The sequence below is a fragment of the Botrytis fragariae genome (genome assembly GCF_013461495.1).
Source record: "Botrytis fragariae strain BVB16 chromosome Unknown tig00000001, whole genome shotgun sequence".
Taxonomy (NCBI): Eukaryota; Fungi; Ascomycota; class Leotiomycetes; order Helotiales; family Sclerotiniaceae; genus Botrytis; species Botrytis fragariae.
The window spans coordinates 1842521-2280929 of NW_023500987.1; the positions used below are offsets into that span (position 1 = coordinate 1842521).

The 438409-nt window shown below is 44.0% G+C and overlaps 129 protein-coding genes across 129 annotated transcripts; 72 read left to right on the forward strand and 57 right to left on the reverse strand.

Annotated features, from left to right (window-relative positions):
- Positions 1–5828: 5828 nt before the first annotated feature.
- Positions 5829–7664, forward strand: Bfra_000567 (putative nitrate transporter protein; the record flags this gene model as incomplete). Its single annotated transcript, XM_037331013.1, has 5 exons — positions 5829–5977; positions 6038–6056; positions 6108–6187; positions 6247–6504; positions 6575–7664. 5 exons carry the CDS (start codon positions 5829–5831, stop codon positions 7662–7664), a joined length of 1596 nt encoding a protein of 531 aa, XP_037197346.1.
- Positions 7665–8431: 767 nt separating this feature from the next.
- Positions 8432–11603, reverse strand: Bfra_000568 (putative f-box domain-containing protein; the record flags this gene model as incomplete). The annotated part of the gene is made up of 4 exons (XM_037331014.1): positions 8432–8980; positions 9074–9289; positions 9341–11218; positions 11274–11603. 4 exons carry the CDS (start codon positions 11601–11603, stop codon positions 8432–8434), a joined length of 2973 nt encoding a protein of 990 aa, XP_037197347.1.
- Positions 11604–13086: 1483 nt separating this feature from the next.
- Bfra_000569 (putative c2 domain containing protein) lies at positions 13087–17297 on the forward strand (the record flags this gene model as incomplete). Its single annotated transcript, XM_037331015.1, has 3 exons — positions 13087–15720; positions 15771–16352; positions 16410–17297. The coding sequence occupies 3 exons, from the start codon at positions 13087–13089 to the stop codon at positions 17295–17297; spliced, it is 4104 nt and encodes a 1367-aa protein (XP_037197348.1).
- A 5926-nt stretch (positions 17298–23223) lies between these two features.
- On the forward strand, positions 23224–27604 carry Bfra_000570 (putative two-component osmosensing histidine- protein; the record flags this gene model as incomplete). Its single annotated transcript, XM_037331016.1, has 6 exons — positions 23224–23940; positions 23996–24140; positions 24206–25572; positions 25764–27029; positions 27089–27517; positions 27578–27604. The coding sequence occupies 6 exons, from the start codon at positions 23224–23226 to the stop codon at positions 27602–27604; spliced, it is 3951 nt and encodes a 1316-aa protein (XP_037197349.1).
- A 2506-nt stretch (positions 27605–30110) lies between these two features.
- Bfra_000571 (putative lysophospholipase plb1 protein) lies at positions 30111–32128 on the reverse strand (the record flags this gene model as incomplete). Its single annotated transcript, XM_037331017.1, has 2 exons — positions 30111–32020; positions 32074–32128. The coding sequence occupies 2 exons, from the start codon at positions 32126–32128 to the stop codon at positions 30111–30113; spliced, it is 1965 nt and encodes a 654-aa protein (XP_037197350.1).
- A 2606-nt stretch (positions 32129–34734) lies between these two features.
- Bfra_000572 (uncharacterized protein) lies at positions 34735–35285 on the reverse strand (the record flags this gene model as incomplete). Its single annotated transcript, XM_037331018.1, has 2 exons — positions 34735–34851; positions 34938–35285. The coding sequence occupies 2 exons, from the start codon at positions 35283–35285 to the stop codon at positions 34735–34737; spliced, it is 465 nt and encodes a 154-aa protein (XP_037197351.1).
- Positions 35286–36572: 1287 nt separating this feature from the next.
- On the reverse strand, positions 36573–40597 carry Bfra_000573 (putative dbl domain-containing protein; the record flags this gene model as incomplete). The annotated part of the gene is given in 8 exon segments (XM_037331019.1): positions 36573–37489; positions 37549–37773; positions 37849–38056; positions 38071–38367; positions 38417–38617; positions 38671–38979; positions 39032–39184; positions 39245–40597. 8 exon segments carry the CDS (start codon positions 40595–40597, stop codon positions 36573–36575), a joined length of 3663 nt encoding a protein of 1220 aa, XP_037197352.1.
- Positions 40598–42893: 2296 nt separating this feature from the next.
- Bfra_000574 (putative 26s proteasome non-atpase regulatory subunit 9 protein) lies at positions 42894–43754 on the forward strand (the record flags this gene model as incomplete). Its single annotated transcript, XM_037331020.1, has 4 exons — positions 42894–43040; positions 43099–43171; positions 43229–43572; positions 43635–43754. 4 exons carry the CDS (start codon positions 42894–42896, stop codon positions 43752–43754), a joined length of 684 nt encoding a protein of 227 aa, XP_037197353.1.
- Positions 43755–44442: 688 nt separating this feature from the next.
- On the forward strand, positions 44443–45757 carry Bfra_000575 (putative gtp-binding nuclear protein gsp1 ran protein). Its single transcript, XM_037331021.1, has 6 exons — positions 44443–44477; positions 44566–44700; positions 44846–44938; positions 44992–45145; positions 45202–45407; positions 45463–45757. The coding sequence occupies exons 2-6, from the start codon at positions 44626–44628 to the stop codon at positions 45592–45594; spliced, it is 660 nt and encodes a 219-aa protein (XP_037197354.1). The 5' UTR covers positions 44443–44477; positions 44566–44625; the 3' UTR covers positions 45595–45757.
- Positions 45758–46827: 1070 nt separating this feature from the next.
- Positions 46828–49162, forward strand: Bfra_000576 (putative carboxypeptidase protein; the record flags this gene model as incomplete). The annotated part of the gene is made up of 10 exons (XM_037331022.1): positions 46828–47066; positions 47130–47245; positions 47294–47440; positions 47491–47605; positions 47739–47972; positions 48034–48089; positions 48138–48335; positions 48428–48657; positions 48721–48874; positions 48942–49162. The coding sequence occupies 10 exons, from the start codon at positions 46828–46830 to the stop codon at positions 49160–49162; spliced, it is 1710 nt and encodes a 569-aa protein (XP_037197355.1).
- Positions 49163–49645: 483 nt separating this feature from the next.
- Bfra_000577 (putative homeobox domain-containing protein) lies at positions 49646–51706 on the forward strand (the record flags this gene model as incomplete). The annotated part of the gene is made up of 4 exons (XM_037331023.1): positions 49646–49899; positions 50045–50156; positions 50228–50718; positions 50779–51706. 4 exons carry the CDS (start codon positions 49646–49648, stop codon positions 51704–51706), a joined length of 1785 nt encoding a protein of 594 aa, XP_037197356.1.
- Positions 51707–52378: 672 nt separating this feature from the next.
- On the forward strand, positions 52379–54172 carry Bfra_000578 (uncharacterized protein; the record flags this gene model as incomplete). Its single annotated transcript, XM_037331024.1, has 1 exon — positions 52379–54172. The coding sequence occupies one exon, from the start codon at positions 52379–52381 to the stop codon at positions 54170–54172; it is 1794 nt and encodes a 597-aa protein (XP_037197357.1).
- A 1146-nt stretch (positions 54173–55318) lies between these two features.
- Positions 55319–56704, forward strand: Bfra_000579 (uncharacterized protein; the record flags this gene model as incomplete). The annotated part of the gene is made up of 5 exons (XM_037331025.1): positions 55319–55426; positions 55482–55547; positions 55609–55717; positions 55784–56187; positions 56216–56704. 5 exons carry the CDS (start codon positions 55319–55321, stop codon positions 56702–56704), a joined length of 1176 nt encoding a protein of 391 aa, XP_037197358.1.
- Positions 56705–56862: 158 nt separating this feature from the next.
- Bfra_000580 (putative dimethylaniline monooxygenase protein) lies at positions 56863–58424 on the reverse strand (the record flags this gene model as incomplete). Its single annotated transcript, XM_037331026.1, has 2 exons — positions 56863–58225; positions 58291–58424. 2 exons carry the CDS (start codon positions 58422–58424, stop codon positions 56863–56865), a joined length of 1497 nt encoding a protein of 498 aa, XP_037197359.1.
- Positions 58425–59069: 645 nt separating this feature from the next.
- Bfra_000581 (uncharacterized protein) lies at positions 59070–60194 on the reverse strand (the record flags this gene model as incomplete). Its single annotated transcript, XM_037331027.1, has 1 exon — positions 59070–60194. One exon carries the CDS (start codon positions 60192–60194, stop codon positions 59070–59072), a length of 1125 nt encoding a protein of 374 aa, XP_037197360.1.
- Positions 60195–60391: 197 nt separating this feature from the next.
- Bfra_000582 (putative arp2 3 actin-organizing complex subunit sop2 protein) lies at positions 60392–61704 on the reverse strand (the record flags this gene model as incomplete). The annotated part of the gene is made up of 3 exons (XM_037331028.1): positions 60392–60547; positions 60599–61423; positions 61482–61704. 3 exons carry the CDS (start codon positions 61702–61704, stop codon positions 60507–60509), a joined length of 1089 nt encoding a protein of 362 aa, XP_037197361.1. The 3' UTR covers positions 60392–60506.
- A 245-nt stretch (positions 61705–61949) lies between these two features.
- Bfra_000583 (putative rna recognition domain-containing protein) lies at positions 61950–62627 on the forward strand (the record flags this gene model as incomplete). Its single annotated transcript, XM_037331029.1, has 2 exons — positions 61950–62222; positions 62295–62627. 2 exons carry the CDS (start codon positions 61950–61952, stop codon positions 62625–62627), a joined length of 606 nt encoding a protein of 201 aa, XP_037197362.1.
- A 358-nt stretch (positions 62628–62985) lies between these two features.
- On the reverse strand, positions 62986–64367 carry Bfra_000584 (putative autophagy-related protein atg10 protein; the record flags this gene model as incomplete). The annotated part of the gene is made up of 5 exons (XM_037331030.1): positions 62986–63156; positions 63204–63464; positions 63529–63980; positions 64115–64161; positions 64345–64367. The coding sequence occupies 5 exons, from the start codon at positions 64365–64367 to the stop codon at positions 62986–62988; spliced, it is 954 nt and encodes a 317-aa protein (XP_037197363.1).
- Positions 64368–64654: 287 nt separating this feature from the next.
- Positions 64655–66902, forward strand: Bfra_000585 (putative glycoside hydrolase family 47 protein; the record flags this gene model as incomplete). The annotated part of the gene is made up of 2 exons (XM_037331031.1): positions 64655–66613; positions 66666–66902. The coding sequence occupies 2 exons, from the start codon at positions 64655–64657 to the stop codon at positions 66900–66902; spliced, it is 2196 nt and encodes a 731-aa protein (XP_037197364.1).
- A 1337-nt stretch (positions 66903–68239) lies between these two features.
- Positions 68240–70330, forward strand: Bfra_000586 (putative amino acid permease protein; the record flags this gene model as incomplete). Its single annotated transcript, XM_037331032.1, has 4 exons — positions 68240–68558; positions 68620–68881; positions 68932–69156; positions 69271–70330. The coding sequence occupies 4 exons, from the start codon at positions 68240–68242 to the stop codon at positions 70328–70330; spliced, it is 1866 nt and encodes a 621-aa protein (XP_037197365.1).
- A 1045-nt stretch (positions 70331–71375) lies between these two features.
- Bfra_000587 (putative histidine acid phosphatase protein) lies at positions 71376–73029 on the forward strand (the record flags this gene model as incomplete). The annotated part of the gene is made up of 3 exons (XM_037331033.1): positions 71376–72021; positions 72072–72249; positions 72387–73029. 3 exons carry the CDS (start codon positions 71376–71378, stop codon positions 73027–73029), a joined length of 1467 nt encoding a protein of 488 aa, XP_037197366.1.
- A 551-nt stretch (positions 73030–73580) lies between these two features.
- Bfra_000588 (putative cell division control protein cdc6 protein) lies at positions 73581–75543 on the reverse strand (the record flags this gene model as incomplete). Its single annotated transcript, XM_037331034.1, has 2 exons — positions 73581–75439; positions 75495–75543. The coding sequence occupies 2 exons, from the start codon at positions 75541–75543 to the stop codon at positions 73581–73583; spliced, it is 1908 nt and encodes a 635-aa protein (XP_037197367.1).
- A 1797-nt stretch (positions 75544–77340) lies between these two features.
- Positions 77341–81061, forward strand: Bfra_000589 (putative ww domain-containing protein; the record flags this gene model as incomplete). Its single annotated transcript, XM_037331035.1, has 3 exons — positions 77341–79796; positions 79850–80538; positions 80592–81061. 3 exons carry the CDS (start codon positions 77341–77343, stop codon positions 81059–81061), a joined length of 3615 nt encoding a protein of 1204 aa, XP_037197368.1.
- Positions 81062–81595: 534 nt separating this feature from the next.
- Bfra_000590 (putative phosphomannomutase protein) lies at positions 81596–82586 on the forward strand (the record flags this gene model as incomplete). The annotated part of the gene is made up of 3 exons (XM_037331036.1): positions 81596–81700; positions 81763–82217; positions 82278–82586. The coding sequence occupies 3 exons, from the start codon at positions 81596–81598 to the stop codon at positions 82528–82530; spliced, it is 813 nt and encodes a 270-aa protein (XP_037197369.1). The 3' UTR covers positions 82531–82586.
- Positions 82587–82966: 380 nt separating this feature from the next.
- Positions 82967–83269, forward strand: Bfra_000591 (uncharacterized protein; the record flags this gene model as incomplete). The annotated part of the gene is made up of 1 exon (XM_037331037.1): positions 82967–83269. One exon carries the CDS (start codon positions 82967–82969, stop codon positions 83267–83269), a length of 303 nt encoding a protein of 100 aa, XP_037197370.1.
- A 4493-nt stretch (positions 83270–87762) lies between these two features.
- Positions 87763–88016, reverse strand: Bfra_000592 (putative thymine dioxygenase protein; the record flags this gene model as incomplete). The annotated part of the gene is made up of 2 exons (XM_037331038.1): positions 87763–87818; positions 87857–88016. 2 exons carry the CDS (start codon positions 88014–88016, stop codon positions 87763–87765), a joined length of 216 nt encoding a protein of 71 aa, XP_037197371.1.
- A 2-nt stretch (positions 88017–88018) lies between these two features.
- Positions 88019–89100, reverse strand: Bfra_000593 (putative thymine dioxygenase protein; the record flags this gene model as incomplete). The annotated part of the gene is made up of 3 exons (XM_037331039.1): positions 88019–88095; positions 88185–88689; positions 88750–89100. 3 exons carry the CDS (start codon positions 89098–89100, stop codon positions 88019–88021), a joined length of 933 nt encoding a protein of 310 aa, XP_037197372.1.
- Positions 89101–94152: 5052 nt separating this feature from the next.
- Positions 94153–96144, forward strand: Bfra_000594 (putative ammonium transporter protein; the record flags this gene model as incomplete). The annotated part of the gene is made up of 4 exons (XM_037331040.1): positions 94153–94310; positions 94479–94810; positions 94868–95325; positions 95376–96144. Exons 1-4 carry the CDS (start codon positions 94223–94225, stop codon positions 96142–96144), a joined length of 1647 nt encoding a protein of 548 aa, XP_037197373.1. The 5' UTR covers positions 94153–94222.
- A 3038-nt stretch (positions 96145–99182) lies between these two features.
- Bfra_000595 (putative family helicase protein) lies at positions 99183–104481 on the forward strand (the record flags this gene model as incomplete). The annotated part of the gene is made up of 4 exons (XM_037331041.1): positions 99183–99618; positions 99668–102457; positions 102667–103325; positions 103375–104481. The coding sequence occupies 4 exons, from the start codon at positions 99183–99185 to the stop codon at positions 104479–104481; spliced, it is 4992 nt and encodes a 1663-aa protein (XP_037197374.1).
- Positions 104482–110538: 6057 nt separating this feature from the next.
- Bfra_000597 (uncharacterized protein) lies at positions 110539–115208 on the forward strand (the record flags this gene model as incomplete). The annotated part of the gene is made up of 4 exons (XM_037331042.1): positions 110539–110681; positions 110751–111014; positions 111062–115122; positions 115177–115208. 4 exons carry the CDS (start codon positions 110539–110541, stop codon positions 115206–115208), a joined length of 4500 nt encoding a protein of 1499 aa, XP_037197375.1.
- A 2190-nt stretch (positions 115209–117398) lies between these two features.
- On the reverse strand, positions 117399–118626 carry Bfra_000598 (putative glycoside hydrolase family 16 protein; the record flags this gene model as incomplete). The annotated part of the gene is made up of 2 exons (XM_037331043.1): positions 117399–118480; positions 118533–118626. 2 exons carry the CDS (start codon positions 118624–118626, stop codon positions 117399–117401), a joined length of 1176 nt encoding a protein of 391 aa, XP_037197376.1.
- Positions 118627–122917: 4291 nt separating this feature from the next.
- On the reverse strand, positions 122918–126861 carry Bfra_000599 (uncharacterized protein; the record flags this gene model as incomplete). Its single annotated transcript, XM_037331044.1, has 4 exons — positions 122918–126174; positions 126533–126636; positions 126697–126734; positions 126781–126861. 4 exons carry the CDS (start codon positions 126859–126861, stop codon positions 122918–122920), a joined length of 3480 nt encoding a protein of 1159 aa, XP_037197377.1.
- A 2498-nt stretch (positions 126862–129359) lies between these two features.
- Bfra_000600 (putative fad binding domain protein) lies at positions 129360–130819 on the reverse strand (the record flags this gene model as incomplete). The annotated part of the gene is made up of 3 exons (XM_037331045.1): positions 129360–129881; positions 129947–130442; positions 130521–130819. 3 exons carry the CDS (start codon positions 130817–130819, stop codon positions 129360–129362), a joined length of 1317 nt encoding a protein of 438 aa, XP_037197378.1.
- A 1235-nt stretch (positions 130820–132054) lies between these two features.
- Bfra_000601 (putative enoyl- hydratase isomerase family protein) lies at positions 132055–134340 on the reverse strand (the record flags this gene model as incomplete). Its single annotated transcript, XM_037331046.1, has 3 exons — positions 132055–133562; positions 133911–134124; positions 134257–134340. The coding sequence occupies 3 exons, from the start codon at positions 134338–134340 to the stop codon at positions 132055–132057; spliced, it is 1806 nt and encodes a 601-aa protein (XP_037197379.1).
- An 864-nt stretch (positions 134341–135204) lies between these two features.
- Bfra_000602 (putative pth11-like integral membrane protein) lies at positions 135205–138345 on the forward strand (the record flags this gene model as incomplete). Its single annotated transcript, XM_037331047.1, has 7 exons — positions 135205–135512; positions 135616–135706; positions 135787–136196; positions 136245–136686; positions 137279–137518; positions 137688–138133; positions 138207–138345. The coding sequence occupies 7 exons, from the start codon at positions 135205–135207 to the stop codon at positions 138343–138345; spliced, it is 2076 nt and encodes a 691-aa protein (XP_037197380.1).
- A 4052-nt stretch (positions 138346–142397) lies between these two features.
- On the reverse strand, positions 142398–143786 carry Bfra_000603 (putative extracellular triacylglycerol protein; the record flags this gene model as incomplete). Its single annotated transcript, XM_037331048.1, has 1 exon — positions 142398–143786. One exon carries the CDS (start codon positions 143784–143786, stop codon positions 142398–142400), a length of 1389 nt encoding a protein of 462 aa, XP_037197381.1.
- An 832-nt stretch (positions 143787–144618) lies between these two features.
- On the reverse strand, positions 144619–147376 carry Bfra_000604 (putative sensor protein rcsc protein; the record flags this gene model as incomplete). Its single annotated transcript, XM_037331049.1, has 2 exons — positions 144619–146186; positions 146239–147376. 2 exons carry the CDS (start codon positions 147374–147376, stop codon positions 144619–144621), a joined length of 2706 nt encoding a protein of 901 aa, XP_037197382.1.
- A 2217-nt stretch (positions 147377–149593) lies between these two features.
- Positions 149594–150400, forward strand: Bfra_000605 (uncharacterized protein; the record flags this gene model as incomplete). Its single annotated transcript, XM_037331050.1, has 3 exons — positions 149594–149612; positions 149768–149899; positions 150039–150400. The coding sequence occupies 3 exons, from the start codon at positions 149594–149596 to the stop codon at positions 150398–150400; spliced, it is 513 nt and encodes a 170-aa protein (XP_037197383.1).
- Positions 150401–151223: 823 nt separating this feature from the next.
- Bfra_000606 (putative synaptojanin 2 protein) lies at positions 151224–155238 on the forward strand (the record flags this gene model as incomplete). The annotated part of the gene is made up of 6 exons (XM_037331051.1): positions 151224–151804; positions 151853–153184; positions 153238–153776; positions 153826–153881; positions 153931–153984; positions 154036–155238. 6 exons carry the CDS (start codon positions 151224–151226, stop codon positions 155236–155238), a joined length of 3765 nt encoding a protein of 1254 aa, XP_037197384.1.
- An 826-nt stretch (positions 155239–156064) lies between these two features.
- On the forward strand, positions 156065–157863 carry Bfra_000607 (uncharacterized protein; the record flags this gene model as incomplete). The annotated part of the gene is made up of 2 exons (XM_037331052.1): positions 156065–156576; positions 156651–157863. 2 exons carry the CDS (start codon positions 156065–156067, stop codon positions 157861–157863), a joined length of 1725 nt encoding a protein of 574 aa, XP_037197385.1.
- A 680-nt stretch (positions 157864–158543) lies between these two features.
- Positions 158544–160498, reverse strand: Bfra_000608 (putative integral membrane protein; the record flags this gene model as incomplete). The annotated part of the gene is made up of 6 exons (XM_037331053.1): positions 158544–158941; positions 159015–159097; positions 159172–159239; positions 159615–159938; positions 160039–160110; positions 160346–160498. The coding sequence occupies 6 exons, from the start codon at positions 160496–160498 to the stop codon at positions 158544–158546; spliced, it is 1098 nt and encodes a 365-aa protein (XP_037197386.1).
- Positions 160499–165869: 5371 nt separating this feature from the next.
- Bfra_000609 (putative abc transporter protein) lies at positions 165870–170527 on the forward strand (the record flags this gene model as incomplete). Its single annotated transcript, XM_037331054.1, has 3 exons — positions 165870–166528; positions 166642–170380; positions 170440–170527. The coding sequence occupies 3 exons, from the start codon at positions 165870–165872 to the stop codon at positions 170467–170469; spliced, it is 4428 nt and encodes a 1475-aa protein (XP_037197387.1). The 3' UTR covers positions 170470–170527.
- Positions 170528–171303: 776 nt separating this feature from the next.
- On the reverse strand, positions 171304–172635 carry Bfra_000610 (putative polyketide synthase protein; the record flags this gene model as incomplete). Its single annotated transcript, XM_037331055.1, has 4 exons — positions 171304–171671; positions 171719–171778; positions 172038–172410; positions 172459–172635. 4 exons carry the CDS (start codon positions 172633–172635, stop codon positions 171304–171306), a joined length of 978 nt encoding a protein of 325 aa, XP_037197388.1.
- Positions 172636–175138: 2503 nt separating this feature from the next.
- On the forward strand, positions 175139–177116 carry Bfra_000611 (putative mfs gliotoxin efflux transporter protein; the record flags this gene model as incomplete). The annotated part of the gene is made up of 4 exons (XM_037331056.1): positions 175139–175342; positions 175454–175649; positions 175756–175974; positions 176029–177116. 4 exons carry the CDS (start codon positions 175139–175141, stop codon positions 177114–177116), a joined length of 1707 nt encoding a protein of 568 aa, XP_037197389.1.
- A 4846-nt stretch (positions 177117–181962) lies between these two features.
- On the forward strand, positions 181963–182454 carry Bfra_000612 (uncharacterized protein; the record flags this gene model as incomplete). Its single annotated transcript, XM_037331057.1, has 1 exon — positions 181963–182454. One exon carries the CDS (start codon positions 181963–181965, stop codon positions 182452–182454), a length of 492 nt encoding a protein of 163 aa, XP_037197390.1.
- Positions 182455–183218: 764 nt separating this feature from the next.
- Positions 183219–195404, reverse strand: Bfra_000613 (putative polyketide synthase protein; the record flags this gene model as incomplete). Its single annotated transcript, XM_037331058.1, has 2 exons — positions 183219–190336; positions 190394–195404. 2 exons carry the CDS (start codon positions 195402–195404, stop codon positions 183219–183221), a joined length of 12129 nt encoding a protein of 4042 aa, XP_037197391.1.
- Positions 195405–195892: 488 nt separating this feature from the next.
- Positions 195893–196948, forward strand: Bfra_000614ia (putative alpha beta hydrolase protein; the record flags this gene model as incomplete). Its single annotated transcript, XM_037331059.1, has 1 exon — positions 195893–196948. One exon carries the CDS (start codon positions 195893–195895, stop codon positions 196946–196948), a length of 1056 nt encoding a protein of 351 aa, XP_037197392.1.
- A 463-nt stretch (positions 196949–197411) lies between these two features.
- Bfra_000615 (putative benzoate 4-monooxygenase cytochrome protein) lies at positions 197412–199459 on the reverse strand (the record flags this gene model as incomplete). The annotated part of the gene is made up of 5 exons (XM_037331060.1): positions 197412–197876; positions 197938–198631; positions 198696–199081; positions 199145–199286; positions 199376–199459. 5 exons carry the CDS (start codon positions 199457–199459, stop codon positions 197698–197700), a joined length of 1485 nt encoding a protein of 494 aa, XP_037197393.1. The 3' UTR covers positions 197412–197697.
- A 2253-nt stretch (positions 199460–201712) lies between these two features.
- On the forward strand, positions 201713–202363 carry Bfra_000616 (putative anthrone oxygenase; the record flags this gene model as incomplete). Its single annotated transcript, XM_037331061.1, has 1 exon — positions 201713–202363. The coding sequence occupies one exon, from the start codon at positions 201713–201715 to the stop codon at positions 202361–202363; it is 651 nt and encodes a 216-aa protein (XP_037197394.1).
- A 2735-nt stretch (positions 202364–205098) lies between these two features.
- Bfra_000617 (putative nadh-cytochrome b5 protein) lies at positions 205099–206304 on the forward strand (the record flags this gene model as incomplete). Its single annotated transcript, XM_037331062.1, has 5 exons — positions 205099–205390; positions 205449–205474; positions 205593–205644; positions 205696–205864; positions 205923–206304. 5 exons carry the CDS (start codon positions 205099–205101, stop codon positions 206302–206304), a joined length of 921 nt encoding a protein of 306 aa, XP_037197395.1.
- Positions 206305–209496: 3192 nt separating this feature from the next.
- Positions 209497–211398, forward strand: Bfra_000618 (putative mfs transporter protein; the record flags this gene model as incomplete). Its single annotated transcript, XM_037331063.1, has 5 exons — positions 209497–209744; positions 209812–210115; positions 210175–210591; positions 210657–210675; positions 210728–211398. 5 exons carry the CDS (start codon positions 209497–209499, stop codon positions 211396–211398), a joined length of 1659 nt encoding a protein of 552 aa, XP_037197396.1.
- Positions 211399–213453: 2055 nt separating this feature from the next.
- Positions 213454–215266, reverse strand: Bfra_000619 (putative ydg sra domain-containing protein; the record flags this gene model as incomplete). Its single annotated transcript, XM_037331064.1, has 5 exons — positions 213454–213902; positions 213963–214459; positions 214537–214916; positions 214971–215048; positions 215207–215266. The coding sequence occupies 5 exons, from the start codon at positions 215264–215266 to the stop codon at positions 213454–213456; spliced, it is 1464 nt and encodes a 487-aa protein (XP_037197397.1).
- Positions 215267–216447: 1181 nt separating this feature from the next.
- Bfra_000620 (uncharacterized protein) lies at positions 216448–217002 on the forward strand (the record flags this gene model as incomplete). The annotated part of the gene is made up of 2 exons (XM_037331065.1): positions 216448–216552; positions 216778–217002. Coding segments are annotated over 2 exons (330 nt in total), but the record flags the coding sequence as incomplete, so codon positions are not given.
- A 2004-nt stretch (positions 217003–219006) lies between these two features.
- Bfra_000621 (uncharacterized protein) lies at positions 219007–219648 on the reverse strand (the record flags this gene model as incomplete). Its single annotated transcript, XM_037331066.1, has 2 exons — positions 219007–219266; positions 219411–219648. 2 exons carry the CDS (start codon positions 219646–219648, stop codon positions 219007–219009), a joined length of 498 nt encoding a protein of 165 aa, XP_037197399.1.
- Positions 219649–220788: 1140 nt separating this feature from the next.
- Positions 220789–224425, reverse strand: Bfra_000622 (putative nitrite reductase protein; the record flags this gene model as incomplete). The annotated part of the gene is made up of 4 exons (XM_037331067.1): positions 220789–221851; positions 221932–223934; positions 223991–224141; positions 224262–224425. 4 exons carry the CDS (start codon positions 224423–224425, stop codon positions 220789–220791), a joined length of 3381 nt encoding a protein of 1126 aa, XP_037197400.1.
- A 1502-nt stretch (positions 224426–225927) lies between these two features.
- Bfra_000623 (putative sterol regulatory element binding protein sre1 protein) lies at positions 225928–228775 on the reverse strand (the record flags this gene model as incomplete). The annotated part of the gene is made up of 2 exons (XM_037331068.1): positions 225928–227940; positions 228110–228775. 2 exons carry the CDS (start codon positions 228773–228775, stop codon positions 225928–225930), a joined length of 2679 nt encoding a protein of 892 aa, XP_037197401.1.
- Positions 228776–231686: 2911 nt separating this feature from the next.
- Positions 231687–232705, forward strand: Bfra_000624 (putative alpha beta hydrolase fold-3 domain protein; the record flags this gene model as incomplete). Its single annotated transcript, XM_037331069.1, has 2 exons — positions 231687–231836; positions 231890–232705. 2 exons carry the CDS (start codon positions 231687–231689, stop codon positions 232703–232705), a joined length of 966 nt encoding a protein of 321 aa, XP_037197402.1.
- A 1662-nt stretch (positions 232706–234367) lies between these two features.
- On the forward strand, positions 234368–242488 carry Bfra_000625 (uncharacterized protein; the record flags this gene model as incomplete). The annotated part of the gene is made up of 5 exons (XM_037331070.1): positions 234368–234414; positions 234469–235021; positions 235071–235158; positions 235213–238251; positions 238311–242488. The coding sequence occupies 5 exons, from the start codon at positions 234368–234370 to the stop codon at positions 242486–242488; spliced, it is 7905 nt and encodes a 2634-aa protein (XP_037197403.1).
- An 858-nt stretch (positions 242489–243346) lies between these two features.
- Bfra_000626 (putative udp-glucose 4-epimerase protein) lies at positions 243347–244706 on the reverse strand (the record flags this gene model as incomplete). The annotated part of the gene is made up of 2 exons (XM_037331071.1): positions 243347–244405; positions 244455–244706. The coding sequence occupies 2 exons, from the start codon at positions 244704–244706 to the stop codon at positions 243347–243349; spliced, it is 1311 nt and encodes a 436-aa protein (XP_037197404.1).
- A 430-nt stretch (positions 244707–245136) lies between these two features.
- Bfra_000627 (putative cell surface spherulin 4-like protein) lies at positions 245137–246047 on the forward strand (the record flags this gene model as incomplete). The annotated part of the gene is made up of 3 exons (XM_037331072.1): positions 245137–245267; positions 245306–245651; positions 245715–246047. The coding sequence occupies 3 exons, from the start codon at positions 245137–245139 to the stop codon at positions 246045–246047; spliced, it is 810 nt and encodes a 269-aa protein (XP_037197405.1).
- A 1480-nt stretch (positions 246048–247527) lies between these two features.
- On the reverse strand, positions 247528–248550 carry Bfra_000628 (putative endo alpha- protein; the record flags this gene model as incomplete). Its single annotated transcript, XM_037331073.1, has 1 exon — positions 247528–248550. One exon carries the CDS (start codon positions 248548–248550, stop codon positions 247528–247530), a length of 1023 nt encoding a protein of 340 aa, XP_037197406.1.
- A 1863-nt stretch (positions 248551–250413) lies between these two features.
- On the reverse strand, positions 250414–253218 carry Bfra_000629ia (putative extracellular serine-rich protein; the record flags this gene model as incomplete). The annotated part of the gene is made up of 9 exons (XM_037331074.1): positions 250414–250695; positions 250745–250781; positions 250829–250931; positions 251042–251058; positions 251114–251247; positions 251296–251391; positions 251494–251934; positions 252041–252967; positions 253015–253218. 9 exons carry the CDS (start codon positions 253216–253218, stop codon positions 250414–250416), a joined length of 2241 nt encoding a protein of 746 aa, XP_037197407.1.
- Positions 253219–253464: 246 nt separating this feature from the next.
- Bfra_000630 (uncharacterized protein) lies at positions 253465–253867 on the reverse strand (the record flags this gene model as incomplete). The annotated part of the gene is made up of 2 exons (XM_037331075.1): positions 253465–253610; positions 253816–253867. Coding segments are annotated over 2 exons (198 nt in total), but the record flags the coding sequence as incomplete, so codon positions are not given.
- A 1732-nt stretch (positions 253868–255599) lies between these two features.
- Bfra_000631 (putative glycosyl group 1 family protein) lies at positions 255600–265149 on the forward strand (the record flags this gene model as incomplete). The annotated part of the gene is made up of 8 exons (XM_037331076.1): positions 255600–255665; positions 255715–255804; positions 255915–256820; positions 256918–259479; positions 259545–259953; positions 260003–260019; positions 260085–260773; positions 260868–265149. 8 exons carry the CDS (start codon positions 255600–255602, stop codon positions 265147–265149), a joined length of 9021 nt encoding a protein of 3006 aa, XP_037197409.1.
- Positions 265150–266008: 859 nt separating this feature from the next.
- On the forward strand, positions 266009–267017 carry Bfra_000632 (putative rta1 domain protein; the record flags this gene model as incomplete). Its single annotated transcript, XM_037331077.1, has 4 exons — positions 266009–266177; positions 266241–266371; positions 266443–266545; positions 266608–267017. The coding sequence occupies 4 exons, from the start codon at positions 266009–266011 to the stop codon at positions 267015–267017; spliced, it is 813 nt and encodes a 270-aa protein (XP_037197410.1).
- Positions 267018–267878: 861 nt separating this feature from the next.
- Bfra_000633 (putative c6 finger domain protein) lies at positions 267879–269615 on the forward strand (the record flags this gene model as incomplete). Its single annotated transcript, XM_037331078.1, has 3 exons — positions 267879–267938; positions 267989–268591; positions 268638–269615. The coding sequence occupies 3 exons, from the start codon at positions 267879–267881 to the stop codon at positions 269613–269615; spliced, it is 1641 nt and encodes a 546-aa protein (XP_037197411.1).
- Positions 269616–271196: 1581 nt separating this feature from the next.
- On the forward strand, positions 271197–273368 carry Bfra_000634 (putative glycoside hydrolase family 47 protein; the record flags this gene model as incomplete). Its single annotated transcript, XM_037331079.1, has 7 exons — positions 271197–271432; positions 271484–271656; positions 271709–272032; positions 272209–272472; positions 272537–272903; positions 272965–273088; positions 273186–273368. The coding sequence occupies 7 exons, from the start codon at positions 271197–271199 to the stop codon at positions 273276–273278; spliced, it is 1581 nt and encodes a 526-aa protein (XP_037197412.1). The 3' UTR covers positions 273279–273368.
- A 1146-nt stretch (positions 273369–274514) lies between these two features.
- On the reverse strand, positions 274515–276747 carry Bfra_000635 (putative biotin apo- protein; the record flags this gene model as incomplete). The annotated part of the gene is made up of 5 exons (XM_037331080.1): positions 274515–275002; positions 275049–275320; positions 275371–275979; positions 276028–276661; positions 276711–276747. The coding sequence occupies 5 exons, from the start codon at positions 276745–276747 to the stop codon at positions 274515–274517; spliced, it is 2040 nt and encodes a 679-aa protein (XP_037197413.1).
- A 137-nt stretch (positions 276748–276884) lies between these two features.
- Positions 276885–278571, forward strand: Bfra_000636 (putative mitochondrial genome maintenance protein mgm101 protein; the record flags this gene model as incomplete). The annotated part of the gene is made up of 6 exons (XM_037331081.1): positions 276885–276955; positions 277010–277041; positions 277075–277172; positions 277259–277308; positions 277535–278230; positions 278295–278571. 6 exons carry the CDS (start codon positions 276885–276887, stop codon positions 278569–278571), a joined length of 1224 nt encoding a protein of 407 aa, XP_037197414.1.
- A 1063-nt stretch (positions 278572–279634) lies between these two features.
- Positions 279635–280501, forward strand: Bfra_000637 (uncharacterized protein; the record flags this gene model as incomplete). The annotated part of the gene is made up of 4 exons (XM_037331082.1): positions 279635–279752; positions 279861–279883; positions 279949–280260; positions 280322–280501. The coding sequence occupies 4 exons, from the start codon at positions 279635–279637 to the stop codon at positions 280499–280501; spliced, it is 633 nt and encodes a 210-aa protein (XP_037197415.1).
- A 316-nt stretch (positions 280502–280817) lies between these two features.
- On the forward strand, positions 280818–281849 carry Bfra_000638 (uncharacterized protein; the record flags this gene model as incomplete). The annotated part of the gene is made up of 1 exon (XM_037331083.1): positions 280818–281849. One exon carries the CDS (start codon positions 280818–280820, stop codon positions 281847–281849), a length of 1032 nt encoding a protein of 343 aa, XP_037197416.1.
- Positions 281850–282320: 471 nt separating this feature from the next.
- Positions 282321–283188, reverse strand: Bfra_000639 (putative dynamin family protein; the record flags this gene model as incomplete). The annotated part of the gene is made up of 2 exons (XM_037331084.1): positions 282321–282626; positions 282691–283188. 2 exons carry the CDS (start codon positions 283186–283188, stop codon positions 282321–282323), a joined length of 804 nt encoding a protein of 267 aa, XP_037197417.1.
- A 1302-nt stretch (positions 283189–284490) lies between these two features.
- On the forward strand, positions 284491–285782 carry Bfra_000640 (putative serine threonine protein; the record flags this gene model as incomplete). The annotated part of the gene is made up of 2 exons (XM_037331085.1): positions 284491–285214; positions 285265–285782. 2 exons carry the CDS (start codon positions 284491–284493, stop codon positions 285780–285782), a joined length of 1242 nt encoding a protein of 413 aa, XP_037197418.1.
- A 696-nt stretch (positions 285783–286478) lies between these two features.
- Bfra_000641 (uncharacterized protein) lies at positions 286479–287545 on the reverse strand (the record flags this gene model as incomplete). The annotated part of the gene is made up of 2 exons (XM_037331086.1): positions 286479–287161; positions 287218–287545. 2 exons carry the CDS (start codon positions 287543–287545, stop codon positions 286479–286481), a joined length of 1011 nt encoding a protein of 336 aa, XP_037197419.1.
- Positions 287546–288269: 724 nt separating this feature from the next.
- Bfra_000642 (putative atp-dependent rna helicase eif4a protein) lies at positions 288270–289978 on the reverse strand (the record flags this gene model as incomplete). Its single annotated transcript, XM_037331087.1, has 5 exons — positions 289727–289978; positions 289533–289607; positions 289395–289463; positions 288981–289339; positions 288270–288923 (listed from the first exon to the last, which is right to left on the reverse strand). The coding sequence occupies exons 1-5, from the start codon at positions 289764–289766 to the stop codon at positions 288270–288272; spliced, it is 1197 nt and encodes a 398-aa protein (XP_037197420.1). The 5' UTR covers positions 289767–289978.
- Positions 289979–290943: 965 nt separating this feature from the next.
- On the forward strand, positions 290944–293006 carry Bfra_000643 (putative f-box and domain protein; the record flags this gene model as incomplete). The annotated part of the gene is made up of 3 exons (XM_037331088.1): positions 290944–291275; positions 291831–291945; positions 292014–293006. 3 exons carry the CDS (start codon positions 290944–290946, stop codon positions 293004–293006), a joined length of 1440 nt encoding a protein of 479 aa, XP_037197421.1.
- Positions 293007–293412: 406 nt separating this feature from the next.
- Bfra_000644 (putative histone acetyltransferase subunit 4 protein) lies at positions 293413–294178 on the reverse strand (the record flags this gene model as incomplete). The annotated part of the gene is made up of 2 exons (XM_037331089.1): positions 293413–293652; positions 293819–294178. The coding sequence occupies 2 exons, from the start codon at positions 294176–294178 to the stop codon at positions 293413–293415; spliced, it is 600 nt and encodes a 199-aa protein (XP_037197422.1).
- A 524-nt stretch (positions 294179–294702) lies between these two features.
- Bfra_000645 (putative pwi domain mrna processing protein) lies at positions 294703–296484 on the reverse strand (the record flags this gene model as incomplete). The annotated part of the gene is made up of 5 exons (XM_037331090.1): positions 294703–294828; positions 294933–295958; positions 296009–296173; positions 296225–296315; positions 296384–296484. The coding sequence occupies 5 exons, from the start codon at positions 296482–296484 to the stop codon at positions 294703–294705; spliced, it is 1509 nt and encodes a 502-aa protein (XP_037197423.1).
- A 1980-nt stretch (positions 296485–298464) lies between these two features.
- On the reverse strand, positions 298465–302187 carry Bfra_000646 (putative carbamoyl-phosphate synthase arginine-specific large chain protein; the record flags this gene model as incomplete). The annotated part of the gene is made up of 4 exons (XM_037331091.1): positions 298465–298572; positions 298625–300000; positions 300051–301733; positions 301854–302187. 4 exons carry the CDS (start codon positions 302185–302187, stop codon positions 298465–298467), a joined length of 3501 nt encoding a protein of 1166 aa, XP_037197424.1.
- A 2224-nt stretch (positions 302188–304411) lies between these two features.
- Positions 304412–306615, forward strand: Bfra_000647 (putative 2-keto-4-pentenoate hydratase protein; the record flags this gene model as incomplete). Its single annotated transcript, XM_037331092.1, has 8 exons — positions 304412–304486; positions 304599–304703; positions 304846–305109; positions 305168–305347; positions 305387–305454; positions 305689–305811; positions 305921–306132; positions 306188–306615. 8 exons carry the CDS (start codon positions 304412–304414, stop codon positions 306613–306615), a joined length of 1455 nt encoding a protein of 484 aa, XP_037197425.1.
- Positions 306616–306718: 103 nt separating this feature from the next.
- On the reverse strand, positions 306719–307364 carry Bfra_000648 (putative 3-hydroxyanthranilate -dioxygenase protein; the record flags this gene model as incomplete). Its single annotated transcript, XM_037331093.1, has 3 exons — positions 306719–307153; positions 307204–307279; positions 307333–307364. 3 exons carry the CDS (start codon positions 307362–307364, stop codon positions 306719–306721), a joined length of 543 nt encoding a protein of 180 aa, XP_037197426.1.
- Positions 307365–308118: 754 nt separating this feature from the next.
- Bfra_000649 (putative ctr2 long) lies at positions 308119–308834 on the forward strand (the record flags this gene model as incomplete). Its single annotated transcript, XM_037331094.1, has 4 exons — positions 308119–308193; positions 308251–308434; positions 308540–308666; positions 308717–308834. 4 exons carry the CDS (start codon positions 308119–308121, stop codon positions 308832–308834), a joined length of 504 nt encoding a protein of 167 aa, XP_037197427.1.
- A 1641-nt stretch (positions 308835–310475) lies between these two features.
- On the reverse strand, positions 310476–312240 carry Bfra_000650 (uncharacterized protein; the record flags this gene model as incomplete). Its single annotated transcript, XM_037331095.1, has 4 exons — positions 310476–310616; positions 310688–311544; positions 311598–311930; positions 311967–312240. The coding sequence occupies 4 exons, from the start codon at positions 312238–312240 to the stop codon at positions 310476–310478; spliced, it is 1605 nt and encodes a 534-aa protein (XP_037197428.1).
- A 956-nt stretch (positions 312241–313196) lies between these two features.
- Bfra_000651 (putative npl4 family protein) lies at positions 313197–315290 on the reverse strand (the record flags this gene model as incomplete). The annotated part of the gene is made up of 4 exons (XM_037331096.1): positions 313197–313400; positions 313464–314973; positions 315027–315151; positions 315207–315290. 4 exons carry the CDS (start codon positions 315288–315290, stop codon positions 313197–313199), a joined length of 1923 nt encoding a protein of 640 aa, XP_037197429.1.
- Positions 315291–316058: 768 nt separating this feature from the next.
- Positions 316059–316923, forward strand: Bfra_000652 (putative preprotein translocase subunit sec66 protein; the record flags this gene model as incomplete). Its single annotated transcript, XM_037331097.1, has 3 exons — positions 316059–316179; positions 316233–316534; positions 316597–316923. The coding sequence occupies 3 exons, from the start codon at positions 316059–316061 to the stop codon at positions 316921–316923; spliced, it is 750 nt and encodes a 249-aa protein (XP_037197430.1).
- Positions 316924–317877: 954 nt separating this feature from the next.
- Bfra_000653 (uncharacterized protein) lies at positions 317878–318288 on the forward strand (the record flags this gene model as incomplete). Its single annotated transcript, XM_037331098.1, has 1 exon — positions 317878–318288. One exon carries the CDS (start codon positions 317878–317880, stop codon positions 318286–318288), a length of 411 nt encoding a protein of 136 aa, XP_037197431.1.
- Positions 318289–318483: 195 nt separating this feature from the next.
- Bfra_000654 (putative origin recognition complex subunit protein) lies at positions 318484–320927 on the reverse strand (the record flags this gene model as incomplete). The annotated part of the gene is made up of 7 exons (XM_037331099.1): positions 318484–319617; positions 319665–319938; positions 319995–320134; positions 320188–320422; positions 320475–320539; positions 320595–320822; positions 320871–320927. The coding sequence occupies 7 exons, from the start codon at positions 320925–320927 to the stop codon at positions 318484–318486; spliced, it is 2133 nt and encodes a 710-aa protein (XP_037197432.1).
- Positions 320928–321105: 178 nt separating this feature from the next.
- Positions 321106–323816, forward strand: Bfra_000655 (putative pentatricopeptide repeat protein; the record flags this gene model as incomplete). The annotated part of the gene is made up of 2 exons (XM_037331100.1): positions 321106–321661; positions 321703–323816. The coding sequence occupies 2 exons, from the start codon at positions 321106–321108 to the stop codon at positions 323814–323816; spliced, it is 2670 nt and encodes an 889-aa protein (XP_037197433.1).
- Positions 323817–324476: 660 nt separating this feature from the next.
- Bfra_000656 (putative g-patch domain protein) lies at positions 324477–325514 on the forward strand (the record flags this gene model as incomplete). Its single annotated transcript, XM_037331101.1, has 1 exon — positions 324477–325514. The coding sequence occupies one exon, from the start codon at positions 324477–324479 to the stop codon at positions 325512–325514; it is 1038 nt and encodes a 345-aa protein (XP_037197434.1).
- Positions 325515–325657: 143 nt separating this feature from the next.
- Bfra_000657 (putative phenylalanyl-trna synthetase alpha chain protein) lies at positions 325658–327377 on the reverse strand (the record flags this gene model as incomplete). The annotated part of the gene is made up of 4 exons (XM_037331102.1): positions 325658–325787; positions 325842–326697; positions 326746–326954; positions 327003–327377. The coding sequence occupies 4 exons, from the start codon at positions 327375–327377 to the stop codon at positions 325701–325703; spliced, it is 1527 nt and encodes a 508-aa protein (XP_037197435.1). The 3' UTR covers positions 325658–325700.
- Positions 327378–328521: 1144 nt separating this feature from the next.
- On the forward strand, positions 328522–329316 carry Bfra_000658sa (uncharacterized protein; the record flags this gene model as incomplete). The annotated part of the gene is made up of 1 exon (XM_037331103.1): positions 328522–329316. One exon carries the CDS (start codon positions 328522–328524, stop codon positions 329314–329316), a length of 795 nt encoding a protein of 264 aa, XP_037197436.1.
- A 420-nt stretch (positions 329317–329736) lies between these two features.
- On the forward strand, positions 329737–330842 carry Bfra_000659 (uncharacterized protein; the record flags this gene model as incomplete). The annotated part of the gene is made up of 2 exons (XM_037331104.1): positions 329737–330009; positions 330062–330842. The coding sequence occupies exons 1-2, from the start codon at positions 329795–329797 to the stop codon at positions 330840–330842; spliced, it is 996 nt and encodes a 331-aa protein (XP_037197437.1). The 5' UTR covers positions 329737–329794.
- Positions 330843–330969: 127 nt separating this feature from the next.
- On the reverse strand, positions 330970–332196 carry Bfra_000660 (putative rna-3 -phosphate cyclase family protein; the record flags this gene model as incomplete). Its single annotated transcript, XM_037331105.1, has 1 exon — positions 330970–332196. One exon carries the CDS (start codon positions 332194–332196, stop codon positions 330970–330972), a length of 1227 nt encoding a protein of 408 aa, XP_037197438.1.
- Positions 332197–332872: 676 nt separating this feature from the next.
- Bfra_000661 (putative pwwp domain-containing protein) lies at positions 332873–335142 on the reverse strand (the record flags this gene model as incomplete). The annotated part of the gene is made up of 6 exons (XM_037331106.1): positions 332873–333054; positions 333107–333607; positions 333660–333884; positions 333944–334325; positions 334375–334891; positions 334956–335142. 6 exons carry the CDS (start codon positions 335140–335142, stop codon positions 333019–333021), a joined length of 1848 nt encoding a protein of 615 aa, XP_037197439.1. The 3' UTR covers positions 332873–333018.
- A 747-nt stretch (positions 335143–335889) lies between these two features.
- Bfra_000662 (putative pre-mrna splicing helicase protein) lies at positions 335890–342624 on the reverse strand (the record flags this gene model as incomplete). Its single annotated transcript, XM_037331107.1, has 1 exon — positions 335890–342624. One exon carries the CDS (start codon positions 342622–342624, stop codon positions 335890–335892), a length of 6735 nt encoding a protein of 2244 aa, XP_037197440.1.
- Positions 342625–343339: 715 nt separating this feature from the next.
- On the forward strand, positions 343340–344905 carry Bfra_000663 (uncharacterized protein; the record flags this gene model as incomplete). The annotated part of the gene is made up of 1 exon (XM_037331108.1): positions 343340–344905. The coding sequence occupies one exon, from the start codon at positions 343340–343342 to the stop codon at positions 344903–344905; it is 1566 nt and encodes a 521-aa protein (XP_037197441.1).
- Positions 344906–345463: 558 nt separating this feature from the next.
- On the forward strand, positions 345464–346783 carry Bfra_000664ia (putative activator 1 41 kda subunit protein; the record flags this gene model as incomplete). Its single annotated transcript, XM_037331109.1, has 5 exons — positions 345464–345579; positions 345641–345719; positions 345774–346229; positions 346310–346564; positions 346619–346783. 5 exons carry the CDS (start codon positions 345464–345466, stop codon positions 346781–346783), a joined length of 1071 nt encoding a protein of 356 aa, XP_037197442.1.
- Positions 346784–347655: 872 nt separating this feature from the next.
- Bfra_000665 (putative mitochondrial integral membrane protein) lies at positions 347656–349406 on the reverse strand (the record flags this gene model as incomplete). The annotated part of the gene is made up of 2 exons (XM_037331110.1): positions 347656–349095; positions 349191–349406. The coding sequence occupies 2 exons, from the start codon at positions 349404–349406 to the stop codon at positions 347656–347658; spliced, it is 1656 nt and encodes a 551-aa protein (XP_037197443.1).
- A 1083-nt stretch (positions 349407–350489) lies between these two features.
- Positions 350490–351816, forward strand: Bfra_000666 (putative protein phosphatase methylesterase 1 protein; the record flags this gene model as incomplete). Its single annotated transcript, XM_037331111.1, has 3 exons — positions 350490–350704; positions 350763–351589; positions 351650–351816. The coding sequence occupies 3 exons, from the start codon at positions 350490–350492 to the stop codon at positions 351814–351816; spliced, it is 1209 nt and encodes a 402-aa protein (XP_037197444.1).
- A 686-nt stretch (positions 351817–352502) lies between these two features.
- Positions 352503–353226, forward strand: Bfra_000667 (uncharacterized protein; the record flags this gene model as incomplete). Its single annotated transcript, XM_037331112.1, has 2 exons — positions 352503–352597; positions 352722–353226. The coding sequence occupies 2 exons, from the start codon at positions 352503–352505 to the stop codon at positions 353224–353226; spliced, it is 600 nt and encodes a 199-aa protein (XP_037197445.1).
- Positions 353227–354681: 1455 nt separating this feature from the next.
- Positions 354682–355227, forward strand: Bfra_000668 (uncharacterized protein; the record flags this gene model as incomplete). Its single annotated transcript, XM_037331113.1, has 1 exon — positions 354682–355227. The coding sequence occupies one exon, from the start codon at positions 354682–354684 to the stop codon at positions 355225–355227; it is 546 nt and encodes a 181-aa protein (XP_037197446.1).
- Positions 355228–356577: 1350 nt separating this feature from the next.
- Bfra_000669 (uncharacterized protein) lies at positions 356578–357006 on the forward strand (the record flags this gene model as incomplete). Its single annotated transcript, XM_037331114.1, has 3 exons — positions 356578–356696; positions 356753–356817; positions 356930–357006. 3 exons carry the CDS (start codon positions 356578–356580, stop codon positions 357004–357006), a joined length of 261 nt encoding a protein of 86 aa, XP_037197447.1.
- Positions 357007–358465: 1459 nt separating this feature from the next.
- On the forward strand, positions 358466–359353 carry Bfra_000670 (putative gpi anchored serine-threonine rich protein; the record flags this gene model as incomplete). Its single annotated transcript, XM_037331115.1, has 2 exons — positions 358466–358694; positions 358758–359353. The coding sequence occupies 2 exons, from the start codon at positions 358466–358468 to the stop codon at positions 359351–359353; spliced, it is 825 nt and encodes a 274-aa protein (XP_037197448.1).
- A 1518-nt stretch (positions 359354–360871) lies between these two features.
- On the forward strand, positions 360872–361946 carry Bfra_000671 (putative class ii aldolase adducin protein; the record flags this gene model as incomplete). Its single annotated transcript, XM_037331116.1, has 5 exons — positions 360872–361044; positions 361098–361139; positions 361203–361366; positions 361416–361814; positions 361867–361946. 5 exons carry the CDS (start codon positions 360872–360874, stop codon positions 361944–361946), a joined length of 858 nt encoding a protein of 285 aa, XP_037197449.1.
- A 1889-nt stretch (positions 361947–363835) lies between these two features.
- Positions 363836–368185, forward strand: Bfra_000672 (putative carboxylesterase protein; the record flags this gene model as incomplete). The annotated part of the gene is made up of 10 exons (XM_037331117.1): positions 363836–364014; positions 364111–364449; positions 364510–365264; positions 365323–365353; positions 365508–365601; positions 366185–366307; positions 366376–366761; positions 366845–367239; positions 367496–367827; positions 367919–368185. The coding sequence occupies 10 exons, from the start codon at positions 363836–363838 to the stop codon at positions 368183–368185; spliced, it is 2901 nt and encodes a 966-aa protein (XP_037197450.1).
- Positions 368186–368992: 807 nt separating this feature from the next.
- On the reverse strand, positions 368993–371068 carry Bfra_000673 (putative rna polymerase i specific transcription initiation factor rrn3 superfamily protein; the record flags this gene model as incomplete). The annotated part of the gene is made up of 1 exon (XM_037331118.1): positions 368993–371068. One exon carries the CDS (start codon positions 371066–371068, stop codon positions 368993–368995), a length of 2076 nt encoding a protein of 691 aa, XP_037197451.1.
- An 816-nt stretch (positions 371069–371884) lies between these two features.
- Bfra_000674 (putative nuclear transcription factor y subunit b-3 protein) lies at positions 371885–372962 on the reverse strand (the record flags this gene model as incomplete). The annotated part of the gene is made up of 4 exons (XM_037331119.1): positions 371885–372106; positions 372202–372329; positions 372389–372661; positions 372809–372962. 4 exons carry the CDS (start codon positions 372960–372962, stop codon positions 371885–371887), a joined length of 777 nt encoding a protein of 258 aa, XP_037197452.1.
- A 3178-nt stretch (positions 372963–376140) lies between these two features.
- Positions 376141–376745, reverse strand: Bfra_000675 (putative prefoldin subunit 2 protein; the record flags this gene model as incomplete). The annotated part of the gene is made up of 4 exons (XM_037331120.1): positions 376141–376177; positions 376240–376432; positions 376574–376664; positions 376712–376745. 4 exons carry the CDS (start codon positions 376743–376745, stop codon positions 376145–376147), a joined length of 351 nt encoding a protein of 116 aa, XP_037197453.1. The 3' UTR covers positions 376141–376144.
- A 261-nt stretch (positions 376746–377006) lies between these two features.
- Bfra_000676 (putative cox assembly mitochondrial protein) lies at positions 377007–377383 on the forward strand. Its single transcript, XM_037331121.1, has 2 exons — positions 377007–377054; positions 377148–377383. The coding sequence occupies exons 1-2, from the start codon at positions 377018–377020 to the stop codon at positions 377354–377356; spliced, it is 246 nt and encodes an 81-aa protein (XP_037197454.1). The 5' UTR covers positions 377007–377017; the 3' UTR covers positions 377357–377383.
- Positions 377384–377723: 340 nt separating this feature from the next.
- Positions 377724–378213, reverse strand: Bfra_000677 (putative upf0136 membrane protein; the record flags this gene model as incomplete). The annotated part of the gene is made up of 3 exons (XM_037331122.1): positions 378161–378213; positions 377941–378107; positions 377724–377868 (listed from the first exon to the last, which is right to left on the reverse strand). The coding sequence occupies exons 1-3, from the start codon at positions 378161–378163 to the stop codon at positions 377724–377726; spliced, it is 315 nt and encodes a 104-aa protein (XP_037197455.1). The 5' UTR covers positions 378164–378213.
- A 275-nt stretch (positions 378214–378488) lies between these two features.
- On the forward strand, positions 378489–379112 carry Bfra_000678 (putative dad family protein; the record flags this gene model as incomplete). The annotated part of the gene is made up of 3 exons (XM_037331123.1): positions 378489–378755; positions 378871–378992; positions 379046–379112. The coding sequence occupies 3 exons, from the start codon at positions 378489–378491 to the stop codon at positions 379110–379112; spliced, it is 456 nt and encodes a 151-aa protein (XP_037197456.1).
- Positions 379113–379308: 196 nt separating this feature from the next.
- Bfra_000679 (putative golgi reassembly stacking protein) lies at positions 379309–380474 on the reverse strand (the record flags this gene model as incomplete). The annotated part of the gene is made up of 3 exons (XM_037331124.1): positions 379309–380124; positions 380175–380258; positions 380304–380474. 3 exons carry the CDS (start codon positions 380472–380474, stop codon positions 379309–379311), a joined length of 1071 nt encoding a protein of 356 aa, XP_037197457.1.
- Positions 380475–381698: 1224 nt separating this feature from the next.
- On the forward strand, positions 381699–382575 carry Bfra_000681 (putative rna cap guanine-n2 methyltransferase protein; the record flags this gene model as incomplete). Its single annotated transcript, XM_037331125.1, has 3 exons — positions 381699–381847; positions 381895–381993; positions 382050–382575. The coding sequence occupies 3 exons, from the start codon at positions 381699–381701 to the stop codon at positions 382573–382575; spliced, it is 774 nt and encodes a 257-aa protein (XP_037197458.1).
- A 360-nt stretch (positions 382576–382935) lies between these two features.
- Bfra_000682 (putative hpp family protein) lies at positions 382936–383870 on the reverse strand (the record flags this gene model as incomplete). Its single annotated transcript, XM_037331126.1, has 2 exons — positions 382936–383568; positions 383622–383870. The coding sequence occupies 2 exons, from the start codon at positions 383868–383870 to the stop codon at positions 382936–382938; spliced, it is 882 nt and encodes a 293-aa protein (XP_037197459.1).
- A 420-nt stretch (positions 383871–384290) lies between these two features.
- On the reverse strand, positions 384291–384730 carry Bfra_000683 (uncharacterized protein; the record flags this gene model as incomplete). Its single annotated transcript, XM_037331127.1, has 3 exons — positions 384291–384383; positions 384430–384653; positions 384694–384730. 3 exons carry the CDS (start codon positions 384728–384730, stop codon positions 384291–384293), a joined length of 354 nt encoding a protein of 117 aa, XP_037197460.1.
- Positions 384731–385479: 749 nt separating this feature from the next.
- Positions 385480–386083, forward strand: Bfra_000684 (uncharacterized protein; the record flags this gene model as incomplete). The annotated part of the gene is made up of 2 exons (XM_037331128.1): positions 385480–385640; positions 385696–386083. 2 exons carry the CDS (start codon positions 385480–385482, stop codon positions 386081–386083), a joined length of 549 nt encoding a protein of 182 aa, XP_037197461.1.
- Positions 386084–390245: 4162 nt separating this feature from the next.
- Positions 390246–392226, forward strand: Bfra_000685 (putative hemolysin-iii channel protein; the record flags this gene model as incomplete). Its single annotated transcript, XM_037331129.1, has 7 exons — positions 390246–390530; positions 390685–390812; positions 390969–391001; positions 391141–391237; positions 391323–391442; positions 391766–392002; positions 392071–392226. 7 exons carry the CDS (start codon positions 390246–390248, stop codon positions 392224–392226), a joined length of 1056 nt encoding a protein of 351 aa, XP_037197462.1.
- A 1328-nt stretch (positions 392227–393554) lies between these two features.
- Positions 393555–395112, reverse strand: Bfra_000686 (uncharacterized protein; the record flags this gene model as incomplete). The annotated part of the gene is made up of 4 exons (XM_037331130.1): positions 393555–393671; positions 393829–393874; positions 393985–394239; positions 394907–395112. The coding sequence occupies 4 exons, from the start codon at positions 395110–395112 to the stop codon at positions 393555–393557; spliced, it is 624 nt and encodes a 207-aa protein (XP_037197463.1).
- A 5655-nt stretch (positions 395113–400767) lies between these two features.
- On the forward strand, positions 400768–402755 carry Bfra_000687 (putative cutinase g-box binding protein; the record flags this gene model as incomplete). The annotated part of the gene is made up of 2 exons (XM_037331131.1): positions 400768–401317; positions 401500–402755. The coding sequence occupies 2 exons, from the start codon at positions 400768–400770 to the stop codon at positions 402753–402755; spliced, it is 1806 nt and encodes a 601-aa protein (XP_037197464.1).
- A 913-nt stretch (positions 402756–403668) lies between these two features.
- Positions 403669–406109, forward strand: Bfra_000688 (putative meiotically up-regulated 71 protein; the record flags this gene model as incomplete). Its single annotated transcript, XM_037331132.1, has 3 exons — positions 403669–404922; positions 404979–405692; positions 405816–406109. The coding sequence occupies 3 exons, from the start codon at positions 403669–403671 to the stop codon at positions 406107–406109; spliced, it is 2262 nt and encodes a 753-aa protein (XP_037197465.1).
- Positions 406110–406262: 153 nt separating this feature from the next.
- Positions 406263–408811, reverse strand: Bfra_000689 (putative pre-mrna-splicing atp-dependent rna helicase prp28 protein; the record flags this gene model as incomplete). The annotated part of the gene is made up of 2 exons (XM_037331133.1): positions 406263–408413; positions 408509–408811. 2 exons carry the CDS (start codon positions 408809–408811, stop codon positions 406263–406265), a joined length of 2454 nt encoding a protein of 817 aa, XP_037197466.1.
- A 250-nt stretch (positions 408812–409061) lies between these two features.
- Positions 409062–409764, forward strand: Bfra_000690 (putative diphthamide biosynthesis protein 4 protein; the record flags this gene model as incomplete). Its single annotated transcript, XM_037331134.1, has 3 exons — positions 409062–409522; positions 409610–409670; positions 409726–409764. The coding sequence occupies 3 exons, from the start codon at positions 409062–409064 to the stop codon at positions 409762–409764; spliced, it is 561 nt and encodes a 186-aa protein (XP_037197467.1).
- A 3068-nt stretch (positions 409765–412832) lies between these two features.
- Bfra_000691 (putative delta fatty acid desaturase protein) lies at positions 412833–414260 on the forward strand (the record flags this gene model as incomplete). The annotated part of the gene is made up of 1 exon (XM_037331135.1): positions 412833–414260. The coding sequence occupies one exon, from the start codon at positions 412833–412835 to the stop codon at positions 414258–414260; it is 1428 nt and encodes a 475-aa protein (XP_037197468.1).
- Positions 414261–415327: 1067 nt separating this feature from the next.
- Positions 415328–417850, reverse strand: Bfra_000692 (putative ph-response regulator protein palf rim8 protein; the record flags this gene model as incomplete). Its single annotated transcript, XM_037331136.1, has 2 exons — positions 415328–417334; positions 417389–417850. 2 exons carry the CDS (start codon positions 417848–417850, stop codon positions 415328–415330), a joined length of 2469 nt encoding a protein of 822 aa, XP_037197469.1.
- A 2861-nt stretch (positions 417851–420711) lies between these two features.
- Positions 420712–424151, reverse strand: Bfra_000693 (putative hexose transporter protein; the record flags this gene model as incomplete). Its single annotated transcript, XM_037331137.1, has 8 exons — positions 420712–421377; positions 422053–422628; positions 422678–422737; positions 422832–423145; positions 423203–423280; positions 423348–423521; positions 423571–423750; positions 423944–424151. 8 exons carry the CDS (start codon positions 424149–424151, stop codon positions 420712–420714), a joined length of 2256 nt encoding a protein of 751 aa, XP_037197470.1.
- A 678-nt stretch (positions 424152–424829) lies between these two features.
- Bfra_000694 (putative dockerin type 1 protein) lies at positions 424830–426348 on the forward strand (the record flags this gene model as incomplete). Its single annotated transcript, XM_037331138.1, has 5 exons — positions 424830–425161; positions 425211–425405; positions 425456–425547; positions 425643–425948; positions 426005–426348. 5 exons carry the CDS (start codon positions 424830–424832, stop codon positions 426346–426348), a joined length of 1269 nt encoding a protein of 422 aa, XP_037197471.1.
- Positions 426349–427217: 869 nt separating this feature from the next.
- Positions 427218–427760, forward strand: Bfra_000695 (uncharacterized protein; the record flags this gene model as incomplete). The annotated part of the gene is made up of 1 exon (XM_037331139.1): positions 427218–427760. One exon carries the CDS (start codon positions 427218–427220, stop codon positions 427758–427760), a length of 543 nt encoding a protein of 180 aa, XP_037197472.1.
- Positions 427761–428870: 1110 nt separating this feature from the next.
- Bfra_000696 (putative aminopeptidase 2 protein) lies at positions 428871–432140 on the forward strand (the record flags this gene model as incomplete). The annotated part of the gene is made up of 5 exons (XM_037331140.1): positions 428871–429025; positions 429224–429580; positions 429643–430210; positions 430263–431609; positions 431658–432140. 5 exons carry the CDS (start codon positions 428871–428873, stop codon positions 432138–432140), a joined length of 2910 nt encoding a protein of 969 aa, XP_037197473.1.
- Positions 432141–437072: 4932 nt separating this feature from the next.
- On the reverse strand, positions 437073–438005 carry Bfra_000697 (uncharacterized protein; the record flags this gene model as incomplete). The annotated part of the gene is made up of 3 exons (XM_037331141.1): positions 437073–437446; positions 437615–437703; positions 437944–438005. The coding sequence occupies 3 exons, from the start codon at positions 438003–438005 to the stop codon at positions 437073–437075; spliced, it is 525 nt and encodes a 174-aa protein (XP_037197474.1).
- Positions 438006–438409: the final 404 nt, after the last annotated feature.

The window sequence follows — 438409 nt, forward strand, 5'->3', positions numbered from 1 at the left end:
AGCACAACGTGGAAAAAGTTATGCAGATGCAAAGAGGGAAGGGAAGAAGGGATTAAAATCTCATGTTCTTTTTGTAATGTAGTGCATCCGAATCTTAACGGATATGCAAGTGCGGAGCGATGGATTGTATGTGATGTTTGTTATGTTTCTGGTTTGATCTATAGACGAGTAAAATGGTTTGCTTATGAGATTGAGAAGAATGGTGTTTCATATTCTATTTTTCGGAATACGATGGCAGGTTGAAACTTACAACAGTGCAGGATATGCTGTGCGACGAGAGGAGAAAAGGACACATTGCTTTACCAGGTTGCCAGATTATTGTCATAATTCTTACTCGGAAATGTTTTGGGAGTAAAGAAGGCCACTTGGTAGGTTGACTCCATCTTTTACGCTAAAGCAATTGATATAACTGGGCGACCGAGGTGAACTTTCAGGTAAAGGCTGAATATTCATTGATATTGAATTGTACCGGCCGAGTATGTAAGATCGGACGTGCTGTACTACAACCATGTGTCCTTCACATTGTATGAAGTAAATCTTCATATTCAAATCCGGTTCTGCGGTGAGATACAATGAAATGAAATGGTACGTGTGTATGTATGTATGTATGTATGTATGTATGTAAGCAAACTTAAGCAAACTTCATACCGTGTACGAGAATGCGTGTATGAGAATGCCCATCTTAGGCCAAAATGATTCTCTTCGTATATCTGTTTGATCTCATAATTTCATGTCTTCATTTACACTTGGCCTTTTCTGCTTTTGAATTACTGTAAATGGCATGGTGCAATGTGATCCTTCAGCCTCGAGTTGCATGGATTTGCCCCTCTTTCTAGATTAAATAGGAAACTGCTGATACAAAAATAACGTGTCAGTAATACATGAGATCATGTACCTATGAATACTCCGTTGAGATACTGAGTCCAAAACAAGTTGAGAATGTTGACGAGGTGATGAGGTAACAGTTACAAGGCATATTGACAAGCTGACGACGTGATCAGTTCTAGAAATTCTATATTCTGTCCCGCATTTTAGATGGAGATTATACCTCATAAAGCCCGAACCAATAGATAGAAATGGCTAATTACGAGACCCGTATTTGATTTGTCAGAGCTAACCTATAAAACCCAATTAAAATAACACTACTCTGAGGGAATTTACCCGGTCTTAGAAACCTGTCGTTCATCGTGAGAATCCCTTTCGACTCACGACGACTAGGTGTGCTAATGACCCCTGGATTTTCTGGCGTACGTACGGAGGGGCAAATAAGACACCTATCGATAAAGGTGCAGATCTATTGTACCGCAACTAGTGCATTAATGAATGCTGGATAATGTTGCAATGCATGTGCAACGTCTCAAACCTTGGAAGTCCTGATTCTTGAGACGATTGACTACATCCTGCATGGCATGACTGTGAAGTTCCAATTTGGTCCATTTTTCTGCATGTCACTACTTGATTTGTATTTTGTACTCGGGCTCGCCGACATTCTTCACGTACATCTATCTTGATTGCGTAGCATCTGATAATTTCGTTCGTCCCGGAGTATCAAACAGCATATTTCCCTAGGGGAAGTCGGAACATGCAGTCTACAGCTTTCTTCAGCGTCGGAACGAAAGCGAAAGTATTGACGCATCATCGCGAATGTGATTGCTTCCAGTATTCGATTAGTCCGGAATATGCGGTGAAAGATATACTTCTTGGAGTTCAAAATTCTAGCTAAAATCAAAAATTAAATTGAACAAACTCCATGATGCTCATGCTCATGCTCCCATCGAAAATATTCTGAATCATTCCTTCTGAACACCTACCCAGTCCGAGCTAATAGCTCTCTGCAAGACTTCTAGGTATAAGACAGAAGATATGCTGCTTTGTGGTATGCTGCTTTGTGGGACAATCATCAGAGCCAATTGAATTATATCTTGCAGATGCTTGACTTCTTACGGACCTCCCTTCCCCTTTTTCTAGTAGACCATGCACACTTATCCTATCCCATTTTGATTTCTTTCGTTCCCTTACTTAGTATGAATGATCATCTCGTTTTGTCCTCATTTGATTCTATGACCTGCACGTCTGCTGTTCTTCCGTGCAGAGTAAAAGCATCGGAGACACAGGTATATCAATACAATTCTCTTCTAAGTTCTAAGTACTTAACGATACACACCATTGCAAGCAATTAGGGCTTTGAAGAGATTTCGTCAAAGCAGCGGTATGTAGCCATTTATAAACATACAAAAACTGGCTCAAGGAGTCAATCTCAATGTTTCGGAAAGTTCACGCAAGAGTAGCAGCCTGAATGATACTAAGTCGTAGCACCATAGTTCTCAGGTTTCATACTTATGTTGGGTGTACGTTCAGAATTTGCAGTACTTCAAATCTGGTGACGCATCTTTTTTGTCAATTTTTTTGAGTTGAATCATACAAATGAACTGTGGGTGGAAGTGAGTCATTTGACTTCATACCAATAAAGCATAATTTTGATATGGCCCTCTTCTACGAGGTGTCTCAAAACATTCAAAACGTGCTATGAGATGCTCGAGTGATGGCCTGACTTGGATTGCCTTTGGTATGCTCCTCTAACTTCACAATGGTATCGACAAGTCACACCCCTCTTCTCAACCTCCACATTCTCAACTCATTCAATTAGCAGCATTAACAGTCAATTCTACTCGAGGACTGCGAGTAGGATTTCCTCGCCCATCGTACATTGACTAAGAAATTTCTCATCTTTTCTCATCTTTTCGCTTTCTAAACTAGTGTTCTGAGATTCCCTCTTAGCAAATCTTGGCCTTCTGGAATGAGAGGAACATCGTAAATCATTCTGAAGAGAAATAACAAGTATTACTTTCTGAAAAGGAATAGAAAGGAACAGTGAAAGATGTGTTCAGAAGAAGGAAAAACTAAGAGGATGTAGCATGGAAGGCGCAAAAGACAATCTTCAAAATGCCGAAAAGCACTTGCTCGATTGCCTTTAGCATTCAGAAACGCTGTTGTTTCTGATTCGATCAATACCGAAGCCACAAATGCTGAAATCAAATACGGAGGATTTACATCAATCATTTTGATTAACACTAAGTCAGAATGACAGCAATATCACAGCATCGAACATGTCAATTATTTGTTGTTACCCATCCCTTCTCAGACCAGCTCACTCTATTCTTATTGCCCGCTAGGCTATCAAGATAAGTCCTCGAATGATTATCAAGAGTACAAAACTGATTTGTTTACCTTCCTCAATTACCAGGAGCAGGGCGCGCAAGAGGAGAATAAAGGTGCGCAAAAAAGCAGAGAGATAAATCGGAACAACATCTTTAGCTCCATTTGAGAAGAAACATCGATCTGCATTCCAAAGTGAGAGGATCTAAAGGAAACAGACATGCAATCTCCTATTCTAGTACTCTGAATCTAACCAAAACTCACTTTTGACAGCCGACTTCCAATTGATCGAATCGAAGCAAGGAAGTTTTGTGCAGTATCAAAGATCGACAAGGGGAAGAACCCTTTAAGAAGCTCGACATTCTCAATTTATGACGACCGTGTCTTCACGGATATTTTCTTCGTGCGAACCGCAATGGCAGAAAGTCGATTGGCATAAAGATCAAGCAGAGTTTGAAAAGCTTCAAATTCGCTTCTTGGACACCGAGAACAGATTCCGAGAGGAACAAGCAGGCGAGGGATATAGCATAGTCATATCGGACAAACCAATAAAGGAAAGAGGTGATGTGCCTGATTATTTCCGAGTCTTGGGTCTTATACCAAAGTCAGATCATGTTTTATCGTCGTTTCTGAGTACACTTCTCTTGCACCTTGACAATCTGATTTATCGTGCAGAGATACAATGCATTGTCTAGAATATCTGGAGGAGATGAAATGGAACAGAAGAATTCTAGCGAGACAAACGTTAATAAATACACTCGTTTCATACCTAATTAACGAACCAAAGGCATTTGTGCAGGATGCCGTGCTTAATTATTCTATCTAGGCTTCATCATATTCCTGACTCATCAGAAGCTCCTATCAAGCAATCAGCTATATATCTTGCCATAGTTACGAGCTGGTCAGTTAAGCTTTTACTTTTCGGAGGCTAAACTGAGTATATATTGTTGAAAACCCACTTGTACCTGGCGTCCAACAAAAGGCTTAATGTAAGACGGCAGAGCAACACAAAGGACGATGATTGGTTTGTTGCCAGAGGACATATCAGAGATATCAAAGATATGAAAGATAACACTATCGTGGGGGACTTATCTACTTATCTACCTACAGATATGATATGAAACCAACTATAAAGACGATGGAACCCTGGGGATATCACAACAGTGAAATGATCATCTCCGCGGCCAGGAACTGATTGAAGAATGGTAATTGAACTCATACACAACTCTGGAATAATGTATCTCGAGGAACAATTATTGAACATACCATAATCTATTGTTGCCACCAATTTTGCATACCTAGTCTGATGAACACATCTTTTCTAGTGTGCAAGGTTACTACCGAACGGGAACGGGAACTCGTACAAAACACTACTAGGTAGGTATTTATTTCTCAGCCGTACATCGAAATAGAAAATTGTGACAGCGAGAAATTCCTGACGAGTGGCCGCGGAGAAGGAAGATACATATATATCAGCGATGCAGACCCGACAATCTCCTCCATTTCTTTTTTCCATTAGGTCTCGAAATTTTCCCCCACAATCCTTATCTACAAGGTGGGTCTATTCCCGTTCTCGGCTTCGCTAAGCCTCGTCAAAGATAAGAAGCGACGAGGCGACGACACGACTTCCTCATTCATGCTTTCCTCTACCCTCAAGGACCTTCAGAGCAGTCTCCAACCAGTCTTTGCTTGGTGATGACACCAATTTGATAGATTGTAGCCACCGTCATTGGCTATCTTGAAATTAAGGTTTGCTTGCGCCGAATTTCTTTTATTGAGTGTCCATACACATTCAAATCGTGGGCGCGATAATTCATCTATGACGGTGCCTGTGATTATTCTCTATCAAGATAAACCCCTGGATACTAGGATATATACTCGGGGAAGCAAATACATGATGCTTGGGAGTAGGGATGCAAAGCAAAGTCGCAACCTATTTCACGGTATTGCTTTCTCGAACATTACTTTCAGCTATTGAGTTACATTAATGTTGGAAAGAATTCACAATCCAAATTTAAGCTAAGAAGGGGCCAATATTGTACCTCAACATTCCACTGGTTACTGTCGAGAGAATTTTCCCGTGACAGTATTGCATATTCAGTCATCTCAGCCGTGTATAAACCCCAAGAATGATCTCGACCCCGACCTCGCAAATATAGATCTCCCACTCCAAACCATCCCGGAGATCTCTAATATCCCAGCCCCAAGATACACATCTAGATGATTTGACAGCCACCAGATATTGGCGCCCAAACCTTCCAAGCTGGAGTGTCCTATATTCGGTTCACCTATACTGCACCCGGTTCGCAGCTTATCTATCAAGCACAGACGAGGCGTTTCGTACCCGCGCCAAACTTCTGGTCGACCTTCGATCTGCACAAGGGAGCAATCCATGGCATTATTAACTCGCCCTATAGATTCAACCTAAGATTGCTCTGCCGGAGATGCTTCAACTACCAGTGGGCGAGCATCACTTATCTATGATCTCAGGCTATATCATTTCATAATTTATATATGCGTTGGATTTCCTTATTTAGATAATCAGCAATTTATAACAATCTGTATCTACTCGAGTTGAGAACTCAAAAATCAGTCGTGTTCAGAAACAATCTAGACAGAACGAGTCTCAATTGACAACTCTTTCTCATCTCCGATATCATACCAGCTTTGCCATGTTCAAAATTCAAACACTCTGGCAAGCGCCAGAGATCAATCCAGTCAATGGGAAAGCTCGATCTATCCCCGTCCTTAATCCTTTCAACAAATACGGCAGAGTGTTCTTCTTTTCTTGGTGGGGCTTTTTGATAGCCTTTTGGTCCTGGTTAGTCATTCAACACTCCTTCTGCTCATTGACCTCACATCATGCTAATCCTTGTATCAGGTATGCCTTTCCACCATTGGTATGATCTAGTCTTATTGTTTGTTGTTCTTCGCTTTCTGACCTGTTCCAGCTATCTCTCACGATCAAGAAAGATCTTCATCTCACTCAAAATGAGATTGCAAATTCCAACATTATTGCTCTCGTGGCGACGTATGTATAATAAACTGCATGTACAGTGTTTATTCACAATACTAACACTCACCCTACAGACTCCTCGTCCGATTAGTCGCAGGCCCATGTTGCGATCATTTCGGCCCCAAGGTGACATTTGCAGGATGTTTACTACTCGGAGCCATTCCGACTGCTCTTGCCGGCACCGTGACGTCTGCAACCGGTCTTATGGTCCTTCGATTCTTTATTGGTATACTCGGTGGCTCATTTGTTCCATGTCAAGTATGGTCCACTGGTTTTTTCGACAAGAATATTGTTGGTACAGCCAACTCTTTGACCGGTGGTTGGGGAAATTCGTAAGTAACTACCTTGACATACATAACACCCTACTTAGCAACGATCGCATACTAACATCTGCTTACACAGTGGAGGAGGAATAACTTATTTCGTAATGCCAGCCATTGTCGACTCTCTGATACTGAACCAAGGACTCACTGCTCACGTCGCTTGGAGAGTATCCTTCATCGTCCCCTTCATTCTCATAACCACAACGGCCATATCGATGCTCATCCTCTGCCCCGATACCCCAACTGGCAAATGGTCAGATAGGCATCTCGTCGTCCAACAAAACCTCCGAGCCCACGGGATCCACAGCCCCTCGGACAAGATAGTGTCCGTACCCGGCTCAATCACTGACCGCAAGCCTGGTAACATCCATTCGCCCACCGATCCCGTCTCATCCTCCAACTCTATATTCGGCAATGAAAAACGTCTCGAAGAAGAAGCACAAATCGCATCCGCCAAGCATAGCACCGCAGAACCCTACAACAACGAAGCTACCCTCCCTCCCCAAGAGATGCTCACCATCGCTCGCGGCGAAGTAATCCAAAAACCCTCTTTCAAAGAAGCTCTCAACGTAATCCTCACCCCACAAACCCTCCTCGTCGCCTCCTGTTACTTCTGTTCCTTCGGGGCTGAGCTAGCCATCAACTCCATCCTCGGCTCCTACTATCTCAAAAACTTCCCCAAACTAGGCGAAGCCGGAACCGGTCGCTGGGCAGCAATGTTCGGTCTCCTCAACATTGTTTTCCGTCCTCTAGGCGGCATCCTCTCCGATCTCCTCTATCGCAAAACAGGAAACGTATGGGCGAAGAAAATTTGGCTACACACTCTTGCTATTTTCACCGGCGCCTTTTTGATCGCTATCGGACTCACAGATTCACATAACCACTCCACGATGTTTGGGCTCGTAGCAGGTATGGGACTTTTCCTCGAAGCAGGCAATGGGGCGAATTTTTCGCTCGTGCCCCATATTCATCCATTTGCCAATGGAATTATCAGTGGAGTAGTCGGCGCGTGTGGAAACTTGGGAGGAATCGTATTTGCGATTATTTTCCGCTACGAGGGGAAGGATTACGCGAAGTGTTTTTGGATTATTGGCGTCTTCACAATTGCGGTTAACGTAGCAGTGTCGTGGGTGAAACCTATTCCGAAGGGACAGGTTGGAGGGAGATGAGATGGGCTTGTATCGTTGTCTTTTGTTTTGTTTTGGACTGGTCTTTTTCTTTTCTTTTTTAGTATGTGTTTGAATTTTTGGCGGGGAACGTATATACCAGTAGTTCTAGATTCTCTCACGAAGGGTTAGAACAGACGAGGAATATTGATGGAGGAAAACTTAAGATATACCAAGGAAAAACATCAACTCTGATAGTTTTCTTAATATGCAGCCCGCTTATCACCGTGATCTGCCTCCAAATTCGAATGTCGTTTAAAACAAACATTGAAGTCAACATGAACATGTCTTTTCTTCCTCTTCTCCGGAAACCATGGTATTTATTTCACGCCGCGTCAAGAGTATAGATTTTCTTCGCCAAAGCTCAAGCATCCCCTCTCGCTATGTTATCAAAGCAAAAAGCATTTCAAAATTCGAAATAGATTTCATTCGCCATACCATGCCCGGATTCGTCGATTTACCCGGTGTCTCCTAATATAATTGACGGAATAGCCATCCCTCCATGCAACCATGCATGCCTGTTCACATGATATACTCCGTGCAAAAAGCATCCATCCTTCCCATCCTATAATTCCTTGCACTTTAGCTTTTGAAGTATTGTCCCCCCATACAAAGGAAAAAGAGAAACGTGTCAAGCATTCGCTTCTCCATATTATATCGTATCAACGTTCCCTATTGCCCCATAGAACCCCATGCAAAGACTTATCCTATCCATATTTTCATACTCACCTGAGTTGTTAAACGATACTCCTCGCAACCAGCGCACGCCTTCAAAGTCTACCATGCCTTGCTTTAAATATAGCAACCTTATCATCATAAAATAGAATTTCTCTTAACCTCAACCTCACCTTTCCCTTACCATCACAATCACTCGCTCCATCCCAGCTGTCCTCGTCGCTCTCATCGTCTTCATGTTCATCACCATCCGATAGCTCATCCTCTGTTTCGTCTGGATCAATAGGAGCAATAGCCGTCCCATTATCGTCTTCCTCTTCGTCTCCTTCATCATCATCATCCTCACTCCCATCGTCATCCTCCTCCTCTTCATCATCGGTTACAGGTCCGCCATTTGCAGCTGACGTGTGGGGATCATGTGAAGAAAGTAATGGTTCCTCGTGGGGGCGATTTTCGAGTATCTCGAAACATTTATGCGATATGCCTACGTAGCAAAGTTCCACTTCTGGGCGGAGGAAAATTACGTCGAGAATTTGATGAGCGAGTTCTTTGGGGTCGAATGCGGGTGTGATGTGGTCGGCGATGAAAGGAACACTGAGAGAGCGAAGATGGGGTACTTGAGGGAGGCGTTGCAGAAAGTGGTGCTAGCCATTGTTAGATATTGCAATAATGATGCAGTGATTTCAAATTGAGGGGCTTCGAAATGTACGTCAAAGGGTTATTCTCGGAACACTTACCCAGTCTTTATAGTCAATTGCAATACTTAATTCGCGCAGATTGCTCATACGGCCACTGGTGATGAAATTCAAGACATCACGGCTGGGCATCCAGGCTTTCCACTTGGAGGATTCGACTGAACTATTCACATTCCTTGGGGGTCTTTCGGAGCTATCCAATAATAGTTTTTTAAGACTAGCACGATGCCTCTTGAGTGGCCCCCGGTAGATGGATTCCTATGGTCGCGTCAGCACTCTCCTAAATACTCACACATATATTGAGCTTACGATTGTCACCGACGAGTTTGGTGCTCGTTTTCTATCTTGCAAGAATAGTGTTTCTAAAGTGTTTGGTGCCAACGTCTCTTTCAGAAATGATATTAGGGAAGGAGATGATGCGTCAGTATGGATCTTTTTAAGACTTAGATGATACAGCATTTGTGTGCTGTGCTTTGTCGAGGTATGGTTGCCTAATGGCGAGGGCGCGAAATGCTTTTTAAGTATGGACCAAAGCTTATCATGGTGCGGACAGTCGAGAATAGTCAAATTAGTCAGAACTGACCAATCGAAAGCTCTATGCAGTACATAAACAGATAAAGGAACTCTCTCCAGTTCCAAAGTTTGTAGACGTAGTTTACCCTCAAGCCTGTCTCTACCAGCAGGGAAAATTTCCGAAAAATGTGCTTGTTTTCTATTCGATGATTGAGAACGTCGCAAAGGAGGTTCTGCAGGAATATCGGAAGGCACAGGTGGTTGTAGTATGTCATTGGCTGTAGTGTCGTTATCCGATGTAAGTTGATGTTCGGATATCAGCGCAGTAAGCGAATCCATATCAGAGTGAGGCGATAATAGAGTGCTCGACAGTAAATCTTCATGGCCAGGATCAACATTCTCTGGAATAGGCTCTGCTTCGATATTGAATTCTACTCCCTGTGGATTCAGTCCACCTGACGCTACTGGAATATCTTTATCGCTCCAGCTTGGCTCCGTATAATCATTTCCGGCTATTTCGGGAAGTAAATTTTCCGCGACGTCGATGCTACTTGGTTGGGCTTGCACCTGGCTATTCGCCATGAAAGAACCAAGTCTTGGACCCTTTGTCCTCTCACTTTTTATCCTTCGTTTGTTCCGGATATCGAAGATGCGACCCAGAATGGTGCCTAATACCCCACCCAATCTTCGCTCGCCAATCTTACTGGCACCGGGCCACTTCGCTTCGTGATCAACCTGTTGGAGCTCAGGCCCGTCCCATGGAAGAGCAAAATCGCGGTGGGTGGCCTTCGCAGAGATACCAACACGAAGTTCCCGAAGTTTATCCTTTGAACGCTCTATCAAAACACTCATCTCGTCTAGATAATCTAGTTCGTCAATGTCCAACACAGACAAGCTTTGTAATGGAGGGAGTACGCTAAGTGTAGGATACTCCACACGGCCTTGTGAATATGCCATGGTTTGTGCGGGAGCCGACGGAATTATTGAGGAACCGGATGGTAATAACCAGCCTATCGAAGTCATTGTCTTCCCAGCCAACATTTGATTCGTAGTAATGGATGGCGTGCTTGGGTTTTGTGTTGAAGACATGTGAATAGCTTCGGTATTATCATGCCACCTGACCCAAACACGTTCTAACCGACATTCTTGTTTTGGACTCTTGTATTGTAAAGAGGATAGAGCAAGCCAAACGTCTCTCAACACCCCTGTTGGCATATCCCAAACAAACGTTTCTAGATTTATCATTCTAGCCACGGCCAACGCAACAAGCGTTCCTAACATTTTCCCACTTTCTTTAGTGATGAGGTATTCCTGTACCCAGTCGGTAGGTCCGTTTCCAAGGGAAAACTTTCTAGTAAACTGTGGATATTCATTACCGACACGCCTGGGGATACTAGAGGGCTCTGGTTTGGCCTCATGGCTGCAATCTATAGAATTGTCTGTTCCGCAATGCTTGCAAACAAAAGATTGTGTTGAATTTGGATTCGTGAAGGCATTGCCCATGCAGAGGGTAGAAAGTCCATAAGTAAGCGCATCGACTCCGGTCCTCGGGTCAGACGTAGCATGTGCATCGGGCCAGACGATATCAAACCGCGAATATATATAAGGTATTGCTAAATTATGTAGAGCAGAATGGGTGAGGGCAAGAGAAGTTAAGTCATTGGTATGGGTAACCTAAATATTCCATCAGCTTTGAACGAGGTGGCTGAAAGGTGAATCAATAGTCTACCTCCTTCACAATTTCTTTGAGAACATCCATGGGCAGATCCAATAATCGAAGAGGGCCATTCCTTTTCTCCACTACAGCAGACCATTCTTGTTCCTTATCCTTTGGTAGTAGGCTGGTAATTTTAGACCTCGCATCGATCATAGCCTCGTCAGCCTTTCCGGATACTGTTGGTGCAGCCATTGCACTACCGGAAGCAATAATGTCAGGTAACAAGGAATTATCAAATGGTTGTACAGCGGCGGAAGTTTTTGGACAAGAAGGGAAAGATTCATCGGATTGTGATACAATATCATCGAGTTGGGGATCAGGAGGAGGAACGTGGGCTGTCATTGCGTTGTGGTATTGCGATTTGAGTAGGTGGATTGTATATAGAATCGTTCACGGTGATGGTAGTAAGTAGTACTTTCCCCTCGGATGAGCAACCAGCATACTTGAGTGACATGTAAATTGATCATATAATGATATTGTGAGTCTCTGCGATCAAGCCATTATTCTCCGTTGATAAATTTTGGGTTTGGGAGAAGGGGGAGGGAAGCAATTAATTGTTTGAGCAAGTGGTATTAGGTGGTTGAAGTTCGTATATAGAAGAATAGTGGTACAATGAATGAACCTTATGGAGTAGGTAGGTGCTTGGGAGGTGCTTGGGAGGTGCTTGGGAGGTCAATGGATACAGCCAATTGCGGCATCGAGCTCATGTGCCACTAATGTAAGTGCCTAATGGATGATTTTCAGGCACCACTATCTCCTTCCTTACTAACTAGTATGCACCTAGGAAGGCAATATTGGGTACACCCGGACCCTATACAGTTCTATCTGCTGAATACCCGGGCACATAAAGTTGTCTCGTATTGATAACAGCAGAAGCATCTTCAAACTTCACTCTATATGGATATATTCGTGTCTATGCTCGGTCGGTACTACGTTCTGTTTTATACCCATTTTAGATGATAGAACAGATTACTCGGTATAATTACAAGAAGCTTGCGATTCCCTTAAGCATAAGAAAGGGATAAGGATCCATCCGATAGATAGATAGACTGCTCGGTAGGCATGGAAGAGACACGATAATACAACGATACGAAGTTTCAGTATTTGTTTTGGTAATGTCAATGTAGGGGGAAATTGAATAACAAAACATCATCCCATTCTGACTCTTTCCCAATCCCTTCATTTCCAATCCAAAGTTCCTTTGATACCTATATATTGATATTGATACCTACTTTCACTGCTACAGCATAACAAACACCAACATCAAATTTCGGGTTGGCACATGAGCACACACCACTTCCAAGAAACAAACCTGGAACTTGCACTTGTCTCGAGCGTGTCTTGTCCCCCAAAAACATAAGCAGCGCGACCACCACGCACACTCATCAGATCAATTTAAAGACCATCTGACACCCTGGAAACATAGATTACCAGATTAGCGACCCCTGGAACTTAAGGTTCTCTCCTAATCGTCAGTCTTGAATCCTCCCCATTTTCATGAGGCTGGCTGGCATTTGGCCTACCGTTACCTCTTACGCCTCTCCCTGACATCTACCATAAAAAAAAGTTACCTCAATACCTCATTACCCCATTCGTCCTGTGCCTGTTTGAGTTTATTATCGCATTTCATTGTCAAGATATATTAATGTTCTTACAACCATCATACACAATCAGAGAGTTCTACAATCTGAAGTCGCATACCTGAACATTGGGAAAAGATAAATCTGATCTCCTAAGGACATTGAACGAAGACTTGGTATCCTCCCCCTCAAACCTCCCTTCCTCTCTGTCTACCTGTCGCATAACTGCTCTTCAAGGGGACAAGATGTCGTCCACCTCTCGAACTCGACCCAATCGTCGGGTGAACAGTCTTGCAAATAGTGAGCGCATGTCCATATCTCGAAATAGTTCTCGATCACGACCGAAAGCTATTGGTTATACCGATGCATACACATTCGCCCTCAGGGTTGCATATCTGCACCACCTTCTTCAACCTCGACGAAAGACCAAACAATACATCCCCGCAGAGAGAAAGATCATTTCGAGGAAGAGTGTCATGATAGGAGAGTTGATGCAGGATTTTTCTCTTATGAAGGATACAAAAACCAAATTCCCCCATGGATTTATGTCGCAGCTAGAGAAGCGCTTGCAAGGAGTCTTAACAGGAACTGAGAGGCGCCCAGAATACAAGGAGCCGGCTGTCAAGAGAACCTTCGCAGAGGCCTATACAGCTCTTACTGAACCAGGATTTCGAAAGCGTATGGACAAAGAGAGACGTGTTGAAGACTTGGTTTTGATATTCTATTCAAATACCACTAAATCTTTACAAAAGGGCAAAGCAGCGGATGATGAATCGTGGAAAGCCCTTGTGGATCGCCATGTGGCTCTGTTCGTGAGACTAATCAGTGCAACTCTCAAGGATCTTGACAAGGACAAAGACCGACCCGAGCTGATGAGTCGTTTGTCAACCTTGGAGAATAAGCTATTGACGAATTCGCAAGATCTATACGTCAACTCTTCCACTGCTCCTGGCGGGGGGCATTCCATTGAAGTGACCGCACCAGTGAGCTACGATGTTAAGGATATGCCTATGGCACAAGTTGTTGGAAGAATATTTGGTATGAGTAATTCGGAAGTTCAAACAGACATTGACTTGAACAAAAGTATCTGGACGGAGTCCGCAGCGCTCAATGATCTGAAATCTTACCAGCATTGCTTGAATGCAAACACTAAACGAACTCTACGAAGCGATGATTTTGACGTTGATGAGGGATACCAGACGTGGAAGAGGTCAGAAATACCAGAACTCTCGGCCATGATTTCTGAGATACTTCAGGCTAGGCCAGATCTTGTCAAGGCCTCCGGCAAGAATAGAGCTCTCCCACCACTCCCACCACTTTCCATGACCACTTCAGGTGCTGAGGATCAAGCATATGCAGACTTAGCCAAATCTATAGCTATAACAAGCCCCATAGATGGAGGCTCTGGCTACAATTTCGAACAACCCGCAGATATGTCTTCATTGTCCCTGGAGGACGATGAACCCTCGAAGATATTTCTGGAAGAGTCCACATATACATTTATACCGACAGACACACGAGCATACTATCGAACAATCTTAACTTATGCCATGACCTATGATCAGATCCATGCTCAAGCTGACGGTGCCGAATCTCAGCCTCTCAGCAAACAGTCTCTCGAGTTGTTGACCGAATTGTGTGTTCGCTGGAGAATTCCACAAATCTCAAGGCTCGTTCTGTTCTTAGATGTCGCAAGCCAAAAATTCTTAGACCAGGAGATTGGGCTTGATGAGCTTGATAGCGCCTTTGAGTTTATCAAGAACCCACCATCGTCTTTGGAAACAAAACGTGCAAATACGCATACACATTCTGCGAGTCTGTCTTCTTTCGATCAGAATGAATGGACGATACATGATTTTGCTTTATACCGTCAAACTTTGACAAGTCTACATGACGCACTTCTCCGTGATCTATATGATCTTCTACAACATTGCTATGAAGCTAAGCCGCCTTCTCCTGGCCCAGTCCTGCTCATCTTAGAAACCCATATCAAAAATGATCCCTTATTCTCAACAAGCCCTGGTGGCTACGATACTTATGTCGAACAGTTGATTGAGGGTCTTAAATCTAAAGCGGCAGAAGTGTATAGGGAATATCTTGAAGCAGAGGTTCCTCAAAATCAAGAGGAATGGGAATTTTTCCATGTTGTTCAATTGGGAAAATCTGTCGTAAAATTATGTGAGCGGATTCAGAAAAGATATCGGAAAAATCCCGAAATCATGGGTGTCAATCCTCTAACAATCCTTGTCGAGACGATGTTTCCTAGCTTTGAGGATGATGCGAATGATTTAATCCAAAGAATCTTACACGTAGCACATACCAACGAAAGCGAAGTCCCTTTACAAGATGGGTTTGACCTATATAAGGAACTTGTTGAGATCCGCAGTATTCATCATAACGTTCTGCCCAGTAGATCCTTCGCTTTCAATATTGAGGATTTGCTTGCTGACTTTGTTTGGCGCTGGATTCGCAGTGCTGATGTGAAAACAGTAGATCTTGTTGACCAAGCTATCAAACAAGATCAATTTCAGGTTCGCTCGGATAATCCTGACCAAACCCCATCAGATGATGAACGTCATAGTGTGTCTATCATTGATGTATTCCGTCTCTTCAATCAAATGGCTGATCAGATCTTCCAACTCAACTGGGCCGACACAATCCAGCACGCCAAATTCATGACAGCTTTGTCGAAATCCTTTGGCATTGGGTTGGCGAGATATTGCGAAGTCATCGAGCAAAAGTTCTCGAAAGAGATGGACAGACTGTCTCCCGCGCAAGAAGCGGCTGCAACACAAACAAAACAGGAGAAGTGGATGCAACTGGCTAAAGAGGCTTGGAATAACAAGGAGAAGATAGAACCTTTTCAATTCTACCCTGAAGTAAGTTCAATACATGCAAATGTAGAAGGTCATGTCTAATGCAATTACAGTCATTTGTTAAGCTCAACAATATCGAATATGCCGTGCAGCAACTTGATGCACTTGAGAAGACAATAAACGTCGATGCATGTGCAGAGCTTCTTGCCAAAAACGCACCACCGGTAGAGAAAAAGAGAAGAACTGCGAAATATGTATTTACCATCAAGATCGTGGAGGGCGAGGATCTCAAGTCTTGTGACCCGAACGGCACCAGCGATCCATATGTCGTTCTCGGCGACGAATATCAAAAACGCTTAGCCAAGACTCGAGTCGTGATGAGAAGTCTCAATCCTCGGTGGGATGAGTCCGTGGATATAACAGTCCAAGGTCCATTGAACATTATTGCGACAATTTGGGACTGGGATACATTTGGTGACCATGATTATGTTGGAAGAACTTCTTTGAAATTGGATCCAGCTCACTTCAGCGACTATATGCCTCGTGAGTACTGGCTTAACCTTGATACTCAAGGTCGTTTATTGTTGCGTGTCAGTATGGAGGGTGAACGTGATGATATTCAATTCTATTTTGGTAAGGCATTCCGATTGCTAAAGAGAACTGAAAGAGATATGACGCGAAAGATCACGGACAAGGTACGTTTAAGTTTATCAACAATTCTGCAACTCCATACCATAGACTAACGATCATAGCTTTCGCAATATATTAATAATAGTCTCTCGCATGAAGCCCTAAGGGGCTTACTATCTCGAGGTATTTCAGTAGCATCGGTAACCAGTCTCTGGAAGAACAGACAATCGATAGCTCCAACCTTGACCCCTCAAGACGTCGAGAACGCTTTGAAGCCACTGTTCAATTACTTCGATGAGAATTTCGCTATTATGAAGCAGACTCTAACAGATGCATCCATGATTATGGTAATGACTCGACTATGGAAGGAAGTTCTCATCGCACTTGAGAGTCTCCTAGTACCCCCTCTTTCAGACAAGCCATCTACTCAAAGACCTCTCACGCAACAAGAAATGGACATTGTTTTCAAATGGCTCGAACTTCTATTCGAATTCTTCTATGCCCGGGACGAGCAAACTGGCGAAGCAATGGGAGTGCCCACTGATGTTCTCAAGTCCCCTAAATATCACGAACTCACCTCACTCAATTTCTTCTACTTTGACACCACCGATAATCTCATCCGCACCTCGGAAAGAATGGCCACTGCAACCGCTCAACGTGCTCAACAACAACGCAATCGTCTTTCGGCGCCTGCTACTCTCGGTGCTTCTTTTGGTGGTCTGATGGGTTCGACTTCAATGCGCAGGAGTAAGAGTATTATGTTGAGCAGAAATTTGGGAACTATGAAAAAGGCCAAGGAAGAAAAGAGGAAACAGGCACAGGCTGATCCGAGTGATGATATGATTTTGAGAATTCTAAGAATGAGACCGGAGGCAACGGCTTATTTGAGAGATAGGAGTAGGCAAAAGGAGAGATTAGCAGCTGCTGCAGCGGCCGAAATGATTGTGAGACAAAGTTTGGCAAGTGGAGGTGGACCAAGATTTGGAGCAAATAATCTACCTCGGAGATAAAGGAGGTTGGCTCTTTTCAATGGAGAGAAAGATGGGATCTATGCATGACGGGAATTAATTATGAGTCTATGACAGGAGACGGGATAAGATGGTAGGCGTTATTCTTTTAACTGAGAGATACCACTGGCATATTTGTTTTGGGATTTAGATATTCTTTATTCCTTTTCTCTGAGGTTTCGGTGGGGTTTGGTGAGATTTGTTTTGTTACTTTGGGGATTTGGGCAGAAGATGGGAGGTTTGTGGAAAGATATTCGGGAAAGTCAACGGAGGCAGATACGTAACTAATTATTGAGATGATCATTTGAACATCTCGCAGAGAAGGGATTTGTGTGTAGGTTGATTGATGGATTTCTGGCTGCTAGGGGTTGGGTTTTAGTTGTGGCGGTTGCTTGGTTTGGTTTGGTTCTGGTTCTGGTTCTGGTTTGGTTTGGTTTGGCTGGACTGGACTGAGGTGGAGGGGGCAATGAGGTGAGGGTGAGAGTGAAAGGAAGGGGCGGTGGCTTTATGTATATATGTATGTAGGTTAGGTATGTAGAAATACTGAGATATTAATTTGAAAACCCTATGACTTGAATAGGATTGTGTGTTTTGTGGGTGGAAGGAGAGGGGAGGGGGGATGGAAATGCAGAACGTGAGTGAGTGAATCAGATGGAGTATAGTGTGATATTATATGATGTGGTGGGATGGGATGGGATGGGACGGGATGAGGCCAAATGCCGGGAAATATCTTGGAACCTGTAGCTCTTTTGCGAAATATATAGTGGATTTATTTGTATTTGTATTTGTATATGTATATGTATATGTATATATATGTATATATATGTATATTCTATCTATAAATAAGTTTACTTACTAAAAGAAGTTGGTTGTGAAACTAGAGAAATCAGGGAAGCTTATTTTGGGGGGGATTTTTTTGGATTAGATAAGTAGGGAGGTAGGTAGGTAGGTAGGTGTTTTATAGGTAGGTACTTGATGACTTGATGCTAGTTTATACTGACTGACTGATTGGTGGGTTTGTGTAGAGTCTTGGTTTGATTTTGATGTTGAATTGGTTTGTTCATGAAAATATTGGGGGTTTTGGGGGATGGGTTTGGTGATGGGTTGGATATAGAGAGAGGTGGGTAGATATGTAGGTGTTTGTATTTCTCAGAATCGGAATCGGAATTAGAATCGGAATTAGAATTAGAATTAGAATTAGAAGTAGAATTAGAAGTAGAAGTAGAATGTATTTGTGATTTTTTGTGATTTTTTGTGATTTTTTGTAGGTTGGTATGTGAGAGGAAAATATATGTATGTATGTATATTGCTGTGTTGTGCTGTGCTGTGCTGTGCTGTGCTGTGCTGTGCTGTGCTGTGCTGTGCTGTGCTGTGCTGTGCTGTGCTGTGCTGTGCTGTGCTGTGCTATACTATTCAATCCATTCTAAACTCCCACTTTCATTTTTCGATTTCCTCATTTCCTCATTTCTAATTTTCCATTTTTGGAGGGGGAGGGGGAGGAGGGGAGTTTCCATTTCGAAATTTGGATTTCAAATTTCGATTCTCAAATTCTCAGTGTCGGATTTCGATGATGGGATTATCAAATCGATGAACACGCAAAGAGGCAAAGAGGCAAAAAGTAAAATGGAGAATGAGAATCCGATGCTGGGATCGAGACGGGGATTCTTGTTATACCTAGTAGTACCTACGGGGATTTTTTGGTGGTGTGGAGGGAGGGAGGAATGGGGGAGTAGAGGGAATAGAGAATGGCCAGTAGATTTGGGTGGTTGGATAGGGCTGTTGTGGTTTAGTTGAAATATGGTGGGTGGTGGGTAGGCGGTGGGTAGGTGGTGGATGGGATTTGTGGAATTGGGTTGGTGTGGTGTGGTATGGTATGCGATGGCAAGGTAAGGTAAGGGACCTGTGGCGGGGGAGGTAGAAAGAGATAAATGTAGGGAGGCAGGCTATTGGGCTGGCATGGGGATGTGTTCGTTGGGCTGGAGGATGGAGTGTTGAAGATGTAGTATGTGTGGGCTAGGTGATGGAGGGTGAGGATGAGATGGAGATGGAGATGGGATATGATATGATATGATATGATATGATATGATATGATATGTTTGATAGCAAGACTTGCAGATAGTATTATAGCTTCTCGATATACATAATATCAAACTACCATATATTTTACAAGCGTCTCTCAGGCTCTCTATCCGCCTGACAAAAGCAAATCATTCTATATTATACATACGACGGGACATTCACACGGTAAGTAATCAGGTCTGAGAGCCCGCACTGCACCTGATGAGAGAAACAAATGGAGACGTGCTATCTATCGGTAGATCTACAAATACACATATTCTTTCGTACATGTCCTTCGTACGCTGCAAAAGATCCGAAGCGCCGGCCGACTCGTAGCCGAGCCTTATTTATGGAGATGCGAATGGGAGCGTGCTGGTTAGGGTATAGTGTGTAAGTATGTAAGTATTTGGGACTGGGCAGCTTGGGCAAGCGTGGCAAGCATGGCAGCTCGGTGCTAAAGTAGGGAAATAAAGGGTCCACTGTACCAAGGATTTTTAGGACCCTGAGATTTTGGAGAGAGGGAAAGAAGAGAGAATTGACTCGCATTTTGGGATGGGAAAAGGTTTTCGGGGATTGGTGTGGTTTTGTGTGTTGTTTTTCGGATTTGAGGGATTGGTTTGGAGAACCTTTTGGAGGATCTTTTGGAGGATCTTTTCGAGAATCTTTGGGAGAATCTCTTGAAAGAATCCTTTGTCACTGACTCACTGGTGATTTGTATGAAAATTTCGGTAATTGTTTTGATAACCAAATTTGATAAAGAAATTGAATTTAGATCAGCTCAGGGCGTCATGAAAGCCAAGAAAAGAGAAGTATGAAAACTGGAGCTTCTTTGAATGAGGCTCATGGAGCATGAAGCGGCTCTTTCATGCGATTTTTTTGCTTTGTTGGCCTCGGTCTTGCCGTGTATGAAGCTATTGATGGATGGGTTGAAGCAAACCAAAGAAAAAAGGGCTGGTAGGGTATGTCAGGATATCTTATTGGTAACGGTAACGGATGATTGAGCCTTTGAACAAAAATCCGTACGGTACGACGGAGTACACAGCCTCCGCATGGATTTTGATAAGGGGGCAGTCAATGCCAATCAAGACCGGTACGTCCGTAGATAGTTCCCACTCATGCCATTTGCGCATGCAGATTGCACAATCCCCGAAGTTAAGCAAAAGACGAACTATTGGTGCTTCATATTTCGAAGGCCGCTTTTTGAGATGGAAAAAAGGAATTGGAGGGGCTCGAGGGCTTCTCGTGCTCCCGTGTCATGGTACACGTTTTGTTGTGGTTGAAGCAGCGGTGTATTGAAAAGAAAATGGGAAGTACTAACCGAAAAACGTCCCATCAGCTAGTTGGGTGGATGCTTACACTTGTAGGTAGGTTCGCTTTTTCAGGCAATAAGAATTAAGTTGATGCATGCAACCGTTGTCGATCCCTTCTCGAAACTGACACCAAAGTTTGATTGCACCAGGCCTTGTTGGTCGTGAATCTTGGTCTGATGGAAGCGGAAAAGGAAGATCGGGCGCAGAGATCTACTTGAATGATCTATAATCTGAAACGTTTCAATTCTGTGATTCCTGCGATTTCGGTGACACAGTTTTTGATTTGACAAATTGACATATCAAGGCTTGTAAGGGTTCAAAAGATTAATGACTCTCTCTCTCTCTCTCTCCGGTAGACGATGGCGGCCTCTGGTCTTGAGTCGGAATATATCGAATGATCTAACTTCTCTCTCTCTCTCCAGGTTTATCCCCAGATTACACCGTTTCTAAGATTGGCTGCGTTGTTCGAATCATGCCAGGAACCCAACGTGTTGGCAAGGAAGTCTTAGGAAGGGAAGGATGAAATAGATGGGATGGAGGGATGGAGGGATGATGGATGATGGATGATTGATGAACATTAAACACAAGGAACCGTTATCCAAAACCTGGCGATACGAAGTACACAATTAAAAGCCTAAAAGCCTCAGCCGTCAGTGTCAAATCGATCTCACTCGTGATGCTTTCAGAGACTCGTGATATGATGATTGAAGTATATTCCACTTTAACTTGGGCACGATAGGAAGCAAGTGTGCTAACGATATGGCCGAGTACTGCATCTGCATATTGAGGCGAGCAGCAGTTGGAAAGAAGGGTCATTGGATAGAAGAAAAGATCATTTCCTCCAATATAAAGCAAAAGCGTCGTGGGGTGAATATGTCGTGGTCAGAGTGGAAGAATGTGAGATGGGATACGATTCGTTCGTTCACCTACTTGGGTATGGATTGGCAAATGTATCCCTGGGACACACAAGCCATTCAGGATTCTTACCTTTCTTTTCATCCCTTGCTCGTTGAAAAGGTTGAATTTGACGTTTCTTCTGTGATAGGTCTAATAATGATCAGTTTCGAAGCGGAGAGGAAGTCGAGAAGCCGGTGTGTAGCTGGGTATGAATTCGTAGTCGACAGCAATAAGGAAATACATAGCTAAGAGACGCTTGCGATTGTTATTTGATAGATATATTTATAGAATGGAAACTATTTTCTGTTCTTTTTCTTTATTCTTTGTGGTTTTAATTTTGAATTGTTTTCTCTTTCTCTTTCTCTTTCATCTCTTCGTCCTTTTCTTCTTCGGCCCTCGATCATGAATTTTATATTAGATGAATTAGTATAACTTAAATGTATATAGTGAAATTCCGTACATGCTCGATATCCACGTCACGGAAGGTTTGGTCCCTATGGAACACACCTAGGTAAGCGATAAACTGCTGAACCGCTAAGCCCCTGTGATTGAAGTTAGATAAGTGAAGTGAATTTGGGGGAACCCTGAAAGTAAAAGATCCCAACCCAAGAACCCGAAACTCAAAAAGCCATAATACCATACCGTACTATTATACTACACCATCCCATATCAGACCATACAAATCAATACCAGCAAATCAATTCCAGTTCCAGTACGGTACCATACAATATCCAAGGGCGAGAGAAGCTTCCTCTTCCTCTACCTCTCGACCTGCCTACCGACCGACATAGGTAGACATATCTTCGAGTACAATTTCCTCCCCACCGACAATATCATCCAATTGTGCATACGTCGTAAGTACAGAAAACACTCTTCTTTCTTTCTTCACACAGTGCAATACACAAACATAAAAAAAGAGAGAAAGAATTTAGATCCTCCAAGACGACAAGAACAGCTGCTACTTCCACCCCCTCCCTCCCCTCTTTAGCAGTATTCATCTGCAAGAAAAACTACCGACCTAGTATATTTATTCTCTCGTGTCCGGAATACAACCAAGTCACACTCACACCTCACACTTCTCACTTTGCATCTCAAACCTCACACAACCTCTTCTAACTTCTCTCCTCGAACTTAGAATTTTTCTGTATTATAATTTATCTATCATCACCGTTTTTTACCTTATCACCCCATCCATTCCCTTTCCACCCATTCTATCAGGGTCTGTCCTGTTTTAAAATTCCTTCCAATCGGAAATCGGCATTGTCGCTTCGTAGTGGAGATCAAAAGTTGTCGACCTGACAAGGGAGACAAGCCGTTGGACTTTCTACTAGAGAAAAGACATCCACTTCACGCATCTTCAAAAGAGTTGAGGTAATTCTTATTTTGCTCTCAATCATTGTATTAATTCTTCCCCTTTTCCCTCGATTTCAGAGCGTCATGCAATCGTGAAGTCTTCTTTGACTCACTCACTCACTCACCCACCCATTCATCTCAACCTAACAAAGTTGCAGCTCGTCCACTCCTTGACACCACTACCTCGTATTACATTTACCGATCGAAAAATCCGACTCCGTCGAAGCGGGTAACTCAGATTTTTGACTTCATGGTAGACGGAAAATTCTTTGTTACGACTTAGCAGCCTGGCTGCATATACAGAGACCAAAATGGGGGATTCTACAATAGCACACACTATTGCGATCCTGCAAACTCTCGCATTATCGAGTCTCGAACTTCCACCAACGAATGTTTACGGCAACAAAGGGATTAGGTTACCAGGTGCAGCTACATCAGAGAAGCTTGCCCTCGAACGAGAACTTACGGCCTTGGTATCAAGAGTTCAAAGACTAGAAGCAAAGGCGATCACAGTCAATAATCAAGCCCTACCAGATACACCGAATGAATTGGGAGCACCATCTGCTTTCGCAGATGTGCTCACCGGTGCTCCATCCCGAGCCTCGAAGAGTAGTACTACATCTCGACAACAACTCGTCAATTCGTTGCTTGCCGCTAGAGAAGCGCCCACCGGCGGTGAAAGACCTCCTAAATTTACAAAATTGAGTGACGAGGAACTCGAAGCACTCCGCGAACATGTCGACGACCAATCGAAACAACTCGATAGTCAAAAATCCGAGTTGGCCGGTGTACATGCTCAACTGTTTGAGCAGAAGCAAAGACAAGAACAAGCACTTAACGTTCTCGAGGTCGAACGCGTAGCAGCTCTCGAAAGAGAACTGAAGAAGCATCAACAAGCCAACGAGGCTTTCCAGAAAGCTCTACGGGAAATAGGAGAGATTGTCACAGCTGTAGCTAGAGGTGATCTCAGTAAGAAGGTACAAATCCACTCCGTGGAGATGGACCCTGAGATTACCACTTTCAAGCGGGTAAGCATATCATGTCAGAGTTTTCCCCATCTACCCTCTCTAACTCTTTTCTTAGGTTATCAATACCATGATGGATCAGCTTCAGATATTCTCTAGTGAGGTTTCTCGTGTGGCTAGAGAGGTCGGCACAGAAGGTATTCTCGGTGGACAAGCCAAGATTTCTGGTGTTGATGGTACCTGGAAGGAGTTGACTGACAATGGTATGTATTTACCATTTTGGAGGCCTTGTTTATTTTATCTGGGCGAACTTACTAATTATTTACAGTCAACGTCATGGCACAAAATCTCACCGATCAAGTACGAGAAATTGCCTCCGTCACTACTGCTGTAGCCCATGGAGATCTCACACAAAAGATTGAGAGACCAGCCCAGGGTGAGATACTCCAACTGCAACAAACTATCAATACCATGGTGGATCAACTGAGAACGTTCGCCGCCGAGGTTACCCGCGTAGCAAGAGATGTAGGAACTGAAGGTATCCTTGGGGGTCAAGCAGAAATCGAAGGCGTCCAGGGCATGTGGAACACATTGATAGTGAACGTCAACGCTATGGCCAATAACCTCACTACACAAGTGCGCGATATAGCCATTGTCACAACAGCTGTCGCAAAGGGAGATTTGACACAGAAGGTTCAGGCAGAATGTAAGGGTGAAATCAAGCAGTTGAAGGAGACTATAAATTCCATGGTGGACCAATTACAACAATTTGCGCGAGAGGTCACGAAGATTGCTAGGGAGGTCGGTACCGAAGGTAGACTGGGTGGGCAAGCAACAGTGCATGATGTTGAAGGCACTTGGAGAGACCTCACCGAAAATGTGAATGGTATGGCCATGAATCTTACGACACAAGTACGAGAGATCGCAAAGGTTACCACCGCTGTCGCCAGAGGAGATTTGACCAAGAAGATTGAAGTGGAAGTTCAGGGAGAAATCGCTTCGCTGAAAGATACCATCAACACCATGGTGGACAGACTTGGCACATTCGCTTTTGAGGTTAGCAAAGTCGCCAGGGAGGTCGGAACTGATGGGACCCTTGGTGGGCAAGCGCAAGTTGACAACGTCGAAGGAAAGTGGAAAGACCTCACCGAAAATGTGAACACCATGGCCAGAAACTTGACTACTCAAGTACGAGGTATCTCGACTGTTACACAAGCTATTGCCAATGGAGACATGAGTCAGAAGATTGAGGTTGCTGCTGCGGGTGAAATACTCATACTAAAAGAAACCATAAATAACATGGTAGACAGATTGAGTATCTTCTCCAATGAAGTGCAAAGAGTCGCCAAAGATGTGGGTGTGGATGGTAAGATGGGTGGTCAAGCTGACGTTGCCGGGATTGGCGGCCGTTGGAAAGAGATCACGACGGATGTCAATACCATGGCTAACAACTTGACAACTCAAGTGCGCGCCTTTGGTGATATTACTAACGCTGCAACCGATGGCGACTTCACAAAGTTGATCACTGTCGAGGCATCTGGAGAGATGGATGAGTTGAAACGAAAGATCAACCAGATGGTCTACAATTTGAGGGACAGTATTCAAAGAAACACCTTAGCTAGGGAGGCTGCCGAATTCGCCAACAGAACGAAGTCTGAATTCTTGGCCAACATGTCTCACGAGATTCGAACACCTGTTAGTACCACTCCATTCCCCACTCTGTTTTTTCTGGCATTACGCTCGAGTGCCTTTTCAATTGTCTGTACTAGCTTGAGCATTGAAATGCTCTACGTAGCAGGCTCTCTGGTTTATCACTGCCCCCTTTTACCAAATCTTTCATTCTCCTTAACCTAATGCATATACTTTTTCGCTAACATTGGTGATAGATGAACGGTATCATTGGCATGACTCAGTTGACCCTCGACACCGATCTTACTCAATATCAACGAGAAATGCTCAACATTGTTCACAACTTGGCCAACAGTTTATTGACAATCATTGATGATATTCTCGATTTGTCAAAGATCGAAGCAAACCGTATGATCATGGAGGAGATTCCATACACTCTTAGAGGAACCGTCTTCAATGCACTCAAGACTCTTGCTGTCAAGGCAAATGAGAAATTCTTAGATCTCACTTACCGCGTGGATAGCTCAGTTCCAGACCACGTGGTTGGTGATTCGTTCCGTCTTCGACAAATTATTCTTAACTTGGTTGGAAACGCTATCAAGTTCACAGAGCATGGTGAAGTTTCTTTGACGATTCAAAAAGCCGAGCAAGATCATTGTGCGCCAAATGAATATGCAGTCGAGTTCTGCGTTTCTGACACTGGTATCGGTATCCAAGCTGATAAACTCAACTTGATTTTCGACACTTTCCAACAAGCAGACGGATCTATGACTAGAAAATTCGGAGGTACTGGTCTAGGTCTATCAATTTCGAAGAGACTTGTAAACCTCATGCGTGGAGATGTTTGGGTCAAGAGTCAGTACGGAAAGGGCAGTTCATTCTACTTCACATGTACAGTCCGCCTCGCAACCTCAGATATCAGCTTCATTCAGAAACAACTCAAGCCATATCAAGGTCACAATGTTTTGTTTATCGACAAAGGACAGACTGGCCATGGCAAAGAAATAATCACTATGCTTACACAACTTGGTTTGGTACCCGTTGTTGTCGACTCTGAGCAGCATACCATTCTTCTCGGCAATGGAAGAACCAAGGAGAAGATTGCTTCAACTTACGATGTGATTGTTGTGGACTCCATTGAGTCCGCTCGAAAACTGCGATCAATCGATGAGTTCAAGTATATCCCAATTGTCCTCTTGGCTCCTGTTGTCCATGTCAGCTTGAAGTCTGCTTTGGATCTTGGCATCACTTCTTACATGACCACCCCATGTTTAACGATCGATCTTGGCAACGGTATGATTCCTGCCTTGGAGAACCGAGCTGCACCCTCATTGGCGGACAACACGAAATCCTTCGACATTCTCTTGGCCGAAGATAACATCGTCAATCAACGCTTAGCAGTGAAGATTCTAGAAAAGTATCATCACGTCGTTACTGTCGTTGGCAATGGTCAAGAAGCACTAGATGCTATCAAGGAGAAACGATACGATGTTATTCTCATGGACGTTCAAATGCCAATTATGGTAAGTGCAATCTGCAGTCACATTATAATACGGGAGAGAGATGACTAACACCATTGTAGGGAGGATTCGAAGCAACTGCTAAGATTAGAGAGTACGAACGAAGTCTTGGAACGCAAAGGACGCCTATTATCGCACTTACAGCACACGCTATGTTGGGTGATCGCGAAAAATGTATTCAGGCCCAAATGGATGAATATCTTTCTAAGCCTCTGAAACAAAATCATCTCATCCAGACGATCTTGAAATGTGCAACTCTTGGAGGTGCATTACTCGAGAAGGGTAGGGAGGTTAGGCAATCCGCTAATGAAGAGAGCCCCAACTCGCAAAATGGTACTCGCGGTACACAGCATCCTGCATCGAGTCCCACACCAGCCCATATGAGACCGGCTATCGAGCCTCGTGCATACACGACCACTGGCCCTATCAATCATGGAAGTGTGGAGAGTCCTTCACTTGTAACGGCAGATGCTGAGGATCCACTTGCGAGGGTAAGCACTTGCTGATTCACATTCCAAATTCCACAGAGCCTGTACTAAGCAGTTCTGTAGCTTCTAATGCGTGCGCATAGCAGCTAGTGTGAGATTCATCTTGGTCGAAGTTCGATGATATATGCATGGATTGATGGGCACAGAAAAGCTCTGCCATTATTTCCATTTTCCTTTTCGTAGATACCACCAACTGCGAGTACTTGTTGTTCTTTTCGATTATCTCATCCAAACCTATTTTCAGAATGGCGAAGGGCGTTTTGGGGGAAAGGGAATAAACCACGTTTCGTCAAATAAATTTGGGCGAAGTATCTTTGTTTGGTGCATGGAATTGCCTTGTTTTATTTCACCCATCCGAGAAATTTCTCAGAGGGCTCAAATCAATTTACTTTCATAACACTCGTTCCTGTGCGAACTGGAAGTGTTTGCTACTATTACTACTTTTTTTGGCGGTGGAGAATTATGCATTGATGAGAATTTGGTGGATGGTTTGATGGAAGGGCGGGGATATTGAATGCTAGTGATTATGATGATGGATATGTATGGTGTGAGGGGTAAAGAGGGTATTTGAAGAGAGGAAGTCAAATGGATGTGAAAGGTTCGATGTATGTATGGAGATGAGAATAAATGAGAATCATGATGCACATTGATATGATTTATATGGTTTTTGACTCTACGTAGTGTACTTTTGGTACTTGGTGAGTTACTTTTTTTTATATAAAAAATCCCTAGGGGAGCTTGCGTTAGATTTTTATCAAAGCTAAGGACCTTTTCGTTGTGCGGGTGCGGGTGTGTGGATGAGAAAATAACAAGTGCTGAAGGTTTTTCTGCCTATCTATCAATAGACCTTCCGAATATGCAATGCATACTCACTCATCCAGTGTATTTGTTGTTTGGAACCCTGCTAGCTAACTGACTATTTAGTTATAACACAACCTTATGTCGAGCGAGAAGTTTATTAATATTGTGTTCTGGAGGTTGTTGTTAGTTGGATGGATGGATGGATGGATGGATGATTGGTTGGTTGGTTGGTTGGTTGTGTTTTTTATATATGGCTTTGTTGGAGTTGGAGTTGGAGTTGGAGTTGAATTGAATTGAATGATTAGGAGGGAGTTGGCGGGTTGAGTGGAATGGTTCCTGGGAGGAGGGTATTGGGATGTCAGTGTGTGCCACTGTGTGGTTTGATTTTGGATTTGTTTTGATATGTCTTATTTCGCTTCTAGATTCTCAGATCTAGTCTCCCCTCCTCTTCTATTCCCTCGTTGATATCTATCCCCCTCATCTATCCCACCCTTCTCTCTCTCTCTCTCCCTCTCTCGCTCGAATTTAGAAAATAGAAACCAAGAACTACACACTACAACCCACAAATTGCAATTCACCACCTCCCTCCTCACTCAACTAATATCCAACACCCAATCGCCTCTCAGCCCCTCCCCTTCTCTCCTCTCTCACAACCACCCAAACCCCACAATCTCCATTTTCTATCTATTCACTCCCAAGATCTCCGCTCGCTTTGGGTGTATATAGAAGGCTTTTGCAATTTCGATCTTTGGTATGTAAAAGCGATGGATGGGGTGTAATGAGTGAGTAGTGATTGTGATTTGTGATTTGTGATTTGTGAGATTTGTGGGATTTGGAAAGTAGTCTGTTTATAAAGATGGAAGGAGGGGGGAGAAGGGAGAAAGTAAATTCGCTTCTATTCAAAAATATAAATCTATAGCAAAAGAGGGAAAGAGAGGAGGGAAGAGGAAGAGAAAGAAAAACAAGGAAACATAAGATTCCAGATGAATATCAAGGGGAAACTTGAAAGTAGAAGATGCGTTGTAGAATCTAGATACAGAAGTGGATAAGGATGAGGATGAGGATGAGGAAACGCATGGCTGATTTATCACGATATAGTAAGGATTTTCTTTATGAGCCTCGTGCTTGGTTTCTGTACTTGTATCTTTATACATACACGAATGCATGAGCTCATGAGTCTACGAGTCCATCAAATCTCAACCTCCTAAATTCTAACTCCAAATCCTCAATTGTCTTTCAAGTTGAGTCAGTCTCTACTTTTCACTGACGCAGAGTTGAGTGAGTGAGTGAGTATCTCGTAAGAATTCACGTAAAAGTTGAATGGATGAATCATTGAGTTTTATCATTATGATATAACAGAAGTATTGCATCACAGATAGTAAAGTAAGTAATACACTTGGTTTCGTTAACTTTCCAAGATTCCCAGTTTCCATCACAGAAGAATACATTTTTTAAACTACACATGCGCGGTATCATTCGATTTCTGTTACATCCAAAAACATAGGTATAGATAGTACAAATCGTACAAACAGTATAATCCACTCATCATCCTCATCCGTAATTACTATTCAAAAATGAAAACCAGCCAGCCAACTAACCACCTTCCTTAATGCAATGCAATACAAATGCGAAAAATAAAATCGGACCCCCATCATCCCTCATTAGAATGCCGTTATATATACAACCATCCAGAAACCCACCCCAAGATCCGAAATTTTGTCCCTCTTTTCGCGATAATTTTTTTTACCCCTTGTACGTATAGTATATTTCCTCCGCACATCACATTACCAGTATATTATGCAAAAACAACAAATGCAGCTGCAGCGACAGCAACAATGATACTCGTGAATCTGTTTCCTCCCAGGGCTGCCGCATCAGAAGAAGCAGAAACTTCTCCGACGATGTACGCAGGATCGTAGACCACATCGCTAGTATCCAGCGTACCGTTCCAACAGTATCTGTCGAAACAAGCCGTACATGCGTCGGGAACGGTAGTGTTGGTCTTGTACAGCGAGCGGGAGATAACTGCGCAGGCAACGCAGGTTGGCCACTCGGGATCGATGGTGGAGTTACCCATGGTAGCGACGTTGTAGCCGTTTTCAATGATGAGATTGCGTTCGGTGGCGTTGTAGGAGGGGTCGAAAGTCGAGACGTTGGATTGGTAGATGTAGGGAGCGTTAGGGATGTAGATGACTAGGGGTGTTGGGCCAGTGGAATTGGAAGGATCGCAACCGAAGAAACTGGGGCGTTTGTTGAGTCCCAGGTTGACGAATGTGTTTTGGCCTGGAATCGAGGGGAATGCGGTTCCGTTTGCGATGGTTGCGTTTTGGGAACGCTCGTGGGTTGCGACAAGGGATGTTCCGTTGGGCCAGAAGTAGGTGGTGTCGGCGGATGAATCGATTGCGAAGATTACATCTACTTCACGGATAGGTTGGATGAGAGGATAAAGAGGGATGTTTTGACCATCCTCACCACCATCAACCAAATCTAATTGAGTAGTTTGGGCATTGCGGTTGGTTTCGTTGTTGAATGCGTAAAAGGGGTTAGGCTGATATTGCGCAATATCATTGTTGATGAATCCGATCTTGTCGAGAATGGCGGTAAACGCGTCGGTGACAATAGTTGGAAGCGAACTTTCATTGGCTTGAATCAAAAATTGGTTGAAGAGTGAGGACGAAGTACCCATCACGTAGCCGACTTGATCAAAACCACGAACACATTGTTGACCGTCAGGGATGGAACCAGCGGTGAAATTTGATCCAATATAACGAAGGGGTGCGAACCCATATGTCGTAGCATCCCATGAACCAAGCTCAAACGGATTGAATTCGTAGACTGTCGAGTTTAGTGAGATGATCTCGGTGTATGGCGAACGACCATCAGCGACGAGGAAAGGCATAGGAGTTTCGCCATTTGCGAAGTTTTCCTGTAGTGCAATTGATGAAAATGTATAAGCTGGTCCACCATCTGTAGCATTAACCAATTGGAACGATAGCGCGCGTCCCCAATAATCGGTGACCGAAGTATTAAAATTGAGAGGAGCATCCGCTTTTCCAGAAACCTCGTTCTTAATGGTACTATAGTAATCAGCAGTACTTAAGATCTGAATATGATCGTCGTTAGGTCCTTCGAAGATCGAGTTTTGGAAGTTCCACACATCAGAACTATCCCGTAAAGTTTCGACACTACTAAAGTTGTTGGTGTAGATTGATCCTACCAACCATCCACCACCAGAAAGACCTGCAAGATAGGTTGTAGCTTGTAAAAGACCTCCAATTTGTCCCGTGTTTGTCGAATTGGCTGTTCGATCATCGGCGGCAGCGACGAACCCAGCACCATTCAACATTGCACGGTAACCTCCTCCAGAAATTGCTATACCGATGTTCGGTAAGGTAGATGCATTGCCGGAGACCCTGTTTATGTAGGCAGTTGCATCGAATCCAGAAATGTTCATCCTTTCGAGGAAGGTTATCATTGGTTGAATGGTATTATTTCTTCGTAGTTCGAGCCACGATGTTTCATTGGCAGATAATTCACTGGCTTTTCTGACTGTTGGTCTCGTATCAGGACAATCTACTGCTCCTGGTGTGTAGCTTCCTGTTGGTGAATCCGGTAATGCACGCTTGATAGCATACATCGGTGCAGCTAACACTTCAGCAGCGATAATTTCGGGAGATGCATCTCGAGGTAAAACCAATTGACGAGCTGTGAATGGGTTAATAAGCTTGATACTAGAAGTTTCTTGAAGTAATAATTACCATCACATATTGAAGACAATGCAACCGAAGCAACTATAGCTCCGAAGGCTTTCATATTGACTCGATTGTCTTGTATTACCTGTAAATAGGTAGGTAGGTAGAATATTTAAGAGAAAGCAAAGATGAGAGAGAAATTTAAGAGAAGATATAATATAGTTAAAAAATTAGATGTAAACCTTTCTCTCTCTCGCCTCTCGTTCTCTCCCTCTTTCCCGTACTTGTTGGAAAAGATGATGTTTTGAATCAAAGGGCTCAAACGGGAACGGCAAAGCTAAAGAACGAGGCTCGGCCAGCTTATATGTTCGTATGACGCAGGTCCACGCTTTTTTCGGCCTAAACGTTAGTACGGGAGATCTACAGGGAGTCAAAGACGACTAATGTACTCAAATTTCCGACTAATTGGTAACTTCTGTTTTGATTCGTTCAGAGAATTTGAGAAAAGAAAAGTAAATTGGGTGAAGAAATCCTTTTGAGACGAGATAGGTGCAAGGTAGTTGCTAGTCAAGCAGCTAGGTAGTCAAGTAGCTAGGGTACCGGTAATATAAAAGAAATCATTAGTTCTTATATTGCTTGACTAAATTCGTTCTGATGAGACCTCAGCCTTAACCTTGCGAGACAATGTAGCAAAATTCTCGCTGATATTATATTAGACGCATGTATGTATTATTGTATTAGCCGTGTGGTGAATGTACAGCTGTACCGGTCCACTAATGTATGTACCTTTCACAGCCTTGTATGAGAATAGAACTAAGAAAGTGCTGATTATGTGGGGTAAGAAGATGTAAGAAACTGCGGTGAATTTCAAATTGTTTACCGAGGACAGGTGTTGAGTAGGTACTCGAGTGTTGCTAATTCGGTTCTTGATGACGGTAATGATGATAATGATTCTTCCGGCTATTTTTCGCGTGTCTTGTGTATGTAGGGGGGAAAGGAGGGGAAAAGGGACAGCAAGGTAAGACAGATCTCCTCTCCTGTCTTTGTGTACTCCGTAAGTAGGTGTGGAATGCGAGCTATACAAAATGCGAAGTGGTAAGAGCTTCAAACAGGAAAATACACATAAATCAAAGAATCAAAAATAAAAGGCCAGCCACTATGTGTTTTGCCTTGCTGCGCGGATAATCGGCTTCTCCCGCTCTAGTGCCGCTATTCGGATTAGTTCGACAAGTCCGCTTTAACAATAGTCTAAACTCTCTTTATTCAGCAAGCTCGGCGCTTCGGTTGGCAAAATCTCCTTTGGCCTTTGAAGAGGATAGATGAAATAAAGAATACCGCTCACTCATCAGTCAGGTACCTAGTAGTTACCTCGGAAGGAGTATGAGGTCTGCGGAGTAAGCATATCTATGCGAATCCTCCATCCACAAGGCGCAGTCGTAATTCCAAACAAAAGCAAGCTGAGATCAATTAGGTCAAAGCCAAGTCTTAAGGGGAAAATGAGACCTGGAATGACAAACTAACCCCGTTCTGTCGAAAATCCCTACAAAGGGTTCCCCAGTTTAAGAGTAGATATGGTATTTGTGCAGACTAAAAACCTTATACACACTATCGTATCGTATCGGTCGTATTGGTCGTATTGATGCTCTGTTTTGAGTTATGAGTTAGGGATTGTATCGATCGTATGGACGCTCTGTTTTGAGTTTGGCGACGAGGATGTTGCTGTTTGAATTGAGTGGGGTCGATAGGTTAGAAGTTCCATCCGGAATGTTCGGTAAAGTTAAAAGAAGCCAAGTTATAATATCAAACGAAGCTGCCAATGGAAACCAACTATATCAATGCCTCATCTCGCAATATCATATACGCATTACTGCAAGGACGCAGCCATTACTATTGTGGCGGCTGCTCTCATGCGCGCGCTTCTTCTGTGCTCAATTCGGTTTGTCGAGTCTCTTGATAGGTGTTGGTGGAGTTTATCATCACATCACATTCTTGGTCAGTGATTTGGCCAGCGATTCGGTCAGCGTTGTCTTACAAACACACACCGCAGAACTTCGATTCGGATATGATAATTACAGATGCTTATTCTCCTCATTCTAATGTCCTCGTATATGCTGTACAATGCAAAGAGTTCTACACAGCCTTAGCACTGCGTAAACTTCAAATCAAGTGACTTTTTCTGAATAATCATCATACACAAGCCACCACAAGTCACGACCATGACGAAAACATACCTTGGTATTCTTATTGGTTCCTATCCGTACTGGGATTTGAAACCTTCAGGTTTCAAAAATATTACATTTCGCACAATGATGTTAACGGTAGTTGATTCCGTGTTTCTATCAGCGCCATTGTCAAGTCAGCGTCACCATAGATCTATAAAACGTGATTGTTGTAGTACATTTTTATCATCAATGATCGCTAGTGCAGTATTCTATCTATGCGGAGAGAGATGAGATAAAGTTCTTAACATTTGTCTTTACTTTTGCTACATACTCTACAGACTACCTCGAGACCGCTTGCTGTTCAGCAATTAGCAATTAGTAGTTGTCAGTTGCTGGAATCGATATTTAATAATTCATCATCAAAAATCAAGACTGTATAAGCCAGTATTTCAAACTTTGGTGACCTTCCCCAGTTCGTTCACATACATTGGATTCGTATGGCAATGTACACAGACACATTATACATCATATCAATAGCTATCACCTTCATCACTTTTGCCCAGTCCTATACACTATCCAGTCCGGGCATCCCTCTCATCAGACCAACAAAAATTCTCATGTCGACACCTTGGAAAGCCCAGTCATCCACGCCGACCATAATTGCAGGCATGTCCAAGTACGTCTGATCTTGTGGGGAAAAAACTAGATACTGGCAGCATATTAGTATTCTGTTCACCATCGATCGTTGTATTTAGGTTGGTGTCTGACTGCTTGCGAACAACCTGCTAACGTGTTGGATTCCTGCTCCATGCCCTGCAGATGATTAACTGGTTGCTGATTCCCCGCCCCAGGTGGTGATGTGTGGGAAAGATGTGGGCAGGTGTTACTAGACGAAACAAGCGGCAAAGTCGTACGTGTAGATTCACCTTGGAAAGTCTGAAGTCTTGACTGCTCTCGAGCAAAGAAATTTTGATGAACAATATTAACGATTCCGAGGTGTCGAATATGCATACAAAATTTCCCGCCTTCCTTGTCCACATTCTCCTGGGTGTTGTTTCGTCGTTTTTTACATCTCAAATCATATAAATTTTCCCTCGGTTGCCTCCGCCTCGACATCAAGTAAGTGTCGGATCACTTCGGCGCTCTTTTCAGTCACTATCTTCTTGCAAAATTTACTTGTCACGCCATTGTAAATATCTCCGATGATATCCATTTTTTCCAGGGCTTGATCAAGTAGTGCCCGGTCGTTCAAGCGATGATGGGCTAGAAAATTGATCTTTGGTGAATTATGATATTGATTATGTGCATTGAGATGCGAAAGAAGAAGCACCATTGACGCTAATAGTGCAAAGAAGTCTACGGGTCGTGAGCAAGATGAGAAAAGACAAAAGCTTCGACGAGCAATAAAGCGGATTAATATCTCCCGGCGGGAGTTCACACAAGTCATCTTGGAGCACTCCTGTTCGTCAATACTGTTGCCTTTGTCCACTATATATGGTAGATGGAGCTGATTTAAGAGGCCATAATAATATATCTGGGCTGACAGACGAATCGCTTCCAGTAGGTTCGCTGATGACCCCGGTGTAAGATTGTGAAAACTCAATGGACGCCAGAAATTTGCCGGCATACTTTTAGAACCCTCAATGATTCCGAGTCAACAGACTGGGTGGTTGTGAATGTGATCTCCCTTGGATCAGCGATTTCGCGAGGAATGCGAATGAGGTGAAATAAAATAAATTGCATACAGTCAAAGTTCATCTATATTCTTGTGCAAAACTACACGTATCCATCTTGTAAATTCAGCGGATGGTCTGTTAATCAATGAGTGTGAACAAGTTGTTTTATTCGATAGGTGTAATATCCCGCGGGGAGATCACTTCAATGTCTCGTTTTGAGTCCGGAAGTAATACAGATCAGCTCGAACTCTTAGCTAGAATTCTTTTCATAAATATGTCCGAGTAGGTGATTATTATTCTATGGCCAAAACATTTTTATTCATGAACTTTGATCTCAGGGTACCAATTCAAGATTGATTTTATGTTCTATCATCCCGACCTTTCTAGTTAATATTGCCTCAATATTTATGATTTGGAAGACCATGATATCCTATGATCTCAGTTATAAAGAGAATTTAAACGCACCACCTGAATCCAGAATGGAACAAAATACCCGAAGATCTTTCCGGGTCTTGGTCTAAATTCGTCTCATTGTGTAAGTACTGAAGTTGAGCAACAAAAAATCATTACTCGTCCCAAGTATCACAATCTAGACTATTAAATGCGCATAAGTTCTCTTCACAATCACATCATCCAAGCCAATAAGTATCATATAATCCTTGATATTCCCTATAAACAAACGCTACCTATGAATTACCTAATACAAGTCAGAGTGTTCCCCCTAACTCTAACGGAAAAGATTCTTAAATCCCTCCATTAGCATAGCCCTATTTCTACCCTTCCTCTGCTGTGCTTGCAATAAATCACCAGCTACTTCTTCTCCGCTACTACTACCATCAACCGTCATTGACGAATGCAATACATTCTCCTTTCGGACCTCCTCTCCATGAGCAGCCGTAACAATCGGTAAAGCTAACGAACTCTTCCCCGACGGAGATTTAGAAGCAGAAGAGCGCTTAGAATTCAACGAATCATCCAACGAGCCCGAGCTCTTCTTGCTTCTGAAACTTGCAAGACGCGCCATGATTGGACTGGCAGTTGTAGAATGAGCAGCTCCCGTACCCGCACTACCCTCCTTCTCATCAATAATCACAGCAAGTCGCGAACCATGTCTTCCACCGCCTGCATCTTGGCCTAACGAGTTTTCGTCTTCGGGTAATGGCATACTATCGCTGGAGTTGTGACGAGCTTGACGATTGAGAACCATAGGTCTGAGACTATCCAGCTCGGTGGCCGTGTGATCTTCTGCGCTCTTGTGAAGACTGGCAATGCTACCCGAGCGCTTGGTGATGCTGGAAATGCTTGCGTGGCTAATCTTGCGCATCATAGAGCTTGCGGATGCTCTGACTGTGTGTTCTCTGTGGGGTCGGGAGCCCATGCCAGGGTAAGGGATGATATCGCGGGTCCAGACGTCGGCGAGAAGGGTTTCAAGACGAAAGCGCTCTGTGCGGGAAGGGGCGAGGATCGTGGGGCGATGCGGACCGGCTAGGGATTGGGATCTGTTGATCGAGAGCTGGGAAGCGGAGCTTGAAAGAGAAGGTTCGACTGTGGCACTAGTGTTCCTAACGATAACGCTACGAGGAATGGTGGTTTGACCTTTCATTGTTGTTGCTCTATGAATTGAGTTGCGTCGAGCAACAGTACCTGTTGTAGAATCGATTAGCCAAAAGAGCAGAAAATTACTAGAAGTATGTGAGACCCACCTGGCTTTCCATAGACCGTTCCCATCGGCTTGATATCAAGTGACAATGATGCAGTCATTTCTTGCTGAACAGTACTATTGCATTGTTTGCCAGAACGATCAATCAGACGGCTCTTCCACTCCAACTCTTCCTTTGCTGAGCATGCGCTGACTATAATTTCAAAGAGTTGAGAGATGTGCTCAAATACAATCTTCCAGGAGTGGGGCGCCGTGTGACATTGTAAGCCTAGGTATCTCATGTCAGAAACTATGTGCAGAGTAATGGAGCTCGGAGAAATTAAGCAAGAAGAGTTGGTAATACCTTTACTGTTATCAACATCCTCTACAGTGAGCTCACTAATTGGAATGCAAGCTTGAATGGCATAAATCTCATCTTGCGTTCCAGAAGGCTGGGCAAGAACGAAGAATTTTTCATACAAGAGAGCTATGAGGTACTGTCCGGTGATATTACGACCTGCAACAGTGACTTGCGTCTGCCAACAAGCATGAAGCACACCGCACAGATGGTTCTGCTCAAGCATACGGACCTTATCACGAGATCTACTTTCCGGCTAGGTAATGTCAGTAGTAGAAGGCAGTTGATTGAAATTCGGAGACTTGCCTGGCTTGTAAAAAGTAGACGATCCTGCAATAGCCATGTTCTTGACATAGCAGTTGCCTTTTGATGATTACCTGCAGCAGAGTTCATTGTCTTGTGAACTTCTTTGAGTCGAAAAAGCGCAGTCTCAACGGTGGTTGAGGATTCTGGGCAATCGCAGACTGGGCTTTGTTCTAGGAGACGACCAAACAAAACTTCGTATCTAGCAATACGATGGATAGGCTTTGAACACTGTCAGCATCCGTAAATTGAAACAAAATCTTCCCCTTACCTTAATGAAGTAATCATCAAAGTGTCTTCCTTTGCGGGAGCCATTCTCTCGATTGTCAGTAGAGATGATCATTTCCTCTGTTGATCGGATTGCTTGATTGAAATCTCTCCATTCATCCGTAGTTCTGTATGATGTATGAATCTGCTTCATAACCTCGCTATGCATGATGCCATAAGATTCATACAAGAACAATCCTGGGATCTGCTTATAACGTGTTAGTATTTGTGTCATGAAACAGAGTATGATTTCCGAACCTTTCCACAAAAGACCTTTGCAATCTCCCCCGCAACCTTTGGATCACCAATGTGTCGACCACGGCTTTCGGTAGAATTCGAAGCAGGTGCTTCTCCTAGACTTTGCCATCTCTTGTGTCCCTTGATTGGCGGGTGGTTAGGTGGATTAACCACTCCTACCCCAGAAGACTTATTTGTATTGGCCACAACTGTAACGAGTTCATTATAGAGCTCGTTATTGTGGCTCCAGATATCCTTGAGAGTAATGACAATGGACTTGCGTAAGCTTTGCGAGAGAATAGGGATGGCGATTAGGAGACCATCAAAAACCTAGGTAAGAATCAGTAAAAGAGTGAAGTGGAATGGATTTGTTGCAGCATACGCGTATAAGAGCTTGAACATCATCAAGGTAGGCTTTCTCAGTGGATAGAATCTCCTCAATGACGCCTTGACGTTGTTCCATGCGCTTAATCACCTCCTTGTCGAGAATAAATGCTCGTGATAAGCAATTTCCGTTATCTTCAGAAGCTCTTCCCTATTGAATGATATTAGTCATGTACCTCTATGAGTTGAAGATCGGAAGAAGATTACTTACAGCATAGGATGCTCTACTGCTGTAGTCAGTTCGTTGATGGCGAGAGGACATGCCCGTTCTTGAACGCGGTGCAATACTGAAGCTTGCAAGACTAGTTCCAACACTCTTCATGTTATTCACAAACCCATAGGAGCTGCCCGATAGGGACTTTCTGTGGCCGGGTCTCTGTGAGACGATAGGTGATTCAAATAAGCCTCCTTCAATTCTGTTTCTAGGCATGTCACAGCTGGTTGTCTTCCTATGTCCACCTCGTCGCTTGATGGTGAGTAGAAATTTTTCAAAGGGATTTGTTTGATTAGTAACTACTGGCTCCGGTTCCATTGGAATTGGACTGTCTAAAGAGAATCTAGCGTGACGAGCGGCTTTCTCATCTAGATCATGAATGACTTGTAATCCAACTTCAGCCAGGTTGCGCATGGTGCTAGAGACTCTGCTTCCCAGACTACTACTCGTCGAAGATTTGTCATGGCGCCTGGTGACAGTCATTGCTGCAATATGGTCATCTGTATATTGATCGTCTGTGCCATCGAAAAATTGAGCGCGAGCAGCAGCTTTCTCATCTAAATCATTGACCACCTGTAGTCCTTTGGCAGCCAAATCTCGCATTGTATTAGAGATTTTGTTTCCGAGGCTGTTATCTATTGCAGATTTCTCCCGGTCGGCAGAGACTGGCTCTGCAGTGAAGGATTCTCCCACACGTTCATTTTCGACAGCTGAGTGACTGATTTCGGAATTGATGTCAAAGCTGCCACTGGTTGCAGGATTCTCTTGGTGGTTGATGACTTGCATTGTAGTAGAATCGTCTATAAATTGATTCATGGTAGGTGCGGGATAAACTTCAGAATTGTCATTAAACTGATCATTAGTAGCGGACTGTCTTGGGTGATTCAAGGTATCTGGTTCCATTTTGATAAGCTCTTGGGGATTGATCGCTAGATCGCCAACGAGATGAACAGTATCAGCGGGTTCAGAGGCTCTTTCTCTGTTCCACATTAACTTCTTTATTCGGACAGGATCTTCGATAGGATCTTCGATAGGACTTTCAATCGGTACACCTTCTTCGTTGTAGTAGTTGATGGTATATTTGGTGTCAAAGGTGATGCAATTTTCTGGACAACGCCTTGCTTCGTTGACGCTTTTGGAGGGGGGATCAGCTGTACTATTTGACCACCACTTTTGTCCAAGAGCTGGAACCTCCTCACCAAATTTATCTTTGATGCACTGTGAGGTACCAATACTTGTAGATCCGCGAAGAGGTATGATTTTCTTGGTCAAGGTATCAACTTCTTTGATAACGGAAGCGGATTCGATTGATGCATCAAGAGCTTTGTCTTTCTGGAAAGAAGTTTTCATAATATTTCTTAAAGAGAAGAGTAAAATTGAATCAAAATTGAATCAAAAAGAAGCAAAAGCAAAGGGAGCAAGTGGAGCAAAAATGTAGATACAAAATCGTTCCAATGGACCAAGAAGGGTTTGCCAATGTAAAGTTGTGAAGGAAAAGAAGATCAACTGAAGAAATCAATTCTGATATTCCAATAAAATGGAGAGAAAGAGCAACTCTTTGGGTATAAGTCAAGTTGGGAAGGTTCGAAGTGTGTTTGTCCTGGTGGAAATATACGCGAAGGGGTAATCTCAAATGGAAGTTGAGTCTGCAAGAAACAAAGAGCTGACCACAACAACCCATCGGCCGAGTGATACAATACAAAACAAAATTTAGAATCAAAGCATAAACATAAACAATGGTCTACTGCTAAACTTTCATGTTCAGTTTTGTCGCAAAATTAACAATTACTAATTAGGGGAGGTGTCACTTTATCATGAGGTTTTGTATAGTCAAAATCACAACTCAAACAAGAGATATGCCTATAACTGCCACAAACATTATTTGTAAGTTTTTATCTACTCTGTCCATGTAACGAAGTTGGGTATTTGAAAAGTGGAGTAAGGAGCTTGACGATATAGATATATTCGGACTTTACTCTCCCTCACCTACCAGCACGGAATAGCTTCTCTGAAATGATACAGCTAACCCCATGTTGCTCTCTCGATCTTACTATTTGGATGCGCAGACTTGTCTATAATCATACAAAATCGTCCCCTAGCTTGGACTAACTGTATAAAAGTCATTCACCTGATCTCCTGGGTTGACGCCTGCCGAATCCCAGACACCTCTTTTCAAGTCTTGATTTACTAACCGGAAGAGATAGAAAACTGCAGAGGAGTTAACGAAGGTCATCAGCTATCACAGCGATCCACTCGCTGGCTCGCAGTCACTTATTTGTGTTGGTGGTTCATAAATGATAAGCGCTTGCTGCGCGTTACCTTGCATCCCCTTATGCCTGAAGAATGGAACAACACTTAAGTCACACAAATCAACGTATGTATCAATTATTAAATCCGGTTTCTTGTTGTGAGTCACAAATAACAACGCCGGGTATGTATCTGCGGCGAAGCTTCGCGATGTGGTTTGCACAGAGGGTTGTCACAAGCTTTTCATCCACATATACCAATCTCACAAGGGTTAGATATGCAGAAGCTAAATATCGCACTGCTCCTCGAAAATGAAGCATAAACTCTTGCACATAAGATCCATGTACAACAAATAAGATTGAGGATATCAAAAGAGCTCTCTCTTCATGTTGTCTATCGCGATTCCTATCTAATCACCATGCCAATCTGTCATCTTTCTTATAAAACTTTCGCTGCAACACTCGCACGCCGTCACTAGTACATCACCAGACAATCCTAACAACTTTTCCAAATCCGCTACAAAGCTAGAAGATAAATTGACTGAGCAGAGGGAATTGTGAGAGAAGGAATATGCGCCCCTTATAAAGGTAAAGGTTTACGTAAATACCAATGATTTTGAGGGACATAATGAATTGCTTTACTCCGGCGATATCATTACTCGGATGTTGCGATAGTATTCCACGGTATCAAGGTGATCCATGACTGCTTTGATTCTCAAATGCTGGCACTAACTATCATGCTAGAGGGAAGCACTAATTCTCGTAGGTGTGCAAGTTCCACAGTGATACGAAGATGAATTACTATTCTTTTGGCTTCTTGACCTAGCGATGCGTGGAACACCCATATACCATGGCTGAATGAACGGGTAAGGATGACAGGGGAAGAAAGGCATGTAGAGGCATGATATGACTCCAGACTGTCATGATGGATACACTTTTCGTCCCCAATGTACTGTGACTTAAGTCTGGCATTGCAAACTTCCCATTCCCCCTTCATTACAAGAAAACTCCAACTAGCAAATTGCCAACTTTGTGTCCATGGTGCATGTTATCAGTATATAACACATTTGGAAGGAAGAAGATGTCTTATGTATTTATCTTCACACCGTTCTGTCTAATAAGTACACGTACACAACCAAATCACACTTGTGATTCAACAGCCACATGAAGATGCTCAGGAACTGGACTTGGTCGGCTGGAGTGAATGCAGGATTGTGGGACGAGAGATTAGTCATCGCGGAGCTCTACTTTGGTTTACCCCGCAATTTTTACATAAGCTCAATGCATTGCGTCTATCATCGCAGCCTGGTCTAACATAATCCACAAGGCTGAATGAATGATCTCACTGTCTTAGAGAATATCAAGCGGCAGCACAACGTGAGATGGGATTACCTTTAAACATGGAAAATCTACATGCCCCTACGATTCCCTCTGGTCCTACATCTGGACCAGGAGCCACAAATGGAATGCAAACTAATGGCCTAACATTTTCCCAACTTCAGGCTAAGAAAGACAACATAGAAGCTGAAATCAAAGCTCTGAGTGGTGTTCTTGACTCGGCAGGTTATACTTCAAATCATATGAGCTTCTGCTAATATGTATTAGCATGGTGTGGACATGAATACAAGACTTTTGACTCCTGATGGTTTCCCTAGAGCAGATTTAGACGTTGCACAAAGTAAGCATTCTAGTTTCATAAAAGTATGTATGTTCTAGGCTAATTTCTTCCCTATAGTTAGAACTACTAGATCACGGATAATTTATCTCAAAAACGACCACAAAGCTCTTATGAGCGTCATTGAGAAGCATATCCACGAACATTTTGCGAGACTTGCCGAAAACCCAAACACAGAGGAGCCCGTTGTCGACGAAGTTCAGGCTAGTAGGATCGTACCTTCTTTCGATGAGCCAGCACCTTTGGATCTACCGTTTGCAAAGGTCAATAGTGTTGCAGCGGGAAGCCCTGCGGACGATGCTGGTCTAAAAGCTGGTGACACAATCAGAAATTTTGGTTATGTCAATCATGCGAACCATGATGGCTTGAAAAGGGTGGGAGAATGTGTACAAGGAAATGAGGGCGTATGTGTTCTATATCATGACTAGATGTTCGAAAGTCTTACTAATTTACACTTTTACAATAGCGCGAGGTTATGGTAAAGGTTTCAAGAGACTTGGGACGCCAAGAGCTACAATTAAGTTTGACACCACGAAGAAACTGGGGAGGCAGAGGGCTTTTGGGCTGTCATATTCTGCCATTGTAGATTAAAATTGACTACTTTTAACATATTGTGGCATCTGCTATTCGAGCGTAGGAGTTTACATGGCGTTTGGGTTCCGGTGGAATAGTTTGGCCCAATTTTTTCCATGCCAACACATAAGGTTGATTTGGGCATCGTTGGATTCAACACATGTTAGTAGGTACCAGCAACACTTTCTGTGTATCAAGGTCAAGCTAGATAGCCTGTATAGAAACGACGAGATGATCTTACATCTGACAACTATGGCGGTTGACCAGAAGCTTCACAGTAGCTTCCGGAAGATACTGTGATGGAATGTATACTTGTTGCTATCTTGATACCTAGTAGGTAGTTGTGCGTACAAGTAAACAAAGCCAAACAATGAAATGAAACTTTTGATATCATCTACCTACCAGGTAGGCTCGTAAGTACACACAAATACTGCCTAAATCCGAAACAAAACAATGTAATGTGATAATTCACAAACTGCATTCATGCATTCAAAAATTTCATTCCACTTAATTCCACAGTTCCAAGATTTTGAAATTGGTTGACAGGTCAATGAATCCAATGAATGACAGAATAATAACGTGACTTCTACCAAAAATCCATTTTTCGCTTACATAAAGTTCGCCCACCGCTTTCTTCTCACTAAAGTTTTGGTCTTGTAGCAATCAAAACATTCTCACATCCTTGGAGACCAAATCATACTCCACCACGTCCACGACGAATTTTCAACGATAACAGGTACCCCTCCTCCTCTACAACTCTTCTAGTCATCAAATTCATTCTCGCATCAACAAATTTTCATTTGCGCTGACCATTTGATCAACAGTATCGACCCGTGCCAGATCTGTTTACCTAAATTTCTACCTATCGAAAGCATCAAGAAATCATGGCGGAAACTTCTGCTGCACCAGGAACACCAACCTTCAAGCTCGTGCTTGTCGGTGATGGAGGAACTGGAAAGGTAAGAAAGTCGAACTTATGGATGATTATATGGCTTCCGTCGTTGTCGAGTTACCAAGTTGGATATCATTGTCGCGAAATTTGCGCCTTCATTCCAACGATAGTGGTGTAGTAGCATCTTGAATCATAGACTAATTATCAAATAGACCACCTTCGTCAAGCGCCATTTGACTGGTGAGTTCGAGAAGAAATATATCGCCACTCTCGGTGTCGAAGTTCACCCCCTTGGATTTACTACCGTATGTTGCGAATTCCCCACCTGGATCCGAGCAAGGTTTACTAACACCCGCAGAACTTGGGAAACATTCAATTCGACGTCTGGGATACTGCTGGACAGGAAAAGTTCGGAGGTCTCCGTGATGGATATTACATCAACGGCCAATGCGGTATCATCATGTTCGATGTTACTTCCCGTATCACATACAAGAACGTTCCTAACTGGCATCGTAAGTTCTTTCAAACTCTCGTGTTGAAATGGTCTCAAAACTAATATTTCGAATAGGTGACTTGGTTCGTGTTTGCGAAAACATTCCTATTGTTCTTACCGGAAACAAGGTCGATGTCAAGGAACGTAAAGTAAAGGCAAAGACCATCACCTTCCACAGAAAGAAGAACCTCCAATACTACGACATTTCGGCCAAATCCAACTACAACTTCGAGAAGCCCTTCTTGTGGTTGGCCCGCAAGCTCGTTGGTAACCCAACTTTGGTACGGGCACAACTATTTCCATAATTCTCAAAGTAATGTGACTAATATGTATCAGGAATTCGTTGCTGCACCAGCATTGGCACCACCAACTGCACAAGTCGACGAGGAGCTCTTGAAGGTTTACCACAAGGAGATGGAAGACGCCGCCGCTATGCCACTTCCAGATGAGGATGACAACGATTTGTAAATCGACCGCAATAATGTCCAGAGGACCTTCGATCAATTAGCAGCATCTTAGATAGTTCTTTTTCTCTCGGTGGTATTTGCATTTCTCCTGTCGATCGGTTTTGCGGATAGAGGCAGATGACGCTCTCTCGTTTACTCGGGGCAGGGCACATTACAGGCCAAGGGGGTATGCTGGGAGGAATGGATTGGGAATTTTACGAGCGACGAACATCTTGAGATAGAATCAATTCTCGAGATATCACTGCCATTGGCAGCTTATGTAGCTAGAGCAAAAAGCCATTAGTTCTTTTGATAGACAACTTTATGAACTCAAGGGCTCGTAAGGCCATATCGGGAAAAAAAGTGGTTAAAATGTGATTGGATATTATGACCAGGAAATTGAATTTTTTTAAGTATCACCTAGCCTCCCAGACATGTATTGTCAGCATATCTCATCATTTGCCAATCTCAAATCCAGATACTTTCTACATCAGCGGTCAGACTTAACTACTAAGCCAGAGAAGGAAGCTCGGATGTCGATTTCTAAGTTCTTATTACTACCTGCCCCTCATGCTTTTTGTTTGCTTGTCATCGGTTTTTGGTACCAGTTCGACCTTGAAGGATATGACGATATACTCTTCGTTGTTTTCGCCAGTCCAATCCCTGTATGAGATGCAGTTCCCAACAGAGATGCTTCTCCGACATGAGAAATACACGAATATTGCATTTAGATACCCCAGCCAACAAACCCCGCACCACTTCTTATCGTGTACAGCATTATACCAGGTTGAGCGAAGGCTAACAAGTTTGTTCAACATAATTGCCCAATGAATAGTTTCCGAGCCGAAGTCTCCCTGTGTTCCAGGTAGCAGCTACCAAAAAAATAACGAAAAAAAGTTTGTATTCATTTGTCTTATCTATAAACCCTATCCTACGCAGTGCTGTTCTAGCAAGATTCCTAGATTATCCTTGAAATACACTCGTCACTCGATCTGCGATATGATGAGACGGCTACTATACCTCGTATTCCGAACTCGATTTAAATGCTTGAAATGTGACGAGGTCTGAATACTGCTCATTCAGTGGAGTTGATGCGGGCGTTTTGCATAGTGATAATGAGCTAAAACACATCAGGAAGGACGTTAAGATCCGCGATGTTAACGTGTTTTCCCATACCTATAAGTACTGTACCCCAAGACTGTTCATAAAAGCATGTTTATGACACTCTCGTTGAATATACTCCTTTGTGTAAACAATGATTTCCCCAATAACGGCAGGATTGGCATTGTTCACAGTGGTGAACGGTGCTAAAATTACTCAAAGGAATGTGCATGCTAGTCTGGCAGGCCGAGGCGTCCCAGCAAATGCAACTGGGGTAAAGACTCTAGTTACACCTCAAAACATAACAATCCGTTACAAGGAGCCCGGGAAAGAAGGCGTGTGTGAAACAACACCTGGTGTGAACTCGTACTCGGGATATATTGACCTTGATGCGTACGTTATTCTTGAAGCCTGACATTTGAAATATTGTGTTCACAAGGTGCTAAACTTTCTTAGCAACTCACACACCTTCTTCTGGTTTTTTGAAGCTCGAAACGATCCTGCAAATGCACCAGTCACTTTATGGCTTAATGGTGGACCAGGTTCCGATTCTATGATTGGTCTCTTTCAAGGCATGTATCATCATGGAACACCCATTGGAAAGTAGCTGACCTTGCCAGAATTGGGGCCTTGTAATGTTACAGCAAACCTCACTACCGAATTGAACCCTTATTCGTTTAGCGAGTATTCGAACTTACTGTTCCTTTCTCAACCTCTAGGCGTTGGCTTTTCGTATGGTTCTGAAGGTGAAGGAAGTTTGAATCCATGTAAGTAGCTCGGCACATCGTTCTTGAAGACGTACTAATTTCGGAAACAGTCACCGGTGTTTATGAAAATTCTTCATTTGCTGGAGCGCAAGGAAGATATCCTATCATCAATGCGACAGCCCTCGACACGACAGATTTGTCGGCTGTAGCCGCTTGGCACGTTCTGTAAGAAACACTTTTTCCTCTGCTGAAGACATAGAAACTGGCTGCATATGCTTCAATTTTTTAGACCTCTCATCTCTGTCATCTTCAGCCTTCTTAACAGTTGCAAGATTTTCATGGTCCTAATGTTTCACAGGCAAGGCTTTCTTGGCGGCTTGCCCCAACTCGACCCAGCTGTCAACCTCACCACGAAAAAGGAATTCAATCTATGGACAGAGAGTTATGGGGGTCACTATGGTCCAGCTTTTTACAAGTACTTCTACGACAGAAACCAGGAAATTGCAAACGGTACTATTGCAGGTATCCAATTAGACTTTAACACCCTTGGTGTTGGTAATGGAATCATCGACGAATATATCCAAGCACCCTTGTAAGTCAGGTCACCACTGTTTGTGTATGCACCGAAGATCTACTAATCATGTAACTGATAGTTATCCCGAATTTGCGGTAAACAACACATATGGCATCAAGGCTTATAACGACACAGGTATTTGACCCGCTATCCAACATTCGTTGGCTATACTGACTACAATAGTCTACAACTTTGCAAAGTTTGCTTTGAATATGGGCAATGGCTGCCTTGACCAAATCGGGTTTTGCAGAGCAACAAATTTGACAACGGCTGCGGAGCAAGCAATTTGCACTGAAGCCGAGAACCTCTGCAGAGACACGGTGGAAGGGGTCTACTATACATATGGAGGGCGGGGAGCCTATGACATCAGACATCCATATGGTTCGTTTGCTCGTTTTCACACACTCCTCAATTTCTTCTCCATACGATTCAAAGATTACATCGACATAAATTTGAGCTAACCACATTTTCAGATGATCCAACTCCACCAACATACTTCATTGATTACCTCAACTTGGCCTCTACACAAAATGCTCTAGGAGTAAACTTAAATTATAGCGAGGACGCCAATAACGAAGTTTACTACGCATTCCAACAGACTGGAGATTTTGTCTATCCCACTTTCTTGGAAGATCTAGAATATTTACTCGCAAACGACGTTCGAGTATCGCTATTTTACGGTGATGCAGATTATATTTGCAATGCAAGTTTATCCCCAGACAATTATTCATTACAACTAAGAACCTGAACTAACACGACTAATTAGTGGTTTGGAGGAGAAGCCATCTCCTTGGCCGCAAACTATACTCACAGTGCTGAGTTTGCAGCAGCAGGATATGCTCCTTTCATCGTCGATGGAACAGAGTATGGAGAAGTGAGACAGTATGGAAACTTCAGTTTCTTGAGAATTTACGAAGCAGGTATGTCATATCTCACTATACTTAAATATGATCAACATTTGATTCACTTACTGACTCTTACAAAAAGGCCATGAAGTACCATACTACCAGCCAGTAGCAAGTTTGGAGTTTTTCAGACGAACGTTACTTGACCTCGACATCGCGGAAGGAAAGGCAAGGGTTGCCAGTAACTATTCAAGCCCGGGTACCGCTTCAGCTACTCACACTGAACCTTTTGTTGCCTTACCATCATCCACATCAGGATCTAGTACAGTAGTAGATCTACCAGATGGATTACCCAACTGGTAAAGATGGAAAAGTATTTCTGTTCAAGAGTGTACTTACCACTAAGAATCCCTGTCCTGGATCGGAAAGTGCATGCAGATCACGTGTTGACGATCAGTCGTTCGTCACGAAGCAAATTTAGATATATTACGAAGACTTTATTGAATTATGAAAATTGAATGTGAAATATTGACGTACCTTCAAGGTTCTGATCAATTGAATTTAAACTGCATGAAACATTTAAATTAATTGGTTATACTTCCTGATGATAACATTATCTGTTCCGGGGTAGATGTGGAAATTCCTTAGATTCTTTAGATTCTCGCTTGCGTCGCGGTTCCCCAAACGCGTCGACCTCAACTCATGCATACAAATCTTCCTCCTCTAGTTCCTCATCCCTCCCAATTCATTTTATCCACACAGGAATTGGAATTTTTGTTATTGAGGGTTTATTTTCTATACCCCATCCTTCAATTACATATTAATTTGGTATGAATCATCATTAATATGGACGACGCGACTCTACCCCCGATGCCTCCACCCCGCTCTCCCTCACCAACTCTCCCTGAGCATATTCCTCAACCTAGTTCTGAATCTCACTCCCGGAGCCTACCCGAAGTAGAAAAGGAACACGCGAATTATTCAGACAACAACGGAGAGTTAGAGCCCGTCAATTCCTCACACGACGTTCCCCTCAAGGAAGAGGCCCCTGATCATGAAGGGAAATTGGAAGGCGGGAAGCAGAAAAGGAAACGAACCAGGTAAGCAGGATTATATCATTATCTGCCCTTTGTAGGCCTTTGCAGGTCATTTTTTTTTGCCATTTTTGGCTCAAAATCGCTGATTCCATTCAAAATGTTATACATTATACGACGTGTGGTGTGCTGATGATTCTGATTTCTGTAGCCCCGAAGACCAAGCATTTCTCGAAGCTCAGTACAAGGAAAACCCCAAACCGAACAAAGCAGCGCGTGCAGAAATCGTCAAAAGTGTTAGATTGAACGAGAAGGAAGTTCAGGTATGGCTACTGCCGAGTTCTATTGTAATGCATTACAAGACGCGTCCCGACTGACCAGTCAATCCCCATAGATATGGTTCCAAAATCGTCGCCAAATCAATCGAAGAAAGTCGCGCCCACTTCTCCCACATGAGATTGCAGCCTTTGGTCTTGGTCTAAATCCCTTGTCTTCTGATCCTGCATCCATAGTCAACTATAGTAGCAGCCAGGAAACAGATGAGCAAGCCGAATTATCACTGCCAAACGAGGCTTTAAGAATACTTGATAATGAGGTCGAATCTCGAATTTCACAGGACGTTGAGCTGCCAGCACCCGAAATGACATCTACAATCAAATCTTCAGAGAAAGTTGCGGAGGGTACTCAAAAGCTTCCGGTAAAGACCGAACCCAGTTCTCTAGTCTCAGAGACACCCAGCAAGGAAACACGCTCTCAATCGATTTCGGAAGCCCTATCTCAATCATTTTCCGCTACACCTGGATATCTGGCCAATCGTTGGAATAATGTGAACCCATTCTCAACCCCTGTTGCTGCTCACAGTGCCATGTTCACAACTCCTACCATGTATGCAATCCTAGTTCCAACTCTTCTATGGCGAATGAGCTACTGACAAAATATCCTCAGTTCTCGACCAATCTTCCCATCGTCTTGCCCTGAAAGAATCACAACAGATACTACTCCATCTGCTACATCTCGAGTGCGTCTTTCAACTGGCCTTGATGGTAGAGCAGAGTTAGTCGAAGGAGAAATCACCCCTCCCCGCTCACATGCCGAACGGCCTACATCCTCATTGTCTAGCGTCATTCCACTAAAGCGAATGCGAAGCCTTTATCGCAGCCATAGTGCTCTGCCTCTCGGATCTTCATCCTTTAATGGCCCATTCACGCCTCGTTTACTGAGTGGCCGCTCGCGTGACGCACGGACTTGGGAATTTTGTGCCGAAGGAGAGCCTCGTGACGAACTCACCACTCAGGCGGAAAATGAGTCCAGTGGCTCAGCAATCGCAGCGATTAGTCTTATCCGCTCGACTAGCAGCAGTGCTTTAAAGCCTAACCCTAATAAACGAAACACACTATCTCGACCGAATCTGCAAGGGAAGAGACCTAAAATGGGACGCGCATCGTCAAGTGTTGCGAGGATGCAGAGCGGTGTTAAGAAAGCAGGACAGCCTATTAATGATAAAGATCCGTCAATGAGATCTCCATCAGGAGATTCGGACAAGGAGAATTGGGTCCCGCCTCAAAGTGGCGTAAACCCACGCCGGCGACCTGCTCATACCCAAAAGGAGAGTGACAGAGAACCGAAAGGAATTCTTCAAGACAATCCTAGTATCCCTACTCACGTAGACTTTGGCGTCAATAGAAATAAGCGAAGAAAGAGTGCGCATTCTGAGCCTCAGGTTTATGAGGATGCAGAAGCTAGTACGAAGAACAACAAAGCTCCCGATGATGATGTTCAAAATTTTATGCAAGCTCCGGTGAGCCCGAGCAAGAAGGACGATGTCGATTGTATACAAGGGCTTCTATCATTGAGCCAGGGAAATTGGCGATAATCAGAGTCTTACGGGGTCAGTGATACGAGAAATGAATGATGATACGGGGTCTTACTGGAGCTTGGTTGGTTGGGTATTGGTCAATTTTTGGAAAATGGAATAAAATTGGTGTAACATTGTGGTGTGGTGTATGGTCAACTATTGTGGATTCCACTAACATTTGGAAGATCCAAAAATGTTCAATTAATCGAAACAATTTTATCTTAAAGATCTGGCAGTCAGCTGGGCTGGTCCTGAACTTTGCGATTCTTCTTTTTTCCCCGAAGACTTCTGCAATCAAACTTGTGTAAGGTCAAATTGCTAGATCATGCATTCCTACTTAACGCTTCGAAAGTCATGATGAGGAATCCCCTGTTCATTCAAGCCAATTAAGCGAGCACAGCCCTTCGAGTTGTATCAAAATAACTACTATTACCTGATCATCTTCAGACACATATTAATGCTCTTAGTTGATGTATCGAATTCTATTGACATTACCTTTGAACCTTGTTAGTCATCTTCTATTCACTGTATATGGTGTGTACTTCTTAAATTTGCTCCCAATTTCTTTCTGGCCCCGTGCAAGTTTCTCCAGCCCAACAACCACATAATAGCTTTTCGATTCCTCAACTAGCTTCAAGTTATCGAAACAGTCTCTACCTTTTTGAGGACAACAAAGAAATATCTCTATCAATGGAACAAATTTCTGGTACACAGACACCATTACGAGAATTTCAGGCTCTTGATTCTTATATTGATGTTGACTTTGCTCAGCTTTTTAATTCTTCTGTCTCTGTCTCTGATGACAAACTCAAATTGAAAAGGATAGCTGACAAACCTAGACCAGGTTTTGATGGAGGTAATGAAAGAGGAACTAATGTTTGTACAACTGCAGATCATAAGGCTGTTGATGATGAAGAGGTCGATCCTCTGACAGTCAACACAAAGCCATTTATGCTGACGCCAGAACCTTCATTGCTCAGTTCCAGATCTAGTTCCAGCTCAGCATCAAGCTCCACATCTACCAGCACAGATCCAAGTCTGAAAGTCGATAATACAGCTCAGACTGCAGTTGTCTCTAAAACTGTTCACCAAAAGCAAGCATCTGACAGCACTATTGTTCCGCAAATCAGTAGTCTTCGGCACCCAAGTTACAAAGGAAAAATTTGCAATCAAAGTAAAATTGTCACCGGTTTGACCACTCCTTCACCAACTCCAATAATCGTCAGTCCAACAAGCCGAATTGAACTCCGAGCACTCTACGAGAAGTATCCCAACATTTGCCCAAAATTTCCCGCACCACCGCCAGCCTTCTTCAACCGAGATCTCAGCCAACAAACATACTTACAATGTGTACGATCGCCCCCAATCACACCGCGCAAATATGGCCAGCCAGATTCCCGCCGTCTTGCCGAGTCATTCGCCTCCAGAACACCACTCCCGTCCAAAATTCACCTGCACCCCAGAATGGTGAAAGAGAGTTTGAAGGAATGGTATGAGATGGCTGGATTTATGGCAAAGTGTCGACGCGATGAACAACTCAATCCTTATCCACATCTGGATCTGAATTCAGGATGGAATCGCGCACGAGTTCAGGGAGAACAATGGCATGATAATTTTAATCCGTGGCAGAAACCTAATACCAAGATTTTGGAGGTGGTTCAGTTGCAAGAGCAGCTTTTGAAGTTTTCGTGGGGTGAACAGGTAGATTCGATTGTTGTTGATGGGGGGTTGGCAGAGGGTGTTTTTGAGAGGGTATTTGAGGGCGTAGATGCGGAGAAAGAGAGGATGGCTGGACGCGGACAGAAGAGAATGCCGGGGGCTTGGTGGGCGCAGAGGAAACGGATTTTTTACGATTTGAAGGGTAGAGGGTTTAGGGAGGAGGTTCATATCAAGAATTGTCAGATCTGGGATGGGGTAAAAGTATGGGCCGCAAATGATGTTGACGCACAATACGGCAAATCAAAGCGAAAAATTGATGTCGTTGAGAAAATGGCTGCGAAAGCAGACGACATGGAACAAACCCAGATTGAGGAGCCTATTCCCAAGAGACACAAATTCCGTCGTCGAATCGCACAAGTCATGAGCGCCGCCTGGCGAGCCAAGCGAAGAAACCAGGAAAAGAAAGCCGGTCGATGGACAGACGGAACACCGTTGCAAAACCGCATATGGGCTGAATTTCACTGGGTCTTGGATGCGCCAGATCATCGTGATCGACGATTTTTCGACATGCGGGACTGGCCGCGGATGTTCGCTGAGAAAGGATGGCCAGGAGTTTCTGCGATGCGGGTTTGGGCGGAGTTTTATCATGGATGGGGTCCGTTGCAGAGCTGGCTTTATTGGTATACGCTTCAGGCGCAGAGACAGCGTAGGATGTTTAGGGAAAGGGAAGGACGGCAGAGAAGGCAGTGGCAGTGGGCTATTGAGGGTGAGGGCGAAGTTAGGCTTCCGGATGCGAGGTTTGGATATGTTGGGTACACTGGATAAGATAGCGATGGGGATGGGATATTCTGGTACTTCGAGTGATTCGAAATTTTGGGGGCAATGCGACGATCAGAATTTTTCTGATCGTTTGGAACTTCCAGACTCTACGAGGGTCTTTGATACTTTGGTACAATTCTAGCAACCTAAAGTTTCCCGTCGAGTGGGAGGATATTAGGTTCGAAATATGAAACGAAACGTATGGCATGACGGCATGGCGGTTCGAAGAGATTTGCGGTATGCAGTTTCGTTTCTCAAGTTTTATTTGGCAGCTGGTGATCTTTGCTTTAATATCAGTTCGTAGCAATCTAAGAAAGCCTATTAATTTTCTAGCAGAGAAGCAGTGATTAATGTGCATGATGACGAGATTGTTGAAGATAAATTGGCACATTTAGTAGTATGCTTTCTTGACTGGCGTCCACAGTTCATTACATAACATCTTTCCAACACCGTTGCTGGGCTCGACGCTAATAGATATGGATCTTGCTCTTGATACTACCATTATGATGACGAGTGGTCTTTCGGCCGGTATCCTTGACTTCTGAGTCCTCAGGTAGGACAGCAACTATATTTTTGGTCGATCTCTCCAAATCAAAATACTCACACTAAAATCACCTGCTTTGGGTTCAATAAAAATGAGATCTGAAATTTCTTGGCGTTCTTGATTGACCTGACTTCTTTCTCTGAATATCTTGAAGAGAAGAACAGGAGAGAGAATATTAAAGAAGAGACAAAGTCGTTGAAAGCTGTAGTCACACCGCCGCTGGTCAGTATGGAATGTGAAATCGTTTCGCTTCCATTCTGTTCTCGAGGCCATCAATGATTCGTAGACGGAAGTTTGAGTTGAAGCAGAACGATTGTTTACCTCTGTCTTAGAGACCAAGATGATATAGAACGAGTATTTTGGGCATGCAATGCAGCAGTGATAGGCGCAAAAAAGGTAATGAATATCCGTAGTCTGTAGAATAGCCGAAGGTTTCTTTAAAGTTTTACTATAGAGATAGCATTCAAGTACCCGAAGTGTTCGCACTTTCCTCAAGTAAAGTTCCAAACAAACCCTTTATATTCTCCATCCGCAACTAAGATACATGCATTTCAAACAAATAGTTTATCTGTATCATCTCTTCAATTATAAGCTATCAATTATTAACCATGGGGAGAGGAAATTTTCAAAGACGGAAGGGGAAGAGCCACAACAAAATCATGCCAGGAGCTTCTTTGAAAGGCCATTTAATGGCGAAGGGGTTCAACGCTGCAGCAGTAAGTTCATACTGAGAAACCATTAGTCAATCATTTGAAGCTGATGGTTTTCCAGGCGAGACAAACCCTGAAAGTGCAAAAGAAACACTACAGACTCGTGAATGAGCGTACTGACGTCAAAGTAAATGAGCTCAAGCCCTCCAGCAGAACTTCTCGTCTTGAAGAAGGCTGACTGTTTCCAGTCTCAAAACTGGGCGAATTCTGTTCATCCTCAGAAGGAGATGTGTTTACTCCTAGATCTATTGCCCGAAGTGCGTCTGATAATCTGGGAGTTTTGTATCCTTAATCTTCGTATGTAGTATCCTCTATCTACATTATCCTCAAATGATGCGGGCGTATACATGCTAACATTTGCAGCTTGCGGCCGCAAACCTATCACAGTAGCGATTTCTCAACCGCAATTTAATCGAGATCGGCATGTGCTTCAGGGCCCAATCCCTTTACGTGGTAGCAAGAGATTCTACCTACAAAAACAAGCCTGCTCTCGCCAAAAGTACTTCGACCAAGTACACCCTACCTTTAGAGCCCAAATTTTCAATCTCTTTATGATTTGTCGGCAGGCATATCTTGAAATTGGGGGCGGTGCCCTTTTATACAAAACGAAGACTTTTAGATTCCTTGATCCGATGGTTCTGTTTAGATTTTGTTTTAAAATCCAACGCCACTTTTTCTTTATACAAAGTATGACTATTGAATATGATATCTCTTCTGACCGGGCCTTTTTTTTTTGTCATGTCTACGTTTTCGATGATTTTCCATCGGTATAACCTCAAAAATTTCAGAATGAAGATAAGGATTCTAAGTCGCGAGATTTTCAATAGTACAGCGCCTCACTTTAAAATCCATGGAACCCTTTTCCCAAGTTATCACGGACAAGTAGTACTCCATAAACTCTGCAGCGGTCCGACACTATGGAAGTGGAATCTAAAACCCGAGAAAGTTGACAACATCAAAGACTTCGACATTGATGTCAGCTACGATGATGCCTGGCCTAGCTACTTTAGATTTGGCGGAGACAAAAATGGTTGGCACCTTGTCAGGAATCTACATGCTATGCAAAATATCGACATGAGTGAACTTGTGCAGCGTCTCATGGAAAGGTATCCGTACTACAAAAAATGTGGTGTTAGAGAGCAAACCTCGACCCGCATAGAGGACACATGGGTTGATGTCTGCGAACCTATCCTTGTGCCAGAAACTGCACTGAAACTGTTACAGAAGAAGAACGAGAAAGAGGAGAGGGAGAGGTTGGAGGAGATATCGGAGGAGCAAAATTAAGTATGGATCGTCTGAGAGCACAACAATATCCATTCCTGCCCTTCTAGAACCACTGCAACGAATCGAGTTAGACGAAACCCATACCCATGTATTAATAAAATCGGAGAACGGTTCACTAAACCGGAATTCTCAATATATTCAAGTAGCCATATAGATATTTACAGATTGCTGACTCGTGATTCTGGTGATACTACACTTTCCCGGTTCTCTCTCTCGATTCTACGTCTCGCTTCCTCGTTCCCCCTTCTCCACATATCTATCCTTTTCAAATGCCCATTATCAAATCCTTCTCTCCACCACTTCTGGAATTTGGGTAAACTTCTACCTTTACCATTCTTTGCCTCACCTGCCATTTCCCTGACGGCCTCAAAATAATCTTCAAAATCGGGATAGAGAGCTGTGAAGGGTACTCCATCCCCTTTTACTGCGATTCTATCTTCTTCCCATTTCTTTTGCTCTTCAGCGGAAGGAAGAGTGATGTGCCCGGCTAAAAACCGTGCTGCAAGTACAGCTTGCCATTCAAATACCTTGAATGTAAATCCTGCAGCCACAGCACCGACGAAAGTTAAGGTAGGGTCCTCGCGCCAAAATATGTGTTGATACAGATTTGGAAGACGATTATTGCGTATTGTAGAATCGAGATTAGGAATGAACGGAAGAGTCCAGGAATATCCAGTTCCAAAAATAATATAGTCTACTTTTTCTAATTTAGACCCATCTTCAAAATGAATTGTTCGCTCATCTGTGTTAGCATCCGAGGTTATGTGGGATATCGGTGGACGTCGAAGAATATGGGGATGCTGGAAAGCGTAGTCAAAAAAGTAAGGATGATATTTGCCTCGAACAACAGAGTGAAGAGGTCGTTCAACACAATCAGCAAGAGCATAAGAAATATCAGGACCAGAGATGCTGGCGCCAACGACTACCACACGCTTCCCGCGATATGTTTCTGGGTCACGCCAAGCTTTCGAATGAAGAACCCTTCCAGGAAAATTTTGGGAAAAGGCAGAAAGACCTGGAGTTGAAGGAATGAACGGGACACTGTAGTGTCCTGCTGCTACAACAACTGCATCGAAAGATTCTGTCCACCATCTATCTTCAATTCCATTGTCAAGGGGTTTGCGCAACGTCAAAACCCATTTCGATGTATGTGGGTCTTTATGAACAAGCTCCACAGTAGTATTGTACGATATCAGATCTGGGTATCCTTTCCGATCCACCAAATCTTGAACATATTTTTCCACCACCTTCCAATGGCGAAATGGCGAGTTTTCGCCATGTCTTTTAATGTTAACCGCTGATCTTGTTTCCGGAAATGGTTCTTGAGAAAAAGACATGGCGAAAGCATCTATATTTGTTTCCAACGTAGGATATATCGAGGTATCAGAAAATCTATACTGGGTATTGTGCGGAAGCGTAGTAGGAAGATCAGATGGAATGGGAAGAGTCTCGTCTGGTCTGCGAGAAGCAAGTTTTTCAAAGTCTGGAATCTGTTGGACGTGATCTTTCGGATCTCCGAGCCTGTGAGACGAATATGAGTAATTGTTTTATTTAACGTTTTAACCATTCAGACATTTCGTACTCACCAGCATCCTCCAGCTTTCTCTCTTCTCTCAAAGAGCCGGATCTCATCAAATGCTTGCTCCTGAGCCAGAGCATCGAGTGCAATTGCGCCAGCTGGTCCAGCGCCGATGATTGCCACTGACTTTATGGTTGCCATCTTGTGAAAATTGCACCTTTGGTGAGTGTAAAGATATATAGATAGATATATTAATATTACTGCGAAGTCATGGAGGGCGTGTAGAGGATAGAAAAGGCCTCATAGCACACTTCATAGTTTTTATTTATCCTCTTATTAGTAACGGGACGGGAAGTAATCGATTTGCAGGGAACTCGATATGGCGAAATTTATCATGCATATCCCCTCACTCGGGTTCCTTTCGGTCATATGAGCCTAGGTAGATCTAAGATAAGATTAGATTAGATCTAGTCCTCTTTAGCTCCATACAAACAAAATGATATTTAGCTCATTGCGAACAACGGGTACTGGCTTTCAGTCCCCTCGATCATTAGATGGTTTCCCGCTCAAGCAGGGCTTTTTAGATATAGGATAAGGTCACAGCTCATTCCGTCATATCGAGGCGCACTGTCATATCATGTTACATCATCTCGATGGTTCTGTGTTACAGGTTATATAAGATCATATATTGATATGATCTCAATTATGAGTTCTCAAGTATTCAAGTTGGCTTCATAGAGTAGATTCACATTTGACGAGAATATTATGTGCTATCTGCGTTCAATATTGATCAATTGCATAGGACACACCTAGCTGAACCCCATTGAATTCTGAGATACACACTCTTTAGAGAACATCACCATCCTCACCATTTTCCTGTCTCGCGCGTTCCAATCCTAAATTCGCAAGATCTCTCAGCTCCCCTTCAATCTCTTTACATAAAGTACAAGCTTCCGCAATTCTCAACCACTCACACATTGCCAAAGCCGCATTCAATACTGCAGTTCGCGCTCCCTCAGTCCCGGCTCTTTCTTCCATACCATCGACCAAGTTTTCTCCCCATTTATAAAGATTGTTCATATCCATGGCCGCATCTGATTCAGCTCGATGAGGTGCCATCTGATCTCTCCTAGCCTTTCTCCATAGGAATGTACTAATTACTTCGATATTGTCCATGAGAGTCTTGGAATGGTCATCGTTGTATGATCTTTCTCGTCCTTTATCACGGTATGGATGGTATCGGTGGGAATATGAACGAGTTCGACCGTATCTGAGACTGATATGAGAGGAGCTTGGAAGAGCGCGAATGTAAGTGGTGGTGGCATCTAGGCATATTTGGTAGAGGGTATTCAAGAGGAAGTAGCGCTGCTCGGGAATCGACACAGGTGCAACGATTGTACTATCTGAGGCATTCGAGATTGACATCCTATCGTCCAATGTTGATTTAGACGGTGTATAAGTCCCCATGGAATGTATGGGGATCCGGTCTGATGGAGAGCTATTTAGCATCATAGCAATGGTGGGAAGACAGCTGCCAGAAACATGACGTAGAGGCAGGGCACGTGAATGTCCAGCGCGGTTGTCAGTTGTACGAGAACCTCCTTGGCAGTGACAGTAACCCACGTCTAGTAGGGCCTGGGAGTTTTGTCGGGTCGAGACAGGTGTGGTCATTAGACAGTCCGGATCAGGATCAATCGTCGCCTCAATGGCTGGAGAGGGCTCCTGCAATACATACCCAAAAGACGCTCTATTTTCGCCTTGAAAGAGCTTACTTCCCTCGGCACTAGCGTTTCCTGTCACCAAAGCCATCTGACTGCCAGGCGCAATAGGAGGATGAGGAATCGCTTGATTAGATAGGTGCAAAGGATTATTGATCCCGTTTTCAATACCACCAAAACTTCGGGAGTGACGTAACGAATTAACGTCAAAAGGATAAGTAACTTTAGATTTCTCATCGTTGTTAAAATCCATGGCGTAGAGAAAGTTTCACGAGGGCAGAGGGGGTACGAATGGAAGATGGAAATAAATATTGTCAAATTTTTCAAGGAGGGTGTGAGAGAGATAAGGTCTGATTTCTTTAAGGGCAACAATTACAACGAAACGCGATGTGATTCTCGAAGGAAATATACTTAGCTGGATTGTTCTCTGGCATAATTGGAATGAGTTAAGTAATATATTATATTCTGCATGGAAAGTATGGAACGGCAAAGAGCCACTGCGTTGCATGCTGAGGCTTTGTATACAAAGTTGCGAAACTCGTCAGTGCTTCTATTCAACTCTTTTCTAAGCGTTCCAAATAACAATTCTTCCATCAACACCGCTCGCTAAAAATCAATTAGTTTCCCCTTAAAGATATAGATTAAAAGAGCACTTACTAGTGAACTTGCTGACACCACTTTCCGAACCTTCATAGACGCGGATAGTGCTGATGGTGTTTTGATGCACAGTTGTCAATTGTGTATCATCCTTGACTTTTCCTTTCAAGTCCATTTGCTTGAACATATTGAAAGCACTCTCCTCTCCAACATCTTTGACTGGGCCCCCTTTTGATTCCAAGGAACCTGTGAGTTGCCAGCCTCCTTCGCTACCACCAAATCGGAATGCCTCACAGTCATAGCCTGCCGCAATAATCTCAGCTTCGCCATTCCAGATCAAACTCATAAAAGGGAGAAGCTGTGTGCTGACACTAACAACAGCCTTTGGAGGTTGATCTGCGCCATTGGGGTATACGACTGTGATGCTGCTGTCGTGTGCAGCAAAGGCCAAGGCATTTCCACTCGGCGAGAACGATACTGCGTGAACCCATCCAGCAGAATTGTTGAGATACTCTCCGCAGACAGTGTTAAATGGCAGTCGTTCTCCCCAGACTCCAGGTTCTGGCCTAGCATCCACTCCCTTGATGAAACTCGAGAATACTCTTGCATGGGCATCGGTAGAACCGGCAGCTAGGAGAACGGAATTTGGATGCCATGCGACAGTTGTGATGGTGCTACGGATAGGCTTCTTGATGTGTTTCGAAACCCACCAGTCGTTCTCCTCTTCGAAATAGCAGATAGCAATCACCCTTGCACCGGATCCAACGGCAAACTTCGTTTCGGAAGGAGACCATCGAACAAATGTGGCCGCACGATTGATTCGGAGAAGGACGAGAGTAGGTTTATAGCCAGTGGGAGATGGTTCCCAAACCAAAGCATTGCGGTCTGGCCCAACATTATCAGCATTGTTGAATTAAACCGGAATGATTAAATGGGTACAAACCTTGGGAGCATGTTACAATTCTACCACTGTTAGGAGCTATATCAACACTGGTGACGGTCTTGTCATGACCTTTCAATTCGTCCTTGAGCTTGAATTCCTTACCGTCTCGTCCATAGAGCTCGACACTGGTGTCGCGTGCTACAGCCAATGTCTGTCTATCGGCTGAGAACGAGTGATCCGCGATAGGATGATGGAAAAGGTGATGAACTTCTGGACCAGGCATTTTGTTGCTTCTTGATAGGAGGAGCTCTCTACTATCACTGTAAATATGTACTTATGTTGGCATTACCGCATGGACGAGAGATGCTTGCTTGAACGTGGGGCGGGTACTCCCTATACGTCTGATTACTAACCACTTTAAGCTAGCGCAAGGCTGCGAAAGGCGGACTCTCGAAATTTATATCAATATTGATATATGTTGGAAGTACCCCAAATCCAAGACGCGACTGACTACCGAGTAACGACAGAATGAGTGCCGCAGTAAAACCTGTCCCAGTGAGGACGTCGTTCCCTCCAAATCAAACCCTTTACATCACCAATTTACCTTCGTCGAAGATTCAAAAAGATGATTTACGTAGAGAACTCTACACATTATGCTCGACTTATGGTCCAGTTCTCGATGTCATAGCCCTTAAGTCAATGAAGATGAGGGGTCAAGCACATGTGGTGTACAGAGATATCCAGACCGCGACTCAGGCTATGAGAGCATTACAAGGATTTGAGTTTCTTGGACGTGAAATGGTTAGTTGGGAATCCTTCAATTCTATTGCTCGTCTACTTGAAATGATTAAGGGCTGACATTCACTCTACTAGAATATCCAGTATGCCAAATCAAAGTCAGACACCATTGCCAAGTTGGACGGTACTTTTCGTATGCCGTCTGCAGCAGCGGCTGCAGTCGTGGCCACAGAATTGCAGCAAAGCATTTTCAATGCGCCGCCTTCCGCAGCTACCATTACGAGCAATTTACCTCCCCCACCACCGCCCTCAACCCTCCAGGTTCCAGCTCCTGCATCCGATCACGCTATGGAAGATGCAACAAGCCCAAGTGCAAGTGTTGCTGGACAGAAAAGACGTCGGGATGAAGAGGAGGAAGAAGATAGTGAAGGAGACGTTGCAATGGAGGAAGACAGTGATGACGATTAGCGACTGATGATATTGCATGGAAAAGGCGTTGGGGACTGGTTTGAGGCGTATCGGTCTTGGTCACACGGTTATCGACTAAAATGGATCTAAAGGGCTACGGCTCCTATACAATTCGCATATTAAGTACATTGACCTCTAATGACATGTCAGATATGGCGTGTGAACCATTATGTATTTCCGATGCAACACAAGTGTACATACCTAGTTGGTGATGTTTCAATCGTGTGATAGGTTTTGTCGTGGCATGTCCACAAAGTGAATGTGAAGCTTCAATATCTATGTGATACCTTGGATCAATGTATTATATGCCCAGTGGAGACGAAACTCTTTGAGGGGACGGAACGCCAAAAGCTCTTCTCTATAGATCTTCCTGAGCCATTTCGTGAGGCATCCATAGTCCCACACACCCACCTATCAAGCCAAGCCATACCATCAAATAATTATTTGCCGGACAGTCAAAATTCTCCATTGCCTCTCTGGTTTGACATGGATGAATGAAGAATGCCGGTACATCTGTGATAGGGTGTGGCTAAGACCTAGTTAGGATGTATTTTCTTAGCAAAATTAGCGACTTACAGCAGCGGAAATCCCACCCATTACTCCTATTGCACGAAGTTCACTTTTGTACTCTTCTGGCACGAGATGTCGATAAACAGAATTTATATCAAACGCAGGCTCATCGTTTGGTAAATCGTGAAGCGTAAACCACAAAGTCGGTATTCTATAAGTGGGATGTAGGTGAATCTCATAAGTAACGTAAGGCTGGTGAGAATATAGACTGTATCGGGGAATAGAGTCACTCTCCAGTGTCGAAGACTTGTTTACACGCAGTGCCTCCTATACCATGTCAATAAGTCTAAATATTCATATACTATCAACACGAATGAAGAGAGTCACTAACGTCGTCTTCATCCTCATCCATCATATCCACCTCTTGACTCGGAGCAGAGTTTGGAGCGTAACCACTACTCAAATTGCTAAGAGCAAGTAATAGATCATCATCATCTTGTGGTGGATGAATCAATCGAATAATTTCAACATAGCATGACCCAGTAGTTGCTGTTCGTCCCATGGACAGCTTGAGGTTCTTCCTTGCAGGTCCCAATGATGCTCGACAATATCTTCGATCAAGAAACGCACAGGCGAGCTCAAACTCTTCTTCCGTGAGAAATGGCCACTGACGATATTCATGGCGATGTGTTGCCATCATGACTGGTTTAGCACTGGCTAGAGAGTCAAAATATTCAACCCACAAATCAGCATTGGTGTAAGTACCGTGTTTGCTGTGCTTGCTGTGTGTAGGTGGTTCATGAATATTTAGTGAATCCCTAGTAAATCCCGCCAAAAAGAACTCTGTTCAAATGTTAATTTTGAAAGTCAATTCACGCTATATATTTTGTAGACTCGAAAGTAGAAAAATATTAGTTGTGATAATTCATGGCATTGTATCTTTTGTAGCCTCTCCTTAGGAACGGTCAGATACCCACCAGCTACAGTGCTAGGCTTGCTGGCTCGGTGGACGAACTTGTAGGACCTGGCGATTTTAGCTGTTCTCACCAGTTACCCCGGTTAAAAAAAGTGGTCAGGGGTAGCTTTGCTTTTCGCTACCTACCCACCGAAGCTCCCCAGATAACTATCGCCATATATGCTTCCGAGTTACTCTTCGTAGTTTTATCAGAGCCTACGCAAATTTCCAATGATGATTGCCCAAACATACCGGGTAGAGACACAAATCTCCATTTTCAAAGTCTATCAGATTTGCTAAACAGATTTGACTGTTCAAGAAGAACTTGGGAATACAAATCTAACAGGTAGGACACTCGGGGGGTGTAATGTAAGGCTGAAAATAAAGCCTGTAATTTATCCCAAGGCTCGGTAAGTACGCCTTACGTGTACTGTTTATAGCTCTTGAGTCTCTCCGTTTCGAAATGACACCTAATGATAACCCTCAGATATTTTAAGTTTTTTGTATTTTAGTGTTTGTTTATAGTCGCGCCTTCTGGTAATGAAATGATTTTGAAGTTTCCATGAACAGTCGCGACCCCTTTAATCTACGCCGCTCTCCAGCATTCAACATCCTTCGAGGCACTGCGACACAAGCTGCTTCAAATATCACTCAAAGGGTCAAAGAAGCAGGCGAGCAAGCTTATGAGTCTGGGAAGCAAGCTGTCGAAGAGATGTCCACTTTTTCCATACCAAAAAACGTCCCCTCTTTCACAGATCCTCAGCGCAATTTGGAAAACAAAGCTTGGGCGGCCTCTGGCATGACCGCGAGATCATCGACGGCACATACAAGTGGAGGAGTAATTAGCGGCATACAAGATCGAGTTGGAAACCTTCTTGGAGAAAATAGGGATCTGCCGATGTACAAAGACAAGCCGTATTCATATGCCTCCTCCAGGAGAGCACAACCTTTTTACAAACGGCGGCGTATCATATTTGGGTCCATTGCATTTGTATTTTGTGTGTTATACTTTTTAGGGTTCTTTGGATCCAGTGACGAGACGAAAAAGAAATCGACAGACAGATGGACATGGCTACAGCGGCCGGAAAAGGGTCCTAACTCAATTGATTGGCTAGATCGAAGGGAAAGGGTCAAGGAAGCTTTTACTTTGAGTTGGGATGCATATGAGCGATATGCATGGGGCTATGACGAGTTTCATCCAATCTCGAAACATGGGAAGCAAATGACACCGAAAGGAATGGGCTGGATAATTGTGGATGCTTTGGATACGATGATATTGATGAATTTAACAAGCAGGGTGCAGCATGCAAGGGAATGGATTGCAACTTCACTGGACTACGACCAAGATCAAGAAGTCAACACATTCGAAACTACAATCCGCATGCTTGGGGGTCTTCTATCCGCCCATTATCTCTCCACAGAGTATCCACACCTAGCTCCATTGGCCGAGGACGATGAAGGAGCTTCAGGGGAGGATTTATATCTAGAAAAGTCGAGGGATTTAGCTGATCGTTTGCTTGGCGCCTTTGACTCTCCCTCTGGAATACCATTCGCCAGCGTTAATCTCAAGACCACCAAAGGTGTTCCATCTCATGATGATGGCGGGGCCTCATCCACAGCAGAGGCGGCGACGTTGCAGTTGGAACTGAAATATCTTACCAAACTTACTGGAGAGACTGAATACTGGGAAAAAGCTGAGAAGGTGATGAAGATTATTGATGATAATGGCATGGAGGATGGACTCTTGCCAATTTACATATACGCTAATACTGGAAACTTCCGTGGAAGCAACATTCGTCTTGGCAGCCGCGGCGATTCATACTACGAATATTTGATCAAGCAATATCTTCAAACTTCAAAAGAAGAGCCTATCTATGAAGAATTATGGGACGAGGCACTTAGGGGAGTTCGTAAGCATCTCATCACTTACTCTAGCCCTTCCAAGTTTACTGTTCTTGCTGAGCGACCTGAGGGTCTGGGTGGCTCTCTTTCGCCAAAGATGGATCACTTGGTATGTTTTATGGGTGGAACAATTGCTCTAGGTGCCACTGGTGGCATTACAGAGGCTGAGGCGCGCAAGCTACCAAGCTGGAGCGCGAAGAAGGATGAAGAGATGAAACTAGCAAGAGAATTGACGCACACCTGCTGGGGAATGTATAAGGTGATGGCAACCGGGCTTGCCCCTGAAATCGCACATTTCAACATTGATGATCCACCATTGCCAGAGGATGCACCACATCAAGCACCTACAAATTTTGATGATCCGGAGAATCAAGAATGGCGCAAGGACTTCATTATAAAGAACAACGATAACCACAATCTCCAGAGGCCGGAAACTATCGAGACATTGTTCTATATGTGGCGTATCACAGGAGAGGAGATGTACAGAGAATGGGGATGGGAAATGTTTAGGTCCTTCATGAACCACACCGCTGTTGGTGAAGGTGGTGGGTTTACGAGTCTCTCTAATGCCAATGTTCTACCTGCGCAAACCAAGGATAACATGGAGAGTTTCTGGCTTGTAAGTACATCCTATATCCGCTTGTCATTGACAATTCGCTAACTTTAACCAGGCTGAAACTCTCAAATATTTTTATCTTCTTTTCTCGCCAAATGATATTCTTCCCTTAGACCAAATAGTTATCAACACGGAGGCGCATGCCTTCCCAAGATTCAAGATGGGCCCATTGTTGTCAACTGGATGGAAGAGAAAGCCCAGGGGGCCAGACGGAAAGATCTTACCAGAACCAAAGAAAGAGCCCGAAGTAAAGGAAGTCGAAGTTCAGGAGTTGAAAAGTGGTGCGACATGAAGTTAAAAAAGCAAAATTGTACCTATATAATAGATGATGACCATGTAAATTCGTTGTATTTTTATCGCATTTAGATTATAGGCTTTTGTATGTCTTTCTTATTATTACTTGCAGATTTGAACAATCTAAATATAAATACCATTATTGTATCTTCGATGAAATATCTTGTCTATTGCATTCCAATGGTTTACAATGAAAACTTGAGACGAGCTGAATGATTTTACATTGCATTGCATCTTGTATTAAAAAATTAAAAATTTCAACGCCTCAACCTCTTTATATAATAAATGTCTACATTTGGAACCTTTCTTGCATCTGATAATCAGTTTACTACACAGGAAGAGAATTATAAGCTATTGCTTTAGGTAGCGCAATACCAAAACACAGGACATAAATCTCTAAAACTTAAATGATACACAGACATTTGGTCGGCACTTCACTGATGCAACTTTGACAGCCGGCTAATCGAATCGGAAGCTTTTCTAAGAATTATATTTAAGCGTCGAGCTGTTAGACGCAAGAAAGACGACCAAAGTCAACAACCACATGTTTTTCAAACCCAGCGTCTATGGACGAGATCGAGGATGGAGGGAGGGAGGTATAATAACCCATATCGACTGTTCAGCTGACGGGGCCGTCGTTGTACCAATTGTTTACAAGTCGAACACCAAACTTTGCCCAGAAGTTGAGATTTTGTACTCCTATTTTACCTACTTGGCAACGATGGTGATACATCAATAGAATGTCATATACCTTTCTGAAGCGTTTGATGTTAGTTGATGCTTTTCTTTCTTCTTCTTCTTCTTCTTCTTCTTCTTCTTCTTCTTCTTCTTCTTCTTCTTCTTCTTCTTCTTCTTTCTTCGTCATGTTTGTGGCAACCAGCTTGCAATTGATGAAGTTCATCCCGCTACCACGATGGCTCCACAAGCCCTAGCGCCCCCATACCCCAAATCAAGCTCATCACGTCCAATCACGCCTAATCACTTCGAGCAATCTCATGCAAAAGATAAGCCTTTTACTCTCCGAGATAGCTGTGCCTTCCGGGCTCACAACTTCATCTTCTTACTCCGCAAACTTTCTCAACCAACTTTCATACTCATAGTATAAAACATGATGTTGGAAATCACTGGAAAATATGCCATGCACTATCACTTGCACAACCTTTGAGCTCTAGCCAACCGGTTGAGAGCTTCAATAGTTACTCTCTTAATTATTCGAGACAACTCAGCCTCACCGGCAATCTTGATGCGGTAGATCTAGATCGACGAGCATCATTCCTAATACAGGCTGTCGACATCTCCTAGACTACACACACATCAAAACTCGAAATCATCAAGATGAATAGTTTCAGGATGAACGATATTGAGAAGGGTTCAGTCTACCCCGATAAAGACCAATCCACAACTCCGGACTACAGTAGCGGACGCGGGGAACCAAGCTACGAAGAAATAACGCAAATAAAACATGGAATAGGGCGTCGCTTTGTTGATAGCTTTCGAAGAGATCCAAGTCTTACTATGACCCCGCCGGGTGTGGTAGGCGCAAATGGGAGAGTATTCCATGCCGAAATTGCCGCGCAAGCAACGGCAAATTCTCCTCTTGCACGAAGATTGAAAGGGAGGCATCTGCAGATGATCGCAATTGGAGGTTCAATAGGTTAGTTGCTTGACGCGCCGAGTGATTTAAGGGGCTATTACTGAGTCGACTTCATGGACAGGTACCGGACTTTTCGTTGCGTCGGGCAAATCTCTCGCAACTGGCGGACCTGCATCACTTATCATATGCTTTACACTCATCGGGCTCATGTTATATTGTACGGTGCATGCTTTGGGTGAAATGGCCGTTCTGTTTCCCGTTTCAGGGTCGTTTTCGGCCTACTCGACTCGATTCTTGGATCCGGCAAGTTCATTCATTGATATAATGGGAAAGAGGTTAACTAATTGCGTGACTTACAGGCTTGGGGATTTGCTATGGGATGGGTATGAGAAACCACAGATAATATGGAAACTAGCATAATACTAACTCCTAGCAAACAGAACTATGCAATGCAGTGGCTTGTGGTTCTTCCATTAGAAATTATTGCGGCGTCTATCACAATCGACTTCTGGGATATACAACAGCGATACGATCACGCTATATTTGTCACAGTATTTCTCTTCACAATTATTGGCATAAATATGTTTGGAGTGAAAGGGTATGGAGAAGCGGAATTCTTCTTTGCTATCGTCAAAGTTGTGGCTATTATTGGATATATGTGAGTCTAACCGTTGTCATATTCGATCTACGTTTTGGCCATTATTCTATCCTTACGCTTTTTTGAAGAATCCATAGATGTTTCAACGGAACAAAACTCTGACTTTTCCAACAGACTTTTGGCCATAATCCTCAACTGCGGTGGCAGCCTTGAAGAAGGTTATGTAGCTGGTACGCTGTGGAGTGATCCGGGCGCATTCAACAACGGATTCAAAGGCATGTGTAGTGTTTTTGTCACTGCAGCATTTGCTTTTGCCGGCACTGAATTGGTGGGGCTCGCTGCCGCTGAAACACAGAACCCCAGAAAGTCATTGCCAAAGGCCGTGAAGCAAGTATTCTGGCGTATCACTCTTTTCTATATTGTGTCGCTTACTCTCGTTGGACTTCTCGTCCCCTATACCGACAAAAGATTGCTTGCTGCTGGAAATGCGAATACCGCGGCAAGTCCCTTCGTTATTTCTATTCAAAACGCTGGAATAACGGTACTTCCTTCTGTTATGAACGCAGTCATCCTTATTGCTGTACTATCTGTGGGCAACTCGTCAATATTCGGATCTTCTCGGACTCTTGCAGCATTAGCAGATCAGGGGCAGGCTCCTAAGATTTTGGCTTATGTTGATCGTAAAGGACGTCCTATCGTAGCTATTGGCGTATCATCGGCTCTTGGGTTCCTTGCGTATGCAGCGGATTCTGGTGCTCAGGCAACAGTTCTGGATTGGATGCTCGCACTGTCTGGGCTTTCCTCAATATTTACTTGGGGATCTATTTGCCTTGCCCATATCCGTTTCCGACGGGCTTGGGTACTCCAGGGACATAGCCTGGACGAGTTAGCTTTTCGTTCGCAGCCAGGCGTCATTGGCTCGTGGATTGGGTTTTTATTCAATGTTCTCATACTTATCGCACAATTTTGGACTGGGGCATGGCCTACAGGCTATCAGCAAATGACGGCACTCGAGCAATGTGAGAGCTTCTTTCTAGCATATTTGGCCGCACCCATCGTAATTGTATTCTACGTGGGATATAAATTCTGGTATAGGACTTCTGTGATGAGATCCAAGGATATGGATCTAAAGACCGGAATGCGCGGTCTAGACTTGCCAGCCTTGATAGCAGAGGAGCGAGCAGAAAAGGCCGGATGGCCAAAGTGGAAACGAGTATACAAGACAGTATGTTAGTTCAACTACAGGGAGTTTATGGTAATGCGGGTGGATTGGGAGTTTCTATCATAAGGGAGTTTATGTGCGAGAGATACCATGTGATTTCGGCGTTAAACAAATCATAGCGAGGGAGGATATCCATTGATTTACTGGGAACATGTTATAATACTTCAGCGAGCTGCGCGATACTCATTTTCGATCACATAGAATAATTACATAAATCAGCCATCAAATCAGATCGCTGTATATCGGACTTTGCCTAACGCGGGTAGTTCCTTTCCTGAAGCTTGCAACCACAACCAATCGGCGCGATTTCAAAGCTTTATATAAGGTAACGGGAACTATTCAAGAGCTCCAAACTATCATTGCCTTATTTGGCCGAGGGCTTATGGATAGAAAGATGGGATAAATCTAGAACTACGGAGGTCTACAAATAATCCGATGCCCCGCTTGTCATTAAAAGGCGTAGGCGGACTCCGTGTGATATATATTTTCTGTTCTGTTGACAAATCTCAAATCTTCGCTTTGTTGTGCAGGATCTCTGGACTGAAGCATTTTCCTCGGGGCTAATTGAGTAAGTACTTCCATCTAGTCTCGAATGGAATGTGATATTCAAAAGATCTGATAGTTGATAAATCGATTAGGTGGAGAGCTAAAATTTTCTAGTGAGGGGAAAAGTGGGAGTGGATCTTACGTTGATACCCCTCCAAAACTAACGATAGATATAGGAACTGATTGGTTAACCACCTCGAGAGACTAACTGGAATGAGAATATTAACCACAGCTTTTGGTTACTCTGTAGCTTTGTGATTGTCAAAATGTCCATGCATCTCCGGTACAACACAGACATCTGCGAGTAGATGTGGTTGAAAGATAAGGAAGGCATGACGGATGCATATGGCCGACTACGTGCAGCTATGTAGTGAATATATACATGGCGTTAGTCCAGCACTTACTCATACTTTCAATCCCTCTGCTTTGTATCTGAAGCTTCAAAAACATCTTTTTCAAACTTGACTTGTTAGTGTATTAGTCACCTTGTTTGATACATTGGACCTTCAAGATGTTGGCCAAGCAAGCTCTTTTTATCTCTGCACTTCTGCCATTGATTCAAGCCCAAGAATCTACTTCAGAAACGGTTTTGGGTGTTTATATTTTCCATCGTCATGGAGATCGTACTACAAAATCATATGCTCCCACATCTTTAACAGATCTTGGTTACGCTCAAGTTTATGATTCTGGAAATTTCTATCGAAACAGATACATCGATTCCAACGCCTCTTCCCCTCTTTACAAGATCAGTTCAGACATAGCTAAGGTCTCTCAATTAAATGTCCAAGCACCAGTCGATAATGTCCTTCAGAATTCTGCATCCGGATTTCTTCAAGGTTTATACCCACCTGTTGGTGCAACATTGGGAAGCCAAACACTTGCCAATGGCACAAGTATTGAAGCCCCGCTAGGTGGTTTTCAACTCATTCCTGTCAATGCTGTTGCTACAGCATCTAGCAGTGCCAACTCCGAGAGTTCGTCCTGGCTACAAGGCTCCAGTGGTTGTGGAAATGCTGTCACCAGCTCCAACAACTACTTCTATTCGGAAGAATATGCGAGCCTTCTTAATTCGACTAAGAGCTTCTACCAAAGCCTTCTCCCTGTGATTAACACCACCTTCAATTCCAGCACGGATACTTTCAAGAATGCATATACAAGTAAGATCTAATTGCTCCAGTTTGCTATGTGTATTGTTAACAGATATAAGTTTATGACTACATTCACGTCTCTACCATTCACAATTCGTCTATTCCTTCCGATGACCTTCTCACAGATGAGACACAATCTCAATTATTAGCTCTAGCCAACACTCACGAGTTCAATCTCGCATATAATGCTTCAGATACCATTCGTGCGATTGCAGGATCTACATTGGCAGCACAGATGTAAGTCTTTAATTCATCATACCACACTCAAGATCATAAGATGAAAGTGCACATTCGTCATTCTCAAGCCAGCACGATTATTACTCCATCATCTCCAAAATCACTACAACCTAATCGAATCAACTAACACATACTAGTCTCCAACAACTCAACACCACCATCACGGGTAAATCCGCCGTCCCAGTCTCCATCCAATTCGGCGCCTACGCCTCCTTCCTCTCCTTCTTCGGACTTTCCGGCCTCTCCACCCTCTCCCCAAACTTCACCGGCATCGTCGACTACGCCTCCTCCATGACCTTCGAGCTCCTTACCAACGCCACCGTCTCCAACACCTCCTACCCCTCCCCCTCCGACATCTCCGTCCGTTTCTACTTCTCCAACGGCACCGCCTCCGAGAACCCCCTCGTCTCCTACCCCCTCTTCAACCAATCAGAACTCACTCTCCCCTACACCACTTTCGTCGACGAAATGAACAAATTCGCCATCGGAGACCAAGATGCCTGGTGCACCGCCTGTGGAGAATCAACAGGAGATTGCGCGTCTTCAACTGCATCCTCTTCTTCGAGCTCGGGCTCCAGCTCCTCGGGAAATAGCGAGGGAAATGGAGGCATGTCGAAAGCGGTTGCGGGAGTGATTGGCGCAATGGTTACGCTAGCGGTGGTTTTGGGTCTTGAGGCGTTGGTGTTGGTGGTTGCGGGTTTGAGGGTTGTGAGTAGAAAGAGATTGGGAGCGGGGAATGCAGGGACGGCGGCGGTGGCTGGTGAGCAGGGTGGGAAGTAAGAGGAGGTGAATGATGAGAATGAACAGGTGGGGAATGTGATATGGGGGAGTTAGTGTTAAGTAATGATAATGCGGTTAGAGGGAATATGGAATGGGGGTTGAAAGCGCTCATTGATTACGATGATATGAAACGATAATTCCAAAAGCTTAAAATACATCCAGGAAATGTGTTTATATTGAATAGGCGTACCATATGATCGACAAAATGACAAAGTTCTTTGTGTGTCCCTATAATATCATACAGTACCACTTGAAATGGCCCTCACACTAATAAGTTTAGAACTCCAACTCAGACCATAGTTTATTATAATCATTCATTGAATGTGTAATCCTATTTATCTATACCTATACAAACAAGTAGTATCCATCTATCCTACTACTCTCATATACCCATAATTCGCGAACATCGCGTGATTTTCGTCATGACCCCATCCTATGCAACAATACAATAACCAACTCCAAATAAATGCTTCATCAGACCATATCCTCAAACAAAAGCGCTCAAACCACGCAACGCTATGCAACGAAATACAAATCAGTACAAAAACCCACTAATCCAACCCCTCTCCATTCAAAATGCTTTTCAAAATGCCCGCTCCCAATCCCTCCACCGCAGCCGCAACCTCTTTCTCCCCAACACAACTAGCCACTCTCTTCTCATCTCCCACTCCCACACCGGATCCGAATCGCCCGGGTCTACCTCGTGCCCTGACTCCTCCACTCAATACAAACGAACCATTTTTTCCATCGACCGCCGCGACTAATGATAGCGTTTCGAGACTTCCTACCACATCTCTGAATTCCGTGCTCGTTAAAGGATGTAAGATTGCGTCTCGAGTACAAAGCATGTTGTATGTGTTATACAATTGTTTGATGGTTGGAGCTAGGTTGTGAGATTTTGACGGCGTAGCGAGGAGATTGGAGGATTGAGAACGATTGCGTGATTCGAGAGCTAGGAGAGCGCAAAGGGCGGCTTTTTGTTGGAGATTAAGGGTCTTGAGACGTTGGGTCGAGCCATTTCCGAAGGTAGATGCGGTGATCTTGTTCACGTGCTGAATACTGGCGCGGGGGGCAGTTTCGACAGTGAGGGTTGCGAGGGATTGGGCCAAGGTTCGTGGACGGAACAAACTTTTGCTGGGGGTGTTTGTAATGGAGGAGAGATTGATGTTGTCCTCTAGGATTCGTTTGGAAGGGCTATCGAGGAGAACTTTGTCTTTGAGTTCTTGTTCGTGCTTTTGCTTGGTTTCGGTTTCGATTAAATCAATTGCTCTTCGGCAAATGTCGAAGGCTTTGCGTAAATCTCCAGTCTGGCTTGCTACTTTTCGGGAGCAAAGTTCAATGGCTGCTGGGTGGAGAAATGGTACGAAATTTGGAGTCGCGCTATCCGCGGGAACAAGTGACTTGAGGCGTGTCATGATGACAGTCTTGATCTGTAATGCGGTGTATGGAAGAAAAGGTAGTAGTTGTGGTTGTAGGTTTCGAGCCTTCAATCTTGGTAAGAAACGATCTGTAAGATCCAATGCATTTGCAATTCCGATAAGGATCAGGCGCGATGACTTCTGTAAAGACCATTCGAACAGCTTGTATAATATTTCCAGGTCCAACGTGAGGATGTGATCGATTTCGTCCAGCGTGATGAGGTAGACATCCTTGGTCTTTTTCCTCGAAACAAACATACTCTGTAAAGTCTTCTCTTCATCGCCGTCCAAAACCACTTCCTCGCCACAATAAGACTCCAGCAGTATACCATACAAATCCTTCGAGGTTTTCATGCTCATACAATTAACATACGTCTTGTGTAATGTGGTCGATTCTCCATATTCCGTCGTAACTTCGTTGATCATAGCACTTTTTCCAGTTCCAGGAGGTCCGCTAACATATATACACCCCCCACTTGTTTTGTCGACACAATTTTGTACAAAAGTTTTCAATTCGCCCTTTTCAGTCTCTCTTCCAACAAGTCGTCCAGGCTCTGAGCTCCGTGTGAAGATCTGTCGAGCTTGAGTATATACAGTCGCAATTGATCCACCGGGTGTTACAGGAGTCCTTGGAGTTCTAGGAGTCATTGGCTTTCCAGTAACAGTAACACGATGCCGAGGAGTTATTTGTACTTTTTTGGATAGCGCATCGCGATGTCGAGGTGTTTGAGGAGTAGGAGCTTGAGCTGTTTTGGATGCTTCTTCTATCAATGTTTTTTTCGGTAATGCGATCTTTCTACTTGCCAATCCATGTTTCGAAGGCGAGGACTTGACAGGTATAGATTCCGTCAATTCGTCAATGTCCATACAATCGTCATCGGAATCGTCGACCTCATCGCGCCTCTTGCGAGTAATGAAAGGATTTTCATTCTCGTCATTGTATATTTCTGTTTTTGCTTGTCGGTTTGCGCGCGTTGATGGTACTTTGAACTCTGTAGGATAAAAGTTAGAATGTTATTTAGATGTCTGCCGAATGACCCTTCGTACCTGCTATTGCTCTTGTGCTGCGGGTTCTTTTTCCTAAAACAGAAGGCATCATTGAGGATGTCTATATCTCTCTCTAACTCAATTCAAGTATATTCTTTCTCAATCACGGAAAGTTTTGCTTGGAGTTGAGAGAATTGAGGAAGTTGTAATGATGAGCAAATGGTAATATTCAATGGGTCGGATATTGATATGTAAAAGATCGCGTCGACGCGTTCGCGTATAGTGGATTTCACGCGTACTAACAACCCCTGAATTTCATGATTTCGGTGTAGCAGAGCAATAGTACGGCAACGGGCAAAGTCTAGTCTATGCACATGGCACGAGAATATGTAAGGAGGTGATGCAAGTCGTGATAATGTTGCATTTAAATAAGTATGTACACTGTATGGAATACCGGTAGACGAGAATGCACATGCAGATGATTAGATTCTACTTGCATTTAGGCCTATCTATAGGGTTATAAGATTATCATTTAAGCTTCACTGTCAAAATCTAGTTGTAAGCTATTGCGACTTCGACCGGAAGACTTCTCACGATGCTTTGCTATAGCATGTTAGAAATGACTTGGATCAAGTGGACCGTCGAACGGAGTATTTATTAGCCTAGCAAGAAGTGCTTGCATACTTTCGAATGCCAAAGATATTCAAAGACATGTAGACCAAACTAGACGTGCTCCAATATGTGATAAGTGTGATGTCCCTACAGATCTTTGGAAATCAATATTCCATATGCTATTTTAGGTATGGCACACCATACGAGATAGACCGATGGAACACGAATGTTAGAAATGCTATCACGTGGGTATGTCGAGTGGCTTTCTTGCCGTGGGAAGTGAAGATAACCTCATTGTCTACTTGCTCTGTAGGTAGTTGGTATAGTGCACATTACATTAAGTCACTCTAGACGGTTGTACCTGGAATACAGATCACGGGAAGGATTCGGGGCTCGGGATGGAAAAGAATGAAGAAAGTTGGTTCTTGGCATTACTATCATCTACAGAGTAGGTAGGTAGTCACTGCTAGGTAATGGATTAGTTTGGGCAGCAAGCAAACAAATTAGACGGGCAAACTTCTGGTCGACTTTTCCAAACTTGCTTCATGTTACACTTCACAACCTTCACAGATTCGCATGTATGATCATCTACATCACAACCACACAACCACACAATCATACAACAAGAACCAATGTCAATATCAATATCAATACCAATATCAATACCAAGAAGACTTCTTTTTACTCGCATTCAATATAATCAATGCACAAAGCTTCTATACGATAGGTACCCGTAGGTATCCCACCACACCCCATCAGGCTTCGTAGCCGCCCATCTTTTGTGCCAGGGTATTTGCCTTACCCTTCACGATGACTGGCTTCAGGATAAAAGCTGTGTATGCAAGTTTGACTGCCCCGCTCTTCCTATTCGTTATTCGTTCAGATTCACTCATTTCAATCAAATACCATCTTCTAACCTGTTAAACTTGTTCTCCAAGTTTGATTTCTTAACTCGTAAGCTCCTTCTCTTCATTCTTGTGTCTTTACACGGATTCGTATCCCAGAACTTTTCCCGTTTCGCATTTCACGCCGTGAAGAAGTTTACAACAGGTCGCTGGATCTTCCTTCTTACAGGCTTTCTTATCGTTTATCTGTTTCTGCCCTACAGGCCTTTTTCGTGGCCGCTGTAAGCTTTGATACTACCTGACGCAACTTTCCCCCGCCTCGCCGGTAAAGAGCTTGGCTCCATTTCAGCTATCTGTTCAGCAGATTATTGAAGGAAGAACTCGTATTAAGAAGAATCTACCACCCTATTTGCAAGTTAATCTAGCGGAGCGCTTGTAATCTGTACAAGATGGCCCGGCGCACTGGGAAACCCGGCGATGAGTTATTCATGCAACGTCCTGGCGATGGTTGCGATAGTCCTACCGTCACCATAGAACCTTTGAGAATTGTAAAGCCGACAAGTCCACCCAGACATCGAGCGGAATCGAGCTCTTCTAGTCGATTTGCATCTCCACCTCCTGCGAACAAGCATACATTCCCCTTGCCACCAGGTGCCTCGAGCTCCGCAAACCCTTTACCATATCCCGATGATGACGATGACGACCTGTTTCAGAAGAAACCAAACCCTCCTTATCCTGACAACCGAGGAAAGGCTCCACAAAGGATCCAGCTGAGCGATCAAGAAAATAGAACATCTGGAGAAAATAGCAGGCAGAATGCGTATGATACAGCACCACGATTTACAAGTCCGATAGAGAAGACTGGGCCAGGGCTATCGGAAAGAAGGGGGAATGCACCACAGCCCTTGCCTGCTTCTCCAGAAATAAGCTCCCCTGATAGAGAGGGAATGTTTGGCAGGATACCTCCAAAGGAACCAATTCTTTCAACTGGCGCAAGTGCGTACTCGGAGGGCAACAGACACTATTATCCTCCTCCTATTCCTAAACCTACCTCCTCTAATGCGGTGCCTGCAATACTTTCACCAACCCCAAGAAATGATATGAACAGATTCGCTTCTACGGCTTCAACTTCTACTACTAGAGCAAATAGGGGATCCCCACCTCCCCCAGAAACTCCTATCGATCCACCAGGTGAACTTGGAGGTGGTGGAATCGAGGCCCGATATGCTGCATCTGGAATTGCAGGCGCTGCAACTTTAAGTAGTTTACAGGCGCAAAATGCTGCTGCTGCTCAGCGAGCTAATCAATATGCGCCGCCTCCTGTTCCACAAATGCCACAATCGCCGCCCGCCAGACCTTGGACTCCAACAGAGTCTCCGGAGAATGCCCCGCATGGCCCACCTAGAGTATATCAAGGCTTAAATGAAATCACTCCATCGTCGCCTCCACCCGCTGTCACTCGGCCCCAAAGACAAGGTTCGGCGCCACCAGCTAACACTCTGGAGCAGGACTTTCAGCGCATGCAAATGTCTGCTGAAGAGCCACCGCCAGCTTATTCTAGTGTGACTCCTGGGGCCAATAATTCACAGGCGTACCCTGTTGAGAAACAACAGCGTACCAATCCACCTGCTGCCATAGACACTACACCAAAACCGAATATTGCACCACCATTAGCAACGCCCGCAAATAACCCTGACCACCCTGCATTTGCAAACGAGCCACGACAGGAACAAATTCCACATCAACAGCCTACTGAAGCTGGCCCGTCAGCTCAGCCTGTCAATATTTCTCCTTTTCAAGGCGCTGGCCCGTCATCTCCACCACCGCTCCCAGAGGGCTGGATTGCTCATCTCGATCAGAACTCTGGTCAGTATTATTACATTCATCTTCCTACTCAAGCCACTCAATGGGAATTTCCCAAGGGCCCTACACCATTGAATGATGTTCCGCTTTCACCAGTACAATCCACCTATGCTGGATATGGAAATCCCATGGCGTCCCCGGGTTTGAGTATGTTCAACAAACAATCTCTTGCATCACCTGGCTTTCAAGGAATGGCCTCGCCTGGTTTCATTGGCTCGCCAGGATTTCCTCCGCACACCCCGGGCTATGCGGAGAGTATTATGAGTATGGCGTCAGGCACGCCAACTACTGCAGGATTTTCTGGGCCCCCTCCCACCGCAGGGGTTGACATGTATAAGGTTGTTCCCACGAATGGCGTGTATTTTGGTCCTTATTTGCGATACGTGAATATGGATATGGAGAATGGTGTATGGCTGGGTACAATTATGCTCGTAACAGATGCTCCACAACCACCAACTATTCATATCCATCAAAGCGTCGATCTGTCGCCGAATCCCAGGCAACTCAAACCAAACCCAATTTACACACATCAAAGATGGGTCTTCTATCGCTATGATGTAGATTTGAAGATGGGAGAAGGTCCAGGTGATAAGTGGACCTATGCTATAACTTCGCATTTGGGTTGCACGCGATATGAGTTTTTGGTAGCTGGACGTTTCGAGACAAATTGGAGATTTATTGCGCATTCTGGCAATGATTTTGCTATGAATACTACCGTCAACGAGCGTTCAAAACTTGGCGGTATTGGTTTCATGTGGAAAGACATCTTGCAGAAGAACGTTGAATGTGGTGGTTTCCACGTGCAGTTGGGTTTAGGTGATCAAATCTATGGTGATAGACTATGGAAGGAAGTTCCTTTGCTGAAGCAATGGCTTGCTATGAGTGGCAAAGAAAATCGAAGAAGTGCGGCATGGACAGCGAGACATGAGGAGGACGTCTCGCATGCTTACTTCCATTACTATACTAGTCATTTTGACCAACCATACTTAAGGGAGGCATTTGCTCAAATTCCTCACATACTACAGATTGATGACCATGACATGTAAGTTTTCGAAAATGTTTTTCTTCACTTTTACTGTCACTAACACTTTTAAGTTTTGATGGTTATGGCTCTTATCCAGAATACATGCAAAATTCCAACATGTTCAAAAATATTGGTCGTATCGGTATTGAGATGTATCTCCTCTTTCAGCACCACACCACCGTTGACATTCTTCGAAATGTTAGCACCGATATCGATTTATTTACAATTACCGGAACTGGCTGGCACTTTGTCAAGTATCTGGGACCTTCCGTTGTTGTGGTAGGCCCAGATTGTCGATCAGAACGTACTCAACGCCAAGTTCTCGCTGGTCCTACCTACCAAGGCATTTTCCCTAAAGTAGCCACTTTACCTCCGAGTGTACAACACTGCATATGGATGATATCGGTCCCTGTGGTATATCCACGACTCGAAGCCGTAGAAAGTCTCGCACATACCATGGCCACAGGTAAGAAAGCTGTGAATAGCACGTATAACTTGCTCGGAAAAGTCACAAGTTCCGTGGCTGGAGTAGTGGGAGGTAAAGAAGCCGTGGCAACTGGCTTTTCTCATGTTAAGAAGGCAGTTGGCAAGTCGGGTTTGATGGGAGGTGTGCTTAACACATTTGGTGATATTGATATTGCGGATGAGTTGAGAGATATGTGGACACACGAGAGTAAAGATTTGGAACGAACATATTTAATACGGACTCTGCAAGGAATTGCTCATCAGAAGGGTATTAGGATGACATTCCTATCTGGCGGTAAGTTATCTATGCATCTATTACAGAAGTATAATTTGCTGACTTGTTCCTAGACGTAAATTGTTGCGGTGCAGGACTTGTCCACGATCCTTCTCACCCCTCTGACCACAAGACCATGTATCAAATCATCGCATCTGCAGTTGTCGCCGCTCCGCCTCCATCATATGTTCTCAAGATGCTTCACAACAATAAACCACTTTACGTTCCTCAAAATGGTGTCAAAACAACAAATCAAATCAGCGATACCAAAGAAGACATGATGGAGATATTCCAGACAGACACCAATGGGGGACCACGGGATATGAAGAAGTTAATGGGAAGGAGAAATTACGTAGCGTTTGTTGCTTTCGATCCAGATTCAATGATGGGCGGCATGAGTGCAAATGGAAGTATGCACAGTGGAAACGCTGGGTTGGCAAAGTTGAGTCTGGCTGTTGATTTTGTGGTGCAAGGGGATGGAGGATTCAGCCCACCTACTAAATATGGCCCTGTTATTGTACCAAGTTTGGAGTTTGGCAGATAATGTGAGGAAGAGGAAGGATTGGATCGGTTTGCGATTTGCAATATGCAGAAGAGGTATCAGAAACGCGGTGCAGTTAATGAGATACTCTCGTGACGATTGCGATCTTGATATATATTTATTGGATAGTCGAATAGAGGTTGTCTTTTGTACTGTATTATATTCACTATTCACCTCGAAAGCTTTTAGAATTAAATATCCTCGGAAAGAAATCTTGAATTTCAGAGCATATATTCGCAAGATCTCTTCAATCTGTGTACAATCAAATTGTGGTCATTAGATGTCTCGAGACTGTCTACTCGTGTAGATCAAACGATAGTAAATGATAATGATACTCGACGAGTGGAGCCAAGGGTTCTCGCTAGATCAATATCTTAATCAGCTTATATCCCTGTCAGACTATGCCCCTCATTCCCCCTTCTAGTAAAACAGCCAGACCGCCAAAGTGTCAACTTTCTAAACTCAATCCTTCACTTCCTTCCAATTTCACTTCTCTCGTTCATTTTTCAATTTTACCTTCAAACAAAACATTTCAAAATGTCAGACGCCATAATTGCCAGTTTCCCCCCTCTCGCGGAGCGACCCATCAAAAACACCATCTGTCTTTTCGATGTTGATGGAACTCTCTCTCCTGCGCGGCTAGTATGTTACTCCCAACTTCTCAACGCCTTTCACTATGCCTCAACTAACATTCAAAACTATAGTCTGCCTCCGCAGAAATGCTCAATCTCCTTGCCGCCCTCCGCCAAAAATGCGCCGTCGGTTATGTAGGTGGCAGCGACATGGCCAAGCAACAAGAACAACTCGGCACTGCTGAGATCCCCGTTACCTCCATCTTCGATTTCTGCTTCGCCGAAAACGGTCTCACAGCTTTCAAGAGCGGTGTTCCCCTTCAATCGAATAGCTTCATCAAATGGATTGGGGAGTCCCAATACAAAGAGTTGGTCAGATTCATCTTGCATTATGTTGCGGATTTGGATATCCCAGTGAAGAGAGGAACATTTATCGAATTCAGAAATGGCATGATCAATGTTAGCCCAATTGGTAGAAATGCGAGTGTTGTGGAGAGAAATGAGTATGAGGTCTATGATAAGGAACATCATATCAGAGAGAAATTCATCGAGGCCTTGAGGGAAAAGTTTACTGGTCTGGACTTGACGTGAGTTTTTTGATCGCTCGGAAAATTAATGATGGGCTATACTAATAACTTGCGATGCAGTTACTCAATCGGTGGTCAAATTTCTTTCGACGTCTTCCCTACTGGCTGGGACAAGACATACTGTCTCCAACATCTTGAGAATGACGCAAAGCGCCCAGGTGGTATTGAATACACTACTATTCATTTCTTTGGAGATAAGACATACAAGGGAGGAAACGACTACGAGATTTATGAGGACCCCAGGACAATTGGTCACAGTGTGAAGAATCCAGATGATACCATGAGAGATATTAGACAGCTTTTCGACCTTTAGGTATATGGCATTTGCTGTAACGAGGTATAGATATTAATTTCAAGGGGAAATAGGACAAAATTTATATTCATCTATTCCAAGCCCGATCTTGATATCCGATGATTACCTCTCGCGCGAACAGCAAAGCATTTTTGGAGGCTAACGTGGAGTGGATTGACAATCTCTAGACTATATATTCGACACGATATTGACTATTTTTCTCCTATTGGAAAAGAAAATCCATAAAGCTAATGATCTAAATGATTGTATAAGATAAGAGGGGAATAACAAGATTATCCCCCTCGGGGATAACACAAGTTGCATTATTTCCCGAATCATATGAACAATCCATTTCAAACTCTAGATTTCCATAGCCTTGAATAACGCTTCCATTCGTACAAGCCCACTGATGATTCGGCTCATAATAAATCGTTCCTTTGTTTGGCGAACCGTCACTATGGGGATTGCTATCGCCGATGAAGGAAACTCGATACGCTACTCCCGCACAGAAAACAACTCCATTGCCGACGTCGTAGCGACGAAATCCAGCTGGGTTAGTCTGCTCGCATCGGTTGTATTCGTCAGGAGTGTTGATACCGATTTTTACATCGTCCGGAGGGCCGAAACCAGCGGGTTGCAAGGGAAGACCGGTGTAACAGCCGTTTATGCCGCATTCATCGCAGGGACCGAGATTGCCATCACAGCCTACGAGGCCGTCAGAGGTAGAGTTGACACATACGTTGGCTGGAGAGATTCTTAGCTTGGATTTTATAGGATGGATTTGGGGAGTGGCATGGAAATGAGGAGGAAATAAGTACTTACGAACGTTCACTTGGTTAACGCAATCTAAATTTTGCGTGGAATTAAACCAGACGAAACTCGTCACCTCCCAGGTAGGTATGACGTCGCATTCTGGGGGTGGGGTGACAGATTGACGAGTTTGGAGATGGGAGGTGAGGGGCGTGCATATTGCTGTGCGTAGAAAGAGGAATATCAGGGGGGCGGTGAATTTTGTTAACATTTTGATGACTTTGAGAGTTTGAGTGAGATTGATTGTCTTTTTAGTCAAGCAAACGTTGTTATGTTGATTTAGCAATGGGAAAGTAGACGAGTATTAGTAGTACATGAGTAGTTCCTGATTCACAAAATTCATGAATATCATAGTCTGTAAGTGGATATGATGACAGAGGGGTACATTGACAACACGAAGATCGAAAATTCTTCAGTAGAACAGCCTGAATGGCTGGAATCGGTCATGCCCAATGAGAATGCCATCATCTTCGTATATCTGCAGCGAGGATCTTCCGGATGTCATCCCAGGTGGATTTTTCGGGTAAGGCTTGGCAGATTTCGCCAGCTGAAATGGGCTCGCCCATACCGATATACGAAATGCGCATGGACAACCTGGACGCAAAATTTTACGTTATGTGATTACTGTGCATGGTCTTTGCGAGCCAAGCCATTCCTTCCGGATTATCAAGCGCGTCATAAATCGGGTATCGCGAATGGTAAATCGAGAACTTTTCTCTGCTTCGCCGGCCGGTTCGTGTTCAAGGCGGGGGAGTGATGTGTTGGGTAAGTGAGTACGTGAAAACCCCGGCCTCGAGAACCGCGTTTTCGTATACGTACGCCACTGGTGGACTGGTGCATCGTACGAGTACGCGATAAATCTAGAGTTAGAGTGGTTCTGGATGGAAGGGGGATGTTGGGTTGCTAGAGCATAGTCTGCTCTTGAAATTTCTGTTCTGTGAAGAATGGTAGCTGGCATGCCATTCATTACTTGCGTTGTCAGCTGTAACGTTACACGCGACTTCTGCAAATCTTCCAATATTTAATTGCCTACAGCTCAGTTCTGTAGAGTCAGAAGGTGCGCTGGTTAGAAAGGCTGGTTGGGGATTGTGACATGGCAGATTTTTGGAGAGCTAGATCAATGGTATCTGGATGGTCTGCTTGACGTACGTCTGTATATGTCGATGTTACGGCGGCGATTATGCGGACCTCTTGATTCGTCTCTAGTGCACGCTTGTGTGAGAATATAATTGTCTGACAGTGCGTGGATACTGGAATACGCTTGGAGCAGTGTGGTGAGATAGGGGTTTCTAGGGAATCTCTCGATCACTTGTGCATTTTTACGTGCTAGAGGGACCCTGTCGAGATAATGTATTGAGAACTGTAGGCGGGAGATTGTATCAGGTGAGATTGAAGCGATTGGAGGTATTGATCAAGAAGCGTGCGGGATGAATATTCCCTGCAAAATGCCTGGAGGACTTTGAAAGTTCACATTCTATTAATGGCAGTGGTCAGTAGCGACAACAATTGTTGTCGATGAGAAAGTCACTTATATGCGTTTTAGTCGTTTGATTTCTTGAACTTTCAAATGACATTCTTCTCTCATATCTCGGAAATGGATGGATAACTTTTTCCGTCGCTTTTGGTATGGAGAATGTGCAGCTGTGTGCTCACTCTTCTTTATTAAAGCTTTGTTTGTGAATCGATATTTGGAAGTATTCTTTCGGCAATTGGCTATACAGTTGGTGAGAGAACGCATCCAACGAACGCCCAGTTGAAAAAATGCATCGACTTAAGCCCTCGCTTTGTCAGAGGAAGTTCTCTCGAGCCATATGATCGTGGGGCTTTGTATATCTATGACGATGATATTTGGAGCTTAAGAATCCTTCATAGTTTGGATAGAGATCATTTGTAAATTGTCACCGCAGAGTGTCGCTTCTTCATTGCCTCAAGTTTCGATGCAAGGACAAGCGATATCTTAACTTTACCACATAACTTAACTCGATTGAAAAAATGACACCACGCTTTCCATCTACTTCGGCGTTTCCAAGAGGTAAGGAAGCTTTCTCATTGTTTGAAAGTTCCATAATGAGCGCATGAAACAACGCCTTATTAATACTAGTAAGAATAGATGCACTTCATCCAAACACTTCCTGGACCCTAAACACAATCTCCTATAAACTTTGCACTTTCATGGGCAGAGGGTTCCTAGACAATCTTGTCATTCTGCACTAATTTCCCACCAAGTCTATGTATCAGTTTGCCAGCTGGAGTAAGTTGCTTGCGTCTTAGATGACACTCGTCAATTTCTGTCTGTCAAAGCATGACAAGTAGGTCTTTATCTCCCGTGGAAATCAAAACAAATGATTGACATATATAAGGTTTCCAAACCTAAGTGAGCAGATTACCGATAGTTATATTGGTAATATTGTATAACATGCCCCGGAATAATAGAAACGTAAGACAAAAAGCATTTTAATTTGTATGGAACTCAAGTCAATTCCGCTCACCATCACTAGAAGGCTTATTGCAATACGCCAGACTGTGCCATCAACATACTGCCAAACGTCAAAATGAAAATGACACACTCACGCCTCCTCACATGATAGGGCACTCACATGATCACACCCTCCTGCATACCTCCGCTTCTCATCGCTCCAGTCCGATCAAAACCAATTGTTGCACATCTCATCGTTTGAACCCGATCAGACCTCCCCCAAAACCATTTGTTGCACATCTGAATTTCGCCTTCGACCGCCGTGGCTTTCCTCATCCATGTACTCACGGCGAAGTCGATACGCATATTCACGCATTTATTCAAGTGCATCGATCTATCAAACGAAAGAAGAACACTCAACCCCTATCAGATTATCCTGTAATCCCCAAGCGCGAAGTCTGAATCTTAAGAGTATGTATTTCATCTCTCAAAGAGATATGATTGGATGGATAAACTCAGTCGATAAATGCTAGTCTTTGCAGTAGTCAAAATGTTCCAGATCGTACGATATGCAACAGTTTGGTGAATGTGGAATGTGGAATGTGGAAGGTGGGTGCGTGGTTGCATGGGTGTATGCAAGTATGCGGCGGGAAGGTGCAGGCTGGTGTAACGATGGCGATTGGCTGGGCAGTTGGCTGGTGTGGTGATGGATGCATCGCATCTGTCGAGTAGATTCAGGAGTTGATGTCGAATACGAAATCTAGTTGGAGATTTTTCGGCGGTTGTGAATATAACATGGAGGGCAGTACATACAAATGGATGCATTTCATTTTTTCCCGATATTCGAACTCTACCTTTTGTTTATGTTTGTTATCGATAGAGATCTGTGTTAATTGTGGCTGTTGACGCTCTATGGCCGGCGTCAGAATGAATTCTCATTGCTCTGAATCGTAAGCTAGATTATCTTTCCATCTCTCCATTACTTCCTTAGTTATCATTAAAGAGAACGAGATTCTACCAGGCAATTTCGAGAGAAAAAGATCAATTGAGCACTTTAGCAACTCATGCAGTCAACCGAGACGTTCATCCCCGAAGGCGACGCATCCTAAACTCAACCGTATCAGACGCTGCAGTTCGATCATCGGGAGCTTTTGTCGTCACTGATATTGTGTACACTTTATTGTGTAGATCTGAAGAAGCCAGACGCGACATCATAGGCGAAGGATCTCCAGACTTTGGATAGGGGAGGGGGAATCGAAATGTTTACCAGTTAAAAAGATGCCTACGTCGCGAAGAGGGAGGGGTCAATGATTCAACTCAAGAAGCAAACACCTTGATATCATATTGATCTTGTAATCATCTCAGCTGCTGATACACACCTTTAGGTAGCCTCCAGCTTAAACAAGTAGATAATACTACGATCTGAATCTAGATCGTGATTGCAGAATTACATGTTTAAGCTCACCATAAAGCCTGTGTTCCAAATCTCTTACGCTTGAATATATACTCGCAAGTGAGATATATCGCAATCGCTCGGTTGAAAATGCAGACAGTTGTGATTGGAAAGTATCGTGCAACCACATCAGCTGTGCTAGAACATTGGGTATATTATTAGAAGACCGAGCAGGGCATTTCTGACATCATCTTATTTCCGCGGAAAGACGTACTTTATTGGTATGTAAAGCAAGTCACTTGGCGGACGTCTAGAGTCGATTTGACAAGGCCATATCTCGAGCTTTTAAGACTCGACTGTGTTACTTCTAGTATGATAGCCTAAATATCGAGAGGCAGAGTGGTGCATGTATTGGAGGTAAGAGCGTTGTTTCCAAAGCTTCTTTTGTATAACGTACCAATAATGCACACAAACATGTTCAGTTTAAGCATGACCAAGTCTGGGGATTCATTCGGAAGAGAAAGAATGCACTTGAAAAGCTTGCAAGCATCGATCACTCGATATTGTATAGCTTTGATTCAAAGATTGGATGACTGTGGCAAAACAAGCAATCTCATTATGTTTGTCTCATGGTTTATTGATATTTCACAATCGCAGCAGATAGTTCGAAACTCGTGTTCCCATTATTCCCTAATTTCTCACTCAAGATTTTCATACCTCAATCTAACTCTGATACGCCAACGCGCTTCTCATTTTGAAATATTCTCCTACCACGATTGCTTCGTATTTCCTTTTCTCTCCCTCCTGTGCACATTCCTCGAGAACTTCTATCGATTTATCCGTATCTGGCCCGCAGAAATATGGGATCGAATAACGCGCTTGTGTCATTCTTACTCCTTCCTCGGTGATTGTGTAGCGAGATGTTGAGGGGGGAGTTGAACGCGATGGAGTGAGGATTTGAGATCATCTGTATACATTAATATGTTGGAAATTATACACCATACGATAAGAGTATAGGAAATGGAGAGAGAGAGAAATGAAGAAGGGATGAAATACCATTAGTCCATCTCATCAGTAGATCACCTATATTCATTACAATAGCATTCGGAACCGGATCTGCCCTGATGAATTCACCAGGTTTCTTCGGGTGCTCGATTTCCAATCCTCCGCACTCGTCTTGAAATACCATGGTGATACTTCCAAAATCGGTGTGGGCTGGTAGTCTTACCGCAAGTCCGGTTTCGATTTCAGAGGCGGGAATGGGAGGATAGTGAAGGAGTCGTAGTTGGTTAGTATGCCCGGAATGGAAATCCGCGAGTAAGGAGGGAGTTTGAAGCTCTAGTCCTGTACCTAGGGCTAGGAGAATTGTTTGAGCTGTAGTAGAGAGACGGTGGTAGAAGGATTGCATGAAGCAGTGGAAATTTGGGAGTGTGGATTCGGGAAGCCAGATGTTTGGCTGGGAGGGATTTTTCTCGGAGCCGATTTCATAACTTTCCTGTGAGGATGCTGTTAGTTCACCTTGACCAAAGCCGATTTGGGTGAGCGTCTTTTGTAGTTGCAGCTTGTGATAGAGTAAGATCAGAAAGGTAAGAGGGTATCCCAAATGATCAAACAAACTCACTTTACAATCCTTCACTCCCCTCATTTTCTCCCCCAACTCAGTACTATCACTAATAACCTGATATACTTTCTCCAAGCCCGGATACGAGTATCCTCTATGGACACTTGGACCGGGTGGATGCGGCGCTTGCATTTTTGCCTCGTGTGAAAGAGCGAAAAGCTGTTTCGTCATTGCGAAAGCTTCTTCGAGTAATGAGGAGGGGATATCATGGTTTATGATGTATACAAAACCGAAATGACGACAAGCATTGACGAGGGCTTTTGCAGTTTCGAGACGAGATGTTGGAGATGCAGGATATAAGAAGGGGGTAAAGTCGACAATGGGAATTGCGGAGGTGGAATTGGACGCCATGTTGAGGAGTTGTTTAAATAGCTTTGAATGTTGAAGTAGTTTCAAACATTGGAAGTATTTCGGATCGGAAATAACATATCTGATGATATTATCGTCAGGAATTCGAAATAGGAATCTTTAACTAGACTGCAGTCCGGAATTTTGGAAACACTGTCAGCAAGAACTATCTTATGAGAAGTGAAACGGAATCGTAAATGACGGTTGGAACAGGTGAGATATAGTATTCAATGAAGGAGGTAATAAATCGTGACGGAGTCCACACACAGTATAGTCTCTGCTATCTTTCGAAGCAAAAATTTGGAGTATGGCACCAGCTTCGCAATACCGATATGTACACCTAGCGAGCGACTGATTACACAGTGTTACCACACTAGCATATCCTGAAACCATCAGCTTGTTGAGCCAATACACATCGACCATTCTTCGATCTCCCTTGAATAGAATTGAACAACATGCGAAAGGCTGACAAATCCAAACAATTGTCCTACTATACTAGATGTATCTCGTCACTCCGCCGAGAATGAATGAGGGGTTGGGTCTGGGGTCGTACGTCGTTGACCGTTGATGTGAGTGTGCATATGTTTAGTCAGCACTGTGAAACCCTCGGCATATGCCAGTCAATATGAACTAAAGTTATTGCCTTATAGCAGTTTTTATTGGTCAGGTTTCGGGTTTGAAGGACGGTACATGGAAATTACTGGTTTGGGTATGTGTTGAGCAACATGTACACTTGCCTTCGATGTCTCTTCCTTGAACTCTAAAAACACCCCTTTCTAAAGTATTCCCAACAAGAAATTGTTTCTAGATCGATATCAGTGCTATCGTTTACCTGACCTTCAATAAATCATTCCTGCAATAATCTATCACTGGACACTACACACAATTCGAGTTATATGGGCGGTGTGAATTGCTTAGACACGCATGCCCACTGACTTACCGTGTACATTCTGGTACAGTAATATTTCCACCGTATAGAGAGCCTCTTCTCAAGGATAAAGAAACACCACCGTCAACTGGGAGCGTTCATATGGTGCTGTACTCAGCTAGTAGCATCCCAGTCTCACATGTAACTGCAAAGAGTGAATAACTACGGTGAGTCAGGTGCTGCAGACTGCAATTTCCGACCTAGCCTCGCTTTTCTTTTCACTCATCAATATTTCTCGAGGTTTTCAGAGAAACCACCCTTCCACAACAGAAACAACTACATCCATCCCTCGGTCAAATTATGATCAACAGACAGATTTATAACGGCAACGTTCTAACGCAAGCAGCTTATTTGAATGGGCATCTTGACTCTCGTGAAATGCAACTCGAAATTTGAGATAAGTTCTTTCGGAGCAGGCAGCTTAGTTCCAATCTGCTAGTAAGCCTATGAGAGATTCATATTGGAAGTACATGAAATTTTTAGACCCAGCTACTTCTAGCCTCACGGAACCGCATTGCCAGTAGAGCAGAAGAGATGAAAAAGAAGCGATCGAGTAACATGCATCATCCTATGAGAGATGTAATAGAAAAATGGGATGAAGGACTTCGCGAAGAACAAGAGTCAGATAAAGATAAAATGGGAGCAGACTCCTTAATAGGTATGTAGGAAACAATGGAGTCTGCGACTTGAATGAAATGATAGGAGGCACTTGCATGATTTACACTCAAACGAGGTGAGGGAGGACAAATTAGAGGAGGTCATGAAGCATGATGAATAATATCGACCCGAACTCTTCGAGAAAAATAGAAAGAAAAAAGCTGACAGTTAACGCGAGTATTCAGGAGGCTATCGATACTTCGAGTTCCTCTTTGGTCTCTCGTTTTTCCCACAACTCGGATGCCTTCCTTCCAGAATTCATTTCATCCATTGATGCAGTACAAGGATTTTGATCCCCAACTTCGCATTCTCTTCAGGACAGCCTCACCTGCACCCCAGAAGCGTGGGGGTGCTGCCCAGCAGGCAATACGTATGAAACTATCCCAATAAAGCTTTCTTCATGCTTCCCAGTATTCCAGCCGCATCAAGATATATGAATAGAAACAATAGAGATGAAATCCATCTAGGCATTCAAAAGCGAAATATGTACGAAACTTATGCCTTCCTTTCATTAGTATAAACTACAAAATCAATGTCGGGAGATTCCGGCTCGTGCGAGAAAAAAAAGGTAACCAGAAGCATTGACCCCCATACATACAAATTCACTCCACCCATCTCCTCGCTTACTTCTTCGCTTTAAGTATTTTTCTAGAACGTACAGGAACGCCCCCCCGTCTAATCTAAATATGTACTGCCGAAAAGCGGAGCTTGCAATGACCCATCGAGCGAGCCGAGTGAGCTAATTCTTAGTCAATCTTTAGTTTAAAGATAACAGGAACGATAAAGACATCCACACATGTGATAGGTTGAAAGAGATGTCAAGGCTTTTTGTCATGCGGGATTCCATTGGGTGGTTTCAACGACGATAAGGCTAATGAGTTCCAGGGGCAGAAACTAGATGTTTTCAGGTTAGGAAGCGTAGCTTATCTGGAGTAAAAGATAAGAGGTTTATTGATTATTTGTTGATAATTTTGAGAGGTCAAAGGGGAGATTTTGAGAGATTGGAGATTGGGGGACTGATTGATGTCTTAGGAGAGGAGAGAATAGAAGAATACGTCATGATGGGAGAAGATGTAATTTCAGCTTGAAACTGGGCTATGTATGATATATCTGGGCAGATTGATTGTTTGGAGCAGAATTGGTAAATCTTACGAGTTGTTGCATAGAAATCGAAGATAGGCGAAGATGAAGGGGTAAGTGAAGATACTCACACAATGATATATCACCGTTGCATTGGGACCGAAAAAAAAGCAACGGAAAAAGCCTTAAGAAGTACAAAGAAAAATTTGATGTCCATGAGCATACCATTCTATGCAATACCAGTAGCCACAGACTACCAAGTAGCAAGATAGGCACATAGGGTACCTTTTTTGCGGGCGCCACACGCGGGGGGGCAGACAAGCATGTTGACGACAAGCTGGGGAGAGGAAAGGATGTGAGAGTGTGGGTGAGGAGCGAAATCGGGGGAAGATTGTTCTGGATATTGAATTCTTTCGTATGAATGATCAGCTGAGATGGAATCCTTTGATCAAAAAGAAAAAGAAAGAAAAGAAGACAAGTCACTCCTGACACTCACGCGGGAATCAGACTTTTTAAATATGACATTGGGCTTTGATATCAACCTGTCTCTCAAACATAGTGAACCAGTCAATGCAATTATCATCAGATCGTATCAAATCAGATAATCAATCCTCCAAACTCAAACCAAAAACATGTCTCTGTCATTCGCGCCCTGTCTCGAGCGTGCTTACCTACTTTTCGGAGATATCCCTACGACCCGCATGAATACATAGCTCCTTTACTAAAGTATTCAATTCTCGTGCGTCAACATGGGCTATGCTCGTCAAGGATATGTACCCCATAATTGAAGGTTGGGAAGTCGTGGATCTGTAATTTCTGTAATTTCAGTAAATGGGTGATATCGGAAGGTAGAGAGGATTAATGTGGTCGAGAAAATGACTACCAATCTCCGTGCAGATGTGAAGATAATAATTTGTGAAAAATTCACATGTGTTGGGAGACCTTGAAGTACCAGATTAGATGAAAATGGAAATAGAAGCAGAAATCGCAATAGCCTCATTTCTCTTTCTTGATGAAACTTGTAAGCCTCAAGTATTGATTAGACTTTCAGCCATAATCGTGGGATGTGTATCTTCGTATCATATGCTGCCTGACAATTGCGATTTCGGGCATGACATGATTCGATATGCTCAAAGATCTAATCAGAAACTATGCATTGACTGGCTTACATTTTGGGATTTGGGGGAATCAAGATACACATATAATTGACCAATGATATGTGATATCATATCTTCAGATGTCATTTGTGTCACAAACATCTACATGTCTCACGACCTTCATATCTCTTGGCCCATAGTACGAAATTCGAATCTGGAGCCGTTAATTTTCCCGAGTCCTTTTTAATTGTGCTTCAAGCCGCGCATGGGATAAATGAGTCCACCTCTCACACGAACATCCCACGTCGAATCCAGAGACATGGGTACGGAGCAAGAAACTAAACTGGGTAAACTCTCGGCCCGTCGATCTCAAAAGATCTGCCTAGTACAGTGTACTGTTGCTTGTAGACTCGTAGACCTCATCCGAATTCGCGTAAAGAATGAAAATGGTCTTCCCTGCGAGCTGATCAATATTTGGATGTGATTGGCATATTTGGACGGATCGCTTGTGGTGAAACTACCGTTCAGATGTATTTTGCTAGACGGAATAACCGACAGATAGATCCTTTGGGTCAGAGTACCTAGGCCGCTACGTATACTGTAAACAGTGTTGAATGGATGGATGGTTGGATGCTCGAACTTTGAGTAAAGTTGGTATAATTATCCGATCTCTTGGTACATATCCCTCCCTGTCCACAACATGGATGCATGGCTTGGTATTTGTGGTTTCTCGAAGATGCTTGTCCAAGGCGTTCCTCATCCGTAAATGTAAATGTATGTGGATATCATAACTATAAGGTTTTATAGCTGCCACTTGCCATGCGGACTAGAATTCCCATGTTCCGTATTTTTAAAGCGGAAGAGCTCCACCATCTTAGTTGAAAAGTACTAAAGGAAAGAACAGTCCCGATTTCTAGCGATTCTCTCGGATTCCATTATTCGAGATTGATTTCTTTAATCTTTTGGATTTGGGATTGTTTGATTGTTTTCCAACTTTGTCCGGTCTTTCTCATTCACCATCTACCTAGCTGGTATCGAGGATATTCTTGATACTCAACTCTGCTATCAATCTACCTCTCAATTATCACCGGATTAGGTAGTGAGACAACATCAATAGTTGTAAAACTACCCAAACCACCAATTCTTTCTCAGTTGTAACCAAAACAACCCCTTTATAATTCGAATATCAATCGTATTCTCCTACTTTTTCGAAATCGCCAACATCCATCCTGGTCCAACGAAAAACGATCTCTACGTCATTCTGAAGGCATTCCCTGTCCAAAACCTCGACACAAAGGGAATCTCGCGGGGAGAAAAGGGCGACAGGAAGGGCAATTGAAGGAAATTTCGAAATTGAATAACGATGTCGAGTAACGAATATTACCCCAATTATGGCTATGTTGGAGCTCCTGCAAATTATAATGGCACCGGAGCCAATGGTGGCGATAGTGGTATGTTTCCATCTCTTCTTCGAATCTTCGAGTGCCAAGTTGTACCCAATTGTACCCCCACAATTTACACATTCCGCATGCCTCTCTTATCTCAATTAGTTCAACAACCTCAATCCTCAACCCCGTCACAATGGAAGAACATCAACTAACACTCAATTCCCAAATTAGCCGTCGTAAATTTAAATCAATGGTTCGATCCGGGTGATCAAGCTTTTATCATCGTAGCATCATGTATGGTTCTACTCATGCCCCCCGGTCTGGGCTTTCTATACTCCGGTCTTGCACGTCGAAAGTCTGCGCTCTCGATGATATGGGCCTGTATGGGTGCCTTTTCCATAATAGTCTTCCAGTGGTACTTCTGGGGTTATTCTCTGGCTTTCAGTTCCACGGCTACGAATGGGTATATTGGAAATTTGAAACATTTCGGTTTGATGAACACCCTGGGTACGCCAAGTCCAGGAAGTCCTTTAATTCCTGAGTTGTTGTACAGTTTTTATCAGGTATGTGATTTTGGTCTAGGGTTTGCAGGAGAGCGAGGGCTAATGATTGGAATTCAGTTACAATTCTGCGCAACAACTGCCGCAATTGTCGTAGGAGCTGTCGCCGAACGAGGTCGTTTGGTTCCTATGATGGTATTCATATTCTTTTGGGCTACTATTGTGTACTGTCCAGTCGCATGCTGGGTATGGAATGTCAACGGTTGGGGATTCAAATACGGTGTTCTCGATTATGCGGGTGGTGGACCAGTCGAAATCGTCTCGGGTATGTCCGCGCTTGCATATTCGATGGTTTTGGGCAAGAGACAGGAAAAGATGATGTTGAATTTCAGACCACATAACGTGTCGTTGATCACCCTGGGTACCATTTTACTGTGGTTTGGATGGTTAGGATTCAACGGAGGAAGTGCTTTTGGAGCCAATTTGAGAGCTGTCATGGCCTGTTGGAATTCGTGCTTGGCAGCCATGTTTGGAAGTATTACCTGGTGTTTGTTGGATTGGAGACTCGCGAGAAAATGGTCAGTATTCTTTCATCCATTCTAAAAACGTTCAAGCTGATAGAAAATAGGTCCATGGTAGGTTGGTGCTCAGGCTGTATCTCTGGTCTTGTAGCCGCCACACCCACATCCGGATTCATTCCCCCTTGGGCCTCTGTCATCCTCGGCATTGTCACCGGTATCGTCTGCAATTACAGCACCAAAATTAAGTTCTGGATCCGCATTGACGACTCTATGGATGTGTTAGCTGAGCACGGCATGGCCGGCGTCGTCGGACTGATTTTCAACGCTTTGTTTGCTGCAGACTACATAATCGGTCTTGATGGTGTCAACACCGGAGTCATCACCGGCGGCTGGCTCAACCACAATTACAAGCAACTTTATATCCAAATTGCCTATATTGTCGCCTGTACCGCCTATTCCTTCGTCGTTTCCGCCCTTCTCGCTATCATCATAAACTATATTCCTGGTCTCCATCTCCGTGCTTCAGAAGAAGCTGAACTCCTTGGTATGGACGACGATCAACTCGGCGAATTCGCATACGATTACGTTGAGGTAAGACGTGATTACCTTGCCTGGACACCCGCAAAAGATGAACCAGAAAACGTGGAGAGTAACGTAAACCCCGAGGATCGTCACGGTATTCCAGAACACTCGGACATGATAACCGGACATTCAGATATGATTACGGGACATGCGCCGGGGAGCGGAAGAAACAGTGGAAGTGAAGCGGATACAAGGGCGGGAAATGCTCATACGATGATTATGGGTGACAGACACGGAATTGCGGCAACAGATAAAGAGAAGGCTGCTTTGGCGAGAGAGGCACAAAATAACTGAAAAGGGCTTCTGACACAAAATAAATAATATTGGGAGGGGTTTTTTTTTGGAATTCTTTGGATACGACACGATTGCTATATTGCGAGGAGTTGAGTGCGGGAAACTTGGTTATGAGATATCTATTTTCTTTTTCATGCATGTTTATGTTTTGGGATGATGAGTGGACCGGGGCAAGGAAAACATGTACTCCATATGGTTTGGTGGGTGGGATTATTTGATTCCCAAAATATTCGCGTGGATAGTGTTGAAACTTAAAAGAAGATTTTATTGTATATAGAATGGATGTAAGAGGGATGAACATATTATCAGACTACATACTTGTTGGTGTACAAAATTTTCAATCCTACCTATAATGAATGTGAACTCAAGAATAGGATGATGTGAAATCCGTATACATAGACCCGTTCTAGAACCCAAAATACACGAATTGCCAGGCATGTGAGTGGCTATAAAGATCTATTCAACGAGCTGCCGCCATCTACCATCCATCTAGTCTAGAATGCTGCTGAGAGACTAGTCTCGCTGGATTTCGGACTACCCATTGAAACTTGTCTTGCTTTCCGCAGCTTGGAGACGAACTCTCGAGAGATCCGAAATCTAGAAATAGCAACGACGTCAACAACTTAAATGGTTGACGTCAGTTTTAACATGTTTCCCCATCATGACATCACAATCACAATCGAAATCACATCCATCACACCCGTGCTGGTCTGCATATGATGCAAGTGATCGCGCGCATCGCACCTAGCAGGACGAAATCTCCGGTGGGAGTTTGGGGTGCATGTATGTATGGATGGATGGATGTGCATGGGACGGAGATTGGGGATGCATGGAAGGGAGGAGGGAAGGAGGGCAGGGAAGGGAAGGATATAAACAGGGATGTGGGATGTGGAGATAAGGATTTGGGAATGAGAGCAAGAATGGAGAGGAGAGAGATAAGGATTGCTGAGGGTGGTGATGCTGTGTGGTGTGGTGTGGTGCTGGTATAAAGTGTATGCATGCATGCTTATCAGTGAGAGGGGTGCAAGGCGGGTTGGGCCGGATAGATGGTGTGCGCACGGACTCGGGGATTTGATGCTTGGGAATTGGGGATTGGGAATTGGAAAGTGGTGATGGGTTCGATACGGAGATTGTGGGGAGATTGAGATGTGTAGGTAGCATGGATGGGAAGTTGAGAGCAGTGTCGATTCGAGACTGTTACTACGTGGAAGATTGATGGATGAGTTTTGGTGCTTGGGGATGTTGGCGGGGGCTGTGAATGCTTGGGGAGAGCTTGGGGAATCTTGGCTTGATAAGAGGATTTTTGGAGCTTTTGAACTGCGGTTGATTTGGATTGGAAGAGTCTATGACAGTTTTGATGATCATACGTGTGGCTGTGTTATCGGTAGGTGGTGAAAGTGTGGAAATAGGTTGAAGGTTGAAGGTTGATGTCAAGGTGATCTCGCTAAGCGCACCAAAAAGACTGCATACCACGGGCGAGTGTGGAATGATATTGAAATCCATATATCAATTGAGACAAAGTTTTAAATGTATTTAAACTCTAATGAAGCTCATATCTTGCTTTTTGGGTGGTACTGGCATAGAAATAGCTCAAATGACGTTAATTTTGATATCTTTTTGGGCGAGATATCGGCATGTTAATGGTCTGGCATTTGTACCATTTTTATAAACACTTGTGTTTCAGATCGATATGATTGGCGAGGAGATCAAACGATCGATGTGTAAATTTTAAAAGTCATGGTTCATTTGACTTTGTGGTAAAGATGCGAAAGAATGCGGTATATATATATTGATACTTGCGAACGCCCCCGAAGAAGAAAAATGTGGCACAAAATTCAGCTACGTACATTCCATGGGGATATCAATCCATAGTTCAAAAAATGTTTCATATACCCGAGATAGTGTACATTGCGATAATCTTGCGTACATGAGGAACTTCCTCGATATATTTCGCAAACGAGCACTGAAATAGACAGTAAGAAAGAGATGTTGAAAATAGGACGGAATATTAAACAAAACCTCCAAGAATTCGGATATTGAAATCTTGAGACACAACGCTAGTTGTATCTCTAAGCATGCTTCATCCAGTATTGAGTATTTGTAGAGACGAAAGACCCCTGTTCGTCGCATACATGCATCGTCTAATGCATACCTTACATCTAATCTAGTCATAGAAGTCCAGTAATTTGATCTCAAACCCGGACCGTATACACTCTGCAACTTCTCGGGAAGTTCCTTAGGTAGCCATCGGTGTTACTGATGGAACAGGCCAGTGTACACGAACAGCGGTGACAGTTTTGATAATGTAGGAAGGCTTGAGTGATTTTGACGAAACACTTGATATTGGCCGAGCTGAACTCATGATGTGCCCATAGTTTGTCATCATAAGAATTTAGAAATTTGGTATTGTATTATCTTTAGGAGTGACGGATTGCTTGTGACATGGACTTAGCACAAAGATTGTTGGTGGAAACTACCTTGTAGCATTGTGCATTCATAGTCGAAACCTTTCCTTCGATGCTGTTAAGCATGATAAGTTACGAAACCGCCACATCGTGATATCTGTTTGTTCTTTTTTGCCTCGGGGAAAGACATTGGACGCAAGTACCCGCTACCCATCAAGCTGGCATTGTGAGATCCCGACTGCTAGTAAAGTCCAAGTCGATGCAAACGGAATCTGAGTCGCTGATAGGCTTCTTTCGAGAGTATCCAACATGACTGGTTACACCACTGCCGTAAAAAAGCAAAAACGTATCTGCAAAAGACGCTGCCAGGCGGTACCCTTCAACCAATAATTTGATAGCACGAATAAGAAGAATTTGAATTCCAGCCAAAATTAAGCTCTTTGCGGGGTGTCACATGATGACGCTAAATGACGCGACAATTCGCGTTTGTTATCGCGATGTCGCAAAACATCAACATATTGCCTGTCTACTGTTGCACCCCAACAATTTTATAATCTTCATCGACTTTCCAAAGCGGAATTGACTTCAGATACCAATGGATCCACCAAAAACTCAGTACTATATTCACTCCTCATGACTCGACATAACCTTCAAAGTCATATTTCTTGGTTGATTAAAAACAAAGTTACTACCCCCGCCGGAGTTCAAATTCCTGCATTTGCAGATACGATTGAATCAGGATTCGCGAATTTGGAGAGTTTCGAAGGGGAAGGTACCGCGCAAGAAATAAACAATACGCCAATTGCTCCGATTCGAAATCGCCGGGTTGAAGAGATCTCCAATGTTGTGGCGAATTCACACCCACCTCATCCCCGTATACTTACTCCGATAACACAATCTATACCAGTGCCTGGGGATGAATTGGCAGATCCGGAAATGGGAAAACTCACATCAGCGCGAAAGACGAATAGGCCAAGTCTCATAAGTCAAAATCAACAACTTGGAACCCCTTCCTCCACGGCCAGTTCCTCCCTTACAAGAAGCTATAAGCTACAATGTAATGAAAATGGTATGTAAATGAAGGCGATTCAGTTTGGTTCATGAATTGATTTCATTAGGCACTCCTTCCAGACCCATATCTACAAGAGAACCGAGCGGTCTAACACCTCGTCCAACTCCTCGCCCAGCTCCGTTGCCGAAAAGCAGAGTCAATTTCGACAATGTGGAATCAATAGATTTGACCGGGGACGATCTGATGGGAGCTCCTATCGTAAATTCTTCTAGCACAGTGGAAGCCTTTGAAGATGCCTCTGTTACTTTGTGGGATGAGAGGTCAGCATCCAGACCAGAACCTTTAAAGAGGGCGAAGAAACGGAAGAGTGAGGAATTATCTATGTTACAGTCTCCCCGAAAGTCTAAGAAAGTACCGGTACACGTAACAGAACTGCAAGACGAACAACACGATTCGTTTATGGACATTGACGAACTGGAAATTCCAGGGCTATCATTTCGAGATATCCTTCCCGACTCTCAACAAACAATTGTCCCACGCAAAGCAGTAGAGGAATACCCTGATCTGGATTTATTGGAAGAGGTTGATATGGTCGAAGACATGATTTCTCAGGGCGAACGTGCGAAATCTAAGATTCGAAGCCGACAAAACTCGGAGAATATTGTTATGGACAGAAGACCAACACGAAGAACGACCCCTGTTCCCATGATCAGTTCTCGAAAACGTGTTACACCTCTTAAGGTGCGACATGTTTCGCCGATTCAAGTACAAGCGTCTCCTGCTATTGAAAGTCGGGAAAAGCGAGTAACAAGGACCCCGTCACCCCTCACACATCGTAGGCTTAAGAAAGAAATTTTTGACTCCGACGACGACGACATCCCGTCAGAGGTAGAGGCAAAGGTGAGCTGTTCGCCATGCCCACCATCGATAAAAGTATCGAATGGAATCCGTAGCACGCCAGAAAATCACACAATGCCCCAAATCCAAATGCACGAGAACAGTGAAGTAACTCCCGCCAAGAAGAGATTTACTAGCCCACTACAGTCGATATCACAAAATGCATCATTCCGTCAAGAGAACGAGCCATCTCCTTTCCAACGGGATTCTCCTACAAAGTATATGGCTTCACAGACTTTACCCCAACGAGGTTCGAGTCAGGCCTCAACAGTTTCTTTAGGCTTCGAAGAAAAAAGAATTGTGAGCTTGTATCTGAAGAATCCAACGGCACTTACACCTTTTCAGAAACATCTGGACAATCTTCTCAATCAGAATTTTGAGGCACTTCAAATCTATCTTGAGGATGGCGAGCATCCTCCGGCAGACATAGTAGCTGAGCGAAAATCTATGCTGGACCAGAAGAAGGCCTTCGAAGCTCTCGCGGAGAATTTGCAAGGACTTCAGGATCTCGCTTCAAAAACAACTGCTGCTTTACAAAGTTTATATATCCAAGGTGAAGATAATGGAGAGTCTGAGGTGCTGACTAGTGAACTTTTGGAGAAAAAGAAAGAATGTTGGCGTCTACTCGATGCTTCTGGCGCAATAAACTACGGTTTCGGGGCTGTCCCGTCTACAAGGACTCCGCTTTCCACCCATACTTCAAGTGCGGGTGCAGGTGGACAAGTCGTTCTACAGACCCAGATTCCGTCTCTTTCACATCAATCATCAGGCGCAACGAGATGCTCTACGCAAGAGCGCACACCATCTAACTATCAGAATCCTGGTAAGTCAAGGGAACAAGAGCCTCGTCTTGCTCCACCATCTTCTATGAGACATACGTCGCCTGCCAGATCAATGATTCCTGCCAGTAACTACTCGAGGCCTGATAATTTTGTGAAAAGGCCGGACTTTTATAGAGAGCCTTCCCCGACGGACTACGATTATGACGAGGACCTTATCAAAATGCTTGAAGACCAGGAAGATTTTGCGAAAAGGACTAAAGTAGCTGATGAGCAATTTGAGGAGAATGTGGCAGAGGCAGAGGAAGATTATGGGGATTTCGATGATGATGACGATGAAGCTATTCTTGATTTGACACATCAAATTGAGCAAAGTAACTCTTTCAAGCCATCTTCCACGAAATTATCTCTCAACGCATCTTTTCAAGATTCATCACGAGACTCATCGAGAAGTTCAAAGCGTGGTAGCCTGAAGTCAGACAAACCAAGAGATATGTATTCAGTTGTGGACTCTTCTCGGGCAGATATGTACAGTTATGCGTGGTCTAATGATGTCAAAAAGGCACTAAAGGATCGTTTTCGCTTAAAAGGCTTTCGACACAACCAGCTGGAAGCAATTAATGCTACCCTAGCTGGGCGTGATGCATTCATATTGATGCCAACTGGTGGCGGAAAATCCCTGTGTTATCAATTGCCTGCAATTGTACAATCGGGCAAAACGAAGGGTGTTACAATTGTGGTTTCTCCTCTTTTGGCGCTTATGCATGATCAGGTAGATCACCTCCACAAACTTCGCATTCAAGCATATCTGTTCAATAGTGAATCAACTCAGGAGACAAGACAACAATTGTTCAATGGTTTAAACGAAAGAAAGCCAGAGCAATTTGTCGAGTTGCTATACGTCACTCCAGAGATGATTAACAAAAGCAATGCTATCCAATCGAAATTGGATGATCTCTATGCCAAGAAAAGACTTGCTCGTATTGTCATAGACGAGGCTCACTGTGTGAGTCAATGGGGTCATGACTTTCGACCAGACTATAAAAACCTTCACGAGCTTCGCGAGAGATATCCCGGCGTGCCATTCATTGCATTGACTGCGACTGCAACAGAAAGAGTAAAGAAGGATGTGATCCACAACCTTGGTATGCAAAACTGTGAGCAGTTAAAGCAAAGTTTCAATCGACCTAATATCTACTATGAGGTTCGACGTAAAACAGGTAAAGGATCAACGGCAGCGATGTTTAGCGAGATAACCAAAATGCTTTCTGTCGACTACAAAAACCAGAGCGGAATCATATACTGCCTCTCTCGTGACAATTGCGAAGAGGTGGCTAAAAAGCTGCGGGAACAAGGGATCAGAGCACATCATTTCCATGCTCATATGACGCCCGAAGAAAAGAAGATACCCAACACAAGTGGCAAATAGGAAGCATCCAAGTCGTGGTCGCAACGATTGCCTTTGGTATGGGTATTGACAAACAAAATGTGAGATTTGTCATCCACTATTGCCTTCCCAAAACGTTGGAAGGCTATTACCAAGAAACTGGTCGAGCTGGTCGAGATGGCAAACCGGCTGCGTGTTTCCTCTACTATGGGTTTCAAGATAGTCAAATCTATAAAAAGATGATTGAGAAGGGGGAAGGTGGTCCAGATGTCAAAAACGAGCAGCGTCAAATGTTGGAAGCTATGGTGCGATTTTGTGATAACCGCATTGATTGTCGCCGAGTGCAACTACTGCGATACTTTGGCGAGACCTTCAAGAGGGAAGATTGTGGTAATTGTGATACATGCAATTCCAATGACACTTACGAAGAGCGCGATTTCAGTAGCGAGGCCCGGAAAGTCATCAGTCTCGTTAGTAAAGTTCAAGGCAATTTTGCTATTGGTCATTTCTCAGCTGTATTGGAAGGCAAGGCATTAGCAAAGATCAAATCCGAAAACCATCACGAACTTGATGAGTTTGGCTCACTAAAAGATATGGGGAAGATGGAGATTGAACGACTCATTGAGAAGCTCATCCAGTTTGGAGGTCTGCAGTTCCGCGCCATTAAGAACAGGGGTGGATTTCATAATGACTTTGTTTTTGTAAGATAACTTCCCTTCTACAATGTGCAAACACTAATCACTCCTCTAGCTTGGTCCAAAACATAGGCAATACATGTCCAAAAACTTAAGGCTTCCCCTGCAAACTAGAATATCGACGTCGCCTGCCGCAGCTTCACGCAAGAGCATAAAGAGCAAAGCCAAAAAGCAAGCACCGCCACCGTCTACATTACTTACCTCGCCAATAACTCAAAGTCAAACCCGCTATAGTAGAAAAGGCAAAGAACGACACATTGAAGATGAAGATATAAGTGATGACGATTTTCATCCAAGCACCTACCCACAACACGACCCTCCTGCTTCCGACAGTGTTGAAAGCTCAGAGGTGGAGGATTACTTCGAGCCGACGAGGGGAAGTAGCAGAACAATGCGCGGCAATAGACAAACCAGTCGCATTGGGCCACCCATCACGGTCGATGAGGAAATGGAGAGGTTAGATCCAGTACATCAAGAGGTTGTGATTGCTTTCGTTCGGGACGCTAAGATGTTGGAAGAAGCTCTCAGAAACAAGAACAATCACAGGAAGCCCTATTTCACAGAGGTCGAGTTCAGACGGATGGCAATTCGCTGGACAACAGATACCACTCTGATGTCACAAATACCTGGAATTGACGAAAATAATGTAGCTTCGTATGGCAAGCGATTTTTGAAGTTGTTAGAGGAGAGAAGATTGCATTATAACGAGATGATGGATCCACATTTCAAGCCAGATAAGAACCATCTAATAGTAAACTTGGTGAGCGAAGATGACGAGAGTGGAATGGAAGATGAATACGGAGACCAATCGGAAGAGCCGTCCCCGTACTTTCAGATCGATCCAGCAGTGCAAGCATTCAATGAGCGAATGGAAATGGCAGCCCAAGTTCCAAGGACCCAGCCAACACAAGCTGAATCATCGAAAAAATCATATCAACAAGGCTCTAATGGTAACAAGTCAAAACCTCGATTTAACAGCAGGCGAAAAGGTGGTGGTTCGACCTCAAGTAGGGCAGGGTCAAGCAGTGGTGTTACAAAGAAGCGAGCACCTGCGAGCAGCAGAAAAACTAGCACGGCACCGAAGGGGTCAATAATGGCTCAGTATGGGAGAAGTGGTGGTGGTGGTAGTAGCGGTAGTGGGATAAATCCCATGCCGACATGAAGCAGGGTATTGATTTCTTGAGAATTTTCTTTCATTTCTTTACTTTCAATCACGGCTTTATATGCATGTGTATAGGGATAGGTTCGGAGTTCTAGGAGCTTGGGTTCGAATTGCTTTTCAGCATAGCGGCTAGCATTTTGGGGGATTTCTGGCTGGGGCTTGGCTGGGTTTACGACATATATGAAAGAGTTATAGATTAATGATGGTTTGATAAATATTGTTATTAATTATGCCCAAGAACTTTCCTGGGGTGGTTCTAATGAGTTCGGGTGAATGGAGATGCGATTGGCATATCGTAGCATAGCATAGCTTGAAGAGTTATAGCAATGTTAGATATATGTTCAATGCATCAGAGGTCAATTTAGTGTCGAAGTAACGCGAAGTTCCTTGACGTCTCTTCTCATTCATCCTGGGAAATTCACGTCTAGCATACTGTGTATTTGCTGAAGCCTCTGTTACTTCTAATATCTCTTTCTCTTATTCTGCATGAGGAAACTTACTATTATAGGATTGATTGTGTGATTCCCATGCATGTGCTTGAGCCTAGAGAAGCCATTCGAAGTACATTCATGGAAATTTGGATTGGGATGGGAGGAGATGAGATGAGACATCTGTAGTTGGTAGGTAAATAGGTGGATAGGTAGCGAGGAAGTAGCGAACCGATATCAGACGCGCGATCCCGTCGGTATCTAAATTTACCGAATGAGAATGAAAATGTGGTGATTGGTGATTGGTGGGCTGTGTGGGTTGTGTACTTGGTACGAATTGATACTTGATAGGAGGTGAGTTGAGATTTATGGGGTGGGTATGGGTATGGGTACGAGATAGGTATGAGTGTAGGTATGAATTGGAATGGAATTTGCACATGTAAATATGCACACACACATAAACAAACCCCTCACTCACCAGTCCACACATGATACATAATACATAATACATAATACATAATACATAATACATAAAATCTACCTACCTCCCTAGGCATATAACACAATCTCAGCCCTAGTATAATCACAAATCAACATGGGTGTATCCATATAATAAACATGAGAAGTAAAAGGGACGCGAGCCGGAGAAATACCCTGGATGGTATCGTGGTGTGGTGTGGCTGGTGTGTGCTAGCTGGTGTGATGTGATGTTAGTGAGTGAGGTTGATTTATGTTTGTAACTTGTATTGGAGATGGAATTGGATTGGAGATGTGTGCATGTTGTGTTATATCATATTGTGTTTTATTTTGTGTCTCCGGTTTGTGTTTGTGATTGTGATTGAAGAGTAGATGCAAACAGTGATCATATTGCATATCTCTTTTCGAGATTGTGGGTTTCTAAATCGGGGGGAGGAGTGCGGATTAAGATATACTGAATCGGATGGGTTAGTTTGTCTGAGATGTCGAATTAGAGATTTATGCTTATATCAGTGGATGCTAGGACTGAACTGGGTATGTTTGTGACATTGTGATCAACATGATGCAAGATATTGTGACGGTGTTACGATGGACTCGGGTTGATTTGATTTGATTCAATTTGATATGCATTGAGTAGGGGATGGTATGACAAGAATTAAAAGGGGTTGGTAATTCCATTGGTTTGGTGGAATGGGAATGGAAATGGAAATGGGAATGGAATAGGAGATTGGATGTGTACCTACCTATTGCATTTTGAGGTTCTACACACGTGTGCGTGTCTCGCAGTACGGCATTTTTATATGTAAAGAAAATTGGTATAGTAGCTTGGATGGAGATTAATAGACACCGTGGATACTACAACACTACGATGATGGTTTGGGGAAAGCAGATTGTTTCTTGGTTTCTCGCTGCCCATGAGGTGGAGGTTATAGTATAGTATTGTATAAAGTACGAATACGAGGAAGATGCAATGCCGCAGGGGTTTATATACAAGCCGAGTCTGCTTCGGAGTTGTTTGTGAGTGCCACTGAATGCTCACTGGATGCAATTCAGATGAGAATGACGAGTGTGGGTGAAATAACAAAGGCGAGATTGAGAAAGACAGGAAGAGTAATTGGCCATGAAGGGGAAAAAAACTCGGAATAACCGTGCAGTGCAGATATCTCGAGGATTATTTCAAGGTCGTGTACCTACCTTGATAAGGATGAAATCTGAAGCCCCTTGCCGAACACCTTAGAAACAACGTTGCAGAGATTCCGGAATCTGGGTGGATGGATTGGATCTAGGAACGATATTGGTTGAGTAGGTAGGTAGCTATCAAAGCAAGGAATGAAAATTTGAGATTTCATGAAGAGTTTTCCCTGTCCCATCTTGGCTTTGTTGATAATGGGTACACAATATGACAACGAGGAAGACCCGATTTGTTCCACTGGATTCATTCGATTCACTAGAACGTGTGAATTGGATATGTGATACCTAGCATTCTTCATCATGAGACCTTGTGTTGAGCCTCACTTGAGGTTTAGCTGAAAGGTAGTTTATTGTGAGGGTGCGGATTGTGGGATTTGATTGGTTGTTTGGGTGTGGGTGTTAGCCGCTGGGAAAATTAGAGTGCAGTGATATGTGGAAGATTAACAATACCTGGGTAAGGCAATGGAGGATATTCAATGGAGATGGAAGATGTGAGGTGTGATTGATAATGTTTCATATGTGATTGTGGCTAATCGTTACCTTCTTCTGTGAAGATTGGCATAGCCTGGACTTCAATGGCCGTCGACCAATAGAAGATTATGGATACATCTGCAATGCGTACTAACGGCACTGCCGTTGAGCGTTGTAGAAAATACCTAGATGCAGTATGCTCTATTCCTGTCCTGTATGTTGAATATCATTTTTACATACATATATATTATATACATACATGTGCATGCCTAGGTAGGTAGGTACATATACTACGACGTCCTTGGAAGCATTGATCGCCTGTGCCTTGAACGGTGTCTCCGCATCAACGTCAGTATTAAAATATCTTCCTGAACCTAACTCTCCACCCATGTTTCAAAGCGTCATTCAGGGGAAGATACCAAATCTTTGTCTTGGAAGTATATTGGTGTGGTAGGAAGGGTTTTCAACTTCTCTACCTGAGTAATTAATGGCACCATCCCCTCCCTTTTGAATCAACGAATTGGTTCACGTTACCGGTAATTTGTGAATCACACCGCCTTTGCTCAGATTATTACTTCGTACAGTGTCTTTGGGTGGTTATGCTTGGCTCGCCGTCAACTATACCCCTACTTGATGGTGGGTGGATTGAAGGCGTGCAGATTGACTGGGTTTTATGTGCAACTACTACACTTAAGCCTTGGGGGTTCGATAGTGTAAAGTCGCCTATCAATTGGCGATAAAGGGATTGCGAAAGAACCGTGAGATTCTAGTCTTATATCAATGCATTCGCAAAGTTAGTTGATTCGAGAGAATTCAACGATGGATTTTTGACTTTTTCGAAAGAGTGTGTGAACGCATACTAAATATTGGAAATTGGGGGCGAGAAATGTAAAAAGCTAATATAGACTCGCGCTGTGTTGAGCAACTATTGACTTCAATTTGACAGTACTCCAGTAGCATGGGGCTAAATTGTCAATGAGCTTTCCTTGTGGCGGAAAATAAAACTTGGGGTTTGTTTCTCACGTTTCGGAGACGTTTCTACAGACGCTGTGGGTGCCATCATTACCGTATAGAAGAAGGGTATTTATCATGGATAAATGCATTATGTGTGTATATAGGTATAATCTTCATTAAAGTTACTTTGCATGAATTTGTCCCCGGAATCCACGGCCTGCTGACAGGACATCTTTTTTAGTAGCGAACGTATCAACGAATATGTCGTTTTATATTTATCTAGATACCCAGCCAGGTAGGAACTCAGGCTCTCTCAAGTACCGAAGCATTGACCCTCGTTCCCAAATACGAAGAGATTTTATACGGAGTATACCATCATGACTCAACTTGTGAAACTATTTTGTTTTTCATATCCTTCTTTTGACAAATGGGAAGAGGGAGTTTTCTAATTGATTAGCCCCAAGCTGACCGACCGTATGTCTGTGCATGGAAGGGGTGACACGGGTTGCAGAAGACGCTGTGAACTTGAGGCTTGGGGGGTTATTTTAGATTTGATAAGATCTGAGGGGTAAATGGAGGAGGGGAAGAAGGGAGGGACATCAAAACTTGGGGGAAGAGGGGGAAGGGAGAGAGATGGGGGGGGGGGGTGTTATGAAGTGATGTATGTTTGTCATATCAATACGAAAACTAATAACGAAAAGCGAATTTGGAAAATTAACCTGGAAAGGGAAGGAAAAAGTAAGGTTTCAATAATTCAGTAGACTCATTCTTCTTCACCTATTCTTTCCTTCTGTAAAGCCAGGCCCCCAGTTCAGAGAAATCAAGAGTGGATTGGTTGGTTGGTTGATAAGACCTGCATGTGTATATGTATGTAGGTATGCATGTATTGTGATATGTACTGGGTACCTGCACCAAGTTCCTCCTGCTGCATTGCATACATATTAAGAAGTATTGAAGAAATTATTTTGGGGGTAGTGAGGAGCTGGAGTTACTTTTGAGTAATGTTCAAAGTGTGAGTGAGTGATGCTGTTCCTCAATTACTTTGTATATCGTATTGATGTTGAGTAGTTAGTAGGTATAGGTATTATTAGTACTTCGTGTGTGTGTCGCAGTCGGGTATAGAATTACCTATAGACTTACTTAGTAGAGAATAGCCGAAGTGATGAAGGGGTATTGGAATTGGGGTCTATTGGTATCGAAAGTTGTTGTATTTATGGTAAGACTTTACATCATATATATCATCTGTTAGTAATCCATTCAATACACATCTACCATTCGAAAGCCATTCGAGCCATTTGGACCACTCAAGCCTTTCTAACTTCATTCTTCACTTCCAGATAAGCTCCAATACTACCCAGGTACCCACGCTGCCAGGTCCAGGGGAGAGAGAGCTAAAGGTAAAAGAAATTCGAACTAATTATACTAAATAAAAGGGCTCTCTCAGCTTATATTCTGTACTCCATTCGGACACTTGCCTTAGCATCTACTTTTTCTTTTCTTTTTCTTGTTCGATTCACGTTGATGGAAATAAGCAGAATGGGATGATTTCGAAGAGCTTTTATATACACCTAGGTAGGTAGGTAATACCACAAACCTCTTAGAATCGTGGACAATAGCCAAAGGCATCAATAACGTCAAGGAAATATACGATCAAGACCCACCTCTTACCTGTAGTATCTTCCAATCAAAATACTCAGATGAAACTTTCCTTTTCATCGCCTAACGTCAAATCAATTTTTTTTTGGCTGTCCTTACTCCTGTTCTATCTACATCCATTCTACATCCAGTCTACACCCATCTATATCTATCTATCTATCTATCTACATACCTACATACCTACATACCTTTGTATCTACTACTGTTCACATAAACTATTCCTATCTCATCACATCACATCAGAGCCATTAATCTTTTTTTCTACTCAATTGGCCTGGATCTCGCTGACGTGAGGTCATATGACTGATATGAATTTCAAACTACGAAAATGAATGAATGCAACTAATCATTTCTATACCAAATTATTATATGGATTAATTTTCTCATAATATCGTATTCCTTCCTACCATTTCTTTCTGTACATACCTACCTCTCTAGATACCCAATATCGACATTATCAATTTCGTCAATCTCATCTACCACTTACAACTCACCATTCACCAATTCGCAAATTGCCATACAATCCCAAGAGGACATCAATAGGTCAATAGGTCAATACGCATTTGTTAAATCCTCTAATAAACCATCTCCCGCGCGCCCGGACCCAACTCGATACATCATCACCCTGGTCCCAAGTTTCCTATTTGTACACCATTCCATTGCTTTGAACGAATTCTACTAAATGTGCGACGTCAATCGACTCGCTCAAGTCATTTCGAAACTCTGAACCTAGTAATAGTGACAGGCGCCACTCTTCTCCCTTGTCCTGAACCTCCGCGACCAATTACTGCTCAGTCCATATTTCAGACTCCAAAACATTTCGGCGTATGAATGCATAGCGAGCTTGAGGAGTGTCAGCAGCCGACGAGCGTACCTGGCGATGTCACAGCTCTCGCAAGAGATGGCCGAAAGGCCTTCTGATACGCAGCTTCATTATCTGCCACAAGAAAGCCCCACAACTGGTCGCACTCACCTCTCTCACTCACCAAATAACTCTTCGCCTGTCTTGGAAACGCGCAATAGGTAAGCTACATACACTGCTCTCCGATATTGAGCCACTTCTCGTTACGGGCACTCACATACTTGTTCTAGTTCCCTGCGCAAGGCTGCTCCTAGTCCGTTACAAACCAGTACTACTCCTACATCACCTTCAAGCAGTGTCACTCCGACAAGAACCACATTTTCTGTGAAAGGTTCTGGCGATCAATATCCTTTCATAAGTACGAAAGCAAGCCAGAGTTCTCTGCAGGAGCCTCGATCGCCAAAAGAGCGCCTTGATGATTTGTTAGCGACGGAGAAGAACTTCTATACTTCTGAACATACTGCCAAACCACCGCAGATACCAGGCAATTTGAGGTATTTGCTAACTTCATTTGTACGATCAATTCACTCACCCCTAATAGATACGGCCGACCATTACAGGAAACGACTTCGAATGCCCCGATACGAAGCGTCTCAACTCCTATCCTGGCAAACGTAGGCTCAACCTCACCTACCGATAAACCACCTTCGATGGCATCTACGACACCTGCACATCGTATCGAAATGGGTCGACAACCTCCTCGAACTTCTTCAATTGATTCTGCTATTTCCTCGATATCAAGCGGCGGACATTCATACAAAAACTCGCAGGATTCTAAAGGCTTGAGTCCACAATTTGATGTTGCACAACTCATTCAAGCAGCAGGGTCGCCGGAGGCCGCTATACAATATTTAATCAAGGAAAAGCAATCACAAACTGCACAGAATTCACAATTATGGCGTTTGGTAGATAAACAAAGGGCTATGATTTTGGGGTTAAACAAGGACCTTGAGCGAGCCCTAAAAGACAAGGAGCGGTACAGGAAAAAGCTGAAGGAGAATCTCACACAAAATGCGAATCCATCGCCTGTAGATTCGACACAAGGTCCAACGTCAGAATCGGGAGAAATGATTTCAGAATCAAGGATCGCTGAGATCTCGGTTCAAAAGAGTATCGACGGACATTTGAACTCCGATGGGTCAAAGAATGGATCTCCAGCGCAACATTCGCCCATGGATTGTGCTCTAGCGCCGTATCCAATTACCCCTCCAGCACTAGCAACACCGGGACTATCTAATATGGTGGAGGCCGAGCAGAAGATGCCTTCGCCGACTAAGCACGCCTTTCAGCAATACAATCCTGATTCACCACCCTTGGGATTTGAGGCATCTCAACTTCAAAGGAAGAACCAAGCGGTGTCCAGTGACATGCCATATAATGTAACCGTGCCACCTTCACGGAACCTTCCTTTGGATTCTCCACGGGGACCACCACCGACAGCACCGCTCCCTCCCCCTATGTCATCACAAGGCCCTTCGATGGCAGTCATGGAATCATTGCCAAAGGTAGATCGTGGATCCCCCAAATTCCCACCGCCGAGGAAAGCTCCACCGGCGCCACTTAATCTTGGCAAAAAGACTGGGCCTAGCACGCATTTACGACAGGCTTCGGAGACGAAAGAAGAGTCTGATTCGGACTATGATGATATATTGGAGGTTAACGAGATTCCATCGTTCCCTGATAGAGGTCGACGGAAGACTAGAGAAGAGGACGATAGAGTGCGAGAGATTGCAGCGGCACGAGATGCTGAGGCAAGGAGCCTTTCGAAGAAAAGTTCGAAGGGCAGCGTTAAAGGAACCCCAAAATCAACATCAACCACACCAAAGGAGATGATACCAGCAATGCCTCTAAGCCCGCGAGCAACTGTTCCAATCTCACCACCAGATGCTCATTTGCGGGCTCTTTCCCCACCAGATGAGAGTACCGGTTCCTTGGCGGGTATGTTGAGTGCATCAAGATCACCTCCTCCAAAGACAGGAATGATGTCTCCTCCATTGATGAGTCCTGGTTTACCACAAAGCCCCAGACCCATGGGTATGTCCTCGAGGCACAACTCATCTCACTCATCAATGGCTTCGCCTCCATTGTCTCCTCGAGGAATGGGCGCTTTCCCAGGTGCCATACCGTTATCACCACGAGCTCCACGACAGCCAATCCCTCTTCCTCCCGGTACTCCAATGTCAATTGCTTCCCCTCATGCACCCCGTGCGGAACCTTTGGTTCTCGTTTCCCCGCAACCACTGGTGATCACTAAAAGATCCGAGGAAACTCTTAACACTCTCAAATCTGAGGAAACTCTAGTCAATGAAAGTGTTCAAGGAAGGCGACCAAGTGACTCTCCGTCTTCCAGTCATTCTGGAAACGTGATTTATAAGGGACTTGTTACCGACGAATACCCAGACCTACTTCTTCCCCCAAATGCTTTACCTTCGATAGATGTGAAGGTGGCGTCGTCACGTTTGAAGCCTTCAAGAGCTAGTCTGATGTTTCCAGCTAATCTAGAGACTGATCCTGTTTTCACTCTTGCAGTATTCGCGCGATCAGATGGTAAAGAACTATGGAGAGTGGAGAAAGACTCGGCATCATTGGTGCATTTGGACCAGATCTTGAAACAGTGCCCTACATTTACAGCTAGGACGCCGGATAAATATCTCTTCAGTGGTCACTCTCCAGCTAAAATAGATGCAAGGCGTGCGGCACTCGATCATTATCTTGATGAACTCCTCAATACGGAGCTGGATACTAAATCTGCATTGGAGATCTGTCGATACTTGTCTTCAAATACAATGGAGCCACACGCCGATGACCTGACTCCAAGTAGTGATACGGGTTCCGAAAGTCCTGTGAAGACTGGGCCAGGTGGCAGACCTTTAAAGAATGGCTATTTAACCAAGAAAGGTAAAAACTTTGGAGGTTGGAAAGCACGATTCTTTATGTTGGACGGCCCAGTGTTCAAATATTATGAGTCGCCTGGCGGACCACATCTAGGAACCATAAAGCTTCAAGGTGCTCAGATTGGAAAACAATCCCAGCAGGTTGATGCCTCACCATCTTCCCGAGGAGAAGGTGATGATGTTGACAATCAATATCGACATGCATTTTTGATTTTGGAGCCGAAGAGAAAAGATTCTTCTAGCCTTGTGAGACATGTCTTGTGTGCTGAGAGCGATAAGGAACGCGATGAATGGGTCGAGGCTCTTCTTAGATACGTTGATCTCAAAGATGAGGATGAGCATCGTCGCCCAAGTCACACTCGCTCTGGCTCAGGCAACTCTCATCCACATGGAAGAAGAAAAGGAAGTGCTCAAGGGAAGCTGGGCGAGAACAGTGATCTGCGTGCTATTGGCTATGATATGACAAAGCAAGGCGCTGCACCACATGGCTCGAAATTGAAGAACTCGGACACGCCCTCGCCTCCAAGTCATGGTCACGAAAGAGATCCCATGACATTCCCACACTCTCAATCCATGAAGTCGATTTCTGGTCCAAAGAACGCCCACCCAATTCAGGATGCTGGTTCATGGGGAAACAAATCGGGGACACCGCTCCCAGATGAAAAAATCAAACAGAGGAAACGTAGCTTTTTTGGATTTGGCTCAAAACCAAGACCATCGGTAGATTTACCAGACTTGTCAATCAACATGTCAAATCATAATTTGTCCCAGATGGCCTACGATCAGCATGGTCCGATTAGACCAGTTTTTGGAACTCCATTAACTGAAGCCGTGAGGTACAATCATCCAGCTGATGTTCAAGTTGAGCTTCCAGCAGTCATTTATCGATGCATTGAATACTTAGATGCGAAGAATGCTGCAGGAGAAGAAGGAATTTTCAGATTGAGCGGATCCAACGTTGTCATCAGACAGCTTCGGGAACGCTTTAATGTCGAGGGAGACGTGAACCTAGTCACCGACGATCAGTACTATGACATACATGCTGTAGCCTCTCTGTTGAAGCTATACTTGAGAGAGTTGCCAACCACTATATTAACCCGTGAACTTCACCTCGAATTTATTGCAGTTACCGAGCTTCACGACGTAAATGAGAAGATCAGCGCTCTCAATGGTTTGGTCCACAGGCTACCACGAGCAAACAACATTCTGCTCAGATATCTGGCTGGTTTCCTTATCAATATCATTAATCATTCAGATGTAAACAAGATGACTGTTCGAAATGTTGGGATTGTATTCTCACCAACTCTCAACATTCCAGCTCCTGTTTTTGCCCTTTTCTTGCAACAATATGATGGCATCTTCGAAAATGAGCCCAACGACCAGGAACGTCGTCCTGTGGAGGTTACGGTTACCGCTCCCGCTCTGTCTCCTGAAGATATCCGCTCTCCTCGACGCCAGAAATTTCAGCAGGATCTCCCAACACCATCCTTCAACCAGCAATCTTTTGGTCAGCAAGGCCCAGGATTTGCTGGGTTTAACGCAATGGCTGGGCCTGAGTATGGTAGTCGAGGCAATACACTAGGAGCTTCTTCCCATGACCAGCAATACGGGGCCTCTAAATCGAAGAGGAGAGAAAGTAGCATGTTCAATATGGGCATGGGGTTGGGACAGAAGAAATCTACCAACAGATTGAAAGAGAATGATCCTCGTAAGGAATTATTTTAGTTTCTACCGATAACGTATATTGACGAAATGGTTCTAGGTTTAGTCGACGAAGAATCATTCTTCGATTAGACAGATATCAATGATTGAATCAACGAACCATACACGACTTCGGACAGGTGCCCTAGACGTATCTATAATCACCAACAAGAGCATACATAAAACACGACTGTAATCATAATAACGACGACATTTATTTCGTCTTCAAATTTTTCAGGTGCAGCATTAGCAAGCAAATTTTCAATACCCTTTTGACTTTTTGTATATTACCTTGCATCCATGCGATCGGCCACAAGGAAACGAACAATGCCATCTTCTACATACCATTATCAATTCATAACCACATGAGCATCGAATCAATTTGTTTAGCATATCAGAGGAAGGAGAGGAGGTTATACCCATACTTTTTTTCTATATTACATTTTGCATTGGACCCATTTATTGGTCTGGTTTCAATGCCAACATTTTTTTTTTACTTTTGAATGTTTTTCTTTTGAAGCATGATCAAGATATGTTATTGGATCGGATCGACTTTTAGCGTGCGAGGGTTTGACTTTTGTGAAAATTGGGAATTGGGAGTTGACAGTGACTTTAGACGAGATAGTTTGAAGGAAGGATAGGGAAGGGGGTCAAAAGATTTATGATGGGAGTTACGTGGGGTCGATGAATGGATGAATATGTATTATTGGAGGATGGTATGACGGTAGACTGGATACCTAAGAGGTCTCGGGGAGGACTTTCAGGACAGTCGGATGGGGTGGAATGGGAGGGGAAACAATAGATCGACCGGTGTAGCCTGGTGAACTTTAGGGGTGGAGGGGGAAGATAATGGCTGGACTAGTAAAGTACCAGGCTTCTCGTATGATATTACATCCAACTTGAGTAGGAGATGACGTATATAATGATACCAAATTTCATATCTACATGAAGCTTTTGATGTGATCATAGTGAAATTAGAGCTTATGTTAGGCTATTCTTTTCGGGGATGTGGATGGGAGAAAGGGGCGGGATGAATATTATGTATATCTTTACAGGAAAAATAAGGAAATGTATTAGTAGAGAGAGACCTAAGGGTATCAGAAGGAGATTTTTGAATTGCTGGGAGGAGGTAAGAGGTAGTATGTAGGTAGTTATTGGATATTGGGAACGCGCGGCTTGTATACGTCGTTCGTTTAGGTTGGCTGCTGAGTTTGTGCAAGTTGGGACGGATGGGGTGTAGGTAATCATACTTACTATGTGAGGATATGGTTGGATTTGTGAGTGCGGGTTTGGAAGTGGAAACGGAAGTGGGTTGGTGGGTTTGCGTATGGGTATGTGGTGGATGGGAAGGAGAGGAGAGAGGCAGAGGGGTGGGGTTTGGTTTGAATGGGGGATGGTGGAAGGATAGAGGGATCGAGGAATAGAGATGGGATGGGATGGGATGGAATGGTTTGGCATGGTTTGGTGTGTGAGGTTATGGGAGGGAGATAAAATGTAGGGGATCGCTCGATGTTAAGAAACTCTTGGATTAGAACTTGAAGGAAGGGATTTGTGGCTGGAGATTTGAAATGAGATAAGATGGAATGAGATGCTATGAGATGGGATGAGATTTGAGATTTGGGAGTACGAAGGATCGTGCCGGATTTGATTAGATGGAGTGAGATGTTGATGAATCCAACCACTCTTTTTTTTCTTCGTAATCTGAATATCCCATATACGAATAATAAGATTATTTGAGCATGGGAATATTGCATCAATTATTTCAACAAACACATATGCATAATAGGTGTTTATATATAAATTCATAAATCTCTTCTTTATCTCCTGTATCAATCATTAAACTGCGGTATAGTGAATCGAATCAATAAACAAACAATCAAACACACGCTGAATGGTATAAACCCCAGTATCAAATAACTCCCTTTCATCCATCCATCCATCCTTCCAGAATGCAATGTCCATATGCAATGCGATACTATGCTAAGCTTCTTTCACTCGTCTATTTTCTTCTCTATCCCATGCTGAAATGAACATCCAACATCTCCAAAATCTTCATATGGGTATATCATCATCGACAGAAAACTGTCCATCATAACCTATGCATGCTTAAAGTGATAACATCCGCCTGCCCCGAAAGAAAAAAACCATTCACGCCTAATAAATATACCAGTCGGAGAATCATACATCTAATTCATACTGTACACTTCTCTCTTCGCACTCATCCACTCGGAACCCGAGAGAAAGGGAACCAAACCCCCTCCCCTGGGAGAAAAATCATCTCGTTCACATAACAAGATAACCCAATCCGAGACCCAAAACCATAACGCCAAGATCAAGCATTCCGTATTCGTGCTTGGGTTTCTTGAGTGAGTTTGCGTCCGAGGTGGTGGTTACCTTGGCGAGGGTGGAAGAACCGGTTGCGCTTCCTGATACGGCGGCCGCGGTGGCTTTTTCGCCGGCGGAGAGAGTCGCGGTGCCGGTGGCGCTTCCGACGGCGATGCCGCTTGAAGTGCCGGTTACGGTGCTGAGGGTGGAGCTGCCGCTTGAGGATTTGGTGGATGATGAGCTGCCAGATGAAGCGGAAGATGAGGATGAAGATCCCTTAGAAGCTGATCCGTCTGCATTGCAGCCGCCAGTGGCTGTGATAGATGTGTAGTCACCGGTCAAATCGCCGTAAGTGTATTCGGTCGCGCATCCATAGTCTTGAATCGTGACGTTCTTGACGTACATGGTGAAAGGACCTTTTGTGAGATCGACGGCTCCGCCGGCCCAGGAACAGGTTCCTGCGGTGGCGGGATCGGTTACGGCGGCTTCGCTGGCACAGCCGATCCAGCTTCCCATCTTGACTAACATAGGAGTTTGGGGGTAGTTCTTTCCGCCGACGGTTTGTGTGTCGTCGTAGAGGAGCGTGCGCACGGCGACACCGTCGATGTACCAGATGGTGGACTTGGCGGTCCAGTCAATGGTGTAGTTGTGGAAGGTGTCGATGGGAGTAGCGACTGCTGGGTATTGGGCACGGTCGTAGGTCGTTGTGTTTCCCTTTCCAAAAAAGTTGTTCTCGGCTGCGGCGTTGTTGGATCCGAGCCATTCCCAATCGATTTCGTCGAGATCGTCGGATTCGAGAATAAAGCTACTGACGATACCAGTTCCGGCTGATGCTCTCACCCATGTTTCGATGCGGCCAAACATGATGTATCCGATATTTTTGATGGTGGGTGCATTGGTTGCGGTGCTGATGACGAATTGCGCACCGAGGGTGCCGTCATATGTCATGGTGGTTCCATCTTCGACTTCCCAATAGCTACTCTCTCCAGCGGTAAAGTCGGTCACTTGAAGGCCTCCAATGGCTGGGTCTGCAGGACAGGCTGTATATTTGTTAGTTTTATGTTGCAAGTCATGCGTCGTCATCCAACTTACACTTTTCTGTTGGGTTGCAATCAGTGAATGTTTGTGCACTGGCCAGTCCTGAAAGGAGAGCAACAGCAGATGCTGATATTGTTGAGGAACGCATTTTGAGATGTGCGATATGTGTGTGTGATATGTGAGGAGATAAGCTGATTAGAGTACAAAAGTACAAGTACCGGACTTCAAGTACGAAACGATGCAAAAACGCGAAGCGAATGTGAGGGAGTCGAGATATATGAAAGAGAATGTCCAAACGAAAGATGAACCGTTCGATATGAAGAACCACTTTTCAGAAAGATGGATGATGAAATATAGAAAATCAGATCAATGCCAAGATGTGGAGAGGAATTTCCAGAAAAATCTTTGGGAGGAGGGGGATGTGAGGTCAATAAGTATTCACAAGATAATATGGGGACGAGGTACCAGGTGGAAAGGAAACACAAACCAATCTTGGGGATTTGATCTATTTCAATAATTTCTTTTTCTGCATTTCACACTTCTTCCTCCCGCACGCTCGTGTGGGCTGGTCATGGTCAATGGTCCATGGTGTCAAACTCGAATTCCGAACACAGCCTTGTCGCTGTAAGCAAACGAGGGGCGGGGCGTGGTCAAACAAACCTTGTATCAGAACTTCCTTCCTGACTCTGATTGGTTAAGCGAAGGTTTTCAGCATTGTCATGAAAGGAGGCAGGGGAAGCGTTAGGGAGGCTAATGCCATGTCATTCCAAACTAAATCACACAGGGCAAGAAATAACATTATCGTATACGTCTTCTTGGAAGAGACACCAAATCCATTTTAAGATATATCGTAAAGTGCTAAATTGAATTCAAGGGAGGGTGGATTACTTATTGTGGAGTAGGTGGTGATTTATCTGTTGATTATGATGCAGGTACGAAGTCCTCCTCACAATATCAAATGAAAACACTTGCGATACCTAGGAATACATGATCGACCGTATCAATGATGGGGCGACGGATGAGCACGTACGTTATATTATTCCCCTTCGTGTTTTGCTGCTCCAGAAAAAAGTGGCTCTTCTTTCTCTCTCTTCAGAATTACGATGGTGTTTCCATATGGGATCCATAGATTTATTGACTTTGTTTCTCGTGTCACGGGCAGTTGAATAATGAACTAAAAGTCAAGGTAGAGAGTAGTACCGGTCGGTATGCATATTCCATCCCATTTCCAAAGCATACGAAATAATATTTGGTTTGATCCTGTGGGAAGATTAGATGACTAAAGACACTTCTAGCTATGTGTTTTAGCTTGGCTTGTTGGATTCTTGTAAATTTTCAGCCATTCAGCATTCGTTATGCTTTCTGGTGGCCGTCTAGTGAAACAGAAGGTCGCTTTTATGGTTTCCAGCAAAATGCCACGACTTCTTGGAAGTTGGGCTGCAGATTTTGATGTGATCCACTGGACCCTAGAGCCAAGGTAATTCCTAGTGGAGATCTAAGGAAGTACGATGTAGTAAGCATCTGTAGGGAAGGATCTCAGGAACACATGGGATTTAATTGGTCCGGCATGTCCAGGTTGACTTAGTTCGTATTACTGTCTACCTAGGTATTGGTAGTCAAAGGCTTAACGACGGCGGCTGAGTACATCATACGGTACTGAAAAGAAGCTAGAAAGGGGAAAGAAAAAATTAAATTATTTTTGGAATCTGAAGAATTGGTCCTGGCTGTGCCACCTCTTTTTTACTGAGCAAGATAGAGAGAGAGGAAGAGATAAACCGAAAATTGGGTCAACAATGTCTTGGTCACTGTTCACTGCCGTACTTGCCGTAATTTGGATGCCTTTACGATACGAATTATCATCGGTACCGACAATTAGATTGAAAGACAATGACTATCTACAGGCCATTCTTCCGTCCTACCGTTCTACGGCCAATACAATATGTTTGTATACCACATTCATATATATCATATGCACGATAGAGCGGTGTTACGCTTCTTGCTGTATCTATGACTCCATTTCTCAATGGCTTTCGTGTTATGAGACGTAAGCTGCTGACGATACTCACATAAATTGTACTAAACTTTAAAAATTTGGTTGTCAGCCAAATTTTTCTTCTGCTATTCCCACTGATCGCTGTTGATCTACGGCTCATCATCATGATTGTAGTGGACTATTGTATCATTCTCTTTCAACAGCGAGAGCAATATTCCAAGGTACACATGTTGGTTGAAGTGCCCACGGTTACCTGTTGCTCTTCATGGTTCGGTCCTGGCAGGCCAACCATCACATCCCTTTTTTTTCTCTAGCCAGCAGCCAATATTCAATCGCAAAAATGAGAAGTATCCGCTCTCGTATCATTTTTGTTCTCACCATCTTCATCATCACACATGACCTCGCTAACAGTACCAATTAGTCCTCGGTATGTCTCGGGGGCTTTTCAAAATCCGTCAACAATACGATATCACGAGGTGGAAACCTGATAAGGGTGGACCTTACTGAGCCGCTCCATAAAGTACAGTCTTTATCTTTTCAGATTCAGGGTGACAAGTTACAACTGTGCGCATAAAGGTTTCACTCCGGTAACAAGATTCGGCCTGAGCTCTTTTTGAGTTCCCCAAGTCTCGTCCGAAAAATGACCGTGAACACCCTGAATTTTACTCTCGAGCATTGGAGTTTCTGCTGCTGAAAATTAAGCTTATCCAATATCTGATGATCAGGAATGATTTTCTTTTTCTTTTTCTTCTTGGCAAGGGGACATTTGACGGGAGCGTTTGAAATACGAGTTTGAGAAATTGTTTATATACCTCACTTGAATCGCATCTGTTGTTTACTGGACTTTCGATTGAAATGAAGGGGCGGCGCGAAAGAAGCGAGAAGAAGCTTAGGGACCTCACTTAGGAAGGCTTGATGGTTCTCAAGGCTGTCTTGGCATGCCATACATTATTCACGCTTGTTTGACATCTCACTTGCTTACCTCTCTTACAGCTCCTCTATTCTGTATGTCTATGATTTCAGCGTTTAATCCTGCATTTGAAACTACATTGGACATCCTGTATCTACAAATGAATTCTCACTAAAACCGCAAGTGCGAACTGATTTTCTAGCAATTGGTTTTGTCGAGAGATGGAATATCAATGTTCAAATGTCAAAGCATCTTATCAACCGCCATTTTCCGAGTCATGATACCCTCCAGTCAGGAACCATGGCGGTGATGAATGGTTAAATCTTAACAAATACGAGTAATAAAATAAAGGGCTATTCTCCCACGGAAGACTCACAAAGTTATGACAAGGTCCCGAAACTATTATTGACTGAGCACTCTATACCAAACCAGCAAAAGTTTGTTGTACTCGGGGCTGAAGGGTTCTTACTCCTTAATCTTGTAATCCAGATCCATCACTCAATTGCATCGCCAATATATATGGTTTATGTTATGGATGTGTTCAATGACGCGACCAATAAGTTTGTGATTTCTTTTTCCCCTCGTCCAAATTGTGATTAATCTCATGAGGTTCTACAAGGTCAACTCTCTTAGTAATCCCATAACCATTGAGAGTAAGATTTACACCAGATATCTCCGGTGCTTTGGATCTCATTCCACAAAGCCAGGAAGGAAGGATACTGTCAATGTTTGATTCGCCTGCAAGGAATCGGTAGAGTCTGGAATCTATTCATGAACAAAAAAGTCATTGATATGAGATGAAGCTCCTGATTAATACCAACGCAAAACCCCCATTCTTTCGCAGAGGTATCCATCACAAACCATAAAAACCTCACAAACCGAGTATATTCCTCTCAGGCTTGATCACCTAATAATTCTCATCTCATAGTCATGAAAATTTTCCCATGACACACGCAAGTAGAATTTATAATATATCAGATTTTTATCTTATCACAATAGAATCACAACAACGATGAGTATGCCTAGGTATACCCCATATATCTCAATTAGCTACCGTGCCAAATTAGCTGTGTTCGAAAGGAAGTACAAAGGCGCTATTGTGGAATGAGTATATGTTACGTTTAAGATGGGGTTCACTCCGTGAAGAGGATTGTTTCAAATAGAATATTGAATGACATTATGCTGGTGATTCGTGTGGCAGGTGAATACTGGTACTTGTGCGAGTTGTTTGAGAAATACCTGAGCATTTGGATCTAGTAATTCAACTTCCTGTTTAAATGTTAAGCTATTCGTCTTATAACACTTGTGAAGTCTTCAATTGCTTTTCACACCTCCGATGATTAGCTCCCATTTTCCTCCTCGATCTCGAAACTTCAATCCAATGATTACCCGTCACTATAACACAATCCTATAGTAGGTAGTTTATGTTACGCATGAAAGCAAATCGTATTGTTTATATCTTGTGTGCATTCCATAGGTATACATAGGCAGAGCCTCTACAAAACAGCAGACCACTCAACCCTTAAAGCCTCACCATTAATCCTCTCTCGCACTAACTTCATCAAAAGCAGCTTCCGCCTCTTCCCTTAGCCTCACTCCCTGGTCTCCCGCCACCAACCCCAACGCTCTATCCTTAGAAGGCCTTTCCCTTTCCAAACTGTTATTCTGGTTACGCCTGAACTCTCCAGATTGACTTCTTGGTAACTTCCCTCTTCCCTGTCCTTTTCTCCTCATCCTAGCCACATCTTCTAAGCTATTTTTCCACGAGTCGTTACCGTCGCCATCACCGTCACCAAATCCGAGCCCTCTTTCAAAATTTCTTTCTCTGGCCTCCTCTTTGGTGATCTGAGTCATCTGCAACCTCCTAAGATCCCCTCTTCTTTTCTGAGCCGTCTGTCTTGCAACATGTGCCAATGTATTCACACCAAGTCCATCCAAGGCACTAATATCCATAAGTAATTTTCGAACCTTGTAACCTGTAATTTCTTCAATGAACTTATCGACTCCCTCTTCACAAGCTGCTGCAGTAGCGACCCTCAGTCCCTTGAATAATTTCTTTGTATCTTTTTCCTGCTTGGTATGTTTTTCTAATGAGGAGAGTTGATTTTGTAAATCTCCTACAGATTCAGACACTGATAACTTGGGACTGATTTCTAACAATACAGGAATGTCAGGCAACCTTGCATAAGAAAGTACTTGACCTTGTACGTAGCCAGGCCTTGTTGATTGACTTGACTGACCAGCTTGAATGGGCATTGGTATTGAAGTAGCGCTTGCTTGTGATGGCGATACTTGATCTGCTGTCGACTTTCTTTCAGTCTGGTCAGGGAGTGGCGTTGGTGTTCGTTCTGAGACAGATACCAGTTTTCCTCCACTTCTACGAACGTTCGATTGGCGAGCAAAGTATCCTTCATCCGCCGATACATCTGGTTCTTTTTGCTTCCCCTTAGAACCAATACCCATAGTTCTCGTATCGTCATATTCATGTAAAGGGACGTCTCGTTCTACGTTCTGCCTGGGATGTTGACTTGCAGTCGTTTTAATACTCTTATCTGAATTGCCCACAGATAAATTGCACCCTTCACAATGTATTGTCTCGGGACTCTCACATATTCGCGTATTCTTCCTCTTCGAACTTGCATCAAACCCAAGGGATGGCCCCGGCGCAGATCCAATATTTGGACGTAGTTTTGAGTCTGAGTTTGCATTCAATACTACATTACACTGGGTACAATGAAGTGGGGATGAAGAAACATGAGGGGGTGCTGAAGTAAAAGCAGCGTGCAAAATTTGATGTGAAGGTGCAGGATCAGTACCGGCAGTTTTTGCTACTTGGTGTAATCGTCGTCTTTGTGTTTCGTTTATCAGAGAAGATTTGAGAATAAGACCTCGACGTTGCTGACTTTGAACAGTAACAGGAATTTGAGTGGTGAAATGTGGAGCTCGGGTAATGAATGATGGAGCAGCACTTGTTTGAGTGGCATGGTTTTTTAGCAGAGGTATATCCTTTTGTGCTATAGTTTCTCCATTGGTAAGCATAGATCGACCTTGGCTGGCAGGTTGTTCTGGGTTGGCAAAATCTGCCACCCCAATATTATCACCTGCGCCGGGGCTGACAAATGACTGCACATAGGGGGTCGTTGTTGGTGGTATGGGGGATGCAGAGGACGTGGTACTAGTAGAGGCTCTGGGAATCTGATCTGGAACATAACGTTTATGCTCCGGCGGAGTATCGAGATGCAATACTATAGAAGAAGACTGTGAGTTTGGCTGACTCGTAAATTCCGAATACGGAGGTGATTCAGCAGCATCTCCAGCCAATTTGCTCAATCTGCTGTCTCTTATAACGTCGTCGGATTTAAAAGCAGAATCAGCTGTGATTGGAGGCTTACGAAGCCAAGGTAAGGACTTTTTGGCAGCAGGCGTCCCATGTTGAGATGAGATAGCAGAGTCCGGGCGATATGACTTTGCAGGTGACGATGCTCGAGGGGGTGCCAAATCACAACATGGTGGAGACTCAATATGGTTGGCTGGGTCCGCCCGCTCATATTCTTGTGCCCACTCAATGACGGTTTCCTCTGACGCAATACTCAATGTCGACAACTCTTTCTCTATTCTCGCACGACCAGCTATTGATTTCTTGGTCAATAGATTTGAATCCTTTATTCCCATTTCGTTTGCTGGTAGACTGTCTTGTAGTGACTCTTCGATAGCAAGAAGAGGTCTTCCCCGTTTAGTTTCAAAGTCTGTTAGCACAGTGCTTTTGTGACCAGAGAGCAGAGGCTGGATTTCCGGGACAGTTCTTCTGCGCCCGTATGATTGAACGCCTTGAACTGACTTGTTTCGTTGTTCCGATGATGTCACCGCCAACCCAGCAGCTTGAAATTCGGCGTGATAAGGCTTGAATTCTTGGATAGTCTGTATAGTTTGCGTAGAGAAGCTAGTTGAGGGGACAGATGAAATGGGCGTTTGTTTGGGGACCTGCTTGGCGATTTGAAGATACAATTCAAGATCGCGAGTGAAGCGTTTCAGCGCTCGCCTTTGACTGGGACTACGAGAAGAAGGGTCCGAAGCAATACTCTGCACAATAGAGTGAATAGAGGAAGAGAAAGATTTTCCTTGAGCAAGGCTTGCAAGCCTAGATGCTCCAATTAATGCTGTATTATTTCTCGAAATATCTTTCTTGGAAGGATCGCCTGATATAGATACTCCTGACAAGTGAATACCGTTCTGATGATTAGTACCTTGTTCTTCGTAAAGACTCGCGAGTGTAGATGCAGCCAAGAAAGCTTTACTTCTAGCTGGAGAGACAAAACTAGTACGTGTGGATGGATTATACTTCCTATACAAGCTCCTGGTGTTATGGATACAACTCTCTTGTGGTGCGGAATTTCCAGGATTGACTTGATAGCGTCGGAGTTGATCAAGACCAGTCAATTGTGTGGAGTTGGTTCGAGTTCCAGTTTGAGATATGATATTCTTGTTCGTAATGGCACCTTTGATTTTATTGAAAGTTGAACAACCAGCACCGTCTACAGAATGCATACGAGTTTCGCGGGTAGTTTTATCAGAGTGATAAGTTGGACTCGATGCAATGGCACTTTCGACAAGCGGAAGTACAGTATCACTCTCCTGATCCCGCCTAGTAAATTTCGCACTTGATGATTCCCATCCAAAAACTTCTTGTCTAACTTGTTTCAAAGCGCGTCGCTGGGAGCGAGTAACAATAGAAGTCTTTGAACTTTTCGATCTTCGATTACGAGCCTCAACCCTTTCTTTTCTTCTAGCCTGCTCTAACGCCCGACAATTGTGTATTTCGCAAGTGCCTCTATTGGCGTGTGAAGTACAACGAGTGAAATTGGGTTGAGGACGATTCGAGGTATTGTCTATTCGTGGAAACGTTCGATGAGGACAGCCCTTCCAATGTATTTTGAAATTGACCATTATCGGCTATAAGGATAAATTCGTGAAGAATGCATATTTTAGGAAATGTGAGGTTTCGAGATTGATGGAACTGAGTAATTAAAGAATCTCATCGATATGCAATGCGCCTGCTCTTTCCAGCCAAAGCTTCATCCCCGATCTGCCCGCGTCCAAAAACAAGACATCCTCATTGTCCATGTGGTTTTGCTCATCGAATATCTTTAATACCAGGCGAAGAATACATGTCAACCTGTCGCTGACCTTTCCGCAGAAGGTACTCAATCGTATTGAAATCCTTCTTGTCTAAAGTTATATTCTTATTGAACTCCAGTCTGAAAGCACCAGAGAAATTAGCAAGATTCGTACAAGGAAGGCATGAACAATAAACGTACCTCGCATATGCTTCAAAATGCTTTCTTGCCTCCTTCATCTGATTAACAACTTGTACTTAAATTCTTATAGGAAATCCTACTTACGACTGGCTTCTTTCTACTTTCTCTCAAGCACTTTCTATAAAGCGCGAGAACATCTCTTTGAAGTCCTGATAGTCTCGCCATTGTTTTCCTTTGCTATACATAAGATGTTTGTGGGTGAAGATGTTCAGACAAAAGTAAGAAAATAATGGATGATGCGCCGACATTGAATATTGCAGGGGTGAGCTCTAGGTGGGGGATTAGATAAGCACACAGGCTAGATTGCGTCAGTATTTCAACTCAGTCTCAGCAATATTAATGACATCAATTTGAACCCTTAGATTTGATAGATGGATATATTGCCATTGTGGAAACTTTCAATTTTATCGGTATCTTTCAAATGGATTGATTCGTCCCACTTGATTCGCAATGATCGATTCTTCTCTAGGATTGAGTTCATTCCTCACCATTGGAAGGCTCCCATTGCTTCCCATAGGGCTTGTCGGAGGAGTACTGAAGTTACCTCTTATACTCTGCAGCGTGGCATTGTGATCTAGGTAGTTCCAAGATATCTTTCCCTCCTTTTATTCTACTGTTCAATGAAAAGATGCTCTACACCAGCATATTCTATGTAGTTCAAGCGAAAACTACTGTACATGAATGTTTTGCATCGTGTTCGAATGCTCTATTCCCTACACTTGTTCTCTTGAAGTTGGTACTTGTCCGTATATATGCTCTACTTCCGAGCGTTTTTGTTGTTCCCCGAGCAAAACATCAGATTGTTCAAACTACACAGCGTGTTGTGGTTGTTTCGCCATGAGTCTTCTCACTGCCCGTCGTACATATTCAGCAGAAAGATCACGCGACCCTCCTCAAAAGACAACGTCAATGAGCGTGTTATATGAAGACTGGATAGTAAGTCTAGGAGTAAGAAGAGTGTTTGAACTCATGGAAAAGTCGAGACGGGCAAGTTGCACCATTCTTTGGTCACCTGTGAAGTCAACAAGGGCTGTGAAGCACCACGTGCGATTTAAAGCAAGGGAATTTGGAAAATAAATCCAAAAAGTCCGCAATTTTCGTAATATTTTGCATTTATTTTTATTCAATACGTTCAATATTCAATGTTCTATATTCTATCATACGAACACTATTGCCCATTTGTGCTAATATGAAAATTGCCCGCTAGTGCTCACTTTGGCTGTTGAACGGACACTCAGTATTAAAAATTATAGGTAAGCCATGTCAACTATGCACGCTACTTAGACCAGTCGAGTACATCACTCATATACAATCAACTCAAACCTATAACCAATAATGCCACACCCAGGCCGAATCTATCCCTTCAGCTTTATGTGTACAAGCAATAACCCCTGCGGTCCTAGAAAGAATCAAGGACAAATGAGACTGATCTGGGGTTCGCAAAGAAACAAATGCAACACAACTCAGTAAGCATAGTATCTACATCAACAGCAATGGATGACAGATGAAAATGTTCCTAGTCAAGCACAAAGGCTTCTCGCTTCTTACCATTTAAGCGTCATTGTTCGGCGATTTTGCATCTTGCTTGACTCGGAGGCTTTCGTTGCAACTCGAGAAACCCAAACTAGAGTAATCTGGTTAATGAAGGGGGTGAATGGAAACTTCAATGGAGAGATCTAGGGCATTGTTAATTTCCAGGCTAAAGATCTTCATGGATAATACTATACTGTTCTTGGGTGAGATTCATAATACGATCACTCCCACTCCACAATAAAGGGAGTCTCGTATCCTCAAGTATTCCGAGGAAATTATTCATTACCGCATCTAGTTATCCACACGATAGCCGATGGCCAATACTTGAATATATTCGTTTCTTTATAGTCAATGGAAATTTCCGCAAATTCTCTCGATTTGAGTTTTTGCAGCAAGTATAAAACTTTGTAGCCCATGCTCCTATTTCCGTCCATTCCGCATTTTGTTATAAATCGAGGGATAAATAGTCATGGGAGAAGGTTTGCATTTAGAGCTACGGTATCGGGCAGATTTCCCTTGATTTAAATGTGGCCATTGAAAAAATAGTCTAGCACTTTTAGAGCGTGGGTTGGGACTGAAAGAAATTTATCATTTCCCTTTTTGGTGAATGACTTTGGTTGATATAGAGGAAATTCTTGAAAGAAATGGTAGTTAATTGGTTGGATCGTATGTTGCCACTGCCGTTGACTAATCAAACGGCCCAGAGCTAGAGATTGAGGATCAGCACGGGGGTTATATCTCAGAATGATGATGAACATCGATTTATGAGGCGGCTGAAGGACTGCCTGGTGGAAACTTCGCAGGCTCCCTGGCCTAGCCGCAGGAGTGGGACAATATGTATTACGAATATTGGCTCTAGGCTGTTCCTCGACTAGAGTTGGGTCTCAATGTTTGAGAAATCAGACTGAAAGATGCTGATATTTGACTAGTACTTGATAAACGCGAAAGTCAAATTGCATGACTAGTAATATTACGCCAAAAGCCCTGCATTTTGTGTATTTAACTTTTCGATTGATTATTCAATCTATCGATCGTTACATGGAGTTCATGTTGAGAGTTAATTTTGATTATCTATTATGGGAATCTAAACTTTAAAAATGACATTCCGAATCTGGAAGGTAGTATCCAATTTAAACACGGGGTGCGGGAACGGGTAAAAAGTTCAAAATAGGCGCACTACTATCAAACCTAGAAAAGATGCGCATCTTGATAGTCGATGGAATCCATGGAAAGATGAATTGGAAAAGCTTAGAGTACCACCTACTCATAGTTTCGAACCCAGCGTACACCCCCGAAGCCTTGCAAACGAAATTAGCACGAGGTCGCTCCGCTCGCTCATAGTTCTCAAACACTTTGACGATTTCGGATGTGCTTGGTGTCTTATTGCTTTCGAGAAGGCTGTGTAGACCGTTGACTAGACAGCACACGTCGTCGACGCAGAGATTCCCGCCCAGCCCGAGGTTCGATGCTGCTTTGTGGACGGCATCACCCACGAGAACGGTTCTCCCGCCCGAATGCCACTTTGTGGCTAAAACACCTTCTTCCATGGGTACCATGGTGGAGCCAACGAGGTTGGCCCATAGATCGTTAAAAGTGAAGGCGGGTGTGGGGCGAAGATGTCCCCATTTCTTGATGGCTTCGTCCATGTCGGCCTAGCACGAGTGTCGTTAGCACTTCTGGAACATTTTCGAGTCATGGTCATAGAATACAAACTAACCTGTCCATATCGCGGGCTAGGATAAGGCATTTGCCTATCGTTCGCAATATAAATGGCCCAGAATATCTTTCCTTCCATTCCAGCCGCAGCGATGCCTCCAACACCATGCTCCGGAAAATAAGAGTTAGTAACAACACCGTTCTCTAAGAACTGCTTCTTTGGGTTATCAATAAAGTAGTTCCGTGACGTGCATGTCAGAATCCGGAATCGGTTATCGAATCCCGCAGCCATGATCTCGGAACTCTCGGGGTCAATCGTTTTGAGCAGCTTCGCCGTTTGCTGACGAACATGACTGTGCACACCGTCGGCACCCACTATAATACTGCCTTCAATGACATTGCCTTTGTCGGTCCTCAGAGTGACTCCATTTTCGTGCTCAGTAAATGACTCCAAGCCCTCATGCTCATGGACTTTCGATTTCGAGGATTCATTGAGACCGTTGTATAGATTCTGGAGGTAGACCCTACGGTCTATAAAATACACAGGCCGTTTTTGGCTTTGATACGATCAGCTGACTTGCATTCGTTTTTTGCTCGCTCGCTATGAACCAAAGTTGCGACGAATGTGTACTTACACCTCCTGGAGACGAATTAATTCATCTGAAGAGCAAAATAGATTGCCCTCGTGATCCCAGTGCTCACGAACCCCGATCGGAATTCCAGCCTCATGAGTCGGTTTGTCTATGCCTAATTGTTCGTGAACCAGAATGGTGCAAGGAAGTAGCAGGATAGACTGTCCGAGTTGTGGTGCTACTTCTCTTTTCTCGAATACTTCGAAATCGATTCCAGCGCGCTCGAGTGCATTGGCTAGCGAGAGACCTGCTACTGAACCACCTGCAATGAGCACCTTAAATGGACGCTGCGCTTCTGTCATTTTGCTTAAATGAATGATCCTGTGGCTTGTCTCGAATTCTGGAATGGAAAGCAACAATAGACTTTTCGCTTTTGAGTTTGTCGTCTTTATCGCAATTCCACTTTTCCCCCCTGCTAGCTTCAGAATTATGAGGACATATGAAATATGGGGAATGATTTGACAACGCAGTCACGATTAACTTTTTTGGGTGAGTTTGTTACCGTGCTTTTCACTAAATGTTTGAGGAAATGCTGTTGTCTAGACGTTCAAAATGCGAATAGCTTCACATGTCCACTTCCGTTGATGATCATGTCTAATTTTCATCAGCCGGGCCTGAGGCTTTTCTTTTACCTCTAAACATCTGCACTTGTATAGGGGCATTCCCCTGACTAATGACGCACCATCAATAAATAGTGTGAAGACGGAAACAATAAATCTTTAACTGTGACATGACATGTGTTGACAATCACATTCTGGATATGATGATCAGGGGCTTTCGCGGTGCCAGGATTTTTTATCTATTGGCTGCAGATCTTGACCATTCTTGACAACATTTTTCCTCAGCAGTTACATCCGGCACGAATTGGCTGATGAGATAAAAAGATCTCCCTGTGGCAACGTGAAAAGTTGAAACGGCCTCAATTGTTTCTAGTGGGGTATACACCGGCCGGCTCTCTGCTCCTTCCTAAATCCCTGCTATAACGTCTTACATGATTATCTCCCTCGAGCGTGATTAAACTTACATGAGTCGTTGTATTCATTCGTTTGTATATCTCGGCTCGGCACTGCTTATTAAAGCTAGGATAATACGAAGCTAAGAGGTCAACGGGGGTGTCTAAAGACGCAAAATAACGTCTTTATTCGGACTTATTAATAGTAGCATACGAGCAGGATGACAGAATAGGCAGTTGAAGGAGCACGTTCAAATGAATAGTGTGAAGTTCTAGAGTTTTCGGATGAGCAGTTCCTATCTAGGACGCAGTGCACAGGCCAGATGGCCGTGTACCTAGCCCTGTTACATTGTGGTGGAGCAAGTTATCCATGCGGAATAACTTTTCGGCGCTGTCAAACTGTCACTCTTAACGCCGCTGCAGATCCATGAAATTTCAACTCCTTGCACAATGTGGGTGAGATGTTTACAATTAATAAGTGTAAATTCTGATTACTAAATAAACATAGCATACTGACTACAGGTAGCTAGAAATCCCCTGTGGTACCTCAAGCATTAGGATCCTTTAGACGTACCCATACCAGCCTCACTGGAATGGTACCTTCGTAGCATTATGAGCAAAGCGAAGGAGAGTCTCATCACGCAACAATCGCGGCCACGCTTGGTTTGACGCACTAACAAGCACCTCCATTGTTCCCTGAGGCGCATCCGCAGGAGATGGCAAGATCACCTGGAAGCCGGCACAGACACCACCAGCGGGGAATCGCAAAGATTTGATACGATCACCGAACGCAGGACCCCATTCAATGCTGTAAAAGTCAAAGTCGCTCCAGTTGCTGAATAGCACATTGCTACCAGGCATGTCGAGGAATGCCGTGCCAGCGATTCTATTCACGTCGTCCGCGCGCTCTACGTAGTGCGCCACTTCATCGTAGTATGTGCTTCCACACTTATTGACACCTTGTCGTACCAAACATGCGATATCAGCCAGCGGAGTATCTTTAGAAATCAATTGAGAAATTGGTAGAACTGCAGTGGTGAATCCGATGATATTACCCAGTGTATGTGGATGTATTGGCACGTGAACGCGGCGTCGTGCGTCCAAAGCGACCATTCCTATCGAGAGCTTACTGGGATCAAGGGCTGAATGATCTGGGTGCTCGGCGCTCTGAATGGATTTCCAGATCAGTGCAGATAAGACATCATTGGTGGAGACGAATTTTGGTAGTTGTTCTTGTGGAATCTTGTCCTTGAGACTAGATGATATCTTTGCTGGTGAGCACTCTTCTTTGAGCGCTCGGATGGCTTCTGGTGTAAATCGATACACGTGAGCATGGCTATCTCCTTTCGTTAGAGCCTCGGGGAGTCCAGGAGGAGTAAAAGGTAAATGAATAAATTCTGTGTGCTCCTCTGCAAAATTGGCGCACACGTTTTCTCCGGTGCTCTGCAAAATTTTGGCTCTGTCCGCAACTTGAATCTCAACTGGTTTCTCAATAGTCAACCCCTGTGCTCGGCGTAAATCTTCAGCAAAGAGCTCGGCCAATTTCCACATGGATAGTCCATCGGCATATGAATGGAAGCACAAGTGGTTGAGCAGTAATCCACCCTTGATCAAGTTGGCTTGCATCATTTGAGTTGCTAGGCGATCGACGCCAAATTGAGGCCATTCCCCAACTCGGCCACGCATGCACAATTTTTCATCGTCCATGGCTGCATTGGGAAATCCCTGATCCTTCAACTGACTAAATGAAGGTGCTGTGCTATCGTTACGGTGATCCTTGACTATGAAATCTTCAATCTCGCCATCGTGGTAAGGTTGTAGCTTTAGCTGCCCAGCGGGCTTCACATCGGGGTCTGCAGGCACGGCCTCAACACCGACCATTGGCGTTCGCTCTTTGAAACTACTCCATGCTGTTCGCAGCATTGATGAGATATTCTCAGCATCGTAGTCTGCTGCCAACTCGAGGCACATCATATTTCGGATCCATCCCTTGGGTCCTATAAGCTCAGACGCGAGAAGAGGCGGTGCTTTAGATGCTGCGTCCATAGCGAGTAATAATTGGTATGTAAGAGGTTGTTTTTTGAAGAGGATTTCTGAACAGGGACTTCGATAGACGATAGACGACGAGAAAAGAGGAAGAACGCGCTGTTATTTACGGAAGTTCCAGTGATAGCACTCGATTGTTTCTAATTAGTCTCTTATCACGGTATCTCCGATAATTCATATTACAACGTCTAGATCAACAATGCCGTACTGCAGATCACTCGGGATGTCAAACAGGCGCAGATTCCGCGCAACAACCTGTATTGTACACAAAAACTTTCCTATCAAACCCCTCCAACTCACTGAAATAAGGGCGCTTTAGTGTACCCGTCGATCCACCTCCCGACTTCGAGACGGATATGAATGATGAAGCCTATCCACATCTAATTTCTTCATACCCTTCATTGGGATAGTACCAAGACGAACTATCGGCGCACTAAATCTCTTGAGCATCCTAATTGGGATGCTAACCGGCCCCCACAACTTGCTTGAGACATGGTAAATGTCATTGGTGATGGAATAGACTGTGGACAATACCAAATGGGAGCTATTGCCCGATTGATCATCTATGAGCCAGTGGCGGAATGAGAATAGGGTTTTCCGCCACGTTCCCTTTCATGAACAGAAATTGGGGATATAGTAGAGATACTCCATAATCGAATATAGGTCAAGCAAATAAAATTGGATAAGGTTTTATGTAGCAAAGATTGTCCAGGGGTACACAAGCACGGATCGACTTCCTACCTGCATTCTGACAGCTGATGCAGGATCTCGAGAGAATTCAAGAAATTGCTCCTTTGTAGGGAATAGTGGGAAACTCAAATCCATCTTTTTCAGCGGATAGTATCGCGATTGCTGGGATGACTGATAGGGTCGACCTGTGTTTGTGTTGACAAATTCATATTTGGTGATTATTACTTCTTGTGTTAACCTTGGAAAGTCTAAAAGGAGGGAAGTGGGGAGCTCTGTTGGAGAAAGAGAAAACTCCGTGACCAGACTAGTTCCAATGTGGGATAGTCTAACGGTTAACCCATAATATTCTCACTGCCCCGTAGTTTCACCGCCAGTCGCTTATGGTTATGTTGCATAATATTTTAAGGGTCAACATAAATAGCAACACAAATATCAATATAAAAAATTGTCAAACATAAAACATATCTCGAGCATATCTTACCAAGAAACGAATCGACCTAGCTGCCCAAGATCACTGCAGGTATCATGGATTAATCGTGAAACTATCGTTGGCGGGTACGCATCGCACATTGCGGATTTTTCGCGCACCACCCTACCCTGGCTCGATTGAGTAAATTGGGGCAAAGCCAAGGGAAGAGGCCATTCAGAAGAAGACGCTCACTGTCTTGTGGGCCCAATCCTTCTAATGATCTCTGATCAAGGGTGGGAGATTGCATCAACAGCTGGTAGAAGTTTGAGACGTTGTCAGCACAAGAACTGCCGATGGCAATCCTGTAAAAATCGCATCTTCTCAAAATACAAATCCCTACATATCAGGTATGCCCAGAGGTGAGAATTTTCACCACGAGTCTCCAGGAAATGATCAGCGGGACCTTCACCTGCATATAACCATCGCAGGAAGTCCGGTCAAATGGGACCGTCAACTTTTATGTTGAAATCGCTTTATGGGGGAAAATTGACTTTTACATTAATTGTTGGTAAAGATCAATTTGTATTACTATGTCGGGAGTTGATCCCTCCATCGAACTCGTTTTCGGGCCGCCTGTTGCTGGTGTTGATTTAAATGAAAGTATAACGGCGGCATATGACATCGTGTCTTGTGTGGTGCTCGGAATAGCAGCTGCAGCAGTATGCTTGCGTTTTTATGTCCGAACTATGCGTGGAGCAAATAGTTTGGCTATCGATGACTGGTTTGTTGTCTTAGGACTTGTAAGTCCAGCTCTTTCTCTGATCGCGATGACTTCCTTCTGCATCTTTTGCGATAGCTCCTATACCCCGGACAAGAAAATGAATACACAGTTTCTAACGTAAGGCTTTGATAGATCTGTACTTGTGCCCTCGTGGCTACAACACTTATCGGTTGGTCTCCCAAACTCAGTAGCGACACTTTAGCTTTACCTGAGAATTTAGACTGACGTTTTCTACTCGAAAAGCTGGAGCATATGGATCGGGTACACATGTGTGGTCGACGACATTGCCGCGGCTCGTGGTGTTGTTGAAGGTATGTTTTAACGATGCGACACTTCGCGTTAAGTCTTGATCATCAAGTGTTGTGTTCCTCATTCTAACGCTGATACATAGGTTGTATTTGCCGAGCCCTGGGTCTACGCTGCATCCGTAACATCAACTAAGATCAGCATTTTGCTCCTCTACCGGCGATTGTTCTACACAGGCGAAGGCGACATGCTAGTTATTAACCGCATCTTTACCATAATGTACTGGGTTGCCACAACCTTCACCTGCGCCTACCCTATTATTATGTGGATCGTAATGGCAGCAGCCTGTCGGCCATTGAACTTCTTCTGGATGCAATACGCCGGCGCGACAGAAGGAAAGTGCATTAATACTTTGATGTTCTTCCTGGTCTTTGGAATTGTTAACATGGTCAATGATGTTATCATCTTGATTGTCCCGATTCCTCGAATTTTAAAACTCCACATGAACAAACGCAAGAAGTTTTCCGTCGCGGGTATAATGTTGCTTGGTAGCTTGTAAGTACCTACTCTCCAGCATTTCTCCGCCCCTGCTAACCCGTCTAGTGTCTGTGTCGCCAGTATAGTACGCATCTACTACCTAACGCTCCTGACCACCGCAGTCGACATAACATTCATCCTTGGCCCCGCTTTCGGGTGGTCTAGTCTAGAGCCCTCAGTCGCAATCATCGGCGCCTGTCTACCAACATATGCGCCTCTCTTCCGCGGTATTCGCAACAAGGGCTCGAATACCGGGACCAGTCAAAAGGGCTCGCACCATATAAATTTGAGCCAGACGCCAAATTTTCTCAAGCAGCAGTCGCACTTTCGCATTGAGGAATCAGACGAAGTCGAGCTGACAAGCAAGAAAAGCTATTTCCAGAGCACGGGAGGAAGTCGTGATGGTGAGGGGAGTATAGAGAGTGAGGACGGGGCGAGGTCATCAAGAGATGCGAGGGGAATCACCGTCACATCGCAAGTCCAGGTGGTGAGGGATGTGGCGAGCGTAGTATGAATTTGTTAATAGGATTGGGTTCCCTTAAAACGTTATAATATAATATGCCTTTCTTCTCAAAAATTGAAATGTAATGATGTGCAGCTTGGTATTTTCCCCATTGACCGGGTTGTAAAAATGCACAAGCAATGGTCACGTGGAAACACACGAGGGCCTAAACTCTTACTATCCAAACACTATGGTTTCTGCCAAGATATTGGAGTTCTGCTCTTAAGCAGGTCTGAATTGGAACGATGAACAATGAACTTTTGATATTGTAATCCAAGATGAGTGATATATAAAGAATTAATACCCTAATTTAATGTGAGTATACTGGAGGAGAGGGCGCAACCGCACAGGCAATTAGCTCTAGAACAGGGTGGGGGAGCAAATTAACCTCGGTGCTTGAGCGACCACGGAGATTTCTAATCTATTGCTATCTTATCGTCATTGTGAACCTCACAGCTAAAATACCTCCAATTTCTTCGGTTTGCTTCACTATCATTCAATTGCTACACGATGTCGATACCTTCATTCTCCGTGAGTCTAATTTTACTCTTAGCCCTCGGGTCTTGGATAATTATACAGTACTAACGCGTTGCTCAAGCGACTTGTCCGCTTCCTAGCCAAGAACGGCCGCACATACTATGGAGATGCCATCCTACCCAAAGGAGTCTCAGACATCGCGAAAGCTACTCAGGCCAAAGTGATTACGGGCGAAATATTCGGGAAGCATGAGGTCACAGATCAAGTACAGGATATTCGGCTCTTACTTGCACCTTTAGCAAATGAAGATGTTAAGACTGTGAGGTGTTTGGGGTTGAACTATGAGCAGCACGCTAAGGAGGTAGGTAGTTTTGGCTATGAATATTGGGGAATGATTGAGATAGGATTTTTGTGCTAAATTGGGTGGTTGCAGTCAAATATGCCAATTCCGAAATTCCCAATTCTGTTTGTAGGTTCATTATCTTTATCACCCTTCATCCTAGATCTCGTTGGCGATTGACATTTAAAAGTACAAACCCATCACATCTCTTTCCGGCCCTACCGATCCCATTCCCATTCATCCAATGGCTCAAGAAGGCGCAGGTCTTGACTACGAATGCGAACTTGTTGCTGTTATTGGGAAGTCCTGCTCCGATGTCCCAGAATCCAAAGCTTTAGATTATGTTCTCGGTTATGCCGTAGGTGACGATGTATCGCATCGGGAATGGCAAATTCAACGTGGAGGTGGTCAATGGGCGCTCGGAAAGGGATTCGATGGATGGGCCCCTTACGGTCCGGGCATTGTCTCCAGTCAATTGATCAAAGATCCGCAAAACCTTACGATCTTTACAAAATTGAATGGGAAGACAGTACAAGAAAGTAGTACGAAGGATATGATTTTCAGTGTGGCCAAAACCATTGCCTTTTTGAGTCAGGGAACTACATTGCTACCCGGTGATTTGATTTTTACTGGAACGTGAGTTTTTTCTGCATTGTGCTTCATTTCTATGCTTTGATTGTGAGGGAAAATGATGCTGATAAATGCTTAGTCCACAAGGTGTAGGAATGGGAAGAAACCCACAGGTATGGTTGAAGGATGGTGATGTGGTTGAAGTTGGTCTAGAAGGTGTAGGCAGTTGCATCAACAAGGTTGAGTTTACCCAGACCAAAGAGAAGGCGAAGTTATAGATTCTTCAAACATGGAGAACTTCGGCGTAATGTGATTTAATATCAACTGAATATCTACATTTCGAGAACCCTTGTGTTTTCCACTGTGCCACTTTCCTGTCGCCGAAAATTCCTATCTTTGGTCGACAAGTATAAGTCGTGTTTTTCGGGCCTGACTGACTGAATCATACTCGATTTCATTTCATCATATAGAGGTAACGAAGTCGGTAGGTTCTGATCTAGGAGCCCTTTGCAACTTGGTGAATATCTGTCCCAATCTGTGAGTTTGTATCAACTCTGGCGGGAAATTTGGAATCTATAAATCTTCTATCATAGAAACTTTATTTTCAAGTTCTCTGTCGATATTTGTGATTACATCAAATTACACATCCAACAGGTCGAATCTTCAGCGGTTGTCGAAGTATCGGGAAGAAAACTGGAACATTGTTGACCCTCCATGTACTTCTGCATCCTGTTATGATTCAACGGAAGCCAAAAACTGAGAGATGCAAGAAGATATTTCGGTCTCCAAGATATTATCTAGTAATTGGTGGCTCTATGTCGTCCAGCACAAGAACTCTAGACTGTGTTGGAACGAATAAATGATTTTTCATATCATTGCTCTTCGGCTCATTCATCTAGAGTAACCAATATTCGGACTACCGGACGGAATTTAAACACTCAATAACTGAGACTGCCTCATCCAATACTCAAAATTAAATCAATACCTCAAACCATCCACACCTTTAGGTTAAATTCAGAAGTGTAGATTCTTTAATCCACAGCTTGCTGTTGAAATCCCGGTACTCATCTCATCTCATCGAATAGCTTAACGTCCACAACCTCAGCAAACAATCATGTTCCAAGTCTCGCAATCCATCCACAATTCCGAGCCATCAAACAAATGTTCCACGGTGCTTCCAGGGTCATCTCAACCTCACAGTACAGCTGGATGCACTCCGAGAATAAGGCAAAGACTAGAAAAGCTATTCATTTCTCCTTTGCGAAGTTTCCACTGGCTACAATCTAGTCTACGGCGATTGAATGACAAGTGAAACATATTATCGCAATATTTGGACTTCCAGAGCTCCATTTTATCATGTAGTGATGGTCAATTTGCTTGTTGCAAGATACAATGCAGCCTCTACCCATGGAGTTTCGCGCGTGCGATCTGATCCCACTAGGGATGTCGCCTTCAAAGGTAGCGAATTCTGGAATGATGGGGAGTGAAGCTTCTATGAATACCAGCTGCAGGAAAATCATGACATAGTATCTAACGAATTCAATAGGTTCCAAGTGTTTACCCATTCTTTCCAGCACATTCGGAACCACTGCTTCGGATAGATACAATGGGCTCCTTCCACCCGGATGCTTGAAGCACTTCTAAATCTCCAATGTCGGAGAACAGAAAGGACAAAATCCCTACTAGAGGTGCAACATCCCATCAACAGCAGCGGCGCATGATTATTATTAAATTTCACTCTTTTCTCTAGGCGACGAATGGAAGATACATTGCCAAAGTCTCAACTTCCTTCCATGGCATTCGCAGGTTCGTAACTCAACACATCGAAGTTGCCTAGGTGAGCAATGGCACCGGCTATCTCAAACGCGAATATAGCATGGAATATGGTATCACCACAGAACAATCAAGTCAATATCTCTTACCGTCCGTGTCGAAGAGACAACTTCATGTGCTCCCAGCACTTTGTGAATTGACAATTTGACAATACATTCACCTACTAGCTCGGCTATTCCCACAGCCTACTCTTTGGCGAGAAGCGCAGAGGTGATCAAAAGAACTAGAAGTGAAGAATCCTCTCAAAAAGGAGTATTGGGATATCTTCCCTGCTATTCGAAACAGTGATGGAGCTATCTTATTATTAATGATGATGGGTATTCTACTGGTTGCCTGTTTTGTATAGATAGGTGCCTCGCTATACGGAGCTCCATGACTCGCGAAAATGTTATATAGAAGATGATGGTACTATAATGCAAAGTCCATGCTGATCTTTGAGTTCGGAATGGAGGTTCCAATTCTGTCTCATGTGAGATACTGTTTACTTATCATTCATGTGCATAATTGATATCTATCTTCGTAGTTTCAGTATACTTGAGTTCAATGACCTTTAGGTACTCATTAACTTATAGGATGCGTCCTATCGCGAAACTCCTAGTTTGTAGTACAGTATGAATATGGCAATGTACATCCGTCGTTAGATGAACGAAATCTCTGGCCGACGTGAACTTTTGTCCACTAGAGGCAATCGATACCATTGCCAGCATATTCACCCTTTTGAACGTGAGCAGAATGACTAGGTGATTAATATTGGGTCTAGACATCCGTCACTTCCGTCCCATTTGAGAATTGGGATGTCTTTATCAACCAGTATGAATTCAGACATTGACTACCTATGAATACCTACTCCAATGCAAAGAGTTCTGCAACGAGTGGAAGATTTCCTGCTGCTTTCAGCTCGCCTAAAATGCAAAAATTGTACATGTAAACTGGAGCGAATAGCTCTCGTCAGGATACCCATCTTTGGTTCCGCCGAGTTTCATCGCACCTGCAGTCTAACCAATACACTTCTCCTCTACTCGCTAGTACTTTCTTTCCCTACTGTATCCAGGCACACAGAGGGAGTAAACGTCACCATTAATTCCACCAATTCCACCAATTACGCAATAATCACAAACCCATCATACCAATGACCGAAACATGGAAAACTAACAACCTGACACTGAAATCACGTAACACAAAACCCACTCCGTTCCCGCAAGCCCTTCACACACATACACTCTACAAACCAATCGCAAAGAAACAACAATGACCACACCGCCGGAAACATACATCCATCCTGCATATATGCATCCTATCTCATCACATCTCATCCAAACCAAGCATGCAATCGCCGAACAATCTTGCAGCCATCCAAACATCTCCACAAGTTCAGCTGCGTTGAGATGCGGCTCGGAAATTTCAAGGAACCGTTCAGATCTGACAAGGGTTCATTTCGATCTCAAGTTTATCAAGACCCCCACTCCACCCCTACCCCACCCCAAGCCCTACCTAGTAAGCCCTAGGCCCGAATACGAAAATATGCAAGATGCAAAAAAGGAATTAATCGCGATTCGCGATTTGCGCCCGATGATATGCTCAAACCCAACAGAATGGATAATACATTACACAGCGTTGCAGGTAAAAAAAAAAGCAAAAGTATTCTACTCTCGGCCAATTGTCCTTATCTTGCATGGATCGCTCAACTTTCTCCCAAAATGACAGAAGACCGGAGAAATCAGCTTGCCGTTTCCAGATTGTAATATCGTATGTTTTCTTTTTGGAGATTTGTATTCCCAAAAAGGAAAAGAAAAAGCAAGGTACGTCAGACCGGCCCTGATCTCGTAGATTAGATCGATCTAAACGGCGCGGAGAAATCTTGCATAGATATTGCTTACTAGGCACTGCATGCGTGTCAGAATGCGGCTTTGCTTTTTGGTGAGATGTGATAGCGAGGTATGGGGCTGGCTGGAGATGCCCAACCAATTCTCGCACATTGGGGATTGGGAGACAGATTCGTCATTGAAATCATGGAGTATGAATAGTTGAAATGAGAGTGAGGATAAATTAGATGGGTATGAGTAGTTATGGTGAGAGTGAAGATATTAAATCCATACATGCAAGATACATGGAATAAGATGTTGGGAGGTTCATGGGGTTGAGTGGGATGAGACGAACAGAAAGTTATCATTAGGTCATGTATAGGATACTATCTTCTACTAGACCAGGGAAAACCTATCATATCAATCGATTGGTAAACCATTCTGATACGGGTGAGCACTTGTTCTGAATAATGACTCTTCGCATTAAAGTAATGAAAATCAAACCATGCATTCAACTCCAATCCCAGCCGTTTGTATACACATGTTTTTGAGGTATTGTTGCCCGACTATAGTACACCGTAAACTCCAAACATCTAGAATGAGCAACGCATCATTTTCTTACAATCTGAATCTGTAGCTTAGTATCATGCAACTATCCATGACTAGTAGAAGCCATTATACGATATCGTACATCGTCATAGCTCCTCTCTCCCCATGTCATCCTCCGTTTCCGTGAGGTTGTAATGTGGTCTTCTCCAATCCAACGGATCTCCTCCTGGCAAACAAACTCCCAGCCTCCAAAAGTAATCTCTGTGTGCGAAGAATAGCTGCCAGAGTTTGTATCTCGTTGGAATGGGAAGCTTGGGCCATCGCTTTTGAATTCTCTCCATTTCTCCATCTGCCCCTGCTTTGTCACCAGCCTCTCCTGTGTCCCATTTTACATTCCGTATTTCATTCAGAAAGTCCACAGGAATTATGGAGGATATGTCTTCCCCTTGAAACCACAAGCCATCCCCATCACTCCCCGTAATACAGTCACTATCCTCGTCACCGTAACAAAGATGAATATCTCGAGCTTCAGGTTGCAAGTTCCCTTTCTCTATGTATATTTCGCCAGCGTGGCTTCTATATCCCCATTCTTTCAAAGGGAGAAGGGGCACCGGATCTCCTACATGTGTCACTCTTCTATACCTCCTGTCCATGCCGTTGTGATCTCTTTTATCCAGTCCAAATACTCCATCAATGAAGTCAATCAGGCCATTGTTCCCAATCATCGGCTCTCCAAAAGTCGTAATTATTGTTCTCCACCCACTCCCTTCGAGTTCCAGTGCAGCAAGAGCGGCAATTGCCCCACCAAGTGAATGCCCTACCAAATGCAGCTCGTATTCTGGGTATTTTTGTCTCAGCACGTTGAGATGAGGCAGGATATATTGGCGAGTATTGATCCATGAAGTATAGAAGCCTGTGTGAACCGTGCAATTTGTACATTTTCTAATTGTTCCTCCCAACTTTTGATTTGATGTCGTCGATCCCAACGTGTGTTTCCACCTGAAAGGCCAAGATCGAACAATATGGTCGAGGAAACGTTGCGCAGTATACTTTTCGGAAGTCTCAGAAGAGGTATCCTGAGTTTCAGGCTCATCGGGGTCCTCAGGATAAGGTATGTATTCTTGCGGCACCGTACTTAAATCTGCAATTGTGTTCGCAATAGAATAAGTACCTCTAAAGGCCACGATTATCCTGCCCTTCCCCCTATCCTGCAATGCGTGATCCAATACAATATATCCAGAACTATCGCTTTTCGCCACCCCAGTATTGAATGTATCTACCAACTCGTATCCTGGAAATTCATCACAGCGATTGGCACAATTAAAAGGCTTTGAAATGCCGCTTGTGCCAACGCAGTAGGATATGTCGACTAGGCGGGCTAGTTCTTCTAGAGAGTGGAAGAGAGGTAGCGATATTATAGACTGGTCGTGCGTCGAGGAGTATTGCGAAGGGCTGGACGCTGGATGTGCGGAGGCAGAGAAGGCTAACTGCCGGAGGGTAATGGTTGTTATGGTACTGATGCTAAGGAAGCGCATCTTGTGTTGCGGTATATTACATGTTCGAATTCGATGAATTGTTTGTAGGAAGGATATACTAAATATTAGAATGGAAGGGAAAGGGAAAGGCGGTGTCGTTGAGAGTCTTTGAATGTCGCAGAGTTGGTCTCGTGGTGTTTGTTGATGATTGTAGCGTCATTGTTCCAGGCTAGTGGAGTTCTAGCGAATTTTGGATTTCCCCGGATTTTCTACAAAACGGTCAAGAGCTAGCATTAATACATACCCCTTACTTAATTCAATGGCTTCATTCTCACGCTATTATTATTCATTATCTTATTGTTCAGACTGATTATTATTATGTCATTATCCACGAGTATATGTGTTTTCATTCACTAGTTAGACATATAGATAGACTATATAAATAGACATATATAGATAAATAGATAGATAATAATATTTTCGTTATATAAGGAGCGAATACTCACCCAGGAGTAACAGTAGCTCTAATTCAATGAATCCTGTGTAATTAATAGCACTATTGTCATGGCCCTATTCTCCCAGATATTTTCCCATCCATTAATTCATACATAAACCTTGCATATACCTGTTCCCTATTCCTGTAGTAGATGACCCTAATTCATAACCGATCTGTACTCCTATCCTGATCATAATAATAACTCCTTCGAGGTCCATTTAGACATGTTAGAACGCCATGATGCCCCCGATGAATGCTCCTAAGCCCAGCCAATTTTCGTCCCAAGAACCCTAATATTTTGACATTTACTATACGCCATAAACCCGTAGCCCTCTTAGTCGTCCAAATCCTAAAACTGCCATGCAAAATACATAAAAAGAAGAGAAAAAAAAACGCTCATGATTCTGAGCAGCAGAAACCTTGTTGAAAATTGCCAATGATGAGTTTCTCCATATCAATAACTCTATATGGCTTTGCTAAGAAACTTTGCATGCCCGCTTCCTTCGCCCTCATTGAACAATCGTCTGTAATATCGGCCGTAACCGCGACAATAGTCGCAGTCTCTCCATGAGCTTCCGCCAATTTGGTGATTTCTTTTGTAGCTTCGTAGCCATCCATGTTCGGCATCCATATATCCATTAATATGATATCATATCGACCAGATGGCTTTGACAACGAGGCTTGGTAAGAACGAACGGCATCTGCTCCATCAAATGCAAGCGTAATGTTATCTTCGGTATAGCCGAGTCTGCTGAGAGCTGTAAAGGCGAATTTTCGATTAATTACGTTGTCTTCTGCAACGAGGAAGTTTAGAGGATAATCTTTGGCAAGATTGGCGTTGGGAGTTACTCGTCGGCGTGCAGTCTTCGCTGAAGCTGCTGCGTAAGGCGATATAACAGCATCCCGAGTAATTCGAGGATGACTAGGTGACGAGCCCACGAGTGGAGTCACAGCCCTTTTCATATCCAGTGCTGAGATTGGGAGACGTATCAGGAATTCCGATCCTTTCAACGGACCTTCTGTTGCAGATCTTTCCAGTGTAACATCACCACCAAGATTCTTCCTCACACGAGCTTTCGCGTTGAATAGGCTAAGTCCTAGACCATCTTTCGCACGACTGATTGATGCATTTTGTTGGAAATGAGGTTGAAATAAACGAGATCTTGATTCCTCGGTGATACCGCATCCTGTATCAACCACCCATATCTCAATCATATGCCCAGTGTTGTTGAGTTTGACCGTTATTGTAATACTACCCCCATCAGTAAATTTGATTGCATTGTCGATAATTTTCGAGATTGAGAATTGCAAATGCTGCTCTTCAGTAAGAATAGCCTCGGGAACATCGGGCTGGATCACCAGTTCGATCGAGCATTCTTGCACTTCGCCTCTTGACCCTTGTGTTTTCAGCTCAATTATCTCGCCAAACTCCGTCGTGGTATGGTGCTCGCTAGTTGGATAATCGGTCTTGAGGGAATCACCAATAAGGTTTCGCATGAATTCGCGGGTAATAACTCGTTGATGACCTGGAGTCATGGAAGCTGGAGATGTAAGTGGGCTAGGGTTTGAATCGAAAGGAAACTCGGTTGACTTCATCTCTATATCTGAAGTTGTGGTGGTTGTGGATCGAATAGGCATCTCGGGGCTAGAGCATGCCGTGGAAACTATGGCGGAATCGACATCGAGTAAATGCTGTGATATTTCACCCTCTGGCAAAGTGAACATACGCTTTGGAGGAGATCCTAAATTGAGCTCGAGGTCTTCGGATCGATTTCTCTTCTTTAGATTTGGAGATGAAAATGCTTCTCGTAATTGTCCATCGGTTGGCGGAGAATAATTTTGCATTGGTGCAAAAGATTTTGTTCCGTCATCTTCAGGCGTCAAGGGAACATCAGGCATCTGCATATTGAGATCGTATGCGTGGACGACATTATCGGCTGCTTCTATCGCCCTTCTAGAGCTTTCTGTGTAAGATGAGTATCAGATAAAGTAACCTTAAAGATGGGGTTCATTTACCTTGCACGATCTCAATATTGGCCTTGAGATCAGCAAAAACAGCTCGAGCCCGCTCATTCTGTTGATTTGCGATAGCATCAAGTACGGTTGAGTACATGATATCAAGCATTCCAACAACTCCTTGCATTGGCGTCCTTAACTCGTGCGACAGGCTGCGAGCATACGGTTTTAGTGACTGCGAAGCGGTGATAGCAGAAAGAGGTATGATCTGTTCTGCAGCGCACTCCGGAAGGTTACCATCTTTAGCAAAGCCTCGGCCCTCTACTATACGTTGGAGAATTAAGTCTTCAAGAGAATGCATGAACATTTCTATGAAGCTCCAACTGAGCTTCCTTTTTTTTGCACCGTCCTCAGACCATATCAATGCAAAGTGTGCAAAAGATTTGTCTTCCATAGTTAATGGTACACCAATGAAGGCCTCCGATTGGCCCCATGGCATGATGTTTGGATTGTTGGGTGTTACTTCTTTCATTCTCTCGGGTACGATGACCACTTTATCGTACTTCATATAAGCGCAAGGTGTACCAAAGGCTGTATACTTATAGTCTCTTTCAAGGTTAGGTTCCTCATCCCCATTTTTTGTGTAGAAAGCAACACCCATTAAACATGAGCCTTCTTCCCCAAGTTCCGGGAGTTCGACAGCGGTATCCTGATCATCCACCAACATTCGTTTAGCAACCAATCCGCATTGAGCTCCTGTTATATCGCACATTTCCTCCATCAGTACTCTCCAGAAGTCATAGGTGTCAGCCTTACGAAGCTGAGACTTCAATTTTACCAGGCGTTCCGAAGCGTTACTCTCCGCCGCAGGGAAGTATCGACTCAATATATCTGTAAAGCCTTCATCTCCACTATGCAGTATAGAATCCTCGGAGAAATTTGGCAAGCACAATGTTTGTCTGTCAATAAGATCGTGCGGTGCTTGTGTCCTCGATTCCATTACACCCGTCATTTCCTCCTCCGTCCTCTTAAGGAACCGATCTTTTACCTGGGGCCTGGTAGGAAATCGTCTAACCCTTTGACGTTGAGGTCTGTATATTCTCGAAGCGTATGGCTTTCCTTCAGAACGCTCACGACGAAAACGTGGTTCTGGCATTCCACTATGTTGTTCAGGTGTGGGTATGAGTGCATCAAGCATTTAGTCAGGACACTCGCGAGTTGCCTGCCTTAGCCAGATGGTCGAACCGAAACGTCGTTGTCGGCAATACACAATGGACTTGATAAGAGCTATGCTTTCGAAAGAGCACAAAGTTGCCAAAGTACTCGTATGAGATTGGCACCTCATCCAACAGTGGGGCTTTCTCTATTGATCGACGAGAAAATAATGGATGAGCAAGTGACAAGTTAATTGACGGTATGGAAACCCCGGTAATTAGAAGTATGGATTTATGCGCGAACTGATTCTAGACTCCTGCTCGATGACAGAAGGTTAGAAATATTCTAACTAGAATTCTGATGATGGATGAGGGGGAGAGCTGGTGATTGGGACGAGCGAGCGAATAGAGGCTAGAGAGTCTGGATGCAAAAAGTTTAAACAAACATTGAAACTTGTAAATGGACTGGATGAGTCTAGGTCGGGTTACTGGCAGTTACCGCACTGGGGCCTGTCGTAGTGGTCACTGTTGATCAAAGAGCATCGAATTGATTTCCAGAGCATATAACTTCGACATCAAAATAACCTTTGGCGGGGAGTTTGAGTTGGGTTGAGGGCAGACATACGATGGATATTCTTTCCGTGATATGTAAGGTAAATACTGTATAAATCTAAATGATATACTCCGGAAATCAACAATGATTAGAATTGAAAAGAAAATAGGAATAAATTTACAAGGCTCAGACTTCAGAGTAGTGAAATCTAGAGTGAAAGTAGTAAGAGTAGTGAGTGAGCCGAGAAACAGTGTGAATAGTGTAAATAGTAAGTAATAGGTCGTGAGGATAGTGAAAACTCAGGGTAGTGCGGGTAGCAAGTGATTAAGATGAAGTTCTGGGAGCTGTGCGTGGAGAATCGAGATACGCTTCTTGGTCTAGAGATTCTTTGGGAAAGATCTAGCCAGGTCTAATTCGAAATTTTGTGGAGCGACGTGGAGCGGGTAGTCACTGGATAAGCAAGCCTGGCGAAGATCTTTCTTTACTCCTTGCGTAAGGACTATGATGACTAATTGATGCTCAAAATCGAAATGTTCTCCATAGTACCTAGTTTGATTCTTGAGTGTTTGATATTCCCAAAATACTGACCGGTGCCGATATCCGTACACTCCGTACACTGTAGAGTGAGCAGCAAGTATCAAGTAAGTATTAGTGTGAGAATCCATATCGAGAGCAGTAGCTCCGATGTCAACGGTCGTAGCTCAGGTACATTGAACAGTATCTAGATTGTCGGGATCGGTAGTATGAGATCAACTTTTGTTCTCCGCGATTAGCTTTACGATAAAAATATAAAGCTTCCTTTTTTCCCCAATAGGCTGCTCTGTACGACACATGCGGAGTATGAATATCCGATATTCGACCCTTCTCTGTTTGATCAACTCGCTGCGTCTCACTCTTGAGTCTTGTCAAAAAGTGTCATCATTCCCTACTCATGCATGAACGTATACTGGTTCGTCACCTTACTCCCATTGTTCAATGCCTATTCACACAATGCTCTCTTCAGTACGAAGTACACCATGTCGGATTCAGTGTGAAACGAAAGACTTTGCAGTTTTTAACCGCGGATTACAATAAGATCAACAACGGTCCATCCCAACTAATGATTTTCAGCTCCAAATATGAAGTTGGAGGATTTAAAATCCTGTTTTGATTGGCCAATTATTTTATCAAAGTGCCGCGAGTAGTTTGTTTGCATCATGTTAATCCATTACCCAGTACATCATGGTAAGACATCTAGAACGATCTTTTTTGGAATTAGCCCTTAACGCAAAGAGTTATGATTTGCTAGGTTACACCATCATCGGTGCACCCAGCAAATAAATTCTCCACCATATTTTGATGCTTTCTCCTGTTCTAGATTGAAGGCTTCACGTACTGAATTCTCCGAAGCAAGAATATACTGATTGCTCAAAGAAATCGAATGGATTGACTACTCTACTCGTACACTAATATGTATGAGCTCATATCTAGTATTGGGGAAAAAAACTAATCGTTACTCAAGAAAAAAACCATTCTGATTTTATAACGAAAGATTTTCGAAAATACGAGAGCGTCACAAAATGAAGGGGTACAGCCGAACGGAGTAGGCTCCTAAAGAAACTCATAGTCTCCTTGCCACTTTTACGAACCTTGAAGACGTTATCTTTCTGCCAACCACTCCATGAGCTTCACTATATTCCTCAATCTGTCTAAGTAGATGTTGTTCACGATGTGTTACGTCAATGAGGGTATCACTCATATATTTTCATATATTTTCTTCAGTATCTTGGCATATTCATAAGGTTCTCCGGTTTCCATTTTAGACATTTTTCATTCATTCCCATTGAAGAGACGTGCAGAAAATGCTTAGTACAATCAAAGATAATATTGCATCAATCTTCAGACAACATTCCTACGTTGTCAGCAAGTGTCAGCACTGTAGCAGTAACACTAGGCGCCAAAACGCCTCTTCCATTATGTATATTTCTTACAATTAGGGATCCAGAATTCGATTGTTACACCGGTAGTAATGTACGTACACATCTCAAAAATCAAACCTCTTCTAGCACAATGGTAGTGAAATGTTGGGATGTTAATTCAGCACTATTTGAATGCCTAATGAAAAGCTCGGCATGAGGGATTCCGAGGAAGTCGTGGCTGGGACTTGTCAGTAGCTTACGGATATCAAGTTCAAATCAAATCGTTGACCTGCGACGAGGATACCAACAATGTTGTACTATATGTTACAATACGTGAAGTTTCTCCCTTTTCGTCTCAACATACTCGTGTTGTGGAATCAATGTTGCTTTCTTTCCGAGCCTCGATACCACTGACATGGAGAGTTGAATCCTTGCTCGTACATATACAACATCAGCCACCGTTTGGATTGGGCAAGCAGGGACGTTTATTTCATTTTCCCCAATATGCACCCCCCACGAATTGTTTCAAAGCACAAGCCCACAACGATCTCCGAAGGAAATTGACGATCTTGCAGCTCCGTTTAAAAGAGTGGGCGACGGCATTACAGCAGGGCTAGTTTAACTGCCTTGGGAACACTTTGCTTCGTTTGATATTGATGGTGGAAGAGTGAGGAGTTGGACATGGAGGGCGCGGTACAGAAAAGGTAGCATAGCTATTGGCAAAGCAAAAAGTTTAACTTGCTTGGCTCACAAGGTGGCTTGAAGAGCTTATTGTCAATGGATCGGTATTAACTTCAGCCCGACCACAAGACTCGGTGAATTCCAAACTCTCGGGCATCACAGCTCGTACAAATTGCGAAGAATCCAGCTTTGAGTACTACACTCATGCACGTGGATACAAATTCTATAACATGTCCGTGAGCCATGTAACTCAACTTTCAAATCTTTCAGGTAGTGTAGGTAAGTTGTAGCGAAGGCGAGTTTTAGGTTTTATAACATATAGCACTGCTAGTACCACGGCCTCAAGCCTGGATTTATTTCCAGAAGCACCCAGCTCGATCCTCTTATCAGTTACCATTCCTTAATCCATTCTTGAAAAAGTGTTGGGCAAACAGCTCTGGCAAGGAGTACCGGTACTTTTGAAAGTGTCGAAAAAACAATGAAACGGTCAAGTGGAATTTCCAACCATGCATCACGTGATCATCATATAGAAATGATTACATAAGCACACGGTTTCTTGGATGTGAGTGAAGCAACCCTGGAAATTTTAATTAATGGGCAGTTGCTGCTGAGCACAAGCCAAAGCTTCATGAAGATCTCCGAGAGAGTCGTTCCTGGTGTATCTTACATCCAAACAGCAATGATTTCATGATATCGCCAGATATCAAAATGCTACTCAGTATTAGTACTTGAATCAATTTCATTCATCAGTTTTCAATTATGTCTATTCGCGTTCTTCTCCGCGAACATCCCCATCGCTCAATTGCTCTTGTGACGCCTACACACACTCTTATCTTCCGCCATAGTCCTTCTACGAATGAATCTTTAAGCAATGGATTGCTCAATCCCATTTATCCAGTACATCCGCGTGCATCTGCCGACGGAGTTACAGCTCCCAAGTGCATGGTAGAGTTCGCAGATGTCTCTTCAGTTGATCTCAGCGATTACCGGACGTTAAGTCTTATGCCAGTCCATGGTACACTTGGGTTAATTACCGTCAGCAATGATATATTCCTTTGCGTAATAACAGCCAGAACCGTAGTGGCACAGGTGAGGCCTAGAGAAACTGTTGAAAAGATAATAGGGGTAGAATTTCATTGCTTGAACAATGCGGAGTACGACAATACTTTTATGGACGATTTGGATCCCTATAGCTACAACGCTGAAAATACATATGGCCAGAATCTGAGCCGGCGGGATCCAATCGTGGAGCACCCTTGTGCTGAGCTGCAGAGGCTATTGGCAGATGGAACCTTCTACTATAGCACAAATTTTGACCTTACAAATCGATTGCAAGACCGGTAAGCAAAGTTAACATGCCCACGATGCCAAACTCTTATACATTGCAGATCTACAGATGCCACAGCAAACGATGTTGAGAGCTTCGACGACTCTTTTCTATGGAATTCATATATGATTGGCTCCTTGGGAAAATTCCGATCTCGCCTTGTGGCACATGAAAGAGACGCCTTGGACAAGTCTGGTATTCTTACATCTGCAATTCGTGGCCATGTTCAAACGAATACTATACCTCCCGCTTCCGATCCTTTACGAACCTCAAGATCAGGCCTCCCATCATCTCTTACATTAATATCTCGATTATCTTGTAAACGAGCTGGCACAAGGTTTAATGCTCGAGGAATTGATGATGATGGAAATGTCGCAAACTTCGTCGAATCAGAAACAGTTTACTGGAGTCCCTCTGCCAATGTGCAGTATTCATCAGAGCAAGCAGACGAAAAACCAGCTGGCATATGCTTTTCATATGCCCAAATAAGAGGAAGTGCCCCGATATTTTTCGAGCAGGCACCTGGTTTACTTCCAGGCCAACAAAAGGTTACCGTAACTAGATCTCCTCAGGGTACTCAGCCAGCTTTTGACAAACACTTTGAGGAATTGGAGCGTAACTACGGCGCAGTTCATGTGGTCAATTTGCTCAGTGAAACCAAACCAGCTGAGGCTGAAATTACTGCGTGTTATCAATATGGAATTAGTCATTCGTCATTGAATAAAACAGAAGAGAAGAATGCCAAAGATCATCAATTATTGAGGGTCACAGAATATGATTTTCACGCCGAGACGAAGGGACCTCAAGGTTACCAGGCAGCTAGTATGATTCGGAGTATAATCGAGAATTCAGCAGATGGCTTTGCATATTATCTGTCTGAAGAAATTGATGACACGGAAGATGTTCCTGAGAACCAATACCGAAGAACGGTGGTCGTATTACAACAAGAAGGCGTATTTAGAACCAATTGCCTCGATTGCTTGGACAGAACAAATCTTATTCAAACTATCATATCTCAAATGGCAGTGGAGTCATTTCTCCTGCATAGGGGGGCTAGAGGCACTTCCGAATTTTGGATGCGTCACTCAACAATGTGGGCTGATAATGGCGATGCTCTTTCACGAATATATGCAGGTACAGGAGCTCTTAAATCATCGTATACAAGATTCAATAAGCAGACTCTCTCTGGTGTATTTGCCGATGCACGAAAGAGTGCTACCCGATTATATATGAACAATTTCGTGGACAAGGGACGGCAAAACACTATTGATGTGCTCTTGGGCAGACTTGTGGGACAAATGCCTGTGCATTTGTTCGATCCTATTAATGACTATGTGACGGCTGAGCTAAACAAACGTAGCTCGGAGTTCCAATCTTCTGAGGTGATAAACATGTAAGTCTACTATCCTTCCAGTCATCGCACAACATACTAACTTCACGTTTTAGATGGGCTGGAAGTTTCAATCTTAATGGGCGCACATCTGGTATAGAAGAAGACTTGGCTTTATGGTTATGTCCTGAGCTTGAAAAATCACAGCAGCATCCTGAAATAGTAGTGGTCGGCTTCCAAGAAATAGTGGAATTGAGCCCTCAGCAAATTATGAACAGTGATCCAACAATAAAACAAGCATGGGAAAAGGCCGTGCGAAAGACTCTAAACAGGCATGCTCGTGCAGCTGGTCAAGATCACTACGTGCTACTACGAAGTGGTCAGCTTGTAGGAGCTGCTCTATGTGTGTTCGTTAAAGCTTCAGTTTTACCAAACATTAAGAACGTTGAAGGCAGCGTCAAAAAGACTGGGATGTCTGGGATGGCTGGCAACAAAGGTGCTGTTTCAATCCGCATGGATTATGCAAATACTCAGATTTGCTTTGTGACTGCACATCTAGCTGCTGGGTTTAGTAATTATGCAGACCGTAATAAGGATTATCATACCATCCATAAAGGATTGAGGTTTCAAAGAAACCGGGGCATAGATGATCATGGCAAGTTGATCTAAATGATTGGAAGAATTGTCCACTAACGCTATTACAGATACGGTTATTTGGATGGGTGACTTCAATTATCGGATAGGACTTGGACCTGAGCGGGTGAGTAAACTTCTCTACAAGCTCGACATTGATTCTGACATGCTTTCAGGTCAAGCAACTCATAAAAATGGGCGACTTGGAGACTTTATACGAGAATGATCAGGTGAGTTCCGCCGCTCAGAACGAACTAGGATGCCCGTTAATAGCAACATAGTTAAATCTCCAAATGGTAGCTGGGCTAACATTTCAATACTATTCCGAATCCAGGATCACTTTTATGCCAACATATAAATTTGACATCGGTACCGATACATACGATACTAGTGAAAAGGCCAGAATTCCGGCATGGACTGATCGAATCCTACGGAAAGGTAGCAATTTACGTCAAATCAATTACAACACCGCGCCCCTACGTTTCTCCGACCACAGACCTGTATATGCAAATTTTCAGTGCACTGTGAGTGTCATCGACGACGCTATTCGTGATTCTCTCAGTAGAAGCATTTACGATAGGAGGAGAGAGGAGATTGGCGGCGCAACAGCTAGTTCAAAATTGGATGGAACTGACGATGAGGACTTGATTGGATTCGAGAGCCTAGAGCCTGGTTTACCACCTGCAAGCTCGAGCGAGAGGAAATGGTGGCTTGACGGGGGGAAGCTTGCGAAGAGCCAAGTTCAACCGCCGAGTAATTCAAAGGACGTGGTACCAAATCCAAGGAGACTGAGCAATCCGTGGAGTGTGAGCGATGAACCTGACTGGGTCAAGGTTTCAAGACCTGGCATGTCTTCACGGAATAGTTCGCAGAGAATGTCTCTTCCACCGGCACCTGTGGGAAGGAATGGCACTGTACCACGAAAGCTTCCACCTCCTTTTGATTCTTCTTCTCTCCCTAGTTCCCAAAGCAGACTTGGAAATCCAATAAAGGGTAATTCCTCAACTCCAGCCCTGTCTACAAAGGCAGTACTTCCTCCACCACAGCTAATAGCGAGCAACTTTTCGACTCCGACCCCGACCACAACAGCAAAACCAGTCCTTCCCCCACCTCAACTTACACGCCGCGCATCGACTGAAACAACACGCTCCTCGTACAAGAAAGCACCACCTCCTCCAAGAAAACCTGTACATTTAGCATCTACTTCCGTTTCACCTACTCTCTCAACTTCTTCGTTGGCTTCAAGATCGAAAGATCCGCCACCTGTGCCTGGTGCATATAGAGATTTCTCGCCGCCTACTCGGAGAGCTACTTCTGGTATAGACAAAAGCAATTTGGAACCACCCCCGCCACCACAACCTCGAAGACCCGGAAGAAAGATGGACGATGAAGGTGCAAAGCCGGAGTTGCCGAAAAGACCGCTTGACTTGTTGGGCGATAACGATGATATTGGGGGATGGCAGGCCTTGGAGCCTACTAAATGATTGATGCGTACTGCAGTTAGAACTGGGCGTTGATAGAAAATTAATGGAAAGCATGGTAGATTAAAATGGGCTATAGGTAATGCATTTGATGGAATTAGAGCCATAAGCGGTGTTAGGTTTAGCGAAAATACATTACTTTTCAGCGTTATGGGCGAGAAACTCATTAATTCCCCCCCTGAATCCGATTGCGACTGATTGCGCCGACATTTTTATCTCCTCCCATAGTTGGGACTTTGACAATCACCCATTCCCATTCGTGGGCATCACTATTCAAATGGCATACACATGCCAGTCAGTTCCCGTGATTTACATGTTTTTGGTAGTGGCAATCAATGAGCCGGAAATTTTCTACCGTCTTTCCTAATACGGTTTCAAAGTTTAAACAATGAAGAAACATAATCACATCGCTACCATGCTAAATTTCAAATCCTATTCAAGATCCTTCGGGGGTACCGTGTTATGAGGATCGTATGTGGGGCAATGGTTGAGGTTGGTCTTGCTCAGCCTTATAATGGTACCTATGTTAGTGCCCAGGTGGGTCTGTGATTCTTGTTAGTTGTAGAGGTAATCTGCTGAGGCTCTTCGTCAAGTGTATTCACTGTTTGTTTGTTGCGTGATTTTGAGTACTGGCTTTCTTGATGGCATGATTCTTCAGCGTGCTCTCTTGGCTAGTGTGTGTGGAAGGATGGTTAAGAGGATCTAAGTTTATAAAGTTTCTGGAAACTATTTTATTCTTTGACGACGGGATATCAGGATACTACCACGGCATAACGATACTGGACTTGATAGTTGAAGCCAAACTATCTGGAGTCAATAGGTCATAAGTATGGCTTCCTCTTTTGATGAAATGGTTATGTCAGACTTTGGTCATTTACCTTCCCCTGCAGCAATGGCAGATAATGGTGATTTATCTCCTTCTCCGACAAATCCTTTCCAAATCTCTCTCTCCACCACTTCTGTATCTACATCTCTTCACGAGCTTGCGAAAGATTTCAGCACTTTGGCGGCGAGGTTTCTTTTAGTCAATTTACCGGACCGTGAGCCAGACCAATTCTTGGATTTGTTTGAAAAATTGGGTTTTATGACTACAGTGATAACCCTTTTGGAATCAGAAGAAATAACATTCAAAAAGGAAGTCTGGGAGCCATTGGTTGGAGAATTCAAGGCTTTGCTAAGTTGCGGCAAGAATGTGGTGGCACTGGTCAAAATTATGGAAGATGGTCAGACTCCCAACGTGTCTAGGAATGATCAGATAGAAGAATTTTCTGGGAAACTGGATGGCATGTGCGACTTATGCTTGGAGCTCATCAAAGGGGTACGATGTTTGAAAGCTTTTGGGTATGTCAATTTTCACTTTCATATTTGCATATTCTGGAACTAACCTCCTGTGGACCTGGAAACAAGACTTGTAGAGAAAATTATCCATTTCACCCAAGACTGTCTGATTTGAATATCTCACCAGGTCTAGTCGGTGAGTTGGAAAAGACATATGAACGTCTTGATCCGATTGGTTATCAACGATATCTTGCCCTGATTGTTGTTCCAGGAAAAGAGCTTGAAACACCAGCGAAGAAATGCGATGAGAAACTCGTCGACAGAATGGGGGAGACTAATGATAAGCTTATCGCTCTTCATCATCTTCATTTCAAAGCACCACTTCAATACACACCTTCCCTTGCCTCCGAAAAAACTGCAGTAAATGATAAAACTTCAACCAACCCGGAAAAGAATACGGGAAACAAAATTCACTACGAGACATGGACTCTCCACCATGTACCTGCCCATAAAAAGCAACATTGGGGGATGTGGACTTGGTGCGATCTTAAGGTATGGCCAATCAGACCAAAATACATTTTGGAGGAATGGTCATCGTCATCTACTATGTTACATCCTGCCGAAATCTCAAGAATCAGACAGAGATTTCAAGATGCAGCAAGGAGAAAAATGTATGGATGTGGCATGAGGATGGAAATTAAAACAGAAGATGTGGAGAGACAAATACGAGAGGATTATCTGAGGGATATTGTCAATAGACTAGGAGAGAAAGCGGAGAAAACACTTGTGCATCTTTGTGGAGGTGGCCATGATGTTTTCTATACTGATGATATCATGCGAAGATACACTCTCGAAGCGATTGAGGCAAGAGAGCCAAGTGGAATTTTTGATGGACCGAGAATTATGGGTTTAGAGGAGAGTTTGAAGATGAAGAGGGACATGGAATTTGGTAGGAGAAAGTGGTGGAAAAAGGTGAGAGATTTCAAAGGGAAAGAGTGGTGGAGAGAGGGAAAGAAGAAGGAGTGGTGGTTGGAGGCGGAGAAGGTAGAATGGGTTGTTGTGCTTAAGATTGAGGAGATTGATCGTTCGAAGAGGTTCATGCCAAGTCGGCAGGATGACTCTATAGAGGGGAGAACGAGTGTTAGCCAGGAGGTACGAAGCAGCGTGGGACAAGGAGAGAAGAATAGCAGTCAAGAGAACAAGGTTGTGACTCTGGGTAGTAACGTAAATGAAAAGAAAGATACGAAGGAAGAAGAGACAATGGAAAGCGAGGAAGCAGAGAGGAGAATGAGAATTTTGGTAAAAAGGTTGTTTGTTGAGGAGAATGGCGATGAGAAGGTAGAGGATTAGATAAGAAAACTGAGGAGTACCCGGACTGCTCTCTCTATTCCACAATGGATGCTGATGCGATCTACAAGGCTGGCCTTGGGGAATAGTCACATTGGGCTCTAGGGAGGTATTGAGGATGAAGTGGAACGATCTCTTCTTTATCTTAACAACATAATACTAAGCGATGATTCTCTAAATGTCTTCCAGTGTGAGATATTCTCCGTTGAGTTTGTTGGATAGCTTGTACTCAGGATGAATGATGAGAGGTTTGTGAATGTAGAAGTCGTTTTGAAAATTAATAATGGTATCATGTTGGATGTTGAACCTGCCAAGTGGCCTTGTTACCTTTCAAAATTGATAAAATATCTTCGAAGATTCAAAGTCTAATGACCTTCAGATCGATGATAGTTTTCGGATTATCAGATTGTTTTCACAGGTAATGAATGTGTTAATCCCAAACTGGGATACACAGGAATGAGAAATCAATAGTCTATTCAAAAAACGACTATACAGTACAATCTCGCATCAAAATAATGATACTTTTCTCCTCCTCTTGATCGCAACACGGATATCCAAGAGCAAAAGCCACACATCCACACATCCAACATAACTCAAGCCGCCCGAATTACATCTCTCTTCGATAGCCAACCTCTACTCTTCAATCTGAACTCCCCATACCAAAATTTCCACCCACCCCACCTCTACGCCAACCCCTCCCTACTCTCGAAACTATTCGTCACCACAATCCCCTTCTTCCCCCTCAACCCCCCCTCCTCCAACTCTCTCTCCCGCTCATACCTCGCCGGCCCCTCCGCATGTGCAATAATATTCTGCGTCTCGCTTCCATGGGCCGTCGTCCACGGCTCCATCTTCGTATCCATATTACCGTATAGATTCCGCTGCGAATCGTGTGCGTCGCACTGGCTGGGATGTTGCGAGCTGGAGCGCATGGAACGCAGAGAGATGGCGGATTGCACGGAGGCGACGAGGGATTGCACGCCAGGCGTGTTGAGGAGTCCGTATTGTGCGGGGAGACAGGCGGCGATGATGCCGAGGCTGGATTCGATGAGGGACCAGTAGAGCCCGGACGTGCAGATGACTGGGGGGAGGGAGTTAGTTGGGGGTTTGGGTATGGGGAGAAATGGGGGGAGGGAGGAAAGAGAATAATTTACATTCGAAATCTGCGTGAGGGTCGTAGTTCACAGCGGTGGCTTGGATGAATACTATCATTCGCACGATTGATGCTGCAATTGTGCTTTGGGGTTTGGATATCAGTTTAATTTGCTCATATGGGAAGAGCGTGCTAATGCGGGTAGAGGTTCGACTTACAGCGCTCCCAAGGAGAAGATGGCTAGAATACCTATTTTTCGAGCAACAGTAAGATGTAGTCCGAAGATCTGTATAGATAGTTAATAAGTTGAGATTGGATCAGCATTTAGAAGAAATGAAAAAAAAAAGCCGAGTGAATTCGTTGAATGCGATGAGAATGCGCCAAACTGCTAATGAGGGTGGGTGTCGTTTTCAATTGACAAAATTCAATTGAACAAATTTACGATAATTAATTATCAGACGTGCAACAAAACCTCTGTTTGTCCGGAGGAATCGGCCGCTTTGAGAGAGGTTCAGAAATTTCCAGTGAAGAGTGAAAAGTGAGCAGTGAAGATAAATCCATGCTTCACTTTCCCACGTATCGCTTCTCATTCAGGAGAGACTCCTTCCCCTCTCCCTCTCCGCAAAAACGACCCCCAGAAGAAAAGGAGAGGCACACATACCATCGGAACCGGCAAACTAATAATGACAAAATCCGTCACCACATCACTAATCGCAAACGCATTGTGCAGTTTATCCGTATCGACACAATGGGCTTTCTCCACGATAGTACTTTTCCAGTAGGCGGAAAAATCCGTGCCGCAGATAAAGAGGATGGAGAAGAAGAAGGAGAGGGTCCAGATGATGATTATGAAGATCATAAACCAAGTGACGATGTTGAAGCGGGGAGCGGCATTGCGGGTGAAGACCCGGCGGTAGAAGAGGATGAGGGAGAGTTTGACGAAGCCGAGAGCGGGGATTTGGAGGAGCTCGCCGGGCCAGAAGGCCTAGGGGAGGGTGAGAACGGGAGTGTGGATGAGAGTATGTGGATAAGTGGGATTAGGGGATTGGAGATGGGGAAGGAAATCAAGGAATGAGTAGACGTACGACATTTGAATCCGGTTTCCCAATCTGAGTCGATGGTGCCGGTGCAGGATATCCAAGCTGTTTGAGTCCGACCTCTTTTCAACATAAACACAAATTAGTTCCTGTACCCTCGATCCCAATTCTCAATTTCTTAGTCCTCGATTCCTCTCCCCCCAAAATCAAATAGAAATCGAATTCTCACCAGCAATAATCGCAACCCCCATCCCAACTACAAAAACCTACACACACCACATCATCAGCCCCTTCCATTCCATCTCATCTCAACCCCCAATTCAAACATCTACACGTCCGCACAGGTAATACATACCAATGCCCCCATGATCAAATAATCATCCGCGCCCAACCCGACTTTCTTCAAATGACGAGCGTAGACTCGTAATGCGACTGTGGCGGTACAGATGGGGATGAGGACGGCGGGTGCGGCGATGGCGAGGTTGGCGTGGATTTGGAGGTCGGCCATTTTGGAGAGTTTGGGGGAGGGAGAAGGGGATGGGGTTGTGGACTTGATTTTTTGGTTGATGGGTAAGATGGGCGAGATGGGGGGGGAGGTTGAATGGAAATGAGGGGAGAGGGAGGGAGTATGTGAGTATGGATATTATTTGGATATGGATATAGAAACAGAAAAAGAAAACGAAGAGTCAATATCTCGTAATAACACAATATAAATATAAATATCCGAAGTACCAAGAATCAAGTACCAAGAAAAGAAAACAGGATACCATCCCTATCTATATAAACTCTCCAGAATTCAAAATCCAAAATCCAGTGACCACCCCATGGGGAAATAAATAAATAAATGGATAGATTCCCCAGGAGCACACTACACATTACACATTACATACACACCATATACCGTGTCAGTTTTCAAACTTCAAAGACTACACCTACCTAGGCCCGGTAACCTAAAATCGAATTTCCTCCCCTCTCCTAATCCTCTCCCCTAATCCTTATGAGGAATTGTAGAGGAATCGAGGTAACCTATATCGTATCACATCATATAGTCCAGCGTGTGGAGTTTGTACACCGCACCTTATTCCGCATTCCCCATTCGCTGTTCCCTCCCACCTTCCCTCCCTCACGAACGAACAAGCTTTTCTCGGTGTGAATACTACCCTACCCTATACTACCTACCCTATGTTATGCATACAACATTACATATTACATACATACCACATGCTACAAGCCCCAGCTTCAGAATCTCAAATCTCAAATCTCAAATCTCAAATCTCAAATCTCAAATCTCAAATCGAGCATCGAGAATCTCAATAATCCCTACAACAACGTTTTTACAATGCAGGCTACATCTCCATCTACAGCTGCAGCTACATCAATGAAAGCATGCAGTAGTAGTGATAAGTAAGGTTACTAGACTAGACGAGACGAGACGGGATAGTACATGTATTACTTTTCAGGTGCGTTGCGTGAATGGGTGGGTGGGTATGTATGTATGTTGAGGACTTACGAATGAGAGGGGAGGGGAGGGAGTATGTGTGGGACGGGAGGGGGGTACAGATGTAAAGATGGGTTGTTGTTGTGTTGGAGTACTAGGTACTAGGTACTAGGTACTAGGTATGCATGTATCTACTCACGATAATCCTGCGTTTGGTTTTTTGATTTTTGATACCAAGACGTAGTATTCTTTTACGAAATTGCTCTGGATATGATATGCACCAGCAAAGACAAATAGAATTCTATATTGCGATTGAGAAATACTTCACAACCTGGAGACTTCTCGAGATGAGAATTGTATTCCTTCACTAACGATATGAAAATGAATTCAAAGGAGAATGTTGATGAGAAGTGGAGCGCGCTGAAAAATTGGATGGATGGATGGATGTACATAGTACAATCGGCCGTACTACTTGTAATTCCGGAATCATCTTTTGTGATACGACACGATGCCCACTTGATGATATTGGGGTGGGCTGATTTCTATGCCTACGAGTGGTAAGGAGAGTCGTACAGAAAGGTTATTTTCGAGCTTTGAGAGGAGATGTATTGTTGTGATATTATACATTTCCATAAAAGATGTGAAGATTTCTTCGATTTGCTATAGAGGAAGACAATGAGTAGTTGGATATGGAAGCGGCAAGCGCAGTGGAAATTTTCTTTCTTCCGTCTTACAGTCTCGGGAGTATTGTATCACCAAGATTTCGGCGGTCAAGGGATCCCGTGATTGTATACCCGTTCACTAGGTATTGAAAGAAATTGATTTCTAAGGACCTAGCATCCTTACCGGACACGCCGTACATGTACTTTGCATCGCCATGCTCACCATGCAACTTCCATGCACGCAAGCTGCAGATAACGTTTTGCTGGCTTTAGCTGTGTACACCCTCGATTGTAATTTGAGTTCGATCTCAACATCGTACAAGCACGTATAGATCAGATCTATTTCCGGGTCTTCATGTTTCCCATAAGCATATATCAGAGGTATGGATCGAAGGATCTGAAACTGTGAGTTGGCACACCAAGCGGTTTGTGAAAGGCGTGGCAAATGAGTCGGTATCCGTCAAGGCGTTGACAGCGGAGTGAGATATATGCGGGTATCCATCAGGGTATCGAGAACACAGCTTTCAACGTAAGAAGTGTGAGAACATAGCTTTGTGTTTTGTTTTCTAGAGCCTAGCTCTGTGGTTTCTTCTCCGAATAAGGTTTGGTGGAAGATTCAAGTCCTGACTGTATGCAGGCACAAAGCGTGAAGAGGTCGACACTAGACTTTTTCGTTCAAACCGTTCTTTACTCAGAATCTTGTTACATTCGCGTATCGAGATGCTTCTATCAGGAGTCAAGCCTTGTTTTCACTCAATCTTCCTAGTCCTCCCGTCAAGCTTGAGGAAATAATCTTTGCGCACCACTTCAATGGAACCCCGTTTTGCCACATTGCTCCACGTTGTGAGATGTGATGGCCAGTTCAGACCAATTGCTTTTAGTAAAAGCCACATGGGATTCTAGAGATGGTTAAAACAAATCCCACGATCAAATATACACTGGCAAGCTTGTGCTCAGTATCAAGCGTAGTGGCGTTAATCAGGATCGTGCATATGGTAGCAACATCTCCAAATTATTCCCATGCGAGATAATCTCTGCCTAAGCAGCACTCCTCAAGATAATCGATCTTACACATAGGAAAATGAAACGACAATGGCCGTGGAGAAAATGTTGGTATACACAGTAATTTATGTGCCTAGCACACAGCCAATACTGATATGCCAGGTAAATTTACTCACCGCCCATGGAGAACCTCCTCCCCAAAAGTTCGAGTTTTGAGATGTGCGATCTGCAACGAATTTTCTTCATGCGATTATATCGGGACTTGTGGATTATCTCAGGAACATCGAGATTATGCCGCAACTTTTGGAATGATATTCAAATATTGAGGTTTGTACTCCAACAAAGTTGAGAGTGAGATGTAACCTACAATTCGTAATGCTTGGGTGTCGATTTGGAGATGGAAGATCAACGTGCATTAATTATCTCATTTGTCAAAATGTTCTCTCTCCTATAATGTTCTGTTAGAGAATGAAGAAGTCCAATTTGATGCAGACTTCTAAGTTCTAGCAGGTGCAAATTGTGAAGCTGTTCACAGCACTGATTGATAGAGGAGCAAGGCTTCTTCTATCGATAACGATGTTGACGTTAGTAATCAATCGAAATGATTCACATATCAATCAGATGAAATTCTGTAAAAATGGTGGGAATTCGCAAGTCCTTGGTTATTTTGAGCCACCGATGCGGCGGAAATGTCTCTCCACAGATACCAGATTGCTGATAAAGATAATCTCAATGGTGATCTTGGGGATCCATAAATGATTATGGATCATGTCAACTTCTTTCTTTTCCACTCCGCAGATCCGCTTGATGCACCAACAGAGGATTCTCCTTTTCAAACACCAACCCATATGGAAAAACTCAAAGACGGGGGAATGATGGGAGCTGGCCTGGCCCTTGCAATGGTGTAGCGTGTAGCGTGTAGCGTGTAAGATAGGTGAGGCTCGAGCTGCCAAATACGGTGTGACGATAGATTGTTTTTTCTTTCTTCTTTGTTTGTTTTGGAAGAATGGAAAGACACAGTGGATACGAAACTTGCCAGGGAAAGCTCACCGTGGTCCCGTAGGCAACGAAACATCTTGGCAATGTGGGAATCGAGTTTCTTCGGCTTCAGACAACCAGATTATGATACATTCGGGCGGCTGGCTACCACGTCCAAGCTTCAGTTGCGGTATGCATCAATGTTACCAAGACTCAGGCTGTGATTCTTGCCAACCGGCAGTCTTTTAAAGTTTGACTTGGCAATGAAGAATGCCAATGCCAACACCTGAAGAGTCAGTCATCCGGCGAAACAAACGCGCATGAACTACCAAGGACCCAGCTAGCTAGAGTAGTTCCGCGGGAAAAACGTGCAATAAATCCTCTTTATAAGGATATTCCATTGTAAAGTTTATCGTCGAGCAAGGGATAATCATATACGGAGCGTACAGCAACGTGAAATCCCACCCTCTTAAGCAAAAAAGGGAAAGCGTACCCATCAGTTTGATCGAATTTCCCTAGATGGATGACATTGACAGATGTCAGGGATATTTCTCAACTCACAATATTGGCGGATCCATTGCGGACTCAAAGGTTCTCCTATTTCCGAGAAACAAGGGTCGTTAACTCCAGCTTCGAGTCATTAATATGAATGTGGTGAACTATTCTGACTAATAGGACAGTCTCAACCGTCTCCCTAACAGTTATTGGCCAACGGCTAAACCCCAATTGGCTAGGTCGTATTCCACAACTGCCGCAAGTACAGGCAAAAGAAAGTACACGCCGCTTTAACAGGCACCGGAATCAAACTCTCAAAATACCCACCAGAACCTTCAACAATCTGTTCTGGAACAAGCAAGAGTTCCCCAACCGCTCCAAATCGAGATTAAAGTGGCGCCACCTTATCTTTCTTTCACAAACACCTGTGATCACCCAGTAAGCTAGCAATGATCTCTGCTTTTCAACTGCTCCATAGCTACTAAAACTTAAACTACCTAGTATCTACCCAGTCCCCCTAGGTGCTCGTGCAACATCACACTTACCGTCACTCTGACCATTACTCATATCGACTCACATCGACTCACATCTGCTCAGATCGATGCATACAAAGAAAGTCAGATGTGTATGCGTTCGAGCGTTCGAGCGTTCGAGCGTTGGAGCGTTGGAGGATTGCCAATACACCAAGGTACTAAGGCTCCAAGACACCAAACTGACTATTGGCCTTACATCAGTGGCGTGACAACATGGGGTGCAAAAAGTAAAATGCTTGTAAGCAGGTGAGAGCAAATTGACTCCGTCCCGCCGCCCGGGGCAATTTCCTACACAGTACTCCATACGTGCGTGCATATACGGTACCCCTCCATCAACTTACTTTATGTATCCACCAAGGGGGCAAGGCAAGATGAGATTGTAGAAGATCGACAAGGATTTCATCCTTAGCCACGGCGGACGCGCCCTCAACCTTCCATGCAGAAAAGTGCTAATCGATACCTTGACAATCTGATATTAAATCCGAGTGGGACTCGAGTCTTTTGCTGTTCAGATCTTAAGATATATGAAGAAGGTCCCTGCGAGATTCCAAAAAGTTTTCTGAAGCTTAGAACCTTCCATTGTTTTGATGTTTCTTCAACATTATTTGTATCTATCTCTTAATACCTACTGCTAATTGATTCTTTTTTTCTTACATCTCGTCCATACGCGGACATTACATTCACTGTTTGGCTCAGTGGTTACCGTTCTACCTACACACATTTGTTACATCACACACGTTCTAGCCAGCCTTATCATTGATCTACACCACCATGGAAAAAGACAGGGAGGAGACGCCATCTCTAGGCGCAACCACCAATACTGCTCGCGCATCAATTGAAGACTCCGAAACTCAACGAGAAAATGTACGGAACGCCAACCCTAATGGTTTCGTCAGCACCAATCAGGGTATCGATGTTAAAGCTGCAGAGTCCGAGTTCGCACAACTTCAGCGAGAGCTGTCAGGTATTAGTACCAAGAGCAAGGCATTATCCAGAACACGATCGAGGACCAAGACTGCCGATGAGAAGGACGTAGAGAAGTCAGCAGAATCCATTTCTGAAGCCGAGGAGGAGCAATTCAACTTGGAGAATACCCTCCGAGGTAACAGACAGGCAGAAGTAGATTCTGGTATTCGTTCAAAGCATATCGGAGTGGTATGGGATGGACTTACCGTTCGCGGAACAGGAGGTGTATCGAATTTCGTCAAGACATTCCCAGATGCATTTGTTAGTTTCTTCAATGTCGTCGAGACTGCAATGAACATCTTTGGTGTAGGCAAGAAAGGCAGAGAAGTAAAGATTTTGCAGGACTTCAGGGGTGTGGTGAAACCTGGAGAGATGGTTCTTGTGCTTGGAAGACCTGGATCTGGTTGCACAACTTTCTTGAAGGTTATTGCAAACCAAAGATTTGGATACAATGGTGTTGATGGGTAAGACTGACCTTTTCCTGATTTCCCAAGCTTCGCATATTGCATTCCACTGCGATATGCAATTTGTTTCCCTTGTGAAAAACAATTAGACACTTACTCACAGTTTCATTTAGTGAGATACTTTATGGCCCTTTCACCGCTCAAGAATTCTCGAAGAAATACAGGGGAGAAGCTGTCTATAATCAAGAGGACGATATTCATCACCCAACTCTCACTGTAGGCCAAACCTTAGGTTTCGCCCTTGACACCAAAACCCCAGGAAAGCGCCCACATGGAATGTCGAAGGCCGACTTCAAGGAAAAAGTAATCGATACACTTCTTCGAATGTTTAACATCAGCCATACCCGCAATACTATTGTGGGAAATGCCTTCGTTAGAGGTGTTTCTGGAGGAGAGAGAAAGCGCGTGTCCATTGCAGAAATGATGATCACAAGTGGTAGTGTATGCGCTTGGGATAACAGTACAAGAGGACTTGACGCTTCAACTGCCCTCGATTATGCGAAATCTCTTCGTGTTATGACCAACATCTACAAGACTACAACTTTTGTTTCATTGTACCAAGCAAGTGAGAATATCTACAAGCAATTCGACAAAGTCTTGGTTATTGATGACGGAAGAGAAGTCTACTTTGGGCCAATTTCTGAAGCTAGAGCCTATTTCGAAGGTCTTGGCTTCAAGGAGAAGCCCCGTCAAACTACACCTGATTTCTTAACAGGTTGCACTGATGAGTTCGAGCGCGAGTATGCAACTGGTCGCTCTGCTGCAGATTCTCCACACAGTCCTGAGACATTGGCCCAAGCTTTCTTGGAATCCAAGTTCTCGACTCGCTTGAGCGAGGAAATGGACGCTTACAAAAGACAAGTTGTCACAGACAAGCAAATTCATGACGATTTCGAGGTTGCGATAGCTGATAGCAAACGCAAGGGTGCTTCAAAATCTTCTGTGTATTCTATTCCTTACTACTTGCAGATCTGGGCTTTGATGCAAAGACAATATCTGATCAAGTGGCAAGATAAATTCTCTTTGGTTGTCAGTTGGATTACTAGTATTACTGTCGCTATTGTATTGGGTACCGTGTGGCTTAATTTGCCTAAGACTTCTGCTGGTGCATTCACCAGAGGTGGTTTACTCTTCATTTCGTTATTGTTCAATGCTTTCCAAGCATTTTCGGAATTGGCATCTACTATGATGGGCAGACCTATTGTGAACAAGCACAGGTCATACACGTTTCATCGTCCATCCGCACTCTGGATTGCTCAGATCATCGTCGATACTGCTTTCGCTGCCGCTCAGATTTTGATATTTTCCATCATCGTGTACTTCATGTGCGGATTGGTAAGAGACGCTGGTGCATTCTTCACATTCTACATTATCATTCTCACTGGTTACTTGGCCATGACACTCTTTTTCAGAACAGTTGGATGTCTCTGCCCTGATTTTGATTACGCGATTAAGTTTGCCGCTACGATCATTACCTTTTTCGTCATCACATCCGGTTATCTCATTCAATATCAAAGTGAAAAGGTCTGGATCAGATGGATTTACTGGATTAATGCTCTTGGTCTTGGATTTTCCGCTTTGATGGAGAACGAGTTTAGCCGTCTTAATTTGACCTGTACTGGTGCCTATCTTGTGCCATATGGCCCAGGTTACGATAACCTCGAGCACCAAGTTTGTACCCTACCCGGCAGTGTTGCTGGATCAGACATCGTTTCTGGTGGCGACTACATCACTCAAGGATTCGACTACAAGCCTTCTGATCTATGGAGAAACTTCGGTATCATCATTGTTTTGATCGCCGCCTTTCTGTTCACAAACGCAACCCTCGGTGAGTGGGTGTCTTTCGGTGCCGGTGGAAACGCTGCGAAAGTTTATCAGAAGCCAAACAAGGAACGCGAGGAGCTCAACAATGCATTGGCTGTCAAGCGCGACCAACGTCGTGCCACAAAGAGTGATGGAGAAGGCTCGGAAATCAACATCAGCTCAAAGGCTGTCTTGACTTGGGAAGGATTGAATTATGATGTCCCAACTCCAGCTGGAGAATTACGTCTTTTGAACAACATTTACGGTTACGTTCGACCAGGTGAATTGACTGCACTTATGGGTGCCTCAGGTGCTGGAAAAACAACCCTCTTGGATGTCTTGGCTTCAAGAAAGAACATTGGCGTTATTTCTGGTGATGTCCTTGTCGATGGTATTAAGCCAGGTAACTCTTTCCAAAGAGGAACTTCATACGCCGAACAACTTGATGTCCACGAGGGCACTGCGACTGTCCGTGAAGCACTTCGATTTTCTGCTGATCTCCGTCAACCATTCCACGTTCCACAAGCCGAAAAATACGCCTACGTTGAGGAAATTCTTAGTCTCCTTGAGATGGAAGATATGGCCGATGCAATTATTGGAGATCCTGAAAATGGTCTTGCTGTCGAACAACGCAAGCGTGTCACTATCGGAGTCGAATTGGCTGCCAAGCCTGAATTGTTACTTTTCTTGGATGAACCTACTTCGGGTCTTGACTCTCAAAGTGCTTTCAACATCGTTCGTTTCTTGAAGAAACTAGCAAATGCTGGACAAGCTATTCTCTGTACTATCCATCAACCTAACGCAGCATTATTTGAGAACTTCGATCGATTGCTTCTTCTTCAACGCGGAGGAAGATGTGTTTATTTTGGTGACATTGGAAAAGATGCTCACGTTCTCCTCGATTACTTTCACAGACACGGAGCTGATTGTCCTTCTGATGCTAACCCTGCCGAATGGATGCTTGACGCTGTTGGTGCCGGTCAAGCCGCCAGAATTGGAGATCGTGACTGGGCTGATATTTTTGCTGACTCGCCTGAACTTGCCAACATCAAGGATCGTATTTCTCAAATGAAGACACAACGTCTCGCCGAGGTTGGCGAAACTACTCACGATGACGAGAGAGAATTTGCCACGCCATTGATGCATCAATTGAGAGTCGTTCAAGCACGTACCAACTTGGCCTTCTGGAGATCCCCCAACTACGGTTTCACTCGTCTCTTCAATCACGTTATCATCGCCATTATCACTGGTCTTGCCTACTTGAATCTCGACGATTCAAAGGCTTCATTGCAATATCGTGTATTCGTCATCTTCCAGGTTACCGTTCTTCCTGCACTTATTCTCGCTCAAGTCGAACCTAAATACGCGTTATCTCGTATGATCTACTACCGAGAAGCTTCTTCGAAGATGTACAGTCAATTTGCCTTCGCATCATCTTTGGTCGTAGCTGAGATGCCTTACTCCATCCTTTGCGCTGTTGGTTTCTTCCTTCCGCTTTACTATATGCCTGGTTTCCAGACATCGTCTAGTCGTGCCGGTTACCAATTCTTCATGATTCTCATCACAGAACTCTTTTCCGTAACTCTCGGTCAAATGGTCGCAGCTCTCACTCCATCCCCATTTATCTCCGCCCTTGTCAACCCCTTCATTATCATTACCTTTGCTCTCTTCTGCGGTGTCACCATTCCAAAGCCTCAAATTCCCAAGTTCTGGCGTGCATGGCTCTACCAACTCGATCCTTTCACTCGTCTCATCGGTGGAATGGTCGTCACTGAACTTCAAGGTCGAGAAGTCAAATGTACTTCTTCAGAATTAAGTCGCTTTACCGCTCCTGCAGGTCAAACATGCGGGAAGTACATGGAAAATTACTTTTCAAGCGGAGGTATCGGATATATTGTCAACAATGCGACAAGTGCTTGTGAATACTGTGCCTATAAATATGGAGAACAATTCTACGAGCCACTCGCCTTGGACTTTAGCAATAGATGGAGAGATTTGGGTATCTTTTTGGCTTTCATCGGAAGCAATTTGATTATTCTTTTCTTGGCTGTAAGTTATCCCCTTGTCACCTCACCCCACTCAAAAATATTTACTGACAATAAAAATAGTCGAGATACTTCAACTTCAATCGTCGTTAAACATTGCATTGATTTGCATCGCGTAGCATCACTTTTTTTTTCGATACCACAAAATTTTGCACATAGTACATACATAATGTACTTGGCTGTCATTGATGGCCATTAGATACCAAAGCTCATTCATTTCTTGCACAAAATTTGGGTTATATTTATAGCGGCTTAAAGATCACGGGGTGGAATCTTTTTATTTAGAGGATGGATGATTTATTTACATTTAGATGAGAAGGGAGAAGAGAGACGAAAAGTATTTTCATGCTAATGTTGATGAGGGATTGGATTTTTAATGTATGATTTGGATGTGGATGGATGGAAATCTTTATGAGTAACTAGTTACCTTAATGTCCTTCTGGGGATCAGGTACTAGTGGAGGGATTTGCAGATGTATATTTATGTATATCTGGATGTCTGAATAGAATGAGGAGGGAATTATATATCTATAACTTATTAGAAATACATGAGATTGTGTACACATCCGACTACAAGATCATTATGCGATGTGAGAGAAGAGAAGAGAAGAGAAGAATTTCAATAGCATTCAATGTGTGGCAAGTACCTAGATGGATAGAGTCTTGTGGGTGATGATGAGGCTCTAAAGCGTGGAGGATGGGATTGGAGTTGTGTCTTTCTTCTTTTCCCCTTAGCTTCGGACTTTTAACATCAACATAAACGTCTGTCTGTTCTTATTGACTTCTTCAGATTTTCAAATTTTCAAACTATCTCTCGCGAGGATCCCCCGACCAAAAAAAAGCTCCATCTCCGAGCCAAGTTGAACACGCTGATCTCGCAAACCTATCATACAAAATGGGTGGTGGAAATACAACAGGAGAGGAGTACCTAGTAAGCTTCGCGGACACTCCCGTCTATATTCACTGTATTAAAGTTTATAAAGTCTTTGTTTAGACTCCTATCTCCATCCCTGGGACTCATCTGAGGGCCGGATTTCTTGCGGCCATCATCCACGTTCGCCATCTCTACCTGTGAGTCAGAGCTTTGGTTCTTTCCTGATCTCTTCGAAGGATAGTAGCCCTTGTTGACACTCTTGAAGCCGCTGGTGGTGATTCGAATGAGGTAACGAATGCTAGATGACGTTTTGAGCTTTTCTTGAAATATCTTGCGGTAGCTTCCTAACGCAGGTAGATTGGTGGCAGTAAGGCCGATGTTCTCTTCTAGGAGCGTCCACACGATTGTGTTAATGTTGTTCCCTAGTCGTTGTTATTAGCATGTTTCGCGAAAGAGCACGATAACTTACAGCTGCTATCTCCGCCAAATTCTTCATTGCTGTAGACTACCACTCGGCCGACTGAGCAAGCTGTGGTTCTAGAGCACAATTTTGTCAGCACATTGCAGCTTAAAGGAAAGAGGGGAATCATGTATTACATCAACCCGAATCCAATAAGGATTGTGATAGTCACCTTATGGTTGACAGCCATGTGCAGTTTCCACACCAAAACGATGGGAATCGAGGTACATATCAAATCCGTAAAGATAGACCAAGCTTCCCCGTAAAGATTAGCAAAGCAAGTTGAAAGTTCATCAATTTCATACAGATAAGAAAATTTACAACATACCCCCTTGAATGTTTGATGCTACGGTTAGCACCTCCGTATCCCAACACTTTGCGTTGTGAATCGTGATGTCCCAATATGCACTGGCAGGCTTGCAAAATCCCAAAATGATCACAACACCGGCTCCGTTGATCAGGAACAGTGATAACACCAACGCAAGCATCCAGTATTTCACCCACTTTTCGGTCGTGATTCGCAGCACCATAAAGGCGACCGAGAATTTGGTGAGACATGTGCAGAAGATGAAAGGGAGCATGGCAAGGTTAGAGTATTTGACGGTTTGGATGATCTGTTCCTTATCCAGGTACTTCTGATGCCGGCCGCCACCATAGTGAATGTTCAAGGAATTGAATATCAAATTGACGAGGCCGGCCAACTATATTCTGTGAGAATAATGATAGCAGGTAAGAATCGAATCACTTACCGTAGCAAGGATAATAGCCCAATCATCCCAGCCAACATGTTTAACAATTCGGATCCGACTATACATCCTCATGGATAAAGTGATAATCGCCAAACCAAAGGTAATGGAAAGAGTTACTATGACTTTGTACCCAATACTATCATCGGGAGGGTAGCTGCTCAGACCCTGAGAACTCATATTTGGACAGTCGTGTATGAGTATCGCAAACTAAATAATAAAAAATTCAATTTAGATTGCCGTCACGGACCTGTTTTTAGGCAAGTAGGTTAGTACCAGCAGATTTCCATCTTATATTAACAAAATATGGGAAACAAACACTATCTGCCTTTCTTGTTCAGCTTACTTCGAGGATTCGCTAGCTTGTGCCAGGACGTTGTACTCCTCATTCCCGATATAGACACAGAATCAAGGGGTTGCCGAAATTTCGGACGTGGGATTAAGGCGTTGCGGATCTTACTGTGAGGCTCTGACTTGTACATGCGAATCCTACACTTGAAGCAGCAGGAGTTGTATACGCCAGAGTTGGAGAATGTTGATGGAATTTCAGCAGCATTCAGTTACTATGCTATGTAACAAGATCCTCGCCAAAAGAGGATTGTTAAGACAAAACTTCGAAAACTACTCTCTTTTCTATAGCAATTAGTCATTTTGAACCTTGGGGACGTGGGATTGTGTGAATTCCTTGTCTAGACAAATAGGCTAAATGACATTGAAGAATTCATTGATAAGCCATGGAATAAAAGTACTATTACCCAGATCGACCCTCCGGTTTAAACTATGTACACGAGCTTTCTCCCAGGTACTTTTCCCAGTCTGACCTCATTAATTCCTTCTGTAAGAGCCGCAAGCCCTCCGTTATTTATTTCCACAGGATGTGTTTGAATTCTATCTTGATCAAGCAACACCTGTACTCTCTCAAACCATTTCGTCTCGAATTCTACGTCTTTTAGCCGAGGTTTCGACCTCTTGAAGGGCCCCTTGATGGTGATCGGCTGACCAAACATGGTCAGGATGAATATCCAGTGAGGTTTCACATCGTCGCGTGTATGTAGTTTCATGGGAAAGGGATTGAGTGCAGTGTACCTACCACCATTTACGCCAATGGCTTCGTAGCACGTTTTCATGCTACTGTTGTCGGAAACACAATCCAACACTACGCAAAGAGAATTGGTAGTGCGGTCTCTTATTTCAGCGACATATGTGGGAGAGTGGTAATCGATGACAAAGTCTGCACCGTACGAGTGCACCAGCGCAAAATTGCTTGGCGAAGCCGTAGTGATAACTTTGTAGCCAGAGCTGTCATTTGATCACGGTTAAATTTGGGAAATATTCAAAAGAGACAAAGACAGGAATAGCAAATGAAGTATTGTGAATGAATTAGTATTATGTACTTACAGTTTGAGCATTTGTATCGCCATAGTCCCACAAGCGGTGCTCCCACCAAGAACAAGCGCCCATTCTTTAGGCAGTGTCTCCGTCCCAGTTTCTTTCACAGGCACGCTCGGCATATCTATTCCCAAAGACTGGTACAATGCCATACCCACTGTTGCGACTGCAACGCCCAAAGATGCTGCTTTCTCAAAACTCATCACGTCCGGAATTCTCAACAGAAACCTGGGGTCTGCAAGCACGTATTGGCAGAAAGCGCCTACATCCGGTCGAAGAGGATTTCCACCAAGCACCACTCCAGCGACACGGCAGCCGAGTTTGAGCCTATGCGTTTGGGTATCAACCTCGGATCCGATTGAGAATACTGATCCCGCGAAATCATAGCCCCCAATACAGCCATCGAGAGAAGAACCGTGAAGATCTACCCATTTAGCATCCACCGGATTGATGGCAACGGCATAGACTTTTATCAAAACGGTCGTGGGAGTGAGCTCCGGAACTGTTGCAGAAGAGGAGAAAACATATTGACCAGGAGCTTTGATAACAAGAGCACATTGTGTCGTAGGGGTCTGCGAGATGTCGTCTATTGTGATAGCCATATCTTGAAGGGACAACAAGTTGCAAGTAACTGAGGTCCAACTTTTTCAATGAAATTAATTGTGATTGGTCTTTTTCCACCTACTTGCCGTTATCTTATCCAGTTTAGTGATGTCTGCAACCTATGTATTCGCAAATCAATCCTAGTCTTGAATTGGAGGGTTCACAACATGATTGTGTAACCTACACCTCCGAATCTTCGGACCTTGCTAAAGGCAATAAGACATCCCAACCAACAACAAACCAACCAACCGGGCAAATAGTTGCTCCGCATTTGCAGACGTGGACAAACAAACACCCGATTTTATTACAGATCTCAATTGTGAAACCGGACAAACGAATTTCTTGCCCCGTAACTACCTAGGTACGAAACTGTTGGTATAAGAGTGAATTTCCACAAGTGAACACACTAGTACACTAACCCACGAGCGTATTGCATATGACTCTCGTAGCTCTGAGCCTAGAATAGGATAGACACAGTATCAATCAATACATTGAACCTATTATAAAGACGTCATAGTCAACATCGAGGGAATACCAACAGTAACTTTACTTGTCACTGAACTCTCGGCAGCGCGTATCTAACAGCTCTTTCTATTCAACCTGAAGGCTTTTGAATCCACGCTACAATAATCCATATCTAGCCACTAAGCAAAACAACTGCGACTGTTGAATTTCTGCGCCTGTCTCTACTATGGAAGGTTCACTTGACATTCCCGTGAACGGAGGACTGGGAGCCAAACCGACAACAACAACTACGGTTTCAGGAAATGACAATAGTATGTCGAGCTTCGTCGCAGAAGACACAGTCCGAAGAGATGAGTATCCGACAGGTATCAAACTCCTCTTGATCATTACAGCGCTATGTCTTGCCATATTTCTGACTTCGCTGGATATGGTATGTATCTTAAATACGCCTTTTAGACACTTCCTTGGAGCCCGAATCAGTTCATCAAACTAGGATTCTCCTAGTATTATTGTGGGCTTACAAGCTGACAGGTGTTGTTAGACCATTGTATCAACGGCAATCCCAAAAATCACAGACGAATTCCACGGCATCGAATCCATAGGCTGGATTGGGAGTTCGTTTTTCCTTACTCTGGCATGCTTCCAATCGGCTTGGGGAAAGGCCTACAAATACTTTTCGTTGAAGTGGACGTACCTTACTTCCATTATCATTTTTGAGCTTGGAAGTTTGATATGTGGTATGTGCGATTTTTCCCGAAAAGATCCTGGCAATATTCGTACAAAATATTCTTCCACAAACTTATTGAGACTATCAAACTTTTACTGATCATCTATGGACAACAGCCGTTGCCCAAAATAGCACAACCTTGATAGTGGGGCGTGCCATTGCCGGTCTGGGTGGAGGAGGAATTCTTTCTGGCTCGTTCACCCTTGTTGCCTTTACCGCCGTTCCTGAAAAAAGAGCCGCATACACTGGGTTTGCAGGAGCTGCGTGGGGTGTGGCAAGTGTTGTAGGTCCATTAGTTGGAGGTCAATTTACGACGCATGTCTCATGGCGATGGTGTAAGTAATTTGTCTCGCAATGCATCAATACCTTGAGCGCTGACGAAGAATCAGGCTTTTATATCAACCTCCCCATAGGTGGAGTTTCCGCAGTCGTCATTACGCTTTTCTTCAAACCTCCGCAGGCAGCAAAGCCGACAAAAGCTACATTCCGCGAAAAGCTTATCAATATGGATATACTCGGTATTTTCACAATCATGTGCTCCGTTATATGCTACCTTCTCGCTCTAGAGAAAGCCGGAATATCGTCTCCATGGAACTCAGCCAGAACTATTGGCTTACTTGTAGGCTCTATCGTCCTCTTTTTAGTCTTCATAGGTATCCAGATTTGGCTCAAGGAAAGTGCCATGTTGGTAAACCGATTATTGAAAGACCGTACTATCTATGGCGGCATGGCTTTTATATTTTTTCTAGCCTCTTCCTCTTGGATTTTCGTGTACTACATCCCGATCTACTTTCAGACAATTGATAATGTCTCAGCCGGGAACTCTGGCATCCGGACCATTCCTCTCGTTGTTGGAATAACCATTGGTACGATCATTTCGGGAGGCGTTATCTCTGCTATAGGCCAGCATATATTATTCATGATTCTTTGCGGCGCCCTGAGTCTTGCCGGAGCCGCCCTTCTTTATACCCTTGATATTGGTACCGGAAGTTCCAAGTGGATTGGGTACCAGGCCCTCGCCGGTCTAGGTTATGGATTCGGCATCCAAGTCCCCACAATCGCTGCACAAGCTCTGATGGGTCCTGAAGACATCTCCTCTGCAACAGCTATGATTCTCTTTGCTCAGACACTGGGAGGTTCACTTTCCATTTCTGCTGCCCAATCCGCTTTTGCAAACACACTCATCAAATCTCTGGCTGTCAACACCCCTTCTATACCACCAATGCAAGTTGTCTCAGTCGGTGCTACGGAGCTTCGGAAACATTTCACAGCTGAACAGCTACCGGGAATTTTGAGATCCTACATGGATGGGTTGAAGAAAGCTTATGTAATCGGAATTGCAATGGCAGCCATGATGTTTCTCGTTTCTTTTGGAAATAAATGGCACAATCTAAAGGAGATCAATGCTGCTAAGGCTTTGATGGAGAAGAATGAGAATGTAAATAGGATCACCGATGAAGTGAAGAGCGCGCAGTAGATTGCACTGTACGGCGGGACAGTAACTTGGATTCAATTTACTTTCGATGAGGGGAAGGAGGAAAGAGGCGAGGGAACTAGAGTTCCGTGCCCAATCATATCTTAAATTCGACCATTTGATCATTGCATGATGCGCTTTTCTTCCTTTTAATCCATAAACAAATGATGGTTCATGTAAAATGCTTGGGTGTTGAGATGTGGAGGTGACTGGGGGCACGGCGAAAGGGGGTTCTTGTTGCAGGGGGTGAAGGGAGGCTGATTATCCTAGAAACACGTTTGCAAGGCTATCCATATAAGCACCCCCGGTCGCTAGACCATATGTGACAATTCAGACCTCTTACCTGGTCATCTCGTCACCTGCTCAAGACACCATGCATATCACGTGATCTTATCTGTGTATTTAGGCCATCGCTCTCCATTCCTCTTTCGTTCTTCTCTTCTCTCTTTAGCTTTAGATTCCAAGGTAGAATTGAATCTTTTGTGACAGTTCTTACCACCACAACAAACGACTCCCAAAGTTCCGCCGAATGCTAAGAAAAGACTAAATTAAGGCGGCTATTTCCCGGCCTCGGTTACTCGGTATTGAGAACCAACAGGAAAGTTTGAAGATGACAGAAATCCAATGAGAACTTTGTGGTCATATAATTTCTGAGACCACCTATAAAGTTTCGAAATCGTGCAGGTAAGCTTGATCTTTGTATTAAACTTATTCATCTCGAAGATCCACTAGTTCTACACCAATTCACTTGTTCTTATCCTATTCATGACATTATCGGCAGTATTCTTCAATGTCCCCTGCATTGTCAGAATCTCTTTCACAGGAATTGCAACCACTTCCTCTAAGCTCCCTTTCCCTTCGTCATCTTTACTGCTTGGAATAGCCGAGGGCTCGAGACTATCATGGAAAGTGCCTTTCCTAGGCCTTATCTGTCCATTCTCATTACTGTAATGCGCGAACAACTTAATTGTACTGTCCATCTTCGCGGCAAGATGTACAACTGAGCTAACAATTTGTACCCATTCCATCGCTGAACCCTCCATCTTCTTCCCTCCAAGCTCTCTACTCATATCAGCATGACTGAATTTAGGACGGGCGATATGGCGAGTAGCGCTTTCAAGTTTCTCCGCTACGTCTTCGATGAGCCGTTGGTACAAGCGCAGAATACGGAAGGCACACCCCAGGATGAGAAAAATGATACTTGCGTCTCCTAGTTCTACATCACTCTTCTCTCTTTCAACCGATGTGTCGCCAAGCCCCCTGTCATTATTCATCAATACATCATTGCTATGGCCACCGGATATATTACCACTGGTCTTTTGGCGGGTTTGATTTAACGGATCAGGGGAAACCAACTTATTATGTGGTTGATTGCCGAATTTATCTTTCTGTAGGCTAACTGAGTCGTGGACAATGTCTATAAGCTCTATAGTGTACTGAAATGCGTCGGTCATTGATGGGATTGTTGTAGACATAAAGTCATCCAGCGAGGTATACATATGAAACAACCTTGTACTATTCCCCAACCCAGTGGCCTTGGTGTCCTTGTTTTCCGAAACCGCTCTCCCGCCCATCATGGTGTGACAATGCCTGCTCGTGGAATTATGGGAAGACCAAGCTGTACCTGGGGAGGGTGAAGGCGCCTCTCTCGCTCTTTCTTCATTTCTAGCGGCTGCATCAGGAGTAAAACTACCATCTCTGGAACTAATCGACCATTGCTGCGATTGCTGGCCCCGTCGATGGTTGTTTTGTCGTTCGTCGTATGACAGATTGGAAGTTGAAGGGGTTATGATTTGTCCAGCGAAGGACGACGAAGGCCATGCCTTTTCACCATGCTCTTCATGTATATGTGACAGGGTTGTCGCGGAACTTTCCTCGAAATTTAGTTCTTCCATGTAATGCGGACTCATGAAGTTGAAAACTGAACCTGAAGGAGGACAATCATCATAGAATTCTGGTCCGAGGAGTTTCGAGGCGTCTTGCACGTCCGATGAACTGCTTGCGAACTGATTCAGATCCTCAGTATTCAGACCGGAAAAGGAATTGGAAGCTTTTCGTTTATTTCGACTCTCTATCATCGGTCGCTGCGGAATAGGAATGTACGAATTTGTAGAAGCCTGTGGAGACAACGTCCTTCTCGTCTTGTTTGGCGGTTGTTCATCGACGCCATTTTCTTCATTATCGTTAGATCTGATTGTATCAATGTTTTCTCCCATTCCCCAATTAGATGCCATTCTTGATGCAGAATTATTTCCCCCTCGGCCAGGTAGAGTGCAAACTGCACCAGCCTTTCTGCATCTTTTGCAACCGCCAAACGCTTCGTCATCACGATCACATCTTAGCTTTTGGCCATGGCACCGATCACATACGGTTCTCATCATGGTTGTAGATGGATAAAACAATAAATGCGTGTGCGTGAAAGGATTAATAAACTGGCCTGATATTTGTGTCAGCAGTTATCTTGTTTTATTTGGGGTCAGGATTTCTATGGTAAGATTATTACTTCGTCGTGTCATATCAGTATTATAAAGCTCAAAGCAAATGTATCACAAAGTCGCATAGGCAATTTGTGTTGCGGGAAAATGATTTTGAAGCTTCTTAATTCTTATCAGTCAACTAGCGCATCGGTGTTCAGACCAAAAGCATCAATCAGAGCCTCGACATCATCCCTCCCACCTCCATGTTCATCTTTGCCGTCAGCATGAGTTTGGCATATCCTATCTTGTATTTGAGTGCGACTTTGCTCCAAAGCCTTGGCGACATCAATCCAACGAAGGTCATTGTTTTTCGGAAGTTCCTGCTCACTCAATAATCGATCATCATAACCTTGAATTCTGCAGTCAACTAGCTGACCATCCAATTTTCTGATTGTTCCATTCACAATCACACAATTGATATCCCTCGTGTCAGCATGGCATACAATTGCAGTCAAAGGATTCTCCACACCTGCACACACCATATTGGGACTCAGAGAATCCCAAACAACAATATCTGCTTTATAACCGACTTTCAACATGCCAAGGTCACTCTCTCGTCCAATCGCTTGCGCGCCATGTATGGTAGCCAGCTTGAACACTTCTTCAACAGTAGGATTTGGCGTTCTTGGGAACTTATTTTTCTCCAGAAGAAACTGCGTACGTTGCATGCGGCCTACACTAAGGGCCAATCTCATCTGTTCAATCATACTACCTCTTACTACGCTATGCGAATCACATCCTAGACTAAGGTGGGTAGTATCGCTACTTTTGTCGTCGCCCTCAGCAGGGGTTGGCAATGCAGGCTGCCCAAGGCCTTGATGCATCTCGGAACTGGGTGTGCATGAAATGAATGCACCATGATTCGCCATCAGTTGCTTCTCCTCTGAGGTTAGACCGGTGGCGTGAGAAATTATTACGTCTTCAGACAAAATTCCCAACTCGGCCATGGTTTCAACTACACTTGTTCCTGAAGACAAAAGTGGATTCCGAAAATAATGCGACGTGATTGGGCGCACGTTTGCGGCGCGGATTCGTGCAAAGAGAGACCTTGTGGCATCTGGGCCGAGAAAGTTGTACCCATCAAAGCCAAAGCCAAGCGAAACACTAGGGTATTTAGCTAGCAGGGTGGCGAAGTGGGAGATTTGCTCAAAGTGCCAGTTCTGAACTAAGTCGAATGTAAGTTCGAGGCGGGGTTGCCAACTCTTTACGCAAGTTGTTGGAGTATAACAAAATACAGAACGAATTCCTGCTGTCAAAGTAGCAGCGAGAGCATGGTTGGCTGTTCAAGTCACACAAATCATTAGCGCATGCAAATAATTATAGCCTGATAAGCTTACAGTGCTGCTTGGAATAGTTCATATGGGCATGATCAACAACAGTCGTCGTGCCGCTGTCAAGAGCCTCCATTGCTCCACCTAGTTGACCCCAGAAAATGTCGCCAGGGGTAAAAAATGATGCGGTGAGATTACCAGTAGGCATGTAGCCGAGTACGGTGTGGTCTCCGTGCCTCCCTTTAAGTTGCGTTTGCCAAAGATGATGGTGAGTATCGATGAATCCTGGGGAAATGATCTTGTGCGAGCAATCTATAACTGTCATTGTTTTATCCGTCGGAGCATCTATGTTTCCGATGCTTGCAATGTGATCGTCCACAATCAAAAGGTCTTTTTTTACTGAAACGATTTTGGCGTTAGATTCGCCCTTGGGAACCAATAGCGTTCCCCCTTTCAGGAGTATTATCAATGAGGGCGACTTTGGTGAGGCCATATTGTGATAATTGAAATAGTGTGTGTGGCTCTAAGGTCGTTTCTTACCTATTATAGATTCTAGAGGTTACATTACTCACCGAGCATGCTAATCGGCCAGCGTTTTGCAAGCCGAATATTCGGAGAACAACGCCGCAAGAGTTGATGACAGTACGCCACTAAGTCGGAACTTTCGGCTACTAGGCTCTTGAACCGAAAAACTTAGTAGCCCTGTCAACAATTTATTTTCTCTCGGCGCACTGCTAGCATGCTACTAGTCAGAAATGTTAGAAAGCAATTTTCAGATTGCTTTTAGAACATAGAATGATATGTGTAACAATAATAACACGTAAGCATTAATGGGAGCCAATGGACTACGGTTTGAAGTCTTACTGTCTAATCGGTACCGGGCTCGGATCAATTTGACAGTCCGACTGTCATACGATACTGTACAATGTAACACAGCGCTTTTATGACCAACCAAAAGTAACCTACCTAAACTTATAGATCTCAAAAAGAAAACTGGGCAACCACAACTCCAAAAACTCTCAAAGCCCATTCTTAACAAGAATTTCCGAAGTGACAGACTCGCAAGTACACAAATTCACGTCTAACATCAATCTAATAACTATGTCTTTCGCCGATGCATCTATTCGCGTCCTCCGCCTCCTTCCCGTGATCACTTCAACCATTGTGTTCATGTTCGCAGTTGATGAGCATATATTTCTTGGCACATGGATGGCTCCTACATTTCGCGACCGCGCAAATGTCCACCTTCCCAATTGGTTCCAGCTCTGGGGTCGACGGGGTCGCTGGGTTATTCTTCTAGGATATCCTGGCAACTATGCTCTAGGTATTCTCAACCTTCTCGTCGCTCGCTCTCAACTCAAAGTGACTGGTGCTGAGAAATGGTACTGGATGGGACTTCTGTTTAGTATGGGACATATTGCAATCTATGCCAAGAGAGCACTGAAGTTGTTGGCAGAGATCAAAGCAGATATTCCCAAAGGAAATAGTACACATTCGATGGGGGTTTGGTTGAGGATGCATACGATTAGGACATTTACGACAGATATCCCAGCTTTGGTCTTTTTTGTTGTGGGTGCGCTTAAGGCATTGTGAATATTGTGAGGGTTGAAAGGAAGGTGTGTGTGGGAGGAGCGGCAGCTAAAACGTCGGGATATACATGTCATAAAGAGAGTTATGGAGAGACGTGCCTGTCCTAACTTCCTGGTTGAGGTGGTTTAGGTGCGGATATCGTGGGGTAGGTTCGGAATTGTCGTCTGAATTGAGGTTCCTTATGGTGGGTGGATACATATGTTTCAGATGATCACCTTGGACGGTCATATCAGAAGTTTGGTGTAGCTGGAGCGGAAGCGAAGTCCTGGAGAAAAATAGACTTGTTCGTAGTCTATTTAATGTGATGTAGTCCGGATGGCAAGTAATATGTTACGCCATTGTCAGTGTCTAGTATCTAGCTTCACGCCAGCGGCCGTTGAGGATAACCTCAACGGCTATAGCTACAACCTTACATAGTAAAATCCATGAGCAACCAGAACAATCATTGAACATATATAATTGTTAGTTGGTATCAGTCTGTGATCCCAAAACCTGTAACTAAATTTTGGTCGTCCTTTAATAATTGCCATATACTTTGCTTATTGTTTGTGGTGATTGAGAGAAAACACCACTTTAGCCAATTATGAGAACAAGGTAGTGTAGCTAACAACGACACATCGAGGTCATATTTCAACAGCTAACGAAACAAAATACTCCCGAAGTGGTAGAAATGATCGATATAAACTAAAACATTAATCTGAAATTCAGCGATACCCCTCCAAGTATTGCATATCCTTGATGGAATCCTACAATCCGCAAGAAATGATCTATGCTGCCTTAATCTTTTCAATTATTGGCATCCTCATACCCTGTGTAACCAAATTTTCCAAATACATTCCCATTGTTTTTGGAAGCCCCACAAGATTAGCTTCTCGGATCCACTCCTCAAGCTCTACCTCTTCCACGTGACGACCATCCTCACCACTCACATACTCTTTCAGTTGATTCAAAGGAACCTTCACTTCCCCACACAGGTGTTGAACCTGCAATCTTCCCGCTTCATCACCGTGCTCCCAATCAGACACCGATTGAAGACACGCGCCAACTACATCGTTCACTACAGTTCTCATGCTCACAAAATCGAAATCTCCTTTCCATCCTCTTAGCAAAGGAACTTTGGACATTTTTCTCGAGTATTCTAACAAAGACCCAATGACATCTGTGGATATTGTCTCATTCCCCAAGATGTAACTTGGACGATGTACAAAGACCTTTGATCCGAGTTTCTTGGTAGCGTTCTCCAGATATCTTTCGCTCACCCACTTACTAGATACATAGCCATCTGTATCCTCTCTTGGATTGGATAATGCAGAGGCTGTCATCGATTCTGTGAGAGGAACGTCTGTGGTGACAAGTTGCGCGACACCAGCAGTGGAGATAAAATGTAAGGGTACACGACGAAGTAAACTCAGCCTGACGAGGTTCTTTGTTGAAGAAACGTTGGACGCACGCAAGTCAGAGTAGGTTTTAAGAAATGAAACCTCTGCGCCGTTATGTATTATCACATCAACGTTATGACAGAAATAGTTGAAACTGTCTTCTGAGAGACCGAGAAGGGGGATAGACAAATCGCCAGAGTATATCTTGACTTTCTCTGAGTGTGTCTGGAAAGCCCTGGAAGGAGATCCATCTTTATGACGGACTGCGAGGCAGTAAATTTCAGATACAGAGTCGAGATCAATAAGGCGGCGAAGTAATGATGTTCCGAGAAATCCAGAAGCTCCTGTGAGCGCAACGCGGATTCCTTGATTCTTGTTCGGGGCTGGTAGTAGCCTTTCAGTATTTAAAAGATCATGAGAAATACTAGTTTCTTCGGTCCAGTCTATCTGGATCCGAGAGATAGCTTTTACGGCATCTGGTACAAGGAATCTAGACATTTTGTGAAGTGAGCTCGCCTGGAACAGCGATTGGAGTGGGATTTCGACGCGAATTTCTTGTTGTAACAGATGCTGTAGTTCCACTAAAAGCAGGGAGGTACCCCCCACGGTGAAAAAATCTGTATGTTTGTAAATATTTAGTGGCGCGGCTTCGTTCTCGAAGAGTAAACTCCGCCATAGCTGCGAAAGTTTAAGTTCATTTGCTGTAAGTGACTCGTTGTCAGTTGGCTTGGTCTTAGGGTTTCGATCCACAACGATTCTCTTTAGGGCATTCCTGTCCGTTTTCCCATTTGGCCCCTGTGGAATTTTTTCAAGGGGTACAATTATCGTTGGCCGCATGTACTCAGGCTCAGGTAGGTCCTCGATGAGCGTGTAGAGAAAGTTGTCAGGGTCTGCAGGCCGTTTTTCCTCTACAAAGGTGACAAACCCAACTAGAAAGATAGGTTGTCCTCTTTCGACCACGACTGCGTCACTAATTACTCCGCGTGCCGTTGTAAGAATGCTACTTTCAATGCTTCCCAGTTCTACACGCATCCCTCGGAGTTTGATTTGCTGATCTCCATCGATTCGACCAAGTGGGACTAAAGAGCCATCCTTTAGTAATCTTCCTTGATCACCAGAGCGATATAATCTGTCCCATCCAAGCTCTTTTTCATGCCGACTTGAAAACGGATTAGGTACAAACTTCTGCTGATTTAAGGCGTCGTTGTGGCTATAGCCAGGGCTAACGCTAGGGCCACCAATGCATATTTCCCCGGGAAATCCTAGCGGGAGCTGATTTCCCGATTTATCTAGTATGTAGGTCGAGAAATTTGGTAGCGATCTTCCAACTGTCTCAAATTCTTCCCCTTCGTCCGTAACTTCGCTTAACTTATAAGAGGAGTTGGCAAGGTGTGAGATAATGGTCGTTTCCGCAGGTCCATATGCGTTGACAAGTCGAACAGAGCTCTCAAGATCGCGAAAATTCTTCTTAATTCTACTTGTCATCTTTTCACCTGCACTCATTGCTATCTTCCAGTTCGAGCATTGTTTCAGAATTGCATTTCCAAAGCGAAGCAGGACGGAATATTCGGACGGCACACAAAAGGTCAACGTCACTTGTTCAAGCAGAATCAGCTTTGAGAGCTCAATTGCATCTCCTCTAAGCTCACGTTTGGGAATAATCAGAGTTCCGCCACCCGCTATAGCAATGAGAATTTGCGCAGCGGACAAATCGAATCCTAATGAACTTTGTTGAAGTACTGTCTCTTGGTGCAGGTTGAGACACTTTCGAATGCCTAGAATGGAGTTCGTGATATTGAGGTGTGTGAGCGATATACCCTTCGGTTTACCTGTTGTTCCACTGGTGTATAGAATGAAAGCAGGTGTGTCTGAGTCGGCTAGATTTTTGATAGCTTCTTGGCCTAGGTCTGATGTTTCTATATCGTGCGGAATTTGAATCCCAATACCAGTAATATTTTTTGAACTCAAGTGGGAAAATATGTCGTGACTTTGCTCGTGAAATATTGTGGCTAGTGGGCGACATTCCTTGATTATGGCGTCCAAGCGTGCAGTTGGATTACTTAGATCAAGCGGAATACACGTTGCCCCGCGATACCATATGGCTAACAACGCACATACAAAATCCGCAGATGGTTCGCATAGGAGAGCCACGTGTGCAGAACTTCCAATACCTGCTGCTTTCAAAGTCGAAACGAGCGTATGCACTCTCTTCTTTAAATCTCCATAACTGATAATCTGACCATACCCGTCGTTGATAGCTATGCTGTTATTGTGACTAAAGTGTTGCGAGATATAGTTTAGCAATGTCTCTGAGCGGTCAAGATCTAACGAAATGTTTCCATGTGCAAAGTTAAGACTTTCTGTGGTCATCGTTGGGCTGAAAGCACTGCAGTTTTTGATCTTAGTCGAAGGGTCACTCGAAAAGGTATCCAGTAAATGGGCATATGTTAACAAAACTTGATGGGTGTCGTCGTCAGAATAGAGATACTTCTGGACATCTAGTTGTACAACAGAATATCCCTTTGAGGACTCCGTTACTAAAAGCGTCATGTCGTAAGGTGTTTTGGGTATGGTCCCTTCCATGCCAGTAAGCTCACAATCTCCAATCATCTCTTGCTCAAGGGCGCCGAGCCGATAATTCATCAATATTTGGAATAAAGGAGAATGGGCTGTTGATCGTGGAACTTTCAGTTCGTCTAGAAGAACGCCAAACGGCAGCCTAGAATTCTCCATGGCGAGATGAACTTTTTTCCGTGCTTGTGTGATAACTTCATGAAAGCTGTGGGATTCATTCACATTTAATCTTAGAGCCAACATGTTTATAAAATATCCCATCGTGCTGACGAAGTCAAGCTCGGATCTATTAGCATCAACAATCCCAATGCATTGATCGGTAGTGCCAACCAATTTGAATAGAAGGACTTGGAGGGTAGATAAATAAAATTGAAACGGGGTTACATTCAGCGCTTTGCTTGCTTTTCGGATTCGAGCTGCTACATTGATGTCCAAATTCAAAGATACCGTACTGGTGTTGTATACTTCCAGAGTGTGACGGCAGGGCACCTTAGAGATAGGTAAGAGGGGTGATGTTTCTGGTAGTTGCGAAAATTCGTTTTTCCAATACGCCAGCTCCGATATAAGCTGACCGCTCCTGATTGCTTCCTCTTCCTTTTGGGCAAAATCAATCTGATGGAAGCTGAGGGGTAGAAGTCCATGACCGCTGTAAGCTCGGTGGAGCTCATCAACAAACAATCGCCAACTCAGACCATCAAGAACAACATGATGATAGCAGAAAATGACCTCATGAATATTGGTAGAACGTTTAATGAGAACTGCAGCTATGGTATTGCCATGGGAAAGGTCAAGCTCGGCGGTCATAAGCTTTTCGTGTTCCAGCCTTACATCATGATCTGAAGACAATGTTTTGTGCTGTAATTTGAACGAAGAATGCTCCAAAACCATCTGAATGTGATTCTTTGATTCCACATCTTGAGAAAAGGCCGTTCTTAAGATTTCGTGCTTTGCAATCACCTCATCAATGGCATTCTCAAAGCGCTTAATATCAAGCGGACCCCGCAACGTGAATTGTATACCGACGTTGGAAGCGGACTTGTCTCTCAGATAATCACGCACAAATAATAGTGATGACTGGCCTACAGAAGCTTTTCCTTTTCTCAAAATATTCATGCCATCATCTGTTGATACAGATTCTCTCATGGAAGATGTACTACCAGTGATAGCAGTCGAACTCGGAAAAGAATCTGGAGATTCTGCTTCCGCAAATAGTTTTCTGTTGTCAGAAGCGGTACTTCGGGAATTCGATTGCGGAGTCTCTGTAGATTGAATCGCAATGAGAGGCTTGATTTTTTCCGTTGAATCATCTTTATTCATTGTGGAATAGCCTTTCGTGTGGGATTCAGCTAACATATCTTTTGGAAAATCACACTTATCAATTTTTGGCAAGAGTTCCGTGCCAAGCTTTGGTACTATATCAGCGCATAATTGCAACACACTGGAGCCGCTCAGCAACTTGAAGATTGGTATATCTACTTGCAGCTGAGTATGTAGCCATGTTCGGAGATCAACGGCAATAAGAGAGTCAATTCCAAGACCAGTCAGAGGAGTACTGACATCTAGCTGATCTCTTGACATATGAAGCATGAGCCCTAAGCTGGTAGTTAGAGCATCTTCGAGTATTGATCGGACTTCAGAGTAGTTTGTTGCTTGGCCTAATTTCTCTGCCACAGAAACAGTATTTTTTTTCGAAGCCGTGCTATCTGTAACTGCGGAGCGAGTATGAATCAGATTCGAGAATCGAGGATCTTTGAACCAGGCCGGAGGATTTTCAGCATCCTCGGCACCCGTGGCCTCTTGTAATCCTACAATCATCTCACAATCATCTTCAAACCTCGATCTGCCTGCATTTATAGCCTCTGCAAAAATAATGTGGAGCTCGTGTTCGGATATAGGCATGAAATTCATCTTCTGGAAAATTTCTTCGTACTTCGTTCCAAACCTCGAGAGGTACCCGAGTCCAATAATCATTCCAATATTCATGACAGATGCAACGACACCACGCCTTCTTCTTTGTCTAGCTAAGCTAGCTTGGAACATGTTTGCTATGTTGTAGTTTGCCTGTCCACGGTTTCCCACCACGGCCGCAAGGGAAGAGAACAGAACGAAAAAATCAAGGCTCTTGTCAGAGTAGAATATTTCATCGAGATACCGACTGCCATTGACTTTCGGAAGTAGAACCTTCTCTAGCTGGTCATGGCTCATTTTTATGAACGTTTGATCTGAAAGGACCATCGCTGCATTTGCAACACCACCAATCGGTGGCATGGTTGATCTCACATTTTTAACCACCGTTTTGAGAGCAGTTCGATTGGATATATCTAGCGGGATGATCTTGATAATGGCTCCTAGAGTCTCCATTTCTACAAGCCATTGGCTATGAACCTGTGGGTTTCTACTGGTGAGAACAATATGCTTCGCCCCATTGATAACCATATATCGGGCCAATGACTGCCCAAGTTCGCCGGTAAGGCCAACCAAAAGATAAGTCTTTTCGTGAGAGAACAATTTGGTAGCATCCACAGGATCCACACAAACAGGAACAGTGGTTGATGGCTCCCCCCACGATATGATAGTGAAGGGATCGACTCTTGGCGGATCATTGTTGGCGAAAGCGGCAGCGGGAATGACTCGACTATCCGGAAAAGTATGAGAGTTCAGTGTTGCACAGAGAGTGTGGTTTACTTGTGTCTTTACATTTGAGCTTATCAAAGTACACTTCTCTTCAGAAACAATGCCAGGCAGGTTTAGCAATCCAGAAATCTCACTAAGTATTTTTTCGATAGAAAGAGAAGAACAATCAGGGCATAGTATTGATCTGATGCCAAAAGTCCATGAAATTGGATGCCAAAAGATATGAGGTGCACATTTAGCCATAGCAGCATATGTCTCGGCGGAGTCACTCATATCAAAAACCGATGAAACGTTTTGTGGGAGAACAGCTCGAATACGTCTTGTGGAATCAAGCGGTTGAATCACAATAGAGTCGTCCTTTATTTCCAAGGAACTGTGAGTTCTCGTGTAACGAATATCCATGCCTGCTTGGTTTGCCTGGGTTGATAGAATTGTTCTTAGGTACTGATCTGGTTCATGGACTAAAGATATGGCAGATACTGGGCTAGCTTCGATAATACTTCTTCCTATCAGGCAGCATGCAAACTCCCACAGGTATCTAGGAGCTTCTTCATCGTTAACTTGGCAAATAGTGGCCCAAGAAACCGGAATTACAATGGCGGAAGTTCTCGATTGGGAAAGTGCAATCATCCTTCTGCCTGTCCCAACCTCCTCTCCAAAGCAAACAAAGAAGAAGGACCCGGCTAAAACTCGGATTGAATGCATTAAAGAGAATTTTAGCTGAATTAGAATATGACCTTCGGGTATGATAAGTTTGGAAATCCCGTTTTGGGCGGCACGTATGGACCATTGGCGTGTGGCTTCCTTTTGGTAGATCTGTATTTGAGTCCGCTCCAGATCTACATTAGATTTAACCTTTCGCCGAGCAGAGTTCAAACGATCGTTAAGCTTGGGTGCTGCATTAACCCTTGGGATCCATATCTTTCCTCCTTTTATTAAAAGCTCTGGTTCATTCGACCAAAGTGTATTTTCTGTCAAGTTACAAGAACTGGATAATATGAGTCTCAGAACTGTAGTGGCTATATGATTCGCAGTCTGTGGCACCGTCATCTCTTTGTCTGTATCTTCAATGTCAAGTATTTGAAACATTAGGTCAGGGATTTCGTGTCGAAGAGTTCGAGCCAACCCAACCATCATGTTTGCAAAAGGCTTTTCCGTACGACTTCCGTGAGAAGCCCAGACAACATATTTTGCAGCACCAAGCATGTTTTGCAACGCCTCAAGCTTTGATACTGTTCTGTCGTGAAAATATGGATCGTCAAAATCTATTAAAGATAGAATTGCTAGAGTTCCAGAATCTAAAGAATAAATGTAAGTACATATCTAAGCAGAGGAATTTAGGAAATGGTACACACCCTTGAATGTTGTGACATTTTCAACCGATGACTGTATTTCAATTTCGTTATTCCAAGGGCGCAGGAGTTTTTGTATGTCCCTTATAATCCACGAAGTACGAAGTGAGTCACCTCCGAGAATAATGAAACGGTCAACTTTTGGTATCACGTCTGGAAATGCAAGTGGCTGTCGCAACGCTTCTACACGCTCATCAACAGCTTGAGTGAGCATTACAGATATTGAATGTGATGATGAATTTGAAGAATCACGCGCCACTAAGTCGAGACCAGAATACCCGGTATTCTGGAGCAGGCTATGCCATTGGCGTTCTGCGATTATAGGAGCGTATTTCCGGCCATCGTCAAAACCAAGCCACCAGCCTGGTAAGCCACACATCACAAATTGACTTCTTAACCACTGTCCTGTTGTTTCCAACAGTAGAAGATGACCTCCTGGTTTTAATAATGACCTGACTCTTTTCATTGTTTCCTTGAGGAATTTCGTTGCATGAAGAACATTTGAAGCTACAATCATTTCAAAAGAACTGGCTTCGAAACCCTGCTTCATCGGGTCCTTTTCAATGTCGAGAGTCATGAAGACAGTCTTACTACCATCAAGAATACCTCTTGCACGTTCAAAAAATCCCGTCGAAATGTCTGTATAGTAATATTGGGAGAAGTTGTGACCTAAACCCTTGGCAACATATCGCGTGGTTCCACCTGTGCCTGCTCCAATCTCGAGAATTTTCATGTGAGGGTATCGATGGGAGATCCGTCTTACTATTCCAGAGACATGCTCGTTGCACTGATGAGTTCCTATACCTTCAATGTAGAGACGATTCAGCATGTTGTTTTCTCTCATCACCTCGAGTGTTTCTTTTTGGCCTCGAACTATATCAACAAGATTCGAGCCAACTGCCTGGACAATCTGAACATCAACATCATCAGAGAATCCTTGTGGAAGGGAATCTAGAATGTGTTCATCATCTTTAATCCACTGTGGATCGACAGTTGGATACGCGCCGCTTTCAAGAAGGGGTAAAACATGATCTGTGAAGGCCAGCAGCCTCTGAAAATGCCATTTCATGGTACTCTGTTCCTGTGGGGAAATACGCGCCCGAAGATTGCGCAGGTAAAAATAGGATAGCCGCTCACAGATCTCCGCAATTTGCCCCTCTTTGGATCTTACGATATCTACTTGAACCTCGTCGTTAAAAGATCCAAAGGTGTCAAGTTCCCAATCGACTTTTGCAAAGAGTTTACGATCATTGTTGATAGTTGCTTTCGCTATTGCGTCACATTTGAGGCCTTCCAGCTGGATCTGCATATGGTCTCTCGAGTTGAAAATCTCGATATCTCCCACAATTGACAACGGAGAACCATTCGTCACATAGCAATCAACATGAGCAGTTTCACTTTGGACGCTCCTGAGTGTCCCAAGACTAAAGACAGCCTTGTGGATCGAGGTAGGCAGATACGTCGTCCAGATGGTCCCATCGTCTGGCGCAGCGAATGCAGCAAAAAGGCCCTGAAGGCACGAATCCAAAAATGCAGGATGTACAAGCAATCTGCTATCTCTTGATCGGTGGTCCATTCTCGAGACTTCTATCTGTGACACGTTCATTTGCCGGTCAATCGCCGTAATACCTCGAAATGCATCGCTATAATCAAGTCCGATACTAGATAGAGACTCGTAAAACCTTCCGACGTCGACGTTCCTAAGTTTTGTCTGAGGTCTGGATCGTACTGAAAATGTCTGAGTGATCAGATCTCCTAATTTCAACGTCATGTTTCCGGAGAAGTGCTTGTCCATTTCTTTGGAGCCCTCTTTAGTACGCGCGTAGAGAGCGAAGTGGCCTTTGATGGTTCGGTCATCGTTGACATCCATTTCTTCTTTACTAAGTGTGAAAAGAATTTCAACTCCAGCAGTCTCCTCTAGTGTTATAGCCTTGAGAATCTGAAGATTGGAGAGTATGAGGGTTCGAATTTCCTCCCCTTTTGCAAGACTTGCTGACGCCTCCACAGCCATGGATACGTATCCGGCTGCGGGAAATAGCACCTGATGCTGGAAGCAATGTCCCGATGCCCAAGGAAGTTCTTGTAAGCGCAGCGTATTTCTCCAGCGAATTTCATCGTCGTTATCATCAGGAGATCTAACTCCCAATAGCTCGTTAATCGGTTGCTGGCGGAGACGAAATCGTTCGGATACGCGGGATTCTTTCCAGAACAACTTTTCATGGTTCCAAGGATAAGATGGCAATCCTTTAAGAAAAGTCAACGGAGCTAGATCGTCGTTCGCGAAAAGCTCCGCGTACCGTTTTAAGTTGATCTGAGGTCTGTCGATTGTCGTTAAGAGTGACCCAAGGGCTGCAGAGATTGATGTGATATCATCTTGGTTGCGATGCAGAACACCATGATAAGAAAAACTAACGTCTTTGTCTAGGTCTTTAGCTGTCTGTATCACTGGGCCAGCTAACGCCGCGTGTGGACCAATCTCCAAGGCAGCATCGAAGCTGCCGTATTCTTTAAGAGCTTGAGTAACAGCTTGAGAGAACAAAACGGGATTAGCCATATTTTCCTTCCAATATGGACCGCTCAAGGCCGAGATAGCTTCGTCATCAAAATCACCAGATGCACGAACACTAGAAACCCACACGCCAGTGGATGGATACGAAGACTTGATTCCACAAGCGTTCAAAGACTTCACGTAGGGCTCACCACATCGATTCATGTGATGGGAGTGGTATGCTTTGTCGACTTTCAAAATTCTTGTGAAAGTTCCTTCTTCTTCTAAGACCTCTTTAGCCTCTATGATCGCATCATAGTCGCCCGATAATGTTGTACCTCGAGGGCCATTACTGGCAGCGACTACAAGCCGTCCCTCCCATTGGTCTTGCTCACAGAAGATAGTGGCTTGGTTGAAGGAATATCCTACTGCCATCATTCCACCAGTCTCCATATCAAGCCCACCTGCCAGCTGGGTATGAATTCCTCGGTAATATGCAATTCGGATAGCATCCTTCGCAGAAATGCATCCTGTGGTATATGCTGCTGCAATCTCCCCAGAAGAGTGACCAACTACCACACTAAATGATATTCCAATATAATTCAATAAATCCACAAGAGCAATCTGAAGTGCGGTGCAGGCTGGCTGAGAAATGGCGGATTCATGGATTTTGGTTTTATCACTTGGTGCTTGTAGCTCTTCCATCAGTGTCCAAGACGGGCCATCTGGTAGGTCCGCCAGAGCTTCATCCATGCTTTGAATGGATTGGGCAAACATTCTGCATGACTTGATTAGGGATGCACCCATACCTGGCCACTGCGCTCCTTGTCCCGTGAATATGCCTAAAAGCTGTGACTTCGGCATGTTTGGTCTTGAATTTATCCTAGTAAATTCTTTCCTTGATGTTTCGAGTTCGGATATTTTTCGAGACATTGCATCTTGAAGAACATTCAATTCCGAAGCCGGAAATGAAAGCCTGTATTGGAACATGGATCTATGAACTATCGATGTCCAGTTAAGACTCGCAAGATCCAGTCTGGGGTATTTGCTGAGATGCTTGCTGTATGATCTCACCATCTCTATCATGGAATATTCAGAATTTGCAGAGAGGATGAGAGGTAAAACAGGCTTGTTCTTGGCCCGTCGAAAAAGTGCTGTTGCTGTACCATCTGTGCCCACGGCCTTTGCTGGATCATTAGAAGGTGTATAACTCTCAATGATCACATGTGCATTGGTTCCTCCAAAGCCAAAGCTGTTGACACTCACCCGTCGAGGAACTCCACTAGGAAGTTCGGGCCATGGCGTTGCCTCTGTAGGAACCTTCAAGTTCGTATAGAATGGTTTGATGGTGGGGTTCAGCTTTTTAAACAACAAGTTGGCAGGAATGATTCCATGTTGAACGGCCAGAGATGATTTAATCAATCCTGCAAGACCCGCTGTACCCTCCAAGTGCCCAATGACGGTCTTTATCGATCCTAAGTGAAGAACCTTATCACGACTTACCACTTCCCCTGCAGAAAAGAAAGCGCGGGACACTGCTTCGGCTTCAACTGGATCTCCAGCAAGAGTTCCGGTACCGTGAGCCTCAAAATACTGGCAGCGATCGCATGGGTTCTTGGGATCCAAACCAGCATCAGCATACGTTCTTTCAATCAACTTGAGCTGTGACTCTGCAACTGGCATTGTAAGTCCCTTCGGACCGTAGCCATCCTGATTCGAACCAGATGCGCGAATAATCGTCTCAATATGATCCCCATCCTGAATGGCTTTGCTTAACGGCTTTAGTACAACTGCTGCAAAGCCTTCACCACGAGCATATCCATCCGCTCTATCATCCCACATGCGGCTTCGACCCGTTGGAGATAGCATATGAAGCTTTGACTCAAAGATAAAAGTTTCGGGTCCAAGAATCAGATTTGCACCAGCAGCGACTGCGATAGGGGAACCCTGCCGAATGCTAGTTATCGCCTGGTGTACAGCGACAAGACTCGACGAACAAGCAGTATCAATGGTAAGAGAAGGGCCCTTCCAATCGAAGAAGTAAGATATACGATTTGAAAGTATGCTGCGCGAGGTACCAGTCGCCAAGTGTTGTGGGATTGAGCTAATGTCCCGAAGCTGGAGATCATGGTAGTCGCCAGTCATCACTCCAACAGATACAGATGTATCTGATCCTCTAAGTTTATCAATTGGGTATCCTGCACCCTCAATTGCCTCATAAACTACTTCCAATAAATATCGCTGTTGTGGATCCATCGCTTCTGCCTCGCGGGGGCTGATATTAAAAAAAGAAGCATCAAAGGCCCGATGGTCTTCATCGAGTAAGTACGACTGGATAACGTTTGTTGCTCCATGATGATCACCATCTTTGTGATAAAACCCATGCGCGTTAAAGCGGCTTGAAGGTATTTCTTTCAGGAGGTCTCTCGGGTTCTTCAAGAGCTCCCAGAGACTGCCTGGTGACGAAGATCCACCAGGAAAACGGCAGGCAGTGCCAATAATGGCTATAGGTTCATGTTGAGGCATTTTCATTGCGTGCGCCGTGTTATTTTCATGAATCAATTTAGCAGTCTAGTTCCTCTTGCAAGTTCAGGAATGGAGTCTACTGCGAAGAAGCAATAAAATAGCTGACCCAAATGATGAATGCGGCATTCACGTGATGGTCACCTGTTGGACAGTTGATAGGAACCCAAATGATCCAATTCCACCTCAACTACACCCTGCAAAAGTAGTAAGCATTGCAGCAAAGGCAAGGCGAGTCAATTGTGGTGCCTCGTACCTGCATGTCGAGATCTCCGAATTTTTGATAAGCATAAGCCACAGCTCCGACATTTCGGAAGTCGGTGGGTGCCGAATCGGAGTCTGATGTTGTCTTCGCGAGGACCGAGCTTACACACTCTTACTAGAGAAGCAATCTGATATCTTTATCAGAAAAGCACAAGAATTCTTGGATGGTTGAGGATTTGAGATACAAAATTATCAGTCACTAGCGACATACAGTATTTGATTTCATCATGGCAAAAGTATTTCAATCCGACTTCTTCAACTTTGAGTTCGTACGCGCATTACATGCCGCGCCGTTCGAAGCCGCAGAGATCGGCGAGTGTTTTGAAGCTGCTGCAGACATAAAGAATGGTGATCCGGAAAGTTGGTATGCAGCATGGCAGACTGCAGCAGAAAAGTCGGCAGCCTTGGCCGAAGAAGCACGAGCAGTAAATGATAGAGAAGCAGAAAGATGGTGCCTGCTTAGGACCTGGAACTACCTGCGAGCAAGTGAATCGCTTCTCCACATCAACTCTTCGGATCCAAGGTTACTCTCCGTTTCCGAAAAAGCTGTCGAGTATTTTCATCGAGGAATTAGTCTCCTCGACAGCAAAGTTTTACACCTCGAAATTCCGTTCGAGGATTATAAGCTTCCTGCGTACTTGTATCTGCCAGCGAACAATTGCCGAATAACCGGCAAGACTCCAATAATAGTCCATACTGCTGGTTTCGATTCTTCACAAGAAGAGCTGTATTTGTTTGTTGCTGCCGGTGCTAGGACTAGAGGCTATGCAGTATTGACCTTTGAGGGACCAGGTCAAGGGCTTGTTCTGCGCAAACATGGAAAAACAATGCGTCCAGATTGGGAAGTAGTCACTTCAAAGGTTATTGACTTTGTGTATGATCTTGTCAAAGAGAGCCCTGACTTGAATCTTGATCTTGATAGGTTGGCTCTGACGGGAAATTCGATGGGAGGTTATTTCGTGCTACGAGGGGCAACCGACCCACGTGTAAAAGCTTGCATCAGCACAGATGGATTCTATGATGTTTGGCTCTTCACTGAATCGCGACTACCGAAGTGGTTGGTAACAGGATGGGAATCTGGTTGGTTGAAAGATTGGTTTATAAATGGTGTGATCAATGCTGGTGCTAAGCTCAATTTTCAGCTGGCATGGGAATTCTACCATTCAATGTGGGTTTATGGTGTCAAGTCCCCAGCCGATGTGCTCCGCGAGTTCAAAAATACACTCTGCGCCTTCCAAGTGGAGGAGAATACCTGGGTGATGTCAGATGCCCCGTCATGGTAACCGGCGCTGCAAACACAATATATTTCAGCCCCGAGCATAGTACATACTTGATATATGAAAATTTGAAGCACCTTGGAGACAAAAATAGGTATTTGTGGATGGCAAAAGGTATTGGCCAAGGTGGAATGCAAGCAAAAATCGGGGCCATGGGGATCGCACATCAAAGGATGTTTGCATGGCTGGATGACAAATTTGAGATTGAGAGAATAGCAACATAATCTTGTATAAGGGATTAGAGAATGAAAAACCGGTTATGAGAATAAGAAACATTGCTCATATTATTATGTATATGCAGAATTATCGCACGTTAAAATTGAGCAGTATAACCTTGGCGTGAAATTATAAACTTATCATCAGGACTAGAAATCAGAAAACAATGAGGATGTCGTGAAGAATGGTATTCTTGCATCAAAGTTGTGACTATCAGGTTGGTGTGCTATAATTGATGATGATCTTATCGATGCGGGTACTTCGGAGTAACATCGGGAAAGCTTGTAGAAGTTGGGGCACAGCTGGGCTAATATATAGTTCTTCGTGGTTTACCATCCCATTCTTCCTATCAAGTCCCAGCGCTGGAACGATGGTAACTGGTGGGACGTCATATTGTTGCTGACCAAGGGCTTTTTTGAAGGTATCTTTGGAACGGGTGATTTCCTTCTGAACCTAAGGTCCCTCTAGTCACGATTTGACCTGGGTCATAACAATTGAATAATCGCTAAGATTACTGATTTATAGGATAGCTTTCAAATTCAATCTCTGGAGATCAAGCATCTCTTACCTTTGGGTGACAATAGGAAGAATATGTGAGGGTCCATATCTCCATCATTCATACCATCAAGCGTGGATACTTTCGCATAAGGAGATGCGCGGAAGAAAATTGCAGTGGATAGGCGAAGCTCTATTTCAGCAAGGTGCTGTCCTAAGCAGACTATATTTAGCTATTAGCACTTTGACTCTGTATCAAGACAATTAATAGTGTCAAAACTAACCTCGTGATCCACCACCGAAAGCCATAAAAGCATCTTTCATTTCCTTCGAAGGATTCGTCCATCTGCGAGGCTCGAAGGATTCTGGATTCGGAAAAATTTCCGGTTTGCGATGCAAGGTGTAGGCCTGGGTGGATACAGTAGTTCCTCCTGGCAATCTATGACCAAGAAACTCAACGCCCTCTGCTGGCACTATACGGGGCAAGGCGGACGGCGCAGCGCAGTATAATCGCAAAGTTTCTTTGATAATGTTGTTCAGGCACGTCAAGCCACGGAGATCTTGGTCAGTGAAGTCTGGCGGAAGAGAACGGAGCTCCTCCACTAATGCATCTCTCACTTGAGGATGTTTACAAACAGCCCACGTCAGGTACGTCATAGTGTTGGCTGTCGTATCGCTGCCGGCGATGATGAACGACATTGCGTTGTCTACAACGTCCTTATCAGACAGCCCGTTTTCATCGCTGCGAAAAAGTTTCTTAAGAAGCATTGGATGAGATTCTGTCTCTGCAGCCACTCTTTTCGATCGCTCAATCGACTGTTCCCCGTATTGTCGTAGCCGCTTTGCAGATGCAGCTGCTGCCTTGAAAACAGGTATTGGAATCACATTGGATACCTTCACTATAAATGGGAAGGTGCCTCGAATGCCTCCGGCGAGCCCATTTGTTTCGATATCCAGAATATATTGGTTTTTCTGCGACTTTTGTTCAAAACCAATACCTCTAGATTCACGAACATGCGTGTTAGAAAGGACCAGCACTTACCTTGCCAGACTCCAGCATCTTGAAGGATTCGCCAAAGCTAAGTTCTCCAATCACATCAGTCGCCATGAACATCCACCACTTGAAAACATCCGCTGCACCTCGTTGTGACATTTCCTCAGTAATACCTTTCACTGCGAGGTCTATATTCCGACGAATGAAAACTTCTACATGTTTAAGCGATGATTCCGACATGGGCAATGAAAGAAGGCGTCGGAGATGTCGATGAAGTTCAATATCGCTAGTATTGAATACATTCAAGACATTTGGAGGTGTGAACGACCTATACCAAGGCGACTTTTTGAAAGAACTCTTGACATTATGAATCTTTCTCGTGGCTGCAATATCGGAAACATGGACTTCAGTCGGGCTAACTCTGACAATCGAACCTGCATAAATGAGCAACGTATACGAATGGCCGAAGTCGTATAATGGCTTGAATGAAGACTTACCATATTTGCAGTGGAGGTCGTGAACATACAAAGCTCTCCTTCCTTTGATAATGCTATACTTTAGGACACCCGATGTCCATTTCGTATACCAAGGACCCGGTAGTCGAGACAAGGGATTAGTAAACACATTGTAAAGTATAATCTAGCTGTGTGTGAGAACATTGATAACTAAAACCATCAAGGGTGTTTGGCCGCAGTGGATAAGGGGAAAAAGGGTCTGTGCCTACTTACAGTAGAGATTGCGGCGGCCACAACGACTATTGCTGTGATATTGTCAAAGGGCAGAGACAGATTTTGAGGCAGCATTGTCGACATTGATGTAGTCGATAGAACACATATCCTATTTGGGAACAGAGAAAGTTTACTGCTGAAATAATTTATTTAATACTCTACTCACATCTCGCTCAAAGTACTATTACTATTATAACAGAGTCCGAAGTCCGAACAAAACATTTCCCCAACTGGAGGCCGGCAGTATTCCACACCTGAACTATCAGGCGGTGAGGTACTTCTATCCACACAAAATGAAAAGCGGGCTTGTACCCGGGGGCCCCCAAGTACCGATTTCCGGTGTAATCGGGGATTTTTTGCGTGGTGAAAATAAGTTGTAGTCCGTCCAGGGCTCAATCCTGATTACAGTATACTCGGGTTCTAACTCATACGATTGAAAAAGTAAAACGTTGTGCTTCTTCTTCTCACCAAAATTTGTGTAGGAAAATCAAGCCGTGGTCCTGGTCAAATCTTTGTTACGAATATATCACGTGACTATGAGACTTTGTTTGTCCTTTTGTTTATTGTTTTCGTCTGTACGATATCCAGCTTCCTAGCATTGAAAAACAGGCTTCTCTTTGGGTGGAGGAATTCGGATAAATACCTCTGCTTCAATCGGTAACGCTTCTCTTTCTTGCTGCTTTTGGCTTGAACCAGGCTGTAACAGTCACAGTATAGCACCCATCTTCGTTGTGCTTGTTGAAGTAAGTCTTGATAGGAGCTTGCCCAGTGTGGATAGCAATCTCAGAAGCGAGTTCTTGGACAACGATCTTTTCAGCCTTGTTTCCAATAAATCTCATCTTGTAGTAGGGACTCTAGGAATGATTGTCTGAATCCACTTGTCTCCGGCTTCAACTTCTTCCGTGTCAAGTAGTGCTTGAAAGGTTGCTGAGTGGTCTAGTAGGAGCTTAGAGTTTTCCGGCATAAGTGGTACTGGTGCGAAACCTGAAGGGACTGTATCTATTCTTTTGATAGCTTGAGTGATCCATGCAGGAAGCTGTGTCTTTAAGAATACCAAGATATCATATGCCTTCTGAGCTTTCCACTTGTTGTTTCCACCAAGTCTGATGAAAAGTTTAGTATCTTTATTCTCTCTTGACTTTCCTTTTTGTGCAGAGGGGCTTGGGCAGTAGAGGTTAATGTAGGTTGTTCAGCGGGTTTGGCAAGGGCTGCTGCATATGACGGCAAGTTTGTGAGAGGGCATATTTGCGCGTTTAAGCCAGTTTGCTGGTCTGGCAGGGGCGGGCTTGTATTCCATAGAATTTCACCACTAATTAGAAGCGCAGACTGAGACTTTATCGTAGCTTTCAGGGCGTTGCAGAGAGAAACAGATTCCGATTCAATGAGAGACAGGGCCTCGAGAAGGTCAGTATGTAATGCTTTGGCGCAAAGAGAGAAGAGAGAAGAGAGATTGGAGAGTCTTTTGACGTTGTTCTTCTTTAGTGAGAAGCCTTTGAAGCTCTGATTTAAGAGCTCGAGAGGCATGCTTCGTGTCACGGGTCAGACCCAATCACGTGTACATAGCTAGTATAAATATGCTCTCTACGAGCGCTAGGCTCTTGATTCTGGAGTAGTAGATTCTAAGGATAAATTATACCCTGCTCTCGCAGTTCATTTAAGGCAAAGCGTCACACTTGGCGGTTTGTTCAGAATCTAGATGTATATTTGTGAAATCGTAAAGAAAGGGTCTATCAGCTTTTACATTATCACTGAAGATTGGCGAGATTAAAATTGTAGTTGGCGCGAGTTTTCGTTTCTTGTTGACAGGTCTCTTGGATGTGAAGATGTGAGGGGGGGTGGCGGCGACAGCGACGACAGTGTTAACTTCGTCATGCCCTACAATTGAAAGGAGTTAAGTAATACAAGGATTTGCAAGTAAATTTAAGAATACAGCAATAGCCAAGCTCAGATTATTAAAACTGCTACGCGTGGGACCTTGACGAAAACCCATGAACAAACAAAGGAGGGTGTGATTCGGGTCGAATCATCACAAGTACAAGTTTACTAGAATTATTAGAGATGAAGTGGCTAATTTCGTGGAGTCTTATCGTATATTGCACTAGAGCGAGATATTGATCATATCTTAATATCGATTTGTTTTCCACATCTCAACCAGGTTTCGCAACAAAAGTCGCGGACATTTTCATTGTCCGTCTTCGGTCATTCTGGGTTCTAGTCCACTCAACCTTATAGACACCGATGACATCATTTTTGATGAAACTCAAAGCATATAACCCCTCCGACTGATACCAGTGAAGACAACCAATACACAATCAACAACTCTGACAATTACCAATCATGTTCTCAGCAACCACTATAGTTCAAACTATCAGCATCTCCAGCTCTCTCCTTGCCTCTGGAGGAATAGCAACTCTCTCCCTGTTCAACGTTCCCGAATTAAGATCCCAACCAGCATCCCGCGCTCTACCATCAATCCGCTGGCTCTTTTCTCGAGGCTCGCATCTCTTCCCGGAAGCCGCAGCCCTCTCTACCGCAGGCTTTATTTACCTAGGCTATGAGTCCCTGGCGCCGGGACAGAGCGCCCTACAATTGTTAAGGGTCGTTAGCAATAGCAGAACAATCAATGGATACTTGGCTGCAGCAGTTTTGAATATCAGTATCGGGCCATTTACTTCTTTTGTGATGTTACCCACGAATTTCGCGCTTATGAGGATGAATGTGGAGAAGGGGGGTGCCAGGAGTGAGAAGTCTAAGGTGGAAGGGAGTGGTTCGGGAGAAAGATCTGCGAGGGAGTCTGTTAATGGTGATGGAGAAGCGGCCGAATTCACAGATCTTAGCGGACCTCAGGAAAAGACGCAGAAAGAGAGTTCGGCGACTGATGATGAGAAGATGAGGAGTCTTTTGGATAAATTTTCTGCGTTGAATTGGATTAGGGCAGGATTGGTTGGTGGTGGAGGAATTTTGGGATTATTAATTGCTCTTTCTTGAAGACCCGGCTTTGACAATATGCTCTTGAGCTAAGATATTTGTACTGTGAGTTGAAGCGACTTGAGTAGTACACCTGTATCAGGTGTCGCTAAAGGATGTTACAATAGATGTTATTAGGTAATTGTATGATCACGGGACCTTGGAAGTTATATTGCACTTTCTAGTATTATATAGTACTCTATATTAGGATATGATATTATATATACATACTAATGAGATACTCAAGTATAGCGGTTAGACAGGTGTAGTGGTACATATGTATATCCTCAACTCTCATCAATATATATTACCTATTCAAGCATTATCATATATCTTCCTTCTCCCCAACTCGACGGAATAAGTATCGTTGGAAAAGTTGTAACCCTAGCCATCTACTCCGGTGACTATTGACAGTGGAAACGGGGTTGAAATCTTATGAGGGTTGGAATATAGTGGTGATGACCTCCCAGCCTATAGCTGTTCGGCAGACAGGATAGAAGAGTAGACTAAATAGCTCAATAGGGTACAATAATTTGGTGTATGGATATACATACATGAAGATGGAAACATCACGGATATACAAGCCGAGATCAGGTAGCTATCAGCTTTAATTATTCATTTATAACAATCTTAAATTTACCGCAATTGCTGTCCAAAATAGAAATCTGTTGAATAAAAAACTAGTTGAGCTATATAATTATTTCTGTTGAATGTTATACTTGGGTTTTTCCTCTAGCGGCCAATTTCTACTTTTCAGGCCTGGCCAGAGAAGTGCGTACTGGTATCTGGTAGCTGTCACTTGGATCGAGTTACTCATCACTGCCTACCACATCCGCTCAAAACTATCCTCTAATGCGGCCGTATCGACTTTACTCTGGCATCAAACGTGCTCAGTCTCGCCGGGGATAGCTACTACAACAGCTGGTAACCTATCCTAGCGAATGACCCATCTGCCACCCATATATTCCGACTCGCGACTGGCGTGATCTGAGCAGAACGCACCAGGGCGATAGTGGTGCGTCTTCCTCTTTCTATTTGTTATCCCCTACAGAGCTCACTGGTTCGCAAGTACCGGCCACAGCTGCTGGTCTCCTCCCTCGAATTCAAACTTGAGAACAGCCCTGACAGAACTTTTGCATAGCACAACACTCCTTACAAGGGCTTTTGTTCGGTGCTTTATTTTCTATTTTATCTTAAACTCCCTTGGATGACCTGAAGGACATTCGTGCGAGATTGCTGCGGGACCATAGTGCAGATTAACTCGATGAAAACGTCTCGTAAATATATCGATGAGACACTGGGGACCTGTAACCATCAGGCTAGTTTCGGTCGATAGCCAGAGCATATGCACAAACAGAAATGACGCGCAGCATCAATACAGGAGTTTACTATGTTCGTTAATATGTCGTGAGACTAAAATGGGATGACAGCACCAGTGACGAAACCATGAGACTAAAAACATCTTACAAGCACGACAAAAAAAGTATCAGCAGTCCAATCGTGCTCAGACCACAATTCAATAGACTGCTAAGAAGTTTGAACGATGCAAACGATGCGCCAGAGGAGAGCTATGGCATCTACATCCATTTTGTCTCTCAGACACTATTAAAGAAACACGAATTCCCGAAAACGAAAAAAGAGCTCTTTTATGCCGGGCCTTGCACTGGAAGCTGGCTTAGAATTACAAATCCATCAACACCGGCGGATAAGACACTTGTTATGAACTCTACAGTGCACGCTCCAGTAACTACCCCAAATAAGATAGTAAATCTCAACACTCGTTATGTACTCTGCAGCACCCGCTCCAGTAACAAACAATGTATAACCACACACAAGTTCTAGGAGTAACTGCTACAGACTCCCATTCGCTGCCGCGTATCTGCTGTGGATGATTGATGTCCAATCTCGAATTTCGAACCAGGCACAGGCATCATTGAGAAGAACAAACAGCAAATTGATCGACACCAAGGATTGAGCCAGTCCGGCACATCTGACGTAAGAAGGCGTACGTGTCCATACGTTTGGCCTCGACAATTGAATGTACCTGAAAGTACTATGTTAGTACAAAACATTGTAAGTAGTAGTGAAAGGGTCTCAGAGCACAATCCATAATTATCAACAATCTCACAATCTCACTGAGTCCCAAAATCATATAAAAATAACCAAGCTTAAGTAACATTAAAGCAATTTTGATTGATTAGATACCTGATTACATAATCAAAAAAAATCATATGATTGATAAAGCTTTCGAAAACTATATGCTCGCGAAAGGGGAAGAGAGGGTGCGCAGAGCATACTCTCTCGCCTTCGAGCGCGCTTAGCTACAAGCTGCCTTTGCTATCTTGTTTCAGGCTCTATACGCAATGCACACGCAATATTTGTGCTCTGTCATGCTGTGTGCCTTCGTCATGTTTGTTGCCATCGCACGACGGTACATTCATACTCTGTATGGCCGTAACTTTTCTTTTTCTTCGCCGAAAAGTCATGAGACACACGCGGACTCCACCCGGGTTCCAAGTCCGAAAGACCGGCTCAGGCTAGCGAAATCGTATGAAGGCTCTACTGATGGCATGTCTATATACTATATATAATTGTAGGGAAAAAACCCTCCCTTTCCATTCCTCATATCACCGCAAGCTCCGCTTATTGAAACCCAAGATCATTCAACCATTCATCCACACATAATATAAACTTTGACTAAAATACACCCTCACCCTCACATCACGACTTTAGTCACCCACTACTCCACTAACACTATGTTAAACAAAATCTTCACAAGACCAGGGCACACTGTGCTACGCAGCCAGCAAACTCCATTGGTCCTCGCGGCCGTGGCCAGCACAATTGGAGCCTTCACCTACTACTCGATTTCAGACAAAAAAACCGAACAAGGCACGAGTAACCAGCAGTCGCCGCCAAAGACCTTCGGGAGAGGTCCAGCTTTCACTTCGTTGCAGCTACACAGCGTCGAGAAATTGAACCACGACTCGAGTCGTTTTAGGTTCAGCTTGCCTACTGAAGATTCAGTCAGCGGCTTATCCTTAATTTGTATGCTTTGAGAGCCCGCAGAATCAGTCTAGTATCTTGCTGACACATAAACTTGCAGCCTCTCTTTTGACCCTCACAAAACCTGTTCGTATTATCATGCGGCTTTCTTCTTTTTGGAACGCCACTGTTGACTCCGATCAAGTCCACAAGTTACCGCCGTTCCTATTGTGATATAGCAATACTGACTCCATTCTCTTTTTAGGCTGGCCAATGGCGTCCAGTAGTCAGACCTTACACACCCATCAGCGATCTAAGTACGCTGCTGTTTCCGTCCGTTAAGGATTTTAACTAATTGGAAATCTTAGATGCACCTGGCTATGTAGATCTGGTAATCAAGCGTTACCCAGGAGGACAGGCAAGCCAGCACATCCATTCCCTCAAACCGGGAGATTCGTTGTTTGTTCTCGCAGCTCTCGGCGGGTACAAGTGGAAGCAGAATGAATTCAATCACATCGTTATGATTGCTGGTGGGGCGTAAGCACTCGGACATCCGATCCAGCCCTATCCAGCACAGCCCTAACATTATAAATAGAGGTATTACCCCCATGGCTCAACTCCTGAAGGGCATCTTCTCCAATCCTTCGGAAAAGACCAAAGTAACTCTTCTGTTCGGCATCAACACCGATGAGGATGCCCTCTTCCGCTCCGAATTTGACGAGATTGCAAAGATTCACCCGGATCGCTTCAGCATTGTCTACACCGTTACTCACCCCGGCCCAGACTCGGTCTTCCTCAAGGGCCGAGTCACGAAAGAACTGATCAAGGACGCGTTATCGAAAGCTTCGAATGTGCCTGAGAAGGTATTTGTATGCGGGCCACCGGCGATGGAAGCGTCGCTCCTGGGCGAGCGCAATGGGAGTCAAGGAATCCTTGGAGAGTTGGGATTCGGCAAGGATCAGATTTATAAGTGCTAGATGCGAAAAAGGATTAGTCCACTGCTTCCGGAGTTTGTCTGCCCGGTCGAGAAGATGGGAAAGTCTAATAATCTGCCATATATATTCGGAGTTTTGGGCTCTCAAGTGGGTTTGATTAGCAAGCCACGTCAGGAGTCCAGAGGGTGAAAGGAAACATCTTATATCCAAATAGTAACCCAAACAGCATATTCTTGAATCATAACTAGTTAAGTATACTGTACTATACCTACGTATTAGTTCACGTAGCGCGAGACTTTGCTTGATTGTCTGCAGATTTCAGATCTTCCGGTCAAGTACTACACATCAAAATCACTATATGCTCATGATTTAAAGTAGAAATGTGTGTATAAATTCAGATAATAGTAATTCATTATTTAAGAAGAGATGAGTTGTTTACTAGTTTGAAGATATAAGAGTTAAATACTGTGTCATTTTGTTTTATAAGAACTACACGAGCTGGGTACAATTCATTCTTAGATCCTGTAGTTATAGAATGAGAAGTAAGGTACTTATAAAATGCCTGTCTATATTAACTATATATATAAACACGTATGTGAGCGATCGTGTTACGATTAAGTCCGATCCGTGATAAACACTAGTATAAGACTTTTGAATATCTTACCAGTAGAAAGAGATGATTATAAATAAGTATATAATGACTATCTTCAAAGTTATTGATATATCGAATCATTCTTTCAGATGAATATCACTCAAGTATGAAAAAAGCCCTTAGATTTTAAATTTGATCTAATAATGAGTTTAAAATAATCAACTAATACTAAACTTTAGTATAACACTTTGCCTTAAAAGAACTGCGTAAGCAGAATATAATTTATCCTTAGAATCTATAACTATAAAATTAGGAGCAAAACGCTCAAAGAGCGTTTTTATATGTTAAGTATGTATATGTAATTGTGTATATGCATATCCACGCCTATAAGTGATTACATTGCAATTAAATATAATCTATAATATTATCCCCCCTATTCAAAAAAGCTTGTTTTCAAGCTTTACAATTACCTATTTAATACTAGTTATTAGTGATTATAATAAAACATTATTATTCATTTAATTGAATAGTGTAATAAACAGATGTGTATTCGAATTTTTCTTTTTTCACAACAGAAAGATACACAAAAAGCAAAAGAGACTATTCTGTCTCTCTCCAATGTTTCTCGATCAAATCCGTCTAGCTCAAAGTGGTGCTTATAATATGCGAATCCGTTGTCATCGAGCGAATACTCTGACTCATGTCCACGGACATCATGGGTAATTTCTGGCTCTTCCCAGTCAACATTGTAATTTTGTGATGGATATCCCTCAGGAACATCCATGTAGAGAGTATATGGCTTAACGTGATGGAATGTGTCTTCTCATTGTAGGTAGCGAAGGCGTGCGACTTCATCTCGTGCCATTGCTGCTATCGTAGAACAGCCTGTCGATTGAGATGATTATCAACGAAAAGTTGATAAGTTGAAAAGTGGAATTATGATCTAATTTTGTGACTTCGAAATGGATTCAAGGTAGGAAGTGAAGCGAGGCCATCACATTCATAACTATGAGTGTCGCGTAATGTCGGGAGTACAGGTTCATCGACAGTAAAGTATGGTAAAGCTTTTTTTGAGACTCAGCAGTAGACACATCAACAGCTCGTACCTCGCTACCCCTCATCGGTTAGCTCTGCTCACATGTTACATATCGGTACCACTACGGAAGAATATCAGAGTCTATTGAAAATCGTGAGAAGCTTGGTCGCATGCGTGTTGAGCACAAGTCAATTCATGACCGGAGCCAATTTTTCCGCCACTAAACCGAGCTTACAGCCATCCGTGCGTCACTATTTCGGCAGTTCAACTAGCAGTACCAAGTACAGTCGCCGTAGGATTATCATAGGTGTTATCAGCACTCAGTTAAAAGCAAAGGGGGCAGTTTTGCTGACAATTTTAGCTATGTCACATCCGACTTACCCGTTTCAACAAATAAAGCGAGACTGTATGTAGCTGAAAACGCAAGTCGGGTTACCGGGAAAATAGCGGTTAAGATAAGACCTGCATATACATGCTATAATAGAGGTATTTAGGAAATTCCCAATCTCTGTCAAGAACATATTGAGAATCGGCCCCGCCCCTCCACAGCTTTCGAACAAAGGCCCAAATAAGCACCCATTAAGCCCGCAGCTCCATCAGTTCTATTGCCTCTTCGAAATTCAAGGTTGACGAAAACGAAGCGAAACCTCGATTTGAATCTAAGCGTCTGAAATAGTTATGACACGCCAATTGGTAAATTGTTAGTGGACGTCGACAATCTAATAATCGCGATAAATTGCGGGAGTGGAGAAAGCTTGATATTCGCTAAGCCTTAAGAATGGGAATCTCAGCTTGGCAATCAACCTAGTCGTTTTTCACTGCGAGTCCACTTAACCTTGGAAATTCCAGACAGGACCTTTTTGAAGATAAAGCACAATTAACTGAATCGCTTGCATAAATTAACTCAAACGCTATCTCTAGATGTCCAATTGTAAAAGTTTAGATAAAACTATTGCGACTTCTATGCAATGTATAGGCCGACGAGGTTGTCGGTGGACTAACATCCTCGTTTACAATAATTGAGAAAGATTATGATAAGGAAAGCAAGCACCCACAGACCAACAATGAATTGAAGAAAATAAAACACACCAGAAGATTTGAAATAGATTTAAAATTGCCTCTGTGGTGGTAAGCACTAGACAAAAATTGGAAGCTCATAAGAGTAGCAAGTTCGCTGGTCGAGATTTCGGATAAAAATCGAAAACATAGAAGTCAAGAACGAGCAAATGGGATTGAATCCTGGAACCTTAAGTGGGTTTCAGCATTAGAGATCAATGCGGCAAGGGTAAACGAATCTTTGAGCTCCTATTGGACAATATTCCTTATCTTTCTATGATATTCATAAAACGTTCAACTCGACGAAGCTACCCCCTTTAATTGTCAGGAGTGATGAAAAGAGAACCACAATTTCCAACATTCAGTGATAACAAGGCCGAAAGCTGAGCTGGCGATACATCGGGAAAGAAAGCAGCGGCGTGATCATTGTCTCAAAACCAATTTGGTGACGTTACGATTGGCATTTCTTTCTCGATCCGAGACTCACTTCTAGTCTCTGTTTGAGACCATCGCCATAGTTTCTCACTCCCGCATATTGTTGCTCCAAAAAATGTCCCCAGGTCAAATCATGGAGAATGAAGTCAGAGTGGTTGATCTGAGCCAGTCAACGATACACGAGGTAACCCAGGAGACGGGGGATACGAGAAACTATATCAAGTTCTCGGGTGTGGTTCTGATCTCAATCGCACTTTGCTTGGCCACCTTTTGTGTTGCAATGGACAATACGATAACTTCGACCGCAGTTCCTCGAATTATCCAAGACTTCCATAGCATTGAAGATGTGGGCTGGTACGCATCGTAAGTTCTATATCATCTGTCAACTCCGAATGAGACTGTGGGAAAGGATTAATATATCATTGAACAGAATATACCCATTGACGTCCTGTGCTTTCCAACCGTCATATAGCAAGATTTATACAATCTTCTCCGGAAAAATAGGTTTCATAGTATCGCTACTAATTTTCGAGATCGGGAGCGTTGTATGCGCTACAGCACCAACCTCTCATATCTTTATTCTTGGACGGGCATTAGCAGGTCTGGGATCTGCTGGAATACAAGCAGGTACTACACTCATTCTCGCCGAGTGTGTTCCGCTACGCCAGCGACCGACATGGAACAGCGTTGTTGGTAGCATTTTTGCAGTCGGGAGCGTGGCTGGACCTTTACTGGTAATTTGCAAATTTCCCATATCTAAACAATTGGTTGTAGTGATTAACAAATTAAACAGGGTGGAGCTTTCTCGGGTTCAACGACATGGCGTTGGTGCTTTTACATCAATCTTCCAATCGGAGGCGCTGTCATGATTTTTATTGCTCTTTTTTATGATGGGAGTCGCGGCAGTAAGAAAGTATTTCAATCTTCCGGTTTTCGCAGTCAAATATCACGGTTTGACTTGGGTGGTACTTTCACCTTCATGTCAGCGACGATATGTCTTCTTTTAGCAATCTCATGGGGTGGAACCACGTATGCATGGAAGAATGCTCGCATCATAGCTCTTCTAATAGCCGCTGGTGTTCTATTTTGTTCCTTTTTCAGTGTTGAATACCTGAAAAAAGATAATGCCACCATACCCTTACGCTTACTACAAAAGCGAAGCATAGTAGCGGCAATTTGGTTTGGAATTTGTCTCGGAGGGGTATTCTTTGTATGTAGCTCCAAGAGACGCATTGCATTATTTCTGGCTGACCTAAGAAACTATTTCTGCCCCAGGTCAATGTATTCTATATACGTGAGTGCGAAAATAGTTCAGATGAAAACAATAAAGACTGATTTACTTTTAGCGCTTTGGTTTCAGATCGTGGACGGCGTCTCTGTCATAAAATCGTCGATTCTTTTCATACCATTCATGATTAGTGTCGTTGGTGGATTCATGTTCGCAGGCTTTGGAACCGCTGCCACTGGATATTACACACCATTCGTCTACGCTGGCTCAATTCTCATGTCAATAGGTACTGGTCTTTTGATGACCGTCGAGCCTCAGAGAACCTCGCGAGCTAAATGGGTGGGATTTCAAATACTTTGTGGAGCTGGAATTGGTCTAGGAGAAGAGCAAGGGTTATATATGGTTCAGACGACGCTTTTAGAAGATGACGTTGCAACTGGTATTGGCATTGTCTTATTTGCGCAGACTTTTGGTGGAGCACTTTTTGTGTCAGTTGCCCAAGCCGTCTTTCTGGAAAAAATCAGCAAGGCCTTGAAAACGCTGGCCCCGAACCTAGATCCTCACTCTGTCTTGGACGGCGCATCGACGGTACTTTCGGGCTCTTCTAATATTCAGACGTCAGTAGAATTACAAGCGGTCTACGGTGTCGCAATCAAAGAAGCTCTTCGAGTTGGACTCATATTGGCAACAATATCGAGTGTAGGCGCCGTGATGTACGACTGGAAAAGTTTAAAAACTAAGCGAAATGATGGAAGAGATGAAAGTAGTAGTAACCATGAGCTGGAATAAGTAGCAGACTCTGTAATGGTGGCAATTAGATAAGGTCCAATGTGAGCACCATCCCATACACGCATTGGTGAGGGCTAATAGATTCTGATTGAAGCCACGGATTGATTCACACAAATTCATTATAGTAATACTTTTTCATAGATGTATATATAATAGGCGTCTGGAAATGAAAATTAGTTCCTTAAGAGCATGTTAAATTGAAATACTACGATGATCTCACTATATAGTAAAAGTAATATCATCAGGGACTGGAGCGCGGAGGAAGTTGGGAGTTATTTCTTTTTCCTAGATGCAATGCGGGGAAATGGCACCGACAATGAGATAGCCATACATAAATCTGTTTGCTACAAATATCAGAAACTTGTATTCTCTAAATCATATTCTCTACAGGCAAAGACATGTCTATAGTGTTGTTTCAGACTACTATGAAGACGCACCGTAATCAATATCTTTGAGCCCAAACTGCGGGTCACCCGAATCTGTCCCACCGACAACCCTTTGCTTGTGCCAGCATGAGATTCCCAGTGTTATGCAACCACCTGAGGTTATAGATATGCTTCTTTTGCGCGATCGTGCGACTTCCGCAGGTACGGGACACAGTTTGAGCTTCCACACAATCAGAGTAAAGAAAATACGCATGGCTGAAGTAGCTTGCTTTTGACCTATAAGTTTGTGCTATTAGCTTGATTCCAGTGATGCAATACTACAAATCAAGATGAGATGTCGCGCAACTTACCAAAACAAGCACGAACACCAGTGCCAAGCATATGGCGAGGACCAGCTCGAGCATTGAATCGTTTCAGACCGTCACCATCCTGTAAGAGCCACCGTTCTGGTTCAAACCGAGATAGATCGTCTGAAGACCAGTTGCCAGTCCACTTGTCCTTAGATGCATTGCTGGTATTCTTCTCTCCATTACTCAGATCATTCGTGCTTCGATGAGTATAAGTTCGTCCACGGGTCTGTTGCAATAAAGTAGCTTCAATTCACGTGTACTTTATGTTTTGTGTGACTGACGAGAAGAAAAACAGTAGTTCCCTTGGGAATATGGTGGTCCATCAGGTTAACACCCTGCGTGGTGGTGCGCACCAGAGCTGGAGTAGAGCCTACACATCGAAGCATCTCCTCACAAACGGCATCTAGATGTGGTGTTGATGCCGTTGCAATCTCTTCTGCACTATGAACTGTTGCGGCTTCAGCTACTTCTGAAAATATTGACCTAAGCTCCGCTCGAAGCCTTTGTTGTATATCCTGATGAGCTGTAAGGATCTTCAAGCCCCAGATTGTCAAGGAGTGACCACTTGACAGGGTTTATATAGTACAACCATTGTTCCAGAATTATCCAGAACGCTCCACACTTTTATAGATTAGTAGTAAAGTGATTGATCCCTGATATACGTACCTATCTATATATATAAGCGATGATATTACGATTGAGTGCGATCCGTAACATTTAGATAAGTAAGAACGGCTCTATTATTATAGTGATTGTATGATATAGGAATATTATCTCAGAAAAAATAAACTTCTAAAAGTCATTTAAAGAGTATATTAAATCGATCTCAGATAATAGTTTAAAATAACGATCTTTTCACGTTCATCTCAAGGTATCATAGCACGTGATAAACACGTGAGATTAATTCACGTTCCATCTCATATACGCATTACGTAAATGAGATAGTGACATATGTAGATTCCCCTTCGTATGAAGGGGGCAGATAGAATAACTATAACTTTTAACCTTGTATGATTTGTATATACACTTTGCGAAGTCTGTCTAACACAAAGAGATATACATCATGAGAATTTCGGAGGATTTCGAAGGATTTAGAAGCAAAAATATACATTTGATTGCTATTTCCTATTGCTACGCTATACCAGGTATCATATAATTCTAAAAACCATAGGATTTTCATCTCCTATACCCCCGGCATTATTTCCTGGTATAAAACGTCCATTCATTCCTATTATCAAAGTAATGTGTATCTGGTATCTCTCTCTCACAAGCAAAAACTCCTCAAAAACTCCCTGTCGACCAAGCTTAGCAAGTACCTCTCAATAACCCTCCTTGACCTTCTCAAACAGACCAACTTCCTCCTTAGTAGGTCTACTAATGTTGATAGGAACCTGATCACTTCCATCAACCCGGCGCAGTCTCTTTAGTGTGAATCTCCAATACTTTCCTCCCTTTCCGTTAGTTCCAACTTTGCCCTCGATGACCCTATAGAGCCCATCGTATCGGATACCCATAGCTGGCCCATTTTTCCACGCACAGCCGGCAGTTCTCAAAACACGAACTGGATTCTTGGTCACTATTGATCGTTTCAAGACTATGACACCGTGCTTTGTCGATTCAGGTTCTTTTGCCGTGGAATCTATGGCTCCAGGGGCAGAATATTCGATAGTATCACCCTCATCCACGTCGAATCCTTCATAGTGTTTGGAAATTATGATACTATAAGCTCCTTCCTCTACATCTCCGACGATTCCAGCTTGTGGAGCGCCTAGAGTAAAAGATTAGTCTGTGTTCGTGGTAACTGGCGATGCTGTATAAATAAACTTACCATGAGCACCATCTCGAAGCGCAGCTATTTGTCTGGCCCAACAATCCCCGACAGTAAGACCGTTGTGACCATATATCTTACAATCTTTAGCCTTGAAATCTTTTCTGATAGACAAGTTGAGAAGACAGCCACGCATTATACCGCTATCTCCCCAGATAAGATGATTGGAAGGCGGTAACTGAACGGGGGCTACAGGGCCAGAGGTCGAATTTCTAAGAGCCGAGTTGTCTTCGGAGGTCGAATTATCCCTAGGTTTTTTCGAAGAGATAGGAGACTCGTCGACTGACTTTCGCTTCTTGTTTTTATTTGCATTAGCAGATTGTGGGTCGACAGCCAATGGTGCTGCTGGTAGAGGTGGAGGTGGCGGGGGAGCTTCGAAACCATTTTGAGCCTCAATTCTATCGATCAGGGCTTTTGCAATGCTGGAGTATTCTTTGGGGCACTTGAACAATGGATTGGCAAAGAGTTCGAGGACGTCCTTGAGTTTGAGAGGCTTGCTATGATGGTGATTAGCTACTTTATCGTTGTGGATACTACAAAAACAGCAGAAGTAACCAAAAGAATGGCCCCGTACCTGAACTTTGGTTCTACCGGATCGATGCGTGAGATAACACAAAGAAAGATCTTGACTTTTCGCCAGTTCTCAAGATTTGGCTGATGACCATTCTTGGAAGAAACAGCTGCCGTTATGACAGTACCTTTTATCTCCTGGAGTGTTCTAAAGGCAGACGTAGGTTCAGTATTGATATCTGAGACGTTAAATCCAGGTCCCATATTAATATCCAACAGCTTTTTGATGGCATCTTTATGGTCGAACTGAGGCTCAATCGATAAGATGTCAATATTGTCATTATCTTTAATATCCGGCTCCTCTTTTATAGAAACTTCGGTATTTTCGGAAACAGGAGATAATTGAGTATCTGACAGCGGTTCAGATTTTATTCGCAATTGCTCCTAGGTGAAAGTTAGTTCCCAATATTAGGTTTCTCAAGTAGATATAAAACTTACAATTGTGGAGTCAATCTGGTCAGGAGAGGTAGCAGAAAGAGGAAGCTCCGGCAGAGGTTCTTTCTTAACTCGTGATTGCTTTTGAAATAAACAGTTAGCTTTCAATTCCAGAATTCTTGAGAAAGCTCTTGAATAAAAGTTACAGGACAAAGATCAAGTTATAAAACTATAATCCTTTCGAAAATATAACTATGCCATGTATGATAGTGCCCATAATTGATGGATTGAAGACTTACAAGAGCAGATGCCCCACTAAGTGAAGCTACCCCTCCATTCTCCATACCCAGGGAACCCATGGTAAAGAGAAGGAAAGTTTGATAGTAATTGGAAGTAACGACCAGCTGAATGAAGCAAAGAAATTGTTATTTTTATAGGAAAACCAGTATAAAAGGAAGTGATATCTGTTGATACATCTATTTTGTTGTTGTGTTGAAGTGGAGGAAGAAGGTTGTAGAAATATCTAGGCTTGGGCCAGGTCCTTAATTTATAACTAACTCTTAAAGACGAACGCGGCAAATACTTACTCCACGCTACTGATTGGATAAAATCGAAAGGTATAGATGATTGACCTCACGAAGAGTGAGTAGGTAGGTAGTGATTACTACGATAAAATGTCTCTCGATTATTTAAAAAGGGTTTAAAGATATATTTTAATTGTAAATAGATATAGACGCGTAAAAGATACGATCTGCTACTTGTTACATAAAGCTTTCTCTCTTACTAGTAGATAATAAAGAATCTCTACTAAAAGTAATAGTAAACGAGGAAGGACTTCTAATAGGAAGGAACCCTTGTCGACGCCCAACCTGCGAAACAGCGGATATTTAGATAATTATGAGACATGTACGATAAAGAACTTCGTAATACGTATATACGTCTCATAAAAATGGTTGGCTGGAAGGTTAGAAGGATCTAGTTTATAGAATTGGTCATTCTATAGTTTTAAGGAATGTGAAAATTAGTTGTTTAAAAAAAGATCTTTATTTGGATTAAGTTGACAACATTCGAGCTCACTGGTGCTTGGGTCACCGGGGAGTGAAGTGGTGGTGGGGTGGCTTCCAACCCCATGATACCCTCAACTCTACACAAATATTGCAACAAGTTCCAAACCACACAGGTAAGAATCAATTGTAAATCAGTTGTGAAGCGACTTTCACTACATCTAAGTCCTGGATTCGATACCAATTTGCTCAACAATACAGCCAGGTACTTAATTGTTGATTGACACAGAATACTGGTCAAAAACTATTTTCTCAAGGACTGACTACAATCATGGATGAATTCAATAATTCTATCTTAGAGATGAAAGGGGTTTACTTCTCTGCCGCCTGAAACATACATAAGATGAGTCTGTCTTTCTGTCGTTGCTATATTCTTTTTTATATCTTTTTGCCATAGAAGTGCTGACCAGTAGTGTGCCATAGATCATAGAGTTACCCCGCTACACCAGCTCTCTCTCATTTCACGTTCTACAGTCTGCAGTCAACCATCCGTCACTATTATAATTCAATACAATGGAGGACTACGCGCACCAAGAATCACTGAGCATGTGAAAAGAACTGTGACTCAGTCTTGTCAGCAAGTACGTGGGTGGTCATGTCATGGACCGACGTAGAGGGTTGTCGATATGAACGGGGATTTCCCAGACAGGGAGCATAAAACATGGAACAAACACATCACTGATGGGAAGCCAAAGTTGGTGGAGATACCATTCAATCTGCAAGACTAAACAAATGATACAATGGAGACAATTGGGAGACCACTGGGAAGGAACACACAAACACACAAATCTGGCGATTTCAGGTAGTGTAGTGGAAGCAATGTGCGCAAAGTTGCCATATCTGCTATTGAACAAGAGCTCTCAAGCCAGTTCAACATCATGGAAACAAGCATGGAGAGAACCCACTGGAAGATAAAATACAACTCCAATTATCCAATTATCCACAACCAACATCAAGCTCAAACAACAACACCAAAGAAAACACACAATCGAAACGAACAAGGAACAATTGATGGGAATTACGCAGATTGAACAAGCAAGGCAACATGAGAAAGTTCAAGCTTGGGTTTCGATAAGAGATTATATCAAAAATTGACACTAAATTGTGCTTAGTTCGACCCGAAGTTCACCCAGAGAAAGTTCAGTCACATGCAATCCAACCAAAAACAAGGACAATGATAGCATTACCATTGAAGCATTGGGTTTGGAATTCTGGGAATAACAAAAATTCTGGGAACGTTGTTAATCAGAGACGATGGCCAAAAAAATCTGTTTCAGACTATAATATGTGGATGCTACGAATTATTCCAAAAGAAACAGGTTTTCATCAGTCAAGCTGATATGCTCAGATTATGAGTTCCTGATCAAGACTTAGTTGATGCTGTGATGGAAAGGGGGTGAAGAGATCATGTCTTGTCTTTCAATATGCTACAGGTGTTAAGAGTTCAAAAGAATGAAGTCCAGAGGGTTGTAATCTAAGGGGAGAAATCTACAGCCTGAGTTTGCGAATTTGAGGATATCAAAAGAGCGAAGTGAGTGAAAGAACAAAATCCGGATCTAGATCTGAGGAGCATCTATGACAGGAGCTCTATATGATCATTCACAACTCAAGAACGGTCCCAAAATTCACGGGCAGAAAGTCGCATTTGTAGTCGTTCTTAGCGATAGCTCATAGTGAGTACCCAGGTAGATTTCTCCTACTCCTCTCCAATGCACCGTCATACCAGAAGCAATGTCCGAATTGTCAATATGGTTCTCAACTATCTTAAGTAGCATGGACTCCCGAAGCCAGGTACCAAGCAAATATTCATCACCGGATCTCAAAGCACACTCAATAATCTCAGCCCCCTTGCCCTCTCCTTTCACCCAGCGATCCGTCGGAAATCTGACAAGTGCGTAGCCCTATAGATGGGGAATGAGAGCATCCACATCTTCATTCTATCACAACTTACAAGAAAATGCAAAATACCATCCAAGATGCAAGATCTCGACAGGTATGCAGAATGCTACACTTAACTATGCTTTAGTACCTTTCCCTTCTTTCAAGTATCCAGGTACCGCGGCCATTTCACCCAAAAACGGCAATTTCCTACCTGATAGACGAAGATTTAGCAGTTGAAATCGGCTCGGTTGGCTACTGTTACATAAAATGCTACTCCAGACTTATGACCACATCTAATCCCTCTTTTCGATTTTCCCCCTTGCAATCTTCCTTTCAGACATACCTCCTGCAGCGGCATGGAAGTTTTGTGTAGGTATAATTATCCAAAATTCACGTATGGCGAGAGCCAAGAATGAGAGAATTGGTATCTAGATCGTGGGAGGTGGTGTGTAGTAGGCATGTAACAGATACTCCACCTTCTCTATTCCAGATGTGACGACACAGACGCCGAATCTTTCGAACTGTGTAGAGACAAATCAACTCCATACAACACCATCAACCAACCTCGAAAATCCAACCTCCCTCCCATCCTTTCTCTATTTCGAGCCAGCAAAAATCTTATACATATGATTCATGCACACCTCAAACTACAAAAAAACAACTTCAAAGCCGTCTCAATTCTCTTCTCTATTCAAATTTCATAAATGATAAATGATAATCATACTGTATACATTATCATCCTCTCCCCCAAAACAAAAATCCCAACTCCAAAATCTCGCTAACTCAACCCAAACTCCTTGCTCCTTACTCCTTGCTTGTGACATTTTGAAGAAAAAGGGGGAAGAAAAGAGGTAAGTGAATCCTTTCAGCTGATTCCTTTCTCTTTCCACCAATTGGGGAGTAGATTTCCATCCCAGGGTAAATGTAAGTTCTTCGAACTCTTTTGGTTCGGGAACCATGTCATCGACTCGACCTCTCTCTCGCTGTTAATCAAGCATCTTGAATTTCTGCTTCCTCCTTCGTTCTTTCGTTCGCCTCCTTAAAACACCATTCCTCACACCCTGCAAATTCACCTTACTCTAATACCAAAGAAAGTACCATCCCCATTCACAACTCACCCATTACTCTGCTACCTTTCCCTCTCCCTCTCCCCCTCACCCCGGAAACGCAGCCGGCGGTCTGGGCGGCGTCATAAGAAGTCCATTCCCATTCCCATTTCCATTTCCATTCGTACCCCCATTCGCGTTCCCACTGCCATTCCCATTCCCATTCCCATTCCCACCTCTCTGCGAAGGCGCCATAAACGAAATCTGTCTTGCCCTCGCCGGTTTCGCAGGCATCGCTATCACCTTCGCAAACGCCTCCATGCTTGCTTCGTGATCTCGTAGTCTCCTTTCGTGTTTTCTCATGAATTCTAGGGGTGGTTTTGTGTCAGTTTTTATATTCCTTGATTGCAAACTTAGTCCTCTGATTTCGTATTCCGATTCCCTCACGTGATCCTTCCCCCTTCCTCCTCCTCACCCCGAAACCTCGAGATGAATCAACAAATAAAACACACCTTCATGTTTCCTGACCTCTTCCTGATGAATCCTCATCTCCTCCGCATGTTTCAACGCTTCCGTCTCATAATACTGTTCCATCTCATACTGTTCCTGGGCAATCCGATCCGCCTCGGCCTGGATGCGCATCTGGGCTTCCATCATGCGGTCCTGCGCCGCGCTCATTTCGTCGAGTTCGCGCGCGCGCTGTTCGGCCTGTCGCTCATATTCGACGATGCGTGGGGGTTTTTGAGACATGGTGGTGAGGGTGTGGAGCGTGAGAGAGGGGTGGTTGTGGCTAGATGGTAGGTGTGCTGATTGAAGACGTGGGTGTGAGGATGAGAGGGGTGCATGTGTGAATTGATAGATTTTCTGTTCACTCAATCAATCGAGTTCAATTTTCAGCAATAGAGCGAGGAGAGATAGATAGGTATCCAAGATACGTATATAGATAAGTAAGTAAGTCGGTAGACAGACCAGACAGACAGACAGACCGGTATAAATCCCAACGAATCAAGAAATTCCTAAATCCGCCCCCCCCTCCCTCTCTCCAAAAATCAAAACAAATTAAGATTAAGTTTTGACAAAAACCTCGCCATCCACGTTTCGACACCCATCCGCATTGTCATATCCTCCTCACCATCCCTAATATTTCACCCATTATACACCATACCCATCTCCAATCTCCATCTCCATCAAACCCACACCATCAGACGTTCCTGCGGTTTCATTTTCCAACTTTCCGTACCGTACCGTATCCAGTTGCCGCGCTGCAAACCTGTAACAGTTGGGTTTGAGACAAGTCGTGTGTCAAAATCGTGGGTGCTTGGGCGTCTTGCAATTCCTTGCTCAGGCGAATTATTTAGTTCATCGTCGATGTTTTAGTCTCTGGTCTGTGATCTCCACTCTTTCTTGGCATTTCTGAAGCGATAGAATAATTATAAAGAGATGTTTGTTTGTATGTGTGCGCATGGGGAAATTGTTTCGTTTGGAACATTGGGTATGAGTTCTCTGGGCCTTGGGTTTGTTACGAGAGTTATAGATCGGATTTTTTTCTCAGCATGATGGGTTCGGATTTTCGATCTTCGGATATCAAGGTAAGAAGAATGAGAAGGTTGAGACGGGATTTGTTTCTGGCTCGTCCCGTGAATCATGGCGGATATATATGCTCGGTAGATACGTACGACGGGTTCATCCTAACTTTTGTGTGATGGAGATATTTGAATACTTTTCGTAATGGAAAGTTATATATTCAATTGTGTAAAAAGCACAAGATACAAGGAAGTAAATCAATATACAATAAATTGGCAATTGCTCAAACGCCTACCTTAATTTTGGTTCCAATTCCAGTACCAATTCCATGTTACTACACTCAACCCCAATCTTCCCCCAATCAAATTACCAATCAATGCCACCTCCCTCTCCCCCAACTCTCACTTCCCTTCGCTTTTCCGCCGGCTTTCTCCCCTTCATCCTCCCTCCATCCATCGCAAACCCAATCTTCTCATCTAACTTTTTAAACTGTCTTTCGCCGGCCTCCCCTTCTCTAACTTTCCACCTCTCCATTCCCAACACTCCATCCAACTCATAAACCGGCGGTAACTTCAAATACACCCATCCATCCTCTCTCTCCTCCGCCTCAAAAATCGCTATACTAACTTCCTCGTCATTCTTGCACCTTCCCTTATCCTCTCCATTCAAATTAAAATTCCTCTTATGATTCGGACACGAGATCCAAAGATTCTTCTCCTCTTTCCCATCACTCCCAGTAATAGGAACCGAACCATGACCCGAATCTCCAATCAACCCATCACTCAACACAAACGCCCTCTTATGCGGACACATCTGCTGACTAGCCAACCACCTCCCCTGCACTCTCCAAACCGCCAACTGCGTATCCCCCCTCTTCACACTCGCCGAAATCCCACTGGGCGCCTCATCCGCGCCCTTGAAATGATCTTTCTTAATCACCCTCTCCCAATTCAAACTCGTCCACTTCACATTCCGGAAATCCGTCTTCGCACTCTCCTTTGTCCAATCCACCGGTCGCGTTTGTCCCCGCTCAACCTGTACATCCATAGTTTCCACCCGATCATCACAATTGTCAAACTGATTAAATCTTTCTCTCATTTCCTCATCCTCAATCGCAGATTTCCATTCGTCGAAGAAACTCCCCACTAGTTCCTCCATCTGCGCTTCTAGACTCGCACAAATACCTAGCTTATCTTCTAAAATAACTTCGCGAAGATATTTGATCCCGCCGGGAAGAGCTTCTAGCCATCGAGCTGTACGTTGCAACTTATCGGCTGTGCGGATGTAGAAGATGAGGTAGCGGTCCAGAATCGAGATAACCGTGTCTGGGGGGACATCTTTGGCCAGGAGTTCGCTGTGGCGGGGTGTAGCGCCACCATTTCCTCCAACAAAGATATTGAAGCCTTTTTCTGTGGCTATAAGTCCGAAACTAATGATAGCCGATTAGTATTGGTATTCAAGAAATAAACAAGAAGAAAAGCCATCAAAACCAAAAAAAGAGGAACCTACTCTTTATTCTGCGCCTCAGCACACTCCCTCACACATCCACTTACACCCCCCTTAATTTTATGCGGCGATCGAATGCTCTTATACCTCTCCTCCAATCTCACCGCCATCCCCACCGAATCTCCAATACCATATCGACACCAAGTCGTTCCCACGCAACTTTTCACCGTCCGCAAACTCTTCGCATACGCATGACCAGACTCCATACCTCCTTCTACCAATTCCTTCCAGATCGCCAGCAGATCTTGTTTCTTCGCTCCAAACATATCGATTCTCTGACCACCGGTAATCTTAGTGTAGAGATTATATTTCTTCGCCACCTTTCCTATAAGGATCAATTTGTCCGGCGTGATTTCTCCCGCAGATACTCGTGGTACTACGGAGAACGTACCATTGCGTTGGATATTCGCCAAGAAACGATCGTTAGTCTCTTGAAGCCCATGCAGCGGACGCGAAATAACATGTTTGTTGTAGAGCGAGCTGAATATCGATCCGATGGAAGGTTTGCACGCTTCGCACCCCTGGCTCTCGGGATCATTTCCCGCTTCTCGCATTACCTCTGCGAGGGTCTTTAAACCCTTGACGGAAATAATGTTGTACAGATCTGCGCGTGAGTAGTTGAAATGAGGACAGATGTGATTTTTGACTTCCTGACCCATAGATTTCATAGTGCTGTTGAAGATGCTGGTTACCAGGGGCATGCAGCCACCACACCCTGTTCCGGCTTTGGTGCATGATTTGACGTCTCCGATGCTTTTGCATGTGCCTTGCTTGACCGAATGAACAACGTCTCCTTTGCTGACGTTGTGACATGAACATATCTGAGTGTCGTCGTCCAAGTCGTCTCCACCTTCATCCCCCTCCTTGCTGGCTCCGAGGATAAATTGACTAGGTGGTACATCTAGCATTTTTTGATTCTTCACCATAGGTACCAGTTTGACATAGTCTTTCGTGTCTCCAATCATCATACCACCTAAGAGGTACTTCCCATCCATGGTGAACAAATATTTCTTGTAAACAGCTTGGAAAGGGTCTTTGTACGTAAGTGCCTTGACCGGAGACGGCCGTGGTTCAGTCGTCACCTGCATCGCAGAATCCGAAGAATCTTTATCCTTCTTCGCCGCCCTGACCGGTAGATTCTTAGGCCCATCTCTGTCCGCGAAAAAATCCCCAAAACTCGCAACCTCCACCCCCAACAACTTCAACTTCGTACTGAGATCGGGTCGCTTAAATTTCCGATACGCATGTATCTTTGCCTGTGTCAAGTTGAAAGACAACACATCTGCCATCTCGATTCCCGGCGCAATCAATCCGAACGTTTGATTTTCCCAACTCGCACACTCGCCAATCGCGTAGACGTCTTTGGCACTCGTACTCAAATCATCTCCGACGACGATCCCTCCGCCGCGCTCCGCGCATTTAATGCCTGCTTGACGCGCAAGTTCATCTCGAGCCCTGATCCCGATGGCAAAACAGATCGTCGAGCATTCCATCTCTTCTCCATCTTCAAACACCACACCCTTGACCTCATTCTCCTCCGTCACCTCGATCTTCCCAACTCGTTTGGACAACATGACATCCAAACCCAATCCTCTCACCTGTTCCACCACCAAGCCTCCAGCATCAGAATCAAGCTGCCGACTCAACACCCACTTATTCCGCTCAATCAAATGTACTTTCTTATAATTCTCCAGATCCATCATAGCTTTTGCAGCTTCGAGACCCAAGAGTCCTCCCCCCACTACGAGACCATGTGTATCCTTTTTCTGCTCCGAGAAGCGGATCAGATTTTCCAAATCCTCTATATTTCGATACACGAAAACACCCTTCGCATCATGCCCGGGTGTTTGCGTCGGTACAAGGGCATCGGATCCCGTCGCCAAAACAAGAATATCATACGCGACCGTCTCACCCGACGCACACGTAACTTTTTTGCTAGAATGACAAATCTCGACAACCTTGGTATTGATATGATAATTGAGGGATCCAGCCGGAACATCCGCATACTATTGAATACATTAACTCACAGAATCCTGTGCAGGAAGCAAAAAGTAAAACGTACCCATGTCTTCGGATTCAGGTACAAATTCTCCACAATCCGATGTTGAAAAAAACTCGTCAGACCAACTCGATTATATGCGAGATGTGATTCTTCGCCTATAACTACGATATCGTATTCTCTCTTTTTCGCATCCAATTTCATCAATTTCTCTCTAGTCACGCATTAGCATAGCTCCCAAATTCCAACTTTATCCAATCAAGCTATGAATCAACCTCAACGAGGAAACCCTCCATATCCAGTATGCACTATGGCATGAATATTCGACGAAAACTCACATAAAAGCAATCCCCACCATCCCCAACCCAACAACCACCACTTTCTTTCTCTCCGCCCCTGATTCTCATTCCCAGGTGCACTCACCCCATCCAGAGCCCCATCCCCACTCCTCAAATTTTCCACCACCTCAACCGGAACCTGCGATTGCAACTTCGACATGTCGATATTCCTGCTCCAGGAAATAAGGAAACTTTATAATTTCCCAACCCGTAGGGTATTTCCGTATGCCGACCAAAAGACACGGAGGAGAAGTTCACTGTACGTTTATTTCCCGATCGAGTCTCAATACACGTAGGTATGTATATAAGTGTGTTTGATATAATTTTTGCCCAGTAATAAACTGTTCACTTGAGTTCAATGAAAGAACAAGAGAAAAAGAAATATATATATATATATATATATATATATTCCCACGAAGAATATCAAAATTCACACAAAACAAGAGATCAGCAGTAAAGGAAAGGAAAGGAAAGGAAAGTACACAGTATATAGATATATACATACATCCATCCATCCATACATACACACACACTTATCTCCAAGCCCGCCACAATCTCTCTATCAAGCCCAAGAAAGCATCAAAAGATACCGAGAAAAAATGACATACATATCAAACCCAAACCCAAGACCACACAAATCCATTCAAATCAAATCATCCTTACCTCACTCACCCACCCACTCACTCGCCCAACCAAGCCATCCCCTCAATCCAATCTATCGATAACCAACTCCCCCCTCAGAAGTCCTCCTCGGAAACCCTTCAACTTCCCATATCCCCCCAGTTCCCACAACCCCATATCCCACCCACCCGCATCCACCAATCAGACCCCCTCAAAAACAAACCCAACTCTCCAAATCGATCATGACATTTCCTCGGTCAACCATCCATTCATCCCATCTGCTATTATCAATCATATAGAAAGAGAAAGCACAGATATACACCCGCCCACCTACCTAGTACTAACCAACTAACCCAGTACCACAAATAGTTCCTGATAAGAAAAGTGTTTGAGCATCCCGTGGAGTGGGGCAGATGATAGCAGATAAGAAGTTTCCCGTCCTAACCTTAACTCTGATTGGTCAATTGGCGATGCCGTTCAACATTTCCATTCTCTGCCGGAGAAGGAACGGAAATGCTACTTGCTAATTGCTTTCTGATAATTTATTTCTGGAGAATTTTTAGTCAGTGGTTTGGGTGTTAGTCTAGACTGGGCAGTGATAATGTGGGTAAATGGAGAGGGACGTCGAATAGCTGTACGAGAGTACTTGTGCTATGGGTATTGGAGCAAAGATTGTTCTACCTAGGTATCTGAGAGAAGATGGAAGAAATAGAAGGGCAAATCATTAGATAAATAATTGTATTAAGAGTCTGTTAAGAGAAGTAGATTTTTTATTGAAGCAGAGCGTATGCATTTAACCACAAACCAAAGCAGCGCAACGCAGTGCTCTATGATACTATCGCATCTAGATCAAACCTCGAACGCCAATCAGTCCCGACATTCGCTTACCTGGTATCCATGACGATTTAATAAAGGAAAATAATAATACCCCTTGTGCCGTTCCAAATGCCAAAATTTTGTGCCGGACAAAATGTTTTGTCAGGTCTTGTCAATCCATGGTTTTGAAGAAAGTTGCAAGAAAAATAAAAATGAAAATAATCATCAGCATCCTTCACTGTCACCGTCATCACTCATGCTACCATATCCCGCATCATTTTCCATGCCAACAACTTGTGCAGTAATGGTTAAGCATTTCTCCACCATTTCTCTCTTCAATTCGGTCTCCAAACCACTCTTCTCACCATCTGTGCCACCAATCCAAATTCTGAGGTTGCCAGCAAATTTCTCCAACGAAGTAGCACAGGTCGAGGCAATCAAAGTATGTTCATGCATCTTTTCAACGAGCTTGTACATTGCCGTGAAACCAAGTAAAGTCAGGTTGACCGGAACGATAGAGTCGATGATTTTTGGCGCATTCTCAGGATTAGCTGGCATAGGAAATCGTTCCAAATAAGCCAGGGCCATTGCGCAATGGATGGAAGTTCGAATGTCTGGTAAATTGGCAACAGATATTTTGATGTTAACATTTGATGATACGGGCATCTTTTGTTGTCCTGCACCGACTGCCTTGAGAGCCATAGCGATACTTTGTCCACGTTTTTCCTTGACGAGAACGGCACGAGCAACGAGAGCACGGATTTGAGCTCCAGATCCAGGAGGTGCTGTTTGGATGGCAATCTTGATATCATCGGCGATGGTTTTGTAACTTGCAGCATCTTCATCTGCTACCTCCAGACTCTTTGCCAAAGCTTTGTGGAGTGTGAGACTTGACCACCAAGCTGCGACAGCATCAAGAGGGCTCCGAACAGCAAAATCATCCACCACGCGGTCCATACCACAGTTTACCTTTGTGTTGCTGGTAGTAGGTAGATTCCATGCAAGATTATAAGCACGTTGTACAACGGCATCGACCAAGACATCATCGCACTTTTGCTCAAGAAGGGTAGCGAGGTGTTCGGGTAGCTCATCATGTTGTTCTTTGGACTGGGAAAGAACTTGCTGCATTTGTTTTGCTTCGTTCCATTTCCATCTAGCCATTTCCTGTGCACAATTTCGAATGATTTTAGATCCAGTGAATCCAACCGTGTTGAGCTCCCATAACAAAACACGAATGTGTAGTGCTTTGAGCATTAAGCGGGCTGGAGTGTCAGGAAGTGTACCAGAAGCCAACAAGGTCAATGTCAAACGGCTTTTGCTGACCTCAACATCGCCACCCGTCAGCTGTGCGTCAAGAGCGATAGTCCAGGCTTTAATTCGAGCAACTTCCTGCTCTTCCGTGGTACCAGTCAAGAAAGAATAGAGTGAAGGTCCAACAATATTGCGACAGGTGAACTTGCCAACCTTCATACACAAAGCAGCTGCCTCAAGAAAGAAATTGTGTCTTGGCACCCAGACCGTTTGAACGGCTGTGAGCCAAGCCTGTCTTCTGACTTGTATGGAAGAGGCGAGTGAAGGTGCGGCGGCTAAGTTGGCAGACTTGGAACCTTTTGCATTGGGCTTGGGGCTGAACAACGAAGGTAAGAAGATGTAGAGGAGGAGACCGAGTGCGAGAGAGTATTGAAGATAATGTATAGTCTGGCTTGCGGGCAAGTGATATCCCTGGAAGTTTACCTCCAACATGGAATGAAGACCACGGCTCAAGGACCTAAGGAAGTGAGTAGGAAGGGCCATAAGACCACGAGCACCAGGTGTTTCAGTCTCCTGCTCTGCCTCCGAGAAACCCTGCACAATCATCAGACCAGCAAGAGAGCCGACCATGAGCTTGCCAAAGTATCCTCCATTCCATGCGTTTGGACCGATTGGTTGGCGATTCTGAGTAATGTATTGCGTGGGAACAGCAAAAGTTTCTTGACTCATTTGACCATGTAATCTTCGCATATCGTCTGGTACAGGTATCATACCTTGATCGGAGGAAGGTGAAGGACCTGGTGTGTTGAAATCTTGAGCGTATTGATATGGATTCATTGGTTGTTGCATAGGACCGAAGCCCATAGATCCGGAGACGAAGAGCTTCTCGAAAGCGTTGATGCGTGTCTTCATTTGATTATTCTCATCCTGCAAACGGGAATTACGCTTCTCTAAATGTCGAATATATTCAGTAGCCTTGGAGAGGACCTATTTAGAGAAATGATTAGCATGGCTTGAAACGTAGATGTGAAGCGAAGACATTAAATAGTGGCGTGATTTTGAGACTCGCATGACATGTTGTCCAACTGATTGTCATATCCGCAGATATATCGGCTCATATTTGCATACTAGAAACATGAAATGAGAAACGACTTACTGTAGCTTTGTTCAATTTGTGAGCCGGAGTTAAACCTTGTAGTTCGTCTCGGTCATCAGCTGTCACTTCACCACGAGCGCTCTTTTGCATTATCCGCAGACTCGGTACACTGTCCCGAAGAGCCGCAATCTTGTCGTTCAAGTTGTTGCGATATCTCTTCTCAATCATATTGTGCGCCGTCGTCTTCTTGGCAGGTGGGTGGTGTCCTCCAGACTCGTCGTCGTCCTCATCGTCGACCTCTGCGGAGGATTTGCGTTTGCGACTCATGTCCTGTGATTCGGGTGAGGAAATGGAAGTGGTCTTGGAAGTGATAGAGACTGGACTGTGTTGGTTTTGGTATTGTAGGTGTGGTGGCATGGCAATATCGCGCAATTTTTCTTGTTGAGCTGCAGTAAGTCCACCGTTCGAGTTCATGCTATTGTACTTTGGACCTATATCTTGAAGGTCTTCTTGCTTCGGCATCGGGGGATCCCAATTCAACGGGGTCGAATATAGGCCGCCGTCGTAGGGCGGGGTAGTCTCGTCCCAATTTGTTGGAAACAAAGGATCGTCGTCGAGGCCGAGTGAATCTGCAAAAATGGCTGTTTGATCAAATTCATTGGAAGATTCGAGACCGGCTGATATTCCCGATAACGTCGGGTCGAAAGAAGAATTCTTAGATACCATGATTTGGCACGTCACCTCGAAAGGTGTCTTATTATACAATAGGTTATGTGGAATCTGGGGATGTGGTGAGAAATTTGAGAAAGTGGTTTGATAATTTGGAAGGTTCTGAAGATCGAATCAGATAAGACAAGGATTGAAATGTGCACCAAATGTACGAATCGAGACAAGTTTGCGAATGATTGAAATGATTGGAAGTGAATGATAGCTGGGAAGGTAGATGGTATGGAAGAAAGGGAAGAAGATTCACAGCTTCATACGCATATTTTGCTGTGAGAATGAAATTTGTTGTCAAATTTGTTAGCAATGGAGACATTGGGGGGCATTGGGGGGAATTGGGATATGTTGGATTATCGACCGATAAGCCGTGGTGGTCTGATTTTATCGTATGATGGGCCGTTCCGCAGGCATTTTGGTCGAAGAGGAAAGGAGACTAACCATATGAGGGCAAGGGCACAACAATACCTAGGGGGAATACAGATGTTGCATGAAAATCACTTGCTTTTCTTCATCGAGTGTCTGTTTGTTATTGTAATTATAATTATTATTGCGATTATTGTGATTATTGTGATTATTGTGATTATTGTGATTATTGTGATTATTGTTTCTTTGTCGTCTATTGCTTCTTCCTCGACTACGAATTCTAACTGCAATTGTTTTCTTGGATATGGCCTTGAAGCTGGACCTTGGATCTGAGACGTCGTCGACAGCTGAACAGTAGCTATACTAGCTATGTTTCGGAAGGGATCAAACACAACCAGCCCAGCGAGAACGAGGCTTTGACAGATCTAGAAACCTTCATAATATTGATTGATGACGCTCCGCGAGGCCACTGCCGTGGAGGCTTTTTCGCTTCGCTCCATGGAGAACTAAAAAGAAAAGGAGAAGAAGAAAGAAGAAGCTTAAGGAGAAGTTCAACAGGTACCGGTATATGTACGGCAAATTACAGTGGATCCGTTCCAATCGAATACACCAAGAACATATCTACCAAGGTAGGTGAGGAATTAGTCAAGGAGCTTGTTCTTGCCAAAACGCGGGGTGAGCAATTGCAAGTGACAAGTGAATATAGAATGAACCCTAATGACTCATTAGCTACGAGGTGTACTTTTTAACCTCAAGACCTCGGAAGACTGAGGTGCCCATGTTGATTATATTTCGACATCGTTAATGTGGCCTCTACCCATGTCTGGAATTTGAATACTGTTGTATCACTCATTCAGTCGATTTCAATGAAGCCAAAACGACGACATCGAGAAGCCTACCCAGTGGATTTGCAGATCTCAATTATGTAATCATCTAAAACACACCGTGATCCGGCTGAAAATGTCAGACTAAATTTAGGGTATACGATGCGTAACAAGCGAAGGAATTCCGTCGAATATGTGGATAGTTTTGTGAACACATTGCCCTGAATCTGGTGTTTTTCAGCCAACCATTCTGCCCCAAGCGTACATCCTTTGAAGACAGTGTAGTTCACGCTATCAAATGAAGCTATGTGTCAACCTTGGGGAAGATGCTGTTTTGAACGGGTTATCTTGGCAATTCAAACGCTCCTCCAACGTTTGTTTCGTGCTATTATGATCCGCTCGAAAAGCTTTCCTTGGAGATGAGATCTTATCAAGATCCACAAAGAACTACCATTTAGTGGTCGTGCCACCTCGAACTGTCCTTCGCCAAATGAGCGAATAACTTTGGAGCAGAGATTTGAGAACCTTTCACTCAAAAAGCACGTCGATGCAGTCAGTGTACAACGGAAAGCTTTCCTTGACAGAGCTTGTGCTATATAAAGTAGCCGTTCAGTGGCGATACGCTTTCATGAGTCTTTTCCTGTTCGCATGTTTTCCATTTTCTATTCTTAGATCTTTCAACCTTGTCATTCTCCCAGCATTGGTCTTCATGACTATTCTACTTGCACTTTGTACATCTTTTGTACCAAGATCAATCGTATTTTGTCAAAGACAATTCTCTTCCCATTATTTCAAGATTCAAAAGAGTTAAGCCCCCCAGGTGACACAGCGGCAACAATGCCGACAAATATTGGTTTGCAAGATTCCTTAGCGACAGTTCACGACAGAGGAGACGTTATGATTCAACACTAGCTTCGTGAATTTGTCATACGCTCTTATACTTATGATTCAATAAAACCTTGGAGCATACTGGCAGTTATTTTGTTAACGTCGATGTGTTAGATTTTGAGTCAACTCATAAGCCATTCACCAATCATTGACTTTTTCATCTATGCAAAGACTGTATACCTCCCATTGTTACAAGCCAAACGTCGACGATGAATCCATCAGAAGTTTTTAATTTTGTACTCTGTTATATTTTCATCATTGATGTTCGAGGCTCAATACTGGTAAGCACGGATGACAGACAGACAGAGATTCAAATTCCCCAACCATACACCTTCCCATACTTATCCCTCCGCATGTCCGATCAAACCCCTCTGAATGATTTAAGGCGGATTCTGTCGGAAAATAAAACGATTGCCGAGTCCGATTGTTGTTAACTCCCCGAGAATAAAGTGGATTTGGCCCGCTACCAAGCAGGACATCTCCTGGCAATTCTTGAGAGTGGGATCAATCGACCAACGGCTCCGTCTTCCTCGGACGTTTGATTGATAATCTGGGGAAAAAACAATATAATGCCCATAGCAATGAGTGTTTGAATAAAAGGTGCATCAGGATGTCATTTGGTAAATTATTCGGCATCCCACCTCGGCATCCTCAAATCAACAGTGACGATGAAGTTTCGTCAACTAATGACCCACTGATAAATGTGGTCGGTGGAGAAGATGAAAGTCTAATATACTTGACGGTATTTCCCTTGCGTGCCATCTCATCCATAAGTAGCAAGATATTTTCTCATTTCAAAGGATCTCTAGACCTTATTCCGCCTGTCTTAGATCGCCAATATGGATTCTGCTAAGTTCTCTCAATTCAACGTTTCGGTCAAAACCTACAAGACAGTCCGAGATCATGAAATCCAAGCCTACATTCTCGTACCCAAAAATATATCTCCTGGGCCCCATCCTGTGATCGTGAAAATTCACGGTGGCGGTTCGGTAAATGGCTCTCGAATGCCCCTCTAATCTACAGATATTAACCTCGAATCTAGGTAGCTGGATCAGGAGTCTTCGCTCCTTGGTTTGCCCAGTACCTCCTAACCCTCGCGCTTCGAGAATCTGCCATCATTATCGCGCCAAACTATCGACTCCTCCCAGAATCGACTGCTCCAGAAATGATCTCCGATATCTCCGATTTCTGGACTTGGACGCGTACACCCTCATTCCAATCTTCTCTTCCCCCTCATATCACAGCCAACATTTCTCACACTCTCTTATATGGCGATAGTGCAGGTGGGCATCTCGCCATGCTATCTTCACTAACCGAACCGGAAAATACCATAAAAGCATGCATAGCCGCATATCCGCAACTAGATATCGAAGATGAGTGGTTCTGCGAGAAATTTGAAAAACATCCTTTTGGTGTACCCATACTTCCTACGGAAGTTTTGGATAAGCATTTAGAAAAGATGGAGAAGGATCCAAGTAAACGAGAACTTGTTTCCGATACAGGAGATCCATGGGAGAGATTGCAACTTATTCTTGTGGCGCTGCAGCAAGGAAGATACAAAGAGATGTTTGGGCAAGAGGAACATGTATATCCTTTTCGAGTTCTTCAAAAGATATCTAGAGATGAGGTGAAGAGAAAAATGCCTTTCCTTTGGCTATATCACGGAGAAAAGGATAGCGTTTTACCTGTCGCCGGCATCACGAAGTTTGCTGGAAAATGGAGGGAGGCGTTTGGAGGGGAAGGGTTGATGGTACATATTGAAGAGGGCGCAGATCATGGGTTTGATACTGAGGCAGACGTTGATGCGGGGTGGGTGAAGGAGAGATTGGATAAGGTCGTGGGGGTTTGGTTGAGGTAGAGGTGATTAAGTATCAAATCAGACTTTATGAATATATGTGGATAACATTGTGACCATCATAAATTTCCAATTCATTATTCAAGTAAACTGTATTTGCCGCTTTTGTGACCTGGGAAGAGTTCATTCATGGAGGGCAAGTCTTGATGATGCATTGGCCTACGAAAATAGAACACGACACGTGATATTGGTCATCCAAAGCTCATTTTGCTGATTATAATTTCCCAATTGTCAAAGAGTTCTTGCAAAAATTCGACACGTAAATTGATAATTGTGAGACCGCTCTTCGAGTGATTATCGCTGATCTTATCATTGGCCAGAATGTGTGCCTACACACGTGATGGGGTATCAATCGATGCCCCGGCGCTAGTGTCATTTATCTCCTGGACGTTTCTAATTATATCTTTGAAGTATCTTCAAAATTTACTGGTGAATTATCCTGTCAACAGCAGTATCACAAACCTACCATTATACACCTTGGCTGCTACTAGAAACAGAAATTTCGCGCTGGAGAAATTGTAGGCCGTGAAGGCCGAGGGATTGTGCTTAGCAAGTTGTTTCAACTGGGAAAAAAGAGCCTTGGCATAACTCTACACTCTGTAAACCTTCACCATCAGCACCAATAAACCAGTCTCGCCAGCACTACCATCGGGAGTGGACATTCTATGAAGACTCACTGACCTTGGGAAATTGGCATACACTCTCTCGGACGTCGTGGCTAGCATTATTTAACCAAAATACGAGGAGGAAGTCTGTTGGTATCCCAGGGTAGAGCACATTCCGCCACCGAGCAAACATGAAAATTAAGTATGGGCGAAGCAAAGCTACTTGTTTGCTATCGAATAGTCCCCATGCTGTCACTGCATCCAGTTCTTATGCAATCATTGCGGTGATCTATTATTGAAGCTCTTGGAGCGGTTTAGATCACCGAATAAGTAAGTTACGCAAAGGTTAGGCATATTCGCCTTATAACAACGTTATTATTTCCATTCGTCTAATTCATCATTCTATTCCATTTTTACTTTTTTGGAACTCGATAAGCATCGAATCACTTCATTACTTGAATCTTCTCTGGCACTTTCGACGAATATAAAGTCGTGGAACCCCACAGGAAGGTCGTGGCCATGTGGCTTTGAGACTTAGTAAGTTTCATTCGAAACCGTGCCTCCTAGTAAGATCGACGCACAGAACAACCCCAACCCTATCACGATGTGCACTTGTCCAATGACTATTGTTATTTTAGTTTTAGCCTTTGGAAAAATATTCAATTATCTCAATGCCGGTACCTGTCACTGTTAGAGCTTGCGTTACAGTTGCCTTCAACACTTGTCCAAGTTGGGGCAGTCATTCCAAATTGAGTAGATTTCGGTGCCCTGATCGTCGTTTAGGAATCCACTCATTCGGTGCTTTCTTCAGTCCCACGATACTGCTAGAGGCATGGCAGCCTTGCTATGCACCCGTCTTGTATTCTAGTCTCATCTACTTTTCATCAACCTTAAACATCTTCGATATTAACAATTGCTGTTGTTGACGACGCCGGCGCCGAACATGAGCTCGCGTTGATAGCCAGGAACATAATGTTCACTCATGATTTTCTATTCTTGAATTCACTCCCATAGATTGGGCCTTTTACATTTTAATAATTTCTTTTGACGTTGTGTCGTAATGGCTATACCGGATGCTATTCAGACGCTGTCTGCTGCTTTCTCATTGTTAGTCTATCAACCTCGAATATCTTTGATCACTTTCACTAACAATCACTAAAGTGGTATTCTTCTGCAGGCAGCAACAGGCGCGTTACTTATATATGCTAGGGGTCATGGTTCAAACATCTTCAAGGACGGCCGGAGGCTGGTCCTCGTTCTGTTCTTGTTGTTTTCTGTTCTATGGGCACAGATTGGATTTTTAGAGCTCTTGATGCCGACGACGGGTGCCGGAGTTTGTCAGATTGGATTAATATTTACAACGGGCTTCGATCAGTTGGCAAGGGTGGCAATCGAACAGTTTTTGTTGTGGTCGATTGGGCATGGAACGAAGATCACCGTCATTCGAGCTATTTTGCAAGGACTATTGGCTGCCCGATTGATTGTGGGAGGCGTTTTGGTCGGAATTACTCGTCCTCAATTTTCACCAACATGTGTCGCCGAAACTTCGATAATACCCGTGGCAATTGTAGTTCTAGTTATGGACCTTATCATTGTTGGAGCTTTACTCGTCCAGGCCGGCTCTTTGGGAATGTTTGGGGATCGACGTGAAGACCGAAAAGTTCAGAGTCGAGCTCTATTGCTTGTCATTGCAGGCTTCGCGGTTTGGACAGCAGTATGTGCTTAAATAGTTTCTCCAACACCGTTACTGACAGGAAATTTAGACCAGTGTACCCATGATTCTTGGGATACCTAGCATTATCCTAATCGTGCGAACTGTCGTGCCAGCAAATGGCCTCCTTGTGCTCGTTGGTGGGTGTCGATCATCTATGGTTGTCGTGATGTACTAATATTGATCTCTCGTAGGCATAGTCACCATATTTCCAGTGGCATTGTTGTCGCCGAAGCAAGAAGATTCTGTAACCGCCGGTGCAAAATCTCCATTCTCTACTAGCCCGATGGCATCATCTCGAGGCATATTCCAGAATGGTATAGGAGCTGAAGGATCCCCAATAATTAGTCGTACTGGCACTAAAAATCAACTCTTTGTAGTCAATCCTTCCTCTACGCCACCTCAAAGAGATGTACGGGGCTTTACGAAACTTGCCGACGATGGAGATTCAGGTGCAACGCAAGTTCCAGGTGGTGTATTCCCCGCCATTTTCGCTGCATCATCGCTGGCTTCGGGTCAAGCAGCATCTACATCAGCGTCCGCCAAACGCCCGAAAGTATCCGTTCGAGGTCTTGCCATCTCGAAGCCTATAGTTAGTGATGAAACGGATCCTGATACACCTTTTGCCAAGATAGCTACGATTGATCTTAAGACTGCTGTAATGAACGATCGCGAGCGAAGGGAAATGGCTAGTAGAAAGTCTCCATTCAATACTCCAAGGGCAGCTCCTCTACGGCCAAGAATGTCGCCAGAAGAAATGTTGAACAAAGCCAATGAATCTGCAAGGAAAGGACCACCATATCAATCCAAGGAGTGGACGGCGGATTCTGGACTTTCCACTTCTGCATTACTTTCTCCTGCACAGGAAGTGCGACGTCGGTCACCACGAGGAATTAATAATTTAGAAACCCTGGAAGAGAAGCAGACTTATAGACCGATCGTCGGATTACCATCTATGCCTAGAGCTCAGAATTCAATGCCACCCAGGCAGAATGCTGTACCTCAACCAGAAACAGTTATGTTAATGAATGACATCATCTATGATAACCCTACAATAGTACAGTCTATTATCAGCAGAACCCCTGGTCACTCCAAACAAAAGTCCTTGCAGGAACTTTCACCCTTGACTCCTTATACTTCGACATTTCGACCACGGGAGTCTGTAATTGACAGAGCGAGACCTATCCCCAGGCACAAGAATACTGGCATGTTTGGAAGCGAGCCCCTGCCAGGCCACAGGCGTACCAAATCAGGCTCTTCAATCTTTAGCCGTAAATCTTTCTTCACTATTCCAGATGATGCACCAGAACTGCCTCCACTTCCACCAAAGCCACATCCAGTGTATACTGCTGCCGAACTGAAGAAAATTTTACCCAATGATACTAAGAGTATGACGCTTAACGAGAAGATAGAGTTCTTATTTCCAGCTCCGCCAGAAGTCAGTTTGCTCAACAATCGCCGATCATCCGTTCCAGATCTTCCCAGTATGGCTAGTCAATCAGCTATTGAGGATGAGATAGACTTCCAATACAATCCTATTTCAAAACGGACGACAATCATCGCAGCAATTAGTCCGCAAGTTTATCCAACACAACAAGATTCGACCGAAGCAAATCTCAATCGCGAAACGTATCGTTTAAATGCAGTAGGAAGTCCGTCAAAAACGTTGGTTCCAAGTCGGATTTATAGCGACGCAAGCATTCTCAAGTCGAATAGCGAAACGATCCCAAGTAGCTCTCACAATGAGAACGCCCAAGCGTCGACTCCTTTGGATGAAGATTATTTGAGCGAGACTAGTCCATCGATTGCATCTGACACATATAGAAATTCTTCATATTCTGCATATTCGCCACTGAGAAGTCAAAGGTTTACACCTGATGTTGAGAGACTGGAAATAATGTCGGAGATTGCAGTAGAAGACGATGAAGATGAAGGAGAGGTCATGGTTGTCATGATGGATTCTGCAGAACATCGAAGATCTATGGCCGAATCATCGACGGGTGACAGGGAATCTTTCATTTTCGACATCAATGGTTTACCCATTGAAGCAACGCACACTCTCCCAACATGGCATCGACGTATCGGTGACGAGCTGCCTGCATTTTCTAATCGAAGATCGAAGCATGGATCCCGGAAAATTTCACCTCCTACTGCCTTACAGTTGGAGCCACCACGTGGAAGAGCATCTCCAATTCTCATTCGTAACGCAGAAGCATCCCCGCTATTAGACTCACCAGGAAAGGCACTTCAAGAGATTCAAGATCAATTGAATCGCATTGAAGAACCAAGACGTCCATCACTGGGATCGATTCTACGTCGTATGCCAGCTACAGAAGAGCTCGAAGACCTTGATTACGATGAGGGTATGGAGAAGTTACGATTACTTGAAAATCTCGAAAGAGAAATGGGCGAGCAAGAAAACGATTGGCAACAGATGCATCAGAATTTCAGTCCTGACTCTGGCTCCTCAATTGGTTCTCTTGCTACACCAGAATTCCAAGAGTCTCCCGAACTTAGAAGATCGACCATGGAGACAGCCGATCCAAAGAGATTATCGTTGGGATTACGCCGCACTTCATCTCGAGTCATACGTCAACGGATGAGAGAGAATATGGCTGGATCATCTGCAGAAGATGAGATCATGTCTTCCCAGGTCCAAGAGAATCCTAGTTTGGGTGACTGGCAGCAGCGCTTAGCTAATGCCCAGCTGTCTTACATGGAGAATGCACCAACAATCTCTCATTCGCGCAGTAGCAGTATAAATTTCTTGTCGGTGTCCAAAGCACCAATGGGAAGCCCTGCTCCACTCGAAACGGAGCCAGAGACCGAGTCAGATAGCGAATATGAAAGCGGGGAAGAAATTATGGATGATGAACTGCAAGTGACTTCGCCATATGACCCAAATTTGTTATGGCAGCCAGTAGTCCACTCACCCAAATTGGTTACCTCGTCACTTTGGAGCTCTGTTCATGATAAGGCCTCCCTAGAGCCAAGCCAGTCTCCTGAGCTTCCAGCAAAGTATCTGCGCCCTGCACAGAGAAGATGCGATGTTGAAATGGTACTCAGTAGCAGCGATTTATGGTCAAAATCCTCTTTGAACATGCAACCTAGCAGTATTGTAGCACAAGAATTGTGGGGATCAACATCAGTCCAAGCAGTTACTGTTAAAGCTCGCCCGGTGACCCAAAAACCTCCTAGAAGATCCAGGCGTATCACGCTTTTGGCAGACATTGGTATGTGATTATTGATACTCAGTTACTAGATATGCGGATGCGCAGCTAACAATAAATAGTCGAAAACCCTGAGCCTCTCCCTAACAAACGCGATACATTAGGAATATTTCAATTTCCATGGGGCGAGCGATCTGACACAGCTATACCACAGCAAACTTACAACTCATCGTTCCAGGCTGGACCACCATTGAACGCGATGCTCGACTCGAGGTCTCATCAACTAGAAGCTGATGGACTAGAATATTCATCCACATCATTCTTTGATTACGACGAGGAAGAGGAGTTTGACTCCGAGATGGAAACTGAAAGCGATGATGATTTCGACGAGACCACTTTGTGGGAAATTGCAAGCATGCTCAAGACTACCGACCTTCCTTCAAAGGACAGCTTATTACCGCCACCAAAGTCTCCACAGAATATTATTGATGATTATGATGACTATGAGACGAGCTCAGAGACTGATTTCAGCTCGGAGAATGAAGATTATGAGGAGTTCAATAATGAGTATTATGGAGACTACAATGAGGCTAGAAACTCGACCATCATATTTTCTCAGGAAGATATCATGAACTCTGAGGATATGATTATTTCTAACGTGGCATCACCACTCGTCGTATTGAATGAACAGAGTTCCCAAGAATTGTTCGAATTTTCGGGTGATTCTTCCAGGTCTCTGGTTGAAGAATCGCTACTCTGGGATCATACCCCGTCACCGAGCACCAAGGGATTCGAGTATGGTTTACCTCAACCAACCTCGGATGTCTGGCAATCATATATCCCATCATCGCAAGACACTATTCGAACAAAATCTCAACCATCGCTTTCAGTACCTGAAATTTCGACCCACAGCCTTTGGAGTGAGGAGGACAGTGATGTTTCTGAGGAACTAGAGTCAGATATGGAACTTTGCTTCGAAATTCAATCGCCGCCTACCATTTTCACGAGTCTCATGTGGACCCCTTCAGCGATTTCTTTTGAAGTTCCAAGTTATGGCCTATTCTCTATCGAATCCAAGCGTCAAGATTTCCGCACAACTACACAGACACCGGCTGCAATTGATGTCAAGAAGATCCAGCGGGCAAACTCATCTGTACTTTCCGTTCTTTCTTCCGATAAATTGTGGTCAAACGAAGAATGTGTGCCACGCACAAGCGAGAACTGGATGTTAACAAGTACGGTTAAACCAGCTTCATTGACAGTTGCCGCTAGTCGCTCTTTGATGTGGACTCCAAATCCGGTCGTTGCTGGTGAGAACATCGAAGGTCTATTTCAACCAAGATCATCTCGTGCCGATTATCGCACGACCGAGCTAGAGCCAGCTGCATTGGTCTTGACATCCAAAGTAAGAAGTGTACCAGGAACCCTTTCAAACTTGGTTTCCAATAAGCTTTGGCGTCAACCATGCTTATTGCACCTAAAGCGTGATCATGATTGGATTTCGGAATCTTCCATTCGACCAGTTAGTCCGTCGATAGCATCCGAGACAAGTTCTGGAAGATCTTCACCTGATATTTCAGATGCGTCGTCTATCGCTTCAACGAGTACTAAAGCATCGTCACTGTTCTCTTTAGCTTCCGTTTCATTGGCTTCTGTTTCCATGCGAAGAACTCTATCAGCCAAGAAGAAGGAAGAAGTTATTCCACCACCGCCACCTCCTGCTGACCCAAGCAAGTATCAATCCAAGCTACCTGTTCGTCAGGTTTCTCTGAAACCAACTCCAAGATCTCCCCCAAGAGCTTCGCCTTCAACCCCACTCAGACAGTCGAAGGTTTTGTCTTCCAGAGATATATTCGAGGCAAGAATTCCTCCCAGCTCAGAAAAACCTCAGTTGCCGAAATTTCGCAGATCTGTGGTGCCAACGAAACCAGTCAAACCAGCTCACAGAGCTATCAGACATCAATACAGATCTACCGTTGCCTTCCGTGCCAATTGGGACGATGCGTTGAACGAAGCTATCATCGCAGGATTACCTAGATCTAAGACAACATCTGCCGAATGGGATCTTTCTTTAAACGAGCCTATAAATCTCGGAACACCACCACCAACTATCGAAGAGCCCCAGATATCTCTGGACCTCTTGGAACTAGATCTCACGGATTCCGTTGCGGAAAGTACCACCGGGCCGACCTATTCCGCTATCTATAATCCCGCAATTCTCCACCCCGTCTTCTTCACCGAAACTATCGTCTCGGATGTGGACAATATTCATCCCGCTGCTGTTGGACACACGAAACTTCTATGTCTCACAGCTAGTGTTAATGATTGGGATCGCGCATTGGGAAAAATCGTGCACACGGATACGACGCGAGTGCAACGTCCAACGGTGTTTGCTTTTATGTGGAAAGATGCGCTGAAAGAGGCTATTGCTGCGGGGATTCCGAAGGGGTTAGAGATGCTCGATGTTAGGGAGCTTCAGAGAGATGCTGTGGCAATGACTGAAAGTGTTCCTCCTAGCTATGATGTTTCACCTCCTCACCCAGAACCCTTTACAGAATCCATCATGTCGAGTGCCAGCGATATTTATCCTGCGGCTTCGGAATGTGTTCAAGATCCGAGACTCGACTCTGCTATTCTTCACCCAGTATTCTTCGCTGATATTCTCATTTCAACTACAATGGATATTCACCCTTCTTGCATCGGGCATTGCACCATCACAAGTTCTCATCCAGTGTCCGAGTCTAGTCTCTGGGTCCCCAAATCAGCGAGTATGACGTCAGTCGTAGTCAGTGGTCTATGGACAGAACCATCGAACTTTGTTTGCGATACTCAGCCACGATTTGAGATGTTAACACTCGACCATTCTCGAAGAATTATTGCGCAAAAGGATCTTGAATTGCCTACGCTGGAATCTTATGAGCTTTGGCAACCATCTTCGGTTTCACTCATTTCAAGAAGTTGGCTACGTACTTCGAGCAAGCCTGAGGCTACTCGCAATCTCCTATTCCAGAAGCCTGTCGTTGAGGTTATTAATCAGAGTGATGCTTTGATGTGGGAATTATCGACAAGAGTCGTCAAGTATATTCCGGACATGTTTGCAAACTTGAAGCACGATCATATCCAAAGACCTTCAAGTGCTCGTTCTTCGCTTCTCCCCTCTCTGGAATCTACAGAACTTTATACGGTGTCGGAAAAGAGTGAGCCTGAGATTCACTGGCTACGTAAATCCATCGCTTCACCCGTCGTCGCGCAGAAGATCTCTACGATGTGGACCGCCAATGGATTATCTACTCCGGACCTGTTTTCAAGCATAGTGTATGAACCTACCAAGAGAATGTCTGCTACTCATTCATCCATTCTCCCACACCTAGAGTCCTCGGAGCTTTTCACGCCTAAGGATAAGTCACAGCCAGAGATTGATTGGCTTCGTGCATCTTCTCTGGAGCCCATGATCGAAGAATTCGTTGCAAAAGCAATAGTTGACGACGACACACCACTCGTCAGAGAGCCTACATTCGAGGAGTTGATGGCTGATGTAGAAACTCTTACCGAAAAGGAGATTGCCGAGCTACTTGCTGCAGATGAATTTATGACAGAAGAGGGCTTGGTTGATGTCTCTGTTGCAGACGAGCCTCTGATCGATGCTGGATCAAACTTACCTGAGCTTGAGATAATGGATATGCTCGAATTAGAGTCTGCACCTTCTGAAGAGCTATTAGAACTAGATGAGCCTTTATCGCGAGCCGAACAGTTGTGGGCCGCATCCCCACAGGTTGCAATGGAAGCATCCACCGGTACATGGAAAGTAACTCCAGTGGCTGCCATCGCTCGTCCAGATATCTTCATTAAGAGCAATGAATTGTATCTTCAGAAGTCATCAACCTCCTTTCATGCCCATATGGAAAGGCTCGAGTCATCACAGCTATTCACACCGAGCTTCGTTTCCAAAAGTGAAATTGACTGGCTTCACACCTCCTGCTTGTCTGACACCTCAAGTTCGAATACAGGATTGACTCCAAGTCCTACTGAGACCTCAGCCGACTTGGTTCCACCCCCCGTGCTCATCAATGCAAAGACTTGGATGCTCAGGCCATCACCTGTAGCACAGGTCTCTATGGGAGCCCTGTGGATGCCATCCATAACACACAACGAGATTGAGCTCCCTATGTTCTCTAAACAATATAATCCACCCTTGATCCGAAAGAGCAGACAGGAACTCGAAAGGAAAATCGAAAGCACCGAATTGTGGACAGATGAGAGAAGCACTCCGGAAAGCCCTAAACACTGGCTGTTGGGCTAAACAACAATAAACGGAATGTTACTGAACGGTCGTTGTATATTAAGTATGTTTGATGAATTTGTATACTATAATTTGTGCATTTTGGGCTGCCTCTGTTGGATTTGCATCAAAGGGAGAATAAAAGCGGAGGATATAGGTCGGGACGGTGCATATTGCATATGGCGTAAGAAAGGATGATACCCGCCAATCATGTAGATAGTTTACTCACGAGTCATTTCTGGCATTTCTCTGTAACACTGTTCAATATACGTTACTTTGATGCTATTCTGCTCCGCTCACTGGTATGTAACAATCCTCACGTGTAGCTTCGCAACGTTACTTGAATGCCGTGGTGAGAATGAACATACGTGAGACTTGAGTCGTAGGTGGCTTTTTCAGCGTAGTTTTACTAAAGCATGAGGATGAGATGGGCGTTCTCTGTGATGCAAATTGAGTTTCAAACCCCTCATTTGAAGCGGAGCAGGTGTAGAGAATTCCTAGATTTTAGACTCACAGCATCGCACTTTGCAATACTCTAGACAGTTTAACAAACATACAAATTCCAGAAGAGAAGTCAGAATATCGTTTTTTCTTGGAAGTAACTACACCTTGCAACAATTCGACTTTTACTTGTTTTAAGAATCGATAGGTGCTCAATTCTGATGGATGGTTGAAGGGCACGTGGTTGAGGTTATGTAAGCAACCTTATCTCAGAATCAGATACACCACCGCGACGCTGAGTTTGTTTAAATCCCGTTTATATTATGACCCCCCGACACGTTTTATTTAATAAGAGAATACCAGATACATTTTCCGCAATTAAAGTTTGCCCCAAGAAATCCGTAAAGAAAAATCGCTCAAGTCGCTGTCACAAAATCATCAACATGCTTGTCCTTTGGTGATTGAGGTGCCCTCTAAAAATCGCCACAGATCATTACAGCAATCATCCAAACTTTTCTCCGTCTTCCACATCAGCTCCTCCTCCGCTTTGTTCGCGAGTGCTACACACTTGCCAACATCTCCTCCTCTTCTGCCAACGATATTGGTAGGGATTTTTGTCTGGGTAGCCTTCTCCATTGCGTTCACCACATCAAGGACCGAGTATCCTTGACCAGTACCGAGGTTATAGACCTTGAAGCCACCACTGGGTCGGTTGCTGATAGCTGCCAAATGACCGCGCGCAAGATCGGTAACGTGGATGTAATCTCTCACAGCTGTACCATCGTGAGTGTCATAATCATCACCATACACGTTCAGCGCAGGCAGAGCCCCCGTGAGCACCCGTAAGACAACAGGCATCAAATTCGTCGCGGCAGCCCGAGGGTCTTCGCCCAGCAAGCCTGATTCGTCGCATCCGATCGGGTTGAAGTAGCGCAGTGCAGTGATTTCCCAATCGGGATCGGAATTGGCGAGATCGCTCAGGATTGCTTCGCACATCCATTTGGTGCGTCCGTAGGGGTTTGTGAGACCCGAGCATCCTGACCCCACCACATATTCTTCGCGAAGTGGCACCCCAGAATCCGCAACTGTTCCATAAACTGTTGCAGAAGAACTGAACACCATCTTCTTGATCCCAAATTGCTGCAGCAGAGCGCAGAAATCGACTAGGCCGCCAACGTTGTTTGAATAATATTTGAGGGGTTGTTGTATACTTTCTTCGACGGCCTTGTATGCGGCGAAGTGTATAACGCCGGAGATACTTGATCTTTGACCATTGCAAAGAGTGACCGAACTCGAGTCGAAGCTCATTACGCCTGGATAGTCATATTTTTCCAGTATCGTTGTCATTTTGTTCATGTCCCTGAAGTCCGCATCGTGAAATTTGAGTAGTGGTCGGTGTCCATTTTTGCGCTGAGCACTGTAATGCTGATCGACCATCAACTGGAGTTTTTCGAATACAGTTAAAAATGAATTGCTGAGATTGTCGATTATAGCCACCTAAAAAGTTGTTAGCGAAACCCCCAAAAATTGTGGGTGATATCATTACATTGTATCCAGCTTTGGCTAGTTCCCAGACTGTGTGACTACCAATGAACCCTAAACCACCGACGACCAATATCCATTGATCGTTAACTGCATTTCTAACTGCATTTCTAACTGCAAAATCGATATCATTGACGTCGAACAATACGGATTTTTCTGTCAGAGGAGTGCTAAAAGCACTGTCTTCGTTATCAAAAGAGAGTAGTTCAGGAGTGGAAGCACCCGAATTTGTGGAAGAATTTGTTGAGCCAGGCATATTATCGGTAGAATCCCTGCAGAAGTTAGGTACGATATATTTGAATGCGTTGTTTCCAAGGCTCAAGAAGTCTTCATATTATACCTTTTTTCCCACTGGCCTGGACCTCTCAGCTAACGCTCGTATATAATTATAGTTACAACACAATACTCGCCTGTATTGCAGCCGCGCACTACTACCAAGAACTTACGGGATTACATTGCGTGCCATATTAGGCCACACTGGGTTGTTTCAAGACTGCTGAAGTGCAATTTCAAAAGCAAGTCCCCCCCGTCCGAGTCAGCCGCTACAAAACTTTCGATATAGAGGCTTGAGCTGCCTTCCTTGTTTGGGGACTTTTTGCAACATCTTCAGAATATCTTGAAAGGGAAGTTAGGTTGCAGCAGCCTAATCCTGTAAATTTATTTCATCATCGCGTACCTGATTGACGATGTTTTTCAAGAAGAAGAAGACCTCAATGGTACCTACCAAATCGAAGGTTCTCGTCCCCCTCTACATTTACCCTTCCCCTGGTGCGTGGGGACGGTTAATTCAAAGGCAAGTCGGGGAGAGCGGCGGCATGTTTGGAACTATTGATCCTGGGGCTGACTGAACGACAGCATTTCTACGTATCCGGGTCTTGAATTCATCATCGTGGTCAATCCTCACAATGGCCCTGGACAATTACTTGATAGTAACTACCGAAGAGAAATCCAGCAATTAAACTCATATCCTAATGTTACGGTTGTCGGCTATGTCTCTACTGCATATGCAACCAGGCAATATCCCGACATTCTAGAAGATGTTAAAACTTACGCCGCTTGGAGGCTCGAAGATGATGGGCTCGGCGTTCGAGGCATATTTTTCGATGAAACGCCGAACCAATGGTCCGCCTCAAATGAAGCATTTCTAGCAAACATTAACGCTGCAGTAAAAGGCAGTTCTGGTCTAGGAACAGAGCCTCTTGTGCGTGCATTTCCCAATATACTCTAGTACTAGCACTAATACTGACTGATCGTTACCGAATAGGTCATACACAATCCAGGAACAGTTCCTCACAAGAAACTAATGTCTGGACAATGTTTACCAGATATCAATGTGGTGTTTGAAGCAACTCACCAGACGTATCGGGAAAATGCTTGCGAGAAAGCTCTCACGGATCTTAGAATGGACCCAGGACGTTTGGCGTGCTTGATGCACTCTGTACCGGAATCTTTGATGTCCACACATTCCGACGTTGCATCCGAGACTCAAAAGCTGAGATCGATTGTGGGAACATTATATATCACTAGTCAGGCAACAGAACTCTATACTGACTTGGGGGAGCATTGGGAAAATTTCATCCGAGCTGTTAGCTCCTAAGGATCTAGAACAGGAATCTCATTTTATCTACTTTTTTGGTGGAGCGTGGGGATTGTATTGGTAACCAACTTTTGTGCTTAATTGTCATCTTTTGATATCGGATCTTACGGAAGCATTTGGAAGCAGTAGCAAATATAATGAAACAAACCAACAATACGGGTTTTAGTCTCTTGGCAAAACTTATTGCAAATCTTCGTGTCTACCAGAATCCTGAGTTTTTTGTGATATTTGGAAGGCTAGTTCCGGAGAATATTTTTCCACCGAATTCTCGATCAGACGGCAACCCCTGAGCCTGCTGCACGGTTGGAAATAATCATGGATAAGCACCCCTTCTTCAGCGATAATCATGAAATATGGCACAATGGGTATGGAAAATTGCGACCGGGCCTCCTACCCGATTCAGTTATTTTTCCAAGTTCCCACAAAATACTTGCATCATCGATGTCAATAAAGCGAAGCGAGATTCATGGGAAAGAAAATTTCACAATTACCGTTTTATCTCGCCACCCCCAAAAGTAAGGTCGAACGGCTAGATCAGGAACCTAGCTGAGTCGTTGCATTCGACCCGCAGCGATTCTGTAAATCATAACACCCTGTCGGGTGTCAGGATGTCTTGGATACCCCGCAATCGGAAGGTCCCTGGTATTTTTCATGGTAGCTCGCCAGGGTCCAAAATAATACGCCCGATATGCTGGTCAGATTAAAGTTGCATCGTCTATACCATGCTCATCCACTTTCGTCCAATCTTGTTTGTTGTACTACCAATATTCACCGAGAATAGGAAGGTTAGTTCCATGATCAGTAGTTGATACTACCGCGGAGATAAATTAAGAGCCGCAAAGGGTATCATTTGATCTATAGGGCTTATGCACATCATCATCCTAATGTTGTGTGTGTAGATGTACATTAGGCAAGAGAATTGGTGTCCCAAATGGAAGCTCTAACTTGGGTAGGATTCCCACAGGGCAAAGAACCTGCTCAAAAGAGAACATGCTGCGATTCTTGTATATTGCTTGCTCGTGGTAAAATATAGCTGGCTGCTGCACCAATCCTAGTCATCATCTGCGGGCTGAGTTTCTATGTGTCATAATTTGGAGATTTCCGCAGGGATCCCCACACGGTCCCTTGTATTTTTTATCATCCCATGTATTTTTTTTCCTATTCCATGTACTTTTTACAGACGCTCGAATGATGTAAAGGTCGAAACTTGTTCGCATATCATGACAGTCTAGAGTGTTTGCTTCTACTCCACTATGTTTCCTTATGCCATGCAATTTCTGCCACCTGTTTAAGAACGACTAAATTTTCTAGTTGATATGCTTAACTTAAGCACGCATAGGATTGAAATAGCAACAAACAGGCGTGTGTGAAGCTTCATTGGTACACGATTTCTGGCAGCCACATCGTATTCTTTTCAGGCTAAAATATTACATTCCACTTAAAATCCACCTCCCTGTATATTTGCAACGCCAAGATCTATTCAGCAGGCCTCTACCCAATCATCCAGCTCCATCTTTTTGATGACGGTAAAAAAGCCATCCGCCTGTATGCCAGAGCCATCACAAACTTTTGTTTTTTCCGCTGAACTAACCTTTGGTGCATCTTTTGGGTATTCGATATTGAATACGGGCTTACCATTGTCAATGAATGCCTGCCATGTGTCACACTCCTCGTACTGCACGCACTGCTCGTTGACAGCAAACTGCACATAGTCCAATACACGATCGATGATCTCGCCAGCATTCTTCAGACCAATCCCTAAACCCCGTCCGTGGGCCTCAGCCGACAACCACTGCATATAATCAATAGAGTCCTCTTCTGTTAGTTTGAGCCCGTTGTCATTGGAATAGCCATCAACGTTGTCGGGATCAACCGCATCGCATGATTGATTGACCGCCATATCCAAGCGTGATTGCATGATGGCGCGCACATTTGGGGAGGAAGTGTTAGCCCAATATTCGTTTGGCCAGTCAGGAAGCACCTTGCCATAATCGGAAGGAAGGAAGCGACTCGTGTCGGGACGGAAGTTCTCGATGGTCCCGGCTGAGAAATAACAAATTACTTTGTGGGATTGCGAATGTAAGGTACTGATTATCGAAGGGGTGGTATTGGCCGCAAGGAAGAGATCGATGTCATAGATTGTTGTATTCGGATAGATGTTGGCGGGATCGAGTGGCGTTAGTAACTCAATGTTCCATGTATTGGAAGCGTTGAGGTTTGGGGTCCAAAATGAGCCGTTGGTAGGAGGGAGCGGGTTTGATGGTGAGGTGGTAGGAGTGGGCTCTGGGGGCGAGGAATGGTGGTGTCGTAGACCGAATGTCAGGCCCAGAGCCAAGCCTATTGCTAGGAGAAAGAGGAATATTAAACCAAGAATAATGTTGCATTTCCTGGTGAAAATCTTGTGTGGATTAACAGGTTTCTGTTCTTTGGAAGCCATGAGTGGTGTGCTGACGGCGATCTCGCCGCTCGTGAGAGGTGACTTGAATACTCCTCCAGAGGACATGTCGTTTCTGGCAGTACTCCGATTCGACAGTACAGCCGTCAAGGCAGCTCAAATATCCCTGATGATGTAGTGAGAGCCTCGGAGAATAAACCTCTGTTTGGGACCCTGGAAAAGAAAAAAAAAACAAACAACAGATGATTATCTTGGCGGCGTGAAGTTTTTTTTTTTACGGCACTTCAATAGCGACGTTTTCGTTGCATGGCGTGTCATGATGAGATTCTCTTAGGCGATCCTATATAGTAAAATCCCCCAGTGAATCCTTAGGTAACCCCAAAAACGCCATCTCATTCAATACGCACAGCCTCCTTAAAGCTGCTGATCGAGTGAGAAAAGTAATCCCCTCCAGTTCGAAAACGAAATAACCTCGTAAAACTGCTTACAGTGCCTATGCATTTGTTGTCACCGAATTTTCAAGCTGAAAACCTACACTGCCATTCGCGGGTTACGGTGGTGTAATGATTTTTTTTGGGCTTGGAGTTACCCACCCTCTCCCGAAGCTCCAATAATGAAAAATGAGAATGGGATTCTCATGTCATGTACCTCGGGTTTCTCAATCCATAGGGTATAGCATAGGTGGCTCTTGGCGCACATTGACCCCCAACCATGCGGCGCCAAGCGTGCAAGCTCGCTAAGGGGTCGCCTTCCAGAAACAGAAGGGTTCTCCCGTTTTGGTGATAGGGTCAAAGGGCATATGTTTCAACTTTCAAGCGGCTTGAAAGTTGAACCCCGATTTAAAAAAGCGTTCCATTAAATTAGGTAGAATTTTAGCTTTGGCACTATTATGGATACATCGCATCGAACGCCTATTACAACAGTGCGAAAATACGCGAAGCCTTCCAGACACATTGGCCCCGTATGCCGAGTGGTATTATGGGTAATGAATACGACATTCCAGGGGCCGTGATCCATTTTATGGGACGATGTTAGTGTGCGATTTTGGATCGAAGCCTGGAAGAGCTGGAATGCTAGTGATGTAGCGTTCTGGGTACCAGGCAGTTCGAGCCGCTGAACCGCCAAGGGAAATCTGAGATTTTGGCCACATGGATCCATGCATACACGTAAAAATAAAAATAAACTTGGATAGATCTCCGAAGTCTAAGCGGGGGGTCTAATGACTCGTTTCTAGCTTGCAGTTTTCTTCTGCGTTTGTAAAAAAAAATCTCTGAACGCTGAATCATTGTGTATGCGCATTTAAATATTACAAATTTAATGAAACAGTTGCGGCGGCTCGTATCCAGAAATTGGTATCCGAATGAGACGGCAGAGAAAAGCGGTAGGCGCTTTGGCAAGCTAGGAGACTTTTTTTTTTTGCGGGGGATCGGTACGGATACGGTGTGATTGTGTGATTGTGGCATGCATGGTACAGAAGTACATGTTGTGTAATCCGAGCCATCCGGACCCATAAATTATTTCAAGGGTATGCAATAAACCTAATCTGGGAGGTGATATCGATATTTTGAATTTATTGACATGTCGTTCAAAGTGATGTACATCTTGGCTCACTGATCAAGCAGGAGATAACTCAAAATAATCGTAGCAGGGTCACATTCATGCTTAGGATAATGAAGAAAAGGCAAATTAGACGTAGAACAAATTAGATATATGATAGATGGAATTTGAAGCTTCCCATTGAGAAAGAATGGTTCAATATTTGACCGGTGATAATCCTACTTTAAGTATGTAGGAAGAGCACGAAACTTTTTGACCCAAGAACTGTGATAGCGTAACAACGCGTCCCGCTGATAAGAAGAGAAATTCGTCGACATAAGGCAAAAAATACTGGCAGTAAGTGCTCCTTCCCAGCTCCCCTTCTGGGACCAAACCATGATTATTCTTGCGTTATGCTGAGTGAGACTGGCGCGCTTAGCTGCTCGATATTGGAATTGGTGTGGTGAGAGTAAAGCTGACAGGTGCGCCAGACAAAGTGACCCACAATGTTGTAGGGTCGTTACCAACCTGCTCAACAGTGGCCCCCTTGGTATCGGTGACTGAACCTGGGATAGTGACCGGGAGCGGTGTTGAGCAAGTGTTGCCATTTGCAGAGAGTGTGAAGCCCGTGATCGATGAGCTAGTAGTATCAAATTGATATGACAAGCTAGCTCCACAAGAATCCCGTGTCATTCTATTGACAAACATGGCAGCAAGCTGATGACAGGTTAGAAAATGCACAGTTAACAGGAGCCTTGGGACTTACGTCGTCATGTTTGTAGGTGATGAGAGGCCAGTCAACCCTATACCCGGTCAGTACCGATGAAATTATCGCAGAAACTAAACTCACAATCGAACGAATTCTTGAGTCACCGTCTCAACCCATGCCATGAGCAGCGAAAGCTGTGCTGTCACACCATTGATAGTGTACGTTGCTGCTCCTGTGTAGCGCACTAAATCATCAATGGATTAGTGAGTGCTTTTTATGGTGGCCTTCTTGGATACCACATCAAGCGAATCGTGGAGAGAGGAAGAATGAACAGAAGGACGGGCCATGACTTACAATTGGCTTGATGGAACCTATTTCAGAAAATTAGCTAACATGCATAAGAGAAAAGCGGAATATAACACTAACATGTAGGCATCATGGTGAAGACCCAACAAATGTCTGACATTTGTCTGTTTCTCGACTGCAAGGAGAGTATTTATATCACCGGATCCGGCACTGGTGTTTATCCATTCCAACACGGTACAGTCAGGCGAATCGCACTAGCTTCTGTCAGATCTAGCCGTTCTACTTGATCAAGTCGAACTTACATTGTAGTAAATGTTGGTTGCCCATCTTGGAGTTATTTGAATACCATCATAGCCGTTGGCCGCAACTGTTGTGAACAAAGGCCAATGCTCATTATCCTGTGTTCACGTTAGCGAAACTCAGGTAGTCTTGTGTGGATGAAGGTTTGTGCAACAAATGGAAGAGGGTTTGCCGAAAACATTGCACGGAGCAACACTTACAGGGTTCAAGAGAGCTGCTCGAGTATTGTCTCCAACTGCATGTGTGATACCGCTGTCAGCCCAGGCTTTAAGCGCATCACCATTGTGAAGCCCTGTGATGGCTGGTGGAATAAGTCCCTTTGGACTGAACCTGTCTGCATTGGCAATTCCGGTGGCAGTAAGCCAGGCTTGATTCCATGTCATCTCTCTATATACATCGGCGTAAGTCGCATTGTTTTGATCCTCGTGTGTGAAAGTGTGGGAAATGTGTGCATAGGCATTAAGATTAGAAGGGGTGGTCCACCACGTGAGTAAAGAATCGTCGCTTAAGCATTCGGTGGTGTAATTGGGATAAAGAACCGACGTTTTGGGCCAGATATCGGTTCCGGTTCCAATGGGCTTGATCCACTCCAATGGTGTATCGATTTGTTCGCCATACTCAATGGGTCCAGGAGAACAGACCTGAATTCAAAAGTTAGTCTTGTTCATCTAGTGGGCTGAAAATGGAACGCAAACGAGACCGAAAAGTGAAGAGAATGAAGAGTCACATGATGAAAGGGATACATACACTTTCACTTGTCGCGATTTCATTAGCTGATTCGACATTTCCATTGCCATTATGTCCAACCTCAATGAACCAATTACTTCCAGCATTTAACTTAGAGTTGATCGAACTCATGAATGTAATATGCTGAGCCAAATCGGCCGTGCCAATGCGGTAAGTCGTCCCAGTAGGTGAATAAATATCTGACTCCAAGAACATGTCGTCAATCTGTGTGCCGAATAGTGCTCTTCTGTATCCAGTGTAAAGACTTCTTGTGCCCCAGTCGATCCAAGCATGTTGCAACCATACAGAAGTGACAGCCCAATCTGTAGCAAATGGAATGTAAAACACCATTTGTTCTCTACCATTGATATTGTTTATCACGCCTGCTGTACTTGCGGAAGTGAATTGGCCATCAGAAGAGGGTCCTAGTTGTAAAAACTCCTTTGCCAATGTTGAATTTGTAATTTGAGTAGGATAGTGGTATATGCCCATGGTACTCATGGTGGCACCGGTCTTGAGTCCCGCCTTAGGAAAGGCTGAGTTGTCGGAAATGGAAACAAGCTGCTCAACACCACTATTACAACAAGCTCCTAATGCCTCTGTACCAAATGCAGCAGATGGATAAGAATCAAGCCTGACCAGCCGAACGCGGAAGGCGGTTTGATAGTTGTAGATTGCTTGCCATTGGTCGGCCGTAAGTGCACTTTGATACCCGACGTCAGGGTAGGAGTAACTCAGTTCTGACATAACAACAATGAGTCCATAATTTCCTTGACTTTCTGAACTGTTCAAGCTTGGTAGTGCTATACCAGCTGCAGGAACGATTAAGGTTTCATATGGGATTCCTCGATCATTCAGCCCACTCCAAGCAGAGTATGCGGAGACTGAATCTCGTGCAATGACAAGGACTTTACTGCTGACAGTATCGACTGCATCAGTAGCAATAATCTCTGCTTTAGGGGGGTAGCAACAGTAGTGTTGGCAAGGACAGCTACCTCTCCAATGGATAGCGTAGCGAGAGGTGCGGCAGGAACTGTCGAGGTCATAATAGCCTGAGCGTTGGTAATCGCAACTGTTTCTGATTGAGGGAGATTATCCGCGTCAGCGGGATCTCGGCGATGAGCCCGATGGCCAAGAGCTGCATCTAGGAACAAGCTCAATGGGAGAATATGGGTAACGAGGTGGTACAATGATACCATCTTGAAAGTTTAAAGAAGGCCAATTAATAGAATTAAGTTTGGATCACAAAATTTTGTTTTAACGAGTGTTGTTTGGTATCAAAACGAGAGAAGAAAGAGAAACATTGATGGTGATGAATATCGTAAAACGAGAAGTGTACTTGTCCCGACTTAAGAAGTAAAATGAAATGAAGCAACAAGTTACCAAACACGTAAAACTCTCATCTCACTCATGAGTAAGTTACCGCATAGAAGAGACTATTGAATCTAGGCACGAATCCTGACGGCCAAGGACAACGTTACTTGCCACAGCGCCATAGGTTCGATCGCGCTTTCCACCAAGGCCTCGGACACGAGCTTTACGGCTACAGGTTGGACACGGGATCCAAAGCCGCGTATGGTTTTAGATGAACCTGATGAGGCGGAGAATATGCAAAAGAAATGAGTTAGGAAGGAAGATAGATGAAAAATCGAACAAGGATGTGTATTGAGACGTCCCAAAACACGAAATAGCCGACATGACAGCAGGAAGGGCTGAGCTCATCCAATCCACACGAAGGTTAATGGGGAGCTGAATGACACATGGTATCTGAAAGTTCTGGATATAGCAATCCGAACAGTATCGATGGTCAAGTGCTGGCCAAACGAGAGCCAGAATGTGGCTGCAGCAGCTATTGTCTTGGGAAATATTTGGAGGCCTATTCCATGACTTTCACTCCATCGTGTGTAAGCGACTAGGACTAGGAGGGTATAAACATTCATGGAGAAGAGAAAACTTGCTGGGGGCGGCAGTAAGCATGATGGTCCAATGGATACTTAGTGCGGTATGCAAGCAGGATGTTATATTAAAGTTGCGATGAGAGTGGTCCAACCATCCAAGCGGTGTCTCAAGGAAAAAAAAACAAGCTTTCGGAAGCCCTTGTAAAGGGACAGGCCCGATGAGGCTAAGATATAACTACCCCTTTTGGAACGAATGTAGATAAACACCGATATATATAGAACTTGACCTGGAAAGATTTAGCAGATGTTCATGTACGGAGTAAACGACCAAAGTCTTGGCCCCGAAGTAACTCCAAGGGAAATTTATATGATGTGGGGCGCTAGTACTATTTTCGACATTATTAAGTAAAAAGATTTTCCGATCCCGAAGTCCGACCCAAATACCCCTCCCCTTCATCTCCGGTGGGCGACACGAGCCATTGTCGCAGTCGTAGGCGTAACCAGTTCCTCCATCGTACAAGTCTTTTCATCTATTCCACCCCAGACGAATGCTACAGTAAGTAAAGTAGTAAGAGTAGTAAGTAGACTGACTACAGTAAGTAAAGTACTAGGTAAAGTACCAAGTAGAGTGCTAATCCTAAGTAGCCCACCGACTCCACCGATCCGCCGAGTCTACCACAGCTAGGTCCACCTGAAACGAAACCGTCACAAGCTTTGTTCGCTCTTCGTCTGGAAAAGGCGTGAAAAGGCGTGTGAGAGGCTGGACTATCCCTTAGCCTTCCAACCACGGCACCCCATAATTCCAAAAACCATCTCAACTCACAGTTGCACCACATCCCTAGTCGCCACATGCCCAATGCATCCTCCCATAGCAAAAACGCATCGTGCACTATACGAAGCTGAACCTTGAGTCAATATGCTCAATATATGCGGAATTTGACAATTGTTCTGTCAAACATTGATCTCTCGGGTATCGAATGTTCTAACATCCTTCTGTGGCGTACGATGTGTACTCTCCGTGCTGACAATGTGCGCATGGCATCATCATCCAACGATCTGCAGCTACCAGGCATTTCTTCCGAAATTCAATATTTGCTTTCTTTTCCGTGTATTTTGGTCTTTCCATCCCACCTGCGGTGCAGGGCCACGTGTTTATGGATTTGGGGTTCAAAGTATCAATTTCTGCTAGCCGTCACCCGTATCTGCAAACTACGTTACCAGGCGGAATGCCTTGGTACAGAGGAACTTAGAGGGCGACTGTAACGAACGATTTTGACAGTTTCCGGATACGGGTTGCCAAGCATTTAAAATCAGGCGTAGTCGCGAGAACAGAAACTCGCAAATAATCCTATTCCTGGATACTACTACCCGCACTATAGAGCATGGGCTGAAAAGGCCTACCTGGTAAGTATCTACGAGTAAGTAACATTGGTAGCTACCTAGACCTACTTGGGGGGTGCCCAATCTCTGTATCCTCGGCGCTGTCTACCGCCCACACCATCTTAATGCAAATCTTGTCGTAGATCTAACTTTTATTATGACGGATGTGCTCCACCGCAACTTCTTCTGATGGTTTCTCTCCTTGACTTGTAACGTTTACTTTCACTTACCACATGTTATTCGTTGCCGTTCACTTTCGTTCTTTCTGAAGAACTTCTCGTTCTTCGGCCTTCATATCATCTATGGCTCAATACACAGGCCTTGAAGCTGCCTCTTGGGAGGACTTAACAAAATATTGGTGGCAGTTTGTGAGCTTTCCAATACGTCTGGCTGTTTCCCCTGTTAATTTTTAAACAGATTCTTGTTGCATTTATCCTTGCTTCTGTTGGTCTTGGCTTGAGCTTCATAGCTTATCTCGCACTACAGAGTTCAATAAAGGGTTATCGAGTAAGTAAAATAGCAAAGGCTATCTTCATACCTTATCGCAGACTCTATAGTCTTATATGATAAGACTTCATAGCTGTCGACATCTATAGCTAACGTTCTTCTGTATGTAGAAATGGAAATCTGCACAACAATCTGTCCCTGCGTCCATCAAGAAGTATCTTGTCAAGACTGTCTCTGTACTATCACATTATAAAGTCGTCGCTGTCGAGAAGAAGCCCGAAAGCTTTGGAGTATACTTAGGCGGGTTCAATCATACGCCAACAAGTGAAGATTTGCAGGTGTTGGCGCAATGGGACCTTCTTGTTGTCGATGCCTTTCAGGAGAATGTAATTCATGTTCTTTCATCTGGGCTTTACTATAAACCGCCACAGGTCCTAGCAAGACTTGATATAAGCCTTGTTGTGCCGCAGCAATGCAAAGATTCAGCGGCGCTCGAAGGTGCCGTTGCCTGGATCACTAAGCTGCTAGCTTCATCAACAGCGTCCGGTAGTGATTGCCGTTTTTCTGGAATTCTAATTAGCAACTGGCACGATCAACTGTCAAGTCCAATGATCGTCGAATTCATTACCTTCATTCATAAACTTGGATTCCAGACCTATCTCGAAACATCATCTCCTGGATTCTTACGTGATCCTAAATTAGCAGAACTGAATGAAGTAGCTGGGCTGATAATAAGAAATGGCACAATATCATCAAATGGGGACGAACGGGATGCGTTTCAGATGCAGGAGATGAGGCCCACCATTAAAGCTTTTGTTTCCCAAGCATGCCTCCGGCCATTCGTTGTCTGCTTATGGGAGACTTTGGATGATGGGGTAAATCCGACAAACGCCGTTGTTAGAAGATCCTACCAATGGTCAAAGTTCTACAGCGCGCTATCACCATGGATCGGTTCAAGCTCTGATTTAACTTCAACAGCTCATGGCATAGACCAGAAGGAGCCGTTGGGAGCCTTTTCATGGCTCAAAGAGCCTGGAGTCATGGAGGCACATAAAAAGTGGCGTCTAAACCATACTGTAAGTGCATCATCTAACACAGCACTCCATCTTTGTTCACGAAACAAAAAATTCACTCCTTGATTATCTACACGAAAGCTTACTGACGCTGGTTAAGATTGCCAATGAATATGTACCGGAAATGTCGAATCTAGCCGAGAACATTCTTGGGGCGCTCTCCATCGAAGTCGATCTCCAGCCATCGGGAAAATCGAACCAGCTATCATTTGTCGATGTAGATCTTCACATGCCCTCGGCTACTTCGCAAGCGCCTTTGGACCTGGCGAGAAATTCATCTGATTGTGACCTACCGGGGTTTTCAAGCAGATCTCTCACACCGGCAGACTCGCTTTCATCCATTCACGCACAGAACCACAGATTCTCCGATGGTCCATATTCGTATCTCAATCAAACGCCTGGGAATCCCATATCAACGTCTCCCGGTGGGTCATCTAATGACTTCCTCGGATGCTTTCCACTTGGAGTTCATGCCTCGAGGAAATCCTTTGACGAAATCCTCCTATCACAAAGAAAACTCAGATCCCTTGATCTTCTTGACCCGATCGAAAACACTGTATTGAAAGAAATTGGTGGCAAATTAAATCAATTTTGTAATCAGCCAGGGATAGTGGAGCTTTCAACATGGCATGCAGCGATACAAGAACTCGCGAATCAACTTTGTGGCTTAGCTGATGATTCTGCCACCACAGACTTGATCAGAGTGTACAAGGGCCTTGATTCGGGATTGCAATACCAGGGTGAAAGCCGTTACTGGGCAGTATTTGGGTTTGAAGAACGGGCCAAGCTTGACATTTTCATGTCAAGGAATGTTCAAGATCTCAGTGGAACAATCTTGCATACATTCTTATCAAGTCGTGGCTGTCCTCGCCACGAATCGTTTGAGGCAGAGAAAGGATTTTGGCAGTGGTTAACACATTCAGACTCATACCTACCTCCACGATTGCTCAATGACATAAGCTCTCTTTCACCATCAGAGCTACTTAGATTTCTCCAGACATTACAGTTATCATCAATCAAGGGTAACGGAGATTTGATCGACTCGATAATATTTGCATGCGAAAGAGAATTACTAGATTCCACAGACTTTACCCAGATGAAAGATGCATGTTCTGTTGGTTATCTAGGGAATCAAAAATCTCCCCAAGATCTCATAGCAATAAGATCGAAATGGCACGTGGACAATAACTCACAGCATCCTTCTGAGGAGAATTCTCTCTACGTCTTCAATCAAATCAATGATTCAATCACTATTGTATTGAAAGAAAGAAGGTTGAATACACTTCAGGCTATTACGAAGGCCCTGATTGAAATCATGGAAGCGAAAAAGATTGACGCACGCATTGACATTATTTGTCTTGCTTTATTTTCTGTTTTTCGGAAGCACGCGTTTGACGAGGCATATGTTGAAGTTACTGATAGAAACACCTTGTTCAATGATCAGAGCGATCAAGCGGCTGCCTTTGCGGAGCTTTTTGCAACAGGAGCTCGATGCGAGTCTTACTTCGACATGACTCCTAGTTGTTTCGGTAAATTACTTTCGGATCGGTATCGGGCTTGTCATCACCAACCTGGCCGGGAGCCTCCCATTTGGACTGAAGCCGATCCTTCAACTCCCTCAGCTTATGCAGCTGCAAAGATCGATATCGGAGATTTTAAAGCCAAGGGTCTTTCTGGAACAATGAGATTTACTTTCTTGAGTGTTTTCGCAATTCCAGCACTTTTGGATATTTTGCTGTTAACAAGCACTGGTAAAGGTCTCTACTTGAGTGGGAATATGAGCCGCACAGCTCAGCATTCTGCTACTTTAGCTTTGATGATTTCCCTTTTAATATCAGGCATTTGTGGCACATGGATAACATGTGGTGGCTCTTACTACCTCATTTCGATGGCCTTCTCTGCAATGAACCAATTCATAGCGACGAGGCTCGTTGGCGGTATTGCTTTCTCACTTGCAGTTGGCTTGCTTGGCTTGATCGGTCTTGGTATCAAAGATGGTATCGTTGCAGGACTAGTATTCTTTTTGTACTTGTTTGCACTAAGCACCTATTTGATCCTGCTCGCGACTCTGGCCAATTTTTCTTACCCGGGTACTACTTTTCAATCCGGACGTCCTGTTATCCTCATGATTATCCCTGTCTTATTTATTTCACCAATTACGACAATTTTTGTTCCTGGTTATGATATTTATATCTATTTGACTGTCTTGTATGTCTTTATAATTCTTCTCGCTATAGGAACTCGACACACAGCATCAAAATGGACTACATGGCATCAAAATATTGAGAAGATCAGTGACAAGGAGTTGAAAGAATGGTATATCAAGACTCACAAAGACGGCGATGACCGTGCATTCGATGGAATGACCGATCCGGCGGCCTTGAAAATTTCAAGAACTGCAATGATCGCGGCAATAAAAGAAGTACGAAGTGGCTTTCGACATAACTGTCAAGATCCAACCGTCAAATCATTAGTGGACAGCTATGACGCAACAATATTCCTATTGAAATGGTACTCGGGGTACTCAGGAACGCCACTACCAATGCCATATTCATCAACTTGGAACATGCAAATCAAGGTTGCCCTGGATACTCTCAAGCAAATGCAAACAGGTCTCAGGTTGCATAATGCTTTTATACATTGGCGTCAGGCTGGTGATGAGGTGAGTCTAATTTTTCTTCACCATATAATTAGTAAATTGCGAAATCGAAAACTAAAATAATACAGGTTGGATGTAGTCTTCTCTACTTTATCGTAGCACTTCTCGACAAATGGAACTCACTTCTTGCCGGTGGACGTCTTCTCGGGCTATCGGCGCAGAACACAAAATACCGGATGCCTGTTGGCTTTGCTTTGGCTTATTACCTAATTGGTGCAGTTCTTCTGGATCTCAATGCCGCAAAGCTTCATACCATGACAGCAGAAAGTCAGAACATGCTGATTGGCGATGTCTCTTCAATTCCAGACGCAGTCGATGCAGGTGTCAAGGCACGGAGACACCTTTATTGGAGTATGTTGGGACGGTACTCATTATTTCATGTTTGGAGTTTAGCTGTAGCCTCTAGTCTTCTCTGGGTATTTGACAGCACAGAGGCTTCAACCCTTCTTTTTATTGCCTATGTTGGAGCTTATACAGGTAAGTACTATCTCCATGATTTGAAACGTTTGTTAACAAGCATCCACAGGTTTACTATTCTATCAGGTACATTTCCTTGACAAGAACCTTGACAAAAATTCACAAATTTACATCAGCTAACTCTCATCTAGTACACAAAGATTTTTGCGGGCCCTCGAAGTCTCAAACCTCTTCTCATAGCGACTTGCGTTGGTCTTCCCTCTGGACAAATACTCAGACACTTTCTTCCCCAATTCGAGTACTGTGATGTGGTCGCACTTGCGGCAGCAACATGGACTGCAGCATTCCTATCTCTATATTACGCAGGTATTAGAGCAAAACCAGTCGATACGATGGACTCCGAAGGTCGCATTTGGAATAAGATATCGCAAGATAGATCATTCCACGAATTCACAAGTCCAGGTCGTGAATTGTTACTATCTCAGGACGAGCTTCGTATGACCTTCGAGAATCTGGATTCCCTTCACGACGACGAAAAATATGAAGTTGATCCTATGACACATCCCGGTGTGGAAATCAAGTCGATTCTACATCATGCTATCGGAATATTCGAAGAGATCAAGGGCAGCTCGGTTGATTCAATTCCAAATTTTGCTCTGAGCGCATTTCCGGAAGTAAAAGCATTATTGGATGAGGCCATCACAGCTTTTGAAAGTGGAAAAATTGTGGTCGAATGCGTCTCTATGTCTATGTTCTCTGATGAATTCAAGGACCTAAAAGCAATTGGCTGTGATTCTAATGATTTAATGAGGGTCATCATTGGTTGCGAAACAATGGATGCGATGGAGCAGCATTCAAGCATCAGTATTTTCTGTCAGACGTAAGTGCCATTTCTCGTGTTGCCTCCACTAGTGTCAGATCCCATATTGGAGTCATTCTACTGCCCGATAATGTTTGGTGCTAACCTGCAACAGGGCTGCCGAAATACTGCTTCACATTGCAGCTGAAACTTTTCACGGTATTTCGCACGAAGACGCTATACTCTTAGAATCATTGCTCTCTTCTGTTTCACCGTCAGGCCTATTGGAGAAGACCCTTGTGCCTCAGGGACTACGGAATTTCTTGAATTTCTCAAAACCCTCGAGAGCCCATGCAGAAAGTATTGCATCCTGTTTTGATGACGAGATTCTTAGACATACAGCTCTCGGATGCAATCCAAACATTGATTGGGAAGGTCTTCCTACAGAGATTCGAGAACTCATTCTCGACAGATGCACTGGGCAGGTGGATGCATTGACAACTGACCAGCATGGTTGGGTACGAACGAACAAGCTCAACGGCTTGTCCATCGCCACTTTCTTAGCTCGACGCAATTTTGGTGCCTTTGTTGCCACTGAAAAGAAACGATATACACTAGAATTTGCGAAGACTGCTCCAGTAGAGAGGTCCGATAAGCATGAAAAGTCTAACATAATGAAGTTATTTGGAAAGACACAAACACGGAGTGGGGTGTCAAAAATACTCACACGACAGCTGAAATCTCCATTCAGTACAGTTTATCATACAATTGGGCATTGTTTGAAGTTATTCGCAATAGCATTTGTCGCGGAACCGGAATTGCAAAGAGAGCTTGACCATACCATGAAGTCAACTCCAAAGTACATACGATTGGTTGTCATGTTCTTTGTGACTGGAATATGGTCATACACGCATTTTTTGCAGGATCTTTTGATGCCAATATTCTTGCTCCATGGTAGAAAGAATGTAGATACTCTCTGGAAACAGATACGTGGGACAACAGTATCATTAAAGCGTCAGAGGATAATGATAGAGAGCACTGGAGGGTCTTCGACAGCATTTGTTCGAGTCCCAGATACCGCCAGCATTACTGGTAGCCGTATCGTCAACAACGGTAGGGAAGATGCTGGAGCTATACAACAGTCATTACTCGGCGATGGTGTCTGCGAGCTCCGTCAGTATGGTGGCGTCCTGAAACAAGAGCCAGCCGACTCAGCCAAGCTTGAGCGCATTAGTATTTATAGCAAGGATCTCCTTCTTTTACGCCGAGAAGACTATGTCAAAGGCGCGAAAGCAAACGTTTACGAATATGAGTACGACTTGGAAAACATTCAGAAACAGACAATCATGACAACACGTCGTCGCTATCCAATTTCGCGACGATGTGTGGAAGGGAATAACCAATTTGAACAAGTGTTGTTCAATAAGCAAGGTCTTGTTCAAAGTGGATCCTACATTCTTGATGGAAATCTCGTACGCTTCCATTGTCATTATAGACAGAACAGCAATTTTGATGATGAGTTGTTGAGAGCAGAGTTTGTATTGCCGCATATGTTTTGCATGGTTTCATGGGCAGCTCCTCCCGTAAAACGTCAAGACAAGCTGGACACATGGATACCCCATTCACAAGTTATTGAGGCTACCTTTGTCATCGGCCCCGATGTATATGAGGCACAATGGTCATACGATCATAAATATCATCCGACCATATACACAACATTGAATGGCGAGCCTGTCGACACACCGGCACTGATAGAATGGGATCATCTCGGAATCCTCAAAAAACCCACGAACTTCGCATTTCGGCATGATGATCACATGATTGGCTTCAAATCATTACGTTCACATGCTCTGCCCAGGTGGCTGGGTATGAATACCCATCAAAATCCAGTCTCCACTTCGAAAGCTAGGTCGAGGCTATGGCAAGCATGGAAAAACAATTCGGCATTTGATGGTGTAATCATGAGATGGCTTGACGAAAGACTTCTTCGACGGGAACCAATGATGCGCCCATATTTTCGAAGACGTGATCACGGCAACCTCAAGTCGGCAGAAGAATATTTGCATGAGAACGCAGACGCGATCATGGCCGTTATCGATCTCGATAAATCAATTTCGGGCTGGGCGCCACTTGCATTTCAGATTGCAGACTTGTACGCATTTGGACAGGGAGGTTCTGCCAATGCTCGCACTAGGTCTGCTCCAGATTTCAAAAGCGATGAGCTTCATGTTCTTGCCACAGACTCCGGAACTTGGCCCAATGAAGGAGGGGGAGTGTCTGCATGCCGAAGAGACATGGTGAACAATCTTAAGGCGGCGAAGTGGTATATGATCTCAGAATCTGCGAATGATTTTGGAGTGCCTAAACATCAAACACAAGAGAACGTGCAAACACTAAAAGTCATTCCAATTTGGGGACTCGATTTCATGACACCGACCCATGGAATTTTCAGAGATCGATTAGATTCAGAGGTCGCTCATGCTGTCAGATATGCGACAAAACTGGACATCCAGAAGAATTTTGTCCCGATTCTCAAAGCTCTGGTGAAAGGGGCTAGAACGAGTCAATATTCGAACAGTGACATTCTCCAATCAACCCGAGCTTTAGTCAACCTAAACGCGTATTTCTCCCAAGGAAAACATTGGTCGGGTGTTTGGAACAGTAGAATCGTGAAGAATGCCTGGCGGAATCTATGGATCTCACAAGATCTTGTGAGTCCAACACCTTCAGAGGGTTGGTTTCAGACTGAGATACCCACAATAGCTCAACTTGACGCCGCACTCGATCTTTGGCTTCGCTACTTGTTCATATTCTCCCTTCCCATGCCTGAGAAGATTCCGGCAATTTTCCAAGCGTCACATCATTCCGTCAGTGCTTCGTACGGAATTGTGTGCAAGATTACCAGAGGAAGCACATTGCAAATCTGGGATCACGCTATTAGTTGGCGCGAAGTAAATCTCTACCTGTCTTCAGATCTTTGTTCTCTACCACCGTTTGTCAGAAACTCGTTACTCGGTCTTATGAAGCTCACCAGTCAATTGACACTTCACCACGCCGATGTCATTCTACCTTGCGCTGACTTCTTCAATCCTGGATGGGAAGTTGAAATTGGATCACAACAAGGAAAACTCGAGCACCGAAACATTTTCAAGCGCAAGATTGATCCTGTCGTTAATGGTATCCCACCTGCAGATATATCAAAATTCAGTCCAATCAAGGAGACAACTTCGCCTTTGCCAACAGTCACCATGCTTTCTCATGTTTGGTATGCGAAAGACATCAAGACTGCTATTTTAGCTGCTGATATCATTGTGAATGTATGGGGATTCAAAGACTACCGCCTCGATATCTACGGCGCAATCGACAAAGCACCACAATACTCAACAGACTGTTTCGAAATTTTAGCCTCCAAATCCTTACCAGGCTATGTCAATTTGTGCGGCACTGCAAGCCCAACTGATGTGCTCAAGAAAACTTGGGTCTTTCTCAATTCTTCTATCTCTGAGGGGCTACCCTTGGCATTGGGAGAAGCGGCTTTGACTGGCGCGCCTGTTGTATGTACAGATGTTGGGGCGTCTCTTCGGGTGCTTACAGATCCTAATACTGGCGACTGCTTCAGCGCTGTGGTTGCCCCCAATGACGCACAAAGTCTTGCAAGAGCGCAGATCAATATGCTTGCTCTTCTTGACGAATGGGCTCCTTATGCGAATGACCCTCAAGGTTACAAGCCTCCTTCTATCATCGATAAGCCTTCCGCAGAAGAAGTTGCGATTATTACAAAGCGAATGTATGAGAAGAAGAGCGAACTTCGAGCCCTTGGAATGCGAAGTCGAGAAATTGTTCAGAAATCATTCGGAGGTAACAGATATCTCAGAGAGCATGAGCAGATGCTCTGGATTGGAAAGTCTCGCCACGACATGAAATTCCCCTCGAAGCCACCAAGACCCACATTAAGACCTGCATTGCCATCAGTTCCAGTAGCAAGTAATATGTGGGGACAAGCATCTGTACCTTCTCTCCAGGGTCCACCTCTTCGACCATCCATCTTCCGGGGATCCAGTCCTAGCATCATGGCACGATCCATGCAAGCAGCTTCGACCGTGGTTCCATCCCCCGCTCTCGAAAGACCTACGTCTCACATGGGTTACGGCAGTGGTATCAAGGGCTATCAAAATATCAATGATTACTTCGCTGGCTATCGAACTGGCGATAGCAATGTCTCTACTCCCGATCTCCAATTCCTCACGCCTCCTGGTATCCATACACCCGGTGGCAATTCTATTAGAAGCCAGTCGCCGATGAGGAAAGGGGCATCCGCACGTCTTACGATGCTCTCTAGGGGCAGCACTAGTTATGATACTAGATCTGAGAGTTCCTCATTAATCGTACCCTCTAAACGATTACCTGGAGAGGATACATTCCTTCGTGATCTAGACACCGCTCTCGGGCGCGTGTAATTTTCTTTTTTTCTGTCAATGTTTATCTAGCGCATCATACCATGCATGGCTTATTTTTTCTTTCCGAAAATTGTTTCTTCTTCATATACCTCACATTGCATTTTCACACAGATTGTGATTAAAAGTTTCTCGGGTCATTCAGGTTCAAAATTCACGGTACATCGGTTTCTTTATGGGTATATTTCTTCTCTTGTATCGATCTCTCACATTCATTTGGTAGAATCATGTTTATATATCTATTTTAATTGTCCATAAGGGTGGAGTTCTATGTTAATTGTCAGAGGCAAAGAGATCATCATACAGAGAAACAAATGGGCATATTTGGCATTATATAGTGTTTTAGATCTTCTTAATACATAATGAATCTTTACATCACATTCATGACAGTTTGCAAGCTCGAGAGCCATTGGTAGAAATTTATGTGAATTCTTGATGACTAAACGACAAGAGACGATCTGCTTACCCTTTTCGGAATCATGCAATTGTTGAGGGCCTTGCTATCTTTACATGATTTAGCCAGTTATGCTACTTTGAGTCTACTCAATGCAACACTTTTGGTATTGGGGCTGAGCACCAACGGCAGGTAGCTAGAATAAGGAAGCAATTCATCAATGAATATGAGCATGGTTCGAGTCAAGTCTACAGCCATGTAAAACGATCAAAAGCTAACATATAAGTCCACCACTTTCATCTCATCACCTCTATCCTGTACTCCTGTTTTCTTCTCATTCCTTCTCTTGAAGAAAAGTCTTCAGATTACTACTTCATTTCTCTTACTACAACCATTTTAAACAACAACCTCTCTCTCACTTAATAATTCACTACCATTCAAACCGCAGAAGAAACTCCCTCACTAGCCATGGTCCTCACGTCAGAACCCAGAGCACTATCTCACTACAACTACGATCCATCATTCTCAGCCGCCATCGTAGTCGGCATACTCTATTCCCTAGCATTCTTCGTTACTTTCTTCCAATGGCTCCGATACAATGCCGGGGTATGGGCTATCATGGTTTTTGCTACTGGCAGTAAGTATTTCTCTTCTTTTCTGAACCCTGTATCTCTGAGTTCGCGCTAAGATATCTTTGCAGTGGAAGGAGCAGGTTATATTATCCGAGCAATCTCCTCGAAACATGTTACCGAGAAATCGATATATGTAGCGCAAACTGCACTTATAGTACTATCACCTGTTCTCATGGCCGCTGCTTGCTATATCATTTTTGTGAGTCCAAGCTCTTTCCAAGCGGAGCTGTTCTGAAACCATTACGACGTCGCTAACGGTATGAACATCAGGGCAGAATAATCTACCACGTTGTCCCGAAGGAAGCACGAAGCACCAAGCTCTTCTGGATCCCCCCTCGGTTCATAACTCCTATTTTCGTAGTCTGCGACATCGGTGAGTTCCCCATAGTTCACCCCCCCAACTTCATGTATCAATCACCAACAAACACCCTTAAGTTGCGCTTCTCCTTCAACTAATTGGTGTCGTGCGCATCACATCTATCGATATCGCCTCTACCGACGCACAATCCAAGCTGACTCAAGGGAAAAATATTGCTCTGGTTGGAGTCGCAATCCAGATGGCATGTTTTGGACTTTTTTCCATCATCGCTATTCGATTCAATTTCACATCTCGACGCTTTACATCGGAGTTTCAACAGCGCATTACTCTTCCGGAAAATAGCGAGAGCAAGAATGAGAAATATGTGATAGTCGATGGAGCAGAGAAGAAGCTCAAGCCGAATTGGCAGGCGCTATTACATGTGGTCAATATCACTTGCGTGTTGATTTTGATCAGGAGTATTTTTCGCATGGTGGATTTTGCGCTAGGGAGAACGGGGTATACTGAGGAACATGAGTGGTGGTGAGTGTCTATTCTTTCAATCTCTTTCAGGTGGATGCCGAATAAAGGGAGTAGAGATTAGCTAAACGATGAGAAAACAGTGTATATGTTTTTGATGCGCTTCCTATTTTCCCATGCGTGGCACTCTTCAACTATTGGCACCCGGCAAAACACCTCCCATACATGCAATGGAGATTGCCAGAGCATGCCAGATAAATCAATGGCAACTCGAAATCATGATTGGAAGGTATTGATTGGCGAAGTCTTTCAAGGGGTAATCGGTTTTGATTTGTGGGAGAATGCAGATGGTAAAGCCAACTGCGTGTTAGCCGTGTGGGATTTTCTTATTTCTTAATTTCATTTGATATAATCTGTTGAAATGCTTGTAAGTTTACTTAGCTGTGCGCTTGACAACATTTATTCTTATCGCTCGTCATCATTAGAGGGTACCTCTTAATTTCCAATACAGAAAAACACCACTTATAGAACTGTAGTCGATGCATTGATCAGAGGACGGAACCGACTCTCATGCTCACCCCATGTCGCAACCGACATGGCGAATTGGTTACCCTTTCAGGAATAGTGCTTATGTACGCAAATACTATCATATACTCTTAATCGCGGTCAGCTCTTTGAACTTTACAAAATACTATAGACAAAATGTTTCAATAAATTTATGATTTTACCAAAAATCTGCATTTCCCAACAGTCAAATGGCATATGGGGAGGGAGGTATTTGCGCGATATACATATCCACTAAGCTGCCTACTTGCAGATTTCATCCACTCACTGCCGAATAGGAGCTGGTGCTTTCTCGTGACGAACACGATTCGTAAACCAGTTTGGGACTGGCTTTCACAATCCGTTGATTGTACAAACCACCACCATGGTTTTTTGCGGAAAGCCAAGCAAGGCATGTTTATGCTGCCGAAAGAGAAGAATAAAAGTTCGATCATTCCACCCCAATCAATACCCCTGGTACTAAAATTCTCCTAGTGTGACCAGAAGTTACCAGCTTGTACACAATGTATACGAGTGGGCAAGATTTGTCCAGGGTACCGAGATCAGCTAGAACTTTGCTTCCGGGATGAGAATGAAAGGACCTTGCGAAAAGCTAATTCCGTAAACAATACATCTATTGTGAGAGCTAAAAGTTCTCCTCGCGATGGAAATTTCAAGGTTTCATCTCCTACTACACGACTACCAACCAGAGCCGCAGTCTCTATAACAGAATCCGAATCTAGAAACCCTCCCATATCGAACTTGCCTGTAACAAAAAACTGGTGTCCTTTGGACGACAAGGGAATAACTTTCTTTCTCACGTATTATATGACGGTTCCACTAGAACGCATACATAACTGGGTTGGTCTAATGCCAACCAGGTCTGTTAAATCGTTAGTGCAAAGAAGAACGTTAGAAGCAGTTTCTTCAGTGGGACTGGCTGGACTATCAAACGCCACCAAGAATCCCATTTTAATGGAGATTGCAAGAAAGAAGCATTCCGATACTGTAAATATTGTGATTCGGGAACTTGGAGATATTGTGAATGCAAATATTGAGGGACTCTTACAGAAAGTTGTGATGTTAATTATCTTTGAGGTGAGTCTCGCCATTCACGAACCACGAAACAACTCTAACAACTTAGTTGATAAACACTGCACCCCGTGAATCACATTCACTTTCTGTGCATTTCAACGGTGCTTTAAGTCTATTGAAAACACTAGCTTTGAGAAATCAAGAGGAAAACAAACCGACCACGAAACTCCAATTGCAATTCTTTTTTGCTGCACACATCAAATACTTTGAGGAGGACAACCTCCCCTCGACGCAACTAATCGACTTTTCCAAGCTTATTTTGAAGAACAAGCGAACGCAAGATGCGACTGCTTCTGCGGTGATTGAAATTGTTATTCGATTCATCAATCTTCATGCATCCATCAGGGCGAAAGCATTCACAGATCCAGCTGAAATTGTTTCGGCAGTAGCTTTCCTGGATGGCGAATTGGAGCGTTGGGAAGCAAATCTCCCTCTTGACTGGAATTTTACTGTACGAAGCAGAGACTTGCCAGACGGGAGTTCTTTCAACGGGAAATGTCATGAATATTGTGATGTCTGGATTTCGCGAATGTTCAATCACTATCGATGGATGAGAATATTAATAAATGAACTTCTTCTCCAGCATCTGAATAGGATGGCATACCTTACGTCTGAACATTTGATTCAAAAGATGAAAGCATTAAAAATAATCAACAGGATGGCAACAGATATTTGCACTAGCATCTCCAGTTATTTTGACCATACCACACTAGTGGAACGTCCAACATTGTTACCTCGAATGAGCGGCATACCAGTGTTTTTGATGATTTGGCCATTGTTTATCGCTGGTGGAGGAATTGGTGTACCGCAGCATTTGTACAACTGGGTTCTCGGTCGATTGGATATTATCAACAAACAGTTAGGCGTTTTATCCGCGCAGACAATGATGGAGCGGACCAAGATACGCCGACAGAGGTGGATTCGTGCAGATATGAAAGCATCACGCACAACATGCAATGATACGTTATTTCCCCTGATCCTTGAAACTGGCTGCGAGATGCAGATGGAGATGGAACCATTGGACTGAGCAAAGACGATCACAACATGTTTGGGGAAGAGATCCGGAAAATGCGGATTGTGGTATCTTAGACCTTAGTTATTGATACCCCAGAAGAGTTAACGTGCAGACTCACGCGGGATAGGATTATACTCTGGAGTATCTCTTTCTGCAAGATAACAAAGAACAAAACGCCTGTTCGTGGACTATTTTATTTGTTGACCGCCGAAGATCTTCAAAGTAGATCGATGGAATGGAATCCCGAGTAAGATTGCTTGCTCGCTCGGACTTATCCGATATGGATTGGATCTACACGTGATTTTAGATGGGATACGTACCTACTTGTTCGGCATTTCTATTGTTTCTAGTCCCAGGGGTTTGAGAGAAAGAGGTTTGTCTTTGGCTTGCTGAAGATACTACCTTGGTACTTAACTAGGTAGTAGATCTGACTCGTGGTGTCTGATTTGTCTGATTTGTCTGATTTGTCTAATTATGGTCCGTGACCTTCTCCACAAACATTTCGTGCATCTTCACAAGAAATCTCCGTTCGCTCAGACGCTTTTACGAACACTTTAAAAATACGTCGTGAAATCCAAACTGAATGTAATTGTTCGTTTTGCTTCATTCTTGTACCTTGTTGTACGTCGCTTTCCCCTCATTCTTTGGCTCAGTGTGCTTGCTCGTTGAACTAGTAGCTCTTATCGCCAATATCTACAACGTTACTTTATCCGCTACTCAATAATGACACTGGAGAAACATGCAGCTACAAGTATACTAGGTTCATATACTTGACCTAACACGTATAGGGAAGCTCATATAGCCGGCGCATATGATCAACATTGCTCTAGAACAACTATCATCATACTATCAAATTCCCCGCATAAAATGCGCTTATCCGAGAGTCAAATGCCAATGGAGGCCTTCGACATGACTTAACGTTGGTGCATGTGCGTCTACTATCACGCAGAACACGCCAAAAACAATTCGGTAGGGGAAGAAATCAATGCACATATTCAATATATATTCAAGATTTTTCTGGCCGGTGACAGGATCTTCGGGACTTGAGCTTTTTGGTGTTCAATCCGAGTGTTCCTTGCAGATTTATCCTCATGTGAACCATTAGGTTCATGGAGTTACAAATTTTGTACTCCTACGTTGTGTGATCTGCTATATTTAAGAAAACGTTGAAATCCCTCAAGTTTACACTTTCTTTTCTATCTAGATTCTTCTAGTCTTCCTCTCTAGACTCAGATCTCCTCGAGGCACCCGAGTAGTAGCTCGCTGGATTCACTATTCCGTTACCCCTCTTTGTCATCATCATTGAGATTCCATAGTGATTCACCAATTCCCTTGAAGACTAGTGTTGCAGGTAATTTCGTTTGGATCCATTTGAACCTTCGTTCCACATAGCCTCCTCCTGCTCTGTCTTTCTGCCAAACTCGAGTTTCAATTCCAGAATTCCTATAAAGACAAGCAATTCGTTCGTTTACCTCATCTTCTTTGCAAATATTGCAACGTAAGGTAAGCTGCCAAAAGCAAATAACCCTATGGAATGCTAATCTCAAATAGGTTCGTAACTTCCCATAGATAGTTCTTGGGTTTAATATTACAATGCGTTTTATTTCTACAACCGCGCCTGCGTTGGCATCTCTATGCCTAACTACTTTGGCTATACCTCATGGTCCTCAGTCTGAAAAAAGACAAATCTATGGCAGCTCAGCAAAATCTGCTGCAGATCGACAGGCTGCTGTCAAAGAGGCATTCTCGTTTGCTTGGGATGGATATTACAAATACGCCTTCCCTCATGACGAGCTTCATCCAATTGCGAACAGTTACTCAGATTCAAGGTATAGCAATCAAAACCATGCATCACGATACCTGAGCTAACTTGCAAAAAGAAATGGATGGGGAGCCTCTGCTGTCGATGCATTCAGCACGGCAATCATCATGGAGATTCCGGAAATTGTAGACGTGATTTTAGATTGGATCCCAACCATCAATTTCGACGAAACTAGTTCACAAGTTTCACTGTTTGAGACTACTATCAGATACGTTGGTGGGCTACTTGCTGGTAAAGTTCTCCGATATCTATCTAGAGAGCCCATTTATCTTACATGTTTTAGGTTACGATCTCCTTAAAGGACCCTTTTCCGACCTCAATTCTAATGACACGGCCGTCGATGAGGTTCTCGCTCAGGCAGCACGCCTAGCTGACAATATGGCATTTGCATTTGATACACCTTCAGGAGTACCAGCCAACAATCTTTATTTCAATCCTCCAAGCACCGATGGTTCTACCACAAACGGAATCGCAACAATCGGCTCACTAGTTCTTGAGTGGACCCATTTGTCTGATCTGACCGGTAACGACACTTATGCTAAACTCTCACAAAAGGGAGAATCGTATCTCTTGGACCCAAAACCCGAGTACAACTCGCCATGGCCTGGTATGCATCAACCCAGTCTTTTATCATCCCACTCCATCTGAGATCACTCTGACTTCATGTCTCATTCGATCTTTTCAATCAATTTGTTCTTTTTATGGCCCCCAATCTAACACTGATTCGCCTCTTCCACTTATATCTCTCATCTTGGAGGCAATAACTGACCAGTAATGCTATAGGTTTGCTCGGTACAAATGTGGATATCAACACAGGACTTTTCCAAGATGCAAGCGGAGGTTGGGTAGGTGGCGATGACAGTTTCTACGAGTATCTCATCAAGATGTACGTGTATGACTCAACTAGATTCGGCAAGTACAAGGAAAGATGGGTCGCAGCTGCAGATTCATCCATCAAACATTTGGCTAGTCACCCCTCGACTCGTCCAGATTTAACCTTTATGGCCGCTTACCAAAACAAAACACGTGTTTTTGTTTCCGAGCATCGTAAGTGCACTATCATCAATGGACTTCAAGTTAATCAAACCACAATACTGATATAAAAGCACAGTTGCTTGTTTCGACGGAGGCAATTTCCTCCTCGCGGGTCTCGTACTCAAGGAGCAAAAGTACATTGATTTCGGACTCGAGCTCGTCAACGGCTGTGAAGATACATACGCCAGCACACTCACCGGTATCGGACCCGAAGTTTTCCAATGGGTAGAGAGCAACACTTCTGCCAATGATACCCGAAACCCTCCACCACCTGCCGACCAACTCGCCTTCTATGAGAAAGCTGGTTTCTACATCACCAATTCAGATTATATCCTAAGACCCGAAGTCCTTGAATCTTTCTACTATGCTTATCGTTTAACTGGAGATGAGAAGTATCGTGAGTGGAGTTGGAATGGATTTGTTGCTATTAATGCGACGGCGAGGTATGCCTTCATTTGTCCCTATAACTTTTGGGAAGTTTGACAACTGACTTTGTAACCACAGAACTGGTAGTGGATTTGCTGAACTCCAAAATGTCAACGCGGCGAACGGAGGCGGTTTCAGTGATTTCCAGGACAGTTTCTTGTTTGCGGAGGTTTTGAAATATGCATATTTGATTCATGGAGATGTAAGCTTCTCTTCCTTATTCCTTCCCTCTTGCCTATCTACTCCATCCTTCTACCGCCCAACTCAGGACTTTAGACCCACTCACACTCTTCAAACAGGACGCAGAATACCAAGTCGGAAGCGGTGGAGTCAACCAATGGGTCTTCAACACCGAAGCTCACCCCTTCAAAGTCGCTGGTCCTCCCATCTAATTGACTGATTGAAATTTCTGGATTTGGATTCGGCTTCGGAGTTTACACGGATTACAGAAGAGTTTCTCTTCTTTGGGTATTCAATTCTAGGCACGCTAGCAATCTAGCTCCTCTTCTTTGGCAATGAGCTATCAAGCCATGCCATTTTCTACATTTAGCTTAGTTCATTGGCGGAATGTAAGTTTTTTATCAACTTTTTGATTCAATGTGAGGATTTAGATGAAGTTCTTCGATTCCCTGTGCTTGTTTGTTCTCTTGAGAGAGAAGAAGCTTTTTGATTCTTTGGCTTTTGTATTTGCATGCATACATACGTACATATTATTTACTCCAAGAATCAAACCACGAAATGCAATAACCTCAAGCAATTGCACACGCTTCTAGTCCCACAAAATCTTTCTCGGAAATTGTAGAAATCGCTATCATTACAAAAACATCTACCCGCCCAATCCTTCTTCACAAGAAACTTTTATAAAGGATTCTACCCTATCAATACCTACCCACAACACTTTACTACCTAGACAACCATTTCACACATCCCGATTTCCCAGTCCCGATCTAGCATCTTAGATACATCCCAAAGTACCTATTCATCTGATCTAATCAACAACAAGATTCATGTATATCCTCAGACACAAACACGGATGAACCGATAAGGTGTCCATCTATCTCATAGACCACCTTTCTTTACTCGGTCAAGTTTCCCCACAGCTTCTTCCCAGTAAAAGAAGAGAGGTAACGCATATCAAATACTCAATCAATCAATCAATTAATCCATCTGACTTTACGGAATGCCTAGTAACAAATTGTCAAATTACTTCGCACACGTTTAGAACTTGAGGGTTTAATGCGCGAATGGAAGAAGGCTAGCATGGCCAAGAGGTCTGGATAGGTATTGATGCGTTTATTGTGTTTGATGGGACTGGTAGTGGGTTTGGGGAATGTAGGTATTTATTGGTCATATTTTAGAGACTGGAGTGAGTGAATATGGATGAAAAGTGAGGAATGGCTATATGATTCTGCGGAAAAGAGTGAGAGAGGCGGTGTTGAAAAGCTGCGATATGTTCAACGCTGGTGAGTTGGTGGTTCTTTGAAGAGTGTGGTAGAGTGGTGGTTATGCACTCACGGGTGAGAAGTCGGAGGATGCAGCGTTGAGCAGTATTTTTAGTTGTTTATCTTCATCTAATATACAAATATTGTGAAAACGAAGAAATGTATTTTGTCTGCGACTGGTTTTGATTAAGCCTTTCGTTTCAACAGCCCCTTCAAGAAATCAAAGCTATTGCTATCACTCTGCAACTCCCAAACCTTTCCTGTAGGTCTATCTTCCCAGCCCAATTCTTCCGCACGTAACAATCCCCAATCCGTAGTGATACCCCTAATGATAGCCCTTGCACCACCTTCTGTCTCCAAGGTAACTATTTGATCCGTATGCAACCAGTGTCTATAATACACTTCCTCCAGTTTTTTATCAAAGCCATTTCTACAGAAGGTTTTATAGATGGTTTCAAATTTCGTGAGGAAGCGAGCAAGAAGTTTTTCGAGAGAGAAAGGTGTGAGATGTGATGGTAAGAGAGCGTTAAGTGATGTTGTTGGCGCTGCGTTTGTGGTATTGAGACCTATACCTACGACCAGATCATAGTTTCCAGATGAATATGAAGAATTAACTAGAATGCCCCCAACTTTGACATATTCCTTTTTTCCGGGTTTAGATGGATCTTGGACATCTGTAATTGTTAGAACGGGCTTTGAGAGATGAAGAAACAAACGTACAGATATCGTTGGGCCACTTGAGTTTAATTGGTACTGTGTCATAGCCTTTATCATATGAATGAATGGCTTCAACAATAGCTATTGCTGCTAGATACTGTACGAAGACAACTGGCGCTTTGTGTCCAAGTTCCATGGGATGTTTCATGCAAACAGACCAGATCAAGCACCCTAGAGGAGAAACCCAAACATTGGAACCACGGCCACGTCCGGCAACTTGTGTTGTAGCTGTAAAAGTGAAACCTGTAGGAAGCCTAGAAAGAAGCTTCGAGTTCCTAGGGTACATTAGGAAGGATTCAATCCGAACGAGGAATAGGGGCCTCACTTTTCCAACATCGTGTTGGTACTAGTAACCACCTCTCCATATAGAAGCGTATTTCCAAATTCTTCGGCCTCGCTGGATTTTTCTTGCTGATAGAGTCGCAAATTGGAGTAAAATGCATGGTGATTGAAATATGGTGTTTCCTTTGTGCCTGGCCATTCCGTCTCATGGAGAATGACTCGTTTGGGAATAGCATTGTAATCAATGATCCCATCATCTGCTCCAGCTGACTCAACAGTGTGCTTTTCTTCTGATGTAGGAACGACTGCATCAGAAAGCGACTTTACTAAAGATTGAACTGACCAGCCACTCTCTGGTTTCTCAAGGTGAAGGGTATCGTTTTCGCCCTTGATGATCTCTTCACCATTCTCTTTTTCGATGATTTCTTCCAATGAAGCCAGCAACTCTGGAACAAAAGGCGGATGAACAGATGAAAGATGGAGGCGAGATAGAGACGGCACCGTGGAAGTTTCTTCGCTCACAGTCAACCCCAATTTTGATAGACATCCTTTCAAGAATCTTGTTCGCGAGTCGTCATCGGCGGCCAAATCTTTCACAAGGTCCGAGTATCCAGGAATCTTTATTGTGGGGTCCAGATTCACGGCAGCAAATCTGAGAAGCTGTAAGTATATATCCAAGCATCAAGCAAACCATGCTTACTCTGGATGCGGCCCAGTCAATATTGCCCCGCCTTCACCGACTTTGCAATAGACGACCGCTGCGGGATCTTCTCCGCCATCGACATCAACAGGATGCACATAGGTAGCAAGTGTCTCCACCCCCTGATCTTTGAATTTACCTGCATCGACGAAAACACCCCCGCCATTGTAATATGATTTAAAACTTTGAGAGGTATTTCCACTTTGAAGCGAGCCCTCAATCTTGACCTCTGCAGCCTTTGCACCCGCTTCACTGTGGTACACAAACCCTTTGTAAGCACATCCTCTACAGGTACCTGGATAGAATTGTAGTTCACGTGGCGCAACAACCTCTAGCTGTTTATTGCCGACCTCGAACTCACATCTTGAGGTACCATAGTAGCCTCCAGCACAAAATCCAAGATAGGCACCACCTCTACGCACATACTGTGAGATACGTCTATTGCCTTCTCCATTGAGGGAACGGCAGTATCCTTGATCTGCACCCCCTGGGAATACAAGAAGAGCACAAGAAGCGGTCCAAGGCTCTTTGAGAATGATATTATCACTAACAGGAATCACTGCGTAACTTGGCGATAGCAAACGCCGTAACGTATAAAGACAGTGGCGGACGGATTCAATTGTACTCCCATTGCCTATCGAAAAACTTAGAATGAGTCTCAAAAAACTGTTGATTCAGTATACCTGAGTAGACCAGGACATCCATCTTTCTTGCGACCATTTTGTCTCGACTTTATAAGCTTTTAGTCACTGGGTCACAACCGAGGCTCTACCAACAGCAAAAACTCACGTTCGATGTTCTACAAGAACTATTATAATTCTCCAAATCTCACCGAGAAGGACACACAGTACCCAAAAATGTCGAGCCAGTCAGGAAACAACCCCCCAGTTGCGACGGTTGTCCAGGATGATGATGAGCCTGATGAATGGTAAAATCTGTTGACCTCAACAACTCGGGTCTGATCACTGACTCAATTTGGCAGGGACAAACGAATCTTTAGCACTGGATGTGCGGGTAAGTCAAGATTTTTCGATCAATCGACAATAGAGAATGGAGAGATGAGTGCTGAATCAACCGCAGAAGAGAACTCGAAGATGACGGATTGCTATTTTGAAAAGAAAGATTGGAGACTGTGCAAAGCAGAGGTATGAGAAAGCTCCTCTTAGCGTTAAATCACGTGGGGACTCAATTGAGACGGCGATAGCATGGCTGACTTCTTATGAGCATACAGCTTGATACTTTTAAGAAATGTTGGAAGAAGCATCAAAATGATCAGAGGACGTCAACGAAGGATGCTTGATATGACATGGATATTGCATGGGTGGAAAGGTTGACTGGAGAGATTATCGAGGACATGAGGGGTAGAATAATTGTATGAATATGATGATTATGGTTCGTGAGAGCCAGGTGTACATTATTATAGATAACAGAATTCACTTCATGAGAATTAACAGCAGAAGTTCGCTTCAAATGGGTTTATAATTGAATTTACTCTGTTGTTGTCTAGTGTAGCTGAAAATCAGTTATTGAAGGAAAATTGGTCGTCATCTGAAGCGCGCCACATTTTCGTGATGATAAAGAAATCGCGTCTGCCAAGAACATACATACTTTCTTCACACATCGAAATGGCAGCAATTATACCTAGAGCTTCACGCTCAATAGTTACTGATGCAGCGACATCGGTATCAAGATTCTCAGCAGTATCAAAAGTTACAAGTCTGACTTGTCGATCGAGACACTTCTCCCAAAATTTTCGAAATGCGGCGATTCCAGGTTCGAGCTATACACCAAGAGCGTCGACTGCAACGAAGCCTCCCACAAGCTATGCTGCTCCTGCAACCAAACCCAAAGAATCAGAAAATGCGATAGATTCTCAATCGCCCATCAAAGATATGACAGAGGGACTTGCAGATGAACCACTGATTTTGGATGAGGGAGCTAGACAAGTTGACTGGGCGAGATCATTCCACGGATTGTCGTCGCAGCCATTCTCCAAAGAAGCTGCAGATATTTTACTTGCACCAATCCCTGCTGATGATGTGGAGGTCAAGCCAGATGGTATTATATACTTGCCAGAAATCAAATATCGAAGAATATTAAATAGGGCGTTTGGACCTGGTGGATGGGGTTTGGCACCAAGAGGGGAAACAATTGTTACGCAGAAGAGTATTACAAGAGAATATGCTCTCGTTGCTCATGGACGGTAAGTCTTTGGGGGTTATTATGATCATTTGAGTGAGCAGAGCTAATATTTTTCTCCTCTGCAGATTAGTATCCGTGGCTCGTGGTGAACAAGACTATTTCTCCCCCGAAGGTATTCCAACTGCCACCGAAGGATGCAAATCGAATGCCTTAATGCGCTGCTGCAAGGACCTCGGCGTAGCCAGTGAGCTTTGGGATCCTAGATTTATCAGGAAGTTTATGAAGCAACATGCGAAGCAAGTTTGGGGTGAACATGTGGTAACCAAAAAGAAGAAGCAATTATGGATGAGGAAGGATGACGAAGTTAGATACCCATACAAGGAGTCAAAGTTCGGCGCATAGAGGCCCGTTTTGATTATGCCACGAATGAACGACTAAAATGGAGATGCGAATGTCGAAACGTTGTATTATAGAGTATGTTTGATGTTCAAGGTAAATATCTGCATCTACATTCCGAGAAGCAGAAAGAAGAACAGTATAAAAATCTCCTATGAACCAGGCGATTGTCTTTATGTCATCTCCTCCATACACACGCTATATGTTGCATTTGATCGTTGATATTTTTCATTTATTTTTTCCACTCAGGCTGTGGATTGTATTACATGGCCTCCAGATTTCCTCCCTATCTGCTGCAAGTGCCGGCGCGTTGCATAAGTTCTTACTCGTATTGTCACCTGTTAGCTCTCCTGTCCAATCAGTCAAACAATCCAAAGGCGATGCCTCACAGGCGGTGCATCGGTAAATCTTGACTCCACAACTCTTTTTGCTCCTCAGCATTTTGAATCATTTATGATCACAGCGAACTCTACTTACCTGTATCGCACTTACCGAAGGTCCTTCAAAACTGATAGATTGATTGCATACGCCCATCGCCCTTCCCCAACTCTGGTGGTGATGTCAATGCTCGGAACCTCGTGATGGCCAGTTCAACATCTTGGTGCGGCTTATTACTGGATGACCATCAGGCCTTGATTGCCAGTCTGCTTGATAGCACTTGAAACTGAAGGACTAGCAGAAGAAGTAGCCTTTTTTAGGATCTGCGTATTGATTTTCCAATCTGGCGCTTTCGCAACCAACAAAATGAGCACAGGCAATCAATCTAAAGGGGTTTCTGTATCTATAGTAGTACTGTCGTTGAAGCGTCAGTCGGACATTCTCGAGAGATTCCAAGCTTCAATCGCGCCAAGTGATGCTGAGAAAGAGTGCCAAGCTATATATGAGGTCGTTACAGCGTCGAGCGAGGCGCTGGCCAGGAGGATTATATCAGGATGTTTCTTGGTAAAGATTGCGCCGCTCAGAGAACTCATGAACAAATTCAGGTCTTGCCGGAAGGTCGTGACGTGGTGAGAGAGATCGGGGAGGATAGTTTAAAGACCTTTGCGACGAAGAGTTCATTCTTACTCTAATGGATTTCATCAGCAAAGTTAATCAACTCGGGCCAAGAGTTCCTGAAGAAGGCTGGCAGTTTAGCATCACTACAATTGGGATCACAACATATATCTGGGGTCGATTGTTGGTTATTGGTCAGGATCTCAAAGTCAATTTCGTAGTGGCCCATCTTCATATTGGATAGGCTGTAAACAGATGTTTTCTGGAAAATCAAGATTTGATATTTTGAACCTTGAAAAAAGTATTCAGACAAGCGAATGGTTATGTATGTGTAGTCCACAATGAGTTGTTCTTTTATTTTGAACTGACAGGCAAAATTCAAGAACCCAGCAACCAATTTCCGCCCTATATGCCTGCATTTCTCTCATTATTGGGCTAGAAATAGTAGGTTCTCCCCAACTAGGATCTGGAATCGAGCACACAGTGAAGGGGCCACTTGTTGGTATTTGGGACAGACTAAGTAGATGCCAACTCGTGCACAGGTCCAAAGTGGGACGACGGTTCAAACTAGTGCTCCTTGTTCGGATTTACGGGTTTACCCTCCATATGGTTGAGGTAAACGCTACGGGATCTTTATCAGATCAAGAAACCCGTTTTTTCATCCGTCTTTTGTGTTTTCTTAACAGCCACATCTATAAAAAGGTTTTCTGACACAAAAGGGGGTGAATACCGGCTGAATTTTGACACATTATCGCGTTTGCAGTCTTCTTCAGCCCTGCCACCCTGTAATCAATTCTTTAGTCACTTTCAGCCGAAGGAACCAATAAATACGCAGCACAGTTGGCAAGCGATGGCTCTAATTTTATTTCTCATTGCTGCTTTACTAATATTGTCAGTGCCAGCCTTGCCAATCAAGGGCAATACTCCATTCAAGCTTACCTAGGATCATGGCCCCACGAGATAACAATCCTTCCACTCAGAGGTGTTTACTTGGCGCAAGGAATTCAACAGGTTCTTCAAACTGTCGCGCTCTCTAACTATAGCGTATCACGAATTGGCTATGGAGACTCGATATCCCCATGTGGATACAGGGGTCCAAGGAGAGTGGTGTTTTGGGGATGGTGCTTTGAGGGTGGGTGAAGGCCAGTAGCGCACTCTATTTCGTAAATGCATCAGATCTCCAGCGCCTTGCGTTTTCTAGATTTCTTGCGACCGCTTTCTACTCTTCTTCGCGCAACAATTGATGAAGCTAGTGATCAATGTCAACTCCAACTTCGCGTTACCCAGCTGCTGAGGGGACAGCCGGTGTGGTGACTACTTGGTTACCTCTAACTACTGTCTATCCCAATGTGCCTAGCTGCAAAACCGAATTGTATTCTCCCAACAATCTCACGCACATCTACGCCTACGATCCTAACCAGAATGCCCTTACTTTCGCGACAAAGTGCTGGCCTTCGGAAGCAAGATCATGGTGGAATCAAGACACCTCTGCAGCAGCGATCACCTCACTAGGGCCATTTCTATGCCCAGAAGCCTATACCGTGGCCGTTACCACCGTTGTAAACTCAGGTTCTACACTGAGTGGATGTTGTCCTAGCGGTTATGCTCTGTGGTCTTTAATGTCTCAACCCTATCCCGGCGAATGCACATCGACCATCACCTCCGGAGCCACGATTACATATGTTAGTAGTTGGACACCCGCCGCAGATGGGTATACGACGATCACTGCCGTGTTGGATAGTGACCATGCGGTTCAGGCTGTTCAGATCAATGGATACAATTTCGATGGCAATTCTGCAGTTCCAACAGTGACGGCTTTCAGTTCGAGTACGAGTTCGAGTTCGACATCTGCATCGGCCTCCAAATCCGAAACCGCAGCCTCTAGCTCTACTCCCAGCTCATCTGGAGCTGCAGCTACGTCCACATTGGCAGTTTCTTCATCCTCAACTATTGATAGTAGTAATAGTAGTTCAGGAGTTGGTACCGGAGCGAAGATCGGTATCGCTGTCGGGATCGCCGTTGGTGTAGTTGCCATTGCTGCTCTTATTGGGACTATATTTTTTATGAGGAGGCGGAAGAGATACGATACAGCGCCACAGCAGGATAGTCCTTACGCGGCTTCCCAGATAAAAATGAACCAAGTCGCTTCTCTTCCATCTTCGCCTGGATCTGACATTCCGCATGAGATTGGCAATGGATATGGATATGAGGCGCACGAGGTTGGCAATACGCAGGTACACGAAATGAATGGATCGACTTTCGCTGAGCTCGATGGAAATAATAGACGCTGATATCGAATTTGATGGTATATATGGGTGTTGATTGCATAGTGAAGGCGTTCTTGGCATGTTGGGCATTTTAGCGACCATAAGTTTCTGGGCGAGGTTCTTGTCCCCGACTTTAGAGATGATTAATCGCGTATTTCTCACGTTGTATAATAAACTTTATAAGAAACGCGTTGTATTTAATTATTCATATAGATTGTTACCCAAAATCGGCTTCCGAGTGTATCTTTTCCCCCTCTTCCCCCCTTTTCTTGTTTTTAACATTTCAAAAAAAGCGAACCTAGGGTTGGATATCTATATGCACACATCTTTAGAAGGTCCCCATCTACAATTCTGTGTATTTCGCTATCTCGATGCGTATTTACTGCTAACTAGACATATTGATTCTTTAGAGAGTGTGCAACTGTTACCAGCCCCCAAGGTCGTATGTACATCCATGAAGGCATCAACTGTGCCGAATAGCAAAGTAAACTGTGTCTAAATCCTTAAAAAATCCCAAGCAACCACCTCGCCTTCCTCTTCCCCAATGAACGCAAAGCCTCCAGTCTCCCCTTCACCAATTTTCGCCAGAGTTCCCCCTTTGATCCCCACTTTCCACAACCTTTCCCAATGCGTCATTAGCAAATAATGTCCTCCCTCTGGTATAGGTCTTGTAGTAAATCTCTCCCATCCATCGGCCACGCTTGCAGTACAAACTATTTCACCCCAGAAATTGTGTCCAAGAAAACAACCGGAAGCGGTGTTCTGAAAATGGAGCCATCCTTTGATTTCGGTGCATTTCCACTATCATCGAGAATTAGTTCAGCGTGAGATGATGGAAATGAGGACTGGGGAGACGTTTACTTACGCGGACGCCGGGGTTCCTTCCAGATTGTGGGCCAACTAAAGTGATACCGCCCGAGTTTGAAGCGAGGAATTTTCCAGATGAGGACGCGCGGATTGCGTAGGTAAAGTTGGGCCAAGGGTTTGAGCTTGAGTCATCAGAGCTTCCATGAGAGCGTCGATTAGAGATGACGGTAGAGCTAGGTGTGTAAATGGTAGATGTGATTGTAGCGGTAGTTCTAACTGTGGCAATATCAGAGCCGGGAGAAAGGGCTGGACCAGTCATCATAACTTTAACGTAAGTAAAAGCCAGAGGAACGATCAAGAGTACGGCAAGAACATTGCCAAATGTGATATATTCCGTAATACCTCCTGCCCTTGGCGCAGTGTGACTTCTGTTGGGAGTGTCCGAGGGATGGGTTCGAGCTGCTGAGGTTGAGCTGATGTCATCGTCACTGGAAATGCTTGGGGTAGAGTTGGGAGGCATGTTTGTATTCTGACAATCGAGAGGCTTGTACTTCATATCGACTTATAATCTGATTTCAGCGTTTTGTTCTTCGAGAAAAATTGAAGTTGTACTTTGAAAGTGATTATGTATCTGTGATATAGCCGCCTGTGACCCCGCATGCAGAGCCAATCACTTTTTTCTGTGCCACTCCCTGCCTTGAAAAGGTGAAAGAAAACCATCCAATGCGCAAACAGCGATAGGCTTTTGTGAGCTTCTGTTTGTTTCCGTGGAACTAGTTTGCTGGCTTGTGTTTCAGAGGCCAAAAAGAAACTCGACACCACATGCGATTCGGTAACCAAGCCTCAGATATAAATATGTATATCAGCGTTTGTGGCAGTTCAGGTCTAATGCTGAAATATACCAAAGTTGGAACCAGCTACACATTATCGATTTCAACGTACATAGATGATGAATCGAGGCAGAATCTTGAAATCATGACAGGTACGGCCATACTTATAGTTGTTTCAGGAATCACCGCGATCACCACTCTTATGTCACACTCACTACAGACAGCAACAGTAGGGATGTCCTATATATCCCCGGTTGCCCTCTTGGGAAAGTTCTCAAACGGTCACCCTAAATGGTATCTCAACATCGAAAGCAATTCAGCGCTGGCCAACCCTTTCTAATTCGACAACAAGAACGAGGTTTGCGAGATCGATGAGAGCGATATGCGGGCCTTCAAAAGGACAGGTTGAGTGATAGGTTGATGATGAATCTCTCAAGGGAACCTTGAGTGGCCATTGAGTTCTTACAGGACCTCATTAAAAGAGTGCATCATCTGTATACTTCGTGATTGTGAGATAGATGTGATGAAGCTTTGCTGCTCACTGGAGCACTGTTAACTGGCACCACATGAACCATCTCCAATAGACAAAACGAGATGTACTGAGACAATAACAGACCATGCCTTCAGTTAAGCAATAGTTTAAATACAGCCAAATCCCAGATTATAGTTCCAATAACAACATTTTCCAAGATGTTGTTCTTCATTGATGAGAATCCAAATATATATTGTGGCTAATTCCCTGGCTTACTCAGCCGTCCCTTGTTAACAATAAACCGTATGTAGGTAAAGACACCTCTCAACAGCAGCACAATCCAATGACCACGATCAAATCCTCATAATCAATCTAGTAACTCGCATTGCAAAGTTCCCGCATCACAATTGCCACATGCGCAACCTTCCCATCGACACCTCCACAAAGATACGAAACATACCACTTTGCGCCCCAGAGCTACACCAGCTCGCACCCTCTCAAACCTCCGAGCCAAATATTCACAACGCACCTCACCCTTCCAATTCCTTACTCCAAGATGGCTCAATACTTTCTCGATCTATTATATACCCTCACAAACTGCATGAGTTGTTTTCCGGGCTCTCCGCAGCTCAAAATAAATAATCGCAGTTTCAAGATATTACGATTGCTGGGCGAGGGCGGATTTTCCTACGTCTACCTCGTCCAAGATACCAGCAGTGACAATACCTACGCCGTGAAGAAAATCCGATGTCCATTCGGTCAAGAATCCGTGGCACTCGCCATGAAAGAAGTAGAAGCTTATGCGCTCTTCTCGCCGCATCCAAATATCATACACAGCGTGGATTACTGTGTCTCTGCAGATCGATCAGATCCCGGAGCGAAGACCGTGTATATCCTGCTACCATATTATCGACGCGGAAACTTACAAGATATCATCAATGCGAATCTGGTGAACCATACGAAATTTCCAGAGAAGAGACTGATGGTTTTGTTTTTGGGAGTTCTGAATGCACTGAAGGCTATGCATCAGTATAAGGTCAGAGGAGGACCAGGTGGTGCGAATAGTGTGAACAAGGCGAAGAAAGTAAGGGCGGATGCGGCGCAGGCAGATCAGGAAGCTGAAGAGGAAGTGGAATCGAGGAGGGGAAGACAGAGAGGGAGAGAAACCGATGAGGATAGCGAACAGCAGGAACCACTTATGGATGGGGAAGTTACAATGAGTCAAGAGGGTATTGCGCCAGGAGGAGCTAGGGCATATGCGCACAGGGATATTAAACCAGGTACGTCAAATGGAGAACTCAATGCGTGAAGCTATCTAACGCCAAAATAGGAAACATCATGATTGACGACGACGGCGTCCAACCTATTCTAATGGATCTCGGTTCCCTAGCTCCCTCACCCACACCAATAACATCCCGATCACTCGCTCTAGCAGTACAAGACCAAGCAGCCGAGCACTCCACCATGCCTTATCGCGCCCCCGAACTCTTCGACGTAAAAACAGGCAGTACTATCGACACCAAAGTCGATATTTGGTCGCTAGGTTGCACGCTATACGCATGTCTTGTAGGAAAATCTCCCTTCGAAATGCGCAGCGATGAGACAGGAGGAAGTCTGAGCATTTGCGTATTGGGAGGCGATTGGCGATTTCCCGACGAAGGAGCCGGTGGAAAGAAGAAAACCACGAACCAGACGGGACAAAGTGAAGATAGTGGTATTAGCGAAAGTATACGGGAAGTGGTGCGGAAATGTTTGAAGGTGGAACCCAGTGAGAGACCAGATGTGGATGAATTGATGGAGATTGTACGGGGGGTGATTGAGGAGTTGCCTGAGGATGGCCCTTCATGATTATGAATGGGATAGAGTGAGACAAATGAATATAGGATATGATAGGACAGGACAGGATGGAACATGGTTTGGTTCAATTCGCCTTGTATGATGTCTTTGGGAAGGAAATAACTGAGGACGAGGATTAAACGAGGCGTTAAAAGGGGGCGGGGAAAGCAGTGCTGCCCAAGGCGATGAATAATGAAGAGTTGAGGATGGTTTCAACTCACCAGCCTAAAAGTCAAGTCGCGTAATGCAATAGATGTGTGTTTTCGTGATCTACAATGTCTATAGTTAACACATTGACTCTATCTTGGCAATATAATCAAATTTTGTAAGAACATATCACCCGAGTCTAGTTTAGATTCCATCTTCGATTCTGGATGTTACCACCTCACTTATTCAGACGGACATGGATCTTGAACATATTTTTTCACAGTAAGAAACGAGGTATGATATCCAAGTAAGGATTAATTGAGATTTGTATGGTATTATTAGCGCGGCGAGGCACATATGCTATTGTATTCCAGCATCTCAAGCTCCAGTTCTACGTGTTGGCTACTTTTTCAATAAAACCCCATCATCTTCTCTCCATAACATCCGAGCATGCAACTTTGACAGTGACTGACTGCTATTACCTTCCCACATCCACAAAGTAGGTATCACCATTACAAGCCAGCATTCCCTTCCAAAAAGCCCAGCAAGCGGGCAGCCATCTTACAACTCATCATCATTCGACAACTGAGATTCCAAAGTCTTTCTTCTCTTCTGATGCGATGCATCCACCTCGCCATGATCCATACCAGCATCATGACCACCTCTCTTCCCACTCGTACCTCCACTTCCAGCAATCAACCCAGCAGCCAGCAATCCCTCTCCCACATCAGAAAATCCACACAAAACCTCCACGAATCCATCTTTCGTAGTTCGGGATTGGTATTCCTTTTGCAACTGCTTGAGCAAGGCGTCGCGATCCTTCTCATTCAAAAGCCCTCGGATGAATCTTGCAATGAACTCGAATCGAGACTTGCGTGATTTAATTGCCTGGTGACGTTCTGTTGCGTGAGCTAGATAGTCTTCGATAGTTTGATATGGGGTCTGCGATATATTGATCCATGAAGGGGGGCGGGCAGCTTTGCGAGATGTCGCATTTGGTAATGGCTTGCTTAGCAATGGTGGGATTATCTTCTTTGTCGGTGTAGTAGCTGGGAGTGGTAGTCGAGGGGGAGGAGGCGGGCTCATTGGGCCATCATGCGCGAGTGGTGATATTGCTTGACTTGATTGGCGTCTATTTGGCGTACGAGGGTTGCGATCAAGAAGGCATGTATTGATTTCTGGCGACAATGCTGAAACGGACTGTGAAATTGGTTGGAGCTGCTCTGCAGATGTAGCTGGTAAACCTATTATCATCAGTCTCACTCTCACATTCGCAACCCCATCACCAGCACAGACTCACACATCAATCCACTCGCACTCTCCATCTTCTCCTTCAAACTCGTCACTTCACCCTCCCACTCTCGCTTCATCTGCATCCAAGCTCTCGACTCATCTTCCAGCTTCTCCAATCGACTTTCAGTGTCCTTCAATTGCTTTTGTGATTCTTCAAATCGTCGTTCTGCATCTGCAGATGCCTTATCTACTTTAGTTCTTAAATCCTCCAAGAGGGTAAAAAGAGAACGATGTTCCTTTCGGAATTGTAAATTGACTATGCTTTGAACGCCATTTACAGCTCCTTGACTCAAACCAACGCGTTTGAGAGGTGACTTCGCGGATACCGCTGCCATAGTAAAGACACAAGAATGACTTATTTAAAGAATGATTAAACGCCAGTAGATATATGATGTTATAACAATAAACCCAGTACGCTACGTACTACACAAGAACCATGATTATTATGCATGAGAAAATTGATGATGGCGTGTCGGTGAAAGGTGAAGGTGCGACTTGAGCCTCTCCAAGATCCTACTCAGGTTAGCGAGCTCGCCGCCTGCGCTTGTGACACGACACCATTGGAAAAAAAATGAGCGACGGTGATATAATGAATGGGCGACTTTCAAAAGAGAACATGCAGACATCACTGAAACGTTTGTCTATTTTTATTCAATTTTTATTTTTATTTTTGCCGGGATCTATGGAAAATGATCTCAGCATCTATCATCAATCGTACTACATCGAATGGACCAGTCTTGAGCCAACTGTAGGTAGATCTGAGTAGACATAGAGGTCGTGAGACAACCGATGAGGAATCCCTAAATACAGAGACTAAAAAGCAAAGAAGAACCCCCCAAACCTCTAATGCCATAAAATACGCAAGAAATAATCCAGCTGCACGAACCAATGCAGCAACTTTTATGCTACCCATTGACCAAATCCTCACGCGCCGGGCGAACCAGCTACGCTCACTATCACTGCCCTTACAAAGGGGGTTCCGATGCTGTGGTCCTTTTATAGACATTCACGCCCGAGAACTCGTGATTTACCAAATTGTGTATTAAAAGAAAATTAAGCTTAGATGAGATCAGCAACGTTCATTGGCATCTCCTCGATTTGAGTGCTGTAGAACTGCTCGATTTCTCTCATCATGCGGACATCATCAGCGGTGACGAAGTTGATGGCAACACCCTTACGTCCGAAACGTCCTCCACGACCGATACGATGGATGTAGTTCTCACGGTTGGCTGGGAGATCGTAGTTGATGACCAAGGAAACTTGTTGAACATCGATACCACGGGCCAAAAGATCAGTGGCGATCAAGACACGGGATGAACCGGAACGGAACTCCTTCATAATCAAGTCACGTTGACCTTGGTCCATGTCACCGTGCATGGCGGAGACGGTGAAATCACGGGCAGTGAGTTTGTCAGTCAACCAGTCGACCTTTCTTCTGGTGTTGCAGAAGATGACTGCTTGTGTGATGGTGACGGTCTCGTACAAATCGGAAAGGGTGTCCAACTTCCAGTCTTCCTTCTCAACAGCGATGTAGAATTGCTTAATACCTTCGAGGGTAAGTTCGGCCTTCTTAACCAAGATACGGACGGGGTCACGCATGAACTTGGTGGTGACCTCAAGGACGTCTTGTGGCATGGTGGCGGAGAGGAGGACAACTTGGGTGGATTGAGGAAGGAGTTGGAAGATGTCGTAGATTTGCTCGGTGAAACCACGCTTGAAGGATTGTTAGTCAAATTGTTCCCAAGTAAAACTGAGCGATTCTAAACTTACGGAAAGCATCTCATCGGCCTCATCAAGAACGAACATCTTCATGGAGTCGGTCTTCAAGAAACGTCTTTGGATCATGTCGTGGACACGACCTGGGGTACCAACAACGACTTGAGGACCATCTTGAAGGGCCTTCATGTCATCACGAACACTGGTACCACCAATGCATGCGTGGCACTCAACGTTCATGAAGTCACCGATGGCGACAACGACCTTTTGGATTTGTTGAGCCAACTCACGGGTTGGTGCAAGGATCAAAGCCTGGCATTGCTTAACGTTGGGGTCAAGCTTTTGGAGGACGGAGATGGAGAAAGTGGCGGTCTTTCCGGTACCAGATTGAGCCTGGGCAATAACGTCATGGCCTTTTGTAATTTATTAGAGATGCTGAAAAAGAAGTCGCATATTTGATGCACTCACCCTTGATGACTGGCATAATAGCACGTTGTTGGATAGCGGATGGACGCTCGAAACCGTAAGCGTAGACACCTGTAGTCCCCTGTTAAATTTGCCCCTCCAGATATGTTTGTCCATGGATTTTTTAAAAAGAAATCGTACCTCGGAGAAGCTCTGGCTTCAAGTTCATGGTATCGAAAGAGTCGACGGTCTCGTCATAGTTGGACTCGATTTGTCCTGCAAGAAACAACAGTGGTCAGTCTTCTTATTTCTATTGATGGTTTTTCATCTTTTCCCACAATGCGATCTTGCATGATCCATCTTCCGAACATCTTCAGAATATCGGTGTAACTCACCCTCTTGGATCTCCTCGAGACCCTTATCAGCGGAAGCCATATTTGCGGGTTGTTTGAAGTAAAATCTAGATTACAAGCTCTTGCTTGAAATCTAGAAAATGATAAGGTTGGTGGGTGGAGGTGGGGTGAAAAAATGCGCAAAGTACTCTTAAAGAGACTGCGACGTGAAGCTCTTGATGATTTGGGAGGGAAAACTAGATAACAACTCCCGAGAACGAGAGTTTAATGTATATCTAGTGATTTTGATTGTTTGATTGTGTTTGTAAAAGTTGTGGTTTGGAGAGAAAAAAAGGAAGGGGAAAAAGAGGAAGGAGGGCTCTGATATTCTAAAAAGTTTTTTGGGGAAAGTCTCGCTTATTTTTTTTGTCCCGCTACTATTAGTCTCGAGCCAGTCACCAGTAGTGAAGTAGGGAGATGGAGATGTGTACCAAGGTAGGTAATAGATAAAATAGGGATCAAAAAAAGCAACCAACTACTTTGATCAGGCTGGATTAGGAAGTACTTGCTGGTTGGGTACATGCAATATGAGGAAATCAATAATGGTTGGAAAAGGTTCATCCAATCAACATTCTTTATATGCGTTTGTTTCGGATTCTCTCAAGGAGACTCCGACTTGTTACCTATCTGGGTATCTTTTTAGATCTGGATTAGATCTGGATTAGATACTGTTCACTATCTGGAGATGCTCTCGAATAGAGTATGAATGAGTGAATGAACGAACGAATTCAAACATTGACTCGTAGAGGACCAGACATCATAGACATTGACTGGATGCCCATTACATATTCAATCAGGTATCATGGATCCATGGCTACAGCTGCAGTAACAGACAGTTAAACAGTCTCAGACAGTACAGTGCAGTGCCACTTCACCAGCCACCTTTGAACTGTTAAAGTGGCGATCCACCCCCTCCATCTTTTTTGCTCCACGGACCACTCACAGTATGGTGAAGAGAAAAAAAATATGTTATATACATTTGATTCTAAAAGAGACAAAATATAATATAATTCACCCCTTCTCCTTCTCCTTCTCCTTCTCCCTCTCCCGCTCTCTCTCTCGCTCTCTCTCCTTTTCCTCCTCCTCCCCTACTTCATACATATCCGTACACATCCATACACATCCATACATATCCCTGGTACACTTTATTCCTAAAAGTCTCAACTTGCATATTGTACCTTTATTACTTCCACTTCCACTTCCAAACTTTGATATCAACCATGAAATCCGCATCAAATCTAGATTTTTCAACTCCCATACAGCCTAGTGGCAATAGTACCACTACTATACCAGTATTCGAGTCAGCAGAGATCGAAGAGTCATCTGTTTCCATCCCACCTCATCCTTTAGGCGTAAAGCCTTCAGGGAATCAATATACAGCCACCAGCAATGCTCGTTACGCCATTGGATCTTTTCAGATCTTGCCGGATGAAGTTGTGGCCATATTATTAGAATCTCTGGACCCTGAATTGTTAGCCTTGCTGGGTTCGACTTGCAAATTTTTATATGCATTCACTCGATCTGAGGAACTTTGGAAACCTTTATTTATTGAGTGAGTAATTTTGATTCTCTTTTTTCATTCTGTTTTATTGAATTGTATTAAATGAGACGCCGTTTCTGTTTTGGTAAGTTGGAGTCATGGTAGAGAAAGACAATAGGAGTCATTCCTTTGAAACTACTAGCGTTTGGATATCCAAAAAGATGACTCTTTGTCATATTTCGAACAGGGGAAATAGTTTTTAGGAAGGATTTTCATCAACTCCTTGGTCATTGGCGAGTTTTTTAAAAGAGGAAGGATCATTTGTATTTTCTATCAAAGCAATAGTGGGGATTATCCACCATTCATGTAGTTGGGATAGTGTGTATCCATAGAAGTCACTTAACAATCGATGGCTCCAACACATCAAGTGATATCTTTGAAGGTTCGAATATGTTTACAGCCAGGGAGATTATGATACATCAAGTGGCATTTTACAAAGATCTCAAGACCTTTAGCTGGGAAAATCATATAGAGCAACTAAAATATACCTTGTCACCCTTTAACCACAAATATCTGCACTCATATACTACCAACACTCACCCAATCTGACTGCTAACTAAAACATAGGTCCCCAACATCAAAATCAGGTACCTTTACGTGGCGAGGTTCATGGCGTGCAACATTCCTCAATATAGAAGAAAGCCAGCTCTCAAAAATTCAATGTAACAATGTCTTCTCCGACGTCTTGTACCGACCATTCCTCTGCACCCACACCCCCTAACCCCCTACACAACCAACATCCCTCCCAAGAACCAAATTCCCCGCCTCGAAAACCTCACTCCTGAAGAATTCACCTCAACCTGGAGCGATAAACCCTTCATCCTCACTGCCCCAGTGAGAGAATGGCCTGCCTATCATTCCTGGGACACCGACGTTCTCCTCCACCAATACAGCGATACCAAATTCCGCGCTGAAGCCGTCGACTGGTCTCTCAAGACCTACATCCAATACATGAACCACAGCGCCGACGAATCTCCCCTCTACCTCTTCGACCGCGATTTCCTCTCCAAAATGAACCTCTCCACCCCCAAAGCCAGCTCAACCTCGCCCTACCAAATCCCCTCCTGTTTCGGCGAAGATCTCTTCCAGGTCCTCGGCCCCAACCGTCCCGACGACAAATGGCTCATCATCGGCCCCGCCCGCTCCGGCTCAACCTACCACAAAGATCCCAACGCCACTTCCGCCTGGAACGCCGTTCTCCGCGGCTCAAAATACTGGATCATGTTTCCCTCCACCCCTTCTTCACCTCCCCCACCCGGTGTATACGTTAGCTCCGATCAATCCGAAGTCACATCCCCCCTTTCCATCGCTGAATGGCTCCTAGGTTTCCACTCTGAGGCGCGTCGCACGCCCGGATGTATAGAAGGCGTGTGTGCTGCTGGGGAAGTCCTGCATGTACCCAGCGGATGGTGGCATTTAGTAGTTAATCTGGATGCCAGCATAGCTATAACTCAGAATTTTGTGCCGCGCGCGCATTTGGTGGGTGTGTTGGCCTTTTTGAAGGACAAAGCGGATCAGGTTTCGGGGTTTAAGAAAGAGGTGACGGATCCGTACACGATGTTTGTGGAGGGCATGAAGAGGGAGTATCCTGAGTTACTGGATGAGGCCATGGGAGAGCTAGAGAGGAAAGCGGAAGGAAGGAAGAGGAAGTGGGATGAGGCTGTTGCGACTGGGAATGGGGATGAGGAGGCTGGGGGATTTAGTTTTGGATTTGGTGGGGACAGTGATGAGGAGGTGCCTTGAATTCCTTAATCTTCTAAGCTGATTTAATCATATCTTGAATACAGGAATGTAGGCAAGTATAAAGAGTGTAAAAATTCGCTATTGGCATCCCTTCTTGATATATCCCGAAATCCAGTGTATCCAGCTCTTGAAGATTCATATGCAAACCGATACTCCCCAGTTCTGGAATTGATCACTTCCCATGTAGCGGCAGATTCCTTCGAGACTCCATAGGCATCTTAACATATACCAGCTGATTCCTCTTTTCAAGTTTCCCAGAACGCCTCCCATACTCCCGATCCCCAATTTCTCCATTCCGAGAATCCGATTTAAACTCCCAATTCCTCATTATCAATTTCAACTTCCCAATCCCAATTCCAAAATGTAACAATCACAACACAACATTCCCATTTAAGCCATCCATCTCCTATTTTCTCGCAGCCCCGAAATTAGTCCTCGCCTTCTTATTCCCCGTATTTTCCCTCGTATCTGTTTCACTATCGTCACCCCCCGCCATCTTCTTATTCTTTTTCCCTTTTCCCGAAGAAGTAGACGTAGGCGTCGCATGATTCGATGCGCCGTCGCCATTCTTTGGAAAACTCATTGACAAGGGCGTCGGTGCCATGGCTGCAACTGGTGTTGAAGCTCCCGAAGGTAATGGGGAATCCTATTCCGAGGTTTCTGTTAGTCTCTCATTCAATTGCCTCCGAGTTTCCCCAGCTTCCGGACTCTATGCACAGCATGCGCATTTGTCCGAATTCCTGCATCACCCATTGTCTCTGCAACCTTGCCATCACAACAAACAATCCTTTGAATAAAACAGCTCAACTCACAACATTGACCTTCCAGCTATGCGAACTCCCACTAAATGGTCTATCCGTCCCTCCCACCGCCGTACTCTTTCTCCCCGTTCCAGCACCTCTTCCCACTCCTCCCACACTCGCACCTTTCGCGTACCCATCAAATCCAGTTATGATATTTCCCTGCGGCGTCTCATCCAGATATTCCGTCTCCTTTCTAAAAATTGCCTCCTCACTGAGCGCCAAAACTCGCTCGAGATTCTTCTTTTGCTCTAATAATTGTTTAAGCTTTCGTCGCGTTTCGTCGTAATAAGGAAGGCCTGCCGTCGGATCCGCCGTGCGGTTTTCCTTCGAGGCGGTACCAAGAGCTGTAGAAGGTTTATTCGAGTCCATACTGGCTGATTGATGAGTTGCGCGAGGTAGCTGAGATATGATTGTATAATGGTTTGGGTCCCGAAAAAGGAGCAGGAAGCTTGGGCAAGGGATACAGAATGGAAAATGACGCACGGACTGAGAGCTTTTTTGGTCTTATCCGCTTATCGAAGCTGCGGGTTGGGATAGGGCTGAAGATTAATCAGTAATAAAAAATGTCTGGAGCTCCGCGTTCAACTTTCATCCAGTTTCCTTGGGCTAGACTCTTATAGAGGTCTGTCAAATACACATATTGAATCGACTCGAATTGGACTGAATTGTCCAGCTGCAATGTGGATCATTGACCTACCTTGTGTCATCCAAGTTCGAACAGCAATCATCTGAAGTATGAAAAAAGTATGGGACAGGTTAATTCTTGAAGGTTGAAATTGGTTGTAGCATCACGTTTTGCAGGTAGAACTCATGTTGTAAATATATTTCCTTTTATGTGCCAGTATAACCCTATTGCCATGGCCCTTGTATGCCTGAATCGATTGATATGTTCCTCAATGAGCGTTAGCATGAGTTATTGAATGTTCGGTGGAACTCGAAGTTCTCATCTTCTTAATCTTTTCCCTTAACAATTTTTCTCGCAATTCGGCGGCTAACTTCTGCGGATCTTTTCTCAAATTCTGATGCCAAAAGGACGGGTCAGCGAGATAACGAACGTAAACTTAGTCGGGTTTTCTTTCGATACAAATGAGATTATCCCCTTGCCTTATGAATCACTACCTACCTGTGCAGGTTCGGCAGATCCAGCTGTTTTATTGGCTTCGACGTCTCGAGTTGGTGATCCCCTGTCACTTTTTTCTTCAGTATCAGCCCTCTTACTTCTTCCATCCTCTTCATCTGAAGAACTATTCCTTCTTCTTCGGCTTGTGGGTTCATATCTTTGCAGAGAACGACGTCTCTTTCCATTATCATTCCTTCCATTACGGGCTTCATCCTTCGAAGAATCCCTGCGACGTCTAGTAGGGGGAGAAGCGCTCCGGCTAATGCTTCGCGATAGTCGCCTCACATCGCGACTGCCTCGTCTATCTTTTCTGACAGGACTTGAGGGTGAGACAGTTCTCTTCCGTGGGGTTGAGCTTCGGCTTAATGAGGGAGATGAGGAGCGAGATCTAGATCTAGAACTCGTGTTGCGACGACGGTATCTGCGAGACTTTGGAGGTGGGGAACGACTCAAGGATTCTGTTGAAGCTCTTCTCCGCTTTCGAGGTGGAGAGCGTGATTTTGAGGTCGAAGGAGATCTACGGCGTGGTCTTCTCTCTGGGCTTCTCGCGCGTCCCCTACCGCCCCTCCCACGATTGCGCCTTTCTGGCGATCTAGACCTGCGCCTACGAGGTGATGGTGACCTAGATTCTGAAGCTGACCGACTGCGTCGTCTTGGTGGAGATCGTGATGGGGACTTTGATCTTGAAGGCGACCTAGAGCGTGATAAAGATGGTCTTCGCCTTTCGTCTCGTCTATCACGAGTTGCGGGAACGTAAGTGTCGCTTCGAGGTGGTAGGACATAGACTCTATTGTCTCGCGCTCCGCGTGGCGACCTCGAATATCTTGGACCTCTTCGATCGAACCCTCTGCCACCACTTCGATCAAAATCTCGATCCCCGCGACCACCGCGCCAGCTATCTCCTCCTCCTCGCCCACGTCCGCCGCGATCGCCTCGTTCGCGATCTCTTATTGCGTGCATTTCGCGGTCTCTCCGTTCACCGTCTTCTCGACGCCGACGTGCATCATCTGCAGCTTGCTCGGCTTGTATCTGAACAAATGTTAGTGAGTAATCCCTATAACTTTCTGGAGTATTTAAACCTTTTCCTGTATAAGTTCTAACTTTTTCGCCTCAAGAAGTTCTTTGGGAACACCTTGGGGACTGGCCTGCGCACTGAGACAAAGTTTCCATAACTCCTTGCAAAACCCCGGTGTATCTTTGTCGAGAAACCCGGTAAGTGATATTTGTAACTTTTTGATATCCGGCTGCAGTCAACATTAGATTGGTGTGTGTTAAATTATTCACATGATACCTACATATCGTGAACCCTCAATGAGATTAAAGCACAGTTCAATGACAACATCATCTTCGGCTCCCAATATATCTGATATCTTTCCTGCGATCCATCTATGTTGCACAATAAGGTCAGCTTGCTGTTCCCTTGGTCTGGTATTCCCAAGCTCGTTTGAACGTACTTTTTCATTACCTCCAAATTAACCTTCTGAAAGTCGACTTTCTGATTGAATTCGGGTGGGAACTTGGTCGACTTCAGCAGCTTCGCATCGACGGAAGTCATGGCGACGGCTGTTAGAGGCTATTGATACTAGGATAAGATGTGGTTGGGTGTATTATACAAAGTAATTGGAGTCGAGAATTGAGCTCGCAAGATAATAAAATACCCTAGTAAATAAAGCGCGTTCTACCGCACATCGTCACACAGCATGACTCGCTTACGTAAGCATCTATTGCACCAAATGACTCGTTGCAAATATCGAAATGTTCTGCAAAGCAAAGTAAAATAAATGGAAACGATGGTGATCGGTTTTCTCCACAATGTTGGCTAGTGTTATATGATCATCTTTGCATTTTCAAATGCATGCCATAGTCCCTGTTGAAAGATGATTATTACCTAGGTCGAGCCATGAAGCTTGAGACAGATAGGGCCGCAGGATCTTTTCAGGATTTCTACTCTTTTCGTATAAACCCAACAACGCTCTATTCCAGGTAGAACCGGAAGGTACCTAAGTAGCTCCAGATGCTCCTATCATTCTTGGCAGGAGACAAGAGAGTCTGTTCTAAGACTGCAATGAAAGTAAAAGAGTAGGACGTAGGAGGGGAGGGGAAGTGTCCTCGCCATGCCTTTAGTATACAATTGTGAACAGTTTAGATCGTTCACACAGTTTTTCTTTAGCATTGCATAGTCTTGTGGTATCAAGGCCTCTGGTAGCCACCCCAATGGCAGTTTCAAGTGTTCATATCAATTGCCTTGGGCTCTTCTTCAAATAGCAGACAAGTATGCGAGGTTGCCAATTTCAGAAATGATGCTTGAGGGAGAAATTCATAGTAGATTTCGAAGTATAGGAACACGTATGTAGAGTTTTCTTATTCTGGACTTGCGAAGTAGATGCTCATAGATGAATCTGCTGGTCTGAAAGGGTTATGTTCAGGATTCAGAACTGTCGCAGCAGACTATGTTGATCAACGTCTAAGCTAAATTCAAGAGACATGTTAACTTTCCGTTTATCTAAACATCTTCTAATGTGTTTCTTGATCAATGCTTGCTCACTTTGTTTGCCGCGTATCATATGCACACACCTACATTTCTACCCGATGATACTCCCCTAAAGGATTTTTCAGACTGTACCTGCTCAACACAAGTTCTTCCGCGCTGTAATACTCTTCCAACTAAGCGTTTTTGGTATTTTGTCATAAATTCAAAGTTGTTATGAATCAAATATGAATATATGAACGTCCTGTGATTAGCAAAATGAGACTGTTGTAGTAATCTTTGTATTGATTTGACACATCTCTTCGGCTTTTGTAACTCTAAATTCGAGCTCGTAATCAACATGACACGTTTTGATAATTGCAACATCCAAAGACATTTGTACATTCTCCGATCAGGAACCAATCCGCTATGATCATTCCACATTTTCCAACTCTCAAGAGTCAAGACCGAACGGTCTGAAGGGCAAAGGCGATAGACATAATGCTATGTCTATCCCTCCAACCCAATGCTTAATGAACACATGAAATAGAATACCGTTCTAATACCGTGAACACCACCAAATCTTGCAAAACACCCATCTTCCAAATTCGAAATATTTTCTTCGGAAAGGAATATGACTTATGTGTTCCAGAGAGGTATGAATTTCAGTGTAATCTGCTTTGGTGAAAGGGGAATTTGGAGCTTTCCAAGGGCTTTGCAGTGGGGATTCAGGTGTGCAACAATTAGAATACAGGATGTTATTCATCAAACTTCATAGAAACTGACACTTTTCAGGAGCCTTTTAGACCTCGGGATACAAGGTTAACTTCCCAGCCCAAGTTCCTTACCCTGTAAGTTAACTTCTTCTGCAGTCTTGTGGATTTCGCGGACTGAGTGCATGGCATTCATGATTTCACTAAAATCCAGACATTATGATATCACCTCGGGCTGGCCTTTCCGGATCATAAACTTGAGTTTAGGTCATGATTACTATTGGATTTCTTCTACAGACTAAATATACAGACATATTTGCGACCATTTGTTTCGCTCATTCATTGAATAAACAATCTACAATGGCTTGCCACCAATGAAATCAGACCATCTGCGAACTTCTCCTGGAATACCTTCCTTGCGAGGAAGTTTCTCGTTCATACATTGGGCAAAGAGCTCAGCAGTCTAAAAAATGATTAGTAAATGATGTACGAGGAATGAATTTATTGTATCTTACCTTTGGTTCCATGAAGAGAGGAACACCAAAGTCGACAGCGTTTCTGCGCATGACGTAGTCGGTATCTTGAACAGTCTTGCCTCTAGCAAGTGCAAGATTGAAGACACCACGAATATCGTACTTCTTGAAAACTTCTCTCAAAGCTCTCTTATCCTCCTTGGGGAATTCAATGACCTCAACACTGACATCACCCTTGGCAGTAGATTCCAAGAACTTCTTGACTTCAGGCTCGGCAGCATAAAGCTTGTAGCCTAATGGAGAGAGGTAGTCAACGATCTTAGTGAGAGAAGTCTTAGTGACATCGCCACCAAAAAGAAGACCCTCTCCTGGTTCTGGCATACGGAAGTTCATGGTTGATTGGAGAGAAGCCCAGTAAGCCTCAACGAGGTTCTTACCGAAGCAAGCAATCTCACCAGTACTGGACATCTCGACACCCAAGAATGGATCAGCACCAGCAAGACGAGTCCACGAGAATTGAGGAACCTTAGTAGCGAGGTAATCACGCTTGATGGCCATAAGATCGGTGGGTTCAGGGACATTCTGGCCCACAAGAGCCTTGGTAGCGACATCAATGAAGTTGACACCAAGAACCTTGCTGACGAATGGGAAGGAACGGGATGCACGCAAGTTACATTCGATAACCTTCAATTGTGGAAGGCCACCTGCAGGGTCCTCGGCCTTAATAATTTGCATATTGAAAGGACCGGTAATGCTCCAGGCCTTGGCAACCTTCTCGGCAATCTCCTTGACACGATCCATGGTGGTTTGATCAAGAGAAGCAGGAGGTAAAACAAGAGTAGCGTCACCGGAATGAACACCAGCTTGCTCAACGTGCTCACTGACAGCGTGGAGAATGAGTTGACCGTTAGATCCAACACCATCTACATCAATCTCTTCGGCACCTTCAATGAATTTGGTAATAACAACTGGGTGATCAGGGGAAACGTTGCTAGCGGCTTCGAGCTTCTCCTTAAGCTCATCCTTGCTTCTAATGACAGTCATTGCAGCACCTGACAACACATATGAAGGGCGGACGAGGACTGGGTAACTGACTTCATCGGCGAAAGCCTCTGCGTCTGCAACTGAGGTGAGTTCTTTCCATGCCGGTTGATCAACTCCGATGCTGTCCAAGATTGCAGAAAACTTTTGTCTGTCTTCTGCCTTGTCAATATCCTTAGGGTCTGTTCCTAAGATCTTGGCTCCACCTGATTCTTGCAGACGAAGAGCAATGTTTTGTGGGAGTTGACCGCCTACAGAAACGACAACTCCAGCAGCAGATTCAAGTTCGTAGATATCCATTACACGTTCGTAGCTCAATTCTTCGAAGTAGAGTTTGTCGGCAGTATCGAAATCAGTGCTGTAAGTCTCTGGGTTGTCTTGCAAGACGTTAGTATTGATCCATAGAGGTAGAGTTGAGAAAACTTACAGTTGATCATGACGGTCTTCTTGCCCATTTCTCTCAAAGCAAGAGTTGCACTAACGGCACACCAATCGAATTCAACAGAGCTACCAATTCTGTAGACACCACTTCCCAAGATGATAGTTCCCTTGTCCTCAAATGTAACGTCGTGAGTTGTTGCATTGTATGTCGTGTAGAGGTAGTTTGTGTTTGCCGGGAACTCAGCAGCAAGAGTATCAATTCTCTTAACAAAAGGAGTAATACCAAAGCTCTTTCTGAGGGCTCGGACTTCATCTTCGGTGGACTTAACGGCGTTGGCAATTTGTTTGTCAGAGAAACCCAACTTCTTTGCTTTTTGGATGATTTCCTTCTTCAATCCATCAAGGCTTCCAATATCCTCAAGTTCGTGGGTACAATCAACAATGTTCTGAAGCTTGTACAAGAACCATTTATCAATCTTGGTAAGGTCATGTACACGATCAACAGAGTAGTTCTCGTGGAGCATGGCTTGTCCAACAGCTAACCAACGACGATCGGTGGGGTTCTGAAGTTCGTAGTCGAGGTCATCAAATTTATCTCCTTGGAAACCGACAAATCTTGGATCAACTTGGCGAATAGCCTTTTGGATGGATTCTTCGAATGTTCTACCGATAGCCATGACTTCACCAACAGACTTCATGGCACTGCCGATGTCACGCTTGACGTGTTGGAACTTTGACAGATCCCATCTAGGAATCTTAGAGACGATGTAATCAAGGGAAGGCTCGAAGTTGGCAGTCGTAGTCTTGGTAACAGCGTTTGGCAACTCGGGGAGAGTGTGGCCAAGTCCGATCTTAGCAGCAGTATATGCAAGAGGGTAACCAGTAGCTTTCGAGGCAAGAGCAGATGATCGGGAGAGACGAGCGTTAACTTCAATAACTCTGTAATCTAATCCATCTGGTTGCAAAGCGTATTGAACGTTACATTCTCCAACAACTCCCAAGTGACGAACAATTTTAATAGCAGCTGAACGAAGCATGTGATATTCTTCGTCGCTCAAAGTCTGACTAGGGGCGACGACAATAGAATCACCAGTGTGGATACCGAGAGGGTCGAAGTTTTCCATGTTGCAGACAGTGATGCAGTTGTTACTGGCATCTCTGACAACCTCATATTCAACTTCTTTCCATCCCTTCAATGATTTTTCAACCAAAATTTGAGGGGAAAGAGTCAAAGATCTGGAAGCCATGTTGCGAAGTTCTTCCTCGTTGTTTGCGAATCCAGAACCAAGACCACCAAGAGCATAGGCAGCACGGACAATGATTGGGTAACCAATACCCTTTGCAGCCTCCAAAGCTTCATCCACAGTTGATACAGCGACAGATTGAGCAATTGGGATGTTGATCTCACCAAGAGCCTTGGCAAAGAGATCTCTATCCTCACTGGTCTCAAGAGTCTTGATACTGGTACCCAAAACCTTTACACCATATCTCTCAAAGATACCCATACGCTCCATTTGTACACCGAGATTGAGAGCTGTTTGACCACCGAAAGTGAGGAAGATACCATCTGGTCTCTCACGCTCGATAACATATGTGACATATTCAGGTGTGACGGGAAGATAATAGACTTCATCGGTAAGAACGTGTGCAGTTTGGATCGTTGCAATATTGGGGTTGATGAGTACAGAAGCTACACCAGCTTCTTTCAAGGCCTTCAAAGCTTGAGAACCTGGATTGAATAAATGGTTAGCATGATATAATACATGGCCTGGATGTAAGTTGGCACGAAGAGGATTTCCACGCCCAAAAATGACTCATTCTGCCAAAGATTGAAATCTGGGGAACCAACCTGAATAATCGAATTCTCCTGCTTGACCAATACTCAAGCCACCACTTCCAATGACCAGAACCTTCTTCACGTTCACTGGGTTGGCAGCTCCCTTTACAACCCCACTGGCCAAGTATGCTTCAGCGCTGGGCGCGGTTTGTGACTGATCCCTAAGGAGTGTGGAACTGGAAAAAAGTCGAGCATATTTGCTGTTCTTCCAGACTTGAGCTGGTTGACGGTGTACAAGACCGTTAATGGAAGCTCTAGTGGTGAACGCTCTCGCAGGCAAAGCTGGAGCTTTGCACTGACGAAGGAGCGACGAAGATCGATATGCGAAGCGGTTTGCGAGCGCCATAATATCGAATTGTGGTTTCAATTGAACTTTTCAAGTAACTTTTCCACCTGATCCGTTTTCACTTTACCCTGCCAATTAAATCAAAGTTGATCTGGCTATTTGTGGGAAAAAGAATGTGAGTTTTGGATAATGGATATTTTTTGTTGATAATCTACCTAGGGTAGCTTTCTGATAAGCTTTGGATGTCGGTTTGTAAATAAAGGAATAATGAACCCCTCTGTTGTAGCAGATTGAAGTTATTCCTGGAGTTTGGAAGGTTCGAAGTCTCTAAGCATTGTCGATTAAGTTGGGGAAATCAAAATGGTATCGTGTAATTTTTCGAATTTGGAGATGTTTTGTGTCAATGAGGGTTTTCTGGATTCTGGTTGAAGATTTTATTCTTATATGTGATGTGAGTCTGAGTCTTTTTCAGTTGTGTGACCGGCTGGTTGGAACCAAAATTTTCTCTGCCCCGCTTTTTGATCTGCATGGACAATCCCAACCAACCAACAAAGGATATCTTGGATTTATTCCAGATTGGGTGTGAAGAAGATTGGAATTGAACCAATCAAAATCTATTAGTCACTCAATTAATACTTGAATTTACCAATTGGTTCTTTGGCGTCATGATATGCCAAAAGAAAATCAGTGCCGGTTGGGGGACGGGAGCTATTTCGTCTAATTCATCTATCTAATTCATCTAATTCATGAACCCGGGCTATTAGTCAGGCAACCTACCAAATGCCTTTACCACATGTTTGAACGAGGGGTGTGAACGAGGGGTTCGTACCATCATGGCATCATCAGAGCGATGCCGGCGGATGATAAAATTCTTCTTCGTGCATCATTCATATGTGCGTGGCAGGAAGACGTGGGGTCTATGTGAATATTTCGATACATGGATCTTCAATGAGCATCACACATTTCTTCCTCATTAGCTATAATCTCGCAACCATTTCGGGAAATGTAGATATCGAATGCTACCCATGTTGATCTAAGAGAGCCACTAGTCATCGGCTGAGTTTCGCTTACTTAATACCTTCGAAAGGGGAGTCCGTTATAACATTGACTCTTGCAGAAGACTCTCACATGATTGGGTTATCTTGTAACATTGAAATGAAACGTTTCTGGTGATACTCCAAATTACCGATGTGTTAAGAAGAGGCGATTGTGGGATGACTTTGATCTTATCGTTATCATTCAATGTCCATTTATTTTCTAATCCGTTTCTTATACCTATCAACCCCTTATAAAACAAATACGCTTGATTACATTGTACCTACCCCACTGCACCGAAAATTACAGCTTTCGGTTGTTTGTCTTTGTAGTCTAGTTCTTTCACTCGGAATCAATAGCTATCTGTCAATCAATCAACAGATAATTTTCACTCTGGAATTATCGAACTAACTGTTTGATAAGACATATGGTTCACCGGCAATGTGAATGTTAAGACGTATTAACATTGATTGAAGCCGTCCTAAGTGGTCAGAATAGCATCCATCGATATTGAGCATCTCCAATATGAGACCTACTGGGCTATATGGCAGTGACTAACCGTGGCCTCACGCCCCGCTGCGTTCGGTCAGCATTCGAAGTCAGAACCTACAAATGTTATACTATAACCTTCATACGTCCCATCTCCAGAGGTGCGGCATGAATGAGTGCGTGTACTGAAAGAGGAATGGCTGCGCATAATGTGTCTGAATCAGGATTGTTAGCCGGGGAGCGTGTGCCAAAAGAGGCTCTACATACTATTAACTCTTAGCGATGATGTCGCGGCTATATTGCAGTTCTCACCCTCTGGTGGTCTACAATTTTGTTTGTTTAGTGTCAGGACCGTGAATCCAAGGGCTAATCTCATCAAAACATCCTAATCACGGGAGAAGGGAAAGAGACAATTTTATGTTGCGACTTATTATTAGAGAGCGCTTAATCGGTTAGCACAGCCAGCCCATCTCTGGAATATCAGCCGATATATACGGTCATTGGCGAGAATAACTAACGTCATGCAACATTTGGACCTCATCTCATTTCTATGATAGCAATGAGAATTGAAGATTGCTTCCAAGGTCCGACGATAACAAAATTCCTTATCTCGCGATCACGGAGTAAGCGTAGGAAGTGAGTGGGGAAGTTGATTAAGAGATTTTATAGTTCTACAAGTAAAGTCCTGCCTTATTCAATATGATGAAATCGACTTCGTTCTAGAGGTGGCTCGGTTGGGTAGAATGAGGGTGCGATGTTAATGCTCGCTTATCGAGGACTGCGCTCTCAATCTACTATCGGCACATGTGCGGCAGTGACCGAGATAACCGATAAGGTACCCCATAAGCTAAACTTACATGTATACACCTTTTTCGCAAACACCTTCTCACCACAACCTTACATATTAATCATTAATCATAATAATACACAATCTTTTTCATCTGCAGTGTCAAATTCATAGTCTTTTCAGAATGGATTCCTCATCGATTCCATCACCACCAAAACTACAGATCGCACATGTTCTCGCTGATCTAAATATTCTCAAGCAAGCAGTTCGTCAACACCATTAACCCATCGCAGCCCGCATGCCAAAGTCTTGCATTGTATTCTATGGCTCCCCACATCTCCACGCGTATCCCCACACACAATATCGATGTTTCTCTGAGTATACGTGCTAATGAGTCTTATGCGCAGCCACCCAAAGCTACCCTCTCCTTCTTACGCAGCCTCTCCACCGTATCGGCCACTATAGACGAAAGAAAAACGTCAATTCATTCACAACCAACGCCAAAATTTGATCGCCTCGGCCGTCGTATACCCACACCCCCTTCTGTCGTTCAATCGCCGTCTCCTCCGCTCAGGAAACACTCGTCTATGGGTTCAATTGATCTCCCAGAGACCGAGGAATCCATCCGAGAAACTCGAGAACGTCGTCTTGAAAGAAGGAGAAGTAGCGGCGTATGTTCTAGATTTTATCCTGTCGCATTGAAACGATAGCTAACATATTATATCACAGAGGGATGAAGAATTCATGCGGGCGAAGACATTACTAGCATATTATAACAATCGACACAAGCTACAAGAAAATGGTCAGAGAGGAATAAAAATTTCACAGGAAAGGGTTAGTAAAGCGTTGAATGAACAAGAGGAAAAGAGACAACAGGTGAGAAAAAGAGATTCTCTTGGAAAGCTCGGAGTACCAGATGCGAATAGTTATTTTTTATCCAAGAGTTAGATGCTCAAATATAATTTAAATCAATGTTCTATTGGAGTTCTCAAGAATTTGAAGATTTTGGGATTCAAGTATTGTCCGAGTTTCATTTGAATATTCAGGAACCTATCTCATCATGTATATCTGCAATACCACGTACAAAGATGTAAGTCTTCATAATCCTCGGAACCGATCAGAGCTGCCGGAAGCTTGTCCCGTCAGTGGCCGAGCGGGGTCTCCACTGAAGGGTCACAATAAGATCTCCACATGAATTGCTCACTTATTTGAGCTTCAAGTAACCACACCTTTTGATTGTACATGAGAAGTTTGGTTTTTTTTGGATTTTTGGATACTTCACTCCGTATGTCTTTAATCTTCCGCCGTGGCATTGCCACCATATCTCCTTTCAAGAGTGCTTCAAAAGTTGTATGTATCGGGAGAAACTACGCGTATGTTTACCCCCACTCCTCTTCCTCCTCGACCATGAATTGCTTCTCGATATCCCTCAATTGAGTGTCTTCCAAGTATTTAGAATGGCGGGACTAATTCGAAAAACAGAGATCATATCACGGAATTGAACAACAGCAAGCCCAAACAGCCATTCTTCTTCCTCAAGCCACCTTCCTCGATTCTTCCTCCAAATGGTGGAGCTGTCATTCGACCAAAGGGTGTAGATTTGCATTATGAAGTGGAATTGGCTTTGATCATGGGAAAGCAGGTTAAGAATCTCGAGGCGGAGAATGAGAAGGAAGCTTATGATTCTATCGAAAGTGCGTATGCTAGAATGGGCGACGCAATTTGATTTCTAACCATTGAATCACATAGGCTACGCAATGAGCATTGATATGACAGCTCGCAATGCCCAAAACGAAGCAAAGAAGAAGGGTCTCCCATGGGATATCGCGAAGGGATTTGATACCTTCCTCCCAATGAGCAACATCATTTCCAAATCACAAATCCCGGATCCTCACAATGCTACCGTGTGGCTTACAGTCAACAATGAACACAGACAAAAGGATTCGACAGAATTGATGTTATACCGAATTCCTAGAATTTTGAGCGATATCTCAAAGGTGATGACGTTGGAGAAGGGAGATATTGTCTTGACTGGTACACCAAAGGGAGTTGGATCTGTGAAGCCCGGAGATGTTATGCGAGTCGGCATTAGTGTTGGGGGTAAGGAATTGGAGGAAGGAAAGATTGAAGTTGCAGTTGAAGAGTCGACGAGTACATACCAGTTCAAGGAGACTTGAGCAATTTATTTAGGTTGTTTACACTAGGATACCCGACAATATGTATAAGAGTTGAGACTTCATGCGAAAGACTTCGTTATTTCATTATTCCTTTTCTCATCAATCAAGCGATATTTGGGTCCTTGATAGATCCTACCGGGGGCGCTGATTCCGCAACCGTCCCGCATTTCTTACATTTCCTCCTATCCTCACTATCCTTGAAACTATTCACAGCTTCCTTAATTTGCGTGCCCAAGTCTGTACAATGGAAAGCAGCCTCCTCCACCACCTCCCGGCAGTTTGTACAATACCACCTCAACCTATCTAACGAACCCTCTGGTCTTGGTTGTTCTAGCACAATGCCCACTGTGTTTGCGAATCGAACAGGATTATGCGGCGTATTGGGTGGCAATAGAAACATTTCTCCCTCCCCAATAATAATATCTCTAAATTCGCCTTCATCTACCACTTTCAACATCATAGCTCCCTTGTATTGGTAGAACCATTCTGCGGTCTCGTTTATGTGATAGTCGGTTCGTGCATTGGGACCTCCTACGATCTGCGGAGCTTAGAAATGTCTGAGACAATGATGGGTGATGATGATCGTACCATGACAGTCACATCTTTATTGTACACGCAGTAATTGTTAATGGGAGGTTTCAAGAGATGAGAGTTCTCTTCGAGCCTATCGAATCGCTGTTAAAACAGATTCCGTCCATGATCTTGAACGTTGCTTACCACTTGGGCAGGTTTAAAGGACTGGTGAGCATCGTGGACGAAGTTATCAAGGTCGTAGAAGAGAGTGTTGCCAAGCTCAGTTTAGAAATTCATGATCCATTGATGAGTCTTGCCCCTCACATCCGATGAAACCGGTTGCGGCAGTGTGGAATAGCTTATCTTCTGTAACACCGATGTCCGTGCATTATCTGATAAAGAACAGTGCAGCTTGTCTCGAGCTTGTCTTGTCTAAGAATATACAGAGGACTCTCGTACACTCTTTTCGGTATTCAATATCAAATTAAACAATCATTATTTCGAATCAAAAAAGGGGAGATGGATATATTTGTAAGCTTTTCATCTGTTCAAAACATCTTGTTGCTCGAGTCTCTATATGAATAGATAGCAATATGATATATCAAAATGTAAATGTTTTCATCAATGTTTGATGCTGGTTGAGTGTACCGCTTTTGTGTTCACATGGAGCTTGTCAGACAGAGCTGTTGGCGCTGTATTAGCTTGGTTTGAGCGCATTTGAGAAGGTAAATTAGGGGACCATTGCACCATCGATTCATAACACTCTGTAATTGGTGCAATTAACCCCTAGGTAGTTACGCCATTCTTCCAGCAGCAGTGTAGATAGCGATATATATAGAATCATTTTAATATCCATTTCAAAATCATCATCTTCTTTCATTGAAATCTCACGGATCCTCGCGAACTCGAATTACCATCTACTTCATTGATAACGATCATTTCAATAATATACACATTGTTGTAACATTCACATTCACATTCACATTCACAATGGATCATTCGCATATGGATCACAGCATGCACGATATGGGAATGGATATGGGAGGAGATAGATGTAACATGAACGTCCGTTTTCAATCTACGCGACTCTCTCGATTTCTCAATCACTAACCTCAATTGCAGATGCTCTTCACCTGGGACACCAATAACCTCTGTATAATTTTCCGCTGGTGGCACATCCGCTCCACCTTCTCCCTCCTCATTTCGCTCGTTGGCGTCGTCGCCATCACCGCCGGATACGAAGGCATTCGCTCCCTGACCCGTCGCTATGAATCCTGGGTCGACAGACAACAAGGTTCCATAACCCGTAAGTTCACCTACTTTTCTCCTCTCCCCCGTGCGCGCTTTTCCTCCCTCGACTTTCATACCGGAACAGTGGAATGAAAAGCTGAGACTATGTGTGCAAATTAAGTGGATGACGTTACTGAAAATACGCCTTTTCTCTGGGCAGGACGCAATCAAGAAGAAGTAGGTCAGAGAGCACATGTTATCAAGGCTGCGCTGTATGCTTTCCAGTATTTTTATGCATTTATGTTGATGTAAGTATTTACTCTATCTTCTGCGTGGAGGGATACTAATGAAGTTTTAGGTTGCTTTTCATGACATATAATGGATGGGTTATGATTGCAGTAGGAGTTGGTGCATTTGTGGGTTTCTTGATATTTGGAAAGAATACTTCGGCTGCGAAAGAGACGGCATGTCATTGAGAGTTTAAATTATGGAGTTAAGGGAATGAGTGGTTTGGAGGAAGATGAAGTTAGTGTCGGATGGGGACAGGGAGGGCGTCTTGTTGGTGAAAAGAAGGAGGACAGCAGGTCGAAGACATGGATCTTTGGGAGACAAGCGTCGAATAATCGAGTCAAGCAAGATTTGTTTTCGTTTGAGAATGCCAAATACCCAGCGTTATTTACATGATCTCAGACCGCTATGCATGGATTTATTGCGTTTGCGCAGAGCCCTTCATATATAGATATATATGGGGGGTGGTGTTATGCTTTACATGTTTCAATCTATGTTATCAATATAATACTGCCCAGACCTGCTCTTCGAGTTACTTGATCATTTGTGTGCAATGCAGATATGTCTAGCATGTGATTATAGACAATTTTAATTCCTCGATACAAAAACTAGAAGAGAGGAACGTCCGCAAGCTTGTATCTTTGATACCTAATAACCACCAAACTTAAAGCTCTCTCAGAGTGCACTGGAATACTCTCCAAGAATATGTATCCTAAATTCAAGGTTGACATGTACTCGAAAATAGACGTACTAGATAAGTACCATTATCACATCCCACCAAAAACCAAAATGGGTGGACTTATCACTTACACCACAAATCTAACCCCAAAGATAAAAGAGAATCATCTGACTCAACAGCCACCTCCTTCCAAAATCTTCATCAACGAAGAAAAATGCAAAAAAGATTGTTGTTTGGTGTCTACCAGAGATTGTTACTCCAGGTGGGTGTCGAACCCACGACTTTCGCATAACTTCATATTGATCCGCAAGGGGAAGAATATAAGAACGACACGCTAACCACTCTATAATTTCTGTATTAGCCATGATGTACCTTCATTTTTGGAATGGAGGCAGTAACTTACGCGTCACTGGAGTTTGGCATGTTTGTTTGACGAAGCCGGCGTTTTTAAATATATATTAGAATATCAGCTATTTTTGCAGGGATCGAGTGGGGCTCATCGAATAAGAGGTTTTCATTGGTTGGGAGGAGGGGAAATAGTGGGGTTGCTCGGGCTGGAGTTGGTATGTGGAACTTGTGAGTCTGGTCTGGATGGCAATTGTATTGATCGATTCACTTGGTATCTATCATGCTTTTGAGTAAAAATGATATCTAACTCATTACAATATACAACATACGATATTAATTTAAAACTATCTCCGAAGTACTGAAGGTGGCTTTGTTGATTCTATCACAAGAGTTTGTCTACAAACTTTACATATCATTGTCACTGGTTGGTCTTTAGTTGTACGATGTGCTGAAGCGTATGAATCATTTGAGATACAAATATCATAGTTGCGGTGATTCAAACAGATGAATATCTATGAACGAGGGCATTGAACTTTGAAGGGATGCCTGATTTTCCGGCTACTCTCCCCGTTACTCGGCATTATGTGCTGAAAGATGGTTGAACTACACCTGTACTCTACGGCTAAATTTTGTCAAATAAATCTCATCTCATAATGGCTCACCGAAAATATTGCAGACTACTAGGACGTCTCACAGGTCATCATTGGAGATCATTGAACAAGGTTCACAGGTTTCTTGTATTAGGGCGTATGACAATGTCCATTCTAACACGCCATTTCATCTTCTCAGTCATTATCAACTCTCAATTCCAATCCTCGCTACAGCAATGGCTCTCTGACGAAGGTGTAGGGCTCTCAGGACAGCACCGGTCCTCTGCTACTGGAGTAGGTGAAAGTTGTTCAAGTGTAGGAAGCGAGACCGATGGCTCTAGTGTTGTTTGCATCTTATGGTTTTCATTAACCTCAGTTCTCGAACTAAAGACATCCCGCGTTATCACGCGGGAAGGGGATTTACATCACCAATTCCTGAAGGCAATCCGTTTGCGATATTCTGAATGGCTACTTTGGTTGGCTTTGAAAGTTCCTTTCCTAGCATTACCACCAATACAGGTGTTCTTAGGCAACGAAACCTACCCTTGCGTACTCCCGATCGAAATTTATTAATAACTTTATGTGTGCGCTTTTCATCCTTCTTATCTTTCGCAATTGGGGTGACGGGTAACTCTGGAATTGGAGAATCGCCACCAACATTTGGTTCAATAGCTGCAATAGATGGAACTTGAGCAGGACCATCCGATTGTCCGATGATATCTTCCGTTCTTTCTGTCGGCACCTCTGACAATGGCGATGCTGCTATCGATCCTTCGGGCACTGCTTCGAGAGGTCTCATGAGGGATGATTCTAGGGAGCTATCACGCTTGTTCATAGACAAAAGTTTATCTACGTTCGGAACAGCAGATGGACCATCCAAAACGCTAGTTCTAGGACTAACTTCAAGGCAAGGACCTCGAAGATGGTCGGGCAACGCACCAAAGTCTTTAATAGTTGTACCAGTGGGGAACTCGGGCTTAGTATCGTGTGATCCATCCATATAAAACTTCTCAGTCGCTGATAAACGCTTTGTTGGTGTTGATGGCGCAGTATTGAAATTAGAGTAGGCTTCTGTGTAGGTTTGTGATTCAACTAGTGGGTCTTCATAAATGTCGTCGTTTTCGTTTTCAATCTGCGTGAACTTGCGCCCCTCTTTATACCCCAAAGGTTTAGAGGGTCTGTATGTCTTGACTTTTGGTCTCTTACCGAGAGCAGATTGTGATCCTACACTGTCGGAACGCTTCATCATGAGTATAGGTTGCTCATTGGTTTTTGTGGTGTCTAAATATTCACGAGTCAGTTCGAACGAGAACCCAGTTGGGATCAAAGATTACCAATTTCAATATCCTTCCAAGGAATAGAAGTATCGACTAATTGAGGAACAGCTTCATATTGAGTAAAAGTGGTAGGCCCCAAACCATTGCCTTTACCCATAACCTTCATAGTCGGAGTCATCTTAACAAACTTCTGAATTCCCCCCTCCTCTGAAATTCCAACTAACGTCGGTGACACAATACGACTCTTGAGTGATCGCTTGACAGAGCCAGACGAGAGTGGAGGGCTCGATGTATCACTCCCAGGACTGGAACTACGGGAAGGAGCTCCAAGAGATATAGCTGGAGTTTCCAACCCGATTGATTGACTTGTTTTAAGAATGGGCATCGAGCCTAGAGTTCGTTTGTTGGAACGAGCGAGTTATTAACTAGATAGGGTTGGAGTCGGAGTGTTGTCATGGAGTTGTTTTGATGGAAAGGAGATTGGTAACTGGTCGAGGTATTCTAAGATTAAAAATACTCTCAAATGAGTGACGAAACGAGTGGCTGCCAAAATAATGACGGTGGTGATTACAATAATATTTTTGAACAAGAACAGGACTTTTTTCTCCGAATAATCAGGAAGTCCTTCAAAATTTGCCCACCGTTCTTTCCAATAGTTGGTCGGTCGTTCTTGCCCTCTGCTCGAGTCTTTCATAGGCATGCAAATCGCCCCGACCCAGCCTGTTCATCACCTCTTCCCTCCCCATTTCTCCATCCAAACCCTCACGATTGCAAATGTCCCCAACAGACAGGCAAAATCTCTCGAATTTCAAATTTAACCATCGTCTTTCAAATGGACACTTCCTACATGAGTGTTCATGAGAAGCTAGCTATCCGACCAAGTATGCATATCTATGCTCATAGTGTCGCTCTCAAGTACTGTAGAGAATATCTATCAGTGAATTTATAGTATTAGATAGTTAGTTTGAACTTGAATTCGAACTCACAAGAAGCTACCCGACTACTACGTACTTTTAAGCAAACAATCTTGAGCATTTGTAAGTTTAACAAGGCAGAGTTCATACAGATGCCTCAATTATCTGGGTATCTAAGAGTCTTTGTGAGTGCTAGATATAGACATGTTTCCATTAGAAAGTCCCATTCCTTACTCTCTCTGACTCGGGAATTCCGTGAGCTAAATCTGATCCAATCTTAGACACTACACAATCGAGGTTGTTACGGGCGACAGAAGAAAGGGGCAAAAAATTACATTAGACCATTCATGGTATTCTCATCAACAGAAGACGTGCATGAGATGATTGATTTAATTTATAATATGTCATATATGCCAACAACAATATATCTGTCTGATGTTTTGCTTCTCCCTTCTCCCTATCCGGGATATCCTGCGCCATATATGCATGCCTTCGTTAACACCAGAGTCACCGCTCTATCCACCAAGCACCTAAATTCCCTCATTGCCCTGTCGTTTTGTTTAATTTGGCCCCCCTTCGTACACGCCAATGATTCATGCTGCAAACCTCCTCATCAATCCTCTTTCCCCTCTGCCCTATAGACTCAAATAGTCATCGAGACGCTTTGTCGATTAAAAACCTATTTTCACGATCAGAGTATAAGCATCAAAAGAACAAAATAGTCCAGGGGTAGACTACTTATTCAATCTAGCCTAACTCCGCCAACCCTTTTAGCAAGACGCTCCGCAGGACCATCGTCATCGGACGGCGACTGACGTTTTGGGGGTCGCTCACCAGTCGATTGTAAAATTGCAAGGAAATTTGCCCAGCCAGGGGTTGCTATCAATTGGTATCCATCTGCTAAATCGTGTTGAGTTGCCACACGGCAGAGAAGTGCCATCTCTTCCTACGAATGATTATGTTAGTATCATACTTATGAGTGTGAAAAAAAGAAAAAGTTGGTACGAACTTTGCTTAAAATACCCATACTATAGATGAAGCATAGGAGATGAAAGTCAGACACCGCGAGGACGCCATCAGGAGATTGAGTGAGTTGACCACTCTTGTCAAGTCCTAATTGCTTTCCAACGTCCTTGAGATCTTGTTCCTGGCCAAGTACCAAACGATTCTCAATAGTGAAAGAACTCTTAGCCATGAATGCTGGCTTAGGATCGCTAGGAAAGCCGTGAGTCAATGTGACGAGTAAATATTCTACAGGGAAAGATGGCTTGGCATTCTCTTGAACGCTTCTACCATACTCGTTAATCTTTCTGAAGAAGACCTCAGGAATGTATCGTGCGCTCGTATCGGAATCATCATCTCCTTCGCTGCGAACGATCATCACAGCAGGATCGGCGGATGGTTCGACAATATCTGCTCGAACCATTTCCACGGCTGAGTTGGAGACTTGATATGCAGATATGGCGATTCCTCCGGTCTCATCGGCTGTCACTACACAGGTAACAAAATTGGACCCAAATTTGCCCGTATCACTCCATTTCGTTGGCTTTGGGTGCTTCGCTTGTAAACGTGCTGCAAATGCGATTTCCAGCGATGATAAATAGTATGAATCAAAATGTCTCTTGCATAAGACTGTGCCATCTCCTACGCCTGAGTCAATGAGATCAGTCCAGATGACACCAACTCTCTCCATGCCACACAATCTCGCAATCTCGTCGATATCCTTTTCGGATTCCCATTCGTTTAATGTGACGCCATCGAGTTCGTCAACTTGTGGCGGTTCGTAAATAGCTTCCACAACAGCCTTGACTCCCAATGGCACCTCTGTATACTCCTCGTAGCGACCATATAAATACCCAAAACGTTGTGCACCTGTCGCCCTCCAGAACTGGAGTAGGTTTTCGATGAGGCTTGCTTGAGCGAATTCAACATGATCCACCATACGGAATGCTTGCGGCTGTAAAGTGATTGCGCTCGGTTGGCACTTAGTACAAATACCCTCGGGCCACTGAGGATGTCCTGACGGGCAGTTCTTCTTCACACGGTAATACGGCTCCGTCAATGGTGGCATAAAAGAACTTCCTAGCTCTGGTTTGTTGGTCGCCGAGTTGATCTTTCGCAGATACGAGTGAAACGAGAGGTTCTTGATCTTTTTCTCGGCCAGGTATTCCGCATTGAATGGTTCTAACGGCATACAGTAGTCACACATTCCTTTTTCACCATGTCGACACATCTTTTGATCCTTCTTTCTGGGGATTTTGCCATCTTTCTTGTCTAGCCTATTATCGAGATCGGATTGTCTAACTAATTCCCACGGATTTTTGATCTTTTCCGATGGCGAAGTTACTTCTTGAGCTGGAACATCGATAGGTATTGATTCTGGTAAAACGACATGTCCATTTAAACGATTTGTTGAGGAGGCGAGTTGAGATGGAGGACCAGTCGAGGTGGAAGGGGTAGCATTGCCATTTGAAAGACTATCCAAGAGCTTATAATTTATGAATACCATATCGCCATTCCTTCAGTTGGTCAATACAACACTCTAGAGGCTTTATAAATATACCCGACTTACTTGAGACCAATCTGCGAGACTTTGGCTCTTGCAATTTCTACAAGAGACTTGACCTCACCACCACTCGGCGCATTTGAAAGTGTTAATGTCTTCGGGTCGATGTTCTCAGGTAGAAGTTTTACAAGCTATAGCATATTAGCAGAAGCTCACTACGATACATACAGCATATCTCAGACTAACCTTGTCGCCAAGTTGAGCAAAAGTTTCATTTGCTTCAACAGTGATACGAACTGTTCCATCAGGACCACGAAATCTTAAAAGCATCTTGACCTCTTATCAAGTTTATTTCTTAAGTTTATCCGGATGAATGAAATGTATTCGAGGTAGAACTATTGTATTAAAGAACAAAAAACAAAAAGTTAAGTATGAAGGAACAAAATCTTTAAGGTTCTTCCTAATTCTTGAGATGTTGGGTTGTTTGGATTGTTAATTGTTTAAATTGAAGCTCTAAGCTCTGAGTAAATAATACTGATCCCACTATCAAGGCTAGGAAGACGACTGTACGTCAGAGTTCGGTAGCCTACGGAAAACAGTTAGGGAGGTAGGAACCGCCGAGAACTGCCATGCCACTTACCTAGGTAGGTAATTCACCGCCTTGGTAATACGAATTACAAGAAACACATGAATTACACACACAAATTATATGAATTCGGTATAAATATTACAAGTATTATATAAGAATTACAAGGATGGAATTTAAGTGCATCTTCAAATTAGTTGGATCGGGTGAAATTGATTTAATTGGTTGTTAATTTATTAGCGAAGAGCTTGTCTTCTTAGTCAAAAAAAGTGACTTTAAGGTTATTTGTCCTGAAGTGGCAGAATGCGATAGAATAAAGATTAATAAAGGACACACAACACATAAGAGGATATCTACTATTTTGATACCTCCAACAATCGCACCGTCTTTGTCGGAAAACTTCAACCACCCTTCCTAGACATTGGCCTTTTTTCGATTCGATATATCTTCCCAAATCTCTGGGAGAGCTAGAAGAGTGTTGTTTTGTGTTCGACATAGTGACAGCAGCAACCATGTTCAAAGATTTTGATTACGCAACCACTCTCCGTGGTCTAATACTTCCTTTCGCATATGTCGTTGTCCTCGTCGGATCACTAGTAACATTTTCTTCATTATATAGAAAGCGCATAGCAGGTTAGTCAAAGTCTGGCTTTTAAATTATGCGCAAAGTTAACAGGTACTCATAGTTAAATCTGCGACTCTTGCGCCTTGGTTTCCACCACATCTGCAAAGGAACATTTACTTTTCTCTAGCTCATCTTGAGCCAGAAGAGGGAGACGAGAAAACGCCAAAAGTACCAGCGGAGCTTATTCGAGCGGCTTTGTTAAGAAGGGCTGTCGAAGACATTTACCGAATTATTCACATTAGAACAGCAAAGCAAGCCTGCAGTACCTTATTACAGAGGGGGAGTGTTGGCGACGATTTGTGGCAAAGATTCTTGAGAGCAGAGAAAGAAATGGAAGAGGAGCTTAGGGATGTGGTTATGGAGGTAGGCGGCGCTTTCATTCATTAAGTAGCTTGATGAAGTTGAATATAGTTAACCGTGAATAGGCAAATGGATTGGCACCAAATTGGGGACAGACAATCTTCCAGTCCGCCAACGAAATTTACACGAATAATCAGTTCAGAAAGAGCCTCGATGACATTCAAGCTAGGACCCAATCTGAGAAGGAGTGGTGGGAGAAACGTCGAGCCTCAATCCAATCAGAATTTATGAAAGAGTTAGATCAAGAAGCAGAAGCCAAGGCATCCAAATTTACCTCACCAACCAAGGCCCAGAGTGTTATGAGCGACGAGGATGCCATTCTAGTTCAAGGAGGCGGGCCAGCAGCTAGCGAACAAGGAAGCCCCAACAGGAAGAAGAAGGGAAAGAAATAAAGCATGTTTTATTAGCTGCTGGGCACTGTACAATGGCATGAATCTTGCCCGCACGAGGCGTTTTTGGTGTCTGGCGTTTTTGCGGCTGTAAAATATTGCATGCATAGGTTATGAGGGGTGTATCAAGATTTGTAGTAACCAGTCCAACTCACTGGTTAGACAAAATATAAAATTCAGCCCCCAGAGGGCCAGCGGGCCTTTTGATTTTTGTACCATTTACTTCCAAGTCTTATCGTTTTCTTCATATCATATGATTATATGAAGTGGTTCTCACTGCACCATTTGAGCATTCTCTGTAGTGGACACCTTCGTACTTGGACCTAGGCGTCTTTCTAGTTGTCGCTATTTTCGACCTTTGTATAAGAGATTCTTTGAGACTATTCATCATAAACACCTTGTCAGAACCTTCCACAAAGGTTGTCTCAAGAGTCCTTTCACTCAAGTCTCAAAAATAGATCTCAGAGTATGACAACATCAAAGACATGATCCTCCAACAAAGCCCAAGTTGATCTCCAATACAAAGAAATTCTCCAACACAATAAAGTCTCATAATAAGACAAAAACTACAAGAACCTTCCATTCCCCTATCTTCCAACTCATCTCTATCGGTATCTGGTATACGCACTATTTCCTATATTTCGTTTTTTCATACTTTGACTTTCATTCTAGACTTATATCTTTACGCTGCTGGCAGCTTTGCGAATAATCTTTTTCATCCCTTTGCGAATACAGTCATCATAGAATTATATACTCTTCCCCCATCTGATTCATTGCGGAAACATCTTTATATACATTCACAGCTTCATACTATTTACCACCACCAAAACCATCACGCAAATCAGTCGTAACTAGCACTGTACGGTAATAAACCGAAACATATTAAACGTATCAACTCAACTCATCTCATCGCCCCACAAATCTCAAACCTCATACAAGATACACCACAACTCAACCATGTCAACCATAACCCGTCTCAGCAAAACCAATCCCGAGCTCGCTGCCAAAATATCTCAAATGGCCCTTCCCCTCGCACCCCTCGTTCGTCTCACAACAGGACAAATCCATCCCTCGTTCCCCAAGAAACTTTTGAATTTCTGGCTTCTCACATCCGCGGAATTAGACGAACTCGCGCATTTTTATCATCAGCGCACTCCGTGTCAGTGGACGATGCATTATCCGTGTCCGGTGTATTGGGACGTAAATGCGGATTTGGAGACTAAGAGGAGGAGGCTGGGAAGATTTATTGGGTTGAGAGGGTGTGAAAGTCCGGTTGAGAGTGTTGAGGAAATTGAGAGGAGAGTTAGACAGGAGAGGGTTAGAAGGGCCGAAGAAGAAATGTTTAGGAATAAGAATCAGTGGTATTAGGTTTGGGTGCTGATGGACGACTAGATATGTTTTATTTGATGCGTTGAGCATTTGCATTCGAAGATTAATATAATTACATTTTACGGCAAGTTACTCTCATGCTCTAGAATTGGAAGACATTTTACTCTCATGTCCCTTAGATTTCAACTGCATTCTTTATCATTTCTCATGTCCTGCCACCTAGTGACACCAAGTTTACAAACCCTTCCATGCTAATTTCGTCAAGTGATCCGTCTTTTTTCTACTCTGCTTGATCATACCCAACAATTTCAAATCTGCAAGTCCTCTATAAAATAACATCAAAGCTTGTCTTTCGCTATCGTCGCCCTCGTCATATTCCGGTCCCAAATTAGCTATAAAAGCAGTCCAGAGATCGAAGATATTGATCAAGTTTCCTGCTTCTAAGAACAGTTTGTATAAAATGGCAGTAGGCGGATGAGACATTAGTGCTCCCTCTTTCGTGGGATCGCAACATGAACAAGAAAGGTAGTCGTGCGGTGAGGAGAGGGCTCGTTCGATTGTAAACCGGGGTTTGGGTGTAAAGGCATCTAGATAGGGCAATCTGAGATCGTAGAGCCAGATCTCAGAAACGAATTGATCTTGTAATTTGTCCACATCTACGAATTTCTGTATGGCTTGAATTAGGTGGTCAACAAGCGCTGTGAACTCTTTGTCTTGCTTTGTGAGTACTGATCTATCCTGGCTAATTTGGACCTTCTGAGAAATTATTGTAGTGCGGAGTGCTTTGTTATAACTGCTACGGATAGACTTTCCTGTATCCGAGCCTGCGAGTGATGAAGCGTCTTCCCCGATACTCGCAATCTGTGAATAGAATTCCGATTCCATATCCGACCATGATTCAAGATTCAGCTCAGTGCTTCCACCCTCTATGGCTTCTTTGAGTGAGGTAATGGTCCCTAGAAAATCATCGAGACTAGCGCGTTTGATTGAATCCACAATCGAACGCACAATTTCAGAGTTCTTTAATGAACCAGTCGATGCTTTAATATAGAGATCGATCTTCTCTGGTACTTCGACTGCCAAAGTAACTAGAACATGCATGATTCGGAGAATCTTCTGCACCGCATGATCTTTGCCTTGGATAGAACTTTCTACCTCTTGCAGAAGGAGCTCGTCATCGTTAACCAACCCCATGGCACGCTCTAATTCGCCTTGATCTACAAGACATTCGGTATATTTCTGGAACGATGGAAGCATTCTAATAGCTTCAAAATGCTCTGTTTGCAAAAGGGGCCCCAATTCAAGTTCGTCTGTGAGGCCCAGGAATATGCTCAAAGGGTTGGCATAGAAATGACACATGTACGCATACTAACCATGTTAGTGAACATTTGTCTAAAACTCAAGAGAAGAAATACCTTTAAAGCTCCAACAAAAGCTTGTACACTCTGAACATGATCATTTTGACGTTCCATGAGACTCGATAGAATGCCTGGCCCCAGTCGTATTGGAGCATCTGACCCGGCGATAACTTTTAAAAATATGTTTTCAAGGATGGAGCTCGTTTGCTCCACATCGAATTGTGCTCCATGTAAAGATCGAGCAGCGACACGAGAAAGTCGTTCTTGGAATAACTCGACGGATGTGGCAATTCCAAACAACAGAAGAAATGGGATGCGATCTAGCCAGGAGCTGAGGGCTTAAGTATTAAAAAGTAGACAGAAGGAGGAACAGACATATTAACTTACCTAAACAAGGATATTGCATCTCCAAGCAGACCAGAGTCAAATGCTTCGCTATCCTGAAATGACACGATCACTTTATCACACCCGTGGGCTTTGACATAACCATGAACGATTTCCAAATCATAGTTCAGAAGTTTACGGCCCTGGTGGGTTAGCAAGAATAGATCAGGTGAAGATTTAGAAAGATTTGACTTACATCTTGCTCAAGAAAATTGTCATTCTCGTCTTCGCCATTTGACTTTTGATGAGTGACATCTCTAATAAGCTTTTTAAGTAGTACCTTCAAGTTCGACGATTCTCCGGATCTAAGGGTGACAACAGGACCATTAAACTCATTTGAAAGTCTTGTTGAAAGTTGTTCAAAAAGCAAGCCTTGAGATGCGATATTTGGCCCAGTTACAATGAACCCTGCTGGGACTTTGCCTATGCTCCTTTGAATGTCTATCAGACTCCATCTCACTAATTATGCCAGATTATGCATACCTTTCATTCTCTACAAAAGATGTGACCTCTAACAAAGTGCCCTCATTTGCTTCATTCAGGATCGACTATTATGGTATTAGCCAGCTATGATGTTGATATCCTACAGCTTAGGATACATACCTGAATTTTTGTTTCTGTTTCCGGCCAATACTTATTAAACAGATTTAAACGCAGGCTTGAAAGTTCATCAGACTCCTTTTCATTAAATAATGGTGAAAGCTTGAAAGGCTCTGCATCGTCATTGATCTCAGGGGCTTTTGTTGTCGCCTTTCCTACCTTCCTACGCTTCTTAGGTCGCTGGAGTAGGTCTTCTGAAGGTACAGAAGTAGGAGTATATACATAGGCCGCCTATTGAAATTTAGTTCTGTACAGAATGGAATTTGGAATCCAACTTACCTGATGCTCTGTTCCATCAAACCCAGCAAGACTATTGGTATCCCCGTTTATAGACATTTTTAATTGATATAAATCGATTGAAAAAGAAAGGGGTACGCGTGAGATTTTGACGTGGTCGTGATTTGTTGTCGCGAATGGGAAGCGAAGTCATGCTGCGCAGTGCGCATCATAGCTTATCAAAAAAAAGTTTCCCGCACCTCAACTTTTTTTATTGGACCCATCAACATCAATACTTATGCCGCCGCCACCCACCAATTTCACTTCTAGTATTCGTGGTTTCGTATGCAAGTCATGTCGAATAAAACTACAGATCCCCCCGCGAGCACCATGGCTTTCGAGACATTTTACGGCGCAAAAAACCCCGCTGAGGTCGATAGATAGAGGGGGAAAAGTGCCACCGCTTGCCTCGAAGACGGAAACGCAACAAGTTGAGCAAACTGATGAACCATTTTACAAATACTATGACGAGACTCCGGATGGCGTTCGAACAGAAGCGCAGGGTGATCCTGAAGAAGAGGAATTGTTGGAAGGTCTTCAAGAGGCAGTTCGAGAAATAAAAGAAGACATTGGGGAAGTTTCAGCGGAAGAACTTGAGGAGGTGAACGAAGATGAAGAACCAAGCCTTCATATGGAGGAATGGGAAGATGCAATGGATGCAAAGATAGAACGCCTACAAGCCGAGGTGGATAGACTAGAAGGCATTACCAACAAGCCGGGCCCTATGTCAGAAGAGGACCGGCAAAAGATACGAAACTACTTCTTAAAGTCTGTCGAGGAAGGCAAGTCTCAATGTACTGACCCGTAGTGCGCCTGCTAATTGTCATAGATGAAGCTGAGACTTCCACAGAGCTATCTCCACCTCCGACTTCTTCCACAACACAACAGTTTCTCGCCCCAGAACCAAAGCCAAATTCCATCACCAACCCAAGATCTAACTCAAATTCTATCTTAATTCCAGAGAAGCAATACCCTCCCTCAGCCCGACCCCATTTAAAAGTTTTGAATAGCACATTGCAGAAAATTGATCATCGTTACGGTCGTAGCAATTTTCAAATGAATGAAAACCTGATGCATAAGTTATGGAAGCAGTACATTTTATGCCGAAAAACTATATTGTCAGATCCTGGTGAAGTTTCTCCAGAAACGTGGAAACTTCTTTGGGGTTATATTTCATTGCCAGACCCGACAAATTTGGACCGCATGGCGCATGTGAGACGACTGGGGCTAGATATGCAGAAAGCGGGTTTACACCTCGGAGGGCCTACATTATTGTTATATATCGAAGCTGTCTTTGTAGAAGGAGATCCAAGGACCGCAATTGATCTATGGAAATCCGCTTGGCAGACTTTTTCTAAAGATGAAGGCCTTTTAGACCAATATTTGGAGCTTGGTACTCGGATGTTTGCCGAGAACGGCAACATTGAGGAAGCCAGAAAGGCAGCATCGATTGTCATACAAAGATCAAACAATCCCCTCAGCGCTCGTATTCTTATTCACACAATACAAGGCTGCTTGGCCTCAACGATTAAAAACCGTACGCTTGAAGCTTGGAACATTTACCTTGACTTTCGGAAACACATGAAATCGAGTATGGAGATGGAGGATTATGATGTAATCAGCGGACTTTTTATGCGAGCTGGTAAAAATCATGAAGCATTAGCAGTCTTTAAAGATATGATGCTCTCGAAAGATCCCACTGCTTTGCAGTATGACTCATTGACAACACGAGATTATGAAGAATTTCCATCCATGCTGAACAATAAGTATTTCTTTGGAAAATGGATGAAGAAGCTGATTGGCAGTGGCGACCTTGACGAGGCCAGCAGAGTACTTGATTTAATGCGAGATTTCAGGATCTGCCCTGATGCCAAATTCACAAATGGGCTTATGGGTGCCTGGTTCCGTACGGGCAAATTAAAGAACCGAAAACTGGCCGAGGAAATGGGCTGGTCTATGATTGCAGCAAGACTTGATTTCGTTAAGGCTCGAGATCAAGGGGTTAAGGTATTGCTACCCCCCTTAACGGCCGTGAAAGGGACAAACAAGCGCGAGTACAAGCTTGCCAGCTTCAACCTCCACCCTCCTGCAACAATCGAAACATTTGCAATTCTTATGGACCAATACGTGAAAGGGCAGAAACATGAACAACTTTTGGACCTTTACACAACATTGGGAAAAGCAAAGATTCCAGCAAATACGTACTTCATGAACACAGCAATCAAAGCTGAATCAAAATCCTCTTTGGACACCAAAGAGATGTACTATACCTTCGTCAGCGACGGAGTGAAGCCTAATATTGAGACCTTTTTGCAATTGTGGCACAGTTTAAAGCAACGGAATATGCAAAGACATAGGCGCCATACATTTTTTACCCCCGCAGAACTGTTCGCAGAAATGATGAGATGGCGACAGGAGTTGAAGGCAGAGCTTGGAAAAGATGATTTACCAAAGGACCTCTATAACTCAATCATATTGAACTTTGGTTTAGTGGACGACCAACCAGGAACTGCAGTTGCCTTGCGTGCCATGCAAAAGTATTTTGGAACATATCCTACGGATGATACCGCACGCAACATTATTTTACAAATAACAGCAATTGGCGCTACGACTGGACCTGCACTGAGACGTCTCAATATCAATAAGGGTACAAAGGAGAGAGTGCGACAAGTCACGAAAGTTCTAGCAATGCTCCAATCGCAAAGAATTGAGGCTTTAGCGGAGTTAGGAATCGTTTATGATGACTTGCAAGAGCAAGCAAAATCAGAGGAGGCATTAACGTTATTGTCGGACCTTCTACGTGTTGTTGCACTGCAGGTGAATGGTGGTCAAGAAGGACGTATGGATATCGTCAAATCATCCCAAACAGCGGCGAAGATGATGGGTGTTCCTGATTGCGTTCCTTGGATGGTGTACAACACAGCAGATGAGGAATTGTTGGATGTGTAAAGTAGAATAGACACTCGCCAATACATGTAGAATAACATACAAATACCCAATGACTTAATTTGTAGAGAGCCAATTACTTGCCTGCTTTGCACTATCTCCTTGGGTGAATGGAAATACTAGGCGTGTGGAGATGATCATTGGTGGGTGAATTGCTTCAATGTCTACCTCCATGAATTCCGGAGGATGAATGATATAGACTAACAAAAGTCATAGAGGAGCAATTTACAAAGGTCACAACGTCTGGACTAACCACGACAGCCTCATCAGTAGTGAATTTAAAAGAACCTTGAGGGTCAGCACTCAAGCTATACCTCGGCAATCATTTCATTGGCCAATTTCAAGATTTTGCCCAAGGCGGTGACATAAATTTTGGTGTGTAAAATCGGTAGCCTCGAGACAACACCACAGCCTTTCCCAAAATCTCCCCAAACGCCCCTCACCGTCGCACCTCAATTATTGCTTCCAAACCCCCGGGACAATTTTTTCCATAATCGCGCAACATCCCTCTTTCTAAATCTGCAATCAAATTTATAAGTTTCCCAAAAGCCCCAAATTTGGTTCTGCAGACAGACGTGCAACAAAACTTTTTTTGAGAGCTGAAGAGTGTATTCGATTGGCTGTTTTTCTACGAAACATAACAATCACATTTATTCATCCATCATGACGGAAGATGAATTAAAAGCCGCAGAAGCTTCAAATGAAGCTGCGCAAGAAGAGGAAGAAGACGATGAGGAAGATGATTATATGAACATGATCATTTCCGAGCCTGTCAAACCGCGAGAGAAGGAAACATATACCCAACGACGACAGCGCATACAGCGAGAATCGGAAGCGCGATCGCGCACGAAGTCGAAAGCTGAGATGGCGGCCGAGGAAAATGCTGCGAGGGAAGACGCGTTGTCGAAATCGATGTTGGAGGCGCCGGAGAATGCGAAGAGTAAGGGATTGAAGATGATGGCGAAGATGGGGTTTAAGCCGGGAGTTGCGCTGGGGGCGAAGGATAATGTTGGGGCGAGGTTGGAGCCGGTGGGAGTGACGATTAAAGAAGGGAAGGGAGGGATTGGGTTGGATGAAGAGAAGAAGAGGAAGTTTAGGGAGGAGGTGGAACGGGAGGGGAAGAGGGTTAAGGCTGAGGAGGGGGAGTATAGGGAGAGGGTTAGGAAAGAGAGAGAGGATGCGAGATTGGAAGGAATGGTAGGCGCAGCGATGAGGGTTGCGGAGAGGATGCACGGGGAAAGAGAGGAAGAAGAAATGGAGAATGCCATTGATAATGTGAGCGAGGGATCTGGGGAAACTAAAGATGAACTAAAACGCAAAATATCGACCAAACCGTTGAAGCAGATCAACATTTTATGGAGAGGATTAGTTCGGAAGCGCGAAGAAAAGGAAAGGGATAGAAGGATGAGATATGATCTCCAGCAAAGTTTATCACGTTTACCAACCTACGATGATGCGAACGAAGACAAGGATGACAAGAGAGCACTCGGAAAGGACAAGATCCAGCATACTCTTGTGGAGGATTTGGAAGAAGAGGACCCTGAGTTAGATGCTTTCAATCTACTGGAACCGGCTGAGAGACTACAAAAGATTGTTGAACATTTGAGGTCGCAGTACAATTATTGCTTCTTCTGCAAATACACATATCCTGACGATTCAATGGATGGCTGTCCAGGTTTAACGGAGGAAGATCATGATTAGCGATCATTAATTTACATCATGAAATTTTTAATTGTAGTATGATACCCATTATCAATTCGTTTTGATCATTAACTCGAAGCCATTATACCTTGAATCCCTCCAGGGTGCTTATGATGAGAGGAATTCATGGGTATCAATTGTCTTTTAACTGTGCAACCATTTATTTTTATAGACCTATCTAATCCCTTATGACTTGTCTAGTCTGACAGCTGGATTTCTCTCGATGAAATTCAAATCAACCTTGTGACCTAACAATTCTCTGATATTGTTCACCTAAAAGACAGATTAGATTGATTTTATGATCCAAGAGTGTGGGAGAAATCTTACCTTATATTTAATCATAGTTGGACGCTCCAAACTTAATCCCCAACCAAAGACCTTCATATCTTTTGGTAAACCCATTGCCTCCAACATTTCTGGCCTGAACATTCCACTGTTTCCGATTTCAACCAGTTTGCCGAGACCCTTGTGGTAACTGAAAATCTCCATACTTGGCTCGGTGTAAGGATTATAAGCTGGCTTGAAACGCAAATCTTCCAGACCCATCTTGTTGAAGAAGACCTCCATGAATTCCATAAGACCTCCCAGGGACAATCCATAATCTGCAATAACACCCTCAACTTGGTGGAACTCAGCAAGATGGGTAGCATCAACAGTCTCATTACGGAACACACGATCAATGGAGAAGTATCTTGCTGGCGGTGGTCGTCCATCGGGTCCCTTTTGTTGGGCTAATTTGTGTAGCATTGCTGTCGATGTCGCAGTCGTATGTGTTCTGAGGACTAGTCGTAAAGATTCATCCGCAGCCCAAGGATATCTATAACCGATTGATCCATATTTTCCTTCCTGGTGAACTTCTTGTACATTCTTCCACAATGCCTCATAGTCAGCTTTATCCTCCCCATCCACTGCACGTGGTTTGTCTGCAGTTTTAGGATCCGAAATATAGAAAGTGTCTTGTAAATCTCTCGCAGGATGTTGTTGTGGGACAAAGAGAGCGTCGAAGTTCCAGAAGCCGGTTTCGACGAAGTTATTGGTAGGCATTTCCTCGAAACCCATTTCGAAGAAGATTTGGCGGAATTCATGTCGTACTTTATTTAGAGGATGTAATGCACCAGAGTTTTGGTCTGCTCCAAGAGATTTGAAGTTATATGGTTTGAAAGCGGCGGTTTTCCAGGCACCCCTAAATATGTGAGTACTTTTTATAACTCAAAGTGTCGCTGAAACCTACGATGCAAGCATGTCTGCTGTCAAATCTGTCTCTTCCTTGACCATTTCCAAGGCGAATTTGGGTCCTTTCGAGATCTTATAACTAGTAACCTTCTGCATCTTTACCAGCTTACGTTTCTTGAGCTCTGTGATAACTTTTGGATCTGGATGCGCACGAGTCTTTTGGATAGTCTGGAGCTGTTCTCGAGTTGTGTCCTGGATAGAATCGGTCTGCAAAACTTAGAACGAACTCTGGAGAATTGGAGAAAAATAACTCACTGAAGCTACCAGTTTTCCATCTTTACCTTTCGCAATCCATTTCGACTTGAATGCTTTACCTTGACCAACCTTGACAACATTCTTATCTCCCACAGCAGCTTCTAATTCGGAAACCGTGAGTCCATCCATTGCCTTTTGTAGAGCCTCAAAAACTCGTGCCTCATGACTACCATTGTTGGCAATTTCTTCAGCCTCTGCTTCCAGTATAACTTCTTCGCGATCTATTGTTTCGTATGTGATCATAGACCTTGAGCCAAGTCTGTCCAAAGCACCTTTGATGTCGGTGGACTTTTGAGAAGGAAATGCTTCCGAGGAAAGGATGTTGTCATTTTTGGAGAGAGCTTGAAGAATCTCGGACGGTAGATCGGACGCCATTTTTGGAGGAATTACAGGTTCGTTGTTACAATAGTAAATGTTAGAGGTGACTCAATCCCAATAATTTTGAAGGTTCAGGTGTGGTGATGCCTTAAAAATAATTAAGGCATTAGGAGGGGTTTTTATCCGACCCCTCACTCCCTCTTCACTCATTCACTCATTCACTCATCACACATGTTTCTTCAAGCTGAGGTAGATATCTACCAGGTGTGGGTATTCATGAATCTACTGTATTTCAACGTCTCAATTCACCGTCTCAATTCATCGTCTCAATTCATATACATGTATACATCTCTCTACCTGCGGACGTTCACCAGACAGTCAAACTGGTGATTCACGTGAGGTACTTGCTTTTCATTCGTTCATTTGATACCTAATTTTATTCAGTTGCTTTTCAATATCAAAATCGTACCACCGTCAAACCAAAAAGAAATCCTGTATTGAATTAAGTTGTCGCTATTTTGATTTTATATCTTCAAAAGCAAGCATCCTTATCGGCCAATTTACCAACGGTAGGTTTACTTTTCGAAAATATCAACACGTTGAAATGAATTGTTTTCAATTTATGAAGAGTACCTACGCGTGACATTGTAGCGCTTTTGACTTTTTGGCATCTTTAGCATTTTGCTGGATTTATTGGTTGTCCGGCTTCTTCCGGGTCAAGGAGACATGCCCAACCTGCCAGGGCACTCTGATGCTTGCATTGGTACTATTTTTGTCCCACCAGATTCGAGAATGAAACGAATATACCCAAGATTGGTGTGGGGGAATCCAATGTTACCAAAAATGATTCTTCATCACATCACATCACCGCATCTCGTATCGGTAAAGAGGTCCCAGCGGTATTTATGGTATACTTTGTGAGTACAGTACAGCCATGTACAAGGATCTCGCCCCTCCTCGCATTGCGAAACGCCAACAGCTGTAAGGTTTGGTTCATTTATATATATCCCGTCTACTACTTGAATGTATGCGATTTTCTTCACTTGTTTGCCTTTAGCTATTCCATGCTACCAATTGCCGTTCCTTGACCCCGAGCCAAATATTGAGAGACAGTAGCCACAAGTGTCACTAATAGCCACGAGATCTCTACTACATTACCACTTTAGCGGAACCTATATTTTACCCATCTCCTGGCACCAAGATGTGTTTAGGAATGACTTGCTGCACCGATAAAGCACCATCTTCAACTGGTTTTCCTACGTCCTTCCAGTTATTCGCAAAATTACCCACTGAACTTCGTCTCCAAATCTGGAACTACGCCATCTTACTCACCTCGCCATATATTGGGCTATCATGGTCCCCATCAGAAAATCGATTCATTTCTGATCGGAAGCCTCCTCCTATACTTCATACCTCAAGCGAGTCTCGTTCAATATCACTTGCTTATTGGACTTTCTCATCTCCCATCTTCTCTCACACCTGCATCAATTATGACCAAGACTTCTTGTGCTTCAACTGGCCATCAATGGGAAGCATCCCTGGTCGACTGGGTGGGAAAATCACGGATGAAGAATGTAGGAAGATAAAAAGGATTCTCATACACGAGCACTACCTAATTCCGCACGTGTTTGATAATCTACGAGAATTCAAGAGGTTCGAAGGATTGGAAGAATTGGCTATTGCTTGCCATCATGATGATATAATTGGCATGAGGAGGTACGGATATATGTTTGCGCAAATGTGTTTTGACAAGGTAGACGAAGTTGAACATGGCTGGCCGACACATTGGCCAAAACTTGTTTGTTCAGCAAAGGCCGTGGGGCAGTGTTCTAAACATTGGTGGTTCGATAGATGGAATGACAGGGCGATGTCCAGATCAGATCGAAATTGGCAAGATCAAATGGCGATGCTTGTTAGGGTAACAGCTAGGAATGATGTCGATCCCGAAGTCTTTCACTACAATTCGCAATTCCTACGTCTCGTCTTGGGAACATAGGAGAAGGATTGCATTGTCCAGTTTTGTGTGGTTGGAAGGAATCGACATTGCACTGCAGCACAGAAATCAAAATATGAATATAATTTATACAGCTATCGTCTTGCACTGATTGTCAATGATCATCTGAATGTAAAGAATAGAATGAATAGGTACGGTGCAACTCATCTCTTCTTCTGAACGATTGAAAGAGTTTGAAAGGGTTAATTCTTACCAGAAAATTGGAGCCTGGCGAATCCATTACAATTCCGCTTATGTAAGTAAAACTAACAAACAACCCTGCAATGTCCAATCCGTTCTGTCGCCTATTCCATCCTGTTGCGCATCAACAGCTTCAAAAGCTTTTGATAATCGGACCAGTGAATTATCAGAGCTGCAAGTCTTACTTGCCCTCTATTTTTCACGTTTAAAAAGATGTGAACTTTCAAACCTCCGACCATCCACACAAGTCATCTCAAATCATCAATGACTCCTGAAAGCAATGAACAATGATTTCACATCAGTATCGGGCCCATCGGCAACCCCTCCCAATGGCAGAAGTGGGCCATCGAGCCGGCGACGTCGACATCGCTCCAGCACTCCTGCTCAAAAAAGAGCTTACGAGCAAATGAGAAAGAAGTATGAGTTAGCAAGCTCGTTGATGGCAAATCTCGACTTTGCGGTTTACTGCCAATTATGCGTATTATATTACATGGAGTATATAGCTCTCTCCAGTCTTCTTGATATGCTTAAGCTAACGTGTTCAAAGCTGCTCATTCTTCCAACTCTTCATACGTGCCCTCACTCAATTCATTATTCTCACACCAAAGCCGAAGAATGTTAGACAGCCGCCTCAAAGTTCCTCGTGGGTTATAATGCTGTTGGGCACGAATATTCTTTGTATATTTTTACACCTTTTCCTTGCGCCATCGAGGTCTACGGAGGAGATGAGAGGATATCTCCATGGAGGAATTATAATCGATCTTATTGGTCAAAAAGGTCCTTCATCGAAGCTGAAGTTGGTAGTCTTGGATTTGCTTGTATTGATCTTACAAGCCATATTATTCACGGTTCATCTGGATAGAGAGAAGCTTGACAAGTTTCTAACGGCCTATGGAAAGAAAACTACCGATGGGCAAACACCACTTCCCACACAAGATTACGATGCAGAGGAACGAGGTGTACTGAGGGATCCTGTTGCCGGGTTGGAGGATATTGAAATGCAGTCGCTGGGTTCCACAAGAGCTGTCTCTCGCCCGCGAACTCAAGAACTCACTACAGAAGTAAATGAGCAAGATGAACGAGAGGAGTTGCTAGCTGAGCCGGTGAATAGAGAACCGGATGATGGGCCATTGGATATATTTTGGTCAGGGACAGCTGTTATAGGGGAATTTAGTGTTTTGCATACCCTTCGCAGTCAGTTGGCACTCTCAGGGGCCGCTTCTGGGTCGTTACGAGCAAACTCTTTGTCTGCTAATGTCGCCGAGCTTACGGCAAGGAACCCGAGGCTTGATTTTATTGCTCGAAGATTTCAGCGCAGCTTGCAATAAACCACTAAAGATGCACAAAAGGAGGTTCCACATAATGTGTTAAGTCAGTGTAATTTGCACATACTACTATATATGGTAAATATTTGTTATGAATATGGATAAACAGGTGATTGTTGGCTTTATTATGCTACTGTACGCCTCTGCCAACATTTCCCACCCCCGTGCCCTTAACGCTTACTATGATATCCTCGCTTTCATCTTCGTCTACATCTCGTAAACCCCAACTGCTTGCCCCGAACTTTTTTAGATCTCTTCCTAGTGTTATTAGGTCCTCTGAGGCTATTATTTCTCGTCCTAGTCTCAATCTGCCGATATCCTCTGAACCCATTGCCATCATTGTCAGTACTGTAGGTGCTCCAGCCTTCGTCACACACCCGCCCTGTGATATAATTTCTAACAACTGATATGCACACTGCTTTCCAATATCTTCGGGCGCGACACCTCCTGCACTCGGGGAGACCACATCCGCCGTATATATTACACCCGCAGAACTGGTCTCCGCAATCAATGCCAACCCAAAACCTACTCCTGTCCTCTTTTTCGCGCTTGGATTCGTTTTGTCCTTTGCTGATACTAGTGGCGCTTGATCGTACTGTGTCGCAATATGAATATCTCCCACCAATGGATTCAAAATTCCTCGAGCCTCGTGTATCATTCTCGCGTTATGACTGTTGCTCACACCTGTCGCATATGCCACTCCTCTTATCCTCCTCACCCTCCCAGGACTCCTGTTCAAATGCAAGGTCTTAGGTAGCGCCTTGATCTGGCTCCCAAACCGTAACTCTACTACACCTCCACCACCCTTGCCTCCCGCTCCCGGACAACTTCTCTGTAAAACTCTGATTTCTAATTTGCTGGCCATGATTCCGAATGGTTCGTAAAGTGGTAGAATAGCCGTTCTGACACTATCCACTGATATATCTCCTGCTTCCGTTGCACTTGTGATAACACCTTCTCCCTCAAACCTTACATTGACAGCCTTCTTTGCAAAAGGCGCAAGCATACATAAAGGCAGCAAGAAATAACTAACTCCCCGAGTATTATTCGCCGGCAAGTGACATTTTATCACTCCGTCTACATCTGCACCCAAGCCATCGATCGATCCGGCTATAACACCTGGATTGTAGACCAGCGTTGTACCAGTGTAGGATATTTGTACAGATGATCCATTGCTGACGGATTCTAGGAGGCGCAAGAAGGATACTTCGTGAGGTGCAAGGCCCGGATTGGTAGGTGAGGAGCTTCGGATCTGTGAGATATGAATTGGACGACCTGTCAAAGCAGAGAGAACGAGTCGGTGGCTCAGAGACTTGTGGGTTGTAAAGCGAAGAATTTCGGGGGTAGGGGCGGACATTGTATATTGTGTATGAGGTTTTTGTTAATTCAGATCGACAAAATTTATTTTTGCGATAAATAATTCTGCCAGCAGTGACTCCTGATAAGGAGGCGGTGAATTTCACATTTCTCATGCATACTCCCCCCGTACATTCATTTACTACTAGGTATCTCGATTCGCTCATTCATAATTTGGCGTGCCCGTTCATGTTTAGCAATGGTTCAAAAGCGTTCATTCAGGCTCTGAAAATAATCACGAGCTTTTTTGTGCCTTCATGACAGAGGATATGAGATCAAACATGTATTCGGGGTATAACTTCACGATATCACATTCACAAACACGCAAGTTCTCTGTGATCTATTGAGATCTAATCAGAGAACGGTCAAGCAATTTGAGAATTGCCATTAATGTTTTCATATCTTATTTGTGATTTTGGGCCAATTTCCTAACGTAAATTGAAGAAAACCTTAATGTCAAAGAAGAAAAGTGAGCGTTTATCCGGGCCAACTTGAAAATCCGCAGTCAACTCCCCACGCATCCGCCATAACGTGCTTTTCAGAAAAGGAAATTTGTACAAGGGTGATTTGTGGCATTCTGAAAAGCCAGGGGTTAAAAGAAATAACAATCCGATAGCTCTTAGTGTTACAATGGGAACCCGCAAAGCAAATGCAAAACTATCAACCTCAAGTCGGGACGACGATGCCTGAAAAGACGACGACTGGAGACCTAAAGGGGACCAATTCTGCTCATTAACCGATCTTGATGTTGATCGCACACGCTGGCCGCAAATTGTTTGGCCTAAGCTGGTGTATTTTTCGCTTTCCTCACAGGGAAAATATTTCATGCTTCTGATTCAACAGCTGGTGCTTCCGCTTCCTAATATTCTGTTAACATTTGTTGCCTCGATTACTCTTGAAGGGGGCTTTACCTCTGGAGATTCTTCTGTGACAGGGGCGGGGTCGTCATTGCTGGCAGCCTCTTCTTTGGGTAGTGCGGTAAGTGGCGTGTCGAGGGCCGGTGATTTCTCCTCCGTCTTTGACTCATCGGTTTGGGCGATGCCATTTGCTGCCACGCTGTCGGATTTTGGCTCATCTTTCTCCTTACTATCATCCCTGGTGCCGTTGGCAGGGGCCTCAGTGGTAGCTGGTGCAACCTGCTCACTGGCGAGAAGTCTGTTCCATTTATCAAGTAAGCTCTGAGACCTTGATTTGAACTGAAATTCATCTTCTTTGGGAATGACAGGTAGCTTCAAAATAGCCTTGAGAACTTTGTTTATTTTGGTTGCTCTGATGATGCTAACCTCAAGGTCGGCATAACCTTCGAGTTTGTTCACATACTCGGACATTTGTTGCATCTCGTCTGCCTTGGGCTCTTGGTCTTTAGTCAGAAGACCTTTTTGAAGTTTGTGCCTTAAGAACAAGATCTCTTTCTAGAAGAATTGTTAGACACAATCACCAAGGTGTTAGAGAAAGTCAACAAACCTCTTTCTTGACCCTTTTCTCTTCTGGGGTGAGTTCTGGTTCAGGAGGAGCGACAGGAGCGGCGTCTTTGGTTTTCGCAGCAGCCTTCTTTGTCTTGCTCTTATCCTTTGCAGACTTGGGTTCCTTTGCTTCTTTGGCAGGCTTTGGAGTAGATGTACCATTCGCAGCCTTTGGAGTATTGTTCAACTTGATACGAGGCTTCTTTGGGGCGGTATCAGGCTGCTGCTGGGTTACTATGTTAGTCTTGATAATAGTAAAAAACTCATACTTGAATGGTAACATACAATATCATCCTCGGGAACCTGTGAAGGGTTTTTTCGCTTCTTCTGAGTTGATTTTGGTGCTTCGACCTCCTCGTCATCAGGGATAGCACTGACGTCCATCATCTCTGTGTCTTCATTGTTATCCAATTTAGGAGCAGCTTTCTTTGGCGTCTTTTCTTTCTTCTCTTTCTTTGCCTTCTTGGCTGCCTTTGCAGCCTCTTTGGCTTCCTCGTCCGCTCTCTTCTGCTCCATGAACTCTGTTAACACAGTTTTGAAATAATCCAAATCGTTTTTTTCGGCGGCAAGTTGATGCGCAGCATACAAATCTTTGCGCATATTATTAGGAACGTCCCCGACTGTATCTAGATCGAGATCAAGGAGATCATAATTTGGTATCCAGCCACTAAATTGATCAGTAAGATTTATCTCAAGGAGTTTTGCTAGGCACTCACAATTCATTCGTAAAAAGATACATGACAGGGAAAGTTCTGTCTTTAGCCTTAGAGCCGCCATCTTCGTAATCACTTCTGTATGTACCATCTGCTCTCATTGCTGTGACTGGGCGAGATTTGATGAGGGTGCTGGGAAGCATATCCTCGTCGCAGACAATTGCAGGCCACAAAGGATATCCCTTCAATCGCACATAGAAGTAATCGCCGGGTTTCGCATCCGTATGCGTCAACTTCGCCTTGGATTGCTTTTTGTTCAACTTTTTCTTGTGTTCTGGCACGCTAGACTTGCGTCGGCCCTTTGTCTTGCTGGCTGAAGCTGGTGTGCTGGCGGCACCATCTGCTAACTCTGCAGACTCATCCGCTGCTGGAGCTCCGTCCTCTGATTGTTCTTCGCCCTTCAATTCTGCATCGTCGCCATCTGCGGGGGTAGACGCGGATGGCGCCTCCTGCACTGAGCGATCGGGAATTGTTTGTTCGTCCATTTTCTCTGATTTAGCTTCGGCGTTGCTACTCTTAACTAAACAAATGAGATTAGCAAAAGAAAAGTGATGGGAATTGAGACAATAGAAAAGCAATTGTACCTTCTTCCGTCGCGCTCGTACCGGAAGTCGCGACTGGATCCTCGGAAACAGCTTCATCCTCAACACCATTGCTACCGTTGGCGCCTTCCGACACATCGACTTGGGGCTCTACAACAGCATCTGGAGCTGAAGTGCCTGGGGACTGAGGGGGCACCACCTCATCTCGCGTGCTTGCCTCATCCGCCATTGTCGCGACACAGCTTCAAAAAAGTTCAATGATATATGTAAGGCGTATTGGTAGGATAGTTATTGACGCGTCAGGGATGTGTGAGATGATTAAGATAATCGCGGATAAATAATCTGATGGAGGTGATAACTTTTTGTTGCTGCTTGGGAAGAAGGAATTCTGGAAATCAAAATGTCGCTTGAAAAGAAGTTACGCCTGCGCGCTAGTGAGGCAATAGTCACGTGCTGGTGCGGTGGATTCTGTACACAATACACTCTCGACTACCCCCAGCCTCCCGGATATTAGTCGGAGAGGGTGACGCGAAAAGTGAGTTCCAGATAATAACAGTACAGTAACAAAGCTGTACTAACTTGTAATTGAGTATGACATTCAATGTCAATAGTGAAAAGGTATTGTTGAAGAGAAAGAGATGATAACAGAGAATTTTTTGACATAATAATAAACAAGAAAGAATTGAAAAAAAAAAGTGATCAATAAGACATCATTGACAGAACCTTCTGTCGTGTCATGATCAACACACGAGTAAGAATCCGCCCACTGTTGGGCCACCTTTGACGTAGCCAATCACTTTGCGAGCGGCGTCCGTGGCACAGGCAGCACAGTCACAAATATCGAACAAAACCCAATGAGGATGCGGAATCCAAGGCAACCCCCGAGCAAATCAATCAATCTTGAGATATGCTTTTGACCAACTAAACCTATCTATTATACAGCAATGCTTCGTCGAGACAAAGGGAGGAAAGTGGCTCATTCTTCATCTTCGTCTTCTTCGTCTTCATCTTCATCCATTCCTTCTGCTACCGAGACATGGAAACTAGGATCTTGATCGACACCCACATAACTGTCGCTCATGAGGAACAACTTTAGATCATGCTCTCCAGGTGTTGGCACCGTATATTCCAGCCGAAGGTTCAACGCTTTCCCGATTGTGACCCGTTTGATCGCAAGTAACGTTTTTGTACCTTCATCGCCCACGACCAACCACCAATTCTCCATTTTCTTTGCGGGGTAGAAGGGAGCATGGACGGACATATCCACCTCTGCCGCATCATCATCTTCGTCAACATCTCGCAAAATCTTGATTTTAAGGTAAGCTGGTGATCCAGCCACAATCTCCTCCGGGTCCTCCACTTCAAAGTCAAGCTCAATGTTAGGATATTTAGAATTCGTGAAATTGGCTGCCTGTGCCAATTGTGTTTGCGAGAGACCAAGTCTCTTAATGAGAGCTTCATAGTCTGTATTTTCGGAAGGGTCCATTGCGTCCATGAACTCGAAGATGTCCTTGATACTGTAGATAAGTTTGATTAGCGGAGGTACTTGATTAGTGTCAAAATTTAAAACATACCCAGATTCATTTGCAGCCTTGATGACCTCGGGCGTAAAGTGAGGAATCTGTTTCAAAGGACTATCGCGATCCCACATCCCTTGCACAACCATTTGTGACATTTCCATGGCATTCATGGCGTTAATGTGACCGTCAGAGGATAAAACATCTACAGTAGCACTTAAGAGACCAAGAACTTTCGTTAAAATGATCTCTTGATCCTTAGCAAGATCAATCGGTAGCTGCATTCGGGAGAAATGAGCTTGAAGTAGGACAAATGCCTTGAAGTGCGGTGAATCAAAGCTTGGCTGGGCCATCTTGACCGGAAGTCGATCATATACTCTACGAAGCAGATTGTCTTCGTGTCTTCTAATCTGTATGGTCTCGAACTCAGTTGCTGAAGTGACGATTTCCAAAATACCCTTGAGCTTGGTACGGCCAGTCAATGAAAGCAAAAAAGTCTGCATGGTGACGTATGAGATATTGTAATAAGCAGCAATCATTGCTGCGTTTAATGGAGTGACAGAGTCGTCCTCTTCATCCAAATCAATGATCTTGAACTCGGCCAGATCTTTCAGAGTGGTCTCTACAAGTTCCGAGAGGTGGGCACTAAGACCTTCATGGGATGTATCTTTGAGACTATAGTAGCTGGGGTTTGCAAGCAATCTTCGATAGAAATACGTAAAAGTAGTCCAGTTGATGGCATCGCTGGCTGACTCGATCATTTTGGTACTGATCTCAGACACGAAAGCATCATGCAAATAAACCTGAAGATGACTCTCGATTGGAAGAGCTTCATTCAAAAACTTCTTGTAGTACTCTCTCTTAACAGCTGGTACCATTAAAACACCCCTGCTAATTTTATCTTCCAAAGGTCGTGTTGCTTTACCGAACATTTGTAGGATCTCGCTAAGAGGATAGTCGACGTAGCGGTGCTCCCTGCCTTCATAGAACTGCGTACCCATCACAATAACTAGATGTGCTTTGCAGTCAAGTTCCCAGCAAACGTCACGAGACGCTACCATTACTTGTATTGCCCCATTATCATAGAGATGTTTCACAATACGTTTATCGCTTGTGCTAAGAGCCTCATGATAATAACCTATGCCATGCGAGATAGATTCTGCGAGAGCTTCTTCTTGAATTCGTTCCAATAAGGGCTTCATCTCATCCACATCGGCGTGCAGGAAACGATCTTCGTCGTCGCTAGCCAGGCATGCCAAGAGTAAATCACGGGTTGTAGCACGAGCTTGCTTTCTACTAGGAACAAATACAAGAGCAGGCTTGTCTGGCGACATTTGATTTATAGCAAGGTAGGTTGGCTTTGCCATGGCAAGCATGAGAGAGGGGAAATGGGGAATAGTGAACGACTGAATATGAAGCTCGAGAGGAACTGAGCGAACGTGAGGACTAAAGTTATAGATGTTGTGCTTTTTCGCATCTATCCATTCTCCAATATCACGAGCATTGGCGAGCGAAACACTTAGCCCCACGATTCGCAATGGTAACTCGGTTTGTGATCGGATATAATGCATACGAGAGACAATGATCTCATAAACAAACCCAGCCTGTCCACCAAGCATGTGCAGTTCATCTGCGATGAAAAGTTCAACATTCTGCACGTTCTTACGACGTTGCCATTGTCGCGATAGAACATCCCATTGAGAAGGTGTTGCGAGGATTAAATCACCTCTCTCCAAAAGTTTGAGGTCAGCAGTGGTTTCTCCTGTGAGCTTCACAATTTCTTTGCCTCCCAGAAGTGTCGAAAAACGCTTCTGCCAATCTTGAAGCCGAAGATCAACAAGTTCTTGGAATGGAGCAATGTAGACAGCACGTCCCGCGTCACCCTTTTTCCAGTGATGAAGCAACGCAAATTCTGCGCAAACAGTCTTGCCGCTTCCGGTGGGGGCTCCAACAAATACATTATCATCAGTATCAAAAAGGGATTTAAATGTTTGTGTCTGAATCTTGTTGAAGCGATCCCAGTCTGGGTACAACGATTTGAATTCATCGACTTTTAAGGCTGCAACAGGCAAAGGCTGTAAATCCAATAATGGTGTATGAGGTGGAAATTTCTCGGGCAAGATGAGCTTCTGGAACGAGACTGCAAGCTTGGTTTCACAATTCATCCATCGATCCGAGACGACAGTAATGAAATAATGTGGCGGCATGGGCTCTGTGATGGGGACTGTGAATTCAATAAGATGCTCGTTCATTTCAGCTTGAGCAAAATCTTTACGAAGAATGAATTGATCGTGGAAAAGAATATCCTCGCCGTCACAATCTTCAGCAATGATCCAGAAACTTTCCGCAGCACCATGGATTTCGTCATCCCACTCAAACTTGGGTGTGATAGTCAACTCTACTCTCAGCATTGATCTCGTCATCGGTTGCACTTGTGCCTGAACTTCTAGTCGAGGAAATTTTGCAACAAGATTGCAGACCGTTCGGCCTGCTTTCGGGAGACCTAACAATTCGCCCATGCGTGGCGGATCAAGATCAAAGTAGTTGGCCCATGAAACGTCAATTCTCTCGGCTTTTTGTATGATGTCCCTAGGACATCCGGCAAATTGCCTGAGTGGTGACATGGTTGGCCACATGCGCTTTTCTGCCATTTTGCAAAGCTCCAAAGCTGTCCTGGCTACCGAGGACCACCCCTTCTTAAGAGTGATCTCGAAAATAGCACGCAAAATTCTTCCAGCTGACTGAGTGACGTATACCAGATCTGCCATCAATGCTAGTCCATCCAGTTTTAATCTCGAAACGTAAGCCTGCAAAAGAACATTTATCTTGGCATGAGGCTCCTCGACACTTTCTTTCACAGGAATTGGTACACGCCCTAGAAGTTTGGCTAGTTCCAACTTTTCTTCTTGGCGAACTGGGATGTACTTGAATTCGTCACTCAACGCAAAAACGCGGAAAAGTTCTATTGGCGTGATCGACGGTTGGAGGTGGTGGTTGTAAGTCAACATGGAGTTGTGTGTAATATAATAATGAGATGCAATTCTACCAAGTTCGGTCGCTTGTAGTTTACCCGTCTTCTTGTCGTATTTGATAAGGTTAGACTTCTCCAGCACTACAGCCGCAGAATGGATCAAGTCAACTCGCTTTTGCTCCAAGGCGCTGTCATCTTCATAGTCGGCTCCTACGCTGTACAACCCTGGCGACCGCAGCATTCGCACGAATAGATAAGTGTATCCTAACCAGTCAACACCTTCATCACGACTACGGACATTGCCAAGAACAACCTCTGCGTTTAGATTGTCTACCAATCTGCTCACAAACTGACTCTCAATTGGCAATTGTTGATTCAAAAGTGAAAGATAATACTGCATCTCGTTCTGGGTGGTGATGATGATTCCCTCTCCATATGTGTCATATTGGGGACGGCCAGCACGCCCAAGCATTTGAAGTACATCTTGTGGACTCAGTTCCACCCAACTTCCTTTCTCCGGGGAGTAGACTTGAGTGCCTTTGATGATGACAGTATGTGCTGGTAAATTAACACCCCATGCCAATGTAGCAGTACAGACAAGTACTTGAATTAAACCTTCATGGAAAAGTTCCTCAACAGATGTTCGATCTGGCCTGTTCATACCAGCGTGATGTATTCCGAAGCCGTATGGTAACAAATCCTTGAGCTCTCGATCGCTGACCTCTTCGGCCTCAGAAGCGAGAGTCTCTCGAGTTCCCGACACATCACTCCGCAAAATCTGTCCAATTGTCTCCATTTCCAAAGCTTTGTCTCGAATATATCTAGCTGTTTTGGCGGTCTCCTTACGTGAGTGCACAAAAATAATCATCTGGTTTCGATTTGTCCCCACATGCTCCAAAACCTTGGTATAAGTCACGTCATTCATAGTCTTCAGTTGTTTGATGGCCTTCTTTTCGGTTATTCCAACAAATTCCTGGCGAAGTGGACAAGGACGGTACGATCCATCAAAATGGAACATGCCTTTGAGAGGATCAACGCGCAGAAAGCTTGCGACGTCGCGGTAATTTGGCAATGTGGCAGAGAGGCCTATCAGACGAACAGGATCACCAGTCTGCTCCATCTTTCTGATTGTCCGGCTCACAATACTTTCCAGAACAGGTCCACGGTCATCATGCAAAAGATGGATTTCGTCGATAATAATGAGACGGACCAGATTGGTGTAACTCAAATCAGTAGCTTTTCTAGTGATGACGTCCCATTTTTCAGGTGTTGTCACAATGATTTGGGTATCGGCAATTTGTTGCTTCGTGAGCTGACGATCTCCTGTCAATTCAGAGACCTGAATGCCATATGGCTTTAATCTGGCACCGAAATTTCCTACTTGTTCTTGAACCAAAGCTTTCAGCGGCGCAATGTAAACAATTTTGAATGCGTCGAGGTTGATTTCTCCAGTCTCTGGATTGCGATTTTTGCCGATTTCTCGTAATATAGTCAACATACCGACGTTGGTCTTGCCACTTCCAGTGGGCGCGCAGATAAGCATATTACCATCGTCTTCGAAGGCTGTTGGAAAGCACTGAGATTGGATCTTGTTGAGCTTGACTGTGGACGAGAATGGAACTCGCGCCCATTCAGGCATCTCCGTAACTGGGATATCACGATCAGAAGGATCATTGCGCTTCTTGGGAGGCGGTACATGAATCTCTTCATATCCCTTGAAAGTTCGCTTTGTAGATCCCTCTGGCAACTTGACCTTGGGGTTTGTCATCAAATGATTGCCTTGATCAAAGACAAGATTTTCAAGATTAATGAGCTTTCGCGGTTGCAGTCCACCAACTAAACCATCTCTGTCTTTTTGCTCGTTCTTGGTGCCGCCATTAATGTATTCGGCTGGAACGTCAATATCCATTTTCATTTCTAGTTTCCGTTTCTTCGGTCCGTCTGCTGGCGCACCTCCGCGAAGCTCATCCAAGATCCATCGTAGTCCCTCGGATGCAATTTCACGTTCTACAACACCTCGAGCTTCAGCATCCTCAGCCCTGGCTAAACGAGTGAGCCAGACTACCTTATCCCGATTGGCGATCAATTTGTGTACGAGCTCATGATGCTCATAATCAAACAATTCAGCAAGATCGTTTTCGATTTCCCTGAGAGGTTTCTCATCCCCGCCTTCTTCCGCGGGAGCTCCAGAAAGTGTGTGGAGTACTTCCTGTGTTTTAAGCTGTTGTACATGCGCATCTGTGTAAACTGAGCCAATTTGTCGTTGCAGCCAATATGCATCAATTTCGCGTGCGGGTATGAAGTCTTTTTTGTCTTTAGATGAGTCAGCGTTCTGTGTTGAACCAGAGTCCATAATTATTGCTTCCTCTTCGGGCAGTTCCTGGGATTCTTCATCTCTATCCACTCCAGCGCCACCAGCCTTGGCGACTTCCTCGTCACCAGGGCGGTCTTGAGCGTCATCCTCATCTTCAGACGACTCTTCTCGAATTTCATTAAGCACCTCGTCACCCTCCTCGTCGGAATTATCGTCGAACACAACAGCTACTCCTTGGCGATCATCTATTTCAGCGCCGTTTTCGCCGCCGTTATCTCCATCTGCCATCTCTTCGTCTTCATCCTGCGCGTCATAATCCGTGATCTTTTTTCCCAAGTTTACAAGCTCGTTGAACTGCTTTGGATTCATACTTGCGCCTAGCAGGTCGTCGATCTCCTTTTTCTTGTCAAAATCTTTCATATCATCATCCTTCAAGTATTCCAGCACGGCGTCGGTGGCGCTTCGAACAACTTCGTGAGGAACATCTCCGAGATTATTAGCGACTGTAGTTAAAATGAGGTCGTAAGTTGCTCGCGTTGCCGAAGTCCTAGGTCTATATCGAATACCCTCGACCAAGGCATCTGCAGCTGATAGAATTCCAGTCCCTCGCAGTTGTGCTGGCTCTCCACGCTTGCGTTTGCGCTGTTCTCGTTCTAAAACATCTTCGCCCTCGCGGTAACCTCCTCTCTCAACATCTGGAAGGCCTGAAGCTTTCTTTTTCTGTTTCGGCGCGTCCTCGCGGGCATTTCTCGAACCCATATCCCGAATACTGATTTGCCCCGCCAGTGATTCTGGATCTCCTGTCACCTCATCGTTACGGCGAGTAACGAATCGACGGTCCGCCTGGAGAACCAGATTGGACATCGCCGCATACTTGTACTGCGATACATCGCGCTGTTGGTCCGTCATTGTTTATGGGTCGTCAATTTTACGGTGTGAGAAAGGCTGAAGCCTATATGGCGGGTATTGAGAAGAAATCGAAAGAAGATGGCTGGAAGGAAGGTTTCAAGTCATCTGAAGTATTTCCTTTAAAACATGGATTATGAAAGTTATCTCCAATATACTGATGAATCAAAGAAGGTATGCAAAGAAATTTAACAGACGCCACAATAGAGGGTATTTTGATATCAGTTTACTGGAAGAGGTCTTTCAGTTCCCAAAATTCGCAAAATTAAGGTTTAACGCGAGGCCACTAAATTTACTTTTGATAGGCGCTAGTGTGTCTGCCGCCTCGTGCCTACCTAGGTAGGTATTTTTTAGGAAAAAAGATTAGCACACTTTCCAAGATATAGGTCCTAGTTATAAACTTTCAACTGATTTATAAAATAAAAATTGGGTAATGTCTTGAAAATGTACAAACTGAAATGAAATGTTATGTGAAATATCGTGTTGATAAGTTGACAGTTGAGACGACTATATATTAAATTGTTGTTGGTCCGATTTGCATGCCACGAACCAAGCGGAGACGTATGCCACTACACGTCAACAGGATCATTCAATAATGAAATAAAGTAAATATAACTTTGCCTGGAGCAACGCGGCCTATACATTCTCACACCAGCACACCAGGACATCAGGAGTCAGGTATTCCGAAATTCATATCAATATTTATGTTTTGTCCAAAATGGATGATTTGGCAACGCTTCCCGAGGGTATCAGACAAATACATCATACCTTGAGCCCTTATATAAAGCAAAGACAGCATGCTCTACATGTTCGGCATGTCCTCGCTGCTCACTTAAATTCCAATGTGAACTCTGGAGATAGCTTCTTGACGCCTGCAACTCTGTCTCTTGCAGAACCCACCTCTGCAGTGACACAAGGATTAGGCTTCCCTGGCGTCCAGCATGACTATCTACGCAGCCTTCAAGCTAATTTGAAGGCTCAAAGAGACTTTGCAGCGATCAGTTCACAGCGTGATGAACCAGACTCTCACAGCGAGATTCAAGCAAAGACTCATGATAAAGTTACATCCAAGGAGATATCTGTACATGCTTTCTTAGATCTAGAAAAGCAACGTCAGAGGAAGGAACGTTTTCGCATCATTCAAGATGTCGTGGATCAACTTGCACAGAAGCCTGCAGCGACACAAGATTATCTCGACTTGAAGAGCGTGGACGTGTTGAAAAATATTGGTTCCTTGCCGCCAGTACCACCGAGTGTTATGGCACCGATAGAACATCTTCAAGATTCTGAGAGAACTGATCTGAAGTCGCTCGTCGATCGATTAGAGAAGTCAGTTCTACGTGCACAACTTCTTCTCAAAAAAGAACAAAAATTGTTGGCAAAAGTCAGAACTGATGCTAGCACACCGAAAGACGAGCAAGAACAGGGTAATCGACAAAAAGCACTGGAAACAACTCGTAATGAATTGATCAGCTGGATTGAGATGGAATTAGGAAAGGCTGGAGATTCTCCAGCAGCATCAGAGGGACAAAATCCAAGCATGCCTGAGAATATTGGGAAGGAATACATTGAATCTCAGCTTGCATCCATAAAGCAAATTTATGGACGATACCTTGAAATTAGGAAAAGGTTAATTGTCGCTGCTACTGAAAATCTCACTACATCACTTCCCATAAAAGTCGGAACAGAGGATCCCTCTGACATTCTCCTAGATGAGCCTACGAATGATACCTCTGACACCAGAAACGCGTCGACATTCTCTTACCTAGAAGATCTGGTTCTCATTTCAAACGAACAGAAATCTACCATACAGCAAAGATCTTATCTCACTAGCAGTCTCGCAAAACAAGGCAAAGAAGCCAGTAAAGATCTTGACAGGCTAGTCGACGAAAGCCATCTCCTGCCCACCTATCCTATGCAGACTGTCAACAATCCTCAACGAAAAAGACTAGGGGAGCCGATTTCGTTTGACCAGGAAATCTCGAATAGCGATAAGCCAACTTTGTCCAGCCGAGCCAAAGCTTGGGTCTTTGCAGCTGAATCGAGTAGCATCGTGACCAAGGAGGCAGTTCTGGAAAGATTGGAAGATGGGGAATCTGCTCTTGCAGGGGCCTATCAGACTCTCAACGATCTTCAGCGTCTTTTGGGGTGTCTCCCCGAGGAACAAGGCGCAGAAGGAGATGCAGGCAGACAAAAGTTGGGAATCTCGAACATCGGGGGAGTTTGGTCTACTCTGGATGGCAATCTTGGAGTTATAAGGACAGACGATTTGACGTCGGATTGATCACAATCATAGGAGGGTCTCGTGGGTTGCAGTTTTTAGGATTCAAACGACAATGGCCACGTGGATACTTTCAGACTTGATTAAGCAACATTATTTCAAGTCAATGTAGATGGTTTGTTAAATTTGAGTGTGTATATTGTGGGTTCAATTGAGGTCTATGTATCACCGAACAGAATCCGCTCGCAGGTTTAGCTGGCAGAACTATTCTTCTGGCTCGATTTGCTAAGGCAAAATATTTCTGTTAGGTGCAGGTACTAGATAGCCATTGTTGGAGCTAAATCTGGAATTAGGTTTCACAGTACCATACAATATGATTAAAATGAACACTTCCTTTCATACCAATGTTTTTCGAATCAAAATGACAGACTATAGAATCATTATATATATATATAATGCATGTGATGAGACAACCTAATATTTCTATTGCAGCCTCGCGCTAAAAATGTCGCGTAGAGTGGAATTTCACGACGCGTCTCCCTTGAACACACTTTCCATCATCTGAAGTCCAAACTTTCTTGCGACTTGTGAATCTCAGAAAACCTCACGATTTTCTCCAACATGGCTAGCTTCTTTGATATCAAAGCTCGCAAGGCAGAAGCTGCTTCAAATGGCACCACAAATGCAAAAGAAGAAGCCAAGAAAAATAATCGCATGCAACCATGGGTTGAAAAATAGTCAGTCTTTTGTTCCGAGTGCGATCTCTATCTTCAATAACTTTACTGATAGATTTCGTAGTCGACCCAAAGGCCTAGGAGATGTTACGGCGCAAGATCATACCATCACTGTTCTGCAACGCACACTCCAATCCTCCAATGTTAGCACCTTCCTTTCCCCCTCCTCAAACCAGCTCTAACATCTCCTCTCCCAGCTTCCACATATGCTCTTCTACGGCCCTCCAGGCACAGGTAAAACATCGACGGTGCTCGCACTCGCCAAAGAACTCTACGGTCCCGAACTCATGAAATCCCGCGTTCTTGAACTCAACGCTTCCGACGAACGAGGTATATCTATTGTCCGCGAAAAAGTGAAAGATTTCGCTCGCATGCAACTTTCCAATCCCTCGCCCGCCTATCGTCAGAAATATCCGTGTCCCCCTTACAAGATTATTATATTGGATGAGGCGGATAGTATGACGCAAGATGCGCAAAGTGCGTTGAGAAGAACGATGGAGACGTACAGTAGGATTACGAGATTCTGTTTGATTTGCAATTATGTGACGAGGATTATTGATCCCTTGGCAAGTAGATGTAGCAAGTTTCGATTTAAGAGCTTGGATAAGGGGAATGCGGTGGTTAGAGTGAGGGAGATTGCGGATAAGGAAGGTGTCAGGTTGGAGGAGGGGCGGTGGAAGCGCTGATCAAGTGCAGCGAGGGAGATCTGAGAAAAGCGATTACATATTTGCAGAGTGCGGCGAGGTTGGTGGGAGCGGTTAGTCCGGAGGGCGAAGAGAGGGGCAATGCAGATAAAATGGATGTGGATGAAAAGATGGTTACTGTGAGCAGCGTGGAAGATATCGCAGGAGTTATACCAGACAACACGATTGAGAAATTGGTCAAGGCTATGCAGCCGAGATCGAGAGGAGTGGTATATGAAGCTGTATCCAAAGTAATCGTTGATATGGTGGCAGATGGGTGGAGTGGCACACAGGTCGTCTCACAGGTATGACTTTTCCCATCCTTCACAAAATGTAATAAAAGCTAACACACGCAACAGCTGTACCAAACCATCATCAACTCCGAATTGATCGCCGACTCCCACAAGAACAAAATCGTAGCTCTCTTTTCAGAAGCAGACAAACGACTCGTGGATGGTGCAGACGAACATCTTACTATCCTCGACCTGTCTTTAAGGATATCCAACATTCTCGGCAGTTCTTGATCGGTGTTTGACATGATATCATAGTTCCGAAAGATAGTTTGGGGTGGTATATGTATAGCAAAGGTATTGGCGTTAAGGTTACCATGAAAAGCAGACACGGAAACGATATTAGGAAAAGCGTATGTAGCTATAGTATGTATCATGACCTACCTCTTCATAGTTTAGATTAATACGAATAGATGAAGATTAATATGAGCCTGTGATGATAACCATTGTTGTTATCGAGGAAAGAGAGACTCTGCAATGTAGTTAGTTGCTCCATGTTATCTCCGACTTTTGTTGCATATTTGTGTCTTAAGGAACTTTTGCATTCTTGCTTCAAGGTTCAAGTTTGCAACACCCTTGTCTCTTAAAAACGATTTCTTGGACATATGCAAGTTTTGAGGAGAGTGTTGCTTTGTTTAAATGTAAATATCAGAAGTAAATAGTGACGGTGCACCTCGGTACTATATAGGTGTGACCGGACGGACCATATGAGGTGAATCAAAGTGACTTGTGTCAAACGGGATAGCTAGAGTTGAGGCCGGAGGGAACATGATGGATGGTTCTTGAGCGGATCATGATTGCAATTTGAGATTTTGTTTGGACTACTACTGTGTTCAAATGGCTTATCATATCACAGAAGTCATATCTAAGCAAAGCTTCAAAAGAATGGTATGCATTAATTACATAGTTAAACAAGTGAACTAATCGTAAAAGAATATGGAAGTCCATCCAACCCGGCCATCCAGCACCAAAGAAGAAATGCAAATGTACCAACCAATAATCGAGAACCCACAAAAGAGACGTCTATGTTCATGCCCATCATGTGCTCATGTGCTAATATCTTCATCCTCGTTGCTCACCCTTCCCCTCGCCCATTATCAATTTAACTACTCCATCAATTCAAAGTCCGCAGCTCCTTTGACCAACTTCTTCAACCTCTTCTCGATGATCTCTCTTCCATCGAGCGTCTTCCACACCTCCGAAGGAGCGCCTTTGACCACATCCCAGCTTTTCAAGTTGTCCGTCAAGTGACTAAGATCTTCTTGTTTCCTCTCCCACTCATTACTTCTCCTAACCTCAATGCCGGAACTAATCAGTACAAGTGGTGTACTTGCATACTGTATATTCCTTGCACTACTAACCTCATTCTTCGTCAATGAATTAGCGACCAGAGATTCTTGAAGTTTGGCCTTGAGGAACTTTCCACCTTGATAAGCTGAACGTCCAAATACTCGATCTTCACGGGTGCGGCCGTTGAAAATGGCGCCAAATGTACGATCCAGACCGAGAGGTGAGAGAATGCCACGACCCCAGAGAACAAAGCCTCTCTGTGGTGTACCAAGACGGTAGAGAAGATCTTCGTGGAGAGGGTCGATGAGAAGAAGACCTGCAATTTCACGAGCGTGTCGGGAGGAGAATATACGACTATAGATGCTGCCTACTCCTGCACTAGCGAGAATCCAGGGGCCTTCTTCGCCTGCGCGAGCTAGAGCTTCTGAAAGTGCGTCCGCTGCCATGCCTGCTGAAAACGGAGATGGCGCATTGTCAGACCATGCGATTCCAGGTCGATCAGAATAACAATATCGGCTGATGCTTCCATTGACAAAAGCATTTGTTGCAATCTGAAGCATGCTATGCTCGAACGGTCCGTCGCCAGCTTCAAATAAAACTGTTGGGTTCTTCTTGCCCTTTGCATCCGTAAGATTACCTTCGCAATAGACATGTATTTGGTATTTGTCACCATCGACGTAATATCGCTCTCCTGGTGGCGCAAGGGAGGCATCGCGAGATCTCAAGATGAGTGTAGCCGATAAGAGAATGGTGACAATTGCCAAAACTACAAGAATGATTGTAGATATTAACACGGAACACCATTCTCTGAGCGTTCGGCGAGTCTCTGCTCGGCCAGTTAAGCGCTCCTCCTCTTCTATTTTGCCAGCCGCTACGACTCGATCTGTAACAATCGTCCATATAGCTATGAGCAGGGCCCAGACAACACTAGCAATTCCAACCCATCCCTCCTCTACACGAAGACGTGGGACAGCGACAATCATTATCATGTCGACCAATAGAATCACAGCGACGACAAGACATGTTACTTGTGCGGCCTTGGAAGGCGTCGAAAAGAAGAGAAGCACAATAAGGAGCAGGCCGAGGGTCAAAGTAGTATATGAGAAGTCGAAGAAACCAGAGCCTCTTGAGTGCATGCCTGGTGGGGAAACGAAGATTGATACCAGCAGCAGCACCCACCACAGAAATGTGATGATGGCAAACAAAACTGTGAAGTATCGCAAAAATCGTACGCTCCATAGATTATATGGAGATACCTGTATAAATAACTTATTAGCATATTACAATGAATTTCCCATCTGGAGATTGCAACCCTGGTGGCGGATTAAACAGAAGGGGGCGAGAAGCTTACAGCTGGATCATCGGGACTCAAGTAACCATCACGGCTTGGTGGAAGTAGACGAGTACGCTCGTCAGCCTCATGAGAATAATGAGGTTGAGGATGTACTTGGTGAGAAGCTACAGGTTCATTTGAATCTCCATTTTGAGAATGGGGACGAGAATGCACACTTCCAGAAGCTGAAAGATGTTCGCTATCCTTCTTGGAACCCCATAAGGAGGAAACCATGATAACTATGTTGAGGAATTCCTGATTGTGGAGAGACTTCTGCGACAACAATCACGACAAGCTATATCGTGAGCAAAGAGATGAAAGGACTGATATGAAATAATCAGAGATCAAAATCTCCTGAGGAAAAGGATGAAAGGAAAATAGATTTAAAAAGGAGATCAATCGTCACCAAGAAATACTAGGTAGGCAGAGAACCTGGGCACCGAGAATGTCAAGAGTTAAGACAATGTTAGAAATGAACTAAAGCTCAAGATCAAGATCAAGCAAGGAAAGAAGATCGTTTTGTTGTTGATCTAAGCCCAATGGAACTGGCGTCGTGCGCGTTGATGAAGCTAGGTAGCTTTTGTGTGTGGTAGATACCGGTATTTGTATGTGTATGTGGATTGTGATTATTTACCTACCACCAGCATTCTTCTGCTGCTGCTGCTGCTGCTGCTTCTTGACCTTGTTCTTGTTCCTCGTCCCGTCCGTGGTATTGGTTTTAGATTTTGAGGCTTGATCAATGGATCATTGATGGATAGATGGATACCCAGCACATATGAAGGAGGCGAAGGTCGATGAATCAGGTTGGTTGTTTTGGGGAGAAGACCGAGGGAATTGAAGGGGATGATGTCATTTTTCTTTGTGCCATAGCTCAGTACCTAGTAATAACAAGTACATACCTCGAGCATACCTGCTAAAATAAGGTTGGGCGGCGGTACACATACAATGCATACATAATAAATCATGCTTTTTGGTGCTACTAACCTCAACCAATTGCCTTCCTTTCCATCTTCAGGAATGTGTTCAGACGATGACATGCTCGAGCGCATCCTCGCCGTATCGATATTACTAAGCAATGCTCTTATCTTATCTACACATCGAATGGCTGGTGCTTTCTGTGGGTGTGGCTGACGACATCATGGCTTTTACCTATCTTCTCTTTTCTCAACCCCTCTGGAGCTTCATACACGAATTTGAGATTTCTTTAATTTGATTTTCAATTGACAGTTTAGACTGAGATTCGTTCCCTCACAAATGATTTTCACCACCCAATACAAATAATTTTCGCAGAGTTGTGCTCTGCAAATAAACTTCAAGATGAGCGATTTACAAAGGTCCTTTGTTAAGCCCAAGCTACCAAGATTTGCTCCGCCAGAATTCAATGAGGCCGACGAAGAAGAAGAAGAGATTGATATGCCTGGTGAACTACCCGATCTGCCAATAGATGACGATTCTTCCTCGGCGTCTTCAGCTTCATCTACTGGCACCATCATACCATCCTCAAATCAGAACTTATTTGCTCGGCCGCAAGGGTTTGTTCTTGCTTATTGCTCATTGTTTGTGCCGGGCTGATACATTCCATACCATCAGTGTTCCCAATAAACGAACGATGGACCAGATACCGTGGACGACTTATTTTGAACGAGAACTGTTTCTCGAACGCAAGTTGGAAGCAGAGACCATAAAGCATCATGCATATCTTACATCTCCTGTTGGGTCAGCACCTTTATTTATTACACATCATGGAGCAGGATCATCCGGCCTCTCATTTGCTGTTTTGACGTCGGAGATTCGAAAGAAGCTACCTTCTGCCGGTGTACTTTCTCTTGATGCTCGAGGTCATGGTTCTACGGATATCTCTCCAGAGGCAGAACGTCTCGATCTTAGTCTAGAAACCTTGAGTTCAGATCTGTTATATGTCATTGAAGCCACAAAAGACAAAATGAGATGGAAGCAACTTCCGCCTCTTGTACTTGTTGGTCACTCTCTTGGCGGTGCAGTTGTTACAGATGTTGCCAAAGGCGGAAAACTAGGCAACTCGGTTCTTGGATACGCAGTTCTTGATGTAGTTGAGGGCTCTGCTATGGATGCTCTACAAAGTATGCAAACTTACTTATCGACTCGTCCACTAGGCTTTCATTCACTGCAATCTGGCATTGAGTGGCACATGAGGTCGAGAACAATACGCAATTCGTTATCAGCGCGGACGAGTGTACCTGGGCTACTGAAGCACAACGAAGAAGCCAGTGGATCACGATCGTGGACATGGCGCACAAATTTGGGAGCCACTCAACCATTTTGGGAAGGTTGGTTTGTTGGACTTAGCAAAAAGTTTCTTGAGGCCAGAGGTGGAAAGCTATTACTGCTTGCAGGGACAGATAGACTTGATAAGGAGTTAACAATTGGACAAATGCAAGGTAAGAACCATCTTTCTATGTGAAGTCTGAAAAGAGCAGGCTTAAATTGACAATTAATAGGGAAGTATGCGCTACAAGTCTTCCCCGAGGCCGGCCATTTTGTTCACGAAGACCTTCCTGAGAAGACAGCCATGGTGTTAGTAGATTTCTATTCAAGAAACGACCGAAGTGCATTGATATTACCACCAAAAGTGTCAGATCTTATTAAGGCTGGTAAAAGAGTGTAAACTCAGCTAGATATTTTGACCGTTTACAGTAAAGGAGTTTCGAGAATTGTGAATGCCATATTATTACTTCCTTAAAGTCCCTTGAGGAATCAACGGCCGACATTGAACATAACCTCTCGGGATATCGAAAAATCTTGGGTTCTTTCAGTGGCCTGTGTTCTGAAGCTTGGGGAGCACAGCAGGACGCTTCATGCGTGCACAGCGCATTGGAGATGGGAAAGTGGAATTGCGGCTGATAGATTGTGGGTCTCAGCATCATCCCACCATTACTTTCTATCGAATCAGATATCCTGGTGAGCCTAGGAGCCTAGGTAGCTTATTACTCGTGCCGAAATATTCAATACTTCCAAGAGAGAGCAGCATCAAATTACTTCTCCTAGAACGTCACATTAGCCGCCCCTCAGGGGTTTGACCGTACAAGGTAACCAATAGATTTATTTCAGGGACGTAAATTTTAATTTTCAACCGTTTAAAAACGGAATCATGGGCTGCTAGGCATCCAAATCATCTTTTGTGGGGGCTAAATAGCATTACTTTAATCCATTTCTCCGCCTGATCTTCCTCAGCTTTTTTGTGACATATTCAATAGTCTTTCCATCATTCTATTTCAGGTGAAAAACGGTCAAAATAAAGCTTTTATTTCATTGGGTAAACAAATTAGCATCACTGTTTTCCATATCTACAGAATGCACTTCTCAAACTCACTTCTCGTCGCTGGGCTCATTGCCTTTGCCTCAGCATCTCCAGCTCCAGCTCCAGAGCCAACGACGCCATCTGCATCGTATGTTTGACTTGTCTATTTTACCTAAATCTCCTCCCAGACTTTGAGATTTCATTCCCTTTCAATTCCCGTAATATTTTCTTTTTGTGCATGTCAACTGCACGTCTACTAACACTCCCCCAAGTCAAACCCAAGCTCTAGTCGACGACCTCCAATCATACATCCTCGACCTTGCAACTCAACCCATAGTTTCCAGCCTTGCCACCGACACCGCTGCTCTCAATTCTCTCGAATCGTTGCAAGCGTCCCTCCAATCCGATGTTATGAACGGCGAAACCCCAAACACATCCGTGTTGACTGCTTTGCCTTCTCCTCTCGCTAGCTTCATCGGCTCCATTTACACGGCCGAACTGAGCATCTTCAGCAAAGATGGTTTTGGCGATTTAATAGCAAGCGCAACTGCTACTGAAGCTGCATCTGCATCGGCTACCGGCGCGTCACAGACGGCAAGTGGAACCCAGAAGACTTCGACGACTGGGTCGGCGTCGGCGACGGCGGGATCAGCAAGTGCAAGCTCGAGTGCTCCGGTCACTAATGAGACGGGTGCTGCTGGTGCATTGGGTGTTGACATGTTGAAGATCTGTGGAGGTTTGGCGGTTGGTATTGTGGGTGCTGTGATGGCTCTGTAATGAAATTCGTTAGGTATATCCTATGATATATATCATTCATATCATTTTAAGATTATTTTAGGTTTCAGGGGCATGATTGCTTCTCTTGATGACAATTAATAAAATCAATAATTTCAAAGCTTTCTCTACGTGCAATCTTGATGCTGGGGAATATGACGGCTACTTTTGAGAGCGAGTGAGTTTGTATCCGTCTTGGCCATTGGCCATATGTAACAAACCTTAAGTATCGGAAAAGACATGTTGATGAATTGTTCTGATAACTTGCCCCTTGCCCAGGTAGTACTGTCTCTAACTCTCGGGTGAGATATATGCGCGAATCATATGACGTTTGATATCTTTGCATGTACTAATAGTGGGCTCTAAGCAGGCAGTTAGTTCCTACTCGGCGAAAGCGATTGTCCCCGGAAAGTGGTTGTTCTTAGAAGGGGTTTCAAACAGAAAATGTATGAATTTACTAGTTTTGGTGAAAAATCCTATGGGGACAATTGCTTTTCGGGGACAACTGTTTTCCTCGATTAGGAATTAGTCGACCACTTAGAGAGCCGACCATTAGAGCCGAAAGCTTGTCGGTGGTGGTTACGAAAGGGACGACCGTTGAGCCGTACGAGCACGTAGTAGAGTGAACGGAAGGCCTCTCGTGCGGTTGGTCCGGATAATGGTTCGAGTGTTGGCATTCAGAAGAAAAAATTGAGGATTAGGCTACACCAAGACGGGTGAATTGGGGATTGAAAAAAAGCTAGTGTAAGGTAACTATCTGGAAATAGAGGCTTCAGACGAAGCCTTAGTGGAAAGATGATTTATTGTCGCGAGAGAAACGTAGTATCATATTGGATTCAAGGCGCTTATACGTCATTGATGAATTTAGCATACTGTGTCCAGAATGACGCAAAAGCCGAAGTTGATTGCCGTTATGAGTTGCCTAGCACTCTGGCATTGATTGTCCCTGTAATTGTGGTATTCTGAGCACTTTGACCGAGTTTCTGACCTTGGTTTGCAAAATGCCGATTCAAACCACCTTTGTCCTCTGAGGTTGTGTGACAAATTTTGCGGTCGATATGCGCTGGCCAGGTCTACCGACGGACAACCTCCGGCCTGCAAGGTTCTGTCAATAATATTGTTTTCTGATTTCATTTTTTCGAAGATAGGGACATGTACTGGTGAGCATGAGGGATACAGGCCTAATTTGCGATCAATGGCATGTCTTAACTTGGAGCAATGAGGACAGAAGAGTAGTCTGTCCAGATCGTATGACGAGATCGTTGCGAAAAGCACTCTGCCTAGACCGTGGCAATTTGTTGGATTAATACCGGCTCTTGTAACTTCGTAGTCTTGCTTGTATATAGGAACACCGCGGTACACAAGGTGGAATCTATACCACGACACGATACGGAGTCTAGACGGTCATCTCAAGCACCTCATTTTGTATTTCAACCCCATCATCTTAAAAATATTAAAATGTCTTCCAGATCTCCCTCTCGAAGAAATCCCACCGGCAACGAAGGAGGAAAACGCAAACACAGAGAATCCAGTAGCGTTTCATCTGGCAATAGCAATATCAATGGCAAGAAGAAAGAACGTGCCAAGCCTCCCAAAGATCGTGCAAGAACTGAAGCAGGCCCCTCTTCAACAAAACGTTCGGACTCTCAAGATTCAAGGAAAAGCTCAGAGAAATCCCAGTGGTCTTCAGATGGCGAGCTTCCGGAAGGTGTTACGAGCGCGACAGATCTAGCCCTCCACCGGAACCGAGGAAATCGCCAGGCATCAAATGATAGTCCACCGCCTCCACGCTCCCCACCTAAACTTCAAAGAGAAAAGTCTCTAGACTCTTTTCCTTCTTTGAGTGAGACGCAAAGCGAGAAGATTGAATCAGATATTAAGCGTATACGAATGAAGAGAGATTGGCTGGACCTCAATAGCTCAGCGGACAGAGAAGCAAAGCGTCGATACGACCGCCAAATTGAAGAATCTGAAGAACGATTGAGGCAATTAAGGAGAGGTTGATATTCAAGATTTCAGAGGCAATGGGATCTTCATTGATATAAGAGTTATCGAAGACTTGTTGGGAAAAGCAGAGGGTTCGAATGATACATTTGGCGTTGTTGCGGGAGGTTGGTATCGTAAGGATGGAGTTCAGGATACCTATACATTTTTCAAAGGCTGTAAAGGAAACACTAACTACTTTCACGAATAGACGATCGAGTGAAATCTAAATATGACACGTATCAGCTACCCGAGTATCCTACTCCTTCTTGCCATCAAAAATCTTGAGGTATTGTAGACGTGATATTATACCACTTAGCATCGTATGACATGCTACTAAACGTTACCTATATTTACCATACTTGAATGTAAAGCGAGGAAAAACTCGACTAAAGAGCATCCTCTACCGGTATTGAGCTTTCCGATAGACAAGTGGCGCGGCAACAGTTACAAGGTAGAACTGCTACTATTCGACGGGAGATCTGAAAAAAATTGTTGAAAACTCGGGTCTGTGGGTGTACTTGTTGCTAGATAAATGAAAGCGCACGGGAACACATGTCGATCTCGTGAAACAGCTCGCCATGTTCTTCCAACAAGTTCTACACTGATGCGGTTTGTTACTGAACAAAATTGCGAGAACTCTATTTCCAATGTCAAGAACTTGGCAGCTATACCGGTTCTGAAGAATCGACCATGTTGACACCCTGACTATTCTTGTTCCATTTCAGCAAGCATCCATGTCGCAGGCATCATCTCTCTTTCATTGGTGCATGTAGTCGAATTTGGAAGTATCGGCGGTGAGGATAGACTGCTCGTTCTTGGTCTGTTGCAACATTTTGGAACGATAGTGAAGAAAGACTAGAAGAAGTAGACAAAGCAGATAATGCTAGGACAGGTATTTTCCTCGATCAAACCGAGATCGACAACCTCAGTGCCCGCAAACTGGCGCTCATTGCGCTCAACCTTATATTGGTTGTCGTTTCATCTTTCGACTCAAGCTTGTCTCTTCAAAAGTCGCAAATCGTGCCACATCGAGTTGTCATAGCATTTCCAATTCTTCAATTCCATAGATAAGAAGGAGAGAAAGAGAAGAATCCTGGGCACACGGAACCAACAAATTGCATCAACAAAGCCTAGAATTCATCAGCAAAACATACCCTTGTTCCCCCCTCACTCAAAATGTCACCCAAGATCGTTTTTAATTTGGATTTCATGGCAAAAACAAGGAGGATCCCACAGGTCATTTATTGGCCAGGAAAAGGATTCAAATTTCCCCGCGATTTATGCGTTTCAGTGTTTGTTATGAGATAACTCGACCCGAACATGAAGTCATCGTGATTTTCTTCTTGAATGATTAGCAAGACAATCATGATGACATTCATTCGAATTGCTATATCAGTGATAGAGCATGTCCCAGATGGCGATGTGCACCGTGAAGTCGGCGAAACATGTTTTAGATCACTCGCAGGACAAAATGCACCCTCGGAATTGTAAGTCCTATGCTACAATCTTACCGACAGTCACTGTACGTAAAGTCTACGCGTAGTCAGACAGTTGTTTGGGCTTCTAGAGTCACAGCGCTTAAACATTGCAATTGGTTGGTATCGATCCGTTTGGAAGTTTCCTCGCTCTGTCGAAATGAGCGACGGCTAGACTAAAGAAAAGTGGTATCAGACTATCAGACTATCAGTCCATATTCGAATTATCAACTGTGGTAGGTAAGGGGGTGTTTTCCGTCTCTTCGGAGTCAATCACCGAAAGTTGCTGCAACTTGGGGAGACTGGTGGACTCGAGAGCTAACAAGCGAAACCCACTGCTACCCACTCAGTGTACCAAGCAAAGACTTTACTCCGTGAAATCATCTTCTGTGCGCGAGTGGACACTTGCAAGTTGAATCATTGTTCCTTGGTTGGCCACATCATTTCTAATCTCGTATTCCTAGAAGTCGCAATCAAAAGTGTAAAAGTCAAACAACATTTGAAATCTAATCCATTGAATTTACCAACATAACAAGAACAATCAGATAAAGTTTGGTGGCTGACGTTAAAAAGAGTATAAATGATAGAGTCGGGACAGTCGGTACACGATACTCGATACTCGATGGAAAGTTTTTTTTGGGACGACACCGAGTATCGTGAAGATGTTTGATGTTTCTGCGTATTTAGGCTGTGCTTACTCAATATGATTGAGCCTTGCTACTGCGCTTCGTCCCCTCCCTCTTCCTTCCCGTTTATTGGTGGTGCAAATGCTAAGCTTCTGTCTACTGCAGTCTACAGCAAACACTAGGTTCCATGGAGGTCCTGCCCGCCTACAGGGGAAAGTTAACTGTTTTTCGTAAGGCTCAGGTACCCTTTCCATTAGTCCTTGAAAATCAATGCATTAACGCATCCTAGAATTAAGGTTATCCATAGGGAATACTAAATAGAGAGTGATCTACTTGATTCTTCTGTGTGCGATATATCTGGACTCTTGATACGGACTTTTAGGTATCGATGAAGGGGTTAACCGAAGAACATCTGATATTCATCCAGTACATATCATCCACATCATCATCACATCATGAGACGACGATTATTCCATTCTTACGCAGCCTTGAACCCAATTGCAGAATTCTATTCGTGTAACGTGCATTAAAACAGTATAACAGCATGTACGTACCATGGAAGTGAGTAAAATTGACCCTTGTCATACTAATTTCCTTTTTCAGGGTTTTATCCTCAGTAATTACCTATGCTTCCAACATAATCCTCGAATCAAATGATCTATAGCCCACCAAGGTACATCTCGTCTAATAACCCTCCGCCTCAGTTCCATCCTCCGTCAACCAAATCTTACACCAAATTCACTCAAATCTCTCTTGTGTCAATCATCAATATGTCGAATTTGGTTCCGTGTAACTTTGTAACCAATCCAGATCCAACATCCTGACTTTAGCGTTCAATCCTTCTTCTATTAAAATGTATAATTATATCCCAGCCTAGAACACTCCCGAGCCACCCCCCTCCCTCCCCATAAGTAAGAAGTGGTGCTGCCAAGGGTAATGGCACATGCACCTGTAAGTTTGCGAAATGAGAAAGTGGTTTAAAGAATCCTCTCTTTCCAGTTTCTGACAATCCTCCCTTCTTTCTTATTCACTACAAACTGAAAAATAATAAAAGAAAATCAATCCTTTTTTCTTCTTCCCCAACCTTAATCTTTTGTATCTTTGATACTGTCCATTCTTTGAATTTCTTCTTCTCAACCAACCCTTAATATCAAAATGCGTTACCAATTCGTTTCCGCCGCCATCTTGGCCTCCATCTCCTCCGTCTTTGCCCAAACTGCTGGCTTTGACGCTATCTCAGTTCCCACCAACGGTCAAGTTGTCAGTGTTGGAGATGTTTTGGACATCACCTGGGCTCCTAACTCCGTCTCCGGAACTGTTACCATCAAGCTCTTGGAGGGTGCTTCCCCTGCTACCTTGAACTACGACCCTGTCGTCGTTGCCAGTGAGTTACAATTTCTCTCTATGCATTGAAGATCAGGACAATTGTATTAACAAACATACTCAGCCTCCGTCAACAACTTGGATGGATCATACAAGTGGACCGTCCCAGCTTCCGTTGGTAGCTTCGCAACCTACGGTATTGCCATCTTCCTCGATTCGGATGTCAACACTTTCCAATGGTCCTTCCCATTCGTCATTAACGCCGCTGCTTCCTCCTCTTCCTCTGTCATCGTTTCAACCACCGCCTCATCATCTGTTGTCGCCTCTACCTCCGCCGTGACCTCTGTCGTCGCCTCTGCTACCACCGAGCCACACGCTGCCTTGTCCTCCTCCACCAGCTCTGTCTTCTCTAGCATCTCTGGTATCCCAGGTGGATGCAACCCAGCCCACCCAGGATCCTGCCCAAGCTCCTACTTCAGCACTGTCACCACTGCTACCGCCACCCCAGCTCCAGTTCCTACCGCTGCCCCAGCCACCAATGGAACCGCTTCCAACGGAACCTGGACTGCTCCTTCCGGATCTAACGTCACCTTGAGCTCCAGTGCTTCTGCTACCAAGACCGGCTCCGGTGTTGTTACCGCTACTGGCGCTGCTTCAGCAAAGGTTGCTACCGGCTCCTTCGCTTTGTTGGGTGGTCTCTTTGCTGCTTTCATGTTGTAAATCATTTCTCTTCGTACCGTTAAGATTTGAGATATAATAGATAATACCATGGTAGATATATATCAGCATACATTGGTGGATATAATCATTTGCATTGGGATTATAAAAATACAAAGGACATACAAAACGCATTGCGCGGCGCTAGACAGCAACACATTTTTCATTGAGTTTGGTTTGGGTGCGGATTTAAAGCTTCTGGTTACATAGGATTATAGGGTCAACAAATGTTATGATAAACTTCTTTTACATACCCATCACAAGTTTTAAGAATACCCCGTGTTATTTGGTTAATGATGGCTGGGTTTTAAGGGGAATTGTTGCAGTGGTTTGGCTTTTAGAACGATGAATGAAGTCAACATTTTTGATCTTTATATTATATTTGTGCATGTAGTGACTGACAAGTGACCATTTTGCGTGATGCTTGTGATGTGTACGATAACATTGTCTAAGAGAGTTGTGCTCTGTCAACTTCCCGCCGAATGTATTGGGCAGCCCAAAATCACTCATGCTTCCTGTTGTGGTTTCTTGATCTTACCTACATGAACACGACCAACCCATTCCCATGGTTAATGGAGATGTGGAAGATTCTAGACGTTTTGTTTCGACCCATCAAAGTTATCCACGTCGGTGTGTTTTCACTTCATGTATATCGCTGTCTCAAATGCCATCAACTGGAAAGAGAACATCGATTGACGATGAGAATCGAGAAAGTCTCAACTTCAAAGTTGCATCTAAACTTAGACTGTAATAGATTGATTCATTCCGTCGCCGTGCGAGGATGGCAAACATCCCAACTTTTGATCTCTGGGTCTGTAGTTGGATCTCGTGACATACTAGGTATGGTGTATTAGAAAGAAGAGAGAGGGTGTAAAGCTGTCCCTTGAGTGAATTAGTAGGAATCGAGGATTTTAGAGGAACGGCCAGTCGAAATCGTGTTGTTCTACACTCATACGATGGATGATCAGTCACATCGTATACAATGGCTAGATCTAGCTAACAGTCGAAACTTTACCTGGCCGTGACACCTAGTTCTTGTTCCAGACCCATTGGATCTCTCGGGAGCAGTTCTAGGCCACAAAAGTAGATGAAGGGAGTTGCTTCTGTTGTAGAAGAAAAGCAGTGGTATTGTTCTTATTGAGTTCCGGGTTGAAAAGTGCGGGCGCCTGCATTATCGAGACTTCTTGATGTTTATCAAAGTATCTACTAGGTGGTAGGGATAACACCGCATCTTGAGCACGCGATTATATATTAAAAAAATGATCAAAGATAACTGGAGAGTTGGATGATCTGTACGCTGCCCTCGGGAATTATTATACAGTACTGGATAGATAACGCGTTGAACCTTGCGCTGCTGGCGATACCCCGCGGCGGGGTAAGGTGGGTAGCACTGAAACACCAGCATGATCGCCCACTAAGAGATAATCATCATCCTTCCCGCCTTCATTTATAAATTACGCTTTTCCCTTCAGGAACCGTTATACAAACTCACGTACCCTCAATAATAAGCCCATAAAAAGTATGTCACCAACGGCGACTTCTCTCGATAATGAATCCGCAAATAATAGTCGAGTGGGTGCAAAGGGGACGACTGTGTCAGGCAAAAAGCTCAAAATCAGGTCGTACCCGAGGTTCGAAAGTTTAGAAGAAGAAAGATTGTATCGCAAACAGCATTTGGCTGCTGCATTTAGGATGTGAGAATCTTTTGAAAAACTGTGATACTTCAATTGTTACTGAGATAGGACAGATTCGCCGATCGAGGTTTCGATGAAGGGGTTGCTGGCCATATGTGAGAATGCCGTCGAGTAGTATTCTAGTCGCCGATGATAAGAAGCTAATTGAATTTGGATAGATCAGTCCGTGACCCCATTCTTACTGATCACTTTTGGCTTAATCCCCTCTCTCAACATTTCTCTCAAATCTGTGTATCAGACCTTATCTTGGTGAACGAAGATGGTGATGTGGTGATTGGAGATGAGCCAATCAATGCTGCGGCGTTTGCCATTCATTCTGAAGGTACAAGAACTCCACCGTCGGGCTTTTCAAGGTAGCTGATATTTTGCAGTTCACAAAGCTCGACCCGATGTACACGCTGCTTGTCATGCCCATTCTGTCTATGGCAAAGCCTACAGCGCATTCGGCCTTCCTCTTGATATGATAACTCAAGATTCTCTCCGTTTTTACAAATCACATAGTGTATATGACAATTTTGGAGGGATTGTACTTGACCGCGAAGAAGGTATTCGTATCGCGAAAAGTTTGGGCAACGGCAAGGCGTGCATTTTACAGAACCACGGGCTGTTAACGGTCGGGCAGAGTGTGGATGAGGCAGCCTTCTGGTTCATTAGCCTTGATAAAACCTGTCATGCCCAGCTACTTGTTGATGCTGCGGCTTCAGGTAGTGGGAAGTCGAAGAAGATTATCGGAGATGAGGAGGCAGCTTTTACTTATGATCAAGTCGGAGGTACTTTTGGCTTCTACTTGGGAAAAATTTACAAATTACTGACTCGACATAGGACCAGAAAAGGGGTGGTTAGCATTTCAAGGCTACTATGATGAAATTATGGCCAAAACAGGTGGGAATTTTCTAAAGTGACAACACAGAGAGAAATGGAGAGGGAATCTAATCAGCTCGATTGATGGTCTGGTATACTTCCATATATTTGCAGGCGCTGTCGTGACTTGAAGCATCGTCTAGTCTTGATTTTATCAGGTCATACACATAGAGATCTCGATGACCAAAATAATTTAATGAATGCTCTTTCGTCTGTCGCTTATTCCGTAGCCATATTGTTCAATGTTGTAATCGTAGACGCTTCCCATGCATGAAGCAATCACAAGCATGCAGGTCTCCGTCTAGGACGCAATTGTTTCTCCGAACATGCGACTGACACGATAATCCTTCGAAGATTTTTCATCCTACATATCTGACATATGTATTGTAACATCGAGTAGAGTTTCCACAGTGAGCACGAAAGAGATCGCGATTGTCATGCACCCATGAATTCGGGACTTCCTTGTGAGCATCCGGTACCGATTATTCGGATATGTTAGGGAATGGTGGCTGAAGAAGGGAAAACTAGATTGAGAATGGGGGGTCGGTCTTCTTGGGTATAGATATCTAAAGGTGGGACTGATAAAATGTTGCCCAAAAGATGTTTGGGTAGCGGCCAGTTATCATCCATGAATCGGATTTGAGGCACATGTTGCTATGCCCTGTCATGGAGCTGACCGACCTAAAGAGTAATTGAGGCAATGCATGTGACATGACGACAGCGAGGCTGACCACTATTGAGACCTACGTGGTAACATATGAGACCACTCTGTTAGGGGTTGATCGTCATCAGCAGTGATTTTTCCGTTCTCTCTTATTCATTCATGTCTTTCTGTTCACCCTCTTGGCTACCCTATTCTCGGGAAATGTCGACTACCTGGGTAGTGAGTGGAAAGTGGACAGATCATGGATGGTAGTTCAAAGTGACATGGACATTAATTGAAACATGTCAAATACACCAAATGCATGTTCTTGCAGTATCGTCTGCAATGTAACTCTGACTTATGAGTGATCGAGACGATGTACCCATTACCTCGGGAGGTGATGGTCGATGTGATGGTCGATGTAGATCTGAAATGTACCGGGTCATTGGAGGAGACAAGCCATCCCACCCTTACATTTCCTTTGTTTTTCCTCGCCATCCTCAAGCCATCCTTGAGCCATCGCATACACAATCAGATATCTAGGCAAGTAGAGGTAGGGAGGGAGGGAGGGAGGGAGGTAGGTATGCTCTTTGTATTTTGGAGGTGATGACTGAGGTAAAGCAACATCTTCTTCCGCTAATTTACCTACGACTAGACAAGCTTATTATTTAGTTGCCCCTCCCCCACCACTAAACAATAAAAGTTCCAAGGTTCTTAAAGTTCAGAGTTTAGAGCTCATCCACATTTATTACTATTAACATGGAGGTCGACCGTGGTAACTAGGTAGGCAATTCACTTCACTTCATTCAATTCTTCTTCTTCTCAATATATACTTTGACAATTCTTTCAACACCTGCCCACTCCATGTCAATATCTTCAACCTTGGTCAAAACCTCCATCTGTTCAGCTTAACAATCGCTCTTCATCTTTGCGAAGATCTGTAGTTATTTCCACTTTACATGCTACATATAGTCTACCTACAGTTTACTCAGATACCATGCGCCTATCTACTTTCTGAATTACCCACCCAGCTGAATTGGAACACCACCACAACTAATCATCCACTTCCAAGGGAGTCAACAACGCCACAAAGGCACGTCGTGGTTTCGTGCTTCTGTGATTTGCGAAACCAGAAAAAAAAAAGAGGTGTGGTAGCACGAAGCGGGAAGCCTTGATCATATTCAAGAGCGGGGCTAATATCTTTCAGTCCTATCTTTACCACCTTTACCTTGAGATCATCTCACTCTCTAGTATACGGTTGTGACTATCCTAAAATACTTGGGAATAATGGCTGCACAATCAGGAAATCCTCGAACGAATCGAGGGGAGACTTCTCTTGATGCGGCAATGCGAGCGCCTTCTACTACCACTCCAGACATCGTCGTTCTCAGCTTTGTGGACGAAGATATTAAGGTCAAAGAAGTGGCAGATCCTAAAAAGGATCTCTGGGTATCTAGTGTCGATGGGTATGTTAATTCTATTATCTCTTGCGATTCTGTTTGGACTGCACATCACCTTCTCAGAAGTCGCAAACGATCCATACTGATTTGATCACAACATAGTCGCTATTCATCACCGATGATACCGATTCGTGTCGGACCCCATGCCCAAACATTTTATGTTCACCGCGATATACTCACCAAATCGGAATACTTCAGGAAGGCGTTGGACGGAGGGTTCAAAGAAGCCCAAGATCAAGCCCTTGATTTGCCTGAGGAAAACCCTACGCTGTTCGAGTTTGTCATTGCGTTCCTCTATGAGTCCAAGTACTCTCCTTTGCGTCCTGTCGCAGAAATCCTAGTCGCCGAACCTGAAAAGGGTAAGGGAAGAGAACAGAACGAAGATGGAAATGCTTCAGGTAGTGATGATGGATCAGACAGTGGAACCGCAAGCGATGAAAGGTAGAATCCCCTGCTGAATATTCGAAAACTCTATGAGATCTTGTTACTAAATGCTCAAAGTGCCAGAAGTCGGAGAAGACGCGAAACTCGTCGCAGACGTCAAGAGCGAGCCTGGGAACAACGACAACGAAAGGAATCTGGACGTCATCGGCCGGATTGCAATTGTGCTCAATGTACCGTGGAAACCTTTGGTCCAACCTGCTGGAACTGTGGCGTAACGAGAAGAATACCTCCACCCAGAAATCGTTGGATGAATGGTCTCCCACCACCACCTCAGCCAATGCCGGTCATGGGTCGTAATGGTTATCCTCAAGCCCCTGGTCCGAGAGATCGTAGAAGAGGCTCTCGAAACAATGCTTTGGATGAGCCTCCTGTGGAGGAAAGAATGTCTCAAGAAGACTTGAGAACCTGGTCAATAGCGTATTCTATAAGCGTCGAAGTTTACGTTTGCGCTGAGAGATATCTGATGCAGGACTTCAAAACTTGTATATCCGCATTCATCGTAAACAATTTCGAAGTTGCTGGATCAGATGCTGCACTACCTTCGGTTTTGAAATCATGTAAAACTTTATATGATGGTGTAAGCTCAATGGATCCTCTGCTCAAAAAAGTCTTTGCTAGAGTTGGTTTCTTGCAAGCTAGATTGTGGAAGAAGTATCCCGAGGAAACCTCAAATTTCTTCATGGACAATCCGGAACTATCGACGCTAATTCTTAAGGAAATGGCCGAGAGGAGAGAGGAGGATGTCAAAGATGATTTGCCTGCCATGGATCGTCCTCCATTGCCACCTTCGCCAAGAGAAGACATAATGCAAGGTCCGAGACGTCGGAATTATGGTCCAATGCCTTATCACTAACTTTGACAAGACTACAGACAACAGCGGGCACCACAACGATGGTACCATGTGACCTAATATACTCTCATGCATATACATCAAAATGTGCAGCTTTTTTTTTCCTTTTAGTTATGAGATCAAGGATCACGATGGAGCAAGGGCTCACATTTCCATTTTTTTTAGCGGTTTTTTCTCATCTGGGGCTTTGGGATACCTTGCATAGTGATGCGCATCTTTTCCTTATACCCTCCGCGTTTATGGAAGCAAAGGCTATTGGGAAGGACTGGAGTTTGAGGGCAGGTCTTGGTCTTGATCGCGTTTACCAGCATTAACTTTATTTAGCACGGAAAAATACATATTTCGGTGTAGCAAAGCCCGATATTTTAATCCATGGATGCAGTTGTGATGTGATATGATGATTGATATGTACCTAGGTATTAGGCAATATAATTTCCGTCTTTCTATTGGCCGCTTATTTCACTTAAAAAGTGTATGTGAAATCCTGGTCGGATTCTTCCGAGCTCTTTTCCCCCAGATCTGCACAACCCCGCCATTTAACATCTCTCTCCATTCAAAAAGTGTCTTCAATTAGGAATCAAGTTTGCGTGCATTCATTGACTAGGTAGGTATGTATGAATCAATGAATGACACTTGAAGTATGAGAATCTGGATATATAAAGGTTGTAAGTGCCAAGGAAATTGAAGGTTGAAGTTATCATCTATTACATTTCCTTGAACGGTTTGGTTGCTTTCAAAATGAATTTAACCTCACTTCAATCTGCTTTACTTTCTTTATCCATCTTTCCCTTTCTTGTAATTGCACAAAATATTACAGCATCTCTAGATTATGGCACATTCCAAGGGGCATACTCATCTACATATAACATAACCTATTATCAGAAAATCCCCTTTGCAGCTCCTCCAACTGGGAACAATAGGTTTAGAGGCCCACAACCTCCTCTTCCTATCACAAATGGAACCTATAACTCCATTCAAACATTTCCCGCTTGTCCTCAAAAAGGTGTAAGCACTCTATCCTCATAGCCATGCTACATGTCCGGCCAATTTAAGTCTGACGTGACCAAATGTAGAATGTTGGATCAGAGGACTGTCTTTACTTATCCCTTTACTCTCGCCCATGGACGTCCAATCAGCCACTTCGACCAGTCATGGTAGTTTTCTTCGGAGGCGGATTCATTCAAGGCGGTGGTTCGCTGGCAGTTCCCCCTTCGGCCTATCCCATTCTCAATGTTTCTGCTCAGAACGATATACTCTTTGTATACCCCAATTATCGTGTCAATACATTTGGATTTCTCCCAGGAAGAGAGATTGCAGAAGATGAAAATTCAGATCTAAATCCTGGACTGCTGGATCAGAGAGCAGTTCTTGAATGGGTAAATAAGTATATCGATCAGTTTGGCGGAGACAAAGATAACGTGGGCATTTGGGGGCAAAGTGCAGGAGCGGGAAGCGTGATGTTTGTTACTCCTTTTCACTACCTCAAGAGCAGTTCTTCTTATACACTGAATGTATGTATTGACTAACGACAATCTCATACAGCGCACAAGTTCTCGCCACTTCCGGGGAAACCACTCCACCCCTCTTTAATCGTGCTCTCGCTTCCTCTCCTTTCTGGCCCAAATCATACACCTACGATGCTCCCCAAGCTCAATCCATCTATGATACCATGACGGACCTGACAAACTGCACTGGTGCTATCAATGGCACTCTACAGTGTTTGAAATCTCTAGAATGGGAGGTTCTAGCCGAGGCCGCGCTAGTTGTTGCGGCGAGTCATACTTGGAATACTAGCAGTTATACGTGGGCGCCAGTTATTGATGGGAAGTTCCTGAAGAAAACTTTGAGTGAAGCGACGGTCAATGCGAAAGGTGGCCGTGGAGGCAAAGGGGAAATCGCTATTACAGGGGGTTGGGGCATGTATAATGCGCATGAAGGTGAGATGAATTTCTTTTTCGGTCAGAATGTTGAAATTCAGAGTATCATGTTGGATGCTGGGCTGTTTTGATACCGCAAACTTCCACCTCGCGCCTTGGAGAAATATTTAATCCATCTAAAATTCTATGATTCTCCCGGTAATTTTGGGACATTGAAGAGATATTGAGAAACTATTCCTTTGGAATCTCAATACAGATACAATCAGAACCGTTCTCTTCCAGCCTCAAAGCCCACCCACTAACATCTCCCAACCAGGTGAAAACTTCGTCCCCTCCGGTCTTCAAAACGCCACCGACACCGGTACACCACCCTTCAATTCCACCATCGCCTCCTTCAACGTCTGGCTCGCCGGCTACCTCCCCTCCTTTTCCAAATCCCAGCTCGATGCCGTGCGCGCCCTATACCCTCTTTCCGGCACTGCAGAGACCTTTCCAGCCTACAACACTACGTACGAGAGAGCAGGACTCATATACCGGGACTCGGTATTGGCGTGTCCGGCTCTGTGGACGAGCAAGGCGGCGAGTGGGAGCGGGTGGATGGGAGAATATACGATCAGTCCCGCGAGACATGGAAGTGATACGATCTATGTAACTCTGCCTTCTTCCATCCTTTCCCTTCTCTTTTCTTCTATTCTTCCCCTGCTTCATATTGGAAAGCTTATCTAACCACCCCATTCAGTGGAACCAAGTAAACGCGGTCCAAAAATCGCAACCGCTCATCTATCAAGGCTACGCAGGAGCATTCGCCTCCTTTATGGCCACCGGAAACCCCAACCAGCATAAGCTGACAAATGCATCGGAGCCGGGCGTGCCAGAAATCAATACCGGCATGGAATATGTAATTGCGAGTGACGGGTTCGAAAATGTGGGGATTGATGTGGGAAGAAATAGCTTGGAGGCAAGGTGTGAGTTTTGGGCCAGTGTTGCGAGAAGCGTGCCGATTTAGAGACGGGAGGATTGTGGGGTGTTGGTGGTGGTGGCGTGGCTGGTTGAGCCATGTACTGGAGTCTTGTATAGCTTGTGATTGAAAATTAAGTTGTTCGCATAGACATTGTGGAACCCATGCACACCCCGTATATTATTGTGACTTACCTAGGTGCCTGCAATGCTTTGTAGTATGTTTCTCGTACGGCAGCATATCTTCCTCACAGTTCTAGTGCCGAGCACCAAAGGCGATAAACACCCAACGAGGATCTCTGTATTGCAAGAATGAAGGTAGGTTGTCAAGGAAGTCTAATCACGTCGGCCATCAACATGAAATGGACATGTTGTAAACGTTCCTTTATCTATGGATGCTCTATCTCGCGTTCCATTTCTCAGAGAAATATAATAGCCCAACCTAACGTAGGTATCTGCTAGTTCATGAGCTGCTATCAATACCTAGCTCTATGTGCAAGATCGCTACGACTGAGACGAATTGAATAGCAAGCAAGTCTACAATCGTAACTTCGTGCACCATTGGCTAATTCCTACGCATAATCGCCGTGCCTCCCTTCCTTTTTGAATCCCGTATATCAATCCATTTATGTAGGAATTTCCCTTCCCCAAACAGGAATGAACGCCAACAATACTGACGCCACACTTTTCCCAACACAACAATAAAACGCCCGCTTGTCTGTATTCCCCGACACCTTCGCTGAAAAAGTCATGTGTCTACCCGATAATCTCCTTACGATGAAACTCCGAATAGCATAAACGTAGTCAAAACTCCCTGTTTCAAAAATGGCATTGTATCGAACTCCATGATGAAGCCTTAATCGTCCGCTTCTTCGTCGGTTGCCGTATCGTCGTCTTCAGGCGCATTCTCGTCCTCCTCATCCTCCTCCTCGTCTCCACTACTATCATCATCACTCTCATCTTTATTTAGTCCTGGGATGCCTTGCCATTGTACATAGTCATCCTCGATCCACTTCTTTGACACAGGTAATTGATATGGATCAAAAGGAAAATAAGCATCCAATTGGTGCCAGCTGTCATTGCTTGCACCATTACCCGAATCCCGCAATGCTCCATTTCCAACTGCACTCGAGAACTGGCTCAAACGAATACGTTTGTTGGTCTCTAGCAAAGGATATACGTACATAAATCGTAGATGATGTGCGATTTTAGCGAATTCAGAAACAATGGGCGGGGAACAGATTTTAAGAGGGTTGAGCTTGGAGTAAATAGCACGAGAGAGTGTCTCTTTGATGCCTGTTGTCCAGACAAGATCTTGTCCAATGAATGCTGTGGGGTCTTCGTCATCAAATACCTCGGAAGAATCTATAAGATCCCGCCAGCGGAAGCAAAAGATATAAAGTAGAGCTTGTGTCATAGCATAAAAAGTGCCATATTTCTTTAGATCGGGTCCCCGACAAGTGAGTTCATTTTCCGTGCGAATGTGATCCAGATTGCTCCCGATGAGCTCGAAAACGGTACGAACCACTTGAGGCTCAACGTGTGCGCCTCGCGCCACAAAGCTAGCGAGATAAGCCGCGGAAGATTGTCGAAGGACAGCGGGTCTGCCAGGTTGGAAAGCTAGTTGCACGCACGTTCCGGCAAATTGATCGATAAGATGTTCAGACTTTTGTGCAAAGTGGAAGAGGAGGAATTGAGTGTGTCTAGATCTATATGTAGGTAGAATGATATTGGCGAAATGTCCTAGTAAAGTCTCGAACATATTTGCAGCTTCTATGCTATTTGGGTCTGTGAAATAAGGATCGTAGATAGCAAATAAGCGGTCCAGTATTGCATCCATTTTCTCGACACTTTCTTGGATTTCTTTGGCTCGTTTTGCTTGGTCTCCACTTTCATCATCGCTATTAATCGATTCGGCGTCGCTGTCGTCGGAATCATCTGCGTCATCATCGTCTTCTTCTTCCTGGTCAGAAGGATTCATAGCGAGGCCTTGAACAATAGCACCTGCGACCTCATCATCCACGTCGTCCAAATCGACCTGCATCTGTACATCAATTTTGACCAGTCTGTCCGTGATGAGAGCGAAAACATCCGACTTCAATTCGGGAGCATACTCCAGAAGACGAACGAGATTGTTGATATATGTGACATGTACTCTCTTTGTTTCATCGGCAAAGGGAAACTTGGTTGAAAGGATGGGCGAGAGTGTAGCGCTGGCGGAGGGTACCAATCGAAGAAGGTATCTCAGTGCAAAATGAACTCTCGAAGAAAGTGTATCGCGACTAACATCTGGGCAGCCAGGAAGACGCCCACTCGATACTCGTACTGTATCCATGTTAGCAGAGCTTGGGAGACTAAGGAGGGGTAACATGCCTCCAGTAAAGTTATCAACGAGCGTTCCAAGCACCAACCCAACATACGCTCCCTGTGCGCTAACCAGGTTTCCCAGAAACTGAGCATACGCCTTGACGAATCCCTCTTCTCTACCCATCCAGTCGCACTTCAATATGGCTTTAACTAGCCCGTTGCAATCCTTATTCAATAGTGATGCATAGCCAGTGAGCGCTAGCAGATATGTTTTCGCTTCATCGTTTGAACCAGTATCCTCTCTCTCGTCACCCTCAGTCTGCGCAAATACTTCTTTAATGCTATCGTACTTTTCGCTGTCACCTTTGCCATGTGCCTCTATTGCCCGCTTGACCTCCACTCTGATACTTTCTAAACTTCTACCCTTTGCGACATATTCCTCTAGAACCTTTTCCTCGACCTTGGGATTGAAAGATACTCTCGCTCGTTTCGGATTTGGCACTTCTAAATCGTCATCCAGATCTGCATCTTGAGCTTTTCTTATCGTGCCTGACATGGTAGTTTTTAAAAGTGGTTTGCTACCAGTGGTGATAGGTATTGAGGGTTTCGAGGTAAGAGATACCATATTGCAAAATCTTGCAGTGGAAAATTAGAATGTGTTGAGACCATTAATAGTGTTAGAAAAATAATTGTTGTGTTAAGAAGAACTATGCTGTGTTCGAAGCAAGGCTACAATTGGCGATGGAGGTTTTTGCTCGTGTGCTTTTCTGAGGTAAGCCAAAAAAATATTTTGGATCTACCTAGTCACATGATGGACCCCGGCTTTGCCCCTCCCTCCCCACAAATGACTACTTAGTATACTTAGTATATATATTTACTGTGGACATCAAAGGTTCAGATTAGTCTTATCAATATTTACTGTAATAGTGAATCAATACGGGATATTCGGATCTTTAGGTCACTACAAGAACACGACATGGTTCAAAGCTCAAAACTCACAGGTGCTTCAAAAGGGACATGTGCACATGTTGATGGTATCATTATGTTCATTTTCCCTTGATATACAAGCCATAGAATGTGGTATTATTCTAGCAATCTGATGTGGGGCTGTTTAACCTACATCTGATGCTGTCCTTACTGCCCAATGCTATTCGTCCATCTCTGAGCTTTCATGAGACCGAACCCCCTAAGGTTATCAGCTTCTTGCTCTCACGAGCCAAGAAATATAATAAAGCATCAAAAAAACACCCCTTACTTTTGACCCCATCCTTTGTACAAGGTAAGCAATTTGGATATCTCAAAAGTGGCCCATTAGCACCCGCCCAATTCCTCCCTTCCCAACACCTTTGCATATAGTTGATACATTCTTGCAATGTAAATCTTTCGCCCGTAAAATTCATCGATCCTCCGATATAGTCAATTTGAATTCAAAACAAAACACCTAGTAACCTTCTCCACCGGTAGCACCATTATGACCACCACCATAAACGTAAGCACCACCATCGTGTTCTGCTTCTACCTGTTGACCAGCAAGAACATTATTAGCACCCTCTGCTCCGACCGGGAACGTTGCCGAAGTTGCATTTGCAGTAGTGGCTCCAGAAGCTGGTCCAAAACCAGAGCTACCTGGTCTATTTTGGTTGTCTCCTCGAGTCGATTGTTGCTAAAAAAATTCCGTTAGTCTTGTACATGGTTGGTCCAGTAAGCATGAATCATAGGTAGATGCTAAAGGATATTTGATTAAGTGACTTGACTCACTTCTCGATATTTTGATAGGTAAATTTTGAGTGCTTCGGCATAATTTTCGAATCCCAATGAGGTCATGGCGAAAAGAATGTCTTCTCCGTTGACAGTCTTGCGCTTCTCTTGATGGCATTTCTCAGAAGCTGTGATAGGACAATTAGAACAGTACAAAGTTTATCTCGAATTTCGGACCGAGACATACCTTCGCTTGTAATGAAAGAGATGAATTCGCTGACACATTCTTGCATGCACTCTTTGGCCTCTTTTGCAATCTTTGCATTTTCTGGTAGAGCTGTCTTCATGATACGTGCAACTGGCGCAAAGTTACGAATGTTAGCTTCTGAATGACCAAGATCATATTTTTCTTCCCTTGAGACGCCTCGCGTCTCCGGTGATTGAGAGGATGAAGTGTGAGACATGATAGGATGTATGATCACAGTGACACCGCTAGATTGAAACGTTTGTGCTCCAAGCTCTTAACTGGTCCGAAGGCGAGGACATGCGCGTGTAATTAGTGTGATCAACGAAGCGATACCATTCACCATAAACTTCGATATAAGGTAATCACACAAGATTCAATTCAAGATGGTGAATGACTGAAAAAAAGAAATCATCAACTAACCATTTGCTATAGGGAGCCATCTATCTTGTTCTTTGACTTCAAACTCGTAGCCTCCAGGAGCGTGTGGATCCGTATGTTCATTCATTTGTGCATCCGTGTCATCTGGCGAGACTCCTTGTTCAACGTCCGTTTCCTTTGGAGGGGAATTGGACATGATGTATTTGGGTAGGTGCAGATGTCGGATAGCCGCTTCCTCAAAATTCCTTGGTTGCCACGTCGGCCGTATGATGTGTAGGACACGTCGTAAAGCCTTGCGATCTCGCAGTTATGCGTATCTGCGTGTTGACTTGCGTTGACCCTCGAGCAGACAGCCTTCTTTTCCCAATGTGCTTACTCTACCTAGGTGGATGTTGCCGGAAAAACGCGAGTGAATGGGGGTACGCCTCCGTATGAAACTAGGGTCCTTTGAAAGGGTATCACTTTCTGGGCTGAGCTGCAGGTATCCTACTGCATAAATCGCGTCAGAGGGTTTGCAAAAAATTCGGGGATAGAAGGGTGGGTAGAGAATTTTTTTGGTATGAAATTGTAAAGAAAGCTTACCCACTTTCGTTCGAGGTCGGAGATATTCAAAGACTTCCTGCACGAATGCGCCTTGTGTTTCTATGTTTATGAAATCTGCAAGACAATAAATAAATGATGCGCGTGGGTGGGAAAGATGGAAACGTGGGGTTTAATGAATGAAGGAAGGAATGATAGAGAAGGTTTCCTTTTGATTGTTTTGTAATTGAGGTATGAAATGGGAAATGGGTGGTAGTAATGGGGGTTGTTGGTATGGATGTAGCTTTAGGTAGGTACTATGTGTGTAGCTTTTTTGGATGTTGATCAGAAAAGTACGATGTAGCAAATTGTAAGCTGGAGGTTAGATCTTAGATAGGTTGTGACCTTATAAGGTTCCAAATGGAAGGAGCTATGATTGTAGAATAGCTAGCTCCGAGGCTCTTTCTTTTTTAGGGTCCTTTCATGCCCCGTACGCACTTTGAATCACCAGCACAACAACAGAAAAAGAAAAGTCAAAGTGTGGCGGATAAGGGATACCGAGTAGCATCTGGAAGGTATCTGGCTATGAACTTCTGACAGAGCAAGGGAACAGTACAGAGTACAAACCTTGAGATACAGCTCCGCTGGTAAGATTCAATCCAATTCAATCCAATTCAATCCAATTCCCATGATTCAAAGCCAGAATCAACTAAGATCCAATAAATGGTCAGTTTTCTCAACCCTGTGTCTGTATACAATACCTAGACAGAACCGTAGAATTACGCCTTCTCGAGTTCTGAAGTAGAATTACGCAATACTATACCTACTGGGTACTTTCTTTACAGCAGAACTTTCCTTACAGCAGATCCATAGAATCATATCACGGTAATCACCCATTGAACTTTGTGGATGGATGGATATTGGGTAGAATATTCAATCGATACATGCGAAAACACGGTATGTGGGTGGTAGTATCTTACTTGGGTGCTCAGGTGCAAGTGTGAGTGTAATAAGTGCAAGAAGTATACCCAGTGAGTGTGTACCTTGTAGTTGGTCTCGAAGTGGTGTTATGTAGCTATAAAGTAGGTAAGGGGTGCTGTTTATATTGGATCGGTAACACCATTGAGCTGTAAAGCTTTGCGTGTACATTTAAGTCCCCAAGTAATAACAAGTGATGCTTTGAGTCGGTATGTGCGCTTCTCAGCAATACAAACAAATTATCACTGATTCAGTATCTGGGTAGCTCTGGTTGAGTGTGATTGTGTTGCAAACGCCAAACTTCATCCCGATGTAAGTTAATTTTACCTCGAACGCTGAATGGTCAACGCAAAAGCTGATCGAGCTTCCAGACGTCAGGTACAAGAAGCAAGGCTTGGGATCGGCTTGGGGATTTTCTCGGAAAACGGTAAGATATGTGAATGGAGAATTCAACTTCTCTGCCGTCATTTTCTACGGTCCAATGAATAAATGAAGCTTCAATGAAAATCGTCATTGGGTATACTCATTCAAACAGAATTGGAAATGAAGTGCATTGATTCGGGGATCGAGTGATTGTGCCAGGCATGCATGCCCTTCACCCTCCAATAGCTTACTATTATTCCATATGCAATAAGTAATTGCGATTCACTCAAGTGACCAATACTTTTCAAGATATATGCAGCCTATCAGCTGCACCTCTCATCACATCCCATCCTCAGTCGACCGATGAAGCATTGTTTGCTTGTCAACCATCCCTCCTCTTAGAATAGCATTATACCATCTCATGAAATGCACTGCATCTTTGCATTGATATCACCAAATACTTTGACATTTTTGCTCCCGCAGCTTGGTATTACGTGATGTCACGTCCGAGGCGTGGGTTGAATCCATGGTTAAGACGACAATGACGATGGAGAAAGTATCTACGATGTTATCTACGTAGGTCCTTGTGGAAGTCTTGATATGTTACTTTTGCTCTGTTACAAAGTTGTTTCATTGACGTTGATGAGCAGGTACGATTGCACGTGTACGCAGCAGGAGAAGGCCACATAGGATTGCTCCACATTCGCAATACAGTATCAGGTTTTTGTTGGGGATATTCGATCACTATGATGTGGATGAGCAGGGAAGGTTACCTGGAGATGAGTATATCACAAAGCTCGCTGTCACCGTTGTATCAATTCTGCAAATGGACATCATATCCGTCTCTGTGCAGAAGCATTATGTTCGTCATCCATTAACAAGATACGAGATGAACCATAATCATTCTGCTTCAGACCCCCACAACCGATATCATTTCTGCAGATGCAGGGTTCTGGTCAGCCTGACGGTGATTGAACAACACACCGCGCTTCTCATGCGAACTTAGCCAAAAATATGAACGTCTCGGGTCCTCTCATTTCTGACAGCCCTTTATGATTGGGCATCAAAGGTATCAATTCGAGGCGTTCTCGTTGGGCGTTGAGACGCGAGCCGCCGTGATAATTCAGGACTCAGGCTCGGACTGGCAGGAGTACTGGTTGTCATACAGCGCATCAAAACTACCAATAATCTGGATATTTTGGGTCTAGATGTTTTGATTCATCCACCGATTTACGAGCAATCCAATGTTACTATATTGTTGTACAAACTCTCGTGATGCACATAAGAATATCACAACCTTCGGGGTAACTCAGTAAGGAGAATCATTTTGACAAGTCGAGATCTTGGGCATGAATGCTTTCCCGCGTATGTCATATTTGCTTCCCCGTTATGCAAAAGAATAGCCTGGCATGTCCTTGCCTCCTCCTTGCCTGCCTTATGAGCCAAAGTAGATTTTTACCCATCTTTGTTGTTGATGCAACGCCCATACTCCAAAATATGTGACAAATGCTGACGCTTTTACTGCTGCACGACCTGTATATTGTTCTTCTTCTGTGTAACAACACTCGTCAGCAAATGATTGCTATCAAACCAAGGAATTGTCTTTTCCATACCTTCCATTTCTCCATTTCCGATTGTTTGCTATTGTATTGCTTGACCAAATCCTCCAAGACTTTCCGTAGGCCTTCCGAATTTGTCTTCAAAGCCGGCACCACATCCTTTACAGTCCGCTCAACTAACACGCCATTTATCATTCGAAAACACTTTCGGTCACCAGGAAGAGGTTCAAGTGTTTCAAGAACAAGTCTGTTTGAATAAGGACGGTGAGCATAAGGCTTTCAAGCGGTGAGAATTTGAATCTCCAAATATGTCTTGTATATGTGACAGCGCGAACCCGGAAGATGATTGATCTCTGTAAGACGGGGGTAAAATAAGCCTGGAACTCACTTGTGCTCCTCTGCTTCTGTCTCTACATCGCCAATCTTCGAAGCTATTTGCTGCAGCCCATTTTTGTAATTTGTGTACTGGTTTTGGAGTTCTGATGAAGTGTCAGTTGATGGCTCCAATCTGTAATGAGGTATGTACCTTGCTGCTTGCGCGCCGTAATTTGTTGCGCCATTTTCAAAAAATTAAGACTTCGGAATGACTGGGAAGGTTTCGTTCTTCCTTTGAGTTTCAAAGAAGATTAGGAGTTTGAGTCGAAGAATAAGTAGATACTGAAGTACAGTATATCATATTAGAAAGATGAGCGCGGGGCATCCACAAAAATTAATACTGCCACTTTCACCGCTTAGAATTATCCCGAATACTTTTGAACGATCTCAAATGTCATAATTTGTTACCCATAACAAACACCAATCTGGGATTCCACAATCAAGAAGAAGTTTCAAAATGCATCCTCATTTATGGACCAAAGATAATTCTGCAGGTACTACATTCAACCTCTTATTCCCTTGCGAACTCTACACATGCATTTGGGAAAGCTTATCAGACCATTTCGACAATCTCTAATATTCAGTAGCTTGCGAAGAAGTCATGGCAGCTTTGGATGAATGCCATGCCAGAGGATTCCTGTGGAAATGTATGGGAATGTGCAACGATAAAAAGACAGCAGTGAACAAGTGTCTAAGGGCGCAACGACTAGCACGAACAGCGGCGAACCGAGAAGCCGCAAAGGTCAAGAACGAGAAAATCAAAGCGAAATGGGCAGAGATAGATGAGGCTTCATAAGGGTATAAGTCAGATTTTACAGATACATCTTAGGGATTGGGTCATGGGGGATGGGCGTTGGTTTACGATAGAGGGGCGTTTGGATGTCATTCAATGTTGAATCATGTCGGCATTACATTTCGGGATAAGACGTTTGCCACGGTGATACAAGTGGATCGACTTGATAAGAGGGAGGTGTGTTGGATATGGAGTGGGTGCTATATTAAGTGTCTGTACTTCGCAGATGAGACCATATCAAGAACTCAACTCAACTCAACCATTATGAAAAATCTACAGTGAAAGGCTTTGGAAATATTTTCATTATTGAAATATAACATCACACCAAATTTGATCAATTTTGGAACACGCCAGGCCTGGTATACCATTTTTACTTTCGCGCTCTGAATGCATTTCCGAAGGTGAACAACCCATACAAGGCGAGTAAACTTAAACCCGCGGGCAAAGGTTTTTGACTGCGAATTGCTCTTGGAATGGAGGAGCCTGCAAGAACGACAGATGCGAGAAGAGCGAGTCTGTAAAGAACAATGTAAGCTTTGGAACAAAGGTAAATGGTTAGATATGCACGGTAGACCAAAAAGACATACTCAACGCCATAAGACAGGCGGCTTTGGATACGATAACCACCCAATAGGTACAAGGATCCAACAGTGAGACCTGCGGCGACAGATGGAATACTTCCAGTCCTGACATAACCCATCGTTCCACCACCCGCAGTGAGTGCACCAAGAATATATGCTGGCAATTCGATTCCCTAGCCGCCGTCAATAAACTGTACATGTTCAAGGAGTAGATTCATGAACCCACCATATTTGCGATTTGTTCTTGAATTCGATTGAGATTGATTGATGAGACGTTTCCTATGATTCGATACTATTCGGTAGTTCTGTGATATCTTATTTAGTATTACAAAGCTAGAGCAATTGGATGACGGAAGCTACCCCTCGGCTCTGCCCCCATGCAGAAACCCCTGCAAACGCTAGCAGCATCCCCATAGTAATCGCATCAAGCTTCGTGGCCTTCGAGCTCTAAGCCAAAATTCACAATTCACAACCACAACCTTCACACTTTTCCAAATACACCACCAATTTCACGTTCTTTCCTTCCCACGCACACGATCTTTTGATTCTGAACAATGGCGCCAAAGAAGAACGCTGCGGCGGCTGCTGCTATCGCACCACCCACCACACAAACCACAACTACTATCCCATCCTCTACACCCATTAAGATACCCTCCAAATCCTCTTCGCAAAATCAATCGCCTCAACAAGTAGCCATCGGTATCTGGCAAAATTACCTCGATAAAACACCACAAAGAACGAAGCTGATCGACGTCTTCATGTCATTTTTGGTTGTAGTGGGGGTACTACAATTTGTCTACTGTATCTTGGCTGGCAACTACGTAAGTACCATATTGTACTTTGGATATGAGTCGTGGGGAAGGAACATATGGCGATTAATGGGGAACGATGTGCGTCTGGTTAGTGGAAGGTCATGTGCTAACACAATCGTGATAGCCATTCAACGCATTTCTTTCTGGATTCTCGGCAACTGTAGGACAATTCGTTCTCACGGCTTCATTACGCATACAGACGAACGAGGAGAACAAGGCAGAATTTAACTCCGTCTCTCCAGAGAGGTATATAGTTCTCATTTATTAATGAATTGGGGTACTGCTAACAACATAAACAGGGCTTTTGCAGATTACGTTTTTGGAAGTTTAATTCTACATTTCTTTTGCGTTAACTTCATCAATTAGATGTGTGAACTTCAAGGGAGCTTTGATGCAGCGTGGGAAGACAGATTTTGCAGGGACTGTAGGATTATCAAAAGCCGGGGAGGAATATATTCCCATTATTATGAATTATAAGGGTGTTTTTGTTTTTGTTTTTCAAGTCACAACTACATGTAAAATGTGGAATTACTGGCTATACATTTAGTGCTATCTCGGACAGTTAATCAACACCACTATCATATGGATCTTTCGTCTCTGTGGATATTGGACTGGGCGCCGGGCTTGCGGCTTTGGGTGTCCCGCTCCTTGGAGGGCCTCCTGCTTTAGGAGGTGGAGGCACACCACCACTTTTCGTGCTCGGCGCATGATCTAACTCTCTACTCTTTTTCTCTCCCTCCATGAAATAGTCATCCATGAAGTTATTCGGATTGTGCCCATGTTTCTTCTCTTTCTTCCTCGCTGGTGTCGTGGTTACTGGGGCCGCAAGTTGCGCTGGCACCAGAAATTCACCTGGCTCTTGTGCCACTGCAGCTGGCACAAAGATTTGACCTGCATTGCCTTCACTCCCCGTCTTCTCCCGAGGTTCCTCATTTGAAAACCTCGCGCTCTCTCCTTCAAACAATGTTTCTCCTGGTCCAGCAACAGGCTCACTCAGCGGAGCTGGCAATCTATGTAACGCTCCATACCCCAAAGTACAACCCAGAGCTCCATCCCCACCCCAGTCTCTACTCGGGTGGATAGTGATTTCCCTTGTAACGTTGTATTCATTATTGTAGATGTAAAGTCGTAATGGTCGCCCGATGTGATCCTCGACTAATTCGCCCAATCCACTCTCTCCGTGTAAAACCCCCTCGGGTGTGCCGAGAATATAATCGCTGTAAGGAAGGAGGCCCGCGAGGTCGGCTGGAGAGTTGGCAGGTACGTCTAAGATATGCCATATATTTGAAACGGTGGAGAGAGATGTCCATTGAAGGGTCAGGCCTAAGGATGGAGTATCAGAAGGAACGGGGATATGGATAGTTCGAGTACGTTGGCCCTAAGTATGTTAGTTTGTCAAATGTGAACGAATCGCGAGGGAGGTTATGCCTTTGCGCTCCAGAGACCAAGAGTTACTGAACTTCCAGCACAATTGCGTACTTCCTGGGCAAACAGATTTGCATCAGAATCATCCTAAATTAATCAGCTATGCCAATGGTATTAGATAAGAGAACGCACGATCATTCGTCCATTAATTCCGACAATAAAATCAAACCAAGGTTCAACAGCCAGTTCTGGGGTCTTGTTCCTAAGAACTTGGAATCCAAATGCGGCATGACTGTCCCGGTTCTGGTGAGCGGGAGAGTCCGAATCTAATCGGGAAATAAAGCGATTCAAAGCGTTGAACATGTTGAAATGAGAAATCCTTGAAAGTGTGATTTATCGAAGCTCTGGAGAGACTCAGTTAACACATTTGAGACGTGTTGTTCTCAAGGTGCAACCCTTGCTTTCACCATCAGCCTTGCAGCTACAGTATGGCCCAAGCTTCTTTCACCTTGTTTGCAAATTGCATGTGGTGTGGAAGGCTACCACCACAAATTTCAATCATTCACTTCATCCTGTTGCAGTTTCCAAGAGGAAATGTATGGTGTAGTACTCCACTCGATGTATGTATTAATTCTCTTTGAAACATTAAATCATGTACCCTAAATTCACTGACCATATCTAGATAGTGCCTGAGTTACTCGAGTACTTATTCTCTACCATCTTCATTTGGTTCAGCAAGGTTGAATCTGAAGGGATCCACACGGGAAAGAGAAAAGTTCTTATATCAGTGATAAAAGAATTTCATTTTTGGAAAAAGGAATACAAGATCTACTCGTTTCTGCTGGATGCCATCGACCAAATCTTGAATCGTCTCAAAGTACTTGTTTCCCATACGTACAGACACGGCAACAGAAAGAGAAGAATCGTCGATCTTTAGAAGATATACTACCTCCACCAGCACCTCTCCCATTACCTCATCCTGAGACATCATTCTGCCATTCAAATTCTGAAAGCCGTCTCCAAGTGATTATCAGACAAGGACCTGGTGTTGTCTTGAGCAGCGCAGTTCATTTTGAAATTGGTGCTAGAGGGAAACCAGTATCACCTTCATTAAGAAACGCGACTAGCACGAACTGTATTTTGAGAATTCTCCGGTCTGGTAGTGCTTTCCAAAAAATCAAACAGGTCTCTCGACACAGGGTTCAATCCGTCAGCCCCTTGAAGTCACGAGGTTCAAATCAACAAGTAGATACTGTCAGATCACCAATTTCGAAATTTCGTCCTCGTCAGACTAGTATTGTAACTTTCACTCCTGCGTCCCAAAATCGGATCTACTCGCCTTTGTCTGACCAAAGGATAGTGCGTCATTTGCTGGCTATACTGCAAGCCATTCGGCGTCAGAGCAGTAGGAAGCGAGCGAATCTTGCAATTTTGAAAGGGTTATTGAACAGCGCGAGAACTTTAGTGAGTACGACTTTAAGGTTACACACTCGACTTATAAATTCCTGTTCCAACAATAGCTTCATCAACAAAGTCCATAAGGAGAATTGGATCAAAAATCTAGTTACAGCTTAGGAACTTTTAACAATGGTCGTCAATAGCAGCAAGTCGTTTGGACATGCAGCCGCGAAAGAATATGAAGAAAACCAAGATGACGAAATCCCCGCCCAATTTGAATTAGACGAAAATTGTACCCATTACACCTCCTTGAAAGAAGTGCCCTGGGATCTACATAAGTAGGTTTGCATATCATGATGTAATTTTCATTCAACTGACATTCTAGATACTGGCAGCAGCGTTATAGCGTGTTCTCACTCTACGACAATGGTATCTATATGACAGATGATGCTTGGTTCGGCGTTACCCCTGAACCGGTAGCTACGTACGTCTCCCTTATTACACGCGCACCTGTTCGTATACATTACTGACTGTACGCAGTCAAATCGCTCAGGACTATGCCTCTTCTACATCGCCCACAAAAACAACTATAATTGATATATTCGCTGGCGCTGGCGGTAACTCTATCGCGTTCGCTCTCTCCAACCGTTGGGCCCATGTCATAGCCATTGAGAAAGATCCCTCGGTTATTGCCTGCGCTGAAAACAATGCCTACGTCTATGGTGCCACAAACATAACTTGGGTTAATGGAGACTGTTTTGAGTACCTCAAGACCCACGCCTCTTCTATTAATCCTTCAGAAACTGTCATTTTCGCATCCCCACCATGGGGCGGTCCTGGCTATACTTCTGAAAATATTTTTGATCTGAGTACTATGCAACCATATTCTGTGCAGTATATTCACGAGGCATGTAAGGCAATGGATACAGCATTGTATCTTCCACGAACCAGCGACCTCAGACAAATCTCTTCATTGTTGCCCGATGGAAAGAAGGTTGAGCTTGTGCAATATTGCATGGAGGGAGCGAGTAAGGCGCTAGTGGCGTATATCCCAGCCATTCAATGATAACGATTTGATCGGTTTGATGACGACTTCGGAGATCCGGGTGGAGCTGCAAGTCGAGGTGCCTTGAAGCCTGAGGGCTGAGGGCTGCAGCATACACGCGGTCTATCATGTGGGGATGGGTACAAAATTTTGTTGCATATCGGAAATTCCTGAGGCAAATGGTGGGAGAAGACTTGGCCACATGAGCAAAATGTCGAAATATGCAGATGGCATCAAGTGGCTTATAATATAAATCTATACATATGGAAAAGAGGATAGCTATCTCTAGTATTTGAAGGGCTTGGTTTAAACCAATTCAAACTACACATTATGTCACATAACTTATATATCCAAAATTACACAGTTTACATATTCACAGCCTCATCTAACTAAGGTCCGGTCACTTCCTGCTGTCCTTGAACTTTGTAACCCCTGCTGTAGCCTGGACTGCATCACCTCCAATATCGCTCTCTCTTCGTATTCCAATGGTAACCAGCTAGGTATAATAATGTGATGCTTATCAATCTTGATTGTTCCTTCTTCGGAAATGTGTTGAATTTCGGTTGGCTGCTCCATTCCACTAGCACTTTCTGAGCTCTTCTCGATATCTTCTTCAGACCGGCTGCTCAGCGAATGCGGCGTCCACCAGTATTTGGGGAAAGTCCTCTGTATGTTATTCACAACACAAGCGATAGCAACCAGAAGCACACTCCCTAATAGGACCAGAGGTATTAGATACCATCCTATCTCCGTGATCTCAGGTGACGTAGCAGCTAACAAAGCAGTAGCTCCAGCCGGTGGATGAATCGTGTTGGTCAAGCCCATCACAGCAGAAGCTACACCGACTGAAAGAGCACCAGCCAACCATCGTAGATTCTCAAATTCTGCACTAAGTTCGAACAGTTTTGTTATGCCGACGCCGATGATGGAAGCGAGTAGTTGACCCAGGATTGCATTTCGTGGCTGGGAGAGAGGAGAATCAATTGTATTATATTCTAAGATTGCGGCAGCGCCCTATCATCATCGTTAGATATAACAAGACTCCATGGTAGCTTCAGGTAGCATACAAAACTTGCGATGACCAATGGGGTGCCACGTTCTTTGAAGTATGGAAGACGATATATATTTTCGACAATCGCAATGCCGCAGAAAGCGCCAATGAAAGCCCAAAACCAAACAACTAGACTACCAGTTCGAGACCTCGGCTTACTTCGATACCCAAGGAACCAGGAGATTGGCGTTGGAAGTATGTAAAGTCTAGGGGAAGGAATAATACGATTCAGATAATGATCTATATCGAAATCTAAGTTGGACATTGGTCCTAACTTTGGGCCAAGAACTTTGGTGGCTAACAGAAAAGAAACTCGGAAGAAACCTCAGGGATTGGAAAATATGTTTGACATACAAAGGAATACAAACCATGTATATAGTAAGAAGGGAATTAAGCATAAATCAAACGCAAGAGTCATATAGAAAAATATCAAGCAAAGCAACAATTCACTCCCAACTATGACATAAGGGAAATCTTCCAAATATCAACATCTCCGGTGAAAACAAGTTACACAGACGGAATCAATGCACAAGACCATTCACAAGTGAACGAAACGCATTGAATAAGGTATGAGCTAAAGGAGTACTGGAGAATCGGAATCCGGGGTAGAAGCCAGGAAGAGGATTGACAGATATTAACAATATATCCACGATGTTATGTCAGTCGAAACAACGCACGAAGGAACCTATAGGAAGCCTGAGATCTCCGCGTCGCCATTGCACATGATGATTCTAGATGCCGAATGTGTGCGAGGAGCGTGTGTTGGTGCTTGCTGTTGCTAGTTGTTAGGTTTCGAAAGGAGACGCGATGACACATAGAAATACAAATTCACCAGTAGTATTGCTGATCTTTCGGGGTTTGGGGTGCCTCAGGTCGTATAGCTTCCGATGCTCCGACGATTGAACGGCCAGGAAACTAATAAGATGTCTATAATTTAGCAGGCCAGAGTAGCTATGTTTTGATGTTGGATTTAACTCGTACTTCGCTCGGTGTGTGTGTTCACCGGGAGTGCGGAGTATATGGTGGTCTAATTGATCGCTCCATGCTACTGTTCGTATTGCGGTATTTTTGGAAACGTCTAAAGATACCCTTGCAGCCGAATTCTGTGTTGCTCACTGTTTTCATTTTCAGCAATTCAATAGCACGGTACCGATCATACATAATCGTGTGAAATTGCTTCGTCGTATTGTGTGTGCAGACTTGCAAGCGCCGGCCCCACTGAATACCCACCACAGGTTAATTTAACTTGTACGAAGTACAAACGCTCGTGTAGAGATCGAACCACATACTTTGAAAGTTTAGTATCCCACACCCTACCTGCATTGGCCTGTTTATGCTGTTCCTTTTGCTACAGAAGCTTGCGGGAGTAGCGCTCTATCGGCTCTTCATACATCGATCAAGTTTGATTGACGTGGATGTACTTTGGTTGTCGAGTACCGAGCACTCCCTACGCCTTTCACGGAATTTCCTGCCTATCCCATTTCTGTAGGATTTGGATAAGAAGTCGATTCACAATGATTTGATGTGAGTAATGTCTGGGCAAGACTTGGCATAGCTTTTATTGTGGATTGGGCTGTTGTCTACAAATAAATGCCTTCTCTTTTTTGCGTAAATACGGTTTATTAGACAGATAGGCGCCATGGTATATAAACTCTAAGCCTCGTCTATACAAAAGAGTTCAGCAACAAATTACAAGTGTTTTGTCCCTTATATACGTAGCAAAGTAAAGACTCAGACATTGCTTCGATTCGCATACCTCTTCTTTCTACTCCCGGCTTCAACTTTGACTTTCCACCTGATAAATTAGCCATCAGCTGTATCGCGGCAACGAGCCCATTCCGTTAACTCCTATTCTATCACAATCACCTGCCATAATGTACACTCTCACGGTCGTTTCGTTTCTTTATCTCTTTACAACCGCCATTAAAGCTATTGTTATACCCGCAGCGGATCAGATGAGAACATTTGTTGAAAACGTCGAGAATGTCGAAAATGTCGTCGCCTATATTGGCGTCAGTGGTGTCAACCTTGGCTGGTAAAACATAAATATTCCCTCCCCCTCTCATCGCCTAACCACTAACATTCCAAAGTGTGATATCCGATGACAACTTCCCCGCCAAGTCCGAGATATCCAGCAACACTGGCATAGCAAATTGCTGGAACTGGAGTGAATCAGTTACAAATCTTGAAGTTACCTGGGAAGATTTTGATTGGATCAGTCTATACCGCGGCTCCGACTGTAATTCCAGCGACAACATCACATACTTAAAGGACGATATCGATCTAGTCGATGGGCAATCATGTCATTTGACAGATGTGGTGAGGGGCCGGGAATTCGTCAATTCACTTTCTAGTGGCTCAATACTGTTCGGAAGGGGTAGTGCACCTCTTAGTGATATGCTTGTGCTTCCAAAAGCCACTCCGTCTGTGGACTCTGTCGCTAACAGATTAGAGATGCTAAGGAATGGGGAACTGTAAACTCCATGGAAGATGTATTGTTCAGTTTTTGGTTCTATGGAGTTAAACGGTTGTGATACCCGGATGAAAGGAGTTGATTCATTGAATATTCATCGATTATGCCAATTTAAAAACATCGCTTTCATTGCACAATTTTTCAATCATGAGATGAGAAAGAACGTGCGAAATTGTAACTATTTTGCGATAGTACCTAGTTACTGCTATCTCCACAACATGTGACGAAAACAGGCGAGTATTTACTCCAATGTGTAAGTCCTTGCCCTATGGCAATGGGATACGAGCAACCTTTGTCTATACATATTATTTGGTTCGTTGCATGAAGACAGGTAGGAGACGGATAAAAATTTGAAATCGAGTTTCAGTTCATGTTCAAGGCCAGATACATGCTGCTTGATCTATAAAAATTCAGCATGATGTAGTATTCCCACTTCTACAAAGCCAACGCAGCAAGCTCCTCGTCTTGCTTCGTGAATGATCTCCAGCTGTTCATGACTACATCCATCTGAGTAGCATCTATATGCGATCGATCCTGTCTCTCCTTCTCTTTCCAACTCGCCTTGTCCATTTATGCAGTAAATTAAAGGCCATCATATTCGTTAGAGTTCTCCACTTTGTTTCCTTCCTTGATACGATGAAGAACCATTCTCCAAAATGACGAGACCTCATCGGGTTGTTACTATCCCCTCAAAGACCTGTCTGTCTGTATATTCAACGAACGACCCGCTGTTACACTTTACTCTCTATTGCCCGCCTTAACCACCATCTCTGGTTTCTGGTACTTCCGTGCTTTCAGCAATTGTTCATTCGGTTGTCTGTTCATCTATTCTGATTTTATACGGGACGATATGTAATGATTTGATCTTTTACGGAAGCAAGCAAAGTACTTCTATCTCTTTCTCAGGGGCAAGTATATGTTGATAAAGTCTTGAAGGTTTTGACTGAGACGAGATACTTCGATCTGGTCATTGTTCATGAATCTTCGGATCTATATACTTATGGCTCATTTCGGATCTTGAAGGTCTGCGTAGCGAATAGATCTGGGAAAGGAGAGAGTACTGCTAAACTTCGAAGCATATTGGTGTCTTTTGAGATGAACGCTCTCTTCGTTGGGATTGCGTTTCGAGGACGAGATAAGATCGAAGTTAAGCATGGCCCAGAGTTAAGATTTTAGAGCAATGAGGCCGATGAGATTCACAAGCTCTACGAGGAGATACCATGCCGGCTGATGTGAAGTTTCTTGAAACTCACGCGTTTTCCTTTCGAGGGAAGGATAGGATAGGAAACAAAAAGCGAGCAATTGGAGAGAATGAAATAGATTGATGGTCTGAAATGGAAGAATGAGACCTGGAATGGTTGCTGTAATTGATTAAATCAAATCAACGGCCCCTGGTTTCTCAATTAGTGAATGAAAAAGGGTTGGTCAGTAGGAGTAATAACTGATGGCTACGGTAGAAGGAAGATGCTTACCTTACTGATCTCGATGTTGAATGAGCAAATTTAAGGCTAGAAGTCAGAATACACTTTTATAGCGACATGTCTCAAATGTGCTCGTTGCAAGAGGGCGAATTTGATTTGGTTCGATGGATTTCATGGGAGCAACAATGGATACATAGACTCACGAGCAAAACAAAACAGCCAATCCGTGAATCCAACGATACTTCTCAGTCATTTTCTTTGCATTGTTCAAGAATTTGTATACAATAGTTCATTACAGGTGAATAAATGAATTTCTACATTTTCAAAGGGCATGAATTGAAGTCAAGATCTCCTAAGATTCGTCAGAGGTCAAGAGGCGTCTCATCAGTCTACACATCCACCCGTGGGCCGCCACGGCTCATGATATAAGGTTGAGCTTGTACTTTGGATTTTAATGGTTCCAAATTGGGCGAGCTAAGGACTGAAAACATACATCAAATAATCTATTGAAGATCAATTGCGAAAGTAATGAGTGCGTTGATTGCCCATCTGGCAGAAACCCTATGTTAGAGACTATGAATTTTGACCCAGATATCTGTTAGAGCCATATTCATTTTTTTGGTATGACATATCTCTCTTGAAGTCTTTTTGACAAGAAATGGATATCCTCACATAAAATTGCTAATGGAGTTCGAGTTGTTATGCGTGGAGTTCGAGTTGTTATGCGAGGAGTATAGTGAAGTACGTATCTGAGGTGAAACATATAACCAGTGAGAGAGATATAGACATATATAATAACATTATCATGCCGCTAGTGGTATGTCACATTAGATCATGTTTTTAGGGGTTTGAGTTCTTGTTTGATTAGCCGCAAATGGCCTGCTATCAAAAACCGACAGTGGGCATTATTAGCAGCACTCGGATCGAAGAGTGCCTCGCAGCCAAAACAGAAGGGCGTTTGACAAACCTGCTCTCTTCTCAAACCAATTTCTTAATGACGATGTAGTTGCTGATTGAAACGATTGCATATGTGTTAAGGTATCAATTGGAGGAAGGAACTTTCAAGGCTCGGCCGGGGAACGAGTAGCCGAATGATTGTCACCATCCGACAAAAGGGGAAGCGACACTGGATTGATGAATAGTGAAGTGAAGTCTTTGCCATCCAGTTCACTCGTAGCATCACTATAAACTTGCTCTATTTTAAACCACTCACATGCCTCATACGCAAAGTGTGAGCTCGTCTTTGATTCTAACCTCACGCCCCATAGAAAATCAATCTTATTTCATGTGAATCCTCTCAATTTCCTCATCTCTTCTCTGATTTAGATGTATCCATTACTTCTACACGTAAAGAAGTATACTACAGATTCCTCTGTTCATGCAAATTCGAAACCATGGCTGTCTCTTGGATTTGATCACAAGGTAGCATAACTATCCATTGATAACAACAGAGCTTTTCAGCCAAAAGATTCATTAAGAAGACATAGCTGTATAATATCAATGGTCACTTTCATTAGAGGAAGACAGCGATCTAAAAGGTTTCACTAAGAAAAGATATGCTACTACCTACCTGCTGTGGGCGTCCAACAGGTTGCGTGAGCCTAGAATCAAAAAGATTCGATTGATGCAAGGAATTGATTCACTCCATACTCTTTCCGGAACCATCTCGACTTTATCCAAGAGGGTTTCACATATATGTTACATGCAGTACAGTGTCTAATGCACTTACGACTTCCAGCCGTCCATGCAATTACAGCATACCCTACTAGCTGCCTGTATTGTACCACACAGAACGAACTGCTAGATGATTGACTAGTATGTACTCGCAAGCACCAACATCATTCCAACAAAACGATTCTACCAATTGGACCACTACCTCGATGTTTTCTATCCATTGTCTGCTCAAACATAAATTAGAAACAGAAACGGGCATCGATGAAACATCTTTTACCTGCAATACCACCCAAACTTCCTTACCTATCTGCATACATCGTAACCCCTCACATAATAATCAGTCAATTAGCGAACAAGCAATAAATCTCACATGTCATCAGCCAAGAAAAAGCCCGAGGAATGTAACTCTGCAATGCACCTCTCAATCATACATCGACAGTTATGTAAGGCACAGTCTTCTTCGACGTGGGTCAGATGTAGATGGCAGAGTCCGTAGTACGTACTCCCACCAGTTCCTTTCTTTTCCCTACCCCATTCAGACACATGCGAAACAACCAATTGCAGATGAGCATGGCGTGTGAATCGCGACATACATGATTATCAAAGCGCGGAAACGGCACGGGAGTTTCCCGTCTGAGCCATTTTCGCATAGCAATATACGGATCTGATGGGGAAATCGCTCCATTGAGTAATGGAATCAAGGTCGGCATATATGTGCGGTCATGATAATGGAAAAATTTGCAGTTGATCGCATTGCGCCGCTCGGTTCGTGTGCGCAAAACTTCAAACTCCCATAGTGTTATGTGGGTGCAATGCAATGAATGGCACATAGTCATAATGGTACGCCAATGAGGCAAGATTCGTTCGGTGATGGATTTTCAAGTTCACATTTCAAGACTCTTAATTCTTTTTTTCCAATTGTTTTCTTGTATTGCCTTTTGCATATTCGGACGTGTCAAAAATAGCCACAAGGAAAAAGAAAGAAATCTGAAGTTTCAGCCCCCACAGTCACCGCGCCCACAGATAAGGCAATATTCCAGAAATATCAGCTTATTATTCGCAATCCTACCCCATGGTACATCGACGAAAAAGTCCTTCTCCAGGAAAGGAAGGAGCCTTTGCGAGAAAATGGCTTCATGATGAGAAATCATCCTTATTGGGAATTCCAAATCCGTTTTCCAATCGTAATACTCCGATATTAAAACCATGGACCGAACTAGGTGAGTTCTGCAGGAACAGGCAACACTTTCTACACTCTCCCCCCACCAAACTACGCCATGAAAATTTCTTCGAGAAAGAGGCACAGGCTGATGTTGTGGCGTCGGTCTTACGACGTCTTGATAGAGATATGGCAACAGTAAGTGTTACCTCGGTCTTTTCTCACCAATCCTACTTCGTGGTTGGCTATTCATGAAATCGCAAAGAGGATTCCGAAGATTCTCGCTCGCGATACGACATTGCAACGTCTTTATGTATATTATACATGTAGTGTGTAATGTGTGTAATGTCAGCTGTGCATTCTCCATGCCATCGAAGGATCTGGCGTATGCTTGTTACTATACTCGTACTATGGCTTCCTACACGAATTCCTCGAAGGATTCGACGCTGTTTTCTCTCGTTTGATAAGTGTGGTTTTCAAGTATGAGTGCGACGTTGTGCTTGTGTAATCGATGACATGGAGGGGTCCTTTTGGTCGTGGAGGGGTTATATAATCACTTGACTTTTGATTGAAGGGGAATGAGTGGAGGGAGGAAAATCAGCTGACTGAGATGAGATGCTAATTGTTTGTGTGAAGGGAGGATAATCATTTCATCGAGACGGGATATCGGTATGCAGTCTACATTTCCTTCTCTTTGCTTACCTTGCATTGCCTTGACGTTGCATTCATCTCAACTTATTTAGCTCTCTGAGTAAGGCGTGGGGGAAGGGTGCCACGTGGGTGCTTCAAGCTAGAGGAATTTGTAAAGAACTATTTCTAATATTCGACTTTTTTTGATGATAGAGCGGCATCTAATTCTCTTCGAGAATGTTTTGCAAGTTGGGGATATCTCCACAACGAGACTAGTAAGAATAGACTGACCCCAATGTTACAACATCCTCACCGTGCATGAATGATGTATAATGTTCGAGATACTGAAGCTAAACAAAGCACGTAGTTAATATTTGGTCTCATTTAATTGGGGCAGCGTTGTTCGTGGCTCTACCGGTCTACCTGTACAAGGCTGAGATACCACCTAGATATGCCGTGGCTACCAAGGAAGATATCGTGGTTTGTGGGATATACTTCTTTGGGGTGGCGATATGCTTTTGCTTGTCGGCGTTGTTAGTTGATAATCTTTGTCCTTTGAACATGGCGAGGCTTGGTAACTGATGTCATCTGTAGGTACCATACCATAATGAACCATAGCCAACAAATGGACACATTTGGAGCTCAGCTGGATTTCCAGGGAGTTATTCTTCTGATGTGGGGAGCAACTATTCCTCTTGTATACTATGGTTTCTATTGCGATACTGCAATTCATAGATACTCTTATTGGGCTCTGGTGATTAACCTTCCTGTCTGTTGCTGTAGAGAAAGCTAACTAGAGGAAGCTATCGCTACTAGCAGTCGTTTGCTCAGTATCTACCTTTCAACCTCATTTTCGAGATCCATTTCTTCGACCTGTACGAGCCGCCACCTTTGGCAGCTTAGCTGTGGTCACAATGGTGCCTGTCGTCCATGGTGCGACTGTATACGGCTGGCAAGTACAGAATCAACGGATGGGAATCACCTGGGTTTTGATCACGCTGATGCTGAATGTACTTGGTGCAACAGCATATGCCATCAAGGTAAGAAAGTGAATAAAACTCTTTGAAGAGATTACTGTTCCCTGCACAATAAGTTCTGACCGAAACAGTTTCCCGAACGTTGGTTCAACAAAACGTTCGATCTTGTTGGAGCTTCTCATCAACTCTTCCACATGATGGTGGTACTTGCAGCTCTCGTGTACAGCAAAGCTATTTTACAAGCATTCGACTTTGCCCATGCATACGACCATACATGCAACCGATGAATGTACATACATACCGCTTTCTTCGGATACCGCCAGAACCAATCTCACCATGGCATGTTCATCTCTCTTCTTCACCGTTCATAGCGCTTTCAAGGATTGTATGCCGGGCCAGACTTCCACCCACAATCTCTTACATACTCCAAGAAGTCTCGTGATTTTGACGGCCCATGGCAATCTAACGGTACATCCGGATATGGAAATAAACATCATAGCGTACGTCGCACACGAGCCTGAAGATTATTGAAAAGGCGAAATAAAAGGTATTGGCATCTTTCCATCTTCGGGTTCAATTCGAAGGAGAAGAAAGCGAGACACGTGTACAAAAAAGGTTCACCTACTTTCATATCGACACCCAAGCTTGTGGAGAATGACAAGTATTGTATATAATATAGGGTGCATAATTACTATCCATAATACATTGCTAGCAAATCTATCGTAGACCGCATAAACTTTTCCATCCGTCAAACGGGGGATAGCTTCTTCATGCATATGCTCCAACCTTGGTGTACCAGAGTTTGATCTTCAAGACGGCATAAACTTCCGCAGCAAATCATAACAACGGATGCGATATTACTATTTCCCCACCTGCTTTCTCTGCGGCATCAACCGCGAATCGTCCGGTTCATGCGATGCTTTGACAGCTCTGGCAATAATGTAGAGAATAAAAAAACTGGATATGGAAGATTGGAAATGATGATGGATATTGGAAAAGGACAAGGTCATGGATGCCGTAATTGAAATTGTTCTGTAGCTTCATGAAACGTTCTCGAAGGCCCGTCAACAAGGTTGGCGGATATCTAATCCCTCAAGAGACAAGAGTATGTTATTCCTCGGAGAACATGCTACATTCTCGGGATGAATGTCCGTGGTTGCATACAAAAGTGGAACGAGCATTTTTTTTAATTGTGTACATCTGCGCTTTCTGAAGGTTTTGTTGTGTATGGACGGGTGGCATTAGGTGGATGCTATGCCACTGGATGGTTATCTCTCTTACGAACATCCGACGTTTTGTTCTGCTTCAGAGACAAGAGGGAGATCAATCATCTTCCTGGAAGCAGTTGCAGGGTGTGATATGGAACCCGCAATTGAGGGTAAGGGTATCTGATTTGGCAGCGGACGGGCCCCCATTTATTTTAAATACCGGAAGGTCAGTAGTGTACCAGAACTTCGACACAAACGGACATGGTTTGTGAAGTATTGGGATGAAACTTATCTCGCTATCATCGCTCAATTTCTCAAAGTATCACTAGAACGTCTGCACCCCTCACAATCGATTTTCCAAAACCTTCTTTTCAAGGGCTTACGGCATCGCCTACGGGTCCAAGTGACTAATTGGTAGGAACTGCCGACACTGGTATCTCAAGGTAGTACAGGCTCATTTCGGCCTTAGATCGACGTTTCGAACTGTTGCGGAGTGATCCTCGAGTAATTTGTTCTTGAATAGCCTCGTTATTGATATTTGTAAACCCACCTACTTGAACGAAAGTTTGTTATATGCCAGTAGATCATACTAATGAGACATGTACTGCGTATATCCCTTCACGAAGGGTCCTCTTGTATTGGACCCTTCTTTTGGTCTCACTATTAAAATAGGCTACACACTAAGAGAGTTGTTATCGATAGTTTAAGCTTTTTGCCGCCGCTCAGGCTGTAGAATAGAATACAGTAAGACATATCAGTGGCAAACACATTTGGAAGATGCTATTGTCATGGAAGAGTTGGTGTCAGCAAATTGACTTTCTCCAACATGTTTGAAACCCGTTCTTCCTTCTATCCGAGCAGCGCCGCTCGCCTGCAGTCAAAAGTTCGGGTTTAACGGTGAGCCTCGATGCATAATCTATAACCCTCGAGGGTAGAGACGAAAAATCCGGGGTTTTCGAGGCAGTTCCAGTCCTTCCTCGGCCATTCTTTCCAGCCATAATCAGAATAATAGTGCCGTATCGGTGTACTCGAGGATTGTCTGAACAATGAAAGATCTCGAGGACCAAAGTGCCCTCGGAATGCAACTCTAGCCTGTAAACAAGAGTTTGCGAAGCTTCGAATCATTCGTGATCGAGAAAGTATATCGTAAACTATAATACGCTAGACGCATACACCTGAAGGGTAACCTGATTGTCAAATCTAACTTTCAATATTGAGTCGTGCTATGAGATCAGGCTTAGGTAGATATGCGTACATTTCGCATTTCGATTCACCTCGTCACGCGTTCTTCAGACCCAGAATAGTAATATTTTCAGACCTGCATGGATCTACAAGAAGATGTCATAGGGTGCTGTACCTTCCATCGCTTTTGGGTACCTAGATCATCAAGACTAAAATCAAGCAGAGTGTTAGTGAGGAAGAAGGTTCCGCAGTTTTGTAGAAAATCGTGCTGTAGCGGTAGTTTGTAGATAGTTAGTCTATCGACCGATTTTGCCTGGTTCCTATAATTCCATTTTGATGACAAAAAGTCGCGCCAGCAAGCACAATCTCTGGTAAAGTAGAGTCGAAGTATTGTTCATTTCCAGGTCCCGTCCCGCTGGGACATCTGACAACCGTCTTTCTTTGCATGGAGCCATCGGTTGATATGTAACCTGACTCGAATAGCAAGGAAGGACACTCCACATAAATCGATGGTATTGTGATCTTTGACCTACCTTCTTCCAATAGTGAAGCTTGTCAAGGTCAGGATTGAATGGACGAGGGCATTAGGAATACCAAACCCGCGAGCCGTGAGTGGGTCATTGTAGATTCGAGATTGAAAATCATTTGAATTGAACCCAAAAAATGGCCAGCCCGATAGCCTCGCCAGCGAGCGGCCAAGCTAGGGTTTGGGGCTCTAGGAATGAATCCCCGCTGACTAGCCCGTCTGGCGTGATGTAGTAGTACGCTCCATATCATTGGCATTACCCACGGGAACAAGCGAAGGAACTTTCAGATGACACCGGTAAATAAAATTCATAAATGGGATGGACAGAAAAATCGGGACAAAACTTAGATTCCTATGAAGTAAAGACTCGGACTCGGAATTGAACTGGGGACTGGGACTGGGACTGGGGCTGGACTGGGACTGGCACTGGGACTGGGACTGGCAATTGGTCTTGGACTCAGTCTTGGACTTATGATTGTTCAAGATTGACAACAGGTTTGTGTTGTTCCTGCTTTTTTGATGCAAGAATAAGTAAGTAAAGTCAATCAGCAAGTAAGTAGGTATTCATACATGCATATGCAACATTTGTTGAGGTCGACGTCTCTGCAACCCTCTTTGCTTTCATCTTTCATCATCTTGTCAAGCATTCTCTCTGTTCCTGCTTTGTTCCTGCATCGGTTCCTGCAGTAGCCATCAGCAAATTTGGAAATGGGGTGGGTGGACCACACGTAACGAAGCCATTCATTGCCCGATTGGTGAATTATAATTTCAATGGGTAAAGTCATGGATATATACGGCGTCCATAGAGAAGGTACCATTTTGACCGACCGATAAGAAAACGGATTGGATTGCAACGGAAAGCCGTCAGAATGGATCATCCACTCAGAACCCCTACCTTCTTCTCTTGCCCTTCCTTTCCTAACTTTCCTTTCACCGCGACCATGACCGTGAACTTGCCGGGTCGAGGACTAGGACAGGGCTCCCTAGTAAAGTTCATATCGCAACTTCTTCTGGAAGTTCACCGAAGAAGGGTTGGTTTGGCTTTACGATGCAGAGAAATGATTCTATGGATTCGATTCTACGGATTCGACCTAGGTACGGTATGGATGCTATGATGGTATGGCTCTATGGTACAAAATCCATGTCAGCCAATTCATTACGGATTCGGTACAGAGTAATAATGAAATGCTACCCCATTATGCAGGCCTCGGTCAAATCAGGCGACTCCACCACATTCAAGTTATACTTTGTTGCACCAGCCTCTTTACCCTTGCCATGCCTGACGGTTGATTATACTTGACAAAAAGCAGCAAGGGAATCCAAACCAAACAAGAAAATCATTCTCTCTCCGCTCCCCCGGAAGCGTCCAATAATATGAAAAAGGTTCTCTCTATGTTTAGATCGGCTACACACAAACTTGCATTAGAATATCACTGCAGAGTGCCACTTTTATGCAACATGCAATATGCCAGTAGGAAGTAGTGATGTGATGATGATTGTCGCGCAACCACCACTAATGAAATCCTATGCACCGTCTGCACGTCGTTATTCGCTCTCTTTGGGAAATGTCATTCAGGAACCAAAGGAAGCAGCCAGCACAAGACCTAAATGTTTGGTTCGTGTAATGAACTAGGAGCATCAGAGTCCATACCACACCAGCTGGATTTCACCGTGTTGGATGTGATAGGGTAGGCATCCCACCAAGTATACCTCAGCATCCCACGTTGAAGCCTCAAACCTCGTGTTGTCGCTTTATTGTGACAATAAGAATCATCATCGACAGGCTGTGGGAATTGGGCGAAACGCTGTGCATTATTGGAAAAATATGTGCATTCCATTTTATGCAACCATCTTAGTTCTTTCTCGGCGCTAGGTGGACGGGACTTCATCCTATCGTAATGGTTATCACCTTATCGATTAGACGTAGAAGAGTGGGCGTGGAGGAGCTCCCGGTCATATGAGGTCAGATTTTACACATGAAGAATCTTCAAATGATGATGTTTGCCATGTTTGGAGGGATTTAGACTCTTAGTGGTCAAGAGGACGTGTGCGGAATCAAGGTTCAACCCGATGGAAACGATAGCCCAATACGCGGCCTAATCGTTCGGGTGATAGTACATGATAAACTTTAGATCATCTCAAACGCCGGCGTCTAAGGAATAAGGGCTCCGTCTCAACCATATATTTGACTTTTCTCAGGCGTGTTCACATGAAAGACAGTGTTTCAATTGCCAGTTCCAGACTGCGGCTACAAACTTTCTTTTGGAGGGATGTTGGTGGTACAAAATTTGCTTGCAAAGTGTATCAGTACCACTGAGTAAGCCGCAACTCTAAAAATCTCTGAATAATGACTTGTCAGCGTAATGAACTGACGAAGTCGGATCTAATCAAATGTCTCGCGGGACGCGGGGAGACTATCTGATCTTATCCTGTTCATCGAAAGTAGAGAGAAGGAGATCGTTGTTTCATCTTTTCATGATGGCGTCTTTCTTCTCCCCCACAAATCAACCTTTGCAGTAGACGCGGGGCAAAGCGCTCTTGGAGGAAGCTGAAGGAGGGCTGAATCCAAGGACCCCTTCTCTATCGATAGGGAAAAGGGTTTTTCTTCTTCTGATCTTGGGGCGAAGGAAGGAAGGAAGGATGGATGCATGTTGGATGCATGCGATGTCATCTAAGGTTACCTCCGGCGAATTAGGAGCTGTAAGCTGTGAATTGCTTACAACGTAGGTAGTTTTGTAGAAGAGAAAAAAAGGGCCATAGCAAGATGTGATAGGTTGAAACCCACGACGCCGAAATTAGCAGAGAGGATTGCTCATGTAGTCAATGAACCGGAGACGTTAGCCAAATCGAGGTACCTAGAGTTCGTACCACAACGGCAAAAGTAAAGTTGTTGGGTAGCGTTGTTGGATCATTTTGCATTATCGCCTTCACCATGCACGAATCACACTTTAGAATCATGTAGATGTCCCAAAACGGTCTTTTGATGCATATTTGAGGGTGTGCTTCACGATATGAATGGCTCAGCAATGGGTTTCGTGTTTCGCGTCTCGTTTTAAACTTTTTCATGTGTTCCTTTGCCTTCTGAAGTTTTGGATCATCCAAATAAAAACAAGTTAAAACAACATCATCACAGAATGCTTGGGTTGGTTCAATGTTGTTAAAGACAAGATCCCAAAGTTTATTAGGTCAAAAGATGTTTCCCTTTGGATTCAGATATTTGGGCTCTTGGGTGTGATTCGCATCGCCAGTCGGAGAAGCCGTATTAGATGAGGGACCTGTTTTCTTCTGATCACTCCAATTATAGGATTCTATTGGCGTTGATGATTTGCACGGGAGTGTTGTGAAGAAGATTTTTCTCCAATGCGGCGGCAGGGCTGAGGTGAGGTGGGCTGTGTATGGTTAGTTATTATAGATTGATGTCAGTGTCATCAATGATATATACAGTGGACCATGAGGCAAACTTCATCAAGATTCCAACCTGGCAGGCAGTAGGTACGAGTAGTATGAAGTAAAATCTTATCTAAACTGTCTAAACCTGTCTATTTTGCTAAGAATATACTTTTCGGCGCGAAATGTGTATGGCTGAGTTTTGGACGGATAGATTTAGAAATGTCTATTGAATTGATTTGGATCTTGACGTGGGCTGTTATTGAATAGACAATAATAAGAATGATTAGCTTTCCATGGCATCCCGAATAAATAATGTGTCGGTCGTAATCTCCGTCCACCACGATTATCATAGGTTGAGATCCACCATGGGTTATTTGGCACGAATGAATAATGAATAATGAATAATGAATGGATGAATGGATGAATGAATTGAAATCATGACATCTGTTTTATTTGTGTTGTTGTTGTACTTTTTTATCTTATTTTAGATAGCCTTGTTAGGTACAGACAGTAGTTGAGCAGCATAGAGCATAGCTGAAGTATATGTTAATGTTAGTTGGCATTAGCAAATGCAGTGGAAGTAGAAGTAGGTAGTAGGTACTAGCTGTCTAAACTTTGAATTTCGAATTTCGAACTTCAAACTTCAAACTTCAGACTTCAAACTTCAAACTTCAAACTTTGATCCTCGAACTTCTGCGTGAGTTCTACTAGCTAGCTAGATAGGTACATGTTGTTGTTGCATACCTACGTACTTGAACGTTATTGTATGACCTCAGAAACAACGCAAATAGCAGCTACCTCGTAATCTGAAGGAAACAGTGACGCAGTATTTCGCAAATAAGATACTCGTAGCTTGTAACTTGTAACCGGTAACCTGTAACTGACGGGTGACTTGTTTGTAACTCGTAACTCGCAACTCGTACTCGTCCAGGACTCCAGGTCCATTTTCTCAACGAAGCCACCAACCTAGCCGTTTCTCATAGTGTGCTGTGTCGTATATATTCACTCGTATGGATAATACATAACACATAATGCTATGATATGATTATGATTATGATACCTTACAAGTTACCACGCTCCCACTCTACTTTAGTCTATCATTCGGGCTTATGCATGCATGCACAATGCTCGACGGTCGTGCGCTTCTTGACCTTCTCGCCGCTTTTGAATGCGGGAAAAAAGTATGAGGAGTGGCTAGCGAGGGAGAAAGAAAAGGAAAATGGGATAAAATAAATAATCATCACAATCACAATCACAATCATAATTATAATAAAATCGAATAATGAAATAATAAAAAAGAGTGGCTTGATATTCATTTGAATGCTCAAGTCAATAACTAATGATTATTGGTCATTGACCTGCAACGTATTAGACCTTCCCTTCTCTTCCCTTGAGCCATTCATGACCGCCTCTTCCTCCATGTCCTTTCAATACCCAGGACAAATAAACTGTCCGTACAAGGACCCTAGTATTGCGTGGATGTGTAGACTTATTAGACTATTCTATTCCATGTTCAGTAATATATCTCCTCGACTCTCTCCACTTCCTCTCATACCTGGCATAGTACAGTACCACCCGAGCCACCAGAATGAATCCACTATGGCCACTAATCTACTAGAATCCGTGTATTAGTCCAGAAAATCAAAAAGTTCCCGGAGAATCATCACTTTCTCAAAGAGCAATAGCGTCGAACACGAAAATGCTAGGATTCCGAATCCACAATCGTACTAGATTTAGAAATTTCCATGCTACTCCATCAATCTATTCGTCCATCCCATCTCAATCGCTGCCGGTTCCCCCAGACAGGGTCCTGGACGCCGACTCACCACATCCACACCCATCTCACCCACTCATTGCTTTCTTGTTCCTGGCCCACCCGTTTCCCATGCCTTCGCCTGAGACTTGGCCTTTCGGTCGCACTGCCTATCTTACCCTCTATCACTCTCGTTGATCTTTCGAGATCTTTACTTTATTTGCAGGGTCCCCGTCACCACCTTTCGTTTGTTCATCTTGTCTAGGTTTCCCTCATCGCTACCATATTCTTCTTATACCGACTAACGGTTTCCTTTTTGTAACTCAATCTTTTTGGAACATCTTCGACTTGCGCTTTTTTATATTACAAGCCTCCTCGAACTTCTTCTGTACCTTCCTTTGGCATTCTGCTATTGCTCTTGTTCTGTTATCTCGCACTTCGATAATCTACTATATTGCACTGAACCATTGTGTCGACATCAATCAATCCTTCCGCTTGACGAGCCTATGTATAATCAGTTACTCCAACATTGCCATTATTAGACAGATCTCCCTGCAGCTGTTGTCCGCCCCTCATTCATTACTTGCGAAGCCTTGTATTACTTGATTTAGCATCGACATCTTGACCAACGTGGTCTGCCAACAAAGTACCTTAATCTACCAAACCATCCTAACTAGAATTCAAATCGGTACGTTGTGCTTGGATACAGGGTCCGAGGAATGCAAACTGACGTCTTGCAGACCAGCCGAGAAACCAAGGGATACTCACCATGGACTCTTACGCACAAGCAATGGGACAATCCCCATTTTTCTACTACAACCCAGACCCAAAATCAGACAACCGTCAACATGGTCACTTCTCTCAACAACCAAGCCATATGCATATGCCTATGTATCACCAACACGCTCAAACCCTCCCATCGACACCAATGTACTCCAGACCAAACTCGTCGTCTTCGCAGCCTCCAATGCAGCAGAAGATCTTCAACTCTGGATACCTTGGACACATGACACCAATGTCCTCCCCACGCCCAATGTATCAAAAACCCACCATATTGATTCAAGACCATTCCCCAAGACTGATCTTAGATTCGGAAAACGAGCACGACATGTATTATTACCCAGCAACTCCACCACTTTCAGCATCTTGCAGTGTCATGAGCAGTCCGTCGAGCTGTGACATTCTACCCACTCCAGTTAACAGTGTATTTTTTGGTGCTGAGAGTTTCGAGGGTGTTAAGGAAGGATGTGAAGGTGAGGTTCAATCGGAGAATCTTGCCGGTGAATGGGCTCGTTGCGGGTCTCCACCTATGACACCAGGTATGCTACTTCAATTTTTACCCTCACCGTCTTTGGAATTGTTTGAGAATGGATAACGACAATGAATTGCGATTATCCATTTGTCAATTCGCCTAAAAATTGTTAACATTAATGTTTTCAAAATTTTGATGCAATCATAATAATTATTGAGATAATTTACTGACGAGGCTACCAATTTTCAGTGTTCATCCACCCAAATTCGCTTAGCTCGCACGCTAATGAACTCCTGTCTGCCACTTCTTGCCCTTCGCTTTCACCTTCTCCTTCCCCTTATCCTCGCTCCGTCACCTCTGAACAATCCGACTTCGACTTCTGCGATCCAAGAAATCTCACAGTTGGTTCCTCAATTTTACCTCCGACTTCAAACCCAATTTTGACTTCGGGTCGCGAATTCTCCACTTTACCAACCCTCTGTGCAGCTGAAGAAGAAGAACATCAATATATGTTAGGGGGTAGTGACGCATTCGCCAAAATCGAAACACGTGCGAATACCTTTGATTTCACAACAACCACAACATCCAACCACAGTCTTCCTACTTTTGATCACATTTCCGAGCTCGATTCTGAAGACGAATTTGTTAACGGTCTTGTGAATTTCCCTTCTACCGATAACGTTCAATTCTTTGGTAACAAGAGACAACGCACTATATCTGATCTCGTTTCCCCTGAATCAGAGACATTCATCAGTGAGGACGATTTTGAAGATTTTGAGGATCTCGAGACCGAAAGATTTGCAGTTGCCTGCCTTCCAAGCCCACCTGCTTCAGGCTCTGAAGCCGAACCCAAGAAGGAAAAACGTACCAAGAAGTCAAAGATCGTTCATTGCGACGAAGATAGCTCGGAATTTGATTCTATGGTCCGATCCCGCAAATTCACTGTCCCAATGAATAACTTATCGGGCGCTCAGCCACAAGAGACTTCTGCCGACCACCAACAAACATCCACCGCACCAAGTCAATCCGGTTCTTCAGAAAGCAACAACATGATGGGTTCATCAGGATCAGACGCTGCCAACACTCATCAAGCACCAGTCAACCGTCGCGGTCGCAAGCAATCCTTGACTGAGGACCCTTCCAAGACCTTCCACTGCAAGCTTTGCAACAGACGTTTCCGCAGACAAGAACACTTGAAACGCCATTACAGATCCCTCCACACTCAAGAAAAGCCATTCGAGTGCCACGAGTGCGGTAAGAAGTTCTCCCGCAGCGACAACTTATCTCAACACTCCCGCACTCACGGAAGTGGTGCTATTGTCATGGGCGTATTGGAAGATGGCGAGGTTCCTGGCGACATGGAATCTGGCAGCGACGGAGAGCAAATCAGAGCCCTTGGCTCCGCACTCTTTACTGCAGCCGCGGGTGCATCTGGCAGTGAAAGCAGCGGTACCGATAGTGAGTCCGATAGCCAATCCCGCAAGAAGCGCAAGAGATCCGAGTAAATGTCGGTGTACGAATACTTGATTGGCTGGAGTACGCCGTTTACGAAACTTACGAACACAAAAATTAAACACAACACTTCATATTTGGGCTTGCGAATTGCTTGTTATGTGTTGGACATTAGGGATAAAGGTTACATTGACGCTGTCATGATGATTTGGGAGGATTGCTTGAAACACAAAAGTCACTGTCCCGTGTATGTGTTGCTATTTTGCACACTTTTTTCACCATTCTTGTACTTTACTTTACTTTATTCAACTTTGTATTTGTCGTCGGTTTAGCGTGATGATGGATGGTCTAAGGTACAACAACCTTTCAAAGCGTGTACTTTGATGATGGGAAGCAAGGGAAATTATTTTCTTACATTCGTTGTAATAAATATCAGTGGAGCTGTGGATGGAAAGCGGGCGACCGTCTCTGATCTTTTGCTTTGCAATTTTCTCTTCAGAATTACTTGCGTAGCTCTTGGGTCTTGCCTTGTGCTGGCCAGAATGTTGAGATATACCAACAGACTACAAATACAATAAAATAAATACATGTCATAAACATAAAACTATTCTCCCATCATGAAATTGTGACCCAAGTGACCCAAGTGACCTCAACGGTCGTGATAGACCGCTTTGCAGCAGAGTGGTATCTAGAATGCCTGAGGCATGTGCCCTTCAAACCTTCAGACCAAGTGATTTGAGTGTCCGAATTGATGTGAACATTTGATATGTTTGAATGTTTGAATCGGCTTGATTGCACTCATTAAGAGCCAAAATTCAGAACTTCGTATTTTGAAATAATGATACGAACAAAAAGTCGAGTGCGTCCCAACATAAACTCTAATACCGTCTAAATTTTCATTTACCCACATTGTTCTCGCGAGCAAAATCTAAAATCCCACACTACCGTCCTAAAACAGATAGAGTCATGTCCGAATCTCTCAACGTGATAGCCTTGGTATCAGGTGGAAAGGACAGTTTCTTCTCAATATTACATTGCATTCAGCATGGACATAAAATCGTCGCTCTAGGAAATCTTCACCCACCTCTCACGGAGCCACAAACGGAAGAAAGCGATGGTATTCACAAGGATGAAAATGACCTTAATAGTTTTATGTATCAGACTGTAGGGCATACCATTATACCATTGTATGAAGAGGCTCTTGGTATTCCATTATACCGACAGGCTATTGTTGGCAGTGCTGTTCAAACGGGGACAAGTTATGATCATGCGGATCTCACGAGTTCTGGTGCCGAAGAATGGGTAGAAAAGAAGAATAACACGGATGGGGATGAGACGGAGTCTTTGGTTCCTTTGTTACAAAGAATTAAAGATGCGCATCCCGAAGCAAATGCTCTTAGTACAGGTGCAATACTATCTACATATCAACGAACACGCGTGGAATCTGTGGCAATACGATTGGGACTCGTGCCTCTTTCGTTCTTGTGGCAGTATCCGATTCTTCCACCTGGTATGCAGATTTCTCTTCTACAAGATATGCAAGCCGTGGGATTGGATGCGAGGATTATCAAGGTGGCAAGTGGTGGACTCGATGAGAGTTTTTTGTGGGAAAATGTTGCGAGTGAGAAGGGGATGCGGAGAGTGGAGAGAGCCATGAAAAGATTCAGTATTGATGGTGATGGAGCTGTGTTAGGTGAGGGCGGAGAGTTTGAAACTCTGGTTGTGGATGGACCGAGTTGGTTATTCAAAAAGAGAATACTAGTGGAGACAGAAGACACGAGGATCGTGAGAGAAGGTGGAGGATCTGCATGGATACAGATAAGTAAGGCTTCTTTAGTGGATAAAGAAAGCATTGAGAGCAAGGAAATCTCGTGTAGGGTACCAGCACTGCTTGACCAGAGATCTTCGGAAATCCTATCTGCGTTGGACAAAAATGATCATTCCTACGACCTTTCCACGTCAAGCACACCGGGTAGCGGATCATTGGCATCGCCAACGTGGGAGCTCAAACCTTCGAGTAATAACGGCATCGAAGGCGGCAACATGATACATTGGACAATTATACCAGAAAGTGCCCCCTGTTCATCGATATTAGACGAAGCCAAAAGTGTTGTGGAATCCATAAAAGCGCGACTTAATCAAGCATCGTTGAAAACCACCGACATCGTTTCGACCATGATTATGCTACGCTCAATGGAAGATTTTACAACAATCAACAAGGTACTTCCAAATACAGCTTGATGCCTCCCCAACATACATATCTGACACATCTATAGATCTACGGCACTCTCTTCCCTCATCCCAATCCACCATCTCGCGTAACCATCTCTTGCGGGTCCTCGATGCCCCTAAACACATCTCTAATAATTCATCTCACACTGCATATTCCCTCAGCTACCTCGTCGCCCCGCAAAGCTCTACACGTACAATCGCGTTCTTACTGGGCCCCCGCCAACATCGGACCATACTCCCAAGCCAGTTCACTCCCCTCGTCGCTCTCCTCCTCCCAAACCCTCACCATCGCCGGGCAAATCCCTCTCATCCCCCACAATATGCTTCTCCCCACCTCATCACCCTCATCCTCACTCCCCTTCCACATGTCCACCATTCTCTCCCTCCAACATCTCCTCCGCATCGCAGACGCCACATCCATCAAATGGTTCACCAGCGCCTGCATCTACATTCCCACCTCTTCCCCCTCCCCCTCCTCCGCATCCATCCTCTCAAAAATCGCCTACCAAGCCTGGAAACACATCCACGCCCTCCCACCCCAAGATTCCGACCACGATTCCGACGCCGAACCGCGCGATCTCTGGGAAGAAAAGTTCCGCTACTCCAACACCGCCCCCCTATCAACCGAACACACGACAACCGCATATCCCGCCCACGATATCCTGCAAACGGATGCCCCTACGATCCCACCTTTCTGGACCGCGGAGGTGGATTCCCTGCCTCGCGGAAGCGAGGTAGAATGGCATGCGCATGTGGGCGTATGTGATGGTCCTATCGATGTTTGTTTTCTTCTTTTTCTCTTTCTTCTCTGTTTTCTTTTATTTATTCTTGCCTGCTGAAGAAATAATAATACAATAAATAACTAACGATCTTCACATCAGGTAAATAATATAGAGACGCATGAGCACCGCGACAATTCGCTCACGACTTCTTCTACGCGTCATACTGTTCTTACTTTCCCTTATGATGCTATTCCTGCGTCTGATGATCTTAAAGATGACTATAGTAATCGCGGGTTGATTCATTTGGTTTATGTGGATACATCGCTTGTCGATGTGAATAAACTTTTAAGTGCAGGGTGGGAGGGTAAAGGAGTGATACCTTGCAAGAGTCTATGGGATGGCGAGGGGAGAAGATTGAGTACTGTGATTGTATTCTGGGGAGATGCGAGGTAGAGATGATATAATGAGACTTGTGATGTTGAATTGGATTTTCGATTGGGATATCTAATGAATATCTGATATGATATGATATAATTGGTGATGCTGAACGAAATCTCGATATTAAGATACTTCCGAAAGTGTCATTGTCCATATCTCTTTGCTGGACTACCAACCCCCACCGCCTCCTTTCCCACCAAACCCACCCTCCTCAATCTTCTTCATACCCTGTCCCCTTTGACTCTTCTGCTGTGCCGCCTCATGCTTCCTCAACTCCTCCGGAACCTTACTAATGCTGCTCTTTGTCAACATCTGCTTCAAATCATACATCGTATCGCTATCCTCGTTGCCCAAGAATGTAATCGCCACACCACTCTTCCCTGCTCTTCCCGTTCTACCAATACGATGGGTATAACTCTCAATATTCGTCGCCATGTTAAAGTTCACTACCAATGATACATCCGGCACATCAATACCACGACCCGCCAAATCAGTTGCAACGAGCACATTAGTAGCGCCAGAACGCACAGATGCCAGAGCTGCTTCACGCTGCTCTTGAGTTTTGGAACCGTGTAGTGTAACAGAGGTGAAGCCCATATGTTTGATATCACGAGCCACAGCATCGCAGTTACGCTTAATGTTAACGAAGACGATGATAGGAGGTACGAATTCACCCGAGGCAAGAATTTCATTGAGACGCTTCTTGCGTTTATCCTCGCCGGAAACAAATTCAACGCGCTGTTCGACGGTCTCAACGGCCTCACCAATATTACCAATAGTGACAATTGCAGGACGACGAAGATACTTTTTGGCGATTTTTTCGACTGCTGGAGGCATAGTGGCTGTGTACATCATAGTTTGACGATAACGGTCCTTGCCTCCCAGATGCCTACTCATCGCTTGGGCATCTTCTGCATCGTCTGTATCTGGCTTTTCGTTACTGACTGGAAGGGCATCCAAGATTTTGTTCACAGATTCTTCGAATCCTAGATCAATCATACGATCTGCTTCGTCCATGATGATATAACAACATTGCCCAAGGACGAGAACTCTTCGTTCAATACAATCAACTAGACGACCGGGTGTCGCAATGATGATCTCAGCACCGTTACGAAGATTGTAAGATTGCTCTTCCAAAGAATGACCACCAACGATACTAACACAAGTGAATCCAAGGGGTGTTGCAAACTTCTTGGCTTCGACTTCAATTTGTTGTGCCAATTCACGGGTAGGCGCGAGAATAATAGCGTACGGTCCATCGTTCTTCGTAAATTCGTTCAGTGGAGGCAGTTCGGAAATGTAGACCAGTAATGGCAGCAAGAAGGCCGCGGTTTTACCCGAACCAGTAACAGCAACACCGATCAAATCTCTTGCTTGTAATGCTATAGGGATAGCGGCTCTTTGTACCGCTGAGGGCTCGTCGTAACCAACTTGATGGATAACGTCCAGAAGACGTTTTGGTAGCTTGGATTCTGACCAATTCCGCATGGGGTTTGGAATCGCTCCTCCTTTTGTACTGATATTGAAATCTTCCTTGAAAATACGCCAATCTCGTTCTCGCATGTGTTCCAATTTCTTCTCACTCCAGTGTTTGTCAAGTGAGTTCCTGCCGGCATCTTCTTTCCTCCGCCTCTCCATTTCCACAATTTCTCTTGCACGCGCGCCTCCAGCCTCCGCATCTCGTTCTTCTAAAGCCTTCGCATATTTCAGAGTTGCTCCTTCGTCTTCAGCAAACCCAGCCAGTCTACCTCGACCATATAGACCTGCTTCCGCGCGGTTTTGGTAAATAGGGTTATAATCTGGGCTAGTATCCTCCTCGGCATTCCACTCAAAGTTGAACTTCTTCTCTGTCGTCCTTCTACGTTTCTTCTTCGCGGAGAACGTTGATTGATTTGTTTCGGCACCCATATATCGCGTTCTTATCAGAGCAGCTTGAAGATCTTCCGCGTTCGCAGGTCGTTTCTCGCCAGCTACCGAAGCTTTACCCGTAGCTGCAGCAGCCGGTTTAGCTGATTTTGGCGGTGGCTCCATATCGTTCGGCTTATCACTGGAAGTTCGACTTTGTTGACTATTCCGCATGGCTCGAGGTCCAGTGGGCACAAAAGAGGAATCTCGACGCCCATTTTCCTGCTGATATGATCGTTCATAACCATCTCGGCCATTCGTAGCAGATCCATATCTGTTTCCATTTCCATTGACACCTCCTACAGATATCCGGTTATCCTGTTCCGCCTCACGTTTACGCTTCTGTTCTTCGACCTCTTTTGCTCTTTTCTCAAGAGCCAGTTTCTCTCGAGCAGCTTTTGACAGAAATTTAGGCTGTGATTTCATATAATCAGTATTGGTCCCAGGAAATACTAGACATGCATTGTGAACATGGCTGCCAGCTTCATGTGAAAGGGGATGTTGCATACCTTAGCTGCAGCCTCATCTGCCTCTTTCTTCTTCTTCAAAATATCTTCGATGCTCAGTGGACCTGGTTTTGGAGCTCCCCAGCCCTTCTTCTTTTTGGGTTCTGGGGGAGGAGGCTGTAACTCGGAGGGAGGAGGTGGTGGAAGATCACTGGAAGGAGGAGGAGGAGGAGCTAATGAGCTTGGAGGTGGTGGAGGAACGAATGAATCTGGAGGTGGAGGTGGAGGGGATGGTGGTCTTCCATCGTTATCGCTCGGGGGCGGCGGTACTGCATCAGTGCCATTTGAATATCCATTCGAAGCCATAATTGAAAGTATGAGAGGTAGAATAGATTTCTCAAAATTAGATAAAATCTATCTAAAGCTGTACAGATTTCCGAGGATTAAAACCTGCGAAAGAGTTGGCGCAATACAAAATAACTTTGAAGATTGGATATTGGAGACAAGGCTGAAGAGTCGAGGCAACCAAAAGACTTCAGCTTACATAATCACCAATCATGAATTTTATTTCGACATCAACAACATCTCGAAATCTCAGCCTTTTGCGACAATCAAGATGCTGAAGCCCGTTCAATATGTGAAGCTTGCGCAATCGCTGCCACCGCAGCTGCAGAGATTTTTCGCCCGTTATCCACCTCAAGCCATTCTCCCGCAGGCCAACGCTGTCAACACAACTTCAGATGCGGCGGCATCAGAAGCTGTTAGCAAGGCTACCTTGAAGACGGAGGAAATTTTGGATCAACCTACACACCCAGCAATTACAGAGGCGACATCGCCATTCAGGCCTCATAAGCACCCGGTTACTGGGAAATGGCATGATCCAGTGTTTTCTCTCAGACGACAAGCGGAATTGTGCAAACTTGCCAGGCAACATGGAGTAGAGGAACTTTTACCTCTTTCTGTGAAGAGTACGGAGGAGAAATTACGCAAGAGGATGGAGAATGGACTGAGGGTGAAGGGTACTGGTGTTGGACAGAGAGTCAAGGGAAAGGAATCCGAGAGAACATTGAAGTCGAGGTATGTTTAGTTGTCGCATTTGATGGACTGGTCGAAGCTTTGATCTTGCATCTTTTGATACATCTACTAATTCACGGTTTGCAACAGATTGGAGAAGAGAAGAAAGGCTATGTTGGAGATGCCACAGATGATACAGACATGGAAAGAGGTTTGTCTTCCCATATTGACCCCAATTAATGTTCGGCTACTAATGAATATCGCAGAGAGGTCATGGTCGTGGATGGAAGAAGTGGCCAAAATAGATATGATAATGAAGATTATTTGGCGCAATGTCAGCCTCGTAGCAAGACTACTTGTTGTACAAACACCACATTGGGAATGAATGCATGGGAATGGGCGTTTCAAAATATTGTAGAATTGTGCAATTACAGGCCCCCTCCTTCGCAAATTGAAAAAAATACCTTTGATGAATCTTGGGTAGAATTTCAAGAATTGTATGTCTACTTATTGGATCATGTGAAGACTTATTATGTGACTTGAAGATCTTGAGGTTTACTTTGAGATGCATCTCTTAACCGCACTTGCTAATTTAGCACGTGCAATTTGATCGAATCGACTTCCAAGAATCTACACCATACGATCTGTCGAACGAATGTCGCCAGCCTTTCAAAAATTTACCAATGCGACAAATGTTTGAATCCTCGACATGAGAGATGCCATATATAGCAGGCTGTAATATCGGCATACTCTGTAAACTCGACACAAGCTGCAAACGCCAGCTTGAAGCCACCTCCATGCGTGGTAGCGTTGGTGAAACACGTATGGAATGGTTCTTTCTTGGATCATTTGCCATCAAAGTTTGATAGCATGTAAGCTCCACATGGCCAGACCCAAAATTGATGAGTGGCAAACAAAGATTCGCGGTGAAGTGGATATCTTTCGAGATGATAGCCGAATTTCTAACTCAGGGGGTTTGTCGAACCAGCCAAATGTGTGGATTCTGTTTAAAGATATTCCAAATCGCTACTTTGAGTCTGTAACTGCGGATCAGGCACGGGAGGGAATATTACATTTGCACATGCTTCTATCATCTTCTCCGTCTACTCCCTCGTAGAGTAGTGCGAGAGCAGATACCGAGGTTTGGATAAATTGGTATGTGATGGCACAACTGGACACATCCAAGTCCGGAGGTCTAGGTAATCCATGAGGAAGGAAGGAGGACTTTTGGGATATGGTATCATTGGTCTGGCACGGCATGGCATTTGGTGTCCTCTGACAAAACAATTTGATCTCTTCGACCCTCTTGACCCTTGTAGCGATCATTCGTTTTCAAGCCCCAACAAAAAAAAACAGAATACATGGGTCCTCAAAATTGTTGGGGAAATCTTATCGGGTAAGTTGATGGATTGGGTTTAGTCTCGAACCCTCTTCTGCAAGCTTGAGAATGCTAGATATGCCATGCATGACAATAGAAGGGGAACTCTATATGATGATGATGTGATTGGTCAATTGGAACATCAAAATAGCTTTCCACTTGTAGGCAATGTTCTTTCTTTTGCCCGTTTCATCGAATTTTGCTCTTTCTTTCCAAATCGTTATGAGTAGTCATCGAGTGAAGTTGAAGCTTGCTGACCACCTCCTCACCTTGTTCTGGAATTCATTCTCGGACAGTTTTGGCGTGAAGATGGTACTTTTCGTACTTCTCATACTTTTCATGCGTGTTAGAAACCGGCTGAAATGGATACATGAGAAATGGACCTGTGAGGCAGAACACTTCTCTTGTATCGAGGTATATATATGGGGGCACATTGATTGATCTGGGCTTTTCCTACACAAGCTGAATGAATGCTGTGTCTGCACCATCAAGCCTTCTACGCTGAACTGGTTGAGCCACTGTGCCACTTTGCCATTGATTGTGTATTCTCCGGATGTACTCTAGCGGTGAGTAAGTAATAAAGACAACCAGCTCATCGTGTTCGTGTCCCCACAGAACGAATTCTCTCTGTCTCTTCTAGCAACCTACATAGTACATACCCTAGAGCACTTTGAAACGGTCTACCTGTCAAGGGTTCTCCACGACGGAACCGAGAGATGGGTGGCGTGAGCTTCAAGTCAATCGGAATGTCCGTTGTCGAAGAAGGAGGGACAAAATGAGGGGCGGGAACTGGGAAGGAGGAAGAAGGGTTGGGTATTATTGTAGAGGATGGTGGTACGAGATATCACCAGATAATTACTCCATGAGAGATCTTATTGAGTAATCTTTGATTATCGTCTGGTTAACTCGTTGTCTTTGGGATCTGCTTTGATGTGTACCTGAACAGCAAACTTGTCGAAACTCGGCATCTATCATTCTCCACTGAAATTCAAGAACAACAACAACAACAACAACAACAAAAGAACGGTTCTGCACATTGAGATAGATTGCAATAAACCCCACCATATGATAGCTAACATATCATGATAAGATCTTCAGACCCCCTTTCCCATGTCTTAACGGGTTATTGTAGTGGGTGGGTGGTGGCAATCGAATCAAGATAATTGGACTCTCAAGAGTTCATTTGAGTGGTCTTTGCTTGAATTGCTCCATACTTAAGTATATGAGTATTAATTATATCTGAATACCAGAGGATTTCTAGAAGAAGAAAGTATTATATACATCCATCTAATCTAGTCCTCGGGATACATTATATTTTGTTAGACTCCTCCTCCTCCTACATATTTTCTAGTGACTTATACTTAATCATCCCAATTTATGTGCTGGTCCCTTCTTGCCTCTTTCCCGTACCTTGTTTAATTCGGAATCTTTGCAGTTAACAAGAGTTAATGAGAAGGCGCTACGGAGAAATATTTCATTCTTTTTTTTTTCTCTTCTCTTCTCTTTTAACTTTTTAGGGCCAAGCGACTTGTGAACATCCCTTCAATTCCTTACTAGGTATCTAGGTACTCCACTCCACCACTCACTCCACTCACTACTCACTACTCACTACCACTTAATTCGTCCCTCCATTCCTTTTCTTAAACCACCCCCTCTCCCTCTTATAAGTCCAAATCCCTTCCTTCACTTCTCCCTCTCTTCAACCTCTTTACAAAACTTAATACACATCTTGAGGAGTGTGTACGAAAGTGTGTAAGTATATTCCTTTATTATGTTACCCAATGAGAAAGCTTTCGGAAACTAACAAGTACTCCTAGAATTTATCGTTGAGCCTTCTTTAATTCCATCCCACCAAAACCTCAACAAATTTGGTCGATTCACTTCACCCTGCTACAATCTTGTCACTCACTACTGGCTCGAATATCAAAGTGATAATTTCCGACGAATTCTCATTCTTTTTCTCTTCATTTTCGAGTCTACAAAAATTACAACACAATGGCTTCTACCACTGCTCTACCAAAGCGTACTGTCGTTCAAAGAACGACGACCTCCTCCACTGCCGAATCAGCTCCCTCGACAGCTGCCGGGTCACCCAGTGATACCCCAAGACAATCCCCCTCGTCTACTTCTCTGTCATCTATGTCATCTCTAGGCGACGATGCTAAGAAAACCAAGCCATATGGCAAACTCATCGATACTTACGGAAACGAATTCGAGCTTCCAGATTATACCGTCAATGACATCCGTAACGCAATTCCAAAGCATTGTTACGAGCGATCTGGAGTAAGAGGTTTGGCTTATGTGGCTCGCGATATTGCCAGCTTGGCCACCACATTCTTCCTCTTCAATAAATATCTTACACCAGAAAACGTTCCTTCAACTCCAGTCCGCGCTGCGTTGTGGGCTTTATACACCATTGTCCAGGGTTTGTTTGGTACTGGTCTCTGGGTTCTTGCTCATGAGTGTGGCCATCAATCTTTCTCAACTTCAAAGGTCTTGAACGATACAACTGGATGGATCTGCCACTCTGCTCTTCTCGTCCCATATTTCTCATGGAAGATCTCTCACGGCAAGCACCACAAAGCTACTGGTAACATGGAGCGTGATATGGTTTTCGTTCCAAAGACTCGTCAAGATTATGCTACCCGCGTCGGAAAGTTCGTCCACGAGCTTCACGAGCTCACTGAGGAAACTCCAATCGCAACCCTCATTCACTCAATCGGACAACAACTTGCTGGCTGGCCTTTGTACTTATTCATGAACGTCACCGGTCACAACAACCATGAGCGTCAACATGAAGGTCGTGGAAAAGGTAAAGTCAACAGCTTCTGGACCGTCAGTCACTTCAACCCAGCCAGTCCTCTTTATGAAGCTAAGGATGCCAAATTGATCTTGTTGAGTGATCTTGGTATCGCCATCACCGCCGCTGTCCTCATCATGCTTAGCAAGACTTACGGATTTTACAACATGGCTATCTGGTATTTCATTCCATACCTCTGGGTAAACCATTGGCTTGTTGCTATCACCTTCCTCCAACACACCGACCCAACTCTTCCTCACTACTCTGGCGAGAGCTGGAACTATGTTCGTGGAGCCGCAGCAACAATCGATCGTGAATTCGGATTTATCGGCCGCACTCTTCTTCACGGTATCATCGAGACCCACGTTCTTCACCACTACGTTAGCACCATTCCTTTCTACCACGCCGATGAGGCTACCGAGGCTATCAAGCCTATCATGGGTCGTCACTACAGAGCCGATGTTCGAGGAGGATCCCTTGGATTCTTGAAGAGCTTGTGGTCTAGCGCTCGTTGGTGCCAATGGGTTGAGCCATCTGAGGGTGCTGAAGGTGAAGGCAAGAAGGTATTCTTCTTCCGTAACCGCAACGGACTCGGCACACCACCAATGAAGCTCAAGGCATAAATTAAGTATACGAAGTGCTCGTAAACTCAAACTTTGGTGGAGGGGAAAAAGTAACTGGGGGCCTGTGTTGATTTATTTGCTTTTGCATTGTTTGTTGAATTTTTCGGGGGATGGGGTGTTAGGAGTCGCAAAATAATTTCCACGCTACGAAATCATTTTGCACGTTCACTCGCTGTGATACGCATCAATCGTTGTGGTAGTCGAGAACGAAGATTTACTGCTTCTGTTTTTCGTACTTCGAGCTGCAAGTTAGATAGAGTTAGAAGAGAATAGCTAGATTAAAAACCAAGAAATGAAAAACTATGAACAACCTTGATATCTTCTCTCTACTTGCTCCTGTTTCGTGAACATGATGATATCAAAGGATCGAGTAGAAGTTGCATAATTTCATTTTCAAACCTCATGAAGATAAATGTAACGTCAAGGCTAATGTACGGTACTTGGAATCTTCATCTTGACTATTACAGTTATTTCAGAATACTCATCACAGATGTCCTGTAATTTTTTATACACATTGATAAGTATGGGATTAGCAATGGATAGATTTGTATCTAGCTACCTAGGTACGCAGATAGGTACGCAGATAGGTAGGTAGGTAGGTAGGTATCGCAAAGATGATGGATGCCATTTGATATACCAATCAAAGAGCCAGTAATCGACGTTGAGTTCAACATGTCATGTGGAAAACTTAACCAGGCTGGGAAGAGCTGACATCTGGGTAGGTACCTAGGTAGATAGTTGAGGATGTGTGTAGTAATAAGTAGTGCTTATATGATTACCTTCTCTCTCTCTCTCGTGATCTGTAAAGAAAGAAATAGTGAAAGACCATTTACATTCATCAGGTGACAATTGATAGATAATGTAAAGCATCTTGGTAGTTAACTTTTTGGATATTATGTATTCATTTAAATCGTCCACTGGCAGCTATCTTGGAAAACGCCCCTCGGTATCTGGATAGCACAGCATAGCTTCTCACAGTATCTCGCTGCTCCATTTCCCCCTCTCTTTCGCCATCCATGGGTATTTACAAGTACAAAAGCTCTTATTCACATACATACATCCCCAAATTACCTCTCATATCTCGGTGGTAAACTTTCATGGTCGACCCTTGTTCCCTCAAAATTCTGATGTGCATACCCGCTTCCGTATTCGTCTTCTTCGTGAAAGATCGGCGCCGAAGGTTCGTGGTCATGTGGTGCCGAAGCAGCAGCGCCCTGTCGGCTACTCTCGCCCTCCTCTTCCAACTCGGGAAACTCTGAGGGTGCGCTTGCTTCAGCTAGGAGTCTTTGACGTTCGAGTTCTTGTTTGTCGTCTGTGGCGTGCGAGGTGTGTGAGGTGTGTGAGGCATGCGGTGTGAGATCCGAGAGACTGGGGGCTGAGGGGCCAGCAGGTGGAGATTCGCTTAAGTGCGGATTCGACGGGTCAACTGGATGAGACGCAAGGGGTCTGGGGTTGCTGGGTGGTAGACCATCGGCGGTGTAAAGATCTTCATCGGCTGGATTAGGTACAGATGGTCCAGTACTGCCCCTTGCTGCGGCCGATGATGACGATGATGATGATGCTTGGAAATCCGGAGGCTGACTGGGAAGAAGTCTCTGTTCTGCTCTCCTAAGTTGTTCTTTTTCACTGAGTTCTGTTTGTCCTTCAGTTTCTGGTGGTGGAACGTATATTTGTGTATGTGATGGCGGTGGGTATCTAGAATGTTGATCGGCACGCTGTTCAAAGTTTTGATTATATTCATAAGGGTATGGTTCGTCGTAATTCGGGTCGTAATATTGATAAGGATGATTGGGGTATTGCGTATTTTCTTGGTGTATATACTCGTGGTCGAAAGGCTCTTCATGCATGAGATTTTGCGCTGGAGAAGGTGTGACTGGCCTCGAGTTTGAGAATTCAGCTGGTTGTTTACCGGTATGCCTTGCTTTGTTTCGAGCACTGTCCGTAGTCCCAACAACAACTTCGAAAACACAGGCAACCACGCTCTTTTCTCGCCTGATGTGATCCGTATCGACAATGCTACCTCCAAAAGCAGCTAACATGCTGGCATTCCCTTCTGATCTATTACCTGTGCTTCCATAGGCGGCAGGTAAGCTGACGGTTCCAATGCGTGGTACGTGTCGTTGTTGGCCGGCTAATTTCCCTCCCAGATCAACTACAACTTCAACTTGGTATTTGAAGTTTACCATCTGGCCAGGCACGCCACTTATAGTTGGGAAGCAGTCCTCGGGAACTCTGATAGATGCTGTGACGTGCGACGTCAGTGTTGAAGGGTCGACAATGAGTGGCGCAAATGTCTGCGATAGATCTTTTCGAAAGACACTAGTCGATCCAGCGGAACTTAGTGACAGACCACCTAAGCCAGTCTTAGATTTAGGATAATATTCTTCATGCTTAAGCCTTTCCGCTTCTTTCCCTTTGATATCCTTGAACAGTGATAGTGGAGGCGAAGAATCTATTCGGCCTTGTCTATAAAACGTAATTATAATCCCATGCATACTTTTGATAGCTTTGGTATGCTGTACAGTAATTTTGACGGGCAGATAATCTCCTGGTAAGCATCCGGACTTGAGTAGTTCGATTGTAGCTGTAATGGTTTTATCATCTAGGGAATTGCTGCTGTTGCCTTGGCTATCTCGAGTAGACCGTGCCGATGATGGAACGGGTCCCAACCGAAAGCTGAGGCCAGTGCTACTACTGATCGTACTGTCTGTACTGAAAGTGCTTTGGACATCGCTTTGCGCCGGGCTTCGGGGTTGCATTTGGTTATCAAGTATATCCACTTGGCTCACAGAGTCATCCGGCCGCGGTGATGTAGCTTCGGTTGTATCACTAATGGATCTTGTGTCCGCATGTTCGCGGGATGGGGGGTGATCTTTTGGTTTAATGGACTTCTTCCTCTTTGCTCGTCTCGAGATGGGTTCCAGTGATATTGTTCGAGGTCGGGGTGGTCCCAAGGGACCAACATCTACTCTCTCAACCAGCTCAACCTTCCTTTCGCACATCGAGGTCGCAGCTATTGTAGTTGGCCGGGTAATCGTCGAAGAGATCTGATATGATATCGTTCCTCTTTCAAACTAATCACATTCATTAGTCCAAGTCGCATTGGGGTTTGCTCAAAAATTGCCTACATCGACGCTTGTAGGAATACCCTTGGTAGGAAATTCCAGTTCGAAATTAAATCTATATACTCCAGCATCAAGTCTACCTTCACCACATAATATAACTTCATCTTGGAAGAGTGAGCAATAACCATTCCCAAAGTATTGTGACTTCATGGGATTGCCCGAGGCATACGTCACTGTATCTGGCAGAGGTTCGTTCGCGCCATTGGCATTCTTGTAGACGTGAATGAAACCATGTAGGCAGACAGTGAGGTGAGTAATCCGTACGGGTTTGACAACAGTCAATACCACGGCACCCCTTACCAGATCACCCGGTGCATATCGCCGATGAGGTTCAAGTGGTTCGATATGGAAGTCGGTCAGGTTGCGCGTCCGGGACTTCAATGGGGCAGTCAATCTAGAAAACAGAGAGCGACCTGTCGATGCGGTCGGCGACGACTGGGTCGTTGAAGTGACATTCGCGCACATGCTAATATAATATATGATATGTTTCGCGGTGCCAAGTCTTAAATCGTGTCTGCCAAGTACTGGGAAGGAATTGACGGAAAGTCGCACGCAGAATATTGGCAGAACTGCGAATTCCGGGCGACTGCGGGGGAAACAACGACAGTTGCCAATGCTAAGTCGTTATAATAAGAAGTGAATCAAGATGCATGGCAAATCCTTGAGTGTGGAAATTGAGTAGTAAATAATAGTAATAGTAATAGTGTAATAATAAATGGTAAAATAATAAATATATAAATAAATATGAATATAATAGTGAATCGAAATACGAATGGGGTTTCGTTGATGAAGGATAGTTGGGTCAATCAATCAATAATGATGGGTTGACTGGTAATAAGAGACGGAAAATCGGGAAGACTAATGGTTTTAGGTCTCTGATATTCTTGAACCTGAGACTTAATGACTTTTTCTCTCTTATTAGAAGGAATATGGGGATTTTTTGTGAAATTGTGATTTGTGATTTGTGATTTGCAACCAGGATTTGCAATCTTCTTCAATGAATAGAGGAATGAGTGAGCGGGTGAGTGAATGAGTGAATGAATGAACGTTTTGTCGGTCAAAACTCAAAAGATTTCAAATGCACCTAGTAACTTTTTCGTACAAAGTACCTAGGTAGTTACTCGCAGTAGTTCCTCAGATTAGAACTTGTCAATGTTTTACCAATGTCCATAAATTGTCCGAGTCCGAGAGAGTAGGTAGGGTACTAGGTAGAGGAGGGAGCGAGGTAGCGAGGTAGCGAGGTAGGTAGGTAGGTAGGTAGGTAGGTAGGCAAAGTATGAGGGTAATAAGGGTAATGAGGGTAATCAGAACAATAAGCACAACGAGAGTATAATGATTATTGTACGTGTATAGGAATGGTACCCAGGTAGTTGCTAGGTACTAGGTATTGATTGATATGAAGGGTGGGGGGGACTCAAAAGGGAGAGCAAGCGGGATGCAACTCTTTTTTCTTCATGAGAATGCGAAAGAACCTTGGAAGACCAGGAATATTATCTGGTTGCGGAAGGTTTCGAAAATCGAACTTCTTTTTGGTTTAAACAAAAGTATGTTTTAATTAAGATTCGTGATAAAATTGGGTACAAATCGTGGAAGCCGTGTAGCCCAGACAAATTTGAAGGGGTTCAAGAGGGACCCGGAGAAGGTCCTTACGCGTTGCAGAAAGCTTGAATTTGCTCAGGGGTCCTAGGTCCCACAGTTCACAATGATCCAGTCCACGATATACTTTGGGCGTGCGAATGGTGTGTGGTATGTGGTGTATGGTGTATGGTGGGTATTGGCGTGTATGTATTCGCTGAAACCTGGCAATCTGATACTCTTCTTGCACTTATAAGGCTGAGGGATAAAAGGAGTTGAGTAGCTATTTGAGGAAGAGGTGGTGTTATAATACGTAAGAAAATGCTTAGTAGGTAAGAAGCGTAGAAAATGGTAAGATATGTGTGTCCCTGGTGAGAAGAAGACGAAGAGCAGAATACTCGAGTAAAAAATGTAAAACGGAAGGAAATGAAGGGCATTACATTATCTACCTACCGATGCATACTTGTTCGGCTTTAGGGATATCGGTTTTGGATGATTTCTATCGGGAAGCGGGAGGAGTATATCGGTCCAATGCAAATTCCATGTGTATACAATTGCCAGCCAACCATTTTGTATGTCAAAACATACTAATGAAGGGTGTACAGCATGTAGCATTGTAGCTTTCGGTAACTTTTTGGTAGAAGCGAGTAACGCTCGAGGAACAATTAGTGAAAGGGATGAGTCCAGTAGGGCTGGATTGTTCTAGGCGTCGAGGAAGTGATCAACGTATACGAGCAAACCATATATTGTCCACGTCGCTTGCCATCAGCCAGGCTGCTTGTTCATCATACCGGTACTCTTGCATCCCTTATAGTCTCGTGAGGGACCCAGATACTGACGGTTCATTCGGACTGTAACCTGATTCCATGATGGCATCTTACTTGACACTTTGCGAATCACAAAAGTGTATTATCTTTTTTCATCTCTTTCCGGATCCGATTCTTCCTGGCCTAGCTATAGGCATCCTTCGATTCACACGGGAACTCATCTTTTAGCTTGAGATCTTGCGATGGTTTACTATTCACCATGCATAGCACTATCACGGATTCGTGTTTTCGAGTATGTGCACTCAGCCATATGAAGCAATTTGTATCGAAGCTTGAACCGTTGGAAGAGGTGATAGGGCATCCGAGAAGCGAAAGAGGATATATTTGATGCAACACAATGTCATTTCATCGGTCTATTGGGCTAATTGGTGGATTCCTCGGTGCGGGGTACAATTTGGTTAAATCCCCGAGTCCCGTTTGTGACATTGAAGATTGTTGCCCAGCTGGTCCCTCGAAAATCGCGATTAGCCTAAGATTAGGAAAAAAGCTTGTCTAGTCCTTCCAAGGTATTTTCCCGCTTTGCGCTGCACTTGCATCTGATATGGCAGATTTTTCAAGTGGCCAAGTGGAGATGTTGGGGTTTGCGTACATGTCACATCTGTAACATGAATAATGTTTCATCAACGTATCATCCAGTTTTCGAGTTGGAAATAACAAACGAACAAACAAACAGCTCTCAAGCAATCGAATGATTAAGGTTAATGTTCGGATTGATCAACGGTTTACATCCATGCATACCAAACCACTTGATATCTGATCACACTGTCCTCCACATCATATTTCGTAAAAAGCTGACGACAACAAAACATGAAGCTATACCGGCCAGACCGAGTAACGATAATTGCAAGCCAGTCATACCACTTCCGTCATATTACATTCCGATAACTTGAGATTGTCCATGCAAGTGAAGCTAAGAAGAATCCACTAATTTGGGACCGCTAATTCTTTCAACCCTTCCCCGACTACATAGTCCTCACCACAAGCTCGATACATGATCTCTCCAGCTTGAGCTCGGTCTCCCGTCAAGCTGACCAAGAATGATTCAAGTGATTCAAGGTTGTCGGTCCATCTTAAAGTGCTCTCCTTAAGTTTGTTTGTTTCCTCCGATTTTCGAAAGATCTCAGCAGGATCGTTATCACTGTAGAGAGCCAATTCCTTATCAAGAGCGTCGTTCTCCTTCACAAGAGCCTCATAAGCGTCCATCAAAGCGTGTCTGTCTGATCCACCATCAAGGAGCATTTCATCGTCCTCTTGACGTTTTGTCATTTCCTTTGTAACCTCTTGTTCAGCAACCGCAATTGAAGCCAATAATTTAGTTTCCTCATCCTTCAATTTGTTGATCAGATTTTCTTTGCTCTTCTTGGCATCTGAAGTAAATGACCAATACCAATTGCCACTTCCAATTTTCTCGACTCGGATTAAATTCTCGTCTGTGAGCGCTTGGATGTATTCTTTCACTAGCATGCCATTGATCGAGCCGACAGATGGGAGTAGTTTCTCAAGTTCTTTGAAGGAATAGACTCCCATGGAGGTTCGAAACCACTCCAGAATCTTTGCTTGCTTGGCTGCGGGTGGTAGGTTCTTGGGAGCCTTTATAAATATTAATCATTTTGTTTCATCTATTTTGGTTGACATCTTTGACAGTCAGGGTTGTGCGGAGAAACTTACCATTATCAAGGAGAGAAACAATCGTTGTGACAATCAAACTCTTGTCAAAAGTTCTGTCGGAAAAATCTGTTTCGTAGATGAATCGTAATCCAATCGTAATCCAGATAAAGGTCGGTGATGATTACGACGGTTAATTCTACGCTCAAGGTTGGTGATTGCTTGGGATTGAGGTTTGCAGTCCAGTTCCATGGTCAATAATTAAACAATGTTGGTGAGGAGGGATACTAGGTAGGTGGGTACAAGAAAAATTGAGAAAGGGTTCAAACTTCACCTTTGAAGCACAAATTCCGTTGATACAATCAGGTGTTATATTACCATTGCCTTTAGGAAACTACCTTGGTATTCAATATACTGGGGAAATTACTTTTAATATTGAGACATCGTCAGAGTTCTCTCTCACGACCACCCTACTCATCTACCTAATTATTGATAAGTGCAAGATTATCTACTCTGAAAGACTCAAGGTACTCTACCTAGCATACATAGTAGGTATATAAGATCAAGAGGTATTCAACATACCCACTTAATACCTCCGCAGTCATTGTTTCACCTCCTCTTCTCAACGTGTTCCATGGTTCCACCCTCTTTCTCTATTACCGCCTCTTTCACTGGATTCATCTTGCTAACTTTGGCATCGCTTCCCTCAATGACTAAAGCCACATCTTCCAAACTCGTTCCCTTCGTTTCAGGACAAGCAAAGTACACCACGACAAATTCGACGGCGATCCATGCCACATAGAAGAAATAGAACTTCCAACCAAATCTTGCAAGACCTAACGGGTTCACATAGGTATTGAATGCACCCGCTAAGCCAGTGACTAACCAAAATAGTGAAATACCTTTGGCACGCAACGTGTACGGCAAAATCTCGACCACATAAAGCATCATGGCACCTGTCCATCCCAAATTGTGTACTCCGCTGTACAGATATATAAAAGCAACCGAAGCATAAGAAGCGGATTTTGATCCAGTGTGGGTGAACACGCCAGTAAGGATGGTGATTATTGTAAAGACAAGCCACATTAGACCCATTGACCAGAGCAAAAGAGGTCGACGACCTACTCGAGCGGGTAGAAACGCAAAGCCGACAGAACAAGCAAAGGAGAACATTTGGGAGGTTGCAGTGATGAGGGTTTGTTGGAATGTAGTTGTGATTCCAACGTCGTCGAGCATCTGGAGGTTGTCAGTGGTTTCAAAAAGATTTAACGCGAGGTGTGCTTACTGTATGTAGGTAATAGGATACTACGCCATTTCCTGACCATTGCTTACAGATTCCGAAGAACTATAGATCATTATCAGCATTTAGTACATTTCGCACGAGTTAATCGTTGCTGTGCCGCCTCGAATGAATACAGAATAAAGGATTTGAGGCTCACAATCATAATAAACATTCTCCATTGGTTTCCTTTACCTCTCCACATTTCACTCCACCTCGATTGCTTTGCTGAGATCTCCAACTCGATTGTTCCGACTATCTCCCTGTATTCAAACTGTACAATCTCATCTTCTCTATCTCCATTGGCATGATACTTGGATAGTACATCCAAAGCAGCATCTTCACGACCTTGGCTCACAAGCCAACGAGGTGATTCGGGAAGAAAGAAAATACCAAGTGCCTGGCCGACAGAGGGCAAAGCTTGAAAGATTGAGGGAATGCGCCATGACCATGTGGAGTTCAATCGAAATGTACCTATCTGTTGTTAGTATCTCGCTCTCAACATGTGTAGCCTATAGCAAAACAGCCTACCAAAAGTTACCCAGGCAGCGATTATCGAGCCCATTGAGTATTGGGTGTTTGAGAGCGCAGTGGCGGTTGCACGGTGATCTATTTCCATTAGCTTCTCCCGTTTCGACATCAAATCATACTCGGCTCCTTCCTCAGGAGAACTTACCCGGATATGCAAGTTCTGCTACTAGTACAGGTCCAATGGCCCCAACGACCACTCCTCCAATCCCCAATAGAAGTCTGCCGGCAATAAACATACCAGCTAAGTTTTCATCAGCCTTTATTTCATAACGCTCTTCTGTATCTCCTTTCCATATCTCATTATACGTCTGATCTCCATCTATTCCACCTCTTTCTGGCCACGCGAATATAAGATGAAGCAAACATACCATTAATGGCTCCGGTGCAAAGAGCTGTCCCAAGTATTGCAACCACACTACCAAAGAACAGCGCCATTCTTCTGCCAAATCTATCACTCAGCGGCGTGATAAAGAATACTCCCAAGACATTTCCCACCCAATAACTCGCCGACAAAATACCTAAGAGTGAGCCCTTTGGGTTATGGAATTCTGTTAAATTCCTTCATCAGCCATATTTCTTATTCAAGATGGTTTAATATAGCTCTGTCATGAATAATAAAACCACCCTCTGGATACATATATTTGTTCAACCCCACTACTCCCTCTCATCACCACCGTATCCCAAACAAGAAGATAGCAAAGAGTTACACCAAGCGAACACAAAAGAAAAGATGCTAGTTACCATTCTGCCAACTCTTCAACTGCTGCACGTTGTTAATGAGACTGGCATCATAACCCTGCACATATTCACTCATCAATGGTATCATGATAAGAAGATTGAGTTTGAGCAATCCTCGATCATGCCACCAAGGGCCATGTTTATTCGTTAGATGAGAGGCGGACGCGAGAACATCTCTGTCGACGCGAGGGGCTTTAGTCGGAAACATCATTTTGACCACGATAGAGAGATGCTGAGGAAGATGAGAATGTAAGACCGAGAGATAGTTTGGATAAGCAGATAGGATGTACATAAGTATTATACTTGAATTTACCACGATAGAGCTGTCCCACACCGTCTCTGCATACAAGCCTTGCCAAAGCTGCAATGCTACCTTGCCAGCCCATCTTATCCTATCCTATCCCATCCCGCCGTGCTCTACCACTTCATAGCTATTTTCGCACATCACATCATATCGTATCGTATCAAGGCAATGCGCAAGGGAACTGCAAATCATCCCCACGATAACAAAGTTCACATCCAATAGGGGATACTGCACACTTCGCTTATCGGGGATATTTATCCGGGATTGCGGGGTAGAGCATTTTCAAGCTTCGGCAGGTGATGAACCGACTGGGGGTTTATATGCGAAGGACAGGGGATTGGTGGGATATCTCGGGGGAGATATTCATGCATGAGGGTTTTGGGGTTGGAACCGAGGATCGTTTTCTCGATAGGTATCGGTGTTGCGTGTGTGCATGCACTGGTATCCTGATGGAGGTGGGGATCTGTATGTGTGAATTCAGTTGTGAGCTTTATATCAGTATCGGAGGTCGGTGCAGTGGGACTGTTGTTTTCAAGTTTGTTTCTGAAGTAGATTGTTTGACTTTAATCAGATATTTATCTCACAATGGGACTTCCAGAACCCAGCATTTCTATCCTCGGCCCGGATCCCAAAAGAACACACAGAATCAACGCAAATTCCTTTCAACAAAACGCCATTACCACTGTTGATGGATGGCAATATGTAGCATTCTATACCGATCATCCTACGTCCACAAAGCTGAATGCTTGTATGATGAATCTGGGTAGAAGAAAAGTCTCACCTACGCCTTCGAAGTGGGAGATATTGAGTTTCCATGATTATGAACAGGTGGTTGATGATGGACATAATACGATATCTATTGGTATCTGTAGCGGAGATGGAAGTATACATATAGCATTTGATCATCATTGTGATAGGTGTGTTATTATTATCGGAAAAGGGTTGAGCAGTACTGAGAAATGTTAGATTGAGATTTAAAATTTTGAAACGCATAGATTCTGAAAAACATTCAAAGAATTCTAATGTATGGAATGCATCTCTGTTTTCGCAAACGCAAGATTATCTTCCTGGAATTGCACATAATGAGCTGATGGACGAAGTCACTTACCCTCGTTTTGTGAACACGGGTGATGATTTGTTGTTGACATATCGTATTGGCCAGTATGTATGAATACAACTGCACCTGCACATGAATTTTAACGTGAATGTAGGGCAGGATTAGGATCAGACATTCTTTACCGCTACTCGTCAAAGTCTTTCACTTATACATATTTAGGCCAACACCTTACTGGTGTTTCTAATAGTCCATATATAAATGGTCTTGATTATCAAAATTCGCGACTTTATCTGTCATGGTGTTATCGAAACTTCATCCTTTTCGAAACTTCCACAGCACAGATGCGCATAAACAGCAAGCCGGGCCCAACGGACCCGAGAACAACTATGATCTGAATTTTGCTTATTCGGAAGATGTGGGCAGGACATGGAAAAGTTCGGATGGAACAACCTTGGCCGTACTGGATGGAAAGGAAGAAAACACCATTTTGCCGCAGTCCAAGGCGAGAGTCTTTGAGATTCCCATGGGAAGTGGGATCTTGAACCAAGAAGCTCAAGCGGTGGATCGGAAGGGCAATTTCTGGGTTTTGAATAGGGGAAATTCCGCGGGCGAACAGCAGTGGATACTTTATCACCGTGATTGTACAGGTAAAGCCACAATTCTGATCAAATTATGTTGACAACTTTGGACTAAAAAATATTAGGGTTTTGGACAAAGAACGCTGTCCCAACTGATGGCATAAACAAGCCTACCGAAATTGGCTCGAGAGGAAGCATATCTGTTGACAGCAAGAATGACGTATATCTCGCTTTGCCTGGGAATACAGATTCCACCCTCAGCATCGTGAAAGTGCACAGTAAGGACGGACAAGTATTCTTTGATCTTGCATGGAGTGCATCAGGATTTGATGGCGAGCCTTCAGTCGAGATACAAGAGGTGGAAGGAGGAGGTGAGAATCTGTCCATCTTTACAAGAACGGACAAAAAAGAGGATGGACTTCGAGATGTAGTTGTCTTGGATTTTGACCTCGATTCCAAACCGATCTAGATAGACTTCTAAAAGCAGTTCATGATAGGAACGAATGTATCCCCTTCACCTGGACATGTGTCATGTCCCGCCTTCAGTTGCTTGCAATATGTATATCGTGTAGATGATCACGGGTAAGATTGAATAAACCTCTGTTTCAAGAATCGAAACATCTTCCCTTCATAATTCTTTATGGGTACGCTTCAAATTAACTTTCGCATCTACTCTTCGCTCTTTCGCTGCGCGAACGTCATTGTAAAACGTCGGCAATAAATCATTGTAGAATCTTAAATATATGCCTGCCTAGTATTCATCACATCAGAGACATCCTATTCGGCGCGGGTGATCCCGAGTACCCTGAGTTGTTGCTGCCCGTGGTATTTTCGGGTCCACGCAGACAACATAACACTAAAGGATCTGGCATAAGTTGTTCTGACTATCCTGTAAAGCAATGTGGTGCTTATACACAACGAGCGTCCTCTTGCTCTACTAGACGTTCTTTTTTGAACGCATTTTCCATGCATACTCGGCACATTTTGTGTAGAAACGAAAACAGAGATAGTGAAGGTTTCATTGGAGAATATTTGGTTTTGTACTGCGCCAAATTTTTTCCAAGCAAGAGCTGCTTAGTAGATAGCTATGAAGGATCTCGGACGGCCGAGAAAGATATGTATGAAAGATATGTATGACTACGTTGGAATGTGATCAAGATATTCCAGCACGGGAAACTGACCAAAAGTGGAAGGTGGAGGATATATTGACGCCTCAGTCATGAAGAGCATTGCCCCACTTCACATGCACAATGGTTAAGGTCGCATAGAGAAAAAACGTAGAATCATAAGGACAAACAAAAGACGACGGGGACAGCAAAACTCAACTCTGATGGATCAATGACTTGCACATCGACATATTACGAGATCTTAGACATCCCGTCGTCTCTTCAAAATGCAACACACATTCCGGTAGCAACTTTGCGAAGCGCATATCGACGCGCACTTCTTCGAAATCATCCTGACAAATCTCAAAGCCAAGAACAAGGTCATACAAACAGACCCCAAACGCTATATACTATTGATCAAATATCCGTGGCTTTCTCTCACCTATCGGACTCCAAGCTACGAGCACAATATGACAAGGAATTGAGATTGCAGAATCGCTCTATAAATGGGGCAGGACAAAAGGAAGGAGGAGTTTTCCGAACGGGTGTTGAAGTTGTCGATTTGGATGATTTGAATGTCGAAGAAGAGAATGGTATATGGTATAGAAGCTGTAGGTGTGGAGATGATCGAGGGTTCTTAATTCGAGAGCAAGATTTAGAGGAGGCAGCTGAAGATGGTGAGATCAGTGTGGGATGCAAGGGGTGTAGTCTCTGGCTCAAAGTTCTTTTTGGTGTGATGGAGGATCTGCCAGACGATAAGGGATCGGATGCATAGATGCAGGATAATAAAGGACAATGTAATCAGTGGTACCTGGTTTGTTGTCAAAGGCTGGAGCACAATGTGAAGGCTCGACAATGGAGAGCTTCGAATAAAGAGTCACCGAGTTCACCGGTCAAAAGGAAAGAGCTAAAGATTCGAATAAAACGTTGATTTAAATAGCATTGGGAAGCTTTCAAAGCCATGACAGATGAGGATACCTTGCTTCCCCTTACTTATAACTGTTACGAGCTGCTACGAGCATGCATGGATATCAATGTCGATATCTATATAGATATTGACTTGGCTTGCGTCCAAAAGAATGTACCGTCTTCCTATGACTTCCAATCAAAGCTCGAAAGCTATTGGTCGCCTCAAACCTGCGGTGGTTGTAAATCTTCTTCTTGCAACAACCAAATTAAACCTTGACAGTCAATATTGGAGCACGTCAACATATCGTAGGAGAAAGACCGATGTCATGTTGTTCGAACCGTTTAAGTTGCTTGAAGAAGGAAGAAAAAGAAGAGCGCGAAAAGAAAAGTTTTGTGAGTTTTGTGTAATGGTTAAATGGAGAACATCGCCTAATGCGGTTTAATGCAATTCCAACCTTCCTCACCGCTCCCCAAAACAGCAGCCGGATAAACAAATCAATGATGAGTATGATGATTTTTGAAGATATATCCTTGTACGATTAGAAGAGCACGAGATTGTTCGGTGCCACTCTTACTTCTCAAGTTCGAAATCTCACATCTCACTCGCATTAGTGAAGGTTGACAAGCAGGTGCTTTAACCTTAGCCTTTTCCCACCTTTGATATTGAATCATCCTTCTCGTCCTAAACGGCATCACCTGGCCATTCCTGTGCACTTTCTGCCACTGTACTTACTGCCATCTATCCACTGGCACTCATCAAAGCTTTTGCTTGCAGACCCAGAAAGACCCCACCTTCCTCAATCGTTGGTAGTTCGATCATTCCTTCCCAGTCATTTCGATTGTCCATTCTTTGCCCAGGTTGCAAAGGTGGTGCGTGTCATATTTGTACATACGGCAAAGCATAGCATAGCATAGCATACGGCGTTGTGTGTGTGTGTGTGTCGGTATTTTGTAGCTTCCCTCACTTCTTGCTTCGATGTCAATGCGTATCTCCAATACCCTTACATCCTCCTTTACTCGGCCTCCAGCCAGTGTTTTCCTTTCCTTAAGTAGAGCACAAAGAAGATTACCAATTGTTAGCAGAACCTTTCAAAGTCTTTCAATTAGTTCATATCGAAGTTCAGCTTCATTGTATGTTATACCCCGCCATTTCTTTCATTCCGTGGAGCTCTTTCCATTCATTGTACAAGTTTGAATATCTACCCTCGTGATACCTCAAGCAAGTCAACTGAGGCAAGATCAACACAGTTAAACCCAAATTTGCTTTTGATTTATTCACTATCATCTTAGTGCGCAGTGTTCATAAGCTCACCGATTATTCGAATTTAGACTCAGTCCTTCAAAAAGCCGCTCCCAATTATCAAACAACTTTCGAAATACAACTTTAACCACCTCGGCAATCCGCCATTGTTCATATAGAAGACACAAGATGTGTAGAGGTGTACATGCCGGAGAGGAGGTAGAGAGCGCAGGAATGGATGTTACCAAGGGAAGAGAGATCTTGCCAGCAAATGTCATTCCAAGACACTACGATCTCACATTAGAGCCGGACTTCAAGAAGCACACCTACGAGGGTACCGTTATAATCGATTTAGATGTTGCTGAAGATACTACTTCCATTTCCCTAAACACTTTGGAGCTTGAGATACACAGCACAAAAGTCACCTCTGGATCTGAAGCTATAAGGTCAGTGATTGATTGAAAAGCCTGTTGTGATATGCTTCCTCGACAAATCTAACATTCAGTAGCTCTACTCCAGATGTCTCTTACAATGAGGACAGCCAGACCACAAAGGTTGCCTTCAAGCAAACCATCCCCAAGGGAACAAAGGCACAAATCGAGATGAAGTTCACCGGCCAGCTCAATGACAAGATGGCAGGATTTTACAGATCAACATACAAGAATGCGGATGGATCCGAGGGTATCCTGGCCACAACACAAATGGAACCGACTGATGCCCGAAGAGCTTTCCCTTGTTTCGATGAACCTGCATTGAAGGCAGAATTCACAATTACTTTGGTCGCGGACAAGCACCTCACCTGCTTGAGCAATATGGATGTTGCTTCGGAGACTGAGATCGAGGGAAATAAGAAGGCTGTCAAGTTCAACAAATCGCCACAAATGTCGACGTATCTTCTCGCCTTCATCGTTGGAGAGCTCAACTATATCGAGACCGACAAGTTCAGAATTCCGGTCAGAGTTTATGCTCCTCCAAATCAAGACATCGAGCACGGAAGATTTTCATTGGATCTTGCAGCACGAACCCTGGAGTTTTATGAGAAGACTTTTGATAGTCCATTCCCTCTACCAAAAATGGTAAGTTCTTATATTAGTTTTCATACTCCTAATGTTCTAACTGTGTTCGTAGGATATGGTTGCCATACCGGATTTCTCCGCTGGTGCCATGGAGAACTGGGGCTTGATTACTTACCGTGTTGTTGATCTCCTGTTCGACGAAAAGACCAGCGGTGCGTCTACAAAGGAACGAGTTGCAGAAGTCGTCCAGCATGAGTTGGCTCACCAATGGTTCGGTAACTTGGTTACAATGGATTTCTGGGATGGTTTGTGGCTCAACGAGGGTTTCGCAACATGGATGTCATGGTATTCCTGCAACATCTTCTATCCAGAATGGAAGGTATGGCAAAACTACGTGACGGATAACCTGCAAAGCGCCCTCGGTCTCGATTCTATTCGAAGCAGTCATCCAATTGAAGTACCAGTCAAGCGAGCCGATCAAGTCAACCAGATCTTTGACGCTATTTCATATTCCAAAGGTTCTTGTGTCCTTCGCATGATTGCAAGTTATTTGGGAGAAGATGTGTTTATGGAGGGTATCCGTCAATATTTGAAGAAGCATGCTTATGGTAACACACAAACCGGTGATCTTTGGGATGCATTGAGTAAAGCGAGCGGTAAGGATGTCTCGGCAGTCATGGACATCTGGACAAAACAGGTCGGATATCCTGTTGTAAGTGTTACCGAGAACGAAGATGGAAAGAGCATCCACGTCAAGCAAAACCGTTTCTTGCGAACAGCAGACGTCAAGCCTGAAGAGGATGAAGTTTTGTACCCGGTTTTCTTAGGTCTCCGCACTAAGAGCGGTGTTGATGAGGAACTTGTTTTAGATAAGCGAGAGGAGACTATTCAGGTCCCTGCAGATTTCTTCAAACTAAATGCAGACCATACTAGCATTTATCGAACATCATACACTCCGGAACGACTCGAAAAGCTAGGTCAAGCTGCCAAGGAAGGCCTTCTTACCGTTGAAGATCGTGCAGGAATGATCGCAGATGCAGGAGCTCTCGCTTCAGCTGGATACCAGAAGACTTCCGGTGTTCTAAACTTGTTCAAGGGCTTCACCAGTGAAACCGAGTTCGTTGTTTGGACCGAAATCCTCGCCCGTTTAGGCAGTATCCAAACTGCTTGGGTCTTTGAGGACGAGAAAGTCAAAGATGGACTCGAGTCATTCCAAAGAGAGCTTACGAGCGGATACGCCCACAAATTTGGATGGGAGTTTAAGGAAAGCGACGAACATGTCCAACAACAATTCAAAACTCTTCTTTTCGGTAGTGCCGGTATATCTGGTGACAAGGTCATCATTAAAGCTGCGCAAGATATGTTTGCTAAGTTTGCAGCGGGTGATAAATCTGCTATTCATCCAAACATCCGCGGTAGCGTTTATGCTATCGCCTTGAAATATGGTGGCAAGAAAGAGGTATATTCAATCGGTTTCAGAAAATATATGGTAGCTAACGTTTTACAGTACGATATCATCCTAGATGCTTACCGCAACTCGACAAACAGCGATGAGCGTAACACTGCTCTCCGTTCTTTGGGACGAGCCAAGGACCCTGAATTAATCAAGCAAACTCTCGCTTTACCATTCGGCGGTGAGGTCAAGGAACAAGATATTTACCTCCCCATTAGCGGACTTAGAGGTCATCCAGAAGGTATCGAAGCATTATATGTTTGGATGACCGAAAATTGGGAAGAACTTCAACGACGATTACCAGCCGGTTTATCCATGCTGGGAACGATGGTTACTATTTGCACATCGGGCTTCACGGGTGAACGTAACCAGAAGCGAATTGAGGAGTTCTTTTCGAAGAGAGATACCAAGGGCTTTGACCAGGGTCTGGCACAAAGTCTGGATAGTATTAGAGCAAAGAGTGCTTGGGTTGAGAGAGATAGAGAGGATGTCAAGGCCTGGGTGGAGGCAAATACTCAAGTAAAGAGTGAGCTTTAAGTAGCTCTAAACTACGTACTGAAATTTTTGATGTAAAAATATCAATATCAAGGTTTCCAATAGACTGGACTGGCAGAAAGCAATGTAATATTCAAAGTGAAGACAGTGTTAAACCATCTGAAGTATTTAATGGAATTCAGAAATTCAAAGCTTCTCAATATCGGAATGCAGCTTCGACTTTTGGGCTGGTAGATGAGTAAGACGCAGAGGCATTAAGATTGTAAACACTTCTTCGTCGAAAGCCCTATGCAATTTTCAACTCCCAGATAAAGGATTCTGCGTCAGATACGAAATGTGTTTCAGCGCAGTGCAATAATATCCCGCTCATGACGATCCCTGTCACATTTGGACCAAATAATATATAACTTCTTGCTTCACAGTTGTATCCTTTCTCTCTTTTGAATTTGGGCTTGCATGAGCAATAAAGTTTCTTTTCTGTTTGATGCATGACGCGATTCTCCCGAAGAGTCAAAAGATGAAGATGTACCTAATTCATCATCGCGAACTATGCACTCGGCGAGTTAAAGAAGTCAAAGTGTCATCTGATCTTCCACCCCATGATCCCAATATGATTTATTCTGAGAAGTTCGAGGTTTAACAATAATGAGTTGTGTTGATTTGTGCATCGTAGGGCAAACTTGCCGCTGCTCCAGCCACATGGGGTGTTGTACTCGGGGTTGATATTGATACACTCGATGTAGAGTTGTGTAACGTAACTGTCATGATTGGGCTGGTTGGGTGCTGGGGTTGTTGGATATTGTCACTGGTGTTTGAATAGATGGTGATACGATTAAGGTGAGATGAGGTGGTGTACTAGCATTCAAGACGACACATGAATGTTTTGGGAGATTTGATGCGTGGCTAGAAGACGCAAAGCCTCGGTGTCCACATTCCCGCCCAACAGCCACAAATTTTGAAGCTGTACACAGTATATATGCTTCTTTTGTGTTGGGAGAGCGCGGGTAGATATCGTATCTTCTGGATGTGTGGAAAACTCAGCTGACGTACCTCATTTGCTTTCTTCAGCCAAGAGTCAGGACGGGCGTTGTTGAGACGGCTCGGTTACCGGCACGGCGTTATAGAGAACATTTTCTCTGCAATTTCTAGCGGAAAAAGAAAGGTGGAAAGGTGGAAAGGTGGGAAAGGAGAGGAAAGGAAAGGGAGATATGTCCTGATACGTGGCATGATGGGATTATGTGGATGGTAAATACGCATGACCTCGAGGTCTCTGATCTGACATTGATAACTAGTATTGCCAAGTGAAGCAACTCAGCTTGAGAAAGTTTTCAGCCCTTATTTTTTGTTTTTATTGACGTAAAGAGGGTTATAGTTTCTCAATCAGCACTAGCTTGGAAATGATATTCAAACTTGTTCTTTTATCACAAGAAATCATATATCTGCAGATTTGTTCAATGTTCGCCATCCTGCCTCCTTGAATCTGCTTCGAGACCTCCACGCAAACCGCAATTCTCGTTCTTCTGTGGGGATGTCTCAAAACTGTTCTCAAGATTCAATGCCCTCCGAATTTCTCCGAAACTCAACCTCTATAGAGTTTTATTTGCAATTGCTTCCGAGTCTTTGCCATGCAGCCTCTATATATACCCCCACTGGGGCTTCGTGTTGAAATCTTAAGTACCTCTAGATTGAGGGGACACTGGTCCTTTCTATCCCCCGCCCAAGTGAATGGAAATGCCTATTGCAAGCCGATGGTGGACTTTTGGGGTGAAATATGCTCAAACAAATCCTAGCTTTTCAAATATTGAAAATCAGCCCTTATATTAGATGTGTCATTTCGGATAATCGGATCTCTTAACGAAAATGGGACCCTCAATTGATCAATGAGCCTTGTCATAATGAATCTCAAGATATTGCCTGTATTGCATCAAACATTCTGCGCGATGTCGTCAAGTTACTTGCTTTGCATTGACATTTGTAGACGAGTGTGTTTGCTGCAATTAGCTTCAGGAGAGTTACACCACGCCACGGCATACTTGGGTGGCCAGGAGAGTATGCGACTCTGAAGTTAGATGGAAATAAGACGTTGAACTATAGTCTACAAGAGGACTGACCAAGTTTTCTTAGCGTCGAATTACATACTTTTGGGCCGCACAAGCAGTGATACATCCGCGGAGACATGATGGTGATGCAGGGCTATGACTGATAGCTTCGGCGTGGCCGAGATTATGTGCACATTTGAACCAAATACCATCTTCAAAATTCTATTATTGATTAGCCAATAAATATTCCTATTCAAAAACAAACATAAAATGATTCGAAAATTAACACTCGATATATGTGTCAAGTTTTGTTAAATTCGACAAAGGTTTGTTGACAAAATCTTCATGTGAAAAGAAATCTTTTTGAAGATTCATTGATTTCGGTGATTTCGGTGTGTATGCATTTTCATCCAGACCAAGATAGCTTCACAAGAAAGCGTCGGAACAAGTTCCGCAATAAGAAGGTGCACCCAGCATCAGAAACCGATGATTTGAGGGGTCAATTGCGGGACAAACCCACCGTCACGGTATGGAACAAACCGTCGCGAACGGCTGGACTTCGAAATGTGTATCGTCCCGTGTCTAGACTTCGGGGTTCAATTAAAGTTTCGAGGTACAAGTGGAAGCCCTGTTGAGTTCAAGGCTAGCACCTGTTCAAACTTCAAAGCGTTTGGCATCACGCTAAGATGGCAAATTACGAGTTGAGTGGGCGTTTACTCGCTTGTGGCGATAGAACTAGACAGGAGACAGGCAAAAATTTGAAGTGAATCACCATAAGGTTTTTAGATGCGGCTCGAATATCTGATTACACGGATCGGCATCACTGGATGATATGTAACTAGAAGGACTACTGCCTGCCAAGTTCAACTTTTGTATATGCCGATGTCAAAGCAAATGCGCTATCCCTGCCTCGGTAGCTTCGGAGATTGCCCATTTTTGTAATCAATCGAACATTTCTAGCAGATTTCTGTAGCAAAGAGCTTGTCTGTCAGGATCAAACCATAGGATTCGCTTCGTCGGCTCTTTTTCCTGATAAAACGCTGATGCACAGACGTTGCTCTTAACTAGAAGGGCTCGGTACCGGTAGCATCACAAGTGCTTAGCAGTGTTGAATAGAGTTTGTGGACAAAATGTCTTTCTTAACGGCCTTGAAGGGGACCAAGCATCAATGAATGTTCTAGCTTCTCACAACTTATCATCGACGCAACTATTGAGCCACATCCGTGATAGAATGATGCACTTTAATAAGATTGCGCTTGGAGACATCCTTGCTTTGACGTGGAAAAAAGTATAATGATGTATCATACCAGTCACCAAGTCAACAATGCATCCTTGAATTCCCTCCACCCGAGGTCTGAGGAAGGCGAGAACACTTGAGCCGTCCTGGATCAAACTCATCAACACTACAGTACACATTCATATCCACATAGAATGAGATACGATCATACGAAGTACCTAAGTATGTATAGCATACCCCTCAAACAACTTCGAGATGGTGCAGACCCATATGCCGTTTCGAATAATCTTCATACAAGTCGCACTGGCACGAGTCCAACCCCGTGCACACTCTCCATTGCAATGCTCGCATCATACATGTTGAAGCCACGATAGTAACCTTACGACGGATACATCATGCCCGCAATATAGAAGAATACCTTTGAGCGATTTAAAAATCCATGCAACATACGTACTACCTCCGTATGTAATTTTGATATCCACACCTAGTAAATATTTATCCGCCAAACCCCCACATCCATCCAGAAAAGTTGAGGTGGGGGATCTTCCATCCCCTGTCTCTCCATCCATCCATTCTTTTCAGCCTCCCGCTTCCTCTTCCTCGTTCCAAATCCACGGCTGAAGAACTCGGTTATCTCACCATATACAGTACATACATACATATTACATACATATTACATACATACATTCCTCACATTTACGTTTCAGCTGAGAAATAACCTTCTCATCACTATCGGGGAGTTAAAAAGCAAAAAAACTCTCTTTCTAAGTTTCGATTTGTCAGATTTTATCCCCGTGGGTCCCCCAATTACCCTAAGAGTTCAAAGGGGGTCCCCATATTTGGAGAAGAAAAATCTTCATGTGAGGAGGATGTGAGCTTGATATCAAGCTAGTCCACGCCACGAAGATGAAGCTGTGTCCAGAAGACTGCCAAAGCTTCATCGTACTGATCGGGAAAGAAGAAACAGCCAATAGGTACGACCCTAATCGTGCGGAAAAGGTGGTGTTCGGTACCGAAATGACTAAAAGGAGATAGGTCGTATTTTTGAGGAACTCATTGATTCCTTTTTGCACCCCCAAAGATATCACCCATGTGATTATCAATACTTCTACATATAATTCGGCTTGATCTTCCCGCCCTTTGCTTTAGTATGCGAGGATCGTCGCAGCGTTCGTGGCTTGAACAGATATCATGCTGTATAACTGGCTCATAGACACCCACATATGCGGACACTAATGTAAGGTACTCGACTAGAACTATCGAAAGAAAATATCGCCCACCAGAAATTTGGACTTTTGAAGATGGAAATAAGCCAGAGACAAGAGGGAAAAGTAGATTGATTGAAAAATTATATTTGAATATGAATGGAGACTTGGATGAAGCCTGTAATCATAAATTGTGTATCTGTGTATGCACCGAAGCTGAACCTTTCCCTTGCTTTTCAATGAATAAAACTTCCATGCTGTTGATCGCTAAATATACTCCTTCATCCCTTGCTTTTGCAAATACCCGAGATCCAGCTCTTTCCATGTTTTTTCCCAGCCGTTGACGATACAAGAGAAGCAAAATTGACCAATAAAACTCCATTGATAACAAATATATATCCCCAAAATCATGAAACCCATCCCATAGCTTTTCCCGAACACCCTGCTCAAAAAAAGCTCGCCTAATAAAGAATTACACCGATTCGCTAAAGTGCTATGTTGATGCCCGGAGTTTGTTTCGGAAGAAAATCGTCCAGAATCCTTCCATGTGATGTTGGGGGTATTGGTGCAAGGTCAAACGCGAAATAAAAGTGTCAATCATGGTACGTGAAGTCGAATATGATCTGTAGAACCTCATAGAGATTCCGGAAGATTGGTGACGATGACGGTATTTATGAGCATAAAGGGCAATGCCCGGGCACGACAATGTATCGCTCATGGGGCCCTTTTGCACATTGGCGTTCTTTGCTTCCGTCGATGGAGGTCGAGAAGTAGTGAGCTCCAGGATCGATACACGAAGTGTAGATGTAGTAGTTCCTTGTGTATTCGCACATTGTGCTAAAGAGAATGATATATTTTGAGGATGGACTTAGGTATAGGTCAGTATGGCGAAAGGGGTTGGAGGGGTAGGTAGTATACGTACTAGTTGGGGCTAGGGGGAAATAGTGGCGTGAGGTATAACTTCAATGAAGCTCGAGTTGAAATGCGAATGTGAAGTTGATATCGGACAAGTACGAGTCAGGGAGAGTCTCATACCTTTATATATCCACTGCCGAAACTTTTTGAGGCTGAAATATAATGAAAAGAATAGATGTGGATATATCACCTGAACCTTCCCTGTAACACTGTTTGAAAAAGCAACAGAATGTAAACAAGTATGAAGGCGTCACGGAAAGGTAATTAATGAGAAAAGTAAGGGAAAGTTCTAGCCACCAATATCAAAATGGTGTCTGAGCAGAGACAAATCGGTGACTGTGCTAGATCTCGAGTACAACTGTGATATTATAACCTGTACACGATAGATAGATACAAACTCGAGAGTCAAGAGGTGAAAAAAGAAACGAATGATGATACAATATACCTACTATACAGTTGCGGATGCGAACGGATGATATGCGCTGCCAGCGGGGAGGGCTCGGTATGTCATTTGAATCAAAGCTTTAACACCCGTAACCCCTGGTGGGATGGTGCGCTGCGTACCCAAACATCCACAGGCAAAAAAGATATTCAACGAGCATCCGTACCGGGTACCGGGCAGATGAGCGTGGGTAAGGCCACTGTCTGGTATGTATCAAAGGCAATATTGGGACTTTGCACCTACCATCCATAGTTCATGGGCACTGGGGGCTGTTAGAAATGTGGATCATGTGGGAGGTTCCGATTTAAGAGACGTGGAAACTGGACAGGGTATGCCCGTGTGAGATTTGGTTGTGTTTGTTAGATAAATTAACTGGTGCGGTGTTGTGCGAAGCATTTTGGGAATTTTTGAGTGAAGGTCGCAGCTTGAGAGATGTGTGTCCGTGACATGGCGTTGAAAAAAAAGTAGCGCAA

Bases quoted from the DNA above. Each gene is read 5' to 3' on its own strand.
- Bfra_000676 (XM_037331121.1), top strand. From the start codon at position 377,018: ATGCATCCTCATTTATGGACCAAAGATAATTCTGCAG. The intron at 377,055-377,147 runs GTACTACATTCA...AATATTCAGTAG, and splicing joins GACCAAAGATAATTCTGCAG to CTTGCGAAGAAGTCATGGCA.
- Bfra_000575 (XM_037331021.1), top strand. From the start codon at position 44,626: ATGGCGGAAACTTCTGCTGCACCAGGAACACCAACCTTCAAGCTCGTG. The intron at 44,939-44,991 runs GTATGTTGCGAA...TAACACCCGCAG, and splicing joins ACCCCCTTGGATTTACTACC to AACTTGGGAAACATTCAATT. The intron at 45,408-45,462 runs GTACGGGCACAA...AATATGTATCAG, and splicing joins TCGTTGGTAACCCAACTTTG to GAATTCGTTGCTGCACCAGC.